This window comes from Amblyomma mixtum, chromosome 2, assembly GCF_055824585.1.
Source record: "Amblyomma mixtum isolate Tamu chromosome 2, ASM5582458v1, whole genome shotgun sequence".
In the NCBI taxonomy this organism is placed as follows: domain Eukaryota; kingdom Metazoa; phylum Arthropoda; class Arachnida; order Ixodida; family Ixodidae; genus Amblyomma; species Amblyomma mixtum.
The window spans coordinates 292,990,353-293,514,202 of NC_143013.1; the positions used below are offsets into that span (position 1 = coordinate 292,990,353).

A 523,850-nucleotide genomic window follows, 5' to 3' on the forward strand; every position below is an offset into this window, starting at 1 on the left:
TTTGTTAAAAGTCTGTAGAGACTAGTACAGGCTAAGGGAAATTTTTATACGCTATCTATAGACATTTTTTTCTGAGTGACATGTGAAAGTGGGTTTACAGAAGAGGAACGATGATGAGAGCCTGTTCTTTTATAGCTCAGAAAGTGAAAAACAGTGCGAAAGACTGAACATCGTCTCCTCTTTACATGCCCTGTCTTATGCACGTTAAAGAACCCCAGGTGGTCGAAATTTCCGGAGCCCTCCACTACGGCGTCTCTCATAGCCTTAGTCGCTTTGGGACGTTAAATCCCAAACCAACCAAACCTTATTCATTATTTTTCGAACTGCTTACGAGTTTTTAGGAACGACGCCAAGGTAAAAAAAAAATATCTTCCGAGAAAATAAACGAGACAGTAGCTGAGGGAGTGCAATCCGCATGCTTTTGAAGCCCAATTTTCTGTCCCACCCACTCTTCACTGCACAGTGTACGCGCGATATATATATGTGGCCCACCTCTGCGACGTGTTCAGCGTCGTCGATCCGGTGCTCGGAGCCCTGCCTAGTAGGCCGTCCAAACCGCAGGATGGCCCGGGAGAGGTTGTGGCGGACGGCCAGCGGGCCACCGTACAGACTCACCGTACCGTCGACCAGGGTCAGGTAGACTGCGTTTTAGGAGCGAGGAAGTAAAGCGCTAAAGTTCAGATTCATTCTCGTAGAGAAGGTGTCGAGGAAGTCGCAACTGTGTTATTGGTAAGCTAAGATGTCGAGAAGCAGGGGTGAGTGGAGGAGCTTCAGCTCGGTCAACCACCTCATGGCCATAAATTTCTCGATCAAAGTAAACTGTCCGTGGGAAGTACCTGTCGACTACCACAGCGAACATTGGTCGGTCAGGTCAACTTCTGAGAAGAACCGAGAACAGGAAAAACATACTTTCGACAATCACACCGAGAATCATGTTGCCTTAGGGAAATATCTTTTGAGTCAACGGCGTGGATCTAAATAACTCAGTAGACTGGAGCTGCTTCGATTCTATAGCTGTTCCATGGCTATGGGATTCAAATGACAAAAATAGACGCATGGGGAGACAAGCGGCAAGCGCACATTCATATCCTCCCTGTCATTTTAAAACGAGAGACCAAATAAATTTATCGGCTCTGGGTGGCTCTGTGACCTCTTTGTGATGAGAGCTGACATCATCAGCTCTCAAGTTCAGCCGGCACCGAAGGTAAGTCGGCGTAGTAAAGGCCAAAGAGCAAAAAGTGCCTCGTTTCCATGACCTTTCATGTGTATGCAGCCAGTAGCTGTTGGAAAACAGTTTTAAAGCCAATGATTAAGTATCAGTCTACAGACGATGAACAATAGATGTTGCATGTCCCATCAGCTCTGCTTGCTCGGTGGTAGGTCGGAACGGGTCTGTGGATTCTTATACTCTCTACAAAGTTTCCATCTTGTGACCGTGACGATGTCGGAATGACACTGTGTCGTGCTCACGGCCATGCATGCCGTTCTCGACGACGTAGCTGTAGTGGTTCTCGAAGCCGGCGAAATAGAGCGGCTTGAACTGCACGAACCGGCTGTCCAGGTAGTGCACGTGTATCGGCGACTGCTCCACGACGTCGCCGCATGCCTCGTACCTTTTGGGCCACTCGGTGTGCTCTGCACGAGGTGGCGCGAAACAGAGGTCACGGCGTTGTCACGCTTTTCTAACGTGGTTTAACGAACAGACCATCAGAAAGGCGCAAGATTTTAAAGATAGCGCCATTCTTGGAGGACGGAAGTAAAATATATGCGAGTTACAGCACAGCGCAATCCGCAATCCACTACCGTTAACCGCTCCCGCGAGGCGCCACTGCGCCACGGCGGCGCCAGACGGCGCCACGTTCCCGTCAGCTGCGTGGAGGAGGAGGAAAACTTTTATTCTCTATTTACAGCACGTGATTTACAGTGAGAGGTCGATGGGGCGAGCCGGAAGGGCCCGCCCCTTACAAACACTAGGAGGCATCCCTAGTCCGGGATCTCTGTAGCTTCCGCAGCGGCCCGGGCTCTAGCTACCAATGCCTGTTGGGCTTGGAGTTCGGAGCAGCCGCGTAGTGGAGATGGGGTGGGTAGGCAGGATTGGAAGGGCATGCCCACACCATGTGGTAGGTGTCCGAAAACTCCTCCTCACAGTGCGGGCACGCGTCCGAGAAAGGAGAATTGAAGTGCTTAAGGCACAGTACTGTATTGGTAAAGAGCCGGAGAAGCCAGCGCTCCTCCCCCCTGGTGAGGCATTTACAAGGGGGGGGGGGGGGGGGATAGAGTCCTTGAAAGGTTTGATAAAGAGAGGTGATCTCTCTAAAGGTGGTGGCCGGATTGAAATTGAATTCCGGATCTGGCTGCGGATGAGGCGATGCCCGGTGAGTGAGTGCGCGGGAGGCAGCGTCGGCTGCCTCGTTGCCCTCAAGACGCATGAGCCGGAGCCCACACGATGGTACGATGGGTCGGAAACCCTGTGTACTCGCATGCGTGGAGGATGTTGAAAGCACGGTCTGGAATATACCCTTGCTCAATATTGCGGCAGGCTCCCCTGGAGTCAGTGATAATGACTCGGGACTATGGATCTGCGGCGGCCAGTGCAATGGCGATCTCTTCCGCAAATGTAATGTTTGGGGCACGGAAAGTAAGGCCCTGAACTGCAGTGTTTTGGTGGATGACGGCCGCCGTGTACCAGCCCCCATGGTGTGGGCCGGCCGCATCCACGTAGCAGACACCTGGCTTATGGCCATGTTGTTGAGAAATAGCCTCCACCCGCGCGAGACGGCGACCATCATGGGTGTCTGCAGTCATGTTCTTCGGAAGGGGTCGCACCTGGAGTGCAAAGCGCCAGGCTTCAGGGACGTGGACTCGTTCTTCTGTCTGTGTTGCGTAGGATATGTGTAAGCGGGTCAGAAGGCGGCTCCCCGCAGGTGTTTTTCCCCGCAGGTGTTTTGCTTAGACGCAAGTATTGATTATTAAAATGAGCTTTTCGTAATTCTCCAAAGGTGTTGGTCATCCCCAGACCGAGGAGACGCGTGTTGGACGTTATGGGGAGGCTGAACGCTCTCTTATAAATCTTGCGGAGAACTACTACTAAGGCGTTCTCATCGCATTTTCGTACGTGGAGGTAGGGCGCCAAATATAAAATTCGGCTGGTTACGAATGCATTGGCCAGCCGCAAGGCATCTTTGCATCGTATATAGCGTGGTCAGCTGTCACGACACATTGCTGCAGCCCTTCGCAAGAGAGGCAGAACGGTCCATTTTCAAACGTGCAGAGAAGTTGCACCGGTGAGTGACGAACCCGCAAAAAATGTGGTTGTAAAAGTTTGCAACCCACAGCTCCGTTCATTTCAATGGCGCGGTGGACTGGAAACTTTTGCAACAGGTGGTACAAAGTTTGCAACCCACAGCTCCGTTCATTTCAATGGCGCGGTGGACTGGAAACTTTTGCAACAGGTGGTACAAAGTTTGCAACCCACAGCTCCGTTCATTTCAATGGTGCGGTGGACTGGAAACTTTTGCAACAGGTGGTACATATCAAGGAGGCAGAATTTAGTGCTGCGTGGCAAGTCCGTCGTTGTAGACCACCTATAGTAAGTACAGACCGATGGCGAAGATATCGTAAGAAGAACAGACGTCGACCAGGGCTCCGCAGCAAAGCGCAGATACTTCAATTTTGTCTTCAGCACACTTTTGGTTGGTTGGCTGATTTATTGGGGTTTAACGTCCCGAAGCAACTCAGGCTATGAGGGACGCCGTAGTGAAGGGCTCCGGAAATTTCGATTACCTGGGGTTCTTTAACGTGCACTGACATCGCAAACTTTTATCGGCAGAAAAACTGCCTTCTTGTTTCAATGTTTTCTTTTCTACCCGAGAATAAGCACGAATAATTAGCCGCTTTAATCAACTTGTTTTGCAGCTATTGTTCCGAGCATAATTAAAAGCGAAATTTCTCGTCGTTTATCGTTGAGAAATCATATATAGGCTATCGTTTCGGTGGCTGATTTCACCAGGTTTTCCCACACCGGCACGAAATGACGATTGTTGCAGGCTTTTGCGGATGCCGAATCCGACGGCCCGAAGCGCAAAGTGGTGATAAGCAAGGGAAATAGTTCAAACAGCGAGAACTCGGCCGTCAATTCCTCTCCCCAGAAATTTCTGAGCCCGAGTTTGGCCAGCTCCTCAGAGATGCCTGCACTCATAAATGTTTTATCTAGAAGCGTGTGTATTTACTTGTTTTTAAATATTTAAACTTTAATAAAAAATTTTCTGAGGGTCCTCAGAAAAGACTGCAGCAAGGATCTCGGTGTGTGACAATAGACGATATGCGAAATTGCTTGGCGGTCTGGCAACACCGCGCCCACAACTTCCGGTTTCCATCTTGGCTCGGTCGAGCTCGTCGAGCTGGTGCATCGTTTGCTATGCGTACTTTCTTCATGCGAGTGGAATTTCAACAGGCAAGCTTCAGCTGCTGCGTTTTTTTGACAGCTGATCTTTGACCAAATGTAGGTGCTTTCAATAGACGCCAGCTTACTCCTACCGCGTCCTCAGCTTCGCTTGAAGTCTGGCGCTGATGATCGCAATAATCGGCACTCGAAAGTGGGTTGGAAAGTCGATCCGTGACCGTGTGCTGTTGTCGTTTTAATGCTCGCATTAAAGCGCCAGTTCAAGCATAACGCATTATCATGGCTATTTTATTCCCAGGTGGACGCTAATTCATCTGGTAGAGTAGCGAGCGGTTATTTTGCGCTGCGTAATTCGATTCCTCTACTGTAATGTGCAATGCGCATCCGCGGTTTTCAACGTCAACGTTTCAGAGCCCGGCGTCGGTTGATTTTCGCCACAATTCGTGTAAACCGCGTCCTGCTTAAGACGCAGTCAGTCAGTCGACATTAACAAGAGGAAAGTAGGCATGCACATATAATTCAAAATATTGTTAGCAAAGACGCAGCTTTTTTTTTTTTTCAGATAAGCACTGAGCCACCGCGGCGGCTTGATTAGAGAAAGATGCTACAGCTGTAGGTGCATATGCACGAACTCGATACGCTGGTCAAGCTGTGTGTGCAGGGGCGAAATTAGCATGTTCGGTTGCTTCCGAAACTTAATTAGCTTACTCCCAAACTTGGAAAAATGGCTTTGTTGCGAAGCAAGCTGTTGGAGCTTGCCACAACGATAATAAAATCTGATGGCCTGAAGCGTTTTCAGAACATTGTTGCACGTACTTTCTAGCTTCGAAATGCGTCCCTCCTTCATAATAAAGTAGCTATATTATTCGCTTCTTTTTTTTTAACATTTTCGTCGCCGCAGATATCGAAGGTATAGGAATCCTCAAGAAATAAAGCATTCGCACCTCAGTTTTTATTCGTAGGGTGTATTGCTTCACATAAACTCCTTAACGCGTACAACATATGCGTATGGTCCAGAGAGTTTGCTCGCCCTTCTAAAACTAATTGAACACGGGAAAAATTTAACTGAACACGTAGCAAACTAAGCAGTAATCGGCCTATGGTTCTTCGAGTGAAGTTAATTCGCCACGGCACGAGCGATTGGCCCGTTAAAAAAATTACCTTCTGTATTACGTTGTTCAAGTATGCGTCTATATATATTCACGCCCGACCGGAGAGTTGATAAATGCACGAAATCGGCTTCTAATTTTGATCAGAGACAACAAAGGCTGTGGTCCCTATCTTAATTTAAACGCAAATCGCCTCGAAAGCTTTGTCAGAAATCAGCGCAGAAAGTGAAAGCTGCGCACTGATCCGCGTGCTGACACATGATACCTCGCATGGCGTTTTATGTTACTAAAACGTTGGGACGGAGTAAAAAAATAGAAAAGCGAAAAGCTTGAACGCACCTAGTTCTGGCACGCATCGTAGTGTCTTTTCACAGTGGAGAGGGTGGCTAAACACTGCATCAGCATTTTACTTTTCAAACGAAGCGCAGCCGTTTTAACCCAACGCTGGGCAGCAGTTTCGTTTTCTGTACCGAGCCAACATGGAGGACTTAGTTCTCGGAGCGCCGAGAGATGGCGCTGCGCATTTCGCATATATTGCCCGCTACAAAGGGCAATGCCACAATATCATCATCATCATCATCTCGCATATAGTCTTTATAGTCGGATACAACTAGGGTCCCTAGAAGTATTTCTAGGGACCCTAATACAACTTAAGTCTGCAGTGAAGCTCCGCCCACATTCAGCCTCCGCGCACAAAATTTCTACGCGACAAAAAAGTAGACTAAGAGCGTACGTTGTTGGGCTAGTCGGTCAATCATGGTGAATACAAGGGGGTGCTGCGCACAAAAAGACAAGGACAAGAAGATAACACAACAAGCGCTTGTTGTGTTATCTTCTTGTCCTTGTCTTTTTGTGCGCAGCACCCCCTTGTATTCACCAAAAAAGTAGACCGCTGCTTAAACGTTTCTTGCTACGTAAACAAGACGCTTATCACAAGAAAGAAAAATTATAAGCTCTAGGATTTTGACTCGTGGATTGTTTGATATAGTCAATCATTAAAAAGCTGATTTCGTTTAGAGTTGCGGTTGGCCAGCGGAGTAATACAAGACGCCGCGGACCGCGGCCCAGTGTTAGCAACTGCTGTTTTTTTAAGGCGTGTCAGCTGTGTACACTGAGCTCGTACAATGGATAAAAGCCATTTTGCAAGTCACGCGAAAGTACCACACTCGTACAAAAACAGCGAAGAATTCTGATAAATGGCGACGCACCCAGCTGCACGTATTCGGCCTTTCCCTTCATGCAGTCCGGTTTCGTGTGGATCCATCTGAATCCGTCACAGTACTCCTCGTTCATGGTATCTGTAATGAAAGAAAGAGCGTACTTGCTGTACCAATTAGCCTCTATGGAATCACAGCGCTTGCAGACGAGGACACACACACCCAACTGCGCTGAGCTATCAAATTTATTTTGGACGTGCTTTGATCCGCGCCTTATATTTTACAGGACGCTGATATGCAAGCGCGCATACGACACAGGTATGAAGAGGATAATCTGTAGTAGCCACTTGTGATAAGATAATCCCGGGGTGCTGAACTCCAACAAAAGACTGCAGAAGCATAATTTGAAGGTGAGATAAAAAAAAAATCTAGAGCTTGACCACCCACTGTCGTGACTGCTCACTCTGCAAGCGCTGTCCTTCAAACTTCGGGAACACAGGAATCATGCTGACAGTTTTGTTTCTCCGTGAATTCTCAGAGCGGAAAGTCAAGCTTCCATCGGCGTGTTAGCACTTTCCTAACTGTGACACAGAAGGGCACGACGAACTACGTCATGAAACGAAACATTCCAAACGACGGCGGGAAACATACCAGGGGCGTTCGTGGCGTCGTGAGCGCGATGCAATGAGGCGAGTATTAACGGGAAAAAGGAGCAAAGTTCTGCCAATGACAAGATCTTTCCGTAATCGCTGCTTCCGTGCACCATAGGCATAGCTCCTTTGATCATCTTCTTCACTTCTGCCACGCAGTTGTAACTCAACACACTCGAACTTCCGGTTTCGCCTTCCAGCGCGTGAGACGTTTTAAACGGCTAGTTTGGCTCAAAAGCATCTCAAAACGCAACCTAAAAGGTAACACACATCCAGGGAAGACAATAAAGCATTTACGAGCTGGTGATTTTTCGTTATTCGGCGCTACGGTACAGTACCCAACGGCTTCCGCACCGTCTCACAGCTTTTTAAATAGCGAATTCGACAACAACGCATCAAGTATTGCGACTTACAAGGTTACATATGCTCACGAAAGATATAGCAATATGAAATAAACAAAAATAGAAAAGGTATTTCCAACACAGAGATTCGAACTGCTGTCGTTTGCATTCTATTATTCCCCCACAGAACATCAAAATTCTGCTGTTTGCCGCGAATTTCCGCTGCAAAGCGAGAAGTTGTTGGACAACACCGTTAGAAAACAGCATGGAAAACAGCTTGTACCATTGGCGGCCTTCTATTTACAAGCACTGGCCGGTATACAGCACACCACAGAGCTAATAGCAGTACACCAATGGGGCGCCACCAGCGACTGCGACAGGCCACGCATCACTCTTTGCTGCCCGCGGTGCCGACCGTGTGGCAGTTAGGATCGAGCGGCTGAGCTCGTCGACAGGATCTGCCAAAACGGGTCGTAAGTAATTTCGGTTTCTGTGGAAAGGGGCTGTGAGCCCCATTATGTATGTTAAGCCCATAAGAAGAGGAAGTATGTGCCCATGAGAGAGAGAGGGGGGGGGGACTTTATTAAAAGGAAAGGAAAACGAAAAATAGAGAGAACATGTGCACTCATTAAGCGCCGCCTTTATGGGAATGACATGACAGCGGTTCCTTTTGCCCATGCAGACACGGACGCTGTTTCCACTTTCATAATCACAATAAGTGAAAGACCAGAAAGACCACACGACATACATACATACAAAGCCTCGCTTTAAATAAGCCGTACGAACGTGTCTGCGTGCCACAGCGCTAGCGTGTCGATCTGACTGACAACCCGAGGGTCAGGAGTTTCCGATGCGCCGCTGGTGTGATTGTACGTATATGGGAACCTTTTGTAACAGCTACCGTTTCGACCAGTCCGTATCTTTTCGTCACAACGCCGACACTGGCTTTTCTACGAAACGAGGCCTTTAAGCTTTCGCGTAAAAGAACGGCTGAACAAGGCCATCTTTATTAGATTTGATGAAACAGTAGCTCATGATGATCACCCAAAATGTTGCGTGAATGAGAGCGGCAGCTAGCTCTCCCACGACATGATATGGAGATGTTGTTGAAGTAAACTATTGAGATGTGTGTGCGCAATATTTTAAAGATCAGGGCCCTGGAAAGGGCAAGGCTAGATGATATGAAGTGAAAGAAGGAAGAGGTGCGGTAGTAGAGGACTCCAGAATAATTTTTTTATTTCTAACAACGCAAATATTTCGAAACCGAAACTCTTCCACTTGTTTAAAGACTACGCAAGTCAAGTCAAATCCAACTTTCTGAGCCGTTGTATAGCCGTTGGCCCGTTGGCGGCGTCCATTAGCGTCTTGCGCTTTCGAGTCTCGTTGGCGAAGACAGCGGCTAAGTTGAAATCTCATTGTTTTTCTATTATAATCAGGGAAGTTATCCTCAGAAGTGTTCAAAATGACGATGAGAACATTTGGAGACAAGCCGACTGCCTTCCAATTGGAAGAAGACGGCGAATTCTACTATATAGGTTCGGAGGTGAGTAGGCTTTGTGCGATGTTTGAGTTCCATTCGCCGGTATCCCCACTCGGCGAAAGCTATTCGTTGTCGTCTTGTCTCCTTGTCGCAGTGTGACTTGTTCTCGTTTCATACGACAGGTGGGCAACTACCTTCGCATGTTTCGTGGATCCCTGTACAAGAAATACCCGTCACTTTGGCGACGTTTGGTGACTGTCGATGAGCGCAAGAAAATAGCCTCTTTAGGTAACCATTAATCTCTTTGCTTTCGCGCCGGCCCATTTTACTTGCCTTGCGAATATGTTACAATAAGCGTGTTTTGAAAACTTCCTGTGGAATATCATGTTTGGTTGCAGCGGAACAGGTTGGTGCTTCCGTTGTCGACAAACAGACAATTAGTTTCCGGGAAATACCTAGGGTTTAACTTCAGAAACAAAGCTTGCAAGTCCAGCTGTAACCTTTTTGTGTAAAATTGGACGCCAGATTAGTTCCATGTCAGTGAGGGAGCAATACTGTGTGTCATTCCGCTGTATTGATTAGGTCTGTGAACAAAGTTCTGAAATGGCCCCTGCGCAAGTTTGACACGCAAAATCGTGAGGCGTTCCACATTTTTCATATATTGCTTGGACGCTGGAGCCAAATCACCGCTTCCTCCTCGCCTTCATTAGATCGGCCCACCGTTTCTTTTTTTTCTTTCTACCTTTCCAACTCCCTTTGTGCCCTAAGGTAATAAATAGGGGTGTGCAAATATCAAATTTTTCGAATACGAATCGAATACGAATACTTAGTTCCGAATATCGAATCGAATATCGAATAATCAAGGACATACGCATTTAATCACTACAAAACATTTATTTGGGCACCGAAGAACATCACAGTTCAACTATTGATGATTAAATGAACACAAAAGGTGTGTGTGGCTGCACAAAAAGTATCAAAGTCTCGAACATTATTCTTAGAAGAGTGGAAATATCAGAGAAGATGGCTAGTACACAGCATTGATTAAGGCTAGCTTGCCATCAGCACAAAAGCGCGTTGTTGGGATGACGTAAAAGGTTGTCGTGAAGGAAAACCAGCTGCACCACATGGTCAGGCAGAAGTAGTTCCCTTCTAACTGAAACGACTCCTCCAGCCACAGAAATTGCCCTCTCACTTGGCACTGACCTGGCACGTATTGCGAGGTACTTCGTGCACAGCTCTGACTATACCAGCTTCGCAGGTATAGCCACAAAAAGCTCACCAGCGCAGTCAGCTATGGCATGGCCCTTGGAGGAAGAAAGAATTTTCCTTCCGTGTAGGCGCCGCCATGTTGTTATGTATCTGTTGATAGGGCTTGCGGATCGAAATGAACGCCGGTGCTCACAATGAATATTCGGCTAGATACGAATATTCGCGTCGTGTCGAACATTCGAAACAACACGAATACTTGGATTTCGAATCGAATTCGAATACTAAAAATATAATATTCGAAATATATTCGAAAATTTCGAATATTCGCACACCCCTAGTAATAAATAACATTATTTAAAAAAAAGACGTGATCATGAAGACTGATTTTCTATCTTACGAGAAAAAGAACGAGGTAAGGAGATAGGGATATCGAGCGAGAAATGCGTAAGCCTTCCCCTGAGCTGGACGTTGACGCATTTAACAATGTGGATGAATGTGACGGATCTTTAACGATATAGTCCGGGCATCTCACCGCGTACTTGACACGTGCGAGTTAGCATGAAATGACCGCCAACATGGTGTGCTAGCCACGACGATGCTCGTGCCGTCTGGTATCACGGCCTCGTAGAATTTCTCCTATAGCTTTTTGAGTCATGAGAGCTTAGCCACAATCCGTGCGAATATGCATGCTCATTCAGACGCTGCTTTGCCCAGGGCCATTTGTAATTAACGCCCTTTTACTCGCCAGTGTGTGGTTTTCTGCACTGTTGTCGTATTGAGCTTCTCAGAACTATCCTCAAAATGTTAAAGCGCAGAAGCCACTTAGTTTTCTGTGCTTTGAGTGCATTTTATAATTGTTTTGTGAAATTCGACACTTTCTACACATGCGTCTCACCTTGTTTAATTGCCATAGCTCTTGCTCCTTGTTCTTTTGCATGAGATGCTGCATTCCTTGATGACTCGAAGCTTTCTATGAAGCTAACCTCAAAGTGTGCCGTTCTTTGTATACTTGGTTTGTGTGCCGAACTTTGGATGTGCAGCCCATAACATAAACAAGGTAATATAGAATTGTGGTATGGCATGTGCAGTTTTGAACTCTTGTCTGTTTTTTCTGATTGACTTTAATCGATATGTGGCACATTTTAAGCCTTGGTAGGAGCTCCTGGTGTTTTGCTTATTTGTGCTGAAACGTGTCTTTTGAACGGGCTGCATGTGAAGTGTGTATGGTGATTTTTTTATTAAGAAGATTTGTGATGTGCTCTCGGAACTGTATAGTGCATAATTACTGTATTGCACTCGTGTAGCTAAAGCGTAACTGGTAGTGCATGGCCATAACAGTTAACACGCACTGCTTGGGCCTTCCCAGATGTACTGGCTGAAACCTGTGTGGCCCGCCTTTCAAATTGCAACCCATCTTCCTGTGGCGGATAGAGAGTCTTTGCGGTTGCACCTCTCTGCACCACTTAATTTCGTTTCTTTGTGCATTTGTGTGTGTATGTGTCTACTAAATGTTGAGAAGCCTGCCCTGTCCTATTTCTCCTGCCCTTCCTGTCGTTTATCTCAAATACGAAAATATTCATTGCTTCCTTTCTGCATCAGTACAGCACATTTGTTGCTTCAGAGTTACACTGCAGAAGGAAAACTTCGTTCGGGGAAGCAGGGCTCTCGCTTGAATTCACTGCTTTAAAGGGGTGTGGAGGACAAATCAAAAGTTTGAATTGAGTTGTAGGAAAAGCAATGCTTCATTAAATTTTCTCAGCAAAGAATGCAGCTTTGGCTGCCAAACAAACAACACAGCCACAGAGAGCCTAGGAATCGGTTTTTAATTTGTACAAAAATTTGATAAACGTTGTTCTACTGTCTCTTTAAAGGCATCGTGTGGAATTTTTCACTTCATTTCAAAATCCTTTTCGTTGATTAGGAAGTAATATAACTTGATGTTTCAAAACAGCTTTTATACATGTTAAGTGCTTGGGGTTATTTTTTTTTTTGTTATGTCAGGGGTGCATTTTAATAATTTGAAGATATAATGTGGCATTATATCAGGCAAAAAAACACAAGCATGACATGAGCAGTGTGAATGCTGCAACAAAGCTGAATCACAAGGTTCAGTACTTACCTAAACATCTCTTCATGGCACGTATATTAATCAGGTGAGCTTTAGATTGCACTACACTATATTATACATCATAATAGTAGGTTCACTAGGATCAATATATTATAGCCTACGACACGATGCAGACATAAGCAGCCTAGCAGCGGTGCTTAGAAATTGCACCGGTACGTAATTTGTTCGCTTATTGAGCTTAAACAGATTTAGAAGCAAGGTGGGAGTTCCAGTGGTGAGAGATTGGTGTCTTAAGCTACTCAGGAAGATTAACGGTCATGAGCATGTGCAAGTGTGGTGCATGTGGCTTGGTGAAGGTAGCTCTCGCTGACATACTGCTCTCGTCCTTTGTGCCTGCTTTTTCCTTCCCATGTGCGGAACAGACTGAGTGAATAATCGCTTTAGTCCCTGTTGGCCTAGCTGTTGGGCATAAGTGGTGCAGGGAGGTGCCGAAAGCCACTGCGCTCCCGCCTCTCTTCCCTTGTTGCATATCTCCGCCACAGGTGTTGGGCTGCACATTTTGGCCACCAACGTATCCCTTCTGAGGGTTTCTGAGGTGGATGAGATAGTAGCTGGAAATGATGAGAAGTACAAGGCCGTGTGCGTGAGCACAGAGCCCCCTGTGTCCAGGTGAGTTGCCGATTTCCTGACCCCCAGTTTCTTTTCCTTTTTTTTCTCCCCCTTCCTTTCTCTCTCTCTCTCTTTCTCTCTGCTTGACTTGTGTGGATCCTGCTGCCACCACTGCTGCTGCTGTTGGGGCCGTGTTCAGGCTTGGGTCCACACAGTCTTGCAACAAGCATCAGCCTTCTTAGAGCCACTGAGGTGGATGAGATCTTTGATGGCAAAGACGACAAGTACCGTGCCGTCTCTGTGAGCACAGAGCCTCCAGCACCCAGGTGAGTTTGTGCCCTGTGGTTAATGGTGATACTGCCGACCGGAGGCGTCCCATCCTGTGCTTGTCTGTCCTGGTCGTCCATGCATCAACCATCGTGCTTGTGCCAAGGTGCTCCTGCAACGAACTGCACGTCTGCACAGGTTTGGTTTTTGAAGAGGTGGTACTTGGTTTGGAGCAAAGGTTTGGTGGTGTTGTCTGTTGGCCGTAGCTATTACTGGTACATGGTGGTTTATGTAATGGTGGTGGCTGTATGGTAGTTTGCACAATTTTATCTTTTCTTTTTCGTGGATATTTCACGAGATAGTTTATTTTCTTTATCAGATGTTTGCTGACTTTAATAACTTTGTCTTTTCTTTTCTTTCTTTTTCTGGTGCTGTCTGTATCATATTACTGCAGCCTGTTAATCTGCAGACAACCTACGATCTCTGGAGGCATGTGGAAAATAAACATTGGCCTAATTTTACAAGCATGCAATGCTTGCACAGTAGATTGCAAGTGCAGCCTGAACTTGTGCCCTGAGTTTCACACCGATGTACTTGTTGCACCATGGCACCTTCAACCTGTTTTGCAGTAGGTAAAAGGTAGTGCAAAGGGTGAAGTATAAAATTATAATCATGCAGTACTTCAAGCTGTGCTAATCTTCCCAATGCAACAAGTAGTAATATAACAGTGAAAAAGAGCTGAAATGTGGCTCCATGCACATTTTGTGTATGTGTTGCCATGGACGTAAGGTTAGTGGTTGGGGTCGGAAATGTACTCGTGTGGGCCTGGTTTTAGAGGGAGGAGTTATTATTAATAGGAGAGGGTCTTTTATTTCTTATGTGAGCTGTACACTGATATCCCTTGTACGGCAGAGCTGATTTGCATGGTCATCCTGGCGTAATGTGAGCATCTGGTCATAATGAATCGCAGTTAATATGCTTCAAGACGTTACCTATGTGAGTGCAGTGAATCTGGGTGTGCATTTCAGCTTGCATGAGGCTCGCGATAGTTGTCGGGAGGCTTCACAGGGGTAGTGCCCATGGCTTGGCATGTATGGCTAATATTGTAATCAGTGGTCCTAATTCTGAGTGGTGGTTTTTGTGGCCCAGTAGCGTAAAGCTTGTACTTGTGATCGTCTCCGAAAAGGGGGCTGGTGGGAGGTCCTACATGCGGAGAAGATTTCTTCGACCTTTTACCTTCTTTGTGAAAAAAAAAAAAAAGAATGGGTGCCAGTGCACTTTTCTTATTGAAAATTTATGGCTTTGGGAGAGATGCCCTAACCCCACTTCCCCCCTTTAAATCTGCGACTGGAAAAGCTGCCTAGCAAAGTGTCCCCCAGTCTTTGTTTTTCCCGTGTTTTCTGTGTGAAAAAATGTGATCCACATGATTTTTAAATAGGAAGTTTCGTTGCAAGAAGTGTGCGCAGGCAAGGGACTTGGGTTTCTCCTGTGGCTGATTAAAATTTTTAGATGAACACTGAGACCTGGATACTGTGTATAAATTGGAGGACAGTAGTGGAGCTTTGTGCTTGCTGTTTGGGATTCTAAGAGGACACTTCAGCCTCTCTCCCTGTGTATATGTAGGAGTTGGTCATTTTTGTTTGCGCAGTTTAAATACCTGATTAAGTCAGCTTTTTGAGACCATTTCCCCAGCCATGAACCTTTCTTTTAATGCTGGAGGGTACAAGTTGTATGAGAACTCAGAAATGTAAAATAGTGTCGCTTCGATGTCACTGCCAATCTTAGTGGTGTGCGACACCAACACTGTTGTATGTTTAACCTTGCCACTTTTAAGTCACAAATTCTGATCAGGGGCTTTGTTTTCAGATGAACTAACCAATTTTACAGCACAGCAGTCTTCTAGACTTGAAGGATCCCAACATGTTCTCAGTTTGTGCGGAATGCATTGTTCAGTGCTGAGTTAGTTCGCTTATACTACGGAAACACTGTTTTGGTTGAGGTCAGGCATTGTTAAACAAGCTTTAATGTGAAGAAAAGATTTGCTTCTCAAAACTTTTAGTAGATAGCATGACATGAAAATAACCAGCCTCTCGGTGGCATTTTCTCACCAGTGCACTGTTCTTGTTTTCTTTTTTGTCACTTTTATGTGAAGTGGACCAGGGTTTGTCGTTAAAACTCAGTCTTGCAAACACATCAACAGCTCAAATGGTGCCACTCATACACACAGGAGACAGCAAGCTAAGTTTTCAGTTAAATTGGATGCTAATTCACACACACCAGAGAAGTGAGTACAGGTTCTGTCACCTTTTTTAAGCGGCCACTGTCCGCCTTCTTCTGAATGCTTGTGACGAGCTGATGCATGTCAGAAAATTCTCATTGTTTCACTCTGAGGTGGTTGGGATGTTTCTAATAAAACCTTTTCCTCCAAGCCTGTCACTCAAAATCCTTTTTAACCTATTTTCACACAAATGCATCTCATGCTTTTGCTGCTTTCAATGTTCAGAGAGCAGCGTTATAGCTGTATTGAATAAAAAAAACATTGACCTCGAGGAAATCTAGTTGAAAATGCATTATACATGGTCTGTTCTGAAAGTAGTAGGACTCATTTTTTTAAACAAAATATATTCAAGAGAATAGTACAAACGATTACAATTTTTCAAGGTAGCACCCTTCCGCACCTACGCGCTGCTGCCAATGAGTTTTACCGTTTTCGTACGCCTCCAGGAACGCCTGGACCGGAATGCTGTTTAGCTCCCTCGTCACGGCCTGTTGAACCACCTGTACCGATCCGTGATGTTTCCCCTCGAGCGTCGATTTTATTCTCGGGAATAGAAAAAAGTCTGGTGGGGCCAAGTCGAGGCTGTAGGGGGGCTGAGGCAGCGTTGCCGCCTTGAGCTGGGAAAAAAAATCGGGGTCCTCATTCACATCATGAAGAAGATCCTACCGGTTGGCCTTTTCCTCCTCTGACAACACTCCCGGCACCAACTTCGCGCACGCTTTCCTCATGGATAAGTTTTCTATCACGATCTCAAAAACTTGGGTTTGGGGAATGCTCAAGTCATCAGCCATCATTCTGATACTCATTCTACGATCACTGTTAAGTAAATGTTGCACTCGCTACACATTTTCGTTGGTCTTGCTGGTCGAAGGGCGTCTGGAGCGGTCGTCTTCCTCCGCTCTTTCCTTACCTTCTCGGAACAGCTTGTGCCACTCAAAAAACACCTGATCTACCCATGGAAGCCTCACCGTAGGCCTCCTTAGTCATGTTGTTAGTCTCTTTGCCCGTTTTACCAAGATTTACTCAAAATTCAATCGCGTATCGCTGATCCAGTAAATGCTCGATGATTCTGCGTGACGAGATTTTTCGACAGGGGTTCACAGTACAAGCGACCTCCTCTCTTCAACGGCCGAGAGCCGACTGCCGATTTTCCCCAGCATTCCCAATATCCCCCTTCAACGATCCTGCACGCGCAGACCGCCTCTCGTCCGCCCGTTCGCCCAGGAAAAAACCAGTCCTACTACTTTCAGAACAGACCCTGTATGTCACAGCCCCATTTTGCTCAAGCTGAGGTGAGGAAAATTTGGTTCTTTTTCTTGTGTTTCAACCCTACCTTTGTGGTTTGTAGTATTGAGAGTACTGTGTCTGCTTTTGGAGTCACCTTTTTTACCAGTCAGTGTTTTTGGCCTATGGGCTGTATAATGTAACTAACAGGCAGAAACGATTTCCACATACCCAAACTGCCAGTTTCACCTTCAAGTTCATGCCAGTAGTCTTGTATGTTAAGCTGCTGTGGATTTTATGTGACACATATTAACAGGCTATGGTATTTGTTAAAACCATATACCAGGTGTACTAGCTAACTTCAGTCAAAGTTTAAAGATATATCAGCATAATAGGTGGAGGCAACCTAAACCTTCTTATTGACCACTGTGTGCAGTAAGTCGGAATTATTTTTATATCTTGTTCAATTGAATAAACACATAAATAAAAGTACTCTGACTTACTACATATAGTGTTCAGCAACATGGTTGAAGTTGCTTTCACTTCCTCGGTATATTTTTAATCTTTGGCTAAATTGAGCTGGGAAGCTTCTGTTTATGTTACTAACCTACAGCCAATCGCAGCAGCAGTTCTGGTCTCTTGCGTAACAATAAGTCCTGTTGTATGCTTTAGGTTATGATCATTGGCAAATGCTTCCTTAGTGCTTATTTCTTCAGTATTGCTTACAACTTGCTTAGAATGCTTTTCTAATGTACCTTGTGCTGTAAAGCCACATATATAAGCTTTGTAGTGCTTTCTACTTTTGTGAAGCTCTAGTTTGAATGCTCTGTTGTGACAGTGAAACTAGAAATCTTCAACCAAGCATGCTGCGACTAGGCTGAATAGGAAATGAAAATTGATGTGCCAAATGAAGCTGAATAAATTTTAAATTCATCTGATTTTATATTTTTCAATGAAAAGATAACTTTTCTTATCAGCTGAAGCTCAAAGTCCAAGATAAACTTCAAGGGGCACTGAGGCAAGCCAAAGGTCAATCTAGACCGATCGATTAGTCTTTAAAGACTGTGCTAAGTTTTGCCTGACTAAACAGATGATTCTGTGGTGGTGAGGATCACACGCGAACTCCTAGATTTCGTCTCCAATTTTACTACTGTAGTGAGTGCGAAACTGTATGCATAATTTCATGCCGCACATTGTTGAGTGCTTGAGAGGTGCCACAGATGAAGAGCTGGAAATGCTGAAAGTGTTGTGAAAAATAACTAAATAAGAGAGCATCGAATGCACTGGGGTTTTGCAAAGACATTTTCATGCTGCCCATAACAGCAAAAGTTCAGCTAAGACACTGGGTTATGCTTCACAAGTGTCAGCACTGCAGGATGTCAGCACTGCAGAGTCCAAGTTGTTACTGAGAGCTTGTGCTTCTGGGGTTACCTTGTGTAAGGCTGCACCGCTGGTTGACTAGACAGAATGTGAAGCCCTCTCGTCCTAAAATCTTGGCATGGCTTGTAGTGCACACTCTCTTAAACTTTCAAATGTTTATGGGGTGCAGATCAACTGAAGCCAGTCACCTGAAGTGCCTACAAAAATTAGAAGTAGTATAAGGGGACGAGCGTTCTTCACCTGCTGGAGAATACTTGAGAATACGAGGCGATTTGGTTGCAAGGAGACCTACTGTTCTCGGTCATGTGCATCCTGTAAACTTTTTCTGGCTGCTGTAGAAGCTTGCCCTTACCAGCCTTGGAAGTACAGCTGTGACACTTGCAAAGTCTAGTACTCATTCTTTATGTCACGGTTTTGCATGGTGTAAATAAGGCAGTTGTCAGGCTGCATGCTGCCCATTTGATAGGTTTAAAAACACTGAATGACTTATACCCCTGTCAGACGAGCAAGTTTAGTGTCATTTTCAACGAGTGACACTTGCCTGTAGTGTCATTCGCATCGTGTCACACGATGAACTTTAATGACACTCGCTGCTGAACGCACTCGGCAAGAAGTGAGTTTGGGGAACTCACTTCACTTTTCCCAAGGGGCGAAGTGTATAGCCTCGGTAGCAGCGTTTCGAAATTAGAATACAACGTCGGCAATAAAAATGGCGTTTTATTGAACGCAGCTAATTTTTTTTTTGCCCTATTGTTCATGTAAACTTATTTGCGTTGTCATTAAATATATATACTGCACATATTCCGACATTCTTGTTTTCAGCTGCAATAATTTTTTAGGCAGCCGCAGCGGTATGGCTATGGCGGCTAGCATGGCGACCGTAGCAACCATGGTAGCAACCATCTGCAACCGTTTCGGTGTGACGGTGGAACAGTCACAATATTGCACAAAGCTCCTTGATAATCATAAAAAAGTGCTTGCAGTTTGCAGTCTACTGTACATTAACTGTACATTAAAGCTTTGAAGTGCGAAAAGTAATTTTTTGTGCCTTACTTGAAAAGCTATCGTCACCACCATCAATTCCGAATGACACTTTATTTTTTCGTGTAGCAGCACGCCCCGAAAGCGTCACTCGTTCTGGAGAAGTGCACTTCGTTAAAGTGTCACTAAACTTGCCCGTGTGACAGGGGTATTAGTCTAGCAGCTGTTTAGGTTACTCCTACTGAAACTAGACTTTTTGCATTGCAAAAGCCACTCGACACATGCATAAATCCAACATAAAGGAAATTCAACATGTAGATTTTGAGCGTTTATTCTGATTGATTGAAATATATATAATTGGCCCTTGCTGTGCTGCTACTATACTGGTTCATCATATGACGGAAGTAAGGTTGGTGGAACAACACTGCAAGGAACTGATTAGCCATTTATGGCTGAGAAAGAGTACAGATCAGCTGTTGCAAGTTCTGGAATTCAGCTGTTGCATCAGTGTTGGTCTCAGGCTGGTTTTCAATAAAAGTGAAATGTTTGGGTGTCGGAGATCACGAGTCGATCTATCTAACTAGACTTAGTGCTTCTATATAGTGTCTGATAGTTTTGGCTTTAGGCGCCTTGCCGAGTAAGCCAGTTTGGTGGTAAGCAGTTTTACCAATTGTTTTGTTGTGTACATGTTGCAGCTGTTTCAATTCATAGCTGCTGCTAGCCGCCGCGGTGGCTCAGTGGTTATGGCACTTGGCTTCTTACCTGGAAGGGCGCGGGTTTGATCCCGGCCACAAAATGGAGGCGAAATTCTAGAGGCCAGAACACAATGCAAGAGGTGGTCGAAATTTCCAGAGCCCTCCACTACGGCGTCCCTCATAGCCTGAGTCACTTTGGGACGTTGAACCCCCATAAACTAAACTAAACTCAACTCGTACCTGCTGCTGAAGCTAATGGTCCCATAGTTCACTTCACTGAACTGCTGGAAAACTTTTGTGGTAGATCATTTCCATTCATCGTATGAAATGGCTTGTTTGCATTGTTGACAAAACAATGATGCTATAACACATACAAGGCATTTGTCTATATTATTTTTGTTTTGTTACATTGTTAAACGACATACCAAACCTGCACATTCTATATTCTGGAAGAACACAGAAGCACATCTGTGATGAGAAATGAAAAATGGTGATTTGGTTCTTTGATAAAAAGTGAAGGTGCGTTTCACTGAATTGCCTTTCATACAACAGGGTGGGTAAGCGGAGGGGTGTTAACCATTGTATTATATTTGCTTTTTGTTTTCTTGGTGTTCTCAGAGCCTTCTTTATACTTTTGTGTTACAAATATGAAATTTTCCTGCATTCAGGTAAACACTGCAATGTCAGCTAATGGAAACTACCAAAAGACTTTTCCACCCAGATTTGTTGTGTGTGACTTTGCAAGTTTACCGTATTATCGTGCCGGATCATTTTGCCACCTTTTACCTGCTGTATTCCAGATCTGATTATGGTCCACTTCAGCACAGCATTAGTTAATGAAGAAAGATGAAGGATGTCATTAGTAATATCAAATAAGGAAGTGTCATGATGATTTAAATTGGTTGTTGCAGCTCGGTGGCTGCACCATTCTGATGCTGTCCACATTGTTATGTGTGTGTTTGGCCGTGGTGACCTCGCTTTGTTTGAGCAAAATGCGAACTTGCTTGGGTGGCAAAATTTTTGTTTATTAAAGTAACCCTACATTGCAAAACTGGTCTGGAGCCTTCCACTATTGCGCCCCTTGTAGCCTAAGCGCAACTTTAGGACCTACATGCATATCACTGCGATGCATATTACACACACAAGGCTTTGTGTGTCATCTCTTGTCCCATTTCAGCGCACTGTTTTCTGTCATATTTACCTGTATTCACCAGCTAGCGCAACTGTAGACTGTCATCAAATTCCAGTAGCACTTTGTCCTTCTCTAGCTTCATGACAATTAAGTTTTCACACTACCACAGGCAGATTGAGAAAGGAAGAGAAAATAGCAACATTTTTTAACTTTGGGTCCTTTTTTTTTTTTTAAGGTCATGTACAATATTTCCGCACTAACATTTAGGATAAAGGTTGTGTGACTGAAACTTATGAAAGCCACAAAGTCTCATTGCAGTTTGATTCATGTGCAAAATTATGGCAGTAAGAGTGTGTTCATGCTCTTTGAGAGTGAGCGGATTTTTTTCTCTCTTTCTTTTTAAGTGAGTTATTCTCTCTTATGCATTGCTTCGTCTCATCAGGGAGACCAAGTCCAAGCGTGGTGCCACATGGATGCCAACTCTGCCGAACAGCTCCCATCACCTCGACGCTGTTCCCTGCTCCACGCCGGTGAACCGGAATAGAATTGCACACAAGAAGATACGCACGTTCCCACTCTTGTACGTCTTTCCATTTCTGTTTTTGTGGATCCTAACTGCTTTCTGTGCTTGTTTCATTTTTGTTTTCCTGACTGGCTTGAATCCTTCATGGCTTGAGAACCCCAGGAAAGGAGGTGGCCACTGCTGGGGCCTAATAATAACCATATATGAAGCATACAATTGGGGATCTTTACAGTATCTCACTGCGAGAGATAAACTAAGAGAAAAGAGATAAGGTGAAAAAATGTGCAGCAGGACTTGAAAGAGTTGGGAAAACTGACGGCATAGTAACATGTGAAAAGTGAACAAATTTGCCAGACACATGAATGTGCCCAGCTGAAGCAAGCCTGTGATAGCCATCACGTTGGTATTTTCTTTTGCAGATATTGTTCATAACCAGTGTACTAGAAACATGTATTTGACACTTTCTTGGAACTGTGGAACGCATGCTTCATTTGACCACTGTGCTTTTGCAGTCGCATTGAAACAAGGCTTGTTTCTTGACACGTGTCACATGTTGATTGCACTGTTGTGCATGTGTGCATGGAATAATAAAGATGACCGGAGTGTGACAGCAAACTATGGAATCATTCAGGTACGATGACCTGGACCCGGCAACACTGCATGAGAATTCTGCTCAGCCTGAGGTGCTTGTTCCCATTCGCCTGGACATGGAAATCGAAGGGCACAAACTACGCGACACGTTCACTTGGAACAAAAACGGTGGGTTTGTGTTTGATACATTGCAGAGCCAGTGCACTGCTGTCATGTGTCGTGTCGTACCCTTTGTCGCAAAGCAAGGAATGGAAAAAAAATTGTTTCTAAGCTCTGTAGTGAGGCTGTTGTAGCATCCATGAAGGTCCTAGCATTTACAGTGGTAAGGCCGTGTGTTGTTCTAACCTCAGATTTCCGATTTGGAATGCTGATAGCAGGATACAATCTGCACTGTGTGGCCCAGAAGAAAGCTCGGTAGGCTGCATATTTTTTGACAAAGGCCGTTTGTGTGTTTTCTGGGTGGTGTGACTGGCCGCACCTTTTTGCTGTTATGCCTTACTTCGTGAGGAAACCAAAGTTTAAGGGTTTTTCTTGTGCATTTCAAGGGCACATAAACATCAAAGTTATATCATTTTACACTCACAGACTATCTTGACAGAATAACATTTCTGCAGATTTCAGCTGAAACAGAGCTCCCGAAATGGAGAGAATACCATGAGCGTCAATTGCTCGTAGCGATTTAGTATACACTTTTCTACGCTTTGGCGGTTACAACTTTGAATCATTGGCAAGCTGAGCGGTTGAGCCCTATAGACAGTATCTGAAGTAACTGTCTTCAGAGCATGAAATTGTCTTGCGGCTTGAAATAATTTATTTTGACATGATGCAGGAAGAGGCTTCTCTCTCTTAGCCTCATCCTACACTCTTTCTGTGATCGTGGAATTCCTGAACATGAAGCACAACAAAATGCTAACAATCTGAAGCTTCCGTTGTGTTGTTGCAGCAGTCGCAAGTTGCTGGCAGGTCTGCTTTGCGTTACTTGTGGTGAATTCCAATCACAGATCTGAAGCGGTCCACCCGCTTTGCGACAGAGTGCCTGAATCTGGCGGAGAGGATGTGCCCCAAATGTGCATTTGGAGCACTTGGGCTCCGTCCAGAGCAAGCCATAGGCGCTGGCGCGCTGCTGATATACCAAGTACCCAGCATTTCTTGCGCTTGCCTGCATGCATCGTCTGCTATAGAATGGAAGACAATGAGTTGCTGGAAAGAAACACATCACTGAAGAACATAAGTGGTGCAGACTTATGGTTGAATCTAAAATTATCTAAAATTCAGCAAAGCAGTCTGGATTGCTCATGTAGCCATCATGTTCGGTGACTGCTTCTAATCTGCCATTGTAATAGCCTTGCCCTGAAAAAAGTACAAAAAGTTGATGTGGAAGCACTTCAAATCTGCAATTAGAGTTCACTACTAATGGTAGAGGTCTGGCTTCTTTTCCATGTCCTAGTATTCTAGGTTCAATCCATCGTTTGTATTATCTGTCAGTGTTTTTGCACTGTCAGTGGTTGCTACACTCTGGAATTTTTCTCACTTTGATGTCCTTACTGATGGTGCATTCACACCTGGGCACTCAGCATCAAGAGCAAGTGAAATCTGCTGTCACGGCTGAGATTCCGCCGGAAAACAGTGAAAAGCGTGACCTGTGTGGAACCGATTTCTGTTAATGAAAAAACTGGTTGCCCACCATTAGCTGTTAGGAACGTGAGGGGGGGGGGGGTGCGCTTGTCTCTTCACCAGTTTCACGACCCTACAGTCGTGCCAGTGCCAGTGATGTGTGAATGCGGCATAGCTTTGGAGGCTGCAAATTTCGCTCGCTCTTGACATTGAATGCCCGAATGCGAACGTGCCATGACACATTGTTGAGGGGCCACCATTCCAACTTGTCTTTGGAGAGCCGCCTTCCCGTGCAACCTTGGGATGCATTTTGTGGTCTTTATGGCCCACGTCTCTGGTGGAATCTAGCTTCATTCTTAGGACAGTGAGGCCAAGGGCACCACAAGGCGTGAAGCGAAATGAGAGCAGCGATATCACAAAGTGTATTTTAGTGAAGAATTTTAGAAGTATAGTGAAAAGCGACTTCACTTTGCCAACAGAATAACTCAAGCCCTTGTTTTGGCTGCAGTGCAAGAAGGGCTAGTGTGTGCTCGTGTTACGTTACTTATATTACATTGGCCATTTAGTGTTGAGGACAAACTGGTCAGATGTTCCTTTTGAATGTTGTTGATCTTGTCGGCTTCTGGCACTGATAGGTTGATCTTACACAGATCGGCAATATCTTTGATGTAATTGACAAATGGCTCGTCCACCTGCTGAGTGCGAGCACTTGTCCTGAAAGAAGCCCACATAGTATGCAGCCTTATGGTTGTAAAATCACAAGTTGGAAACATCAGTAGGATAGAAGAGGATGTTGCAGAGCTTGATGGAACCATCCAACTTGTAGGCATTCACTTGTTCATAGGGCAGCCAGCCGTCAACATCGTGGTCATCAGTTCCGCAGAAGATGCTGAGGTCGCGTTGCCGGAGTGGTCGGGCTGGTGCCCTCGGGCATGGCCGACATCGAGGTCATGGAGGCGGTTTCGAACCTCTAGTGTGAGAGTGCCCTCACCTCCATGAGATGTAGAGAGTTTAATCCAGGGAATCATAGGAATCGGGAAAGGTAAACAGGTCAGTCCTAGTGTTCATTCTGTGTCTCAGAGAGTCTTGCGCTTCGGAGTCGGTGTCGTCATTTTCAAACCCGGCCGCATATTTTGGCTATGCCGCTGTACTGCTCTTTTAATTGCGAGCCCCTTGGTTAAGTTGACATGCTTTCCCGCTTTGAAAATTGTGGGGATAATTGTAAGATGACCATTTGTTTGATTGCATCAAAAGAACAAACTTTTCAGGTGTAGAGTTTGCGGCCCCTATTGCATTACAGCAAGTAAAATATCAGTTCTTGCTTTGTTGTAAGGCAGCGGTGCCTTGTGGTATTTGACATATATTCAGCTTATTTGTTAATTTTCAAGCCTGACCCGCCGCGGTGGCTCAGTGGTTGCGGTGCTCGGCTGCTGACCCGAAAGACGTGGGTTTGATCCCGGCCGCGGTGCCTGAATTTCGATGAAGGCGAAATTCTAGAGGCCCGTGTGCTGTGTGATGTCAGTGCACGTTAAAGAACCCCAGGTGGTCGAAATTTTCGGAGCCCTTCACTACGGCGTCCCTCATAGCCTGAGTTGCTTTTGGACGTTAAACCCAAATAAACCAAAATTGTGCATTAAAGCAACAGCACACAGAACTGAAATTCTGTACTAAGTGTCTTGATCTTGGAGCTATGCGCATGCAAATGCTCTTAAGAGGCACAGTAGTGATGTCTGTCGTAATGATCAATTTTTGAAGTTTTCCTATACTGCTTACTAGTAGCGCTCATTTGCAGTCATAGCTATTTTGTTGGTAGTGTGACGCAAGAGCATCCAGCCTAATGGCAGTGCCTTGTCTTCACCATTGCAGAGTCGCAGATTACCCCGGAGCAGTTTGCTGAAATCCTGTGCGATGATCTGGACCTGCCTCCTCTTTCATTTGTGCCTGCCATTTCTCAGTCAATACGCCAACAGATTGATGCCTTTCCAACCGACAACCTTTTGGATGACCAGACTGATCAGCGCGTCATTATCAAGGCAAGTTGCACGATATAGTAGTTCTGACATAACGTGTATGTGATTGCCTGGTTCTTGCCAGCGTAGAGACCTTGTAAGTGTTTAGATTCTGGGTTCTGCATCAAGTAAAAAGTTAATTTCTAGGACCTACTAAAGGTTGGAAGTGTGTGATTACAGGCTGGTGATGCCTAATGAAATACTTTAGCAGTTGAAGGGTTTAGACCTGCTGTGGTGGCTGAGCCCAAGGACACAAGTCCTGATTGCATTTTGGTGGAGGTGAAATGTGAAAATGCCCGTGTGTCATGCAGCGTTAGTATGTTAGTACATATTAAAGAACCATAGCTGGTCAAAGTTAGCCCAGCGCCCTCCACCATGGCATCCCTCCTAGTCCACACTCGGCTTCAGGATGTTAAACACCACATGGTACACTATGAGTTGAGGGGTTCCCCCCTCCAATGGCACAGCAGTTTGTCCTCATAACAAATATGCCAGGTAGTTAGAAAACCAATCCTTATTCCCAAAACAGGTTTGTCCTGTTTGCTGTTGACTAGACTAGCCCACTTGTGCATCAATGTAGTATGGCACTGGAAATGTGTTGCTGAAGTTACTCATGTACCTTTCACATTTGTGCAGCTCAATATTCATGTGGGCAACATCTCCCTCGTCGACCAGTTTGAGTGGGACATGTCTGAAAAGGAGAATAGCCCTGAGCAGTTTGCCCTCAAGCTTTGCTCGGAGCTGGGGCTGGGTGGCGAATTTGTCACTGCCATTGCCTACAGCATCCGCGGCCAGCTGTCGTGGCACCAGCGCACATATGCATTCAGGTGGGAAGAATAGGCCCTTTGCAAATTCTGTGTGCAGTTTAATGTTATTTGAAGGTTACCCGTCATTTTGGCCCAACAGTACCTGTAAATTTTTCCTGGTTTGATGGTCGCATATCCCTCGAAAATAAGACGACAATGCACGGTAGAGGAGCCAAGCAGCTAGCGTCTGTCACAGATAGTTCATTTTCTTTTTGTCTAATAGTCGGCTTATGCTTAATGTTTCATCGCTTCTACACTGCCTTTTTGTTTTACTTCATTGGAACTGTGGCCAGTTTTGTCGGCGTGCCAAATGCATCATTACTCTTGCTGAAACCATCAGTTGAAAACATATGACCGTTAATATGTGCACACTGTGGATACTTAATTTTCATTTGCCTTTCACTATGTTTGTTTAGGTTTTTAAGGTCCTCACAAGTGTGTTGGCCATTGTAGTCTTGTAAAGAGTAGGCTGGAGAAAAGCACAGCAATTTCATTGTTGGCTGCAATACTTATGTTCATAGTTCCAGAAAGTTTCGTGGCTAGCATTGTGGCAAGATAATCGGCAGTTTCATGCGAAGTGCCAGCACACTTGCATGGCCGTTGACTGCATTTTGTTGTGCTCATTTTATAGTTTCAGCTGCTGTAAATCTTTTTTCCTCTATATTGTTGTCAAACTGCAAGGACCGTTGACCTTGCTAATCACTAGCATACTATGCTGCAGGGTCTCTTCTAGTTAGGCTGATTGTATTGCTTGTGTACGTGTCCAGTGAGGCACCACTGCCAACTGTGGAGCTTCCATTCCGGACTCAGACTGAGGCCGATCAGTGGTGCCCATTCCTGGAGACCCTGACCGACGCAGAGATGGAAAAGAAGATTCGGGACCAGGACAGAAATACGAGGTGAGATTTCCTACATGTCGCACATGTGCATCAATACCGCTTTCACTTTTCAAATGAGGGCCATTAAAAGGGCTGGCTTACACGAAGAAATAGCTAAGGAAGGAAAGTCCGCCACTGGTACGTACGTGAAATCATATTGGCTTCTGTGCATTTAAATGTGAGCCTTGCCTGCTTTGAGAAAATATTTCGTGGAAGAGGAGAAGCGGCACACTGATGGGTTGTCAATATCTGTCCTGGTCGTATTTCTGTCTTCCCCTTCAAATGTGGGAACCTGCAAATCTTGTTGTGGCAGGTCATAAAAAAATATCTTATTGCCCCTGACCATAACTATGGGAAGAGATGCAATTGCATACTACGCTGCAATGTGTTCGTTGTTCGCACCAGTGATTTCCTGTGTCGCAGACACCGCAAAGCTGAAAAAACTCAAGAAATTAATGCGGCAAATCTATGCGCTTGCATGACTTCTGGCCAAATGCAACAAATTAACGGATCATGACGGTGAGGCTCGACTGTGTAAACTTCAAACAGGTACCTAACAGCAGTAGGAGGTTGTGTGCGTCATGGTGAAGCATAAAGTTACCCAAGTGCTAGTAATGTCGCAAAATTAGTCTTCAAAATTAAGTGGCGATAGGCACGATATTTGCTTTCTTCTGATTTGAGAAACATAATGCTCCATATTTTGTACTTTTGGGACCCTGCTGTCAGACAGCCCATTTAGTCCCAAAACTAACGGCAGTTTTCACTGGTCACTTTGGAACGGGGTGCTGAATCCTCGCCAGAGCGACTGAATCTACTAAAGAGCTATCTATTTCTGATCAGTCAGTGAAATTCAAGCATGCTTCAGCAGGGAGTCTGCCGGGAGATCCCGTGCTCAAGCGGTCATGGGATTTTGGCCTGGTATCTAACATTTTTGCTTGGCAATTTCAATTTTAACTTGCGCATTGCTTGTGATGTGTGAGGTAGGTATTTCGCCAGGGCTAAACACCAGGAATGACTGTGAGCCCTGTGAATGTGTGCGTACCACTTTGTCTGTATAGTAGTGTGCTGCAGCGAAGATGTAGCAGGTGAATTTTTGACCATTTGTGAGATGACTCTGGAAGCATTCTCCTCTATGGGGACATACATGTAGTGACCCTCACGGCGCACAAAAACAAGCTTGAAATTTTGTCCTTCAGCAAATGCAGAGCGAATATCAACTGCCATGCAGCATGTGACATCACAAACAAGGTTGCCCATAGAAATCGCCCTAATTGAAGCCACAAAATTAATTTAAAATTTGTGTTGAAACAAATATTGCCTGGCTGTGAAATTTGGCACAATTGATCACGAGACTGTACCGTGAAAGACTCTGTAAAATGCATGGAGGTCGAAAAAACGCCCAAGTTCTTTAATTTTGCCGAACGTGATGGCATTGCTGTTTGGCTGTTGAGCCCAAGGCCGCAGCATTGTATCCAGACAGTGGCGGTAGCATGTGCTGTGCAATGTCAGTGTATGTTAAGAACCCCCGGGTAGGCGAAATTATACTGAAGTTTTTTGCTGTTGCGCTTCTCACAGCCTATGGGTGCCTTCAGGGCATTAAAAGGCCTCTTCTACGGCAACACTTCGCTAAGAACATTTAACTGCACAGTTTGACATTTACTGCAATACCTACCATAGACACAGTGCCCCTTGAAGGTTTCCCTTGTTTGAACATTCTGAAAAGGCGAAATGCTTACAGGCTGCGGTATAACTGCATTAGTTAATATAAATTTGAAGTATTGCTTGCGCATTCTTTCTTTGGCATAACCTGTGGCACATTGCTCGAGGCAGGCCTTGTGTGCATGGTTTAGCTGCTGAAAAAAAAAAAGTGCGCAGGCAGCTTTAGTGGATGCTTGCAGCAAGAGGCTACAAAACCCATTTACATAAAAATGCAAATGTTTCTTTTTTTCCAGGCGCATGAGGAGACTTGCCAACACGGCACCAACCTGGTGATGTGGATCAGCACATTTGCAAGGCTGTGTCATCCCGTCTGATCATGCTCATCGCTTATCTATTTAGACTATTTTCTGATGGTTAATGTTTCTGTATATAAGGAGTACACACCTACATAACACACTAAAAAAATGGTGTCTTAGCATGAGCTGTGTTTTGTCATCGTGATCATTTATTGCAATACTCCCGGTTCTTGGTTTCAAAATCATTTGTGAATAAAAATATGAAAGAAAAATCTGATTTCTCCTGTCCAAGGTTGACGAACATTCCACATTTTAATCCTGTTTGCATGTTTGAGATTGAGCATGGCTTTGCTGGCTTGGAAGTATTGTGGCCATTATGAGTGTGTGTGGGAGATGCACAAGCGTGAATCGTTAACAAACCAAAGGTTAGCGTTTACACAAAGCATGGCAAAATAAGAGAAATTTGCAATGTGAATATCACATTTACTGAATGAAGATAGTGAACTCTGCTCCAGCTGTTCTAGGGTCCATTTCTTCAGGAAGTATGGTGGGTGCTTCTTTCTGAAGTCTTGCAAACATCTGCACGGCCTCTACTCGTAGTTCTTCTTGATGTCTTTCCACTGCTTCTGCAAGTGCAGATTGAATGGTTAGAATACTCTCGATCATGGTATATTCATTTGGCAACAGTTCACAGGGCTTCCTTTACCACAGAAACCTTTATCTCCGGATGTACAAGCTGAAAAGGCAATCTATCATAAGCCTTACTCGCAGGTAAGCGAGACATAATTAATGCTGGTCTATCAACAACAAAAAAAAAACGCTTTAGTTTCAACGGCTACCGAGAGGAAATTTCTGCTCCTGCGTTGTATAGAGGTTTACAGATGAGCACGGGTCATTATCCGATGAAGAGATTTCAGCCCCACGAATGTCATTTTTCATGTCAATTCATTCCGCACAATACCGTTACAAACACACGGTGTGCCCAACGTGCTGGCAGCAAATGAATGGGGCTGTAAAATAAAAAGCAGATGCCTAGCCAAACTTGAAAAAAAAAAAAAAGGGGGGGGGGGGGGGGCGTCATCTTAGAGGAGCGTCGTTTCTTCTCATAGCAATTAAGAACGAAGGCACTGGTTAAGGTGGAACATTCCGACTTACCCCCTTATTCACAGAGTCGAAGAGCGTGTCCGCTACGACGTCCGATAGGCGCTCCAAAAAGACTGCGCCCACAATCGTTGCAAGCGCAAATGTTGACGTCTTCTTGAAAACGCTGTTGTAAACGGTGGTCAGAAAACCGCCCGACATCGTGAAAAGTCCAGGCTCGCCACGCACAGAAACCGACGAAGCACCGGCGACCTCACGAGTTCTACTTGCCCTTGTAAGATTGCAATGGCTGCATTTGGCTTGTCTTCGTGTTGGCTACAGCTGCAACGGCTGACCCAAATGTAAAAAAAAAAAAGCAGTCGCGCGTTTGTTTCTTTTTTTTCAAAAATAACGTCGTTGTTTTAAAACATCGAATGTATAACTAATTGTAATACAAATATTTGAAGTTTAAACAAACTGTGGCTAATAAACACAAATCTAGAAATTTGTTCCACTTAGTCGCGACACCTAACACTATTTGTTGCTCTTGTTGACATGCCTGTCGATTCTCCGGTACCGCGCGGACGCAATTGACGCGATCCGCCAGCGGCTAGTATGTATGAATAAATCGAGATAAAGATTAGCTCTTCGAAACTCAATTCTTTCCAGTTCCTGAAGCGCACAACCGACAGGAAACTGCCACCTGTTACGATGCCTTGTGGTACAGTATAATTAGTATCATTTGCATACTTACTCCAAACGTCAATGAGAACTTACAGCCCAAACTTTTTTTGCGGCATGATCTCTGTGACAGACTATTATAATGTAGTTCTTGTTACCGTGATTTATTTCAAAACAGAGGACGAAGGGAGTTTGCTGGTCACGATTATTGACACGAATCCATGCGCCAGTTTACTCCAAAATGAAGAGGTAAGCGTCTGCTGTTAAACCGCAGCATTATCCTATGGTACTTTTAACCATTTCGAGTGAACTTTCTCCTCGAAGAGTCGGTGTTCTGTGGAAATTATTCATAGCGCAGAGGTTACGGGTCTAATGTGTACTTCATAATACTCAAGGCTGCACAGTTTGCTGTCGGACATACGATCATGGAGTTCTCCGTCATTGTTGACAAGGGTATAGAGCGCTGAAATAAATAAGTCTCGGAGTGTCCTCGCCGTAGCTCCAGGATTCTGAACCTTGGAGATAGTCATTAACGGCATTTGGCACGAGAAATGGCACTGACTGCACTGTGACGCGCACTTTTTTTTCTCTTACAAACTTTATGGATCACGCATTGCTTAGCATGATATGCGAAGCAATATTCGGTCTCTGGTGACTGCAGGGGATAGTGTCGAAGTTTCTCGACGCGGCCACCGTGTTTTGCAACTCGCATCTGATGCTGAATCCATGCAACAAGCTAGCGGTCATCGCCTGCCACTCTCACAAAAGGTATTGCTGTTTGCAGAAAGCGAAATCGGGTGGCCGAGTTGTCACCACTTTGTTGTGAGCGACTTTAAATTGTACTTACTCTGGGGCTGTTTCAATTGCAGCTTGTTTCTTTATCCGAGAGCTCAGCCCTCTTCCCAGGATAACTATTCAGTGGATGGACAGTACGAACTTTTCAGCGAAGTTAAAAGTGCTATCAAGGAAGGCGTTAAGGAGCTTGTGTTATCAGGTAAGTTTGGTGGGAGCACTAGTGGCTGCATGTACCAGGAGCTGGGAGGTCGAGAGTAGAGCTGCCGTTGCTAAGGGAGTGATGTTTAGAGAATGCATGCATCAGCCTTGGCTGTTTATTTCAAAATGAAAAAAATATGCTGCATGTGCGTGCTTCAACTTTGAGGGCACTTGTCTGGGCTACTTTCTTTGAGAACTACCCAACAGCACCGAGCTTTAAGGATTTTGCCGAAATCCCTGCCATCACACTGTAGCCTGTGCAGGTAAGCACTAAAATTTAGCATTAAAGTGGGTGTACAACAGTCGGAGCACATCTATTTTGCTTGTCGGTTGCATAGAGGGGGACATGGTCATGCTTTCAACATCGATCACACTGTTTATATCACATTATTCAGTATTTTAATTTGGTTGAGAGACCACACTCCTGGCACTGGCCGTGACACTCCACAGTGGCAGTTTTCAGCAACAGATGCCGGTGCGTGATGTCATTTGGTTGGCATGCAATGATTGGGTAAATGTTGAGTGCATTGCTAATGTTGTCAATTGTAATGAGTTTGTGAAGTTATAACCCTCAGCACTGGGTCAACAGAATGAGCATACGTACCGACAAATAAAATATTCCATATTGTGCAATGTGAAAAACACCAGTAGAGATGCCACCAATCTCTTTACTCCAAAGATTTACCTTACTTAATTGTACATACTCTGGGATCATTCACACCATTTGACGACAGAAAGCTTTCAGACTTACGTGGCTCCACACGCATGTGGAAGCCTTCACCTAGAACCTGTAGCTTCTGCACTGCTGTAGACAACATCTGATGCCATGCATTCTCAGTGGGCTCCGTGCTTGCACCTTCCCAAATAACCTGCAGCAAGGTGCCAGTTTCATTATTTCATGAAGAGACTGTGGCCATGCTCACTGGTTATTTATGTGGGAAATTTGCTGCCGCGGTGCTTGTACATTAGGTGCTGTGTTTTTGGTTACTCGAATGTGTAAAAAGTGCACAGTTTTAAAAAGGCAGCAGCAATACGCCACTAATCTAATGAATTCCACGGCCTATAGGTACATTGCAGTGCCTGAGTTTTCTGTTTCAGTTGCTTTAGCAAGGTGATACAGGTTGCTTCTTTCATTGTACTGCAGTACAGAGATAGTCTTGCAAGATGGAGCGAATGGACATGTCTCTTACAGTGCGTGTATGACTCTACATCATGCCTTTTTTTTCTGCTTTTGTATTTTCAGATCAAAGTGAATCTCATATCTCGGAAACGTTGTTGACGGGAGGACTCAGCCTTGCCCTCTGTCGTATCCTTTCAGGAATTTGTTAATGTTGATTTGTTTTTATTGGTAATAGCATGAGAGTCTTGATACTTCTCAACTGCTCGTGATACTTCGGTTTAATACTGTGGGAGAGCATTGTACATTGCCCAGAGTGACCATGCTCCTGTGTCACATCATTGGGGCATCATTCGCATGCACGTGGCACTGAACTGGACTAGGCAATCACAGAACTCTTTGTTGTTCTACAGAACGACTGCAATGCACTCTGGAAACACCGGACTTTACTTAATTAGTTACCTTTTTCTGTCTAGAAATTAATATGCTGCTCTAGATAACTAAATTCCACTCTTTGCTTATCTTATTAAACTGATTCTTTTCTTTATGATGTGCCCAACGCAACAGTTTCTGTCCACAGGGAGAGGTTCCCATATGGGCGTCATCTGGAGAGTGAGTGGGAGAACAGTTTGGCAGAACTGTTGTGCCCTTCATAATGGCCAATTCTGTCCCTATATGGCACTTTGAAGAAGTTTCGTGGCCTTTGAGAAAGCTGTTAAAGACCCTGATAGCATGCTTTCTTAGTTACATCTTTTCCTTAATTTTGTGAACACCACAGACATTAACCGGGTAGAGAAAGAGACAGCAGGTCAGAAAAAGATAGCGTCTAGGATACTGGTAAGTTTCATTGCCATTTTTGCCTTGTCTTTATAATTAACTAACTCCACTAGTTATTACAAACTCCACTAGTTATTACAAACTTTCCACCTTCTTTGCAGGTGCTGTCTGCATCTGGTGAGAGTGCGTCGCAGTACCTCAACTTTATGAACGTCTTCTTCACTGCACAGAAAAAGGTTAGTGCTAACAGCCACTCTTGGTTTCACCTGAATAGCTGTAAACTTTTGTTTGTTTTGGTTGGTGCCGCTTAAAAGTGCAAGCCTAAGTTCTGCTCTCTATTCCTGCTTTACAAGCACTGTTAAAAAGTAATATGTATTAATCATCGTTAGCAAGCATTGTGGGAAGCCATAACTAGTGCTTGCTGCTTCTCAGCTTATGATGCTTACTGACAATGCTGGACAATACTTGGGATGATTTGCTGATGCCTAGCTAGGTTATGAAACTGTACTTTTAATAAATATTCCTGTTATCAGTTACAAATGGTAACTGCTATATTTCAGCTGTGATGTGCCAAACCGCGGAGGCAAAATTAAACATGTTATGGTGCAGAATGCTATCAATGGTATACAGCAATTCCTCTGCTTAATACTGCATTTACTCACTTAATCAAGTGCTGCATTTCCAAAAAAAAAGTTATGGAAATCTAAAGCTTCATTTATTAGCAAAAATTTATTTTGACAAACAAAATGCCATGTGCGTTCGTTATGCATCCATTGTGCAAGTAAATACCGTGCCATTTTGTGGTCGACTGTGTAAATGGCTGCAGCAACAGTTTACAAGAAGCTATGTATCGGAATCAATCAACGATGCTGTATATCTAGGAGCTTCTTATAAAGAATTTTTTTTATTATTATTTATCTTTTTAAACCTTTTTGCTGTTTCTCTACAGTGAAGGGAAAAGTGCCTTGGAAGAACTGTTCTTGATGGTTTTCATTTTGGTTATTTAGTTTGGTTACTTAGTAGTTTAGTTATCTGTGCTTCATGAATTAAAATCTACTGCATTTTATCTATCCAAAATCATGGTGCTCTGATAGAAATCCATCAAAAGCTGCTTTCACACACCTATAACTCGTCCACGATACAAAAGTTATTGTGGTCTTTAACATATTGTCTGCGTAAATTTAGAAAATGACTAAGAACCATTAAGTGTGATCTGAGCTCTCTCTCCTAATGAGTATTACTTTCAGAATATCATCATTGATGCTTGTGTTCTTGAAAAAGACTCCGGACTGCTGCAGCAGGTGAGACTTCTGACCATTATGTACAGGGTTTTTCTGTCACGTGCCAGCGTGTAATAGAGATACACTTAGGTGCTAGTTGCACCATGCTGTGCCAATGTAGCTATCGTCCTCGGTAAATACATAATGGCTGCTGTCATTAATAACGTAGCAGTGAAGTCATAAGTGTGAGTGGTGCAGTGTACTACAGTTTTTCTTTTTCGAGCATATTTCCTTTGAAATCTGAGACTACTAAAGCTAAAGGAGTTGTATCGAATTGAAAGCTTCTTTTGCCTATTTCCAACAAAGCAAGGCACGTGAGCACAACAGCGTTTCATTCAGAGATGGGGGGGACAATCTTCTGAAACTTGCTGAAACGTAGACAGGCAGATCACCCTTTCTGTGTACCTCTTTTCACATCCATGTCTATGCGTTGTTCCTGCAATGTTGTACCAACTTGCTCAAGCTTCCACTTCTACCATGAGATTTCTGCCTGCTGAAAAAAAAAATACATGTCATGCCCTGGCCTCAACCGTGTGTTTTCTGTCCTAATGAATTGTCAAGTGACATGTTGCATTATGTATGCGAGAAAATTCATGCATTTTGTATTTGAGCTTAGTTCATTTCACTCGTGCAATTGATTAGTATGAACAAGGTTTTACTGGAATGCATCCAAGCGGTTTTCAGATCTCCATCATGTGTTTTGACAGCTTAGTGCTGCAGGAAATGTTCGCTCATTTGTCATGCACAAAAGAAGGCGTGAGTTTTATGCTTTGGATTGCACTCTTTTTTTTTTTTTCAGGGCTGTGACATCACAGGCGGAAAATACATGAAGGTTCCAAACCACAGTGGCCTACTTCAGTACCTGCTTGTAAGTTCTGTGTGTATGACCTGTGACTTTAAGAGTAATGGAGATTTCTCCAGTGGCAATTATTTTGGTTGCCCTGTTTTAGAATTATCTGCTGCGGCAAGGAGAGGGAGTCGGTAGAAGACAACCATTAACTCATAATGATCAAAAAACCCAGTAGTTGCCCTTAAAGAATTGTTTAAGAAAACCTAGTATTTGCTCTTAAAGTATTGTTTTAATCTACTCTTTATGCGCAAAAAAAAAACTGAAGGAAAATGACTCTCATTCTAATTTATTTTGTAGTGTAAATCAAGTGGAGTATTGTCAATGCTGGCATTACATCAAGCTTAAAACAGCCATTTTAATGTGAAATATTATAACCCACAAGTGGTGCCGCAGCAGGAGTTCAGTGATTCAAGTGCAAGACGCAATAGCTGCATGTTTTGCCTTGCTGACACTGCTGACTTAACACACATGTCGATGATTGGACCATTCCTTTATCAAGGGTCCATGTATAACTTACAACATCATATTGAACGCCCCATGGTGCTCGGCTGCTGACCCGAAAGACGCGGGTTCGATCCCGGCCGCGGCGGTTGATTTTCTTTGGGGGAGAAATTCTAGAGACCCATGTACTGTGCGATGTCAGTGCACGTTAAAGGACCCCAGGTGGTTGAAATTCCGGAGCCCTCCACTACGGCGTCTCTCATAGCCTCAGTCGCTTTGGGACGTTAAACCCCATAAACCACCACCACCACCATATTGAACACCCCAAAAGTCATGTGCTCGATTTGATCTCATTGTTCATCCACTGAATGAGATGTCTGCAGCTCAGCTCAATGTGGTAATGGGGTTAGTTTCTAAGCCTTTTGCTGTGCATAAGTTATTATTTTTGTCAGTGAGGGCATTGTTCGTAAATTAGTCTTTTCACCAAGTAGCCCATAGATTACTTGTGAACAGCTGTCAGCACTGCCTTTTGCATATATGGTCAGCATAATTCACATTGTTGATGCCTGAAAAACATGTCTGTTCTGTTTTTGTAAGAAAAGCTCTCCAGATCACATTTCTGTGTTTCCCTTCTGACAGTGGTTGTTCCTTCCGGACAAGGCATCCAGAGATTACCTGGTTTTCCCACCACCGGTGCACGTGGACTACAGGGCGGCCTGTTTTTGCCACAGAAATCTCATCGAGATTGGTTACGTGTGCTCAGTATGCTTGTCCAGTAAGTATGCTCTTGTTGGGTGTTCCATGAAGTGTGGAAGTCAGCCTATTTAACTGTAGCATTAGTGAAAGGGTGCATGAAAGGGAAAGTGTGACACGCATCACAAAAATTAGTGCAGTTCATTATATCCCTGTAGTATCGGTTGTTTACATGGGCACAGCGTGAACAAAATGTTAAAATTACAAGAAGTACTTGCAGCTGGGCTTGTTGGTGCGTATGTGTGAAAGACATGTAAGCGCAAAATGGCAACACGGATGAGTAAGGGAACAGGACGAGCACTGCTGACAACATGAGTAAAGATCAGGTTCTTCTTCTTCTTTGCACCAGAGGTGCACCGCCAGAGACGGTTTGTTCCAACTTGAAGACTTGAAGACACAGGGATAAAAAAGGCAATAACTGAAGATTTATATACAGCTATTTACATTGCATATACAAGTTTAGGTACTCGAGACATTAAGCAGCAAAAGGACAAACAACAAAAATAGTGGATCTGGCTAATACTAGGGGAGGCCCCTACTCGGCTTTGCCGAAGATGCGTTGCATCTCACCTTAGCCCAGAACCCCGCTTCCGGCTCCGGGGCCCAGTTTTAAAGACTTAAAGGCCCGGCCCACATTTGGTGGCTTCCAATCATGTTACGATGTTCACATGATTGGTTTATCGAGAGCCTGGCCAGCCCTCCAGCTTCCGTAGGGCAAAACGCCCTTTCCACAAACCCAAACGCACGGTCGTGTCAAATGAAAATAAACACAAATATACATTCGTGCTCGGTACCGCGTGTCGGGTGGACACCCGTACTTCCCGGCGCGTTCGCGAGCGGCTGCGTTCCAAGAAAGGAGACGCTCCGCTTTGAGTGCCCCCAGCCGCGTTCCGATGACCCCCGCGAACGCTACCGATACCTTACACGCCCTTCCCAAGATTCTACAAAGGGCTCAAATGGCACTTTTAGAATTACAAACAAAAGGGATCGGTGTCTGACACGAAACTACCCTTCGGGTGACATAACATAAACAAAACGTACACATTCAAATGCGCGTTTCACACCTGTAAAACCAGCGCATTCACCGAAGTCCAAGCTGTCGCGCTGCGACCAGTTGCACCAACAAAACCAAAAACAAAATGCACACGGGCACCACCACAACATCACGCAAAATGCACACTTAAATACACACAGTGGCATGCCTGCCGTGTGCCGTAACACAGCGTCCAAGTTGGTGCGTTGCACCCAGTTCGCCTGCATGCACGCCGTCGTCCTGCTCGCGAATGAGCACATAGACACAGACACTCGCGACTGGAGCGTTCACAGCACTCGCCCAATGCCCACGTGAGCCTCCTTAGTCGCACCGAGCGTCCCTGTGTACATTCGAGCCACCACGTGTTGTCAGTAACACAATTAACGCCTAAACGGTAACTCACTCATTAGGCTGGCGCCACAACGGGGCGTGAACTGAAAAGACGGTGCCCTCCAGGATCAAAAACGTCCTGGTCATCGATAGGTGAAAATCTCTGACCATGCGACGCACTTGAGAGCACTCTCTCTCCGGCGCACCAGTACGACACGCGTGGTGCGTAAAGAGCATAGCCCCTGGCCCGTCCAAATATAGCAGTACAGTCAGTCTCGCTACACTTGATATGCCGACCTCTAGCACGGAACATACTGTTACTCGCGTCGACTTTCAGCGTGAAAGCCATGCACCTGCGTCTCTCTACTTTGCCTGTCTTCGAGCCATTTGCCCTGTTCCTGCTCAGGTAAACACTGGAATTGCCGCAACCTCCTTGATCGGCGCTTGCCGGCTTCGTGGCATCTTCTAACTCTGAGGCTGCATGAGACCCCTCGCAGTGAATTGACCCTAATTTGCCTTGTGGCAAGTCGCCACTCATTTCCGGGACCTCAAATGACCTGGCCGGACACACATTGGGTGCGTTCGAGGATTGCGCGGCGCTCTGCCCGGTCGGTCCAGCAGGCCCACCTCCGCTCTCTGCCTCGGATGAAGGGCTCTTGCCACCAGTAACGCTACGGGGCACTTCATGCCCTATGGCCGACACAGTGTGCGGTTGCGGACACGCTAGGTTTCCTGCTATCCCTAGCTCGCCAGTCTGACGTCTGTCGTCGCTGGTCGTTTCACGCTGAACCGACTGCTCTTTTTCGCAGCTTGCCTGAGACCGAGTTTTTATTCCTGAGCTCGCGTCCGCGTCCCTGGTGTCATTTGGGGTAGAGCTAACCTGGGCGGCCGGATCCTCGGAGTACGCGTTCACCGCCTCTAATACCGCGACGCTGCGTTTCGTCACGATACTTTCTTCAACTGCGATTCCAGCTTCGCAGAAATCTGGCTCACTTTGTACTTTTGCCTGGCTGTTTTCTTGACCTGTGCTTGACAAGCATAAGGCTTTACCTTCCAGCACAGGTGGCCTCTCCTCTCGGGACTCGGAGTAGTTGTCCCTCGCTAGTCCACTAGCTTTCCTAGACTCCTTGAGCTCAGCGAGCTCCAGCGCTAGCTGCTGGCGCTTTGCTTCTAATTCCTCCAAGACGCACTTAACGTCCTGAGGTTTTTCCTCGCACAGCGGCGCCTTTCCTCCATTCACTTTCGCAAGTTCAGCCTGAAAGTACGCTAAGCGCGCCTTCGCTAATTCCACTTGGTACCTCACATCGAGTGAGGGCCGGCTTGGATAACTCTCCATACCGCCTTCCGTACCCCTCAGCTGTCCTACCGGCTCGAACACAGGGACGTGAACCATGCGACCAAGGAAACTCACGGTTTCGATGCGTCGATCCGCATTGCCAGCTCCTTGGCGTCGGAGTCCACCGCCACTTTCCCCGGACGCTGCGATGAGCTGCCGCACGCCGCTGGTCCGCCGCCGGTGACCGTCGAGTTCTCGACGCGCTGCTTTCCTTCAAGGGACGCAGTATCGCGTCGCTGGCCTACTGCCGTGGTCCTTGCGTCCTTGCTGCCGTCTGTCCGCAGGTCCTTTCTCGAACGCTGCTGTTGCCTGATCGTCGCCTTTCTCCCTGCGTTCAATCTTCTTCCTGCGCCGTCTTCCGATGGCCGCAGGATCCTGTCGGCTGCGCCAGTAAAGATCAGGTTCTTCTTCTTCTTTGCACCAGAGGTGCACCGCCAGAGACGGTTTGTTCCAACTTGAAGACTTGAAGACACAGGGATAAAAAAGGCAATAACTGAAGATTTATATACAGCTATTTACATTGCATATACAAGTTTAGGTACTCGAGGCATTAAGCAGCAAAAGGACAAACAACAAAAATAGTGGATCTGGCTAATACTAGGGGAGGCCCCTACTCGGCTTTGCCGAAGATGCGTTGCATCTCACCTTAGCCCAGAACCCCGCTTCCGGCTCCGGGGCCCAGTTTTAAAGACTTAAAGGCCCGGCCCACATTTGGTGGCTTCCAATCATGTTACGATGTTCACATGATTGGTTTATCGAGAGCCTGGCCAGCCCTCCAGCTTCCGTAGGGCAAAACGCCCTTTCCACAAACCCAAACGCACGGTCGTGTCAAATGAAAATAAACACAAATATACATTCGTGCTCGGTACCGCGTGTCGGGTGGACACCCGTACTTCCCGGCGCGTTCGCGAGCGGCCGCGTTCCAAGAAAGGAGACGCTCCGCTTTGAGTGCCCCCAGCCGCGTTCCGATGACCCCCGCGAATGCTACCGATACCTTACAACATGGGTTTCTTGGGAAATCATAGTAGAGTGGAGAGTACGAAATAGTGGTGAAAACCAGATTGTAGTGTGTGTGAAAAAAATATGTTAACAGAGGGCAGCACTAGTTATCAGCTCTGAAACCTTTTCTTGCTGACTCAAAAAACAAAGTGTGAACATGAGATTCTTTTGTGCGAGCCTTCAGAATTATTCAATTAAGGTAGCACCTCTTTCAAGAGCAGAACACTTTAAAGAGGGCAAATAGCTCATGAATGGAAAAGCAGGGGAGGGGCAGCCTTTAGTGGACTGCTCTGACCCAATACTCCATGCTTTTTAAAATGGAAAGGGAAAAAAATGCAGTTCAGTTTAACATATCTAAGAATACGTAGCTGTGATCTTAGGTTTACTTTGCTAATATAGACATAATCCAAAACGGCCTGCAAAAATAATGATCATTATTACGAGAGTCTCTTGAAAAGACTCTAGTAGTACTAGTCACTTTAGCTTCAGTTTGTTCTGCGAGTGCCCTGTGTGTTCAACTGCTTGAAAAGTAATAAACAGCGTAAAAATGATGCTTGCTTACCCAGTGTAATGTATTCAGCTTTGAATAACGTGGATAAAACTGGCTGGTGTGCGAACCAGTGCTAAAATATTTCACAGTACTCATGACACTGCTGTTTCTTTTCCAGTTTTTTGTGCATTCAGCCCCATCTGCTCTACATGCCAGTGAGTATACTTTATTGCCGGTAAAACTCTGTCGTGATGCACTTCATCATTACTAGCTATGAAAACTTGCGAAATTGGTTCAGAATCAGGGCAAAAACAAAACATTTTCTCTGTGGCCTGTGCAGCAGGAAAAGTTTTTTTGTAGCTGCGTAGTTGTTTCTTAATGTAGTATGGAATAGGTGCTTGTTGGCTGTATGGCTCTTGTTAGTTGTGTACGTGGGTTGGATTAATGTCATAATTATCATCATCATCAGCCTGACTATGCCCACTGCAGGGCAAAGGCCTCTCCCATGTCTCTCCAATTAACCCTGTCCTTTGCCAGCTGCAGCACTGTACCCCACAAACTGGTTAATCTCATCCGCCCACCTAACTTTCTGCCCCCCCCCCCCTGGTGCTCTTGCCTTCTCTTGAATCCATTCTGTTACCCTTAAGAGCCAGTGGTTATCTTGCCTTAGCATTACATACCTTGTGCTGTCCAAGCCCATTTAATCCTCTTGATTTTGAATAGGATGTCATTAACTGGCGTTTGTTCCCTTACCCACTCTGCTCACTTCCTATTTGTTTTCCCTGGACATGAAAGTCCATTTCTTTTGCTACTAACGTTTGCTTCAGCATGCATTGTTTAGGTGGTGTATCTTATAGTATGGCCTTTAAATTCAACCTGTTCTTATTGCAGAACTGCCTTCAAGTTCACTGGTCCACTTCCTCCTTTGCTCAAAAGTAAAAAGAAGAAACAGAAGCTTGGGATCTAGTCGCATGGCTGCAAAGGATTTCAAGCACATTACTGGCTAAATACAGTACCACCGAGACTGTAAATAAATAAACTATTTGCAACACCTTGCATATGATATTAAGTTCACTTTATAAACGTTTTGTTTACGTTTTTTAAAACTAGTGCCTGTATTAAAATGGACAAGAACAATTAACTATGGGTAGCAAGCCATCAAGATGGATAAAGCTGCTCTGCATGGAAATCTTTTAAGAGGAGCGCAAGTATAAAGCACAGAAATTAAGTGTGGCTACCCTAATACAAAGTGTGGGCTTTATTACAGTAGGTCAGTGATTACAAAATTTGCACAACTGAAACCACCCTGCACTTCTGAAAATTCTTGGCTGCCTTGTGCAAAAGGCAATGTGTTGAGCTGGCATGAACAGTTTTATTGGCCACTGCCCATGATCTGGTACCTGCTGCTCAAAGTGATTATGTACAAAGATTTTGCTAATATCTGACTGTCTTCTATGTATCGCTGCTATACAGTACAGCCGGCCAAATCTTTAGCTGGCGTGCGCGACGGCTGCTTTTCCCGCGCTCCTGCACTTTGTGACAAAGCAAACTTGGGGAAAGCTCAATATTAAGTAGGGGTTTAGTGAGCTTCTGCTTAAATTTGATATCAAAGCGAGTTGGCATCGTCATAAGCTGCAGGAGGACAGAAAACGCGGCCGTCAGGCACGCCAGCTAAAGATTTGGCCGGTTGTACATAACTTTTACATTGACTTAAATGCTTGTTTGCATGAGCAACTAGCTGATCATCGGAGCAGCTGAAATTTCTGATACCATTCACTCTAAACTACATCTGCTTCGACAAATTAAAAAAGCAGTAGACACAAGTGTTCTGAGGAAAGGCAGCAACAACTGCAAAATTTTATTTGGACTCAGAGCAGGTACACAGTTTCCTCACAACATTTTGGTCATGGGATATAAGAACACACCAAATATCAAAATAGAGAGTAAATATACATCTCTGAATATAAGTTACAGAAATATTGAATATAGTCTTGTACTGCCCAACAATGGTTTGACGCCTTTTGGCCGCCTTAATCTCGGGAAGGAAAAAAGCCTTGTGCAAATCGCATGCGATGCACATCCTTGCGACAGCAGAAGAGAGCTGGAACTCCACTGCGAATCATGATCTCCTCCAACAAGTGATGTTAGAGCGTGGAGCAAGATTTTCTGAAATGACATCCTGAGCAGCACACTGCACATTTCGCGTCTTGCGACAATGCAACTTTGATGACAAGAACACACTCAACACAGTACGGTAGCACCTTTGATATTCAATACACAAACATCATGGCAATAGATGCCCGCCAAGTGAGCACTGACTTAGACCCTGTGTGGTACACTAATGTGACCAAAGGCAGGAGCAATTTTCTTGATCAGGTCTCATTTCCAGTCTTTCACAACATTGGCACAAGCTCTTGAACGAAATAAGTGGTATGTAGTTTGCCACCACGCAAAAGTAAAACGCTTATATTCCAGGTTTTCTTGTAACATGAGCAACAGAAATATGCATTTCATGCACAGTATGCATCTACACCTGCACCAAAAAATATGATGGGTTAACTTTTGCATGCAACACTGAACCATTAGTTTTCTTCATTCATCCTGCACTGCTAGTGCATTGTGTATACAAGAGATCTGCTCACCAGAATAACAAAAAAGGTTGTAAGCTTTGACAATGCATGGGATGTGTGTGCTCTAAGCATTTGAATCATTAACTCTGTGACAGGAAAACCAGAGTGAAACAGCAGTTTTCTATGCATCTGTAGTCCCATGCATTGTGAAATACCACAGAAGATCACATACAACACCAGCACAGAGAATTGGGTACTAAGTACGCTGAAAAGCAAGCAGAGCAATTCCCTGACAGAAGTGCGATTACAAACATCTGTGCTTCTATCCTAGTTAGCTTGTGGCAAGCACGACAAATTAGCCAGCTGCAGATGGACACAAAATTGGCTTGCTGGAAAATTATGCTTTCTTCTTCGCTTTATCAACATCAACTTTTTGACGGCATATGCTACCAGCCAAAAGCAATGCATTGCACACATATGTTGTGACACAAACCACACACAGGTCGTAGAGAATAAAGTAGAGGATGTACGCTAAGTAGACTGAGGTGATGTTTGACAGCACACAGAGAGCAAAATGTACTTGGTCCCAGCGTTTTCCATCAGGCATGCCTGCAAAAAAGAAAGAACTTGTTTGGCTACGAATGGTGGTTTTGCATGCCGCAAGTCTAGTATGTTGTGCCACCGAGCTTGTGAGTGTTTTCATAGCACATATAACAAATTATGAATTCCATACATCAGAAGTTCTGCAGTTGCAGAAAAAAAAGATGAAAAGCTTGAAAAGAATATTTAAGGATGGATGCATGTACAGCTATCTGTCCAGAAGGGCAAACGTGCATGCATTTAACCAATTCAAGCAAGCAGTTTCGCCAATTCAGTTTTCGCAAAATAATTAAGCGATCAAAGAGCTTCAAGTTCAGTCATCATCCACAACTGCTTCGGCTAGTTAAGGCATTTCAATCGCACCACATGCACTCTTGTGGAAAAAAATAAATAAAAATTGCATCCCTGCGGGTAAACGACGAAAGAGTGAGAATTCATAACCATACTTTGGTTCTTACCGCATATGAAAACGATGCAGTAGAATATAATTCCATAAACGCTGTTCGGCTGGATAAGTATGGAATCAGCATTCACAAAACGTTGAAAAAGGCCCATTCCTTTGCCGTACCTGAAATTACCAATAATAAAAGTTTAAATATAATAACTAATTTCCATCTACCATAATCGCAGCACCGCGCATACGATTATAAGTGCACCTCGCGCATAGTATTTCCATTGTTTTTACAGGCCATTTGGTGATGCGATTATGGACAAGGAAGCAGGAAATCGTGCTACCGCAACATGTTGCTGCATGCGTACCTTGAATTGAAAGCTACCGTGCAGCTGACGCGGGGGCTGATATCGCACATTGGCGCGTACTTGGGATCGTGCTCCGCACGGGTTTCGACAACGTAGGCGTAGACCGAAACCAGAACACCCAAGGAGCAAACAACAGCGTTGAACAGCTTGAGGCGTCGTCGCCTCGCAGGAGGGTTAGCGGGCAGCATTTTCAGTCAAGGACTAAACAGAGAACCTCCTGCACGCGACGTCAACACGCAGATCGCGTCAAACAAGTCAAACGGCGGGGATGCATACGACGCTAGATACGCGCACGAAAGAACGATGGACGATGGATGACCGCAAAATAGCCAGTAGCCAGTGCAGCCGCAATGAATATCCCCTAAAAAAAGAAAAAGAAGTAGGTCGGTTTTTGATTGGTAGTCAGTGCTCTCTAGCGGTAAAAACTTGAGGCATAAAACGTGGCCTCCGAGATTTTGTGTATAGCCGTATTAGGAGTGATCACGGAGGCTACGTTCATCACTGTACACAAGCGAGTTTTGCTGATGGTTGAGGTTTTGTTTTCTTGTTGTAATTTAGCCTTGAATAGTTATGAACGGTCAGACCTATTCTTAAAAGCTGCGATGAAATTAAATTTACGCTAAAAGGAAACGTATAGCCGCAGTAGTAAATATAAAGAACGTAATTCAGGTTATTTTATTCCGTGCACGGAATATGAAACGTGGGAAATGAAAGCGACCCGCCGCGGTGGCTCAGTGGTTAAGGCGCTCTTCTACTAAGCCGGAGTACCCGCGCTCGAACCCTGCCGCGGCGGCCGCGTTTCGATGGAGGCGAAACGCAAAAAGGCGCGTGTGCTGTGCGATGTCAGTGCACGTTCCCCAGATCCCCAGGTGGTCGAAATTAATCCGGAGACCTCAACTACGGCACCTCTTTCATCCTTTCTTCTTTCACTCCCTCCTATATCCCTTCCCTTTCGGCGCGGTTCGGGTGTCCACCGGGGTATGTGAGTTAGGCGTCATATCCTTTCCTCAAAACCAATTTTTCAATTTTTAATGAAAGCGCGGAATACGAAACGTCCTCCAAGCAATGTGATGAACTGCTTAAAATAACAGAAAGGGCAGCACTAAAAAGATTGTCGTGGAGATATATGTCGAAGTAAAGAGCTGTGGCAACGAAACCTACGCAGCAGAGCGCTTTTTCTTTTTCTCTGCCGGTCGGACGGGTTCAATCGAGGGGAGAGACGGCTATGCACAGGCGGGGCATAGAGACGTATATCCTGGTCCTTCTTGGCGCCAAGATTACCAGAACGGATTAATGTCAGAGCGAGCAACTGCACGATACTTTCGACAACTTAGCGAGGAGGCTGACGCAAGCCCGGAAATGGACTCGTTTTTTTTTTGTTTTGTTTTTTCTGCGCTTAAGAGCACATGTTTGTGCGCTAGAGGGCTTCCGAAGAGATATTACACCACCCGTTTGCAGCCGGGTTAGGAATAGTCACCAAACGCTAATGCGGAAGAGCAAATACTTGACAGCGAGACGTGCGAGTGAGTGAGTGAGTGAGTGAGTGAGTGAGTGAGTGAGTGAGTGAGTGAGTGAGTGAGTGAGTGAGTGAGTGAGTGAGTGAGTGAGTGAGTGAGTGAGTGAGTGAGTGAGTGATGTTTGTTTTTTTAATTGTGGTGTTGATGAATGGAATTTGGAATATGCTTTTAATAAACAATAAACTGGCCGTCTACACTCGGCAGCATGAATCGCCATGAAAAGACTACTGGTCTCGGCGACCTAAAGACTCTCTTCGAAAGTTACGCACGACAAGGTAATTGGCGTGACCGTATCATGAATTTAATCGAGCGCAATTTCAACTTTTCTGACGTCACTTTAAACTTCGCATAATGTGTCCGCCGGATATTAGGGCGGACGCTATGGCCGTGGTGAAGCTCAGTCGCAATTTCGTAGGTGCAGAGCTGAAAAGACAGAAAGAGAATGGAAAAATCAGTTAACAAGGTATAAGACCCACACTGTCAGTAGGATTCACACTTTCAAGAAAAGATTGGTAATTATACCTCTGTTTCGAAAAACTGAGAAGTGTCGCTAATATTGACAGCGTCACCGCCAAAATACAGCAAGGGTGACGAAGAGGGTTCTTTGTTACAATAAAACTGAAGTAAAAGAAGGCCCCGTTCAAACAATGTGTTTAAAGACTAGGTGTGCGTACAATCGTTTGATGAATAAACACAGCGCAGGGGTACGTACAGGGTTAGTCAAAAGTTCCCAGGCCGCAGGGTCTGCATTACAGCGCTATATCCTGGCACTTAGGATGCCATAAAAGATACAAAGTTTCACAGGCGTGACAATGGTACATCTCCTACACTCCTCAGAGATTCTTAGCTTTAGGGGTGTCCTAACCGCTCGACTTACTGGTCAAAAGGAGACCCTGTGGCCTGGGAACTTTTGAACGACCCTGTACTTTCCGCAGAAACACGAATTAAGATAGCTGCTTACTATTGCTGAACGTAGTAGCGCATAAGATTGTTTCATTCATAAGCAGTACTTGTATCTGACTCCACCCGCCGCGGTTGCTCAGTGGCTTTGGCGTTAGGCTGCTGATCCCAAAACCGCGGGTTCGATCCCGGCCACAACGGCAGTATTTATATGGGGACAGAACGAGAAAAAGCTCACAGGACATATCCCACTGTGTAACGCGGGATACAGTGACGTCTCTTGAGGTAATACTCTCCCCTCTTCCTTCCACGGTAACCACCCTCCAGAAGGTACTGGTGCTAACCACTCTCCGATCGGTTATGCATTCCTCTGCTCTCGCCATGTCCTCCTCCTTCCACGCCAAGCACACTCCTGGTGGTTTCCATGGCAACCACCCACCGGTTACACCGACTACAACAACACCTACGCGAAACCCTGGAATGTGTGCTTAACAGCTGTCGCTGTAAAACGCCCAAGTGAAGTGCGATGTCAGTGTACACTAATGCGCCCCTGGTGGCCTAAATGTTAATCCGGTGCCCTCCACTAGGGCATCCCTCATCGCCCATGTGTCTCTTAGGGACGTTAAACTCCACAATTTCCAATCTGAGTTTGGCTCCGCACTGTGAACACATGTCTGGAAGGTCGTTTCACGGCAAAGTTACAGTTGCTGAGAAAAAGCCAGCTTGCAGAGGTTTGCTGAACTTTCCAGTGTAGTACATCAGATTAACAAATAATTTAATCCGTCAAGGTGTGTGTGAGAGAGAGAGAGAAAAAGAAAGAGTGAGCGAGTGAATGAGTGAGAGAGAGAGAAACGAGGAAGGTCGTCTTTTGCTGTGGCAACAGCTCTCCAATAGGGCCTTGCGTTTTCGTCGAGCCAGCTCGTCGCATTCCCTTGCTAGATATTGCGTGCAGCTCATCGCAACTAAAGGAAGCCCCCCCCCCCCCCCCCCCCCCCTCCCCGATGGCGTCCAAGCAGTGTCCAACCTAAAGGGGCAACTGAAGAGTTTTAGAATTCGTCGAGCTTACAAAGATCGAATACGTGAATTTTGCAGGTAAAACATGCGAAGTGTTTTTGCGCTAGCGTCTAAAATGGTGGCAGTTATAGTAGAATAAAGCTGTGGCGCCGTTCAGGCTTCTCCGCAGCACACTGTGTCAGGTGGGAATGGAAGTGACACCGTTAGAGGGGTGTGACCGCATCGGGTTCAGCGCTGAGGGACTTGTAATTGCAGCGTGGAAGGAGGGTGACGGGAGGTGACCAGGGTTACGATGGTGCGCTTGTCACTCGAGAATACGTGTTTAAAATTTTGCACATGACGATAAAAACGCCCTTACATTTTCGCGCGATTTGAAAGGAAAACATTTGCACGCAAATCAATACACGTAATTACCTTTTGAAAGCTCGATTTCTTGTCAATTTATTCGATCTGGCAAGTCCATCCAGATATTAAACAATGTTAAATTGCGAAAGCTTGAATTATGCAATTGAGGGTCGTCAACTTCCAAGGTGTGCCCTGTTTTTAAATTTCTTAATAGGCTATCGAACGTCAAAAAAAAAAAAAAACATTTGAAAGTCTGTTAAGTTCGCTTTCTCGCAATACCTAAATTCAAAATGGTGTCGCTGCGCGTGTTATCGTCGCCGAAATCAATTTGACTTCTTCTAGAGGATCAAATGAACCAACTGCGCCTATATTTAATGCCTAAAGAGTGCGAGGGACGCCATTTTATAAATATGCATTGCGAAAAAGCCAACTCAACGAGCTTTGGCCAGTGTAGTTTTAATAATTAACGTACGATATTTCGAACCACACTGCCGACTAAGAAAATTTAAAAACGCAGCTCACCTTCGATGTTGAGGGCCATAAATTTCGCAATATAACCTTAGTCTCTAAATTAAAAAATAAAAAGTTAATTCGTTAATTTCAGTTAATTAATCGTTTATTATTGATCCATATTGGTTGATTGGGGTTTAACGTCCGGAAGCAACTCAGGCTATGAGGGACGCCGTAGTGAAGGTCTCCGGAAATTTCGACCACCTGGGGTTCTTTAACGTGCACTGACATCGCACAGCCCACGGGCCTCTAGAATTTCGCCTTCATCGAAATTCAGCCGCCGCGGCCGGTATCGAACCCGCGTCTTTCGTGCCAGCAGCCGAGCGCCGTAACCACGCAGCCACCGCGGCGGGGCTATTGATCCATATGAAGTACATAATGTTAACCTTGCTAAACAATCCAGCTCAAAAAAACCACACCGACGTACCGCTCACAGAATTGGAAACAAAATATGTAAATGTTAAAAAAATCACCCTGTATAAGCTATCGTTAAAAATGACTTACTTCACGAAAACAGTTTAGTCAAGAGTCTCTTAACGTTCTGAAGAGTGTATGCTTGAAATCCTTCAACAGTTAAGGTACGAGGCATTATACATTTATAGCTAATTAAGTTTCTATGATTGATTCGATGCAGTAAGAAACAATACTGACGACTACGGAACTGGTGGTGGTGTGGTGGTGTGACACTTTTTATTAACAGCCTTTATGTTAGGCGTTCAATAGGTCCTGGGCCAAGGTGACGAGGGCGCGTTGCAGGTTCAGGTCCCTGGAGGCAAGCCAGATGGACCACGAGCTGCTAATTACTCTGTTGTTTCCCTTCGCGTGGTGTTCACTGTATTTTAATTTTTGTCCTATTTGGCTAGGCAAACTTACATATAAGGTTATGATTCTCCATGACTGGCAGTGGTGACAACTGTCGCAACCAAATTAAGCAGTAAATTCCCCTGAATAATAATTTAATTCAGCAGGAAAGTCGTCTGCGGCCTATAGCTGGATCAGAACTCGGACTCCGAGCGCGGCTGGTGTAACTCGGCTGACTGCGGCTTTGACTCCGAGTGAAGTGGGCCTACCTGAACGTCCTGTACAGCATGCGGGTGCGTCCGATCTCCTGAAGAGGTCTCAGGTTGGCCACCAAGGGTCTGTTGCAGGAGAACACCTCCGGGAAGGCGTACAGCTGCCGGAGCTGCCTCACCTGCGCGCGCGTCAGTCGTGCCCCTCTAAATAAGAATACGCCTATAAAGGAGAAGAAAAGGAGTGAGCGCACTCTCTTTTATAAAAGAGAGTGCGCTAGAGGACAGCTTTACTCCCTTTTTACTCTTTTCTGTTCAGAGTGTAGATAGATGTCCGCTTGATACATCACATCTACGCAAAAGCGCGTGTCGGGATCAAGACCTACTGAAGTACAGACCTGCACATATGGCCCTTCTCCAGCGTGCATGTTCTAGTTCATGCCTTTTGCCGCTAGGATAAAAACATTACGGGCGGCGTGGCACTAATATATACCTGTTGAGAAAATGGTCTCCTTCATTATTTTATTTCAAACAGGGCAGTTTTGTCGTTTGTCCACGTAATCATTATCATCCATTTATCTATGCTAGGCACGGTCACTGTAGCATGGTGGTGCTGACGAAAAGAAAGCGGATAAAAAGGAAGACGTTTTATACTCTTCCAGAGCAAAAAAGTCGTTATTATGGATATTTTTATTGTTGATGTTAAGATAGCAGACGAAGACAAAACAAATGTATTAAATATCTTGCACAAAATGGCAAACAATGATGATGATCATAGCAGACGAACAGGTCAATCGAGCGCCCTCAACGGCCAAAAAGCTAATGAAAGTTGGCGCACGCTGCTCCATAGGACCCCGCAATATGTGCAGGTCTGTAGTTCAGTAGGTCTTGGTCGGGATATTGATCCCAATCGGAGAAGAAGCAGAGCACCATAAACTCAGTTAATGACGTTAAGTTAGAGCACTGCTTTAGTAATGAACAAAAGATTATCTGTGTGCACCTAAGCACTCCCTCTCATTTCCTTTTTCAACAGCGAACTAAACGCAAGTGTCACACACCCTTCTGTTCGCGTTAACCATGCCTGCAATCCCGGGACGAAACATATCTCGTATTGGGGCAATACAAAAGTGTGTATCTGATTAACCTACGCTGCTGTGGACGCAGACCGATTTTGAAACCTGAATAGGCAAGATAAAACCTGTGCACAGTTTGTGCGTAGAAATCACCACGCACGATAACTTCTGTGGATACAAACGTAAATGGGACTTCACTGTGCGGCTCATTGCATGAACATGATGCGTGCAGTGGCACGCAGACTGTTGTCAGCCTGTCACGTGAACCACGTCACGTGGGCTAAGTACAGGCCACACTCTGAAGGGAAACCTGCCTGAAGCAATAAATTCCTGGAAGAATAGAAAAAACGAGGGGAGGGGGATGTCTTCAGCAAGGTGTCTGTTCACCATGCAGCTCATTCGACTGGACGTCCTGACGCAGATGCAGAACGGAAGCATCGTTATCTGACTGACATAACCGCACATTAAGTGCAGTACTAAACGCCGTGCGTCATGGGAGGAGGAAGAGGGCGAGGAGGGAAGACCTCTCTCTCTCTCTCTTTCTGGAGTCGATTGAAACCCTCCGCGAGTCTTCTCCGAGTAGTGTGACAATTGGTGCCGGCTGGTCGGCGCATGCGCATATAACAGGCGCCTCGGGTGCGGACGTGTACCTGTTCTCTGCCGATGTAGGTGGGCTGCCGGAATACGATCCAGAGCACGTTCTCGGTGCAGGGCGGCACGGTGCGCGACCCTTCGTACATGTAGTAGTTCCGCGTGTCGTTGGGCAGGAAGGTGACCAGGCGAAGGGGCAGCGCCGGCTCGGTGCGCTCCAGCGCGTACTGCACCGAACTCAGCGAGGAGATGAGGGTGCGCAGCAGGGGGTTGCGCTGCCGCACCGTCTGCGCCGCAAGGTAGCAACGAAGGGAGCACGGGATGAGGGAGAGGTGTATGTTCCCACAACACAACTGACAGCGATACTGCACAGTCTAACGAGATTTGATGGTGATCACTTCAGGATTAACTTACTCAGACAAGGTTTATTGTCGCAAGAAGCCTGCTAGAAATTGTTGTGCAATAGAGGTGGTCCCGTTGCGCTCGCCACCCGTTTCGTGACTGAGCGTTGCCAGCTCTCTTAGCGGTAGCGAAGACTCCGAGTCAGGCGTCGGTGAGACTAAGAAAACGCTTTATACATTATGTACAGGGCATAATATAGTTCAACATCGGCACGGGGGCCGAGAGCTATACAACGTGACTGTTCTCGCACAGCGACGATCAGCGAGACACCAGCACGTCACACCATCCGACTCCACTCGTGAGCAGCACTCGACTCACGGTGGGTCGGACTCTCGGTCACTCGGTCACACACCTCCAAGCTGCAGCGTTGGGGCTTTTATAGCCTGAGGAACGGTGGCCCCTCAGAACTGGCCAATCCAAAGGCAGCACTCGACGGCAGTCCGAAAGGACCAATCAGCGATCGCGCGGGCCAACCGCTTCAAATTTTGCCGCCCGCGGTGGCGTCCGGGAGAGAAGTTATCTGGCGCCTCGCTGTCTGGCCTCTTGCGACAGGTCCAGGCGTGTTGCTTGCAGATGCTTCTCCTAGGACTCCGCTGCCGTACGGCGCAGCATCGTGGCTTGTCAGGGAGCGTTAGGGCGCGTGCCTTGCGGCGCAGCACCAGGGCTTGTCAAAAGGGACGCTCGCAGGAGAAAGTTAGCGGCCGGCAGAATTGGAATCCGGGCGGGTTTCCCGGCATGACAGCATCCCCGCCATCAGATAAGGCGCCGGGAAGACGAGCTGCTTCCACGTGGCTCGGATGCCAGGCGCGCATCTTCGTCAGGCTCTTCCAAGTTCACGTCCAGTCCAGGTAACTTCACGAGCACCAGGTCCCACTCGCAGGCCAGGAGCTCTGTTGACCTCGTTGTCGCCAAGGCACCTCGACCAGCTTCGCTGAGGTCGTTCCGATCCCCTTGCTTCTCGCCACTGGTCATGGTTGGTCGTTCTGCAGACTACAAAACCGACCGGCAAAAGGCAACACCCAACACAAGCAAGTGCCCTCTGTCTCCCATCAAACACCAGACGAAGCCATAATCCAAATTAACCTAAACTAAATTGATGTCCCCATTTATTCCCGCTGCAACAAGAGGCATGTGTACGATCTGGTACACAAGGTTCAAACAACCATTTTGCAAAGTATCAACACATCAAAATAGCAGGAGCACTTAATAATCAACAATAATAATGAAAATAAGATTGGTCCCCTTGAAATCATTTGGACCGAAAACACACTACTGAGGAAGCAAATGAGGTCATTCATTTTTGCCCCTTTCTTCCTTCGAACATGATAGTTTGCTGCAAAGCGAGAGAAGGTAAGTAACGAGGAGGTCACTGAAAGAAGCGAGGCCTAGAATGCACGACTTAGAGCATCGGCGTTCGCGTTCAACCTTCCCTTCTTATAGCGGACAACCAGATTGTGCTGCTGGAGGGTCATGCTCCACCTCAGCAAACGGCCGCTTTTAGACGACATGTTACTTAACCAGGTTAGGGGGCAATGGTCCGTTTCCACAACAAACTTAGAACCGGAGACATAACAAGCCAGCTTCTGAACTGCCCACACAAGGCAGGCGCACTCTTTTTCAGAGGTGCTGTATGCCTCTTCCCTACAGCTTAGTTTCCGACTCAAATACAAAATTGGTCGTTCATGACCACTAGCATCTTCTTGGCATAGCACCGCTCCCATTCCGCGATCACTCGCGTCACATTGAATGATGAAACCTTTCGAAAAGTCTGGCGCCGTTAGAACCGGCTTATGGCTCAATGCTTGTTTCAACATTTGGAACGCATTTTCTTTCTTCGAGTCCCACGTCACCTTAACGGGCTCCGATTTTCGAAGCGCGTCTGTTAGCGGGCTGGCAAGGTCAGAGTAGTCTCTCACATAGTGTTGGTAATATCCAGCTAAACCTAAAAAAGCCCTTATATCCGTCTTAGTGGTTGGCCGGGGATAGTTTACAATAGCGGCTACCTTGATGTCGGAAGGTCTACGCCGGCCGCGCCCCACCACATGGCCCAAATAAGTCACCTCACCGCAACCTAGGTGACATTTAGCTGGTTTCACAGTGAGGCCTGCCTCTTTCAACCTGCACAATACAACTCGCAAGTGCTCGAGATGTTCTTCCCAAGTGTCCGAAAAGATGGCAACATCGTCGAGGTATGGCAATGCAAACTCGCCCAAACCATGAAGCACTCTGTCCATCAGGTTAGAGAAACAATACGGCGCGTTTTTAAGTCCGAAGCTCAGCATGAGTGGGCGGAAGGTTCCGAACGGGGAAACGAACGCGGCGCAACGGCTAGCCCGTTCCGTAAGGGGTACTTGCCAATAGCCTCGCACGAGGTCTAGCGTAGATATATAATTTGACTTCGACACCGTCTCCACTCTTTCTTCTAGGTTCGGTATCGGATATGTCTGATCTCGGGTGATCGCGTTCAGACGCCGATAATCGACGCATGGCCTCGGATCCTTTCCCGGAACCTGGACAAGTATCAGGGGCGATGTGTAGTCGCTCTCACTTGGCACTATAACCCCCAAGTCACGCATGCGCTGAATCTCCTCAGCCATGATTTTTTTCTGCACGGGTGAACAACGATACGGTTTACTGCGGATCGGTTGCTCAGATGTTAGCTCGATGTCGTGCTCTAAGACCGTGGTCTTTCCGGGACGGTTCGAAAAAACCTCCTTAAACTCGGAAACTATACCCTTTAAATCCTCCTTTTGGGTGGTACTTTGACGCGCGTCCAAAGTCAGCTGTTCCAACATTAGCTCTAAACCACAATCTTTCATGTCATCTGTCGTCAGGATTTCCGCCCCTTCCTCATCGGCAGCATTTATCGTCATGCTTACAATCGCGTGACGCTGAATGTAGGGCTTCATCAAGTTGCTGTGATAAATTTTGTTTGGCCGTCTCCCTAATTTCACTTCGTAGTTGGTATCGGAAAGCTTCGATACAACCTTCGCGGGTCCTTCCCAGTGAACCTCGAGCTTGTTTTTCTTCGACGGACGCAGCAACATCACTTGACTACCCACTTCGAAGGTGCGTTTTTTTGCTGACTTGTCGTAATATCCCTTTGACAAGATTTGCGCCGCCTTCATGTGCCTCTCTACAATATCTTTTATTTTCCCGAGCCTCTGAAGAAGGTCGAGGACGTAGGAGACTACATTTGGGTCGTCATCACTGCCTTCCCAACACTCTCGCAACATGCGCAGCGGAGTTCTAAGGCTTCGGCCATACACGAGCTCCGCGGGGCTAAAGCCTGTGCTCTCATGGGGAGCAGACCTCAAGGCGAACATAGCGGCGGGAATGCAGGCCTCCCAGTCACAGTGACGCTCAAAGCACAGGGCTCTCAATATGCGCTTCAGCACCGAATGCATTCGCTCTACTGGATTAGATTGCGGGTGATGGATAGAACTGTGCACCACTTTAATGCCGCATCTTTCCAAAAAGGTAGAAGTTAGGCAGCTGGTGAAGACGCTGCCATTGTCGCACTGGATCTCAGAAGGGAACCCGACGCGTGCGAACATTGAGAGCAGAGCGTCCACGACCTGGGAAGAATTTAGCTCCTTAAGTGGTACCGCCTCCGGGAACTTGGTCGCGACGCACAGGGCCGTCAGAACATACCTACACCCGTTCGTTGATTCTGGCAGAGGACCTACAATATCAATTACCAGTCGCCGAAAAGGTTCTGTTATGACTGGCACTAACTTCATCGGCGCCTTCCACTTGTCAGTGGATTTGCCCACTCTCTGGCAGGTCTCGCAAGATCGCACGAATTGTTCGACATCCTTCCAACAATACGGCCAATAAAACTCCTGAGCCAATCTAGCCTTGGTCTTTTTTAAGCCAGGATGCCCTGCCCACGCATTTTCGTGCGCGAGTTCCAGTAACTGACAGCGATATTTTCGAGGGATCAAAATCTGCTCATATTTGCGACCCTGCTTATCGGTGTAGCAGCGATACAATAAGCCAGATCTCTCGTAAAATGAAACCCTCTTTTTCTCCACTCCCAGTTTGACGCTCTTCATCAGATCGGCTATTGAGCAATCTTGCTGCTGCTCGCGAATGAGCGTTTCCTTTTCAACTGCGGCCAGCTCCTGCCAGCCGGCAGAAACCGGAGCGAGTATGGAGCCCGCGTCGCCTAACTGCGGCGTCGTGTCTAGATCGCGGCTAGCAGTGCACGTATCACTCTCAGTCTCGTCCAAACCACGCTCTCCCAAGCCAGTCTCCGAGCTCTGCATCTCCCGTGTCTGCCCGCCACTCAAGTTACCTTGATCGCTCCGCGTGCCGCACCGCTGTTCGTTCACCGACTCAAAGTCCAGTTCCCTCGACAGTTGGCGCGCTTTGGATCGCGTGAGGGCCATGTACGCCACGTCGGCAAAGAATGATTTGCCCTGATCCTTCAGCATCTGCTCCGAGCTATTTGAGAACAGGTAGGGAAAGTGCTCCGGAAGGGCGGCAGACACAGCGGCTTCTGTGTTAAGTTTTCCAAACTCTCCTTCAATGATGACCGCTGCGATCGGTAAGCAGACACTCTCATCCTCGGCCACTTGCCGTATCCAAGCGCATTCTCCTGTAAAGTCACTAGAGGAGACGAAAGACGGGTGGACGACGTCCATAGTTGCTGCCGAGTCCCGAAGTGCTCTGCACTTCTTGCCGTTTACTTTAATTTCCTGCATGTATGGCTCCAACAGTCGCATGTTTTTGTTTGTTTCCCGTATCGTTGCAAAAGCAACTTTCTCTTGGCAGTTCGCCGCGATGTGCCCTTGCTTTTTGCAGTTGTAGCAGATTAACGGCTTCCGTTTTTCAAAAGAACGCGTCGCATCGTTTCGCTGCTTGGGACCATCGCTAGCATTCTGAGATGCATTCTGCCCTTCCTTCGCAGTTTCTTTGGTAAGGGACTCGTCTTTCCGAAACTCGCGACGCTTGATTTGCTTCCGTTCGTCGGGCTTCCTTGAAAACCCGTCTCTCTTATCTGCTTTTTCTACACGCACTGCCCTGCTGTGCAAGCTGTGGCGGAGGTAATACTCTCCAGCTAATTCTGCTGCCTTGTCTAGCTTAACCTCCTTTAGCCTATCTTGCAGCCAGAGCTTGACATCCTCATCAATGCAACGGTAGAACTGTTCTAACGCGATGCATTCGACGACTTTATCGCGGTCGTCGTAAACCTCTTCGCCTTTCAGCCATTCAACCAGGTCGGCTTTTAGACGAAACGCGAAGTCAACATGTGACTCCCTGCCCTTCTGTGCATACCGGAACCTCTGCCGGAAAGCTTCGGGCGACAGTTTGTACTTTCGCAATAGCGCCTCCTTCACATCACTGTAGCTCTCAAACGCCTCTTTCGATAAGCAAGTTATCACGTCAGATGCCTCCCCGGGAAGCAAGGCTAACAGATTCTGTGCCCAGAGGGATCGCTCAATGTCATTCCGTTCGCACACATGCTCAAATTTAACGAGGTATTTAGCCATATCCTCGCCGACTACAAAGGGCGGCAGTTGGTCGCGTATTTTTGGAGCGTTAGAGGGAACCGTCGTAGAAGCAAGACTGGGCGCTGGCGAGGTTTTTCGGAGCTCCAGCTCTTTCATTTTAACCTCGTGCTCTCTAAGCGCCTGGCGCTACCGCATCTCCTCCTCGCGACGTTCATTTTCTCTCTTTTCCTCCCGTTCACGCCTTTCATTGATATCAGCCCAGGCCTCTTCGGCCTCCTCAGCCGTCACGTCCGCAGTCCTCATGACCTCAAGGATCGCTTTCTTTCTTTTTGTTGAGCCCAAATCAATGCCCAACTCCTCACAAATTTGGAGAAGTTCTTTAACCTTGTAACTCTCCATCGTTCACACTGCCTCTTGCTGTTTGCCCTTTTAGAAACTACTTGCCGTACACTACTATATCGCTACTAGTTCGGTACGCGCAAGAATTTCACACACTGCCTTGTTTACCCCTTCAGCATCCCTTGGTTTTCAAAACACTCTTCCTAGGCTTGAAACACACAAGGTTAACGCAATGCTACACCAATTCTTTCTCTAAGCTACTATAACCTGTGTTAGAGAAAGTCTGGCGTTTGAGGAAAACTTCAGGCACTCACCGCGCCGAGGTAGCTGATGTCGGTCGATCCCATAGCTGCCATCCAATGTTGTGCAATAGAGGTGGTCCCGTTGCGCTCGCCACCCGTTTCGTGACTGAGCGTTGCCAGCTCTCTTAGCGGTAGCGAAGACTCCGAGTCAGGCGTCGGTGAGACTAAGAAAACGCTTTATACATTATGTACAGGGCATAATATAGTTCAACATCGGCACGGGGGCCGAGAGCTATACAACGTGACTGTTCTCGCACAGCGACGATCAGCGAGACACCAGCACGTCACACCATCCGACTCCACTCGTGAGCAGCACTCGACTCACGGTGGGTCGGACTCTCGGTCACTCGGTCACACACCTCCAAGCTGCAGCGTTGGGGCTTTTATAGCCTGAGGAACGGTGGCCCCTCAGAACTGGCCAATCCAAAGGCAGCACTCGACGGCAGTCCGAAAGGACCAATCAGCGATCGCGCGGGCCAACCGCTTCAAATTTTGCCGCGCGCGGTGGCGTCCGGGAGAGAAGTTATCTGGCGCCTCGCTGTCTGGCCTCTTGCGACAGGTCCAGGCGTGTTGCTTGCAGATGCTTCTCCTAGGACTCCGCTGCCGTACGGCGCAGCATCGTGGCTTGTCAGGGAGCGTTAGGGCGCGTGCCTTGCGGCGCAGCACCAGGGCTTGTCAAAAGGGACGCTCGCAGGAGAAAGTTAGCGGCCGGCAGAATTGGAATCCGGGCGGGTTTCCCGGCATCACAAAATGCATGGGCTTAGCTAGCTGAGGGATTCCTTTATCCTAATCCGTCATTTTTGTTGCAAACTCAGTGACCGTCACGTAAAGAAAAAATTGTTGGTCCGTTGCGGCCGGAACGAACGTGATAATCTTCAAATCGCGCTTGACTGTATGTACCTTGAATGAACATCTGTACAAGAGGCGGACGCACACAGACACATGAATGAGATTGTAGGTACGCATCACACTATGTCTATACCTTGAATTGCGTGGCCAAAGCGACGTAAGCGGGAGGACACTCTTTGCAGTCCACCCTTGCGGACGGCGTCCGCAGCCGGAACGTCATCTGGACCTGCGCCGGCGGAAAAGAAAGTTTTCGTAGACACGACATGTCTCTCCTTCGAGCCTTTTAATAAACTGCATGATGGACGGATAGAAAACAGATAATAATTTAAGTACACACGAGACACTTTTGCGAGTGATTTGTGTTGTGACAGTCGTTTTGCCGTGCGGATGGAGGGACAACAAGCTGTGCTCAACTATCTTTGACGGGGATGTTTTTTAATTGGTGTGGTATGGAAGGGGAGCAAGTAATGAAGCAGCTTGATCAGGGGTGCAGCTTCAGTTGAAAAGAACGATTTGGTGGAGCGCTAGTATAATTCTCTTGTAAGCGAACTTGTAAAGTTGTTTGGGAATCACTTGAAATAAATACTTGACAGACATAACGAGCCGCGTCATCGCTGTAGATTATGCAGTAAATGCAAGTTCCGGTGATCATCCAGCGCCCTTAATTGCCATACCTGTTATACTTCTAAGCAAGCCCCATGCTTGAGTAAAACAGTACGCAGATTGGCACGAATTTTGACATCTACAGATTGTCGCTTAACATATCGAGGATAGAAGCTTGCGCATATGGCACCACGGATGATTAACGCCAGATAACGTATGGCAGCAGCTTGGTTCGTAGAAAACGGCACTAAGCGGGAAATGCCCCTGAAATGAGGCCCTGAACTAATGAAATCTATTTATTGCCATTACGTCGCGGTCAGTCCTTTTGCATCAGCTAGCGGCCGTGACAGGTGCAAGGCCGTTGGCCACACCCTAACACACTAGGCCGATGCCATTGGTTGGAGGACCTCCTTTGAGCGACATCTGCCGCTTCTTTCATGAGTTGTATGCTCCCCGGCAACTATGCCAAGAGGAAGAGGTGAAGAGGGAAGTCAACATTACGAAGCGTATGGTCTCTGCACACAGCGCTTGTCCTTTTCTGCAATGCTGAAAAGTCTTGAAGGCAAAAAAAAGAAAAAATGATTCGCAAGTAAACCAGGTGCTTATAGTTCTGACCACCACCCACCTCAACGGCGTAGCTGAGCGCGTCGATGATGTGCTCACTCCCGCTGTGGTCGTCGCGGCCCCAGTGGAACTCGGCCTGGTCGAACACGTACTCTTCCGTCAGGATGCCGCCCGTCACGATCGGCTTAGGCATCGAGGACCGCACCCGCACTGCGAGGCAGGAACGCAGACATGGACAGGACAAGAAGTTGGCAGCGCAGGACGTTTAGGCACGGACATTTAGAATGACTGCTAGATATATACTTTGCCGTGTGTATGTATACGCTGCTCTTTCACTGTGGAGCTCTCTACCTGAAACGGTGGTGCTCAGGTGTCAAGCGTAACAATTCTAGAGCACGCCAATAGTTCCCGCTCCATCCGACAGGTGACGCATGACCTTGAAAATTGAAATTTCACACCAAACGTCGCGGATGGCCTTTTCCGCTACCTTTCACTGCACAAATGTAAGCCTTCCCCTTATATGCACCTTGTGGTCACACGGAAATCCAGCTTGACTCCTCGGAAGTAAGCTTTGCATATTAAGAATTCCTACTATATATGGTGGATTAAAAGCGATCATTTGACCAAGCATAACAACGCGCGGCGCGCCAATACAGGTAAGCAAGTTGTTGCCCAACCGCATGTTCACCTACATTGCGCTTATCCTCGGTCAGACAGCCAGCCGCTGCCATCTGTTTTTTCCATCTGTTTGTAAACATAGGTGCCAAAATAGACTGTGCTCCATTACACAAATCTGGCCTTAAGCTGGACCCGAAAAACTTCAATTGAGACCTGAAAGCAACCGACCTTATACGAAATTCCGCAAGCAGGCTTTTCTGTTGACTCAAACAAGATGGCCGACCCGAAAGTACTGCGGGCTATTCTAGCGTGAGAATGCGCGTTTTATTATCCGATCCTTCCAACAATGTTTAAAACTTCCTGTGCACACCTTTATGGCTCTCGCCCTTAACCCTTCTCAACGCTGCTAGAGAGATCTTCGCCATCTTGGTTTGATTAACCATGACATTTGCGAACGCCCGCTTGCAGGAAATTACGCAAAGGGGGGGAGGGGGGGGGGTGAAGGGGATTAGATATCGGTATCAGTGTCCACGACTGCCAAGGATGTCATCTCTGCGGTCGTTTTATACAACTTTCAGAGAGCGACCGTTGAGTCTGCATGCGTTCCAGATGACGTGTAAAGGGCAGACAACGTCACAGGAGCGTAATATTAGCCAGCTGCCGTGCACACGAGACGGTTGGCTCGGTGCCAGCTAGTCAAGAGCGCGCGGTGTACCCTCAAAAGCATTTTAAGGACAGAGGAGCTGCTGTGGTTATGAGCGCACCTTTTCTCTGCCTTCATTCTATCTCCTAATGCCTGAGCTATAACATGGGGTTTAGACTAAGGCGCCCAAGTGACCTGGTCTCGTTAAACTTTTGCGTAACTCTATGTAGAATATTTCTTCACAAGCAAACAACCCAAGACGCTCATTTAACGTTGGGCTATAATGAACTGTTTACAAGGCACCTTTGGAATTTGGAGGTTCTGACTACGAGCGGGGAGTTGATAAAAATAAGCAGCCCTCGTCGACCTCCAAATCTTCGGAGCGCCGGCACTGTTACACGCAAGAGAAACCAAGCAGCCATAGCTTCAGCTTTTATAATAAAGTGTCAAGTGGCCTGCTTATTTTTGATAAAGACTGTAACACGTGTTTTGGTAATTTAATCAAAGAAAAAAAAAAGCACTCCTAAACGGTTCGCTATTTCAAATACCCAATCCGACCGTCAGTTGCCGTCGCGGCATCCACGGTGCAGAAGCCGGATGTGTGTGCAATAAACGCTCAGGCCGGTATACAGAGTGTAGTATGGTATATACGCACGCGTCCTTCCTGTATTGGAGATGACCGGGTTGGCGAGCGGCGTGGAGAAGTGCTTGAAGCGGAGCGGGGGCACAGCGATGCCGATGGACTTGTGAGGCAGCAGCAGAACGGGGGACTGCTTGGCGCCGTTGCAGCTGCTCCACTCCTGGCCCCACTCCCGGGGGACTGCGCCGAGTAGGCGGATATCAGTGTGTCGTCACTTCTGTTTTCCTTTCTACGGCGATGACGTAGAAACTAGTACGTCCTAACACGTCGTAACCGAGAACCCTTGTAGCCAGCCTGCTGACCATAGGGAATGTCATCCACAAGTTGCGGTAATCGGTGTCATTACCTCTTCCCAAGAATAACGAAAAAAACCTAAGAATTTTCTTTACTGATTTATAGAAAGGAGGAAAACACATTTATATTCACTTACGAACGACAGAATTTCTAGCGAGTCTTTCGTAAATTTGATAAGCCAGCTCTGAAGCTACGATTCATATAGAGGTTGATTTATTTATATGCGTTGCCCTAAAATTTTATTCAACAGTGGGTGGGATGTTTGCCGCTATTCGCCAGGACAAACTAATTTCTGTGTTGCCCCAAATGCTAACTGATTTTTGATAGGTGGGTCAATTAAAACTGACGAGGTTTTAGAATTTTACGAGCTTAAAGGGGTCGAATGTGCAAAACTTGCAGGTAAAGAACTAGTTTTTTTTTTTTTTTCTGTACCAGCATTTGAAATGGGGACGCAATCCTCGAATGGAACCGCGTAGGCGCTCAGGCTTCTCCGCAGTGCACATCCCCAATGATGACGTCATGTATGGCTGCGCTACATTTACAGCGAAGAAACGGTTCCTTCAAAGAAGATAATCAACGCCACCGAAGGTAAACCTCCCGAAACGCTGTTTGGCTTGGTCGGACGACGCACGGCAGCATGTGGGCGAATGCAACTGAAACCTGAAATTTCATCAGCTGAAACCTGAAATTTCATCAGAAGTAACGTCATCTTGAGTTTTTCCGCACTTCTCTCGCGCAGTGAGGAGAAGCCTGAACAATGTCGCTGATTTAATCGGCGATCACATCAACCTTTTAAATCCTAGCGCAAATCTACTAGGCATGCTTCACCTAGAAGCTTCATACATTCGAATAGTTGATTAAACTCGAGTTGTCAAGAAACCATTTCAGCTTCCCTTTAGGGCAACCGCCACCTTTTTCTATTTCTTTCGTATGGTTACACGTATACTCTCAAAAACAGCTAGATTCAGTTTTCCGCAATCGCATGTTGCACGATAAGACTGCGAGCGATGCACACAGAGGAGGTGTCCGGACGGTTATGAATCTTAAATATACGGTCGATAAGCTAGGCTTTGCATAGCTTGCCTTCGTCAATTGGTCTCCAAACCGGCAATTCAGCCTGTCCAGTTTGCAAACATTTTATCGGGCGCATGTACTGCGTGCCTCTCACCACAATGCTTCCTATCGCCTCTTTGTCTTCACGTCTACGCCGGAGAACGCCCAAGAAGGATCTTATCATTCGAATAGAAATAACTTTGCCACGTTTCCTCAACCGTATACTGTGAACCCCTGGCAAGTGCGTGATGCTTGCATCCGCCAAGTACTCTGCATGCAGGGAGAAGCAACGCTTCAGGCGTTACTTTCTCTATATATTTTATTTTTCTTTTCAAGTTGTAAGGAACGCTAGAAAGGGCTTAGAAGAGGCATTCGAGACCCTTCAGGTACCTAAGAACGCGTTAGCCGCCAGCTTGGCCGGAGCCGTTCGTGCGGCTGCAGTGGCAGTATAGTATACTCACTGATCGGTTGGGGCCCGGGAACGTGGCAGCTGGGAACGTAGTAATGCCACCTCTCGTGCACCATGCCCTGCGCGGCTTCAAAGGCGAAACGCGAGAAAGGTCCGTGAGCGGCGAGCGATCGTGTTCTTAAACAAATGGGCTTGTCGTGTGCCGTCACTCCCATTCCAAGCACAGGAAAAATCTGGCCAAACGCTTCTAGTTCGTACGGCTGCCACTACGTGCCGTGTGGCGCTGAACACAGAATCAAGGCGGGAGTTTTGAATATCCGGTACCTCCCATTGATTTTCTAAGGCCGTCGGAAATAGTTCGCTGAGCGCGGGGAGCATTTTATAGGCCACATTTTGTATCGAGGAGGAATGAATAGCCATGATAACCACAACGTACACGCAGAATCTCTCGTGGCTATCCAATTTTCTCAAAATTACAAGTTTAAAATATCCGCATTGAGTTACGCGGTGTTCGCTATACTGGCGGCCGACAGATGACGCAAGTTAAAAAAAAAACAAATAAAGAGGTGGGGAAGAGAAGTAGACTGAAGGGTGCTCGGATCTTTTAACAATGGCACGATACAGAGAAGCTTCACGCGGACGCCAAGGTGGCTGCATTAGTGCCTGTAGTATTGTGCCCACGACCTATTTGTCCGAAACGGCTTTTAGACTTGATTCAAAAACCACTCTACCGCCAGAAAGAGCGCGAAGATCCAGGTAAGATGAGATAGCGGCCGCTATCGCTCGCTGAAATCTACTGCAGTTGTTCGAAACTAGGAATGCGCCGTCAGCTCCTGCCGCGCACACTGCCCTTGACAGCATGACATTTTTGGAGGACGTACCAGCAATCAGCCAGATAAGGACGAGAGCGAGCCGTCCTCCGTCCATGGCGGGCATGAGGAGGGAGACAGGCCGGACAATTTGGTTATCAGCACCGATGCGTAGACAGCTGACGAGCTCGACGCTAGGTGTCAGCACGGGTGTGCTCTGGACGAGAAGAGATGCAGAGAAGAAAACAAAACAGTGCCAGGTCATCACCGTCAGCCCGGTTACGCCCACTGCAGCATAAAGACCCCACCCATTGGCCTCCAATCCGTCCGGTCTTAAGCCAGCTGTTGCCATCGCATGCCCTCAGCCTTCCTAATCTCATCTGCCGATTTGAATTTCTGCCGCCTCCTTCTGCGTTTACCTTCACTGCGCTGCCCTAAAGGGCGTTATCTCCTCTCCGTACTACGCATGCCCTGCCCATGTCCACGTGTTCTTGATTGCAGCTGAAGGATTTCCCTACCCCCCTCTGCACTCGTCGTTTCGCCTAACGTTACCCATATCATTTCCCTTCCCGTAGCGCGCTGCGTTGTTCCGACTTCCTTCCATGCGTTTGCGTTGGCCTGTAACTTTTAGCCCCATTGGTGAATCCTGGAAAGATGCAACTACTACATACACTTCTCTTGGTGGTGAAAAACATTTATAATGCAATAAATATTTACAGAGAGGTGATAGGGGTATGCCCTATTGGCCCTTTCCCCTAACAATACTAGGTGGAGCCCCTATTCCGGGGCCCCATTGGCAAGCAACGCCGCCCGCGTCCGGTGAACCAAGGCCTTTAGGTCCTGACAGCCGAGCAGGGCCGCCTCTTAGTCCTCTCTGGTGGGGTTGGGGGGGATGGATGGGTTTGACTGACACGCCCAAACCATGTGGAAGGTGTCAGCCACCTCCCCACAGAACTGGCACGCGCCATCAAAGGATGTATTGAAATGTTTAAGCACCGCCGGGCACAGTACAGTGTTAGTAAGAATTTTGATGAGGAGGCGCTCGTCAGCGCGATCCAGACCCTTACAAGAGGCCGGGTAGCGCCGATGCTCCTCCTTGTAGTAATCGGTGATTTGTTTGAATGTAATGGCCAGATTGTCTGATTGGGAGTACCCTTCCAAGGACAGGGAGATAGCCCGGGGAGAGAGTGCGCGGGCGGCCTGATCGGCCTGTTCGTTTCCCTGGAGTCCCTGGTGACCGGGGGCCCAAATCAGGTTGCGTGGAGTTGGATCTTCAGATCGACAGCTATATTCCAGTATGCGCCAGGCAAGCGGGGGAGCCCAGCCCAACTCGTAGTTCCGACAGGCCCCTCGCGAGTCGGTGATGATGTGTTTCGACTTGGGAGTAGTGAGAGCAAGAGCAATGGCAATCTCCTCCGCGTGTGTTGCGCTGTAGGCTTTGAAAGTGAGCCCGTTGACTGTGTTTGTGTTGTGTACGACTGCGGCCGTGTACCACACCCCGTGGTGTGGGCCGGCAACGTCCACGTAATACACATGTTGTTGGTTACCATAGTATCGCGCCAACGCTTCCGCGCGCGCCTGGCGACGACCGCTATGGTCTTCTCTGGACATGTTGCGGGGAAGGGGTCGGACCCTGAGGGCGCGTCTCCAGGGTTCTGGCACTCTCTCCCTTTCCTCAATATGGTAGTCATGTTTGATGTGTAGCCGGTCCAAGAGGCGGCGACCGGACGTGGTCTGTGCGCTTCTCTTGAGAAATGTTGGTGAGCTGGTACTGGTAACATGAAAGTGCCTGCCAAATGCATATCACCACATTCGTATTCTCGTCGTTATTTCTCTCTCATGGTCCGAACTTGCGATCCCTAATTGCCCTAAATATAGATGCACTCCCTTGCCACTTCCAATATCTCACTATCATGAACTGCTGTCCCTTTACCCACTACTCAATATTACTTAAGTTTCCTTTATATCCATTTCCAGCCTTACCGCTGTGTATTGCGTGTTTAGGTTCGCGATCATGTGCTGCAATTCCTCCACTGAGTTACTTAGCACGGCGATGTAATGAGCAGATCGAAAGTTGCTAACGGGTCTTCCATTAACTCTTGTCCACAACACTTTCCAATCTATAACTCTGAATGCCTCTTGTAAACATGCAGTGAATAGTCGCGGAGAGGTCGCGTCACCTTGAATAACACCCCCGGGAAGATGTCAAGTATCGCCTGTCTAATATGCACTAGATTTCTTTCCTTTACTCTTCATCCCGTTCTGTCACTTTATTGCTAACGTATTTCTCCAGGGTATACGTTAAGGTTACACAAGCTGACCCTCGTTACACGTCTGCGATGGGGCTCGACCAGCTCAGCTCAATGGAATGCCAGGATGCTCATGCTTACACTCTAAACACAAATACGCCTATATGGGTGTAAGAAAGGAGTAAGCTGTCCCCGAGCGCACTCCCTTTGATAAAAGGGAGTGCGCTACTCCCTTTTTTACTCCTTTCTGCTTGGAGTATATGACCGGGCGATGCACAGCAGGAGTGGGGGTAGTTATGAGGAAAGAAAAAACGCAAACTCTCGGTGCGTTCAGTCGACTGGCACTGTCCTGGCCACCATCACTGCTACGTGTGACGCGAAGACAGTTGAAAGATTCACGAAGTGAGGAAGAGATTGAACAGGTGCGCGGCGCGGCCACTTGCGCCGAAGCGACAACCTCCCTTCGGTTGACCCACGCCGTGAGGGAAAGATTAAGGAACAGGTAAAAGGCGGGAGACGGAAAAGTTTGTCCAAGCTTCCAGCTGATTTGACAGGCTGACTCAGCTCGCCGAGTGTACAGTGCTCTCTTCTTACGGGTGCCTGGGAACATGAGACAACGAGGGATGCCGAGGCCAATCGCGTGTCGTTTATTCTAAGCTGCTGCGACGAGCGTCTGAATGCGTAGTGTTTTCTTTTCCCAGCTGAGGCGATGGGCTGCTTGTCAATATCGATGAACGAGACGGGTCTAACGGTATAGATCACCTGCCCAGTTATGGGTGAGTAAAACAGAAGCACGTAAAGTCGTCGTTCAGCGTGCGTTTTCCTCGAGTGAGGGTGAGAGGCCCCAGGGCCGCAGTGCTTACCTCCACCAGCGAGTTTGAGACGTCTTCAAGCTGTACACAACCGGACGCTGCATCCTCATCCTCTTTCTCTTCTTCTGCTAATGCTTCTGCTGCTGGGAAGCGCTCGGAAAGCAGCTTCAGCACTGTTGAGCTTTCGTTGCGAGTCAAATTTTAGTTAAGAGGAGCCCGAATTGCATGAAAAACAGGTTTATTCCCGCAAGTAACCTTAATATTCCCTTCCCTCCTTTCTTATTTAAAGCGCTGGTGAATAAAGACGAAAACACCTAATTATAAACAGCAAGAATAACGGCAAGCCATCGTGGGCTTTCTGGCGGGCTGCCTAAATAAGACCGATTTTATTATTCTTAATAAGATTAGTTATAGTGCGGCGGAGCATGGCTGACTAGCATATAGCGAAAGCAAAGCGTTGGCTCCGCTGACTTTGCCTGGGTGACTGACTTACGAGAGAGATGTGGCCGAGATGCCAGCCACGCGCCCTTGGCGTGGCAGTCAAGAAGAAAACAAGGTCGTGGTCCTCCGGCACAGGCGCTTGTAGAGCAACCTTTCGGTGTTGCCACCTCGTGACCACGTAGCCCCTTACTTCAGCAGTCTGCACTACGCCTCTTACGTCATCCAGTCACCAAAGAGCAGGGAAAGGACCACGAGGGAAAAAAAACGAAAGACTTTAAAGCAGTGCTTTTTCTTAGCACTCTACAATAATGCACCCACCCCCGGTTCAGCGGCAGTGTCCGAAAGAATGCAAAAAAATGTACGCTTACATAGTAAAATTAAAAAGGAAAAAAGAAACAAAAAAATTATGTGGCATTCACGGGACCACAAGGTGAGCACACTCGGGGGGGGGGGGGGGGAAGGAACGGCACAGATGTGGCATGCAGAAAGGGGTATGACCTCAGACGACATAGTCACTGGCGCTTTGTTTAATTTCGTAGGCCTCTGACCTCGGAATATAGGTCAGGGTGCCGTAGGCTTCATTAATGCCATTTTGCACTGTGTCAAATTTAAAAATAAAATATGATTCTCGTTGCTCGCGCTCACGAGTGTTTTTGAAGCCACTCGAAGTTCACGAGCTCATGCGACTCTGTAGCTGTCACCTTGACTCGGGATACATAGAGTTTTTCCAAGGCCCAGTATAAAGAACCCAGCAGCCTTCGCCACTGAAAAAAAATTTCAGGAACCGAGCGTTCTACCAACAGAGACTTTTAATCATCAGGGGCTAGTTGAGCCTTCATCCTATGCTAACCACGGTCCTGTCCCCACCTGACGGGCCGGAACGAACACTATCCTTGACCTCCCGATTGCCCTCACCCCGTAGCCGCAGCTCGCCAAAGAAGACAACGATCACTAAGAGGAGTGGGTGGAAAACCAGGTTTTGCAGAACTGGCCGCTCTTCTAACCTGCGGCCAAGGTAAACGTCTTGCAATGATTCATACGGCACCCAGGACGCTTCGTGTGCACTATAACAAATGCGAGGAGGGCTCGCTGTCACCAGTATCTGCTGGTTCCAGCCTGTCGGTTGTGTAATGCAACCAGGCAAAGCTGCGAGAAATTGCGCATCGGTGACCTGGAGACCTAGTCGCAGCCGGAATCATAGTTGAATGTGATGATGATTATGATGACGTTGAATTTCTAAGTATAATTCAAGTACAACATGTGGCCAAAGAGCGCCAAGAACCGCTTTAATGGTGAACATAGACATTTAAGGCATGTTGCGAGGTGAATTTGTCTAAAGCAATAAAAACTCGTGGGGTGTGTATGGTCTGCGGAAAGTTGAATATGTACAGTGCGGTATTAAAAATGATCTTAGAGCACAGGGTCTGAAGGAACCAATAAGGAAACCATTATTAAAAGGTAGAAGAGGAGGAGAAGGAACAGCTTTATTTTAAGAAAAGAACAAAAGGTCCTCAAAGTTGGGCTCCTTCTTGTCCAAGAGTCCACGGGCCTGGGCTTGACGCCTGGGCTGTCCGCTAGGCATGTTTGGTCAGCTGGTTGACCAGCTCGCAGAGCGGCCTCCCATGAGGAGCGGGATGGGTTGGACATGGGGGAACTGGCAAGGGTTGGGGGCACTGCCACATATAAGGGTGGCCTTGGCCTCCCACAGGTTGAGCAAAATGGTGGGTCAAGGTGGGGTGGTCGCAATGAAAGACATAAGATGAGATGTAGCAGTTTGTGTGCAGTTGCCACCAGACCACACTGTATTTTGAATGCCGTGTATGGTGAGGTGGTGTGATAATGATTTGCTGATAGTGACGGTATGCAGCTTGCGAGTCGATGCAGATTTCAGTGACGCCGGGATCTTGTGTAGCGTGTATGAGGGCCAAGACGATGGCAGCACCCTCAGCCTCCGTAGTGTTGTTGACGTGGAGGCTGGCTACGGTCCCGAAGGTGCCATCCTCGTGGGCTCGGGCCTGGGTCCGCACCTGTCCAGCTCGGGGTTCATATTTCTGGGTAGTGGTTTGATGCGCAGTTGGCCCTGCATGTCAGGTGGGATGATTTGATAGTTGGGTGCAGGTAAGAATTTGGGAAAGGGGGGGGGGGGGGGGCAGGTGTGGATGCCGCATTAAGTGTTGGCTGGTTTCTGTGCGGGTTAGTCTAAGTACCTGGCTGCTTCGTTGGGCTTCGAGTAATTCCGAGAGATTTTATTGTGCGAGCCCGTTGCGAGCAAGGGATTTCTGCACGGATTGCGGTAGGCGGAGCGCTGAGGCAGTCGCCTTTCTAATAAGCACATCAGCTTTGTCTTGTAGAAATGGTGTCAGGTTATGTATGGATGTCTAGCCTTTAACTATAGCTTAGCACAGCAATTTACTCCTGCTTATGCTAATGGCGCCGGGCCCTATGATAGTGTGGATCATTCCCTTTTCTCCCTCATTCAGCCCCCCCCCCCCCCCCCCCCCCCCCCTCCTCATCTATACCTGTCTCCTCCGACTGGCAGGCCTAGTTAGCATGGGAGAAGCCTGCTTTGCTTACTGTGGCGCAGGACACATCGATGCTTGATGTACGTTGCAGTAAAGTTTTTTTCTTTTAGAATGGTGCCAGGTTTGCCCAGTAGCCTAGCTGCAAACCCATTAGTTTCCCAAGGAGACTAAGACTCAGGAAACTTAGAGCTGAATGAGTCGTAAGGCATATTTGTCAGCTGACACATAGCGGTTGCTACCGCCAGAAAGAAATGGCAGCGCAGAGCAAAGCGCGGCACTCTAACCAGCACAATGCGCTGCAAAACCGGCACGCCTGTGCAAAACCCGCGCTAGCAACAGGTGTTTCCGGACGGTTTTCATACGCGTATAACGAAACAATAAAACTGTGACGTCACCGACAATTACGTACAGTCTCTCTTTCTCTCTGTTGTATCCCAGGCAGGACGACAGCCGAAGGTAATTCAATCTGCACTCAGGCAACGTGACGGCCCGCCTCGCCGTCAGCAACACGGCGGAGAAAAATAAATTAAAAAAAAAACACTGCGTTTTCTTTTTCCCACTGGCACGCGTCCGCGCTGGCGCGATCCTCGTGGCCACTGTTCCGCGTCACTCGGACGAGGAGGTCGAGCCAGCAGCGGGGAAAAAAAATAAACATAGAGAAAAGCGGCGGCAGCAGCAAGAGGACGAAAGTGCGCGCACACAGACACCGGTGGCGCCGGTCTCGCCGCCGCCGCCGCCGCACCTCGCACCGCCAGCACCGCTCGCAGCAGTCCGTTGACCGGACGCGAACGCGTAAGTGCGCATACCCACAGTGGACGACGGTTTCGACGAGTGGACACGGCTGTACGCCGCTACACGGCGACCATGGTCGGCCTCCTGGTACGCGGCGGGCCGAAGCCAATCGAGCCAATCGAAGCTGTCTACGCCTCCGCCGACAAGCTGCTGATACTCGCCTCAGCCTCTGCTGGCTGCCGCCGCGGCCGACAAAGCGTAAGATTCCTTTTTGTTTACTTTCTCCCTTTGCTATCCTCATTCTCTTTCCTCCTCCCAATCTATCATGCAAGCGGTGCTCGCGCTCCGTGAAGGAGATATCAGAGTAGCGTGCTGTGTCACGAGCTCTGAACGAGCTGTCCGGTCACATATTGAAGTATCGGCAACGACGTGTGCTGCTGTTCGCTTCCTCGTGAGCGGCCGTGACAAAACGGAAGGGATATCTCGCCGAGCCGACGATCACGCTGGTTGCTTGGAAGCCATGCAGGGAGGGGGTGGAAAACGGAGACGCGGTTGGTTGTGCGAGAACGCATGGAGGGGAGGTGTGTCGAATTTTGTGCACGAATTTGGAGGTAGGATGAGGTGTAGCCTGCTGGTCTTCCAAGTAGAAATTTGTGTTCTGAGGGTGTATTCAACGGTCGCCGGCCTACGTGTCGCGGCTCTGAATGCTGTGATCTTCGTAAGGAAGGTGTACTTTCGGGCACTTACGATAGCTCTCCGTTACTCATGATCCTAAACTGTGAGCGTACGTGGTACTCCTTAAAGAGATTTGGTTAATTTGATTCTGCAGCATGATAATGTTACACTGTGAAACTTATTAGCGCATTACTAGGAAATAGTACCGTACCGTACTATTTCTGTAGACCGTTCTGCAGCGCCGAACTGTTCCGCAGCAAAAAACACAGTACTGCACTGCCATCTGCAGCATACTAGATGCAGGTAGTGCTGTTTAGTTTGGACTGCCATACAATTCGAAATAGACTCGTCTAGGTCGCTACAGCTCCGGTCGCGCGTTTACATTAACTGTCACAAGCTGCAGCTGTGATTTCAGCATTCCATGTACCGGTTTCCAAAGACAAAAAAAAAGGACTTTATAAATCACTTGTGGGAAACAATACGCTTTCCGTTGTGATCGTATGTGATCATTTCTGTCTTTATTGTCACATCACGAAGCCGTCACCTATACTGTTTCTCGGACGGTCAACCGTTAACCACTAACAAAGATTGTACCCGGTAATGCTGCTTATGTTGATGGGGAGGCGGAGTAAGACTGCTTTTTTTGCTTTCAGAAACTAAGATGAACGGTTCTGCGCTTCCATTCATTACTATAACTTGTCCAAACGGGCAGAGTCTCTAATTAGTTTTTTGTTTGCTTCATTTGCAGCCTTGTCGAAAATTTGTTCGTGGTTCGGAATGCAAGCCGCTGAATGAAGTGGGGTCGTGAAAACACTTAGCAAACGGCTTTGTTCTCTATGCCGTAAGAGTAATGGGTCGTCATCCATAACATAGTATAGCATGCTCGAAATAACTACGCCACTTATGCCTTACAGTGTTACGCTTGTTTCACTTGTTGCTGTGTTGTTCCGTTTATTTGCAATGATGCGTTGTGTTTTTTTTTTTTTTGGTGTTGCCGCACTATAGTGCCCGGAACTGCGTTAATTACTCGCTAAGAAGGGCGTCCGTGCAAATTTGTTTCTTTTGAATTGGCGCCTTTTATCAGCTACAAGTGCTGCTTGCCAGTTATGTCGGCGGGCCTCTAGTGAGAGGAGATGCTGGGCTGTTATTGTATCTTTCGCCAAGCGTTATGATCAGCGCCATGTATGATTTTCGCGCGAGATGATAGTTTTGTGAATGCTTCCAAACAATTGCAGCCGAATCTCGATTACAATTCGAAAGGGGCCGAAAGTTTGTTCTAATTACGCAGAGCTAGCTGCAGAGCTGCACCTAATGTAGACGGTACCAAGGGTCAGTTCGAATAAACCAGAGGTTCGAATTAAGCGGGTTAGAGAAAACGCGAATTGGTTCTGACGCAATGCCAAAAGGCAAGTACTCGGTGCATACGGCCTGCCTACTGCAGGTCGTACTGGCAGTGAATGGTCCTGGTCGAGATACCTTGATGTCACAATCTCAGTTTTATTTCAATGCTTGTTATTTGTGTCACTGGTTTAAAATATATTATCTCTACATTTGCATCCTGCATTTGTGCAGTGTTTATGTGCCGTAGCAGGCTGCTCTATCTTCACACTTTTTTGACATTCCCGTTCTTCCATTTTCAGTGGGTCAGGAGCTTCAGAGACTCGCATTGTCATTACGGCACCAACAATGGACACTTCTTGTGAAGACAAGAAAGACAGGACAGAGAGCTTCCTGTCCTGTCTTTCTTGTCTTCACGTGTCGTATTTTTGTGCGCTAAAACTCTGAGAATTCAATGCACCAACTAACCCCCAACGCATTTTACTGGAGTGCACTTCACTATATGCTGGATTCCTCGCTTCTTCTGAGGATTTAGGGCGAGAGTTGCACGTACTTTCGAGAGATGTGAGACCTTTGCAGAAACGAGCCATATTGCATAGCCCAGAAGCAAATCACTACAGAATCATGGCGAGAAGCAAATTCGTCATGACGTATTTGACGTACGTCATGAAAGTGACGTACGTACATGACGTAAGTCATGTGACGTATATCATGAAACAACGTAGTACGTCATGAAAGGGAACAACCACATGCTATGCGCTGAGCTCTTTAAACTGCTGTGATTCGGAACGCACCGTCAAATGCGACATCACCGGGACCAGCACGACTCGCTGCCGGGTAGTGCTTCTACACATGCAAAAGAGGTGCCTCCGCTACAGTGCCGGTCCAGGGGTGACCTCCGCGTGCGAACCGAGCGGGGCACTTGTCAGGATTCCTGCACCGCGGCTGTCTCCTGCGAGTTGGCTGCTCCAACAAGCAAGCATAAAGGGCGGGGGTTGTTTTCGGGTGAGGGCACGAGGTCCCCATCGGGCAGGGTGCCGTCTGCCTGGACTGCCAAGCCCACCACCACAGCCACAACCACCACCGCCGAGACCGTTCACCCTCCTCTCCCAAATACTGCTGCGCCCTCCACACGCCTTCCTCCCTTCATACGCCAATACCAGCGTCCCCCCATTCCCACTTGTATGGCTGTCCGGGTCTGCAGCCCCCCCCCCCCCCCCCCCTTTTCTGCTTAAAGTTGCGCAACCGGTATTAACGTTGCGCGCCTCTTTTCTCTTTCGCCGTTGTCCGGCGGACGGAGAGGAGGTTGCCCACGGCGCGACGCCTTCTCTCTCTCCCTCCCCTCTATCGTTTCCGAGAATGAACTCGCGGGCGCCTATTACAAGTGCATCGACACGCGCGAAACTGTGGCGACGGCAGTGTGCGGGGACAAGAATGCGGTGCCGGAACGTGCGCCGACGCCCGTAACGGTCGCGACGGTCAATACGGCAAACGGCTCTCTTTCCCACTCTCTTTCTCTCCCTCTTCGCGAAATCACTTTCTTGCACTTTTCTTTGCTCCCCGCTGATATTTCTAGTTAGTAATTTGCGGGCACTAAACTTCGCTACCTCATTGCTGGAACAAGATGACTGATAACCATTTCTGGGTGTTGTATGAAAATGTTGTCGTCGTTGTTGTTTGTTACGGCAAACAGCTAATACAGACTTGGGTCCTGGTTTGAGTTAATTTTTAATATTGTTTATTCGTAAAAATAGATCACGTGTATGGAATACAAAGTAATTCAGCAAGTGATCCTTACGTACTGAATTGTACTGAAGTACTGAATTGCTGTTTGTTATAGCAAACAGCTGACACCGACTTGGGTCCTCATTTGAGTTCATTTTTCATAAATGTTTATTCATGAAAATGGGTCACGTAAATGGAATATAAAGTAATTACAGCAAGTGATCTCTAAGTACTGAATCTCAAATCTTGAAACTTGTCTCTCAGATATCTAGTCTGATCACCGAAGAGATAGCAGTGCGCCTATCAAATGAGGCTTCTAAAAACGTCTAACGTGTTCTCACGTCATGAAGCTCTTCAGATGGCGAACAGCTTTGGTGTTATCCACTGATACTATGTCGCGATAATCAGGTAATCTCAGAATGCGTCTTTTTAGCTAATACATAATACTCGAATGTCTGAATTCATTTTGTGTGACAACGCGGATTGTTCGCTTGACTTTATTCTTGCAAACTGCGGGTCACTGTAAAGGATAGCGATAATGAACTTCAGTGAAAGTACTCAACCGTTTGCAGTACAGGACTGCGAGTAGTTTAGTTGAAGGACTAGACGGTCGCTCATGCCTAGAGACGAAGGAGCACTGTCGGGAACAAAAGTTTCCAGGACGCGAGAAAAGCGATTTTGGCTAATAGCTGCCATGTTTGCATGCGATCACTTGCTATCACTGTAGCACACATAAAAGCACGCTAGTCCGACTTTCCCTTCGTCAAATGTGGTCCCCAGCCAGCCGCTAATCGCAGAGCTATCGGCTTCGGTCCTTGATGACGCGGCCTGGAGACCATAGTACCCGATAGTACGTATGTACGTAGTACGTACGTACGTACGTACGTACCTCATACCTTTAACCTCCTCTAAGTATACTCGCTGGGCTCATTTTTATCCGTACAGGATTTGAGATTGTCCTTTACTGTCGATCTGTAGGTGCTGAGCCCTTACACAGGTACATGAGCGGTATGATAACAAGGGTTATAGCTAAAGACAGTTTATCACTAAGGACAACCTAAATTGGCGATCTCGTGGATGACAGAAACCTAAAGACTTGCATGTCTAGGTTTCTGCAGAAGAATGGCTCGTGTCGACGGGATGGAAACAAACTTTTCTCTGCTAAGCAGCGGATTGCGGTGCGCCCCAGAGAGCCTGAAAGGCGTATGTGAATCGCCGTCGGAGGTACGAATTAATACGAACTTCAGGCTTACCGAACTGCTTTCGAAACGTTCTCGTAGGCGAGTCAAAATAACTCGAAGGAGATCTGGCGTGCCAGTTATTATAAGCATAGGGAGCAATCCTCTGTGAATGAACACGGCAAATTTTGAAATTCTGCCTACCGAGAATGTTTTCTGAATTTCGGTGAGAAGAAGCCCGCCATTTTTATTAGCAGGTATACGAGCATCGCCCGCATTTGTATGGGAGGTATTCACGTGACGTCACGGGCGCCATTTTGGTGTTTAAAAAACGCCCAGCTTCAGCGGTGTAGCCCGGAGGAGAGGAGGATAAGCCCGATTAGACACGCACAGTAGCGTTATACATCATACCTGCATGCCCCTTGAAGGGAGAGCGCTAGAGAAGAGCTTTCTCCCTTTTCACTCCTTTCGCGTTTAGAGTGTAGTGGGATTGCCGAGGGGTCATTAAAAACTCGAGCATGGTATTGTAGTCCGGGACATACTAAACACTGACCATGAGAGGTACAAGAGGGCTTATGATCGGCACTCTTGCTATCATGCGCGGTATCGAACGACGCAGTACGCCTTGTAGCTGCAGTGTCAGTGAACCGTAAAACGAACGTCGTGTCACTGATGTATCGACATTAAGATTTCTTTTTTGTGTTTTAGTACAGCGTGTCGGCGATTTGCACTTGTAGACAACGTGTACTTACTATAGAGTATGAGGATAGCAAAAAAAAGAGAGAGAGAGAGAGATGACAGAGTCTATCACCTCGTCTGAACCCGTGACGCCGGTCGATGAACCGCTCATTTGCCTGAGCAATTCCGCCAGCTGCTCTCTTCAGGGCTTCGCAAACTCCTTCCGTTTCCTCCCTATGGTAGGAAGTGAAATGTCTTCGCCCTTTCCGGCATGCTCAACAAAGCTAACTCACGCTGCAGTATCAGGGAAGACGCTGTAGTTTCATCCACCTTCGCTTCGAACGCAAGTTGCTGCGGGATGCCAAGTATGGAAGAACGAGTGCCAGTCAAACCACTGGCTTTGCCGATGTTTGTATTTCTGTTAATTTTGGCATTATAAATCCATTTGTTGCACTCGTTACTCCTTGCACCAGTTGCACTAGCAACTGTGTGAAGTTGTCGAGAGTCAATTAAATTTTTTTTTTGTAGTGGCCGTGTCGAAATTGAAACGGAAGTAGAAAAATCGAACCCAGGCAGCACAGGAAACCTGCCCAGTATTAGAAATGGATGGTTTCACTACATCCATACTAATACATTTCCAATAATGGGAAGATTACCTTTGATGCTTGCGTAGCTTCCTCCGATCCTGCGCAGCATTGCACGCCTGTGTTTGCAACTCGCTTTGTAACAGTCGCAAAATCAGCTATGGTCGAGCCTTGAAGTGCGTGTACAGTCATAAACAAATGTTTGCGGAATGCTGATTCAAGGAAAAAAAATTTTTTGCACCGCCTTGCCTCGACAGCGCCACTCTGCTAGTATTTGTTCCGGCGGAAGGGGCACGCATGTCTTTTCATGTATCTACACTTTTCATTGACAAGTTCTGCCTCACAACGTGGAAATAAATTTTTCACCGCGAATTGTCATCCCACATACTTTTGCCCTTGACTGTACACGTACGTACGTCGCCACGTGTACGTTTACTGTGGTCTACGATATCCGAATTGTACTCCCGTGACCTTTGCTTCTCTGTTGAAAATACTGAGCAGCAAAGAGTGATAGAAAAAAGGTTTCAAATCACCGGGGAGCCGCAATTTCAACGGAGTTTACCTTAAGTTGATGTGTTTCCATTCATATTTCGCAGAAACATGGGGGATGAGTTTTGAGTTAGAGTGTCTAGCATTTCACGGTGATACGATGCGCTTATTCTTATCTCACACCGTTCAATAGGCTTAGGCGCCCGTTTTCATTAACGTGAGTAATGTGTTGTACTGGCCACAAAAAAAAAAAAAAGCACTATGGTGAATATGCGCTTTCTGAAACGGCAGGGCGCAATATATTAAACAATACTTGCCTCTTCAGGCCCCACCATTGCGGGGTTAAAATCGGCTCTGGAAATGTTGTGACTGATAACGACAATCCGGAATTAATTTTTGCTTCGGCAAACGCTCCTCCCAAACGTGATGCATTATGCGTTTTCTTTCAGTTTTATTTGTTTATGTGATATAAAAGTTTTAAATTTGTAACCTTGTGCCGTAAAAGAAGTTACGTTTTCTTTGAGTTATTTTTTTCGTTTATGTGACATATCGTTCCTAATTTACAGCGACATCTCGCAAAAAGTTGCGCTTAATTACGTTGACTACTAATAAAGGCCCTAATGAGGGAGTTGCTGGCTTTTAACAGAGCATATAGCATTTTCTATCGAAATATGTTTGTAAACAAAAATGTCGAAAAGATACCCACTGCCCCTTTCTTTTAATGTGTCATTACTGCATCACGTTTCTGTGATTAGTTTCCTCCAAGTAAACGACAAAACCTTGAGTTTATGTAAGCAGAATCCACAACATCGGTTGACAACGATGCATTCAGCATGTGCCATGACTGTAGAGTGTCCTTGGAAAGCTCACTTGACGCCATGGAAATGCTTGCTTTAATCAACATACTATTTAGTCGATTTTCCACTGAATGCAGTTAAAAACATGCTGAGTGTTTGCAGTAAAGGAGTAATCACCCTTTCGCATCCACCTAAGGGCATCCATAAGGCTACAAAGCGATTTTTTTTTTCTGTAAGTACGAAGTTCCTGAGAAAGCTGTATAACTTTCATCAGTATATGTATGGCTGCGCTTTGGTGGATGGTAATGAGTAATTACTCCTTGTTGCAAACCTACACCACCTTGGAAGGTACCCCTAAACTTTGGACCCGTGCTGTGTGTTTGAGCTTAGGAAATTCTTTGGGGCGATTGCTTTCAAGAGGCATAGTTTGGCTTGTTAACGATGGCGGTTCTTTCCATGTCTTGATTTCAGCTTTGATACTGCACGCTGGTTCCGTTAGTGGTGTACGGAAAGTACAGTGTCCACACTCAACTCACAAAAACCTCTCCTTACACCCCCCCCCCCCCCTCCCCTTCCTACACACACAATTCTTTTTTTTTTTTTGTCTTTCAGCAGCAACCTTGACTAGAGCATTTTGCGGGTGCTCTATATAGTGATACGAAACCTACTTAATTCGTACCCTAAATGTCTTCGTATCGAGCAGGCATGCATGGTAATAGAGTCAAATTCCGTTCCAACGAAGTGGAAGGAGGAGTCGAAATTACTTTGTTATGAGAATTTTCATCATAACAGAGCTTGCCTCCACGACAGCTTTCACTTCGAAATGTGAGTGTCTTCTGAGGAAACATCTGATTGAAGAGCGTGGTCTCATCCGCGTTGAAGAAGTCCCCCTCGCTGTACAATTCTAGCAGCGATCCAATGGCTGTTTGAATCCATGCTACTGCGCCTTCACGGTCAACAGACTAGGCTTCACCACTGATACCCTTAATTACGTCGTGGCTTGCGAAGAAGAGGGGAGGCAAAAATAAAATAATAAAAAAAAGCTGAGTAGAAAGCCTTTCGGATGCGTAGCTTTGAGCTGCCTAGCGATCGCGTGCTATGTAGTATCGCGGACCATCAGTGATCGACTTAATCTGTATGAAGTACTTACTATAAATGATCGTTCCCATGTAAGAGAGGTTCGTTTATCAACTGGAAGAAAAATTTGGTTCGTTAAGTTGAGGTTTCGCATACATTGATTTCTACAGAAATTTCAAAGAAAATTTGATTACTTCGTTATATCCATTAGTTCGCTATATCCGGCTTCGTTATAGCGAGGTTTAACTTACTACATGCTGAATGGCGAATCACGATAAAGTTAAAAGTGCACAAGTGTGCAATGTAAGTTTGCGCAAAGTTAAAAAAAAATATCGTTCACAAGCTAGAGCATTTGTCCCTGAGGAAGAGAAAATTTATTCAAGAAAGCATGCTTTGAGGACTTGTAATGAAACTGTGGCATGCTGCTAATCATCGGGAGAAGCGGTAGGGAATTAAGCGGCTGAGATTAAATTGCGCATATACAATGTCGCAGAGGCGCACATGAACGGGCATACTTGGGCTATTCGGAATGTCCCACCTGTCCAGCACGTCGTTCACGCTTCCGACCCACGAATGCACCAACAGCTTTTGATTCTACAAAGAGCAGGTTTCATTCGGAGGCATTACGACCTACTCCAGGCCTTAGCATGCCTAGCACCCCTTTTTAATCTGCTCAATGTGTAAAAGGCGTTCGGCTGCTGATCTGGAGGACCCGGGTTCTATCCCGGGCGCGGAAGCCGCGTTTTGATGGTACGCAAAAGGGGGCCGAAATTATTCCGGAGCCGTCCAACCGTCCAGGGTACGGACTGATAACCCTCAGCAGTAAATGCCCGATATGAAGGAATCATAGCGACGAACAAATTGCCTTACACGAAGTGTACAGACAGAGATTTGATCAAAATGGCCTCAGGTCGCTACGGATCTTCCCTTTGGGCCGTTTGCCGCGTAGCTGATACCGCTTTTTTGTTTTTATGTCATACGTCGAAACTGCATGAGAGAAGCAACCAGACGAAGAATACAGCATGAAACACGTGGGTCCCTCGGTGGCAGTTCAAATGCCATGACAGCGGCGATAAAGGAACACGGGGGCGGGGTGCCCGGGATTATAGCCATTATGTGGGCGTCTCTTTTCTTCACCTCTGCGCAGTGTTTTTTCGAAGGGCGAGGGTGGAAAGGGGAAGAGGAGACGCCTGTATGCCGGGCACCGAACCGCGAAGCGGAACAGTAGACAAAAGGTTCATTGCGCGACTTGGTTCGCCTTCTCCTCCGTTTACCCCCCCCCCCCCCCCCCCCCCCCCATCCCCCATATTCTCTCCGTATTGTTTCTACCCGATCCAAAGTCGCCCGCTTCGCATAACTTTCCACCGGTCGTTTGGAAAAGGATTTTACGAGAACAAAGGTATACCGGCCACTCGGGGCAGTGCAAACAGAACGTGCACGCTGATCTCAATGGCGGCGACCTTTGTGATGATGCTTAAACCGTCATATTTTTCGTAGGTTTAAACTTTTCTATATAATTTCTTTTGTTTATTTTATTCAGATATTCAGTAAGGACTGTATAGGTTCCGGTCAGAGACCTTGTGGAAAGTCCGTGCCTAAAAATGAGTCTCCAAAACGTTACGGTGGTGTGCCTATATCCAGCATCATTTCACGCTGCTTGAGCCAGATCAGAAAGCTTAAACCTCACTTTCTTCGTTGCTTTGGAGCAGCTTCGATATCCTGCATGCGTTCTTTCTTCCTACTGTAGCGTGAGTAATACAGGGTTCTTTAATATAGCTATTAACCCTCATCATAAGTTATACAATGTTCTTCAGCGATAAGCAGAAATTAAAAGCTTCGTACAGCAATTAAGTTAATCATCATATGACTGTCATTTCTTGTAACAACAGCAATTCTTCTTTCTGCACAGGATGTCGAGAAGCACGAAATGAGAGGCAAGAGATGCCTTTGATTTTCCCATCTCTCGGAAATTGAAGGTCAGTTTATCCAGCAGATACAATCGGCTTTTTCAGCTGCGTTTCTCCAGGCAGTCAAAGTAAGACGAAAAATTATGTGACAGGAGTTCAAACCTGCAAAACTTCTTCCGTGACCATAAAGGAAATATCCTAGTCAGGTGTCTTAACGCTAAGCAGCGCGCACCTCCATGCTTTAAGGCCAATCATGCGAAGGCCGGCAGAGCGGAGAGGTTTACAAGCCCTCTTTGGTCTAAGTTACGGTTGGCTTCTTTTATAAACGTAAGTTAACTGACCCCTACATTCTTCTATTCCTGTCTGCTCAGAGAAACTAAAAGGAACTCAAATAAAAGCTTTTGCTGGGTTTGTTGCTACTTAAAGATAAAATCATTGACACGTGACACATGACACACATGACACAACGCGCTTGAAGGAAACGATACAGAGCCAAGACCAACTGCACCGTTGTGTACTGACATGATTCACACACACAAAAAGAATTATTAAAGTGGAATTCGGCCAGCCGCACCCTACAGTGGAACCTGAATGTCGTTCTGACAAGTGGCAGGTGTGAGGACACGTTGCCAGAAGAAGTAAGGGAGAGAGCGTGCTGAAATACCACCGACTAGAAGGTCTCTTGCGTGCTGTTCAAGCGTCCGCGAAACGATTAAAGAAATGTCGGACTTTGAAATTCGAGGAAACAGCGTCACGCAATGCCCGGAGTCACGAAGCTGGTTCTTGGCTCTAACGCGTCTTTAACCGAGGTTCCCCAGGGTTGTCTCTGGCAGTGCCAGGCACCGTTTTTTCTCTTGTTCTCGGTGCTCGCGTTTGCCAATAATGCTCAAGCGTGCACACACACTACATACACTCTACTTTTCACAGATCACGTGCCAACAGAGCTTCGTCCACTTCCGCATCGAGAACAAAGGAGAGTATAGCCAGCGAAAAACAGACAGCAATACGGCGAACCTGTCAGCTGGGCTGGGCAGAGCGCGCGAAAACGCTTCGCGGGCTTCGGGCGACAAGCAAGAAAAGACACAAAATGGCGCGCTCCAGAGCGCGCCAGAACGATGGGGAGAGGGGGCGGCGTAAGAACAAAACCAGCGGGGGAAAACGCGTATCATCTGGCAACCACGAGCTCGTACTCCAGCTTTGTGCTTTGTTTTGTTCTTTCTTTCTCTCGTTTTCTCTCTCCCAAGCGCCTCAGCGTCTCTTTCGGTTGCTTTAAATTCGCGCTTTCTCCTCCTTGCCCTCGCTGCTCGCTCTCTCTCGCGATTGAGCGACCAATGGGCGGCCAACGCGGTCGGGTCAGCCGTGCAGACGACACAGCGTGCCGGCTGCTGGCCGCGTCTGCTGTATCGGAGCCGCGTTTTCGTGCGGCTTCAAGGTGCGGTGCTTTTTGCGCACCTTGGAGACGAGGACGAATGAAAAAAAGATGTCCCGGTGTCTCCGCGGTGCGTGCAGTGTCGAGTGACAAAATGTGACTGGAACGACGAGGAGCATACCTGCGCAAATCCTGCTCTGCTGGCTACGTTTGACAACACCGTCGTTTGTAGTAGCGGGAACCGAGCGAGGATGCCGATTCGTTCGGGAGGCGTCGCGGCCCGTCTATAATAAGTGACGCGACAACAACCCTGCCCTTGGATTTGTGGTGATCGTGAGCGCGCGCTTGTTATGCGTTGTGAGCGCGTGGTGATTGCTCGGTGCGTGTGTGTGTGTTTTTGCTGGTGGCGAGGGCGCGAGTGAGTGCGGAAGTGATGCCTTTCCGAGCCGCCGTGTTGCGCGCTCTGCTGCAGCGCGCGTGGCAACCAATATCTTTCTCTATGTGGCAACGTCGTCGCGCCGCCGCCGAACCGTGGCCGTAACACCTGTGCCCGGCGGGTTCGGCCGCTGACAGTGAGTAGCGAAAGTTTCGTATTTCCTTGTGTCTGCGTGCTTGTTCTCTGTTTCTTTGCTTCGGGGTTTGTTTTCTTTTCCCCTCGAGTTATGAGCAAAGGCGTTTGTGCAGCTCGTTTCTTTGGGAACGACGAAAGTGAGGCAGGTCGCTCCAGAAAGTTTTTTTTTTGTTCGTTTGGACGGTGACTGTGTCGCACGTGGGCCAGCTCACAATAATGTCGGCGACCTGTACTAGTAAACAACAGGTTTGTACCCGACTTGTAAACAAACGGTAGAAGAGAACAGAGGGCACGCGTAAGTGCGATCCGCCTCAGTTTGCAGCGCAAGAATACTCGCTGTATGAACCGTTATCATCGTGTGCGCGCACCGTTCAGTTTATTTTCATAGAGCCAACTGTAGTGCGTATCCTGACTAGGAAGCCGCGTGTCATAATGTTGGTTTTGCGAAGGCTGTCGTATAGAAATAGAGATCGCCGAGCTGGTGTCTGTCGTGCGTTTTGAAGTTCACGTATTCTAAATCAATCGCAGCCGCACACTATGACTCCACTGTATACAGGCGCGGACAAAAGTAAACGGAGCACGCAACTGTCTTCGAATATTTTTCACGCGTCACCTAATTGAAATTTCAAGCAGTGGTGCGGGCATGCTGGTAGCGGAGGTTGGTATGCTTTCTTGTAGACAAACAACGCTTCTTCATTGCCGATGGAGAAAGCGTGATTGCACTTCGAACGCAATAGCGTGCTGCGCTTACTTATGGCCGCGCCTGTACGTATCTCGCCACGTTTCTGCAGCTGTAATCGTGATTGTCGCCAGAAACTAGTACCTGAGAACTTTCAGAGGCAGTCTAAATTTCCATAGGAACCCGACTTTTCACGGTTCTCAGCAGTATAACGGAGATTATGTAGGGGCTAGCTACATATGTAGGATATTGTATTTGTGTAGAAATGCATTCAAATACTACACATGTAATGTATTGTATTTATGTAGAAATACATTCAAATGCTTATTTCAAGAGTGCTTGCTCTACTATGGTTACTAAGAGTTTTACGACGTACCTAAATAATGATTATGTAAGTCCCGCGTATTCTAATAAGTGTCACTGGGTGCACAGCGGCTGAAACACCGGCACTCCATCTAGCTGTCAACCTAAACTTGCGACTGGCGGCCGCGTCTGAGAACGCCGAATAACGAGAGCATGATAAGACAGAGCCATGCGTGCGACTGAGGTTATTTAACGAGCACTAAAGCGCTGATAAGATATGCACGCATGCTCGGTCCGGTGGAAGAGCGGCCTGCGTTGAACTTGAGGATGAGACAATGATAACGGCCGAGCTGAGCGAAGTCGAACAGGCCAAACATCGTAACGAAGTGCGCTACTACAGAGGTCCCTTTTGGTATGCTGCAAAAACATGCAGACCGACCGGGAAGTATGTTACATGGCGTGGTCATACTGAACATGAGGTTGTAATTTCTCTGAATATATCGCGGCATATCTGCTGTCTCATGCTACTGGAAAAAAAAAAAAAAAGGAACGTTTACCCATGTACGGAAATACTGTATGAAGTGGTGGTAACAGAAACACATTCAAACATACTTCGGTGGTTTAAAAGGAAGATTTCCAGGTATTTGCACTTTAGACAAAAACGTGTTGCTGGCTTGGTTCTTATTCATTGTAAGCACTTCAGAGAACCGCCCTGTTAGATCCTGTGTATGCTGCAGTAGACGCGGAGTGTGTGTCGACACTTTCTGTCTCAAGCCGCTTCAAATTCCGAAGGTGGAGGCTTTACTCTAGACATATGAGAATCTGGAGAATAATACCTTATTTACGTGCTGAAGCTGAGGAATCTATGTACTCAGCGAAATCTCAATGAACGAGGGAAACGCAAACCTACTATAAGAACCGTACGCCAGAATTGTGCGGCGTACGATAAGTACGCCATCCTGGGAGGTATAATTAGCTGCATGCGTGCTACTGTTTCGCACAAGCATGATATTGAGTAGCTGCAGTGACATGGAATGAGCATACAATAACGCGGAACTCCAAGAGGTCGTGCTCATGTTCGTGAGATTCCAAATGCAGTGATATCGCGATAAGCAAGCCTCACTGTGGCGAACATATGTAGCGCATTGCTTTAGATACTGTCACTTTCGTGAAAAAGCACCTAACGTTTCGTATTTCACAATAATTCTGCTGCACTTCTATATTCCGGCAAGGAATAATTGTTGGATAACTCTTTAGACCTTGTATGCAGGCGACATGTGAAATACTAGACCCACTGGCACCATCATTCACTTGGCAACTGCAGGTGTCTTGGGGCAGAATCAGCATACCAAAGCCAAAGCGCCATCCCATGTAATGTAAACTCTGTCTGCAGCCGCATACCCTCCCACCTTGTCCTGTTCCCGTATTTAAGTGGAGGATAGTTTTCGGGTTATTCATGTCACCGGCAAAAATCGGAAGTGGTCCTAACTGTGCGACTCTGTGGTGTCATTTGCTTCACCAGTGCAGTAACATACTGCACTGGTGAAACATCCCTGGACATCGGGTATATACATCATTTAGCTATTGCCGCAGGCCACTGCATAACATTTCAGTGGGTACCTGCTCACTGTGGCATTCTGTCTAATGAAAAAGCAGATGAAGCGGCCCGTAAGGGCCATCAACATCAGAGATACATTCGAAGTTTTTTCACGAAATCTGATGCGTCCCAAATGGCTAAAAGTTTTGCTTACGAAGAAACGTATCGGCTTTGGAGTTTGCCGACACATCAGTACCAATTTCTTCACTCAATCGACCCACATCTTAGATCAAGACTCTCACCCAGAATTCCTCGACAACTGGAAACACTTTATCACCGACTTCGTCTGAATGCTGCATATACAAACGGCTTGCGATACCGTTTTAGACAAATGGACAGTCCGCACTGTGACAACTGTGCCGCGATAGAAACTGTGGAACATATCCTGCTTGAGTGCCCTGCGTATGCTAACGAGCGTGCGTACTATGAACATTGCATGCAGAAGCTCTGCCCAGTGCCCCTAACAATGGACAAAGCTTTAGGTCCCTTAGCCTGCTTCAGGCAACAGAGGCTTGCAATGAACTTTCTATTTACATATTTAAAAGACATTGGACATCTCGATAAGCTCTAAATTCACTTGCACGTTACCTTCATGCATTCTTCATACAGTGAACTTCGTCAGCCCATTTGTCGGACTATGCACTCCATCATTCCATAGGTTACATCAATACTCGCCATTGCATCCTCAGTACCCATTTCATGGCCGCATTTTATCTTCGTTTTTTTTTCCACCTCTTCCACGCTGCTCTCCTTCAGTCTTTATCTCCCAAATTCCCCTCCCTACGCAGAGTAGCATGCCAGCTATATTGAAACGCCGGCTAAATTCTCTGTTTTTCATTAAAGAGTCTTTCTCTCTCTCTTACTACAAGGGTACATCCATTTCCGACAAGCGAATGCATCATGCACACCTTCGCATGATAATACCAGGGCTGGTGGCCTGGTCATGCACGAAGGTTGCACTGCTTTTGACCTAGCGCGGAACAAGCTGGCGAAACGAAGATGTACACCCCCCCCCCCCTCTCCCCCCCGTCCCCCCCCCCCCCCCCCCCCCCCTTAGAACAGAAGACCCCTTGTACTACTACTTTATATATTGAAGGCCCGCACTGACACCCCATCTGTGCTCGAATAAAGTTTAAAATAAATGCACATTGCAATCCCAACATCCCACACTCAGAACTTTCCATGCACCTACCTCTGGTCGGTACGTTGCCATTGAAGAACAGAGAGCACGAGCCAGGTGCGCACAGATTAAAGGCGATTCAAGTTCGGCAGGCTTATCTTAGGCTACCGGGCGCAGATTTAGGGATCACTCTTGGAGGGGGCGATTGGGATGGGGGGTTGCGGTGCCATATGAACGATACATTTCTAGGACATTTTTCTTCGGAAAAAAAAAAAATGTGTTCAGCATTTCTTTCCTTTGTAACATTCCTTGCTTGTGGGGGTGACGTGCCACAACTACCCCTCCCCTTAAATCCGTCCTGTAGCGTACTTGTAAGTCTTGCGGCAGGCCACCTTTTTGGCTGCGACCATTTAGCAGATGCTCTCTGTTCCTGAGTGGCAGCATACTGATCAGGGTTGGGTGTACGGAGAGCTCTTAGTAGGGGTTGCTGGGTTTGCACCGTGCTTTATTTCTTACATTGGTGAAAACAGCGCGAAAGAAGAAGCCCGAAGGCGAAACGAGGAAGTGACAGGAAAGAGCGCTGTGCACTTCCTCGTTTCGCCTTCGGGCTTCTTCTTTCGCGCTGTTTTCACCAATGTCAGAATGGACCAACTAGCCCAGCAAAAAGTTCTGCTAGATTACCTTTATTTCTTAAATGTATTCACCCTCGAAAGTGGTGTCAGTCAGGTTCTTCAAAGGAAAGTTGGGTTGTTCGATGGTTACTCAATAGAGGGTGGTAGTGAGTGAGGCGGGTAAATGATATTGGCAGCTGGCGAAGTGCAGGGTCAATTGGAGAGCAATGGAAGTGGCTTTTGTACAGCAGTGAGTGCGACTGCTAATACCGATAATGATGCAGGTAATGTATACCTACATCATTGCTCTTGCACATTCTAAACAGAACGGAGTAAAACGGGAGTAAAATGTCCTCTAGCGCACTCCCTTCTATAAAGGAGTGTGTCAAAGGACAGTTTATTCCCTTTTCACTCCCAGAGAGGTGTAATCGTTCTTAGAGCATAGGCGCTGTATGTTATAACGATGGCGACGATGACAGGCTGTGCCTGGAATGAGGCTACCGCAGCGATGGCCTTAGTGCATGGTTTGAGTATTCGCCTCATGCGCGGGAGGTGCGCGGTTCGATTCCCACTGCCGCCGGGTCCCCGCCGGCTTCCAATGGGTGCAGGTTTTCTGATCTGATGCTTCTGTGGGGTTAAGTTCTTGGAAAATTGGTATTTCACTCCACCTTCTGTGTGATGTCAATAACAAAGGATAGAATGGGCTAATATAAAGAATGAAAAAATTACACTGCCTGGCGGTGCGGGCCTGGCAGTGTTAGTTTTCGTTGTTTTTACTATATCTCATTCTTATATTTGTTGTCGACAGAACGTACGTCCTTCAGTGCGCGCACAGTTTTCTTGTACAATGGACAAGCCGTAATGGACGACGACGCGGCGACAAAGCCCCGCGAAATATGCGCCGCAAGCAATATATCTGGCTTTGACAGTTTTGCTCGTCACGTCACACTCCGCCTAGAGCCACCGACTGGTTCGCGAGAAAGGAGTCGCGCTGACACCAACGACTTTAGGACTCTGGGACCAACTGGTAGGAACCAACTCGCGCAGCGTCATAGTGACGGTCTATCCAATCAAGCAATATCAGAAAGGGCGGCATTAAATCGCGCTCCGAAATCGGGGAGCATGCTAAACTCTTCAGTGACAACTGTGAAAAGCTTCAGTGACAATCGGGAAAGCATGCAGACATCCAAACGCCTTGCTTGTATGTGTGTCGTCTTCGTGTACACTTTTGGTCGGAAGTTTAGAGCCGGGGGTGGGAAGAGGCGAAGTTTCTTCTGAGCCACGCCGTTTGGCAAGTTACGCACACCATGCGTTGTTGCACATCAAGATCTGGAAGGCAAGAGAAAAATGTTCGGACTTCCACGGATTTTACAAGAGCCCCACTGCACAACTTAGGAGCAAGTTCAGAAGCTGTACGTGCCATTTCCCGCTGGGCCTGTTGTCATTTCCAATTCGCTCAAACGTTCGCGCTTCTTGCTAAACGGGACGGAAAGTTTCACGAATACCAGCCGCCGGTACCGAACAACTCTGAAATATCCTAATACCCCGCGTCTGCACACACGGAAGCGCGCCCGACTTGACCAGCCGCAAAAAAAAAAAAAAAAAAAAAGAGAGAGAGTGTCGTTAAATTCGCTCGCATGGCCCGGAAAGCTTTCTCTTGGACCCTTTCGCACACTACGGCCATCAATGCGCTTTCAAACAGGTGAACGAAAAACGGCTTTCCTATGTGACGCCACACTATTCGACTAACGTTTCCGTGTGCCCACATCACGCTTTTGTGAGCGCAAACAAATCGTCGTCACTGAGCCGCTCGCGGACAAAACGCAACGCCACTACACCCCCGAGCGATTCGGCGCCTCTGGCATCAGGTGCGATCTTATCGGTGGCCTTATGATGTAGGCAGAGCTACTACCTTTTCGCGTGGAGGTGCTAACAAAAGAACGGGTCGAAATAAAAGCAGCAGGAAAGAGTGAAATAGGGGCCCGATAGTTCGGGCCTCTGCAGGTGGCGTTCCTCGTATGACGCTGCTGCTGCAGGTACACACATCCCGCGCGTTGAGCCGGGCATTAAGCGCGCCCTGCGGCCGCATCGAAAGGGAATGCCCGCGCCCCATTCAGACGCGAAGCCGACTGCACGTCCGGTTTCGGGGGCAAGGGGTAGCGGCGCAAACACAGGGCGAGGGTGCAGCCGCATTTTGTGGGCGCTTCCCGGATTGAAAGCGCGTGCGTCGGAGCGTTGAGAAAGAACAGCGGGGGGCCGAAAGAATGGAGTGGAAAGGGAGAGGGGGGAGGACAGGGTTTCGCTGGCCGCGAGAGAAGCGGTGAATAGCGACGAGGCAGAAAGCACGATGAATAGGGTAAACTCAGTTGTTGAATTTTACGCGGAGCAATTAAAAGAAGGATAAAAAGTTGCTATTGTTTTTGTTTTCTTCACAAGTGAAGGAGAGAGGCACTTAGCTGTGCCTCTAGTATGTGTGGCTCTCTCCTACCTGGATAACATTTTCATAGGGGAGGGATGCGAGCAGCGTGGATTATGAAACCGAAAATAGAGGAGGCTGACATTGGCGGGTTATGCGTAATGCTCAAAACAGATCACCGGTAATCCCTTAGGGTAGCGGAGTGGATTCCAGGGATTGATTGACTGATTGATTGATTAAAATGCGTTCATTAGGAAAAGAAAAACGCATGCAGGGTGTGGCAGTTGGTGAAGTGAGGAGTTGAGATTAGGAAGCTTGTGGCAGGTAGTTGGCGCTGAAAATTGCTAATTGGAGGCCAATGGGGAAGGCCAATGTTCTGATGTGGACGCAGTCGCGCTGGTGATGATTGTTGAAATTTTGGTACCAAACTGCCGTTTGCACCAGTGAAAGCCCCGTGCAATAAGCAATATCACATGTTGTATGGGAGATCGACGGCCATGGCTACGCTTCGGCTGTGCTAGAATGCTTATGGGCGCGTTAACTACTTGTAGGACTCTTCAAACGTATTTATTAATGACATGTGTTCGACCGCTCCTCTTGATTGACGCGATCAAGAGTGGAAGGGATGAGGTGGCGAATATAAACAGTTCACAACTGGCTCATATGAGCTCCTTGCTGCAGGAGTATTTCTAAGTGAAGAGCTGGTATCGGCTTCCACTACTTGTGCTGCAGACGTATTATCTTTTTTTTTGTCTGATTTCTGTCCTCTCGTTCCTATTGGCTCCTTTCTAAACCGACTAAAATTGTAGTTCTCGTATCACAACTCATAACCCAGCAAAAGAGGAAGATTTCTGACACGTTGCTCAGACATAATTTTACTAAAGCTTATGTAGATCTCGTAAGCCTCTTCTAGATATCGCTTATCTTCATGGTACTGAACTGTAGAAGCGGATACTGCATATCTCAACGCTGCACCTCCATGGCTTTCGCTGAACATGCCCAAGTGTACTGGTACCGCGTAAAATGTTTCGGAAAAAAATAGTTCCTACCGTTGGAACAGTGTAACGATTACTTGCAGGTGTTCATTTTTGTGATCGCAAAGGACCATCAACCACACCCTCTCTCTACCATGGACTTGCAGGTAGAGTTATTCCGCGCTTGTTTTTCAGTCTTGGAATGAAACACTCGTTCGTACAATTCATCAAGAGCGGCTGGAAAATGAAGGAAAGGGTGGATCATATAATAAACCAAATAAAAAAGAAATATCTATCTAGGTTTTTGTCCTCACTCCTTAGTGATAGCGCCCTCACTGGTGGCGAAACTTGTTTAAACTTCTGTAAAGTTCCGCAGACTCTAAGCCTGCAGTAAACCAATCTGTTACGAAAGGGCTGTCGGCGCAAAGTTCGAAGATAGTTTTGGCTTTCTTTAAGAAGCGAATGGTCGGACGCAATATCCAAGCGAGCACACTAACGACCAGAGCTAACGCTATTTCGTGCTTTAAAGAATAACGCAAGCAAGAGCAACACGAACGTAAACAAGAGTAACGCAGACAAAGCAAACACAAGCAAGCAAACCATCAAACACAGTCAGACAAGCAAAAAAATAAATGTAAACCAGCCAACAAAACGGCTCGTTCGACCTCCTCCTGTAACACGCGCCGCTTCGCTCTCCTCTTTCACTCGATGTGCTTGTGTGTAGTTCCCGGCGGTAAGAGAGTCGAGAGAAGATAGGCGGAAACGGGGGCGCCAACCGAAACCCGACCAAGCGGTGACACCTCACGTAATCGATGTGGTTATGCGATAGAGTTGTATTCTACGCAGCGTCGCTCGCAGGTGGCGGCGTTGCATAGCGACCCGGTCCACCTGCCTGATCCTCCGCCATTGCGTACATGTGTAGTAGTCCGTATATCCTCCCCGCCGCGCAACGCTCTGATTGTGGCCGCCGATAAATACCCGCGTACATATACCCGCCAAGCGCGCACTCGCTCGCTCGCACACAATGCATCACGCTTCGGCGTTTTTTCGTCTCTCTCCCGTCGAGGCGATATTACACCTCGCGTGGCTTTTGTGTCGGAAACAACGACGCGCGGCCCGGCGAGAAAGGGAAGTGGAGCTGCGGAACCGGGCGTGCTTGTGCGCTGCTTTTCCGTGTTAGTGGTCCGCCTCGGCGTGCCACTGCTTTCTTGTTTTCGACCACGGTGTTTTCGACGCAAGCGCCGACGGACGCACGTGCATGTTAGAGGGCGCTGTCGTCGATATACGCAGGAAGCGTTCGACTCCGAATGCCGACTACACTGTTCTTTCTTTCTTTCTTTCTTTCTTTCTTTCTTTCTTTCTTTCTTTCTTTCTTTCTTTCTTTCTTTCTTTCTTTCTTTCTTTCTTTCTTTCTTTCTTCCCTGTTTCTGTGCTTAGTTGTGCATGTGTCAACGATTTGCAGCTCTGTCGGTGTGATGATGCTCCAGCGCTGTTCACGCCGACGTTCATTCGTGGGGCGAGATGATGGGGGGGGGGGGGGGGGGGGGGGGAGAGAGGAAAGAAGAGCTGGGGGGAGTTTATGGAAGCGGTTTCGCCGGTGCCGTGAGTCGCTTGCCCGTTGTCGGTCACGCGAACGGAGTCTCGCTTTTCGTCGGCGTGCTGACCCCCCACCGCGTCGAGAGCCTTTCTGCATGCGCTGCTCGAGGACTGTCGACTGTCTGAAGATTCTGTAAAAAGAAACAAAAACGTGCTGTCGAGAGCGAATGGGTCACCGTCGTTTCGGCAGTCGCCGTTGTGACCGAACACAAAAGCGTTAATGGCAACACCACCTACACCGACCTCCGAGCGCACTTGTGCGAGTCAACTCCTCACGTTTTAGCCACCGTTATACATATATACGGAGACTTCAGGGGAGTCTGGGGCTTTTGGAAGGCACCGTTCTGAGAAGAGGAGAAAGGGAATTCACGCTTGAGAATCTCGGTCAGGTCTTTTAATGGGAGATGTGGTCGTGTCTGCAAAAGGTCTGAATGGCTTGAATAGGCGCTTGTAGAAGGTTCGGTTTCCTAAAAAAAATAACTTTGGATAGAAGGGCAGGTGCCACCCAGGAAGTGCGTTGGACTGTATACGCGCCAACGTCTTTCAAAACTGTGGTGGCTGCAAGGAAAAGGGATAATAGCAAATCGCTTCGCTGTTGCTGCACATGTGCACACCCAGCTTAGACTACGGGCTAATGGTGTGTGTCTATGTGAGCGTTTGCTGCGTCCGCCGTTCTCTCCAGCTTGCAGTGTCCGCTTTTCAGACGTTTCCTTTACATGTTTGGATTACGCAGAACTGCCTGCCTTCATATTTAGTGAGTTTCCCGCTTCTAAGCTTCTGGCCAAATTGCTTTACATAAGCTCGGTAGAAATAAGACAGTCTTCCAGCTGTGCAAGTCACTCGCGTACTCCAATTTTTCTGGTATTGATTGCCGTCACATGTTCTGCGGAAGGGCGGTTGCTTATTCGTTGCAAACTGCAGTTGCAGGAAACCGTGCTTTTCTGTCGAGCAGGTCTTCCGTGGTCTGTCGTCAATGTCTTTGCAAGGCATAACGTCCATTCAGCGGTTATTCTTACATGACTGGAATATAAACTTCATTATCAGTAGCAGCAGGACCTGCTTCTTCTTCATATTAGGTAGAGGTAGAAAGATGTAATAGCAAGCTGGCTTAACGTGAGGATCCATAGCGCACAATATTCAAGGGACACAACACGAGCTCGTGTTGTGTCCCTTGAATATTGTGCGCTATGTATCCTCACGTTGACTACCCACTAGCCCGAACCCTGACCCTTCTAAGCTGGCTCGACTCACTCACTCACTCACTCACTCACTCACTCACTCACTCACTCACTCACTCACTCACTCACTCACTCACTCACTCACTCACTCACTCACTCACTCACTCACTCACTCACTCACTCACTCACTCACTCACTCACTCACTCACTCACTCAGTCAGTCACCCACCCACCCACTCACTCATTCACCCACCCACTCACTCACTCCCACAGACCCACTTACTCACTCACTCACCCACCCACCCACCCACCCACCAACTCACTCACTCAGTCACCCACCCACTCACCCACCCACCCACTCACCCACCCACTCACTCACTCCCTCACCCACCCACTCACTCACACCCACCCACCCACTTACTCACCCACTCAGTCACCCACCCACTCACCCACCCACTCACCCACCCACCCACCCACCCACCCACCCACCCCACCCACTCACTCACTCACCCACTCATTCACTTTTTGTCCCGCTCGTTTCTGGCGACGAAGCGGGGCGTGGTCAGTACCCTTCACGAGTCGCCGTCGAACAATACAGCCCTGTCCCAAAAACAGTTTGCCTACAGGCGACAATATCAACTCAGCTAAGTGTGCCGGAAAACGAGCATAAAACGAACGGCAAAACTGGCGCTTTTACCCTTGAAATCGTTATCTCTCCTTGAAAGCGTGTGCTGTGCGCTACCAGAATTTCACCGCTACTGCACTGTTTAGGCAACCAGCGCAGGTCATTAAACATTTCGCGCTCACAATAGCAGGGGCGATATACCCGTGGCCACGGGCGAAGCCTTTGTGGGGAGTCCACTCCGCGCCAATTCTGTACGCGGCGCAAAGGGCTCAAGGACAGAGCGAAACGCGCCCCATAGAGAAGACCACCGTAAGCCGCACGCATGCCTTACTTTCTCGGCGTCCCATTTGCGCCGCGAAGCATTCGTTAACAATGGACCAGTTTAGCCCAAGGGAAGGCATTATTGCGACACAGTTTCGACCACCTGGGGATCCTTTCATGCGCACATATACCCCGATGCAAGCTGACCGTCTTTTGTGCTCAAGCCGCGCGTTTCTTCGCAGTCGCGTTAAGAGGAATGGAGAGGGAACAAACGTTTATTTCGACGATAAAGGTCTAGGTTCTCCCTCCGAAAAAAAAATCGATGTACAGCTCATACGATTTCAGCAGCGCGAACACGGTTAGGAAAAGACAGAAGGCGCACAGGACAGAGCGCTGACCTAACCGTGTTCGCGCTGCTGAAATCGTATATGGATTCCCACCAACTAGCCCGCCATATTGTGTTACAGCTCATATGCAGCCCAGGGGCGGTCTCACACTTTTCATAGACGCTGTGTCTTAGCGCCCGTTCATGGGGTTGAGCTCTTCCATAACATTTTTATTAAATGTGTCGGGATCGAACGTAGCTTACGTGTCCGCGCTAAATATACAGGGTGTGAAGTATGCGGGGAAATAATGGAAGCACTGTACAAGAGTGCAGTTAAAGGTGTATTTCATTTGGAACAACACAAAAAAAAAAGAAAGTCCACACACGTCTGACTGTAAGCCTGCATTATTCAAGCATTTTTAGAGAGGGCTCAGACGACTGGAAGAAAGAAAAAGAAAAGTGGAACGAATACAGCAATCACGAAACGATTCTTACAGCTACAGGACAATTCGAAACAGAAAGAAGAGTCCCCCGCACTCCCCACAATTCAAACGCTAATCTCCCTTTCGCACGGTAACCAGAGATAAGCATTTTCACTCTACACACCTCTGGACTTCGTTTGGGAGGGGAAGCTTCATTGCTTCGTTTAGCTGCTTTATGCTAGAAGCGCTTTGGCATAGTTGGTGCGACGTAAGGTAGAGAGACAGCGCGGGAAAACATATACAGGACACAAGTGAGAGAGACGGACGAGCGCTCCCTGTTTCTCTCGAGCTGTATCTCTTTGGTTCATATTGACACGAGGATTGGACGTAGAAGAGGAAAAAGATCGCAGACAACACGAAACGGTCGGCCGTAGATGTAAGGTCGAAACTTACTCAGAGCCCAGATGACGGCAAGGCACTCCTTTTCTGTCGTCGAATAGTTCCGTTCCGATCGAGAAAGTGTGCGGCTCGCATAAGCGATTACTCGCTCTGCGCCGTCCTGCCACTGTACGAGGATCGCTCCGAGGCCGACATTGCTGGCGTCAGTGTGGACATCAGTCTCTGCATTCTCGTCGAAATGAGCTAGTATTGGTGGACTTTGAAGGCGGCAGCGGAGTTCCTCGAAGGCTGCGTCTTGGGCACTTCCCCATACGAAGGGTGTGTCATCTCGAGTCAAGGCAGTCAATGGCTCAGCTAGGCGAGAAAAATCTTTAACAAAGCGGCGGTAATACGAGCAGAGGCCCAAAAAACGTCGGAGGGCCTTCTTGTCGGTTGGGCGTGGGAAACGGGAGACGGCGGAAGTCTTGTCGGGGTCTGGAAGAACACCTTGTGCGCTGACAACATGTCCTAAGAAACGGAGCTCCTCGAAGGCGAAATGGCATTTCTCTGGCTTGATAGTTAGTTGTGCAGACTGGAGGGCTTGAAGGACAATGCGCAATCGCTGCAAGTGTTGTTCGAAGCTAGACGAAAAGATGACCACGTCGTCCAGGTACACAAGGCACGACTGCCACTTCAAACCAGCTAAAACAGTGTCCATCATGCGTTGAAATGTGGCCGGAGCGGAGCAAAGTCCAAATGGGAGCACCTTAAATTCGTACAGACCGTCGGGTGTCACGAAAGCCGTTTTCTCGCGGTCTCGCTCGTCCACCTCGATCTGCCAATATCCGCTTTTCAGATCTAAGGAAGAGAAGAACCTGGCGTCCCGGAGTCGGTCGAGGGCATCATCGATCCTCGGGAGTGGGTATACGTCCTTTTTGGTAACATTATTCAGTTTCCTGTAATCAACACAGAATCGCAACGTGTTGTCTTTCTTTTTCACCAGGACCACCGGCGACGCCCACGGACTTGTTGACGGCTGTATAACATCGTCTGCAAGCATTTCATCGACTTGCGTTCTAATAGCTTCGCGCTCTTTAGGCGAAACGCGGTATGGACGCTGACAAACTGGTGGCGTGGTCGAATCGGTGACAATGCGATGCTTGGCTACCGGCGTACGTCCGACCTTGGAGCTCGCCGCGAAGCAATCTTTAAAATCAAGTAGCAGCGACGACAGAAGGTTCTTCTGATGAGGTGACAACTCCGGGTTGATTTTAACCTTCTGAAGGGCGTTACTTGGTGCGGAATCGTCGTGAAGATTCACCTGTACGGGGCACAGATTCGGCAACCTATCCACGTCGTCGAGAAAGGCGACGGCCGTTCCCTTGGCGAGGTGCTGAATTTCATTCGTGAAATTCGTCAGAAAAACTGTCGCACAGCCGTCATTCAGTTCGACAAGACCGCGCGCGATAGCCACACCCTTCTCGAGCAACAGCGAAGGGTGACTGTCCGCAATACCTTCGTAGTCGTGAAACGAGTTGTTCCTCACTAACACCAGTACACTGGACCGTGGTGGCAGCATTACGTCGTCTTCGACTATACGCAGAGCGTTGCCTCCTGGGCCTTCTGTGTCACTCTGCGCCACGGCTTGCTTCGTCGAAAATCTGACTCGCGCCTCGTGTAGATCGATCACAGCACCGTTTGCCTGTAGAAAGTCGAGGCCCAGAATCAAATCTCTCGAACACTCGCTCAAGACGACGAATTCACCCACGTAGACGAAACCGCGGATGCAGACTCGGGCTGTGCACCTTCCGGCCGGGCTAATGAGGTGACCTCCAGCTGTGCGAATGCTAGGGCCCAACCATGATGTCAAAACTTTGCTCAATTCCTGGGCGAGGGTGTGGCTCATCACTGAATAGTCAGCACCAGTATCAAGTAAAGCGATGGTGTCAGTTCCGTCAATCGTCACACACAAATCAGAAGTAGCGCGTCGGATGCTGTCGCTACCCTGCCCCGGTGAGGAATCAGCGTATCGGTATATCGGCGGCGGAGGATCTTCAGTTTTCCCGACAGCAGCGGCCTTGCCTCCGGAGACCGCTGGAATTAGTTTTCCCGATGTGGACTGGGAGAACGCCGCTCAGGGTAGCCGGCGTCTCGGCGAGGGCTTGGGGAACGGTAACGCAGCGGAGATGACGACCTAGGATCGTAGCGACCGTATGTCCCAGGCCTCTGACGGGCCGACAGATGAGCTTCAATTTCGAATGGTCGTTCGCCATTCCGGGGGCAAGGGTCGTCGGGCGCAAAACCACGCAGACCCACTCGGCGGTACGGGCAGGCCCTGTAAAGATGTCCCGCCTCACCACAGTGGTAGCAAAGGGGCCGCCGGTCCGGTGCACGCCACACATCACAGTTCCGTGGCCGCTGGTAAGCTGGTCGATCAGGCACACAGGAAAGACCAGACGGCTGCGCTGCGTGAGTCGCGGTATTCACGTCGTAGCCTGACGTTGGGGCCCGGCAGAGGACAGACGCATAGGTAGGTCTGACCTCAGTCTGTCTTGGGATCTCAGGCAGTTGTTGCTGCTGTGCTGCTAGGCGCACCTCGTCCCGGACGACTTCAGACAGCGATGTAACAGACGGCGCGCTGGGAGGCAGCTGGAGGGCTTGTAATTCCTCCCTGACGATCGACCTGATTAGGTCCCGTAAAACGGCCGCATCACTCCCTAGCGGCATCGAAGAAACAGCGGGCCCAAGCGTGCTTACATCCCGATTGTACTGCCGGGCTCGTTGCAGGAGCGTCGTCTCCATGGTAGTCGCTTCCGTGAGGAATTCGGCAACAGTACGCGGTGGACTGCGCACAAGACCGGCGAAAAGCTCCTGCTTGACCCCGCGCATGAGGTGGCGAAGCTTCGTCTCCTCCGCCATGGATGGGTCAGCACGCTTGAAGAGGCGTGTCATGTCCTCCACATACATGCGGACGCTTTCGTTAGTCCGCTGGTTACGGGAGCGAAGCGCAGCTTCAGCTTTCTCCCGGCGGTCTGCGTTGGGGAATGTAGCTAGGAGATTTTGGCGAAATGCCTCCCAGGTGGACAGGTTGCTCTCGTGGTTCTCGTACCATGTCCTAGCGGAGTCCTCGAGCGCAAAATACACGTTATGCAGCTTACGGTCGTCGCTCCAATATAGTCCGTCTCCCTAAAGCCAAGGTTGAAGCTGTGTGAACCGAAATGCATAGCTGCGCTTTGGTTTAATGCTCATTCCAGAAACAACAGCAACAATAGACAACACCACCACCACCATCATGGTGGTCGCGACAGAAAATCACGCTTACAAAGCTCACCGCCTGAAAGTTAGGCTCGGTTCGTGATGACCGTGCATGCAGTCAATGGACAATAGCGGCGGCCGACTAGATTATAAACGAGGCTCTGGGTAATCGCAAATTGATCTTATATTGGAGTGAGGGTTTCTGGAGAGGAGGAAAAGAACAGCTCTATACGAAGCCAAAACTAAGGCCTTGTGAAAGGGAGGGGTTACTAAAATGAGGAGGGTACGTTGGCGGTCCGCCGAGTCCGAATGAAGGCAAGCACCCCAGAAGGAAAGAGGAGAGTGTGTGAAATAGGGAGAGGTAATGGTATCGTGTTAAGTGTATAGAATGCGCTCTGTATCTGCCCTCAGCTTTTGGCAGGCGGAAGAGTGAGGTGACTCAGCCATTCGAAGTTGCAGAGAATTACTAGTGTGATGAAAGCGCTAGCCTGTATACTATGGTTTGTGATCCATGCGGTATGAAACATTCGATGTTGGTTGGTTGGTTGGTTTATGGGGTTTAACGTCCCAAAGCGACTAAGGCTATGAGAGACGCCGTAGTGGAGGGCTCCGGAAATTTCGACCACCTGGGGTTCTTTAACGTGCACTGACATCGCACAGTACACGGGCCTCTAGAATTTCTCCTCCAAAGAAATTCCAGCCGCCGCGGCCGGGATCGAACCCGCGTCTTTTGGGTCAGCAGCCGAGCACCATAGCCACTGAGCCACCGCGGCGGCGAAACATTCGATGTCATGGCCCGTGGCCCGTTGCACAACGCCCGCTTGCTAGGCTTGCTTTGCCTTTCGCGTCGCTGACAGCTTAATAATGGCCCGAGTAGCACGCTAACGGCGGTGCAATCAAGTTCACGTCGATCGGCCTGCGGTACCTGCAGGTAATTGCTTCCTCCGAGCGACGCGTATGACTGATAGTCTGCGGTTCACAAGCATATAGATCTCAATCGGCGCTTAGAACATGCGCCAGCCTGCGTGGAAGTGCATAAAAGTGTACTCCAAGTTAATGCGTATGTATTAAACAAACAAACAAACAAACAAACAAACAAACAAACAAACAAACAAACAAACAAAGCAGCAGTAGCAAACAAACGAACAAACAAAGCAGCAGTAGCAAACAAACGAACAAAGCAGCAGTAGCAAACAAACAAGCAGACAAACAAACAAAGCAGCGGCAACAAACAAATAAACAAATCAGCAGTAACAAAAGGAACTCTGAGTAGCTGTAATGTTTAGAAAGTATTAAGCTAGAAAAAATGCGATACTGCTTTCTCCAAACTCTCTGTGTGAGCTGAAGTTGAGTGTGAGGTGCTGGAACGGTTTCCACTTTAGTGAAAACGTTCCGAGATCTCATGACAATGAGGTCTGAGGCTTACTTCCAGGAAAAGAAAAAAAAAATTGGTCATGGTCGATCAAGTTGTTTGATGCCGGCGTCATGTGTCTGTCTCCCTTTTATTGTTATTTTTTCTGAATGTAAAAACATTGTAATGCAACATGCTACGTGGTGCGAAGTACATAACGTACAATAAAGTCAACTAAGAGTGTTGGGATGGTTTGGTTGTCCCGATGGCAGAAATGCTCCGTCAACGAGATACAGTGCAATTTCATATATGCCCAACACCGCATCACGATGCCGAGGATGCGGAGTCAGCCACTGACGTCATCTTTTTACGCCAAGGCCACAGTTGGCATCAGCGTCGACGCCCTAGGTGCAGCTGTGCACATTGGGCCTTTGAAACAGTTCTCATATGGCCTTCTCTCATCTAATCGATGCAGAACGAATGGTTGCATATTCCTGAAGGATCGCACGTCTTGCCGCCAACTTGTGTTTATGTTCGGTCGCGTATGCGGTGTGCATAGGTTGCTGACATTTGTTGGTGAACGGAGAAACCGCGGATGCAGGCCGTTTAAGGCATTCACGCATTGAGAGTCACGAAACGGAATAAAATCGTTCTCACGCATTTTTGTTTTTGTGCTGAGCGGCGGAGAAGTTAAAGCGGAAACACCATTCTCACTACGTCAGAAGGCGATCACGTGGTCCGGGTTTGGTGGCGTGATTAAAGGTGCACTGAAGAGGAATCTGAACATGTGTTTTTGCCGCGGGAACTCGATCTACACGTTCCCAGCATTCTTAGAAACTGCGATTTATTGCCATGTGCGGCCAATTTCCCTAATTAAACCAGATTAACGCCCGACTCCCGCCTTTTTTTTTTAATTCTCCGCATACGGTGGGAGGAGTCGACCAGCGCATGGAGTGCATACCTTTCAGGCAGTCGCGTGGCGACTTTGCTTTTGCTTTTATTTTGTTTCTTTTAGGTTTCCGTGAATAAATAGGTCTAGTCAGAGTCTACACAGCTGCAAATTAGGCCCACGGAAATAAAAATACGCGTGGACTCTGCTTTCACCGATCACTACGTATCACTCCGCCGATGGCAGAGCGCAAGCCGCCACGGGACTGGGTGGAGGCTGGTCGACTGCTCCCACCGTTTGCTGGGAATTCAAAAAAAAAAGGCGGGGAGCCCGACGTGAATCCGATTTAAATTAGGGAAATGGGCCGCACAGGGCAATAATTCGAAGTTTCCAAGAACGCTGAGAACGGTTTGGTTGGTTTATTGGGGTTTAACGTCCCAAAGCAACTGAGGCTATGAGAGACGCCGTAGTGAAGGGCTCCGGAAATTTCGACCACCTGGGGTTCTTTAACGTGCACTGACATCGCACAGCACACGGGCCTCTAGAATTTCGCCTTCAAGAAATTCAGCCGCCGCGGCCGGGATCGAACCCGCGTCTTTCGGGTCAGCAGCCGAGCGCCGTATCCGCTGAGCCACCGCGGCGGGTTGCTGAGAACGTGTAGATCGAATTCCCGTGGTAAAGATATGAGTTCAGATTCCTCTTCAGTGCACCTTTAAGCTCTCCGTCCTTCGACCCGGAAACACTGCGCCTGACGCGGCTACTGCCATAACAAAAATACTAAGTCCATGTCTGCTTTTTTTTTTTTTTGTAAACGGACATCAATGCAGTGACGTTGGATACAATACAAAATCCATCAACAGTGTTTTGTTTTTGTTTTTTTTTGCCTGAGAAAGATAAATAGAATTGCGGCACGCCCCATTCTTCGGTGTTTTCTCGTGTATTCGCGGAAACGCGCGAAAAGGTCGGATATTCTCCCGTGTGGGGCCGGTAGCCGATGCGCAGGCTGTTGCAAGAAACTGGACAGTGTGACACACTGTTTGCTCTGCCGCTGTCAACTTAGAAATGGGGGGAGACATGAGGCGAACGCCGTCCAGGCATGGGTGCTTTTTGGGCAGGAGAAACACGAGTATGTAGTGAGCTTCCTGCTTCTTCTGCTCTTCCTCAACCCCCGCTCTCCTGTTTTAGAGTCTTCATTCTATAACATTCTATTCGTGGAAGGAGTTGTACTGTTTCCGGTAGAAATTGCTAGCTTGTTCCATGTTCCTTTACGGTTAACGGTTAATCGTTTTTCTACAGGCCATACAGGCTGGTCATAGGTTACGGCTCAGGGATATTTTCCGCCACATGAGGAACCTCAGATGGTAATGATATGCCTCACTTTATTCCAGCCATCTTTCCACGTCTATCGAATGACACGTAATAAATTGAACGGTGACAGCGGACAACCTTGTCGGAGACCTTTCTCAATCCCTATAAGCGCTTTCCTGGCTTTCCGTACCCGTGTAAATTCAACTATATTGTTATAGTATTATTCCTTTACCCTGTGTCATCACCTACCATATTTATCTTACGCGCACCTTTTTTTTCGAAAAAAAAATCGCCTAAAAATGACACGCACGTCAGAATCGAGTGCGAAAATGAAACTACGTGAGCAATATGCTGTTGTCATCAGCATCGCAAAATGGCGTTTCGGTATTTCTTGCGCATCGATGTTATCGATATTGTCTACCGCAGTCATAAATACTGAGGCCTCGCGAGCGCCTGAAGTGTTCTGTCAGAAAGGCGCCGACTGGCACTTAACAAACATAGAAACGTCGGTTGCGAAGATAATCCGAGTCAACTACGACTCCGGGTAGAAAAAAAAGTTGCCGACGATTACGTTACTTCCTAATGCGAAATTTGAGCGCAGCTCTTCAGCTGTATCAGCCTTTCGATAGATTGTGGTAAAGAATTCGAGCAAGACATGTGTGTACAATTACAGACAACTTGTTATTTTTCACACATATTCCTTCTTCAAGAAACACTCCACTAACAGTTCTTGATTGTCATGAAGGAAGCTTTGTGGTCGGAGGAATAGATGAATATATGTTCGAGATGCCAGACCGAGATACCAGCAAGCCGCAGCAGGGCTGTTGCAATGCTGAGGCTTGCTGGCATCTCGGTCACCCCTGAACAAGGGGCGAAGTTGGTCCAAAAACGCTGAGCTGAAAATAAATTTTTGGCTGGTGCGAGTTTTCTGTAGTGTTATTTAAAAGCCAACCAGACGGGCTTCCGTCGAAGATGTTCTACCCCCCACCCCTGCTATGGAACCCCCTCCTTCGCTCTCAAACATTTTGAGTGAAATTCCTCGGCCAGTAACAAATTCTCAGAAGCTCTGTACGGGCCTGTATGCTGAAACCCAGGCTCAGCCGGCGCGAAATGTATTGCAAGTTAGGTTACGTTAACTTGGTTGCGTTTGAAAATGCGAACTTCGTCTTCTTATACTCCTAGGACATATGCACTAAAGAGCTCTCTGATTTATTTCAGAAAAACGGAGGAGAAATTAATAAACAGCGTACAACAGATAAAAACTAGTCGTTGGTGAAGGTAAACCAATTGCTGATTTCGAGATTTCCACAACTCCGGACACTGTATGACGATTGCGTCGTTATAGGTCGGTAGCAGCGTTGGTCGTAACATCACTGTAGCCAGATGGGGCGGCTAAAATCGCTTACACGCTGCAGCGACCACTGCAGTGCATGCCCTCGGGCAGTGCTTCTGTAGCTTCGCCGTCATTGCGAAAGATGGCGCCGCTGCCTTTGCATCAGACGGCGGACGAGCCACGTGCGAGAGGCACTGCGCCGTGGACTTCGATTTCGGCACTTGCGTCATTTGCTGACCGGATGCACGCAGCTCGTGCCCCGAATTGTTGTTGTTGCCTCAGTGATTCCGGAGCCCTCCACTATAGCACCTCTTTCTCTGTTTTCTTCTTTTTTTTTCACTCCCACGTTCCCCATTTCCTTTAAGGTGCGGCTCGGGTGTCCACCTAGATGGAAGACAATTACAGCGCCACTTCTTACCTCAAAAAACAATTTTCAATCTTCGAACGACGCGAAGCAGCGTTCTATCTCGCCTCATTGTGAGACGAGGAATGAGCCGAGATGTAGCAAGAGACGCCATTTCCTCGCTGGATACATTCAATCACCCATTCAGAAGAGTGGTGGTGCACACGCCCGTGTACTGTGCGATGTCAGTGCACGCTAAAGAACCCCAGGTGTTCGAAATTTCCGGAGCCCTTCACTATGGCTACCCTCATAGCCTGCGTCGCTTTGGGTTTTAAGCCGCCATAAACCAAGAACAGTGGTGGTAAATGTGCTGTGGCCAAGTTCTCTTCAGATTGGAGTAGCAAGCAAGAAACCGGTTTGTACGCTCGTACTGCCGTTGAAGCTTTTATTTGTTATATTTATTTAATTATCACATAGCGGTTAGCCGCCGCGGTGGCTCAGTGGCTATGGTGCTCGGCTGCTGGCCCGAAAGACGCGGGTTCGATCCCGGCCGCGGCGGCTGAATTTCTTTGGAGGAGAAATTCGAGGCCCGTGTGCTGTGCGATGTCAGTGCACGTTAAAGAACCCCAGGTGGTCGAAATTTCCGGAGCCCTCCACTACGGCGTCTCTCATAGCCTTAGTCGCTTTGGGACGTTAAACCCCATAAACCAACCAATCACATAGCGGTTAAGTCGAATAACAAAAGTGGAGCAGGCGCGGGTGTCGCTGTGCACAGCATTTGGGTAGAACATCGGCCTTTAACGCTTTGTCGTAGCGTTGATATCGCACGCAATGAGTAAATTAAGCGGTCAAGGGGCGCTCAAACCTTTCGGAGCATAACAATGCTGGCCATCGCTACATACAGGAGAACATTGTAACGCAATCAGCAAAGCTGCAGTTGTTAACGGCATGCACAAACACTTATCACAGTGCGTTATGTAAAATGCGACCAGTGCCCTTGGTTTTACACACATGACGATGCGTCGTGTGGCGCTTGCTGCATTTAGGAGAGGCACTTATCAGAGACATCATTTATTTATGTGAAGGAATAATCGATCAGCTTATGTGAAAAGATGAGCTCCAGTAAGAAGTGATCTGTGCAAGCGAGTCTGCGCAAGCGTCTTTGATAAATTTCCTGAGCTTGCCTGCAGGACCTCGCTATTGTAAGCCGAGCAGATCGCGGCCTTAACGTATACTACATACATGCAGCATGCGAAACATCTCGAGAGATCAACATAGGCATGGTGGCGTTGTAATCTATTATATATATCGCATCGTCCTTGCTGACGGTTTGCTGTGGATTTCCTGGAATATTACTGTCGATCCGCGTTCTTCGATGATGGCAAGAGTCGATCAATAGATCGTGCTGTGGTAGAGCAAGCTCTGGATGTGGAAATTTCTTGCCTCCTCTGCAGCACAGTTTCGAGCGCGAATTCCCAACCGGCGGAGCGTGTGATTGAGGACGGGTAATGACGGTGCCACCGCGGGCGCCGAGCTCGGAACACAGGTTTTGCCATGTTTTTTGATCGATGTGTTAACTACTAATATGCGCGTGTCAGCTCTCTCTCTCTCTCTCTCGATTACTTTTTTTTTCCATTTCTATATCTTTTCAGCGTCCACCGAAAATGCCGTGCGGTACACAGAAAGTTTGTAAAGCTACGCATCTATTATCGCGCGCAGTATCCCGCGGAGTTGGTTGGGCTTTTAGCAACCCCGAAATGGAGCGGTATGGTTTAGTTCGCACAGCATTTTCTTGAACGGACAGCGTTTGAACATTCGAGTTAGGTATAGTTTAGACTTTGATAAGCTGCTATTAGCGTGTACGCTGGTTTCCGTGGGATTAGTCATGTATTGGTGGCGCGGGTTATCCCGCTCGTGAGTAGACTGGTGGAATGATGAAGGGATTAAAACCTCTGCGAAACATCGAATGAACGAGACGGCAATAATATCTACTGAAGCGTTAAGAGAAATGCAGCCTAATCTGCACTGTAGTTATCCTTCAAAATGTAGTCATTCGAATGATCCGCCTTACTCTGGGATCATGCTGTGTGCATGATGCGGCTTCCTGCAGTAATTTACTTTGCGACAAGTATACGTCACAATATGCAGTGCTGCGGTGCAAGCAAATTAGATTTAAGTTCAGCAATAGTTGTGAGCTCAGCAAAACTTTTGATATTACTTAACTTTAAATGAGCAGTATTGTCATCTACTCGTGCACAGATATACAAGAAAGGTACACAGCTTTCGTACAATCTTCGAAGCCGGAAAAAAGAATTAGAGGTGCTTTCAGGTATCCTTACGTGCTTAAATGCGAAAGCATTTCGAGTTCTGTTGCCTCTGTTACTTAGTAATGCGATTAATAGTTGTGGTGATTGGCTAATAATCAATGAATTGCTTACTTACTTACTTACTTGATTAATAATGTTATTCATAAATACTTAACCATTAAGTGTTTGTCGTATTAATTAATATTCAATTAACCTCGTTATTATTTAATTTTTCGTTCAATTCTGGGGCAATTACTAATAATTCGCTAAAATCGTGAATTACTCGGAGTATTAGCGAAATTAATTGGCCTTAATACTTCATTATGCTATTTAGTAATTCGGTAATTTAAACTTTCCATTCGATCATCATTAATCATTACAAATCATAATTACACTCTGACTGGATGGTCGACAATTCATGAGGACGCGCTCTGTCCACACTTCCTCTCCACAGCCCGTGGTGGCACATCCAGTCCACGCCACTCATGAGGCTTGCTTCAACATTGCTTTGTAAAGCAGACTACGTACTAAGTTTGAAGTGATATTCGACCATATTTTGCAGTCTCCACGGAGAGGCGACGAGCGCTATATACAGCTTGCCTCTGTTTGCTCGGAACTGTTGACACGCCCTTGGCCTTCAGCAAGACGTATTTAGCGCTTAGCAACAGTGCATCTTTTCCTTCCGGCTTGTTACCAAGAAAAAAGGAGGCATCATGACGGAATGCCTAAGGGATTCGTACAGAGCTGCGCGAGTGCACATGATATTCTGTTGGGCGCGTCCTGTTGCTTTCTGGAAGCTCATTACAAATGTCGACCGTCGCCGCATCAAATGGCAAAGGCGATGTCACGGAGTTGTACCGCGGAGTATGTGAACGCATGACAAATGGCCGCCATGCGGGCAGTAATACTGTGTGACACTCTCGTGTTTATGGAAATGGCATACAGGAGGCAAGGAACTCGCTTCTTGTTCAGCGTCTTCCGAGTTCATGTTCCCATTTTACCCTGTATGCGGTGTAGATGGCTATCTTTAATGCGGGTAAACTGGCACGTAAAATCCTCTTTGGCCGGGACTGGCCGAGACTGAGGAAGAAGCTAGCAATGATAGTAGCATAGGCGAAAGTCGTGTGTTCAGTCGCGAGTTTTGGTTTAGCAGTAACGTTTAGGATAACGTATACATAGTTTTCACGTGACTTCACGGGCGCCATCTTTGGGTACTTTGCTAATGCTAACTTCCACAGTGTTCGCAGGAGCAGGTTGGCGCTGAGTGGATTAGCTAAGTGCCCAGGCTTTCGCTGCGCTTACTGGTACCGAAGATGGCGCCCTCTATATGAGGTCGGTGAAAACTCCATCCACCATCACCACTTGTCGCGGCCGTCAGCCTGTAATGCGTGCGCACAGATGGCGCCACTTGCCGGCACATGACCAGTTGGTTCCATCTGCGCATGCGCAGTGGCGGCTGGAGGCTGTGGTGAACGGTGATAATAGACGGTGTACGCTATACTAAAGTGAACTTTAGCTATACTAAAGGTCTGTTGTGCTACGGTATACTTCTGTCGCATACCGCTGCTGCCAGCCGCCAACAGCGCATGCGCAATAGCTCTCATGCGGATGAGTTAGCCTGCCCAACCGCACCGTATGCGCAGATGACCGATTTGGGCCATTAGCGCATGTGGCAACGTTGTGCGACAATGCTATACGCTATGCGGTTAGGCTACGTCACACTAAAACTCTCTATTACGACTTATTTCTCTTAGTGAAGCGTTCTCAGCGCCACTGCGCGGTCAAACGGTCGTAGAAAACAAGGCTCGCGCAGTGCGCCGACCCTTTGGGTGTGCAATTTTCGCGAGTGAGATAAAGAAAAAAAAAGAGCATCCTCATTCCACCCGCGTCCCGGTATTGCACGGAAACAATGGACGTCGTGTTTCGGCATTCGACATAGCTCGGGGTTCCGGTGTACGTGCGCCTCTGTGTGAGGGAGCGGAAACATCCGGTCTCCGGGTTCGAAACTAGGTCTGCGCGGGACATCGAATTGCAGTCACGTACGGCTGCGACCATCGCGTGTGGACGGAGAGCCGGATTTTGGACATCCCCTAACACGCGAAAAGGGCAAGAGAGGTGAGATAGAAAGATCAGAGTCGTACTAAGAACAGTCACTCCGTGGGAATGGTTTTTGTTTGCAAGCCGCGCACGCAACCTGCACTTTACAATAAACGAACTACTTTGCGAGAACTGGGCCGAAAGTCTGCCAATCGAAATCGCGAGAGAAAGAGTTCACAAACATGCAGTATTTCTTCGCGGCGTTCATAAAGTTGTACGAAGGAGGGTACGTGTATCTCCTGCACGAAAATAGACGTTGCTGAGAACGCCAAGCGCAGGGCCGTATCGCTATCTAGAGTTCGCGCACGAATTCGTTGCACGAGAGCTGTCCTTACTGGTCACTGCTTATTGCTGCGTGCCGTTTTACCAGGTTACCAGGCCTCGTGCCTTTATTCACAGCACTGTGCAGCTTCAGGCAGAAAAAAAAAACAGGCGCAGTTCTGTCGTCTTCTGGCGTCGTGTGCTGGCGAGGAACAAGTGCACGACGCGCAGAAATACGAGCGAGGTCTGGTTCCGCGCACAGCACGCGGCGAACGGAGGCGCGCGCCTTGAGTGACGAGTGACCCGAATCGCAGCGCAAGCTGCCGTTGAAGCACTCGCCTTCCTGGCACCGCACGACAGACGCAGGTGGCGCGGACACAGCGTGCGCGCGACATCGACGACGACAACTTGCAGCGGTCATTCGGTTGCGACACAGCTCGCGGCGATGTGCTAACAATTGCGCGGGTGTGGCGAGCATGTCCTGCCGGAACTTGAGCGTCACCAGCGGATGCTCCAGAAAGAGCAGTTTCTGCGTTCTGTGATGGAAGCTTTGGTCAGATTTACACTCACTCACTCACTCACTCACTCACTCACTCACTCACTCACTCACTCACTCACTCACTCACTCACTCACTGTCACTCACTCACTCACTCACTCACTCACTCACTCACTCACTCACTCACTGTCACTCACTCACTCACTCACTCACTCACTCACTCACTGTCACTCACTCACTCACTCACTGTCACTCTCACTCACTCACTCACTCACTCACTGTCACTCACTCACTCACTCACTCACTCACTCACTGTCACTCACTCACTCACTCACTCACTCACTCACTCACTGTCACTCACTCACTCACTCACTCACTCACTGTCACTCACTCACTCACTGTCACTCACTCACTCACTCACTCACTCACTGTCACTCACTCACTCACTCACTCACTGTCACTCACTCACTCACTCACTGTCACTCACTCACTCACTGTCACTCATTCACTCACTCACTCACTCACTCACTGTCACTCACTCACTCACTGTCACTCACTCACTCACTCACTCACTGTCACTCACTCACTGTCACTCACTCACTGTCACTCACTCACTCACTCACTGTCACTCACTCACTCACTCACTCACTCAATAAATAAATAAATAAATAAATAAATAAATAAATAAATAAATAAATAAATAAATAAATAAATAAATACATCTATAAATAAATAAATAAATAAATAAACCAACCAATAAATAAATAAATAAATAAATAAATAAATAAATAAATCAATAAATAAATCAATCAAAGCCGATTTATTAGTGACGAGGTCGGTTATTATTTCTTTGCCTGTTGTGTTAATTTAGGCACAGTATGAGCGCGTCAGATTTGGTTACTTTAGGCGAGCGCATGGGCTTGTGCGGCGCGGAGTTACGAGCGTGGGTGGAGGACGAGCTTCGTAAGGCACGGGAAGAGAGAGCCGCTGAGCGTGAAGCTGCGAAGCAGAAATTGGAGTTAGAGCGAGAAGCTACGAAGCAGAAATTGGAGTTAGAGGCACGGAATTTAGAGACGGAGCGTGAAGCTGCGAAGCAGAAATTGGAATTAGAGGCACGGAATTTAGAGACGGAGAAACAGAAATTGGAGTTAGAGGCGCGGAACTTGCAGCTACAAATAAGGCTCATGGAGGGTGGCGCAAATCCTCCGAGTGACCGTGGAGAGCGTAGCGTCTCATCGACCAGCTCCATTAATCCGCACAGCCTCATACCACAGTTCAATGAAGCGCGGGATGACCTCGATGCCTACTTAAAGAGGTTTGAGCATGTGGCCACGGGGCAGGGTTGGCCAAAAGAAAAGTGGGCAACGGCGTTGAGCTTGTGCCTTGGTGGCGAAGCACTTAGGGTCTTCGGTCGGCTCTCGCCTGAGGATTCCGTGGATTATGACAAAGCGAAGCTTGCCTTGCTTCAGAGGTTTAGGTTCACCGCGGAAGGGTACCGAGAGAAGTTTCGCCAGAGCAAGCCCCAGGATGGAGAAACGGCCTCGCAATATGCTGCCAGGTTGTTTAGCTTCTTTGACCGTTGGGTCGAGATGCGGGGAGAAGGCCGCACTTTTGAGGTGGTTCGCGAGATGGTCGTGAGCGAACAATTTCTGAACAACTGTCATTCTCGTTTAGCCCTTTTCTTACGTGAGCGGGAGGGCAAGACAGTTGCCAAGCTGGCGGAGGCTGCCGATCATTTTCTTGAAGCACAACGGCAAAATAACTTGTTGGTCTTTAAAGAAAAGGGGGAGCACACGATAGGTAAAGCCAAAGACGAGATTTCAGGTCCACAGTCTCGCCTTCGGTGTTTTCTTTGTGACAAGACTGGGCACAAGGCGTCGGATTGTCGGACAAAGCCGAAGCAATTGTATTGCACCTGGTGCCGCGAGGTAGGACATGATGCCCAGTCGTGCAAAGCTAAGAGGCCAGGAGACCGTGAGGAGTCCTCCTGTTGCATGACACCTCGATACTCACATCCCGATAACCCTGCAGAGGTAACGCGCGTAGAGGGCCAGTTGGGGGAGATGGTCTGTCCTTCCAACCCGGTGGAAACTGCTATGCCCGTGGCGCACGGTGAGGTGTTCGGCCAGCATGGTTCGGTATTACGGGATACGGGCAGCACCGGTATTGTTGTGCGTGAGTCTCTTGTACCGCCAGCGGCACTAACAGGGAAAAAGGCTACATTATTCTTGGCCAATGGGACCCGTGTAGAAGTTCCGGAAGCGGAGGTGGTGATTTCTTCTCCATACTTCTCGGGTAAGGCCATCGCGCGCTGCTTGTCTACACCCTTATACGACATTATAATAGGCAATGTCCCCGGGGCTAAACCTCCATTCCCGCTCATATTGTAATTGGTTTCCTTTCCGTTAAAAGCCGCCTCGTTTATTGTTTGTACTTTGGTGTTTGTTGAAAATAAGACCTGACTGATTAGTCAGTCAATCTGCCGATTAATATCATATCAATCAAAGCAGGTTGATTAGTCACTAAGTATACCGATCAATAAATGAAATGAAAGAAAAATGATGATTCAGTCAGTCTACCGGTCAGTGCACTCCCGTATCGGTCGAGAAATCGACCATCTGACAAATTGGTTAATGAGCCGACCAGTCGACCGATCAGACAACCGATCGGTGTATTCCATTAGTAGACCAATCGGCAAATGAAAAGGAAGGAGAAGTAAGAACACGTAGCTGTGAAACAGCTGTTGAAACACAAGGAAAGGGGCGCGGGGAATACGGAGAAGCCAGTTTTCAGCGTTCAGGGCAAAAAAAGAAAAAGCGGCCATCCGGCTGAAGTCTCAAGAAAGGTAAAGGGAACGGCTAGAGCCGTTCTTGCTCAGCACCTGAGCTGCTTTTCGTAACGGATAGAGTGCCATTGGTGCAAGAGTTTAGTACTGCTGCAAGTCACAGCTCAGGTACCATCGAAGAATATGTCTGGTCGCCAGTTCAGCCGAGATCTAGCCAATTCCACGACGCGTGATTACCTCAACTGCATTTTTTTTCTCATTCACAGTGCGTTCTAGAAAGAGACCATCAAACTTTCCTCAAGTGAGAATGATCATTCGAAACACACTGGTATGAATTAATGGCAGATACCGCAGAGTACCGACTGCCTTATGTAGATGTCTCATATCAAGAAACCTGCCACACAGCTCTTGCACCAAAATATTTACCTCGATAAGAAATAAAACATAATATCATGAGCAAGGGCACAGACGGGAATATTGTCATGGACAGGGACGAAGGAATAATCGCACAAACCGTCGGACACTCACTGTTCGATTCTTTCTTTGATATATATATATATATATATATATATATATATAAACAACCTTACCCTGATGAAGGACGGTCCACCGTCCGAAACCGTCGGTAAATAAATGTTTCTCTAAGAAGTGTACTTCAACTCTTTCCTTATATATATATATATATATATATATATATATATATATATATATATATATATATATATATATATATATATATATATATATATATATATTGCACTCTATACGCTCCCTTTTGTAAAAGGGTGTGCGCTTAGAGGATACTTTCTACTCCCATATGTGGGCGTATTCGTGTTTAGAGTGTAAGACAGAGCGTAGTAGTCATAAGTAAATGACTTAACTCGTAAAAGGCGGGCATTCAACTTGTTGATTTGGGCCTTGATAAAGCGACGTGATCTGGGCAAGAGGGTCGTTTCAGTTTGTCCGTGACGTAGACTCGAAAGCGGCTGACGCTGTACAATTTTGTTGTTTGTGTGCCCCGCGCACGGACCACCTTTTTTTGTGTGCGCGGCTCTGTTCGCTTTTCTCAATGTGTGTGCTTCAAATACCGCTCACAGGGCGTTTATTAGATTCAACAAGGGACGAATTGTTGTAATTTGATGGCAAATGTCATCGCATCGTTTGAATGTTACAAAAGTAAAACTTTTCTTGAGGCGTTAAGGAAATTTCGCTTGTAAGACAAACTATAGAGCCGGGTTAGTTCTCTCAAGTGTCTCGCGTCGTTGAAAAGTCGTCCGCGGCTATTCACCCGAGAGCAATTTAATTCTCTATCTCTAAATGCATGACTGAACGAGCGCAAGATGGGAAATATGTAACGCGGGTCGGCGCCCTTTTATTCTCACACTTGCAACAAGTCGAACTCGAGGAGCATTCTGGAAAAGTTTGTTTTCGCTTTTATTTTTTTATGCTTAGTTTCGGTGACAAAATAGTTTCAGTCGCAGGCAACATAGCCGCAAATTGAGCCCACGGAAATAAAAATACGCGTGGACTATTTGTTTTTGCCAGACTCAACTTCATCATTCTACAGTAGCCAGTGAAACTACTCTGATCCATGAAGACACCCAAAGAGTAATTTCAGTGCGAAAGCGCAACTTGACGAGGTCTAACCGGTTCGCCGAGTTTGTGTGAAGCTGGACCTCGAAGATGACCTTGGCCAAGCCTTAAATAAATAAACATTGCCGTGACTGGGATTCGAACCCGCGGGGGCGCGAACAGACCAGCTTCGCTGGCCACTGCACGAGAACGCTATGTTATCGATGTAGCCGATCACACCTCGTGTTAAATTGCAACACACTCTCGTCCAGTGCATTGCACATCGTAGTCTTAATTAACTAATACCATTACCGTATTACTATACACACTTTCGCGCTGTGCATTGCGCATTGTCGTCTTCATCGACTTACACTACTATCGAACCAATATCTTCGTCAGACGTGCCGACGACCCACCAAAGCGAAACCATGAGCCAACCAGGCTAAGCATATGTTTTCACACTTCTGCTCGGTTTAACTGCATTAAAACCCTACCACTTTTTTACTACTCTTTTTACTACTAAGGCGCTGTAAAACAGGAGCCTTAACGCTACAGCGTTAAAAAAATATGTTGCGCTTTCTTTCTATCGTGCCGGCATTCGCTCCAGAGGATGGGGCAGGCGGAACGTAATTTAATATGATTGTGAATGTTGTTCGAAGAGCCGCTCGGCGTTTCCACCTGCATCGATTGTCGTCAAGGTGGGGTTGTCCCAGTTATTGTGACGTCACCGAATCCTGTAATTATTCACAGCAGTAACCAATGCTTGCCGGTGACGCTGACGTCGTCAGTATAGTGGCAGTCCAGGTAGGCTGATCGACCGTGACGTCATGGTGCACTTCTCATTCAGGTGCACAGAATCGTTTGTAATTAATTATTAACGCTGCGCACTTGTGTTTGGTGTTCATTTGCTTGATCACTAGCGCCCGTAGGTCTCTTTCAAAGCAAAAAAAAAAATGGCAGTGGTTTAGCTCCCGTCAAACCTGGAGGATTGCGAAAGCAACGTGAAGAGAGAGAGAGAGAGGCGATGGAGAGCGCGCGGCAGCGGCGGCGGCCCTGGCACGCTAGCTATGCGCCGCTACTGCGCATGCGCTACTGGCGAGCGCGGCGGCGGCACCTCTGAGTCACCCGCGCAGCGACGGCGGCGGCGCGCCAGTTGTGCGCTGTGTGACGTCGCAGCTCCTCGCGCATGCGCAGTATGGCCTTTCGTCAGCTGTGCGAAATGGCTCGGCGACTCGCGTTGTGTTGCTTTCGCAACAACAACAACAACAAAAAAAATGAAACGAATGCTCAGAAACTTTGTGTCTGTTGTACCCTTTTAAATAATACCCCAAGCAACATACGTCCATAACAACATTGCTGGTGTTGAGTGCGAAGATGCTGTTCGAAATGGGCAGAAGGGGTGCGGGAGGGGATTTTACTTCTGCTTAAGGGCGCACAATAATCCACTGGCGTCTCCCGCGGCGAGCTAAACCGTCCTCTAGGATTACGCCCATAAAGTTTCGTCGGGCCCGCCGCGTATAGCGAGTGCGGCTACGCGGCTCTGCTCAGATATGGCGCTCGAGATGGCGGGGGCCAACGCGCGCAGGCCGTGTAATGAGGCGATTACCGGAAATGGCGCGCCTGCGGGACGTGCATTACAGGCTGGATGAGTCGTATATAGCTAGCCGCCTAGCTGCTGGCTCACATACGCACTGGGATTCGCTTTAAGCATCGCAGGTCAAGGCCGAAGGGTGAGTGGAGGAGGAGCGTGCAACTGTAGCTTGTGCGAGGAGCGAAGGTTTCGGCGAGACGAGTCAGAAGTGGAACAGGGAGAATGGGCATAGTTTTCTTTAGTACTGTATAGTAAGTGACCATAGTAAGGATAGTTACCTCTGGGTTATAATGGTAAGCAGAAAAGTAAGGGAAATCTTTGAGGCTTCGTTGATGCTCTAGGAAGGTGACACGTGCGTTAGTGATGAACCATCTGCGTCGCCGCACAAAAGCGGGTTGAGTGAGTGAGAAAAGGATTAAAATTCACAGAATAATTCGAGGTTAGTGTCCTCATTCCTGGAGCCGATTGGCATTTGCCGCCGCTCTTGCCCGGTTCACCAGCCAGAGCTGGTCTTCTGAGTGTGAGCTGGACAGTGCCGCCTCCCAGTCTTCACTAGATGGCTTATTGTTTCTCGCAATATCTGGAATTGGTGTTGAATGCCATACCACGTGTTATAAGTTGGCCACTTCGCTGCAGAAGGGGCAATGCGGATCGCACGAATTTGGAAACTTATAGCTGAATTCTACTGGATTTATATAAGTATTTTCGATCGCAATTTCCTTAGGATAGCTCAGCGACAATTCGTCGATGTGTATCCCTAATTTTTCTTCGGTATTTTAAATTCCAATTGGTTTGTATGTTCGTATACTCTGATCGACGCTCGTCCAGTACTTTACCCGTCCGTGTCTTCGTTCAGTTCTTTATTTGGGTGTGCTTGTTTCTACGCACTATCCGGCCGTAATATACGATATTTTAGGTGCATTTACGATGATGTTGCGAGAACAGCAGCAAAAATCGGGCATCCTCTTAGAACTGAACCACATGGAGCTTTTTCTCACACGTCATGCTGGCATCATGGTGCCCACATGTCCGAATCTCGCCGAGGCGCCAGAAGTCTGGCGCTGACAGGCCGCCCACCTCGAAGACACACGGCTACAGCTACATAAGACGCCGAGACAATGCATTAGACATGAGATTTTCGTAGTGACACGCAATATAATCACTGGCAAATAACGAGATATGCGTTTCGTACGCCATCCGAGGTGTTTTATGTAACTTGGTTACAAGGCTGTATGCGAATGAACGCAACATTTCTCGAAGCCAAAGGAGCTGCAGAATAATATAATACTGTTCACTTTTGTAGTTCTTGTTACCGTTGACAGAGGAAAAGCTATTGGGCTATCATTTATGGAGGAGCTAATCTGGCAAGCCCATTCAAGAACGTTGGTAAGGAGAGCGAAGCCAGCGTTCTCCGTTCCATCGCATCGCGGACACTTTCCCCTTCACTAATGGGCCCACGACCGCATACAGCTGACGGACGCAAGCTGTTCTTCCCACGGCTGGCGGGCAGGGAAGGCCGTTAAGAGCGAAAGCAGCGGATCGCCTAAAAGTGAGCACACGCCTACGGCGAGGTTTATATACTGCTGTACTTTGGGACACGCACCCGGACCAAGGCCGGCCCAAGGCGACTCCTCGTCGTCAATGCGGGCCGTCGTACGGCACAGCGTGCAAGAATGAGCCGCGCGGTTCCTTTCTTCTCGATAGGGGGCCCACCCTTCGCGAAGGGAGGCGTGCTACGGTTCGTCCACTGGCCGCGGCATCACGCGTCGCGCGCGTCGTTCCGCGCGTGACCCCGCGTTGGACGATCGCTGCGGCACGTCCGTGGCACGCCGCCCGAGTAACGGCCACGTCGTGCCTCTGGGGCCCACTACTCGTAGCCGGGAAGGACACGCCAGCAGCTGCTCCGCTGGCCGACGACCATCGACGGTGAAGAGCCCCGATGGGAAGACCCTCTCAGCCCCCTCCCCCTCAACCCGGGAGGACTTCTGCTCTGTGGAGCAACGGCGCCGTGCCAGACGTTTCTATAGCTGCAAGAACCGTTGCTTTCGACGACGACACGGGGGGCTGTGACCAATTGAGGCACGGCTGATGCATCCCCCCTTGTCCGTCCGACCACCTTCTCCCCTTGTACTTAACACACTGTGAGAGCATGGCAGTGGGCCATCGGAGCGACCTCGAGGAGGCCGTTGTCTTTTCTGGTCGTGAGAGCTGCTCCAGCTTTGAACAAGCGTTTGTTTTAGAGCATTATGGCTTCAGGAGACACTGTCTGCGGTACATGGCGTCGTAGGGTTGTTGTAAATGAAAAATCACGTGTTCAGTTGCTTCCCGAAGACCAAAGACAACGTTATCCTAGTAAACATGAATTACAAGGGACGTGTTGGTCTTGGAGCGCCCGAACAAAGCGCTGCTCCGGGTGTCTTAAAGCACGCAATTTGGGTTTATTGACGCGAAAGCACCTGAGACATGGCATTGATCTAGCCGCATCGGCTGTCTTCTGAGCGGCGTCTGGCGTGCTGGGATTTTGTTGACTGTCAGCGGCCGCAGTGTCAGTGCTAGTTTTCGTCACACCTGTCACGGGCTCTTCCGCTTAGCCCTTGGGTTCAGCTTCACACGGTCCGTGCCGTTAAGTGCAGGCAGGTTGGAGGGGAGGCCTTGTGGTGGATGGAGGCTTCACTCGCGCAGGCTTCGCACGCCGGAGTTTTGGGGGAATGTCATTTATATTGATAGCGACAAATATACGTTAGCAGTAGTGGTGGTTTTCTGAATTTGGCTGGGCGGTCTCTTGTTCATTCCGTTGGCTCGTAGGTTTCTGCGCTCTAAACCCGAATACTCTTCTATGGGAGTAAAAGAGATGTGAGTTGTCCTATAGAGCACTCTTATTTATAAAAGGGAGTGCACTAGAGTAATGTTTACTCCTCTTTTACTCCTTTACGCTTAGAGTGGGCGTGTGAATGCCTTCTGCAAGATGGTGGAGGGTGGGTGGGTACTGAATGGCGCTCTTGGATGGGGGAGGCTTCACACTCGGTCGTTTTCGGGGAGCGTAGAATATACTGCTAACGCAGCACTAACGAGTGGCTTATAACTGTACATAAAATATACACGTCTGTCTCAATTCTTGAACTAAATATATCGCGAAATATAAACACGCTGTCGATTCGCTTTACCGAATATCGTAATCCTCCAGTGAGTTTTTCTTTTCTTCTTATCACTTTTACCGTCTTGTGTAAAGACGTAGGGGTGTGCGAATATTCGAAATTTTCGAATTTAATTCGAATATTAGATTTTTGCTATTCTTATTCGATTCGAAATCTAAGTATTCGTGTTGTTTCGATTATTCAATCCCATGCGAATATTCGTATTTAGCCGAATATTTTATTGCGAGAACCGGCGTACATTTCGGTGCGCAAGTCCAATCGACATAGACATAACAACATGGCGACGTCCAGAGCCATGCGTAATGTTGGGCCATGCCGTAGCTGACTGTGCTTGTGAGCTTCTTTGTGGCTATACCTGCGAAGCTGGTATAGTCAAGCTGTGCTCGAAGTACCTCGCAATACCTGCCACTTCAGTGCCAAGTGAGAGGGAATTACCTGTCTCCGGAGAAGTCGTTTCAGCTAGAAGGGAACGACTCCTGCCTGACCATGTGGTTTTCCTTCACAACAACCTTTAATGTTCATCCCAGCAACGCGCTTTTAAGCTGATGGCATGCTAGATTCAATCAGTGCTGTGTGCTAGCCATTTTCTGCGAAAATTCCACTCTTCTAAGAATAATGTTTTAGATTTCGATACTTTCTGTGCAGCCACACACACCTTTTGTGTTCATTTACTTATTGATAGTTGAGCTGTGATGTTCTTGGATGCTCAAATAAATGTTTTCCAGTGGTTAAATGCGTCTTTCCTTGATTATTCGATATTCGATTCGGTATTCGGAACTGAGTATTCGTATTCGATTCGTATTCGAAAAATTTGATATTCGCACACGCCTATAGTAAAGAGGCTTCCTATAGCCTCGTCAAGGCGATATCACTTCTCAATGTCCACTTATCGAGGGAGGTTACGACTTCTGAGAATAGGTTGAGGATCAACGGCGCTAACACGAATGAAACGCAACCGCGACGCGGCCTGTTATTAAAAAGCACTGGAAATTAGGGTTCACTGCGTAAGACGGCTTTGCATATATGTTTCCAGTGTATGCACAACAGCCTCGCTGGCTTGACAGCCCGCGACTGCGCGCTTTATTTCGGAGCAGCACTTAGCGTGAGCTCTGTGCACCCCCTTGCTATGAGATGTGGTGACTATAACTGCGCCTGTAACGCGTTGCAGCGTCGGCCTCCTGTGAGTGGTTCTTTTCTAAGGCAAGCACCGAGCATCTGCGGGATTGCTTCGTTGGTTGCACTTAGAAACCTCTTTGTAACAAAAGATAACTAAGTGCTGCGAACACACGCTTGTTTACGCTTTTCTTCATACGAAGAGAAGCTGCTCTTCGTAATTTCCCAGGATGCGTATACTTACTAAGTGGCGTGGTCGCCGCTATGCTCGCGCACCATCTTATAAGACCGTAACGTTATGCAAGACGCATAAGCACGCGCATTGAACAGAATACCTATTGTGGCGGAGGAAATTCAGCGCTAATATTGTTACGTGGCGGCCAGCCGAAGAATGAGACGTGGTGAACCATGAGCAAGAGATGATTTAATGGCCGCTGGCCTAGCGCGAGCGCTCCGTCCCGCGCCACTGCCAGCTTCGTCTTCGTCACACTACCCGGGGCCTCCGAGCGATCGTCCCGATCGGTGACGAACAGACGGCGAAATGGCGATGGTCTTGAGTGGGGGGTTGAACAGGATGTAGAAGATGGTGCAGTGCTGGCCGCCACGATGAGAAATGAGAGAATGAGTCCCGGTCCACGAAGCATCAGGGCCGGAGGGTGCCAGGAGCTGACGGCCGAGGTCCGTGGCCGCACCGGACGGCAGGGGCAGGGGGGCGGTGTCTTCACGTGTGGGTCTCGGGTCGGTGGGGTCTCGGGTCGGTGGGGTATTGTGTCGTCGTGTCTTGTGGTCCGGGCGGGGGACGGGGCTGGGGTGAGCGGCGAGGTCGGTTCAGGTCCGGCGGGCTGGGGAACGGCCGGGCGGCGCGGACCAGGCACTCACGGCCGACGTCCACGGCAGGCGCTGGACACCGAAGCTCCGGGACCAGGATGGCGATGAAGGGACTCCAGCACCTCACACCAAATGTTATGTGGCGGCCAGCCGAAGAATGAGACGTGGTGAACCATGAGCAAGAGATGATTTAATGGCCGCTGGCCTAGCGCGAGCGCTCCGTCCCGCGCCACTGCCAGCTTCGTCTTCGTCACACTACCCGGGGCCTCCGAGCGATCGTCCCGATCGGTGACGAACAGACGCGTGAAATGGCGATGGTCTTGAGTGGGGGGTTGAACAGGATGTAGAAGATGGTGCAGTGCTGGCCGCCACGATGAGAAATGAGAGAATGAGTCCCGGTCCACGAAGCATCAGGGCCGGAGGGTGCCAGGAGCTGACGGCCGAGGTCCGTGGCCGCACCGGACGGCAGGGGCAGGGGGGCGGTGTCTTCACGTGTGGGTCTCGGGTCGGTGGGGTCTCGGGTCGGTGGGGTATTGTGTCGTCGTGTCTTGTGGTCCGGGCGGGGGACGGGGCTGGGGTGAGCGGCGAGGTCGGTTCAGGTCCGGCGGGCTGGGGAACGGCCGGGCGGCGCGGACCAGGCACTCACGGCCGACGTCCACGGCAGGCGCTGGACACCGAAGCTCCGGGACCAGGATGGCGATGAAGGGACTCCAGCACCTCACACCAAATGTTATGTGGCGGCCAGCCGAAGAATGAGACGTGGTGAACCATGAGCAAGAGATGATTTAATGGCCGCTGGCCTAGCGCGAGCGCTCCGTCCCGCGCCACTGCCAGCTTCGTCTTCGTCACACTACCCGGGGCCTCCGAGCGATCGTCCCGATCGGTGACGAACAGACGCGTGAAATGGCGATGGTCTTGAGTGGGGGGTTGAACAGGATGTAGAAGATGGTGCAGTGCTGGCCGCCACGATGAGAAATGAGAGAATGAGTCCCGGTCCACGAAGCATCAGGGCCGGAGGGTGCCAGGAGCTGACGGCCGAGGTCCGTGGCCGCACCGGACGGCAGGGGCAGGGGGGCGGTGTCTTCACGTGTGGGTCTCGGGTCGGTGGGGTCTCGGGTCGGTGGGGTATTGTGTCGTCGTGTCTTGTGGTCCGGGCGGGGGACGGGGCTGGGGTGAGCGGCGAGGTCGGTTCAGGTCCGGCGGGCTGGGGAACGGCCGGGCGGCGCGGACCAGGCACTCACGGCCGACGTCCACGGCAGGCGCTGGACACCGAAGCTCCGGGACCAGGATGGCGATGAAGGGACTCCAGCACCTCACACCAAATGTTATGTGGCGGCCAGCCGAAGAATGAGACGTGGTGAACCATGAGCAAGAGATGATTTAATGGCCGCTGGCCTAGCGCGAGCGCTCCGTCCCGCGCCACTGCCAGCTTCGTCTTCGTCACAATATTAATTTCATTCCCATGTGAGCTACTTTTTTCTTTCATTTTGAATTTCTGCTGCCGTGGACGTTTTTCAGCTCGTCCGCTGACCAGTACCCCTTGACAACTGGCACGTGGCCTTTGCAACTGGCCACGTGCCGTGTTGGAGATCACGCACCATTTGAATACACTTAACGATCTTCTAGGTAAAAACAGAACCAATGCACCCGTCTCACTCCACATTCATGGCGCGAACTATGATGGCGCTGACCTAGCAAATGAATTTAATGGGCATTTCTTGTCTGTTTTTCCGCCAAAATCAACTGATGGTCCACATCAAGATGCCTCAGTCTATATAACCAGTAAACAAAGTAATTCCATGTTTTTGTTACCATGCACTGACTCAGAAATAATTACCATTATTCACTCCTTACGCAGTAATAGTGCTCCAGGTGTCGATGGCATAGCTCCAGTCCCGATCAAGAAAGTAGAAGATGTCATTGCGATACCATTAGCACATATAGTTAACCTAATGTTCACGACAGGCACATTTCCACATCAGTTGAAAATAGCTCGTGTCACTGCCATTCACAAAGGGGGTGACATTAATGATTTAAATAATTATCGGCCGATCTCCATTCTTTCAGTTTTTTTCTAAGATTGCAGAACTTGCAATCAACACACGTCTTTCTCAATATCTCGACAAAAACCATGTCATCTCCAAGCAACAGTACGGATTTCAAAAAAGACAAAACAACTGAGGCCGCCTTACTGGAAATCAAAGAAAAGCTAATTGAAAACATAGAAAATAAACTGCTAACAGTTGGCATATTCCTTGATATGAGGAAAGCGTTTGACTCGGTTAACCGTAAGATATTGCTTGAAAAAATGCAGTGTTATGGAATACGCGGCGTTCCTTTAACCTTATTTGCTAGCTACCTTGACAACCGATCTCAAACAACTATCATTAACGGTATTTCATCTGGGATCGGTCAGATTGTGTCTGGTGTGCCACAGGGCTCCGTTCTAGGACCAACGTTGTTCTTATTATATATTAATGATATCGTCAACCTTCGTCCAGCAGACAACATTATAATCTATGCAGACGATACTAACGTATTTTTTTCAGGGCAAGATAGTAATATTTTGCAAGCAGCCTCCAATAGTTGGTTATCCCAATTGTCTGTTTGGTTAAAATCAAATAGGTTAGAACTTAATGTCAGGAAAACAAAGTACATACTGTTTAGAGCCAAAAATAAGGAAGTTCCGAACAACTTCCAAATTCACTTCGAACAAGCTCCTATAACTCGTGTCAGCTCTACAATGTTCCTTGGAGTCATTTTTGAAGAACATTTACTCTGGACAGATCATGTAAACTACGTTTGCACTAAAATGGCTCGCTCTGTTGGTATCCTAAATAAATTTCGCACAATACTGCCTCGAAAATTCAAACTACAAATTTATTTCTCTCTAGTCTTTTCGCATGTACAATATTGTTTGTTGATCTGGGGAACGACTACCTCAACCAATCTTGTGAAAGTGCTTACTTTACAAAAAAGAGCTGTACGAGCGATTGATAATTTACATTACAGTGAGAGCACAGGTCCTTCCTTCCTCAACCATAGACTGCTAACCATCACGGCGGCTTACCACAAGAAGCTTGCTGTTTATATCAGAAACCTTATGAAAGGAAACTGGCAGACTTTCGAGAGCACATATTTAATTGCCCAAACAGCATACAGTCTTAGGCACCCTCAATACCATGCATCAAAATCCCGTACAAACTATGGGTTCCAAAAACTAACTCACATAATTCCTCATACATTAAACACCTATCCATATTTAACAGAATTGTCACTACAAAATATGTCCGGGGTCAGATTTAGGAAAACTGTTCATGAATATTTTTGTTATAGCTAGTTGTGGTGTGTTTCTACCTAATCAGTTTTTGTCTTTGTTATGTTTTGATCTTAGTTTGTTGTGCTTGGCTCTATGCATGCCTGATCTCTGTTTCGTTGTCAATATATCCGCTGTTTTTCTAGTTTCTGTTACTTATGGAAACTTTGTACCATTGCCAAGTGCCACTTTGTTTTGTTTTTTTTTTTTACATGGGGAGGGCAGGCCTCTGTCAGGCCCTACTAGGCGCCTTTAGCTTGCTCTCCCTTGTTTGCAGTCTCTGTACTGGCCAAACAAAACCAATAAATGAAATGAAATTTTGAAGAAAAGGCCGACACTTTCGGATCTCATCGCTGTTGCTTTTACGTCCTGGTTGACCTAAGAATTTTCATGGGACTGACACAGTTGAGAGGACGTGTGGTTGTCCCTCAGCTCTTCGTCGCATCGGAACTGTTTGAGTAGACTGCGGACGAGATTGTGCTGTCGGTTAATCGTCACTTGTTGCTGCTCTTTGTTTGCGACTTACCCCACCGAGTCTCTAAGGCGAGCTTATTAACTACGGCAGTGATACGAATTTTTCGAGCTCCTTCAAGGCGTCCATTGGCCCATATGTGAAGCTTCTTTGCAAGGAAGTACAACATTTTATGTGTTGCTGTGAGGAATATTTGGCGAGCAATTTTTACCGACGAGAACTGACGAGTATTTACTACTTCGCAAACCTATCTCAATGGTAACTGCGCTGCTGTCTCAACCGACACAACAGTGCATTAAGTCGAATGTCCCAAGTAAGTGTTTATCTTCGGTTATACAACTATCATCTCTTGTATACGACAAATGCTGCGATCATCCTAGGGCTGCGTCGACGCACCCTCGATGAACTTGTCTCCGGGCTAGTTGGTACGTGCTTGGCAAGAATGTTCTGACACCGAGAATTTTCTCATGTCTGAGCGAACAGAAGAAAAAAAGACGTGTCCTCTTTCTGTGTATTTGTGTGTCTCTCTTCTTTCCAGAGTATTCTTCAATGAACCCGTGTACTAGAGCATATGCATTTCGCTCAGTGTGTTTACAGGCTAGCCTGCCCGTGCGCACATCCGGACCTACCTCGCGGACTCAGCGAAGCGCACTACGTGCTCTGAGTAGGCGGTCTCGAGCGTAAAGATAGTTGTGCCTATACAGACGAAACACGTGGTCCTCCGCAGGCCAACGTATACAAGCTATATACTCGCTCGCGTCCATACAGCTGACAACGGCACGCGCGCAAGCATGCATGCATGCATGCATCACGTATACAGCGAACGCTATGCGGACGTTCCGTCCGTCTCTCTTGCGCGGCGTCAGGCGTTCCTGAACCGCACAGGCGGCGGCGAAATCGCTCACGCACCGTCTGCGGCCTGTCGCCGCACGGGCGAAGAAAAGACGCGCAGCTGCAGCCGACGCACGACCGTGCTGCGGGCTCCAGCTGCGAGTCTGTCCTGTCGCGCACGCTATGCGCAGGTATACACCGGATCGACCCGTGTGTTCACGAGACTTAGCACACTGGCGTACACTGGTTTAGGCACTGGCGCACACTGGACACAGTGGCGTACACTGGCTTAGGCATTAGCGCACACTGGGCACAGTGGCGTACACTGACTTAGGCACTGGCGCACACTGTGCACAGTGGCGTACACTGGCTAGGCATTAGCGCACACTGGGCACAGTGGCGTACACTGGCTTAGGCACTGGCGCACACTGGACACAGTGGCGTACACTTGCTTAGGCACTAGCGCACACTGGGCACAGTGGCGTACGCTGGCTTAGGCACTGGCGCACACTGGGCACAGTGGCGTACACTGGCTTAAGCACTGGCGCACACTGGGCACAGTGGCGTACACTGGATTAGGCACTGTCGCACACTGGGCACAGTGGCGTACACTGGCTTAGGCACTGGTGCACACTGGGCACAGTAGCGTACACTGGCTTAGGCAGTGGCGCACTCAGGGCACAGTGGTGTACACTGGCTTAGGCACTGGCGCACACTGGGCACAGTGGCGTACACTGGCTTAGGCAGTGGCGTACACTGGCTTAGGCACTGGCGCACACTGGGTACAGTAGCGTTAACTGGCTTAGGCAGCGGCGCACACAGGGCACAGTGGTGTAAACTGGCTTAGGCACTGGCACACACTGGGCACAGTGGCGTACACTGGCTTAGGCAGTGGCGCACACAGGGCACAGTGGTGTACACTGGCTTAGGCACTGGCGCACACTAGGCACAGTGGCGTACCCTGGCTTAGGCAGTGGCACACACTGGGCACAGTGGCGTACACTGGAGCACATTGGCTCGCTTGTGCCGTCGCGGGTAGCGTGGCAGGGACTAGATTTAAGAAACGTAGAGAACAGATTGAAAAGTTGTTCAGTAGTCCTTAAAGGTTAACGCATTCTAACGACAAGGAAGCTTAATTCACGGGGAAAGGAGCCTTTGTAAGCTGGAAAAGGTCAGCGAAGGGAATACAAGTGTTGTCGCCCTTGGTCGTTTTCACAAGCAGACTGCGATGCGTCGAGGCAGATTTTTGAAGTGCTGATCCGTGAGGCTAGGTTACGCCGTTATTCACTTTCCAACGGTGATCCAGGAGTCCTTATCATTATAGACATTACGAGTTTGAATTGAAGTGCGCGAAATTACTTTATCCTTCGGGAGGTAGAAAAAGTCTGCTGTCCGGCTTGAGGTTGAAGTTGTTAGCTGCAGGCATGATTAGCCATGTGTAATTCTGCCGTGCAATTTCTGCAATGCGATGATTAGATTATCTGTTAATTTATTCATGTTGCCCCTAAAAAACTCACAGGTAGGTATTACATATTTGGTGGGGCGGCACATTTTGAGTACTTTACCCATTAAAAAATGGCATACAGATTCAAGAAAATGAAAAAAAAAACATTTTATTACGAACAGAAGCAACAACTTTATTTGCACTAAAATGACAACAAAGCATGAACTAGGGTTATAACAGAAAACTACTATAATTAAGGTAGACCACTCGCGGAACAATTCTGTGACCTAGAGGCCCTCCGACAGCATTCGCACAGGCCCCTAGAAGACTTTCGAGCTGCTATCATCGCCCCGTGTAGACCGGTTCAGTTCAGTATCTTTATTTTAAAAGCAGGGAAGTCGCCCTCAGAATCACCCTGTCCCTCCGCCGGTAAGCAGTGTCTTGCAGAGAGCCTTGTGCCGCCCCTGCCCTGCCGTGCAGCATCTCATCTACGGATTGCGATCTGGGCATCACATAAGATAATGATATAGATCGTCTCAAGCATCACACTGTTAACTGATCGTAGCGATGTCATTCCTTTCTTATGCATCTATGCTGGTGTCCAGCAGAGTCGGTGCGAATTAGTGTGGTCTAATAGAATGGAATTAACGCTAGAACCTTATCCAGAGAGGCTTGTCTAGGAGTGGTGTTCAAGGAAACAGCGGGTATTAAATGGGACGTCATAGGGCTTAGTGAGGTTAGCAGGACAGGTGAGGCATACACAGTGCTAAAGGACGGGCACATACTACGCTATCGAGGATCAGCAGACAGGCGAGAACTAGGTGGGGATTCCTCATCAGTCAGGATATAGCTGGAAACATAGAGGAGTTCTGTTGTATTAGCGAGACGGTGGAAGCTATCGTAATTAGGCTTAAAAGAAGGCAGGCGTAGTAGGGGGCGGCAATAAGTTAGCTGGGCGGATGAGATCAAGAAGTTTGCGGGGATAGGGTGTACGCGCAGATGGCACGTACAGGACAGGGTTAACTGGAGAGGCATTTGCCCTGCAGTGAGCGTAGTCAGGCTGATGATGATGATAATGGAGTGGCTGTGGCCCTTTTAGCCTCTTGCTTCCTTTGCTCCCACAGGATTGTCAGGCCGGACATTACGGAGTCTGAAGTGGCTTAGCACCGTTTCCTACAAGACTCGCTTCGAACCTTAAGCAACTTTTGTTGATGGCGCAGCAGATAGCGTTTTACAGGCGAGGTTGCCAGCGTTTGAGCTGCCTTACCGTAAATCCCGTAGCCAAGCCAAGCCAAGCCAAGCATCGGGCTTCGAAACGATAACAGAGGCAGGGAACATGCTTGACGGTTTCCTCGCACCCGCAGGTGAAGTGAATTGGGCGAGTCCATCCTCTTGGCAGGGATGCTGTTGGCTGCGGTGACGAATGCGCAGCAAACAGACGCACACCACATATGTACTTAATAGCAGTCTGTAGTTTAGCTAGTTGGCGATATGAGAACGTGGTGAAAAAGCAACCCGTAGAAACAGTACACAAAGGCCTTACGTCCCGTCTTCTTGCCTCTTGCTTCTGCGGGATTTTTCTAACGGCGAGAGCTGTTAATGGGAGGCCACAATGAGTCTTAGTGTAAGTGAAGCCAGTTTTAGTTTTGAAATCCTCAAGCCAAGGCAAGCCAAGCTAAGATCTAAGCCAAGCCATGAGAAAGAAGAAGAAAGAAGAGAGATGCCAAGCTAAGAGATATAGGAGAAAGAAGGAAAAGATAAAAAAATTGGCAGTGGCTTAGCTCGGCTACGCCAGGAAGCGAAAGCAGTACTCAGGTCTCTCCTCCGGCTGCTGTCGCTGCTGCTAGCGGTCGAGATATCGGACGTTAAACGTGCCCGTCTCGCGGGGCATATTCACGGCGTTTAGCCAGTCGTTCGGCGCGCTGTTCCTCTGTTTCCTGGGCGATTCGTTTCCTCTTCATCTCGTTCCGATGTCGATTCCAGGCCTCCTTCTGCTTAGCAGACTTGTCGCGGTCCATACTACTGCCTTAACTGTGGTTCCGGCGCACGCGAGCTCTCCTTTTCAATCCTCCGACATGTTATCAGGCATGCGACACAGCTGGCGAAGCGAGCGGAGGCGAGCGCAACGACGAGGCAAGCGGTGTGACGTCATACCAAACGGCGGCGGCGGCTTCGCGGCGAGACGCGCTGTGTGACGTCATGCCAGATGGCGCGGCGTCTGTCAGCTGCGGCGGTTGCTAGGCAACGGCTCAAGGTCGGTGTCTGTGCCTCCTCGATGCACCGCCACAGCGAAATCGCAAGTTCATGGCCAATGTAGCTTTCGCTACAAAATGAGAAAGGACAGAGAGGAAGAAGGAAATACGAAAGGGGAGGAAGTAGAGAGATATCACTGCTCTCGCCGAATATCTTAACTAGGCTGTAGCCTAGTTTAGCAAATCATTTTTTTTATCATGCTGTTACGTCACAGAGCTGCGTCTTCGGTAACGCACGTTACTATTACGAACATCAAACAGGGAGCTCGGCTGTGTCCTTTCTGTTTCTTTTTGTTTTTCTCCACCACGCCTCTTTCCTCCTTCGCTACCCGCAAGAAGGCACCTCGCAAAGAGTACGTACGCTTTCCTTTGTCTTCTACGGCGGCGGCACGTTCCCGCCCAATTCTTCTTTTGTCGGGCCGGCCGCAACCCGCACGCAAGCGCGCTGTTCGGAGGAAAAGCTTTATGTCTCGAGACAATAGAGCGGAAAACACCTCAGCCTCATTTCTCGAGGTGCGGGCTTGCCCCGCCAGCTGCTAAGCAAAGGGTCTCAGTGAAGGTGCCCGTCACAGTGAAGCATTCGGATATAACGATGTTCCGATCTTTTTGTTTAGGTATCAAAGAAAACAAGAGAGACGAACTATCGCTTCACGTTTGCATCAGCGGGCTTGAGCCAGCTGCTTCGTAGCCTTTGAAAGAGACGAGACGAGGGTGTGTGAAAGCGAAGAAAATATAGTTGATAGCATTGCCTGAGCATAGAACTGTAGGAACGGGAACGTGTGACGTGTCAGATAGTAATGGAGGTTACGACAGAAGGGTTCCTTAACGTGGGTTAAATTTTAACTCCTACCAGCAGTTCCCTGCCATCGACAGGCAGACAAACTATCAAAAGACAGAAACGCTGAGACAGAGAAGGGTAAAGGGAGCGAAAAAGAAGAGAGAATAAAACTTCCGTTCGACTGATTGTGTGAAATTGCTCATAGAATGCGCCTCGTTAGAGGTAGCGGTAGTTTGTTGGTTGCCAGACTATTCACAATTCCCAGCGGTTGCTAGCGATGCGTAGAGTGCCAGTGTCATCTGCAAGCTATGTGCTCCATCTCACGACTTCTGCCAGAGGAATGCATGGTACGAGCACGAGGGGACAGCTTTCACAGGTGCGGTGCCACCCAAACACACTGAAAAGTTACGTCTCGCCTTCCGTCGGAGTCAGCTTCCACTCCTCTACAAGTACGTAGTTTTGAGGGATACCTGGGTTCGAAACCAGCCGCGGTGGCCACGTTTCGGTGGAGGCTATAGTGAACTAGAATATTCTAGTTCATTATAGTGGAGGCGAAACGGAAAAGGCGCTCTTGTGCTGTGCGATGGCAGTACACGCTAAAGATCTCCAAATGGTCGAGATTATCCGGAGCCCTCCACTACAGCACCTCTTTCTCCCTCTCTTCTTTCACTCCCACCTTTATCCCTTCCCTTACAGCGCGGTTCGGGTGTCCACCGAGATGCGAGGCATTTACTGCGCCATTTCCTTTCTTCAAAAACCAAAAACAGGGGGCGCTAACTGCGTCGCTCTGCTGGACAGTTGTCTTTGGGTGTTTATTCTTTCGAGGGGGGGGGGGGGGTGTGAAGAGGGAGAAGGGAGGGACGGAAAACGGCGCAGTAACTGTCTCACTTCTTGGTGGACACCTTAACAGCGCCTTGAGAGAAGGGATAAAGAAGGGAGTGAAAGAAGAGAGAAGTGGGCGCCGTAGTGCCGCGAAATTTCCCCTTTTCTCCCTGCCGGTTTGGCGGTCTTTGGCGCGGCCCTGCCGCCCCGGTAGACGCGGGCTCTGAGAAAACTTAGACCACCTGAAGACCTTTAACATTCACTGACGTCACACAGCACATGGTTGTCTTTGCGTTTCGCTTACATCGAAACCCGGTCACGGGTTTTATCCCGTGTCCTCCAGCTCAATAGCCGAAAAGCGAGAAAGCCCGCCACGGTGGCTCAGTGGTTAAGGCGCTCGTTTACTGAGCCGGAGTACCCGGGTTCGAACCCGACCGCGGCGGCCGGGTTTCGATGGAGGCGGAATGCAAAAGGCGCCCGTGTGCTGTGCGATGTCAGTGCACGTTAAAGATCCCCAGGTGGTCGAAATTATTCCGGAGACTCCACTACGGCACCTCTTTCTTCTTTCACTCTCACCTTCCGGCCTTCCCACACGGCGCGGTTCAGGTGTCCACCGATATATGTGAGACAGATACTGCGCCATTTTCTTTCCTCAAAGACCAGCTTACCAATTTACCAATTTACTGGTTTTGAGGAAATGAGAGCCGTAGTAACGCTCTCATTTCTTTGTGGACACCTCAACAGCGCCATAAGGGAAGGGAGGAAGGTGAGAGTGAAAGAAGAAGGAGAGAAAGAGGAGCCGTAGTGTGGAGCTCCCGAATAATTTAGACCACCTGGGGATCTTTTAACGTGCACTGACATCGCACAGCACACAGGCGCCTTTCATGTTCCGCCTCTATCAAAACGCGGCGGCTGCGGTCGGGTTCGAACCCGGTATTTCGGCTCACTAACCGAGTGGACTACCACTGAGCCACCTCGGCAGCTGGGAAGAAACAGGCGCCGTCTGGAGGACTGTGGATAAATTAAACCGCGCCACGAGGTAAGGGGTGTATTGGGACTACATACCACGCACGGTCTTAGGCGCGTGTGGTTGAGTCTGGTGCTGGGAGCCATCAGCTTCACAAACGATAAAATTGGTTCGGTTTCGGGGGGTTTAATGTCCCAGAGCGACTCCTGCTATGAGGCACGCCGTAGTGAAGGGCTCCGGAAGTTTCGACCACCTGGGGTTCATTAACGTGCAGTGACGTCACACAGTTACTGGCTGTTACTGGCTAGATCGGGCCAAAATACATGCGCTTTCGAGAAGCTTCGATTTTGGCGCGGTGTAGACAAAATACAAGCGCTTTCGAGAAGCTTTTTTGAATATTTTTATTTGTACATAGTGTACATCGCCGCCTTACCCCTATCCTTTCTTTCTATCGCTCCCCTTTTCTTTCCCTCTCCCTGCCCTTTTTCTCACGCCGCGGCTAGTGTTATTTAATTAAGAGCTACGGATAATAATTCGAGAAGCTCGCAGAAAAAGCAACCTCTCTAGTGCACGTAAATCGTCGAAATAGCCAAAACTGGTTGGACCAAGCGCCCAGGGTAACCACGTTTTCGAAATTCTAAGAAATGATATGGATGTTACTTACGGTGGGCTACACGCCTCGCAGTAATTAAGGAGCCCGATAGTAATAGATAAAAAGTGAACTTTTCGATATTAGTTTCATTTTAATGCTGTGGTTTAAAGCATTTGGATAGGTTGTATTGCAGGACGTAATTTCTGACTGGCATGCTTTGTTCATTTTTCTCATTTTTTTGTTTATTTTGTTTTATTTTTGTTTGAATGATGATCCCTTATGCAGTACCCTCAGCCGTGAGGGTCTCCAGGTACATTTTGTATAATAATAATAATAATAATAATAATAATAATAATAATAATAATAATAATAATAATAATAATAATAATAATAATAATAACCAGCCTGCTGATGTACTACACCGTTGTCAATGGTATGCCGAAAAAAGTGCTCTTATAACTAAGAAGGCCTGTTTCTATTAAAAATTGCCGAATGTCTTAGTTGAAACACGCTGTATAGCGCGGAACCTGAGCGCGCAACCACCTTTGTCATAAGAAAAAAACACAGTCTTCATATTTTTCTTTCTCTCTGTAAACAAAAACACACAAAAAAAATCGCGTCATTGCGGTGGCCGGATAGAACAATGGGGCATTCAGACATCATGTCGCTAGGAGCTTCATGCCAAAGCAAACTAAAAAAAAATTATTACACTGAAGCTTACCGGCTTAGCGGAAAATCTTATCGCCTTTCACACCGTGGAACGGCTCTACACCGTCAAATATTGGCTGAGAAAGCGCTCTATCCATTTGTCCTTCTCTAAATGCCTCCAAGGCACAAGAAAAGGCCTTGTCCGGTCGTCTCCCACAATCTTGCCAGCCAGGAAGCGAACCACGAGGCGACTCTCCACATCTGTTCTTTCTTCTATGGAAGCCCAAATGAAGGAGTCGCCAAGAGCTTCGATCTTTATCGACGTTTCTTCATACATGGACCGGAAGAAGTTTTCTTGCAGCATTGATTCAAATGGCCCTGTTTTATCATAGTATTTGGATCGAAGTCGTTTTAAGGTTAAGGTTTGTTCTTTTTTGTTCGGGCAATACGTGAGGCGACTGTAGGGTCTTACTAACACCAGCGTGAATGAAAAAAAAAAAGCATTCTTTCGATTGTTATTCAACACTCCTTTTGGATAGTGCCAGGGCTCGATTGTGAAGAGCAGTCGAGTGTTGTTGGCTGTTGCGAACCGAAAGAAAGTGCTTTTTAAAACAAAACAGCCTTAAGAACATGCCATTTTTGGGCCCGAAAAGCAAAAATAGGTTTTTGTAGGCACTAAGTTTGTATGCAGTAATTTATTCTCACAAACGTCCAAAATAGGCATTTTTAGGCGCATGTCAAGTCGTATCCAGAAAACGAGAAAACTCTTATTTAATGCTTTTTCCAATTCACAGTTCCGCAACTGCGCGTTACTAGAGAAAACACCACCAAATCAAACATATATAAACTTGCCTTGATACCAAAGGACGGCTATCCGCATTGTTTAAAAGACTTCATTGCTTAAAAGACTTTTCGAGCAGCGGATTCTATAAGTGGAAGATGTGCACACTTTTAACCCGTTACGAACTTGCAGTTCATTACAAGGAAAATCAGAGTCGTTTCTGATTTTGTCTAGCCTACAAAAAGCAACGATTACGTATTCATTTCGTGATCAATCATCGTGGCTTGTTTCCTTTTCCCATACAATGTACGGAAAACGACGAATAAAACATACATTATACCCAATGCACTCAGTTACCTTGATGGAAAACAAGCAGACATTCTAATGCTGTCATACTAGAGTCTTTTTGAAAATTTTGTTTAAGTTACACTGCGGCCGTTTTTCAGTTTTGTTAAGTGTATGGTATATTCATTATTTTCATTTTTTAATTTCCATTGTTTGCTGACTATTCTTCTGAGAGAATGTTTACTAACTTCAATGGAACTGCCTGTTCTGTAGGAAGGATTGCTGTAAGTGCGGTATAGCTTTGTCAAGCTGCAATATAAAGCTGCTTTTTCTGCCGTCACCTTATTTGTTCAAGCGAAATAAACTTCTTGATTGATTGGTTGATTGATTGATTGACAACCTGTTATGCCCTCTATTTCCCATGCATCAGGTTTTTTGGAGCGCGGAGGGCCATTCAGTCGAGGACAAACGAAACGAGAACGGGGTAATCTTAAAAGCCCAAAGCAAAACGAGGAGATTCTAGATAACAGAAATTAAATACTTAAGCGGCCAGTCATCAATTCGTAAGTACGGCGACGGTTCGTGGAAAGCGATAACGAACCCTGTTCGTATATGTTTTTCCTTAGTTATTGTTGCGTTTTAATTTTCCAGTTTGCACCTTGTATTTCCTCGATAGTGCCTGCTTCAGTTCATCAAGTCATTTTCGTCAACAGGACAAAAGATCCCCTTAACGTACGCATGTACACACGCACTCACATAAACCGATGTCTAGGTCTAGATGGCGTTGCATGACCCTTAAACTTGGCTTTCCTTGTATGCGAGCATAGCCGACGCGGTGGCTGAGTGCTTATGGTGCTCGGCTGCTGGCCTGAAAGACGCGGGTTCGATCCCGGCCACGGCGGTCGAATTTCGATGGAGGTGAAATTCTGGAGGCCCGTGTACTGTGTCCCTTACAGCCTGAGTCGTTTTGGGACGTTAAAACCCCATAAACCAAACCAAACATCGTATACGAGCATAGAGGTGCAATGAGATCATCGAACCTGCACTGAGAACGCGTCTTCGGGCCGGGTGTATTTCCTGGTGTTTCTTTCTGAATACAGCTCGCGGAACCATCTCCGCATATAGTATAAGTCAGGTGGCATGCAGTCCGCTACTGTTAGGCTTAGTTCCTCGAGTCGGTCTTGCCACGGACGCTACAGACAAAGCGGAAGTTGTTCATTCTTGAGAATAGCAGCAGCTTCAGGCTTTTTGCAGATATAGAAGGGGTCGATTGTACAATCATGCGTTAGAAAAATCGTAGTCCGAATTGTTAACTGCCAAAATGTCCAAGTCATATTGAAGGTATCACAGTGTCTTGAAATTTATTATTCCTTATATTTTTTTTTTACTGACGACTTGCTGGCATCATTCAAGCACCGAGAAACAATCGCTGAAGCACTCGCTACTCAGTAGTAAAGATTTACCTGCCGTGATGGCTCAATGGCTATGGCCAGATCCTACTACGTCGTTCGGCTGGTAAACTGATGATGATGATGGATTTTTATGGCACAAAAGCATCTGTGGACAAAGAGCGCCATAGCACAAGGTGTTTTTTCTCCTACTCAAGGCGAGGTCAAAGACCCATTTCCCAAGCATTTAAGCCGAGCACAAGACCAGGGCAAAGCTTGTATCCATTGTATCACCGGTGGGTACTCGGCGGCACTGGGGATCGAACACTGCACCTCACGCATGCGAGGTGGGTGCTCTGACCACTGGGCCACCGCTGCGGTGAAGGCTGGTAAACTCAGGACTGCTGATGGCATTCCGGCCGGACTGCAGTCACATTCTCACGGTAACGAAACACACACACACAAAATAAAAGCCCGAGTGCAGTGCGATGTCAGTGCTGGTTAAAGAACGCAATGCGGTCAAAATTAACCAGGGAGCGTCTACCCCGGCGTCAGTCATAACCCAAATTGTAGCTTCGGTACGTCAAACGTCATTAGCAGCTGTAAGTACTATAGTATAGTCTGTAGTAGTATATACTTAGTCATTGGATCTGCTCCGTGTATATTGCGCTCCGTCTAATCTGCGACCTTTACAGCCGCTCTCGTTTCGACGCGGCTCCAGGGCGGCCAGCTCCGTCGATGCGCCGCAGGCATACGACGGAAGCGCCGTGTTTGACGCGATCCGACGATTGATTGGCAGGCGTTACACGGCGCCACGCATGATTGGTCCTGACGGCTGGCTGGCCGAAGGAGCAGGAGCGTCGGCGCCCCTCGTCAGCGGCTGCTGCTTTTGGCGGTCCCTCCTTCTCTCGGCGTTCGTTTTCTTCTCAGGGTCAAGTTGAGGAAGACAATGCGCCTCTGCTGCCACGAGTGACCGGCTCGTTTGGAGCGAGTGCGTCTCCTCTCTTGTTCCGAGCTGGGCACACTGCGTGCGGGGCGACGCTAATAGGCAAGCCGGAAGTGGCGGCGAGGGAAGGTCCGGCCCATTCAAGCGTGCACCGAGAGCCACGACGTCGCCCGGGCGAGCGCGCATGCAAAAATATGCGTCGGACAAGCGCGCATGCCCGCGTGGGACGCGTGGGAATGCCGTTCGGTGTACGGCGAGGTCGGTGCTCGTCCGTGGCTTTTGCGGACGGGCGCTGACTGAGGGACGATGAGGTCCAGGAACGCGAGGTCCAGGACAGCGCGAAGCTGCTTACTCTTCCGACCGCGGCGAGGAAGGCAGTTTGCGAATATGCGCCGGATGGAGTTTGTCGATAATGGAGCACTCGGAGACCGCCCAGTGTGCGGTTTCCAGAATGTGCGAACAAGCAGGGTGTGAATTCTGCGCTGAGCTGCCGTCCGCACCGCGTAGGTTGTGGGACCGTCCAGAATACGAAACATGTAAACGCGCAAATCAGCAGCGGGAAGTATCGTGCTTTTGGAGTGTGTGGATGACTTTAATAGCAACTCCGGCAGACCAGCTAATTTTAACAAACCGTATAGAACTAGCACAGCAAATGCAACACGACTATAAACTACTGCATTTGAAAACATCCTGGTAGTAGGCTGCCTCTTATGGCTACTCTACGATATGATAAAGTTTTCTCCTGAGTAATGATGCCCGTCCTTTCACTTTGAATTCATGTTCAGGCTAAGCAGGTCAGGAGCTCTGCATAAATAAACACTGTACAAAATGAGAAGAGAAATAGTTAAGGACCGGCTCGTTTTATATAATCGCCATCGTGTGCCCATTCAAGCAAGAAAGCAACCTTCATTCTGAAATCTCAAATATGCGCACGTCTTAATGGATACCGCATTGATTGCATTAACAATGCAACTGTTCAACAGTCTGCTTCCACTGCGCTGAGTAGACCTTCAATCAGCTTGTAATATAGCCTGACGTGTTGATTCTGTGGAATCTATAGATTTGTATTTGCTCTTGTGCTCGTTCTCAGTGCCTACCCAAGGGCTTCCATTGAAGGACATGCAATGGTGCATCGTTCAGTGGAAGGCTATTGGTGTGGAAGATTACTGGTATTAGGAAAGCCGACTAACTGGTTTCCATTAAGAAAGTTTTGGTTTATTGATTTATTGGTGTTTAACGTCCAAAAGCAACTCAGGCTGTGAGGGACGCAGTAGTGAAGGGCTCCGGAAATTTCGACCACCTGGGGTTCTTTAACGTGCACTGACATCTCAAAGCACACGGGCCTCTAGAATTTCGCCTTCATCGAAATTCAGCCACCGCGGCCGGGATCGAACCCGCGTCTTTCGGGCCAGCAGCCGAGCGTTAGTCACTGCGGCGGGGCAGTTAAGAAAGTGGTTAGCGAGACATGTTATACCGAATGTCTTCAGTAACTTTCCGCCAGACAGGGATAAAGAAGAAAAAATAGGGGAGTCTAACCGCGCATCGTTCGCCATGTTACTGTATAATCATATCTGCGTGAAAACACGCATTCATGTTTGCGTCGACGTGCAACGTCTTTTTATGTGAGCTACATGAAAGCCAACGTTGCTTTATCCGGCGACGTCAAGTGCGCAATAAAAAGTCTGGGGCTATTTCGACCCGACGGTGTGGCAGCGAGGAAGGCAAATTCATGCAGGCGTTTTCGCGCAGATTGGGTCCGTGTGGGGGTGGCTACAGCACGCTCGAACAACCGCAGGGCTTAGGGGCTGCGCATCTGCCTAGGTCACGGCACGCCAATCTTCGCGTCTAGTTTACGAGCGAAAGCGGCGTCCAAGGCCCGCTAAAGGCGATGGGTCGTCGCAAATCACGGTAGCAATTATTAGAGTGCTAGCGCACAGGCGGACCGGAGTCGGTAGGACGTCGGGCTCAGGGTTCGGAACAACTGCGCATGCGCAGGATCGCGTCAGTGCCAGACATCTGCGCGCGCAAAATGGCGCTACCATACCGTACTGGATTTCCCGTCAGCTTTGACTTCCAGACCTCTCGTGTCCGCGGCGGCCACATTGCGGTGCATATTGAGGAAATCTGAGTCGTCGAAATTAATCTGGAGCTCGCCAACTCTGCGATTCTTTCTGCTGCCACCTTTCACTCATTTCTTATCCATCATCTCGCGGTGCGGCTCAGGTGTCCAATGAGAGTGCGACGATTACTCTCTCCTTACTTTCCCCATAATGCGTTTACATTTCTTGCACCTTGTAGAGATCTTTGGTTTTGTCAGTCGAGGAACTCCCCAAGCTTCGCATTTTCGTATCTGGCACACTCAGTGCTCTAAAACTTGGCGATTGTCGCGCCACCTTCACCGAATGCTGTTAACTGCTTGAAAGTTCTAAGCTACCGCGATACTGAAGCTATGGAGCTCATAGGCGGCACCTTCGTCGGCTATAGCTTCACAGAACTGGCCGCGGGAGATGTTTGGCCTATGAAGCAAATTTGTACTACTGGTATGGATAAGTAACCCTGATGGCTGCCTGCTGTCCCGTGTACAGAAGTATGTGGCGATTAGTATGGCGGACGATCGGTCCTCGGACGAAGGCAGCGTTAATTTGGTTCCAACACATGTTCACACCACTGCACAAACCCACTAAAAGAGGGGAACTTAATTTATAGGCTTAGATAACAACGTGGAAGGACGCAGCCAATCAAAATTTGGCTGCGCTACTTCCCTTTTGTTTTTTTTTTAGTTGCACCCTAACAGAAGGGAGTAAAAGGGCGGTCCTCTAGCGCACTCTTTATATAAAAGGGAGTGCGCGATGACAGATTACTCCCTTTTCACTCCCATACAGACGTATTCACGTTTGTAGTGTAGGATGCTATTCAAGCTCATGGCCTGTCATTGCTAGCATTGGAAGCCGACTACATGAAGTGCACGATGGGCGGGGAATTTGATAAGGAGATAAGAAAGCCCATACTCCCTAGAGCAAAGGAGGGGATTCCAAGATAGGGAAAACACAACGGGAGGAGGCCGCAAAGGCAAAGTGTCAGATGGGTAATATAGATGAGAAAGGCCTTTGTAGGCAATGGAGGTGGCCGAAATTAATCCACATGTCCTTGTATTTGATGCGTATTTCTAAGCCCACAGTTTCGATTTCAACTCAACTTGTAACTATCGTAGAAGTTCAATTTTCCTTATCCCTGCTTTTCGGAAACAGGTGCAAAGGTCACCCCAGTCTGAAGCAACCACGCATTCTTCATTGGGCGGCATTGTAACGATTTCTTGCGAAGCTCTAGCACACCAGCTAGTAGAGGCTTTCCAAACCCTTACTGAACGCAGTCGACAAAGTATGCGCAGCCCACCAAAGGTAGGGCTTGCGGTCGTGGGGGCGAGCCGTTCCTTCTCCCTAATCCATCTCGATGCGATTCGAGACGGGACCGCGCAATTTTTCCCGAAGGATATTACGTATGGAAACATTAAGCCGCTTTACTAGTCTGACCTCGCCCCTTTTGTTTGTCTCGTTCTTCTAAATAAAAAGTTTTGGTGGCGGCAAAAATACTTGCACACTGTTAAAGCGAGATGGTCTAAAGGGGGGCAGGATGGATGGAGGGTGGGGGGGGGGGGGGGGGGGGGGAGGCGAGTGCTGAAATTTCAACGCCGAAATTCCGTCCGTCCTTATGCCCGGGTGCGCTCCGTTTACGTTTGCTGCTTGCTTGTGAGGCGGCGGCGGTTTCGCCCGTCTCTCCGGATTATATGTACGCCGGCTTTAGAGAGCGTGGCACCGCTGTGGTAGAGGGAGCAGGGCTTACGGAAACAGTTTGAGAGGAGGAAAACGAACGCCCGCCCACGAATCCGATTATGGCTTCAAAAAAAAAAAAAGAAACAAATAAAACAGAGAGAAAAGCAGGGTCTGCTTAGGCTGCGGCGCCGCCTGAGCGGTCGCGACAACAGCAATCGGATTATAGTTTCGACGCGAGGCTTATTGCGACGCGCGGCCGCCGACACATTTGCGTTTACGTGTTCGCGTGTGTTTTGGGATCGGTTAAAATGCGTATGCGAGCGAGCGAGAAGACGGCGTTTCGAGGGATCGCTAGGGACATTTACATGAGCGGTTTCCCAGGGAATGCCGTTGCATTGTTCGTCCGTATATATTGGCGAACGGTTGCTTTTACGGAGGGATTGAGTGGCCCCATGTCGCACTCCGGGAGGTTATGGGTATACGGCGGGTATAGATGAAGGTCAAATGGAAATGCCTTTTACCAACGCAGGGGTATGGTTACTAAAGTTCACCGAAAAGTGAGCACGTTGGGGCAGTCTTCTCTATATACTTCGCCCAGACCAGGAATCGAACCTGTGACCTCGTACTCGTCAGCGTGCGGACGCTCAGTGGCGGATACGTTTAACTTTGTATGGCCCATACGATAAAAAAGTAAAGTGATGCTAATTTAATACTGGTCCCGTCAATGGTGGCTTCAGTAGGGCTAAAATCTGGTAATTATTAAAATGACCCGGTTTGGTTGATGTCTGTACGTCTGCCAGCAATAAAACTGCGCACACGTTGCCAATTTCACCCACTGAATCAAAAATAAAATTAATTATCATTCATTTGCGCGCTGACTTGGCAGTACATCTGCTGAAATATTAAGGTTCCTCGGCGAAAAGATAACCTTTTTCAGTGAATCATTCCACAGCATGCGTTATGGCATCTCTGACTGTTGACACTTTGGTATAGCGTTCAGAGAGATATGCTGGGACATGCGGTTTCGAGGGGCGTGATTCTGCGAAGCTTTGATATTCTTTTGCGAACAGAAATGAACGCGATTGACAGTTGTGCAATCGTATACGTGCATACGCAGGACATTAAAGGGCTGAAGGCGAGCACACTTGCAGCCCTTCGCATCTGCTCCCTGTGTATGCTCGATTTCTGCACCGTCTTAGGAGAAAGGCTGATTTGGATCTCTCCAAATAATCAAAGTTTAACTTCGACGCCTTCTTTATTCAATGTGCGTGCATGTAGGCGGGATGCGATAGGTTGTTTTATCTATATTTTTATTTGGAAGTTAGCAAGATCTCTATTCACTTCCACTGACGCTCAGATGAAGCTCATCAAGAAGTCTCCATAGAGTAGCGGTGACCTTGCCTGTAAGTAATCTGGCTTTGAGCTGTATAGTGAACCATGAGCTCTGAGAGGTAATCCAGCGTAGTTCTGACGCATACTGCTCATCGCGCCCAAGAAGCACAGGTAATCAATACAAAATTTGAAATGCGTTGTAAAATGTCGGACGAAGGACCATAGTGAAACCATCCATTTCCAATATTGGGCCGAATACTTGTGCTGCTTTGGCCTCTGCAGCAGGAACATCTGATTACGTAATACGGTAATTTCTGTTTCGAATGCGGCGTGCTCGTTTTCAGCGCGCAGCTAGAAAGAAACCGCATGGAACTAAACTGGGTCTCGTTTGCGCTGACGCGACAGCTGAGGAGTATAAGAGCTGATGTAGGCGGTTTGTGTCGTCGTTTTTTTTTTTCTCTTTGCTCGCTCTTCTCACTCGTTCATTTTGCCGCTTTAATTTTTATTTCGACAGCGCGTCTCGAGCCGCGATTGAACGTGAGTTGCTAACCGCGCTGTTTATTGCCGTTGTCTACTTCGTGAGGACAATTTTCGACTATGCCGACGCTGGGCCGACGCTGGGCCGACGCTGGGCCAACATTCCAATGTTGGGCCTATTAGCTGTGCTGCTGGTCGTGTACTCACGACCAGATGGAATTCAGTACCAAATCGCATTGCATAATTTCTCTCTAAGCATGTAATTACTGCGATTTTTTTTTTAGGTTTTGAGTTACTTTCTCTGTCAATCAAGCGGCAGTTTACGAAAAAGACACTGAGTATATCTGCAGAAAACGCGCAGAATTCAGACGAGTGCTAGCTCTTTCAGTAAACCCCACTGCTTTGATCTGTCAGAATCTTCGGTGGTACTTCTCAGCCTCGACGTAGCGGTCCACGTATAAAGCACATATCTCACCTCGTGAGCTCTGCTATGGCGAGCGACAATTAATCTCACGCGTAATCTTGGCCGACTCAGCGTTCTGTCAAAGACGGTTCCCTTGTGCCAGGCTGTACGCATGGCTAAGTTAGCACAAGCTTCCTACGTTGAAAGGATGAACGCGGGGCAAAGCCAACATAAGTTAAGGAAACCCTTTACTTCCCAGAATATACCTCTAGTCCTTTTTATCCCTTCTATTTTTTAGTATTAGTTAATTCGTTTCAGAAGCCGTTTGTTTCAGAAGAGAAACAAAAAAAAAATCGAGGAAAAGCATACGAAGAAAGGGGGCGGCTCCTATCACCGAGCTGACGTCGCGCCATTAAACAAATGACCGGGCCCCACTCCGGCATATATTTCGGGCTAATATGCCGTGAAATTCCCCGTCGCCTGGCCCGATCGCATTTTTCTGACTCTTCGTTTCGGGCGTTTATTCGGTTTTTGTCCCGTCTCCTTCTCGGGTGTGCCGGCTGGCCGCTGCCCGTCTTGTCTAATAAAGCGGACACGCTCGGCAGAGGCGAGCTTCCTGTCTCGGGCTGACCCCAGACAGCGATCCGCGGCCGTCCGCGAGGTGCGGTGGCGGAAACATTAAAAGTTTGCTAAGCGCACCCGGAAATGAGGCCGGGCTTGCGCGCGTGGGCTAAACGGGACCCGGGTTTGCGGCAGTGTAGTGGTACTAGTTTAGTAGACGCAGCAGTAGTAGTAGTAGGAATAACAGTGATACAAAACATTGCAACAAAATTTGAACCCAGGCCAGTGGACTCTGAAAAAAAGTAGTCTAAAAAAACAGAGAGGTGACTGATCTATATAAACAGGAAAAACGGATAACAGGTGTGATAGAGCACCTTGGAAGCGCGAACATGGAGTTTGCGATGCATTAAGAGTGGACTCAGTTTAACAGATAACGCGAAGCAGGGTATGCTGCTTGATGAATAGCTAAAGGTGGCGCCAGTAGTCGACGTCAGCCGCAGCATCGGGGTCATCATTAGCAGTAGTAAATGATAAGGAACGAAATGACCACTGGCAACTACTACCACGAAAAAAAAAGCAGTCGATAGTGACCACCAACAACTATTAGTAACGAAGGTTATCACAGATACCTAGCCCGTAATGTGCGAGACAAAACTACGAGTATCAGTGGTGCGCACTGTGCAACGAGCACGCAGCGAGCTGAGTGATTTAGCATAGCGCTATCCGTAATGCGCTATCTGCGCATGCTCAGGTCGTCGCGTAAGTGGAAAATGATAGCGGAACGCGGACCGCGCGGTGCGAAATCTCTCTACTCTCATAGCGACCTTCTTAAAGAGTGCATCCTCGTGAAAAACTCAGAAAGGGATTCAGCACGAGGGAATTTGCATCATCAACGCTAGGTACCTAGGTATTAAGCGTCACTTGACTTACCCATACGTTGCTAGAGGGACTGGGAACTTATCCAGTGACTTAACACGTTGCCATAGTGGTGCGCCGCGTCGCGGTCGTCATCGAAGGTGCGATGTTCAAGTACTGTTAGTAGAAAACTCCGCATATTAAGGCGGAAGCCTTTAATGTCTCATCGTTGTAAGCAGCAGTTGTCGACAGAAAATGTCACGCTTTTCAATTGGTGGAAACGGTCGTGACGTCACAGTGCGCGAATTTCAAACGGGGCCAATTGTACTTTGGCTAGTAACCATGCAACCAATTGAAGGGATCGTATAGTGATGCTCCAAGTAAGTGGGACTGAGCTTAGTTAATTGCTTAATTACCCAATTGGCCTAATTAGCTTTACTAGTCAGGCCATATAAATAAATAAAACCGATTAAGAAATTGGTCGAGCTCAGGAATCGAACCCCGGTCTTCGGCGTGAGAGACGAGCATGCTATCCACTCCGCCATGCCAGCTCGATGGTTTGGAATGAACAAAGGCGCGTCTAGTGAATACGGCGTCTTCACTCACTCTCATCCTCCTCCATTCCCTTCCGGCGAGGTTTAGGTGCCCACCGACAAATGAGAGACAGATACATTTCCTTTCCTCAAAAACCAATTTACCGACGAGCGAGGCGTAGAACCGAATGGGCGATGGCGTCCTATGGACTCCTTGGCAGCGTTGCAAGACGCTGTCGCGTTCCACTCTTAGGGGCGAAGCTTAACATCTTAACCACACATCAGTGACCACACTTTAGGTCAAAAAGTGCCCCCCTGAATTTTGTGAGACAGTTACTGCGTAATTTCCTTTCCTCAAATACAATTTTCATTTTCTTCAATACGGCTCCTCTTTATCTATCTTCTTTCACTCCCACTTCCTCCCTTCCTCTACGGTGCGGTTCAGGTGTCCACCGAGATGACAAAGAATTACTGCGCCATTTCCTTTCCTTAAAAAGCGTTGCGTTCAAAGGGCAAGGCATCGCGCCGAACGGGTGGTGGCGTTCCGTGGACTCCCTGGCAGCGCTACAACGCGCTGTCGCATTCCACTCCTAAAGGCGAAGCTTAAGCGTCATTAATTAGCAGTTGATTAGTATTCAGGCATTAATTAGTAATTAACCATTGATTAGTGATTTATCATCACTTAGTAATTAGTACTCAATTATATGTGACGCCACCAGTGCCACAGAAACAGCGAAGGTGGTGCGGAAGACGCTTCCGCCTCTACCCACTTTAGACAGTCAAAGTGCCGCCTGAATTTTTTTCAGTGCTTTGTGAAAGTGGGCCTACAAAGGCTTTGTGCAACTTAGTAACAAGAAAGAAACTGTAAAAGACAATTGGACCGTAAATTGCGTACCTCTGCTTTTTTTACTACCATATCTCCAACGTGCATCAGCTCAGCAATCGTAGTGTTCTAACTGGTGCGATTATACTCAGAGTTCCGACATCTGTTCTTGATGCAGGGAAACCTCGACGTAGACTTGTTTTTATTTAATACTGAGGACCTTGGAAGAGTTTGCTTCGTGCACCCAGTATAAGTTGCATTACCCAGGACGTACAGCAAGTATTGCTGCATCATCCAGCGGTCGGCTCTAATGGTTCATTTTCAGCGTATGTCAGAGTGGGTTATGTGACAAGCTAGTTGCTGCCTTGTCCATTGACAGAACCCAATAAATTTCCCATATATAGCTCTTTACAACGATGTGCACATGGTCCGCTGAAAGTGTAATGGTTAGAGCCTATCACCTTCTATTTGAGTCTACAATACGCTTCGCGGACAAGTTATAAAGAGAAGATGTAGGTGCACGAACTGCCTAGGAAATTTTCTAAGTGCGGGGGATGTAGAAGCTTGGGCACTGAAGTCCTAACTTTTAGATTATCTCGAAAAACCCAGAAGCTGCAATGAGTGCGACTGAAAAAAGAGAGTTTAAGGTCAGCCAGTCTCTCATGCTAAGCTTCTACTGAACCAAGTTACTCTAACAATTCAGGTGGTCGCGGCATGACTTTCAATTTAACAGCTGTCATGCATCCCACACAACGTATTAAAGACCTTGTTTCTCTGCAGAAGTATAGGTGCAGAATTTGATGTTTCATTTGCATGGGTTGAACATAAAAGAAATGACCGGCCGAAAAAAACATGAAACTATGTCCAGTATGCTGTGCTGTCAAGAGGCGACATAAAGTTATGGGTGTTTACAAGCAAAGTTACACTGCAGGCTGTAAGTTGTGTCGTGGTGTAAAGCTGTAGTGGAAGTTTCGACCACGTGGGTCTCTGCAAGGTGAAGAGAAACTGTTCTGCACGGGAGTTTTCCTGTCAACTCGCCTCCATCGAAATGCAGCTACCACGGCGGGTTGAGAAGAAAACGCCTTTGGATACGTGGCATGTCCTTGTCTTTGCGCCTATATAGTTGTGCAGCGTCTAGTAAATGGCCAGAAATGCGCGTCAGAAACTCGACACCGGTGCAGGAAACTGTCTTAAGCCACACTGCTATGAACGGGAGCCTGTGAGAGAGTGATGAGATGCCGAAATATTTCAGTATTTCGTCTTTTACTTACGCCCTTATCATCATCATCATCAACCGTACGAAGTCCGCTGCAGGGCAAATACATCTCCCATTGCACTCTAATTGACCCCCTCCCGCGCCATGTGCTGCCGCCTTAGCCTTGTATACGTTGCAGTCTACTTTCGCAAAAATTTGTTTAAACATTCATGTGGCCCTTATAGAGTCTACAGACTTCTGTCTGTAATGTCCATAGTTTGTCTGCAGACAGCTCTTAGACATAGACTCTCTGTATGGCTTAGTGATATTACACTATGCCTTTGCGAATGACCTTCGTATAGAAAATTGCTGTATACCCTTCATAGACATACCGTAGACTGACCCCTCTTAGACTGTAGAAACATTCTCAATGTGCAGATCATTCAGGACACGTGTGCTGGTGAGAGATCGCTGGAAGCTTGCGACAGGACAGCTAGAGTTAAGGCCAAGTCAGAGCATAGGCTTAGCTTCCTGGCGGCTGGTCGGTATGACAGAAAAAGAGTGGAACGTTGCGTAAGAAAATAAGCGTGTGAAGTAAATGATAATGTCGTTAGGCCTCTCAGACCAACCGGTGTTGCAACTCGGCAAACACACATATCAATGTAAGACATGGCCCCTTTTACCCGACTGGGAGTGGGAAATAGCTACGAAATCAGCAGTAAGCGGGACTGCGTGTAGACAGCCGCCTTGGTCAGTGATTCTTGGATTTGGAAAGAAGTCACGAACGGTGGCCGAATTCTATTCGCTTGCGTTGCCGTCGCATTTCCGGTGCCGTATGTCTGGCGAGCTGGCCGACGTATGGCGAGTCGGTGATAATCCAGTGCATAAGTTGCGAGACTGGACGAGACAGATTAGGGAGACGAAAAAGTGAGTAAATAAAAAACTGCCCCAAAGCGTCCGCGCCCTCTTGCGACACAATGATGGATTCTGTCGCGGGCTTGCTTTTTCCTATCTTGTCGCGCGCAGACTCTAACAGTGAGGCGGCTGGACGCTGCGAAAGGCTATTCGCCTCGACTGTAACGAAAATTGATGTCCTGCTCCAAACCAGTTAGTCTTTCTGATTAGCCCAGTCGACGCGAATGCACGACGACTGTGTTCTACAGAAGAAAGATGACGGGGAAGTCGCTGTGGTCCGAGGTACTCCCTGTGATACAGACTGTTTCATTTTATTCATTACATAATTTTTTAAACAAAAAGGTGCTATAACAGCTACAGAGTACCACTTAATGAGGTTGGGTTGTCGGTCCAGGCGGGTACGTGGTTCAGTCTTGTTTTTGGTTATTAATTTCGATAATTGTTGAGCGCGTTCTAATTAACATTCCCATTTATCTGTTATTATTATGTACTGAATAAAGTGAAACACCCTGTATAAGAGGAAGGAACAAAGTTGGTCGCGTTAATTGTGCGACTCCTTGTGCTTGCAGCTGCTGTAGCTGACCGTCTCGTCTCATAAGAAGGAATGCAGATCGCTGAAAGTTGGAGCACACGATGATGTCGGTGATGAAGCACCTGAATGTTATACCTAACCTATATACCTATATCCATGGTAGAGAGAGGGTGCGGTAGATGGTCCTTGGCGATCACAACATGAACAAGGGAGGGGAAAACCTCAGGTTGCTGGAGCCAACGTTTCGACAAGGGGACTTGTCTTCGTCTGGCTAGGTATACCTATATGTTATACCTAGCCTGTTTATTGTTCCTTTGTTTGTTAATGATGTTCATTATACATGTTTTTTACACTGACCCCCCACCCCCCTCCCTCCTATGTAATATCCTCGATGGAGGGCCTTTAGGAGTATGTTGAATAAATAAATAAATCTCACCGAATATGAGGAGAACCTCACCAGACATGTGATACAGTCATCACGGGGGGAGTAAAGCTTGTTTAGAATAGCTACATTTTTTCTCTAACGCACACCTCTTGGTTTTCGAGTCCGAAGGGTGTCTAACCAACGGCCATCTGGAGAACTTGCAGGGGGTGTCAAACACGCTACCGCCTTCTGCGCCAGGTTAAGAAGCTACGAGAGAACTGTGAAATTATGCAGTTAAGCAGAAGAGAAGGGGAAAATAATCGCCACCGAGCGTAATAGCTTTTCAAGTAACTTCACCTTACTACATGCGAGTCGCGCTTGCAAGCGATCATTTTTTTACGTCCATGTGTCTGTCCCCGTAAAAGTAGCAGCGACTTTCAAATGCTGCTACACTTTAAAAAGAAAGGAATTAAAGGGAGTAAGTGGTCTTCTAGCGCACACTCTTTTACAAGTAAGTGTGCGCTAGAGAACAGTTTACTCTCTTTTGACTCTCATATAGGCGAAGGACAGGGTCAATTGGAGAGACACAGGAGAGGCCTTTGCCCTGCAGTGGGCGTAGTCAGGCTGATGATGATGATGATGATGATGATGATGATGATAGACGTATTCGTGTTTAGAGTGGTTCATGCAGGTGTAGAAATCGGAGGAGCACATGCCGTCTCGGAGGTGTAAATGTTGGCGTTTTCAAAGTTACCATTTCTTGAATGCTTTGGAGAGAGGGAAGGTGACATGATTTACATAAACCGTACAGTGCTGCCATATGACTAATTTAAACTTCATGTGCTGCCGCACCTTTTGAAGCGAATCAAAAAGTTACATCTGCTTCCAATCCGACAAAAAAAAAAGAAGGAAAACATTCGTGGTCGTAAAACTTCACAGCACCTCGTACATTCGCCATAGCCGGCTTCGCTCCGCAAGTTCGGTCTTCATTCTCAGTTAACCACCGGCACATACATTTCTCCTACTAAAGAATTACTTAGAACGAAGAAACAGGTCATTACAATGCGCAGCACCAAAGAGTGTAGAGGTACAGTGGAAACTGCAAAAATAGGTCGCTGAACTCACGGTGCGGGTTAGCAAGCCTGGCTCCGTGTGCTTATGTGACTTTTTCTTTTTTTTTATTGCGGCAGCGTACCTGCTGGCATAAAGTGTTTTCTACAAATATAATACACTGGACTCTCGAAGGAAGTTTGTAAGTTTTCGCTTTTGGTAATAAATACTGAGAACTTCGACGTGACACCGTTCTGGGTTATAGGGGGATCGCTGTAATCGGACTGGCACGAACTGGCAAAAGTTACGACCGTTCAGGACTTTTTACGTCTTGACATAAAACGTCGGAAAGGAGGCCGGCTGTCACACCCTCCAAGCCATAGTACAGGCGACTTGGTTCATCGAGAGAAGCTGTTCGAATGTAGACCAAATGTGAAAATAAGACACAAAAAGCAAGACTATGCATACTGGATATAATCTTCGGTGATATCATTGATTCATTTGTTAGGTCATCTTCGAAACTTTATGTAGTTCTGGATTTTTTCTGTGCGCTTGTAAATGCGAGGGTGCGCGCCCTCTCCACCCCTGCGAGGGCAGTGAAAAAGTCAGGGGAGAGTTGTTTCTTTTTCAGCGCACTGTTTCTTTTGAGGTAGTGCAAGACCTAATGCATCCCCAAAGAAATTTTTTAAGGTTTCTAAAGGAAATTACCAATCAATCAATCAATCAATCAATCAATCAATCAATCAATCAATCAATCAATCAATCAATCAATCAATCAATCAATCAATCAATCAATTCATGGCTTCGTTCCTACGTACCTGCGCGTGACATGCAAACCCGAACGAATTAAATAATAATTTGCATTTATTTGAATCAATGATTTCTGAGAGATCTCCTCTCAACGGCAGGAGCTCCGAGAGACCGCCAAACCGCGGTTTGTGCTATTGATGCCCATGTTACGAAGCGTCGTAGCTTTTCAGTTGGCCGTCTCGCGCACTACTTCAAATTAAATAAAATATTCTAAGCCACATTTAACAAACTATTTTAGAGGCGATGTTAATGCGTGCTCACAGAAATCAAATCGCGCAGCGCGAATGTTCGGGTTCACCAGAGGGGCCCCATTTCAATGCGAAGGTCTCATGCTTTCGTAACGCACACATGCCAAAGGCACGGTTGTTTTCCATCCGATTGTGAGTGGGCGGCACTGTCGCTGTCATTGCGGACGGGCTTGCAAGTTCAATTTACTTTACGCAATCGCGTCACCTGCCGTTGGCGTGGGTGGGAACCGGGGTAAAGGGTATTTCGCGAAAATCGTGCCTGGCGCCTTGTCGAGTATGCCCGCGTTGCGTATATTGTCAGTATATAATGGCTATGCACGTAAACCGGCTCGTCTCTCAGTTCAGATATATGACAAAAAAAAAAAAGGTTAAGTGAGCCCTTTCCACGTTGCAGTTCATCTTCTCGGCAGACCAATTAACGTGACTCCGCCATGATGGCTTAGTGACTTTGGCGTTCAGCTTCTGCGCCCGGGGTCGCAAGGATCGAAACCGGGCGACTGCTTTTGCGTTGCAATGAAGGCAAAACGCAAAGGGAAGCCCGTGTGTTGTACGACATTGGTTAACTTTACGTAACCACACGTTGTCGAAATTAATCCGGAGCCCTCCACTTTGGCGACCCTCACAGTCTACGTGTCGCTTCGAGAAGTTACACCCCACAAACCAAACAGAGCTGCCATGACTCGCAGAGCGCACTGAACAAATGCAGGTTTTCCGAACGGCCTTTTCCGCTATGCACATCTCAGGGGTATGGTACCTCAGAGAGGCGTTTTCCTGATCGTCTTAGCACATCTTCAGCCATATTGAAAGAGCCGAGGTCGGCACTTGTTCTATATACGCTACCATATGCTTTCCGAATGCACTGACGCGCGACCTTCTTCATCTTGACCATCTCCTGCAAGGCTGCGTCATTTTCAGTACAAAGGATTCTTGCACTGATCTTCAATTTCGCCTGCTCTGCACTGGCCACGGGAGCCCTATTTCAGCGTATTACCCAATCAATAAATTAAAGGAACAACAGTAAACTAATTCGCGTTTCTACATCCGTGGACAGGAGCAGCGGACTCGCTATTGGTCACGACTTAGGAATCATGCACCGCGCGTCATTAGCAAGTGGTTTCCCATCGGTGTTATATCGCAGAATTCAGTATAAACGACTGGTAAGAGGTGTTCTAACGCGATAGCATTACGTGTCGCAGAAAAGCCGGCGTCGTCGTCTGTTGTAGGCGTCGTTGACCGTGAGCGAAAAATCCACGAGAAGTCCCCAGAGTAGCAACCTATAGGGGACAGGTGGGCCACATAGATGACGTGACCCTGTGGTGTCATCACAACCTGCCTACCGGATTGTGAGCAGACTGCCCGGCGTGGCATGTGGAAGTTAAATTAATGATTGGTCACGAGAGATTGCTCGGAGAGAGCAAGGCCTGCGTCTGACAAGCCGCACAGGTGGCAGCACCTGCCATCGCAGGACAGTGGTGCATCATTTAACAGCTGCACCAGACGGCCAGGAGTGGTACGAGGACTCCCAGGGATCAATGAACGTCAAGAATGACCAATTCCGCATGAATGGGCATTAACCAATTAACACCTTCGCGTCATACCCTGAAGGCGGAACTTGAGTGTGCTCTCCAATTTTAATTTAATGTCATTGCGGCAGCATTAGTAGCCTCATCGGGAAGAAAAAAATTTGTTTTCGGAAGCTAAATTCGCTGATTGGCTGGAAGGAAGTGTCGTCACCAGAAGGGAAGTGGCGCCACTTCCTGTGAAGACATCAACAGCTTCTAACGCTACTGCATTGCTAACACTTACTGTAATTAGGTGCTCCTGCGAATGTTCCCGGCTTCGCGTTTCAAAGTCCACGCTTACAGCTTACGCCATGCACTGCACGTCCTGCCTCTATTTACCCCTTATTCGCGACATTTTGCGCAAGACACCACAGCACGCCGACCACGCGAGGACTCGTACGTTCAGCATGTTCAGCCGAGCGCGAAATCTGCGCAACACCGCAAAAGGCTTGTCCCAAGACAGCTTATCCATCTCCAACCGCCCGTGCGCGTATAGGCGAGAGCACACACCTCTTAATACGAGCACGAATTCCTGGAAGACAGTCCGCGCAGCTGCCGTATTTCACACGTTAGAAGACGCACTCCCCGAAAAACAAAACAGAAAAAAAAATGGAAGGGGCAGATGTAAGATAGGGAAACTGAAAGCAAGGGACAGGACGATAAATGAAACTGCTTGATAGAGAGAGAGAGAGAGAGAGCGAAAGATGGAGAGAGGGAAGTAGCTGTCGTTGGCTAAGCTCGAGGCAGGCCTGCGAGTGACAGGAGGCCGTGCCGTGTGTAAACAGGCTTCTCCTTCCAATGAGAACGGCCTCGCGCTTAGCCGGAGCGGAGGCATTATCGGCGTGGCCACAAGGACTTGCCCGCCTAACGCGGTTAGCACTACCCGGTAAGCAAGCGGAGAGCCCTAACTGTGGCGGCTGCTGCTGGGGCAAATCCATCGATCAAGTAATCTAATCGCGGTGGCCAGACATGCGGGCCAGCGCTTGGTGGAAAGAATGTATGTCTACGTGGTATCGCCACTGGCTTTTTGTTTTTCTTGTCTAGTGCCTCTTCTTCTCTGTCACATCGTTTTGCTTTTGTTTGTTATATCCCGTATGTGGACAAACACTCAAACACGAGTTCGACACGTGCGGTGAAACGCAATCACAGGAGAATGACGGCACTCACGAAAGCGTCCATCAACGAGGTCGTATGTCGCACGTTCCATCGATGTGCTGGCGGCTAAATTCTGCCTTTTTTTTTTTTTTTCATGATGAAATACCTTTCAGTTAGCTAAAGATGGATTACTTACTGAGGCCTTCACATGTGTCATCGCGCATTAGTTATCACAATAAGGCAACTGCTGGTTACTTCTTGCTGGTAACAGCTGAAATAGCGAAACGCGGACACAGAAAGGAACACACAGAACGTAGACGAAGCCGGACTTTTGCCGGACTTACTGCCGGACTTTTCTGTTTTCTTTTATTCTTTTACTCCGGAGTTGACTAATGAGTGCAACAATAATCTCGCCTCTGTCACCGACATCACTCAGAGGGCTGATTCCAAGAGCGCCATTGAAGACCAGTGTGCCTAATAAGCGATAACTGCTGATGTTCTGTGTAGATTTTCTTCCAACTCCTCACTTCTGTGACTTCTTCGGGCTTAACAAATAAAATGAACCACATGATGTGCTCATATTGCGGCTAGCTGCCGAATTTCGTGAAGCTTTCCACGACGTTGCGTTGGACTAATTCTCTGTAGTGTTTCTGAAAAGTCGCCTTAAAATCGTCTACTTCCCATAATAAAGTCTGGCAGTCTGCAGCCTGTGCTAAAAAAGAGGAAAGCCAAGCGTTTATTTTTTTTAGTTCGGTTGCACGTACTGGTGTCCCACGTCCAATATTCTCGGACAAAATTTTTTGTAAGTGGAAAATTGTAAGAGACTGCTGCGAAAACATCGAAGGTAATAGTCCATTCTTCTGATATGTGGCAAAATCTTTCTTTTAAAGTGTTTTTATCAATCGCATCGAAGAGTTGAAGAGGAGGGGGAGGAGGTAGAAGAGGAAAGGCAGGGAGGCTAACCGGAAGAGTGAGGGGATAAAAAAATTAAAGAGAAAGGTTTGGTTTGGTTTGGTTTATGGGGTTTAACGTCCCAAAGCGACTAAGGCTATGAGAGACGCCGTAGTGGAGGGCTCCGGAAATTTCGACCACCTGGGGTTCTTTAACGTGCACTGACATCGCACTGTACACGGGCCTCAAAGATTTCTCCTCCAAAGAAATTCAACCGCCGCGACCGGTATCGAACCCGCGTCTTTCGGGCCAGCAGCCGAGCACCATAGCCACTGAGCCACAGTGGCGGCCAAAAGAGAAAGGGGAGTAACAGAAAATTGAAGTCACAGCCTATCGTGCAGGCCAGAAGTTCGCAAGAAGCGGAGCAGTGGCTTGGAGGCCTTCACCGCCGACGATCGCCGCGGCCAGTGGCCGAGAATCTTCATTTGAGACTGATTTTTTCAGCAGCGTCCGCTCCGGCGGACGCAGTTGTTGCTGCGACGCGCGTCTTTTCTTGCCTTTTTCTCTTTCCTCTGATCTCTTACCTCTCCTCTATCTGCACGTTGGCAGCGGTGGTGGCTTGGCTAGAGCCAGTAGCAGGCCCGTGCAATTTCCTTTTCATCCTTCTCTCAGTCACAACAACAACAACAACAACAACATTGATGATCGCAAAAGCGTTAATAGAAAAACAAAATTCAAGACTGCCGTGGAGTGATCTCCGCATATATTGTTTGTTATAGTGAAATCTTCCATTATATGAATAAGTTGGGTTCATCAATAGTTTACTGCTCAAAAATGCTTCTGTCCAAAGTTGTTGGGAATGATATTTCATTTTGCAAAGATATAAGCATTCATGCATCACCTCTTACGAAAAAATCTAGCGTATGGTGACTGCAACGGTAAAGTGGCTCAGGTAGAGCGAAACTGTAGGAAGCGGCACGCACAGGTTTTAGGTTAGTTCGTAGTTAAGACAGCAACATGCGGTGCACGAAGGCGGATTCGTGAAAGCCTACGGGATGCACGGGTCTTACATACCAAATTCCGAGAGGCAGCGGGTTTCCTTCAGAGCCAACAGCGCGGTATAGGACATCAAGAAGAGAGTACAGCCGAATACACATAGCGAGAGATATCAGCTCAAAATTCAAGAAGCAAGAGTTCACCCATACACGACTGTAATGGATTGTGGAGTTTTTTCCTCCGGCTCTCTCTTTTTACCAAAAAAATAATAAATAAAGAACAGTGCCAGTACTATGACGGTACCTCTACAGAAGTATCGTTGATATGTGGCACCCGCAGCGCCTTCAACAGAATTAAAAGTGCGAAAACATGGCATGTATATATATATATATATATATATATATATATATATATATATATATATATATATATATATATATATATATATATATATGTATATATATATATATATATATATATATATATATATATATATATATATATATATATATATATATATATATATATATGTATATATATATATATATATATATATATATATATATATATATATGTATATATATATATATATATATATATATATATATATATATATATATATATATATATATATATATATATATATATATATATATATATACACGCACATCCAAGACCGCATGAGCTGCAGTTTCATAACGCGTCCATTTCCCAATATCGAATGCGCGTAAGCTGTGTCCCACGCACGACTGGGAGGTGGGTTGTGTGGAATAAGCGAAATATTTACATAAAAGGCACTCATACTTATTTGAACCGCGTTTTCGCCCCTCGAGAACTCCCGGAGCAGAGGCGTTTCGTAAGCTTGGTAGATATGTCCGCGCAATTCTAAATCACCTGCGTGCGCATTGCGACTTTTATCGCTCTTGTAGCTGCTTTGCAGGCGAAACCGAGTGGGACGCATAAAAAAAAAAGGCTTATTCTTGTTTCTCGCTCAAGAATACACGTAGCAACAGTGGCGATATAGCGGCGGCAGGTTGATTTAGGACTCCCTACACTCAGGACGTTACCACGAGTTCGCGTTTTTTTTCTCTCTCTCTTTTCACGTCCGGCGATTCATAACGGTTCTTAGTAACTCTCCGGAGCGATTTATATCGCGTGTGAGCCGACTCGTGCGATTTACTATTGAGTGCAGCGCGAGCGAGTGTTATTTCACTTTAGCTGCTGGTCGTCGTGCAACTGCCTTACTAGGGACGTGTATAAATAATCTGCCGCGACAGCTTAGGTCTATGCGTCTTTTCGTTTGCGCGTGACGTTCGAGTCGTGATTCTTCCATCCGGTTCTTTATTTCGCTCGAGCAACGCGCGTGAAGCATTGTTTCGTAGGTTCGGCCGGTATTTCTCAATTGCGAAGTCGCATCTCACGAGCCATCGGAGGCTATGCCGGTGGAGAAAGTTAAGATTTGTTATATGCAGAGAAGTTGGATCAAATGCGAGTCTCCAACCAGCCAGCTAGACAGCCGCGTTTGGGAGAAGGTTCTGCGTTTGTTACGTATTTCGTTGCGGGGATTATTAATCTTCATCTCGTCCTACGGCGCTGCCTCTACAACGACGTAATTCGTACTAACGACGGTTCGCAAATTGCCGGTTTTCTTTAGTCTTTCCCCCTCTTTGTTGTAAGTGTCCTTGGGGCGGCGTGCCGAAGTAGGCACTGACAAATGACAGACCAAGAACGCGCTGGGATTAAATTGTGGCAGCATGCGTAGTGTAGGTGGTGGTCGGTATGGTGAGTCTTCGATGACAATGAAGATGACTGCGAGAGCAGTAAACCTGTTTCGACGGAATGGAACTTTCTATGGTAAGTAGCATTATAAAACAGCGCGAAAAAAACGGGGGTGAAAACTAACTAGAAACGAAGAGCGCTGACATTAAATGGCGTTTTATTACGTACACGCATAATTGTGCCCGTTTCCGCCGAAAACAAACAAACGGAAGCATGTCTCACCCGCAGCAGTATTAAAACTAAATTAAAGGGAAGTAAGAGCAGCGCTAGTTTGCGCAACAGATGAAAGAAACCGGCATTATGAAAAGTGACTAGGAAGATTTAGCTCTGACACTCCTTCCATTGAAGGAGTAACGTTCTGGGATAAGGGCACGCTGCGCTGGCTTGGTGAATCGTTCGGCTGCTGTAACCAAGGTCGCGGGATTGAATCCCGACCGCGGCGGCTGCACTTCGATGGAGACGGCCGAGTGTTTGTTCGAATACTGTGGTCGTCTATAGAACCCCAGGTGGCAAATATAAACCTTGCGCCCTCCACTACAGCGTCTACTATAGCCCACCTTCAATTTCGGAGCGCTAAACCCCCCTACAAACGTTCGGGCAAGTGCAGTTATTGTCCATCTTTCCTTTCTTACTTATCCATTACTTAGTCCCTTCTTTCTTTTACCTCCCTTCTCTCTTTTTCTGTTCCTGCCGTCGCTCCCTACCCCCCCCCCCCCCCCCCCCAGTTCTTTTTTTTGAGTTTTTCTTTTACGCCTTGCCTATTTACAAATTGTTTGAGTAGAGGGGCATGGCTTAGGAATACTAAAAAGAGCATGTAAGCATTGCAGCGTACTATCACTGGTACAGGATTTACATAATGTGCTTAGAAAAGAGTGGTTAACGCTTCAATAACGTGCGCACATTATAGACACAAATATAAATATGAATACTTGGACACATGCTAATCCCGAGTGTTTCAGCTTGGATTGTCAGGAATACTTGAAAGTAGATTCCCTTTCTGCTGGCCTTATGTAAGTCGAACGAAATTGTCGGCTTTCGAGACAGATGGTATCGACATAAGTTTTGGCGTCCATTTCTCCATGATTTCGGTACTGTGTTCGATCGAGGTTACCGGTGGTTGTTGCTAAAAGCGTTTGGCGCCTCATAATAAAGGAAGTCTTCGTTGGAACGCTTGCTATATACGCATATCTGCATGTGCTACATTCCCGGATAAGAATAAGCCAACTTACACTGTATGTTACAATGCCAGTGAGCTTGTGCAGAAGAAACAGATTTCACTTCTTCAGATGCAACATTTTGTGCATTAATATGTGTGAATTTTTGGATATAATTAGTTGCCTTAATAATTTGCTATTAACTGGCTAACGATGATACATAGTTTTGAAGATGAAATCAAGCCAATATTTCTGCTTGTTGGTTGCGGCGGTGCGAATCAAAACCAATTCTATACACTGTTCTGAGAGGACATAACTAACACTCTGGACGGAATGTGCGAAAGGGCGCATATTTGTGTACCGCGGAAGAAAATGAAAAAGACCGGTAAATGTGTCACCTGTCAGCTGATGGAACTTGTGGCCAGGCTTATCCCCCGCTCCTTCAGTCCAGCGTCACCCCTTCCGTCTTCATTATCCAATTTGAGACCCAAATGGGAAAATCGGAAATTTTATTTTATCCTTTGTTGCGAATAAGCATGAGAGAAGAGGCCTGCAACAAGACCCACCTGTGCAGAAAATAGATGCCAAAACTTCAGGGGGCCCTTTGGCTCTCTAAAGAGCTGCAAGGCCTTTCCTGGCGCATTGTTTGGCATTGACTGCGAGACTGTTTGTGCTTTACTAGTGCTTTATTTGACTACACACTTTGACTACACATTACAACTACACACTCTGACTGCCGACTTTGACTGCTTCTTAAGCACGACTCTCTCTCTGCTTCGATGAGTTCGGTTGTATCCATGGCTCTGTTCGCAGTAATGAGGTATGCAATGTGGTCACCCACGGACGCCTTACGCCTCCTATCGGAGCGGACGAAAGCTATTTTTTTAGTTGTTGTGTGGTCCAAAAGGGGGCGTCAGGCATCCGTGGGTGACCTCATTACTTTGAATCCGAGCACTTTGACGTAATAACCATTTCGACCAACCAAAAAGCGTGACAGCTCTACTGACAACATTCTGTCGACAACGATGATGCATTAAAGGCATTCGCCTTAATAGAAAGAGATTTAATTAGAGCTGCTTTCATTTGCTGATTCACTCGCGAAACGTGCAGGAGTATAAGTATTCATGAGCCTTTCGTCGAACACTGTCGTCAGCCGTAGGCAGCATGACGTGCCTGCATGACGACGTTACCCGCAAACGGTCGCATTCTTTCTTAGTTTCTGGAATGCACTAAGCTCGTTTTTGTTTTCTTGGTTCTGCAACCTATGTACGGGTGTATCGCAAGGCACATCACTTGCGGTGAGGTAGCACTGCGGCACCGCCGTGAAGGAAATACATATCTGCGCGGCAACTGGTTAGGTGGAAACGGCGGGAATAAGCTAGGTGAGAAAGAGTGAGGGTTAGAAGGAAACGCGGGGATACGCGAATGATGTGCACGCGCGTCTACCACCACGCTTATAGCGACGGTACGGGTTATTATGCGCAGCAGCTGTATACGCGTCGAAACTTGGAGCAGCGATATGCAAATGACGGACGAGAGCTGGGCGATACCGCGAAGCGGAGACACAATTAACGAAACGTACACCAGCTATACTCGGTGTGTCGACATAGCCCGGTCGTGCAACCGCTCTCTCTCTCTCTCTCTCTCTCTCTGCCTTTCATCATTATTAGGCCCGCTCATTAGCTGAACCGAAGGAGCGCCCCTTTAACCTCTCGTTGCCGTAACGGGATCACTTCGCGTGCTATAGATTAGCGAGAATGATGAGAAGGAAATCGAGTGCACTTGGAGGCGCACACGCTCACTGTACTACTGAGGGACAAAGTTTCTGTGATCCTACTTTTTTCTTTCTTTGTGGATGTCGTCATCGCGGTCGAAGGAACGCACTCGATCTGATGTGAAATTATTAACGAGGCTTTAATCACAATCAACGTCCGCTTGAGCGCTGCCTAGTGTCCGAAATGGAAAGATGCATGTTTTTTTTTTTTGATTTTCGACTGCGCGACTTTGTACGGCTGTACGACTTTGAGAAAAGCCTTATTCCTGGAGTACCTGGTCGTCGTACGCGCAGTTGGTAGTTTCTACATGTGCTTTCCATATAGTCCACACCGTCTCCATATGCTCCATACTGACTCTATACAGTTCATATGGAAACGTATAGAATTATGGGACTCGTCGTATAGAAATTTTCAGTAGGGCTGCGTGCGTCTCGTAGCACTCACCTGTTAGCGTCCCCGCAGGTCAGTACCAGTGTCGCAAACTGGATGAGCAGGTCCTCCGAAGTAGATGCCCTTTACGGCACTTCTTTAAATCTAGTGTTGAGCCGGTAGATGCTGACTTCTGCTACTGGGGAAGTCTTCCACGGATGATGCCAATATATGTATTTTTTTTCTGGGACGCCATCCATTGCGCAACAACGGTACGGTGAGCAGCGTCCGGACATTACACCGTTAGTTGCCTTGGGGCCTTGCACTATATAGTGTAAACGGTGTCGTTGGCGACGGTGTTGTCTTATGCCGTTACTGGAAATAAGTGGTCGCCTTTTTCAATGGAAGTGAACAGACCACAAGAAATGTTATTGAGCAACTGAAAGGCTAATTGACTGTGTCTGTTGACCAGTGGCCCTGTGTAATGTGGATGTGAGAACGAACGCTCTCTAGAATGTCCACTCCTATGACACATGCGAGTGCAATACAACCTGCTGCTGTCACTTCTTCACCGCTGTGGACGGTGGGAAGTCTTAAAGTATTATTATTTTGCGCAAGCATCTTCCACCAAAATGCCACTTCGATGGCTTGATAGATTAAGATAGAGCTCTGACTCTTCGAAACCTCAGGTATACTCATGCAGGTTTTACGGAACCAGGGTGTAGCTGAGCCTTATGTAAGAGTACCGAAATACATATATAACGACTCCACAGCAGCCGTAGTCCTCCATAAAGTTAGTGATAAGATTCCGATAGGAAGGATGTCTGGCAAGGAAAAACGATCTTGGCAATGCTATTCACCGCCTGTTTACAGAAGGTATTCAGAGGGCTTGATTGGGAACAGTTGGGGATAAGAGTTAAGGGAGAATACCTTAGAAGATTGTGATTCGCTGATGACGTTGCCTTGTTAAATCACTCTGGGTATAAATTGCAAAACATGATCAAAGACTTGGATAAGCAAAACAGAACGGTGGGTCTAAAAATGAATATGCAGAAAACTAAAGTAATATTCAAAACTGTCAGAAGCGAACAGCAGTGTACGGTAGGTCGCGAAGCGCTGGGAGTGGCAAGGGAATACGTCTACTTAGGGCACGTAGTGACCGCGGATCCGGACAATGAGAGTTAAAAATTACGAGGAACTTTAGCAGCTAAAGTGGTGAAAGGCGAAAGCCTGAGTGCTGCAGTCTGCTACGCGATTGTTCACTTCACATTCTGTTGGTGCATTAATTAAATGCCAATTAATGACCCTTATGCTTCGCCTTTAGGAGTGGAACGCGACAGCGTGTTGTAGCGCTGCCAGGCGGTCCACGGAACACCACCACCCGTTCGGCGCGATGCGTTGCCCTTTGAATGCAACGCTTTTTGAAAGGTTCTGCAACTTGCATGTCGGTAAATTGGTTTTTGAGGAAAGGAAATGTATCTGTCTATCATATCTCGGTGGACACCTAAACCTCGCCGTAACGGGAAGGGAGGAAGATGGGAGGGAACGAAGACACCGTATTCACTAGACGCGCCTTTGTTCATTCCGAACCATCGAGCTGGCATGGCGGAGTGGTAGCGTACTCGTCTCGCACACCGTAGACCGGGGTTCGATTCTCGAGCTCGGCCAATTTCCTACTCGGTTTTATTTATTTATTTGGTCTGACTAGAAAAATTAATTAGGCTAATTGGTTAAGTAAGACCCACTAACTTGGAGCATCACTATACGATCCCTTTAATTGGTTGCATGGTTAGTAGCCGAAGTACAATTGGCCCCGTTTGAAATACGCGCACTGTGACGTCACGACCGTTTCGACCAATTGAAAAGCGTGACATTTCTGTCGACAACTTCTGCTTACAACGATGAGGCATTAAAGGCTTCCTTCTTAATTACTAGAAGAATAAGAATGGGGTGGAGCGCACCTGGCAGGTTCTCTCAAATCATGAATGGCAGTTTAGAAATATCCCTCAAGAGACGAGTAGATAGCAGCTGTATCTTACCGGTACTCACTTGTGGGGCAGAAACGTGGAGGCTAACGGAAAGGGTTGAAATTAAATTGAGGACAACGCAGCGAGCTATGGAAAGGAAAGTGATAGACCTATGTAACGTTAAGGGACAGGAAGAGGGCAGAGTGGGTCAGGGAACAAACGCGAGTTAATGACATCCTAGTTGAAATGAAGAGGAAGAAGTGGGCTTGGGCACGGCGTGTAATGCGAAGGCAGGATAACCGCTGGTCCTTAAGGGTAACGGAGTAGATTCCAAGAGGAGGCAAGCGTAGCAGGGGGCGGCAGAAAGTAAGCTGGGCGGGTGAGATTAAGAAGTCTGCTGGTGTAAGGTGGCCGCAGCTTGCAAAGAATAGGGTTAATTGTAGCTTTATGGGAGAGACCTTTGTCCTGCACTGGGCGTAGTCAGGCTGATGATATTGTTGTTGGTGGTGGTGGTGATGTTGATGATGATGAATTTATTAAATTTAAAATTGAAGCTTCGGAGGTTCCTGACCGGACCATTCCGTGAGATCATAATTAGAAGACGCTCCAGTCGATTATTATTACTGCAGTGTTATCTTTAGATGTCCTTCCAGGTTTGGCGATTAAGGGTGCAAATGATCTGTGCCCCGTCAGAGCCTGCCGTCTCCCGTTCACCTTATCGCCTGCCGTGTCCATCTAATAACTTAAAGCTTCGAGCACACTACCGCAGGGTGAATTTCTGCCGTTCATCTTGTAAATTCGCTCTCATGACCTGTCTTTCTCTCTGTTAGGGTTGATGTCATATATCCACGAAATTCTCAAATATAAAAGGAATAATAGTGCACAGATAAAACACAGCTTAATGCACTCTGACTGCTGCAAACAACAAAGCGACAAATCAGGACTGCACAGCCAGATAGAAAACTAAGTTTCTCGTTCTTGAACAAAATTAGAGGACCCACAGTACACAAAGGTCATCCAGCAGTGCCGCAGGGAAGTTTCGCAGTTAGTGAGATGTGCTCGCGCACTGAAATCAGTTTAGCTGGGTGTAGTTAAGCAAATCTTCGTTCAGCTTCATTCGCTTCAGTCACGTTCTTATTAGTGGAATTCTCCTTTACCGCAGGAGAGGGAGATAAGGCAAAAAAAAAAAAGAAATGTTGACAAAATTGGTGGATCGTTGCGTTAGGGACGGCAAACTCTTTCTTTTCGTAAAAGAACAAAACATCCCACGTTCAGCAAATTACTTCGAAAACCATGTTTGAAACGGTTGATACCTTACTCAGGACACTTATCGAAGCTGAAGCGACGTTTTCGCAGCTTCTGAGATGGCGGGAACCTCCTTTATGCGAAGCTAATTTGATTACGAATGTTGCGCGCTAAGAGATCGATGATGCCGTTGCACATGTCTTGCATGCGTGCGTACAGTCGTGCGCACTCACTTAACGCGAACGCTCAATACAGTCCATAGCTATTTGATCAGACCATTTGCGAAAATCTGCTTCCAAGCCAGGTCACTTCGTGGAGAGACGGTCGCACCACCTATGAGCTGGGCCGTCAGCTATCGGTGGTGCCGTGCAGTTTTGTAACGAAAGCTACACTAGGCTAGTCAGCGGCGTATTTCGGGTGGTCGTCGCAGCCCAGCACTGCGCATGCACTGTAACCATGGCAACCGGTTGCCATGGTTGCTATGCGCCGAGCATGTTATGCTCGGGGCCAAGCTGAGCTAAGCCACAGGAATTTTTTTTTTTCTCTACCATCTTCGTGTTTTGGCAGCGCTCAGTAGTTCGTCTTAGCGCCGCAGATAGCGTGACAGCCTGCTCACCTTCGAGTATTGGTCCTCTGAGACAGCCTGATGGGTCTGATTTGATTACAAGGGCCAGGAGAGTTTTGCTATTTGAAGTACCAAATGACTCTTATAGTGATCTCAAGCGGTGTCATGAACAGCACAGATGACTCTACAGTCTAATCTAGAAATGTAGAAAATAAGACTAACTACGCTAGTATAGTGTACACTATATACACTAGTTATGTCACACGACAAATGGTTAGTCTGTAGGGGCCCATCTGTCGTTGATCTCTCTTTGTAGTGATTCTTGTAAGGGAGTAATAGTTGCTCTTTGAGAGACTGATGATTGTGCCGGTGCAGCTTGTCTCCAAACTACTAAGCTGTAGCACATTTTGTTATTTCCGGTTTCTGAACTGTGGTTATAAACTGCAAACACAGTGGCTGTCGGAAAGAAGCCGAATATATATGTGGCAAGCGCGCGCGTAGTACTGAAAAAATAATGAAGCTCATGGTTGCGGTTACATCACGGCCGGGTGGTAAAGCTGTGCTCCTGTAAAGTGCGTGGATGGTTGCACGTTCTCGCAGTGTAGTCGGCGCCAAACTTTTGTAAAGCATCCAAGCAGTGCGCAGAAGGCAAAATATGAGAGAGCACGTTTACAACTGTCGTATAAAGTGCGTAAGTACGGCGTATCCTTATATGCATAATTGATCTTTCTCAACTACATTCATAGATCCCCGGGAGTCCTCATACCACTCCTGGCTTAGGGGTGCAACGGTTAAGCGGTGCGTCACTGCCCTGAGGTGGCACGTGCTGTCACCTGTGGAATTTATGCGATTCTGATTGCTCTCGGACGGACAGACAAACGTTAGACTATTTTGCTCGGGTCAGAACTCCCGGATTAGTGCTATTAAAGATCGTGTTTATGGGCTAATGGCTTTCAGGTCACGTGTTCGTACCCACCTGCTTTGTAACGCGATGAGGCCGCACCTCCTCCCAATCGTTGTATCTGGCTTAGGGTAGGGGCAGGGTGTCGCTACGTTTGCAGAACAGTCCGCCCATGGAGCGCTGTACAGAACGTTGATTGTTAATTGTAAATACATGTAATATCTAGTTCTGTGCTCCTGCAGAATGGCAGTGGGGTCTTAGTAGTTACTTATCGATCGAGGCATAACTGTGGTCATATAGCTGCACATGAACTTCGGTGGAACTTAGGGCAGGCTGATTCAGCTCCTTTTTTTTTTATGTGCGACATCGGTTCTCATCGACGAGAGTAGGAAAGAGGAAGAGGAAAGGGGGGGGGGGGGGGCGCTATTGCGTAAAGAGGAGAGGAGAAGTTCAGTCGCCAGATAGAAAGATAAAAAGCAGCCTTAGCTCCTTAACGGTGGGTCGCAGGTGGCGAATGGAGGTCGACCGGAGAGTCAGCGTTACACCGGCAGGCGGCTGCCTGTTAAAAGACCCCCACCAGCGGGCAGAATTTACGCCTGCAAACTTTCGCAGATTGATTGCATGGCAGCAGACTTCCTCGAACTAACTAGCGCACAGTTTCGCCAGTCCCTAAGGGTTCTAGTTTCCTTTGAGAAGAGCCTGCATGCTCCTTATCTGGGGAACTACTCAGACTCTAACGCCACAGTTAATCCGATCTTCCCAACTGCGGTCTGTACATGCAAGCCCGGAGAGGTGACCATCGAACAGTGCACCATCGAACTGCTGCACTCTGAACCCGAATACGCCTGTATGGGAGAAAAAGAGGAGTTGACTGTCCTATAGCGCACTCGATTTAATAAACAGGAGTGCGCTAGAGGACAGCTTACTTACTCACTTTTTACTTTTTACTTTTTTTTTTTTTAGTGTATGTACAGGCCTGTGCAAAAATGGAGAGACCACGCGAGTGGGGGTGATTGCGATTTTTCTGCGTATAAAGGCGTGCTTGGCAGAAGTGTGTGGACTAGCAGGCTAACATATTTTATCACTCACTCTACGCATATCTTAAAAACAGTAGCTGCGCCGTGAGAAAGTGCTGACACGCAGTTGTTACTTCGCATAGTCTCTCCACTTTTGCGCAGGGGTGTACGTCGAATGAGATGCGAAATGCACCACTGAAACACAAGCACAAGTACACAAAAGATATTCTTCGAGCCTTTGATGTTATAGAAAACTGCTCGAGTGTTAGGATAACACAGGGGCGCGTTGGTTGATCATGGCTGATGATATCGCCCTTGTGGTGTGCGTCCCTCTGTCCATTTGTGTCTCGCCTTTTAACTAGCGCATATATATTTAAATCATGTTCTACTATTCAGTTCACTTCAACTGAAATCTCGTTTTGCTCTACGCATGTCAACTGTCGCGTTCGCGTTTTATTTGACTCAGATACATTCCCTTCACACGGTGTAGTTTTAGACTCGCTACTTTGCCATTAGCTCGCGGAGTTTGGTTGCTAAGCATACTTTGCGTAATATCCGAAGCCATCCTTTTTTTACCAGGCTTCAATAATACGTAGCTGGACAGCGTTTAGACTTTCGACTTCATTAATATTTACCAACTTGTAACCGAACAAATCCATGCGCGTCGATGGATCAGCAGATTCATTCGAAAAGCATCTGCTTTGAAGGTGATAAATTCCAAGCTTTGACAAAGCAAACATGCACTCAGTCTGAAGCTTATTGTCTCGATCCCAAAGTCTAAGTGTTCGGTTTGGTGCGGTTAATTTGGTTTAATGCACCAAAACGATTCAGGCTATGAGGGACACCGTAACGGAGGGCTCCGGATAATTTCGATTACCTTTCATTCTTTAACATCTACTGACATCGCACAGTACGCGGGCCTCTAGCATTTCGCCTCCATAGAAATTCGATCGCCGCGTCCTGGATCGAACCCGTGTCTTTCGGGTCAGCAGCCGAGCAACACAAAAGTGCTCAGCGTCGAATGCATGGATGTACAGGTGTGCAAAAGTTGTACCTTCATAACGGCGCGGTGACATTCGTCTTCTTGCCGATAAGTAGCGATTGCAACGGGGCGGCATGCCACCATACCGCCAGCTCACCTCGTAGAGGGACCCTTGAATGTGGAGAGAGATTACGGTGGCGTGCTGGGAGTGTCGTACAGGAACAGCAAAGTGATATAGCTTATTTCTCCCAAGTATAAAAAGACCCTGGTCCACCGCTGCATACGATTATGTTCGACCGCTTCGACGGAGCTGCCTGCGAACACAACGCCCCCTTGGCTCGCAAGCAGCACTTAGGGCGACGAGTTCGCCCTTCTTGTTCGGCAAGCTCGCATGCCCGCGGGTGTCAATGGGCCGATTTGGAGCGGCAGCAGCAGCAGCGGTAGCACGCACGAGTTAATGTCCGAGGGAGAGGCGCCACGATCGGCCGCAGCACTCGGTGCTAACGGGTCGCTTGGCCATGCAGTTCAGACGAAACTGGGCGCGCTTGATTTGACTACATGGGTGCGGCGACCCCGGCCCGCGACCGGCTGGGCTTGTACATACGCTCCGTCCGGATAGAAGCGTGCAGTGTTGTGAAAGCTATAGGCCTGGTGTCGGCTGATCACTTGTGGAAGTGATGACGGTATTGATGCATTGACTTGATGCCTTGTTGCATTTCTTTTGCTTTTTACGTCACGAGCATGCAAATCACTGTGGAGTGGGGATGTTTAATGAAACTATGTATATGATTCATAGTTGATGATTCATAATTGGTAATAATGCTGTGCATAATAATACAGGAGTCAAAGGACACAGAGTAATCTTTAGTCATGATGAGTAATCGTGAGTCAAGATGAAGATTAATTGCGGAGATCGGTTGTAAATGTGCGCTTGTCGAAATCCTACTCGTTCTTGGCTTATATTATCTTATCCATTGCGGATTAACATAAATTCTGATTAAAATGCCTATAGATTCGGCTTCACGCATGCCACCACCTTTCAGTGGAGGGAGGGAGGGGGGCTCAGCGGCTGTCGTACCGGTCGCAGTACCTGCGTAGAATCGGCCCCTCAGAAAAAGAAAAAAAAAACCTTATAAGGTTAATAAAAATGTGAACAAGCCCTCACCTAGAGTACGCAACGGCATTCAAAGCCAATGAAGGCGGAGAAGTAGTGAAGGAGCAGGGAAATTTATAATGTTAAGTATACGGAACAAAGGTATCAGAAAGTGGTATAGCTTTCTCTTGTATACTCTTCATGTACAGTCGCGGATAAAAGTGTACAAGATGCTGGTTCGCGGGGAAACCTTTGTTTCTGCGTGGTCAGGCAAGCTTGTTTATTGAAAAGGCTTGAAAAATGACGGAACATGCGTGCTTCATTGGCTTTAACTTATGCCAGCTGACAGGGTTGCGAAGATAAAAGATGGCCATGCCTTTGCAGTCGGACACGATACGAAGGGGAACAGTTAGTTTGCAGACAGCCATGAGTGATTCACTAATGACAGTTTGAAGTAAAAAAAAAAAAATGTCTTGTGTGCATTATTCCCCCCGGTCGAAACCAGTTCAGAAGGAAGACGCGCAGTTTTCACTCGTACTTACAATGCAATCATCGGTTGAGTGCCGTTAACGCGTTCCCTTTCATGTTACCTGCGGTCGTTCTTGCGCATGACAGCTCTGTAAATTCAGCGGCCAGTTAGCTAGTTTAAATACGATCTACCTCCGCATCGCTGCACTGTTTTAAGCTGGTCAGGGTGGCCCGTGGCTGCAGCTTCCGGCCTCTCCCTCCCCTTCGGCGTCTGTGTGGGCCCGCCGGGCCCGTAGAGAGAAACCCAACCGGCTGTGCCGTTAGGGGGGGAAGGGTGAGACCCAAGAACAGGGATGGGCAGCGCGTTGCCGCTGGGTGGCGCTAGCGTTGTGTGGGCATCGAGAGCGAAGGAACCATCTGGGCGTCCATGCTTTTTGTGCTTGTTCCCGTTTTGCTGTTTTTGGCGGAACCTTTAACGAGAGGCCCGCTAAGGCCGCATCGATTGTCAACACAGCGGCGAACCCGGAAGAAGTAGTACGTTCTGGTCTCCTCGGCCGCTGCGTTTAAAGGCGCGCCATCTAGGGGTGTGCATACAGCTGGGGGCTGTGGGGGGTATTTATTTATTAGAGTACTGCGCCGCCCCTTCTACGCCCCCCCCCCCCCCCCCTCCTATCTTTTAGGAAGCATTACAGGCCGGGCTTGTAAAATGCGTAAAAAAGCATTATGATGACAAAAAAGAAGGCACGGCCTGGGTTTTAACGGCGATATCGGGTAGGTTTTCTTTTGCTGCGCATTAAGAACAAGGAGGGCACTCCGAACAGATAAGCTGTGGTTATTTAGGAATTAGAGCGCAGATAAGTTGCTGCAGCGCCTTTCGAAGTCCCCGATGAGAAGGACGAGAAGTTTTGCCGCGTTCCTTTTTCACTGGGAATATTTTCAGGACTTTTTTTGCTGATTGTTACTATCGGAAACTGCGACGAAAAGAATTCGTGAAATAGTATGGAAGTGCTGATACTGTGCGTCAGTTCGACAACTGATAACTGGGCCTGCAAATGTGGAGTATGCATGTGCACCAACGTTCTGGTCACTGACGGCAAACTAAGAAGCGGCGGCTTTTGTGAACAAGCTGATGTTGTGGGTGGTTAGGAACTATCGCACGTAACAACTCCAGAAACCAAAGATTTAAGCTAGCTGTGTCGGAAAGAGGAATGGTTATCGACGTTGAATGAAATGCACCTATTGATCTCAGCTGGCCCGCCGGCGCAGAGTAAAACCGCCTTTCCTGAAAAAAAAAAAAAAAGAGTTCAAAACTGTACCATTTGTTGCTGACACAAACACCGTCAGTAAAGTACTCGATCAACAAATTTCTAATCCAAATAAGTAATAATGTCTCTTGTTCACACTTATTATTCATACATAAAATACAATATGCGGTTACATCGATTCCGGTTTCCCGTCTCCGCTCACCTTCATCATGGCCGAAAGAAAATAAAAAAAAAATCTATTTGATTTGTTTTGACCTTTCCTTCTGGGTGCAAAATCTTACCTATGAAATGCTCCCTCCGCTCACACCAACTATTTCCGACGGCCATAAAAAAAAAAAATCAGTGCGATGTACCGAAAAGTCAAAATTCCCGCGGTAATTTTGAGAGTTCAGCGCCACGAGGCACATGATGGCGGTCGTGCAAACTAGAGGCTTTTGCGCAGATTTCCCGGCCTTGGTAAGCACGCGCCTCCGAAGCAGCGTGGCAGGCGAATGGAGCGAAACCGAGCGGAAAGTTATTAAACGCACTCCTGGGAACATCGGAGCATGAAATACGGCCCGGAACCACCGCTTTGATTTACGACGAAGCCGCGATAGTGGCGACGGGCGCCTTTCACGACGGCAAATATTTAGGGAGAGGAAACGTATACGTGTAGCCGACCAAATGTGCACCGTAGCAGATTTGCCGATACATCTTAATCGCGGAAAGATCGAGCTTCAAGCTCAAAGCGTACCATTCGAGTTGCATGTATCATGCAGTTGTGTGTAAAAGAAGGAGGAGGAGAAGGAAAGGCAGGCAGGCTAACCAGAAGAAGAAACCGGTTTGCTATTCGGCACTTGGGAAAGGGATGAGGGAAAGTGTAAAAGAATGCACATGTAGCGGCTCCGGCTGTACCCATTTCTCTCACCTTTCCCTGTATATTCACTCATCGTGAAAAGTTTATGGGACACGACTCCGAGGATGAAGTTCAATTTAAAAAGATGGTTCACATACTGCCTAGTTAACAAGCAAAATCTGCTTATAGGTTAACTCTACCTGTGCAGTGTATTAGGAATAAAACATTGATTGACTGTTTGGCGCCGCCGCGGTGGCTCAGTGGTTATGGAGCTCGGCTTCTGACCTTAAAAGACGCGGGTTCGATCCTGGCCGTGGCGGTGGAATTTCGATGGAGGCGAAATTCTAGAGGCCCGTGTACTGTGTGATGTCAGTGCACGCTAAAAGAACCCCAGGTGGTCGAAAGTTCCGTGGCCCTGCACTACGGACCGCCTTGATCCTCGCCCTTTCATAGAGGCCTAGATCCTCGCTCGGTGGCCATAACAGTCGACTGCCATCAAGGCTTACAAGCCATTGTTTTGTTTTTTGCCAGAGACTGCCTTGATTGACCGATTGTGGCTGTGTTTCCCGTTCCTTCTCTCTTCCCTGTTTAATCCCCTGATTCCCTTCCCCTGTGCAGGGTAGCCTACCGGAAACCTTTCTGGTTAACATCCCTGCATTTCCCCCCTCTCGGTATCTATCTCTCTGCACTAATGCGTCCCTCATAGTCTGAGTCGCTTTGGGGCGTTAAACCCCCTGAAAACAAACAAAAAATGATTGATTGCTTCATTCATTCATTCATTCATTCATTCATTCATTCATTCATTCATTCATTCATTCATTCATTCATTGCATCCAGTACTTACTGCTTGATATTAATTGGTGCACTGTATAATTTGCACGCTTGTAATAAAAGTGCATATACCTATTCCATGCTATGTGCAAAGATGGCGATGGATTTAAAATTTTTGCTGACATTGCATTCGATAATCTGTTGACTGCGGATGTGTCAGAGCAGCCAGAAAAGTGTATAGCTGTGGCACACACCAATAACTGCCACAACAAACCCACGAATGTAAACAAACAAATATGTGAGCTAGCAAGCAAATAAAGAAAATATAGCGACAAATTTGAATGAAGAAGGAAAAGAAAGTCGTTTTGAAGAATGAAACAGGAAGAAGAGGCTTAGCGTGCGATTGTTTTAGTGATATTGATGGATGGCGGGGGTACTTGGGGCGTATTCGTTTGTGCGCGCTTTGTGAGGGTATACACAGCTCGGGCCTTGCGGGGTTAGGGAAGGGTAGTCGAATTGTGCGTGTGTGTGATGGGGCAGACAGCGCTCTCTGGTGATCGATGCTCGCCGAGCGTAGACTCGAAGGAGGAGAAGACGATCGAACCTAGTGCGCTTCTTCCCCGCGCCCGTTGACGTGCGAAGCGATCCATCGCGAGATATTTCCGGCTCCTCCGGCAATACACCACGCCCGCCGCCGCCTCCTCCACCGCCGCTGCCGGGTCCGATTTTTTCGCGGCAATCCCGAGACGGCGGCGCGGTACGCGTTTGGGTCGAAATGCGAAATCCGTGCTTCCAGGTTGTGTTTTGAGTAACGTATGTGCTACTTAGTTCCTCTGACGGAGCGAGAAATCCGATTTTCCGAAGCCGAAAGTGCGCGAGCGCGTGCTTTTGGTCTCTGCAGTGTCAGTGCATCACCTTCAGCCCATCCTTGCAATATATTGGGCCGGCGCTTTAGAACCAACGCTATATTCCATGCCTCCTCCTTGCAGTGTATGGAAATGGAAACTGAAAAAGGGACGCGGTGTATATCTGCAGTATTGCGCACTCCTACAATTACTGCAGCGCCCTCTCTTACATGTCGATGTGGTGCGTAAAAGCTTCCAGAGCTATGTGTGCTGTGCCTGCATTACGCCACTGCATGAAATGCAGTAGGATATATGCTCCTTTATGAGCAGGTATTCCTGCTGCGCATCTCTTAACGGAGCTCCCACAGGGACCCATTTGTTTGCAAGGCTATAATCTGCGCTTGCAAATGCATGGGCGCTCCTATGTTGTGCACATGAGCTCATGGGCTTGTACGGGTGAGGTAGGATCCCACTGAAAACCATGAACTATAGCTACAGCTGTATGAAGAAGTTCGGCGTGCGCGAAGGTGCTGAGGTGCAGAGCAGGAGTGAAAAGCAGGCGCGTAAGGAACTTTTGGACAGGTGCGCTTGTGCACAGGTGAAGAACGCGCAGAGCAGGGGTGAAGAGCACATTTAATTAGCCTCTGCATAGGTACACCTATGCACAGGTGCATAACAGGGGTTGATAGCAGGTATACTATATTCACCTTTGCTCATGTGCAGAGAAGGAGTGAGCAGGTCTATATTGACCTTTGCACTGATACAGAGCAGTGAGGGAGAGCAAGTGCAGATTGACCTTTGCTCAGGTGTGCGCCCGATCACTTTGCAGGCCGACAAAAACGTTGATAGGGCGGTTACCACGGCGCAGCGAAGATGCAGCGAGAGCTGAATCTCGCGTTACACAGTTTACGTTATGTTGAGGTAGAGAATATGAGAGGGACTTCATATCAGTATAACTCTAGAGCTCTCTTTTTTAGTTACTCTGCACATACCGGTTTTTGGACTAGCTCTCCTCACCATTCCACCGCTCTGGGCGCGCGGCGCCGATGATTACCCTCTCCTTGGGCAGTGCGTCTCGAGGCAGCTTACAGTCCTCCGCTCTGCACATATTCTCCCTCCTCCTTCCATGGACCACCCTCCGTGGGGTTGCGATGGCAACGCACTTACTACTACTACTACTACTACTACTACTACTACTACTACTACTACTACTACTGCTACTGCTACTGCTACTGCTACTACTACTACTACTACTACTACTACTACTACTACTACTACTACTACTACTACTACCACTACGACTACTACTACTGCTACTACTACTACTGCTACTACTACTACTACTATTACAACAACAACTACTACTCCTACTGCAACTACTACTACTGCACTACTTCTGCTACTACTACTACTACTACTACTACTACTACTAACTGCACCACCACCACTACTACTACTACTACTACTACTACTACTACTACTACTACTACTACTACTACTACTACTACTACTACTACGACGACGACGACGACGACGACGGCGGCGATAATAACTTTAAACCCTGGAATGCACGCTTCACCGCTATCGCTGTAAAATGTGCGGGCATCGGGATCCGAACGGCTGGAAATCGGGCACGAGAGTACGGTATATACCGTAGAGTAGTTTTTATTTCATGCATGAATAACTTATTTTCTTTTTGAAGGCGTTCCTTCATCTTTATTTCATGAATTATAAAGACGACTCACACTGTGTTCGAGCTTGTTTTTATGGAAATAACGCCGCGTAGGTCGTGCCCTTTGTTCCTTATTAATCGTACCCGTGGCTTTGTGGAACGCTAGGAACATCGTCGATAGTTCAAAATCGCGTGCCTTCCTAACTTTCGTCAGTCGTGTGTGAAGGTGGCGCTGCCTTCGTGTCTTTCAAGGCAGACCGATGCTTCGCCATTCGCACGAATAAAAAAAATTTATTTTATTGACAGTGATCAAGTGATTGGCAGGCTCCGTTCACGTTATTTTCAAAGTAGCGAAATGTCTGCACAAGTGAACGTGTGATTTAACAGCCCTGGCGCGCACTGTACTTCCACAGCACTATTTTACAGCTTAAGTTGTGGCTGTGCAGAGGCCTTGTCGTTCTAGCGAAGTGATGCCAGCCTCAGATGACCACCGTCAACAATGTGCTCAGCTGTCACTATAGGGTCACGTGGTAGCCATTTCGTGACCATTATCAGTGGCGTCATCGTCGCTGATGGTCACTGTCATCATGGGTTACATAACCTATTTGGTCATATGGGTAATCATCACGTGACCATTACCAGTGACGTCAGAATCATTCACATCACCCTTGTCTCTAATATCACGCGACCATCATCAGGGATGAGTGGCTCGTCATCTGTGGGTTATTATCTGACCAATGATGACCCACAGGTGACGAACCACTCATCATTGATTGTGGTCACGTGACATTGGGACAATTAGAATAGAGTGATGCTCTCGGTTACGGGCAGGACAACAACGCCCCTCCCTGCGGCTATTGTGCTGCGCCTGCGCGCTGGCCCCCGCTATTACCCTATGCCCTTAACCGATAACGTCACTCTATTCTAAATGTCACTAATGGCCCTATGTGACGAAAGCGTCATGTAAATTCTTCATCACATTAATGAGTTATGCGACTGTGATTTTCGCACGACTCACTAAAACCGACGAATGTGACTTTTAGCCCTCTAAGCAACATGACTCCCTTAAGAGCCGACTTCGAAACTCGCGCCAGCCGAGAATGCCCCTTCAATTTTTCTTTTGCCTTGCTTATCGGCGTCGTACACAACCCTCTCATACGCTGCACTGCGACACGTACCACGTCTGTGTATGCGATTTAATGCCGCAGTACTGTATGCATATGTGGCGGTACATATTTGCCTCCGACATTTCGAAAGAGACTGCTTCCACATTGCGTGATGTTTTCAGGGGAAGCCTCACATTGCCCTGGGCGGTGTTCTTAGCAAGATAAACGACTTTTATTCATTTTTATTTTATTGTTACATCGCAGTAATGGAAAGGGAACCACGCTCGGTACGTGACCTCTTCATCAATTACGTGCGTGGAGAATTGGAAGAACTCGTACTAAAGCAGCACTCATTAATTACGCTCTCGTAATCAGAACAGAAAAGCTTCGGTGACTCCGCGGCGACAGCCCGAGGCAGCAGTCTGATGAAAACAGTCGAGAAGTCCGATGAAACAAGACGTCCGCTTTCTCGCATTATCCTTCGGGCACTCGCCTTAAACGAGCATTTATTATCCAGTGCCCCTCTGAACTAGCCACTTCTCGTTTTATTATTTATCCAAATTAAGAAGAAAAAAATAGCAAGTGGTGTACCGCATCAATATAGCGCAAGACACTACGTGTCGACCGTTGCATTTTCAATGAAGACAGTTGCTTAGAGCAAATATCGCGGCTCCAGAGGCTACTGTCGGTAGCTGATTATACTTCGCAACGCTTATTAGAAACGGGCGGAGACGGACGGAGATTCCTTTAGCCACGTCGTTTGGGCCACGCTTGATGCAGCCGTTTAATAACGTATGACGTGCGCGCCCTACCCTCCCTCCTGTCTCACTCAGCACCTTTCCCTTTGTTGCCTCTCTGCCTCTTGCCTAGAGACAATATCCTATACCCTCGCCACTTCTCATCACATCTTCCCTCATCACCATCAAGGAATTCCTTCCCTCCTAGCGCCCCTCCTTTTTCGTCGGCCCGCCTTCTCCGTGTGACCACATTACTTTTGATGTCGGTTTTACAACGGGGAAAGGGGGGAGGGGGGCTCCTGTACCCTTCAAGATAGATGCATGAATTAAACGGAAAAAAAGGAAGATAAGGGACACTTGACCCACTTCTCTGTTGTTGTTTCTTTTTGAGCACCGTGCTGTTATTTTTTCCTGTCGTGCCACCCAAGGTCAGAGACAAACAATAGAAAAGGAACACTAGATGCTTGCGGGAACAGCCAGGGAGAGGAAGAGGAGAAAATAAAACGAAAAGGCGGAAGAAACCTGCCACCACCACTTTCTGGCTCCGTCGTCGAGGCAGCAGATGCTCATGACGTGAGCGCCTCGCCGCTCGGTGATTTGTACCGGTATACGGACGCCTTCGCCAAAATAAGGAAGCAGGCTTGCGGACAAAGCAAGTGAACAGATAAATAAATAAATGTGGTCAGTGACGCGTTGCTTTCCAGTCATGTAGAAGGAACACAAAGAAAGGTGAAGGGACAACAAAGGAGAGAAAGAAAGGGAAGGGAAGGGAAGGGAAGGGAAGGGAAAAATACCCGCGTGATAGCAAAGTAAAAAGAATAAAGAAGCGTCGAAGGTTCGCAACAACCTTTTTATTTTTATTTTTTTTTTTCAGTTTGCGAACGTTTTGGCTTTGTTCGGTCGTTCTTTTCACTGCGCGCCAGGACTGATTATTCGGCCAACCTTGTGGTGCAGTCTTTCCTCGTCACCTACAGTGGCTAGCAGATGTTTACCGGATCCGTGTGCTCAGGAAAAACATTATTAATGCAAACGCATTATTAATCTCATTACGGGAAAAGCCGGCGGCGTGTATGTGTGTGCGTGTGTATGTGTTTCTACTCGCAGATAGCACAGACAATCCTAGCGATGACAATAAAAATAGAGTGACGTCATCAAGTGGCCCTATGACGCACTCAGCAAGCCGAGCACCGCCACTTCAGACATACGTACCTCTGCGCCATATCTCTACACGCAAATGTAAACGTTCTATGAGGGAAGGTAATAATAATAATAATGTTTATTTGATCACGTTGTACATGATGATGCAGGGGACCGAAGTAAAAGCTGTCTTTCAAAAGCTTGGCAGAGCAACGGCCCCCCTTTTGGCAGCATACAAAGTGGCGCAAAAACAAAATATACAAGGTAAAGGGAAAACAACGTGCGAGGAGCACACCGCACTATAAGACAGTACAGAAACATGTTACAAAACAGATGCACCTGGCAGATATATTTAAAGCAGTACAAACCCATAAACACATGGCAAAAAGAAATAAGGAATTCTAATATTTAACACAATGCAATTAGATGGTAAAGACACTTTAACAGAAAACATATGAATAGGAGCCAGGAACACCAACAGTTTCAAGGCGGCTGTTTTCGTTGCATGAAGGTGCAGTAACTTTCTCAATATAATGGAAGGTTGAAGCGCGCCCTGAGGGAAAATGATTAAGAAAGGATGAAATTGAGCCAGAACGGGAGAGGTGGCGTGGTTGAGAGCTCCGGGTAGATTTTTACCACCTGTACTCACATCGGAAATCACATGAGCGCTTATGCATTCCGCCTCTATAAAAAAGCAGCCACCGCAGCCCGGATTCGATTCATTCTTCCTATCCTGTGCTTTACGGCCGAACGCTGTATACAGCCACTGAGCGACCGTGACGAGTCTCTCTATATGGGCCAAGTCAGTATCGAAAAGCGGAACGCAAAACTGGTCACTGCGCAACTAAGAATAATTACTCGCTCGAGATTATTAGTTACCAGCTCTTACTGCTAAAACGCTTCCACCGAGATGTATCAGACGAGCAATGCAATATTTATATCACACGGTGCGCGCAAAATTTATAGGGCATGCATATGCAAGGCGTAGGATTTTAGCGCGCGCTACTTTTAAGTTCAACCCTCTTGATCAAAGATCTCAATCTGCTAATACATGAGAAGGCTAAGAGGCAGAAGCTCTTTGCTGCCGTTAGCATTTTGTTCTCGTTCTTCGATCCTTCTTCCAGATAACGCGCGTGAATTTATTGTCGGTTTCTTCTGAGCTTCGATAGGATAACGAAGAGAGACGGCGCAGGCGTAGCACTGAACGAGAACATTTCAAATACTCTTTGACAAGCGCTCAGAAAGAAGCTTCGGTTTTGCAGGAAGCAATTATTGCTATCTGATCGGGCAGGAAATTAAGGGCACAGTGAAATGGAAAGTGGAGAAAACTGAAGTGCGGCGCGGGGTCGTCATCCATCATCATCGATTACTCGCGATCGAAGAAATAGTCCGGTCCCTGACCGCCCCAGTTAGGAGCTTTTCGATCTACGCAGTGTACGGAACACGCGAATAGCACGCAGTGAGCGTGACTGCCGGCGAGAAGTGGCCGCAGTTACTTTGGTACCTTTGTAGCCCCATTATTTTTTATAAAGCCACTGATCAAACCTTTCCTGAGCTGGGTCTTGAAATTCATTCGGCTAGGAGTGATGTTTTGTTTATCAATTTCTGCTGTAGAGCTTTATTTTTTGTTGTTTATCATCGCGAACCAGTTTGACTGACTGACATGGGTGTACAGTTTTGATCTGCGGGCCTTTAGATATGACTACTTGGCTCTCGTCCGTGGATTCAGATTGTGTGTTGAGATTCTCGAGGGCTTTTGAATGCTAATAACACTAATGGACTTTGTCAACTCCACTATGCCCAATTATGCGTATTAGGTTGATTGTTATTCTTAATCTGGGGCGAGTCTGCCTATAGGTCTCTGCTTGGAATTGATCCGACGTGACTTTTAATGGAGTGCCCCTTGTCGTTGAAAATTATACATAGCGACTTGCATTGACACATGAACTCACGTTTAGCACTGTGGTGCTGGTCCTTGAAGTTGACGCTGTTGCTGGATGAAATTTTAGTTCGAATGGTATCCACGTTAGAACTAAGACTTCAAGTGTACCCTCAATGGCCATGCGCGCGCCGCTGCTTTTTTTCTTTTTTCTGATCTTTCTGCTGATCTGTCTGATCAGCAGCCGAGCACCATAACCGCTGAGCCACCGCGGCGGCTTAAACATCGGAACGTAGCAAACAAGGAAATCCAAGGAAGCAAGAAAATTTCACACAAAAATTTCAGAAATACATTTCAGAATAACAAATACAACACGAAAAAACAATTGAAGATACCCGCTGAAACATATTACTGAAAAGAACAAAACTGAACATAAAAATAAATCGAAATGAAAAGAGAACTCACTTACCCGTAACCACGCGTAGCATCCATAGGCGTTGTCAGCGTGAGTAATGGCCGAACAACTTGTCTCGAAATGTTCTCGCTGTCAGCTACGGATGCAAGGTCATTCCAAACCGATATGGCCCGAGAAAGCGCAGATGTTCGAGTATTACCAGAAATGCGAAAAAACCTTAGTTGATTTGTAACCGCCGCCGTGAGCGTGACGAGGAACATTGAGTTATAGCGGACATAGGGCAATGTTGGGAACATATGTGGGATGCAAGCATAGAGGAGAGACTGAACGACGAACATATGATGATTACGGGAAAATGTCGCGTTTTGTTTGTGTTATGCTTGCGTGACGACCATAGTTTCTGCATATGAATCTTGCGGCTCGATTCCGAATGGCTTCCATCATGTTAGGCAAGTAAAATGCACCCAACCAAGTGAATCGATTTGCCTTTTACCTTAATCTCGTTCGCTGTTCGCTAGTGAATAATGAGGAGCGCCCAATCAGGGCACCCACTGCCATCGCTGAGTATGTACACATATTTAGCCTACAGCGTGTCGTGTACGGGCGCAATGCAAGGCTACTAATCCGCCCCCTCCTCGATGATTCGTGAGCAAGGGGCAAAGAAGAAGAGTAGAGGAATCGATTCGCCTCCGCGTGCGGTTCGCGACTGCGTGCTCGCCGCTCCTTCCCCTGATCGGACCATCATCATTAGGAAAGGGAAGAGCGGCATGGGGCGAAAGCGACCCAACGATTCCCAACCGCTCGTATAATCGTCGCGTGGGAATCGGCTCAAGGTCTTTCCTTTCTGGTTGAGCGCGACCTCTGCCTGCGGTCGTCCGCGGCAGCGTCTCTCCGGTGTGCGCTATAGTTGTGACTGATTTCTGCCGATGCCCACGAGTGCAGTACGGAGGAACACATTTCTGGGTCGGACTGGCCGCTGGTAGAGGGGGTCGCAGGATGCGCGCTTTTTTGTTGGTGTTTCATTCGTCATCGTCAGCCCTTTAACGGCTGATGGAGATCCCGCCCCGTCGGTCTCGCGAAATCGTTTCATCGCGTGATAGTGACGTCACGTCGCTTATTGCATGACCCATCAAGCAGGCAAGCATTCGATCGCGAATGTGATGGATTAGCGTTTGATAGTGAAAATTCCTTCCACCCTACAGCTCTGGGGTTTTTCACCGGAGATTATCTGAAGATGTGCCCGTATCTTCGCATCCAAGGTTACAAAGGAAAACTTACCGCAACATTCAATTAAAATTATCATAGTTTGAGTGGTGTCACATGCATAATCACGCTGCATTATCATGCGTTCTAGTATCAGCTAATGCGCTCACCCATATCACTTTGAGCGAAAGTGCTGTAATTTTTTTTCTTATCCTCTGCTGTCTCTTTAGCGGAACGGCTTCACCCTGCCGTTCTCGAATGAAGAAGCGCTGTAGAAGGGTTTAAAAAGGTTTTAAAATGGTCTTAAATTAAGAGATCAGTAAAAAAAAAAAGCAAGAGGGGGAACGGTCGTTCCCCCGTTTCTCTAGCAGAAACCTGTTGGATTCCAAAGAAAGAGATGAATGCTTAACGACTGTTTAAATAGATGTTCATCCTGTCGATGTCTCATGACACTTCGTCAATCCTGCCTTCCTGTCCGTCGCTGAGACCCTGAAGCAGGCGTTCTGAAAGTTTGCGGAAGCGCAATTTGATCATCGCCGTCAAAAACTTCGTGCTATATCGCATCCCCAGCAAATGAAAATAAAACGAAGATGAGAAAAGGAAAGGGAGAGAAGTGAAGATGCGTGTTTACTCCTGAAGTTTGTTTAGTATTTCCGCGCATAACAATGTATATATTTTGCTGAGCTGTTTGTTTGCCTCGAGGGCTTCGGCCGCGGAGGGCGCGAATAGCGTCGTCGAGATTTCAACACTCGTTCTGAACCTTGTGTTTGCACGAAGAAACTGGAGTCTCACCCGGGACTGGCGCTAGGGCCGGGACTTTGAGCTCGTTCGGTTCTTAAGGAAGGCTGCTGTCGACGCGCTTGACGACGACTTTCTCCTTGCCGTTTTTCTTTGTTTATATTTTGTATGTCCCGTGCCGAACAGTGTTTTTCTCGCGGAAAAATGTATACAAGGTTCCGTCGGCTTGTTTATCCCGTTGTTTACTTACCTCGGAGTTGCACGCTTTGTATACACGATCTTCTTACTCCGGTCCCGTTTTCGTCTCGCTATACTATAGCTCCGTTGTTGACTCGTGTTTCGCGAGAACTCGTCGGACTTGGGGAGATTTTTTTCCTGCAACGTTAGTTCCCTAAGGTTCTCTCCGTTGGTGCGCTGTTTGTTGGACTCGAGATACGTCGTTTCTTGGGCTCTGAGAGAGTTTCTAGGCAACGGTTTCTGTTGAAAAGGAAAAGAGGAAGTACAGGAGCGAGCCCCGCAGTTGTTTTTGAGGGTATCTAAATGGGCGATGCTGGATGACAAGTTTTGCAGACAGTTTCTGCACGTTCTTACTCGGAGAAAAAGGTGCGAGGGGCGCTGCACATGGGCAGCTTTCCGCTGGTATTTGCCAAAAACGCGACATCGGGCGACGCATTAGTCATCAACTGGAGGGTGGACGGAGGGACTGGTAACTACGAATTTTAATTCAGTTCTTACAGATTTAAAGACCGGAAGACATTGCTTACAAAATACATAAGTTCCAGCCGATGAAGAGAAAAACAGAGTGCTTGTCTAGAATTTTAAAGGAAACGGAACTCGCAGTTGCATTGGTAAATCAGTGGGTGAAGAACGATAGCATTTGTGACCGAATTGGAAAAACAATTGCTGAAAATTGATGTTGGCGACGTAAAAGGCTCTGCAAGTCGAAATGGGGAAGACGAGAGAAGAAACTGCAGTTTGTTTGCCCGTGTAAAGGACTGGGGATTTCCATGGCACACCCGTACAGATTCGACTTGGAAATCGCCCTAGTTTGTTGGGCCGCCTCTAGACTTATTATAGATGCCTTTATCTTTATTGGCTTCAACGCAGCGAGCGGCGGGCGTCCTCCCAGTGTGAGTTATGGTTTTCTATGTTTCATTTCCTCGAGTTCATCGCCGAAGGACTGATCACTCTATTTGAAGTGTGAGAAGTTACAACTTCTTTCGAGGACGTCACACAGACCAGCGCAAAATCTTTGCAAATAAAATAAAACAATGAGAAACAAGTTTGGGAGGTCTGCGTGAGTACTTAGCGAAAGCAGCATCGAGATGGAGCAGGTTTAAGAGGTGTAGAGGAGATAACGGGTTTAAATAAACGAGGTCGACAGCCGAAGGTGACTGTCGGAACGGCCTCGCCGGAAGATAAGGCTGTATATGCATACGACGCGAAATCTAACGACTCTTCGCACGCGCAAGCTAAATGCGGGAACAAAAATAAAACGGGGTCCACCAAGGAACAGCGCTATAGATAAGAATGAGGTTTATCTATGCCGCGTTTCTTCGGGCGTAGCGATCGATATGTTGCTTTTAGGCCAACCTCTGGCTTTGCAAACGGCACATGCTGGCAGGGGGAACGGCTATATCTGCTTCCGGCATTGCGACGGCATTCACAGTATTCTTTCTTGCTGCTGTCAACGCGTATCTCTATTAATTCCGAAGTCATTCAATCAGTCAGTCAATCAACTTTTTTTTTTTTTCACCAAATAATCATAAGCGGCGAATAAGAAGCAGAGGGAAAGCATGTTCCTGCACAACCTGACAAAGCTCCTCTCACTTCTCGAAATGTTATAGGGTGCCTTACATCAAGCCTTGAAAGGACACCGAGTATCACGTTGTATTCACAAACCGACCTCTCCCGTTGCAAACGGCGGTTTTATAAGCTATAAAAGACTAAGAAACGAAAAACAGGTGTCGCCATCTCCCGGTTGGTTTCACAACTAAAATCCATGCGTCGACAGCGATTCTGGGTGCGGATCCCAGAAGCTACGCTGTAGCGCCGGTCACCTCAAAGCGGTGGAAACCCGTCCTTTTGGGCAAAAACGTCACTAGTTTGAATGGACTGACGAAAGATTTTTAAATACAAATTTCTCGGCTTTAAAGGCGTTTTTCTTTTTTGCTCCCGGACAAACGTAACTTGGTCAGAAAAAAAAAACAAACTTAGAATCAGTTTTTGCTCGGAACAATAAAACCTGCAGCTTTATCGAGTTCGCATTACTCAAGTGCCTGTTTTTAGTTCTACAAATGGCTAACCGCAGTCGTCGGTTAACAGAGAGTTCCTTTGTAGAGCTTCTGTATTCAGCCTGTAGGCAATAATCCAAAGGGCATCCTTTGGATTATTAGTAGAAAAATGTCTACAGAAATTCCATAGCCATTTTTGTCAGGTCTTCCTTCCTTCCTTCCTTCCTTCACTGCATGCCCTTTGCCCCGTCCTGCCAAGTAGGCGACGGCTGTCTCTCTCTGCGCCGCACAAACACGAAGAGCCCTGCAGCAGAGGTCGTCCCTGTTCAGCGCGAGCGTCGATCAGAGACCGCGACAAGCCGCGGTGTATTTGCATAATCAGGGACGCGAACTCGCTGCTGCAAGAGCCGTTCGTTTGATTGCGCGCCTCGCGAGCGACCTGCTACAACTCCGCCAAGCTTGTTGTTTGCAGCACTACTCGCTCGTTCGCTCGCTTCTTTGCTCGATATCTTTTTTTTTTTGTCTTTCTCCTTTTGGAGTGTGTCGCTGTCGCGCGTCCCGTCTGACACGTTGTTCGTCTCCTCGAGTTGACTCGGTGGCGTGCGGCGTCTTTGCGTGTGGGCATGGTCGACCCCTCCCGCGGTTTTTCCGAGGCTGCGCGGCTCATCCGATCGAAAATGCGGGCGGCGTATGGCGTGTTTCCTCCCCCTCTCCCCGTGCCTTCTCCTCTTCCGAGTGACTTGAACGAGGTCTCTCGTCTGTGGGGCCTTCATCCCTGCTTGCGAGCGTTAGGGCTAAGTCAGGGCTGCGAATGCGTTATTCGTCTCCCTGTGACTAATGACGGTGTTCAATAACTAGAATAACTTTACGGTCAAAACTACGTACAACAGTGTTTTAAAGTGGATTTGGTCGGAGAGAATCTAACTGTGATGCGCCATGTTCCGATTTCGTCGCCGGAGTGCCTGTGATGTTATCGGTCGGGGAGATGCGATCGTATTTCTCGCCTTCGGTGAAGACGTGCTGCTCGGGGATTCGCCCTCTCCCTCTCCTTGCCATAGATATAGTGGGCGTGGCCTTACGGCTCTGCGATGAAGCCTACCCGATCGCGGCGCACTGGATCTTTCACGATGTCTCACTGTGGACCTAAATTGTAATGTACTCCATTTTAGTTGCAGTCGTTCGGCTCGTTCAGTATTAGTTTACGTCGAGGAATCCTTCGAGCTGCTTGCGATTCAATGGGCAGGCAATTACATACTCTCGCAACGATAAGTTGTGTGCGTTCGTGCGCTAGCCGCTACGGTTTTCGTAGCGTTCTGCGCACGAGCAATGATGAGTCGCAGTTTGCTTGCGTATTGAAATGTTTTGTGCACGCAACACTACAATTGTGTGTTGTCGTGTTAAACCTAGGCGAATGTGAACCTTTCAAATCCGTAATCCTTCACTACGACAACAACAGTTATGTGGAAATGGTAGTGTGTCACCTTCGTGGCTCTGGATAAGAAATAGCCTATAATATGGCTGCGCTTGCTTGGGGCACTCTCGCGCTAGGAAATACATCAAAGCAGCACCGGATATTCTGCCTTCCGGCTCGTTCCGTTTTACTGACGTTTCCTTACAAAAGCCTCGACTGACACCCAGTCGCCCGTCAAAGAGCAATTTCAATATTCCTTCATATCTTGGCTGAAATATTAAGGCTAGGTTTTTGTTGTTCGCGCTTTTACTTTTCGACCTTCTTATTGTATACCTACTTCCTAGCCTAATCCCGTGTCGCCATGCAATGACATATGCCACAACGTAAGCCGGCAATATTCTCTGCCTTTCAATAAATGTTCTTCCCGTCACCCGTATAGCGTCGTTGTGCTGTCTAGCTGTCTTTGGGAGGTGCTGCTCCAGTCAAGGACCCCAATATAACCTGATCGATCAGCTTGAATAACTTAGCTCTTGAGAGGCCAGCAATCTGGTTGCGTCTGTACGAGCACCGACAAGTCGATAACTCTTCGCTGGTCGCTACCTCTGAGTCGGCTGTTGTAGCAAGGCGTAGAACTGCTGGCGGCGTATACGAAGGGACAAAATGAGCCGGTCTGGGAATACCCGCCAATCAGAGTAGCGCCAGTGTAAACAACCAATGTCTGTACTGGCGGCTGTCACCTCCGACGTGCGATCTGCTAGAATACTCAGAGACGTCTGCCGCGTTTGGCATACAGGGCAACGAGGCTACAGCCAGAAACCTGCGACCCTACGGTTGTGTCTTGCTACTCGGGATCTCCTCTAACTCTTAAAGGGTAACTGCACTGCACGGCTTTTTGAGAATTACGCGATATTCAAGGATTCGAAACTACATAGGCTGTAGGTAAGGCATGTCTAGTGTTCTTGCGCTAGCATTTAAAATGGTGACGTAATCGACGATTGAATTTTGCGTTTCTCCTCAAAGCAGTGGAACAGCCCGGGAAGTTCGGTATGACGTCACGGAAGGTAAGATTTTAATTGACCGCTCCCGTCAGCCACATCCTGTTGTGCCTCGTCGGATGCTGCCAAACAACGCTGGGCGAGTTTTGGCTTCGGTGGCATTGGATTTTTTCCTTCAAAGCAAGCTTTTAGACGTTGGAAATATACCGGTACCTTTGATGTCGTCATCATGCGACCCCCACTTGGCACTGTGCGCTGCGGAGAAGCATGAAGGCCGTCGCGATTTTAATCGGCGATTACGTCACCATTTCAACTGCTAGCTCAGAAAGACTCCACATGATTTACCTGCAAGTTTCACGCATTCGACCCCTTTAAGCTCATCGATTTATAAAACCTATGCAGTTGCCCTTTAAGGAGGTTTTCCGGCTTACTATGCTCCACCCTACCTATATTGAGTGTCTTCCGAATAAAAAAAAATCTTCTGTCAGTAATGTCCCTCGTGGTTTTCCCTGTGTTCGTTCTGCGCTGCGCTAGCTTAATACCGAGAAATGGACCAGCTAATCCGGCAACAAGTTTGGCCCGCACATACGCCTTCTTGTTTGCTACGTTTCAACACAATGGGTGCTTTACGCTTTGACAATAGAACAAAATCGTAAGGGGTGCCCTTGATATCATCACAGTTATAGAAACAGAGCGGAAAGTGCACTGATTATTCATTGTTCTGTGATTGCTCTGCATGCCCCGACGAGACGCAGTCAATAAGTGAAGGTCATGCATCAATTTATAGCTTTGCATGAACGATCCTCGCTGCAGCCCGGGCTACCTACAGGTCGAAGCAATGTGAAAGGGAACAGTTTATCAGCACTGTACGAGCGATTGTTCCCCGAGTGCCAGTGAGAAGCGTTACCGTGTTTTCCCAAATATAACGCGCATCTTTTACCGTGAAAACTGTTCCTGAAATGGCGCGCACGTTACAGTCGGGAGCAAAACGGGAACCACCCTGCGAATTAACACTCATAGTGCTATTGCTGTCTATTACAGTCTGTGGCCTTTTAAGAATGAAAATGACTGGTGACCTCCACGAAGGCTCGTCGTTACTACGGCACGAAGAACAGCATGCAATGGTGCGCATATAGTAAACATACAAAAACAAAACTGGTTTGGTTTAGTTTGGTTTATGGGGTTTAACGTCCCAAAGCGGCTAAGGCTATGAGAGACGCCGTAGTGGAGGGCTCCGGAAATTTCGACCACCTGGGGTTCTTTAACATGCTCTGCAGCGCACAGTACACGGGCCTCTAGAATTTCTCCTCCAAAGAAATTCAACCGCCGCGGCCGGGATCGAACCCGCGTCTTTAGGGTCAGCAGCCGAGCATAAAACTAAACTCTCTCGCTCTCGAAAAAGCAGAAACGAGCGTGGCTGAAGGCTTCTGCAAAAAGTGCTTTTTCTTTTCTTGCAAACAAGAAATGAGCAGAATACAAAGATTGGGAGGTACTTGTGTCCATATTCCTATGTGATAGAGTTCGCGTTTCAATGATATTGATTCCTTACGCGCTCGTGATAACATGCAATCATGTTCTCGCGTAGAAATATCACACTTTGGAAAAAAAAAAAAAACCTTTCGGAAGTCAGCGCTCGGTTTGTTCGTGTCTTTTTCTTTCTCTGTTACCTTTTGCAGCTGTAGCTTTTCTGTTTGTGTATATCAGGTGTTTGTTAGAAACTGCCAGTTGCGGTACCTTTCGTCGCTTTAATTTTCTAGTTCACCGATTATCCCTTCAGTGCGTTTTCAAGTATTTGGCGGTTGGGTTTTGGTGGAGGCAAAGTAGAGACCTCCGCTTGTCAGAATTAATGCGGCGTCATCTAGTGCGGCATGCCTCAGTGTTAGTTTGGACCTTGAGAATCGATCAACCAATCAGGATCTTTCCAAGTTCGGCGCCATCCTGTGCGGCTTGCTTCATTGCTGCTTCGTATCTTGAGGATCGATCAACCAATCAGGGTCTTTCCAAGTTCGATCGTAATATTCAAAATAAGTATGGTTCTTGAAGCGCGGGGTTGACTGTTCCATTTTACGTTTCTCGCACCTGAGCACACGCTTCTGCGCGTATACGCGCGTAACTAATTGCTACTCCATGTAGTGCTCCATGTAGTGAGGCTCAAGAACGCTCTAGTCAAGGGTTCTTCCGATTGAACATGGCGCGCTGAATTCCGTCGCTCGAGTGGCCCGCACATTGTTGCCTCGTCTTGACTGCGTGTCACGAAAAGGGTCAAGGCGTGCCCGCGTCCGTATTCGTTTCGGCGGCGCCGTGTGGTGTGTGTATGTGTTCCTGCTCCTCTTACGTGGAGACTTTTGTTACCGTCGCACCCTGTACAAGTCTGCCGCCATCCTCTGCTCATCCTTCTCGGCTCTTGATCCTCGCTTCAGGTGACAGCTGCGTGTTGCAACCTGGGCCGGGAGCTAACGACAGGACGTGATGGTGCATCCTCTTCTTCTCCCCTTTTCTTCCTTCTTTCTCTCGAACATATTCTTCCGTCCCGAGGGGGAGAGAGAACGAGGAAGAGAGAAAGAAGAGGCGCCTTGTCAGGGCGTTGCTTAAGATTTTGATGCACCGCTGGCGGCCCCTTGATACCGCGTGTCCCAAGCTGCTTTGTCTCGCTGAGTACTTGCCTTTTTTTTACCCTTCTAATACCGGGCGAGGACGTCTTTATATGCTGGAACGTGCGGTGGAGAACGTGCGGTTTTCTTCTTGTCTTGTCTTGTCCTGTCTTGGGAGAAGTTCGAGACAGCGGCGTTGGGCCTTTTTTTTTTATTCCGAGGGTTCCGTCGCTCCACCCACTACAACGACGCTGTTGACTCGACGCCACGCCGGCGTGACAAGCGAAGAAAACAAATATAAGAAAAAAAAACTTATAAGCGATCAGAGGAGGCGATATGCTTCGCAGTGCTGCGCCACAGTACAGGCGTGCTTGTCGTGAAGTGAAGGGACGGATTAGAAGGGGTAGCGGCTGTCATGTAGGCTGAATAAGGGGAGGAGATGGAACAGTGTACGTTAGCGCCATGCTGTATATGGGGTGACTGGTTTTATCTTTCTTGCTTTTTGGTTGTTTCCATTTCTTTTCCTGAACTGCCTTCGTTTCCTTTGTTTAACTGCTGGACGTCAGCCGCGCACAGGACAGTTAAAAACGCGCACGCGAAGTGAGTCGTAACGCCCTCTACATGATCGCGACGTTCATAGCATACTCGCCTCTCTCTGTCGCCGTGCAGGTTTTTACTTCGCCGCTGTATGTACAGTCGTGTGCGCAATTAAATGTCAGGGCGATCCCGATGGGCGTGCCGGCGGTTTCGCTCACTAACCATTATGGCAGGCAGTCCCGTAGTAATGGTTATTGCCGCCGCGGTTTTCCGGACGTAATTGTAATGGACATCGCTGCAGTCATTTCGCGGTGACGTTCAGTTTGGTCTTCACGGAGATTAAAAGGAAAGATAATGAAAGTATCTGGTGAACGCATGTTATGCACTTGGCGACTTTTTCTGGAATAGAAAGGCTTAAGGTTATTCCAGGCGTTGATGCAAAGCGTGGCGAATATTTTATCGTTTACGTCACAATGCCGAAGGCAATGCAGCAGTCAGTATGGAGCTATAGCGCTAAAAGAAAGATGCATTCCCAGCTGAGGCCGTCAGCTCTATCGCGCATGTCCAGCATGCTCATCATGTTCTTCATCCGCGCATGTAGACCTGTCTCAGCGACCTCGACGATGATGCGTCGAGCTCAACAGACGCGCGCCCGCATTGTATGTGATGACGTTGCAAAAGCAAACAAACGAAAAATCGTGATGTAGTGCGCTCAGAGATGTGGGGTGTAGCAACGCGGAGCACGGGGGCTACGACAAACGCAGGCCCGACCGAGCGAGTAGGGCGAAATGTAACCGCAGAGCACGCCACACACACACACCGCGAGAGAGGTTGCACAGCTCTCGTATACACCCCGCCACCACCCGCACGAGCCAAGTCTAACCTAACTTAACTTCAGCAAAGTTAACGTCTCTGTTTATTAATAGGCGGCCAAGAATTTACGGGAGCGCCAGCGGCGCGATCATTACAGCTGTCCGCCTCCAAACACGCCCTGTGTGCCTACCGTGGGAGCGCGAGGGGGCGCTGTAGAACGGGTTGTTTCTTCGATACGTTCTCCGGTCATTTGTCTTTTCTTCTTGACCGTAATAAGCCTCATGATCGGCAATCTATTATCTGTTTCGTAATGATTGCTATATGTTTTGGGGCACGCAGGGCGTGTGTATACACGAAACGGGAGCATTGGCTGAGAGTAACGTGAGCTCAGACCTGATTTGTGTTTCCCTGCCGGATTTGTCATTCCGGTTTCGTCTGCCTGCGCAGCGGCGTGAGAAATGGCGCCCAGAGTCGGTTGTTGCGATGACCGATAACGAAGACGGCGACTCGGGGTCTTTCGTGCGCCATTTTCGTGCCCAGTATGATAAAGTTAATGACTTTGTTGCGTGTAGCGTCAGCTGCGGCATCTAAAGAAATTTTCTGTTCGGAAGAAGAGGAGGAGAAGGAGGAGGCAGATGCTCCGTAGCGTGGAACAACATGGTAACTAGGGGACTATAACCCCGTCTCAAAATATTCAGGGGGCACTTTGGCTCTCTAAAGTGCTGCAAGGCGAAAACCTTTCCTGGCGCACTGTTTGCCATTGACTGCGAGACTGTATGTGTTTTACTAGTAGTTTAATTGACTACACACTTTCACTACACATTACAACTACACACTTTGACTGCCGACTTTGACGGCTTCTTTAGCACGACTCTCTGCTTGGATGAGTTCGGTGGCATCCATGGCTCTTTTCGCAGTAATAAGGTATGTAATGTGGTCACCCGCGGACGCCTTACGCCCCCTGCCGGAGCGGACAACTATTTTATTAGTTGTCGTGTGCTCCAGAAGGGGGCGTCAGGCATCCGTGGGTGACCTCATTACTTCGAATCTGCGCACTCTGACGTCATAACCATTTCTACGAACCGAAAAGCGTGACACCTCTGTTGACAACCTACTGTCGACAACGATGATGCATTAAAGGCTTTCGCCTTAAAAAACTTTTTCACAGTGGGAGTTTGAGAGATATACGAGCGCAAGGCGACATCTTCGGCAAGAGCGCAGTCTCCAGCCGAGCACAGCACGGGTCTGGAAGCTGTCACTTCGTGCTCGTAACTTCCGCTGCTGTCAACAAGTTGCGAGGCGGAGTATAGGAGATGTATGCTGTATTTCTGTTCGCAACTCCTCTAGTTTTATACGTAGGAGACTGAGAAATAAAGAGCTTATTTGACGGTCTTACTTCTCTTAAAACACTTTCACAGCCTTGTCAACTGCATACTGATGTCAGGTCGAAGGGAGGCGAAAAAAAGAGGAGATATCGTAGCGAGAGCGAGGGCATCGGTGGATGAATATATCGCTGTGTTTTTGCTATGGTGTGAGTAACGAATAAAAAAATTACCGACGATTACGTTACTTCCTAATGCGAAATTTGAGTTCAGCAAATAAGCTGTTTCATCTTTTCGATAGTGAGTCAACCCCAGCTGCGGAGTTGGTTTCAGGGACAACGCCGCCGATGACGACACAAACAATATGATACCCTCGCTTCCGCAGCGCTAAGAACCAGGTCTAGCCGTGGGAAGGTGGTCACGTATTCGTCGACGTGCCGGGGCCTACGTGAAATAACCGGCGCGTCGGCAACTGAAGAGCACCCTATCCGCCACACAAGAACAGGGGGGGGGGGGGGGGGGGGGGGGACCGTCAGCGGCATCCAGCGGTATCAGTCGGTCGCTGCTAGCGCTGGGGGGATGAAAGGGGGGCGGAGCTGGTTACGAGGCCGACGACAACGCCGACGACGACGCGAAACCCAGGAACGGACGCCAAAGAGCTGCGCTCTAAAAATTTTTCGCGATGTACTTGCTTGTTTTGACGTTGCTACAACACACCGAGCACTTGCGGGAACGTTTCCGTGGGGCAATTTTATGGTATTGAAGGGCACGTGTGAGAACTATCGACCTTGTTGCTCCGTCTGTGTTGATAGCTGGCTATCGCCAGTGGCATGATTTGTATCACCTTATCGATTATTGCTTTATTCTGGTGGACGCCCAGGGTAATACCGAGTATCCCTCATTGTCCTCGCTGCCTCTATGTTACTTCGCCGTTATCAAGTGGGAAGTGCGGCCGCAGCTTCTTGAAATGACTGCATGGTGCGGCATACTGCGCGCCTCCCTGTGGCAGCCGCCGCAGTTGTGTTAAAGCCGAGATTTGAAACATAACCACGTTGCGGGAAGGGCTATGGATGCTCGTGTGCGAAATGGAAGAACCACAAATGTTCTTAAACGATTGAAAACTGGTACTGAGAAAACGAATGGCGCAGTATCTGTCACACATATCTCGGCGGACACCTGAACCGCGCGGTAAGGGAAGGGAGGAAAGTGGGAGTGGAAGAGGAAAAGGAGAGAGGTGCCGTAGTGGAGGGTTCCGGAATAATTTATACCACCTGGGTTCTTTTAACGTGAGCTGACATTGCACAATACGCGAGAGCCTTTCACGTTCGCCTCCTTCTAAACGCGGCCTCCGCCGCCGGGTTCGAACCCGTGTGCTACGGCTCAACAGCTGAGCCCTCTAACCGCCGGAAACGTTCGACGGGATGGAACACAACAGTGCTCTCGGAACATTGCCCGCAAATACGCTGCTCGACAAGATGCTGAAGTCTGTGCGTACATATGAACGCAACAACGTTAAGTCTGCCGTTCAGCTGAAAACCCCGCGTCGTCTGGGCTGCGTTGTTTCGAAAAACCTACGTCAGGCGCGACGTTACGCGTGGACGCTTGGATTGAATGTAATTAAAAAATGGACTTGCAGTGTGATTTAAATCTGCGAGCATGTCTCAAACGACTGTATTTGATTTAATGTAAAGAAAAATTTTCATAAGTTTCAGTCGGGATCCGAGCCCACGATCCTTACAGCGCCAGCCAGGCATGCTACCGTTTAGGTCACTTAGGCACTTGGACTTGGCTGAGGTACAGGGTGGGGGGTGGGGGTGGGGGGGTTATGTGTCTGGGGTGTTGGCTTAATTGGAAGCTTTGCAATGTGGTAATTAGTGGAATTAGCTAGAGACGTACTCACTAGTGAGGTACTAATTAGAGAAACGTTTACGCAAAATGCAGTGCGACTCACGCTATGAGGGACGCCGTAGTGGAGGGCTCCAGATAATTTGGACCATCTGGGTTTCTTTACCTTATAGTGACATCGCATAGTACACGAGCCTCTAGCATTTCGCCTCCATCGAAATGCTACCGCCGCGGCCGGGATCGAACCCGCGTGTTTTGGGTTAGCAGCCGCATAAGCACTGAGCCACCGCGGCGGCTAAACTGTGTAATGATAATTGTGATTAATGTGTGAGTGTGTAACAAGAACAGTGACTGTATGTGAAGAGAAACTGCTGAAGGGAGCCATTAACGTCTTTTAAGGCGGAGTTCAAGTGTCACCCTAATTTTTTCCTCACACCATAAACCAAAATCGTCAACCGCAAGAACACAAAGTGCACCATCTACCTCTGCTTATCCGCATCACCGAGGATGTAATCTTCGTGAATATTTTATGCGCACAGACAAAAAAAAAACAGAAAAGTTTTCAAAAATTGAAATATCTCTCCTGGTATGACCTCCAACCTCCCCCATCTTTCTTCCTAATTCTGCCCATGGCTATCATTGTCACTTCTTTGTCCCGTGGAGAGAGAAAAAAATTAGTCCCTTTTTTTTTTAATTCTCTGGCTTCAAGATGAAATCGCACCATCTGAAAGTGCACGTCCCGGAATGCTTTGCGCGTGTCGAAGTGTGCATCTTCTGATGATGCGAAGGACATCTTCAGTCAAAAAGTATCGACACCAAGCCTCTCAAAGAATTGCGGGCGTCACGTAGGACACGCCTACTGTCTCCGTCTCCAGCTTTGAAGTACAACGTGCACAGCTTGTTTACAACGTCGCGTACACGGATACAGCATCACCGAGCATGCCTCTCGCATTAGTGCGAACAACTAAGGGGCCGCAGATGCGGTCGAAGAGGTATTTAAAGCGTCTCGCGTAGAAATAAGCTACTGACAAGGCTTACTTTCAAGTAAAACAAAAACTTCGCAACGTGTGCTAGACAACTTTGGGAATGCTCCTCCAGCCAAAAGCGCGTCGATATCGGCAGCTCGTTGCGTTAGTTTTGTGCGATTTGTTGTTTTTTCTCTCAGTAGAACACAAAAATTCCGAGCAAAAAGCGAAAGCCCTCCACTCGCTTCTCCAAAACGCTCGTACTTGAGCTGAAAAATAAAACTTATCTCTCTCTCTCTCTCCTAAACGCTGCTGGTCACGTATACGCCCATATTTTCACTTTCATGACTGAAATAAAACATGACCGTAAAAAAGTTGAGCTTGCTGCTTCATAGTGAGTTGTCAGGCTGAATTGTACGCTTCCATTCGTATTTGTCTTCTGAAGCCGTTTGAAGCCTATATTTTCTTGTTTTCTAAAATAATATCGCCACTTTATAGTCAGCGCTTGTGTTGCCCGTCTCTCTTCCGTTCCGTACTGCGCGCTGTTTTCAAGAATGGAATAATACGCAACGGAAATAAGTTACGTAGCTAGCAGAAAGGAATATATACAGGGTGTGTCATCTAAGACTTCACGCAATTTTTTAAAATAAGATTTTTGAATTAGAAGAGCGGTTTTTTCGGCATAGCATTGTCAGCGGTGTAGTACATCAGAATACAGCTGAGACGTGCTAACTAGCAGGCTGGTTAACTAAAACTCAGAATAGTGAACTTTTTAACTATTGCTGTTGGGCTCCTTAAATATGCAAAGGCGTGTAGCCCAAAGTAAGTAATTTTTCATATCAGTTTTTAGAATTTCGAAAACGCCGTTTGCCTCGGTGCTGTGGCCCAACGAAGTTTTGCTACATCGTGCCAAAATACATTCGCTTTCGAGAAGCTTGCAGCCAAAGCAACCTCTCCATTGCACATAACTCATCTAAATAGCCAAAATTTCTAGGGAAACAGAACCTATATTAACTGCATCTTCAAAATTATAAAAAAACTGGTATAGGTACTACGATGGGCTGCACGCCTGTTAGTAATTAAGGAGCCGATCAGTAATAGTTAAACATTTAACTCTGCAATAGTAGTTAACCAGTTTGCTAGTTAGCACGTCTCGTCTGTATTCTGTTGTACTACACCGGCTGTCAATGCTATGCCGAAAAAAACGCTCTTCAAACTCAAAAAGCCGATTTTTAAAAATTTTGTAAAGTCTTAGGGGAAACACCTTGTGCGTTACTACAAAGAAAAACAATGCGATACTAAGACTAGTGCCACAAGATTACATAAAACAGGAACCGGATGCATAGAAAACCATACAGTATTGCAATTAAGTAACAAGTAAGAAGGAAATCGCCCGTACTTGACGCGCCAGAAACCCAAGTAACAGCCAACCAGCAACGAATAATGTACGCTGCGAAATTCCGCGTTCTTACTTCGCGAAGGTTCGCGCATCAGCCAGCAAGACGAGTTGCCTGTCGGGGTATGCAGGCTGTTTCACAGTTTTTCGTTTATCTTGGACTTTTCGCGTCTGTTTACCTCGACTAACCCGGCGGAAAGCGGTAACCTACCTCGGCTGCGTCGAAGGCACGCTGACTCTCGAAACCAAAATAAATCCGCCGGCAACCACAAGCTTTAAACCAGTCTTCGTTGCACTGTGGTAGTTGTGCGTTGTGAGAAATAGAGTTCGCCTTGTCGGGCGATGTCAAGTACGCCATTTTGTTTCGCAGAGTCTATCAATCAAGGCCGTTAAATAAAGCTTGGACTCAGTATTATTCTGAAAGTCCGTATTTTATCTTGTCAAGGCCGCGAGATCGGGCAAAACAGGTGTCAGGCATGGAAATATTAGCTCATGCATATATTTCAGTACCTTCGTGTCCGTACTCTCCATGCGAGGTGTTTACGCCCTTCTGATGAAACAAGATGGAGTGCCCCAAGTGGTGTCACTACTCTAAAGGCAAGCACTGGTACGCATTGAAGGCAATTTAGTATGAACCACGGGAATCAGAACTAAAGAAAAAAGAGAGGGGGGGGGGGGGGGGAAGGGGGATGCTGGAACGCGTATTTTCGTTGGGTATCGTGATGCATCCTCGAGTGCCGAGCTCGTGCGCGGGCCTGCGAGACTTCGAAAAGGCTTAATCTTATGAATTTTTCATGTCAAGCCAACGGTGTTAGGCAAGAATATATTTCGGCCGCCCGAGACTCTTTAAAGTTCACCGAAATCTCAGTTAGGCCGGTTGCGTTCCTCCTTGATTTAAATTCAGCCACGGCGGCTGGGATCGAACCGGCAGTTTGGGGCTCAGTAGGAGGACAGCGTAGTCAATGAGCAACCACGGTGAGGTAGGGGGCTCAATGGGGCAGTTACGTTAAAGAATTACTGCTTAATGCTACCATGCTTACGCGCCCACTTTCCTGACTTCGAAGCGGAAAAACCTGAAGTGTAAACAGACGTGAAGCTTGGTGTAGTGGAGCAGTATTTTAATGTAACAAAGGCGGCTTTCGTTATTTAAGCGCCGCTTTGCAAGCGTATTTACTGCAGTATGTTAGCCTATCTGCAGAGCGATACATGTGTTTGATGAACTGCCAATCAAGAACACCGCTTTCGCGGAGCAAACTGCATTTAAATCTGTCATTACCAGGAAATTGGGACGAGCCCTTCTAGTTCCCCTAGCTACCGCGACGTGGCGCATGGCGTTTAGTGGTCAAAAATAGCGTGTTGGCATGCTGGGTGACGTAATTAAAAAAATAATTACCGAGTGGCTGCAGGACTGAACGTGTTAGGCCTGTAGGCTTTAGCAACACTGTCTGGGTGTCCCAATTTCCTGGTAACGGACGCACGCTAAGGAACTGACATTGATATTGTCAGCTCTTGTTGTTAATCTATGTTACAGCTCTGATTATCTCTCAGCCGGCCACTGCAGTGCCGTATTGGGCTAACTAACATTCTTGGTGAAGGTTTGTATTTTGTGAAAACTGCTGATTTCTCCGGCTTTCGAGCGATTCAGTCCTCTATGAATATAGGTAAATCACTTACTCAACGAAAGGCCACCGCTTGGTCAAAGTCCTTTGTTTCTCTTTGTGTACTGACACACAGCAGACTAGCGATGCGAAACCGCTCAATTTAGGCGATGTACGTCCGATACTTTCTTTTGTACTCAGATGACGTACTAATTACAGTATTTTATCCCACGTGCTTGCCTGGTATCTAAGACATCACTTCGCTCAATATATTCTGATCGCTCATGCAACAGTTTAACTAACCAGTGGACCGAGCATAGAACCTTCCACACAACGAACGCTCTGGCTCGTGTTCGGGCGTCAGAGCGCGAAAATAAAGCGTAGTTCTTTTTACATGGAAGGTCTCTTGTTTATGTGACCTGCAACACAGTTTGAGGAAGTAAACCTTATGTTCGAAGTACTCTTCGAGCCTATAGTTACCTTGCATGCGCGCTGTGTGGCCGTTTTTCGCTTTTTCCAGCTGTTCCACGCTTTCTGGGGCATGGGTCAGTCGTTACACGGTGCTTTTCTTCGGTGCTTGGGTTGGGAGGCATATTTGTGAACGTCTCTTAACGAGCTTATAGCATTTAGCATGTAAACAGAATGGTCGCTTGAGACCCTCTGCGGTGGATGAGTGGCTTTGCCGTTCAGCTGCTGATCTCAAGGTCGCGGGTTCGATCCATGGCCGCGGCGGTTGTACATTGGTGGAGGCGGAATATAAAAAAAGGCCAGTGTGCTGTGCGATGGTAGTGGACGTTAACGTTGGACTAAATTAATCCGCAGAAGTCCACAGTGGCGCTCCCTGACAGCCCACGTATCACTCCAGAAGATTTAGCCCTGTAATTCCCAATTTAGAAAAGTAGCTTGCGCTACCTACTAATATCCCTAGCTAATATCCCTACTATTATCTCTACTAACAATATCTAATATCCCTACTAATATCGCTAGCTCGTGTTGTGCACAACAGATCGTTTTATGAATTAAAGAAGTATTAATAAAGAAAGGCAATGTGTAATACACATATGCACTCCAGTTTGTTTCTTTGTCGTCGTCGTTCGTGCGTATACCTTGGTCATGCGCCCAACAGTCCGAGCGAAAGGTAATTTTTAGGGGTGTGCGAATATCAAATTCTTCGAATACGAATCGAATACGAATACTTGGCTCCGAATATCGAATCGAATATTGAATAATCAAGGACAGACGCATTTAACCACTACAAAACATTTATTTGAGCACCCAAGAACATCGCAGTTCAACTATCGATGATTAAATGAACACGAAAGGTGTGTGTGGCTGCACAAAAAGTATCAGTCTCGAACATTATTCTTAGAAGAGTGGAAATATCAGAGAAGATGGCTGGTACACAGCATTGATTAAGGCTAGCTTGCCATCAGCACGAACGCGCGTTCCTGGTATGAACATAAAAGGTTGTCGTGAAGGAAAACCCGCTGCTCCACATGGTCAGGCAGAAGTAGTTCCCTTCTAGCTGAAACGACTCCTCCAGCCACAGAAAATGCCCTCTCACTTGGCACTGAACTGGCACGTATTGCGAGGTACTTCGTGCACCGCTCTGACTATACCAGCTTCGCAGGTATAGCCACAAAGAAGCTCACCAGCGCAGTCAGCTACAGCATGGCCCTTAGAGGAAGGAATGCGCATTGCTCTGGGCTCCGCCTTGTTGTTATGTCTCTGTCAATAGGGCTTGCGGACCGAAATGAACGCCGGTGCTCACAATGAATATTCGGCTAGATACGAATATTCGTGTCGGGTCGAATATTCGAGACAACACGAATACTTGGATTTCGAATCGAATACGAATACTAAAAATTTAATATTCGATTTATATTCGAAAATTTCGAATATTCGCACACCCCTAGTAATTTTCTTAGCGACGCCATATGACCTGTGTCTGTCCTTGATCACAGCGGAAGCTTGTTGAAAGCATATTTGCATAACTGAATATAATAATGAAATCAACAGTCCTTCAAACCAAAGAAAGCGGAGGGGATTGTTAATATTGTTATTTTGATGGATACCTTCAATAGGGTGGAAGTGGAAATTCATTGAGCAAACAACTTAGACAGGAGACATATATTACAAAAGTAAACGAAAGGACAAACAAATGACGCCAGTGGGCACTGAACTTACGACCTCCGCATGCCACGCTCAGTGCTCCACCAACTCGGCCACTTTCGAAGGTATTTATCTAGCCTGTAGGCTAACATTGCGAACGGGTCGCCACAACTGGCCACAACGCCGGACGTAATAAATGCTGTTATACTGCATGTTACAGAATATTGTTGGGCTCTTTCTTGTGTATTTCATTACACTCACGCCCATTTTCTTGTCGACTCATAGCGTGGAAAATTTTCATGCTGAACTTTCACTCTTTGCTTTATTTCCTTCCAGGCCGGTGGCTGGGCCGACATGGAGGCTGCGGAGCGGAGATCGGCGGGAGCCGAGCCCAGACCGCCATCCACGAGGCTCGCCGGTATGGAACACAGGGCCAGGGTACGTATTCACTCGTCCCTTCTGCGGCCCGTTGCCTCCGGCGCCCTCGGCAGGACAGCCCGGGAGCCACAGGAGCCCGCACGCCGTCAGTGCGCATGCACAGATCGTCTTGAGTGCGACAGATGGCGCCAGGTTCCCGGCAGCTGCGCGCGCGCCTGCCCCTTTGGGACCTATCAGCACGTGCGCACTGGCGGTGGGCGGGCTCCTGGTACTCCGGTAACGGTAACACAGTATAGTAAACGGGTCTAAAGAGACAGCTCTTTCTGAAAAGCAAGCTTTTACAAGCTAGAGAAGACAAAAAAAGAAACAAGCGAAAGACAGGTGTCGCCCTTCCTGGCCGATTTCGCAAGTAAAATGAATGCATGGGCACTGATTTTTGTGGCAGTATGAAAGTACATCGGTAATAGTTTTGTCATGCTAATAAATAAAAATAGCAGCAACAACGAAAGCAAGAGAAATCTGGTGGTTTCAGCAAAGGAAATGTTTAAGCTAGCCAGATGATTATACCTCTTTGCAAGGTGCACTGAAAAAAAAAGGGGAAAGGATACGCGCGTCTGATAGATCATTCCCGTACTTAAGCCTCGATAGTTTCCCCTGAGCTGCCTCGCCTACTTGGGATGAACTTAGGATGTTAAGGATGTTTCTAATATCAATGAATCTACCCGCTCACCTCACTCATTCAATCTCATTCGCTCGCTCGCTCACTCACTCACTCACTCTCTCACTCAGTCTCACTCTGTCACTCACTCTCACTCTCTCACTCAGTCTCTCACTCGCTTGCTCACTCATTCGCTCACTCTCTCACTCACTCAGGCTCACTCACTCAGTCTCACTCTCACTCACTCGCTCACTCACTCACTCAGTCTCACTCTCATTCTCTCACTCAGTCTCACTCAGTCTCACTCTCACTCTCTCACTCACTCTCACTCACTCAGGCTCACTCTCACTCACTCAGGCTCACTCACTCAGTCTCACTCTCACTCACTCGCTCGCTCGCTGGCTCACTCACTCACTCACTCACTCACTCAGTCTCACTCTCTCACTCTCACTCTCTCACTCAGTCTCACTCAGTCTCACTCTCTCACTCTCACTATCTCACTCTCTCACTCGCTCGCTCGCTCACTCACTCACTCTCACTCTCTCACTCTGTCTCACTCTCTCACTCAGTCTCACTCTCTCACTCTCACTATCTCACTCTCTCACTCGCTCGCTCGCTCGCTCACTCACTCACTCACTCTCACTCTCACTCTCTCACTCTGTCTCACTCTCTCACTCAGTATCACTCTCTCACTCTCACTATCTCACTCACTCACTGACTCTCAGTCTCACTCTCTCACTCAGTCTCACTCTCACTTAGTATCACTCTCTCACTCTCTCACTCACTCTCTCACTCAGTCTCACTCTCTCACTCAGTCTCACTCTCTCACTCACTCTCTCACTCACTCAGGCTCACTCACTCACTCTCACTCTCTCACTCAGTCTCACTCTCTCACTCTCACTCACTCGCTCACTCTCACTCTCTCACTCAGTCTCACTCTCTCACTCACATTCGCTCGCTCCAGCTAGCGATGACGACAGCTGCATGCAACACCATGGCATGCAAACCTTCTCAGTAGAGGTGCAGGACGAGGAAATGAGCAGTATTTGTGTACGATGCCCCAAGATCATATAGGATGTTTCAAACCCCGCCAGTATATAACCTTCATATTTTCACTTACTATCAAAGCGTAGCGAAGACCGCCGTCCGTCTGACCATACGACGATCAAAGGATGCCGTCACTCGCTCAAAGTGTAGGCTGCTTGGCGAAGAGCAGTCTCCGGGAATTTTGGCGGCGTAGCCGGCGGCTTTCCTTGAGCCGGATTCCGAGTATTCAAAGCGGTGCGAGCTGGGCTGATGGCGCTCCTTTTCCCCGCCGTGGCGTGAACGAGCGCTGGTTTATTCATACGGCCTCGCAGAATTCGGAAACAAGCCATCAAAGGCGCTTTAAATCCTCAGACATTTTAGAGGTGTCTCTAGTATCGTGTTATATATCTTTTTACTGATCTTTTTTTTTTTCAGCGCCCGACGCGGCTGCACTATGTGCTTTCGCAGCTATCTCGCGTACGACGTGAGACACATGCTTTGTGTTCCGAAGACGCTATGGAGGCAAGGCGGTAGACGTCGTGTCTCCCTTTCTACTTATCACACACATCGTGGCCGTTAGATCGCTTTTACTTGTGGTGAATGCCAGCTGTATGGAAGCGAAGCGAATGCCAGTTGTAAATTGCCTTTAACGCTAGGTGTCACCGCCGCCAGTTTGTGCTTAGACTTGAAGAGGGGATATTACGAGGGGAACCAAAAGTGATTGTATTTCGTGGTAGCAGAACTTGTACTTAAAGGGGAACGTAGCCAGTTATAGCAAATAGTTAAGTGGGGTGATGAAACTAGGGCTGAGAACTTGTTGGGATGGGATGCTGACGCTCCTGCAGACATTGAGCGTTTGGAACTCCCGATCCTTAAAAATCGACATCGAACGAACGTCTTGCTTATGAACGACGGGCATTTTGCACAAAGGCTATTACTGTAATTACATTGAAGCGATGAGTAGAAAAGAGCAAATTAAAAAAAAAATTAATTGCTGCACACCCAGAGTTTAGATAACTCTCAACTACCGAACGCACAAAATCCACAGATCTACTTCAAGTCAAAAAGTCACTCTCTCTCTCTCTTTTTTTTTTTTTTACAGAAAACGCCACTGTTCTTTTTATTATAGTACTAACAGTGGATGTACACAACATTTGTTCATTGAAGTGATGCTTTTGTCAGACCAGTGGCAGCACATGGACTTGACATCTCACAATACGCTTCGTGAAGTGCCGCGGGCGGGCTGTGACGCGGACGGAGTATTTTCTCCACCCCTGTGGCGTCACTCATGTGGATGTGCCAGCGATGTGTATATCAATACTGCTCACTACTCTCTAGGTATCAATGTTGCCCGTGGCGCCTCAAGAAAATGAACAAAAAAAAAAGGGTGGTGCGGCTTGATCGCTCCTTATATCGAGGAAGGTTAAGACTGCACGAATAGGACGAGGGCAAGAGGCACAGAAACCAATACAACATCACTTTATTCAAATTGAGCCAATTAGCTTGCAAGAGCGTTCTACTAAAGCTCTTTATACCGTGATTATTGTGGACTATGCGCAATCGCCGACTGGCCAGAAAATAACAGCTACAATTTTTAATAACAGAGTAATTACTCATTGACATCCACCCAAGCGCAGCCATACGGCTACAAAGGAAAGCTACACAGCTTTCTCAGAAACCTCGTAGTTTGTAGCCGTATGGCTACTAACTATGAGGATGTTTATGTAATGTAATTACTCATATAATTATTACGTAATGACATGTGTAATTACGTCATTACGTTATTACTCATGTCATTACGTAGTAATTACAAACTACGAGTAATTACTCATGTCAATGAGTAATTACTCCCTTATTACAAATCTACTCCACCTTGGGGGATTCCCCTAAACATTTGACCAGTTACAGTTTTTTAGGCAGTCTATAGACTGCCTATAGACTTTTGTCTATAAGATCTATAGACTCTCTATAGACAATTTCTATACAAGGAATACAAATTCTATAGACAGTCTGTAGACAATTTATAAATCTATGGCCATGCACTTTTAGTAGACTTTTGTGTATAGACAGTCTATAGACTCTGTATAGACAAAAAGAAATATCTATAGGAATGCAATAAAGTCTATAAGAAGTCTATAGGCTGTCTATAGACCATTTTATAAGGGTTAACTTGCCGTCGAGAAAACTTGACGGTAGGTCTACGCGACTACACCTTCACGCATTCAGCGAAGTTTCGGAAAAGGCGTACTCTTCGAGGTGCTTGAAAGATTTCCTCGGAACCTGTAACTTGAATTGTGACGAGGAACGCAAGGCTGTACGATGATGGTTCTGGGGTGCTGAAATATTGTTTTATGCTGCATGCTGCGCTAGCAGAGTCGAAAAGTTCTACCAGTGCATGGACACAGAGGGAGTGAGACCCACGAATATGCTGCACAGCTGTGGTTTCTCATTCATATTTGTGGTTTCTCAGTCATTTCGGTCTTTCATACTTTTCGAATATTGTGTCTTTCAATTAATAAGAAAACGTAAGTTCAGCGTTTGTCATCTCTTCAAATGATTTTGAAGGTGGCTATAAAATGTTCTCGTTGGGTAAAATAAAGGCAATTGAGAATCTGTGCCGCGTACAAGTCCTCAAAAACTATCCGAAAATTTACAAACAATTTTATTTTTTAAAGTCCCATTCCCGCGCCTCGCGGCTACGTCCAGTGCAGGTTTCTCGAGCCAATTTCGCCTTTCACGTTCGTAAGACACGCGTGACGTCAGCAGTAAGGTGCTGTCAAAGACTCTTGGAAAACATCAACAATGTTGACACCTGAAGCAGACAGAGGGATTTGTCTCTCTTCCACTCCTTCCTCTATTGGTTAGCCGTGGCGAGGAAACGAGCCCCCCCCCCCCCCCCCCCTTCAGAAAAAAATAAAAAGAAGGTGTTAACAACCGAGAAACTTTCTGACGGAGTCAGGTACTGGTCTGTACTCTTTAATTTTTCTCGCTCGCCCCGGTGTGTGAGTGGAGAGGGGAAAACGCGGAGGTCGGTTTATGGGGTTCAACGTCCCAAAGCGACTGAGGCTATGAGGGACGCCGTAGTGAAGGGCTCCGGAAATTTCGACCCCCTGGGGTTCTTTAGCGTGCACTGACATCGCACAGTACACGGGCCTCTAAAATTTCTCCTCCAACAAAATTCGAGCGCCGCGGCCGGGATCGAACCCGCGTCTTTTGGGCCAGCAGGAGAGCGCCAGAACCGCTGGGCCACCGCGGCGGCTGGAGGTCGTTTTCAGTATGTCGCTACGTATGCTAGATCGAAAATTTGCCTGGAATGATGATAGGCGGTTAAATTACCTACCACTATTTAAGCTTTTCCTACACTAGGTGGATACCTTTGCAGCGCCCATCTAAGCACTTTCACGAAGTACCGCCATGCCAGCACAGCAGCATCACCAACGTGCCGTTGCTGGGATGTGTGGTATATCGTTCCGCATTAATTTTAAGGAGATAGCCTTGAAGGCCCGTCACTCAGAAGATCCGGCGTTGGCGTTGTCGGCGTTGTGAGCGAAGATTACGAGCATGACTCTGCCAGGTGGTGCCCAGAAAGCAATCTAAGAGTAAGGTGGGCCATCTGGGTCACGTGACTTTGCAGTGGGATCACATCCTGCCCAACGGATAGTGAGCAAACTGCGCACCGTAGCAGGTGGCAGTTATAATGATTGGTCGCTTGGGAAGAGCAACCTGGGCCGCAAAAGGCCTGCAGCTAGGATCACCTACCATCGCAGTGCTGCGGCGCATCGCTTAACCGCTGCACCACAGCGCCAGGAGAGATATGATGGCTCCCAAGGATCTACGAATATCATGTCCGACAATTTCGGACAAAATTTTTTAAATTTGGAAAACTGTAAGATACATTTACGTAGATATTGAAGGTAATGGTCAGTTCTGATATTTAGCAAAATCTCTCTTTTAGAGGGTTTCAATCGATCGCATCGAGTAGTTAAGACTCCCGTAGAAAACCAATGGGGAATGCTTTTGACGGCAGCAAAATCGTTAATAGAAAAAAAACAATTCAAGACTGCTGTCGGTTGATCTGCGGATATAGGGATTGCTGTATTCAAATCTTACATTATATAAAAAATAGCGTTCATAAAAGGTTTCCCGTTCAAAAACGCTTTTTTCTAGAATTGTTGGGTATGAAAGTAGAGAATGACCTTTTGCACGTATGGGAATTAACCCATTACGCTATCGCGTCATACTCTTAAGGCGGGGCTTAAGTGTACCCTCTATTTTTTTTGATGACGGACAAAATATGCTTTTTTTTTTCTTTCTGTCTGCCCCCGAACTACTTTACTGAGAGCTGGAATTCGCGACTTGTTCGCCAGCTTCCACCATTTTTCCTTCGCTTCACGACCCTTCCGGGATGTGTACCTGAGCCAAGCAACGGCTTTGCGCATGAGGTAGGATGCATATCGCGCAAGAGCCGCTGTCGTTTACCCACCATTGGCGAATCCTCGGCGGTCACGACCCCGCTGAAGAGGCGGTCGGTGTCTCTCGTACACGCCACACGAACCCGGAAGTGACATTTGGCAACCTGCCTGTCGGAGGTGCCCGGCATGTTTGGCGTGCGTACGTCTCGCACTTGCCCAGGTGTGGAACCCTCGATGGAGACGCGGCAACGGCCCATTCGGGCGAAAACAAAAAAAAAAAGCTTTCTCGCGGAGGGCGCACGCTGGGAACGGACAGGTGTCTGTGGCTACGATCGAAGAACACTTTCCGCCTGTCGTCGGGGTCTGCGTGAGTTGGGGCGTTTCTTTTCGGCAGGTTTTGCAGCGCAGTGCACTGAGGTCAGCCGCGCAGGAAAAGGAATAAGCAAATAAATCTATGCCGTCAAGCCCGCCCAAAAACTATATCTTGGAAAATAAACGTTATTCCGTGTCATGATGCAGCCTCTGTCAAGTGTGTATACGCATAGCCCTTTGCACGCAAGGCTAAAGGGGAAGCCCGGCAGTTTGGTTTCTTCCAAACTTCCAAACTTGAGTAATATATGTAGGCCAAACAATGAAGCATCGCGTTCGTTCCATTCATGCGCGGTTCCGGTTTTTTAGTTTTCAAAGTGTCTATAAAGTTAGGTGTGACGTTCGCCTCTGGAGTTTGCTCTCAATTTCCATTAGCAGCGGGCATTTCAGCCGCCCCGAATAAGTGAAAAACGGTATTGGTGCTTTCACGTCTGGAATAAAGAGCTGTCCATTATGACCCTGACAAAGGCTTGCGAACATACTACATTTTGCATAAGTATACAGGCTCGTCGCTAGACCGTGGTCGCAAGCTATAGTTGCTGAAGTAGCTCAGCATTTATTGCTCGAAAGTTTATGAACAAAAGTGTAATTCCTTCTAGACACCTTTAATAACATAAATAGCAAGTGGTAGCGCTCACTACTGCTACGGCCATGTTGGTCTGAGGACTTTTGCTAGATAATACTTCCTCTAGTGAATGCTCTGTGTCAGTGACTTGCCATCAAATTAAAATTATTGCGTTTTTATATCGCACAGCACGTTTTCATCATATGGTGCCTCCGATTTCTTGCCACATTCACCTCCCTTTCCTTCAGATGAAACGAGGGAGCATACGCGAGACATCTTTCAAGGGGCCGAGGTTGTGTGCGGGAAGCTGTAGCTCTTTATTGAAGTAATTAAAGAACCTTGTGAATATGGATTACAACTTCTGGTTTCTGGAACGACCTTGTTCCAAACGGATGCCACACAGAGGCTCCCGAAGGCCTTTACCCCGTAGCCATACCCTTCTTTAAAATGCCAGCAATGATTTATTCGGTCTTAGCGCGATCTGCGGTAATTGAAAGTATTTACTTGTGCTGCCTCCCGTGAAGAAATAGTCCGGCCAGTGTCGAGGTGCCAAGGGCCTCACTATTAGCAACCACCAAGGAACAAGATGTGCGCGATTTGGCCCAAAGGTTGTGGGGATTAAATGGGGAGATATATATACGTTCTCCCCGTTTAACCGCGGCTGACACAGTTCAAAACCGCGCGGACCCTACCCCGTGGTCGCGAGCCCTACCGAGCGCACGGCGACCACGGCGGGCCTTGTTCTGCGGGAACAAAGGAACGACACACTGGCTGACACAAACAAGGCATTTATTGCTACAACAACAATAACGCCAGCTAGCAACAAAATACGCTGAGGAATCGAGGACGTCCGACTCACCAGCACGGTTACGAGCGAATGTTCGCCCACAGTAGGGCAAGGGAAAACTCCGAGACCGGACGGGTCGGGCTGGCGGGAGCATGTTCCGACCAGGAGGCGCCCGTCGACGAAGAGCGGAGCCGCGCGTGACACGTTCGTGCGCTTTCCCGGTCCCGAGCAGAAGAGAACAGGGTTGCCAGCTCCTAATCTAAAAAAAAAAAATAGCCAAGAAAATGATAAAAGTAGCCAAAAAGTAGCCAGTCTACGGCCACGGTCTCAAAAGTAGCCAGAATTGGCGCCAAGACACCAAAAAAACGTCACCAGAGGCAGGAAATTTACAGTTTAAAGACAGGGGGCAACCTATGGGGCAACAGTGCTTGTAAATAACTTGGAAGCATAAGAGGTATTTATGACGTGACTTGAAAAGTGACCAGAATAAATCATTTTCTCTTCGGCAGAGCAAATACTTTGTGTTCTTTTGACGCAGTCATAGTTATTAATGCGTGAGCATTAGAGGGGACATGTCGCGATTTCGTGATGGGTAAACAAAGTGAAGCCCTACGTGAAGCCCTTGTGAGTCCTACGTGAAGGCGTACGTGGAACTCTAGGAGTGAAGCACTGCCTACCAGTTTATGAGTACTCTCCCCACCATGGCTTGTGGAAGTTAAATTACTGGTTGGTTGAGACTGGTTGCTTGGGAAGAGCAACCTCCATCGCACACCTGCCATCGCAGGGCAGTAGCGTATTGCTTAACCACTGCACCACGGCGCCAGGAGTGGTAGGACTCTCAGCGATCAGTAAATGTATAGAATGACCGATTCCACATATCTGGGCATTAACCCATTAATGCTATCTCGTCATGCCCTTAAGACGAAGCTCAAGTCTGATTAAGTCGCCGTTCTTTGTCTGAAGCCTGCTTAATTGACGTGTAAAATCGAGCCTCGAACCGAAACCGAAGTGAAAACCGAAGTGCCTGCGCGACTAATTCGCATTTGGCCTAACCCCGCTAAATTGTTCCCCATTTATCGACAACAAGGCAGGTACAACAGGATAATGGTGTTCATAAATAGCACTTCAAAAGTAGCCAAAAAGTAGCCAAGTAGCCAAGCTCAAATTTTTGTTGCCAAGAGCTCTCAAAAGTAGCCAATTTGGCGCATTTGGCGCAAAGTAGCCAAACCTGGCAACCCTGGAAGAGAACCGTCTCTCCCCCGCGCGCGCGCAGCAAACGCCATCCGTGGCGCTGGTGTCGCTGTGACGCGAGCGCCCTCCCCTGTTAGTTAAAGTAACACAACTGAGAAGAGTGCATTGCGGGGAAGCTAACCACAGTTGAGGGTGCATTGCGGGAAAGCGAACCGCAGGGGACGAGTGCGTCCCCACAAGGTGCACGTGCCAAGTGATATGTTTCCTCAAAAGAATTTCCCTAATGGCGGCCGCCGCAAACTTCGCTTCTTAAAACATGAACCTAAGGATCAGGTGGTGTGGTGGTGGTGATCTCTTTAACATACAGCAGCTCCTCTTTTCTGCCGCTCATGCGCTAAACTATCGTAGTGCATTAATAGTATTGATGCTCTATATTGATGGCAAAGAATTTTTTTGTGAAATAAAACTTGCCACAGAGAACAAAAGAAAAGAAGTCACTTAAAGAAGAAAAACAAACAGCTGGAAATGCTGAATGAACAACAAGAAGACGAAGTGCTGTATTTGTCATGCATGGTCTAACCCCGGGACATTTCGGGTTGCAAGATTGAAATTTCCTGCACTTACACTTCTTCCATTACGCCTTCTTTTCTTTTTGTTTTTCTTGAGAAATGACCCAACTCCGCAAAGTTTCCCTGCCTGTCCGCCACCCTGCAGCTGGCGTAAACACGTAGTGGCTTGTTTGCAGTGTACCAGCTTATTTTCGTCGCCGTGTGGGATCTATCCCAAAGGTCGCGCGTGCCGTGTGGGTCGGTAGCGTACGAGCGGCGTGCCGTCTCACCATTCCGCCACTCCCACGGAAGGAACCGCACCATAAGCGCAGAAGACGCGCGCCCTCCAGGAGCCGAGTTTTCATGTGATTATGATGAAAGTGGGTACTGTTGCCGAGAGGAAGGTTTCCGGATTACGCGATGGTCAGCCGTGTTGCATCGCTCCATTCCCCTGTGCCCTTATAAAAATGGTCTATAGACAATCTATACACTTCTTACAGACTCTATTGCCTTCCTATAGATATTTTTTGTCTATAGATTATCTATAGACTGTCTATAGCATTTCTATTGCCGTAGACTGTTCTGTAGGATTTGTCTATGGGAGTCTATAGACTTTATAGACAGAACTTTATGGACAGTCTATAGACTGTCTAAATTTTTTTTTGTAAGGGATGGTCCGTCAGTCTACTGTTCCTAGTTTCAAGACTGCTTCTGGCACGTTCACCTCGCACTCACGCAGGTTCTTCTTGAAGAGTCTAGGCGAAGGCATTGCGGCCCTTTGTTGTGACGAGCAAAGCGCTAGAGCCACAAGAAAAACTATGGGGCATGTGTACGCTTATGTCACCTTAGAAGTATTATGCGATAACATTAAATTGCACATTTGTCGTAGCTTCCGTTCCAACTTCTGTGTGTGTTTTCGTCAGTTTCTTGGCAATTGTTTGTCCATGAATCGTCATATTCGGACTACTCGCTGCAGATGGAGGTATCCGCTATGCTGTGACGGTATTGACATTTGCATACATCACATTCACACGTCACAAGGCCACGTGACCTATCTCGACCAATCAGTGAATTTCGTGCGACGACAACTTTAACGCTATCGAATTAAAAACATAAAGCAACCCTAAACGTTCTTGAACGAAACGTGGAGATGAGCTTGGGGGTGCGCTAGCTGTCGCGAGATGTTGCTGACTCATCCTGAGCGTGCTTAACAACAACCTCGCCGACTGTATCAATCCAGGAGGGCGGAAAGCCGTCGCTCAGTCAGAGCCGTTGAGTTATGACGAGCGCTGCTTGGAGGGCGTGGTACGGAAGTTCCGGGACACAAGGGGACGCATCGTAGGAACCGGGTCGATGCTGGCGTTGTTCGCGGAATTCTGTCCCGAGAGTACATAATTCTGATGCGGCGAAATAAAAGCAATGCTTATCAGTGGCCCCATCGTCTCATACTGCACCGTCTAAATGGGATGCGGTAAGCTCTGGTAGCAATTCGGAGGTAACACGGGTACAGCTTCGTCACCGCGCAGCACTGGTTCCATCGTCATCGGCGATGTGTCGCCAGTTTCAAAAGCTGACAGGATGCCATCAGGAGACGCCGATGTGTCTCGTCGACAGTGCACTACAGAGCTCACCGAAAGTAATGAGATTCGTTGTGGACAGTTGGAGAAAGGCGCACGTGTAGCGTCGTCATGGTTGAAACATGAGGTATTATAGCCACTCTTTACTGTCAGGTTACCGGAAGGCCCGAACTGGACTGATCTCGACTCGGGCACCGCTTATTCAAGAGTGCTATTCCGGGAGGTGAATGCCTCAACGTGTAGTTGGTTCTTGGGAGAGCAGCACTTAAGTTTTAGGGCGGCGCGTTTAGCAGCTGCGTCTGCCTCACTCATCGCGGTAGAACTGGCCAGATGTATTGCGCCGCGCTTTTGCGTCGCGCTTGTATAGCCGTCACCACCCACCCACAATCCACCACGGGAACCACCCCGTCGCAACCACACTTCAGTTACAACATAGTTCCGAAATCGCTACGAAAACCTGTGACGATCCCTTAAGAATTGCACTCTAAAGTGGGTAAATCAGGATTAAGTTCATCACATCTCGCTAGCGAGGAGTCCGCGGAGAGACTAAGCGTGACTGACGTCCCTTTGCGGGTAACTCTTAAAACGGTAATGGTTGCTCATTAGGTGATTAATACTTGTAGCAACGGAGTTAGTTTTCGAGGGACTTAGTCCTATCTGTCTTAAGGTAGGAAAGAAAAGGCGGGGAAGTTGACCAAGAGAAAGTACCTGTTTGCTACGTTGTACTAAGTGAAAGGGATGAGAGATGTAGGGGAAAAGGAAAAAAAAGAGAGGTGAGTCAAGAATGAACACTGTTAAGTGAGGAAAGGCGGCATATTAGTAGCCTATGGCTCATGCACAACGCCCTGAATAAACGTAACTATTCCTTACAGTCCTTCAGAGCCGACAATCACAATCTTTATTTCTTTCTTGCTTTCTTGCTTTCCTTCTTTCCTTCCTTCTTGCTTTCCTTCTTTCTTTCCTTCCTTCCTTCTCGCTTTCCTTCTTTCTTCCTTCTTGCTTTCCTTCTTTCTTGATTTCTTGCTTTCCTTCTTTTCTTCCTTCTTGCTTTCCTTCTTTCCTTCCTTCTTGCTTTCTTGCTTTCCTTCCTTCTTGCTTTCTTGCTTTCCTTCCTTCCTGCTTTCTTGCTTTCCTTCCTTCTTGCTTTCCTTCCTTCCTTCCTTCCTTCCTTCCTTCCTTCCTTCCTTCCTTCCTTCCTTCCTTCCTTCCTTCCTTCCTTCCTTCCTTCCTTCCTTCCCTCCCTCCCTCTCTCCCTCCCTCCCTCCCTCCCTCCCTCCCTCCCTCCCTTCCTTCCTTCCTTCTCTTCCCTCTCTTCCTTCTTTCCCTTCCATCCCTTCCTTCTTTCCTTCCCTTCCTTCCCTTCCTTTTTTCCTTCCCTTTCTTCCCTGCCTTCCTTCCTTCCTTCTTTCCTTCTTCCCTTCTTTCATTCTTCCCTTTTTGCCTTCTTCCCTTCTTCCTTTCTTCCCTTCTTCCTTCCTTCCTTCCTTCCTTCCTTCCTTCCTTCCTTCCTTTCTTTCTTTCTTTCTCTCTTTTATTGAAGTTCATTTTACATTATAGAGGAAGCTGAGATTAAAGCTGCTACAGTGCAACTTGAGAGGCCCTCGACCCCCTTTACACGTGGCAGCGCTTACAAGCACAACAAACGAAACACAACATACACAGGTCACCTCTCCCGGAAAAACAATCATCCTGATATACATAGGAGATAAGATGAAAAAGAACTTTTACAACACACTACATAATCGGTCAAAAGTACATGAACTCAAGAAAGTCTTAAAATCTCTGTCGGCGAGCCAGATTCAAGACTGCCAGATGCAGAGCACAGCAATTGTATCTCGCTACTAAATGCAGGGCACGCATGGAATGCGTATTCCATCGTTCTGGCTTAGAGTGTAGGCTAGCATTTCCAGCAACCCTAAATACTGTCTCCCTCTCTGGGCGTTGGAGTATCTAATTCGCTTTGGCTTTTCGTTGCCACCACGTAATAACGTGTTGTCTTCTCGAGTTGTCTCGACTAGCCGTGGTGCGAATCGGCTTAATTAAGCCCCTCTCGTAACAGCTGCCTCACACTGCCCCCTGTCCCTCCTCTAGGGCCCACGTTTCTCTCGAGTGGCGTGGAATCGAGGCACGACTGTGTGCGTCAGCTGGGGCGTCCTCCCTCCCATCGATTAGTGTACTGTTCCACGACGAAAGGCGACGCTGGCAGCAGCCGAGACACGCCCCGACGTCGCGGCGCGCTCGATGCGGGCCCGCTGGCCACGAGCGAAGCACGCTTTATTCAAACGCTTTCTAATTCGCTCAGCTGGCACAGCCGCAAGTCATCCTATGTCGCATTGTGAACGTATATGTTGCGTATTTGCCCAGGTCTTTGTCACTGGCATGGATTGACCCTGTCAGGCGCTAAACACACGGCTGTGTGCATACATAGCCAACTCGCACGTTTTCCGGAGAGTGTGCCATTGCTATCAGCGATTTATTTGTTCCAGACGAAAATTTTGTAAGTGCGCTTTTCCGCATAACATGCTGCCCAAGACAAGAAGGCTGACCACGCGTTTCCAGCTGAAACAAAGCAAGAAGGACTAGTTTTTTGTTTGACTCTTTCAAAATACGTTTCTTACATTCTATCCACACCCTCATTGCCTGTCCTATAGCCCTTGCAGTTTTTTTTTTATACAGAAGTCGGCCGTCTTGTCTTTGGCAACGTAGTTACGTGGGAAAGCGCACTTGCGGAATTTTGAATATCCTCTATTGACGCCGTCTCTATCGCCACTAACCTGCGCTCACAGCGCAAGTTGTTAGAGCTAATGTTTTCAAGAGAGGCATGCTAGTATAAGTTAGTCATTTCGTGTCCGGAGTTAAGTGATATCTGTCCTCTTAACTCTCCTCTATCTGCACGTGGCAGCGGTGGTGGCTTGGCTCGAGCCAGTAGGCAGGCCCGCGCAATTTCTTTTTCATCCTTCCCTCAGTCACAACAACAGTTAAGTGACCATCACCTGGTGCTCACAGCCCGCTCTTCGCTCGAATCTCGTCATCAGGTCTGACGCTGGGTCGAAAAACGCTCTTCAAAACGCCTTGAAGCAGTTGTCTTGAAAACGTCTTAAAATTATGGACGTGCCATACTGCGCTCTTGCTGAGTAGCAGCTGCCGTAGTTAGGATACAGCCGATAGCGGCGACGTGGAACATCAGTTTCTTTGCTGGAGGGCCAGGGATGCAGTCGAGGCGGAGCGTGGTTCTCTGAACGTTTCACGTATGCCACCGCCCAAGCACTCTAGGAAATAACGCTAATCAGAAGCCGCTCGTCTCAGACAACATGACCCTGAGGTGCGACAGCGGGAGGCAGAAGCCGTCCGGCAGAGAATTAAAGGTCGAACTCTTTGACAACAGCTTGCCGAATCCGCCCGTCAGCGATTTGAATCTACGCAAAATCATTTAATTTGTAATTTCATTTCATTACAGCAGCATCTTTCTCTGCGTAATCGTTATCGCCCTTTAATTTTAGATGCTTTTATCTCCCATTTCCGGCCAACTCGCGCGAACATGGTCTGAACATGAAGCCGAACCTAAAGAAGAACATGATGACTAACTTATCCGGACCATTCCGAACTTTTCCGTACGAATGGAAGACAGGAGAAAGCAACTTACCATAATTATAGCACCGAACGGGATTCGAACCAGCGCCGGTGCAAACAAAGCAGTTTCGTATTCCGATACTATAGACCACTCGGCTGTCACCGCAGATTAAAAAAAAAATTCTTCATATCTTAATAACCAGTAGCCTCTCGAGCTGTGCGTTGAAAATCGTGGCCATTCTCATCTATCATCAGTTCGTTCTGAGCTTCCAAGTGCTCACTTCCAGGCTGTCGTCGTGGCCTTGCAATCTAGCCGTTTGAGTCAAGATAAGAGGAAGGCTAAACTACGTCGCCAACAGCTGGTTTGTGTAGCTGCACACGAAGGTGAGACGGCGGCCATCCGAACGCGTCGCTAAAGCCGCAGAAGAGCGGAAGGCCGCTACGGCGCGTCAAGCAGCGAAGGCAGCGAGGGACGCGGTATGCTCAGCCAAACATGAAGGACAGAAGCGGCTCGTAAAGCACCGAAAGCGGCGAATGAGAGAAAAGCGGCTGGTCGCGGAGGCTCCTCAAGATGCGAAAGCAGCCAAGGGGCCATGCGTGCTGCCTTTTGTTCCAAGAACAGAACTGGGTGAAGGCGGCGCACATTGGTTTGGTTTAGTTTATTGGGGTTTAACGTCCCGAAGCGACTGAGGCTATGAGAGACGCCGTAGTGAAGGGCTCCGGAAATTTCGACCACCTGGGGTTCTTTAACGTGCACTGACGGCGCACATTGAGCAGCCAATAAACCTTACGGGTAACCGAGAGCGGCTACCAACATATATTACATGTCCTATGCTTCCCTGCAATATATTTCATGCTTATACCTACTGTCGATGACGAGATAGACTACAAACTATTTTTTTTTGGCATAGTCGGATGGAGCTATAGTCGAAGGCTCTACGGCGACGCGCTGCAGCTTTTCTTAACCTGACTCATGATAACTATAATGCTGCCGGTGACGCCTCCAGCATGACAATAATCTCGGGTCGCTGTTCCACGTTCACTGTGTTGGTGCTGTTGGTGCTGTTGAGGCGCCCCGTATGGAGTTATCGCGCGTGTCTTTTTGTTCTCCGGTGGCGGGGGTTGATGAATGTCTCACTTTTCTCTCGATCTCGCAGGCACCCTCCCTCGGCTATGTGCAGAGAGGTCAGAGTCTGATACCGCAGAGAAGGCCGTCCAGGACTGCCCGGGAGCGCATCGTCACGGTAAGCCGCCATCATCTTTTCGGCTGCTTGCGTGAACCATGGACGTTGACAAGGAAACATCCGTGTCGCGGAGACTACTAAGCGCACACGGACAATGCTTTTAAAAAGTTGCTTGAACTTATTGGACAGCATTTTTCTTTTCTTTTTTTTCTAACAACGTGCCGGTTTTTCCTTTCGGACATGAATTGCGCCTCGGAGAAGACCACCAGTTCCCCATATCTGCGGAGGTCGAAAAGAATCCCCCTCCCACCCCCACCTCTTCGGAGCGTTCAATTTCTAGGGTTATTCATTGATGAACCAAGAGCCTGATATACTATTGCTGGCAACACAGGACGCGTGTTTTTGTAAGAATATTGTAGCTTTGCCGCCCTACCCAGCCGCGCGGTAATGTTACCAGCTACTAGAGCATGTAGTACATCCCCTCACACCTTGACACATTACAGGCGACCAGATTTCGTGACTGCACGGAAATGATTTTCTTTCACCCGCAAACTCGCGTACTGACTCTAGTACGATGGGCATTATGCACTGACTCTGACTCTAGAACACTGACACTGACGATGACACTACACTGACAGCGACACTGACGGTATTATACGCTGACTCTAGTACGATGGCTATTATACACGAAGGGCTTGAAGTACCCTCTCTACATGGACCAGTATACAGTCAATTAGCCTGAGAACTTTCGAGTAGGAGGTTGCGCATTAACCTAAGTGTTCACGTATATCTATTACCGACTACCCCCCCCCCCCCCCCCCCCCCCGCCTCCTGTCATACAGACCATCGCTGACTACGACAGCAGTAGCGTCGTACACCAAATATCAATGCCATGGAAATGACCGTGAATGGTAGAAAAGGCGTGTTGATCCATTTGGCTCTCGACCCCTTTCTGCTCGCCCGACATTTGTGAGTTCTGCTGGTATAGCCGAGCAATTTATTGTCTTCACAGCTTCAGCTGTTACCATCAGTAGAGTCAGCAGCACATTCGTTCTTTTTAAGAGAAAAAGTAAAGCTTTGCAGTCGCTTCGGACACCTCTGGAGGTCAGTGGGCGCAAAAATGACGGAAAAATTCTCTCTATTTATTCGTACTGCTGTACACACGTAAAAATCTCGAGCTTTTATGCGGAACGAAGGGACATCCACTTGAGAACCTATCAAAGCAGCACCCTGCACCGACATTCGCACCGTGGAGAACTGTCAGTTGAAAAGGGAGCCACAATAAAAAGTCGATGAAATATTCGTTAGAATTAAATATCCAGGCAGCGCTCCTGTCGCTTGAAGCGCTTACTATCCGATGTGTACATCTAACAGTATTTCGGCAGTTTTTTTTTTTTTTTATCTTTGCGTGCGCTGTCTGGGCATTATCACACTGAACTTAGTGAGGGTTTTCGAATAGAACTTTTTCGCAACCGAAATGAATAGCAGTAACGTAACTTTTCCGCCGAATCAAATACGAATGATGGCGCTGAGAACCGAATCGAATACGAATCGCAATTTTTTTATATTCGCTATTAGTGCGAATATTCGTACGAATCAATAATCTTGCTAAACAGCGAAACGCTAGCGGCAGCGCTGATTTACGATGCTATGGGGTTGTAGATATAGGTGTCAGAAGACGCAACGCTCTCGACTAGGAGATGCGTATATTAATAGACTCATTGACCTTCATGTTATACTCTTAGGAAATTATCTCAGGTTTCGCTCAATCTGCCGGAGAGCTGTCGCTATCTCTTCCAGATATGGAGGCCATGTATGAGCATTATGAACACCGCGACTCGAACGCACCGCGTGTCGGCGCTGAGCACTCCCACGCAGAGCGGTCGAGCATCATGCTGTTCGGAGTCGGATTTTCTGAAACAGTCCTCGAAGAAAACTACGGCGGGCTTTATTCGAAATTGAGCCCAATTATTCGAAAAGTATTCGAAATCTTGAGAACATATTCATTTCGGTTAGAGTAACTTTTATCAAGCAGCGTTTGATTCGTTTCACGAATCGAATAGGAGGGTCGTTCGATTAACTGTTCTAAAATTTCGAATATTCGCGCACCCCTAATGTTTAGCTGATACGACACAAATTAATCGACCAACGCACGCAGTAAGAAGCCGTAGCCTTATTGGCGTAAAGAGAGAGAGAGAGAAACTCAACAAAATAACAAAAAACTGTGCACAGTGTTACACTTATGATGATCATATAAATGCATGCCTAGTTAGTTGGCAAGAACTGAATGTGTTCTAACCTATGCGTAAAGCCCGAAAACACATTGAAGAGAGCTTACGTGTGAACGAAAACTCCTTGACTAGAGGGGAAAGTTGGCTTATTACTCGTAGTTAAACGGTAAACGTTTACTGCCTGATAGTAATGTGCCCTTTTACATGTAGACGTTGTGCTTACTAATGCGCCTGCGTAAGCAGCGAAGGAGTGAGTTAGGCATAAAACGCTTGCCTGGTAGTTCCAGCTGCGTAATAAGAGATTCTTCTCTCTTTTGCTCCGCTATTTTGCGTGCGTCTCGTCTGGCCGGTTGCAGTGTCGCCTCAGCGTATTGCAGATGCTCTTCGTATTGGGCAAGCTGTGCAACGCGGCGTCCGAGAGGCGCAATAGTGGTAGAAGGTCCGCTAGAAACCAGCCCTGCATTCAATACGGCGGCACACATCATAGAAATAAATGCGGTCCTAGACTGTCGGCGCCACGCCCTCTAAGGAGCGTCTCAAAAAAGGTGCGCATAAACAGGGTAGAGCTTTGATATATAATGAAAGCCTTACACTTTGCTTCTGAAGGCGAGTTTTCATATATTTTTTGTACGTCAGTCTTGTCGGCTTTATGGAACAAAAGAAAGAAACAAAAAGCCTAAATTGAATGCGCAAGTCACTAGAGGGCGGCACAGGGCGCGCCAACTCGCATGCTGTAGGAGATTCTTTCGTGTATTCTATGTAGTCTCGGCCGGAGTGCTGACAAAGGGAACGAAGTTAGGCAAGGGATGCATTCGCATTTCGCAAGACCTTCGTTTCGTGGGTTCGAATCGAATTGTGAGGCAGCAGGACTGGGCGGTCGCTGAAAGCGGGTATACGTATATGTTTCAAGGGAATAAAGAGGGTTACTTCGTAACAGATCAACAGCGCACGTATACATTTGACGCTGCAATGCACCTGGGCCCAAACCACATATGTCAGGAGTGGTTTTTCTCGTATCGCATCAGGTGCAACATGACGCCCCGCTACTTACAACCTATACCAGTGAGGCAGGCAGAAAGGAAGGCAAGAGTTCTCGCTTGGTGTTAGGCTGTTTATAACCATCCTCGAACTCTGCCATCCGCAATTTTCAGTAACCGCACGATCGCTCGAATTTCTTCACAGACCTCTAGAGGCATCGCCTTTTCTTACCACTCATGGCCTGTCGTCTGGGCCGCTTTGATCTTGACTGTTGCGAAATCGTACGGCGCATGCGCACTATATCATCTCTAATGCAGGGCCTGTCGCCTAGGCGGCTTTGATGTTGATAGTTGCGAAATTGTGAGAAAAAAACAGCGCAGGAACAGGGACACAAGAAAAGAAGACGACGGGACAGGCGCTGTCTAGCAACTGAAGGTTTATTGCACGGAACACAAAAAATATACCCTACAAACAACCAGGAGCACGCATGATCGACGCCAACAACACTAATAAGATGTCACAATCAGCCATGATTTTCAAGAAACGATATCTCACAGTCATGAACGAGGACGGATGGGGTGCTTACGCATGTGTCGCGGTTTTTCTGAATATGAAATGCTTCGCTAATTTCCCTAGTTAATCTATCTTTGTGATTGTACAAGACATTTGTGTCGTTAAAAAGTGGAACACATTGTTGGACAGCAGGCGCGGAGGTGTTGCTACCACATTCTTTGTAGTGCAAGGCTAGGTTCGAGGAAGGGGCCCCTTTCAAAGAGGTGTTGTGTTTACGCAGGCGGGAATTTAGGCATCTTCCCGTGTGGCCTATAAATGATCTTTGAGATCTTTTTAACGACACAAAGGTCTTGTACAATCACAAAGATGGATTAACTAGGGAAATTATCGAAGCATTTCATATTCAGAAAAACCGCGACACATGCGTAAGCACCCCATCAATAGGCCAGACGGCAAGATGCCTAAATTCCCGCCTGCGTAAACACAACACCTCTTTGAAAGCGGTCCCTTCCTCGAACCTAGCCTTGCACTACAAAGAATGTGGTAGCAACACCTCCGCGCCTGCTGTCCAACAATGTGTTCCACTTTTTAATGACACAAAGGTCTTGTACAGTCACAAAGATAGATTAACTAGGGAAATTAGCGAAGCATTTCATATTCAGAAAAACCGCGACACATGCGTAAGCACCCCATCCGTCCTCGTTCATGACTATGAGATATCGTTTCTTGAAAATCATGGCTGATTGTGACATCTTATCAGTGTTGTTGGCGTCGATCATGCGTGCTCCTGGTCGTTTGTAGAGTATATTTTTCGTGTTCCGTGCAATAAACCTTCTGTTGCTAGTCAGCGCCTGTCCCATCGTCTTCTTTTCTTGTGTCCCTGTTCCTGCGCTGTTTTTTTCTCAAGATGTACCAACTCGCTCAACTCGCCGTTTTACTGTTGCGAAATTGTATTGCGCATGCGCAGTATCGTATCTCTAATGTTTACAGTGGTGACAACACTCGCCTACGCATGCACACGTGAAGACGTGCAAACATTTTTTCGTAGGAAGAAAGCACTGAGAACGCTGATATTGCGATTCTGAGACCGAAGAAACTTGAGCACCCTGCCGGAATAACGATCAAACTATTACGTCGCTGCATACCTACAGGAAGTATTCACGGCGCTAGATGTGGAATGATTCGGCGCAAGAGATGAATGGAATTAAGTACACCAGCAACCTTCGATTTACTAACACTGTCCCACTGAGTATCTTAAGCTAAACTTTCACTCTTGGGCCAAGCACCACCACTTTGTGTTATTAGAAGGCATTAGAAACAGTGGACGAATATGTCTATAAATGAATAGCAGTACCACCACCGGGTTTAGATTATTAAACAGTAATAAGCGGGCGCGCATTTGGTAGACGATGTCATGCGATGAACGACAGTTTCCTGACGAAGGAATCCGTCAAAAGCAGTCTTCACCCATTCGTTCAAGACGAAAGCGCGAGGCGAAATTCAGGAGTGGAAAGTGAGCAACAATAGACAGTGTCTAGAAAGTATTGAAGGTGCACTGAAGAGGAATCTCAACTCCTCTTTTTGCCGCGGGAACTCAATCTGCACGTTCCCAGCATTCTTAGAAGCTTCGATTTATTGCCCTGTGCGGCCTATTTCCCTAATTAAATCGGATTAACGTCAGGCTCCCGCCTTTTCTTTTTTTTTTTTTTGAAATCCCCGCATAGGGTGGGAGGAGTCGACCAACGCATGTAGTGCCTTTCAGGCAGTCGCGTGGTGACTTTGCTTTCTCTTTTATTTTGTTTCTTTTGGGTTTCCGTGGATAAATAGGTCTAGTCAGAGAATAGATAGCTGCAAATTAGGCCCACGGAAATAAAAATACGCGTGGACTCTTTGCTTTCGCCGATCACTACGTATCACTCCGCCGATGGCAGAGCGGCAAGCCGCCACGGGACTGCAGTTGAAAGGTTGGTCGACTCATCCCACCGTTTGCGGGGAACTCAAAAAAAAAGAAATCTGGTTCCGCACATTAATCTGACTTAAATTAGGGAAATCGGCCGCACGGAGCAATAATTCGAAGTTTCCAAGAACACTCGAAACGTGTAGATCGAGTTCCAGCGGAAAAAATACGAGTTCAGAATCCTCTTCAGTGCACCTTTAACACTACGGGATGGAACGAGAGCACCGTAGGTGATAACAAACAGGAGCGCATCGCATTTTAGCTGAAATTAGGTTCAAGAAGTGGACACTGACGAGGAACACAATGCGCAGCTGTACTCTCAGGTGGTCTGTTTAATTACCGATGTGGGCATCGTGAGAAGGAAACCGCAGTTTGGAGCAGCGGAAGACCAGGCGAAAAGACTTTCGCGAAGCAGGTGGCCACGGTTGGCCCATTGGGGGAGGGGGGGGGGGGGTGCTGATGCTAATGACGGCATTATGTGTAAAGAAAAGTGGCTCAAAAACTTTTGATCGAGGATGTGTACATTGCGGTAGTTGGAACTGTACCGGAAAGTGATGCGCCCCTGGGAGCGAGGGCATTCCAAACTCCCATCTCCATATAACATATTTCAGTTTATTTGCTTAATATGAGCAAAAAAATTGAATCCCAGGCATCGGTGCTTTCGGAACGCCCCTCGCAAAGTGAACCACTGCAGCTTCGCATAGGGCATTATAGTCCTGAAAATTGATGCCCGCGTAGCCCGTTCCCATATATAAGCGGAACCGAGGTTCGGGCAGTGCGCACCGGTTTCGCATCGTAGGCAACGAGTTACAAGCAGGTTGCGCGATTTCGATGCGAATCGAGGCAGCGTTTGGTTCCCTCAGCGCAGCTAAATGCGAGGCGGCTGAGCAGAAAAGCGGTGGTTGGAAGACGGACATCGCCGGTTTTGAATTCCAATTTTCTTTGAGACACTGTTCCGGACTCTGATGCGAGCTTTTCGGTACGTGCGCAGCGAAGATCACGTCGCTGGAATGAAAGGAGAACAAAGGAAACTAGTAGAGAAAGAAAGCCGAAAAAAAAAAAAAAAGGTAGCCGCACGAATCGATTCAGAGCCGCGGAAAATGCGGGCTTCGCATGGCGATTCCCCACCGCGTGGGTTCTGGAGATTAAATGCCTAGTCCCGAAAAGCGGTGGCGGATAAATCGCAAAAAGAACTTACGTCATAGTATAACTTGGTGTGTTTCTGGGAAATTGCTTGGGCAAGCATCCCGAGGACTCGGGTCTAGAGCTCGAACGCTGCGATATTTGTTCTTCCATTGTCTTCTTACTTCGGCGCGGACGGCGGGCGTAGGCTGCCGTGTGAACGAACGCCATGCAAGATGAGTAAGCGAATCGCGGGCCGAGAAATTTGCACAACGTTCGCGGCTTCTGTGGACGCTGCGGTACCCGAGATAGAAAAAGAACACACCCACACGCAGTCTTATGCGACTGAGGTCTTGTGTAAGTGGCTGGTTCATGACTGAAGAACCGAGGGTTTCAGGACTCTCTTCCAATTTTATTAAGCCTTAGCTTTCAACTTTTGTGGCGAAGTGGTACTCTGAATTATTGGCTTATCTCTTAATTATTCTCACGTTAAGGAACCCCAGGTGGTTGAAATTTCCGGAGCCATTCACTACGGCGTCTCTCATAGCCTGAGTTGCTTTGGGACGTTAAACCCCAATAAACCAAACCAATCTTAATTATTCTTGTTGATAACACGTACGCAAAAATATGCAGACACAGTGTTTGGCCTCGTACCCAGTGGAAGCATTTACAAATATACATATTGAAACAGTTAAAAAATTCAAGGGGCCCTTGTCTCCCTAAAGTGGTGCAAGGCGAACGCCTTTCCTGGCGCACTGTTTGGCATTGACTGCGAGACTGTTTGTGTTGTACTAGTGCTTAATTTTACTACACATTACAACTACACATTTTGACTGCCGACATTCACTGCTTCTTTAGCACGACTCTCTCTCTGCTTCCATGAGTTCGGTTGTATCCATGGCTCTGTTCGCAGTAATGAGGTATGTAATGTGGTCACCCACGGACGCCTTACGTCCCCTGTTGGAGCGGACAACTATTTTATTAGTTGTCGTCTGCTTCAAAAGGGGGCGTCAGGCATCCGTGGGTGACCACATTACTGCGAATCCGCGTACTCTGACGTCATAACCATTTCGACCAACCGAAAAGCGTGACACCTCTGCTGACAACTTTCTGCTGACGTGCTGTCGACAGCGTTCTGTCGACAGCGATGAGGCATTAAAGGCTTTCGCCTTAATACTTGAGGGGGAGGAAGGGGTAAAATTTGGTAGTTGACCTCAAGAACGCAGTTAGACACACTAGTTACAACAGAAAAATGGCGTGACAAAAGGATTTGCGTCATGGTGACAAGAGAATGGTAACGATTATCGAGTTCAAAAAAATTTTGTGAACACTTTCACTTCACACAAACATTGATATGAAAATTAAACGCTGAAAATTAAAAAAAACAATATACATAAAAAAGTAAACCCAGATGTACACGACGGCCAAGCTATATGTTACATGGGCAGCTGGTGCTTTCATTTCATTGACTCCTTGTTTCCGCAGAACTGCCTTCTGTACCAGAACGTTGGGGAACTGCAGCACATGATCAAGCAGTCGGCCAAGGAGAGGTTGCAGCTCGAACGCCAGGTGGCGCACCTGCACCAAGTGAGTGGTCTATGTTGTTATTTCTCATGCAGCCTTCCTCTCGAACGCACAAGAAACGTTTCAGTCGCCATCGTTTGTATTCTTGCTGCGTCATCCTCAAGGTCTCGGAGAGTTTGTAATCCCGCTTCGTGCACGCAGGGAGTGCTGCAATAGGCGTCGCCTCAAAATGAAGTGTCGTGTCATACGCCGTCGCTTACGAAGAATAAGTGTGGACCACAGTGGCGCAGTTCAGCGGGTGTTACGCCATGCCGGCAAAAAAAAAAAAGAATGTTAGTGGCGCCATCTGTTTTTCAGAAAAGGAACTATTTTTGTCAACAAACTGGCACACTTGTTATTTTTGTTTTAACATTTCAATATATCGATGCGGTGTGTAAATAACATCGACGAAAAAAAGCCGAAAACAGGGGGAGGGGATGCAGCGCTCAGAAAATTTCGGGGTGCGTTCTGACACCGAAACACCACCCCCTGGCTACGCCCCTGGTGGACCACTATTGCAGACTACACGACTACTTGGGACTAAAAAAAAAATGGTCACATTACCATCAAAGATGTTGCGAGCCTGGTGGTTGCTCAGCCCTGTTCTCTATGACGTTACTTAATAATGAAGCTGCCAAGATTACATCCGCCACTGGAATTCGCGGCACCTTTGAGAGACCGTCGCTGGCCGAACAAGTAACACCGAGAAAATTGGCGTTGAATTGACACTCGGACGTTCGAGAGGAACCATCGCGGTTCGCCTGCTTCTTGCGTCCAGTGGCATCCGCTTCGCTGCAGTGCACTTTCCGATCCTTGAGTCCATAGAGTTTCTCAATATTGACTAGAGGGAAAGCAGGCCGTGCTCCACTTAATCCACCATGGAGAGGCGCAGGAATTCCGGGAAGATGATATTTCGCACTTGGCTTGTCTATTGTTGGAAATGATATGTTGATTTTTCCTTAACAATATGACTCTTCTAGGGGCAAACCTCGCAGAAATGATGTGGAAGTTTCGTGTTACATTTATTGAAGAAGTGAGGAACGCGCTGTTAAAATAATTTCACCTGCGTGCATAGGGGAGCATCGTGGCGCAGCTGCATACTAAGAGGCATAATCCTCATTTTCTAGCCTAGACTAGACAAGCCAAACAAAAATTAGCAGTGGCTTAGCTAGGCTATGCCAGGATATACGTAGCGAAAGCTAAGGCATAGCTTGGTCAATCCTCCGACATTTTATCAGGCATGCGACACAGCTGGCGAAACGTGCGGAGGCGAGCGCAACGACGAGGCAAGCGGTGTGACGTCATGCCAGACGGCGGTGGCGGTGGCGGCTCCGCGGCGAGGCGCGTGGTGTGACGTCATGCCTGATGACGCGGCGAGCGCGCGGCGACCTCCAGCTGCGGCGGTTGCTAGGCAACGGCTCAAGGTCGGTCTCTGTGCCTCCTCGGAGCACCGCCACAGTGAAATCGCAAGTTCGTGGCCAATGTAGCTTTCGCTACAATAAACCTCGTCATCGCGGCATTCCCGCGGTGGCTGAAGGGCTCTTTAATAAATTGGCATAGACACTGGCGCCAACTTTCCCTCGCGGTAATATTGAGAAACTCTGTGCTTGCGCCTCAACTTCTCAACTTTTCAGCGTAGCGAACTGGCATGTCTGGAAGAGCCCATCATAGCTGACGCCTTAGCTTCTCTTCGCTAAAGCTCTAGCCTTCGCTTGCGGCCGATTCCTGGGGACGGGAGAGTCATGGGTAGTTTGATATACTGCACGACTTTCTTCTTCTTTTACGCAGGAGTTTCAAGGGAATAATCTGTGTGTTCGATGTACATAATAGTTCGAAATATCCGGATTCGATTTATCCCGGCTTGACTGTTTCGCCTTGCGCTTTGCACTCTATTCACAGCTGTTATTATTATTTTGTTTTGAAGGGGGGGGGGGGGTGACAGATGTGTAAACCGTTTCGAGGGAAAGAAAGCTACGTAGACTCTTATGTGTACTTTAATATCTTGCACAAGTTACCGGGAAAATTATGGCACAACATGGAGATTTTTTCTCTTTTTTGGCATCCCCCCCACCCCCCCACTTGGCCCGTGAAATCACGTGCCTAGTTTGTTCGCTTAAGTCAAGCTAAGGACACGGGTTGAAGTGAAGCCTAAATCAAGCATAGCCGAAGAGTTTTTTTTAAGTGAAGAAAAACTCAGGTGAAGTTGCAAGCAAATGGAGCTCGCCCGATGATTAAGTGGAGCTATTTAAAAAGAACTGCAGTTCAAGTGAAGTCGAGAGCAGGCTAGCTGAAGGTTAGCGCAACTGAGTGAAATCTCTAGTCAACCAGCTAAAATGTAGCTAAATGTCACGGAGCAGCGATAGGTCGAAGATAAGCCACGATAAAGCTTCAGGGAGACAAGTTGAAGTTTCGAGGATATTCAGAGACCGAAAATTTATTGTAGCTGGTGTTGGCTTGATCAAGCTTCCAGTGGTACACTGTGCTGACAACTCTACGGAAGCAGCAAAAACAGTCACTTCGGAGGTCCTTACGAAAAGGTTGTGAGTAGTGCAGAGATGATCCGTCGCCATTGCCCGGAGCTAAATTCGTCCCGTGCATTAGGAGGCAAGTGCGCTGTTTTTTCTTGAAGTGGCTGAGCTTTAATCCGGCTTTCCAAAATCGGCTAACGCCGTGGATCTTGTTTTGTTGCTGTAATCTGGCGTTGTAGCGACCCAAAGCAGCCTCAAGCGACAGGCGTTACTTAAAAGTTTGTTACGCAAACTTATTTGCCGCTTAACCCGCCTCGGGGATACATGCATTCCCATAAGAAGCGTAAACCCTCGTCCATAAATACTACACGAATGCTGCAGATCGTGCTGTTAGTTTTAGGTGGCCCCGCCTTGCATGCGGGAGGTGCGGGGTTCGATCCCCTGTGCCGCCGGGTACCCACCGGTGATACAACGGGTACAGGCTTTCCATGCCCTGGTGCTCGGCTTGTTTAGGGTGAAATGCTTGGGAAATGGGCCTGTGACCCCACGTTGAGAAAAAGAGAATTACCCTGTGGCATGGCACTCTTTGGCCGCAGATGCCCTTGCGCCATAAAAAAATAACCATCGTAATCAGTTTTAGTGGGGAAACTAACGTTGAAAGAAAAATGCCGGCCAGAAAATATCCTGCTTAACTTCGTGACGATTATTTTTCCGGTGCATTCTTTTTCGTCCTTGCAGAACAGAGAACTTGGATCCAGCCACGCATATTTGTAATTGCGCTTCCCCCCCAGTTTTTTACTAGCCCCTCTGTTGAGGCTGGAAGAGAATTTTTACGAAACACTGTCTGACTTTTACAGTTAACAGCATTGTAGTAGCTTGTTCATTTCCGAGTTATGATAAGAATTCTCGTCGATTTGTTAAACACGATAGCGCACAGCGCAACTCTCCGCAGAGTTTACGTTACGCGCGCTCGCAGGTTAGGCATCAATCGCTCAATGGCGTTAACGCGCTTTGAAATCTACGCACAATCATGTGCTCCTTCGTCGTTTCTTTCAGTTCTTTTACGTCTCTAAGTAAGGGCGTTCGGCGCAAGGAAAGAACTTCGTTGGATGTTAGTTGAGCAAAACTGTGTAAAGAAATAGGCTAGCTCAGCAGAAAGGAATGCGGGTTTGGGGAGCGTTTACTCCTTCTTGGAGTGAAGGCCCTATTTAAACCCCGCCAATGATGAACGCTTTGCTCAGACGAAGACGGGCATCTCTTTTCGAAACATTAGCAAGCACCCGGAGACTTTCCTTCCCTTGTTCACTTAGTGGTTATCAAGAAACCCTAGAAAAAACCTCCTACTTAGAAGGCAGCACTTTTTCAATCAGCGCTTCTCCGCGCAAGCGTGTCTTGCAAACTAAAGGTACAGCGACAGTTTAGCAAGCGATTCTTGACACAAATAGAAGCACGCATTAAGTGGAAAGAAGATATGAGGAGCGCGTTGAGTATGTACTAAGTGTGTGTACTTCTTTAAGATATTGTCATAGTGTCAAGGTAACACAACTCCTAAACCACACCACCTCCTCGCAAATCGAGCTCTCATATTCAGCGCCGTGTGGACAGCAACAGGTCGAGCGAGGGCCGAGCTTCTGACATCTCGCTCGTTCTCCCAACTACTGTGGCCGGAAAGTTAGTGCGACGGCGAACAGCGAGCACCTCCCTTATGCGTCGCAAGCACCAAAGTTTGTCCCCGGGAATGCGACACCCTTCTTTTTTCTTTCTTCCTCAGTGCTTCTCACCCCACTTCCTTTCTTTCCCTCAAGCTCAAAAAGCGCGCGTGTTCATGTTCTGGGCACTGCAACTCAGCAGAGACCGTGGCACACAACTTTCGCTTTCAGCGTCGGAATTCGCTCGCTTGCGCACCTCTGATCGCAGGCACCCAAATGAACGCCTCCCTTTTTTTTCTCTACTCTCTTTGAGCGCGGGCTTTCCTAGGACGAGCTTGGGCCGCAAAATGAGCCGGCATAGTCCCCGGGGGACCGCGGCGAGTGAGCATACGCAACAGGAAAGGAGGGGGGGAGGGGGAAGAAACTAAGGAAAAAAATTACAAGAAAAAGTCGACAACAGAAAAGAGAGAGAGAAAGCCGGTGGCGGCGGGTGACTACTAGCGGGCGCCGTCGCCGCCAGCTCGAGTTATAGAAAGGAGAGGAGGAGGGGGTGCAGGACCCCGCGAGCCCCCGACGCGCACTGCTCCGCGTCGTTGTAATCGATTTCCAGCGAGCGCCTGCCGGCGTCGCGCGAGGATAAAAGGGGAAAAAAAGAGAGTAGGGGGCGCTAGCGTCGAGAAGCCAGCGTCCGCCATCTTGCTTTTACGCCTCTCCTCCTCGTGTTCCGCTTCTCTTCCCCCTTTCTCCCCTCCAGTGGGTGCTTCTGAGAGGTGAAGGCAGGAGAGAGGAGGTCAGCTACCTCCTCACCCTCTTATAATCGAAATCGAGCGACGCCCCCTGTTGGCGAGAAAAGCGGGCTTTGGTGCCGCACGACACCGCGAGGCGGCGGAGCCGAACTCGCAGGCAGGCTAGGCCAGCAGGAGCTGCTGCGGCGGCGGCTTCACCGCAAGTAGGTCGCGCTAGGACTAAAAGGAAACCGACGCACTCGCGTGCTCCGCCCGCGCTCACCGACCGACTGTTTCGTCGCACCGAACTGAGCAAGCAAGAAGAAAAGAAGCGGCTTTGGTTGTTTTGCGAACAGGGAGGATTTCCGAGCGTCGAGCTAGCAGTAGAAGTGGTGGTGCTTTCTTTTTTTTCTACCTTTAGTTTTTCCTTTTTCTTCCTCCCCGTGCTCGAAGTGTGCTGCTGCTGCTGCCTCTCCTCCTGTGTGTGTGGTGCGCGCGCCCTCTAGTAATACCACCGTCACCGCCTTCGACGTCGCTGCCGCCGCCGACGACGATTGTAGTCTCACAAGCCTTCAAAAGCCCGCCCCTAACTCAGCGACCCCGCACCGGCGTGGGCGGCAGAGTTCTTCGCACCGCCAATCCCTAACCCCCGCACCGACATCGACAGCAGCCGGCCGCCTTCCGAGCAAGGAGCTTGCTGCGGTGAGTCGCTGAGAATGAATCGAGGGAGGGCAGCGCGCCTGGTTCGTGACCTCCCGGTGTGCGCGATTTTTCGCTCGAAAGAATGGCATCGATGCACCAGAAACGGACGCCGAGTTTTCTCCGGGAAACAGCGCACCCTGCGAATGCTGCAAATAGCGCCCGCAAGGTTGTTTCGCTGGCATGCAAGCGTGCACAGCGGCGAAGCATTTACTTGCGGAGCCGGCTTTCTCTTTGCGCTTCGATCCTGCGCGTAAAGACGGGACGCGAAGCCGTCGTTGAGCGAAAAAGAAACTTGAGAAGAAATTGAAGGAAAGGTGATCGAACGGTGCTTCTTCTTTCGGTAGCTGAGCACCTTCCTGTGCGGAAAAAAAAAAGAAAAAGAAAGGCGAGGAAAAGGAAGGGTTGTGTTCCCTCCATACAGGCATTGTCGCTCGGTCTGCAGGCCGGCCCTTTGCTGATCGATTCAGCGAGCGACAATGCCTTGAACGTCGCGCCACGCCGGCGAGCCGACCAATTCTTCTTTTTTTTTTTCTCATCTCACGTTCCCTCTATTAGGTCCTTTCGTCCCCTCTTTCATTTCGTGCTTTCACCCAGAACGCGCCCTCTCGTTCTATCCTTGTTGACCAAGTGAGGGTAACTTGGCGGGAGATGAGGCGGGCATAGTCAGGGAGCTTCAGTGTAAAATTGAGCAAAGTTTGCCCCGTCACGCTTGCACAGGCACCGTTACGCAACACTGACGCACTGCACTACGTGGCCTGGTACGTGGCCTGGTACGGGCCCCATTAGTCATTATCGCGCTGCGTCGAGCCTCGCATGAGGGGCTCTGCACGTAGCAGGCGCCTCGTCGCAAAGGACCGCACTTTGTTCAAGCCAGTTGACTGCTTTTGACTTCCTTCTAAGCAAGGAAAGAAGAGCGCTCAAGACTTGGAGCTACTGTTAATGTGACGTCAGTAGTTGCGAGCACCTACCACGCGTAATTTCTTACCTATGATTTAGTTGTGTGCCAATATACATCCTCTGGGTTCAGAGAAACCGCGTAATCGAGGATGGCCGAAACAATTTGAGGTTGAATTCATTGCAGGTCGGTGTCTGGCATGGGCATTCGAATTTCGGTAGCTTTAGCTAGAAATCTGAACTTAGATTCAGTAAATAAAGGAGGAAGTGGTACCTATATAGCCAGTTATGTAGCGTGATACTTTAACATTCATTGCATAAAAAAAGAACAAAGATGGAGGCAGCTATTCTGTGGAGTGGTTAATTTGTCGGCCTTTACATTGTGTATTGATGGAACCTTAGTGAAACCTTAGTGAACCCAATCATCTAGAAGCACTGAAATTCTTTGATAATTCCATTTCCTGAGCCGTTACATGGTTCTGCTTGTACGGTATTAACTAGATGGTGTCACAGTGTCGGAATCTTCGGCCAGGAGCACGAGATCTTCACTTGGGTTCTGAGAGATCAAACACAGGCGTTAAAAAAAAAAAAAGTTTTCGTACAGGCAATCATCCTGCCTTTATTTCTTTTTCTCGCACACTAAACACACTAGAGAGTATCAGGCTATAATCAGCAACGGAAAATGAAGGCTAGGTAACCAGTCCACTTCTACACGAAGCAAAGATTGTTGAGGTATGCATGATAACAGGAATCTTCAAGACGAGAACTATGCGCCTTGAGCGCAGAGGAACTGAATGGCTGATTCATTCAACGAGCTTCATGGGTCGTTTACGCGTGAAGACGCAGCGTTCTGCGTGGCAGTCCCTTGGCCGGAGTTGGGAGTGACTATCTTCAATATCTTTGAGAAGCACCCCAATGTTCTTAGATCTATAAGTCCCGTACTTTATGTCCACCATGACTGTGTGTGGAGTTTAATATTTTGTCGTTGTTTTCACGAGGATTCGTGGAGTTACGCATTCCCGGAGGGAAACCCATACATGGGACGTATTCTTCTGCCCGGGGAGCTTTGGGGCTGGTTAATTTGCATGCGTAAGATATTAAAGGAACTTTTATTGAGAACCGATGCCAGCGCGAATGTTTCCATCTTATAGCCGAGCAAACCCCGTCTTTGTGGGGCAAAGCGGCGCCAGGGCAATCCCCTGGTCACTGACATACTCTTTCCAGCTGCAGAGACTTAAAGTTGGATTACTATGGAGGGCCAAATAGGTGAAGTTTATATCTGTACAGGGAGGCGAACGGTCAATAGCTGATCTTGATATTTGTGTCATCGTTAGTATTGTGGATACTGAAAGTATCGGTGTGCTCTAGCAACTAGCAGTTTGGAACAATTTGTGCAGTAGTTGCAGAATGAAATTGATTGCGACAGTCAGGTATAGCGTCGTAAAAGTTAAATCCGAGTGAAGTGGGCGGAAAAAGCGTGGCGTCCCTGCAAAGGTCTCGAAGTTTCAATTGCCTTTCTGTTTGTATAAGATCTTGTAAGGCCGATTACGCAATTCCTAGCAACATGTCGTGACTCAATCTGTTCCCTTGATGGCACATCACCAGTTCAGTGCTGCCACTATGTCTTGCGTGCGCATGGATCGTGAATACCGTGCACGCAGAAGAGACAAACCTATAAATCGTTTGGAGATGTTGTTTAGTGAAATTCAGAGAAGCTGAGAGGCCCACTTGATGGTGGCCAGCGTAGCTGTCGTTTTCATTCTGCTCCTCTTTGTATTCTGTATGTGTTTTTATGGGTTCGTTCGTAATTAAAGCTCCGGATTTCTCCCAATCAGATGAATTTAACAGCTAATCTTCTCAACGGCTGCAGTAAGCACGTGAGAAATTTTCACGTTGTGCTGCTCGCTTGTCTGCTTCTCTTTTCTTCATTTAATTTTTTGCCGGAACGATTCATAGTTGGCTGAGCTGCCACACGTTTCCCATATTACCTACTTCGTTATTACCTTATTCCTTTCATACATTTACTGAAGGACCACTTGGCGATGACGATGGAGTCGGATGTAAGCGAAAAAATAAAATAAACAAATTCCGTCGGCAATAAAAACCGAACCAACAAAAGCGTAGCATAAGTACAGAGCGAAGGAAAGATTTAGTAGAAAGCAACCATCACCCTGGCTAGAAAAAAAAAAAAAGAACTAACTGCCCTTTAGAAAAAAAGCCAAGGTTACTGTCCGTGTCGTGCGAAGAAGCGAAGGTGTTTGATGATGTGTTGATACGTTGGTGCTGGTATTTTAACCATACGATGATATACGAGAGAGGAAAACAAGGTGTGAGAGTGATGAGGAGCATGGAAATTTTTTGAAAGGCAACGTAAAATCACAAGCAGTACTTCAAATACGCGCCTTCATATTCTAAAGCCTGCATTTGCGGGTAATTGCGGATGCTTATAACGTGAGACGGCGTCTCTTCCTTTTCCTCGATGGGCATTAAATAGGCATATCGCTCAACTGTGCACTACCGGTTATGATCTGTGGCACGCCGATGTTGATTTATTTGCGCAAGCTGTATAATTTAGATATCACGTAGCATCACATAGCTTTGAAAGTTACTAATTTTTTTGCGCTGAGCCTCTTTCGTGATTAAGCCGGCCTACCCACGTTTCGATGGAAGTTTGATGATCACGCTGTTTTAGTCGCTTTTCGGTTGCGTCTTTAGTTGGGCTACGCACGCACAGGGTCGAAGGTGCAAAATCAGGCATTAGCACCTATCACAGCCTCGCTCACAAGGATTCAGAGCACATGCTTTGCTTTTCACCCGTGTATAGAGGGGTACTTGTGACACCCGTGAGTTCTAAACCATTGTAGGGTGTAGAGAACACCCATCTCCGCTTTTCAAGTCATTTCGGTCTTCAGCTAGCTGAGTTGAGTTTTGTTGTTGTGTGGTACAGGTGGAATTAACCTTCCTTATTCTGCCGGAAATTGCTCCACCGTAGCGTCACTTATATGTTGATAATGTCCTAAAACCGGTCCCGCTATTCACACAGTCGCTTATAACAGAACATAGACCACACCCGCAGTCACCATCTATGCACACATTCACTCACAGCAACACATTATGCACTCCAGAAGTCACCATCTATACACATATTCAGGCACAGTAGAACATAGTCCATTGCAGAGCCACCACCCATGCACACACTCACTCACAGAATAACATAGACCACTGCAGAATGCACCATCTACGCACACATTAAATCACAGAAGATCATAGACCGTCCCTGCTGTCACCATTTCGAGTCAAGATCAGCGTCGTACTGGAATGTTAAAAGAAGGCGTGAAGCCTCTCTTCTGCATGTCTGGTTTCAACTCAGGTAGATAATGTCCCGAACTGCACTGTGAAGGGCTCCACCGTCCATCCAGCGTCTCATTCTTGTGTGCTGCAGCATACGACAGAAACGCCAGACGATGCGTCCTGAAGACTCTTGACCGAGTCTGTATATGCAAAAATATGCCGCCTAACCTTCCCCACGTGTCCAGACAAGTTGGGTGACAATTGTCATAAAGAAGGTGCGCGGAAATTACGGGTGTAACGAGGAGCAGCAGTTTTCCATAACCCACGTCTCAAGCAGCACAGATAATTGGCCCAATATTGGCAACGTATTGGCAAAGGTCAGTTCTACAAAGGAGCAGAGTTAAACCATTCATTTACAATGTTGGGCCAATTTCTTGTGCTGCTTGAGGTAAAAACTCTGGAATGAAGTAGACGCGTTTTCCTTGTCATCTCTCAAAGTGATTGATGTATGACCAGTGACAAGTGTAAAGAATGAACTGTTTGCCTATTACTCAAGGAACCCACCGTCTTCGTGATTGCTCCTCTTATACGTTACGTAATTTCCAGCCACTATATTAAAATAAAAACATGGCGCATATCGTTGACGGCCCCCATTTCGCCACTAAAGAGGCCGCGGAGAAACCTTCCCGTTGATACCGCCAGTACCGACCGACCGGCTATGTAAACTCCGAAAGCGTAATTATATTTGTGCACGACGTCGCCTGAGGTCGCGCTGCACTGCGTTTCGATGCAGCTCGTGTTGCGCAACCGCAAAAACGTTGGCGCGACGAAATTCGTGACGATAACGCTAAGGCTTAAAGCCACGGGTTTCGCCTGATGAAGCGTCTGGCTTTTTAACGTCGTCTTGGAGTAAGAAAACAAGATCTAGAACTTTACTAAGAGGAGGTGGTTTCTGGCCGTTAAAAAAAAAAAAATTAAAGCGCTCGCCGCGCTTTGAGTTAATTTGATTGTCGACCCATTAAAGGGAGTGACTTGGTTACGAAGTGGTGCCTAATTGCGTCTTTATTAGGCGAGATGCAGCGCTAAGAATAAAATAAATAAAGAAAACTTTCGTGTATCGAGGAATTAATTTCTCCACTCGCAGGCTTTTTTAATAAGCCAACGGCCGCCCAGTGTATTTTAGGAAGTTATAATGCGGTATTTGCACTACGATACCCCTAGCCGGTTCGTCGGCTAACAAGTGTACTCTTGCATGGATTATTTTACATTTTTGAAGCCGTAAACTGTAGGCTGTGTTGTTATAGCAGTACACCGTGGCGGACAACCGCAGGTGCTCACGGCGAAAAAAAAAAATCCTCCCCATTCACGCACTTAATAAGACACGAAGGCTTACTATGCGGCAAGGTCAGACCAACTGGGAGGGTGAGGACTGGTGCCTGTTTTAAGGCGAAAGTCTTTAATGACTCATACTGTCGTCCGTTAACAGTGTGTGTCAAACGCGCTTACCTCAGGAACTAAAAACGATAAAAAAAAACCAATGGTTGCTTCAGATTGAGGAGAAAAAAATGAACCTAGAAGCCAAGTTTGATGAGTGCTGAGTAATTAGTTAATTAAATTAGCATAAATGTAGAAATTGCGTCGAAATAGCGCGGACGTCGATATAGCCACGGGAACGGTGTGACGTCACATTCACCGGAAGTCGTCACGGCATAGTGAAAATTGTCACAGAATGGTCGGAAAAACGTCGTATTTGTGTCAATTTAGATGTAAGAATGTTTAACTAAGCGTAATTAATACTAAAGATCTCGAAAGATCTACAATTTGGGTATCGATCCAGCTACGGGAACGGTGTGACGTCACATCCACCGGAAGTCGTCACGGCATTAGTGCCCTCTCTTTCGCCTCTCAACACTTTAGTTGCCAAAGTTCCCGCGAAACTTTTTTTTTTAAGCCATCGATACCTTTCTTGTGGAAACTGCATGCATTTAGAACGCTGAGCATTTTGAATCCGTCGTCTGATTCATTTCGATCGAATGCTTATGTGCCTCAGCCTGATGTCTGCCTTTTCTTCGTTATTTATGCGATATAGTGTCCTCGGCGATCAGAATATTTCTCATCTTGTTCGATATACAGACGCACCCTCAGTTTAGCTCTTCAATCAGCTCCCGTGTTTCGAAGTTCTTTAATCATCCAGCAATTTTCTGAAAGCTGTCAATTTCGCATACTCTCTCAAAATGCTGTCTTCTGGTTCGGCTCTTATTGCGGGCGCTTTAGGATTAGTGTGCCTTATATCTACAGCTACCATAACTGTGAATATGAATACATAGCTCTAGTGCAGTGTGTTCTGGGGAGTCCCCCCCCCCCCCCCCCCCCTAAGTTGGAGTAAATCTGTAATAAGGGAGTAATTACTAGCATCCACCCAAACGCACCAGTACGGGTACCAATAAGTGGGCTGGTATAAATAAACGTTTCATTTATGCTTTCAGTTTTATTTTGAATAGATTTGCCGGGCGCGTGGAAATCTTGCGTGTGGTACGGAGTACAAATACTATGTTGGGGCCTAAAGAAAGTAAATATAAAGACGAACATTCTGTGCAGCGGCGGCAGTGCCATCGCTGCGCGTGCTTTGGGCTCGCTTTGGCTGACCGCAGACTGTTGCCGCCCTGCTCCTTTAATAAGGTCCCAGTGCCTTTAATAAACCTCCGTCTAACAAAAAGGTTACAGTTCTTTCCCGTGCAAGCATGTGATACAATGAGAATCGATACGCGGTGGTGGCATCATTTTTGTTGACTGCAATTCATTCATTCCTTTTTTAGACTCGATTAAGGGCGAAAGGGCTTGAAAAATAATTCCGATCTTAGTGCTTACTTCAATTATAGATTCCTGAGACACTGTTGGGAATTCATTTCGCCGGCTTCCTGGCAATGATCACGCAACAGTTAGCTAAATATAGATGGAAATATAGGGGAGACAACAGGAAACAAAGAAAATATTGAAAATAGGTTGCAATGAGAGCGCGGGTATTGCTTAATAGTTGTAGAACAGGCGTAGTTTTAATGACCTAGCACGCGAAACTTCTTAGTTCCGCAGCTAATTAGAGGCATGAAAAACTAAACGTGCATGAATGAAGGCTACAGTAATATGCTGTGCCTCTAATAGTAATTTTCGAGTAGACACTGTGAACTTTTTATGTGACTCACTCCTGCTTCAACGGCTTGTTCCACACTGAAGAAGCTGCATCCAACGCTCGTTGAAAAGACAAAGAAGGCGTCAGTGCTTCTGACTTTATCTTTGATCGAAGGGCAGCTTAATTCGCCGCTTAACGCCTGTCACAGAGGAGCTATATTGGGCACAATGAGACTGGCTGCGCTTAAATAATAATAGTTCAAAAGGAAACAAACAAAACTCAAGTTCTCTGGACATTTTACGGCTTTCAGGCTATACGGATACAATACAGAGAACAATCGCTCCCCTTTGGTTTCGTTGTAACATTTTATTTTAGGCGCTTTATAGAGAAATGCCGTTTTCATTTGCATTCGTTATAACGATTTTTTTTTATTGCTACGCCACCGTCGGCTTTGGTTCTTCGCTCTGTCAACTTATATTGCCGGTCAACCTGCCAGTTGTCTCGAGTGGACAGTCTAGACGTCGTAAACGACGTTTCGTCATGCCGTTCCATTGGCCTTTGCCGGCGGCGTTGTGATTTGAGATGCTCCAGTTTCCCAATTCGGGTCGGCAGATTGAAGGAGAGGCCAGACCATGCCCTGCGTGTAATGCTAGAAAAGACAAATATAGGGGTAGATTGTTTTCTCTTTTGTAATCGCAGGGCGATGCTCGAGATCTCTGCCTTAGGGGGGGGGGGGGGGGGGGGGGGGGACAAACACCACTGCATAGTTACGCAATGGCGTCAGCCAGGCACGAACTAGTGTACTTAGTGCATTCATCGGTATAATGGTACACGACCGATCGATTGGGTGATTGGGTGATTGGGTGGAAGCTTTCTCGTTGCCCCCCTCCCCCCTAGGGTCTTCTACTAAGAAAAAAATAAAGTATACAATTGTGGTCGAGGTTCTTTACGGGGGACCATTTCATGCTGTTAATACAGTGAATAAGAGATCGCTTGCTGGAGTTTCTACTTAGAAAATGTCTTTCATAAATGCGGCTCTACTGTATCCAGCTAGCCGGAAGGATTCCACGCAAGAAGAAATGGCGGTTTCAGCTCGAACCGTGCAGCGAGCATAAAGGATTTTCTCGCAGACGTGACTCGAGTCGCGAGTAAGGGCAGGCGAGTGTGTCCTCCCTCGGACTGAATTCGAATGACAATGGGTCTCGTTCACGCACTACTTCGAATACGCGAGATACGAGGGAGACGATGGCTCTTGCCTCAGGGGAGTCACAGTCGCCTGTCAGTGTCGTTGCCCTCGGGGAGCCGACTTCTTTCTTGTGTGGGCAGCAGCGTACAAGAAAAGAGAGGAGTTGGCCATGACATCGTCACTAGCTGCGCAGAAGAAAACGCAATTTTGCAATTGACATTCAGTGGGTCCCTATTGACGTGAGTCTGAGAGCGTGGAGGAGTATGAGCTGTAGGCATGGAAACGCTGTCCGAAAGGGAACATCTAGGTCTATATGGCGCCACTGTGGAAACAAATGTTCTTAAGACGCGCATGATGAGCATAATAAAGGGGTGTTCGTGGGAGTGTAGTACCGCATTTCCTCGCGTATTGGACGCACCCGAATAATGACAGGGCGCCCCTACTTTGGATTTTTTTCCGCAAACCTAGTAATCGCACCACATTCTTTTGGCACACTGTCTGCCGATAATGCGAACGAACAATTAGGCAATACAAAGCATCATCTGTTGAATGTCAAGGCTACGACTTACGTAGTTTTATATAGGCAATATTTCTTCATGCAGAACGGATAGGTAATTAGAATGTTCTGCAAGCAATTCGAGAACCAATAGACACCACGCGCAGTCACAAAGGATTTATGTGTTCGATTTGCTTAACTAATGATTGAAGCAACTTATTGTGGCTGGGCATCGCGATGAATACTATTAGTTGTGCTAGAGGGAACACTAGTTATAATATGCTGCGTTTCGACGGAATTATGGGGTACTATGCGGGTTATACGTGAAGGTTTAAGAGAGTTGCACGCGCAGGTTCACTTCCATAAGTGGTTGAATATTCTCTCGACCACGAAAGCCGTGCTGAGATGGGCGTATTCATTTTTTTCCACCAGCCTACTTTTTGTTCTGGCTTAGCTTGATTTTTTTTCTTAATATTTTACCCCGCGTAATGGAGGCATCTCCCAAATTTCCGAAGATTTTATGAGGAAACCAGTTCGTTCGTTATGCCAGGACATACAGCATCTTCGAAGGATACAAGGATTCAGATCCCATGCGACGTGATTGAGTATTCTACGCTATACACTCACGTATGCGCGCTAATGGAACGGCGATGCTGCGGCTCGTCCTTCTGCAGAAAATGTGCGCATTTCTCTTGTACGCAACATGCGTCGTATTCTAATGCAGTTTTAGCCAGTACACTTTTCTTTACGTTAATGTATGCAGGCAGTGAGTGCCAACTCCAACGCGCGCTAACTGTTTCTTCTTCTCCTGTTAGACGGGGATTCTGCGGTGCTGATCACACAAATGCATTTCGACTGATTTGCCGCCGGCGTCACCCAACCTCGGCCAATTTTCTTACGCGTACATCGCAGACAATATAGAAGGTTCATCGGATCTTTTGGCTGGACTGACGCGTTAAAAACACTTCTTTTCCACAGCTTACAGGTGACTGGTGCTTTCTTTGAAAAGGTTATCCTGCTCAGGAATTTCCAAAAGGCACAGCGGGAATGAGGAAACCTATTCCCTGCATTTCCTACTTTTTCTGCCTGCACGAATGTTCCTCACTTCCTCTCCTTGTTTCTCTTTTTAGTAAATAATTCCCAACACGGCTTATATATATATTAACTTCGACGAAGTCGATATGTTTTTATATGATTGTTGATATTCCTATCCTTTCTGGATAAAAATTAGGCGTGCCGTACTGTATAAAAAATACATAAATATGTGCGTTCCTAACGGTGGCTAGCACCGCTTGAAATAGCACGTAAACGCTACCGGAATAATAAGCACCTACGGTTTGCGATATTTTTACTTTTGTTTCTGCGTGCAAGCCACCTTGTATCCGCTCCCGTGGCTCCATCTATCGCCTCAAAAGCGGTGGAAACGCGCACTGTTCGTTGTCTCTGCCAGTGTCATCAGTGAGGGCAACGCCACCATACTTCCGTGGGGCGATTGCCGTGCTCTAAGCAACCTGACCATTACGGATCCGCTGCGCCAATCAGAATCCTGTCGCTGCGGTTTAGACAGTTGAGCAGCGCAGGGCGTCAACAGTGCAAAACCACGACCTTCGAAGTCATACCATTATGTTCCAACCCCTTAATAAGGAAATGGAACTTTGTCTTAGACACAGATTTCCCGTGACTTGAGACGTAGATTCGGCAGTAACAGTAGTACCCTTTTCTAGGGAAACCTGGAAGAAATACCAAGAAAGTTTGCATATACTAGCATAGCACTTGCGTTAAATTCTTGAAAGAGTGAAAAGCACACCATTAAAATAATTCGATCTGCACACGGAGGAGAGAATCGCTCCACAGCTACCGATTCAGAGGCTAAGTCCACGTTTACGGCCCAACACTAGCCTAGGCAAGTCCTAAACTTCATCTTACCGGCATTTATGCGGTGAATGAAATGCTCTTAAAGAAACTCTCATCGGCGGTGGTGCTAGCTTTCAGTTTCGGTAACAATGCGAAACCCTATAGCCCACGCCCCTGGCGCAGTGACATGAGCGGCACTCGGGTGATCACAGCTTCGTCCATTGGATGTGCTGAGTGACTCAAATCTATCTCACATAGATAGCGCCACTTAGTGATCATTATTAAACACTTATCGGCTCTTGTGGAGGACAAAGGCGAAAGCGGCAGATGGAAAGGAAAAGCGGAAAGATAAAATGCAAACACGAACGCGGTTATCACGAAGCAGCTGCGAAATTAAACGAGGTGACCTAATTCCTTAAAACGCCCCGCTTCTAAGGAGCTTCGCTTCTCACAATGAATTTCGGGGTCGAAGTCAATTACTCGGCTTTGAACGGAGAGTGGGAACGCGGCGGGGAGGAACTGGCAGACAGAGGCGAGGCGGAGCGAAGAATGGGCGAAACGTGGAGGCTGGCGGCGTAATGGTGGGATAGGATCGCGAGCGAGAATCGCGTCCCTGCTGGGAACCTTTAGAGCGGATCCCCAGGGCCCGGCAGAGGAGCCCGTCTGGCCTCCCTAAGAAGCGAAATGGACGACGCGGCGTCTGGAACGCTAGCAAAAAGAGCCCTGGGCAAAAGGTATAGGGATTGGCTACTTGCGCATTTGTGATGAAAATAAAAACTTCACGGGGCTCAGTGAGAAAGTGGTTCCGTGGTGAAACTGGGGAGTTAGAGGGAAAGGAAGAAGATGTCGTGTTCGAGGAAGAGGGAGCAAGTTGCCAAATGAGAAGTGACGGCAGAGAAAAGGCAGGAAGATGGTATTCTCGACAAGGCAAAGCAGAATGAACAAAGGTCGAGGAAGAGCCCCAGTCCGCTAGACAGTGTTTCGACAAGAGGTCTTGTCTTCGTGTGGGCGAAAACAAGCCCTCTTGTAGAAATGTTGGCCAACATACTGAGCCCTCCCCCTCCGCCTTTCCTCCTCATGCGACCATTGTTTACTTTATTTTGTGTTGCTAAAGGAGAAGTGGTTAGTCGCAGCGATGGGACATCGGACGGAAAAAGGTTGGCCCAGTAGACATGCTAGGTAGGGTGGTCGGTAGACGAAGTGTCCATTTGCCATGTCCTGGACAATTGATTATTGTCTGACTCTTATGTAAAACTCAACTGAAAGCTGCAACTTGCCTCTGCATACCAGGGGTGGCGAGCGCTCATGACTATGCACTCCTCAAAACAGTTCGTCTGACAGAGAGGTCCGTGACTTTACTAATCATGATAGCCTTACGTACACGTGGCAGTAAAAAAGCGTCAAAGCGTCAGCCAATCGCGAGTTTTTTAACCACGAACACGATTAAAAATTCCGTACGCGCCAGGTGCTGTCTCGCCCTGCAGTGTGAACAAACTGTGTTAAGTTGATCAGAATTAGTTCTAAGGAAAACAAATGGCGCAGTAACTGTCTCACTCCTCGGTGGACATCTCAACTGCGCCATAAGGGAAGGGAGGCAGATGGAAATGAACGAAGAAAGGAAAAGGTGCCGTAGCGAAGGGCCCCAGAATAAATCCTTGACATGCACTGATATCGTACAGAAAAGCGGCGTCTTTTGCGTTTCGCCTCCATCATTAAGTCAGCCCATCAATCAAGCCAATGTTTATTCCCACTAAACTGTATATAAATGTCTTGTGGTCATTCTAAGCGCATAGTGTTTGTTAACAAACTAGGCAGCTAGTCAAACATTTTTTGGAGGAGACATGGCCGACATTCTCGTAAAAAAAATTGAAAATTGGTAAACTGTAGGGTATTGTTTTGTAAATATCAAAGATAATAGTCCATTCTTCTGATAAGTAGAGAAATCGTTCCGTTAAATTGTTTCCATTGATCGCATCGAACAGTTAGGACTACCATAGGCAACGAATGGGGAATGCTTTTGACGATAGCAATGACGTTAATACAAGAAAAAATGCAGGACTGCCGTCGGGTGATCTCAGAATATATTGATTGCTATAGTGGAATCTTAAGTTATATGAAAAAAAAAAAAGCGTTCATAAAACGTTTCCCGCTCAAAAATGCTTTTCTCCAGGAATGTTGGGTATGTAATAAGCGTTATAGAAACCTAAAGCTATACAGTTTTAAAGAAAATAACTCTAACATCTAACATAAAAGGAGTAATAGACCAAGTTTTCCACTCCGAAAATTAAAAAAATTCGAACTCATAGATTACAGAGCAAAGTTGAACAGCACTTTCTTACTTCTTTCATCTTTGCATCGTGATTTTATGTCACGCAACATTTCACTAAGTAATTGAAAATATAAGATACATAAAATTTTCTAGTTTTTTTTCCGCATAGCGAAACGGCAGATTACTCAAGCCAGAGGCACGCCGCCTTTCACTAGTCTGCCCTGAGAGCTTGCTTTCCTTCGCACATCACGACCATCAGATATGTTTAAAATAGTTTATACCTTGTTTACATTCACTGTTATTGAACTTTGGATATAAACTAGTTAGATATTTACGTCGTTCATGCGCACCGCTTATGGAGCTTTGCGTGTTTATAAACGACACCGTTAAGGTGAACTAGGAAAAGGTTCGCGCCAGCGGTCTCGCGTGAACACCGCCACTTTACTGCTGGAAACGCACAGGCGCTCTCGTTCAAATCAAGTGGGCCCTTCGCGGTGAGAATCCGAAGAGGTGGGAAAAAGGGCTTTGTTGGCGGAATTATGAGTGGTGGCACGCAAATTGGTCCCCGTCGTGCGCGGCATCAGCGACCCTGGCCGAGAACGGAGCTGCAGGCGGCGGCGGCGTTTCTCGTGCTGCCTCTTGGCGCTGGCCCTCGAAAGCGGAGGAACCGCTAGGATCAATAATGCACTGCGCCGTTTAAGCACCGGCCTCGAAGGACGAGGGGGAATTTCGGTGGCCCAGCACCGCGCCGTTTATGCCGCATGCGGGGTGTTTGCGCTGAATCGCGCACCTCGCTTAAGGACGACCTCTTCGTCGTTTAATGCGGTAGCTCCATGAGGCCGAAATGCGCCGTCAGTCATAAAATTCGCCCATTGGCTGGAAGGAAGTGACATCACCAGACCGGAGCTTCCCATTGGCTGGAAAGGAGGGACGTCACCGGACGGGAGCATTCCCATTGGCTGGGGGATTGTGACGTGCCAGACCGGAGCTTCCCATTGGCTGGAGAGGGGGGATGTCACCAGACGGGAGCATTACCATTGGCTTGGGGAAAGTGACGTCACCAGATCGGAAGTGACGTCACTTAACATTATGTGCCTCTTTCTCGAAAAGAAGCGGCGCTTGGACGGGTTACAAGGGCATGCACGAATCTTGTCGCATTGAAAAGGACTCTCGAATTACTACTTGCCAACAGCTCAGAAATGCGAGCCGAGTGCTCTTGAATACCGAGAATAATTTAATGAAGGCAACGCGCGAATTGAAATTTCGTACAATGACACGGTATGCGCGTGACAATGCTTAGCACCCTTAGCAAATGAAAGTTTGGCAACATTTTGCGTGAGAAGCACCAGGTGGATTTCTTCATAGTTAAAGCTGGCGTCATCGAATTAGCTGCCAGTGTCATGACAGAACCCGCTCATGAGAATGCTTTCTCGCTGGACTTTCAAAGCAGCGAACTTGACAGGGAAAATGCCGTGGGTGATGATGAATATAGTGTTTGTATCAGCATGGTCTTTCCTTTCCTCATCTACATTATATTATGATTAGGGCGGTTGAAAGCAGCTGCCTCGGACTGTTACTTAGGCGAAAACAATTTCAATTTCATTCAGGTCTGTCACCGTGTTTCTCCAGGACATGCTTTACACGCCAATCTGAAAGGAGCAGAGCGCTAGTCAGACTTTTTTTTATTTTCACGGATACGTTGGATTAATGAAACCAGATGTACGGAAAAGAAAAATTTCTTCATTAACAGCCTAGGATGTAAAGATGGCTGCGCAAATAGCGTGCTAACTTTCCAATTATATCTTCCCTTGTTTGCCTGCCGTGCATTTGCTTCTTCCTCCGTCGAATAAAGTAGCTACAAAGCAGTCACATCATTAGTTCATTACTTTCTTGAGGCGCTATAAGAGCAGTGTACTGACCGCAAGTATCTTAGAGCGGCCGCGATGAACTTGAAACGTTAATATCGTCGCGTTCTCCTTCTTCGGTCCGTCTCCGGTTGCTCAATTAATTGCACCAGAATGAGGGCGAAGTCCTCTTTCAGCGCGCGAAACTTCTCGAGATTTAAAAGCTATAGAGGCAAGAAATCCGGACGGTGATTTCTCCACACCCTCCGAACCACGCTGACTGGACTTCGAAGTTTCATTAAAAAGCGACCGCTGCGACAGATTACTTCTTATACGCGTCTGGGCAGGTTACGAAACAACGAAAACGAAATCGAGCGCTTATTTTTTTTTATGAGAATTAAAATGAGGCTGATTGGACAATCATTCTTGGTCAGTAACAAAATAACTGAGACAACGGCAGCTAGTGCTAGTTTTGAAACTAATGAAAAGAAAAGAGTTATGCAATGAAGCCTCACTCCTGAAATGCTTTCCGGGCTTGCTTACGTATAAGGTTTTTCTCCTCTAATGCTTAGTACATGAATGCTTCCTTACTTTTATTAGCTTTTCCTTTTCTTATGCAAGCACTTATTCGAAGTTTTCCGTGGATACGAAGCTTCCGAATTATGTTAATTTTAATTTTGCTTCTTGTTACTTATGGGCATTCCGCGCCTGTTGTGTCATGAATTCTTATGATTGAGGCGAAGTGGAAAGACGCCTGTGTATTGAAACTTCGTGTTATGTAACACCAGGCGAACGAAGTAATCTGAGAGCACTCCATTACTGTGTGCCTTATATCTCGCTGGGTCGTTATGGCAGGTAAAGAGACATTAGCCTTCAACCTAACCAGAAGGATGCACCGAGAGCAGGTTACTCGCACCCTTTGTGCAGAGCTAAATAACCAACATTTTAATGCTTCTCGAACCTTTCAGAAACCAGTGACTGCCGCAGGAATTGTGCCTGATGTGCTCTTAAAAAGCAAGCCATTACAGCTATTATCTGTTGCTCCAGCGCTATTTGACTTATACAGGGTAATATTTTTAACCTTTATGTATACATTTATTTTAAAAATTGTGAGAGAGCTTGATTGTACAGCAATGCGGACATTATATGATTGATATGGATTAGTAACTAGACAATTAATTAACTGAAATTGACTAATAAACTTTCTTCTTTTTGAGTTTAGGGGGCAGGGTAATACTGAGAAATTGCTGGCCGTCAACATTAAAAGTGAGTCCTGTTATTGAATTTTCGTAATCGGCAATGTGGTTAGGAATATCGAACGTCGAAAATACGCATTTTAAAGCTTATTAATCTGTCCTTTCAGCATTGCTTAGCTATAAAATTGCGTTGCTGCTTGTGGTATTGCCGCCGAAACCAAGTTACTTTCTTCTACATCTTCAAATACAGGAACTACGCCTGCATTTGATGAATAAGAATTGCGAGAGGCGCCATTTTATAAATATGAAATGCGGGAAAACCAACTCAACGGATTTTCAAACGCGCATTTTTGATATTCAGTATTTAAAACTGCATGGCCGATTAAGAAAATTTAAAACACATGTAACCTTCCAAGCTGACGGCCATAAATTTCGTGATATAACCTTGCCCCCTAAAATCAAAATTAAAAAGTTTATTTGTCAATTAATTAATTAATCGTTTCAGTTATTATTCATATAAGCTACATACATAAGCTACATTATATGTAGCTACATATAAGCTGCTCAATCCAGCTGAAGAGGCCTTACCGACGTATATTTCACAGTTTTGAAGAAAAAATATTTAAAGGTCAAAAAAGTACCCTTTATATACAGGGTATGCGAACTTGCGCATTTAGCACGCACTCTTAATCCAGTTAAACTGCGCCCTGCCTCTAAATAAAAATAGAAAAGAATCATCCGGATGATGGCCGATGGTGTCAAAGCAACGGCACACTGAAGGTCCCGAGAAACGGCTAATTAATGCACAACTCATTCGGGCTCGTACTTTGTACATCAATGAGCATATTGTGTTGCTTTAAAAAAAAACAGATGGGGGATAGGGAGACCTGAAACTAGCAGACTATAGTGTATAGGTTCAAGCAATGTGACAGGGAACATTTAATGCGCACTGAGTAAACGTATTTTAACTTCTGCATCGAGCTCAAAAATGCATTAAATGAGTCATGATTCTAGAATATAACTGCCTTCAAAAAAGTAAAGGCAAGCTTCAGAGTCGCACCAGCGAGTAATCGTTGGCTGCACGTAGTAATGAAGTGTCCTGTTTTATACTGGTTTGACCTGGGCATCGCAGAAGACCGCAAGTGTTGAAAGAATTCTGCTGGCGAGCAGCCTTTAGTAGTCTCATGATTCAAGCAGTATAGCGATCCGCCTCGCATGCGTGAGGTGCGGTGTTCGATCCCCAGTGCCGCCGGGTATACCCACCGGTGATACAATGGGCACAAGTTTTCCCCTGCCTGGTGCTCGGCTTCTATAGGGTGCAATGCTTGGGAAATGGGTCTTAGACCCCACCTTGAGTAAAAAGAAGTAAAAAACCTTGTGCCATAACGCTCTTTGGCCACAGATGCCCTTGCGCCATGAAAATCCATCATCATCATCAAGCAGTATAGCTTCGGTATGCGTACACGTTACAAGTACTGTTGAGGGTGTAAACGAGGATGACATTAAATTGTTTCTTAGAGAGAAACGAAGGGCACACACATACAAAGAATGAATTCTTAAGCAGACAGAGAAGTAACGAGCAGTAGTACTGAGCAAATGCAATATTCGAAATAAAACAAAAGGAGAAAAAACAACCCTCTGGTCTGTTTATGAAAGACTCATCCAGCAAGGACTTCCTGTTCTTCGGGACAGAATGTGCTCAATTTCGAGCGACAAGTAGAAGCCCGGTTTCATGTCTCGTCTTGTATAAGGCGACGCACTGAGACTTATATATACCCCCCCCCCCCCCCCCCCTCCTTCCCCCAAAACCAGACGCGACGTCCGACGATTGCTCGGTCTGTACTGAGCCATCGCGTCCGTGCAAGACGCACTCGCTATTACCATAACATCGATCGGGACCCAATGAGAGACAGCGGGGTGGCGTTCAGAATGGGCCAGCACCGGAAACAAGAACCAAACAGGTCGCTGAGGCCTAGCTTGCCTCGCCCTGAAGTATGTAGTCCATTAGGGACGAGACGGCTTCGGGAAAAAAGCGTCCCGATTGCGATGGAAGCGTCGTCTAGCGGGACTGGCCGTCACTGGGAAACGATGTTTGGGGACCACAGCGTACAGGGTTTGAATAAAAAAAAGGGATCAGCAACGCTTCGAGGATACAAAAACGTGTTGCTGTTTTGTCGGCGGAGCCACTTTTTAGCCCTTTGTTTACATACGCGGCCACTACGAACAGGCATCTAGGGCTGTATGCATTGAGGCATTGGTGTATTCATGACACGTTGACGGCTAGGAGATGTATACGACGGCTGCGTGTATTGCGTGCCGCGTCGCGAGACAGGACGTTGGCAAGGATATACCGGTCGCTGAATGTCTATAGCGGACAGATGAAGGTTCATTTAATATTAATGAACATTGCTGAAAGGAGTGGTGATGCAGTTGTATACGCTTTACTGATATCCGTCGATTCAACAGTTGTGGTTGTTTAAAAAGCTGACTGTTGTCCGTCAGGAAAATGTAACGAGTAATTATTACACCATTCTATTTTTTTTCATTCGCTTCCATCGATGATCCATAACTACAGCGCAAACGACAGGACAGAGATGAAGAAGGGACACCACACAGCGCTGACTCACAACTAAAGTTTATTGGATGCCAGAAGGTATAAATACCTCCCTGGCGGCCAGAAAGAATGCAGTCCACACTTACATGCGTGACTGACATAATAGTGTACCAGTCATATGCCGCCAAGCAAATCACATGCGCGAGAATACAATATAAGCAGTGACAGAATACAATATAATCAGTGAGCAAGCACTTGTCAATATTCGCAATCAAGGTATCTTCTTTCTTTTTCTGACAACGCGACAGATGAAGCACTGATGCATTCTTCCGAGAGCCTACCTATTAAGTGAGCTTCAATGATCTCCCTTGCTAACGAGTCACGGTTCTTTTCTAACACTGCACTTTCCTGATAGTTTGGCGCACAGACGTAGGTGTCATCGTCATCTTCATTGCCTTTGCAGTGCCTGCAATGTTTCGCCACGTGGCCAGAGATAGCGACACGATATATTCGCTGCCACTGTCTTGTGGTAAGCGATACATCGGCCAAACCGGCCGATGTTTAAACGAAAGACTCAGAGAGCATGAGTATAATGTCTCCCGTGTCGCTATCTCTGGCCACGTGGCGAAACATTGCAGGCACTGCAAAGGCAATGAAGATGACGATGACACCTACGTCTGTGCGCCAAACTATCAGGAAAGTGCAGTGTTAGAAAAGAACCGTGACTCGTTAGCAAGGGAGATCATTGAAGCTCACTTAATAGGTAGGCTCTCGGAAGAATGCATCAGTGCTTCATCTGTCGCGTTGTCAGAAAAAGAAAGAAGATACCTTGATTGCGAATATTGACAAGTGCTTGCTCACTGATTATATTGTATTCTGTCACTGCTTATATTGTATTCTCGCGCATGTGATTTGCTTGGCGGCATATGACTGGTACACTATTATGTCAGTCACGCATGTAAGTGTGGACTGCATTCTTTCTGGCCGCCAGGGAGGTATTTATACCTTCTGGCATCCAATAAACTTTAGTTGTGAGTCAGCGCTGTGTGGTGTCCCTTCTTCATCTCTGTCCTGTCGTTTGCGCTGTAGTTATGGATCATCAAAAACACCAACTCGCCCAACAAATGCTTTTGTCCCTTCCATCGCCCAGAGCGCTGCGCGCCTCTATAGAGACTTAGTATAAACAGGAGAGAAGCCAACAGCCAAAGAAACCAAGGGACAGAGGGTTTTTTTTTTAAATTTATTTATTTATTTTGTTCTGTTGTTCGATTTAGCAGATTACTGAATATGTTATCGCTTAAAGCTAATTGATTAGAAAAGCAGAAGAAAACAGGAGTTATTTAACCACGCAGGTTCCGAAGCTCGGCATCAAAATGCGAAGCTAAATCGTGAGAGTTTTCGTAGGGGATGAGAAGGAGGCGTCACTAATAATTTGATTAAGAAGTTACTTGTGCCATCCTGCAGCTTGTATATATCTATCCACTATAGTCATGTCTTGGCCATAGTTGTAGTTCATTTCATTTCATTGCCGCGAGTGGCGCCCGAGTCCGCTAGCTGATAAGGTTTTGACCAATGAGAGTGGCGTATTTTGACGCATATAGCCTGTGGGGAGTTCTCCAACTGCACGGTCAGGGGGCTGTGACCCGTGCTCTGTTTATAGTCATTTATGAATAAACGCGTCGTCTTAACGATGCGCCAGATGTCGCGCCGTCCAGCGGAGGTCGTCGCTGACGTAAATGACCGATGGAAAAAAAGATAGCAGAAACAGTCGCGTCCATGTAAGTGGAGAATAAAAAGTAAGGAAGGTATTGTGCGCGAATGAATGGACCAGGCTGCATACTTGAAAAAGGAACAGGTGGACGCTGCGACGAGCCGGTAGAACAGGGCCACGTCGAGTGCCCTCTCCCTGTCCACTAAGGGGGGCCTCGCGTGCAGTGTGTTGACCGAAAGATAAGAGAAGCGGGCGTGCTCGATAAGCAAGAGTGGGCCTAGGAATAAATCTGGTCCGAGTGGACACACTGTACAACAACGTTATACTTCCACGCAGCGCTTTACTCATTAAGGATAACTCCGCTGTAGCCTACGTGGCGCCACTGTAGGGCGCTTGGATCACGTTGATGCAGCGCAGTAGCAACGGACGCAGGCGGCATACTATCCGCTGCGATGTCGTGCATGGTTTCCAGTCTTGGCTGTTTGCGTTTTTTTTTTATCCGTAACTCTCGATATGAACGCCGCTTGGGCAGTAATATTGCGGCATTGATCGACGCCATTAGGCGTCATGCTTTGTTGTATTTGCAGCGTTTTTGTGCACTATAACGTTCCGCCTCACGCTAGGGCACCACCTACGACTACGCTTTGCATTTTGTGTGCCGTGCTTATGGCCGCATGACTTTCGTTGCGTTAGCATTAGAACTTTCATTAACGCAAAAAGTGTCCGGCGTTGGCGACGTGCGAAGCCTCGGAGGAGAGGAATCAAAGGGGAGAGAGGAAAAATGCATGAGGGAGAGGAAATCAGACAGGAGGGACAGGACAGCCTATATGGAGAGAGAGAAGGTGTATCAATGGGAGGCGACTTGTGGCGACAGCGAATTCCGGGTAAGCACTGCGGATAATATCATTGAGCGCAGTATGCATTGGCGAGCATTCTACAGCATGCCTAATTAATGGTGAGTTGTCTTTAGAGGCATATTTGCGAAGCTTCTTTAACGCACGAACACGCTAGGACAGGCCATTTTTCTCAGTGCCAGCCAATCGTGATAGCCGGCGGGGAGAGTTCCAGTCAATCACGAAACGCACTTTACGTGAGTGGCGTCTGGGGGGATCTCGTTCAGTACTAATCGCATCCTGTCGAAGTCGGACCGCGCGCCTAATCGCCGTTGCCCGTCAAGCCACATTCTGTAGGCTCTGCGTAGCACTTTGCTTTTAATGGTGCATTGAGGGAGAGCTGAATATTGCCTGTATCGATAGATCACGGTGTTATAATAGCAAAGAGGCTACTTCACCAAAAAAACGCAGCTTTCATAAGCTTGAAAAGATCGAAAATGAAATTGAGCCATCCCCGCTACCGGGAGTTTCTGCAATAAAGCAGCGGTGACGTCAGTTGAATTCTACTCAGGTCTCTGAGGCTTGGTTACACTGCCATTCACTTCCGAACGGCGATCACGGAGTACCTTTCGGTCTTGACATCCCGAATTTAAATCAGTGGCGAGTAGAAAATTGTTACCTTTTTAAATTCATTTTTGTCACCAATTAATGCGTGCTTCACCCCCGAACAAATATCAACGTAGCCACAAGTAAATATGCGATCAAATGATACGAATAACGAGCTCTTGACGGAGTTGTCCTCAGTATCCGTGATGTCCAGCTTTCATGGGCATCATTAACTCGTGCCATCTATCGACCGCTAGTAGCAGACACCGCGTAACTCAGTGGTATATCTCAATTTGTAATTGAAAGAAAACTCATTAGTGCCATGCGATAATCCCGAATATGTTGATACTGTTGGCCTACTCTTCCTATGCGGTACAGGTTCTGGTTTACAAAATGGTTCCTGCGCTCGCACTGACCTATAATTTTGAGTGGGGTGTACCAGAAATTCAAATTCCAGCGGTCATTTTTAATGCTCAGCGCCACGCAGCACATGGTGGCAGCCACACAAACTAGCAGCGTTTGTCCAGATTTTTCTCGCTTTTTAAACTACTCACGAGTCGCCATCCGCTCAGTATCCAATCTAGAAATGACTAAACGTACTAAAGATAGCCCGCCGGAGGCCCGTAAATTACTGTATAAATCGCAGTTCTTTCCTCGTGATCCCTAGCTTGTGCATACAAATTGAAATAAAGGACTGACTGAGACTGACTGATCGAGACCAACTGCGTTGTCACAAGCAGTACTTCCCCAGAGACTGCAACTGCAAAAAGACACAGGCCGCAGTTGGTCACCCCTGGGATCGCTAGGGCTAATTGATGCTCCTAGTTCTATTTCCCATTTCTGGTTGAAAGTGTGTACTGGAATTAGGCTGCATTGTGAAATTTATAGCTGGCCAAGCTCACAATGATGTTTGTGCGCCCGTTAGAGCGGTACCTGTTGGGTATAACATCGGGTGCTGTGTCCAGTCACGACAACTGAGGCACTGGCGAGTTGGAAAAGTCATGCGCGCTTGCGAGGAACTCTTGGAATTTTGTCTCTGGTTGCTTCACCCTATCTGTATACCTACCACGATGCTGCATAGCTACCACTGTGCTGCATGGTTTTAGTTCGACTCACTATACTACACACGTTTACACTGTCTTCCAGAAGCCGGCGCCGCAGCAATGAAACTAAAGAGAAGCAGGATAGTGCATTTTTTCGGGAAGCCGCGGTGAAAGCGGGCTTCGCAGGGCAGAAGCAGGATAGAGACGGCGCGCAGTTGGGGCGGCAGACATATGGGTCGAATCCGGGCCCCCTGTCCGCACCGGTGTCTTAGACGTTTGGTCGAAGATGGAAGAAGCGTGGGATGGGAGGCGGTTTCCTGGGGAGAAGAAGCGGGGTTTAGGAAGGAGGGGTTAGGTTCAAAGGCCGCACCCATCGATTTTGGCCGGCGCCCCAGCCGAGCGTCACCATTCATTCCTGCTGCTCTCCGACGGCCGATGAGGCGGGAAGAAGAGCTCCCTCTCTCTCTCTCCCTCTCTCCTTTCCTGATCCTCCTCTTCGTCCTCAACCTCCTCTGGGGGAGGACTATCGTCTCTCTCCCTCCTCCCGTTTCCCGCATCCATCACCTGTATCCGCGCAGACGCGTCTGCGTCATTTGCCCACTTAATTTCCGCTATACTCTTTGCCACTGCACTTTTCTCATTATTCTTTGTTCTTTTTTTTTTTCACTGCCTCTCCCATCCCTTTGCTCGAGGCTGGGTTGAGCTGTCCACGAAGAATATGAGTCTCCGCGCCTTCCCTTTCTTCAAAACCAAATACCACTGTTTCTTACGGCGGAAAGGAAATCTGGCAAAATGCAGTAACTGTCTACCGAGCCGGAGTACCCGGGTTCGAACCTGACCGCGGCGACCGCGTTTCGATGGAGGCGAAACGCAAGAGGCGCCCATGTGCTGTCAACACCCTCTAGGTGTTGGTGCTGTGCGATGTCAGTAATTACTCCGGAGACCTTCACTACGGCACCTCTTTCCCTATTTCTTCTTTCGCTCCCTCCTTTATTCGTTCCCTTACGGCGCGATTCAGGTGTCCACCGAGATATGTGAGACAGATACTGCGCCGCTTGATTTCCTCAAAAACCGATTTACCAAGCAAATGGGGAGACGAGAGGCGCAGTAAGTGTCTCACTTTCCGGCGGACGCCTCAACTGCGCCGTGAGAGAAGGGAGGAACACGGATCTGAAAGAGGAAGATAGAGAGATGCCGTAGTAGAAATTGAAAATGAAAATTGGCTGTTGAAGAAAGTAAATGGCGCAGTATCTGTCTCACATCTCGGCGGACACCTCAACCGCGCCGTAAGGGAAGGGAGGAAGGTAGGAGTGAAAGAAGAAAGAGAGAAAGAGGTGCCGTAGTGGAGGTCTTCGGAATAATTTCGACCAGCTGGGGATTTTTAACGTGCGCCGACATCGCCCAGCACACGACTGCCTGTGCGTTTCGATGAAGGTCAAGCGTGAAGGAAGGGATGAAGGAGGGAGTAAATAAGGGGAGGTGTAATGATGAAGGTGGCCGTGCAAAAAAGAAGGGTAGAAATGGTGCCGTAGTGTAGGGCTCCAGATTAATTCCTACCACCTGGGGTTCTTTATTCACGTGTAATGACATCGCGTAGTAGTACACAAGTGTCTTTTGCATTTCGCAACGTCGTTTACATGAATGCGACAGAAACCTAGTCTTGTGTTCACTTCTTGAGGGGAAGTCACGGACATCGTGTCACGGACCTCAGACCCTTAAAGCATACTCGGTCAACCTTTTGGCTCAAGAGGATGCCTTTACGTAAGCGCGCGGCTTGAAGACAACAGTACATGCGCGCTTTGATTCCGGGAAAAGAAATCTATTTGGCTGTTGTTTTTAAGTACTGAGTTGTAGGACTTCAGTTCCTAACTGCTTATTAGTATTATTAGTAGTTATTAGTAGTTTTACAGCTCATATGTTTTATTACGGACCGTCTGATGGTACGTATTGATTTATACTTTCAAGGAGCATTTTTGTACAGTTGAACTTCGTTAAAACGAAGCTGAAGGGACCCGGTAATTGCTTCGTTATAGCCGTAACTTCGTTATAGCTCGTGTTGACGGAGCTTCGAAGGGGAACCGTCATTCCTTCTTTATATCCAATATTTCGTTACGAACCGTTTCGTTATAACGATGTTCGACTATGTTGAGACTAACTTTATCCGAGCGATGCAAATGTCTATGCACCGCTTAAGAGGGGACTTCTCTGGCGGAAAAATTCAACGTTCTCTTTGCGCAGCAAGTGGACGCGGTAGTTTAGTTCTGAGGTACGACGCATTACGAGGTCGAAGGCGATGCCGGTTAGCGCTACGAAATGCCGATTTACGGAGATCACTGTGGAAGGAAACTGAATGCATTCGGTAAGCCCTGTAGACGAAGGAGCCGCTATGCGTGCAAAGAAACTGAAAAGCGAAATTCGGGGCTATAGATGTTTCGATCTTTTGCAGCAGTGTAGCAGAAGCGCTTGCATAATCGCTGTATTCAGAGCGAAGCGTAGAAAAGTCGTGCCCTCATGTACGGCTCGCCTTTGAGATAGCAAAAAGCAAAAAAAAAAAAAAAATAAAATAAAAAAAGCTAAATAACCTACGTTTTTACGGGTGTGTAATAAAACCAAACGCAAAGCTGATCTGCTTTGAAAGTGACTGTAAAATGCGCCGTTGCGAAACTTCCTCTGAACAGATCTTTGTAAAGCAGGACTGCAAAGCAAAAAAAAGCTGTAACAGTGCAAGGCGAGCGCCACCCATTTCAGAGCATATTGCGCAATGGCAGCCTTGGCACTTACCGGCACGCTTGAAGAAAGCGACTGATCTTATTCGGGGCGGCCCGTAGGCGTGGGTTACGCTTTTCAAGATGCCCTGCAACGGGATCCAGCTCTTTCGAAACGTAAGCAAGTGTTGAAATATAGCTGCCTTGAGAAATCGCAGCAGCTTGGCGAGTTTGCAATGGTGAGCGGAGCAGTGCGACATTCTACGCCCCTGGGAAGGTGGAGGGGGGGGGGGGGGGGGGGCGGGGCGGCGATCGGTTGAAGTCTTTATTCCAGTTCCCCGTGCATCTCGTAATGTGTTGCTTTCCGGAAAGCACAGAACTGTGGGCATTAAACGAATACGAACGTCATTTCTTCTTCGATTTTACTTGAAATCTGTTTAAAGCCTTAGGAGGCACGTTGTGTGCGTGAGCAACAAAAACGAGGAAGTTTAATCGAGCGCTTATTGTTTATCGCGGTCTGTGCAAATGGGAAAGCGGAGAGCTGCAGAAACTGTACATAGCATAGCTAGGGGCCTTGAATTCACAAAGCTTGGAGTTCGTACGGTACATACGTAAGGATGGCTAGTGGTTCGACAGCTGCCACTGACTGCCAGTGGCCGCCAGTGGCAGAGGAAAATCGAGGCGCCGCGAAGGCCGGAGTTGACTCGTTTCGATGGAGACGAAAAGAATAAGGCGCCCGTGTGCTGTGCGATCTCAGCGCACAGCGCGGTTGAGGTGTCCACCGAGATATGTGAGACAAATACTGCGCCTTTCATATCCTGCTAACCTATCATGAACAGTTTTACTTGTGGAACGTATCGAGTCGGGCCCGTATCTGTACCTTGAGAGACGGAGCGTGAACACACAGCCATAAGCAGTAACCAGTAACAGTGTGCTCACAATCTCAGTTAGTAAACGAAACAAAAGAATCAACCAGTAGGTGAATGGATCAAGTTCGATGCTTAGTATGCTACGGCCCATGTTCAATCAATCAATCAATCAATCAATCAATCAATCAATCAATCAATCAATCAATCAATCAATCAATCAATCAATCAATCAATCAATCAATCAATCAATCAATCAATCAATCAATCAATCAATCAGATTTATTTGACACCGTGTACATATTCTCACGACTGATCGTTCGCTTCGCTGGGCTCTGCATCATGTACTTCGTGATGACCGAGGTTGGTGCAAATTGTAGATCTAGCGGCCATATATTTTCGCGTTTCACCGTGGCCGTCCTGACTCTTCAGTTGCTGTGTGCGCTACACGGCGGTAATTCTGCTTTCCGTCACTCCAATTTTGCCGGAACGAATGATTGCGACCTGCTGGTCGACACCGCAGCGGTTCTGCTTGAACAAATTCTGTTCTAATCTCATCTGCCTCCGAAAACGGCCGAACCCATCAAGATTAAAACACCCTCCTCATAAAGTGCACTGGTCTGTGTAAATAACCCGCTGCTCGTGCCCAGCTCCTTGCTGCTCCTCTCTCGACTTTTCTTTTTTATTTCTTTGAAAAAAAATGTCGTCGAGCGCAATTTTTAGCTCTGCCCTCTTACGGTGGATATTCGATTTTCGCATAGGTCGAAGTGTCCCTGCTTCACATCGCCGCGATTCGCTGCTGGAAAAGCGAAGAGAGAGAGGAAGATAAGGAGGCACTCCATCGAAGCGCCACTCATCCACGGACCAACTCAAAGCTCTCGAGCGTAGACTTCGATCGCCGTGATTTTTATGCCGAAGGCCATCTCTTTGGTTGATTCTTCGCTCTTTCTGCTTCAGCTGTTTGGCGCCCGCTTTTAGCTCTGGTTGGTAGCTTGCGAGACTTCCGTGCATTTAAATGTACGTTTGTTTATGCTTGGCAGTCGGTATTCTGTTGACTTCTGTCGGGAACAAGAAAAAAAAACGATTATTTTTAATATGTCCCATAACCGGAGGTGTAAGTACTTCATTACTTTTTTTTTTTCAGCAGCGAAAACCATTTCCTCTGTTCACAATATATGTGCTTGTTTTTGTTTCTTACAATTTTGGGATGTAGCGTTCATTGTCATTCCAAATGACGCATAGGTTTGTGCCGTAATGAATCGTACCCTTTACCCGGCACGAAATCTTTTCCATGTGCAATTACTCATCCCATGTTCTAATTCACAGATGTCCTTGCCTGCATTTGCTGCGGAATAAGCATTAGTAAAAATAGCTTTATTGAAGTAGTGCATAATCTAGCCTCAATTTGATCCAATTTTTCATCTCTGAACATTTGGGGTCTCGCCAAAAACTCATTCAAGCGCGTTACTTTCTTCTTCAAACGATCGATTGATTGATCTTCGACATTTCTTGACCGATTTTTGAGATTGATTGATTGACTGACTGACTGATTGATTGATTGATTGATTGATTGATTGATTGATTGATTGATTGATTGATTGATTGATTGACGGAGTAATCGACCTACCGATATCCGCGCAGAAGCAGGCATTCATAGCGGTTTTAAGGTTTTAAGGCGAACCATTCTGTCATAAATCCCTGTTGCATCGTGGTGGAGCAGCGCAAAGGACGGGACACAAGAAACAAGGAAGGACGTACACAGGCGCTGACCACGATGCAACAGCACCAACTAGCCCAGCAACTTGCTCTTATAAATCCCTGCTCGCAAGCTTTGAAACGTCTTTCATAAACATTGTGGCACATTGTTCCGAGGAGAAGCTTGATCAGAAAATTTTCTCGATGCATTTTCGTTTCAAGTAACCTTGTATATTGCAAGTATTTCTTGAAGGGAAATAATGTAGTTCGATGCATGTATACTTTCTGTCACTAACTGTACCGAATACAAAAAATATATTGCTATAGGCATGAGAAATCGCGTCACTGAGAAGGCATGCCTTTTTATATTTGTGATGCGAAGCTTTGCTAAAAAGCTAGATTCTGAATGTTACGCTTCCTACACTAAATGATCAGTTGCTTGAGTCCAGGGTGTTAGCCTCACATGAGTGAAAATTATGGCTGCGCCCAAAGTTAGCCTGACCATGAAGAGCTTTGATTTTCACCGAACACTAAGCAATTAATTTCGTGCCGTTGTGCGCGACGTGTCGAAGATGTTGTGTCTAATGTAACGAGCTCAAGCATTCTACCCGCTGTACTTAGGCTACGCTGAGGTCATGTGACCAAAAGTAGAGGGTGGGGGGGGGGGGGGGGACCAGTATTGGCTATAAATTGGCTGTAATTTTATTATGAACGTCTTTTATCGAGCCTTTCTCAGCGAACATTGGAGAGCGTTCCTTCCGAAGAATAGACGTCCAGGCGAAAGAAGGCTAGAAATGCGACGAAGGATGCATTTTTTTTTTTTGCGCGGAATGTTTGCGACGCTTCTTCCCTTTCACGCACGTTGTACTGGCATATCTAGCACTAACGAATTGAGTAAGTTATTAGCAAATACACTTAAACAAAAAAGTGACGCAGGAAACCGAAGCGGGCGTTGATGTTACGAAACGTAAGGTCGTCTCGAGTGTGAATAAGCAAAGCCCACTCCACTATGGCCCTCTTCTGGCAGCGCGAAAATCCAATCGCGATGAAGAGAGGAAGAAAAGAAAGTAGGTAAAGTGTAGCTGTGAGGGAAGCATAGCCGGCGGTCGATCCTGCCTCCGGGGGGCGCCTGATTTGCTAGAAAGCTGCTTCTCGGGAGACGAGGTAAAGACCCCCCTTACCACAAAGGCTGAAAGCAAGTGAAACATTTCGGGAAGAAATGATGTAAAGAAAGAATGAAAGAAAGGAGGAGAGCACGAAGAAAGCGTAAAAGGAAACTGAAATCGTCTTAGCGAAGTGTCCGACGAAAAAGCACGAAAGAAGCTTGCCGCTGCCAGGTAGGATTTTCGAGAAGAGCGCCGAATGATGGCCGTCGGGCACTGCATACACTTTGTGAATCATGAATGCGCTAAGCCTCATCCTTTTTCGCCTAATAAAAGACAAACAAGGAAACTACTAAGAAGCTCTAAAGTGGAAAGTGAGGAGGTTATGAAGAAAGCAATGTTATCTTATGCCATGTTATGTAATGTTATCTTGTGTTATGTGATGTTATGCTATGTTGTGTTATGCTATGCTATGTGATGTTATGTTCTGATATGTTGTGCTATGTAGCGTAATGTTATGTTATGTTTTGTTATGTTATGTTATGTTATGTTATGTTATGTTATGTTATGTTATGTTACGCTGTGTGATGTAATGTTATGCTATGTGGGAACCGCGCCTTGAGGGGGGGTTGCCGGAGTCGGCAAAAGAGAGGAAAGGGTAAAAAAAATAAGTACATACCACATACGGTTCTAATGCACGCGTGGACGGATGCAACGCTCTTGCAGAGATAAAATGCACAGAAAATAGGTTAATGATAGGGGCGGGAAAATAAAAAAAAACTTTCGGTTCAAACCCGGGCCGCTCCACGACCGCTCGTTTTGACACCTCTTGAATGCGTCCCTGTGAAGCTTCGTATGAGAATAAGTAACTGCACTGCTTTCTTTTGACTTTTTTGCTCTGGGTGACGGCTGTTACTTAAAAAAAAAATGTATATATTTTTGGCGTGAAAAGTGTGGGGTTATAGAAGACTACTGCGAGAACATTTTGTCTTTCCGCTCCTTTAAAAGAGATCGCGAAATTCCAGTCCCATACGTTATATAACGGGCACTCAAATAGACTGTGAATCTGCATAGCGTGGTTGAGTGTGATCAGTCCTCCGAAGAGTAATGTCTTTATCTCTAGGTGCTGCGTGCAAAAACACCTTCGTATACTTTGCAAAACCAGAAGGTAGCGCAGTTTGGCTCAGTAGATGTTAATTTCCGTACTTTTTTTTTGTCTATGTCTTATGCGTGTATTCTGCAAGTAAGATGTATCGCACGGTTGTATGTAGAAGTGCTGCATGACAGTGAAGCAAACGGAGACGGTAAAGGAATTTTTGTGGGAGCGTAAAGGTCAGTCTATTTGCTTAGTTAGTTTATTTTTGTCGCTAGTTGTATTATTTTTTAAAGTGCGGGTATCACAGTCTCGAACAGTCCTTAGAACCTTTTTGTTTTTGCGCGTGTTCGTACTAGTCCTAGCGTAACGGAGGATCAACGTTGTATAATTTTACCTTGTAAAGGTAACATTCTTCATCCGTAATATTGTCAAATAGCAAACGGTAAAACAAGAAGAAACGGGCCATAATAAATGGGTTCCGAGGAGTCCACCGTCTCCCGTATTTGCTTAAACACGTAGGAACGAAAAGGATCAAGACGGCGAATTGCGCATTAAAGGTTTAGGAGGAAAGGCACTCGTAAACGGGCGTAAAGGCGGGGGGGGGGGGGGGGGGGCGCAAATTGCGAGATAAAAGTCTTAAGTGCTCCAACACGCAACCTCGGAGCATCCCGGGTTCCTTTTTCGTGGCACGGCAAAATACTGCGTTTGTATCTTACGGCCGACCGGCCGCGGCCAGCCCTGGCCCTGTTCGCTGCGACGCCTAGCGGCTTCTCCGTGATATCGACGTGGCAAACGAGCGAGCGAGGCCAGCGGCAGCTGTGGTTCTTAGCCGCGGAGATTATGCAGATTCTTTCGAGACGAGCGCCCCTGCCCGCCGCCATAGAGCCGCCGCATCTTCCCGGGCCTGCCGCCTTCCATTTACTGAAGTTACGCTTCCTTTTCTCTCGCTATCTTCATTGTCCGCGTTATCTTCTCTGGTGCCATGTGCGTGGGGAGAGCTAGATAAAGGAAACGAGCTGGCGAGGAAATGTGAACCGACGATAGAGGGCGTGCGTGGCGGCTTCTATACGGTTTTTACTCGTGTCGGTCATCCGAGGTGAAGGCTGCTGGCTCGGCTCAAGTCGTGCATGTCTGGGCCGTGTTTCTTTGTGTATCTGTTAGTTTGTGCAACCAAGCTAACACGCTTTGTTTTGTTAGTGTCGACCGTTATTGCGGGACGTTCCGGTAGTTGCTGCACGATGCGAGATTTGATGATTAATTTAACACTCCCTCACCTTTTATCCCTTTAACCTTTAATCCTCCTCTCCCTACTTCTCCTCCACCCTGCTGGCGCGTTAAACAAAGTGAAAAAACTCAAATGGAAAAGAAACAGCTGCTTTTATAGACACGGCTATCCCTTATCATTTCCATGTCCTGTTATTTTGATTTTCTTTATTTTTGTATTTGTGAAACAGGAGATCACTTCACGATCTCTTAATCACGACTTGATTTTTGGCTTTCAGCGAGAACTTTGTCCATTCGCTGAGTAGAGCACAGTAAATAAAAAAATGCTGCTCGTATACGGGGCGCGTATTTAACGCGCGCCTAGGCGCGCACCGTGTCCTTCGAGAGATGTATGCACGCAAGCTCGACAATGTGACGCGACGACGGCGAATTCGCACCGGCTACTTTGGCTCCACAGATACGATCGGCACACCCTGACTGGAGTTAAGCCCCCGCCGCGTTCTGCTTGTGCCACACCCTTCAGAAGCGAGACGCAGGCCTCGGCATGAAAGATCAGTCGTAAGCACTCTAATTAGCCCGCTAATTAAACTAATAAAAAGCCGGAACAGTTTCTCACGCCGCACTCGGCGGCGTGGCCATGCGAGTGGCCTGGATATTAGCGGCACGAAGAAACCAGGAGAACAAGAAGCCAGAAACGCGCGAAAAATTGCGCGGTAATGTGTGGCCGGGCACGCTCGTCGCGTGCGTTGCGGTTTCACTCAAGCCGTGGTCTTTGTATGCGACAGTGTGATGAATGCTGGCTGTTTCAGAGCCTGAGCAGAAGCATGGAGGGAAATTTGATTTATAAAGCTTGTACTTAAAGACGTGCCCCCTTTAACAAAAGCAACCGAGCAGCAGGTTTTTTCTCCTGAACCGTATAATGGAGCCTTTACGGAGCCCCTAAAGACCGCAAGGTGTCGGAACGTGAGGGCAAGGGTTCACCTTACTCTACACATATTCAGAGCTTAAAGGGACACTGAGGAGAGCTCTATTAATATTTTTTTTATAGCAAAATCTGATAGTTCGGCATTTCATATTGGCTTTGTTGCCACTTGGCCGGCAGCGAAAGATGCATTTATTTCTAAGAAATTTGGATTCGAAGTTGAAAAAGTTTTTCCCGCCGCTCTGATTCAAACTTGGGATTCGTCTATGACGACAAGGGACTAAGAGACGTGAAACATGACATTCACATGACGTAACGCAGACTCCGTGATTTCTGGCGGCCAGCAGTGCGGCCCAGCAGCAGCCGAAAAGAAAGCTACCGCCGGCCGCACGTTGAAGGCATCTATCGGCTATTGCGGCCGTCGCTTCGTTTACATTTGCACCGACGTTTTGCCAGCGTTACAATGGATCCCGTTCTCGAAGTCATCAACGAAATTCTCGCAAATAGACGCCTTTAGCATACCGTGTACCTTGTTACCGTTAGCGGAATACCGGGAGCCCCCATACCGCTGAGAGCAAGCGCTGATTTGTCCCGATGCTTCAGGAGCGCGCGTAGCAGCCGGGCACGTGGCGCCATCTGGCGACGTCAAGGAGATTTGCGCATGCATTGGCTGCGCCTCAGTGATGCATGGTTTCTCGGTTCCTGGTGTTGCTAGAACCATTCGTTCTAGCAACACTGTTTTGTTCTATGATCTCATCACGCTTGTACTTGCGAGTTTGGCCTGTGGCGGCGATACCTGTATTTTGGTTCTTGCTCTTTTCTATGTTACAGGAGCTTTGTTGTCAGTATGAGTGGAGTTTTTGTAATCAGGAGCTGGTATTCTGTCGATGCAAGTCAACTTCAATTTCTCCTCAGTGTCCCTTTAAGGGCTGCCGTTAGTGCTTCGGTACGCGGCTAAGAAACAAACCACCGTAGCCCGGTTAATTTTGGCAAGGACGGTACTTGCGAAGTGGGGCGTACACTTAGTTCGACTGAAGTTCACAGCTAGTGGATGAAGTGTCAGAGTATTCCGCTAGTGAATTAACTGTCAGTGTATTCCGCTAGTTGATTAAGTGTCAGAGTATTCCTAAATTTTAGAAATAACTGTTTGCTGTTCTTAAAGTCAATCAGTTTTTGGGAAAAAAATTTAAAAGCATGCGTGCGTGAGAAATATACAGACAAATACTATATCAGACAACCTGCGTTCTGTAAAGCCTCTTTTTTTTTTTCTACGACATTTCTGAAGCACGCTTTTACTTGAACACATTAATGGAGCTTTATGTCTAACAAAATTACCGGCGTTCTATAAAACTGCAGACCAGCTTTATGTCTATCAGAATTACAAATTTGCTGTTACTTCTATTTGCATTTTAGCCTACGGTTATGTCTCAAGCCAGCAAAATCTTCTGTCCATCTCCACTTCAACAGACAAGGATGGGAAAATGAAGAGTTCGTTATGACATATGTAGGAAGAAGTCTACTTTCACTGAAACCAATCAAGCCATAACGAAATGTTGCTTGTTTAGTTGCGGTTTTGACGAAGGAGAGTAATTAATAGTGCAGTGATTTTATATTGCTTATAATCTTGCCTAAATTAAAAGAAACGAAACTGCATGCTACCGGTGGATAGGAAGTTCGGTTCCCTCCAACGGCACGTGGTTGTGTATGCTTTTAATTCTTATAAAATTTCCTCCCATTTACAACGGTCACAAATTAATTACCCTCGTTAATGAACACTACAACAAAGAAAAGAAGTGTCATTTCTCTGTGTTTTTCTACGTTGCAAGCACTGTTAGCTCCTTTCCTATATATCCCTGTACAGTTCAGACAACGGCGTATTGTATCGTCGCGGCACAGTTGCTGCCAAATAAACTTCAATACTTCGCATCACTGATATATGGGCAGTACCATGCTTTCGCACAAGCTACAAGCTACAGTCTTTAGCCCATAACGTCCCGGCCACTTTGAATAAAAATAAAAACACTGTCAGTTATAGTTCAAAAGAACTACGAAACTATTTTGTAATATTATAACAACCTCCGTGTGGTCTACATAAATTAATTTAAAACTGCCGCATTAAAGATTTTCGGATGTTTAATTTGTACTTTTTATTTGAAAATGTGTTGCGTATGTTTTTGTATTGCGCATATGTGCTTTGTGTATTGATTTTACTGCGAAATGTTCGTTCCATTTTCTTTTGCTTTCTTTTTTTTCTATCTTTTGTTTTGCTGCAACCAGTTCCGTCTGCTGCCATGTAAATGGTTCCTGGGTCTTTGTCAAGCCACATATCTGGCTTTTATCCAAGGAATCCATCTAGTGATCGATTATAGGAAAATAAAGCCTGATTCCGATTCTGAATATGGGCTGAAATGGAGACAGAAAGAAGCTTTAATGTCAGGAAGGATTTTGGCCGCGAGAGCATGTCTCCGGCACTCTGTTCCACGCGGGAAAGGAAAAAATAGGGCAGAAAAAGAGAGCGAGGCGATATTGGGGAAGTGATGATGATCAGTTAATGAGCCGCACACGATGTGCGCGATGCAAAAAACACGCACACATCACCCGGGCACTGCCTCTGAATGCGCTAGATCGAAGCATTTTATTTAGAAAAAAAGAAAAAAAAAACGCTTCGGGGCTATGTGCTTGATAGATTATAGATTCGCGATGCCGGGGGAAATGACAACAAAAGGTTACGCAGAGGGCACATGCTTCAGATTCGGAGGAGCCATTGCACAAAATTTTCGGACGAACTACTTATCGCTGTTCACTGTTTGTATTCGAACCAGTTACTTCCGGTTTCGGAATTGTGGCTTTGTGCCCAAGGCCAGTGTCGCGAAAGGAACTGTACGGTGGTCGTGCAGCGCATCAGCAACGTATCGTATAGAAACGACGTTGGCTTTGCGACAGTCATCAGTTTGTTATGCTGCACGAATTATTTCAATGCTGCGGCTGCTGTTGACGGTACGGCCTTCGGGCTTTCTGCGTCTTACGCCGATTCCAAAGGAAATAATTGGTCGAGGGCTGTGAAACTTTTGAAGTGGAGTTAATCATCTCCAATGCTCCTTACTAGAATGGGGAAAAAAAATTGAGGGGGCGCTTTGGCTCTCTAAAGTGTTGTAAGGCGCACTGGCGCACTGTTTGGCATTGACTGCGAGCCTGTTTGTGCTCTACTAGTGCTTTATTTGACTACACACTTTGACTACACATTACAACTGCACACTGTGACTGCCGTCTTTGACTGCTTCTTTCCATCAGCGTTCACTGCTGCGGCTCCGTCCGCTAGCATGGGTCCAGGCTAGGCCTAGTAGCCGGCCCAACTCTGCAACCCTGCCATCTCGGCAATCTCTACATGGTGTCAGAAGTGTTTGGATTCTGATTTTTCCTTTTTTTTTTGAAATCTTTATGCTATCTCAAGACCATCTCATGTGATGCCAGCTCTTTTGGCATTGGCACAGTTCTTTTGCAAGAACAGCCCACTGGTGAGCTACGTCCTGTAGCATTTGCGTCTCGTGCTCTGTCAGAGGCAGAAAAACGCTACAGCCAGACCGAAAAAGAGGCTCTAGCAGTGACATGGGCAATTTACCGGTTTGACCAGTTCATTCGTGGTATCTCATTTATTGTGGAAACGGATCATCAACCTCTAGTAACTCTTCTAGGGAAATCAGATCTTGACATGATGCCACCTAGGATTCAGAGGTTCCGTATCAAACTGATGCGATATCAGTTCCGAGTTGTTTATGTGCCTGGCAAGCAGCTTGTTACTGCAGACACGCTGTCTCGCACTCCAGTAGCTTCACCTCCCCAACAAGTGGATATGGTCGAAAAATTCTTACAGCTGCATATTTCAGCAATCACTGAGACTCGTCTAATCAGTCCTGATGATGTTCGCAGCCATCAACAGCAGGATGGAGAATGTACCCTTTTAACTCAATACTGTACTCAGGGTTGGCCGCGTAAGGAAAGGCTTCCACAATATATGAAAAAGTATTGGGAGTATAGAGGTGATTTGTCCCTCATAGATAATATTCTGTTTAAGGACCATAGACTTGTCATCCCTGCTTCTCTCCAAAAGGTGACATTAGAACTTCTCCACGAAGGTCACCAGGGTATCAATAGAACTCGCCAACGGGCGCAAGAAGCTGTTTGGTGGTTTGGCATGTCTCAACAGATCCGTGACAAGGTACTCATGTGCCGACAATGTGCTTCAACACGAATCCCTCGTCAGGAGCCACTTATGGTTACAAAAACTCCTTTGATGCCATGGGAGGAGGTTGGCATAGATTTGTTCAAGCACAGAGGTCATGATTATCTGTTGGTAGTCGACTATTACTCGAGATATCCAGATGTTATTCACCTGAAGAATACAACTTCTGTTGATGTTATAAATGCCATCAAAAGCATCTTTGCTCGATTCGGCATACCCAAGCTAGTAAGAAGTGACAATGGACCTCAGTTCTCTTCAAAGCTCTTTTCCTCCTTTGCGGGTCAGTATGGTTTCGAACATAGAACGTCAAGCCCTAATTACCCGCAATCGAATGGTGAAGTTGAGCGAATGGTTCGCACCATCAAAGACATCTTCACCAAGTCTTCAGATCCATTTCTGGGATTGTTGGCCTATCGTAATACTCCGGGTGTCACTGGTTACAGCCCATCGCAGCTATTGTTAGGTAGAAGATTGAGAACAAGGGTGCCAATGGCTAAGTGCCAGTTGAGACTCAAATGGCCGTCATCTACGACTTTCCACTCCAGGGATCGGCAGGCTCGCCAGCTTCAGAAGAAGCATTACGACAAAAGGCATGCAGCCAGTCGTCGGAGAGATCTCGAAGCTGGGGATCGTGTTTGGGTCCGAGATGTAAAAACTCCTGCGGTGGTACTTAGTCCAGCAGCCCGACCGCGCTGCTATGTGGTGGAGACGCCGACTAAGGTTCTAGTCCGCAACAGGATTCATTTGATGCCTTTTGTCAATGAAATTTCTGTTCCGCAGTGGACAGAGCTTGTGTGGAATGAGAACGGGCACTCGACCTTGCCTGCTCAAACTCAAGCAGCATCAGAGGAGTCCTCGGGCGCAAGCACTGAACCTCAGGCTTCAAGCACGCTGTCGTCTCCGACAAATGCACTTGACAGCAGCCCTGTTTCTACACCACCTCGAGGGTTGCACGGTCCCTCACCTCATCGTGAGATGCTTCAGTCTTCGCCAGAAGAAGTCCTGGACGCTCTCCCCTCTTCGTCACCACCTGGGCGCACTACAAGATCCGGCCGACGTGTGAGGACACCTCGCAGACTGAACCTGTGAACCTGTGTGACTGAACCTCGCAGACTGTGTGACAGTGAGCTGTGTCGTGTGCGTGATGGGGGTCAATGTGTCGGGAAGGGGAGATGTAGAGGGCGCTGGTTCGACTCTATAAATAGAGACGCTGGCAAGAATAAAGGGTCTTTGGCTTCCGGTCTTGAGAGCGTTCACTGCTGCGGCTCCGTCCGCTAGCATGGGTCCAGGCTAGGCCTAGTAGCCGGCCCAACTCTGCAACCCTGCCATCTCGGCAATCTCTACAACTGTCGCGAAAGGAACTGTACGGTGGTCGTGCAGCGCATCAGCAACGTATCATATAGAAACGACGTTGGCTTTGCGACAGTCATCAGTTTGTTATGCTGCACGAATTATTTCAATGCTGCGGCTGCTGTTGACGGTACGGCCTTCGGGCTTGCTGCGTAATACGCCGATTCCAAAGGAAATAATTGGTCGAGGGCTGTGAAACTTTTGAAGTGGAGTTAATGATCTCCAATGCTCCTTACTAGAATGGGGAAAAAAAATTGAGGGGGCGCTTTGGCTCTCTAAAGTGTTGTAAGGCGCACTGGCGCACTGTTTGGCATTGACTGCGAGCCTGTTTGTGCTCTACTAGTGCTTTATTTGACTACACACTTTGACTACACATTACAACTGCACACTGTGACTGCCGACTTTGACTGCTTCTTTAGCACCACTGTCTCTCTGCTTCGATGAGTTCGGTTGTATCCATGGCTCTGTTCGCAGTAATGAGGTATGTAATGTGGTCACACACAGACGCCTTGCGCCACCTGTCGAAGCGGACGACAACTATTTTTGTTATTTGTCTGCTCCAAAAGGGGGCGTCAGGCATCCGTGGGTGACCTCATTACTGCGAATCCGCGCACTCTGACGTAATAACCATTTCGATCAACCGAAAAGCGTGACACCTCTTCTGACAACCTTCTGTCGACAACGATGAGGCATTAAATTCTTTCGCCTTAAAACTTCCTTATCATAGCGTGATTATGTCATCAGTAATCACCCCTTGCAAGGAATACTAGTTTGGTATTTAGAATCATGAACTGTCCTTTTTGCCAAGAGCCATTGTCAGTTAAGACGCTGGGTCTTGACCCACCCACATGTGTCGTATACCGTGTTTGGTCTCTACTTCTTTCTCTGTCACCTTTAACCGCGAGATTCGTTTTACGGAGCCTATCTTGTTCCGAGCTTCAGTGTAAGCCGACGACTGATCTGGCGCGACGCCGGAGCTATATGTCGAGCTAAGGTGGGCTCTAACTAAGCAGAAGCAGATGGTTTACACGAAACAGAACTAAGGAGAATCCGTTTTGGGAGCCAGACTTAGCGCGACGCAAAAACCTTTAGCCCGGTCTTGCGCCAAAGCCACCGCGCAGCTTAAGATAAGAAAAAGGAGACAGTGTTTCACTTGTTTCATCTCTTTCCTCACTGTATTCAGGTGTGCACCCAGAGGGCGGCGCTTACCAGGTCTCTCCATTCTTCATAACCTCCTCAGTCGTCCTTGAAAAGTTTCGACAATTCCCGCAGTGTGAAGCAACATTCATCTCTATATACTGTCCGCTTAATTATCCTGTCCTGCATCGCTCGTTCACATAGGAACCCGTCGCCTTGCACGAACTTCCCCACCGACCATAAACATACGCGCGAGCACTCCTATTCAATGTCGCGCTTTTATCGCTTTCCAAGTCGGAAGAACGTATCGAACATTTTCAACGTGGCGAACGTTCCCCGAAACTGCAGCGGACGTTTGGCGCGCGCTGTACGCGCGCGCTCCAGGCTAAACGTTCCCTCTCCGGGCTTTTCATTCGCTGCTCGGCTATCGCGTACTTTGTGCAGAGCAGTCTAGCAACCTGCCGGGCTTAGATCATGTTTGCTTTGCTCGGCTTTTCCTGCGTCGGAGCTCCTTTCGTATGCAAAGCGCGCGCTCTCTAGCGACGGCCGCGACCACGGTGTATGTAGCGTGGAGAGGCTTGCTTGTTTGTATATGCGTGGGTTGCCGGTCGGTTTGGGGCGTATGTAGAGACAAGGCTAGGGATGGAGCGATAGAGAGGGGGAGGGAAGAAGGAAGAAGGAGGCAGCGGTGTTCGCAGGTAAACGGATTGTCCTCGTGTCGTGCAAACACACTATGTCCCAGCTCAGCCCGGCGGTAGTGCGTTATCTCTGGCGACACTAGGCGGCGCACGCGCCTACGGCTTTGGTATAATGTAGTGGGTGTCGAAATCGTTCCCGTCGCGCTCAGCGCTCCAGTAAAGCGGGCTGGGTTTGCGACGGAAAACGAGGACGCGAGACCTAGTCTCCTCAAGCTTTGCCGCGTCAAATGAGAAAAGAAAAAAATGAGCCGGTGCTTCTGCTATGACAAACCGTTGCGTAGTTTGTTCTCCGGAAACGAAACGCGACGACTGTAGCGAGGAAGATTTGCGGTTACCGGCGCCGACGTGCGCAAACGTTTTCGAAAGGACATCCGTTGACGTCGCGGGGAATATAGCGTTGCGTGAGAACGGAGAATTTCGCTGCAGATTTGCACGCGTTGGTTTAGTTGAGAGGCAGTGCGCAGGCACGCGCTTGGTTTGGCAGTGATTTGTTAAGCGCTTTAAAGAGTGGTTAAAATGGGAGCAATGCACCGCGTAGACGTGACGGCGAATGGGTGGTTCGTGGGGAGACTATAACTATGGCTGATGTTTCTTTGCGGTTAGTTTCTAAGGTAGTTACGTACCGGGTGTTTCAGCGAACACTTTCAAAAATTTTCATAGATGGGCTTTTTGGGGTAAAAATGTAACTTTTACGGCATAGTATTACTAGTGTTGGCGGACACCAGAAAACATTTGAATCGTCTTAATTAATAATCTAGCTAACTAATGTTTAATAATTAACTTTTTAACTAGTACAGTTAGATGGCTGCAGCTAAAGATTTAAAGCCTGTCCTTGGTAGTAGCCATATCAGTTTTTAGAATTTCGGAAACGCGATTACCATTGCCGCTATGGCTCGACAAAATCTGGCTGCATCGCGGGAAAATATATGCGCTTTCGAAAGCATGGATCCAAAGCCAATCTACATAACTAGTCGAAAAAGCCCAATTTTATCGAGCCACAGCCCCAAGGGTAATCGCGTTTCGAAAGTCTAAAAACTGATACGGCTATTAACAATGACCGGCTACAAAATCTCTAATTGCAACTAGGCGCCTCGCTCGACTAGTTAAAAACTTAATCATTGAAAAATATTTATTCAGCTTACTAGTTAAGATGATTCACCTGTTTTCTGGTGTCCGCCAAAACTGGTAATACTACGCCTCAAAAGTCATATTTTTTTCTAAAAAAATTGTATATTTGAACATTTTTGAAAGTGTTCGCTGGAACACCCGGTATTTGATTCTTTGTGGGCCTGATAGTTGCGGCAGTGCAGTTACTCCCAACTAACAGGCCACTGTCTAAAAAGTCCGCGCCGCTTTCATTGCGGTGAAGTCGGTGAAATTTTGACGGGCATCATCCTCACATCATCCTCTATTACACGCAATCATTCTTTTTCGCTTAACTATCACACGAACCGAGAAATCGCTCCCGACAAGTTTTGCGGACGCGAAATCGTCGACATAGCCAAGTAATGCTCTCGCTTTACTGGTTGGTTGGTTGGTTGGTTGGTTGGTTGGTTGGTTGGTTGGTTGGTTGGTTGGTTGGTTGGTTGGTTGGTTGGTTTATTGGGGTTTAACGTCCCAAAGCGACTAAGGCTATGGGAGACGCCGTAGTGGAGGGCTCCGGAAATTTCGACCACCTGGGGTTCTTTAACGCGCACTGACATCGCACAGTACACGGGCCTCTAGAATTTCGCCTCCAAAGAAATTCGACCGCCGCGGCCGGGATCGAACCCGCGTCTTTCGGGTCAGCAGTCGAGCACCATAACCACTGAGCCACCGCGGCGGCCTTTCGCATTACTAAAACCATTCACTGCTTTCTCGGCGTGGAGCGATGGCTGTAGTTCTTCTGTAGATATAAAACGAATTCGTATAACTAAACTCGACAGGCACTTTTCACAGATATCTAAGAGTAAAGCGCATTGTTCTTTTTAAGAGATATTCCGGGGAATAAAGTTAATGCCTGCCGCCCATAGTAATATTCCTAGTTGCCGTTGTCGATGTAGTCGTCCAATAGAATGGACACCATTACTGCCTATTTTGCAATCCGAAAGCTGCTTCTGTATAAAACTGACAAAAAAAAAAGTAAATAAAATCCCCTTCTCCGCGGTGTTTTGTGCGTCTAAAGTTGATAATTTGCAGTACATGGACCCTCGCATTTCAGATTTGAATTCGGAATTCTTTCCGACAGACGCGAGAAAATTTAACCACTTAACTATCTCGTCTGTGCGTTGTTCGTTTTGTGGCTGATAACCGAGTTTTATATGGAGGAATACAAATCTGGAGTATTGTGTTTTCACTTGTCACTTCAAAGCCCTCTAAAATCCAGACTTGATGAAAAAAAAAAAAAACAATGACCCCTACGTCCAGCGAAACAAGTTAATGAAAAAAATTCTCACGAAATTCATTTAAACGTGCCCGCTTCTACCGGTGAAGCGTCCCCGCACAAAAGCTGCCTGTCACTGGAGAAGTTCTTTATACATTGACGGCAAAGGAAAAAGTACCTTGTATCCTATGTATATTTTTGCCTTTAAGTTTTGCCTTGTACATTAGTTTCTTGCACATTTTGTCGCTCTTTGCCCCCCTTACTCAGTGCCCTTCTGGGCCCTGTAAGGTACTATGAATAAATCAATAAATAAGTAAGCAAAAAGTGTGGAGGACAAGCGTGAGAAAAGGCAGGTTGAAAATATTGACCGTTTAAATTAACCGGAGCCCTTTTCAGGCGCGCTGACATTTTCGCACCTTTCGCGTTTCTGAAAATTCCTCGTGGGTCGTTCTGAACATTCAGGCTCGAGCGTGAATGGCCTTTTTGTTGATGTCAGAGGGAGGCGTTCGTAGCCGTAAGAGTTTTTTCGTTTATTATTATTTTTTCTTGCGCTCTTGCTTTTTCAAAGAGGTTCAGGAAAAAAAAGGGAAGAAACTGTTGAAGTGCAGCTAAGAATAAAAGGGACAATTGGACATTACGGGACGAGTGAAGCTTGTCGCACGGTCCACTCACCGCGTAGGCAGATTATGAGTTGAAGAAAACTGAATCTCAGGAGCATGGAAAGAAGCTGGAAAGCTAATTGCCTGCACGATTAAACTCTCCCTCATTTACTGTTCTTTTCGAATGGGAAAATGTCTTGGACGAGAGCTTATTTCTTCTTTAAATACAATTCAGCGGACGATTTACCCCCGCGACGTCACAAGGAACTACTTTTTTTTTTTAAAGCACTTCTTCATTTTCTTACGGTAAATAATTCGATCGAGAAGGTATTCCTCTGAAAACTTAATTCTGATGAGCCTCCTCGGCGACGCTGAATTTCGCAAAAAAAAAAAACAAAAAAAAAAACGCGGCAACTAGAGTCAGCGCGAAATTGCATTCACTTGCTCGTGAAAAGTTATTTTTATTCTTTTGGTTTGACACATGCATTGCATAAAGTGAGAAAGAGCTTGTGCTCGGTATTGCTTCAGCATGCACTATTGCAGGTATGTAAGGCAGTGGAGCAAGACCTGCGTACTTTTATCCGCGTCTGAACAAGCATCCTTTCTGCAGCTGTGTTTCTCAATTACGCAATGAACTTCGTTTTGGGTCAAGTTTTCCAAGGAGGTGACATCAAGAGCCAAATATGTCTTCAATGTGATGCTGCAGGGCAATGCGGGCACAACTTCACCGTTATCTTTTCATGAGAAGCTTATCATCGCTGTATAAAAAATAATGGCGTTTGTGAATGAGCTTTTAATTATTAGGCACTCGCACACTTCGTATTAAGGCAGCATTTAGCACTTCTGTTGTTGCTGTCTTGCCGCTGCGTCGGTGGCGGAACGCGCGATGACACATTGAGCTCATGTGTCCGTTACATGAGATATCGCGGTCTTTGTGCTTTCTTGTAAGGAAATACGAACAAAATGACAGCCATAACAACGCCCAGAAGTGTCCGCTCAAAGTGAAATGCTCTAATAGGCTGGGAAAATAAAGGCAGGTTGGCTAGATTCTGTAATGAGGTGCTCGTATGAAGGCAGCATTTAACAATGTATCAGGTGATGACCACATTGAGATAAAGCTGAGTGTTAGCTTGTGCATGGTTGTCGCGGGCCATGTGTCTTCGAAAGGAAGCAGGTCATTCTTGTTTATTTTTACTTCGACAAATTCGTTCGATTTGCACATGCACGATTTGCACGATTTGCACTGCGCAAGAAGCTCCTCGAGGGTGGCAGTGTGTATGATAAGTTGTTATACAGGGTGTGTTTGATGTCCCATTTCGCTTGACTTGCCGGGCGCTTTTTCATGTTCGGGAGGAAACCAAGCAGCTTACGATAATGATGATATCTAGGTACGGATCAACATAACCTGTCCTCCATACCAGGCATACTTCGGTTAGCTGCTAGTTGTCGTTTTTTTTTGTTCACTCACTCTAGAAGGCCGCACAGGCTTCATCACCGACCACAAAGTCATTAAGTAAGTAAAAACGAAAAGAGACTATCGACTCGTTAATCTTTCGGGCCTAATGATACCTAATTATCCTCAAAGCGAGGCGTGCGTGCCATTCTCTTGGGAGATTCGACTGTGTCGCTGTACGAGCAGGGATCGAACGCGCTAGCACGCCCAGTCTAATTTAGACCGTGAATTTATTTTACCTCATTTGTTACATATTTGTCGCATGATCCCCACCAGTACCCCTCGGGAATTTCGCTCGCGGCAAGGGCGTGTTTCTTTCTGTGTATTGCTCAGGAATCTAAAGAGGAACAACAGCACGAAAGCACCGCGCAGCTGAATTCACAGGAAAGCCTGTGTGAAGGGCTCCTGCAAGTTCCAGACGTATAGAAGCCGTGGCGACACTCGAAAGGCACTCGTTTCTCGCCTGCAACGCGTAATACGTTAAGCCCTGCAGAGTTCGGGCGCCGAGCCCATACCAGCCCAGAGCCCTCCCATGTGAGCAACCCTGTCCCCAAAGGGATTATGCCGGCCGGTGCGGCGGATATTACCGACTCACGAGTTGCCGGTGGCTTTTTTTCTTTCTTTCCATGGTCGCACCAGTTCCGGTTCGTTCGCGCACTGTGGCGAGCTCCAGTGCGCGACTCGTTAATTATGCGCGAATGCTTCAGCTCGCTATAACCTTTTGCGGTTAGCGCGCGCGCGACCTAATTCTTTGGCGAAGCCGTCGCATTCCTGTGTATGTTTGTGACCTTTACTCGCAATTTAATCTGCCGCTCGGTTCTTGGCGGTGTCGTTGCGTCCTATGGAACTATCCTTTCGTGGAGCTCGTCGAGTCGAACTTCATATTGATAATCCCTGAATGTTTGCGTGAAGGAAAAAAAAGCATTTGATTACAGCCGCACGTGACGCTTCCAGAGTATTAATGAGTTCGCCCACTGAGGCTGGTTGCGCATTACATTGGTTCATTGCCAGCTAGAAACGCTGAAGTGGAGAGGGAGTGCTTGGTGGCATATGCTTGGAGGTTTGTGGGCAGATTAGTGATAAAAAGATGCTTGGAGGTTTTTGGGTAGATTAGTGATAAAAAGATGCTTGGAGGTTTTTGGGCAGATTAGTGACAAAAAGATGCCGTTGTATGAAATCGTTCGGCGAAGCACATGCACACAGGAAAGCAACATCTCTTCTCTTACCATTTTCTTTTTTTCTCTTTTGCAGCTGTTTTTGCTGCTTCGTAAACTTGCAATACTGGTTCAATTATACCGTGATTAATGAATGTTGCGCAGTAATTGGTCGTTTTCTGTTGCCCTTGCGTTAAAAAAAAAACTGCCACTACAGCAACTACTGCTTAAGCCCTTTGAGCTACGTTTAGTGGGCCTCCATTGCGGGTTACATTATAAGCCAGCTGCTGAGGGCAAGAAGCGCTGGGAAATGAGGCAATGTGAGGGAAAGAGCGAACGTAACGGCTGTACAAATTGCTTGGCTTAGTTTACTGTCCGGTAATTTATTCGTAACGACCACTCTTTTCTGTCTGTAATACAATCTGCTCGGTCTATACTTTGGCAGTTACAACTTTACTGCCCTGAGCCATTCAGAAAACATGGTTGGGTTTTCGTTAGTGTCGCTGTCGGCTTTTGCTTTGCGCTAGTTTCCTTACAGTGCGCGTCTTTTCTGGCTCGATTCGCCGCTAATGCGGATCATTACTCTTGTTTCTTTGGTAACCTTTATTGAACAGCGGACTGAGAGTTGTAGACGAACAAATATTTTTGAGGTTATCTTCTACTGGCTACACCGTGATGATGCTTTATTAAACAGTCTTTTTATATTTTTGATGCTCTAAAGGCGTAAGTCCTGAGCTCACTTTAAGGACTGTAGAAGAGAAAAATTAGCTCTTCCTACAGGTGTATTACTTCAATACGTGCTTAACTTGGCAGGCGAGCAGAGAAGGATATACAATTGAACCTCATTTTAACGAAGCTAAGGGGGCCCATAGATTACTTCGTTATAGCCGTAGCTTCGTTACATATAGCCCGTGTTGACCGAGCTTCAAAGGGGAATCGTCATTCCTTCGTTGTGTCCATTATTTCGTTAAAAACATTTTCGTTATAGCGAGGTCCGACTGTATTGAAATGAGAGGCGAGTGCGGCTTATTGGAATTTCCATCAGAGGCTGTGTTTCTCTGAGTTCATGGTTTTTGAACTCAGCGAGTTAAAAAAAGTTAGTAAAGCTCACGAAAGTGATCGCACTTGCGCTCGCCTAAGCAGTGCTTTTTGAAACAGTTCCCGGCAAAACACCGTGTATGTCAGATACTGGGATATGAAATGCTTATGAGACAATGAGATGTGAGATACTGGAGTGAAGCAGTTCAGCTGCTTTCTACATTCTGCAGCAATGATGACAAGCCAGGCTGATTGGATGGCACACAAATACACGAAATCGTAGCCAATGTAAAGAAGATAGCAGGCTCGGGAAGATTTGCTGCGGCTGTATTATGCGCGCAGTAATTCGCAACCGCCCAGTAACCGCCCAATAGCAGCCGTTAGATGTGGCCTAACTAATTTACTCAGCTTGTTAGTATGACTCCGATGTGTACTAAGAGTGTGTAGTGTTCGGAATTTTAGAATAGCTGAACCTGAACCCCAGGCGGCTTCAGGGACGCCTTAATGGTTTCGCGTCATACTCTTAAAGGCCCCCTGCCCACCCGCGGCCAGCAGACACTCTCTACCTCACTTTGAGCGAGCCTCCTCTCCTTCCATTCCCTCCTCGAAATTTTTCTCTCCCGCTCCTCGTCGAGTAGGCTCGGCAAGGCAAAATCACCCCTTCCTTCTCCGGTGTAAGCCGGAGGCGTGGTGTCTGTGGAGTGCGTCACAGGGCGACGTCATGGCCCCGCCTTCAATAGAATTCTTTTCTTGGTTTTTGCATTTTCTCCGCACACTGAACGATCGAGAGGCGCGATCGGCTCGACCACCTAGACTTGTTAGCGAGCGTATCCTTTCATACATCTGTTTGTCATTCCCAGTTAACGAGCCACCTTTTCATTTTCTTTTAGGCCTCCCCACCGTTTCACGAGCGGAGGGGCGGAAGTCGGTTGTGTTCGAAACACACGGCGAAGCGCGGACCCGGCAACCGCCCGTTTGCTTTTCTCCATGCGTGTTTGTGTTCTGTGTGTTTGTGTCTTTTCTCCGCTCCAAAGCATATGTCATTCATTGGAGTCAAGGTGTACGCAAGATGCACGAAAGATAAGCGGTATGTGTGCGGAGCGGTAAAGTGGGCGAGCGAGGGAAAGGCTCTGCTGCACTACTAATTAAAACCTTGTTTTGGGGGGCTCGCATAGAAGAAAAGAAACTGAGAAGGGAGCGCGCACGCAGAGCGTCTCGTGACGGGATCACGGCGGGGGGGGGGGGGGGGGGGGGGGCGAGCCAACTCCCTCAGTTTTACTATTTTTTTTTACTTTTTATGGCTAGGGTTCAAGGCTGTCGCCGCACGCTCCCTCCGCAGTTTTTTTTTTTTTGTTCCTTCATGCGGGTTTGTAGGCATGAGCCAGAACAGAAGGCGCTGCGGAAAGCGTTGTGCAGACGACGCGACGCCAAGGCTACGCCCAACCTTCTCCCGTCAGTCAGAACGATGCACCAATGGAGTGCCTTTAGCGAAAGTAGCCCCCCTTGACGTCAGCGGGGTGCAGAGTAGTGGGCCGGGCCCGTTTTTGAAGGAAGGAAAGAACGAACGGGCTTTGATTTGAATTTTCGCAGCTTTTCGGGGCGCGCATGGCTCTAGTATTTTGCAGAGGTTATCTTCGATGCCTCATCTATGCAGTGGGCTTGTTTTTCAAAAATGTCCGGACCCTGGTCAGTGGCCCTTTAAGGTAAACTTAAATGTCCCTCAAGTTTTGTCTGTCACTGGGAGCAGCTTTCTTCCCGAGAACTTAGGTACTAAAAATAAAGCAGCTTCAACGCTGAGGAGTGTTAGAGCAAGAAGCCGCTATTTGCGTGCTGGTTATTAGTCTCGGTACAAATTCCGTGCACCCTCACCGAAGGTACACCAGCGTCAGCTAGTCTCACTTTCGGGTAGCTTTGGGGCTCATGAGAACAGACGTCCCGGCGCATCTATTCCAAAACTAACGTTTGTAGCGCCACCTTGCGGCATCGCCATGTGTACTTCCTTTGTCTTTCCACTGTCTTTTTTGGGCTACAAACTACTGCTGTGTGCATTCTACCCTGGGTTTGCTTTTGGGGCGGCTCTGCCTTGCTCAGTGCTGCACGGTTCTGGATGGAAGGCAACGAACGAAAGCTCGGCCGCGTCTGTGCGCCGGCGAGCTGCGCTGTGTAGCTACTCAGGCGACGCGCGGTAAAATTGATGAGGGTGGGGCTTGCCTTCGGCCGGTAGGGGGAGGCTGCGTCGGCGGCGAGCGAACGGCAGCGCCGTTGCGCCACCGCCGCCACCTTGTCGGCGCGCCGCCGAGAATGATTATCTCATTTGACGGCCCCATCCAGCGAGGCGGCGGATTGGGGGCGGCGCAGTGCGCGCCAAGCGCCGAACATATCCTTTTGCGGAGCCGCCGGCCGCTACCACCGCCGTGGCGCTGTCGTCGTTAATCTTGACAAGCGCGCGAGCTGCAGCGAGCCATATTTGGCCGTCTGCTGCTGGGTAACAACGGTTTTAATGTTTGGATTTCTTGCTTCGGAAAGAAGAGATTTGGATTCTTTAATGAGTTCAGCTGCGGTTGCAGTTGTTGCGCACACACAGAAGCGTGTAGCCAATAAGAATTCGACGGAGAAAAAAGTGGTTATCCATTAAATAAACGGCCAGGCAACGTGCGAATGTAAATAGCCTTCACCATGTCCCCGTTGTTCTCGCTTTGAGCGAGAATGATGTGAGCTAGAATGAAGTGATGTTCTCGCTTTGAGCGAGAATACGGAGCCACAATAACGAGAATAATGGAGTCAGCCGTCTGTCAGATGTTCAGAAAAAAAAGGCAGGCGTTAGATTGGTCAGGGAAAAACAGAACGAGGAAGCGTAGAAATGAAAGGAATGTCACGCTACTTTCAGCGTCAGCTGCATGTGTAAGATGGCGTGGAAGGTATAATGTGACAATAGAATGCGCTCCAAGCATTCACTACGAGACTTCACGCATGGCGATTGGTCACCCATCGGTCAAGTGACCAATAAGAATGGATCATGCAACGCTCCTCTGTGCTGACGTCATTTCATGCAGATGACAGCTTGCGTTGTACAATACATAAAAGAAGCGGAAAGGAAGAACGAAAGCAAGATAGGATAAGCCTTTATTTGCACAGCCAGTGTCTAGTCACATGTTCTCCGGAGTGATGTTCAAAAGCAATCCCTAATAAGGATAGTGAAAATGGGTGGTGACCCACAGGGTCCTCTTTTAGCTAAAGGCGGACAACTCTGGGCCTCCGTATAGTTTATACCGCGAGAAATGGAGTGACTGGGAATCGCAGCTACTTTCGATCCGACCCATGAAAGGCGTGACTCCTGAGACACGTGCAGACAAGACCCAGTCTTACAGAGATCGTAGGAGATCGCACAGAGATAAAAATAGATTCCTGCTACGGCCATCTGGAAAGTGGGCTTGCTTAGGTGGAAATGAACGAATGAACTTAAAACGCCCCGTTCTGTGAAGCCTCTCGTGAGACCCTATCAAAAAAAAAAAAAGAACAAAGAGAACGAACTGTACATGAAACCGAACTCTTTGCGCGTGCTTTCTTAGCGCCTTTGACTACATTAGGCTTCTACGTTTTCTAAGTTTCAATACTACTGGTCCAAAATACTGATTTGTGAATTGCGGTCTGTGCTTTGAACCGCGCTTCGGTGAAACTGTGCAGAGGTCGTTTCGTTTAATTTTTTCGGGGAAGCACCGAAACCGACACTCTATAAATCTTTCAGCTCATGGAGAAAGAACTGAGGTGGCTGCAAGCACGGCTTAAGAGATCGCGCGAAATATCTACGGAATTGGTACCGCTTTGAAGTGCGGCCCTGGTTTCTCTATAGGACCAAGTCTCTTTGCTATTGATTAAAAGTGGGATCGGCGTTTTCATCGTTTGTGTGGTGCTCAATTTCTCCTTTTTCTCGTAAAGAGTCTCGCTAACGCATTATAAAAAAAAATGACGTTTTTGCATAATGCGCATCGCTCCTTCGCCAGTGAAGGTTATGACGAAGAAACCGGATTTCGGAATCTTGATATTCCATCCAGCTACGGAAACGAAAATGATGGAGGTAACAGCAGAAATAAAGAGAGCAGTGTGGATTGAAGAACGGTCGGTAATTTGTCGTATAAGGGCTGAAATCAAGTGCAGGAAACGGACTTGGGAAAGATACGTATTGCGGAGCTAGAGCAGGTAACGGAGTAATTGTTTGGTTTTCTTTGCTTTATTTTACCGCAGATGTAGAGGAAGGTAATACTCCAAATGCGAAAAACATTGTTCTTAAAATATTGTGCACAAACTGTGGCAAAGAAGGCGGGAGAAAAGCCGCACTTTTGTTGCTTGAGAAGCTCTCACCTCCAATAAAAACCGGTAGCGGAGAACAATAGATAAAAGCTACAAAGTAACACGCAGTGGCGACAAAAAAAAAAAAAAAATGTCTAATGGTTTCAGTAAATCGCACAGAAAAGCATCAGTTGCGCTCACATGGGAAGATTATACTAACCCAGTGTTTCTTTTGTAATATGCGCAAACCTCCAGCAGTGAGCCCTAATTTATTCAACGTTTTGGGGGGACTGAAGCGAATTGTCTCCTTGCCGTAATTCGTGCTAGGTTTAAGTACCAACCAAAGACGAGCTGTTTTCTTTTAGGTTGGCTATATTTCGCAGTGTTGTGCGCATTTGAGGAATTTCTGACTTCAAAGGCAAAATTAGTTTGCTTTGAGAGAGTATAATAATTTGAATTCCTTGATATTTTGCGAAAAGGCGGTGTGTATTCGCATAATGAGGGTGATCTGCAACAGTACGTAGGGCATTTTTTGGTAACGGCGAACTTTTGGAGAACACTTTTTGTGTTGTTTATCCATACTAAATGGCAATAACGCAACCGCAAGTCAAAAAGCGCTTTATAGAGTAAGCGCTTTTGATAAGTTGTTAGCATTGTCGACATCTTATCAGCATGCCTGAAATCCCGGAAAGTTTAGTGCGCCAGTAATCAGCGTCGCGATTGTATAGCATAAACTGTTAAGAAAAAATACAAACTGATTTAACAGCAGGAGAAAATTCAATTTCGGAATAATTAAAACGCAAGAAGGTGGGCATTAGGTTACGTGGTGTTGATTTTGGGCGAAAGAGGGCAGCTTCAATGTTCGTGTAATTGATTTGTGACAACTTTTAGAGTGATCATGAATATAACTTGTAGAGCGTGAATTGAGTGTTTGGTTGGCTACTTTAACGTGGTCGTCTGCGTCACTTCCCGTGGAAAAGAGACTTGTATCGCGTTGGTAAGTTGCGTAATTGGCTGAAATATTAATGTTTTCAATGTCATTAATATACGTAATTTACAACAGAGTCCCTAAAATGTTGCCTTGAGGTTCACCGAATTGACTGAAATAGCTGTTAATTTGGCCGAAATGCCAGGAATGCCATAAAATAATTTTTCCCTGACTGTAATACAATTTAGCCTGTCGAAGGTCTTAGGAACATCAATCGTGATTATTTGTGGCTTTTCTCAAAGGCGTCCACTGTGGCGTCCACTGAGCAGCGATGGCTCAGTGGTTATGGCTCTCGGCTGCTGACCCGAAAGACGCGGGTTCGATCCCGGCCGCGGCGGTCGAATTTCGATGGAGGCGATATTCTAGAGGCCCGTGTACTGTGCGATGTCCGTGCACGTTAAAGAACCCCAGGCGGTCCAAATTTCCGGAGCCCTTCACTACGGCGTCTCTCATAGCCTGAGTAGCTTTGGGACGTTAAACCCCATACACCATAAACCAAACCAAAGGCGATAAAGTGGGTTACCTAAAGAAACAAAACGCATTTGGATTTAGAATAGTTCCGAAGATCAGGGATGGTGCTAGGGGGAAGCAGAGGGTGGATATATTAGAAAATTTATAATTGGGGTAGGATATGTAGGATATCAGTAATAAGGGATATCATGAATAGAATAGAGGTGTCAGAGCTGGCACAGGGCAGAGCTAATTGGATACCGATGCGGGACTCCTTTGTTCCGCAGTGGGCACAGCTTAGCTGATGATGATGATGATGGTGTTGGTTATGATGATGTTTATGCTTTATTCTGCATCGGAGGCATTGCACAGAAGGGAAATACTTTACCAATAGCTCTCCTGCATTAATTAAAGTCTCCTCCTCCTTCCCATTAGAACGGAGAAGTGGACAACGGCCCCTACTTGTTATTGTTCTTATTATCGTTTCCACATGGTATAACTGTGGGAACTGTACCTTTTAATGAACACGCACAAAATGAACAAGGACGCTTGCCTCAGGGCAAGCACCCTGAGGCTTTTACTTCCTTGTTCACTTTTTGTATGTCAAGAAACCGTCTGCCTACCCTCCCTCTACTGTTGTTGAAGAACAGTCAGTTAATTACAGCTTTGTGCTAGCTAGATACGGCGTAATGTGTAAGACAAGTGGAATTCGCAAAGAGTAATGCACACAAAAAAATAGTAGTGACCTCTGGCCGACGCTCTACGACATGGTTCCGCCAGAATTCCTCCTCGCCCAAAGAGAAACCCGCTCTCTTCTCCAGAGTCTGCGGCAGGCAACACGGTGGCGTCCTGAACAAAGCTGCCTTACTCATATACCGCCTGTGATGTCAGGACTATAGTATAGCTAGCAAGCGATATCTAATACCCGCCGCGGTGGCGCAGCGGTTATGGCGCTCGACTGCTGACCCGAAAGATCCGCCCGGTTCGATCCCGGCCGGGGCGGTCAAATTTCTATAGAGGCGAAATTCTAGAGGCCCGTGACTGTGTGATATCAGTGCGCGTTATAGAACCCGAGGTGGTCGTAATTTCCGGAGCCCTTCACTACGGCGTCTCTCGTAGCCTGAGTCGCTTTGGGACGTTATTTTATTTTATTTTATTTTATTTACAATACTGCCAGTCCCAGCAGGGACCATAGCAGGTGGGCGAACAAAAATGACAAACATGATACAAATTTGAGCAGTGCACTCTGGAATTAAAAAAAAAAAGTGAATACAAATCAAACACAGGTGAACAGTAAGGAACAAGCAAAATAAAAGAAAAGGTAAACATTAGCAAGGAAAAAGAAAAATACATGTCTAGGAGTGGGGTGGAGCATTGCCATAAGGAATTCAATTAGAGCACATGGGAACACAGCAGCGGAAAAAATAAGAGAGACTTTCTTCACAATTAATTAACAATCTAATGAAGTGATGAAAGACGGTTGAGTATGTCAGTGAAACTGCTTTATTCGGTAATTGATAAGGATTCTATCCGTGACGTGAACTGAGATAATGTGGTTGCAGTTATGATTGAGGGATCAAGGCGATTCCATTCTCTGATCACGAGGGGAAAGTACGAATACATGAACGTGTCGTTATGGCATGAGTATTCTGTTATCGCGCGTGCGTGTTTATGCCTCGACGGGCGTGATTGCGAGAAAGATATGTATTTTGATACGTCTATCTTGTAGTAGTTGTGCATCAGGTGAAATAAAAATTTTAGTCGTGCTTGTTGCGCTCTTGATGATAGCGTCGCTAAACCCGAAATAGCCGCGAGGTTAGTTGGTGAATCTGTGCGCTTATATTTGTTGTGTATAAACCGCAATGCTTTACGCTGTACTTTTTCTAGTTTTGTTACATTAGTCACTGAATGGGGGAACCAAACTGTGTTAGCGTATTCTAAAACTGGTCGAACGAAAGTAGTATATGCTAGAAGCTTTGTCGATGTGGGTGCAAGGCGCAGACATCTTCGAAGAAAAAATAGTTTGCGTAATGCTTTCGAGGTTATGCTAGCAATGTGCGCGTCCCATCTGAGGTCAGAAGTTAGTGTGATACCTAAGTACTTATGCTGGTGAACTTTCGTCAGTATTCTGCCATTAACAAAGTACGGAAAATCATAAGGCTGCCTTTTTCTTGTTACCGTCATGCAAACAGATTTAGTCGTGTTTACCGTCATTTGCCATGTTTTGCACCATTCGGTTATTTTGTTCAATGAATCGCTGAGTGAAATGTGGTCTTCGTAGCTGTTAATTGTTTTATAGATAATGCAGTCATCGGCGAAGAGTTTGATGTTAGAATCGATATTGTTGGTTATGTCGTTGATGAAAATTAAAAATAACAGTGGCCCCAACACGGATCCTTGAGGTACACCTGATATGACGGGTACTGTCGCAGATTCCATGTTCTGAAACAGTACGAATTGTGTCCGGTTTGATAAGTAATCTGAAATCCAATCTAAAATTTCCCCATCCCCGATGGCACCCCGTAACTTTGCTATTAATTTGTTATGACAGACGCGATCGAATGCTTTAGAAAAGTCCAATAATATAATGTCAGTCTGGCTACAGTTATTGATGGCGAATGCAAGGTCATGCACAACCTCTGTAAGCTGTGTGACGGTTGATAGCCCATGCCGGAATCCATGTTGGTTTGATGATAACAGATTGTGAGTATTGTGAGTTAAACCCCAATAAACCAAACCAAACCAATATCTGGTGCCGGCTCCTGTGTCTCATGCGAAAGTAAGAATAAGGGAAATAGTCGTTACGAAATGGGGCTCCAAATACCGCACTTTTCACCCCCGCGCTTACGGCCGGAGCTCTAGCGAACAGGTTTCCATCACGTTCTCCACATTCTTTTTCCCGCGCTCGCTTCCCATTATTACGGCCCGGGCTCCCAAGAGGTTCGTCCCTTATTTATTCCGGGACACCTGCGCCGCTCGTTCTTCCCTTCACGCCGGGGGCCGCCCCGGATATGCAATTCCGCGCCGACATATGAGCAGCCGCAGCAGCAGAATGTTCGATTCGATCCTCCGGCGCGGTGGGCCGTCGGCCGTTCACGTCCAATGTGGTTTCTGATAAAACAAAAAAATATAAACAAGAAGACAAGCGGCTCGTTGAACAAAGAGCCCAGCGTTGTGGCGGGGAGGACGACGGCACCGTTTCGCGCCGTGCTCAGGTGGCTAGCTGGCGGGCTAGGCCGGTACAAGCGAGCATCGATTTGCTCCAGCAGGCGCGCGCGCGCTATGCGTTACATTCATCGGGAGAAGAGCTGCAGAACGCGTTGGTGCAGCTCGCCATGCAGTGTGATGCTGACGGAACATTCCCTTCCTCCCTCCTCCTACTCCTCCTCCTCTCTTGTTTCGCCTTCTTGTGTGTAACTCTTTCCGTGATGTTCACGTTTTCTTTCGCTCTCTCTGTCTCTCTCTTTCTGCCTTGCTGCCGGCTTACTTTACCAGAGCCGACGAGTCCCGTTCTGAAATTAGGAGCACGCGTGGGTACGATGCTCAGGATATATTTTTTTAGCCTTTTGTGTACTTACTGTCTATCTCTCTCTATCCGTTAAATGGGCTGAGATGTATGAGCGGCGTGTTGGATGCAGGCCGACGCGTAACAAAGGCTTTGTTGCTTTGTCTTCGCCAGAATCTATGAATGCGGAATGCAGCGCGGCCGGGAACTCTGTTCATTTTCTTCGCCGGTTTGAAGACCGACCGCTTGCTTCCTATAGACAAGCGTCAGGCCGTGACGTCACGGAGATGCGGCGGCGCTGGAGTCAGCAGTGACTTTCGCTGTGTAGGCAAAAGCCGGTACCGTGTGCCTTGGGTATGCCATGCTTGAGCGTTTTTGAACGCATTTTGCGATATTCCGGCGAGCTGTGGTGCGGGTGGCTGAGCCGCAAGGCTGAAGAAAGGCAGCGGCACAAGTTTCCACAAGTTTATCTCATTTAGATATGGGCCAAAGGGATGCGCAGCGGCCGTGGAGCAGGGAAAGTTCGGCGACGGATCGGCTGCGCGGCTAGCATTGCATTTCTGCATCGAAATGTGATAGTTTGCGTCTCTTAATCCGCATGTTTACTCTTCAGTCGCGCGGCGAACAGTGCAAGAATCAACGTCTGCAGCTTGTTCGCGTTCTGTCGGGCTCTCATTATGAGAAGTCTGCACGCGACATTCCATGTGGGTGTGACCGTAAACTGAACGCAGGGGACCGTTTTTCAGGCGACAATCACCCGGTCTACGTCCCGGGCATCTCTTTGCGCAAAAAAAAAAAAGAACAGCTGCTGCCAGTCGCCTTCAGCATTCATCGGGCCACTATGCGCGACGTTTGAAGCAGCACTGTAGTCTAGCTGGTAGTAGGAATATACGACGCGTAGTTGTTTTTTCTATTTTCGCTTCCACGAGCTTCAACTTGTTCGTTTTTTCACCACCTAACCTAGAAAACGATTAAACTTCAGGTATCGGCAAAATCATGCAGTGTTATTTCCCATTTTACCTGAATTTTACAATTACTGGTCAATCAGAACCTGGCGAAAACAGCAAATACCAGACCAAAAGCCAGTTATCAAGCAGAATAAGGACTGCATGCAGAATGACTGAAAATATTAGCTCTGCAGAGCAAACGTAACTTCGTTGTAGCTCGAGGTAAACTTCTATCCATTCAATTGTGGACCTCTCTTTAAGCCAAGCGAATAAAAAGTATTTTTTAAGTCATTGCCAGTGAAGATCGCATTTGCATGACTCATTTAAAATAACTGCATGGCTTCAGTGTCCAGTAGTGTACGGCGTTCTCCGCACTGAATTGGCTGGACGAGAGCAGGCACATCACAAAGGTTGGTCATGGGAAAAAGTTCCCGTCGTCCTTCTTCTTGCACTTAGCGATCGGGTATGCCCTCCATGGGGTATGCTGTATCGCCCCAAATGTTGAGACTGCAGACCTGTATACCTCGTTCTTTCTCGGTTTCATTTAATAAGTCAACCTAGTCGACCGCCGAAGCCGCGCCGTTGCTGCCAAATATAGCAGCGCAGAAGGAAGCCTATGCAGCGCTTCGCCAGATAATTCCGTCAGCCGAACAGGTTGAAAACGTGCTGAACTGCTCTCCGGTCACCAACAGAAATGTTTCTAGCCACAAGCGACGCGCACGCTTTGAAATATGCGCGCACGCGAGTTGGTTTCGAAGGCAGCATCGCTTGGCGCGGTGTAGGCATGCTACGTTTTTGCCTACACCCCGCGTCGCTGCCGACCGCAGCGCCACCTTTGTTTACAAACATGACGCTTGTCTATAACCATGGGTGAGCGAGGGATCCGTGAAGGGGCTTCATAGGATCACTGATCCGAATGAGCCGGGTGTAACAGAAATTGAGTTTTGTGGGGGCTGGGGCTTTATTTAACCGCCTCCGGATTTTGAGTAACCTCGCGACTGCTGCATGATGCGCTTCGCTTTTCCAGCTGTTTCTGGCTTATTAATTCCATGTCTGTTTTTGCCTGCGCCTTCTGAGCAGTAAGCCTCTTCCTCATGCTTCATTTCGGGGTTGCATCTAGTCTTGTGCGTTTAACAGGTCTTTTTTCTTTTGGAAATCAGGGGGGAGAGGGGGGGGGGGACCTTACAGCCAGAACAGTTGTGTGAGTTTTTTTCTTCTTTGTGTTCTTTCGGTGCACCGTTAGAGTTGATTTGCAATTCTTATAAACACTTGCACTAAAATTCGATAAACTTTTTGAGGAACACCCAGGGAAAGTTAAAGAAAATTTACGCAAAAAAGAGGTGGGTAAAGCGGTAGAGGGAAGGCAGGGATGCTAACCAAGAGTGTGTTCCGGCTGGCTACCCTGCACCGGGGAAGAGGGATGAGGTGATCTTAAAAGGGAAAGAGAGAAGGGGCGAGGAGCGCAGTCAACATTTGTCAAGCCAGTCGCTCTCAGGTAGCAAAACAATGCGGTTACCATTGGAACCGCAGTGTCCATTCATGTGGAGGTTCTTAGCTGATCAACTCAGCTGCCGCCCGAAGGGCTACAGTTCAGGCGCGTCCAGTACCTGCAGTGCGTTCAGTGCTGCTGGCGTGCACCCGCTAGAAAGCTGAACATGCTTTATTTTTCACAAAATTTACATGCTGTCTCAAAAAACAAGAACTGTTCTGCAGAAATGCCGCTTCAGAAAAGTAGTGTTTAATCTCCTGGTTAACTGACTAGATTGAGTGTCAGGCCTATTATGACGGGCGTCCTTGGTTCCACCCTTGAAGGGATGTATTTCAATTTTGGTTCAGTACATTTTGGTTTACTAGTATGCAGGCGTGCGGCTGCAGCATCACTGCTATGGCCTTGAGTGATTTTTTTTTTTTTGTATAATCAGCTACATGAAGCGTCGTGTGATAGGCGACGAGGCGCTCAGTGGACTGCATAGAATTTCTGGCAACAAATACGCTAGTAGACCAACACAAAACGACCGTGACTCTAAAATACTACGGTAAAATCGAGGTTACACTGATTTGTGTTGAGGCAGCTCTTTGCTGGCTGCATTGCTTCATATCCCGCTCGATTTATGGCTGATTAATCGAGCACTTTCGTTTTCTATTCGGCGCCGACCCATATGGCGTCAAAACAACGAAAGTGTACAAGAAACAAATTGAAGGCTGAGCATGCAATCTTCAAGTTGCGCATTTCCCAGAGTCTGCTCCTTGAAACCTGAAAGCCGAGTATTTCATTTTATTTTTTAAGAGCAATAAAGAGTGGAATAAGAGAAAAATACAAAAAAGAAGGAAAGTAATGAAAAGAAAATCCAAGAAAAAATTTAAGCTAATATTTGCAGCGCCTGCCTCCGGATTTCGAGAAAGTATTCGAAGCGTCCTCTTCTTTATTTCGCCGTTTTCCTTCGCTTCGAGATTGAGTGGCTCTAATATTACGCGGAATTTCGCGCCGCGGAACGCATCTTCTAGACGTTCCTTATGCGTTCTTTGTTTGTGTTCGTCTCCTTCGCTGCATTCCCCGACACGGCAGAATGTGGGACGTTTGCGATTGCCGAGACTGAAAAGCAATTAGTTCCCTTCGCGCACTGACGGAGAGCCACTCTATTTTAAACCAGCGCGTGCACGCCGAATCTCTCGCTAATTCGCTCGCTCGCTCAGCCGCGAACTATTGGCAGCCAATTTTATTCTCCTCGGTTCCGTCCGTCGCGAAAGTTACTCGGCCCGTTTTCTTGCCTTTTCAATCCGTAAAGAAGCCGTATATATTTCGCGTTCTCCATTGCAGAGAGTGATGGAAAATGAGCTGCACCGCACCGGGTGGATCGTCTTCCTTCCATCATTCGCTCCGTTTCTTTTTCTTTTTTTTTTTAATCTCTTCTCTACTCCCTGGGTTCTCCTTGGCAGCGGAGCAGCGTCGTTGCCGTCCTCTTAGTGATAACTTCTCTTGAGTGGATCCTTAGGATCCCGGAGTCCATTCGCTCAGCTCCTCCATACTGCCCCCACACACTCGACGCATAGCCTTTCCCCTCAGAAAGTGTCGGTGGCGCCTGATTAAAGTTCTAGTAGCAGCCCATCAGCGAGGACGCTCAATCTCAACCGCGACGAGCGAAGAGCCTCATTTCTTTTACATCAGTCGACGAGGAAGACGAAGTCTGTGCGTTGGTGAAGTTACTTTTTATTTTTTCTTCTACTTCAACTTTGTCGTTGCTCCTGTGTGGAGCCGAGTCTCAAGATGAGCCGTACTGCTTACGTATCTACTGCTGGACGCTGTCCTCATTACTTTTTCTGATTCTTTTCTTTATGTGTTGAGTAATTCTCGGTTCTTTTCTACCCTAATTTCACGTGGCCTCAGCCTGAGGCTAGATTGATACATTCGTGAACGTCTTAAGGTTGTAATTGTGATATCTTTTTTTTTTTTTACTTTAGACACGCTGTTATGTGGATAAGAAAAAACGTCGAATTAATGATGTAAATCAGTCGACTATTCATAGCTGGAAAGGAGCAGAAAAAGAGGCTTTCAGTGCGACGCCCTACTGAAAGTTTCCATATGACGAGTCCCATAAGTCTATATGCTATCATATGGATTATATGGAGTCCAGTATAAAATATATGCAGTCGATTAAGACTATGTGGAAAGCGCGTATAAAATCTTACAGACTCCATATGACGCCGTTCACACTGTATGGGAACTGTATGGAATTATGCGGAATGTTTATGGACTCTTTACAAAAAACATATGGATATCCATATATACTTCCGTACTTGATGGACTCAATACTCCCATAATTCTATACGAGCAGCTCATATGGGGCGTGTGAGTAGGGCGAACGCAGCGAAAAAGATTAAAATGGAGCACTCCAACTACGCCCAAAATCGCAATAAATGATGAGAGTTAATAAAGGAAGAGGAGTAACAAGAAAAGGAGAGTACCGGACCCACGAAGAAGATGATAAGACATATTCAGTGTTGCCGTACTCAGCTTGTGCTCTCGAAATAGTGCAGCCTTTTTGCTGCAATTTTTTTTGCCGGGAAGGGTTGGAAACAGTGACTGCTGACCAAGGCATAGCACACAACATGTTCAGATGACAGGTTCGGTCGCCTTTCTGTAGCGTTTTGCATCCTGCCTTCTTTCTGTCTCCCTCTGTATGATAAAAAAGAAAAAAAGTAAGCCGTTTCGTGTTATGCTTCACTGAAACACTCGTGATTGCAGTGTGCTTTCTTAATGAAGTCTCTTTCGATCGTTTATTTGCATAATAATCCTCACGTTTGCCCAGTTCCTTCGCTGTGTCCAATGTTTTTTTATCAGATGGTGCATTTAGTGAACAGTCGCATTTTCTTCGTTTCTTGTATGGTTCTTACTAAATATAGAAGTTCAGTTTATTTTAGAAAGTAATATCTGCTAGAACGGTTCTTCGCCCCCACATGCTCTGTAAAATCAAAATTTAATTTTCTTTTCTTTTGCTCGGTGCCTTGTACTTGGGAAAGAAGTTGTTATGCTGCACTTCCGCAAACGTGCCGCACATCGGCGAAAGCTCGAAAAGATTCCCTGAATACTTTGAACAGACGCTCATCATCAGGGGCCAATTTAACCGAAAAGGTGGCGTACAAAGACGTGCAGTGCTCTTTTTACAATTCACTTATTCGAGGCATATAATATTCGAGAGCAGTGTGCAGTCTTTCTTACACGCGTATATATATAATGGTGAAAAACATCGCGAACTAGAGGAAACACAAAAGAATGAGGAAGACGTCACACGGACTTTTTTTTGTTACAAAAAATTTACAGCAAATTATACAGCATATTATACAGCAGTAAATTATACAGCAAATTAATTGAAGCTAAACAGAAGTCTGACCTAGACGCAAACTGCGTCTATACACGGTTTTGTCGTTTGTAAACAAACATTGGTACTGATGATGACACTAACCCCAAAGCGCTTCCGGTATCAATGGCGCGGTAACGTGGCTTTGTGGCCTATGGGTTACATGCTCGCCTTGCTGGTCGAAAGACCTGGGCTCTACCCTCGTACCTTGGGAAGAAATTTCATTTTTTTCTGTTACCACGGCGGCGTCGTCCGGAGTTTTTCGTTACCACTTATGCGGTCAACGACGATAACGACGGGTTTCGTTGCCGGCAAGCCATATAGTGCTTTCGCATTAATAAACAGCTGGGGTGCGGGGAAAGGAAGAGGTACGTGTGGAAGGAGCCACTTATGTCTACCTCGGGTCGGCTTATGGTCGTGTGAACACGGTATACGCAAACGTTTCCCTTCGGTTTTACCCGTCGCTCATCGGTGCCTTCCCTCGCTCCTTTTGCGCAGGCTTTTCGACTGCAGAAGGAAAGAAGCGAGCACGAGTACCGACTGCGGCTTCGAGATGTGGTGAGTACTGGACTCTGCCCTTGTTCGATCTTTCAAGAACTGTTTTGTTGAGTGAAAGGACAATCATCGCTTTGCGTGCGCAACTGCGATTGCGAAGCGGAACTGCCCCGCGCGCGAAGCGCCGCCTACCTCTTCCGGCGGCCGTACGCAGCCTGTTTAAATGGTCCCAAGCTGCACAGGTAATTGGCCCAGTATTGGAAATGTATTGACAAAGGCCGGCCCTACAAAGGGCCAGGGTAAAACCATTTATTTGCTATATTCGATCGATTGCCTTTGCTGTTTGGGGTCAGGCACGCAAACCCATTGCGTGTTTTGCATTGAAGAGTGTCTGCGCGTTTGGATTCGGGCGCTTAATGTATGTACCTGTAATGTATGTGATGACCTCGCGTGTTGGATAATTTTTCTGGCATGGTGCCCAATAGTGGAAATGTATTCACAAAGGCCGGTGCTATGAAGGACCACTGTAAATCCGCCGCCGCGGTGGCTCAGCGGTTAAGGTGCTCGGCTGCTGACCCAAAAGACGCGGGTTCGATCCCGGCCGCGGCGGCTAGAAATTCCTTGGAGGAGAAATTCTAGAAGCCCGTGTACTGTGCGATGTCAGTGCACGTTAAAGAACCACCAGGTGGTCGAAATTTCCGTAGCCCTTCACTACGGCGTCTCTCATAGCCTGAGTCGCTTTGGGACGTTAAACCCCTTAAACCAAACCACTGTAAATCCATTCATTTGCAATATTGGGCCCATTATCTGTGCTGCTTGGGAACGTTGGCACAGTAAGGTGACCCGCAAACTTTGTGCCGACCTGGACTACCCGTGCAATTCCAGCAGGGGCCCGGTCCTGGGTCTGGCGCTGATCACGTGGTGACACTGGCAGTCACATGACAGCGTAAGATTATCACGTGACCGGATGTGGATGGTAGACGTTCAGAATCAATTGGGGAGGGCTCCGTATAAGAGTGCTCGCTGTGAAAGAAGGTGCAAGGAAACGATGAACGTATTATGGAGGCTAAAGTGCCGATGCTGAATCTATCCAGGCGGTGCACTGTTGACCTGAAAGAGTACTAGTCGCTTCAGCATGCAATTGTGCGTACACGAAGTGCACAAAGGGAGATAGAAAGCACCAGAACCGTGTGAAAGGAATGAAAAAATGTTTTGTCATTTTTTCGTAACAACAGTTTTTTTCAGTTGTTTCGTATTATTTTTCTAAAATACTGTAATTTGTTGTGTTGTACAAATGTGTAGTCTGTAGTTCTGTAGTACCTATTTGTAGTAACTACACAAAATATTGTTGCTGCTACAGTGATTTGTGTTGTTCATAGTTAAAAAGATTACAAAAAATCTGTTTGACGACAGCAAACTTTCGGCTGTTTTTCCCGACTGGGATGCATTGCACAGAAGGCAAAAGAATGGCTCCTTCTCGGCTTAGGTGCTCTGGCTTGTGCCAACTCCGTTAAGAAGCGACGACAAAAGGCCATGAGACTTAACGTTAAACAAAAAATGTCCATGAAGTGTTAGAAGTTATCGACGCATTAGGGCACCCAAAATGCTGTAGGCTGGCTTGCACTGTGCCGTTACGTCGGGGTTTTAGTTGCTCCAGCAACGCCACGTGCAGGCAATAAAAATCTAATACCCACATCTTCTCAGGACAGAAAATCCTTGTTTCGTTTATATAAGACAGCCTGTTGCAAAGTTAAAGCAAGCGATTATCGTTTTCGCGTTGTACGAACGAGCTATTCCACAAGTGAGCGAAGTAACAGGCCCCCACGGCAAAGGAGAGAAAAAGGCCTAGCCGGCAGCACAGAGATCGCAAGAGAACGGCGTTTTTTTTTTTTGTCCGTATGCCATTTGATTGATGACTGCGTTGTCGTCTGCTTGCCCGTCATCTGTCTTCGTGGGGACGTACTGCACAAGCACAAGAAATCGAGTAAGGCTTGTACGAAGCACAAAAGGAGGAAAAAAGAAGAAAAGGTGCACAAAATGGTCGACAAAGTTTCCTATCGTGACTCGTTTTTCTTTGTTTTCTTTTTTACCCTCGCAAGCTTCTTTTCGTGTGAGAAATCGCGATGTTTGACGGGAAGCTGGCCTTTCGCAAGTAGCAACAGCAATTGTTCCGAGCCTGTCAGAGAGCACGCTGACCTTAGCCAGGGCTAACGACAGCAGGTGTGTGGTAATTTCTGAATAGTTTGCTATTTTTATTTTGATTAATCGTTATTGTTTTAAAATTAATTTTTACTACCGTTTCGGCTACGCCGAATAAATTCTGTAAACTGATATGGATATGACTTACGATGGGCTACACGCCTTTCAATAATTCAAGAACCCATCTTAATAGTTAAAAAGTTAACTATTCAATATTAGTTAACCATCCTGTTAGTTAGCACGTCCTAGCTGTGGTCTAATTTACTACACCACTGACAATGCTATATCGAAAAAAGCGCTCTTCTAACTTAAGAGACCTATTTTTAAAAATTGTGTAATATCTAGGTGAAACACCCTGTATAGCGCCGAAAACAACTCACCTTTGGTTCTGCAACCTCACAGCGGCGACACTGTCCCGGGAGTCGGTCCTGAGCCCGTATTCTGGGCACTAGTCGACATGTCTAAATGGGCATGACTTAGGGTCATCGTAACGGTATCAGTGACGGTTCGCTGGTCACGTGTGCCCCCTCGTTCACGCTGTGCGCAGGAGGAGCGTCTCAAGGAGCAGGAAGCCCAGCTAACCCAGCTGCAGAAAGAGCTGGATGACCGCTGCGAAATCAGCGCCGACCTGGTGAGTCGCACGCTTACTATTCCTCGCCCAGATCGCTCTGGTTTACTCGCCCATCAAACGCCTTTTCATGCCAATAGGCTTCTATGCTTTCTGGCGAAAGCTTAACCTGACACTGGGAGCTTGCGAGATGGTTCGGTAGTGCGTAGTTCGTCGACGCATTTAAAAGGTGGGGGAGTTGTTTTGTAGCTATTTTCACAGAACCATTGTTTCTTCTTCATTAGATTTTAACGCGTGAAGAGATATCGACTATGTATTCTGTGACACTACACAGAATACATGGAGCAGCGAAGAGGTGATTCTCTACTATAGGCCTGTTTACATGTACTCGATAGAGTCGAATCAATTTTGCTTGTCGGGTAAAAAACCAGTTGTCGGGTTCATGTAAACGCCGTCGGGTCGAGTAATGTAAGCGGCAGAGCGAGTCGAGTTAACTCGCCTGCAGGGGGTAGATTAACTCGCTTGACCCGCCTTTCTAAAAGCATGGAGTGAAAAGTCGGGTTAGAGGGAAGAGAGAGGATAAATGCGAACCTGTTTTTCGCCTGCGCCGTCGCGCCTCCGAGACAGCGATGCCGTGCCGCCATCTTGGAGGCTGCCACTGCCCTCTCCCGCTTGCGCTGTTTGACGTTTGGTGTCGCTGGAGTTGAAGCGATCTCGACTCGCTAAAATCGAGTTCATGTACACACGCAGTCGTCGAGTTGGGCTGACCTTGCTCAACTCGATCCCCTGACTCGACCCGCCGCTGTCGGGTTCATGTAAACGCCGCTTATGTACGGGAATACAGAATCGAGGGTCAAAATATCATGGAAGGGAGAGCAGTGAACAGATATTGCTTCTGTATGAGAATGTATTGTGTATTTTTTTTTTGCATAAAGGCCGTTAGATGACATGGAAGATATGGCGTGAGGTGTTCAAGAAAGAATTACGGAGACTTAATTCGCGCGTCTAAGTAGTTCGGGATCATTTGCCTTTCGATACGGTTGCATGTACGCCAGCGGAGTCGCTAACCACTATGGCGGGTTAAACTAGCCTTCGAATGATGGGCTGTGGAGACGACTGGCTTCCTCATCGCTTGCGCCCAGATGGTGAGACAATAACTGGACTACTTTCATCGTCTTTATCTCCACTTTACCTTCGCTTCTGAAGCGCCTGCTGAAAAGGTCCTCTCTGCAACTGCAGAAGAAGCTCTGCACAACTCTCTCGCGAAGCTGCGTAGTCGCAATCTGCGCAAGCTCCCAACCGGTTCCGACTTTTCAAAGTTTTTAAAGATGTGAAGGCTTGCTCGACTTTCTTTTTTTTTTTCGACTCGACTCCTGCGCTGAAGAAAACTAACTTTCGCGACAGGACTAGAGTGCCCAATAGAACAGTCATGAATGTTTCATGACTGAGTTCCAGACTCTCGAGCTTTCTTTTACAACAGAGGGCCCACGTCCTCGACGTTGAAAAATTCTTTTTCCAATACCTTGACAGCTGCTAACCTTAACTCGTTGCGAAGTATTCGTCAGCCGAAATAAGTTCGTCCGTACCAAAGCCTTCCTCACGGAAATTGTTTTCTTTTTACTTTTTTTTTAAATTTTAGTGCTTTTCATTGCCTTTCGGAACAAGGAGCTCTCTTTTTTTCGTAAATATAGCACGGCATAGAGCCCTTCTTCCGCTTCATATACGTCGCTTCGTCCATTACTGGGGCCACTCTCAATTCATCTTCAGCGACGGACAGCGAATGTATTCTGCGAGGCGGCTCTGTCCTGGTAATACAGATAAATGAGCACGGTTTCCGAATCTGCCGTCTCTTCTCTCTCGAGTTTTTATGAGGCGTAAAATAATAAAACTATACATTCGCTCTTAAGAAAAAGAAAAAAAAATCGTCCGTGGTATAATTTGGCGATATATAGATGACAGGTGCGCATGCGCGGGGGGAAATAAAGTTGAGAACAGAGGCTAGCCACTTCCTCCTAACCAATTATTTGGGAACCGGGTGCAGCCAAAAAATAAAACGGATATCTTTCTCGTTCGCTATATATTTTTTAACGATTTAAGGAGAGACCAAAGGCGAAATATTTGATGACAGCGGCCAAACGTGCGAGAGAAGCGTGTCCAGACATTTCAGAAATAAGCTCAATTTTTAATGTAAGATTAAAATAAAAAAAAAAACTAAGAAGGCATAGGCGAAAGAGAGAACGTATCGACTTTCGCCGAATGTCTCCTCGCAGAAGTAAAATGATCGCCCCGTCGCAAAGGCACCGACGTTATCGCATCCGCGTTCCTCTGAAACATCATAAGAACTCCGAAGGAGAGCTGGAAACGCGAGACATCCCGGAAACCGGGAAAGGCATCTAAAAAATTCAAGATAAACCGGGAAAATTGAGGAGGACCGCAATATGTCATTAAGCTTCCGCGCCTCGGCTTATGATCCAGGATGTCTGCGACGATTGTTGTTGCTCGCGGTGCTGGAATTATATTTTTAAATTTTTTTTTCTTCACTCTCGACTGCGACTCCATTCTCGGGCGGTCATTCTAGGTGGCCTCTGCGAGTCGGGACAAGAATAGAAGACTCGGCTTCCGGTGTTGGAATGTCTTTATAATGGCGTCTGGTGGGCGACGATGACGCATCGTTTCCACATGCTCGGTTAGAACGGTTCTGTTTTATGCCTGTACGTAATGCTGATCGCGAGTACGTTGCACCATATCGGACAAGAATGCAACAAGGCAATTGTTTGGCTTTATTACGTCAATGTTCCTCTCTGCGCATAGTTTCCTAACGCGAAATGAATAAATATTACATTAGACAAAAAGAATGTTTGTATTTTTTTTCGGGTTGAGAGAGGCACGAAACAATGTGTGGTAGGAGAAAATGAACGTTCCGTACTTCAGACATTACTCAAAATAAAAGTAGTAAAAGCAAATTTAACAATTCTTTTACTTCTTTTAGAGCGATTCTATTCTGTTCTAATCGGCAGTCACTCCGGCGGGCCAATGCTCATGATTGCGAGGGCGTGGCGTGTCTTGAGCTGACACGAAAGTAGAAAAGGATTCAACTGGAATTGAATCTTTCCGTTATCTGCTCCCTGGCCTCTGTGGTCGGCTTTTGAGGAAAGTTTATTCAAACTGTGCTATGTCTGAATATTTCGACACACACTGAAGATGATTTCGATCGAGTGGCGGAATTAAGCCTTGAGAAATTTAGTACAGCGTCCTTCTGAGCTCGCTGCAGATTTTTGAAGTTGATACCGTGCGCGCCACCTACACTGCGTGAATGAAATGTACGAGGCCTGATATTGATTTAATTTGAAAAGAACGCTTCTTGGCACCCTATCTTCTAATTAGCCACTAAGGCAACAGGCAGAGGAGAAAGAACAGACGCGACGGCTAAGAATACCGACCTTGTGTAAACAGCAATCCACGCTTACTGTGTAGCTGCAGACAACTTAAGTTTGGAATTATTGGCCACCTGCATTCAGCGCAGTTCGTCAGAAATTCGCGCCTAAACGTTCAATATTCTACCTTCACGTCACCCTTAGGGGGAATGTCTGGCGTTTTCTTGTTAACGACGTCAGCGGTGTGAAAGGCAAAGCACGCAGCTAGAATAACTGCACACGGAGAGGTGACGGCATGCTATAGGATATGATTGGAAGAGCGGAGCACAACGGGACCTGGAATGCAGAACTGCTGGTTGCACCAACCAATAAACTTTACGCTTACGAAACGTTGTATTCCCTTTTCTTCGACACAGGACCGTCTTGGTTGTTTTCTGCTGGAGACTTTATATGATTCAGCTGCCGATCGAGTCTTGCACCCGTTGCTTCTACTGCGTGAAATTATGTCTAGAATAAGCAAATGATGCACTGCGTTTGGCTTGTCAAAAGCGACCGACGATTTCATTGACCGCGTGTATTTCTGCTTTTTTCATGTCGCTTCCTGAAACTATTTTTTTTTTTTTTCTGTAGACATATAGCGGTAGGGTACTTTTCACACTTGGCTACAGTGAGACATTGGCTACTCCATGACTTGGTTTCTCTCTCTATCGATGTTTTAGTGAGCAAAAATGCCACTTTCACACTACATCCTAAATCCTGATTCCTGAAAAAATTGCAGTAATTCTGTCCTTTGCTAAATGTATAGTACCGCCGAAACATAAGAAAAAAATAAGGGAATCGGCGCAGAAGCATGGAGAGAAATACAAGCACAACCACAGACGCGTTACGTTTCGGGCTATTGAGAGAAAGAAAGAAAGAAAGAAGGAAAGAAAGAAAGAGGGAAAGAAAGAAAGCAGGAAGGAAAGAAAGAAAGAAAGAAAGAAAGAAAGAAAGAAAGAAAGAAAGAAAGAAAGAAAGAAAGAGGGAAAGAAAGAAAGAGGGAAAGAAAGAAAGAAAGAAAGAAAGAAAGAAAGAAAGAAAGAAAGAAAGAAAGAAAGAAAGAAAGAAAGAAAGAAAGAAAGAAAGAAAGAAAGAAAGAAAGAAAGAAAGAAAGAAAGAAAGAAAGAAAGAAAGAAAGAAAGAAAGAAAGAAAGAAAGAAAGAAAGAAAGAAAGAAAGAAAGAAAGAAAGGAAAGAGGCGCATGCTCACTCTGCGAGCCCTTCCCAGATGGTGATAGCGGTGCGCAGGAGCACTTCATTCCCTTCGAGCAGGACGAGATCCCAGACGCGCACCACCAGCGATCGCGGCAGGCACGTATTGCCTTTCATCATCGGGTAGCCGATATGTCCGGCTTGAAAATCCCAGTTAAGAGTAGTTACGTATACATTCTGATGTCTATTTAACGCATTTCACGCAATCCGCAGACAGAACCTTAAAGCTCCTCTAGCTTTCACCACAAGGGCTATCTGTACTTGCTTATTTCTTTAGAAGTGTATAGACTGTGCGCGTACACAGCTTGTAAGACGGGTGTTCCTAGACCTAAAAGGACGACATTGCATGTACACACCATCTTTTAGCCATTTAGATTAAGGCAAGCAAACGAATTTGTTAAAAAATGTTTTCTATGCGTGAGTGCTTGTTTTCTGCTGAGTGTCAGTCAGATGCATCGGGGACTCTCACGGACACTTACAAAAACACGACGGGCATTGCCCATTGCCGCGGCCGCACATGCACGGAAAAGATATTGTCGGGGCTGCGCATTCAATTCTGCATTTCCCCTCAGTTCGCGTGGCCTTCTCTCCTCCCTTGTTAGTCCCAAAAGATGAAAAGACGTGGACGAAATTATAAAGCCTAATCATCTCAAACAGAGAGCACCGTTCATGCCCGCACCGAAGTCGGATAACAAAACCTTGCTTGTTTAACGCATGACGTGCTGTGGAGCAATGTGCGCATGAAGGGTTTTAATAAGGAACGTGTTCCTATCAATCAATCAATCAATCAATCAATCAATCAATCAATCAATCAATCAATCAATCAATCAATCAATTGAGACACGTTCCAATCAGTCAATCAGTCAATAAATCAATCAGTCGGTCAGGAAATCAGTAAGTCAATCAGTCAGTCAGTCACTCAATCGATCAGTCAGTCAGCCAATCAGTCAGTCAATCAATCAATCAATAAATCAGTCAGTTAGTCAATCAATCAATCAGTCAGTCAGCAAATCAGTCAGTCAATCAATCAATCAGTTAGTCAATCAATCAATCAGTCAATCAATCAGTTAGTCAATCAATCAATCAATCAGTCAATCATGACATCCTGCAAAGGAAATTTATAGGAATCTGATGGCGTTTGCTTATTATTTGTCAGGTTCGACGTGGAAACATGTGACAGAATATAGAAGTGAACCAGAAATTTTTCCTTATTTCTACGGTTGCTGTCTCAGGCGATGGAGCGAGGCAGTGCGTGTAAGATTCTCGGAACATTTACGACGGTATTTTCTGCACAATGGTAGCTACAAGAAATGCGCGCTCTTTGAAGCCGGATCTTGCAAATTGCCCCACATTATGCTGAAAAGGAAAGCGAAGGCGCCCTGGCGCTCCCTAAGCAGTGTGAAGAAATGTTGCAAGACGAAGCTGGGAGAGAGAGTTTTGACAAGTCGTTGTCAGATAGAAAAGGACAAATGTTCGCGTAGAAGGCAATCGAGAAGAGCCGACGCTTTGCTCGAGGGAACTTTCTACGGGGACTATGGAGGCCGTGTGCGAGAGCAGCCAGTAGAAAAAAAAAGATAAAAGAGACCGAAAGCTTTCGACTCGCGTGCCCGCCAGAGTACATTCACGCACGGCTTGTGAACGCACACTCTCGTAGTTTTAGTCTGCTCCGTATGCATAGCAGCCGCTGTCTTAGCTCTTTCTCTATCCTGCTCCCTCCGCCTTTTTTTTTTTTTCAGTCTTTCTCCTCCCTCATTTTCTTTCCCGATTCTCCTGTTTTCTTCCTCTTCCTCGTCTGTATTCTTCTGGTGCCCTTTCTGGCTTTTTTTTTCTTTTGCGTTTTATTCTCTCCCGTGTCTCCTTCTCTAGGTCTCCTGCTCACTCAAAAAGCGCTCCGGAATCCTTTTAGCGAGGGAAAAGAGAAGTTTAGTTTTTGTTTCTTGCTTTCTCTTCCACTCCATTCACTTGCTGTGAGTTCCTGTGAGTCTTTTGCTTTTTTTATGACAGAATTCTCGCCGGCTTGTTTCTGTAGTTTTGTATTGCTCTCTCTCTCTCTCCCTCCTTTTCCCTTTCACCCCGCTTTCTCTTTTAGCTTCTATTTTCCATCTTATTTGCTTTTTTACTGTTCGCTTTTAAACTCCTCTTTCTTTTTTTCTATCCGTCTTTGCTGTTGTGTCTGGTTGTTTGTTTAAATTTGTTTCCTTCTTCATCGTCGCTACTACGTTCTCCCCATTGGTTAACCTTCTTTTCTACAAGCTTTCTTGTTCCCTTTTCATTCTTGTGTTGAATATTTTTATTTATTCTTTTCACTCTTTGTATGGTCCCGATAGTCCGCAGCGTGAGACGTGAGCTGCCAAGGAGGGAGTAGCGAGGGCCGTTTCCAGGCGCCGCCGAAGCCAGCCTCACTCTTGGAGTTGGGAGGCGCTGAATATACGGCCTAGATTTAAAGCGCCGGGTCTTGAAGGCGCGACGACGCCGCCACTCGCGCCTGATCTGGCGTCATGCCGCGGCGGCGCAGCATGGCGTCAAAAGGAAGCTCCGCTGAGGCGAGCGCCAGTACTGGGCTCCGTCCGCCTTTCCTTCTCTGGCGCCCTTCCATTCACGTGTCGCGTCTCGACGATGTGAAAGAGGAGGAATTCGATTTGCGCCTCGGGCTTAGGGTTTCCAAGTGTATCTATACGTTCTTGGGGGTTTCCTCCTTTCCATCTCTTTCTCTCTTCCTCTTGACCATGAGTAATGGCCTTCCAAATTCCTTCTCCGACAGATAACTGCGTATGCAGTGCGGCGACTGGAATTGGGGTTTCGCTGTGCCGCGGAACTTTACTTATCCTAGATTGCTTTGAAATCGCTCATTGTTCCCGGACACGTGCCTCCGATTGTAGCCTTTTTTTAGCCAGTGATCACTCATTTAGCATATGTCCTGTCGCCTCCTATTTCTTGTCGGTGGCATCCTGAGGCTGCTTCTCACCTTGCCTTCTGCTTACCAACTACCTCACCAGTCCGAGATTCTGAGATTGATTCTTCTTGGCAGTCTGAAGGGCAACGGATTGGATACCAAGAAAAGACAAGAGTAACAGGGAGCGGCAGAAATTTAGGTGGGTGGGTGAGGTTAAGAAGTTTTCGGGTATAGGGTGGCCGCAGCTGGCACTGGATAGGGTTAATTTGAGAGATATAGGAGAGACATTTGCCCTCCAGTGGGCGCAGTCCGGTTGATGGTGATGATGATTGCTTCTCTCCCTCAAGAAGGCCGAATCACAGCCAGCCCAGCTAGCCGAATATCTTAATTCACGTCGTGGCTCCACTTCAACGGGACCATGTTTTATGGCAGCGTGAACATCAAAAAACGAACGTCTGGCATTTTGTTATAATCATTAGCTCCGGCATAGTTTCTGCCCAATACGTCCAGGATGCGGTTATGAGTCACTGGAGGCTGGCAGTCACGGGAGATGTGCTGACGCAGAGTTCCGACGGTAGCAGTCAGGGAGGGCGCCGCCCAAGCGATTAACGCCGAGAACTCGCGTATATGCTGGCGTACGATCTCCCTATGGCAGACACGACGATGTAGGTCACCACTGCACGTCCCGTATTAGACGGCTCCTGCCTGCCGTCTGACGCCTTGGTTCCATCCCGCGCTCGCATGCGCAATCCGGGCTGTGTCCCAGCAGCTGAGGGTACCGACCTCGGGGCCCTCATAGCTACCGGGAGGGCGTCGGCCACGCTCCCACGCTTCTGCTGGTAGGCCACCTTGTGCTTGGACATAGTGGAGGCGCGCGCTCCCTCCATCTTCCGCTGGACAGGTCGGTCGCTGTGGAGAAAGTACGCCAACATGATGTGCCACCGAAGATAAACGCGCGGAGCACAACGACCATCACGTACAGCCGATCGTAGTTTATCGGGAGGTCTACCACGCAGTCCGAAAATTGCACCATAGACTGCATGGCGCCTACGCTTATGATGCCGGTGGATTTGTGAGTTACCGGCGGCGACATGGAGGACGCATCGTATGACGGCTGGTGCAGGAGCTACAACCACGACTGTGGATTTTGTTGTTGACCTTAGTAGGCATAGCACACACCCACGCGGAGGGATTGGGCAGGAGATTGTGGCGAATGCCAAATAAAAAGCACATATCCGATTGCGAGGAAAAGAGAGCCATGAGGCGGATTTCGCTGTGTGCAAGGTTTGGGACAGCACTTTGAGCGTGCAGCACAGAGCAGGCTTTCCGCCGAAATCCCGAAAAAAAATTTTCTGTGAGCGCTCTTTGGGAGGCATGTTTCTGAAACGCTAACTTTACTCTTAAGATAAGGTGGGTGTGTAAAGTCCCGGAGAAAGTTTTGCGGGATGCGAGTTGGCGCGATAAAATTTATTTTTATGCCGCCAGGCAATGCACATAAATGAAAACTACTGAAGCACAAGAAAAAATGCGTGTTGTATCCTCTGCAAGAAGACCAGCTAACTGGGTAGTCAGGTAGCGCAGAAATATTCTTTTTTTTCTGCGAATCTGTAACCTGCAAACTTTTTTCCCACGACTATACTGATGCTGAGGGTAGCATTAACCAAGAATCGCTGGCACGTACGAAGCGCCTGTCCTCATCTTTATCACCCGCTCTCGCTCCGCTCTTGAAGGGCATCTCGAAGAAGGGCCAAATCCGCGGTGGCATTCGTGACACCTTGACAAATCCACAACCTGTCCGCTAGCGCCAAGGATTCATGCGACGACGGGAAGCGGAGGACTACACCGCTGGGCTCCGGGCGCTGATCTTGACAGCGCTGTCTTGGTGATACTTGCAGCACTCTCCTCTTAGAACATGTAAGCAAGCGCTAAAGAGAGGGCTGGGCAGAGTCGCTGCTGCGCAGTGGTGACAGCCGGGCTTTCTCTGAGCCAGACGAATGCGGCTATTTTCTTCGCTCGAACAGGCAGTCCTTCCAGAAAGAGTAGGCCAGTGGTATACGGGGCGCCAGCAAGACATTTTTTTTTTAGAGCGTCGTTCGTGACTCTAGCAGTGTGTTAGTACCCGCCATATCTGCAGCAAGCATTTACCGCAGTGTCTGTTTAACTTCTTCCTCAGTACGCGTCTCCTGTACAGTCGTCCATCTACGGTGGGCTCTTGTTTTTGTTTTGTTGAAAATACTTAAGGCCGGCTGCTCGCTCGACGAAAGCTGAGCTCGGTATCAGGAAGTGCCTCATCAAGCTGACAAGCGTTATGTTCCTGGTACAAAAAAAAAAAAAAAACAGAAAAGGCACTGCTCCTATACTTAGGCTTACTGGTATTTCGTATGTCATAAATAGCTATATTTCGTCAGTATCTCCGTGGGAGCAGGCTGTCAGGCATTGCCGACCCGTGCCTTCCACGGCCGGCGACCGAAAACACGAAGTCAGTGACGCAGTGACGCATGAGGGTGGTACACACAGTAGCACCCAGGTATCTCAACAAGACAGGGCGCTCACACCATGCAGCTAGGGACATTGACGAAGCACCAAGTGTCATCGAATGTGTTCAATGAATTGTACACAGTAGAACGCCACAAGGCTAGGCAATGCGACAACTATAATTTCATAAAATCATTATAGTTAATCCGTGATGCAGCCAGCCGGCTGAAACATAAGTTCCATTCTTTTCAGCACTATATGTACAGCTTGATAGTGGTGCTAATATTTTCGTCTCTCTGGAAAAGGTTAAAAAATTAATTCACATTTCCACACCGCTTTTCGTGATCGCAGACGCCGCTACGATCGCTAGTCTCCAGTTCGCACTCTACTCACAGCAGCGCTTGTCCATTCGTATTAGCGCTGCGTGAACGAGCGAGGAAAAATCCCGCCATGTCGCAAGCCCTCTCGTTGAAGCCTTTGCAAGCGACGAGAGAGGGTATGCTGGCTGCAACCAAGTGGTACACCATGGTTTCGCCGTTGACGGCAGCTCCGGCGGCTTCATGATATACATACTTTGCTCTCGCAACCGGCATCCGCTTCAAGTGCATCCCGTCCACACGTCCACTATCGGTTCACTTCCATTGTCTGAGGACCCTTTCATTAAGACCTCCTTCAAGGTGGCCATGCGGACACGAGCAGCGTCACTCCCGGCACCGACGTCGCTCCGCTGCTCCGCTGCGCTGGCCTGGGACGCGATGAACTTGCGTACTTCATTCGCGTTCCACATCGGCGTGCTGTGACTGGCAAAGGAGTACGTCGGCACGCACGTGCATCCCAGGATGGAAACGCCCAGCACCACGGCGATGAAGTCCAGCCCTTCGCTGTTGGTCAGCACCGCCGGGAGGTTGACTTGCGTCTCTGGGCGTGGCTTCATGCTGCCTCTCCCGGCTATGGTGACAAAGTTTAGAAGAGCAAGTTGCTGGGCTAGTTGGTGCTGTTGCATCGTGGTGGAGCAGCGCAAAGGACGGGACACAAGAAACAAGGAAAGACGAACACAGGCGCCTTTCCTGTGTTCGTCTTTCCTTGTTTCTTGTGTCCCGTCCTTTGCGCTGCTCCACCACGATGGTGACAAAGCTTCGAAGAGCACAGAGATAATTTGTGCCGTATCGGAGACCAGCGTTGAATAGAGCTGCGAATTACTGCTCTCATCGGCTGCCTGCTTCCTTTTCGTTAGCGTCTTCGGCTTCGCCACCGATGATGCACTCCCGCGTGCGTTTGATCTAAATTTATTTATTTTTTTAATTGTTTGTAGATTGTATATATTAGTTATTTTAAAGGCCACTTTAATATATAGGTGAACAGCAATATATGCCTCAGATTCCTGGCTTATCCCCCAATGTGGGTCATCATCGTTATCATCATCATCAACCTCACTGCGCCTAGTGCAGGGCAGATGCCTCTCCTTTGCCAGCTGCGGCCACCGTATCTTAGTAAACTTCTTAATCTCATCCACCCACCTAACTTTCTACCGCCCCCTGCTACGCTTGCCGTCTCTTGGAATCCACTCCGTTACTCTTAAGGACCAGCGCTTATCTTGACTTTGCATTAGAAGCCCTGGCCAAGTCCACTTCTTTCTCTTCATTTCGACTAGAATGCCTTTAACCCGCGTATGTTCCCTACCCCACTTTGCTCCCCTCCCGTCTCTTAACTTTAAATCTATCACTCTCCATACCATAGCTCGCTCCGTGTCCCTCAATTTGAGTTTAAACTCAGCAAGGCAGTGTTATCAGAGAAACGCAGATAACTTAGATATGCTAAATTAACTCTTATCGGTCTCTCAATACCTCCTGCAAATAGGCGGTGAGTATTGTTGGAGTGGTCGTGTCTTCCTGCCTGACACCCACCCTTATAGAGACATGTGCGCGTAAAGGGGGCTTTGAGAAAGCAGTTATTTCGTCATGTAGTTGAACAGTACGCATTTTATTTGTATTCCTGGAGCGTTGGTAGTCTGATCTCTCGAAATAAATGTTTACGGCATATAGAACGTCATGGTAGTGCTGGCTTCGACGCATTCCATATAATTAGCGAGGTATGCCCGTCTACAGCAGGGCGAAAAAATCATTTCAATAACGGTAAACTTCATTACGTAACCCCATATACCACTAGAGTCTTGTGCACGAGGCTAAAAGAACATTATCAAGTAGTTCCGCACCATGACATTCAGCTCCCTGCGCAAGGTTCTAATTGCGTATCTGTAACCACATGTATTCTCCGACAAAAAAGAAAAAACTAATGGCCTAACAGATGGCTAGCCTTTATCCCAATTTCAGTCTAGAAAATCTAGACTTGATGCGAAAGCGTTTACGGGCTCAGTGTAACGCGGAAAGGCTAGGGAGATTACGACGGCGGCGGAGCAAGAGAGGTCACTGAGGAGCTGACGTCAAAAACAGATGTAGTGAAAGTTGCTGAATGTTATGTAATAGCGCGACAAAACTGTAACACCGCTCTGCCATGGTGGCCTCTGCAAAATTTGTGCCTCATTGTAAAGCTCAAGCATTTGATATTTAATTTTGCTTTCGCCGCTAGCGATATGCAGTAATCGCAACACAGTCCAACTGGGGTTGGTTCACGCTGCCTCTGCACAGAGCACTCTAGCTTGTACGGGAAGTTCGTGACGGTTTTTGTGAGGTATGAAGAGCGGATTGGCTGGAGGACCGCAAGTAACAACTTGAACGCACCATGCGAAGACCTCCACAGATCCTGTACCACCGCTAAGCATTTCTATCATCTAAGCTGTTATTAAAAAAAAAAAATATTTGAGCCGCCGTTCGCCTTGCGCTATCACGTGGCTTGTGCGGTATAGAGAAAACTGTATGACAGCAACACCTCTGGGGTCTTAGTGAAATCTTAGGAAATGTGTATGTTGTGTAGCACTATGTTGGCCATCATAGGGCGTAAGCGATTCTGACTACCATGCGCCAACATTGGAGTTTTTAAAATGTTTGTTTAATGCATTCCCTCTTTCTAGGAACTAATTACTGGCGACAAGTCTACAATTGCTGCTTCTCCTTAGAGCAAGCTGTGCTGGAAAGGTATCTCAGAAGATGCAGTCATGATATGAGGGTTGTTAGCTATTGATGCTTTTGATTCGTTCGATGCACTCGATGGATGACGCACAGTAGAACGCTACAAGGCTAGGCGATGTGACAACTATAATTCCACAAAACCACTATACATTGATCCGTGATGTAGTCATCCCGCTGAGACATCTGTTTCGTTCTCTTCAGCAATGTATGTACGGCTTGACAGTGGCGCTAACATTTCCGTCTCACAGAAAAAGGTAAAAAAAAAAGCTTCAAATTTTCTCACGAATTTTAGCATTCGCAGTCCTCGCTACAAGCGCCAGCCTCCAGTTCGAACCCTCACCTAAAGCAACACTCGTCCATTCGTCCTGGTGCTGTGTGAAGGAGCGAAGAAAAATCCCGCAATGTTGGAAGCCCTCTCTTTGAAGCCTCTGCATGCGATGTTAGAGGGAATGTTGGCTTCAACCGAGCGGTGCACCATAGTTTCGTCGTTGACAGCAGTTCCGGCGGCTTCAGGATATACCTTGCTGTCGGCACCTCCATGCGTGTTCAGATGCGTCCGGTCCACACGTCCACCGTCGTTTCACTTACAGCGCCTGAGGACCCTTTCATTAAGACCTCCTTCAAGGTGGCCGTGCGGACAAGAACAGCGTCACTGCCGGCACCAACGTCGCTCTGCTGCTCCACCGCCCTGGCCTGGGACGCGATGAACTTGCGTACTTCCTCCGGTTTCCACGTCGGCGTGCTGTGGCTGGCAAAGGAGTACGTCAGCACGCACGTGCATCCCAGGATGGAAACGCCCAGCACCGCGGCGATGAAGTGGAGCCCTTCGCGGTGTTTCAACACCGCCGGGAGGTTGACTGGCGTCTCGAGGTGTGGCTTCATGGTGCTTCTCCAGGCTATGGCGATAGAGCTGCGAAGAGCACGGAGGCAGTTTGTGCTGGATAGAAGAGCAGCTTTGAATGGACCTGCGAATAGCTGCGCTCAACGGCTGCCTGCTTCTTCTTCTTCTTCTTCTTCTTCACCATAAGAAAATGGCACATACCCACGCGGGGGGATTGGCCAAGGTGCGGTGGTGAATGCCAAGGAGGTATGAGTGCGGGAAAAAAGCTAAGTAAAATAGTAGAATGTTTGAAATCAGAAAATATGTATGAATTGTTAGAAATGTTAATAATAAGCAAATTAGATACATCAGGAAACAAACTAAAATACGCTTTTGGACATTCAGTGGAATTTTATATGGATTTAACAGGGTAAGCGCCCAGTTGCAATGATGTAATCATGAAGGTAGCCGCAAATAGTGCTTAACGAAAATCCCGTGGCGCTCGCACCAAACGAGAGCAGAACTGGTAAAGACAAAGGGAGTCCTAACCTCGAAAGAGGGTCTTCCAAATACTGTTTTCTCTGAAAAGCGAACCGCCGGCAAGAGAGGAGATAATGGTCAATTGATTCAACTTCTCCGCATGTGTTACAAAGGTTACTCGTAGCGAACCCGCATCTGCATAAGTACAAGTTGAGGTGGGGGATTCTGCATCGCAGAAGCGTCATGGACACCTCACACCGCCTTGTCTTACATGATCGAACATTCCATGGGAACTTTAAATGTTGAAAGTCCACGGTATTCAGCAACGGATCACCCAAGCTGGCTGAGATATGTTGGAACCGCTGGAAACGGGAGGTCTCCAACATAATAAGGTGCGGTACGGGATATATTACAGGGGCAGTTAGAGCTGACCTTGCCAAAAAATCGGCCACCTCGTTGAAATAGATTCCCGAATGACCAGGTACCCAGACAAAGCGGACCTCCCTTACTGTTCGCGGAACAAAAAACCTAAGGGAACGCATCAATAGAGAGGAGCCGGAAGTTTGGAGAGCGACTAAAACTGAAAGGCAGTCTGCAAGGATAAGTACCTGTGCTACATGCGTCGGAATTTTAAGAAGAGCCAAACCGAGTGCCAAAAACTCTGCAAAGAATACAGAAGTGTAATCCGGGATACGAACGGAATAGCTGAAAGCCAGATCCTGTGAATATATCCCAATTGCCGCCTTCTCACAGCACCCGGAAGCATCGGTGGAGAGAACAGCATGATCAGGAAAATGCTGTAAGTGCTCAGCCAGAAGACCATTTAGGATATTTGCGGGCATGTGTTTTGCATGGGATGGAAAGATATGGTCGTAACAGAAGACGGGATCAGCCAGCGTGTCAGCAACTCGTTGCAAGGAGGTCAGATCGACCTGAAGCGTGGCCAACAGGTTCTGCGTAAACCGAACTTGCGGGAGCTGATAACGTGGCCAATGAGCAGAGAAAAACAGGTGAGGGTGGGATAGAAAAATGGGAGCATTGACACCGGGGGCCGGGTCAAAGGACCTGAGGAAAGTGCGCACCGTGAGTAGTTGGAAGCGGGAATATAGATCGGGAATACGGGCTTCCAGATAAAGGAGAGCATTGGAAGCCGATCTTGGGAGCCCTAGGCATAGCCGTAGGGCACGCCTTTCCAGTAAGGCTAAAGGCTGCAGCTTATAGTTTGCGCTGCCAGAGAATAAGACGCAGCCGAATTCCAGAATTGGTCTCATATAAGCCTTATAGAGTAACAGTAAGGTGTCGCGACGCATGCCAAAATTTTTATTGCCTATCCGTGTCAGCCGGCCTAGAGCACGTTCGCCTTTAATAACATTATTCTTAATATGCTGGCGCCAGTCCAATCTTGGGTCGTAAATAATACCTAGGTATTTAACCGACTCCACCTGCGGAATTGGGGTGTTACGGTAGACTAGCGAGATGTACAAAGGGGTGTCTGGAGGAAATACCAGCACGCCGCACTTGCTCACATTAAGTGATAAACTAATTTGGTCCAACCAATCTTCAAGAGCAGTCAGGTATGCCTGCAAAGACTGGTAAAGCGCATGAATATCCTTTTCTGAGGCGAAAAAAGCTATATCGTCTGCGTATACAAATACTGTAATGTTGGGATGAATGGGGATGTCTCGAACCAATATGTTAAATAGCAGCGGTGACAGAACAGATCCTTGCGGCACACCTCTGGATTGGACATAAGTATTAGAACAGAAAGATCCGTCTGTACAGAAGAACATTCTGTCTTTTAGAAATTCACAAATCCAGGCATAAATGTAGTGCGGTGGATGTAGCTGTGCAAGTTTGTTAAGAAGGACCGTGTGTTCCACGCTGTCATAAGCCTTAGCAACATCAAGTGTCACCAAGGCCGAAACTTCCCTCTTGCGCATCGAAAGTCTGATTCGGCTTTCTAGATCCACATGCGCGGTCCAAATGGAACATCCCCGACGAAAGCCAATCTGCGCAGAGCTAAGGCCATTTACGGCATTAACGTGCTTTGAGAGACGACTATGCACTACTCTTTCGATCAACTTGACTAAATTTGAGGTTAAAGCAATTGGCCGTATATTGTCTAATTGGAATCCATTCTCTGCATTCTTCAAAAGCAAAATTATTTTCGCAATCTTCCATCTCTGAGGAATCCACGTGTTTTCTAATGACGCGTTGACGATATCTAGAAGATGAGTGGTGAAGACTTCAGCTAAAATCTTCAACATACCCACAGTAACCCCATCAGATCCAGGGGCAGCAGAATGCATCGAAGAAACAATTGGTAGGAGCTCCGACAGAGCAACCTCAGTATAGTCCGAGCTTAGGGCGAGTGTGAGTAATGGTTCTGTTTTCTGCATCTGAAAACGCAAAGCCAGCCCCTGAGCGATTTGTTCAAGGTTTTTCTTAGCCTCCTGAGGAGACAACACTATTGACTTAGTGCAGTTGGCGGCCAGAGAGTTCTTATTGCGCGCCATGAACCTATACAGAGCCTTCCTATTTTGGGGACTTGAGAGATACGTGTTTAAATTTTGATTATATTCCTCTTTGGCTTTTTTGACAGTTCGTTTGAAAGATGCAGAGAAGAACTTATAATTTATCCAATTAGCTGGGCTCTGATTATAGGAAAGGCTTTTCCAGGCAGCTTTGCGACGACGATATGCCTTCTCACACTCCTCCGTCCACCATGGAGACGGCTGTCTGTCAGGAGCTGAAGTGCACACAGAAAATATAGAATGCTCGGCAGCATCTTGCAGAAAGGAAAAGGACTGCTGAGCTCTTTCTGCTCGACACGAGCTAACTATAGATGGAAGTGAGGCAGACATAAATTTTTTGTATGAAATGTGATTTACAAATTTCATTGTCGCCCCACTTTTTCTGAGGGGAGATGTTAGAATGTTAAAAGTTATTGGAAAGTGGTCACTAGATGAACCCGAGTCCTCTGTGGACCATGCAGATACCCCAACCCCACGAGTAACTAAAGTTAAATCTATGACTGAACGGTAAGCTCCTCGCATAAAGGTTACAGCTCCGGAATTGCAGCAGCGCACTGCATGCGTGGCCATCCATGACCAAAGAAGCTGGCCGCAGGAGTCTGAACTACTACCCCAGGTACTGTGGTGCGAATTAAAATCTCCTGCGATGACTATACTGTTTGCGCTGCTAAGTAAGCTATCCAAACTGTCAGTCCTGTGTACGCCTACAGGGAAGTAGACGTTTGCAATAGTAACTTTTGCGCACTGTGGAAGTGAGATGTCGACTGCCAACAGTTCACAGTCAGGAAGCATAATTTTGTTCGAAATAGAGGCCCGGTGACACATTTTGGTAGAGACCATAGTTACTAACCCGCCGCCCCTGCCGGTAACGCGATCAACTCGGAAAACACGGAAGTTTTTCATTGAAAATGATTTAAGTGGAGAGAGCCACGTTTCTTGCAAAATAACTATATCTGGGTTATGTTTACGAAGAAGTAGATCAAGATCAGGAAGGGAAGAAAGTAGAGAGCGGCAATTCCACTGAATAACTTTGAGACCCGCCATGATTACTGACTGAGGAAAGAGGCAGCAACAGCCTCTTTCAGCACATCAGACTTGGGAATTACTTTTGAAGGTCCTTTCTTTGCTTTGGGATGCGGAGCAACTGTCTTCGAGGGTGAGGAAGGAGCTCGACGCTTTTGGGTAGGGCATAGCATTTCAACATCCGTGGTGCAAATATCGGCGCTAGACACACTGCCTGGGGCGGTGGTGGGAGGCGGGACTTGGGATGCGTCCGGAGGCGACATGGAGTGACTAATACTAGCAGCACAAGTTGGGAGAGATGCAGGCGTCGCCGCCTGAACAGATGATTGAGTAAGCGCAGATTGACCTGTAACTAGCTGTGATAAAGCCTCAGCAAAAGTGCTCAGCATTCGCTCTACGACCTCAGAAAGAGCCTTTTCTACTGTGGACACTATAGAAGCAGTCACACTAGACTCGAGTTCTCCAACAGAAGATCGCGCACGGCTAGCGTATGAGTTATTCTTGCGTTCAAGGTGTGCATAAGCATCAGCTCTCGAGCATCGCTTCACCTGGATTATATCTAACAGGCTTTGCTCATCAGCGCGTTTCAAACAGTAGGCATCATCAGCTGGGTGGTTGGAGTTGCAGAGGCAACACAGGGGCTGATCAGAGGCGCAGTTGTCAGCTGAATGACCTTGACCACAAAGGCGGCAGCGCGTCGCTGATTTGCACGCTTTTCCACTGTGACCGAATCGCCAGCAGTTAGAACATTGGAGAGGACGGGGCTGCAGAGGGTCCACACGGTACACAATCGGCCAGACCTTGAGCTCAGAAGGACAGGAGGAGCCAGCAAAAGTTGTTATGACTGATTCTGTCGGTACGTGCGAACCATTTACTTCTCTACTGCACCTGTAGACAGCCAAAACCCCCACACCGGCATCTTGAAACTCTTCAAGTATTTCCTGCGGGGAAGATGCTGGGTCGACGCCACGAACAATGCCTTTGGAGCAAGCGAGCTGTTCCGGGATGAAGGCTTTCACCGGCAAAGAGTCAAAAATTTTGCACTGTAGCAGGTCTGTGGCGCAAGCAATGTCAGAGGACTTGCAGACAATGCCTCTACGACCGAACGGTCGCACCTCAGAGATCTGTAAATAGTGCTTGGTTAGAGACTTGAGCTCCTGTTGAAGAATTTTAGAGCTTTTCATCTTGATCACGCCCTCACCGATCGGTACGAGAGCCACAGGGATGACGTCAATTCCATTTTTCTTAAAAGATTCCAGCGGCAAGCTTTGGGTGGGCAAGCTGGCAAACCAGGCTGCCGACCCTCCGCCCGGGGAGGTCAGCGACATACCTGAGCCAAACGCGCCCTCAAATGCGCATTTACCACGCCTACAGACCTAACCTTAGACCTGGCCAAATCCCCCACGTAGAAAGGCCTCACCAGTGACGAGCACGCAGGCACCACCAAGAAACCACAGTTGATTTCACAGCCAAGCACCAGCAGCCGCAGAGTTCTTCCTCGTTACGGTCGCGGTGGCAGTCGTGGCAGTCGTCTTCGGCAAGGTATTTATTTATTTATTTATTTATTTATTTGTTTTTTAATTGTTTCTTTATTATTTTTGAGGCCAAGTAAATGTACATGTGAATTTTTTCTAATCGATAGAATCTGCGTATTTTTGAATCTACTTGGCAAGGACACCGCTATCTAAGAAATATCTACTTTTTGCATACTTTTGTTTTACTATCAGTATATGTGGGCTGATTACAAATGAATTTCTGAACGTATCATTGTAAAATGAGTCCGTCATAATTTTATACAACGATGGGAGAGTGGGAATTTCATAGAACTGTTAGACGCAGATATTCTGTGGCAGTGTTTACTTTTTTTTTAACGGCTGTTCTGACCAGCTGCTAGGGCTATACGCCCAGGAAGAGGGCCCAGGGTGGCTTTCAAGCTGAACGAACGCAGCTTTTTGCCCTGCGTCCTTTCTCCTTTGTTACTTACGTAGCTTTGAGAAAGTCAATACAGGACTTCATATCAATAGCAGCGTATGCCGACGATTCCTGTCCGATGCCCCATTTTGGGTAATCATCATCGTCATCACCATCATCAGCCTGACTACGCCCACTACAGTGCAAAGACCTTTCCCATGACTCTCCAATTAACCGTGCACTTTGCCAGCTGCGGCCACCGTATTCCTGCAAAATTCCTAATCTCATCAGCCCACCTAACTTCGTGCCACCCCCTACTACGTTTGCCTTCTCTTGGAATCCACTCCGTTACCCTTAGGGACCTTCGGTTATCTTGCCTTCGCATTGCATGCCCTACCCAAGGTCATTTCTTCCTCTTAATTTCGACCAGGATCTCATTAACCCGCGTTTGACACTCACCCACTCTGGCCGCTTCCGGTCTCTTAACTTTAAACCTATCATATCTTTTTCCATAGCGCGCTGCGTTATCGTTAACTTAAGCTGATCCCACGTTTCTCCCCCATCGATGAGTACAGTTACGACAGCTGTTGTATACTTTTCTCGTGAGGGATATTGGTAAATTGCTTCTCATTATCTGAGATAAGCTGCATTATGCGCTCCACCCAAGCAAGGAGCAATGGGCAGTGTTTTGGTGAGAATTTTCCCTTCGTAAACTTCGCTTGCACCTAAACTAACACTTCATAAAACTGCGCAACGACAATCTCTTCACACCACTTCGCGTGCAGCTTTTCAGCCAGCTGTCCTGTCTGTGTAAATGTGGAAAACATTTAATGCACAGAATAATTCGAGGTTTGCTAGGTGGGCCCTCATTCCAGGAGCCAATTGGCTTTTGCCACTGCTCTTCCCCGGTTCAGCAGCGAAAACTGGTCTTCCGTGTGTGAACTGGACTGCACCGCCTCCCAGCCTTCAGGTGTTCGGTTATCGATTCTCGCAATATCCGCATAGTTCCGGCATGCCCATATCATGCGATATAAGTTGGTCACGTCGCCGCAAAAAGGCGCAATGCGGACAATACCAGTGTGAAAACATATAGCTGTATTTGACTGGGTTGACACAGCCCTGACTTCCTCTCTAGCAGTTCCGTAGTGATTGCGCTGAAATAACTAATTATCAGATTTCTTTAAAGTTAGAGCGGTCACTTCCGTCATACCGTAGGCACCCTGAATTGTCTGCGCGCGGAGGCACATGAAGAAACACAGTGGATGAAGTTTTAATTAAATGAGATATAAACCACGTGCAGCGAATTGTCGGATTTGTTCCTGACCGGGCGGCGATAATCTTTCCTGCTCGTATCGTGTGCCCGCACGCAACACGGAGGTTTCTGCTGACGGGATCAAGAGGAGAGGCCGCGAACAGCTGGTCTAAATCTCAATGAACTTCAGTTAGCGTTTGATGCCTTAGTATACATTGGTGATCAGACTGGTGACTTTGCACGACGAAGAGTGTACTGAGTTGAACTTAAAGTGAAGCGGTAGCTGAATCTAGGTGAGCAAGAAGGTTCTACGGGGTTAGTAAGTGTGCCACTTTAACTGAAACCACAGCTTTGCCAAACGAGAATTTGACTTAAAAGCTAAGAACAGGTAGCAATGCCGGTGTCGAGATCCGCTAATAGGTCACTTTGACGATCACAGCGCGGTTATGTTGTGTCATGCGTTCATTGTGGCCAGGAAACATCACATTGCCCCTGCTTTTGACGGCGTATGTCCCCGAAACTTGGGTCGAACACATAATGGTTTCTTTCAGTGTCTCATAGTTCATTGTATCTTGCCAGTAGCGCACTGATACCGTTGAAGGAGACCAGGTGGAGGTTCAGTGGGCCGTGACCTCCGTCGGCGTTCGCTTGTCCATCCTTGACCTTGAAGTGATTGTGGTAGGCGATGGCCGTCCTTGCATCAACCATACTGGGCCGGTGCGCGATGCAGCTGCGCACCTCCTCGTCATTCCTCTTGTGGCTGTCGTGATTGGCGAGAAAGTAGCCGAGGACACACGTGCATGCAGATGTGGATACGCCCAGCACTTGGACAATCACGTAGAGGTCCTTGCAATTGGCGGGCGACACCGGCAGCTTGACTTGCGGCTTCAGCTTGCACTTTACGAGGCTCCCAGTGGCCATGCCAGCGAACCTTTGTGCGCAGACTGACCGAATAATGAACGGATACGATGCCACTGGTCGCCGCCACCACCACAGCCGCACTTCTTCTTCTTCTTCTCCTTCTTCTTCTCCATATGAAAATGGCACACACCTACGCGGGGGGGGGGGGGGGGGATTTTTCTTCTTCTTCTCTACAGTAAACATGGCAGATTCTTCTTCTTCTTCTCCATGCTTCTCCATCTTCTTCATTTTTCGACTTCTTCTTCCTCCTAATACATGGCACCTCTTCATTCTACTCTTCTTCCTTTTCTGCTTTTCTTTGCTTTGCTATGGTCGTTTTCCTCTTCTTTTCTTGTTGCTGTTGACCCCTGTAGATTTGCACATTCTCGAGCGTAGAGGATCTGCGACACAATTCCTCGCCCTCCGCCCCTTCATGGTAATGCTTCCTCTGCGATTCTTCCTTTCGCCTCACACGACGTCCACATACGACGCAACGAAGTGCGCGTATATAGCACTGAAGCAAATTCTCGTGGCCGTAGAAGAGCAAGATGATCGGATAGATGAATAGCAGCAATGTGCATTTTTTTTTCTTAACTGAACACCTTTCTTTGTGTCCGTCGTCACTTTGAAGGCTGCGGAATTGTCTTCTCCCATTGTGTCACAAACTGCCTGGAATGGCGAAGCTCTGTGAGAATCGTGCATTTGATAGCACAGCACTGAAGCTTCGTTCGCCTGACAGCGCTTATAGGTTTAGTGTGTACACTTGGCATATGTGGCACTGCACAGCGTCGCTGCAGCCGCGACACAGTTCGCACCGTTGTCCACAAGTTCATTTCTTCGCCCGGTAGGATTCCCTGCTAGGAGCGCCGAATAAGCTTTTTTTTTTTTTTTATTTCAACGCGATAGCGCCGAGGTGCTCGTGTCGCAGAAATTCCTTCGTCGCCGTCGTTGACCTTGGGAGAAAAATCCGCGAAAAATCCCTAGCGAGGCAGTCTACGAGCCAGGCGGGCCCCTAGATCACGTGAACTTATGGTGTCAACGCAACCTGCCCACCGGATTGTGAGTAAACTGCTGAGCGTGGCAGGTGGCAGTTTAATTATTCACTGGTCGCGAGAGATTGCTCGGCTGGGTCGCACAAGCACAACCGGTGGCAGCACCTGCCATTGCAGGGCAGTGTTATGACGACTTCCAGGGATCTGGTTTGTTTTACGGGCTTTAACGTCCCAAAGCGACTAAGGCTAGGAGAGACGCCGTAGTGGAGGGCTCCGGAAATTTCGACCACCTGGGGTTCTTTAACGTGCACTGACATCGCTTTCCAAGGATCTATCAAAATTAAGTAAAGGATGACCAATGCTGCATGCATGGACATTAACCCATTACGCTATCGCCCCATACCCTTAGGGCGGAGCTTAAGTGTCTTCTGCAAATTTTTCGGCTTCCGTTAACGACTATCGGTTATACTCACTTTACATTACAAGCCCTGTCCTAGCTCAGTTCTTCCTCTTCACTTCGGGTGGGGTATAAATAACCCGCGTATGTATCCCTAAACCACTCTGCTCCCTTCCTGTCTCTTAACATTAAATCTACCGCTTTCCTCACCGTAGCTCGCTGCGTTGCATTCAGTTTGAGTTGACACCTTTTCGTTAACCTCCAGTTTCTGCCACAAAGATGTGTACCGGGAAGATACAGCTGTTGTATGCTTTTCTCTTCAGGGATATCGGTAAACTGCCGTTGACTATGTGAGAGTAGTTGCCAAATCCGCTCCACCCCATTCCGATTCTTCTAGTTGCTTAACTCTCGTCGTCCGGATCTGCGGTCACTACCTGCCCTAAGTACACTGATCCCCTTACCACTTTCAGCGCCACGCTACCAATTGTAAACTGCGTTGCCGTTCCGAGACTGTTGAACATCACTTTAGTTTTCTGCATATTAATTTTTAGACCTACCGTTCTGCTTCGCCGGTCTAGGTCTGTCTGAGTGACTTAGCAAGGCAGTCCCATCAGCGAATCGCCGATTACATTGATATTCTCGATTTACCGTTATCCCCATTTATTCCCAACCCAGTTCTCTGAATACTTCCTACGAACAGGTGGGGAATACCATTGGAGAGGTCGTGTCTCCCTGCCTGACGCCCTTCCTTTTACAAGAGTGTGGATGTAAAGAGGCCTGTGAGAGAGCAGTAATTGCGTCATGTAGTTGAACAGTACGCATTACGTTTGTATTCCTGGCGCGTTGGTAGTATGATCTCTGGAAATAAATGTTACGACATACGGAACGGCATGCTCGTGCTGGCTTCGGCGCATTCCATATTATTAGCGAGGTACGCCTGTCTACAACGGCGCGAGAAAATCCTTTCAACAACGATAAACTTTATTAAGTAACCCCATGTGTCACTAGAGCCTTGTGCACGAACCTCACAGTACATTATCAAGGTGTTCCGCTCCTTGCCGTTCAGCTCCGTACGCAAGGTTCTGATAACGTATCTGTAACCATCATGTATTCTGCGACAAAAAAAATTAATAGCCTATACCTAACAGATGGCTAGCCTTTGTCCTAATTTCAGTGTGGAAAATATAGACTTGGTACGAGAGCGCTCACGGGCTCAGTGGCATGCGGAAAGACGAGGTAGATTACGACGGTGGCGGAGCAAGTGAGGTCACTGATGAGCTGACTACAAAAACAGATGCTGTGAAATCAGCTCAATAAATTATAACAGCATGCAAAAACAGTAACATGCTCTGTCATTGTGGCATCTGCAAAATTTGTGCCTCATTGCAAAACTCATGCATTTCATATTTGATCCTACTTTCGGGCTAGTGATATGCTGGAAACGTGACGCACACACACTGGGTTTGGTACATGCTGCCTATATACAAAACGCTCTAGCGTATACGGGAAGTTCGTGACGGTTTTGGGGAGTTTTTAAGAGTGGATTGGTTACAGCACCGCAAGTACCAACTTGAACGCACCATGCGACGACATCCACAGATCCTGTACCACCGCCACGTACTTCCATCATATGAGCTTTTATTAAATAATAGTAATAATTTTTGAGGCGCCATTCGCCTTGCGCTGTCGCGTGGCGTGTGCTGCTCAGAGTGAAGTGTAAGACAGCGACAGCTCTGGGGTCCTCGTGAAATATTAGGAAATGTGTGTGCTATGTTGCGCTGTATTGGGCGCAATTTCGCGTAAGCGATTCAGACTACCATGCCTGAACACAGGTTAGAAAAACCTGACAGTCATCGAATGGACTAGTCGCCTTTTAAATTATTTTAATGCATTCCCTCTTTGAAGGAACTGAAGTACTGGCGGCAAGTCTACAACTGCAGCTTCTCCTGAGAGCCAGCTGTGATGGGAAGGTATCTTGAAAGATGTAGTCATGATATGAGGGTTGTTAGCTGTTCAAGATCCTTTGATGCATTCGATGAATGGCGCATAGTTGAACAGTACAAGGGTAGGCGAGGTAACAACTATAATATAATAAAACCATTACACATCGATGCGCGATATAGCCAGCCGGCTGAGGCATCGTTTTCATTCCTTTCAGCACTATATGTACAGCTTTACCATGGCGATAGTATTTTTGTCTCACAGAAAAACAGAAAAAGGTAAAAAAAAATTCAAAATTTTATACGAAATATGGCGGCCGCAGTCCTCGCTGCAAACACTAGCCTCCAGTTCGCATTCTACCTAAAGCAACACTTCTCCATTCGTATTAGCACTCTGTGAACGAGCAAGGAAAAATCCCTCTATATCGCAAGTCCTCTCGTCGAAGCCTCTGGATGCCATGTGAGAGAGAATATTGTCTACAGTAGACTTGTACACCATGGCTTCGCCGTTCACGGTAACTGCGGCGGCTTCATGATGTACCGTTCTGTCGCCTCCCTCATGCGCGTTCAGATGCATCCCGTCCACCACATGTCCACCATCGGTTCACTGACAGCGTCTGAGGACCCTTTCATTAAGACCTCCTTCAAGGTGGCAATGCGGACAAGAACGGCGTCACTCTCGGCACCGACGTCGCTCCACTGCTCCGTTGCCCTGGCCTGGGACGCGATGAGCTTGCGCACGTCCTCCGCGTTCCACTCCGCCGTGCTGCGGCTGGCAAAGGAGTGCGTCAGCACGGACGTGCACCCCAGGATGGAAACGCCCAGCACCGCCGCGATGAAGTCCAGCCCTTTGCGGTGGATCAGCACCGCCGGGAGGTTGACTTGCGTCTCCGGGTGTGGCTTCATGCTTCTTGTTCCGGCTATGGTGACAAAACTGCGAAGAGCACTGAGGCAGTTTTTGCAGTTTCGATCGGAGAAGAGCGTTGAATAGAGCTTCGTATTGCTGCTCTCATCGGCTGCCCGCTTCCTTTTCGTTAGCTTCTGCGGCTTTGCCACCGGTGTTGCACTACCGCGTGCGTTTCATCTACCTTTATTTATTTATTTAATTGTTTGTTTATTATATTTGTTATTTATTTTTGAGGCTACGTAAATGTGCACGTGAATATTTTAAATCTAGATAGAGTCTACTGATTTTTGAATATACAGAGAAACGAAACCGCGATATAACAATTATGTACTGTCTGCATACTTTTGTTTTACTATCAGTGTATGTGTTGCAAAACAATTCCTTCATATAACATTGTGAAATGCGCCCGTCATAATTTTACGCAATGATAATGGAGTAGAGAGTTCATAGAGCTGTTAGATGCAGACATTATGTAGCGGTATTTTTCTTTTCTTTTATGAGTGCGCTCTCCTACAGCTCTTATGACCAGGTGTTGGGGCTATGCGCCGTGGCAGCGGGCGCAGGGTGGCTTTCAAGCTGCATCAACGCAGCTTTTCGCCCTGCGTCCTTTCTCCTATGTTGCTCATGTAACTTTGAGAGAGGTAATACAAGACTTCAGTTAAATAGCAGTCAATGCCTCCGATTCCTACCCGATTCCCAGTGTGGGTCACCATCATCGTCATCATCATCACCATCAGCCTTACAACGCCCTCTTAGTTCAAAAGACCTCTCCCATGACTCCAATTCGGAAACTTCTTGATCTCATCCGCCCACCTAAATTTGTGCGGCCCCCTACTACGCTTGCGTTTCCTTGGAATCCCCTCCGTTAACCTTAAGGACCAGCGGCTACGTTGCCTTCGCATTACATGTGCTGCCCAAGCCGATATCATCCTCTTCATTTTCACTAGGATGTCGTTTACCCGCATTTTTTCTCACACATACTCTGCCCGCTCCCGGTTTCTTAACGTTACACCGATCATTTTTCTTTCCGTGGTTCACTGCGTTGTCATTAACTAAAGCTGAACCCATGTTTCTGCGCCTTGGGTAAGTACTGGTAAGGTACAGCTGTCGTATAGTTTTCTCTTGAGGGATATTGGTAAACTGGTATTCACGATCTGAGGGAACCTTCCGTAAGCGCTCCACACAAGCAAGAAACAGTCTTTTCCTGAGAATTTTCGCTGCCTAAACTTCGCTTTCACACCAAAACTCCACAAAGTCGCTCTCTTCACACCACGTCGCGCGCAGATTTCCAGCCAGCTGTCTGGACTGTGTGTATGTGAAAAATGTTTAATGGCCCAGAATAAATAGATGTTAGTTGAGTGGGCTGTCATTCCAGGAGCCCATTGGCTTTTGCCGCCCCTATTGCCCGGTTCTCCAGCCAAAGCTGGTCTTCGCGTGTGAGCTGGGAGCGCCGCCTCCCGGTCTTCACTAGATGGTTTGTTGATTCTCGCAATACCTGGAATTGTTCTGGCATTCCCATATCATATGGGGTATTTGTTGGCCGCTGTGCCGCAAAATAGGAGCAGTGCTGATCATGCCTGTTTGAAAGCATATAGCTATATTTGCTTGGGTTTGTACTGCCCTGACTTCCACTCCAGCAGCTGCGTGGCGACTGCGCTGGGATAACCAATGGGGACTCTTCTTGCCCGTTGGACCGGTCACTGGCATCATACCCAAAGACACCCGGAATTGATTGCACGCGGAGGCACATAAACGAACACAATGAACAAGTTTTTAACTAAATAAGCGATAACTCACGTGCAGCGAATTGGCGGATTCGTTCCTGGCTGAGCGGCGATAATATTTCGTGTTCGCATCTGTGCCCGCACGCAATACGGAGCTTTCTGCTGGCGGGATCAAGGTGAGAGGCTGCGAACAGCTGGCCTAAATTTGAATTCACTCTCATTCTCTTTTGATGGCTAATAGTATACATTTGTGGTGAAAATTGTTACAGTGCGCGACCTAGAGTATACGGTGTTGAGACTGAAGTGAAGAGATCGATAAACACAGATGAACAAAAAGGTTTCACGGGGGGGAGGTCACAAGTGGGGCACTTTTAACAGCTTTGCCAAACGAGAATGTGACGTGTAAAAACTACGAACGGGTAGCAACACTGGTGTTGAGATTCGGTAATAGCTCTTTTTAACATTCATAGCGAGGCTGGAAGTATTATGCCACGCGTACATCGTGGCCCGGAAACATCACAGCGCCGCTGTTTTTGACGATATATGTCCCTGGTACTCGAACGCAGGCACCTCTTTCCTGGCAATGTTGGGTCGAACACAGACGGGTTACTTTCGGTGTCACATAGTTCATTAATATCGTGCCAGTACTCAATGATACCGTTGAAGGAGACCGCGTGGAGGTCCAGTGACACGTCTCTTCCGTCGGCGTTTGCTTGTCCTTCCTCGGCCCTGAATTGATGGCGGCAGGAGCTGCCCGTCGTTGCAGCCCCGCAGCTCCTCCGCTGATCGGCCATACTGGGGAGTACGTGATGCGGCTGCGCGCCTCCTCGTCGTTCCTCTTGTGGCTGTCGTGATTGGCGAGAGAGCAGTTGAGGACGCACGTGGATGCAAATGGGGATACGCCCAGCACTGTAACAATCACGTAGAGGTCCTTCCGATTGGCAGGCGGCATCGGCATCTTGACCTGCGGCTTCAGCTCATACGCCGTGAGGCTCCCAGTTGGTATGCCGGCGTACCTTTCTGCGCTGACTGACCGAATCTCGAAGGGATACGCTTCCACTCGTCGCCGCCACCAACACAGCCGCACCTCTTCTTCTTCTTCTTCTTCACCATATCCTTCTCCGTCTTCTTCTTTCTACTCTTCTTCTCTTTCTTCTTTACTTTGCTTTTCTTTCGTCGTTGTCCTCTTCTTGTCTTGTTGTTTTTGTTGACCTGTGTACATTTGGCACATACCTCGGGCATAGAAGTCCTGCGACACAATTCCTCGCCCTCCACCCCATGCATGGTAATCCTTCGATGAAGCCACCTCTGCGATTCCTTCTTTATCTTCATAAGACGTCCACATACGACCCAACGAAGAGCGCCTATACTATATCGCTGAAGCAAATTCTCGTGGCCGTGGAGGAGTACCATGACCGCGGTGAAAAATTTCACCATTGTGTTTTTTTTTTTTTTCATCTAAACACCTTGTGGTGCCATCACAACCTGCACATCGGATTCGGAGCAAACTGCGCATCGTGGAAGATAGAAGTTAAATTACTAACTGATCGCGTTAAGTTGCTCGGGAAGATCAACCTGGGTCTCTGAAGCCCCACCGGTGGCAGCACCTGTCATCGCAGGGCAGTGGTGCATCGCCTAACCGCTGCAGCACTGTATGAAGACGGCTATGACGACTCACAGGGTTCTGTGAATGTTAAGTAGAGAATGGCCAACTCTGCATATATGGGCATGCCCCCATTACGCTATCCTGTCATACCTTTAAGGCGGAGTTTATGTGATCCCTGCAAATTTTTCGGTTTCCATTCAGGAATATCGGTGTTCTTAACTTTTCTTTACAAGCGCTGCCCAAGGGCACTTCTTCCTCTTGGTTAAACTAGGTTGTTATTTACTCACGTATGTTCCCTAACAAACTCTGCCGCCTTGCTGTCTCTCAACGTTAAATTTATCACTTTCCTTACCATAGCTCGCTGCGTTGTCCTCAGTTTGAGTTGAAAGCTTTTCGCACTTTCTGCGACACAGGTGAGTGAGTATCGCTAAAATACAGCTGCTGTATAGTTTTCTTTGGAGGAATATTGGTAAACTGTCCTTAATGATGTGAGAGTAGCTGCCAAATGCGCTCCACTCCAGTCTTATTCTTGTAGTTAATTCTCTGTCGTCGTCCAGATCTACGATCACCACGTGCCCTATGTGCACGTATTCCCTTAGCACTTCCAACGCGACACTACCAATTATAAACTGCAATTCCCTTCCGAGACTGCATAACATCACTTCAGTTTTCTGCATATCAATTTTAGATTCACCGTTCGGCTTCGGCTCTTTAAGTGTGTCTGAGTGACTTAGCAAGGCAGTCTCATCATCGATTGGCCGATTACTTTGACATTCTCGATTTACCCTTATCCCTATTTGCCGACCTCCTGCAAACAGGTGGGGAATATCATTGGAGAGGTCGTGTCTCCTTGCCTCACGTACTTCCTTATGCAGACGTGTTGACGTAAAGGGGCCTGTGAGAAATCAGTGATTGCGTCATTTAGTTCAACAGTGTGCATTATATTTGTATTCCTGGGGCATTGGTAGTCTGATCTCTGGAAATAAATTTTGCGACTTACGGAACGGCACACTGGCGCTGGCTTCAACGTATTCCATATTATTAGCGAGGTATGCCCGCCTACAACTGGGCGAGGATATTTTTGCAGTAACGATTAACTTTATCGCGCAGCTCCATGTGCCACTACAGACTTGTGCACGAGGCTCGCAGAGCATTATCAAGCAGTTCTGCACTATGAAAATCTGCTCCGTGCGCACGGTTCAGATAACGTATCTGTAACCGCATGTACTGTCAGGCAAAAACACCTAATAGACCTAACACATACCTAGCCTGGATCCTACTTTCAGTTAGGACAATCTACATAGGGTACGAGAGCGCTTACGGGCTCAGTGTCATGCGGAAAAAAGAGGGACCAAGATTACGACGGCAGCGGAGCAAGTGAGGTCACTGATGAGCCAAAAACAGATGCAGTGAAAGCTGGTGAATGATATAAAACAGCACGCCGAATCTGTAACACCGCTCTGCCATGGTAGCTTCTGCAAAGTTTATGCCTCATCGTAAAGCCCAAGCCTTTCATATTTAATCGCGCTTTCGGGCTAGCGATATGCTGTGAACGCAACGTAGACCAGCAGGGTTTGGTACATGCTGCCTCTACATAGAGCACTTTCGCTTATGCGGGAAGTTCGTGATGGTTTTTGTGAGTGATCGAGTGGATTGGTTTGAGGACCGCAAGTACCAAATCGAATGCACCATGCGACGACCTCCGCAGACCCTGAATGACCTCCAGGCATTTCTACCATCTGAGCTGTTATTAAAAAAAAAGAATAATAATCATTGAGGCGCCATTCCCGTTGCGCGGGTGACGTGTGCTGCACAGAGTAAAGTATGAGACAACGACAGTTCTCCTTGCTGAATCTTAGGCAATGTGCATGCTATGTTGCGCTGTGTTGTATGTAATGGCGCGTAAGCGATTCAGGCCACCATGCGCCAACACAGGATTAGAAGAACTGACCGCCGTGGAAAGGAATACGCATTTTTAAAAGATTTGTTTAATGCAATCCCCCTTTTCAGGAATCTAACTACTGGCGACAAGCTTACAATTGCAGCTTCTCCTTAGAGCAAGCTGTGCTGAAAGGTATCTCGGAAGATGTAGTCATGATATGAGGGTTGTTAGCTGTTGAATATGCTTTGATGCGTTCGATGAATGGCGCACAGTAGAAGGCTATAAGGCTTGGCGATCTGGCAACTTTAATTTCATAAAACCATTATGCGTTGATCCGTGATGCAGCCAGCCGGCTGAGACATCAGTTCCGTTCCTTTCAGCACTATATGTACAGCTTGGCCGTGACGCTAGTATTTTCGTCTCTCACACACACACACACAAAAAAAGTTTAAAAATGAATTCAAATTTTCACACGAATTTTGGGGGCCGCAGTCCTCGCTACAAGCGCTAGTCTCCAGTTCGAAATCTACCTAAAGCAACTCTTGTCCATTCACCGTGGCGCTCTGCGAGCGAGCAAGGAAGAAACCCGCCATGTCGCCAGCCCTCTCGCTGAAACCTCTGGATGCGTTTTTAGAGGATACGTTGGCTGCAACAGAGCGGCACACTATGGCTCCGCCGTTGACGGTAGCTCCGGCGGTTTCATGATGTACCTTGCTCTCGCATCCGACATTCGCTTCAGATGTATGCCGTCCACAAGTCCACCGTCGTTGCATTTCCAGCGTCTGAGGACCCTTTCATTAAGACCTTTTTTAAGGTGGTCACGCGGATAAGAACGGCGTCACTCGCGGCACCGCCATCGCTCCGGAGCTCCGCCGCGGTGTCCCGGGACGCGATGAACTTGCGTACTTCCACCGCGGTCCACTTCGGCGTGCTGCGGCTGGCAAACGAGTGCGTCAGCACGGACGTGCATCCCAGGATGGAAACGCCCAGCACCGCAGTGATGTAGTCCTGCTTTCCGTGGTCGATCAGCACCGCCAGGAGGTTGACTCCCGTTTCCGGATGTGGCTTCATGCTGACTCTGCTAGTTATGGTGACAGAGCTGCGAATAGCACAGAGACAATTTGCGCCGTATCGGACACCTGCGTTGAAAAGAGCTGCGAATTGCTGCTCTCATCGGCTGCCTGCTTCGTTTTCGTTTGCTTCTTCGACTTCACCACCGATGTTGCACTTCCGCTTGCGTTTCATCTACCTTTATTTGTTTATTTAATTGCTTGCTTAATATATTTCTTCTTTATTTTTTCCAAGTAAATGTACAGGTGAATAGCAATCTATGCCTCCGATTCCTGGCCATTCCTCCCATTGTGAGTCATCATCATCATCGGCCCGACTACGCATATTTGAGGTCAAAGGCCTCTCCAATGAGTGGGAGGAGGAGTGGAAGGAAAAGAAGAGAGGTTAAGCAGAAAAATACACCTGTTTGCTACCCTGCATGGGGCGAATTAGATGAGGGGATATAAAAATGACGGAGAAAGGGGAGGAGCAGGAAAATGGAGTCTGTGTGCAAAGTCAGCAAGCGTTCGGTAAAGTCACAATATATCGCGCAGGCCAATGTCTCTCCAATTATCCCTGTTGTGTGCCAGCTGCGGCCACCGTATCCCCGCAAACTTCTTAATCTCAACCGCCCACCTCACTTTCTGCCTCCCCTGCTACGTTGCTGTCTCTTGGAATCCACTCAGTAAATTTAAAACCCAGCGGTTATCCTGCCTTCGCATTACATGCCCTGCTCAAGCCCATTTTTTCCTCTCGATTTCGACTAGGATGCCACTAACCCGCGTTTGTTCTCTGAATCACTCTGCCCGCTTCCGGTCTCTTAACCTTAGACCGATCATTTTTCTTAAAGTAGCTCGCTGCGTTGTCTTGAAGTTCAACCCTTCTCTTAAGCCTCCATGCTTCTGCGCCATAGCTGAGTAACGGTAAGATACACCTTCTGTATACTTTTCTCTAGAGGGATATTGGTAAACTGCCATTTATGATCTAAGAGAACCTGTCATATGCGCTGCACGCCAGTCTTACTCTTCGTTATTTCCCTCCCGGGGTACGGATCATTATCCTAATAGTATACATTAGTGGTCAGACTGGTAACTGTGCATAACGAAGAGTATACGGTGTTGACACTAAAGTGAAGCGATAGCTGATGCCAGATGAACAAAATGGTTTTACGGGGTTAATAAGCGTGACTCTTTTACTGAACTACATCATTGCCAAACCAATTCCAAGTACGGATAGTGACCTCGCTATCAAGATCCGGTAATAGTTCCATTTATCGTCCACAGTGTGGTTAGAAATATTCTGTCACGAGTACATCCAAACAACACAGCGCCGCTTCTGTTGACGACTTATGTCCCTGCTACTCGAACGCTGGCATCCCTTTGCTTCAAATGTTGGCTTGAACACAGAATAGTTTTTTTTTCAATGTCACATTGCTCATTAATATTGTGCCAGTAGCTCATTGATACCGTTGAAGGAGACCAAGCGGAGGTCCAGGGAGACCTCACTTCCGTCGGCGCTTGCTTGTCCATCCTTGGCCTTGAAGTGATGGCGGTAGGCGATGCCCGTACTTGCAGCTCCGCAGCTCTTCCTCGGATCGCCGACACTGGACAAGTGCGCGATGCAGGTGCGCACGTCGTCGTCGTTCCGCTTGAGGCTGTCGTGATTGGCGAGAGAGTAATCGAGGACGCACGTGCATGCAGTTGCGGATACGCGCAGCACTGCAACAATCACGTAGAGGTCCTTGCGACTGGCAGGCGACACCGGCATCACGACCTGCGGCTCGTACTTCATGAGGCTCCCAGTGGCCGTGCCGGCGAACTTGTGTGCGCAGACGAACCGAGTGATGAAAGGATACGCTGCCACTGGTCGATGCCGCCACCACAGCGGCACTTCTTCTTCTTCTTCTTCTTCTTCTTCTTCTTCTTCTTCTTCTTCTTCTTCTTCTTCTTCTTCTTCTTCTTCTTCTTCTTCTTCTTCTTCTTCTTCTTCTTCTTCTTCTTCTTCTTCTTCTTCTTCTTCTTCTTCTTCTTCTTCTTCTTCTTCTTCTTCTTCTTCTTCTCTTCTTCTTCTTCTTCTTCTTCTTCTTCTTCTTCTTCTTCTTCTTCTTCTTCTTCTTCTTCTTCTTCTTCTTCTTCTTCTTCTTCTTCTTCTTCTTCTTCTTCTTCTTCTTCTTCTTCTTCTTCTTCTTCTTCTTCTTCTTCTTCTTCTTCTTCTTCTTCTTCTTCTTCTTCTTCTTCTTCTTCTTCTTCTTCTTCTTCTTCTTCTTCTTCTTCTTCTTCTTCTTCTTCTTCTTCTTCACCTCTTTATAATGGCGCATACCCACGTGGGGGGATTGGCCAAGGTATAGTGGTATACATAAGGAAATTTTCATAAGATTACGAGAAAATATCGGAGCCAAACGTGAATTTTGAAAAATGTATTCATGAAAAACGACAGAAGAATATTTGAAGGCACTTGCTTCTTCTTCTTCTTCTTCTTCTTTCTACTCTTGTTCGTTTTCCTCTTTCCTTTGCCTTTCTTTCGTCGTTGTCCTCTTCTTGTCTTGTTGTTTTTTACTTGCGTAGATTTGGCACATACCTCGAGCGTAGAGGATCTGCGGCACCCCAGCCCACGCATGGTGATGCTTCGGTGAAGCCACCTCTGCGGTGCCTCCTTTGTCCTCATAAGACGTCCACGTACGACCCAACAAAGAGCGCCTATATAGCGCTCGAGCAAATTCTCGTGGCCGTAGAAGGAACAGATGATCAGATTGTAAAATTGCAGCAATGTAGGTTTTTTTTTTCTTATCTAAACATCTTTCTTCGTGTGCGCCTTTACTTTGAAGGCTACCGAATCATATTCTCCTATCGTGTGACAAAGTGCCTGGAATAGCGAAGCTCAGGGAAAATCTTGTATTTGATGGCGCAGCACTGGAGCTCCGTTCATCTGACAGCGCTTATAGATTGAGTGTGTACACTTGGCATACGTGGAACTGCACAGCGTGGCTTCAGCCGCGGGGCAGTTCGCTCCGCTGTCTACATGTTCATTTATTCATCCGGAAGGATTCCCTTCTAGGAACGCCGATCAAGCTGTTTTGTATTTTAACGCGAAGGCGCTAAGGTGCTCATGTCGCAGAAAATCCGGCTTCGTTGACCGCGAGCAAAAATTTCATGAAAAATCCTCATAGATGCAACCTAGGAGGCAGGCGGGCCCCCAAGTCACGCGACCTTGTGATGTCATCACAACCTGCCCATTAATTGTGATGAAACTGCGCATCGTGGCAGGTGGAAGTTAAATTACTGACTGGTCGTGAGAGGTTGCTTGGGAAGATCAACGTGGGTCGCACAAGCACTACCGGTGGCAGCACCTGGCATCGCAAGGCAGTGGCGCATCGCTTAACCGCTGCATCACTGCTCGAGGAGTGGTATGGCGACTCCCAGGGATCTATGAATGTTAAGCAGAGATGACTAATTCTCCATATATGGACATTAACCCATTAAGCTATCGTGCCATACCCTTAGGGGGGAGCTTAAGGGTCCCTTGCAAATTTTTCGGTTTCCGTTAACGACTATCGGTTATCTTGACTTTGCATTAAAAGCCCTGCCCCAGTCCACTTCTTCCTCTTGATTTCGACCGCGATGTAACTAACCCGCGTATGTTCCCTAACAAACTCTGCTCCCTTCCTGTCTCTTAACGTTAAATCTACCACTTTCCCTACCGTAGCTCGCTGCGTTTCTCTCAATTTGAGTTGATACCTTTTCGTTAGCCTCCACTTTCTGCCACGCAGGTGAGTATCGCCAAAGTACAGCTGCTGTATACTTTTCTCTTGAAGGACAATCTATACGGGTACGAGAGGGCTTAGCGGAAAGACAGGGAGATTACGACGGTGGCGCAGCAAGCGAGGTCACTGATGAGCTGACGCCAGAAACAGATGTGGTGAAAGCCCGTGCTCAAAATATGGCATGCCGAAACTGTAACACCACCCTGCCATGGTGGCCTCTGCAAAATTTTTGCCTGAGTGTGAAGCTCAAACATTTCATGTTTAATTGTGCTTTCGGGCTAGTGATATGCAGTAATAGCGACGCAGACCAACTGGGTATGGTACCTTGTGTCTCTATATAGAGCACTCTAGCTTATGCGGGATGTTCTCGACGGTTTTTGAGAGTGATTTAGAGTGGATTGGTTTGAGGGCCGCAAGTACCAACTAGAACGCACCATGCGACGACCTCCGCAGATCCTGTACGACCGCCTCGCATTTCTATCTTCTGACCTGTTATATATATAAAAAAAAAAATAATCATTCAGGCGCAATCGGCCTTGCGCTATCGCGTGGCGTGTGCTGCACAGAGTGAAGTGAATGACAGCGACAGCTCTGGGGTCCTTGTGAAATCTTATGAAATGTGTGTGCTATGTTGCGCTGTACTGGGTATAATGGCGCGTAAGGGATTCAGGCTACCATGCGCCAACAATGGACTAGAAAAACCTGACCGTGGGGGAACGCCCTACTCGTTTTTAAACGGTTTGTTTAATGCAATCCCTCTTTTCAGGAACCCAGTTACTGGCGACAAGTCTACAATTGCTGCTTCTCCTAAGAGCAAGCTGTGACGGAAATGTATCTTCGAAGATGTAGTCATGGTAGGATGGTTGTTAGGTGTTGAAGATGCTGTGATGCGCTCGATGAATGGAGCACAGTAGAACGCTGTAAGGCTAGGTGATGTGGCAACTACAATTTCATAAAACCATTGTACATCGATCCGTGATGTAGCCAGCCGCCTGAGACATCGTTTTCATTGCTTTCAGCTCTATATGTACAGGTTGACTGGGACGCTATATATTTTGGTCTCACAGGAAAAACCTTTAAAAATGAATTCAAATTTTCACGCGAATTTTGGCGGCTGCAGTGAAGCGCTAGTCTACAGTTCGAACTCTACCTAAAACAACACTTGTCCATTCATCGTGGCGTACTGTGAGCGAGCAAGGAAAAATCTCGCCATGTCGCAAACCCCAGCGTTGAAACCTCTGCATGCGTTGTTAGATGAAATGTTCGCTGTAACAGAGCGGTACACCATGGCTTCGCCGTTGACGGTGGCTGCGGCGGCTTCAGGATATACCTTGCTGTCGCCAGCGTCATGCGCGCTCAGATGCATCCGGTCCACACGTCCACCGTCTTTTCTCTTGCAACGTCTGAGGACCCTTTCATTAAGACCTCCTTTAAGGAGGCCATGCGGACAAGAACAGCGTCACTGCCGGCACAGCCGTCGCTCCGCTGCTTCACCTCCCTGGCCTGGGACGCGATGAACTTGCGTACTTCCTCTGCGTTCCACTCAACCATTCCGTGGTTGGCAAAGGAGTACGTCAGCACGTACGTGCATCCCAGGATGGAAACGCCCAGCACCGCGGTGATGAAGTCCAGCGCTTCGCGGTCGATCAGCACCGCCGGGAAGTTGACTTGCGTCTCCTGATGCGACTTCATGGTGCTTGTCCCGGCTATGGTGACAAAGCTACGAAGAGACAATTTCTGCCGTACCGGAGACCAGCGTTGAACAGAGCTGCGAATTAGTGGTTGGTTGGTTGGTTGGTTGGTTGGTTGGCCTCAAGTAGAATGGCACATACCCACTACGGGGGAGTGGCCAAGACACAGGCGGTGAACTGTTGGAATGATTAGGAGCTTTAGAGGAAAAGGAGAAATAATAGTGCTCTCATCGGCTGCCTGCTTCCTTTTCGTTAGCTTCGTCGGCTTTCCCACCGGTGTTGTACTCCCGCGTGTGTTTTATGTACCTTTATTTATTTAATTGATTGTTTGTTATTTTTATATATTTATTTTTAGGCCGCGTAAATATGCAGGTGAATAGCAATCGATGCCTCCAATTCCTGACCGATCCCCCAATTGAGGTCGTCATCATCATCATCGACCTGACTACACTGATTACATGGAAAGGCCTCTCCCATGTCTCCCAAATTAACCCCTTCCTTCGCCACTTGCGACCAACGTATGCTTGCAAACTTCCTTATCACATCCGCCCACCTAACTTTCTGCCGCATTCTGGAATCCACTCGGTTACCCTTAAATACCAGCGGTTATCTTGCCTTCGCATTACACGCCCTGCCGAAGCCCATTTCTTCTCCCTGATTTCGACTCGGGTGTCATTAACCAGCATTTGTTCTTTCAAACACTCTACCCACTCCCGGTCTCTTAACATTACACTTATCATTTTTCTTTCCATAGCTCCCATTGCAAGGGGCAATGTTTTGCTGAGCATTTTCGCTTCCTAAGCATCGCTTCCATGTAAACTAACATCTTCCTGAAACTGCACAACGGCAGTATCTTCACACCACCTCGCGTGCAGCTTTACAACCTGTTGTCTGACCTGTGTGCACGTGAAACCCGTTTAATGCACGGAATAAATCGAGGTTAGTTCGGTAGGCCCTCATTCCAGGAGCCCATTGGCTTTTTCCGCCGCTCTTCCCCGGTTCAACAGCCACGGCTCGTCCTCCGTGTGTGAGCCGGACAGCGCCGCCTCCCAGTCTTCACTTGATGGGCTGTTGATTCTCGCAATATCCGGATTGTTCTGGCATGCCCATACGATGTAGTTTAAATAGGCCACTCGTACCAGTGGGGATGGAACCAATTTGAAAACATGTAGCTGTATTTGACTGGGTTGGTACTGCCCTGACTTCCACTCTAACAGCTCCTCTGCGATTGCGCTGAGATAACCACTGAGCACTCTTCTTGCCCATTATAGCAGTTACTGACGTCATACCCATAGACAATTGGAATGGTCTGCACGCTGAAGCGCATGAAGCAACACAGCGGATAAGGTTTTAATTAAATAAGCGATAATTCCCGTGCAGCGAATTGACGGATTCGTTTCTGGCTGAGCGGCGATAATTTTTCTTGCTCACATCGTGTGCCCGCACGCAACAGGGGGCTCTCCGCTGGTGGGATCAGGGTCAGAGGCCGCGAACAGCTGGTCTAAATCTGAATGAACTTCCATTGGCATTTGGTGCCTAATAATATACGTTAGCGGTAAGACTGGTGACTCTGCACGACGTAGAGTATACGGTGTTTACATTAAATTGAAGCTATAGCTGAAGCCAGATGAATAAAGAGATTTTACGGGGGCAATAAGTGTGCCACTTTTACTCAAACCACAGATTTCCAAAACGGAAATGTGACTTAAAACCTAAGGACCGGCACCAATGCGGGTGTTGAGGTCCTGTAATAGGCCCTTTAACGATCGCGGCGTGGTCACGTTATGTCACGTGTTCATCGTGGCCAGGAAACATCACAGCGCCGCTGCTTTTCACGACGAAGGTCCCTGGAACTTGAACCCTGGCGTCCCTTTCCTCGCAGTGTTGGTACGAGCACTGCACAGTTTCTTTCGGTGTCACATAGTCCATTAATGTCGTGCCAGCAGCGCAGTGATACCGTTGAAGGAGACCAAGCGGAGGTCCAGTGAGACGTCACTTCCGTCGGCGTTCGCATGTCCATCGTTGGCCCTGCAGGGATGGCGGTAGGCGATGGCCGTACTCGCAGCCCCACAGATGTTCCGCTGATTTACCACAATTGGCCAGGGTGCGCTGCAACTGCTCACATCCTCGTCGTTCCGCTTGTGGCTGTCGTGATTGGCGAGTGAGTAGCCGAGGACGCATGTGGATGCAGATGTGGATACGCCCAGCACTTGGACAATCACGTAGAGGTCCTTGCGATTGGCGGGCGACACCGGCAACTTGACCTGCGGCTCCTGCTCGTGCTTCATGAGGCTCCCAGTGCGTATGCTGGCGGACCTTACTGCGCAAACAGACCGAACCACGAAGGGATAGGGTTCCAGTGGTCGCCGCCACTACCACAGCTGCACTTGCTTCTCCGTCTTCTTCTTCTGGTTGGTTGGCCTCAAATAAAATGGCACATACCCACTACGGGGGAGTGGCCAAGACACAGGCGGTGAACTGCTGGAGTAGTAGTAGGGTTTAGGCTCGCAGATCGGACGACGCAACGACAGGGGACCTATTAGCTGGGAGATCGAAGACAGAACGATGGCTTTTTGTGCAAATTCGAATGCAATGCATGTAATGGTTGAATTTTGCACTGACTGAAAGAAAGAAAAAAAATTAATGAAATAAATTTTAGAAAATCAGAAAAATAAAAATAACAAATAATAATAATAATAATAATAATAATAATAATAATAATAATAATAATAATAATAATAATAATAATAATAATAATAATAATAAAGAGATGCAAACGAAATAAAATTGAAATTAGAATGGGAGTCGCCGCGTTTCTAGAAGAAAATTTTGAACAGCACAGCGCACACTCCTGTTGCTTCGTCCAAGCGAAGAAGCGCCAAAGGAAAAAAACAACAGCAGTGGACACAGGCAGACCCAGGTGGTGAAACGGAATTTCTAATAGGCGCCTCCTCAAAGAAGAGAAGGGGCGGCAGAACAGCAGTTGACCTGTGTAGATTTGGCACATGCCTCCTTTGGCCTCATAAGACGTCCGCGTACGACCCAATGAAGAGCGCGCATTTAGCCAAGAAGCAGATTCTCGTGGCCGTTGAAGAGGAAGATGATCGGATTGAAAATTTGTAGCAATGCCCATTTATTTTTCTTATCTAATCATATTTCTCGTGTCCGCCTTTACTTTGAAGGTTTCTTCTCCTATCGTGTTACATAGTCCCTGGAATAGCGAAGCTCTGCGAGAATCGTGTATTTTATGGCACAGCACTGGAGCTCCGTTCACCTGACAGTGCTTATAGGTTGAATGTGTATACTTGGCAAATGTGGCACGGCACAGCTTGGCTGCTGCCAGGGAACAGTTCGCACCGCTGTCCACAAGCTCTTTTCTTCGCCCGGAAGGATTCCCTGCTTGGAGCGCTGATCAAGGTGTGTTTAGTGTTTTAACGCGACAACGTTAACGTGCTCGTCTCGCAAAAAAATTCCGGCATCGTTGACCGGGAGTGAAAAATCCACGAAATATCCCCAGAGAAGCAATCCTAGGAGGCCCGCCTGCCTCCTAGGTCACGTGACCTTGTGGTGTCATCACAAACTGCCAATCGGATTGTGAGTAAACTCCGCACCATGGTAGATGGAGGTTAAGCTATTCACTGGTCGCGAGGGGTTGCTCGGGAAGATGAACCTTGGTTCCCACAAGCACCACTGGTGGCAGCACCGGCCATCTCAGGGCAGTGGCGCATCGCTTAACCGTTGCACCACTGCACGAGGAGTGGTGTGCCGACTCCCAGAGATCTATGAATGCTAAATAGAGAATGACTAATTCTGCACATACTGGCATTAAACCATTACGGTATCGTAGCACACCCTTAAGGTGGAGCTTAAATACCCCTTCCATATTTCTCGGTTTCCGTTAACGACTATCGGTTATCTTGACTTTAATGATGATGATGATTCCCTCAGGCTTAATCGCACATACCCACGGCGGGGTATTGGCCAGGATGCATTACAAGCCCTGCCCAAGCCCACCTCTGCCCAAGTCTTCCTCTTGACTTCGACTGGGATGTAATTCACCCGATGTAATTAACCTAACCCACTCTGCTCCTTTCCTCTATCCTAACGTTAAATCTACCACTTTCCTTGTCATAGCTCGCTGCGTTGCCCTCAATTTGAGTTAAAACCATTTCGTTAGCCTCCACTTTCTGCCACACAGGTGAGTATTGCTAAAATACAGCTGCTGTACACTTTTCTCGTGAGGGACAATCTAGACGGGGTTCGAGAACGCTTGCGGGCTTAGTGCCATCCGGAAAGATGATGAAGATTACGACTGTAGAGATTGCCGAGATGGCAGGGTTGCAGAGTTGGGCCGGCTATTAGGCCTAGCCTGGACCCATGCTAGCGGACGGAGCCGCAGCAGTGAACACTCTCAAGACCGGAAGCCAAAGACCCTTTATTGACGCCAGCGTCTCTATTTATAGGGCTGAACCAGCGCCCTCTACATCTCCCCTTCCCGACACATTGACCCCCATCACGCACACGACACAGCTCACTGTCACACACAGTCTGCGAGGTTCAGTCACACAGGTTCACAGGTTCAGTCTGCTCGGTGTCCTCACACGTCGGCCGGATCTTGTAGTGCGCCCAGGTAGTGACGAAGAGGGAAGAGCGTCCAGGACTTCTTCTGGCGAAGACTGAAGCATCTCACGATGAGGTGAGGGACCGTGCAACCCTCGAGGTGGTGTAGAAACAGGGCTGCTGTCAAGTGCATTTGTCGGAGACGACAGCGTGCTTGAACCCTGAGGTTCAGTGCTTGCGCCCGAGGACTCCTCTGATGCTGCTTGAGTTTGAGTAGGCAAGGTCGAGTGCCCGTTCTCATTCCACACAAGCTCTGTCGACTGCGGAACAGAAATGTCATTGACAAAAGGCATCAAATGAATCCTGTTGCGGACTAGAACCTTAGTCGGAGTCTCCACCACATAGCAGCGCGGTCGGGCTGCTGGACTAAGTACCACCGCAGGAGTTTTTACATCTCGGACCCAAACACGATCCCCAGCTTCGAGATCTCTCTGACGACTGGCTGCATGCCTTTTGTCGTAATGCTTCTTCTGAAGCTGGCGAGCCTGCCGATCCCTGGAGTGGAAAGTCGTAGATGACGGCCATTTGAGTCTCAACTGGCATTTAGCCATTGGCAACCTTGTTCTCAATCTTCTACCTAACAATAGCTGCGCTGGGCTGTAACCAGTGACACCCGGAGTATTACGATAGGCCAACAATCCCAGAAATGGATCTGAAGACTTGGTGAAGATGTCTTTGATGGTGCGAACCATTCGCTCAACTTCACCGTTCGATTGCGGGTAATTAGGGCTTGACGTTCTATGTTCGAAACCATACTGACCCGCAAAGGAGGAAAAGAGCTTTGAAGAGAACTGAGGTCCATTGTCGCTTCTTACTAGCTTGGGTATGCCAAATCGAGCAAAGATGATTTTGATGGCATTTATAACATCAAAAGAAGTTGTATTCTTCAGGTGAATGACCTCTGGATATCTCGAGTAATAGTCGACTACCAACAGATAATCATGACCTATGTGTTTGAACAAATCTATGCCAACCTCCTCCCATGGCATCAAAGGAGTTTTTGTAACCATAAGTGGCTCCTGACGAGGGATTCGTGTTGAAGCACATTGTCGGCACATGAGTACCTTGTCACGGATCTGTTGAGACATGCCAAACCACCAAACAGCTTCTTGCGCCCGTTGACGTGTTCTATTGATACCCTGGTGACCCTCGTGGAGAAGTTCTAATGTCACCTTTTGGAGAGAAGCAGGGATGACAAGTCTATGGTCCTTAAAGAGAATATTATCTATGAGGGACAAATCACCTCTATACTCCCAATACTTTTTCATATAATGTGGAAGCCTTTCCTTACGCGGCCAACCCTGAGTACAGTATTGAGTTAAAAGGGTACATTCTCCATCCTGCTGTTGATGGCGGCGAACATCATCAGGACTGATTAGACGAGTCTCAGTGATTGCTGAAATATGCAGCTGTAAGAATTTTTCGACCATATCCACTTGTTGGGGAGGTGAAGCTACTGGAGTGCGAGACAACGTGTCTGCTGTAGCAAGCTGCTTGCCAGGAACATAAAAAACTCGGAACTGATATCGCATCAGTTTGATACGGAACCTCTGAATCCTAGGTGGCATCATGTCAAGATCTGATTTCCCTAGAAGAGTTACTAGAGGTTGATGATCCGTTTCCACAATAAATGAGATACCACGAATGAACTGGTCAAACCGGTAAATTGCCCATGCCACTGCTAGAGCCTCTTTTTCGGTCTGGCTGTAGCGTTTTTCTGCCTCTGACAGAGCACGAGACGCAAATGCTACAGGACGTAGCTCACCAGTGGGCTGTTCTTGCAAAAGAACTGTGCCAATGCCAGAAGAGCTGGCATCACATGACAAAGTTGTGTTGTAGCTTGGATGATACTTAGCTACACAGAGTGAAGACGTGAGCATTGACTTGACCTTGGTGAAAGCTAACTCTTGCATATGACCCCAGTACCAGTCGCTATGCTTATTTAGGAGTTCTCTAATTGGTGCTGTAGCCTGTGACAGATTTGGAAGGAAGCTACCAATATGATTCACCATACCAAGAAACCGGCGAACACTATGAACATCTGTCGGAGTTGGTAAAGAACGGATAGCTTCAAGCTTGTCAGGACTCGGAGAAATACCATTTTCACTCACAACTACGCCTAGGAATTCTATTTGCCGTTGGCCAAAACAACATTTGTTTTTGTTAAGCTTTACACCTGCTTTGCTTAGACGATCCAGAACTTCAGATAACTTCTGGTCGTGTTCCTCTCTATCTTTCCCAAAAACCAGAATGTCATCAATCATATTAACAACATTAGATTGGCCTTCCAAGATTCTAGCCATTTCCCTTTGAAAGAATTCCGGAGCAGATGTTATTCCAAACGGTAAACGACAGTAGCAGTAACGACCAAAAGGCGTGATGAATGTAGTGAATTCCTGACAATCTTCCGAAAGACGGATTTGATGAAATCCAGCAGTGGCGTCTAGCTTTGAGAAAACTTTGGCATCACCTAGTTGTCCTAGGACCCATTCAACCGTAGGTAAAACGTGTCTTTCCCTGAGAACTTCTTTGTTAAGTTTGGTCAGATCCACACAGAGGCGGTATCCACCTGAAACTTTTGGAACTACCACCAAGCCTGCACACCATGCCGTTGGCTTGTCAATACGCCTAATAACTCCCTGTCTTTCAAGTGAGTCAAGTTCATCTTTAACCACGTTATGGAGGGGCAAGGGAATCCTACGTGGGACGCTCAGAGCAAAAGGTACAGCGTTCGGTTTTAGTCGGATAGTGTACTCCGCACCAAAAGTCCCTAAGCCTTCAAAAATTTCCTGCGTCGGCAACTGACCAGGAGAATGAGAAGGAGGAGCCTGACTTACTTGCGAACGTGCCAGCGCATCAACAAAATGAACAACTCCAAGAGCTGTGATGGCTGGATAACCCAGAAGTGGCGTCGACTGCGAAGGCAGGACGTAGACTCTCTGCTGCGATGTGCGACCTTTCCATTCGAGGGTAGCTAAAAATTGACCAGCAACCCTCAACTACCGGTTGTCCGGCCCGTTGAGGCGACCCTCCGGCGCGTCCAGCCGCGACGGAATGCCTGGAAAGGTGGCGGGAACCACAGTCACTTCTGCACCAGAGTCCACTTTAAATTCAAGAGGAAGTCCGTTAACCTTGACACACACGAACTTGGCGTTCTCCGTCCTCTCCTTCTTGATAGGATGCACAGAAACGGAGTGCGAGTGTCTTGCGGATGAGCGTTGCTTGGAGACGCAGACGCTCTCAAAATGCGCCCTTCTTTTTGCAGAACCTGCATGCAGCGTTCCGCGCAGGGTAGATATCACGCGCGTGAGCTTCGCGTCCGCAGAAGTTGCAGGGTTTTTCCGAAGCGTTTCGACGAGCGTCTCTCGGAATGGATTTGCGACGCGCGGTGGCGTCCACATGCACCGGCAAAGTACCGTTGTGCGCTCGTTCCTGGCTTTCCTTTTGCGCGTCCTCATACAAGCGGGCATGTAAAAGCGCCTTCTCGAGAGTCAAATCCGGCGTTCGGCAAACCTGTTCCGAAAGCTTAGTATCGAACAGGCCAACAACGAAGCGGTCACGAACCAGCCTGTCTTCGACGCTGGAAGAGCCGTAGTTGCATTTCTTTACCATCGAACGCAGGGTGGAATAGAACGGGTCCGAGCTCTCGCCCTCTACAACGACGACGGTGGAACAAGAGAGGTCACTAAGGAGCTGACGCCAGAAACTGATGCGGTGAAATCTGGTGAATAAAATATAACATGCCAGAACTGTAGCACCGCCCTGCCGTGATGGTCTCTGCAAAATTTATGCCTGAGTGTAATGCTCTAGCATTTCATATTGAACCGTGCTTTCGAGCTAGCGATATGTTGTGAACGCAAGGCAGACCAACTGAGTTTGGTACACGCTGCCTCTATACAGAGCATTCTAGCTTATACGGGATGTTTGTGACGGTTTTTGAGAGTGATAGAGAGTGGATTGGTTACCGGACCGCAAGTACCAAGCCGAACGTACCATGCGACGACCTCCACAGATCCTGTACAACCGCCTCGCAATTCTTCATCTGAGCTGTTATTAAAAGATAAAAAAAAACCTTCGAGGCGCCAATGGCCTTGCGCAATCGCGTGGCGTGTGCTGCACAGAGTGAAGTGAATGACAGCGACAGCTCTGGGGTCGTTGTGAAATATTAGGAAATGTGAGTGCTATGTTGCGCTGTGTTGGGTGTAATGGCGCGTGATTCAGGCTACCATCCGCCAACACACAGGGTTAGAAAAATCTGACCGCCGTGGAAGAGACTACTCGTTTTTGAAAGGTTTGTTTACTTCAAAACCTCTTTTCAGGAACTCAATTACTGGTGACAAGTCTACAGTTGCTGCTTCTCCTAAGAGCAATCTGTGATGGAAAGGTATCTTGGAAGATGTCATGGTAGAAGGGTTGTTGGCTGTTGAACATGCTGTGATGCGCTCGATGCGTTCGATGAATGGAGCACTGTAGAACGATACCAGGCTAGGCGCTGTGGCAACTACAATTTCATAAAACCGTTATAGATTGATCCTTGACGTACCCAGCCTCCTGAGACATCGTTTCCATTCCTTTCAGCTCTATATGTACAGGTTAACCGGGGCGGTATATATTTTGGTGTCACAGAAAAAGGTTTAAAAAATGAATGCAAATTTTCACACGAATTTTGGCGGCCGCAGTCCTCGCAGCAAGCGATAGTCTCCAGTTTGAACTCCACCGAAAGGAACACTTGTCCACTCATCAGGGCGCTCCGTGAATGGGCAAGGAAAAATGCCGCCATGTCGCAATTGTTCTTGTTGAAGCCTGTGCATGCGATGTTAGAGGGAACCTTGGCTGCCACAGCGAGGTACACCATGGCTCCGCCGTTGACGGTGACTCCGGCGGCTTCAGGATATACCTTGCTGTCACCACCTCCATGCGCGTTCAGATGTGTCCCGTCCACACGTCCACCGTCGTTTCACTTACAGCGTCTGAGGACCCTTTCATTAAGACCTCTTTCAAGGTGGCCGTGCGGACAAAAACAGCGTCACTGCCGGCACTGACGTCGCTCCGCTGCTCCACCGCCCTGGCCTGGGACACGATGAACTTGCGTACTTCCTCCGCGTTCCACTTCGGCGTACTACGGCTGGCAAAGGAGTACGTCAGCACGCACGTGCATCCCAGGATGGAAACGCCCAGCACCGCCGAGATGAAGTGCAGCCCTTCGCGGTCGATCAGCACCGCCGGGAGGTTGACTTGCGTCTCCGGGTGTGGCTTCATGCTGCCTCTCCCGGCTATGGTGACAAAACTGCAAAGATAGCTGAGGCAGTTTGTGGCGTGTCGAAGAAGAGCGTTGAATGGAGCTCTCATCGGCTGCCTTTTCGTTCTTTTGCTTCTTCGGCTTCGCCACCGCTGTTGCACTCCCGCGTACGTTTCGGCGTTTCGTCTACCTTTATTTATTTATTTGTTATGCTATTTATTTATTTATTTTTGGACCACATGAATGTACATGCGAATTTATGTTAATCTACATAGGATCTACCCACTTTTGTATCTGCATAGAAAGAACACCGCGATATAAGAAATGCGTACTACCTGCATGCTTTTGTTTTACTATCAGTGTATGTGTGCTGATTACAAAAACATTTCTTAATATAACATTGTGAAATGTGCCCGTCATAATTTTATGCAGTGATAGCGGAGTAGGGATTTCATAGAGCTGTTAGGTGCAGATATTCTTTGTATTTATTTGTTTTTACGAATGCGCTCTCCCACTGCTCTTGTGACCAGCTGCTGGGGCTATACAGGCAGAGGGCGTATAGCTTTCAAGCTGCATCAACGCAGCTTCTTGCCCTGCGTATGTTCTCATTTGGTGTTTACGCAACGTTCAGGGATTTAACACCAGACTTCATTCCAATAGCAATCTATGCCTCCCATTCCTGACCGATCCCCCAATGTCAGTCGTCATCATCGTCATCAGCCTGACTACGCCCACTCCGGTGCAAAGACCTCTCCCATGCCTCTCCAATTAACCCCGTCCTTTACCAGCTGCGGCCACCGTATCCCAGCACACTTCCTGATCTCATCCGCGCGCCTAACTCTCTGCCGCCCCCGGCTACGCTTGGAATCAACTCCGTCACCCTAAAGGACTTGCGGTTATCTTGCCTTCGTGTTACATGCCCTGCCTAAGCCCATTTCTTCCCCCGTGATCTCGATTAGGACGTCATTAACCCGCGTTTGTTCTATCAATCACTCTATCCGCTCCCGGTCTCTTAACGTTACAAATATCATTTTTCTTTCCTTAGCTCGCTGCGTTGTCCTTAACTTAAGCTGAACCCACGTTTTTCCCCCATCGGTGATTACTGTTGCGACAGCTGTTGTGTACTTTTCTCTTGAGGGATATTGGTAAATTGCTATTCATTATCTGAGAGAAGCTGCGGTATGCGCTCCACCCAAGCAAGGAGCAAGGAGCAGTGTTTTGCTGAGCATTTTCGCTTCCTAACCTTCGCTTGCACCCAAACATCTTCCTGAAACTCCACAACTATACTCTGTTCACACCACTTCAAGTGCAGCTTTCCAGCTAGCTGTCCTGTGTGTGTGTATGTGAAAACATTTATTGCACAGAATAATTCGAGGTTTGTTGGATGGGCCCACATTCCAGGAGCCCATGGGCTTTTGCCGCCGCTCTTGGTTCACCATCCAAAGCTGGTGCTCCGTTTTGTGAGCTGGACAGCGCCGCTTCCCAGCCTTCACTTGATGATCTATTGATTATCGCAATATCCGGATTGTTCTGCCATGCCCGTATCATGTGGTATAAGTTGGTCACTTCGGAGCAAAAAGGTGCAATGGGGATCGTACCCATTGTAAAACGTATGGCTGTATTTGACTGGTTTGATAGTGCCCTGACTTCCTCTCTAGCAGCTCCTTGGCGATTGCGCTAATATAACCACTGAGCACTCTTCTTGCCCGTTAGGGCAGTCATCGGCGTCATACCCATAGACACCCGAAATTGTGCGCACACTGAGGCACATGAAGGTACACAGTTTTAAGGTTATAATTGAATTAGCGATAATTCCCGTGCAGCGAATTGACGGATTCGTTTCTGGCCGAGCGGCGATAATCTTTGTTGCTCGCATCGGGTGCCGCAAGCAAAAAGGAGCTTTCTGCTGGCCGAATCAGGGTGAGAAGCCACGAAATGCTGGCCTAAATTTGAATGAACTCCCTTTCGCTTTTGATGGCTAATAGTATACATTAGTGGTGGGAATGGTCGCAGTGCGCGACCTAGAGTGTAGGATGCAGAGGCTAAAGTGAAGAGATAGATGAACCCAAATGAACAAAAAGGTTTTACACGGGTAAGAAGTGTGGCACTTTTACTGAAACCACAGCTTTGTCAAACGAGAATGTGACGTAAAAACTATGAACGGGTAGGAACACTGGTGTCAAGATCCGGTAATAGTTCTTTTTAAGGTTCCTATCGAGGCTAGAAATATGTCGCGCGTACATCGTGGCCCGGGAACATCACAGCGCCACTGCTTTCGACGATATATGTCCCTGGGATTTGAACGCTGGCATCTCTTTCCTCGCACTCTTGGGTCGAACACAGACTGGTTTGTTTTGGTGTCACATAGTTCATTAATGTCGGGCCACTAACGCAATGATACCGTTGATGGAGACCACGTGGAGGTCCTCTGAGACGTCACGTACGTCGGTGCTTGCTTGCCCATCCTTGGCCTTGAAGTGATGGCGGCCGATGCCCGTCCTTGCATCGGCTGTGCTGGGTGAGTTCCCGAAGTAGCTGCGCATATCCTCGTCGTTCCGCTTGTGGCTGTCGTGATTGGCGAGAGAGTAGCCGAGGACGCATGTGCATGCAGATGTGGATACGCCCAGCACTGCGACAATCACGTAGAGGTCCTTCAGATTGGCGGGCGGCACCTGCAGCTTGACTTGCGGCTTCAGCTCATACTTCACGAGGCCCCCAGTGGCCATGGCGGCGAAAATGTGTGCGCAAATTGACCAAATCATGAAGTTATACGGTGCCACTGGTCACCGCAACCACCACCGCCGCACTTCTACTTCTTCGTCTTCTCTTCTTCTTCTTCTTCTTCTTCTCAGTAGACATGGCACATACCCACGCGGGGGGTTTGGCCAAGGTACGGTGGTGAATGCCAAGGAAGTATATGTGCGAAGAAAAAACTGAGTAGAATCTTAGAATGACTGAAACAAGAAAAATATATTAATTGTTGAAATTTTTTAATTCATTAACAAATTAGAAATACCAGGAATAAAGCAAAATACACTTTTTCCACATGCAGTGGAATTTTATATGTAGTTAACAGGGTACTCAAGCAGTTGCAATGATGTAATAATGAAGGTAGAGGCAAATAGTGCTTAAGGAGAATCTCGTGGCGCTCGCACTAAACGAGAGAAGAACTGGTAGAGAGAGAGTGAGTGCTAACCTCGAAGGAGGGACCTCCGAGTACTGTTGTCTCTGAAATGTGAACCGCCGGCAAGAAAGGAGAAAATTGTGATAATGATGAAGTGTGGCAAATGCGCTGCACGCACTCGCGCGCCCGGGAGTAGAGAAGACGACGAAGTAGTAGAATACAGATCGGCTCGACCGTATGTCAGGACTTTCTTACGGGCATTTGAGTCTGCTTCTGGTGTGGCTACACCTATTTTTGTTTCCCACCCGGCTCTCTTTTTTAGTCATCATTGGCCAAGGTTTCGCCTCCCTCAGGTCGTTTTTACTCAAAACCTTTTATCGGTCATTGGTGTAGATCTCAGTTTTGTGTGTAGAGTAGGTTCTGCAACGCCCCCTGTGGATATTACTTTTGATTATATTTTCCCACCTAATTCAAAGCATCTGCCGTCCAGGACCCTACTTAGTCTCCTCTCAGAACACCTTGACTCTTTCCCCCACCACAGCGTGATTGCTACAGATGCGTCCGGGGCTGGCCAGAACGCAGCCGTTGGCATTTTTTCTGAGGATCTCTCTTGGAGTTATTCACTTCGAGTCCCGGATTACACTCCCATATTTCTAGCGGAGTTTATGGCTCTTGGGCTGGCTGCTTTAAAGATCCCCCCCAGTGTCTCCCAAGTAATATTTCTGTCAGATTGCCTCTCTGTGTTGTTGGCGCTGGATTCTAAACGGGACGATCTATTGAGCCGCTCATTGAAGTATTTCATTCCTGGATGGGTGAAAGAGGTGCGCTTCGTTTGGATCCCAGGTCACTGCGGTATTTCTCAAAACGATGCAGCAGACTTTTTAGCAAAATCTGCTCTCAATGCACCGGTCGCCTGTAGCGTCCCTAATCTGATCCTTTTCGGAATGTCTCGCTTTCAGCGCTTTCAGCATATTACCACTATGTGCAACGATCCCTTGCTGTCTACTATTGACTACCACCATCTCATGTACCCATGGAAGGTTCGTGCTTGTAAATCCCGGCAGTGTGAGGTTGCAATGACACTCCTGCGGTGCAGAATTCCCAGCTTAAATCTTTATTTATGCAGATGCGGGTTCAGTCCCTCAAACCTTTGTGCGACTTGCGGAGAGGTGGAAACACTGGAGCATTTCCTACTCTATTGCCGGAGGTTTGCACTTCAGAGAAGGACGTATCTCGAAATTCCAATTTCTCGAATGGGACTCACTTTGTCGGTTCCGCTTCTTCTGTCCTTCGGTGCTAGCGCCAGAGGTTTTGCATTGCATCAAGTTTGCGATTTCCTCCACAATTACATAATTGCTACCGGCAGGTTCCCTTGCTAATGGTACCCAAAATGTCCGCATTGCAAAATCCTTCAGAATTTTTCTGGTATTCAGTTCTCTAATCTTTATGCCGGTTTTTTTTTTCATTCATTTCTTCCCGTAATTTCTTTTTATCCATAATTCCATCTTTAATTCCTCGCAATACGTACCCAAAGTAAATCATTAGCTTGGCCCCAAAAGGTAATCCATTAGCTTGGTACCAATTTGCCTTCTTTGGGCTCTCCTCACTGAACCCTGGCCAATCCCCCGTCGTGGGTATGTGCCATGCCACCAAGGCAACAACAACAACAACAACCGTATGCTACGCGTACTGTTTTACTGCTAATTATCATTACTACGATACAACATATTTTGGCGACGAGGATGCTGTTTTGATTCGGAACCTTCACGTGGCCTGCTCACCTTCCGTCATGAGCTTTTGTGGGCTTCAGCCACCACCGCCTTTCCTGCCGACTCCTGGTCGTCCTGCCCTTCCATGGGAGCAATGGGAGCTGGCGTTCCGGAATTACATGCTGGCCTCTGGTGCCTCTACTCTGGGCGCGGACAGGCGGAAGGCCATCCTGCTGAACTGCATCGGATTGGAAGGTCAGCGCATTTTTTATACCTTGGCGCCGCCGTCGTCCACTCCAGCGCCTACAGCAGCTGCATCGCACTCCGGTGACGAGGCGCCGCGCCTTGACGAATTTGATGCGGCGATATCCATCCTGTCGGCGCATTACAAATTGTCCGTGAATGTAATCGCCGCACGTCATCGCTTTCGCCGTCGAGTTCAGGCTCCAGGAGAGACAACCGATGAGTACGTCGCTGTCCTTCGCAGCCTTGTCGGCGACTGCGGGTTTGGGACCATGGCGGACGATATGATCAGGGACCAGCTGGTGGAGAAGACCTCGAGTTGCCATCTGCGTGAGCGCCTACTCATGGAAGGCTCCTCCTTGACTCTGTCGCGCGCCGTGCTCCTTGCTCGACAGTGCGAGCAAGCTTCCCGTGAAGCCAGGGAATTGGCTGAGGAGGACGCTCCAGTACATCGTGTGGGATGCGAGCGCGGATCGAGACAAACACCACCTCAGGTCCATTGCTGCAAGTGCCAAAGTCAACCGTCACAACCTGCTGCTGCAATACCACAGCGCATGTGCTACCGTTGCGGTTCTACGGCCCACCTGGCGAACAACCCTGCATGCCGAGCCCGCAACCGCAAGTGTCGTCGGTGCGGCAAGATGGGCCATTTCGACTCTCTCTGCAAGTCGTCCGACCGTCCTGTTCAAGTTCAGCAAGTTGCAGATACTGCTGACACATCGTCGATGCCGGATGGCTTCAGCAGTGCATCTATTCTCAATGTTGAAAGTCAAAAAAACGGAATTTTCGCCTCGGTCCTGATTGAAGGCAAGTCCATCCGCTTCCTGATTGACACCGGCTCATCCGTGTCAATTATTTCTGAAGACCTATACCACCGATTCTTCGCTGCAATTTTCCCGCTTAAACCAACTGCAGTTCAACTATTGGACTATTCTAAGTCTCGGATTATAGTCCAAGGCTGTTTTGTTGCCTCAGCCAAGTTTCACGACCGTACCGCCTGCATCCTGCTGTACGTTGTCTCGGGAGGAACAACGCTGCTGGGTCTGGATTCCATTGCAGCCCTACAAATGAAGATAAAAGGTGCATCGTTGGAATGTCTTTCCATGACGCCTGATACGCCTCTGTTACCTCCTGAGCTACGTCCACACTTCGAACATCTCTTCTCCAAGGAACTCGGAGTTGCTCGTGGCTACGTGCACAAAGTCAGAGTGCAGGATTCCGTTTCTCCTGTTGCTTGCAAGCTCCGACGGCTGCCGTTTGCCGACGACGAAGTAGTAGAATACAGATCGGCTCGACCGTATGCTACGTGTACTGTTTTACTGCTAATTATCATTACTACGATACAACAAAAATGTTCTATTGCTTCGACTTCTCTGCATGACCTACAAATGTTTGTCGCACTTCTTCTTCTTCTTCTTCTTCTTCTTCTTCTTCTTCTTCTTCTTCTTCTTCTTCTTCTTCTTCTTCTTCTTCTTCTTCTTCTTCTTCTTCTTCTTCTTCTTCTTCTTCTTCTTCTTCTTCTTCTTCTTCTTCTTCTTCTCCTTCTTCTTCTTCTTCTTCTTCTTCTTCTTCTTCTTCACATGAAAATGGCACTTTCTTCTCCGTCTCCTTCTTCTTCTTCTCCCTCCGTCTTCTTCATTCTACTCCTTTTCGATTGCTTCTTTCCTTTGCTTTTCTTTCGTCGTTGTCCTCCTCTTCTCTTCCTCTTGTTGTTGACCTGTGTACATTTGGAGCATACCTCGAGCGTAGACGTTCTGCGGCACAATTCTTCACTCTACACCCCATGCGTGGTAACGCTTCGATGAAGCCACCTCTGTGATGCCTCCTTTGGCCTCACAAGATGTCCACATACGACCCAACGAAGAGCGCCTATATAGCGCTGAAGAAAATTCTCGTGGTCCTAGAAAAGGAAAATGAATGGATTGTAAGATTGCCGCAATGTGCGTTTTTTTTTTTTCATCTAAACACCTTTCTTCGTGTACGCCTTTACTTTTAAGGCTACAGAATTATCTTCTTCAAACGTGCGAGAAAGTGCCTGGAATAGCGAAGCTCTGTGAGAATCGTGTATTTGAGGGCACCGCACCAGAGCTCCGTTTACCTGGCAGCGCTTATGCGTTGAATGTGTACACCTGACGTACGTGGCACTGCCCAGCGTGGCAGCTGCCAAGGGACAGTTCGCTCCGCTGTCCACAAGTTCATTTCTTCGTCCGGAAGGGTTCTCTGCTAGGAGCGCCGATCAAGCTGTGTTTTGTATTTTAATTAACGTGACGGCGCTAAGGTGCTCGTGTCGCACAAAATGCGGCGTCGTTGACCGTGATCGAAAAATCCACAAAAAAATCCCCAGAGAAGCACGCAACCTGAGAGGCAGGCGGGCCCCAGGTGACGCGACCTTGTGATGTCTTCACAACTTGCCCACCGGATTGTGAGGGAAGTGCACATCGGGGCAAGTGGGAATTAAATTACTGACTGGTCGCGAGAGGTCGCTCGGGAAGATCAACCTGGGTGGCACGAGCACCACCGGTGGCAGCACCTGCCATCGCAGGACAGTGGCGCATCGCCTACAGGAGTGGCATGGCGACTCCCAGGGACATATGAATGTTAGGTAGTGGATGACCTACTGCATTTATGTGCATAAACCCATTACCCCTTAGATCGGAGCTTAAGGGTCCCTTGCAAATCTTTCGGTTTCCGGTAACGACTATCGGTTACCTTGACTTTGCATTACAAGCCCTGCTCAAGCCCTCTTCTTCCTCTTGACACCGACTGGGATGTACTTCACCCGCGTATGTTCCCTAACCCATTATGCTCCCTTCCTATCTTCTAACTTTAAACCTACCACTTTCCTTACCATAGCTCGCTGCGTTGCCCTCAGTTTGAGCTGAAACCTTTTTGTTAGCTTCCACGTTCTGCGACGCAGGTTAGTATCGCTAAAATACAGCTGCTGTATACTTTTCTCTTCAGGAATATTGGTAAACTGCCGTTGATGACGAGAGTAGCTGCCAAATGCGCTCCACCTCATTCTTATCCTTCTGGTTATTTCACTCTTGTTGTACGGATCCGCCGTTATTACGTGCCCTAAGTAGACGTATTCCCTTACCACTTCCAGTGGCACACTACCAATTGCAAACTGAGTTTCCGTTCCGGGATGGTTGAACATCACTTCAGTTTTCTGCACATTAATTTTTAGACCCATCGTTGTCCTTTGCCTGTCTATGTCTGCCTCAGCGACTCAGCAAGGCGGTGTCATCAGCGAATCGCCGCTTCCGCACAACGCCAATCAGCTCCCTGCGCACGGTTCTGATAACAATCTGTAACCACATGTATTCTCAGACAAAAAAAAAAAACGAACAAATGGCCTAGACCTAACAGATGCCTAGCCTGGATCCTAATTTCAGTGAAGACAATCTAGACCGGTAGCGAGTGCGCTTACGGGTTCTGTGGCTTGTGGAAAGACGAAGGAGATTTCTACGGCGGTGGAGCAAATGAGATCACTGATGCGCTAAAAGCAGATGTGGCGAAAGCTGCTGGATATTATACAACAGCACTCCAAATATGTAATCACTCTCTGCCATGGTGGCCTCTGCAAAATTTATGCCTCATTGTAAAGCTCAAGCATTTCATATTTATTCGTGCTTTTGGGCTAGCGATATGCTGTAATATCAACGCAGACCAACTGGGTTTGGTACATGCTGCCTCTATACAGAGCACTCTAGCTTATACGGGAAGTTCGTGACGGTTTTTGAGAGTGATTAAGAGTGGCGAGTGATTAAGATTCAAGTACCAACTTGAATGCACTATGCGACGATCTCCGCAGATCCTGCACGACCGCCAGCATTTCTGTCATCTGAGGTGTTAAAATAATAATAATAATCTCTACGGCGCCATTCTCCTCGCGCTGTCGCGTGCTCTGAGCTGCACCGAGTGAAGTGTGTGACAACGACAGCTCCGGGGTCCTTGTAAAATCTTAGGAAATATGTGTTGTCCTTTGTTGTGCTGTGCTAGTTGCAATGGCGCGTAAGCGATTCAGGCTATCATACGCTAACACAGATTTAGAAAAAGCTTACCGTTGTGGAACGCACTACTCGTTTTTATACGGTTTGTGTAATGCAGTCCCTCTTTTAAGGAACTCAATTACTGGCGGCAACTCTATAATTCCTGCTTCTCCTAAGAGCGAGCTATGCTGGAGTGGTATTTCGAAATATGTAGTAATGATATGAGGGTTGTTAGCTGTTCATGCTTTGATGCGTTCGATGAGTTCAACGAATGACGCACAGTAGAACGCTTGCAAGACTGGGCGATGTGACAACTATAATTTCATCAAACCATTATACATCCATCCGTTATGTAGCCAGTTGGCTTAGACATCAGTTCTATTCTTTTCAGCACGATATTTACAGCATGACCATGGCGCTAATATTTTTGTCTCACAGAAAATGGTAAAAAAGTTCATTCATATTTTCACACGAGTTTTGGCGGTCGCAGCCCTCGCTGCAAGCGCTACTAGTCTCCAGTTCGCACTCTACTTAAAGCGACACTTGTCAATTCGTATTGGCGCTCTGTGAACCAGCAAGTAAAAATCCCTCCTTGTCGCAAGTCCTCTCGTCGTAGCCTCTGCATGCGATGTAAGAGAGTATGTAGGGTACAATAGACTTGTACACCGTGGCTTCGCCGTTCACAGTAACTGCGGCGGCTTCATGATGTACCTTTCCGTCGCCACCTTCATGCGCGTTCAGATGCGTCCGGTCCACACGTCCACCGTCGTTTCACTTCCAGCGTCTGAGGACCCTTTCATTAAGACCTCCTTCAAAGTGGTCATGCGGGAACGAGCAGCATCACTCCCGGCACTGCCAGCACTCCGCTTCTCCTCCGGCCTGGCCTGGGGCGCGATGAACTTGCGCACTTCCTCCGCGTTCCACTCCGCCGTTCCGTGGCTGTTAAAGGAGTTCGTCAGCGCACACGTGGATCCCAGGATGGAAACGCCCAGCACCGCGACGATGAAGTGCAGTCCTTCGTGGTGGATCAGCACCGCCTGGAGGTTGACTTGAGTCTCCGGGTGTGGCCTCATGCTTCTTCTCCCAGTTGTGTTGACAAAGGTGCGAAGAGCACAGAGACAATTCGTGCCGTATTAAAGACCAGCGGTGAATAGAGCTGCGAATTACTGCTCTCATCGGCTGCCTGCTTCCTTTTCGTTAGCTTCGTCGGCTTTGCAACCGGTGTTGCACTCCCGCTTACGTTCCGGCGAGCTTTATTTATTTATTTATCTACTTGTTTGATTCTTTGTTTATTATATTGTTACGTTGCCCGAAAGGCTAGTCACAAGCAAGGGCGACCGGAGCGCTGAGCGAACAAAACAGGAAGCACCCCGAACAATAGCGCGCGCACCAGTCAGGCACTTCCTTCTCATCGTCTTCTGTGAATATCCGTTGCATGGCCCCCCGTCCGGAAAAACACCGTCACGGTGTACTGGATGACGTCGAGCGGCAGGGCGAGAGGTAGGGTTTCAGGCGAGAGACGTGGACGATATCACGTTGAAGGTGGCGGGAGGAAGCGGGCTGGAAGGCCGGAGCGATTTCGTAAGTGACAGCAGTTACCTGGCGCAGGACACGGTACGGGCCAACATAACGGGACAGAAGTTTTTCGGAGAGGCCGACGCGGCGAGATGGGGACCAAAGCAAGACGAGGGAGCCAGGAGAGAAAGAGACTGTGCGGTGACGGCGGTTGTAGAACTCCTGCTGGGAGGCCTGCGAGGCGAGAAGTCGGGAGCGTGCAAGTTGACGGGCGTAGTCAGCACGGGCAATGGCGTCTTGGGCGTATTCAGAGGACGGAGCAGCAGGAGTAGGCAGCAGCGTGTCCAAAGGCAATTGGGGCTCGCGGCCGTATAAAAGGTAAAAAGGGGAGTAACCGGCTGTATCATGGCGGGAGGAGTTGTATGCGAAGGTAACATACGGGAGAGCGAGGTCCCAGTCGCGGTGGTCGGGGGAAACGTACATAGCGAGCATATCGGTCAGAGTGCGGTTGAGACGCTCAGTAAGTCCGTTTGTCTGCGGGTGATAGGCGGTGGTGAGCTTGTGCTTAGTAGAGCAGGACTGAAGAATGTCGTAGACAACCTTGGACAGAAAGCAGCGGCCGCGGTCGGTAAGAAGTTGGCGGGGAGCACCATGGTGCAATATGAGGTCGTATAGCAAAAAGTCCGCAACATCTGTAGCTGTACTGGTTGGCAGTGCCCGCGTGATCGCATAACGGGTGGCGTAGTCCGTGGCAACTGCAACCCATCTGTTGCCGGAGGTGGACTCTGGAAACGGACCCAGAAGATCCAAGCCGACGCGATGGAAAGGTTCTGGGGGCACATCAATAGGTTGAAGTGTGCCAGCTGGGAGAGTAGCAGGGCGTTTCCGGCGCTGACACTCATCGCAGGCTGCAACATAGCGGCGTACGGAGTGGAACAGGCCGGGCCAAAAGAAGCGACGTCGCGCACGGTCGTATGTACGCGATACACCCAAGTGGCCAGCAGTGGGGAGATCATGGAGTTCATGAAGGATAGCAGGACGAAGGTGCTTGGGGACAACGAGTAGAAGGTTGGGGCCATCCGGATTGAGGCTGCGGCGATACAAGATTCCGTCAGAGAGCACAAAGCGCCGCATCGAGGGATCAGACGGAGTGGAATTGAGGCGGTCGATAATTGATCTCAAATCGTCATCGCGGCGCTGTTCTTCGCCCATGTTGGCAAGGACAGAGATAGAGAACAGGTCGGCTTCGGTGGCAGTGCCAAACAAGTCACACTGGCCAATGGGGTAACGTGAGAGGCAGTCGGCATCTTGGTGTAACCTGCCAGACTTGTAAGTCACGGTGTAATCATACTCTTGCAGACGCAATGCCCATCTCCCAAGCCGCCCTGTAGGGTCCTTCAGAGAGGAGAGCCAGCATAGCGCATGGTGGTCGGTTTTAACCGTAAAAGGGCGGCCGTATAAATAAGGACGGAATTTGCCAACTGCCCAGACAAGGGCTAAGCACTCACGTTCTGTTATGGAGTAATTGCGCTCGGGCGCAGAAAGAAGGCGGCTGGCATAGGCGATGACACGGTCCTGACCGGATTGTCGCTGAGAGAGCACAGCGCCGATGCCGTAGCCACTGGCGTCAGTACGGACTTCGGTGGGGGCCGCAACATCAAAGTGCGCCAAAACTGGTGTGGTGGTCAGCTTGGCGATCAAAGTGGAGAAGGCTCGTTCTTGGTCAGGTCCCCAGACGAAGGTGGCGTCTTTCTTCAATAGGTCGGTAAGGGGACGGGCGAGGTCGGCGAAGCCTTGAATGAATCGACGGAAGTACGAGCAGAGCCCCAGGAAGCTTCGGACGTCGTGGCAAGATCGGGGAAGGGGAAAGTCTTTCACGGCCCGGATCTTATCGGGATCAGGGTGAACCCCTTGGAAATCAACGATATGGCCCAAAATAGTGATCTGACGTCTCGCGAAACGGCACTTCGAGGAGTTAAGCTGTAGGCCGGCACGACGAAAGAGGGAAAGAATCTGGGAAAGGTCTTCGAGGTGGGATGAAAATGTAGGCGAAAATACAACGACGTCGTCCAGATAACACAGGCAAGTGGTCCACTTAAATCCCTGCAAAAGGGCGTCCATCATGCGCTCAAATGTGGCTGGCGCGTTGCATAGGCCAAAAGGCATTACTTTGAACTGATATAGCCCATCAGGGGTCACAAAAGCGGTTTTCTCACGGTCCTTCTCATCGACGGCAATTTGCCAGTAGCCGGAACGAAGATCTATGGAGGAGAAGAATTTGGCTCCGTGTAGGCAGTCAAGGGCGTCGTCAATACGCGGCAGGGGATAGACGTCTTTTTTAGTGATCTTATTGAGGTGTCGATAATCTATGCAAAACCGTCATGAGCCGTCCTTTTTCTTCACTAGTACCACTGGAGAGGCCCAGGGACTGTGGGATGGTTCGATTATGTTCTTGGAAAGCATTTTTGAGACCTCGTTGTTTATGATCTTGCGCTCGGCGTGGGAGACACGATAGGGCCTGCGGCGAATGGGAGCGGCATCGCCGGTGTCAATGCGGTGCGTCACAGCAAGAGTTTGGCCCAGTGAGGTGTCGTAGACGTTAAAAATGTCCGAGAACGACTGGAGAAGGTCACGAAGCTGAGAAGTTTGGGCGGGGCGGAGATCGGTGGGCATCATGGTCGTGAATGCGTCCGAGGATAGCGGAGTTGACCGCGGTGGGTCTGGTGGGTCGCGATTAGGAGAGGCATCTAATGGAGCCACATGGCACTGGGCGAGTGGGGACAACGTAGCGACGCACATGCCGGCTGGAAGCAGCTGTGAGGAGAAGCCGAAGTTCAAGAAAGGTAGAGACAGGTTGTTGGCGGTGACGGTGGCGATGGTATGGGGCAGGACAACACTGCGGGTCAGTGCGAGGTCAAGGACTGGCGCAACGATGTAGTCACCATCGGGAACAGGGCGAGAAGGTGTGAGGGAAACGAAAGATAAGGCTTGAGGGGGCAGGTGGGCATAGTCGGGGCAGGTCAACCGGAGCGACGAGTCGATGGGGTCAGGAGTGAGTTGGGGAAGCTCAAGGTGAAGGACACCCTGCGAGCAGTCAATGAGGGCAGAATGATCCGACAAAAAGTCTAAACCGAGAATGAGGTCATGGGCGCATGTGGTAAGGACGGTGAACTGAACCGGCGTACTGTGGTCACCGATTGTCACGCGAGCGGTGCACAGTCCCTCGACAGCAGGCATGGCACCATCCGCGACGCGCACACAGGACGTTGCAGGCGTAAGGACTTTGCGTAGGCGACGGCGGAGGTCAGCACTCATCACGGAAATATGGGCACCGGTGTCAATAAGGGCTTGCACAGGAACACCGTCAACTGTAACGTCTAGCAGATTGGGTCGAGTCGTCAGTAGAGGGTTTGAGGTCCGGGTCGTTGATGCAGCGTCACCTCCGGGAGCTGCATCACTTAGTTTTCCCGATGAGAGGGGCGGTAGGACGCAGTAGTCGAAACACGAGGCGACTGCGGTGAGCGTGAGCGGCGGGCTAGCGGCGAAGGCGAACGGGAGGACTGTCGTGGAGGTTGATCGGCGGCCTCAGACGTCTCGGATGGGCGGCGGGGTGAAAAGCGGCGTGTGTAGTTTGGACGGTAGTAGGAGGTGTCCCGCGGGGGTGACGACCAGGGGCTGCGGCAGTGGCGGGCAATGTGGCCGACCCGAGAGCATTGAAAACAGATTGGGCGGTCGTCTGGCGTGCGCCACTCATTCGGATCGCGGTAACACCGTGGTGAATAATAGGTGGGACGGAAAGGGACTGGAGGTGGTGGCTGTGGGGACGAGTTGCCGATGGCGCACAAGGCCGGAGGGAGGTTGAGATGGGCGAGTTCTTGCCGCACGACAGCCTGAATAAGCGACACGGAGGGCAGTGTGTCATTAGGTGTGGTCGATGATGTTACCACAGGTGCTAGGGCTTCGAGTTCACGGCGAACAATTCTTGTCACAGTGTCGGTGACAGGTGGAGACTCTGAGGGCACTTGAGCGTGAGTCGTTGGTCCTGGCAAGAAGATGTAGCGGCTGTGTTTGGAAGTCGGGAAAAGTGCTGAGAAATGCGACGGCTTTTGACTTGTTCGAAGCGACGGCACTCCTTGATAATACTGTCAACAGTTGTGCAGTCTTTGCAAACGAGCAGATGAAAGGCATCGTCAGCAATGCCTTTCAGCACGTGGCCCACCTTGTCGGACTCGCTCATGGTGGCATCGACTTTGTGGCAAAGTGCCAATACGTCCTGTATATAGGCCACGTAACTTTCCGTCGACGACTGCGCACGAGAAGCAAGCTGTTTTTTCGCAGTGATCTGCCTATCGTCAGGTCTTCCGAAGAGTGCTCGCAATTTCTCTTTGAATAGATCCCAACTTGTAAGTTCTTCTTCGTTGGTTTCAAATCACACCCTCGCCGTTCCATTCAGATAGAAAATTACGTTAGCAAGCATTAACGTTTGGTCCCACCGGTTATATGCGCTTACTCTTTCGTAAAGGCTTAACCAGTCGTCGACATCGGTGCCGTCGTTTCCCGAAAATGTACCGGGGTCACGGGACGAAGCCATGACCACGAAAGGAGCAGCAGAAGTGGTCGGCGACTCGCTGGGTGGGGCCATGATGGTAGTAGCACCGGTTTGACGACCGCTTCGGAGCTCCGTGGTGCTGGGATCGATACCCCGCACCTCCACCAAAGATGTTACGTTGCCCGAAAGGCTAGTCACAAGCAAGGGCGACCGGAGCGCAGAGCGAACAACACAGGAAGCACCGAACAATAGCGCGCGCACCAGTCAGGCACTTCCTTCTCATCGTCTTCTGTGAATATCCGTTGCAATATTATTATTTATTTTTATGCCACGTAAGTGCAGAGGTGAATGGCAATCTATGCCTCCAATTCCTCGCCAAGACCTCAATGTGGGCCATAATCGTCATCATCATCATCAGCCTGACTGCGCCCACTGCAGGGCGCAGTCACTTTGCAATGGCGCAGTGGCGCACTTTGCAATACTTTGCAAAGCAGTGGGCATCAGCCCACTGCGCCCATTGCAAAGTATGCGCTCCACCCCCAGCAAGGAGCAAGAGGAAGTGTTTCGCTGAGCAGTTTCGCTTCCTAAACTTCGCTTCCACCTAAACTAACATCTTCCTTAAACTCCACAACGGCACTCTCTTCACACCATCTCGCGTACAGCTTTCCAGCCTGTTGTCTAGCCTGTGTGTATGTGAAAAACATTTAATGCTCGGAATAAATCTAGGTTAGCTGGGTGGGCACTCAATCCAGGAGCCCATTGTCTTTTACCAATGCTCTTGCTCGGTTCAGCAGCGAAAGCTGGTCCTCCGTGTGTGAGTTGGACAGTCCCGCCTCCCAGTGCTGACTTGTTCGGTTATCGACTCTCTAAATATCCGGATTGATGTGGCATGGCCATACCATGCGATTTAAGTTGGCCACATCGCCGCAGACGGCGCAATGCGGTACTCGCGTATTTGGAAACAAATAGCTGAATTTGATCGGGGTTAATATTTCCGTAGGATAGCTCTGCGACAATTCGTAGACCTATATTCTTCATGTTTCTTCCCTATTTTAATTTCCCGCGCGTTCTTATGTTCGTACGCTGTCTGCACGCGGAGGCGTATGAAGGAACACAGTTGATAAGGTTTTAATTAGATAAGCGATAATTCCCGTGCAGCCAGTTGGCGGATTCGTTTCTGACCTAGCGGCGATAATCTTTGTTGCTCGCATCGTGTGCCCGCAAGCAAAAGGGAGCTTTCTGCTGGCAGGATCGGGGTGCGACGCCACGAGCAGCTGGCCTAAATTTCAATGCTCTCTCATTGGCTTTTCATGGCTAATAATATACATTAGTGGTGGGAATGGTCACAGTGCGTGACCTAGAGTATGCGGTGTTGAGACTAAAGTGAATAGATAGATGAACCGAGATGAACAAAAAGGTTTTACGGTGGTAAGAAATATTACGTCACGCGTACATCGTGGTCAGGAAACATCACAATGCCGCTGCTTTCGACGACATATGTCCCTGAAACTTGAACGCTGGCATCCCTCTAGTTGCGATCTTGGGACGAGCACTGCATGGTTTCTTTCAGCGACAAATACTCCATTAATATTGGGCCAGTAGCCCATTGATACCGTTGAAGGAGGCCAAGCGCAGGTCCAGTGACACGTCACTTCCGTCGGCGCTCGTTTGTCCAACCTTGACCTTGAAGTGATGCCGGTAGGCGATGCCCGTCCTTGCAGCCCAGCAGCTCTTCCGCTGATCGGCCACACTTAGTCAGTGCGCGAAATTGCGCACCTCCTCGTCCTTCCGCTTGAGGCTGACGTGATTGGCGTGAGAGTAGTTGAGGACGCACGTGCATGTAGATGGGGATAAGCCCAGCGCTGCAACAATCACGTAGAGGTCCTTGCGATTGGCGGACGACACCGGGATCTTGCCTTGCGGCTCGTACTTTCGTGAGGCTCCCATTGGCCATGTCGGCGAACTTGTGTGCGCACACTGACCGAATCTGGTAGGGATACGATGGCACTGGTCGCCGCCAACACCACAGCCGCACTTCTTTCTCCATCTTCTTCTTCTCCCTCCGTCTTCTTCATTCTACTCTTCTTCGTTTTCTTCATTCCTTTGCTTTTCTTTCGTCGTTGTTCTCTTCTGGGCTTCTTGTTGTTGTTGTTGACCTGTGTAGATTTCGCACATACCTCGAGCGTAGAGGATCTGCGACACAATTCCTCGACCTCCACCCCATGCGACCGGTGACACTTCTTGCCAATTTCGCCGCTACCGAGTTATCAACAGCTGTGCTGCGGCGGGCAGCTTCGCTCAATAAGCGCTCTTATTTTTTACCGCACTTATGTTTTGTTTCAGCTTAATCCCAGCCGACAGGAAACAAATGAATTCGTGAATGTATTAATGGCCTTGAATGCACTCGAATATAGTTACGGTAAATGTCGAAGTTTTTTTATTGCGAAGCAATACTACTTTAGCTACCACCTCAGCCCGTTCCAGCGCGAGGCGGTGGTAGGCACCATTTGACCTTTGGCATCACCTTTGGCATGACATCATACCATCTGTGTAAAAACGGGGCCCCATCTCGCGCCGTCGCAGCGCGAGGCTGGTAGGCACCAACGCCGGTTCGCTCCTCTCGTCAAACATGTCAGATGCCGCCGCAAGCAAGCAAGGCACTTCGGCAGAATGCAAAGAGGAAGCATCAGCGAGCTACGGAGACGGCAGAAGAACGAGAAGAACGACTTTCCAAGCGGTGTGCTCAATATGCAGCCCGACGAAAACGGTCAACGTCTATGCGTCATTAGCCGTGTCAGTACATGGGAAGCCAATAAAATAGCGGAACCTATTGTATTGCTTCGCAATTACCAGGCTTAACTAAGCTAAGCCACAGCCATTTTTTTTTCAGATTCATGTAAACCTGTACTACTTGGTCATACTTAAAAAGCAAAGGAAACGGAGCTGAACAATCCGAAGCGTGAAACCATGCCGGAATGCAAGGGAGGTTATCAGTCGAGCTTAATTTATCGGCTCTATAACGTCTTCTGGCTTGGACGCAGAAAGAAATATGCCACGTAGATAAATATTAGCATTTTATCTCCCCTGCGGCACATGGAGAAAAGGAAGCCTGTAAAACAATATCAGGAGTTTTAGTCACAGGTGGTTCGGAAGTTACGGCGTGCGTGTATAGGAGCAAGATAACCTGATGTTGGCACACAGTGCAATAATAGCATCTACTGTTCGCGTGCACATGAGTGAGTCAGGAACAACGCCAGAGTGAAACGGGCCGAGGAGCAAACGAGATGAACTGAACGCACAGAGGCAACGATAAGGGCGCCTCTGAATAGGTGGGTACGTGCCCCCCCCCCCTCCTCTTGTACCTAAATTGGCCTCATCCGCTATAACTTATTCCACTATAGCTTATGAGGGTTGTTAGCTGATGAAGATGCTTTGATGCGTTCGATGCGTTCTATTAATAGAGCACAGTAGAACGCTACAAGGATAGGCGATGTGGCAACTACAATTTCATAAAAACACTTCACATCGATCCGTGATGTAGCCAGCTGGCTAAGACACCAGTTCCATTCCTTTCAGCTCTATAGGTACAGCTTAACCGGGACGCTACATATTTTCGTCCAACAGAAAAAGGTTTAAAAATGAATTCAAATTTTCACACGAATTGTGGCTGTCGCAGTCCTCGCCACAAGCGCTAGTCTCCAGTTCGAAATCTACCTAAAGCAACACTTGTTCATTCATCGTGGCGCTCCGTGAGTGAGCAAGGAAAAATCCCGCCGTCTCGCAAGTCCTCTCGTTGAAACCTTTGCATGCGTTGTTAGAGGAAATGTTGGCTGCAACAGAGTAGTACACTATGGCTCCGCGTTGACGGTGGCTCCGGTGGCTTCAGGATATGTCTTGCTGTCGGCACCGTCATGCGCGTTCAGATGCGTCCGGTCCACACGTCCACCATCGGTTCACTGACAGCGTCTGAGGACCCTTTCATTAAGACCTCCTTCAAGGTGGCAATGCGGACAAGAACGGCGTCACTCCCGAAACCGCCGCCGCTCCGCTGCTCCACCTCCCAGGCCTGGGACGCGATGAACTTGCGTACTTCCTCCGGTTTCCACGTCGGCGTGCTACGGCAGGCAAAGGAGTACGTCTGCACGCACGTGCATCCCAGGATGGAAACGCCCAGCACCACGGCGATGAAGTGCAGCCCTTCGCTGTTGATCAGCACCGCCGGGAGGTTGACGTGCGTCTCCTGGTGCGGCTTCATGCTGGCTCCCCTGGCTATGGTGACAAAGCTGCGAAGAGCACGGAGACAATGTGTGCCGTATCGGAGACCAGCGTCGAACAGAGCTGCGAATCCCTGCTCTCATCGGCTGCCTGCTTCCTTTTCGTTAGCTTCGTCGGCTTTGCCACCGGTGTTGCACTCCCGCGTGCGTTCCGGCGAGCTTTATTTATTTATTTATTTATTTATTTATTTATTTATTTATTTATTTATTTATTTATTTATTTATTTATTTATTTATTTATTTATTTATTTATTTATTTATTTATTTATTTATTTATTTATTTATTTATTTATTTATTTATTTATTTATTTATGTTTATGTCACGTAAATGCACAGGTGAATAGCAATCTATGCCTCTGATTCCTGGCAAAAACCTCAATGTGGGCCATAATTGTCATCGTCATCTTCGTCAGCCTGACTGCGCCCACTGCAGGGCAAGTGCCTCTCCCGTGAGGAGGAGGAGGAGGGGAAGAAAAGGCAGGGAGGTTAACCGGAAAAATAAATCGGTTCCCCACCCAGCACGAGGGGAAAGGCATGAAGGGATATAAAGATAAAGTAGAAAAGGAAGTGGCAGTAAAATGGAGCCAATGTGCAAAGTCAGCAAGAGTTCGGTAAAGTCGCAGCGTATCGTGCTGGCCCATGACTCTCCAATCAACCGTATCCGGTGCCAGCTGCGTCCACCGTATCCCCGCAAGCTTCTTAATTTCATCCGTGCACCTAAATCTCTGCAGCCCCCTGCTACACTTGCCTTCTCCTGGAGTCCACTCCGTTACTCTCTAGGACCAGCGGTTATCTTGCCTTCGCATTACATGCTCTGCCCCTGCCCATTTCTTCCTCTTGATTTCTAGTAGGTTTTGATTAACCCGCGTTTGTTCTCTCACCCAATCCGCCCGCTTTCGGTCTCTTAACGTTACACTGATTATTTTTCTTTCCATAGCTCGCTGCGTTGTCATTAACTTAAGCTGAAACCATGTTTCTGCCCCGTAGCTGCGTACCAGCAAGATACAGCTGTTGTACACTTTTCTCTTGAGGGTTATTGGTAAGCTTCTCTTCATGATCGTACAGAACGTGCCAAATGCGCTGCATCCCTAGCAAGGAGCAGTGTTTTGCTGAGCATTTTCGCTTCCTAAACTTCGCTTCCACCTTAACTGACATCTTCCTGAGACTCCGCAACGGCACTCTCTTCACACCACCTCGCGTGCAGCTTTCCAGTCTGTTGTCTGGACTGTGTGTAGGTGAAAAAACGTTTAATATACAGAATGCACCTAGGTTAGTTGGGTGGGCACTCAGTCGAGGAGCCCATTGGCTTTTGCCTCCGCTCTTGCCCGGTTCACCAACCAGTGCTGGTCCTCCCTGTGTGAGCTGGACAGCGCCGCCTCCCAGTCCACAGTTGTTCGCTTATCGGTTCTCGCAATATCCGCATCGTTGTGGAACGCCCATATCATGCGGTATAAGTTGGCCACTTCGCCGCAGGAGGCGAAGTGTGGACCACACGTATTTGGAAACATATAGCTGAATTTGAGCGGGTTTATATTTCCTTAGCATAGCTCTACGCGAATTCGTAGACCCATATTATTCATTTTTCTTCTCTATTTTAAATTCCCGCCGCGCGTTCCTATCATCGTACGCTGTCTGCACGCGGAGGCACATGAAGGAACACAGTGGATAAGGTTTTAATTAAATAAGCGATAATCAGGGTGAGAAGCCACGAACAGCTGGCTTAAATTTGAATACACTCTCATTGGCTTGTGATGGCTAATAGTGTACATTAGTGGTGGGAATGGTCACAGTACGCGACCTAGAATGTACGGTGTTCAGGCTAAAGTGAAGAGATAGATGAACCCAGATGAACAAAAAGGTTTTACGGGCGTAAGAAATATGTCGCGCGTACATCGTGGTCAGGAAACATCGCAGCGCCGCTGCTTTCGACGACATGTCCCTGGACTTGAACTCTGGCACCTCTTTCGCCGCAATCTTGGAACGAGCACTGCACAGTGTCTTTCAGTGACAAATACTTCATTAATATTGTGCCAGTAGAGCCATGATACCGTTGAAGGAGACCAAGCGGAAGTCCAGTGACACGTCACTTCCGTCGGCGCTCGCTTGTCCACCCTTGACCTTGAAGTGATGGCGGTAGGCGATGCCCGTCCTCGCAGCCCCGCAGCTCCTCCGTTGATCGGCCACACTTGGCCAGGATGCGATGCAACTGCTCACATACTCGTCGTTCCGCTTGTGGCTGTCGTGATTGGCGTGAGAGTATCCGAGAACGCACGTGCATGCATATGCAGATACGCCCAGCACTGCGACAATCACGTAGAGGTCCTTGCGATGGGCGGGTGACCCCGGAATCTTGACTTGAGCCTCGTACTCCGTGAGGATCCCAGTGGCCATGCCGGCGTACATGTGCTGTTAGACTGACCGAATAATGATGGGAAACGGTTTCACTGGTCGGTGCCACCACCAGAGCCGCACTTCCTTCTCAGTCTTCTTCTTTTTCTTCATCCTCTTAACCTTCTCTGTCTTCTTTTTCTTCTTCTCCGTCTGTCTTTTTCATTCTACAATTCTTCGTTTTCTTGTTTCCTTTGTTTTTCTTTCCTCCACCCGATGCAACCGGTGATACTTCTTGCTAATTTCGCCGCTGCCGAGTTATCAGTAGCTGTGCTACAGCGGACAGCTTCGCTCAATATGCGCTCTTTTTTATGCCGCACTTAGGTTCCGTTTCAGCTTCATGCCAGCCTACAGGAAACAAATGAATTCGGGAATGTACCAATGGCCTTGAATGCACTCGAATATAACAAGGGTAAAGGTCGAGGTTTTTTTTCTGAAGTTCATAGAAGCCTGAACTACTTGGTCATACTTAAAAAGCAAATGACGTGGAGCTGAACGACCCGAAACGTGAAACCATGCCTGCCTGCCAGGGAGCGTTGGACTTAATTTAGCTGGTATAACGTGTTTTAGCTTGGACGCAGAAAGAAATAAGCCACGTAGCTAAATATTAGCATTTTATTACCCCGTACGTTACATGGAGAAAAGGAAGCCTGTGAAACAATATGAACAGTTTTAGTCACAGCTGGTTCGGAAGTTGCGGCTTGCGTGTATAGGAGCAAGATAACCTTATGTTCGCGCACAGCGCAGAAATGGCATCTACTGTTCGCTTCCACATGAGTGAGTCAGGAACAACGCCAGAGTGAAACGGGCCGAGGAGCAAACGAGATGAACGGAACGCACAGAGGCAACGATAACGGCGCCTCTGAATAGGTGAGTACGTGTCCCCCCTCTCTTATACCTAAATTGGCCGCATCCACTATAACTTATTCCTCAGTTCGGGGCCTTGCTCTGGCGGCTCTACTATCACGAAGGCCTGCGAGCATTTGGGTGGAGGAGGGGGGGGGGGGGGGGGGGGTGAAACTGGGTCGCCTTTGCGCCGACGCTAGATGCTCTAATTGCCTCGTTACCGCACTGTCTGTCTCCGGTGAGCGCGCTGCAAGCGAGCGAGCCAGCGAATTCGGGGGACGGAGAGGCTCTGAAGGAGATTCTGGGAAAGGAAGAGCGGCCGGAACTAACTGCGCGAACGCCGGGTATTTGGCGTTGCGCTCAGCCTCTCCCATCCTCCTCTTCATCCTCTTCCTCCTCCTGGTTTGGGGCCGGCACAATTGCATTACCAGCTTTTCCCCCGCGCGTCTCTAGGAACCAACAGGGCATGGGCTTTGTGGGGCAAAGCCGTCATTCAGCTTTGGCATCGCTTTACGAGCTGGGAGGGACCGTATAAACAAACAGACGCACAAAGGAAGATCGCGCGTAATGAGGAAAGTTGAAAGCGTCGACTAAAGGAGCGGACTGTGGAAAGCGCGAGCGCTGATAGAGGAGGAGGAGGAGGAGGAGAACTGGAAAAAGAGCTTTTCTTTCCTGAGTACCTTTTTTTTTTCTCTCTTCGCCCAGTAACAACATTTTGCATTGTCCGCACTGTTTGTCGCTGCTTTCGTATAGCGAGCCCTCTAGCAAATGCTCCCTTCGGTTCTTTAAGCTACGCAATAATTGATTTCTCTCGTCCGTCGCTGACCCATTTAGGCGAGCACCGCTTAAAATAAGCACTGCGTTCTTGTTCCACTTTCATCCATTCGTTCCTGTGCTTTCTTCTTTCGTTAAGGTAAAAGCGGAGGAATTCAGGCCGGCTATAAACGCAACGGAGAAAGCTTTGGTTTTCTTGTTTCTGTCTGTCGATCATTGTGTCCGTGAATTCGGGCTAACTCAATGGGTGCACGATACAAAGAAATGCAGGGCAGTCAACGTGCAGCTGATAGAAGCCTCTAGAAAATTGGAGCAGACACTTAAGCTCCGCCTTAAGGGTATGCCGCGATAGTTTTAATGGGTATACATGCCCATATATGCGGAAATGGTCATCCTCTGCTTAACATTTGTAGCTCCCTCGGAGTCCTCGTACCACTCCTTGCGCAGTGGTGCAGCGGTTAAGCAATGCGTCATCACCAGTCATTCTTTTAACTGCCACCTGACACTGTGGGCAGTTTGCTCAAAATCCGGTGGGCAGGTTGTGATGACGTCACAAGGTCACATGACCTAGGTGGCCCACCAGACCCCTAGGTTATTTGAGATTTTTTCCGTATTATTCGACCACGGTCAACGATGCTACTATTTCTGCGACACGAATTCCTTAACGCTATCGGGCTAAAAGGAAACTCCGCGCATATGGGGAGACTAAAGATCATTAGTACAAGACAAGACGGGGCACCATTACTATCGCCCCTAATGCATTTGGTTAGATTAAAGTTTTCTCGCCTCCACTAATCTCCCTGAGCATGTGACGAAACGGGAGAGCTTTTGAAATTTCCCCTAATTTGACGAGCTTCTCGTAATTGAAGGATCTGTGAATCCTGGTGTTCGATGGATTTACCACACCGAGAAATAATGTGAACGAGAAATGGAAAGAGTGAATAAATTTTTACGTTTAGAAATCTTGTACAGTTCATGTGGAGCTTTTCTGCGACTGCCACATGAAAAGTAGCAGCGATGCTGTAACAGCGGTATCATTTGATTAGCTTGCAATGAGCAAACTAGATTCCTTACTTTTTACCGTGCTCAGAGATATTACTGTGCTTCCCAAAGTCCGCGGACAGCGTTCTGTGTTCAAGCACAAATTAAGTGATGGTATCAGAAAGGAATTCCATTTTCGGAATTACCGCAGAATATCTAGTACATTTGATATCAAATTGCTGACACCTGTTTTCTTTTCCGTTTCTCTTTTCCTATGTTTAATCTCACTTTTGCTAATAATGAAATAATAGTGACGCTTATTGTTAAGACTTAAACCCACTGTCGAGAAAGGCCTTATTGTCGTCTAGTTTTCTCAACGCTATTTTTGTGCGGGCTTTTTCTCTCTTCTCGCAGGCATGTGTTTGTTTCTACTTAACAGTGACTCCCGTCTTTTTCCCACATTCGTGGAGGTTCCGGTCTTTGAACACCAGTCATTGTTCCGTTCATGTCCCGGGTTTCTCAATGACGAGACCATCGGACGAACCCAAACGACGGAGCGCAGTAATGGTCCTCGTGCCGGCTTCTTGACAAAGCTTTGCACTGCGTCGTGTTGAATGCACTGCAAACAATAGTCGTGTGTGCTGACGGTCTCCAGCCATCTTTTAGTGGGTTAGTCAACACTTGGCTCGTTCTCGGGATTTGTTTACATTGTAGTGGGCGTCGCGTTTGAGCGGGACTCAAAAGAGATACTTTTTTTTCTGTTTTCTTCGAAATTTCAAAGAGGAGGTCAATTCAGTTCTGCGCCTTCGTTGTTACTTAACGTGACTCAAACCCTTTGCAGTACAAATAAGTGGTACAAATGGCGAGCGGTTAAAAAATGTAGAGAGAACTGGTGAACTACCGTCGAGGAGAACAAGACGAAGTGGGGGGGGGGGGGGGGGGGGGGGAATAAAATTGTGGGAGACCCTTTATCCGAGGTCATTGCCCCTAATGATTAGTCCTTATGTAGTCTCAATTTTTGTTCTCTATGTCAGATTGCGAAATGATAAATAATTAGATCTTTACCACTGGTCTCGTCCGTACCAATTCGATTCCGTACCAATTCGACCACCTTCAGCGACGGCATTCGGCTTACTGACTCTGGAATGTTCGTTCTATGCGCTCGTAGTGGCAAAACGCGGTACAACAGAAGCTTTGCCGACCAAAAAAATAGTTCGTATACTTTTGGGTACCCCCTCGTATGTAGAACCTGTTTCGGCTATAAATGCCAACAAGGCCCGGCGTTGGGGCCCATGGCTCCATTTTCTTGTGTCTGGTGGTTGTATATGGCGGTAATCCTGGCTGCCGAGGTGTAGTAAGTTGTGAAGGAGTGATCTACCGTCGCATCTGTTGCGTGAGCGGGGCAGAAGAGACAGGTCAGAAGAGGAGTCTGCGATGTCCAGGGCGCCCTGACCGCAGGAATCAGCGCAGCACCCACCCACTATCTCCGCAACGCCGCCTCCTCACGGCTAGTTAGACCGCCAGAGCGGTTGTATCCAGGCGGTGGAATTAAAGCATGCGTAGTGCGGCGGAGAAATCCTTTTTCAGACAGTTCGGCGTCTCCTGCCGATAGCTTCACCATAGGCAGCGGGGTATGCCACCCGCAGTGGATGGGATACATTGTCAGGTTCCCTGAGATGCTGCGTAGGGCGTCTAGCCCACACAACACGGACAGGGCATGGAAATTGCACTACGCGGAGCACACATTGCCAATGAATTTCCAAGAACCTGGCTACGCACCGTAGACCCGGAACTTCTTATGTGGATTCTCTATATAGGAAGAGACGAGTCGGTGGTGCAGTACAGAAACGGTCTATTAAAGCAACAAGCCGTCGCGAATGCCGACGAGCTCTGCTATCACAGGGAGAAGCGGTGCCTCTGTGATATACGAACATGTCTGGCGTATCTGAGGGAGAGCTGGACAAACGATTCTGATGTGCAAAACACGGTCTTTTGGGCTTGCATCTACGTAAGCCTGAAACGTTCCTACGGAGTCTTCTGGGATAGCGGCTCTGTTTCTGTCACTGATGAGTCAACGTTACACATGACACTTAGCGGTTGGTTGTCGGTGACTTGGGGATGCTGCCAAGGAAGGGTTTCCGAATATATTAGAGGAAGCAGCGGATAGGACGGGCCAATGTAATGTGGCAGGGCAGAGGCTGCAGTGGTTGCTGGAACTTTCAGGCAGTGCACACTACGGCACTCGTCCAACAGCTCGTCAATAATATTCAGCTGAGCTTCCGCTTGTAGTGTGGGAATAGGTGTCAAGTGGGGCATGCCAGTGACAGTCCGCATGGCCTCTCTGTTGACTTGTTTCAAGCGCTCCCAATCTCTTAGGATGAGCCGTTGTAACTGAGTTTCATGAACACCGAAGGCCGTAACACAGAGTGCACTAACATTCAAGCCATATTACAGCATGCACTCCCTGTTTTCTGGGCGATGCATCGAAATAGTTGCAGCGTACCAGCGGCCTGCTGTCACGCATATCGAACTTATGATACTGCAGAGCCAGAGCTGTCTAGTTGGACACCTACTGCCGAGACTCTTGATAATGGTATTACCATTTCACCACAGGCTGCCGAAGATGGCATTACCATAGTGCCAAATGCTGTCGACAAGGGCATTACCGTTGCTGCGCAGGATCTCGACAACGGCATTACCATTATACCACGGCTTCTCGACGTCTACATTACCATCGTGCCACAGGACGCGTCGACAACGCTGTTACCAAGATACCAGAGACTCTCGACAACGGCAATACCATAGTGCCAAACCCTCTCGACACTGGCATTACTATGTATCACAGGGTATTGACAATGACACTGCCATTATAGCGCTGTCTCTCGACAATGGTATTACTATTGTAGAAAGCGCCCCCTGTCCTGTTCACATGTCCATATCGGCTGAAACACGCCTGTGCAAAATCCTCTGGCAGCGAATGGACACGGCGGTTCCCGATTACAACATTCACGACTACGAGGGTGTCATTCACTATGGAGGAAGTTCCTCCTGATGCAGCTGCTACTTTTACACAGCAGTAAATACAGCGGTCAAATTCTTCCAGGCAGCCAGTCACAGTACGGAGCCTGGTGTCAGCCACGCAGCCAGGATTCTTTTTTTTTTCCGGGAGGTACCCGCGGTAATTTCTCATAATGGTGCGGCGGCAGCAGGGCGGTACACGGCCACTATGGGCCGCCCTAAGAGAATTTGTGGGAGGGAGATGGGAGTTGGCGAGCTTGATGCGGGATTTTGGAAAGCCCCCTCCCCCGCCCCTCCTATATACCTGCCTGCTTAGTGTAGTTCTAGTATTGCACGCAGTACCGAATCGGGATTAGCAAAAGTGAGGAAATATCAAAGGCAGTCCTCTTTTTAAACGTTGTCTTAAGAAGCCGTCTCAATCGTATTCTTGATTAGTACGTTCATCAGAATTAGTAAACTTGTGAAAATATAGGGGGCAGGGTTCTTCCTACACCTTGTATCTTGAACATACTCCTATTGAACAAGAGGGGGCGGACGGAAACACGAAGGCTGATGAACTAGAGGGGACAAACAGAAAGACACACCGCTGTGTATTGCTTCATTTTATTTTTTATCTTGTCTGTTCTGGATCCTGGTGAATACGTTCCAGCTGTCTTGCAACGACAAAGTCAACCAACAGGTCCGAGGGCGAACAATCCCGAAACTTGGTTTCTAAAGTTGGCTCCGTTGCAGCACTGCTATTACAGTGGCAGTGCACCCTTTACAGGGGAGTAGTAATGAGATGCAGTTGCAAGCGGCAACGTTCCCGTCGCAGCGTTCTAATTACTGTCAGGATTTCCACCCAAATTACACGTCCTATTTATCTCTTCCTTTGTACCTTTAGTGAAGCTAGGTGACTCTTGCTCGAAATTTTCTTGCTTCTCATTTGTAAGCACCTTCTATTAGGTCGAAAGACATGAACTGTGACAGAGCTACCGTATATTTTTAGGGCGCAGCACTAAAACCGCTTCATGTGCAGAGATCGCGTCTCTCGCACGAAGTGATGTCGACGTCACGTTACCGTAGTAGTGACGTCATCATTGGGCACATGACCGACAGATCAAATGACCCACTGCCATCAGTCAGATGCCCTTTATGCGTCGTTATAATGTTCTGTATCTCACCGTGAGTTATGTGCCACTTCTTACATATGACCATATGTAAGACCATATGCATATGACCATGACCCCGTCGGACATGTGTATGACTACCCTTACTCCTTCACATCTGATGCGGAAGCTCGTATGGCATTGCGTTGCAGCCCCTTTGCTTTTTTTAGAAGCGTTCTCTGTTTTCCGTACATAGCGTGGATTTCGCACAATCCGAAGAAAACTGCCATACAGAAAAAGAAACTGCTTCGCAAGATACAAAGGCTAAAGCCGGCTACCTCAACATTCTCCGAAACAGATGTCTGGTCTTCTTTTTTTTTTCTACTCCTCCTTTCGTCGTCGAGGGACGTATCATTGCCGGCGGAGCGCAGACAACGCGCACGCTGCGGCTTTCGAGATTGTTCGGAGTCACACCACGGCTGCCGTCTCTGCGCCGCAACCAGACCGCCTACAGCGCTCCATGCGAGACGGCGTTGTTTCGCTTCCTCTTCTCTGTCCCCGCCATCTCCCTCTCCCTCTTCACTCCCTTTTTATTCCACTCCAACGATGCCCTGGAGACGTCGCTGGATTCTTTGTTCCACTTTTATTTCCACTCCGCTCCTTTCTTATCTCCCGCCAGGGCTTGTTTCGCTCCTGCCGCTTTTGTTTCTCGCACTCTAGAAGCCGTTGCCGAGTCGTAATGCGCGGCCGGCTTCTTCATTCCCTTGCAGCATTCGACGCTGCTGTTTGCTCTATTCATATGAGCCGTTCCCCTGCATGTGTCCTCGTTTTCGCTCCCGAATTTCTCCTCAATGTGACTTCCTTTTCTTCTTCTCAGTGCACCGCTCCTTGAGCTCCTTAAACCTTTCCCCGTAGAATTTTTGCTTGCGCTTTACTTTTTAACTGTCGTGCCAATTTCGTTGTTTTCCTTTTTCAATTTCCAACTTGGTAGAGTTTTATTCCCTATTTTAGATCGAGCGACTTCATTTCGGCTCGGTGGAGACCGAGTGGAAGCACGTATCTCTTCACGGGGTGAGCGCGTAGGGAACGCGGCTTTGCGAGATCTGACGAGAGCGCCAAGAGTCCCCGTAACGATGGCTGCTGTCTAGCCTGTCTGCGTTCTTCGCGAACGGTCGCTGAACGAGTAGATGCGCGCTGTACTCAGGGAAGAGAAGTGAAGGAAAGAAAACTACAACTAAAGAAGAGGGAGCGGCGTAATGAAATTGACATCCTTTTCTAAGGGTATCTTGATTTTTTTTTTTCATATTCATCCCAAATATCTAACATGCGCATTCGAGGAATGGTCTTGTAGATCGAAGAACACAGAATGGGAGGTTAGCGCAACATCATGGCGTAGCAGTATTTTTTAATAAAAGCCGTTACTCGAGAACAACGAAGTTATTTAATATCCTGAAGCAAAAATTACGGGAAAAAAATTTTCTGACAAGCGTAATTTGGCGGCCCGAAGCAGCACGCTGACTAGATGAAAGGTCATTGAACCTTTGAAGCGGTCCTCTGAAAGAAATGAAATAATAAATGAATGGAATGCGCAGGAAGGCCTCACCAGCAGAGCGTTGCTGGGCGTAAAGTCAATTCAAGATAAACGAAAACGAGTAAACCTTTTAAAAAAGCCGTAGCAGAAATCAGCGAAAGCTGTTATAGCTTTGGTTTAGCCATGAAGCCCATAGAAACTCCTCCTTCCACGGTAGCCCCCCTTTGGGTTCTTCCCGTGACATCCACCTTACGGTTCCGCATTCCTCCGCTTTCATCATACCTACCAAACAACAAGGCTACTTGTCATACTGTCTCTATCTTCCCTCTCCTTCCTCTCCCTAAAATTAGAGAAGGGAACTTTTCTCCTCCCACTTCTCCACCTGCCACGATTTGCAGGTGGCGACCATTTATTTTAATATAATTTAATCAATTTTTCAACTAACCAATAATCCAAGGCTGACGCCGTAGTTTCCTCGGCAGAATACAGGGCTATATGTTCAAACAAAAGCTATAACACCTTTCACTGTAAAAGGCATCGCAGCGCAGGTCTCCGGATTAATATCGGCCATTCTTTTTACGCGCAAAAGGCCTATTTGCATTTCGCCCCGGACGAAATGGGACTGCTGCGGCTGGGATTCGAACCCGTGACCTTTGTTTCAGAAACCGAAAGGCGTAGTCACTTGGCTTGCGCTGCAGACCTGGCAATTAGTCGAAAAAGAGATGTAAAATGTCTTATCTGGTGGCAGTAATAAATAAGGTGAAAGGAATATGCGAGATAACACAAAAAAAAGCTATAGCGTGTGAATGAACATGTGCGGCTAGTATCGGGCGATGTTGCTGCCCGAACAGTGGTGTCGTGAACGTTAAGGATAGCTGTGCGCTATCACCGGGATGACGAGCAGGAGCAGCCAATAGGTGCCGTGAACCGACATGTTCAGAACGGCTTCAAGTGCCCCTCTAGTGACAAACAAGGATTATCGTCATCCGTACGTAGCTAGTTCGCATGCTCGGAGTACAGTCGAATAACGTATGCGGTGTATGGGTATGCGGTGTCTGCTATGACCATCGCCTTTCTGTATGCATACGTGTGGTCCCAGCAGGCGACGTTTAAAATTGGCCTCACTGTATGCGGTATAAAGCCGCGGTGCTATGATTATCGCCTTTCTGTATGGTTATACGGGGTCCCAGCAGGCGACGTTTAAAATTGGCCTCAGTCTATCCGTTCTATGCTGCGTCCTACGCTGCTCCCTATAAAACACTTTTTCAACTTCCACCACTGAACTGGAGCGCGAAATCAACGAAACCAGTGCACCGATTCTCTGTCAAGCAAATCGAGGGCTCCGACCGTCAACAAAACACGGAAGCGCTGAATAGTGTGGAGAGGACAATCGACGCGAAAGAAAAGAGGGAGGGATAGCTAACTTGGCTACAGCAACGCGCGAAAGGATCGTACAAATGAAGAGAAAGTGAGAGCAAACGCTTTTTTTTAACCAAGAACTAAGAAGACTGCGAATAGTCGCAGTATCCGAATGTGGGCACTGGGCCAAGAGAGAGCGAGATGAAGCACGGCCGGGGTCGACGCGAGGGCGGAAACGGCATTGGCTGAGGCGGCAGGAGCAGCAGTTGTCAGAAGAGGCGCCGTCTGGGCGATGGGTAACAAGGGGTACCGCCGCGCCGCCTCGTGGGAGAAGGAAGGAACGTAATGAAACGGATGTCCGTGCGATGGTGCCGAACGGCGGCCTTGGTGGTTTAGGCGCCACGCCAGAGCACGAAGACGCTACGAATAGAGGCATTGAGGAGGAAGCGGCGACCGCGGAGGTCGAGCGCATAGCCACCGCCAGCACACAAGGAAACAAAACGTTTTACAAAATTACGCACCCCCCCCCCCCCCCCCCCCCTTCGCATTTTCTGAGAGCGCTGTTTCTCTCCTCAAACTTCTAGTCCTACGAATACGGCTAAATTGGGGCGAATGGCTCTGAAGGGCCTAGATTTAAGGGTAATATTTATTCAGTCGCTTATTTGTAGTAAGTTCTCAATATAAGTAGCTAGTTGGTTGGGTGGTTAGTTCGTTAATTAGTTCGCAATTAAGTCACTTAGAAAGCAGATTAATTATTCAATGTTTTGGTTGTTAGTTCGTTAATTAATTAGTGATTCAGTTACTTAAAAAGCAACTTAATTATTCAATGATTTGATTGGTTTGTTTGTTTGTTTGTTTGTTTGTTTGTTTGTTTGTTTGTTTGTTTGTTTGTTTGTTTGTTTGTTTGTTTGTTTGTTTGTTTGTTTGTTTGTTTGTTTGTTTGTTTGTTTGTTTGTTTGTTTGTTTGTTTGTTGAAGCTACCTCAGGGGCAGTATCCCGAAAAAAGAACCGAGGCCTTAAATAGAATGGCACTCAGGGCGCTATTCGTGATACATTTGTGTATTACTACGGGCCCACGCCTGTTTCTAAATGGAATGTATCCTTGGAGGTTAGTAATCTCTGTTCCCGGCGGGGAATTGAGGCTTTGATGAAACATAAAGCACGCGCTGGCGGGGCGCTAAGACTGAATTAGCATCTGCGGAATTACTAATTAAACTAAGCGGAGCCGTAGTAGGAGGCGGACACCCACCTTTCTTATTGCAATTCGCCATAAGCTGTGGTATACGTCGCGTACGTGGTTAAACTTGGGTTAGTTAATTTTTTGTCCGCTTTTTGCCATATGAGAGAGCGGGAAAAGTTCGGCGAACTTCTCATATTGACTTACTGTTTGTGCTAAACGCGCTCCACTTTTTTTTTCAGTTAAATTTATTGTACACGACATTATGCTGCACGTAATTATCTTTAACCCCTCTGGCCTATGTTTCCTTACAGTCAATTTATCTTTCCGTAGCATGTTCTCGTGGGGTTGACACTTTATAGAAACATCTACCGCCTGAAGAGAACCTATAGAATCACATCTGATCACTGAAACTTCTTGTTAGGCCATTCAGCATGGTCTGCTCTGTCGTACAGAAATTCTGCACTTTGAATGAAGATGTTTTCACTTACATAGTCGAATGCACTACATGTACAGTGCACAAATTTCGCAGAAAACGGAGCATTCTCTGGCGGCCTCTACAAGGCGCGGAGAACAATCAAAGCCGTAGCATTTGCGTATTACATTGGTTTGGTGGACGGCGACCAACAACGAACACGAACGCGCGACCAAAAAGCTGGAATTCGTTGGACATTTAGACAGTGATATAACAATAATGTAATATGTTTCCATCGTTTACATGTAATTCGCCATTCTGCGCCGCTTAAGCCGTGATGCGCTTATGTATGGCACAGGCAGCCAATCGATGACCGGGATAAATAATACGACATTAGGCAGTTGTCGGCGAACGCATAAAAATACATAATCTGTCGTCACACAAAGCTTCCTCTGAGAGACATCGAAGTACGGTCGACGCTGTTGTGATCAATGCAGATCTAATCGGTCGGCGTAGTTCAAACTGACGGCAGCTGCTGCAAGCCTTCCACTCGCAAGCAGGCTTACGCCGGCGTCCTACACTTGTCGACAGGTGATTTGATCGAAGGCTTCCCTATATCGACGCACTGACTTCCCTGTGTTGAAAATTCTTTATGTTTGATCCAAGGCTTCCCTATAGTGACGCCCTTTATTCCCTATATGGACAGTTCCACGAATATCCTTGACCGAAGGCTTCCACCATGTCGACGCGCCGCGCCTGCATCTTATAGTCTGCCTCTCTGCAGCTGGCTTTGCTCAGAGCCGCCTGCAGCTGCCTGCATTTCCTTTCTTGGCCCTTGTGCCTCCTTTATCGCCTTTGCGGTTCTCCGTCACCGGCGATATCAATCCAGGATTACAGCATGTCAGGCTTGTTGTCTGTCGTAGCTTCGACCAGTTCTCACCCTTTTTCCTCCGTTTTGCTTTCAGCGTCACTATGCATTTGGCTCCAGATAACGAAGGGCACAATGGGGAGGGGAGATGGGATGAAGCGTTAGGCGTGACAGTGCTCTGTAGATTTTTTTTTTGTTTCGGTTCGAAACTTTACTCTAGTTGCGACGCTAACACGTAATATCCCCTCATTTTGGCCGGCTGTCTGATTGAGTGCTTGCCGTGCTAATACGAGGAGATATATTACGTCAGCCACGTAAAGGTAAAGCCCATAAATAGACCGGTTGTCACGACGCAGCGAGGAAAAAAGCAGACCGTTAATAAACACACCGGCGTGCTGGAAGGACGTTGTAGGGAAGCCTTCTCTGCGTTTAGCGTTGTTCGCTTGGCTCATGGAAAGATTGGGGAGGATGAGATGGAGAAAGGAAATGCTTCGACTACGCCTTGGCAGGGTTGAGGGGATGGGAAGAGGGAAGAGGAGGCGAAGGCAACGACGGAAGTGGGGCCCAGGAAGCGACAGCGAAAGCGGAAAGATGGAATTGCGGCAGCTCGTTTCCGGCACCGGTCCCTGCAAAAGGCTCTCCCGATTCGGGAAGATAACGACGTTGTCCGCTGTTCACCCTGCCGCTGCGCGACGCTTCTTCTTGTTCCGATAGACAGGCCCCGGACACAATGGGTAAAGAAGACGCTAGCGAAGGATGGTGTGCGCTTACCGCGTTTTGCGAGCTATTGTCTCGTACCACTCTCCTTTCTCTATCTGCTTTGTAAGCTCAGTGTCTGTAGCGTTCGGCAGCTGATCCCAAGGTCGTGAGATCGAATCCTGAATGCGGCATCCCCATTTCCATGGAGGTGAAGTGTGAGCACGCCCGTACTTCTGCTGCTCGATGGCAGTGTACGTGAAGAATCCCAGGTGGCCGAAGTTAATTCGGAGCTCTTCACTAGGGTACCACTCTAAGCCTATGTGTAGCCGCGGATCGTTAAACCTCACGCACAATTTCTTCTTATCTTAATTTAGTGAGCTGAGGTCTCTGGTTGCCTGTTTGTTCGTATTTTCTTTAATCCTCGCTGAGTTTCACGGCAGTCATTTTTGGCGAGAAAACTCCCTTTTTATTCCCTAAAAATACGAAAAAGTATCCCGATCTTTTTATATTCCCCAAAGCGCAGTAGAAAAAACGATGCTTTACCTTTTTGCACCATGCGAGAACATCTGTGCCACCGCCCTCATGTCATTGTACTGGGTAAAGGGAACCTGCAGCGAAAAAGCCAGCGATATGTGACTATGCCCACCGCCTCGTCGGTGGAAAACGTGGCACCGCCTCTTCTCTCTGCCATATCGACGTTTCGATTAAGTCTTAACGCTCGCGGGTGCGAGAGAGCGCGACTGCCGTTTAAACTGCGCGTCGGCAAAATGTTCCACAGAGTGGCTGCTGCTTGGTTGCATCGTCCCCCCTGGTCCACTTTTAGTAAGGGCTATTTTTCTCAACACTGCCACCTGACGCGTCCAGAATTACTTGGCCCCGCTATGCGTAAAGATAGCACTAATGTCCCAAAATAGAGAACAGCCGTCGCTTACAGTTGTAAAAGCCGGGATAAAGTCGCTGTATGAATGCACCTTCACACACGTAACTGCATTGTTACATGGAAAAAAAAAGGTGTCCATTTTTGTTTTGCAACGTATTCATGTTTTAGAAACGCTTGCGGTTGTTTCCTTGCCTCCTACATTTTTCATAAATTTCCTCCTCCAGTCTCGCAGGAGGTGCAGCCAAGTACTTTCCCTTAGCCTCTATCTCGTCGTTTTTTTTTTCTCGCTCTTTTATTTTTGGATACCGCATGCTTTTATTCCTCGCTTGCTCATTCGCTCTCTCCGCTGAGTGCTCATTAGTTCACGCGCCCGGGTGTCTCATTTCACGCCCACATTCCTCTTAAAAGTCCAATCTTTTCTCTCCTTCTTTTCTCCGTTTAATTCCAGAGGAACAGAGTAAAATCTATGTATTTTTCTTCTCGCGTCTTTGTTTCAACCTCTGGGGAGGATACTGGAGGATATTCACTGCCTGTCTCCCTGCAATTTACTCGCATGCCCTTCATTCCACGTCGTTTCGAGCGATTCAACTTTATTCGCCGCTTTCCCTTCCTTTCCTACTCAGGGGCCAGTTAACGCGCGACACACCGAACAGCTCTCTCCTCCCCCCTCCCCGCTGGCCTGCTTCGCTCTCGAGAAACGACAAAAGAAGCCGACAGGCTGCGGGTTTCCGTGCTCGGCGCGAACCCCTAGGGAGCCGTTCTCCCTGAGCGCTGCCGACGAGATAGGCGCGCGAGAGGCGTTTTAATCCCGCGACAACAGTGACTATCCGGAAGTGACGGCTTCGAGCGCGGAAGCGCAAAAAAAAAATGGGGAAGATTAAGGAGTTAGGTAAAATAACATGAGGAGGTATAAGGCACGCCCGCCTGTGTATATACGAAAGGCGACCAACGGCGTTGGCTACACGCCGCCACAACGTCCCCCTCTGCTTCCCCTCGTCGTCTGCAGCGGCTGTGCGCCCTGCTTCGCTGCCCCCGGTAATTAGGGAAAGGGAGGATCGGCCCCCTCTCCTCCCTCGTCCCTATAGTTCTCCTCTCTTCCCTGCCCGTCTCGTCTTCCTCGTTTCGGCGAGGGGCACTGTTCAATGTGGCACGTGCCCTTCCCGCCATCCCTTCGCCTCCCGTGCCGTGCTTTCGGATCGTCGCACGCACGTGTGTGTTGTTTCGGCGCTATTGTTTCTACCTTCCTCTTTGAGTCCTTCCCTCATCATCGTTCTTAAAGGGCGCGCGGGCAGCGCGCAACAATGCGTTAGGGTTTGAGGAAACTCGGTGTACGTCTGTAATGGAGCATAGGATGCAGGCTGCGGTTTAAGTTGCTTCAGGACAGAAGAAACCGGGTGTAAGAAAGTGTAGGCCAGTACTTTGACCTCAGCACTTACATCACGGTAATAGCAACGGGGGGCTTGCGGCGTGCAGTACGAACATTTAATATGCGGATGGGGGTGTGTGGATTAATGTTACAGGCATCAGATCGTAATTTCCTTTGCCTCTTTATGTGCGAGAAAACGCGCCTAAATCAACAAACATTCATTCATTCATTCATTCATTCATTCATTCATTCATTCATTCATTCATTCATTCATTCATTCATTCATTCATTCATTTGTTTGTTCTTGCTTGTTTGCATCAGTGCCGAAAGACTGCTATAATGGCGATGAATATAATTACTACTAAAAGAAGGGTTGGGGAAGGGGGATTTCATCACAGTCAACGGCAACCAACGGCGACCAATGTGGAAATTTTCCACACCATGGTGCAGCGATGCGCACGTAGATGTGGTGAGGACAAAAGTGCATTTAGGAGGTATTGTTTGTCATGAACGCTTACTAGGTGAATACACTGCTGGAAAAACAAAAACTATTGCTTGAAAAGGCAAAGCGCGCTGCGCGCACTTGCCAGCACACATACAGGTGCGCGCGTGCGTGTATGCACAAATCACATATACAAAGAAGTGCGTATGCTGTTAGACTGCTGAAACGACCGGCTCGTGATAAAAAGGCAGATGAAAAGTTAGATTACGCTGGCAGGAAGTCCATAACGGGGCATCGCAGAGAACGCCGGACACAGGTCGTTAGTGTCCAGCGTTGTTTCCTTTACTGGAACGTCCCGTTTGTTTTTCGGTCCCTCTCCTGCTGGTCGTGACCAGAGGGGCGCGACTTGCCTATGGCAAAAGCCTTTGTGTGACGAAAGCAAGGCAATAAAAAAGAAAGCAGTCACGTTCACCCGGGCTGGTGGTGGCGGAGACGTCGTGCGCATAATTCCGTTTTCGTGACTCGAATGAAGAGTGAAACAGAAAGAGGGAAGCATTTTGGCTCTTTTGTTCGACCCGCCGTGGAAGACGCCGCGCGTGCGCTATCTGCGTCGCCATGAGAACGTCCGCTGCGCTGACGGATTGGCAGCTGGCTTTCCGCTTACGGCTAGCTTTATGACGTCACGCCGCTGGATCTTTTCGCAAGAAGCTCTGAGACCAATATGGAGGACAAGGTATGAGTTAGCTGCAGTTGCAATATTTCGGGGCCGTGTGTTTTTTTGTTTGCTTTGCTATCAGGCTAGTTCGCGGGACAGACTAAATCCTAACGTGAAGTTTTTTCTTTTCTTCGTTTTTGCACCTGTTTCTAGAGCCAAAGTTGTAGCAGAATTAAGTCCTAAGACAAGCTTATTTTCATACCCATAAATACTCATAAATTATTTTCGCAGATGCGAAAATAATTTAGTGTGTTTTCTTTTGCTGCAGCTAAATTGTCCTCCTAACTGTTGTCCTGCTAATTGTCCTCGCACTAACTGTTAAGCTGAAATCTGTACTTTGCGTAATATGTACCCTCCCTCCACCGAAGGCAAAAAAATAACTGCAAATGAGAGAATGTGCGCAAGGCTGTTGTTGACAGTTGTAGTGTGCGGAGTGAAATTCCCATCCATATGTGCAAAATAACCCCGATTAAATCCAGTCATGCAAAGAGCTTTACTGCGCAGTTCGCCAAATCACTAATTTCTTGTACCATACACAAAGGAGCCAGTGATTCGGGTTCTGTGTGTTGCTCCAGAATGGTGAGACTACCGCTGTGCTACTACGCTCACAAATTGGGTGTGAGGGGGTGTTGAATTGGCTAGCTGAGTACATAAGCCGTCTTTACAGTTAATTTAATGCTCAGAAACGAAGAGGAGGAAAAAGATACTCAAAGCCAGCGCCAAGGTCCAGTCATTAAGAGCGCTTGCTAGGCTAATGCCCTCAGATTATCCGCCGAGCCTGAGTAAAGCCGAACACTCCAAGGAGGGGGAGGTTAAAAGATATAAGGGAAGGTAATGACAGTGTTACATGAATTTAGAATGTGTTCTGTCTGCCCTGATCTCTGGACAGTTGGGACAGTGAGCTGTGTTCACCCCATCCGATGTTGTAGAGCATTAATGGGGCGAGGAGAGAGTTAGTTTGAATTTAGCGAAAGACGTGAGCTTGTTCAGTGTTGAGTGAAGGGTGAGGATATTGGGTAAAATTGTGCGGTTTTTTCCTGGTGATCTGGGAGTGTTCAGCTATCGAGGAAACGAAAGAAGGGGAAAATAAATAGTGGGCAGTTGTCGATGCTGTTTTCTTGGTGAGAATCCATGATACCAGAACCATCGCATGCTGAATTCTCCAGGCTCTGCTTCCAATAACGCACCCTTTATTTTTCTGACCTGTCAAGAAACCAGAATGTGAAGTAATGTTTGCAGCCTTGCTTAATAGTAGAAAGGAGAGTCGTTCACGTTTGAAAGTGATGTATGCTGTACCACACATCCTTTCGGCCTGTCTTACTTGATGCGGTGCTGTTGTACCAGGGTGTTACAGCGAATACGAAGCAATTATTTCATAGTTGTGTTCCCAGTCAGTACAATATAATTTTGTGGTGAAATGTTTTACGTGCAATTGTACTATGTTCCTGTAAAATGTTCTTATGTGTTCATGCTCTGCTAGCGCGTACGGGCGAACTATTGCTTTGTTCGTCACTATGAAAAACACAGAATTGAATAAAATAGACTCACCTAAAGCCGTTAGACGTCGAATTCTGTGCTCCGTAAATAACGCGTTTTTTTTTCTTTTATAGATGTTTTCCCAGAAGATTTTTCATTGATTTACGTTAATGATATTGCATTCATCTCGCTTTTTCTTGTAGCCAAAGCTTTAATGCTCACGCATATTCGGTATATTTTCGTCTCCAACTGCTCTTCCGCTTCCAAGCTTATATAGGCACATATACACTGCACACTGACGCCCATCCTGCGTCCGTATAGGGGTCGGATATAATACCGAGGCGGCAATTTCGGGCCGGTCCGTGCGAACTGGTTTAGTGGGGGCAATAAAACGCTAACGCATCAGCGCGTAAAGCCATCTCGGGAACAATTTCGCCGCCAGTCGGTACGTGTGAAACTGCTGCTCGGCGCTTCGATGCGCGCAAAGTTTATTTTGTTGTTCAAAGCCGGAGAGACTTCCATGGGACTCTGAGGACCTCCGGCTGGATATTCCGCCTCAGCAAGACAAAGCAAAATGAATTAGAGCGTCCCGCATGGAAGAACACTCGTGCAAATCTCCTTGAAAGCAGATCTTGGATGGTCATTTCGACCATCTCTCTATATTCATTGTGTCGAGAAGGAGGAATAATGTCCAGAGGCTCTGTGAGCTCTACACTTCGAAGCGATATTACAAACGCATTGTGGCGAATACAAAGCGAAAACTTGTTATTTTAATTTTTCGCTTACTCCGCTTAATATTCTCGGTTGTCATCCTCGGCGTACTTGGCGAATGGCGTTTACATGCGATATTTTGAGGTCTCAGCGCGTGTTCAGTGGGAGATCTTCCAGGTTTAAGCCTTAGTGAAAAAAAAAAAAAAGCAAAGCGCCCAGGCAGCGTATGAGTATCGAGCGTTAGCAATATCGAAAGAATACTGCCTCATTAGTCATCTTCGCTATATCCGGTACAAATCTTTCGTTGTATTAGATATCTACTTTTTTGATTTCAACGTATACAGTGCAAGAATACAAATCGTTTGACACCACTTTTAACGTCCTACGTCAATTAGTCTGGACGTAATGGACGTTTGAAGTTACAAGAAGTCACGGTTTGGGGAACCAAAGGTCGTCGATGCGAATCTCTGTGATGGGCTACGCTTTGCTTCGACTAGTAATCTTATGCTCCGTAACCCGCTGAATCGTTTTATACTTCTCCGAACATCCTACGCCAATTAGGTGGTCCACAATCTTTGTACCAATGGTACCACCCACTAGTCCCACTTGCATGACGCTGTGTTTCATACTAACGCGACCTTGATTAATGCGAGTATTCTAGCTAACGGTTGAACGAGCGACCAGTCAATGCCTGAAGAAGCCTGAACTTTCTTGGACATCTCGTGGTTTTGGACTCTTTAAGTTCCCTGCGTGTGTGTGTGTGTGCACCGGGCGACATCAGTCGCCGCAATGTTTGTTTGTTTTTGTAGAGGGACCGATTTCCCTTTTATGCGAAGCATATTGCTAGAGCTACCACTCACGCCGTCGGCGTGGGACCCCTAGACGTCACACCACGTGACATCGGATGAGAGAGGCGGCCTCCACCTCGCGCCGTCGCCGTGGGACCCCTAGCCGTCACGCCACGTGACACCGTGACGTCGTCGTGACGATGCCATCGCACAGACGCCGGAATGTCCTCGAGCGGCATTCCCGCGCATTTCGAACGCGCGTTCACACTCGGTGTAGGTGAAACGCTCGCTCCACCGGGCAGGCAGACGCGGCTTCCGTGGCAATCCAGGCGCTCACCCAACGCGCGTCTCGGGGTTAGTCGGCGTTCCGCTGTAGCCATGCCGTTGTCTTCCCCCACGACGAAGGCTTCTAGTGGTTGTATTAAAATGACCAAGTATGCAACCAAGGAAAGCCATGTATTACCAAGCCTAGCCACCAATAGGCTCTCCTATTCCTGTCGTCACACAGTGCAAAGTTCTTGGCTTCCCTTTGCATGCGGCTAAGAATGTGCAAGCCCTCCACCGCGCTGTCACCACCTGCCACTCTGTAACTCACCTCCTGCGGCGCGTGGTCACTCGACGCTCAGGTCTCCACGAGGCTCACGCTTGCCGAGTTGCCCACGCGCTGGCCCTCAACAAGGTCTTGTACTTTGCACCCTACGCTTCCTTCACTCAGACTCAACTTAACGCTCTCGAGACTGCCCTTGTGGGCCTCTACAAGGCAGCTCTCAACCTCCCTATCACTACCTCTACCTCTAAGCTCTTTGCCACAGGCCTCTTCCATCCTCTTCGTTCTCTTCTCAGTCTCCATCGTGACTCGCAGCTTGCCCGGCTTTCCCTTACCCGTCAGGGTCAGTGGTTATTGACTCAAGCGGGTATCTCGCCCATTCCAATCTCCCCGTTTACCTCTCCTATTCCCACCCCCGCTCCCAATCTTCGTATCCTTCCCCTCCCGACCAACATGTCCCCCGTCCTGCACGCCGGACGTCGTCATGCGGCCGCACAGCACCATTCCCCTCTCTTTGATACCCAGGGTGTAGCTTACACGGATGCTTCTTTCGTGGCTCCTCGAGGTTCCTGCGGCTACGCCCTGTACCATCCACACCTCCCTGCTCCTGAAACCCACACCAGCGGGCCGTATCTCTCCAGACGCATTGTCCCTCGAGGTTCTCGCCATTGCGCATGCCCTCCAGTCATTTGCCCTCCTTCCCTCTCTCCAAGAGTACACAGTCTATTCAGACTCACAAGCCGCTATACACCACATACAGAAACGCACCCTGACCCCTCCTCTCCAACAGGAGGTCGAACGAGCGGTCTCCGCACTGCAGCCTTCCATCGTTTTCCTCCGCTGGGTCCCTGGGCATTCAGGGATTGACGGCAATGAGCTGGCCCATCAGCTCGCCCGCGACACACTTTTCCGGGCACCGTTGATCCCCTGGCCCAAGCCCTCGGAGGACGGTGGGAGACTCACCCTTCGCCGCACCATAAAAGAGGTCTACCTTGAGCTCCGCCTCGACAAACGCCTTTACCCTCCCCCTCATCCATCACTCACGGTGCCGGAGTCTCGCCTTCTTCGGCACATTCAGATGGATGCAGTTATCACCCCGTCCCGCCTCTTCCTCTATCGCTATCGATCGGACCCTTCCTGTCCCAACTGCCCCTGTATCTATGCGGACCTGGCCCATTGCCTCTTCTATTGCCCGGCTGCTCAGCAGTCGGGTTCCTTCCCCCCACACTCTCTATCCATCACCACCTGGCTCGACTGGCTTGGCGCTGAAGGGGAAGAAGAACAGCGGCTTCTGGTCGCCCAGGCGGTCGAAATGCTCGGCCTATAAATTTTGGTCGAATAAAAGTCTTTTACTACTACTACTGCTTCGCATCTGACTAGGCTTAACCTTAGCTAAGCCTCAGCGATAATTTTTGGTCCTGGGTTCAATAAACTTCTCTTAAAGCCTTTTACGAAAAGCTGTTTCGACTTTCATCTTTATCCTCTTCAAGTTGAATCCCCTGCAGTACTCAACTCCTAAAATTCGGTTTCGATCAGCAAGATGATATTAATGACGTGATAACAAACGACCGCGAAAGGTCACGTGAGTGAATAGTAAATGAGACAGAGAAGGAGACAGGCTTTAATCAGCTGGAATTCATGCAAAAATAAATTTAATCTTCTGTAAGCGACCTTACTGCACATGTAGAGTTTCCTTTGCTGTCTCGTTCGTTAACTGCCAGCTTCGCTGCTTTCGTAAATGGCCTGGAAACTGCGTCAACTTCATCGTGAATTGAAGTCGTTAATTAAATTATGATTCCAACAAAATCAAGGCACTTCAAGTAGAAGCGTGCAAAACATCAGAAGGAAATTACGATCCTCGCGTTGTTCGAAAAGCTTGGCCATTACTCTAATACTTTTTAGGAACGCTTCAAAAAAACAAAGGTGCCTAAGGGAGTACCGTATATTCCAGTATATAGTAATTGGGCTATATATGTTTAGAACATTAAATTTTTGTCTCTCTGGGATATCGATATGTCCAGATTGTGCAGCATTTCTTTTTTTTTTTTCAGTATAGCCCAATACCGCAAGAAATGCACAAAACAATTATATCTGCTGGGTGAGGAGTATCTAGCAAAACGATTTTTTTTTTCTGCCGAAATTTTGCCCTAGATGCTATACATCGCGTGTTCACTGTATACTGGCAGATTACATATCATTGCAAAAAAAAAAAAAAGTTATATCGCGCTTGAAGAACGCAGATCACATGTGCAATCACTGTCGCGGCTCGTCAAGTGCATATACAAACACCTCTATACTCCACCTGATAAGTTCCTTGCAGCCCATTGGAAAGTCCTCCACGACTCATCCTCTGCTTTCGGCGTACAGAAATATGGTTAGAAAACAGCCTAACTCGAAAGAAGCCTTGATATTGATGTTGACCGGACCGAACCATTGGTTTGAATAAACCGGAATTTTGAATTAAGCGAGTTCAGGTTAACGAGATACCGTCGTGCCATGATTAACATTTAACTGGATTGTGTGTCGGGTGCATAGTGCCAGCTGGTCATACACGACACGTTGTTTTTTTTTTTTTTTTTGTCCCCCGTTCCCTGATCGCTGACGCGTCTTGCATTCGCAGGAGCGGCAGCTGCTTGAAGCCCTGGAGCAGAAGATCGAGGTCGAGGCCCAGAACGCAACCCTCGAGGAGGAAGTCGCCCGGCTACGGACGGTCAGTAGCACGCAGACACGCTGCGCTTGCAGCGATCGATGAACGAGCGCATTGCACGCGCCGCCTACGTACTGCCTCTTGTCGTAGTTTTGGGTGTGGCGTTTCAGCGAACAGTATCAGGTGTGACTAATCGAGTGAAACTTTTGTAAAAAAAAAAAAATTCACAGGGACACCTAATTCTACATTATGTGTTGGCCATGCAATAGTATTCGAAGCTGTCGATGACTTTGCCGGAAGTGATTGGTCGGGCTTGTGAGACCCACATTGCCCTTCCAGTACACCACCTGCCACGTGGAAATTGATTGATTGAGTAATCTTTATTAACTGGAACTTGCACAAAGCTCTATTCGCGGAAGAGGGTGAGTAGGAAAAAGGTCACATTAGAAGGTCAAAGCCCCGGAGTTGACGCCGGAATTATGCGACGCCGCTTTCTTTCCGGCGAGGCTTCTAGTGTTATCGTATTAAATAAAAACTTTCCTCGGTGCGTTATCGGTTGGCTCAGTCTCGATTGCCCGCTCAGAGTGCAGTCAGAGTTTCAAATACCTCCACTTTCAGTGCAGTCTGCGGCTGTTTTATGGAGCATTTCTTTTCTTGAAATGTTACATAAACCACAGTTCTTTCATTTACTTGCCTGCATTAAATGCCGGGGCCGGTGACAAACGTTCTATAATAGATGGCAGTTCTCACGTCACACACGGCATCTGCCTAACGGCACGGGGCAGAAGAAGTTGTAGCAATAACGATTCGTTCAAGATACGATCCCTCGCCCGCTAACGGGGCTAGCGCGATAGCATCTAAGGGACCATTCGTTTCGACGGTTGTTGCGTCCATATGTAGGGCCATAAATCCCCCGTAGTAATTTTCTAGAAACTGCAACAGATGACGCTGCAAGCGCTATCTCGGCCTCGGCAGAGCTGATCTGTCTCGCGGGAGCTCCAAAGCAGAGATTATGAAGTTTGAATAAAATGGCTCGCGCCCTCGGCACTTTTCTAGCAGTTCTAGCTTGATTAGCAGCGCTCCTGTTTTTGGACACGAAAATAAGTCTAAATATAATATGCAGTAAGGCGCTTATCATTTTTAGGCGAGCCAAATCTGAACCTCTGGCGTGTTGGACATTTTACTAGTCGACCGCCTTAGGTTGTAGGTTGAAAGAAGTCTGATCTGGTTAGCTCTAATACTTTTCTAGTTTGTAGTCAACTAGTTTCAATTTCTGGCAAAGTGTACTTGAAAACGAAGATATGTTCTAGTTAGTCAACGCAGGGTTAGCCCGCATCTCGGTGTTGTCGTTAAGGGTGCACTCCATGCTTGTGCCCACATGCCTTCAGATACTGAAGTGAGCCTAGAAAGATAGCTAAGACGGGCTAACTGGCAAACTGATCAACTAAAATTGAATAGTTAACTTTTTAACTATTACTGTCAGCCTCAAGTAACACTTGTTGCTGGGCTAGTTGGTGCATTTTTCTTCGTACAAAAGCTAGCGCAAAACACGACACACACAAGAAAGGTAGACAGGACAACGCGCTACTGACAACTGATCCTTTATTGGAAAGAAACACGTAATATATAGGCACACCGTCAACCCACCTATCAGCTGCAGCAAACGTCACAATGATGTAAAGGGTCATAAAAGCGGTAAAAGACACAAAGACTGAAAACACGACGTAGCTAAAAACGATAAAAAATGACGAAAGAACATTAAAAGCATGACACGTGGTGTATAAGGCCAAAGAAACATGACTGACAGGAATTCAACAGGATGATAACAAAACGATATTGCATAAAAAACGTAACAAATGCAGTAAAAGAAAAACACGTGAAACAAGAAAAACCTGATAAAAAGCCTGTGAGCTGAACACTTGAGATTACATTGAGGGGAAAAAAAAACCTGTACACATCCTCGCCTCAGGAAAACCTTTCTAAAAAGCATTCTTCAGTTTTATACAAGAAGATAGATGCATCACTAACAGCATTCGCGCCCTTTTTTCTGATCAGAAAAGCTTCTTTTAATTCACGGGACACTCGATCATGGCCTCTACCTAAAACAACGGTTTTTTCCAGAATGGGCCGGCAAGAGTTTTGTTCACAGTCCTTGCAATGAAGAGGCAGATTCGAACCTGTTCGAACACTGTTCGAACTGTTCGATTCGAACACTGTCAGCCTCCTTAACTATTGAGAGCCTGCAGTCCACTGTAAGTAATATCCATATCAGTTTTTAAAATTTCAAAAACGCGCTTTCCCTCGGCGTTGCCGCCTAAAATATTTTGGCTATTTCGATTAGTTAGGTGCACTGGAGAGTAGAACGTTAAGTTGGGCGAGTTGGTATAGGTTCATGGTTGAAAAACAGCGCACAAAAGACTAGAGCCAAGAGCAAAGGCAACGACAGGACAAGCGCTGAACTCACAACTAAGGCTTTATTGCGAAAACCTGGGTATATAAGGAAGGCATAATACATGAAAACAAAATTCAACAAACAAAACTATGACAATGATAAAACTAGCGTGCGCCCGAAGCCCAAAATCTGCCAAGAAACGTGATCTCGTTATCACTTAATGCAACCGAAGGTTTGTTGCCGCAGCCCCGTTGCTCCGTTGCGATGAAGTATGCTTCTGCTACTTCCCGCGTGGTTTGATCTCTGTGAGAATACAACACCTTTGCTTAACTTAACAAAGCAGTGCACTTTTTCTTCTTGTTTTTCATCACTGCGCACCCCTTACAATGAGTAACAAGATAAGATAATTTAGATAAAGGCAATGACCAATCTTATCTTGTTACTCATTGTAAGGGGTGCGCAGTGATGAAAAACAAGAAGAAAAAGTGCACTGCTTTGTTAAGTCAAGCAAAGGTGTTGTATTCTCACAGAGATCAAACCACGCGGGAAGTAGCAGAAGCATACTTCATCGCAACGGAGCAACGGGGCTGCGGTAGCAAACCTTCGGTTGCTTTAAGTGATAACGAGATCACGTTTCTTGGCAGATTTTGGGCTTCGAGCGCATGCTAGTTTTATGATTGTCATAGTTTTGTTTGTTGAATTTTGTTTTCATGTATTATGCCTTCCTTATATACCCAGGTTTTCGCAATAAAGCCTTAGTTGTGAGTTCAGCGCTTGTCCTGTCGTTGCCTTTGCTCTTGTCTCTAGTCTTTTGTGCGCTGTTTTTCAACCATGCACTGGAGAGGTTACTTTGCCTGCAAGCTTCTGAAAAGCGCATGTATTTTCGCGCGATGTAGCCAGAATTTGTTCAGCCACAGCGCCGAGGGTAACCGCGCTTTCCAAATTCTAAAAAATGATACTGATATTACTTAGCGTGGGCTACACATCTGTCAGTAATTAAGGAACCTAACAGTAATAGCTAAAAACCTAACTATTCAATATTAGTTAACCAACCTGGTAGTTAGCACGCATTAGCTGTATCCTGGTAGGCTACACCACTGACAATGCTATGCCGAAAAAGGCGCTGTTATAACTCAAAAAACCTATTTTTAAAATTCTGTAAAATCATAGGTGAAACACCCTGTATACAAAAAGGGGGGCGGGGGGGGGGGGGGAGGTCAGTACAGTTTCTCCTTATGTATTCAGTGTAGTTGTTCTTTTTCTTTGCTCTCGTGAAGCTTCTTAAAACAGTGCTCTTCTTACTGCTTCTGCTTTTTATTCTTCTTCTTAGTGACTATGGTGCCCTAGAATGCGGTTCTGTAAACATGCTTTCTGGTTGGGAAACTCGATAAGCCACGGACTTCATTCATCCATTCAGAATGTGAGCTCCCACGCTCGCAGTGTTCTATTCATGTTATAGCGCAAAGTTTGCGCTTAGACTTTAAGAGGATCTGGGTAGTATCACACCTCAGATATAGCACCGTTTTCACGAAAAACGCAAAAAAGAAATTGATTCTTCTTGTTTATTTGTTTGTTTGTTTTTGCATATTTTGACTTGAACGTCACCCCGCACAAAACGCGAGCACTTTCCGTTTAGATGCCAGTGAATTGCGGCCGTACGTGGTAGTAGAAAATTAACTTTTCCCCGACCCACTCCACCGATACACTTTTCTCTCGAGCAAGCTGTTTTGTGCGCCTTGTCTTGCGCTCCTTTCATCCGTGCCTGCGCAACTTCTTCACTGTTATTGACTGCCTCGTGCGTCCGTCTTACTTTTTCCACTCATATTTATTTCGTCTATGCCAAGCTGCCTCCCTCGTTGCGCTACAAAGGTTATCTCCGGGGCATTTAAATTGCAGCATAGAAGAGCGGAATCTCAAGATGCGCTTGTTTCTTTTCCTCTCGCCTTTTGTGTTTTTTTTTTAATTTTCTGGTTGCGGTTCTCTATTCAATCCAGTTTTTCTCGGCCCTTCTCCGAGACCATCTCGGAAATTGCTCGCCCCGCATTTCGGAGATCGCATTTGAAAACAACCTCCCGAGGCAAAGTTCGAACTTCGGTGCCCTGAATGGGGGTTCTTGCTGTTTCTAAGCTTCCCGCTTCGCTTCCAATAGCGCCGCAGTATACTCTCCAAAGAATGCGGGTACTTGTGTTTTTGTTTGTTTGTTTCGAGAGTGTATGTGCAGTTGTTAGGTGCTCTAAAGAATCTGGATGACATTAAGAGCAACATAAAGGAGCGCAGTGCGGACGCCCGAACTTCGCATTTAATACAGCCTGTGCTGTAGCGCAGTTGAGTGAAAAAATACTGGCTTGCGTTGAGTAAACAAAAAGTACCCGGTTTTTCTTTCGTTTTGATCAGTCATCTAGCTTTAGATTTTTCTTGACTGAAAACTACTTTGTATGCAGGTAACGTAGCACGCTAGCTGTGCGCTGACGCGCCATCTGCCACGCCATCCAAGTTTGCCTTCTTCCATAACGATACCTCTCTTGACGCGCGAAACGCTTTCTTTACATATCAGGTGCATGGAAAAGGGGGCTTGTAGCAGCTTGTGATACTTCCCTCCGTTACCGGTCCGTCTTCCTTTTTTTACATCCGCTTTTTTTTTCTTTACGGAAGCGTCATTTCCTTTATGGAAGCACCGCCACCGATCAAGCTTGCAATATGGTTCCAAAGAAACTTTTGATGCGATGATAACCACCCCTCGAGTATTGCAAGTTAATACATTCAGCGGTTAGGTTGCGTCGCCGCGAACCTCTCAGCCAATGCGCGGCCTTACGTGAGAAACCTTGACATTCACCTTCAAAAATAGGATGGTGCCAACGACGCCATTTTGTTTCCCAGGCTGACTGTTCCACAGGCGCAATATTATTCCGGAAGGCCACATTTCCGGCTGCCTGGGCCGCGAGATCGTCCAGACATTCGAATCTTATTCTGGTCTTGCCATCTTAATTTGAGTCTAGACATCTGAATCTTATTTCAGACAGAAATTTGCCAGTTTCGCGGTCGTAAAGAAGATCTGCGCAGTTATTGAGAAACAAAATGGCGTATGCCAATCGAAATATGCTTGTCACCGCCCTAAGTCTCACTCAGTGCGTAGCGCTGCCAGGAAGCGCGCCAAAATGAGATCTCCTTCCTTACTGCTGTTCTGTCGCCGCCATCATAACGTACTAGTATAGGCGGGTTGGCCTGAAGGCCGCTAACTACAAGCATGGTTACGCTGGCTTTTTATGTTGCGGCTGGAAGCTACGTCGTTTTGATGCATTTTTCTCTTTTTTTTTTTTGGCTTTCTTCAGTGCCAAGAATTCCTTTTTGAACCGGGAAAGGAATGTGAAAGCTTCACTTACTTTTTTTTATTTTTGTGCCTTTGCTGTTGTTGTGAGTGACGATTCTGTTGCTCTTCTCTCAGCATGCCTTCCTAGGACGCCAAGGTGAGCTTTTGCGGCAGCAAAAGCCGCACACCTATACTGCTTGAACATTTTGTGAAGTTTACCTCCTCTTTTTGTTTTATTTTTTTCTGCGAGCGCGCTTTCTACCAGCTTTTCCTTTTTTATTCTTTTTGAAGTGGTATGAATAGAATAAGAGCGTTTTACTTGCTTCATGCAGCAAGAGCGTTTTAAGCTGGGGCCATTGGCCTTCACTTTTGAAAGTGTGCTTGTCTCACTTGCCTCATTTTTCATTATTTTTTTTTCACTAGATCAGAATAACGACGCTCCGATTTTTTTATCTTTTTTTCTGGCATACATAGAAATATGTATTTTTCTAGATACTGTGTTCATCTTTTGGCTTGCTGAGCTTTAACTTCGCTACCTTTTTACAGCTCCGTTTTTTCTTAACTGCGGCGCTCTTGCCTGGCCGCTTAAACGCAGGCGACGCAATCGCCTGCATGGACACAGCTCCTTGTAGAGAAACTTATTGCGTCGCTACACTATAAGCGCACAATCTGTCTAGAACAATACTGTACCCATGAACAATTTGCTTCTGTCCTTGAAATTGCTTCGCGCAAGGCAGAAAGCGCGACTTCGTCATTGAGTAGCTTTTCTGCCTAATTCGATGTCACCGTATTTAAGACCAATGTTCTTGTCGGCAATCTTTCTTACAGATAATAACTTCTGGCTTCGCAACCATATAGTTGCCACAGGTCCGCATATAATTTAAGCAGCCACTTCGAGGTACATTGGTACAGAATGGTTTTTAACAGCAGAGGGATCAGTCTTGCAGAAGACAGGCCAGGTTTTGAAGGTTATAGCAAAATGAATCTGGCCAGAAAGTTACCTGAACCATACCTGTGTGAGGGCACAGATAAGTAGGGCGCTGAGATACGAGTAAAACTCACTTTATGTAGTACCTGTGCCTCGAAGCAGCCTAAATTAAAGCCTTGAAAACAAGGTCTTTGCATGCAACTTGTGACTGCGCCCAACGCTTATTATATTGGCTTGCATTCAATAAGGACTGATCTTATTCATATAGGGTGAGTTGAGGAGCGAATCAACCTTAAGGGTTCAACGCACTGCTTTCCATGCAGGTGCGTTGTTTAGACTGTGCAACACGTTGTTCGATTTCTGTAGTGCTTGTGTTGGACAGTTCGAAAGTGAATTACGACATAACGGCTAATTTTCACGACAGGCGTGGCGTCACATTCCGTAATGCTGTGAGCTTTTTGTTTCATGCAGCCCAACATTCCAGCTGCTGAAGAATACTATTCCAAAAGGCTCCGCCACCGTGGATGCCTTTCCAGCCACGCTAGTACTAAATATATGACACGCGAGACATGGTCAGGTTTAAACCCGACGTCAGTATGTTGCTGCATAACAAAAAAAAAAACAACTTGCTTGAGACATTTGTTACCCCATAGTCTCATGCATAGACCTCTGATGTATTTAAGAAGATGTCAGGCCAGCATTGCTGTATCTGGGGCTAGTTAGTGGCAGATGTCCAGTCCTCCATCGTGAGTCCACACTAGAAAGGTGTTATGCGCAAAGGTGGAACCAGCGAAACAGACGCAGGACAAGAAAAAGGGGGCGCACACACACAACAGCGCTGGACTTACAACCAGTCGTAAGTCCAGCGGTGTTGTGTGTGTGTGCCTCCTTGTTCTTGTCCTGTGTCTGTTTCGCTGGTTCCACCTTTGCATATTATGAGCCAACTAGCCCAGCAATTTACTTTAGAAGGGTGTTAACATCAACAACAGCCATACCAATATCCTGGAAAAAGCTGCGCAATGTCCGTTCGAAGACGCTGCGATGTTTCTAATAGTATCTTCCCTACCTTTCCTTCTTAAGATGTGATTTCAATTCTTAGTGTAGGAACTGTTCCTGTCGGGAACTATTTCTTACCATTCATTCGCAACTGCGGAGCACTAATGTGCTCTTCTGTAGTAGTACAGACCTCTTTCGTATCTTACTACTCTGCATGTAGCTTAACTTTGGTACCACAACAACAGACTTGTGTGGGTGCCACGCGCATTGTTGCCATCATCTCCTCCTCTGCCGGTTCGTCGCATGTGATGACGTCATCATCCCCCCAGGCGGAGACGGAGCTGCGCGTGCGCTCGGCTGAGCTGGAGGCTGCCCGGGGCGAGGCCTCCGCCCTGGAGGCCCTGGTGGGCCACCTGCGCCAGGCGGCCGAGCAGCGCCGCCTGCTCGAGCGGCAGCACGCGCAGGCGCTGCAGGAAGTGCGCGCCGCCAGGGCGGCCGCCGCAGCCGCCAAGGGGTCCGCCGAGGCGGCGCACCTGCTCACCATACAGACGCTCGAGTCCAAGGTACTCCTCCTCGTATTTAGAGGAAATGCCCTTTACCCAGCACGATCAGCCGAGTGGTAATTGCAGGGCATGTAACTCTCCGTCGACACCGTCGTTATGTTATTCCTCGGCGCAAATTCCGTGTAGAGTATATATACCCTTAGAGAAGTCCTTCATTCTGGCCTTGTATTGGTTTTGCGTGCGGAATGACTTTTGTACGTCTCTTTAAACGAATTTAACGCTGAAACTAAGGAATGAACAAATGAACAAAGCTGCGCAAGAAACGAACATTTTCGTTGTTCCCTTCGCCCAATTACTGTACAATTGGCTTCCTCTGAGTGAGTGTTACGTTTTCTTTATAATGTAAATGGAACGTGATACGAACCCTGCTTCGCTTCGCTCTCTTTGACGGCTTCCAATTTTGCTTTATAACTCTTCGTAGGAATCCTCGCGCTATCCAAAAGAGATTTTAAAAGAAGGAATTGTCATTATGTGCGGGTGCACCTTCTTTCCTTATTTCGTTGCCCTTCCCACAGAGACGAGTCTTACTTTAAGATCTCGCATTAGTGTTTTGTTTTGTTTTGTTTTTAAAGGGGGGGGGGGGGGGGCGCAGCCTGTGGGGAAATTTCCTAGCACTCACTCGCCTTGTTCTGCCGAGCACGTATAGGGAGGCTGGATCCCCGAAACAAAAGCTGGGCTCCCGGAAAGCGCGAACATTCCCCATCATCCCGGCTCGGGTGATGATGGGAGGCTTAGGAGACTGCACGCAGCGCCGCACTTGGGCCTAGATTTTTTTTTTCTTTTTCCTTTCTTCTTTGTATCCTACTCTTCTACTACAGTCGATCTTTTCGCTTTGTTGCCGAAAGCTCCAAAGGCTAAAAAACCATTTTAAGTTTATTTTGCTGTCGGCACTTAGGGATCAGCGGCAGCGCGCATGAAAATGATATCCGGATACGTCTAAAAAAGAGATAGGAGGTAAAAAGCGATGAACGTGTCCTGAATATAGGGCAGATGATTGGATTTCGCGAAAAGGTGCGAAGACTCGGAGCTCTTGGCGCTGTTCTTTATTATAGAAGGCGCTCTTTCTAGGCTGTCATGAGAACAACGCTACTGCATCCTCGTCAACAGTATTCTTTTCTCTTTCAATATTTTTTTTTTGCGTGTAAAGTACACGTGAGTGCCAGAAAAGTCTTGCCTTAAGATTTTCGCGCACTGTATAGCAAGCCGACACAACATAAATTCAGTTGGAGATCTCAGACTTATCGCTTAGAAGGCCCTTAACAGAGTGCCTTCTCACCATGGTATATTAATTCGCCCTTCTTAACGAACCAATGCTTTGTAGGTGCGTTGATTTCGCAGGAGTGCTTTGCGTGCTGGTTTTGTATCGCCCTCTGAAAGGCACAGACTAAGTTTGGAGCGAACCAATTATTCTCCTATCCTAATCTCTAAAGCCCTTGTGTCTCTAACGAGTTCTTGTTAAGGAAGCCGGGAGGAGTGTCGTACGCGTTGCAGTCTTGATCTTACCGTTCATTGTAATTCTTTCGCATGTGATGAAGTCCTTCGCTCTTTGCTACGCTGCTTTCATTGTTAGCTGTTAATCGCTCTACCGCTGCCTTGTCAGTGTTTCGCCTGACTACTTCTGTGTAGAAACTTTTCGCTTCAGATTTTAGTAGCCGGCGAGGAAAAAAAGAATATAAATAAAGGCGTTACTTAATTTCGCTAAGTCTCGAAACCCATTTCTCCTCTTCTTGCATCGCTTTAGTGTGAGACAGCGATCTTCTCAGTTATCTGCTTCTTATTTCTATTTGCAGACATTAGCCTTGGTTGTTCTTGTGTCATTAAATAGAGGGAGTATTTTTGCTCTGCTTTTATCCTCTTCCTGTATTCCTTCTTTATATATCTGTTTCCTTTCCTTTCTTCCTTTCTTTCTTTCTTTCTTTCTTTCTTTCTTTCTTTCTTTCTTTCTTGCTTTCTTTCTTTATTTCTTTCTTTCTTTCTGTCTTTCTCTTTCTTTCTTTCTTTCTTTCTGTCTTTCCCTTTCTTTCTCTTCCTTTTTTCTTTCTTTCTTTCTTTCTTCATTTATTTATTTGTTTCCTTCTTTTCTTCCTTTCTTTCTTTTTCTTTCTTTCTTCCTTAACGCTTATGACTGGCCTCGTTGTACACGCCACGCGATTTTGAGCCTAGCACTGTGTAAACCTAGAAAGAAAAAAAGCTCTCATTAAACTGGAACCGCGCGAGGGACACCTCGCACATGTTTAAAGAAAGCCACTTATTCGAATTGTGAAAATCTGCAGTTCGCGCCGTCTGTATGTCTCTTACTGCCATCACAGAATGTGTGCCCTCCAAAAAGCGTCGTGTTTTTCCGCTTTAGTTCTAATCAGGTTCTTTCTGCTAGGGTATACTCTTGAACATAGAGGAATTCTAGCTTTGAGTATGTTTTCTAGGGTCGGGTTTTTATTTTGTTATTTCCCTTATGCGCCACCACACTGCTCGCTGGACTGTTGTGAGCAAGCGGCGGCATACCAACGCAACATGGAAGAGTAGTGCCGTAGTAGAGTAGTGCCAAGACTAGTGCTGTTTTTCTTCGACGCGCTCTGCCCTCGCAGGTGCGCGAGCTGCAGAAGAAATGCGAGCTCCAGAATGTGTTGCACGAAGAGCTGGTGCTGGAGATGGCCGCGCTCCGGAGGCAGCAGCAGCGCACGCGGGCCGCCCGGGAGTCCTGGCGGGCGGGGCGCTCCCTGTCGGCAGAGGTGAGCAGTGCCCAACGACAGCCCGCGTAGGAAAAGCGTAGCCTTGACTCGCGGTGGCAGTGGGCATGTCGCACATCATGCCGCAGAGTCGCATATCATGTTAACTTTTGCAGTGCTTTCTATAGCATTGGTCTCTCTGCAGTTCTCGGGTATTCAGAAGAGGGCAAAGAGCGCCAAGGAATCGGAAGGAATGTTTTGGCTTTCTGTCATATAAAAATTGGCAGTGGCTTAGCTCAGCTATGCCAGGATATACGTAGCGAGAGCTACGGTATATCCCTTTCTAGTTGTTTTGCTTATCGTCATGGTCCGACGACTCCAGTTTCTCCCGTCTCCTACGCCGCACAGCGTCGGCCTCGCTCTCCTTGGCCGCCATGACAGTGTTTTTCCCACCGCTGCATCACCATCATTTATACACCGTGACCCTCCTCCTCCCCTTTCCGCGCATGCGCAGTAGAGCATGGCGCGCCAGCGGTGTGTCGCACATGCGCAGTCTCTCTCCCAGTCTGAGGCGAGCGGCGCACCAGCTGCGCGGCTCTGATGTCACTCGGCTCCTCACGCATGCGCACTTGTGGCGCCGAAGGTCCGCAGCGAAACGGCGAGACTGCGGGTAATGTAGCTCTCGCTACAAAACAAAAAAAAATAATAGAGGCTACTGGGTCGGGAAGTAAAAGGGCCGAGCTTGCTCCTCTGGCACCCGCAATGGGCGATAGTTTTCAAAGCTGCGACAAAAAACGTGCCCTCCAGATAACACTGAATGCACTCTCTCGCCCACTAATTGACGCGTAGTCATTTGCGCCATACTCCATTCAGTTAACGGTGTCATCGGGCCCACAAACAAGCCAGCGGTCGCTAACTGAAACAGTCAGTATTTCAGTCGATTTAGGGATCGACCACTGGCCACACCGATAGGTCAAACTACGAGTGAACAAATAAATTTACAGTCAAACCGTTGATTTGGTCTCGCGAAATTAAGCAAGGAGGCTCTTTTACAAACCACAGTTTAACCTAAATAGGGGGCAAATCACGCGCTTCGAGCGATTACAGCGTGACTACGCGCAGTTTACTGTGCGACCCTTTCCATCTGCGTGCATATATCCCAGCTACACTTCTGCATCTCGATCCTTCTAAAGTCTTCGGTCCCGTAAGCTGCATGGTGCGACATTTGGAGGACCGTATATAGCGATCGCCACAGAAGTGATAGCGGCGTTTCTCAAATGTCCGAACGCAGCTGGAGCCGCATGTTCTCAATAAACAAGGAATACAAGGAGATGTAGCGCTCACCAAACCTAGGCTTCTGCAACTCTGCTAAGTTAAGTAGTCAACATTAAAAAAGTGAAAATCAAATGGTTCGATCCTGTTTTATGTCCTTTATCATCAAGGTAGCGTGAAGCCTGTAGGTTGCGTGAATTTTCGTTGATTATAGTCTTAACCGTCGGTTAATAACCTGTCACCAAGTACTCCATTCGCTGCGTGCCTTCCTTACTCGCACATGGCCGCACGCGACAGCTCAAAATGAACAAGGTGCACTGTGGTACATGTACTTGTACACGCATGAACCATACTCAACACTCTCGCGGTTCGGTTCCACTACACATGAATACGCCCGAAAGCCGAAGATCGTACAGCCGTCACCGTAGCTCAGTTGGTGGTGTCCCGGACGTGAAATTCGGAGGTTTTGGGTTCGGATCCCACCGGCAGCATGTGGTTGTTTCTTTTCTGCTTTCTGTTCAAGCATCTTTTAAAATAACCACCTTATAATTATCTCATTGATGAACGCTTCCAATTTTAAAAAAAATTGCCGACGATTACGTTACGTAATCGTTACGTTACGTTACGTTACGTTACGTTACGTTACGTTACGTAAGTTAAGGACAACGCAGCGAGCTATGGAAAGAAAAATGCTAGGTGTAACGTCAAGAGATCGGAAGAGAGCGGAGTTGGTAAGAGAACAAACAAGGGTTAATGGTATCCTAGTTGAAATCAAGAGGAAGAAATGGGCTTGGGCAGTGGATTCCAAGAGAAGGCAAACGTAGCAGGGGACGGCAGAAAGTTAGGTGGGCGGATGAGATTAAGAAGTTCGCGGGGATACACTGGCCGCAACTGGCAAAGGACAGGGTTAATTGGAGAGACATGGGAGAGGCCTTTGCCCTGCAGTGGGTGTAGTCAGACTGATGATGATGATGATGACGTTACGTAACGTAATCTTCGGCAGATTTTTTTTTCATTTCCTTGTCTGCTCAATGGTCACACGTGGTCACGCCTGGTCACCACCGCAGGTGGTGCCCTCGGACCTGTGCGACCACGGCATCAGCCTGCAGCTCTCCGACCACCTGCTGCTGGAAGCCGAGCGCTCGTCGGCCAGTCCGCGAGGCAGCGGCAGCAGCGGCGCCCGCTCGGCGTCGCCCGCCCAGCTGCTGGACTCCGGCGGCTCCTCGTCGACGAGGCCCCTCCTGGACGTGGCCCGGTCGGCCGGCTCCGACGCTCTCGCCCAGCTGGCCGCCGCAGCCGCCTCGGCAGCCGGAGGAGGAGGCGGTGGAACGCCCTCCCTCACCTGCTCCTCAGGTGGGACACTCGACTTCCGAGCACCTGCTATGTTTCTCGGTTTCCGCGATGCACCAGTGGTGCAGTCGGAAGAATTCCCCTTCGGGCCTCAACCTACATTCTGTTACGACGCGTGCTTTCATGTTGTTTCTTTATCTTTCGACCGCGCTTGTTTTTAACGCTATAACGTTAAGGCTCCCGTTCTCCAGAAAATCCGGCGTCGTCGTCGCCGGTGTTGTGAGTGAAAAATTCCCGCAGAAGCAACCAGGTGGGCCACCTAGGTGACGTGAACTTGTGACGTCATCACAACCTGCCCACCAGATTGTGAGCAATCTGATCGCAGTGTGAGGTGGCAGTTAAATTAATGATTCGTCGCTCGGGAAGAGCAACCTGCACAGCACAAGACCCACCGCTGGGAGCAACTGCTATCGCAGGACAGTGGCGCACCGCTTAAACGCTCCACCACTGAGCGAGGAGTGGTATGATGACTCTCAGGGATCTATAAGTGCGAAGTCGAGAATTACTAATTCCGCATATATGGATGAATCTGCTCCAACTAGCCAAATCTGCAGTTCTTCTACAGCTTGTTTGAGGTTAGCTGAAAAGGTCAGTCACTGAAACGCGACCACCCAGGTGGTCGAAATTTCCGGAGCCCTTCACCACGCCGTCCCTCATAGCCCGAGTTGCTGTGGGAGGTTAAGTCATTAATTAGCGAGCTATCGCGTCATGTACTTAAGGCGTAACTTAAGTGTCCCCTTCAATTTTTTGTGCCTTAATGTATCCTCTTCTGTTCTGCCGACATTACGATGCCAAATTTGTTTTTCGGAGCTATACCTCACTTATTTATTTATTTATTTATTTGAAATACTGCGGACCATGCATGGTCTAGCAGGAGGGGCACATTCAAACATTATTCAATACAAAAAATGACAAGCATATGCATAAAGAAAAAAAAAAGTCAGACAATCAATCAGAATTGAATATATAGACAGGCATCGCGGCACAAAACAAACAAGACTCATGAAATAAAGAGATACATGCCAAAATACATGCCAGCATTTCTTCCTGCGGTGCGTTAATGGCGAAGGAAGAAGTTATCTTTATTGTTCTTCATTGTTATTTTATTGTTCTTAGAGACAACTAAGTTACATAAGTACTCAGTTAAACCCGTTCTGCCAGCTGCTTCTGAGCTTGGACTTGGAACTGCTGAGTACCTACGATGTTTCTCTGTCACGAGGTGTGAGGACAGTAAAGCTGCGCATGCAGCTGAAATGAAAAAAAAAAAAAAAAAGTTTATGAAATGAAAAAAGCAAATGAGGGATACCGGGCGCACCGTAACTGTACTCCGGCTCAAGGACAGCATTAGAGCATCGGCTGGCAGGAAAAGGTAGAAAAAAGGCATGTGGATCGAGGGGTACGAGAAAAGTCATACAGATTTACTCATGTGAAATGCGGCTCTTCATAGAGGTTATTTATGCGTATGAAATGGTTCATTGTTTACGGAGCGCTGTCCAGCACGGCGTCGTTTCACTGTTTTCACAAGCAGTTCAGCTACTGTAGATTACGATGGATTCCGGCTTTATGAAGAAGTCAACAAATTCCAGGCTGGTTGGCGAAGCGAGCTGTCGTCACGCGCCGTTAACCGCATGCTCGTCAGCACACCGCAGCTGACGCTAGGGATTACCAGAAGGATTGGGATCCTGTCCACGTTTTCATGTCGGCTGATGGTCATGGCCAGTCATGTACCAATTGGCCCAGATCTCGGTTCTTCTACAGGAGCTACCGTTTTTTACTCGACCCCGACCACCGTGCGTATCTCTGGAAATGCTGCCACAGTACTCACTTATGTTTGCCTCGCAAGCACAAGTATAGAACGCGTTGCAACAAGCTGAAATTCGTGTGCAGGAAAGCCACACAGAAAGTTAATTCTTGTAACTAGATCAGGTGCACACTGCTTCGCATGTTTTATTTGTTGTTTTCTGTGGTTCGCTGGCTTTCGTCTTTGTCACCACTTTCTTTCAATGTCTCTGTGTGCTCGCTATATATTTTTGCATTAGTGTTTGTTTCTCCTTCATTTGGCCATTAAGCCCCCATTCAGAAGCTTTATTGTAGGCTGCGCGAAAGAAGTGGAGAAACAGAGGCTTTGCTTCAGCTATGCTTTTGTATCTTTTTCAAATTCCTCACTGTATTATTCTTCAATATGGGGCATTTTAAGAGAAGACTGCCTAGCAGATTTGCCGTTTCTTTTACAAAAATAACCGACTTGAAAACCAAAACTATTCTCAGTTATGTGACAGCACCGATGAGCTTGCTTTGCCTGAACCTCTGCCACGCTTTCTGTTGGCTGTACTTTGTGTTTTGCAGCCATACTCAGCTTATGCATGAGCACTGTTTTTGTCGACACTGCCTCGGTGTTTATTATGTGGTCTTAGTGCTTTGTGGAATTACCTTTTTCCGTATTATGCCTGTTCATTTTCCTTATTTTGTTTTGCCTTCAGTTCTGACGGTTTATTTCCAACGTGACCCTCGTCGTATCACATTTTCAGAATGTAAGTGAACTCTTTGTTTTTATTTTGCTTTATTCTGAACCTCTTCTTTTTCTTTAGTACATACTTTAATGCGTTAGCACTAGAGCCGTCATTAGCGGCAAGAGTGTCCGCCGTCGGTGTCCGGCGTTGAAGCTTTGGGAGAAGGAGACAGCGTGGGGAGCGGGAAAGAGAGAGAAGGAAAGGCGGGGAGAAAGCGGAGAGAGGGCGGGTAGGTTTGAGGTGACGGGTGGCGAGAGGGAAACCGTGGTCGCCAAGCAGAGTCGAGGGAAGGGGATAGTGGCGGATAGTGATTGCTGGATTGCATTGGGCGGGTAGAGAAGACATACGGCGTGTCACGTGTTGATTGACTGACTGGATCCCGCCGTCTACCACCGTGAAGAGGAAAGACTAGAATTAATGCATACCCTGTGGCATGAATTGCATCAATCGTCTGTGACCTTTTTTTATTTCGTTTCTGTCTTTAATCTGTCAGTTCAAATGCTCACCTTTCCTCTTTTCGGTGACCCAGAATGAGCAGTCTTTGCTTGCAGACATTCGTCGGGGTCTGCCTTTGTTCTTGATAGCTGTACAAGGTGTCCGATATAACTTGAGTCAAGGAATAAAGGAAACTTTGTACATATTGCATATACAAAACCATTTTTTCAGCATTCTCCTCTTCAAACCTGAGTATTTCTTGCTCAGCAAATAAATGTTTCGCTGAAAATCAGTTCAGGTTTTAAACTGCTGACGATACGCGAAAATAAAGTTCGAGATATAAAGTTAGGGAGCACTAAATTGCACTGCAAAGGCGCTTCCGGACGGATCCTTTATTTCGCCTCCACCGAAATTCGAACCCGGCCGCGGCGGCCGAATTTCGATGGAGGCGAAATTCTAGAGGCTCGTGTACTGTGCGATGTCGGTGCACGTTAAAGAACCCCAGGTGGTCGAAATTTTCGGAGCCCTTCACTACGGCGTCCCTCACAGCCTGAGTTGCTTTGGGACGTTAAACCGCAGTAAACCAAACCTTTATGAGCCTTTTTAATACATGCCCTCTCCCTGAACGAGGCTAGGAACAGAGTATGGGAATAAAACGGTGATTGCTGACACGCACTGGCAGCTCTAAACATATGTGCTATATGAACTGTACGCAAGTTATAAACTACCGCACTTCAAGGCTGTTCCGTTGAAAGATGTTTTTAAGACAGTTTCGTAAAATATTCTTCAGGCCTTCAGTGCTTAGGCAGCTAAAAAATGTTCTTTGAAAATTAAACGCAGAGTTAATGCAATGTTAATTATTTAATCAACTCACATTTAACAACTACTACATTTTTACATGCAAGAGGTGGCTTCAAAGAGCAATGTGTTTGATCCTGGTGCAGTCAAGCTGTTTTAAAAGGCGTGTACAAGTTTGGCCCGAATTACTGGCAAATTTTTTCGGACTTTGTTGCTTCTCTGGCGCCCACTTTGTTGTGGTTTCCTGGAGCATGTTCCTTCTCATAGAACACTGGCTAAATAAGTGCATATTTCTGGCGTAAGGCGTGCAAGTGCAACATACCTCTCTCAACCAAACTTCGTCTAGTACTGTACAACGCTTCCCTATATTCTTAGCCTTGCCTGCATGAATGTTCTTCGCCATGTCTCCCTAAAATATGGATGTTTTTTTCAATTTACGTTCTCCTACATGCAACCTCAAGACTTCTGATCGCTTTTTCTTGGTTAAAAGTTTTTTTCTTTTACGTTGGGGTTTGCATTTATTATTTCAGGGGAAAATATACTTGTACTGCGCGTCATGCAATCGTTGTTTTTTGGCCATGTTAAGAAAAAATGTTCTGACACAGTCACTGGGTCCTTTATGGACTTGGGCTCAAGTCCAATCGATCGCCGCCAGCGAATTTCCTTCATTCATTCCTTGCTGATTTCTTAGTTTTTTGCGTTGTTCATCATTTCGCGTTTTGACGATGACCAGTATCGACATATTGTAACACACCCGAAGTAAAATAAAAGACGCAAAATGCGCTCGCAGGCAAACAGAGCGCGGAGTTGTCGCTCACTCGAGCGTCGCCGGCGACCACTTCGACGACGAGGGAAGTGGACCGCATCTTGGCAAGGATCCAGCAGGACAACAGGGTGCTTGCCGAACTCGAGAAATCCAGGGCAACCATCGGTGAGCAGCGACGTAGTACTCACTTTCTTCTGGCTTCTCCTGCGGCAAAATTGATCTTCAGCAGGGCTTGACCTGTTTGTCTTTAAACCGGCGTCTCTGCCGTGCTTGCTTTAGGGCGCTATCATATCTTTCTTTACCCAGACTCCTCTTTAACTAAGTTGTATTAGGTTGTGCTTATCGTCAGCTGTATTTATGTTTAGCCGTCTTTTCCTGCCGTACGCATGTTGTGTTTGGTTATGTCGTGTCCTGTCAGGCATCGTTTTTTTCTTAGTGCTTTTTTTTTAATTATGACCGCTGAATGCGCATGGACACTGCTTGTAAGCAAGGGTTCTGTTTTCAGTGGTTTTATCACAGCTGTCACTGATAATTCAGCACAGTTGGGATCTTTTCAGCCTTGCGGCGTTAGAGTGGAACTCGCTGTCACATGATCAGCTCCATCACTGCGTTTAGCTCATACGCATATTGCTTATTGAATTTATCGTATTAGTGCCACAGAGGTCACGTAGGGATTCCTCATCGGCCTCAGGATAAGAGCCATAAAGTCCTTTAGCGGAACTTATCACCTTTGCAGGAATATCGGCGACATCGGTGGATTTCTCACTGCCTGCATAGATAAGGATATCTGTTTGGGCGGGTTAGTATTTCATGACGATATGAGGACAGCACACCACTGTAGTGTCCTCTTCGTTTGGCCCTGTGTTCCGAATGGTACATTTGTCGCCATGCATAGTTAAGTGCACGAGGTTTGCCAATGTACGCCCGCATTCCCGCAGGCTCCCCTGTGTCCCTGGCCAACCTCGAGCGGCTTCGGCAGAACATCGAGGCCGGAGAGGTTACAACCGGCGCGACAGGGGCCGTCACAGACTCTCTGTCAGCCTCCGTCGCTGCGCTGCTCCTTCAATCGCAGCTCAGTGAGTGAACGAGAACAGCAACGTACTGTACTTTTAACTGGTTCCTCCGGAAACTCTGCGAAATTTTCGGTTAGCAGCCGCCGTGGCTCAGTGGTTATGGTGCTGGGCTGCTCACCCGAAAGACGCGGGTTCGATCCCGGCCGGGACGGTCGCATTTCGATGCAGGCGAAATGCTAGAGGCCCGTGTACTGTGTGATGTCACTGTACGTTAAAGAACCCCTAGCGCTCTAGATTATCCGGAGCCCTCCACTAAGGCGTTCCTCATAGCCAGAGTCGCTTCATGACGTTAAACTTCATTAAACAAACAAGCAAACAAACTAACAAATGAACCTTTTCGTTAAAAGAGAAGCAGCAAGATATGGAGAAGGGTGTGGGGGGACTTGATTTGAGGTGGCCATTACGTGAATTTGTGAAAGTAGCCGCCACTCCTATTGAATCAAGCGAATCACGGCAGTATTGAGGTGAATTAAAAAGCGATATTTTTTGTAACGATCTTTCTTGTACGGCGTCTTTTCTTGTGCTTTTGCAGAGTCTTCATTCTCCTCGCCAGCCATAGATCAGCTCTCCATAGAGCCCCATCGGACAAGCCAGCTTTGCTCCCAGCTGAGGCCAAGGGCACTGCAAAGTAAGTGCCGTTATTACAAACGATGGCCGCACGAGGGACTTCCTTCGGGGCAGTCGGTGGTGTTGTGTCGAGCAGTACCCGAATATTGCAGTGTACTGTACACCAGCTCCCCAAAGACGGTGTCGCGCAGGTGGGCGTGATAAACATGATTAGGTACACGAAGGCCGGGTAGTGGTCTCTTGTGGGAACATAGCACGTTCGCCTCTCATCACGAGGTACTCTCTGGTCACGTGGTCGAGATGTTCCCAGCAGCGGGTGCCCTTATGATAAGCGGGTGGTGGGAGGGGTCAGTAGAGCTTGCACAGTAAACACGAATGACCCTAAGGGAGTAAATGCTCATTTAGCGTACATCCTAGTAGGGGCAGTGTATGCTGCCCAAGCTCCGGGTTAGGTTTCCATTCCTGAAAATTTGGGATGCCGGGAGCACCGCAGCGCGGCTGGGGAGAGATTGTCACGTGGTACGTGCGTCACGAAGTGCCGCGATTTAATGGACGTCGCTTTGAGCTCACCGCAGACGCGCGGTTTTCGAATGGGCCGAGTAATAGCCCAAATTTTTATGAGCCACAGCGGCGAGCGTGATCGCGTTTCCGAAATTCTAGAAATGATATGGCTATTAATGACGGCCGGCTACAAAAATCTAGTTGCAATCAGGCGCCTATTGGTAACACTGAAAAAGTTAACTATTAGAATTTAGTTAATCACTGTACTTGCTAACATGATTTGCCGGTTTTTTGACGTCCGCCAACACTGGTATTATCATGCTGCAAAGGGTTTCTCTATACCTTACACACCGCATACTTTCAAAAATTAGTGGCGGGCTTCCCTGAAACACTTGTTGTATATCGAGCTAAGCGCATTACATTCTTCTTCCGCAGATTCCGAGCCAGATTTTTTTATTCAAATTCATGGTGTAAAGTTAGTTTTGTTTCTCGAGCAATTTTGAAAACTAATTTTATTTGACTCCAGTTTCGAGTTAGGCACTTGGTCCGAGAATATTTCAACTAATCGCTGTTTTGTCAGTGTCTTCTTACGTTTAGTCTCCACATTGTTTTTTTTTTTGTTTTACCATAATTTCGTCCTGCTTGTTGTTTTCTTTTCAGAAATTCTGACAGATAAAAAAAAAACGGCTTGTGGCCAAGTCTAAAATAAATGTTGTCACTAATGTGTCTCTCCTTTTCGAAACGTTCAATCAGGCTTTGCCATTCACCCTCGGAGGAGCCTTTCTAGCGCCACAGTGTTATGTAAAGAATGCTGTTTAGAATTTTTAGCGCATCTGTTTCGTTCTCGTCTCTTTCTCGTCCTCCTCTTGTTCTCCTGCGTTCTCCTCGCGATCTTGTGCTCGTCTCTTTTTGTCTCGTTCTATTTCGTTCTCGTCTCGTGCTGGTCACTTTTTGTCTCATTCTCATCTCGTTTTCATCTCGTTCTTGTCTTGTTCGTGTCTCGTTCTCGCCTCAGGCGTCGCTGGTCGAGTTCACATCTACACTCAGTTAAAACAACTACCGCGCCTTTCCTCCCTTTATGACCTCCTCTTTCTCCTGGCGCAGGGTCGACGGTGACGATGCAGGAACTGGACGGGCTTATGGCCAAACTGGAGCAGGACAACCGCATCCTGGCAGAGCTAGACAAGAAACGCTCCTGCCTCGGTAAGTGAGCGCTTTCTTTCCTCGTATTCTTTATTTATGTTGTGCCAGAAAAGGGTCACTAGAGCATGTATTATGAGAAATAAGCTCCAATCCGACTCTTAATGGCACGAGTTTCATGCTGATACCACTACAAGATGATCTGCCCATGAAACAGTTTAGTCATGAAGGAGATGATGAGAAAAGCATGGTTGGTTGGTTGGTTTATGGGGTTTAACGTCCCAAAGCGACTAAGGTTACGAGAGATGCCGTAGTGGAGGGCTCCGGAAATTTCGACCACCTGGGGTTCTTTAACGTGCACTGACATCGCACAGTACACGGGCCTCGAATTTCTCCTCCAAAGAAATTCAACCGCCGCGACCGGGATCGAACCCGCGTATTTCGGGCCAACAGCCGAGCACCATAGCCACTGAGCCACCACGGCGGCGAGAAGAGCATGGATCTTAAGATCCTTTGAGAGTGGGCTTCAAACTGCCTGATGGTTTCCTCTTTGTTTCAAACTAATTTTGCTGTCCACAGCGTCTGTGAGCATCGGCTGTTCCCGATAGTGCGACGCGCCAGTCTAGTTCGTTTTGCACTCACCTCATTACACAGTTTTACTGTTTTGCTAAAATGCCAGGGAACTTTTAACCTTTCGTACTTTGTTGTCTTCGAGCAACGTCTTAACAGTGCTAGCAAATGTGAGTGCTTCTAATTCGTTATTCTGTGCAGAAATTCCGCTTTCAAGATTTGCAAACATAGTGACACTTCTGAGAGCTACAATAAAGTAAATTGTTGGTCAGCGCAAACATTCTAATTAAGAACTTGGCTCCATAATTCTAATATAGGATCCTACGAGCACATTGGCAACGAAACTTTATATAATATCTCTGTATACTTGCTAGTATTTCCATGGTGGCCGACCTACGAAGAGGCACCCAGGAAAGAGAATTCTTCGGAGGATGCAAAGGCGCCGTTTTGCTTCCTCCACCTCTCGTTATGTAGCTTGCGTGCAAAGCTTGTGCCTGTTCGTGTTCGTGTCGTTGTTTAACAGCAGACGACGGGTCAAAACCGCGAGGTTTGCAGCACTCCAATTCGTGCTCATGAAATTAGACAGTGGTGCTCACTTCGAAAAAAAAATTGGCAGTGTTTTAGCTCCGGTTAAACCTGAAGGATTGTGAAAGCAACGAGGAGAGAGAGAGAGAGGCGATGGAGAGCGCGCGGCAGCGGCGGCGGCCCCGGCACGCTAGCTATGCGCCGCTACTGCGCGTGCGCCACTGGCGAGTGCTGCGGCTGAGTCACCCGCGCAGCGACGGCGGCGGCGCGCCGTGTGACGTCACTGCTCGTCGCGCATGCGCAGTATGGCCTTTCCTCGGCTCCGGGCTCGGCGACTCGCGTAGTGTTGCTTTCGCAACAAAAACAAAGAGTTTTGTAGTACAAGTGCAAATGCTTGTTGTTGTTGGTGTCGCGCGTAGCCACTGTGGAAATCGGCTGAGAATCTGGACTCATAAGGTTAATAATCAGAAGTGAAAATTTTGAATGGTACACGCGATTTAGTTTCCAGGTCATTTAAGTAGGCGTCGGGGTCGGATCCTTGCAGCGGAATATGTTTTTTTTTTCTTCTGCTCTCTAATCTATTATCTTTCGGCGATGAAATAATCACGCTATAAGCTTCCCATTGATTAAGACTACAAAAATAAAAAAGAGAAACATTCCCCTATGTTCCTAGGTTTCGGCGACTGTAGGAGTAGAAATGAAATTTTCAGGAATGACTAAAAATGCTTTTAATAATTTTTGTCCCGTTCCGTCTTCTCTCAAAACGTTTATTCTGAAAAGGTAGTAATATAGGTATGCTATACAGTCCGAAATTGAGCAACTGCTTTCTGGGGAAAAAAATATTGAAGTAGAAATCTGTTTTGTTCGCAGGAATATCAAGTGTTTTCACACGCCATAAAGAATGAATAAAAGATTTATTGTTTGTTTTCCTCTACGACGCGTGCATTGTCTGTGGCGTTTTCAGCCCGTGTATGCCGAAGTGAACCGATTTATACGTCCCCATCGAAATTCGATGATCCCGATGCCGCGGACACTCGCCACGTGGAAGACATTGAGACTGGCTTCGCGTCTTGAATACCTGGCGTGCTACAGGAGTACTCCGCTAGACAAACAGTGTTTTGAAAACGGCTCTTCTCTTTTCTGTATTCTGTTCTTTTTTTTTCTGCGTTCGCTCGATTTTCCGCCACGTGGAATTACTTTGTCTCTCCTCTCGCAAAGCACCCTGATTTCTCGCTTCACTACACGGGTCAGATGTCCGTCCTGAATGAAACGGTTGTGTTACTGCGCCTCTCCTTTCCGCGTAACCTCCTCCCTCAAATCACTTTCTATCCCTCTCTCCCGTTCGTGATTATATAAACAGACTCGCGGCTCCCCCTCCGTACGCACGCAGCGGCGCCCGGTCGATTGTGATTTCCCGCGACTTGAGGACACGTGTCACTCGATTCACCCCACGTTCTTCCCTCTTCGTTCGTTTTGCGCCACGTGCTATTTCTAAAGTCCCCACTCCACGTGGATTGAATTGAGTCCCGATAGCACGTGTCGCGCCCGGTGAGTCCCCCTCGTCGTCCCTCTTAAAGTCTGAAAACACTTATGGATATTACTTACGGTGGCCTTCAGAGCTCTTAGTATATGAGGAGCCTAAATGTACTTGTTAAAAAGTCAACCCATTATTATTAGTTAGCCATCCTGCCAGTTAACACATTTAGCTGTATTCTAGTGCACACCACTGCCAACAATGATATGCAGAAGAATGCGCTACGTTTAAAATCAATTGTAACAGTTTTACACCCGGTAGAGTAGTCAATTCTGTTACGGCGGAATGGAGTAAACAGACGGACGGCGGCACCGACGACGCGAGTGTGAGTGAGTGAACAACTTTATTAAGCTCTAGATTTGCTTTTCTTCTGCGGCTGTCAGATGGCTTCGTCCATCTGCTTGCACAAAGGTCGGCTGCCCTTAGTCCAGGGCTCCGCTGGAAGCGCTGCCAGTTGTGCTCGCCGGATTAGACCTTCTTGGTCGACTCGGCGATCGCTGGAGAGCACTCCCTCCCATTGCTCCGAACTCGGGTTTGTTATAACTGGTACCACGCTTATCCTCTGGCATGCCCCGTTTTGTGGTACAGCGTGGGTGGTTCTTGGCACCAAGGGCATTTGTCACTGTATTGTGTGGGATACATTTTGTTGAGTACGTGTAGGTTCGGGTACGAGCCCGTTTGTAGCTGCCTCCACGCGACAGAGTCTTCTTTGCTAAGGCAGTTGTGTGGTGATGGATACCGCTTTCTGCAGGAAACCGCGGGGTAACTAGGCCAATACGGCAATCACTGAGCCATTGGGTATTCTTTAGAAAATGTGTAGGCGCTGTGTGGAGACGAAGCTCTGACAGGTGGGTGTTGTGCATAAATAAAGGACGCTTCTGCATCGGCGCTTCGCCGGCACGCAGGCTCGTCGTGCGGCCTACTCCCGGCTCGGCTGTGCGGCCCGTCCTCGTCGGCGGCGCTGACCACGTCCCTGAGCAGCACCCTGAGCCTGAGCGGCGGAGGATCCGCGACCACCTCCTCGCTGGCGCCCGTGGCCGCTTCGCGGAGCAGCCTTGCGCAGCGCAACGCCAGCAACAGCTTGACGCTTCCGTCGCTGCCGCCCAACGGCATCGTACACTCGGCGGCCGTCTCCACGGCCCTGCACCACCAGCAGCAGCAGCTGCACCAGCAGCAGCTACAGTTGCAGCACCTGCTGCAGCAGCAGCAGCATCAGCATCATCAACAGCAGCCGCCCGTCACACCTACGCCACGGCTTCACATCGACGCGCAGACGGCACAAGGTGGGATCGCTGCCCTCTCGGCGCTCGCATGATTCAGTGACTGAGAGGAGAGTAGATGAGTGAGTGAGTGTGAGTGAGTGAGTGAGTGTGAGTGAGTGAGAGTGAGTGAGTGAGAGTGAGTGAGTGAGCGAGCGTGTGAGCGAGAGAGAGAGAGTGTGTGTGTGTGTGGGTGTGTGTGTGTGTGTGTGTGTGTGTGTGTGTGTGTGTGTGTGTGTGTGTGTGTGTGTGTGTGTGTGTGTGTGTGTGTGTGCGAGTGAGAGTGAGTGAGTGAGTGTGTGCGAGTGAGTGAGTGAGTGAGTGAGTGAGTGAGTGTGAGTGAGTGAGTGAGTGAGTGAGTGAGTGAGTGAGTGAGTGAGTGAATGACAGTTAGTGAGTGAGTGAAGCGAATGAAGTAGTGACTGTATAAGCAGCTCGGTGACGAATAAATGATGGAGGGAGGGACGGACGGACGGAGAGAGGAAGGGAGGAAACAAACGAAACCTGCATGCGTCCCATAGAAATAATGAATAGAATAGCAGACTAGAATGAGGGCCTAGAAACGCGGCGCCATGTTTGTGTTCCATTTCTGTTCGTAGTATCCATTTTACTCTCTTATAAATACCTTCCGTGAGGGGGGAAGTAAGTAAGGTGTTCTTTACAGATGGAGTAAATAAAAGCTTCATATGGGCCCGCGCTAGCGGACAAGCGAATTACTCCCGTCTGGGTATATTTTTTGCAAACAGCGTTCTCTAAGCCTCGTAGCTTTCCCGGCTCAAAAGTTTGTCTCCTTTAGAAAGCACGCGAGATGCCTTACACGTGGTACAGCCCTCTGCCAAGTCCTCCTGCTGTGAGACAACTGGCCATTTGGGTGTGATCGCCTCTTCTGAACATTTCCTCTAATCCGTTGGGAGCGGGAAGACTATGCTGGGCGGTAGAATAGAGCCTTCCCTTGCCTTTTTTCTCCCCCCAGCGCTGGCCGTGGCCTCGAGCCAGCAGCACAACCAGCAGCAGCAGTCGGCCACGCCGCAGCTCTCGGCCCAGCAGCAGCAGCAGGCCGAGGAGGACCCCCTGGGCGTGGACTCCGTGGAGTTCCTCGACCTGCCCGGCCGGGGCCGCTGCCGCGTCTACGTGGCCCGATACAGCTACGACCCGCTCAAGCAGTCGCCCAACGAGCACCCGGAGGCCGAACTGTTCCTCGCCGCCGGGGACTACATCCTCATCTTCGGCGAGATGGACGAGGCGAGTCGTCGAGAACTGTTGTGGATAGGTTGGGGGTAGAAGCGTTCGCTGAACAATCCCGCCTTAATTGGCTTTGAACATTTTCCATAAACGCGGGGGAGATTGTCTCAAAAGGTCAGTGACGTCGGTGCGGGACGGTGGGCAATATCAACGGCAATACCGCGTCTTTGTCACCTGCGTCACTGCCATTTCGCAATGATTTTTTTTTTTTTTTTGCCCTGAGTGTTCACGAACCCGCACAAGCGTTTCTGGAGATTGCAATCCCTCGTTACGGCTCCAGCTGTCCAAGGCGGCTCCGATTAAGGCGCACACGTATACTTCTTTTTAATAAAGGAGTCCACAAGGAAGTCTTTTTATTAAAGAATCCACCTTGGGGGATTCCCCTAAACATCTGACCATATACTTTTTTTTGTAGCCGCCGCGGTAACCAGTAGTTATGGCGCTTGGCTGTTGGCCCGAAAGACGTGGGTTCGATCCCGGCCGCGGCGCCCAAATTTCTATGAAGACGAAATAATATAGGCCCGTGTACTGTGCGATGTCAGTGCACGCTAAAGAGGCCCAGGAGGTCAAAATCTCCGGGGCCCTTCACTACGGTGTCCTTCATAGCCTCAGTCGCTTTGGGATGTTAAACCCCCATAAACCAAGCTTCTTTTGAAGCCGCGCCTGTCGTCCGAGGTACGACGCTGCAGCACTATGTTTTTGCTGTTCCCCTTAAATAAGGTGTCCTGAGTTTCATTCGAAATGTCATTGCTTGAATCCGTCATTGTTGCACTGCCTTAGCAAGACTGAATCCATGTAGTGTCGGAATATGATTTCGGTAGACTTTTGCAGTCGTCTTAGCCGTTAAGTACATGGCTGTTCTAACGCCTCGCGTTATAATTAATGCTGACTTTTTTTTTTTTTTCAGGATGGTTTTTTCAACGGAGAGCTCCTCGACGGCCGCAAAGGATTGGTGCCTTCCAACTTTGTCGAAAAGCTCACGGGTAAGCTTATGTTCCGCATTTAGATATTAATGTTAGGTGTGCTTTTAAACTTACCAACGGATTAAGCCTTTATTTCATTCAGATATTTACTTTCTGATCCGGATTTCGTACTAGCGCTCGAAGGTGGGGAACATGACAATCTTGCGACACCACCAAGCCTCGTCGGTGGTAAGGAGCTGTTCTTCGAGTTGAAGTGCAGTTCTTGGGCACTGCCCGGAACCAGGGCATCGCTAGCAAGAGCAGCTGGTTGTCATTCCTTCGAGGGCGCTCAGATAAAACGGAGAATGTTCGTCGCAGATGACGCGAGAGCTACAACCGAAATTCTTTGCTTCTAACTCCTTGGAAATGTCGTTGACAGTGTTTGTGATCGACGCATCGTATTTCTATATTCTACATCTAACGGCAGATAGAACGACAGTTTTTTTTTTCTCCGCGGAAAGACATGAGCACAGGCCAGGACATCCGAACCTGGATGGCTGAATTACTGTGAAAGGCGATTTAACAGATGTTTAATAAAATGATTTTCGTTCTGTAAATCGATTCGTGGAAACCGCCGATTATACGGTGCCCAATTTTCTGAAAACGCTCTCTACATGAATTGATACTCGAACAGTAGTTTAAAAAAAAAACGTTGCTTGTGAGAACTTCATGATCGTCCAGTCTCTTGAACATCTATCTCCTTGTCCTTGCTTGGTTGGTTAGGTCAAGTCAGTTCATTTTTTTGTGCTCGCACTTGCCATGACGGGTCGAGCATGGGTGCTTAAAGCTGGAAGTGGACTTACAAAGCGTCCTGTCCTTGGTGCAGGAGGTCAGCGCTTGAGAAAACCCGCCCTTATAAAAGTGGTCTATAGACAGTCTATAAACATCTTATTGACTCTATTGACTTCCTATAGATATTGCTTTTTTTCTATTCAAAGTCTACAGACTGTCTGTAGGCAAAATTCTACTAAAAGTGTAGGCCATAAATCTATAGATTGTCTATAGGCTGTCTATGGCATTTGTATTGCCTATAGACTGTTCTCTAGGATTTGTCTATAGACAGTCTATAGAATTTATCGACAGAAGTCTATAGACACTCTATAGACTGTCTGAAACTTTTTTTGTAAGGGCGACCCGTTGCAAGCGCACTCAAGGCATAATGTACCGCAAGTATTCGTGGTTTACACTATCGATACTACTCCTGCGATACAGTGGGTTGGTGGCTTTGTCCGAAAGTAGGCGTCTTGCGAAAGCAATTAATGTAATGCGGATACTCGGTGAGACTTGCGTGTGTTGCACGTGCCGTTGCAGGCGAGGACCTGCTTGAGTTCCAGACGTCCATTCTGTATGGGAACCGCGACTCGGACGACAGCAGCGCTAGCGTCAGCTACGCGCCAGACTTGGACAACCTGGCGGGATCGGACGAGCAGCACAGGCTGCCCCCAGGTACGTTGCGGACACGACCACTGGCTTCTTCTCCCTATAGCCATTGCGGTCGCAATAATAGTCAACGAATCGTAAATGCATTAAGAACGCGTGCAAAATAACTGGTACGCTTAAAAATTGGACGATCAGAAAATAATCTTTTACTCTAAATATCCTCCAAAACTGACCTTCTAGTGATCAAAGAGGACGATGAAAGAGTCGACACTACGTAGTCTGCGGCAAAGGATAGTCACAGAACCTCCTGAAGAGACATCGTGGAAAGTTTTTACTGTTAAAGCAGCAAAAACTTGACAAGCAGAGAAAGTTCGGTTGGGATTCCGGTTCACATGTTGCTCGAATCACTGCCATCTCGTGCTAGGTAGAGTAGAGCAACTCCGTCTTCTTCAAGCCTGACTGAATGTTTCAGCACCGGTGTATAAGCGCCGGTTTACCAGATCGCCTTAACTCGACATACGAGGGGGTACCCAAAAGAAACCGGACTAAATTTTTTGGTCGGCAAAGCTTCTGTGGTACCGCGTTTTGCCACTAGGAGCGCATAGAACGAACATTCCAGAGTCAGTAAGCCGAGTGCCGTCGTTGAAGGAGGTCAGACTAGTTTAGGAAGAGTTTTAGAGTGACGACTGTTTTGTGTGAACGTCGTTTTTGCAATGGCTGATTTTCGTGAACAGCATGCGCCGGTGAAATTCTGATTTTTGCTCGAAAAAAATGGAAACTCTTGAAATATTAAGAAAGACGTATAAGGACGATGCTATGGGGACAACTCAAGTGTTCCTGAATCAAAGCAACAATCATGGCAATGGAAAACTTCAAATTCACCTCGCCTCAAGAAAGCTCGTCAGGTGAAACCAAACCTCAAAACAATGCTGATTTGTTTTTTCGACGTGAGAGGAGTCGCCCATTGAGAATTTGTTCCGCAGGGTCAGACAGTTAGCCAGGCTTTCTACTTGGATGTTTTGAAAAGATTGGGCAACAGTGTGCGGTGGAAGCGGCCAGATTTGTGGCGGTCGAGTGACTGCTTTTTCCATCATGGCAATGCCCCTGCTCACACAGCCCTGTCTCTACGACAATTTTGGACCAAAAATGGCATGACCCCTATTCCTCAACCCTCATACTCTCCCGATCTTGCCCCGTGCTACTTTCTTTGTTTCCTAGAATGAAAAAATAGGTGAATGGAAAGCGTTTCGCTGATGTTGCTGAGGTGAAGAAAAAAACGACGGAGGCACTGTCAAGCATCACAAAAGATGAATTTAAACAATGTTTTGAAAAATGGAATGAAAGATTCGACAAGCGTATCATTGCAAGTGGGGAATACTTTGAAGGAGATTGAAGGTCTGTGCTTAAAATGTGAACAAATAAGTTCAAACAAAAATAAGTCCGGTTTCTTTTGGGTACCCCCTCGTATGCTAGGCCTTATATCGCGCGGACGTACACACGTCTGCTGTCGCCATTGTAAATAAAACATTTATTTGTCTACTCTTTTTTGTTATTTTTTCTTACTATTGTTTCTCGCTAGTGATAACCGCGCTGTTCACATTCAAAGCCTACGTTAGCTATAAGTGAACCATTTGTGCTAATAAAGAATTTTTAGAATCCTTTAACAGGACCACTGGCGTGGCAGTTTGAGTAGAACGTTTAGAGTGGGGCGTTAGAGCAGAAATGTGTGTGCTCTTGCGTGCAGAGGACTTCCATCGGATGAATGATTACATCGACTTGGAAGATATCGAAGAGGTGGACGAAGACGCCCTTTCCGAGACCGAACGAGAAAACGACGGCACTGGCAAGTGTCGGTTTTAGAAAGCTTCCTCCCCCCCCCCCCCCCCCGTCCCCCTCTTTTCCCCTACTCTTTAAAGAAAAACTGCAGATTTTTTAGAATTCGACGATCTTAAAGGGGTCGACTGTGTCAGACTTGGAGATATAGCAAGATAAGTCTGTTTAAGCTAGCATTCGAAATGACTACGTAAACGCGAATTGAAACCATGGCGCTTTCAAGCTTCTCCGCAACGCACAGCGCTGAGTGGGCGGCACCTGATGACGTCATCTACGGTGCCAGTACATCTTCAACGCAGAGGCGCTTGCTTTGAAAGAAAGAAAAAATCTCATCGAAGGCAAAGCCCGCGGAGCGTTGTTTGGCGGCATCCCATGACGCGCACCAGGGTTTGCGCGAAGGCAGAGGAAATTTAAAATCTCCCCGTCCGTGACGTCATCACCGAGCCTCTCGGTACTTTTTCGACACTGTGAGGAGAAGCATAAGCTTTAATCGGCAATTACCTCACCATTTAAAAAGCTAGCGGAAAAAAATCTTTTGCCTACTTTTACATGTTTTACCTATTGGCAATATAAATTTGAAGCCTTGAATATCGCGGAATTTGAAAAGTGGTACGTTGCCCTTTAACCGTGGATTGACATTAAGTTGGAAAATTTTGCGTTTCAATGTTGTTTGCAAGTTGGGCCGTCTCCTCAATGTAACTAACTCATCTCCATGTAGAGACACCACCGAAACGTTCCATATGAGCTGCTCGTATGGAGTTATGGGAATATGGACTCTATAAGATAAAGGAAAAATATATGAGGGTCTATATCTTGTCTGTACGGAGTCCATAAGCATTCCACATCATTTACATCCGAGTTCCATAAGGATTGCGCGACGTCATATTGCATCCGCATGATTCCATACGTGCTTTCCATATAGTCCACCCTACTCCATATGCTCCATACTGACTCCATACAATTCATATGGAAACGTATGGAATTATGGGACACGTCGTAAGGAAATTTTCATTAGGGGAGTGTTGCAATGTTAATCTTGTTGCGTGTTTCAATAAATTAGTAAGTTTGGACTGTATAGGTGGCTGTACGCAATCGTCTTATATTACGAAGGAGAACGCGAAAAGTCAAGTTATTATCCCGAAAAAGTCGTGAAGCTTCCTACGTTTTCAAGTGCACACCGATTTGACGCCCGCAAAACCCTGGGCCCTAGCGTGGGATTATGTGACACAATATAAGAAAGAGTGGTGACGTTCTGCGCTGGCCGCAAGCCGCCGTGATAGCGGCTGCAATGACATCTCAAGTCTTCCCTGACATTCACGCGTTAGTGAGCTGCTTCGCGGCGCTTGCGCGATTGATTATCTTTATTCAGAAAGATTGCTCCAACTAACGAAAGGTTTTGATGTCATTTGCTCCACTTAATTACATTTGGTCCCACGACTATTGGGTTCATAGACATGCCTGAAAATGCATGTAACAGGACATCAAATTTGCACAGTGTCTCTTTGGCTAAAGACGGACGAGCATATTCGCCAACCTAACACGCTCGTACAAGGAAGCACTTGCTGTGGGACCAGTTAGCAGCGCACGGAATCATTTCAAACAGTCGTTTCTTGAATGGAAAAAAAAAAACGAAATCGCATCGTGCTCAAGTCTGGCTGATATGTACGGCTTGCGCTCTGAGCCTGTGTTGTTCTCTTTCAAACGTATATTCAACGTAAGAGATGTTTAAACTTTTGGTTTGTATACAGTGATCGACAGCTATTTTGAAGTTCTTACAAAAACCGCCTGCTTACACAGAATTCATTCATTCAGTGTCAACTACACCGAGTTGTGTGTCGCAGGCGGCGCCGGGGCGGCGGGCTTTCCCGTGCCCCCTCCGCAGCGGCTGGTGCTGGAGCGTCAGCTGAACAAGAGCGTGCTCATCGGCTGGCTTCCCCCCGACGTGGTGCTGGGCTCCCTGGAGGCTTACCACGTGTACGTGGACGGCGTGCTCAAGGCCACCGTCCGGTCCGGGCACCGAACCAGGGCACTCCTGGAGGGCGTCGACGCGGCACAGGTCAGTGGGTTGCCACGGTCTGACTCGAACCCAGTATGGCAGCTAAGTGAAACACCTCACAGAACCGCGGGTGACTGTCTTGGGTGTGTCCCCGTGCTTCCTTTTGTGGATAGCGAAAGTTTGCGACCCATGAGGATGAGCTCCTCTGTAATTTTAACGCAATAGCGTTAAGTCTTCCGTCGTGCTGGAAATCCGGCGTCGTCAGCGTCGTTAGCGTCGTCCTCGGCGTTTTGAGGGATAAGTAGGGTGGCGTAGGGCGGCCCAGGAGGCCACCTTCGGAGAAGCAACTTAGGCAGGCTGTCTAGGTCACGTGACCTTGTGGCGTCATCACAAACTGCCCACCGGATTGTGAGCAAACTAATCAGCCTGGCAGGTGGCAGTTAAATTAATGATTTATCGAGAGAGGTTGCTCGGAAAGAGCAACCTGGTTCGCACAAGCCCCGCCGGTGGCAGCACCTGCCTTCGCTGGGCAGTGGCGCGTCCCTTAACCGCTGCTCCATTGCTCAAGGAGTGGTATGAGGACTCCCAGGGATATATGAGTGTAAAGAAGAAAATGACGAATTCCGCATATGTGTGCATTAACCCATTAACGTTATCGCGTCATATCCTTAAGGTGGAGCTGAAGAGTACCCTCCAATTTTTACATTATTCCTTGCTCCTCACTCCCGCGTCTGCCTTGGTGTTTTTTCTTTGCTTTCAAAGTGAAGACGTATGACTAGAATCGCCAGGAAAGCAAGGGCCTCTTTATTTCTAAAGAGCGAGTAAATAGCAAATAAATATGGTTGGTTTATTGGTTCATTGGAGTTTAACGTCCCAAAGCGACTCAGGCTATGAGGGACGCCGTAGTGAAGGGCGCCGTGGCCGGGATCGAACCCGCGTCTTTCGGGCCAGCAGCCTTGCGCCGTAACCACTTAGCCACCGCGGCGGACAGCAAATAAATATAGTTTTTGTTTTAGCGTATCCTTTAGCCGTATGGAAAATGCGGTAACACGTTGCCGTTGCCAGGTTTGCCTAGGCACATTTGTAGCGCGGTAGCAGTTACCGTAGTTACCGTGTTTACCAAACTACGGCGGTGCTAAAGCTCGCTATATGAAGTGCATGCGGATGAAGACGGTAGTAGGCTGTAAGTGACTGGTTATGGCGACTTGTCTCACAAGTTGCTTACATGCTGATGCCCTCCGTTTTAAGATTACGATCCCGTAGCCTCGGCATGATACTATACTCCGCCTCACAATCTGCTGGCACTGAAGTCTGTGATTCAGAGACCGTGTGATAAATACTGTTCGCCAGTTATGATGGTCTGGTGTTGGCCGGCGCTTTTGATGCCGTTCGCTGGGGCTGCTTGAATGGCCGAAGAGACGGGCTGGAGCTATAGTCATGAGCAGTTCTTTTGTGCGAGGCGCTTGGTGAGATTGGTTCGCCATTTGCAGGAGCGAGCTATAACCTCTAAAGCCGTACGAACAAAGTGTGAGACATGGTTTCGCGCAAACATTCCCTCTGTGTGTGCCTGAACATGACGCCCCCCCCCCCCCCCCTCCCCCCAAAAAAAAAAATTGATTCCTTTGTCCGCCCCTCTACATGATGAGAAAATCTGCTCCATTTAATCTGCTTCATTTAAAATTTGCTCCTAGCAGCTTACAGAAAAAGATAAAACGACTACGCTTACGGAGTGCTGCGCAAGTCACGAAATTCAGTGAGATGAAGCGTACGTGTTGTCTGTTTTTGTTTTAGAGCGTTATACTCGCTCGCATTATACTCGGTCGTGTTACTCAAGGTCATATCCAAGTGGGGCCAGTGAGTGGTACCACCATTGGTACACAGATTGTGGACGACCTAGTTGACGTAGAATGTTCGCAGGGGTATCAAACGATTCAGCGCGTTACGGAGCATAAGTTTACTAGTCGAATCAAAGCGTAGCATATCATAGGGATTCGCACCGACGACCTTCGGTTCCCCAAACAATGAGTTCTTGAAACTTCAAACATTCATTAAGGCCAAACTATTGACGTAGGACATTCGAAGTGGTCTCAAACGATTTGTCTTGTTGTGTTGTATACGTTGGCATCAAAAAAGTAGATATCCGTATGTAACGAAAAATTTGCACCGGATATAGCGGATATATCTAATGACGCATATTCTTTCCATATTGCTAATGCTTTATACTCATACGCTGCCTCAGTGTTTTGCTCTTTTAAACTCCGCGGCTTTCACCCTCTCATCAGTCCATACCTTCAGTGTACGGTCCATCTGTCTACCCATTGCATGGCTCCTGCGGCGCCTTTCGTTTTAATTGTGCAACGCCTACACAGGCGCGCGCAGAGCGTCCTAGAGGTGTTTCGGAGCGTTTGGCGGTGCCTTACGATCGCGAGTCCTACCCGATGACGACGAAAGTTGCACGCAGCCCAAAGCACACGCTTCATGTACGGGGTGGTCACGTGATCGCAGAGAAAAGCTACTCGTGGCCGGCAGAGGTGGAATGTGTCCCGTAAGCAGCTCTCGCCGTGAAACGAAAATTACTCCTCTTGTTGTTGTTTTTTTTTTTTCAGAAAATTGAAAAGTTAGGCCGAAAGAAAGCGCGGTTGTACAATCAAAAGACCAGCACAGGGCAGCATTGCCAGTGGCGATGGAGATGAATAGTATGGGAAGGAGGTTATCGAAGTGTGGGGAATTTGAAGGCGCTGCGAAAATACCGACCAGGAAATGTAACATACAACAGGCAACAAAAAAGAAAGATTGGAGGGGACACTTAAGCTCCGCCCTAAGGGTATGACGCGATAGCGTAATGGGTTAATCTCTATATATTATCTAATTTACAGTCATAGATTGATAGACATTCAGTCCTCCCCTCCTGGCGCTGTGGTGCATCGGTTAAGCGATGCGCCACTGTCCTGCGATGGCAGGTGCTCCCGGCGATGGGCCTTGTGCGGCCCAGGTTTCTCTTCCCGAGTGACGAATAATTAATTTAAGTGTCACTTGTCACGGTGCCCAGTTTGCTCACTATCCGGTGGGCTGTATGTGATAAGGCCGCAAGTCACGTGACCTAGGTTGCCCACCTGCCTCCAAAGTTGCTCTCCGGGGACGACCTGCCAGAGCCGTGATCGTCATTTTTTGCTCACAACACCTACGTCGACACCGCCGACACCGGGTTCTCTTGACAGCGAGGCCTCTAACCCTCTCGCGTTAAAACTAACCAAAAGGGATTCGTGTGAAGTTGCTGGCTCGTGTCGGCTTCGGTACAGAGCGACACGAAGTCCCCCAGTCCCCCTTTTGGCAAAGGTCGATTGCACTCGTAATGAGACGGGCCTCATTATCCGCGTCCACTCCACGAGGGGAGGTACGTGACACGTGCGCGGTTCAGTGCTTCCTGCTCGCGTTTAACACCGGTCGCGTCGCGCGCCCGTATCGACGTGAGTCTTTTCGGCACATTCTGTCGGCACTGGTGCTTCCATTTGAAGAGGCCGAAGGGAGGAAGCGGCTACGCGTTATGAGCCATTTCCTTCTCCAGTTCTAACGTAAAGGGGATTCCCAACGCACGTGCGACCTTTCGCGCATGATCGGATATCGAAGCTGCATGAAAGTTGGCGCTACAACCTTGTAGTGCTTTCTACTGACGCGCGAAATGGTCCTCCGGTTTGCTTATAGTTCTTGAAACGCTGCTTGAGCGTGTCGCGTAAGTGCTTACGATTGGCGCGTCACAAGATGGCGCAATTGTCAGCCATCTTTTCTAACTCTGTTACTATATCCTTAGAGCTCTGTTACTCCAATAGTAGAGTATTACTCTATTATTGCTATATCAGTAGAGCTCACGCGTTTACCAGAAACCTAGCCGATCCTTTTCATCAGCGTCAGATGCTTGCGGCCTTGGTCTTCTCGACGTCGGAAAACATTTACAGCGAAAAGCTCTACTCCTTCCATGCTGTTCCTGAAGGTCATCTGGCTCTTAGATTTGACCTCTAAATGGAGGCGCGCCGCATGAGCGAAATCGCGTGTGGCAAGTGCCTCGATCTTCTTCTTCTTCGTCGCCACAGCTGTGCGCTTGGCAGACACGTCCACCGCTGCGCTGGCTGCTGCTCGGCCAGTCCTCCTCGCCAGTTGTGGCATGCGATGTGTCACGTGATTCGCTCTTGCGCTTGGCAGTCACGTCCGCCGCTCTGGACGCTCGCTCTTGCACTTGTGGCAAGTGATACATCACCTGATTTGCTCTCGCTGAAACAATTTTCTCTCTCTGAAGTCTTGAAAAAATAAAGGTGAACCAAGACTAAGCGTGTCTAAGCATGCTTAACAGAGCTTTTGCTCTCCATATCTTGGCTCAGGTGAGTTGGGCCACAGCTACTTTTTCTTTCCGTTTTATTCCACGGGTCAGCGTTTGCGCGATACAGGACAGAATATAAAAAGGTGTTCAATTGAAATATAAAGCACAGGTGGAGTGAAAAAAGGCTGCCATAAGTTTTACCCTTCCTTCGGGCGAAGAAGCAATCGCCATAGCTGTATCGGGACTCCATCCAATGAGGTACCTCTCTCCAAGCCCCACATGGACCCCGCGGGTGCAACCCTAGCTTGGATAAATAATGAAAGGCGGATGTTTGCACTTGCGGGAGCAGGTCAATCTCCTTTCTTCCTGCACTTTCACCAGCGTGCAGGAAGAAACAGGTTTTTTTTTTTTCCTTTGTTTCCGTGCCTTACCTTCTACTGAAACGAAGATCTAAGGTCACTGCAGCCGCTGAAAAAGGCTGGTGTTCTCTTCGGTCTAGGTGGAGGGAAAATTAATCTCCTAAGTGCTAGAGGAGCCTCTCGTGGCCAGAAAGGTAAACAATACCCCGCGTAGGAGCACAACACTACTTGGCAAATCTATTGCCTACAGCTACAAAGGAGCCGCTTACGCGCAGAAGCGCGTGCGATCTCTTACGGACGAAGGCGTGCCGTATTTACTGCCGTATAAGCTGCAGCGTTAACTCTGATTTCATTTAATGAGTCGCCATTTTTCGTGTGTTATGCTCACGTGTTTGTTTTCTGTAGTACATCCTGGTGTGTGCCGAATACCGGTTCTTCTATTACTACCGGCTTTCAATAGCAGAAATGTGTCCGTGAGCACTAATTACGAATGTTCCGTCGAATGAACAATACTTGAGACTTTCGGGGATCCTTACAGAGACGTTTTTGTGGGCGGCAGTTCATTTCAGATTGCGCAAGTAAAGAGCGTGAACAATGTGACAAGTGTGACGGCCAGAATTTTATTCTTGAAATTCAGAGCTTCATTACGTCTGCATTTCAGGCAACATTGCGTGACGGAAGCTTTTGCATATCTGCGTAAAGTTCAAAAATCTTGAGCGGGATTTTCTGCTTCTTTCAGTGTAAAATTATTATCAGAATAAGATTACGCCTAAATCAGCATAAAGTTATCCGTTATAAAAATCTGAATTATAAACAGCGAACTGTCTGAGAAGACACTAAAAGTAATTCAAGTTTCGTTAGCATCAAGCCGTTGCATTTTTATTTCTCAATAATAAACAGGTCTATCTTAAAAGCGTTCGCTGCGTAAAAAGCTCTTGAAGGTGAGAAGACTCCGGCTAACTATAGAGAAGCATGACGCGCTGCAGCAAAGGGCGTTTCGGCAGTGTCCGCTCTGTGCCGAGTGGAACAAGCCCCAGATTAAGCCTTGAAAACGGAGCGCGGAAATGGCGTGAGAGCAAGTTCTAATAGACCGGCCTTGCTTGTCAAGTCCCGCCTCTCTACACAGAATCAGAACTAGCAAGATGAATTGTTAAGCAAGTTGGTTCATTGTAGCGTAAAGATGGGTAGCGCAAAAGGGACGATCACATGAAAGAAGACAGGACAAGCGCCATCCCGTCTTTGCTTTTGCGCTTGTCCCGTCTTCTTTCATGTGATTGTCCCTTTTGCGCTACCCATCTTTGCATAACTTGCAGCTGAACGGAACTTTCATTGAAAAACGAAGAAATCAGTGTCCTTAGGACTTGTCAGGCTATTTGATACATACATATTAAGGAGTGCACTTTCTGTATGCTTTGCAGGGATCATGTGTGCTCGTTTGGACGTCAAAGACCTCTACCATTTATTTCTAATCTGAAGGAACCCTTTGTCTGCCTTGTTTTGCGGGTCATGAGTTTATACGTATACGTCACGTCTACTTTCGTACATTTCCTGCCTTAGCAGAGCATGGCCAGAGGCGGACGTCATAGTGCTTTTGATAAGCTTAGTTCCGGCGCTGCACTCGTCCGTATATTGAGCAAGCTTGATTCAGTGAAGCACTTCGACATGATTTCTCTGACGAAGGCAGTTCGTGCAACGCAGATCAAAAGGAAACATCGGAGACGGCATACAAGAACCGCTGATCCTGCACTGGCCACTAGCATGCCTCAAGATAGAGAGACGAACAAAGAAAAAAGTGAGGGTCTCAGTTTGGCGAGCGTGAGAGGCACGAATGATTCTTGCCGGTGCCTACGCGGCCGCGTCAAGAGGTGCGGCGGTGCCGAATTGGATGGAGGCGGCTTGTGATCGATGAAGGAGGCCGGTCTACACGCAAGGAGTATACGGGCGGCTGCTTGGCTCCCACGAGATCACGCCTGCCTGCTTTCTTGCCTCTCTGAATCGACGAGCGAAAGGAAGCAGCGACGGTGGGCCGCAGCGAGGCGGAATCGGGCCGCTCTACCTCATCTGATGTGCCCCGGCGCCTATATACACGTATATGCGCGCACATACATGTATGTGCTATAACGAACACGGCGTACGTTGTAGGCACGCAAGTATTCGGTCTCCTCGGAAGAGAGGGGAATAACGCTCGGAGGTCCCTAAACAAGGCTACGTGGTCCTAACAGAATAGATGGCGTTCTTGGTCTGTTGTAACCCTTGAGCATATACAGCGTGTAGCTCCGGACTGATCAGTGCAGCGGACGTGTCGGCGTTTCCACACCGTGAATCCTTGTCGGTAGGCATGTTGGAAGTGCGTCTGACCAGTAGGCTGCTTGCAGCCGCCATGGGAGAGCTGATGTTGGCGTTATCAATGAAATGGCAATGTGTTATATTTTTGTACCTTTGATATCGTTCGTTCGTCAGGAATAAAGAGTGGTTCACTGTTCCGGGGAAATTGTTTCCTTGCTACTATATGCCTTTCCAAGAAGCAATCCCTGGGCGTCGCCATATTGCTCGGTAGTCTGTTGTGAGCGAATTCTCTCTGCAACTGCTCGCAACGATTCAAACATAAGGTGTTCTTTCTGATATCGGCGTGTGCCCGATGGAAAGGGCCATAAAAGTTCTATGTCGCTTGGTACAGTGTTTGTATCGTCTGTGGTCATTCTCCCCTGTACTTTATTCGACTGTGCGCAGAGGTGTGTTGTTGTTTTACTTTCTATATTCTTCTTAGTGGGGAGGAAAGAAAAGGCGTTTATAACACGCATGCAAGTTTTGTTGTATTGTGCAATGTGTGGATTTATTTTATCTTCATGCAACACTGACGCTCTAGTTTTCTTTCTTCCTGCATTCCCTCGTTCGCTGCCACAGCCGCACCGGATCAGCGTGAGGTCTGTCCTGACCTCGGGCCAGCATTCACGGGATGCCGCATGCACCATTGTCATTGGGAAGAGTGAGTACTCGCTTATCTTGGCCCATCGCCGCTTATACTCGCTAGTTGTGGTACAGCGGAGAATCACTTGGTGATGCATTTTAAATGATTTTAACGCCCAGCTTTAAAACCTGCAAGAAGCCGGCACCTGTCCGCAGTGGGTTTTTTTTCTACGCACAGTTCTGCATCCTATGTTGCTTGGACGCAGAGACCAACCACATCTTGGGTCACTATTGACTTCATTCGATCAGCCAACTTGTTTTCATTTACATAAGTATTACCGTTGCTTCATCCTCAAAACACTTCCCTATTAAGCTGTGAGGCAAAAACCGTAAAAGGAGATACGCGGGCGCTGTGTAGGGATTGTATTTCTGTGTTCGTTGCCTAGTTTGTCTTCCACAACTAACTCGAACTTCAAGCCTTGAACCATGAACGTCTCGTGTCTGGTCACAATCGAGCAGCTCTCGCCAAGCCTAAATTTATTGTATCGTGACTGTTCGTTATCCTTCGAAGAACCCATTCCAACCTTTTCTCCTCAATAGGCTTTTGTTACACTCGTTTTCACTCTACTGCAATGAGGGCTGCGCTAGCCGGCACGAACTTTACGCGCATATTGAACTAAAAACAAAAACGTTTAACTACTTAACTGTATACAGCGCCATTCTGCAGTGGATTGAGTGACTTTAACAATCAGTCCTGCTTCTCCCCCTCTCTCTTAACGCACCTGGAAACGACGCCTGGCGCGCAGACGTTCCTCTGGCGCCGAGCTGCGTGAAGGCGTCCAACATCACCTCGACGACGGCGACCATCAGCTGGCTGCCGAGCAACTCCAACTTCAGCCACGTGGTGGCCGTCAACAGCGTGGAGATGAAGTCGCTCAAGCCGGGCACCTTCCGGCACCTGGTCACGGGGCTGGCGCCCAACACCTCCTACCGGGTCTCGGTGCGCGCCAAGCCCGGCCGCCTGCTCATGTCGTCGGCCGCCGTCGCGCTCGCCGGCGGGGACGCCAAGGGCGCCGAGCCACGGAAGCTGGCCGGCATGCTCACCTCGTTCGTCGACTTCCGGACACTGCCCAAAGGTATATGCTACAATGTACGTTTTCGTGTCGCGCTCCAGAAGGATTGAAAGTGGTTGGTCCTCTGATGTCTAGCCACGTTGTGTCAAGCTTGAAGAGGAAACCAGTAAAAACAAAAAGTGATAGGGTTTTAGCGTAGTTAAACAGAGTTGATGTGCGAAAGTATGTATTTTCCATCATATTAAAAACAAGCGCTAACAAACACAGACAGAGGACGAGACGACACAAACTGAACTCGTCCTGTGTCTGTGTTTGTTGGCGCTGGCTTTTAATATGATGGATCGCCCCCAACTCGCCCAATCCTCAGTTCTTCTACAGCATATATTTTGCCTGGTTGGCTCATAGTTTTGCAGCGAAAGCTACATTGGCCACGAACTTGTGATTTCACTGTGGCGGTGCTCCGAGGAGGCACAGAGACCGACCTTGAGCCGTTGCCTAGCAACCGCCGCAGCTGGCGGACGCCGCGTGCTCCCCGCGCCATCTTGCTTTGCTTGGTCGTCGGCACTTCTGGCTACGATATTAGTTCGATAATAGTATTAGTTGAAGAAGACAACGAGGTACAATGCGCAGCGCGAGTGTGTGTATATTAGTTCTACAGTAGTATTAGTTGAAGCAGACAACGATGTGCGATGCACAGCGCAAGTGTGTATATCAATTCGGCAGTAGTATTAGTTGAAGCAGACAACGATATGCAATGCACAGCGCAGGTGTGTGTAATTAGTTCGACAGTAGTATTAGTTGCACAGTGTGAGAGTGTTTTGCCGTCTAACACGAGGCGTGATCGGCTGCGGCGATAGGATAGTGCTCTTACGCAGTGGCCAGCGAAGCTGATCTGTTCGCGCGGTCGCGGGTTCAAATCCCAGTCGCAACATTATTTGTTTCATTAATTTATTTATGGTTTGATGAAGCTCACCCTCAAGGTCAAGCTTCGCATAAACTCGGTGAACCGATTAGGCCTCGTGAAGTAGTTAGTGCTTTCGCACTAAAATACTCGTGGACCGGTTACCAATGTCTAGCTCGAGATTCAGTGAGAGCTGTTGAGAAATTTTCATTTAGCGTTGTTTTGAAGTAGAGAATTGTGAAGCGACATGCTTATAGGTACATTTATAGACCACTCTTTCTATTTTTCACACGTACTGGCTGTTCAATTACCACTTCTCGCCCAATCCTTGGCAGTCAAGAAGGAAGCCTTGGGATCTGAGGAGTGACACTAGATGTTTTCCATGTCCTATACCTCGGACACATATCCTGCCACAGAGGGAAAATCTGTACTCGCACTTCGTCTTTTTGACTGATTTGCTCTTCAAGCAAGTATCACTTGGACCAGATTTCGACGGCTCCGCATGACCCTCTGTCATTAGTCCTTCGAAGAACAACATTTGTTAAGGGACTAACTGCCGCTGCAGGGATTCCGGACCCACCAGTGGACGTCCAGGTGGAGGCGGGCCCCCAGGAAGGCACTGTGCTGGTCACCTGGTTGCCTGTCACCATCAACGCGTTGGGCACCTCCAACGGGGCCGCCGTCACAGGCTACGCCGTCTACGCGGCAGGGAAGAAGGTCACCGAGATAGACTCACCCACCGGTGAGCGGAAGAGTTCGCCATCTGCTATAGATATTTGACTCATAGTATCAGTTCAAGATAAATTTGAACAGGGGATGGAAGGAAAGCCACAGCCCGCTAAAGAACGTTTTGATGTGAGGACGTCTTCGTCTGACGCAGTGGAAGCCGTCTTCGTGTCGAAACGTTGATCACCGGATTAAAGCTGTCCTTTAACCTCTTGTTCAAGTTTGTGCTGTCAAGGGTTCCATCGGCCTTCCTCTCTGTGTACTGTGTCAGTTCAGATGGGATTCATCTATGCCTCGCCGACTGCCTCCGGTGCCAGTGTTACAGTCGAACCCGGATATATCGAACTCGAAGGGGACCGCGAAATAGGTCGATATATTAAAATAACAGTAGAGAGGCTTACCTGCAAGCTGGAGGTAAAAATACATTCTGCCTGGGCTAGTGACGCGGTCCAGGCAGTGACATGCCTCCTGGCAGCATGCTGGCAGCGCGCCGATAGCTGGGCTTTGTTATGTCGCATCGAAGTCGCAGCGGACGGTTTTATGGGACATGATGTGTCCTATAATAAGATATCTAATCCTGTTAACGGTACACTATAAACGGAATAATCTCCTTAAAATTAAGGTACAGTTCGTTTCCGCAACTCCTCTGGTAGAGGTGCAACGACTGCCGCTAGGGTTTACTTACGTTGGCTTCACCGCATGACAATCATGTGGTGTGGAAATCGAGTACCAGAGACCGAAGGCCATCCTCAAGCACACCCCACGCTCACTTCGTCACGTGGTTTCACAGTGCAAGCGCTGCCAGCAGATGCCTGAGGCAACGCAGCCGACCCATCGTGCGCGAAGAGTGATCGAAGAGCGCCATCAGCAGAAGCACCACTGGGAGGGGCGCTCACTCAGTTCGATATATCGAATCACCGGGGAAGTAGAGTTCGATATACAACCCGATTTTCGTATATTTTCAAACAGGATTTCCGAGGGGGCAATCTGTGTGTTCGATATAGCGAATAATTCGAAATATCTGGGTTCGATACTTCCGGGCTCGACTTTGTTCTTTGCGTCTTCTTGGAACGCCAACTAATCGGCCCTGAAAACTGGCTAGTTGCTGGCGGTATCTCTAAAGTTTAGAAAGAGCTTTCTTTCATGTCTGCCTGTGATATATTGTCTTACAGTTTTATGGTTATATGTGGTCTAACGTACCAAAGCGACTCGGAATATTAAGGACGCCGTAGTGGAGGTCTCCGGGTAATTTCGATCACGTGGGGTTCTTTAATGTGCACTGACATCGCACAGTACACGAGCCTCTATAATTTCGCCTCCATCGAAATTCGACCGCTGCGGCCGGTATCGACCCCGCGTCTTTCGGGGCAACAGCCGAGCAATATAACCGCTGAGCAGCTTATTGTCTTGTAGTCCAGGTGGATAACTTTTGCCCAGAGATGCACTGAGCCTGGGATGGTATTCGACTTATTGGTTTTGTAACTAAGCGAACTGCAGTACGACGTCATCGCTGCGCAACTAGTAAAAACTTGGCAATGCGAAGAAAGAGTGGACGTGACGCATCAAGTGTTAAAGGAGGTGCTGCACTGCTTCGTTACTCTCCGTTTGTGCGTTTAAAAGTGGTACCATTGTAAACCTCATCAGGAAAAAAACTGTCGTCGGAAGCTAAGTTCACTTATTTGCTGGAGGGGAGCGACGTCCCAGACCGGAAATGACATCACTTCCGGCAAAGTAATGAACTGCTAATGCAACAGATAACGGAATTAGGTGTCCTGTAAATTTTTTCAAGGGCATTCATTGTGAGCTGAACACTGAAAAAGGCGACCTTCTTTTTCATATGTGATCCAGTGGATGGCACTGCAGGTCTAAAATAATTTTCAAGAGGTCTATGTGCTGAACTGACAGCCGAGTATATTGAAACCAATACGCTCGAAAATTATTCGCAAAGCTGAAGCTTCAGCACACGTAGTGTGGTAGATCGGTGTGTTGTTCTGCCAACTGCCTCACCCTCTTTGCTTGTCGTGGCAGGTGACCATGCCCTGCTGGACGTGGCGCCCCTGCTGCCGTTGCACACGCGTGCGGTCACGGTGCGCACCAGGGCGGGCGACTCGCTCTCCGTCGATTCGCTGCCCGTCATCGTGCCCGACGAGCTCCTGCACCCCACCCGGGCGTCCAAGGTACGACACTACTACATACGCCCCTCTGCTACTCCCCACAAACCCGTCCTCGCCCCCCCCCCCCCCCCCCCCCCGCAGATGTAGATGTTAGCTTCCTTTCACGCTTAGGGTAATGCATAGGGTCACGCTTGGTTTGTTCTTTAACTGTTTAGCGCGGCCTCCTGCAGCAAGGCGCCTGCTACGCATGTGGTGTTACGTGTGGGGTTTTACAGGGGAATGAATACGTAATCCCCGTTTAACCGCGGTTGACATAATTCAAGACCGCCGGACCCCACCCCGTTATCGCGTACGCTACCGAACGCACGCCGACCACGGCGGGCCTTGCTCTGAGAGAACACAGGAACGACACTCTGGCTGACACAAACAGGCATTTATTGTTGCAAAAGCATCACTACGTCAGCCAGCTCGGCTCGTCCCGTGGTCGCACTCCAGCCGTATGCGGTGGCCCACGAACGACCTTGAGCCGCCGTTGCCTAGCAACGCCGCAGCCGCGCTTCAACAGGTGCCGCCACCGTCGACGCTGCTGCCGTCGCCGCTCGCTCCACCTGATGTGCTCCGCTGGGGTAGAGGGAGAGGAGGTGTCGCCTCGCGGGGGGTATATATATATGCCCTTCGCCTCAGCGGATTCTAGTCATTATGGAGAGCGCGAAAGAGAGGCAACAACGAAAGAACGAAGCGAAGAAAAGACAACGCGCTCAGTTGCTTTCGCAATTCAACTAGGGTTGACCAGAGCTAAACCACAGCCAATTTTGCGACAACAACAATAACGCCAGCTAGCAACAAAATACGCTAAGGAATCGAGGACGTCCGACTCACTAGCAAGGTTTAGAGCGAATGTTCACCCACGCTGATACTCCGCGGCCGGACGGGGCGAGATGCGGGAGAACGTTCTTCCCCACGAGGCTTCGCCCCGCCAGTGAAGAGCGGAGCCTCGCGCCGAACAGTTCGTACACGCCGAATTCCCGAGCCGTAGAGGGCCGTCTGCCCCGCGCGCGCAGCAATCACGCCGTTCGTGGCGCTCATGTCGCATGACGCTGGCGCCCTCGTTCGTTAAGGTAATTAAGACGGCTAGGGCGGGGAGAGTGCATAGCGAGGACACCAACCACAGGAGTACGAGTAGGGCACGGCCCCGCACACGAAAGAGGCGCACTGCAGAAACGGATCGCGGAACGCGGTAAGCTAAATAGTAAAGTTGCGACGCTTGTGAATCACTTATTTGTCTGCGAAGTAATTGGAGAACTACACTGCTAATTGTTCATGAGGGTTACTGCAGTAATGCAACAACATGCTCGTTGCATGAGGATTAGACTGTACTGACTGTCCCCTCAATCCACATGTTTGATGAGGTGAAATGAAAAACACATTTCAAGTTGTAGCCTTTTTGAGATGACTAGCGAAAATCTTATATTCAACTTTAGAAAGCATGATAGGCATGTAGCCATTTACAAATCGTAATTTATCATTACCATCACTTTTGGTATTAAGACAATGACTTTTGATAAATGACTGGCGAAAATTGAGCTTCAATAGTGATCTCAAAAATTTGAAGTATGCCGGAGGAAGGGGAACAGGGGGGACAAGCCTACTGAATTACAGGACATTTAAATCTGTAGGGAACGAAAACTCGTTTGTTCCAGTTGAATAAAGGTGGAATTAGTGATTGTGTTGTGGTTTATGACTTAGTGAAATGTGTTAGAGACATGTACGGATGCGTACATGAGTTATTATGAGCATGCTAATTAGTAATTAGGTAGCTTAGTAGGCGATACGAATGGGACCCGATAACGCTGTCAGGTTTTGCTTTTAAATGCGAAGCTTTTTCTTGTACTTCTAACAGCAAGTGCACTCATATTCTCTTTACTGTCGCCGAGACAGAGTTCCTCCGAAGTTTATTGTATTCTATTTGGAGGTTGCAAAGCAAACAAAATCATTTTGTGGCTGTATTAGATTACGCTGATTAGAATAGACTAGAGTAGACGGAATTAGAATAGTTGTACTAATTAGACTGGGCACTGCTCGCTGAATCCCTGGGTCAGTCAAGTGCACCCAAACTGACGGTCAGGAGCTAAAGACAGGATGCTGCTCGCTATTGGGCTCTCTACGCAGGGCATCCCACTTAACGTGTGCTATTACTAAAGGCACTTCTTTTTTTCCTTGTGGAAGTTCGTTCTGCTTTGTTCAGAAGAAAAAAAATGTGGCTGTCGTGGACGTTTTATCTTCCGTTTTCTTTTTGTTCACTATTGTCCTTTTTTGCATTGTGTATTTATTACAGCAAATGTACGCGCTTGTACCGAACTCTCCTCCCTGTTCGAACGTTGAAAAGTGCCCTTATGCGCGGGATGTACGTCCCTTAAAGAAAGCTGGTTGACTAGCCGAAACGTCGCAATAAATTGTTCTATCCTTTTGCAAGTTACCTTTTTATTGTCTCATGATCACTTTCCAAGCAACTACCTTTGTGTGTGTATATATGTATATGTATGTATATATATATATATATATATATATATATATATATATATATATATATAGGTTGCGAAAGCGTGAAGTACTAGACTGCTTATAAGAAAGAAGATCGGTCTTCCGATCGAAACGTCGAGTTTAATAAATATGTTTCCTTTAACGAAGCGTATACTTCGCTGTATATATTGAAAAAATGAGCCAGGTGTGTATATATATATATATATATATATATATATATATATATATATAAGATGCGAAATTGAGAAACGCTTCGTTTATTGGGAGTCGACGTTTCGGACAGAGCCTGTCCTTTTGAAAAAGGACAGGCTCTGTCCGAAACGTCGACTCCCAATAAACGAAGCGTTTCTCAATTTCGCATCTTATTTTAAACTAGCAACCAAGTACGTTTACCTTATCGTGCTATATATATATATATATATATATATATATATATATATATACACTCCTGGCTCATTTTTTCAAGCCATGCCAAATACATTTTATTAATTCTTTTTTATAACCGCGAGGAACCACATCACTCCCTAATGACGGTCCCTTTCAGAACGAAAAGGGCAATGGAATAAATTTATTTACTTTATTTATCATTGCGCAAATTGGAGTATTAGCCGCGTGCATATCTGTACCATCGCAGTGCGAGGTGGATAAGAACAAAAGCTACCCGACTTTGTTTTTGGTGTTAACATTACTATCGTCCCTGCTTCGTCACTGACATCACGCTTCCATTTCCCGCTTTTCTCCCTTCTCTTGCGTATGCGCCCCCTGTTGTGTCCGTATTGTGCCATGTGTGTGCCACTCGAGCCAGAACACGGACGGTAGCGACTCCGAATCGGAGACCGAGATGGCAGCACTGCTGCAGCGGGTGAAGCGCCGAGCGCGAGCTTTCGACGCCCAGCATATGCAGGTATCCCCCGTGTGGTGTTTGGTATGGAGTACAGTGGTGCCGACTCGTTGGATGATGGTTGTGAACACGTTTCCCATCCAGCGTTATGCATACAAACCGTGTCCAACATAAGTATGCCCACCTTTGCACCTGTCCACGCTCGCCGCACCTATCTCTGTTTCTTACGTGTTCGTCGTTGTTTGAGAACGCAGCTCTTAGGCGGCCATTCCTAGCTTCCACATCGTGGTCGTCATGGTCTTCGACTTCGGCGTAATCGGCGTAACTGTTTGTTCAGGGAGCGGAGCGAAACGCCACCTGGTGGATGGTTCCTACGTGAAGATCCCGGAGGATGGCTAGCAGCGTGACACACCAGCTGCCAGCCATGAAGATCTGCGCTCAAATTTCGCGTTACCGGCTGTCGTAGTCGTCTGCCTATTTCTTATTAAAATTTATTCCACTCATACATTTTTGTCGATTTGCCAGCCCGGGGACCCTGTCTTACAATGCGTCGAAATTAGGCCCTCTGATGAAGCCAGCATTTGCAAAATCTGGGAAAGTGTTGGCGTTCCCATAATTTATCTTATGTGACGGATCCTATAGCGCCCCTCCTCCTATTAACAGAAAGCAAAACCTATTATTGACGTGGTAAACACTGAACTGAACGCGGACGATTGTCGACTGTGGGGAGGCACTATAGCACCACTGTGTCCACCCATAGCAACAAGTACAGCTCACCCCTTTGAGACCGAGGAAAGTGCCCTACAAGTCTTTTGAACACTCTGTGGTGTTATTAGAACCGGACATATGTAGAAAGTTTCATTCAAAGTCTGCGCCACTTGTGCCACAGCTTACCAGCGTGTTGGTCATCCATTAATTAGTGATCTCTCGAGGGTGGATGGATTTCATATCACCACTTCCTTTGTTGTATATCTGCGAGTAAACTGTGCGCCTATTTTACAGCCAGATCTGTATAGGCGACGTACCTCGAATCGCATGCGTCAGTAGTACGGGAGGGAAGGAAAACGGGTGATGATATAAGCTTGGGGTGAAGGCGAACTCGTAACACAGGCGCCCTCTCACATTCCGCGCCACCAAGAGAATGCGTGGTAGAAGCTCAAAGGGGAGCGAATTTGCAGCGCCGGAGCGCTCGGTTCTCGTTGCACTCGATCGAAGAAAAACAAGATATAAGCTCGGGGGGGGGGGGGGGGGGGGGGTTAACTCGCAGCACTTACGCGCTCATCTCTCGTTCTGCGTGAGAGAAAGCACATTAAAAGCTCAAAGGGGTGATGAACTCGCAGCGCCTGCCCGCTCGGCTAGTGAGACAGAAAGCACTGTAGAAGCTCGGAGGGGGGATGATTTCGCTGCGCCTGCGCGCTGGACTCGACTTCCGCGAAACAGAAAGCACACTAAGAGCTCTGAGGGGTGATGGAACTCGCAGCGCCTGCGCGCTCGGCTCTCGTTTTGCGTGAGAGAAAACACAGTAGAAGCTCGGAGGGGTGATGAACTCGCAGCGCCTGCGCGCTCGGCTCTCGTTTTGCGTGAGAGAAAACACAGTAGAAGCTCGGAGGGGTGATGAACTCGCAGCGCCTGCGCGCTCGGCTCTCGTTTTGCGTGAGAGAAAACACAGTAGAAGCTCGGAGGGGTGATGAACTCGCAGCGCCTGCGCGCTCGGCTCTCGTTTTGCGTGAGAGAAAACACAGTAGAAGCTCGGAGGGGTGATGAACTCGCAGCGCCTGCGCGCTCGGCTCTCGTTTTGCGTGAGAGAAAACACAGTAGAAGCTCGGAGGGGAGATGAACTCGCAGCGCCTGCGCGCTCGGCTCTCGTTTTGCGTGAGAGAAAACACAGTAGAAGCTCGGAGGGGTGATGAACTCGCAGCGCCTGCGCGCTCGGCTCTCGTTTTGCGTGAGAGAAAACACAGTAGAAGCTCGGAGGGGTGATGAACTCGCAGCGCCTGCGGGCGCGGCTCTCGTTTTGCGTGAGAGAAAACACAGTAGAAGCTCGGAGGGGTGATGAACTCGCAGCGCCTGCGCGCTCGGCTATACTTCCGCGAGACAGAAAGCATTGTAGAAGCTCGGAAAGGTGATTAATTGGCAGCGCCTGCGCGCTAGGCTATAGTTCCACGGGAGAGAAAGCACAGTAAAAGCTCGGGGGGGGGGGGGGGGGTGATGATTTGGCGGCGCCTGCTCGCTCGACTCTTCTCCGCGAAACAGAACGCACACTAAAAGCTCGGAGGGGTGATGGAACTCTCAGCGCCTGCGTGATCGGCTCTCGTTTTACGTGAGATAAAACACAGTAGAAGCTCGGGGGGGGTGATGATTTCGCGGCGCCTGCTCGCTCGACTCTTCTCCCGCGAAACAGAAAGCACACTAAAAGCTCGGAGGGGTGATGGACCTCGCAGCGCCTGCGTGCTCGCTCTCGTTTTGTGTGAGAGAAAACTCAGTAGAAGCTCGGAGGGGTGATGATTTCGCGGCGCCCGCGGGCTCAACTCTTGTTCCGCGAAACAGAAAGCACAGTAGAATCTCGGAGGGCTGATGAATTCGCGGCACCTGCGCGCTCGAACCTTGCTCCGCGAGACAGAAAGCACTGTAGAAGCTCGGAGGGGTGATGAATTCGCGGCGCCTGCGCGCTCGGCTCTTGTTCCGCGCGTGAAAACTAAAGCGCTGTAAAAGCACAGAGGAGAGGTTAACTCGCAGCACCGACGCGCTCGGCTCTTGTTTCGCGCAAGAGAGTTAAATCACTGTAGAAGCACACAGGGAGGATGAACTCGCGGCGCCGACGCGCTCGGCTCTTCTAACCGAGCATGGTATTAGTTGCGGTATGGTGGAAGCTGAAAGGGCATAAATAGTTTTCTAAGGTTGCTGGGCTATGCTTTACTTTCGGAGTGAATTAGCGCGACAGTTTTGTACCTGCATCTCATGGGAGGCTTGTGAGGTCGGTCACGCAGTGGCAGTACATTGGGCCGTACCCACACCACGACTGCTTTTAAAGTGGTTGGACCGTAAGTCAAGCCTGGACACAGCTTTTAGGCGTCTAATGCTGTGTGGTTCAATCGCGAAACATTACTGCTGATGGCCGGCGATCAATACTACTGTCTTGGTCGTACTGTGTATTGTGGTCTGTCTGTGTCAATCTCACATCGTGCCTAGTATAAGTCAGCACTTTTATCATCTCGTTTGTGTTCCCCTATGTATTGCCTCTTGTTGTGTTTTTGTCACCTGTATTTGAATATGCGTCACATAGCTTCCTGCCATTGTTTACTGTTGCTGTCACTCTACTGTTCCTATGTTGTTTTTAACTTGATTTCATTTCTTGTTGGTTTCATGAGGCGTAGTCTCGCTTCAGTATAGATGTTCTGGCAACATTTTATTTAAGCAGCCGATTAGCAGCGTTTTCGTCTGGCTTGACATCAAGTGCAGAAGCTTTTTTCCGGAGCCTCTGCGCAGCACCAATGCTATTAGTTGCTTGCAAAACGCTTCCAGGCAAAGTTCGTATTTCGTTTGTCTCGCAACAATCTAGTATTCCTACTGAGATATTTCTTTCTTGCAGTAAGGATTTTGTCTTCCAAAGCGATGAACAGAGCTAATATGCTGAGTGTGTGACTATAATTATCTCTCGTATTAAAGCTTATTGTGAGACAAATCAGCTTACCGACTTTAACATAAGATGCGGATACTGGCATTCGCATCCTTATAACGTGCGTGCTTTATAACTCATGCGCTTTATAAAGCAGCTTCAAGTACGGGGACACCCACAACAGCGCCAACGCGATATGTGATGTTGGAAAGGCACCACCAGCAAGGAAAGGCGTGCAGTTTGAACACAACTCGCACCTCTTAGGTGGGGGTGACTAAGTTGACTGGCGTGGTTAGTTCCTGATAAGTATGAGCCGAAAACGATAGGCAGGCACGGAGCCGTTCATAGCGTTTTGAGGCGGCAAGCCAAAAGTGTAAGTCCTCTAGGCTTAAGTCTCCGACTGACTCTCTGTAGCACGGCCAGTGTCCTAACTGCCCTGATTGCTGCGCAGTCGGCGGAACGCGTCGAAGAGAACCACTCGGAGTTGTCCGACATTGTGGAAGAGCTTGAGGACGAGATGATGGAAAACGGAGAGGTGAGTGGAGTGGGTCGTGTGTATCCGTCTCGTGTTATGTGTGTGTGTGTCTCTCTGTCTCTCCAGTCTTTGAGGCTCGGGAACGCGCGAACCTACATTGCCAGGACTTTCTGTCTGTCGCGAGTGACGGCGCTGACGCGATCCGTTTCTCTGCCTTCATGTAAAAGTAGGGCCAACAGGATTGTACGATTCGCACGCTGACGCATTAAACGTCCACTTAGAAAGCGAGTTAAGCCAGCGTAGTGGAAGAAACAAAGGAACTGGGTCTTGTACAGCTCCTGTTGAGGCTTCGTTGCGCGGACAACCGTGTTGCGCTACCAAATTGCGTGGTAAAATAAATCGTTGCAGTATTGTGGTCAATTTACTCTAGCGCTCTCTTCTGGCACGAAGAAGTATTCGTTTCTTTTTTTTTCTGTCAGCAAACAAGATTCAGTGTGGCAGAGTTCAGCGTTTAATTAGTGTGGTAACAGGGACCAAAGCTTTGGAGGCATTGGAACAATAGCTTCTTGTCGACTCAGGCTAGCAAGGTAGGAGTACAGATTATGCGACTATTTGACCAATTAGACACCATCCCCGGTGAAGCGACATTGCTGCTGCCTTTTTTATATAAGTAGCCGCAAAAACATTTCTAATAGCTTCCACAAACGCCCGTAAAGCATTGCTTTCGAGATTAGAGTCGCAATTTTCCAATGATGTCTTAAACAATTCGAGCAGGAAGTGAAGCTTTAGAAGAAAAATGAAGCGTAGAATAACCTGTCATAACTGAACCTATCGGAAGCGCCTTACGCTGCCTTGGAAAAACAGGCAGCTTCTGTCGGAGCCGGGTGGTTCTCGAAAGTAGAAAACAAATATCTAAGCAATCGCGCTGAACAGGAATGCGAAATGGAGGGGTAGCTGCAGCGACTTCCGCATCACCGCAACAGATCCGCGACGTCGCCACAGTTACAGGTTGATCATATATCCCTCATTGCGAAAGCTTAGAATTTTTCTGCTGCTCCTTCGGTTTCCTCCTAGATGGCGTAACGGGTACTGCGAATATATTTAGTGCGTCGCGGCAGGCATGAAAAGCTGGGAAGCCTCTCGTTGTCAGCTCTCGCTGCAAAATCAAAAGTTCAGTACAACGTAACCGTCGCAACCGGACACCAGACGGCGAAAAAGTCGAAGTACGCCTTTTACGGAATGCTTTAACCGTTCAATTAGGTGTCACGTTGCCGTGAGCGTTTCTTTCTGTTTTGGTTCTTATTTTGATGAGCTATTCCGCGTTGCCTGTATGCGTTGCATCGAGAGGGCAGCGAGGAATGAGGCAGACCTGTCATCCCTGAAGGAGCCAAGCCGGTCTGAAACGTTTTGATTCGAGATGTGTCGGAGTTTATGATAAGATTCTAAGGGAGGAAAAAGCGTTTTGGAGGATCTAGTAACTAAATTTTCATTGTTGTCCAAAAAATGAGGTAGTGAATTTGTCTGTCCTTTCCGCTCCCCGATGTTTTGAATTTTTTTTCTTTTTTAAAGAATTACCCCGCCTCGCCTAAGAGCATGATAGCGATATAATGCGGTCGCACAGTTTTTGTAGCCTAGAATTACATTGAGGACAAATTGAGATCGGCCTGTAGTGGTGGGTACCGGGTTCTAATCACAGAGACCACTTTGACCGAAAATAGAACTTTTATAAGCTACAAAAGACCAAGAAACAAAATACAAGTGTCGCCGTCACCGGCCGATTTCGCAAGTAAAAATGCGTGTGTCGACACAGTTTTTTCGCGGATCCCGGAGGCTACGCTACGCCGCCATTCACTGCAAAAACGATGGCAACCCGTCTTGACGTCAAGAGTTGAATCAAATGGCAGGAAGATCTTTAAATGCAATTTTTTCGGCGATAATTGCGTCTTTTGCTGCCGGACAAATGTCGACATATCCAGAAAGAGCCAAGGAATCAATTTTTACTGAGAACAATAATTGACTGAATTTCTCCTCAGTGACGCTTTAAAAGAAAATTAGGAGCTTCAAATGCCTTAGTTTTCAAACATTAGGACCGTCTGGGTGTCTCTGATTTGGTGCGAGACAAACTTCTCGGCCTGTGCGGAAGGCAGATGCGAACGTTTATTCTGAAGCTACGTTGGAAGTGCTGCGGTACTTGACCTCCAACGCATGCATTGCCATTCTGCTTCTCTCTGCTTGTAGTATGACAATGTCATCTCTGTCCAAGTGCATCCTAAACTGTGTGCGCTAACGGATTCTTCTGCATGGCTTTGCATGGCCCTAGACCACGAAAACTAGCTGCTTGAAATAGGGGTGCTTCAGGAGCACGCCGGAATTGTGCAGCTTTGCGCTGCGCTCGTTCAGAGCGCCTAAAACCCTTGCAGTGAGCGCATGGCCACCACAGCAGGGTGCGCATGCAAGGCCATGATTTGATTTCGTAATTGTAGTTCGCATATTCGATCTATCATTCCTCTCTACTTCTCACTATGCGCTGCTGAAGAGAAACATAATGGCCTTCGGACTCCGCGGCTGTCTTTGCCACGATTCAATAGCTTCAGGCGGAGGCATGTTTCTGACACGTGCCCAAGTCTCTTCATCCTTTCTTTTTCTCTTAGTTGTCAGTACCGGAGTGAGGCGTCGGGAGGTGGTCGTAAAGTATGGCGCGAAGAAAGTGCAGAGCAAGGCATCTATAATAAAACAACAATGCCTTTGCAGTTACTTTTCATTTTTTTTTCTTTTCGCTCTTTGGGACTACCGCGACGCCACGCCCCCGCGCTCCGTGTTCTTCGTTCGCTCAAGCACAGCGACTGAGGCGGAGTGGAGTCGCGCCAGCCAATCGCAAACAGCTAGGAAAAAAAAACTGAAAAATGATTCGGAAATTAATCGTTATATTATGCCGCCCGGGCTATTTTTCATTCTTCAAACAGTCTCCCTATCGCTTACTAAAGCTGGCGGTCCTATGGAACTGCGTGACGCACTTTCCTCCTTTTTATTTCACTCTCTCCCAAAGCCTCGGCGCCTCGCGTAGCAGGTCAACCTCCAAGGCTATTTAGGTCCTGTTGTGGCAGCTTCAGTCGTTACTACGCTACAGCATCGTTCGCAGTGTTAGCCACGCCGCAGCGTGCGCCTGTCCGAGCAGTGTACAAGTCATAGCTTCTGGTTCGTTCGCCCTTCCAGCTGGGTCACCGCGGCGGTCGCGGATCGCGAGGTGTCCAGGGACCCGGCGGACGGAAGCATCATCATCATCACCATCACCACCACCACCAACAGCCCCAGCAGCAGCAGCAGCAAAACATGCAACAACAGCCCCAGCCCATCATGCATCACACGCAGCAACCACATCACCAGGTGACCGACAGTAGAGCGCCAGGAGATGTGTCCGCGGGTCGACTTTGGGTCATTAGTAGTCAGATATTTGACACTTCGCCGCAGCGGGGGTGCAAAAGGCGCTCACCATTTCGGCTATCGCCTTTGAAGCAGTTTCCCTCGTGAGAGCTGTCTCGTTCCAATGAATAACTCTAATTTGCAGCTTTGTTTGGGCACGAAAATATTGGATCAGTAGTATGAGAAATATTGATGAGCCGTCCGATGCAACGTCAAGGTGTGCATGTGTAATGTTATTCCTTATTTTCCTATCTAAGCGCTTTTGGTGTTTAGACAAACTCTAAATTGCCGAACACTTGATTACTCCGCCTGTACATGCACAGAACTTGACTTCGGTCTCATCCAAAGAAGCCATCATGTAGTGAACTTTTGCGTTGCAACCCTCTTCAATGACTGCACTCTTTTGTCAACCTTCTTCCATCTTTACTCCTCTATTCCCTCCCCTGCGCAGAGTAAGCATGTCAGTGAATATTACGCCGGCTAAAATCTGTTTTTCATTAAGGAGCTCTCTCTCTCTCTCTCTCATCTCTCTCTCTCTCTCTCTCTCCTCTCTCTCTCTCTCTCTCTCTCTCTCTCTCTCTCTCTCTCTCTCTCTCTCTCTCATGCGCCAGCAGAACGATTCGCTTTATCACAATATAATATCTTGCGAGGACGCATTTATGGTGCAAATATTTCCACATGTACAGTTTGTTGTCATCAGCAATATAGTACGCCGCTAGTGGCACGTGTTTCTGCTATATTGTACCTTGTTTTGTTGCTGTTCATTTCTGCCGCAAAACGGTTAATCATTGCTCGCTCTAGGAACAACTGAGGAATCCGGCCCCTTGCGCGTTCGTTCAAAATTAAGCATGGCGAAAACTTCCTGCAACGTCATTTTTGCTCATGCAAATTGACAGCAGTGGAGTAAAGTATACATGAAAAATATATTCAGGAATTTTGTTACTTTAACATCATTTATGCTATCGAAAGAAACAGAAAGCGGTGGATGCTATACCAGTTCAGCATTTGGTCGCAGGCCGCCTAATGGTCAGCCTACAACACAAGCCTAAGGCAGTTTCTTTGCGTCGCTATCGTTTCCGGCTGTCACTGCCGGATATTCCACAGAATCCGTTTTTATAACAAGTTCTTACCTACATTACTCGGCCATGGGGACGAAACTTGCCGGCTAGCAAAATTAAGTTACACTGAAGGTAGCGCAGCCAGCTATGAAAAGCAAAATGATACGGCCGGCAAGACAGCCGCGCGGATTACAGAGCAAACTCGACTCAATGCCATATATCAAATAAAAGGAGGAAAATAACTAGGACGGGGCATGCAACGCGTAGAAGAGACAATCGGCGGTCTTTTGGGGCAATAGAGTGGGTCCCGAGTGGAGGGATATGTAGTAGGGGTCGGCACGGGGTCAGGGGAAGCAATAAAATCTGCGACGTCTGGCTCAGGAAAGGGCAGACTAGATACCAATCGGAGAGTCATCTGCCCTGCAGCGAATGTAGCCTGACTGTTGCGCTGATGATGGACGAGTCTGCCGAGTCCCCCTTAGAAAAAATTTTTATAGACGGTCCATAGGCTTCTGTCTATAAAGTTTATAGACTCTCGGTAGGCGAATCCTAGAGAACAGTCTATAGACAACACAAATGCTATAGACAGTCCATAGACTATCTATAGATTGATGGCAATAAGCTTTTAGCAGACTTTTGTCTATTGAATATGCATAGACCAAACGAAATATCTATAGGAAGGCAATAGAGTCTATAAAGAGTCTATAGACTGTCTATAGACCATTCTATAAGGGCGTCCGCACTGATCCACTCCTCCTAACCGTGTCCAGATGCACCCGATGCACCAGCCGGGTGGCCACCCCCAGTACCAGCAGCCGGGCAACATGCTCGTCACGGGCCAACAGCAGCAGCCGCCCGTGGCGCAGCGTCGCCAGGGCCCCGTGATGGGGCAGGCGCAGCAGCAGGCCATGATGCACCCGGGCCACCACCACGGTGGCGGCGTCAGGCGCAGCGAGAAGCGCAACTCGGCCGGACAGCTCATCATCGAGCCGGAGGACGCGCTCAGCGACAAGGAGATCTACCCCTTCTACGGACCCTCGGGAGGCATGGGTGAGTGTGCATAGCCACTGGGGCGGTGTACGGCACGAGCGGAAGGGCTTGACCGCAGACGGAGAACTGACCCTCAAGTGACCGTGAAGACTAGGACATCGCACAATGTGCTTGCGCGTATAGCATACGTCAGTTAACACCACAGTGCCCATATGCATGATAGGAGCTCTCCATACACGCGCCTATCATTGCTGGTTTTGTTGCTATATGTTTTTCTTGAGTCTTATATTATATTTTCGCCCTGCGTACGTGCTACCATGTCTGAGCGTTATGCATTCCGTAGTTCTAGCTGTATAAGTATAGTTGTTAGCAGCGCCTGTCTAATGGTTCTCCGTCTGCTTTTGGTAGTTTATCTTTCCTTAATTGTACGTCGATCGGCTCTTACCCAGCTCTTACTCCTGCAGCGAGTGCTACTAATGATAAACCGTACAGCTGGCTATGCACTATGCGCACTGAAGAAACAAACGTCCTTCTCCATTGTTTCAAGCAGAACTTTTTTCGGGCCCATTCTGACATACGCGCTTTTCCCTGTCCCTTCTTCGTTTCGCCTTCAGGCTGCTTCTTTCGCGCTGTTTCACGTATGTCCATTATTTCACCCCGAGAGCAGACATGGGCAAGGACAGCGATGGAGGCGGCCTCGGCGTGGTGGACAACTACTCGGAGGAGGAGTTCTCCAAATACGACATGGGACCCCGGGGCGGGATGCCGCGACCAGCGACGAGGCATCAGGTCCCCGGCCGGTACCACGGCGGAGAACGAGGACCCCGCAGTGGAGAGCCGCAGCACGGCGGAGTCGCCTACCAGGAGCGGCCCCGGCCCACGTCGCCGACGCCTCCTTCGAGGGCCATGCGACCCCTGGTGGACGACGAGCCACCCCCCGCCAGGGGCAGCTACGGCCGCCAGCAGGGCGGTGGTGGACGCGGCGGTGGCGGCCAAAGGCAACCTCGGGTGCGTTGGTTCGTGGCCCTGTTCGACTACGACCCGCAGACCATGTCACCCAATCCGGACACGGCCGATGAAGAGCTACCCTTCCAGGAAGGCGACCTCATCAAGGTGCGGCCACCGCAGCCATTCCGGGGCATGGAAATAGCATCACTTTCCCAAGACTGTGTTTCAACCAGCTCAAGGAGTTAACTTCACAATCTGAGACACACACAGTAGGACTTATTATCAGACGAACATAGCGCTGACTATTCCGCGGCATCGAGTATAAATGCGCACATGAAGTGCAAGTGATTCATGGCATACGCACCGAGAACAAAAAACAACAAAATGAATGCTGAGGATAAGAGCAGTACAATAATTAGTCTTCTAGCCCATCAAAACGTGTCAGAAAACTCGCTACAAGCGGTATAGTTTCGGTTTCGTTTATTGGCGCTGTTGTGTTTATGTTTACTGTTTATGCTACGGTATCGACTAGACTTGCGCATCGTAGAGCTCCGATTGTTCTAGTAGCCCTATCTAACGGAATGTCCTGGCCTTGCTATTGAGAGCTGTTTTATTGTCGCGATACGGATGCCTGAAAAATTTTACCTTACGCGCCTCATCGAAAATGGAGAATACCTCACGCGATATTTTATCCTTCTCTCGCAAGATCTATGGCGGCAAGGACCAGGACGGTTTCTACAAGGGGGAATGCAATGGCCGCGTGGGCTTCGTACCCTGTAACATGGTGTCCGAGGTCCACTTGGACAACGAGAACGCGGAACCGCCCAGGTCGAGGCCTGCCCAGTACAGAGGTAAGGAATTCAGAATTCTTTGAGGAATGACGCATATGCTCTGCCTGAACCGATTGCATAATTCGGCATATTCACGGTACTGAATGAAATCAGTTTCTGAAGAGTGTGTTTCAAAAAAAGTCACTATATACATGGTGCAGTTCAGGTTTTGCTTTGTCGGCAGGGTTACCGTTTGTGACCTAACGTTATTGCGTTTCGCAGAACTTCGTCAGTACCGTCAGCGGTATTGATGCTTAGGTATTAAAGAAATGAAGGGAATACATGCTATGATGGCGGGAAAAAAATACTGAGAAGAAAATCGGAATAAACACCTCTATGTGCGTCTAGAAACAAGAATTAAGAGTGTTTTGCTGCAGGCAACGACTCCTGGGGAGGTGTTATGCGGCCACAGCCCAAGAGGATGGTAGCACTCTACGATTATGATCCGGCTGAACTGAGCCCCAATCCAGATCCTTTCGTAAGTAGTTTTCTTGGTTCCTTTCGTTGGTCCTTTCTTACTCTGGCACTTTTTTTTTTCAGACATTTGTACCTTTGTGTCACTATATCTAAAGTAGAAGGAGAGTCGGATGCCTTGTACCAAAGTTTCTGAGTCTTGGGGCGCTAACCAGTATTAATCCTGGAGAAGAAGCCTCGTTGTGACGAATAAGCACCACTGCCCTGAAAGCTCGGAGCTGTGTTTCGTATTATAAGTCGCGTTTCTCATCTGTTGTGCTGTAGACTAGAAACTACAAATAGGCAGCGTGTATCACACCTTGTAGGCAGAGAACTGTTGCGGTCCATGGAAATTATTTAGGCAAAAATAAAGACTACTAGCCATCCAGGTTGGCGACAGCTTATCTACTTAGTTGAATATATATTACGCCGGTACGCGACAGGCGGGTTCACAATAATATCTAGTGCTGTCATTTTTTACAACGTTTTAAGGTGGTCGTAATAGCCTCTACGATTAGCGGTCTTAGTTACGTAAAGGCGCTGAATTTGAACTGTCTTGAAAGTGATGGGACAAGAACCGATATTTTCACTGTAGTATTCGTGAGTGCTACCCAGCGCAACTGCGTCGTTTCGACTGTATACGATTTCACTCGAGAGAACGCGGCCATGGATGTTGCAGAGCGCGGCCGTGGATGTGACTGACCGAGGCTGTCGTTGCAGTGTGCGCTGAGATATTTAGCATTTTTGCGCTCCGCGGCTCCGAAGTGCAGTGTCAAAATGTGTCTGTATAGCTTCTCAGCCCTTCGCATAAACCGGAAGTGATGTCATGTCCCGCTTATTTTTGGCAACGACTGCGCGTTCCTATGTCTCTTACAACTTTCAAACGCTGCTGCGTTCAATATCGTTCGCCACTGAAGCTCTGACGCGTGTGCTCGCTGTGCAGTCCGAGCTGGCGTTCAGCACGGGCGACGTCATCTACGTGTACGGCGACATGGACGAGGACGGCTTCTACTTTGGCGAGCTTCGGGGCCAGCAGGGTCTGGTCCCTTCCAACTTCCTCACCGAGGCGCCGGCCGACTACGCGGCCAACGACGGCGGAGGCGGTGGGCCGCGCGGAGGCGGCGGTCCTTCCAGGCACGGCTCCCTGCAGCAGCAGCACAAGGGTACGCCCCGCCGTCGCTTGCGCCCAGCTCTGCCCCTAAAGTTGTCTAAGTTACTATAACTTTACTCAGAAATATATACATATTAAAAAAATCACAGGGGCCCCTAATTTCGTTATGTGATGGCAGTGCGGTATCATTGCCAGCTCTTAACGCCTTTGCGTGAAATGACGTCATTTCCGGTCCGGTGACGTCACTTTTCTCCTACCGATGTGTGAATTGCATAACTTACGAAGGAATTTGGAACGATGGGGCTTCTAATGCTATCACGTTAAAAGGTGATCACGTAGGTAAGAACGCCCAAAATACTTGCATCGAACTATATTTGCACCTAGCTTTAGACCAGCGACGACATAGTTCTTATCTGAAAATAAAGCCAACCAGCCGTTTTAACACATACGCTGCGAGACTTAAGCGAGACTTTTGCGAGAGTTGTGCGAGACTTGTGCACTGCGAGCTTGTGAATGCGAGTATGAAGTGGCAGATGCTGTGTTGTCTTTCAGTGATTCAAGCGAGCATAATTATCTAATGCAGGCATTATCAACTGCCTCGTTGACCTAACAATCTCGCAATAAATATGCGTCGCCTAGTGCGCTCCGCATACAGTACTTGATTCCTTCGCATTTCATTTGAACAAGCATGCTATGCTTGTTCCTGAATAACTTATATTGCCCGCTGTTTTATTTTTATTTCTATTTTGTTTTTCTACGTTTTTCCTTTCAAAAGCTTTGGTATGCAGTTTGCTTGTACGCTTATATTATTTTTGTTTTGTTTGAACTTTCTGCTTTTGTTTGCTAACTTTTCTTTCACAGCTGCTTTTGCTAACAGAGCCAACGAGAGCCCTCCCTCTGTCATGGTAATTTTTCTCGCTTTGATGGGGATTTTTTTCTCGCATGCCTCACGCTACCCTGCACCTGCATGTTTCCGGTCGTATCTGTCACCGCATGGACTTCTTTTTATCTTTCACGCATTGTATCGACTTCTGCATTACAAGTAATGGAGTGATCTTGCACTGGACATAATCATGTCCGCACTCGCTGTGTATTCGCGCTGCTTTGCAGATGCGTATTCTTGACTTTGTTCTGTAAACTAAGAGCAAAAAAACAGTTTTGTGTGGCGAATGTTTCGTAGCACATCTTGCACAACGCAGAAAAGTAATGGGCGCACGCACAGATCAGGCGAATTCATTTTGGGTGTCGTGAGTCGCAGTTTGAAGGCCTCCGATGTCATATGCCAGTAATTTCAAGTCGGACAAATTTTAAGCTATCGAAAGCGGGGGAAAACTCGCATCCGGAACTGTTCCACTCGAATATGAAGGCATGCCACGTATGTCTTTTCCGAAAGGCGGCGCTGCGAACGTGGTATATACTTGTAACTACATCTTAGCAGATGGGCTGATCAATCAGGTGGTTTCTCTGTTATACATACCTTTGTTGGTTTTCTCTGTTATACATACCGGGGGGGGGGGGGGGGGGGGGGGGTTGCCTTTGTTGGTTTTTTTCCAGAAGGGGGGGGGAGTTGGGTGTTGGTCGAGTTGAGAGTGAGGGGGAGGGAGAACTGCGCGGTAAGGGATGCGTATTTCTCCTAGTCTACATGCCCCTTTTTGGGTGGTGTTAAGATTTGAAAACTCTAATACCACTGCATTTTGCTGCTTGCAAGACATACCTCAAAGCCGGCATATGCTGTAACATTACTAAACAATAAATATGTTACCCTAATGTCTTTCTTGATTGCGCTAACTTCTCCTTGGTACAAATGAAAGGCTCACAGGTGTATTGAGGAAGAGAGGGATGGAGTGGGGTCCGTGAGGTCGGCGTTTCATAGATGTATAGACTCTGTACTTCCATTTCTAGTTTGTTCTATTGAACGTCTCTCCAACTCTGGGCGCAGTTCGGAGGGTCAAGTGTGCTGACGTATCACTATTACACCTTTTGATACCAAGGCCAGCACTTTCCGCGCGTCAGCACGGTTTTCCTTTTCAGAGTTGTGACAACTCTCTCACCTTCCACGTTCCTCAATCTGTCCCCAAAACACTAACCTCAGCTTGCCCGCGCCGCGATTAAATTGCTGTTTTTCTTTTTCCGCTTCATCTTAGACCCTTAGACTCTTTTTCTTTTCATCCTTTTTTTCTTCGTTTGTTCTTTTTATCCGGTCCCCTTCATTCTTCTTGAGTTCAAGCTGCCGTAGAAAGCTCCTCTAAAACGCTGTCGCAAGAAAGCAGCTTTCCAACTCACTAAGGTAGAGAGCTGCTGCCGGCTTTCCGTTCCCTTGCTACCGACAATTTCGCGCCTCACTAGACCGCGTCCAGAAACTGGTGCGAGGGCCCTGCCTGTGCTTTCGACGGCCGTCTCCGATCAGCGACCGAGGAAGAGAAGTGTTTTTATACGTTTGGTAGCTCACTGCTGCCGAAAGTGAGGCAGAAACAAGCCGTGTAACGAAATTTTAGCGTACGTTTAAAGAACCCCCCTGTCGTAAAAATGAGCCCAGAGCGCTCCGTTAGACGGAGTGTCTCATGACCCGTAGTGTTGGTTTGGTCCGTATAAAAGCCATTAACCGTTAGCAGTGTAACTGTCGGACCTACTTATCACAGTGACAGTATACCCCCGCTTCGAGGATGACACGTGTACCTGTGTGTTCATGCAAGTACAGGCTTTAGATAGGGTAACAAGTAATTGTATACGTTATAGTTGAAAGGCGCCCACTTTGAGACAAAAAAGAAACAGAAAATATAAGAAAGGTGTTTTTGCTCGTTAACAAGAACGCGAGAAATAGAAGAACTAAGAGTGGAGGGGATCACGAGCAATAGTAATTCAATCGTCCGCAATTAATTTTACGGCCATAATCTCAGAAAACGGAAGTGGGTACAAAGCGGAGAAAAACAGTAAACCTTGAACCAGCAGACGTGTATTGTGGAAAGGAATTCAAGTCGTCAGTCACGCGGCCATCCCTTTGAGGTACTCTACTGCAGTTGTTTAATCACGCCGCTTCCTAGATTTGGCTAGAGAATATCTATCTTAACAAAAGCGTGTGACGACTTCTGCTGAGCTAACAGACGCGTGCACATTCCAGTACGGTAACTGTAACGTCAACGGTTGACGTCGCCCCTAGTATTTGCGAACGGTTTTCAGCGGAAAAGTTCGTATGCGACGGGACTGTCCGTAGATTTTAGTCTTCACCGCGCTAACCTGGTTTTAGAATTAAGCAGACGCTATAGTTAAACTGCGATACAAACTTTGGCACCTTCGCAGTTGATGCAAGATGTTCCTACGCCTCTTTGATGTTCAGTCGCTCCTTGATTCGTGGGTTTTTTTAATGTTCGCGGCAAGGAGGCAGTTGCCTTAACCTCCAATCAACGGGAGAGTTTCGTGCAGTTCCACGTGTGTACACTAACGGGTTGCCGTCTTGCACTGGGTTCTTGGTTGAATAGAGCATGTGAAGCATGGTGACGTGGGTTATTATTTGCAAATGTCTTCGGTGGTAAATGTCACTGACGTTCCGATTTTGCGCGCAGATTTTCTCCTCCGCTAACGGAAAGAAGAAATGTTCCTGCCTCTGGTGTCAGAATACGCTCTTGACGGAAAGTGTATCGCTTAAGCAAGTTTTACTGCATGCAGAGGCGATGTATAAGCGTACACCGAGTGGTTCAGCGTGGCGAGACAGTCGCTTTTAAAAATACGCTTTTTTGAGGTGTAAAGAGGCTTTTTGCAGCCTAGTACTATAGTACTATGTTCCAGTGGTGGCGGACTTCAGAAAACTGTGAAATCATTACAACTAGTAAGCCGGTTAACTAAATTTTAAATTCTAGATTTGCAGTTGTCTATTAGTAACAAACGCGTGTGAATGCTCAGAATTATTCTAAACACTCATACGCGTCTGTTACTAATGAGCATATCTTTAAATATTTAAGGGCAACCATGCACCAGACTGCGATAGTTAAACGTTTACTATTATAATTTAGTGAAAAGGCTTGCTAATTGCATGGTTTAAAGGTTTTCTGACGTCTGCAATCACCGATATTGCCATGCCGCCAAAGCCATATTTTTATACCTCAAATAGCTTGCTTTGAAATATTACTGGCTGGCTTCGCCGAAACACCTGGCATACGTTGAAAAAGGCTCTCTTAACCTTTCACCAGCTTTTAGACAAGTAAGATTTCTGCACTCGTAACTTAGCAACCTAAAGTCTTTAACTTGCTTCTTTCTTTACGTAGATTAGATTCGTACAGAGTTCAGCAGGTCTCCCTGGATGCTGCCTAAGAAGTTATGATTTGTGACAAAGTATTACGGCTTCGTTCAGGATGCAGTCTCAATTCTCGAATTTCTCCAAAACGTCACACTAGCATGTTTAGTAACCAAAAGCTTATCATATGGTTTTCGTTATAAATGCGCTTATTCCGACTGCAGTCTTGTCACGGCGGAACGGAGCCACTGTTTCATGGTGCAGATATTTTTTGGCACTAACATCATCGTAAATGTAATCAGTGGGCATTATGGGTACACAAATGAATGAAATTTTTTACTACGCAATAAAAACTTGCTCTCACTAAGTACTTCGAGGATATTTTTATTGCCTCATATCAGCACCAAGGTACGCAGAAAAATTACATTTCCCGAGTTTGATGTGCACGTGCGTATCTCTCAATGATCTTTTTAGTAACCCAAGCATTAAAAGATATTCATGCCACGTCTCGTGCGGCCAAGCGAATGCCGAAAGACTTTGGCCTCTGCACAAAATTTGCAATCACTGTATTTTGGATGTTTGTTTTTTTTTACCGCAAAGTATCAACTAGGCCGGGCCAGTGGGGGAAATTTTTTTTGTAACTATCTTGTGATTGAGGCTTTTAACACAAGGTAATGTATTCCTTACCTCCATTTTAACTTAAACGCACCTTATCGGGCCCTTCGCTTACGCTGGTGAGGTGATCACGGGGTATCTCCTGCCATTTTCCTTATTGCGTGCTGCATCTCTCATTCTTAATGCGAACAGGGAGAGATTAAAAATTACCATTACCTAACCCTATGGGACCCGCTGAGTCGTCACAGCTGAGGCCTAGGCATAATTGCTACCACGGCGGTGGCGTTTTCATAGAGGATTGGTTTATTGGGGTTTAACGTCCCAAAGCAACTGAGGCTATCAGGGACACCGTAGTGAAGGGCTCCGGAAATTTCGACCACCTGGGGTTCTTTAACGTGCACTGACATCGCACAGTACACGGGCCTCTAGAATTTCGCTTTCATCGAAATTCAGCCGCCGCGGCCGGGATCGAACCCGCATCTTTCGGGTCAGCAGCCGAGCACCATAACCACTGAGCCACCGCGGCGGGGCTTTTCATAGAGGAGGAAGTCAAAAAGAACACTCCTGGGCTCGGATTTTGTTGCAGGTTAAAAACTTGCAGGTGATCGAAATTAACCCAGTGGTCTGCTTCTCTGGGAAGTTCCCCATCGCCGAGAAGTACCTACCCAGCAAACCAAAAACCTCTAGGTTTTTGCTTTGCTGGGTAGGATGCGTGAAAAGACTCGCTGTTTTCTTTTAAAAGTAGTTTGCTGCTATACCTGCGGTACTCGCAGTTGGTCTTACGCTGTTGTCTGGCGTCTCCTCCCCACCCCTAGACCTGCGGGGCGAGCCTTCCATGGGAGGAGGAGGCGGAGGAGGTCGCGTCCACCCGTCGCAGGGCCACGGCGGCTCCCAGCGGTCGCATCCGTCGGCCCCTGCGCACCAGGCTGCTTCGGCGGGCCGCCACGCGCCGCCCGAGGAGCACTGGTCGCAGCAGCAACACCAGCAGCACCAGCAGCAGCACGCCTACCAGCAACAGCCGCACCAGCAGCGGGGCCCGCCGCCGGGCGCGCTCGAGCCGTCCCACTACGAGCACCGGTCTCCGCACGAGCAGCGCTCCTCCGCCTACGCGTCCCGGCCGGTCGTGGGCACGGCGCAGCGATGGTGAACCCCCGACGCTCCTGCCGCCCCACGCCAGGCGCCGGCCGCGGCTGCACGCCCAGCAGCTGAGGCGGCGCGCGGTCACGCCGCCCCGACGCTCCTCGCCGCCGTCGGGCGCAACTGTCGACGGCAAGAGGTTGTCCTCGCCCGCAGCGGCCGAGTCCCCGCCGCCTCCGGAACAGCTGAGGCCCAAGAAGAAAGGCCGCTTCCGGTTCTTGCATGCGCTCAAGAGGCTCTTCGGTATGAAGGGCAAGCGCAGTTCTGCAGCGCCTGTCCAGTGATTCTTCCCGAGCGAGGGTTTGGTGCCGAACATCATCCCACCGACCTCCTGGCCGCGGACTCGGTGAGAGTAACACCATGCGCCCATCGGCACGGCCTGTGCTTCTGGACGGAGCGTACAGCAGGGTGGAATGAAAAGTTTCCAGGGGTTGTTCGTTCGGCTTAGCTTACTGTTCAAGCGAGAATCTCAGTGGCCTATCGCTGCTTGTAAGCAGCATTTCTGGAAGCATGTCAGGGCTTTTATAAGCTACGCATTTGGATCGATAAAAAGAATTCTGCAAAACGGCAGTTGGAGGAAGAGTACGTTGTGCTCTACACCTCGTATGCAGTTTGACCGCCGTATACCTGCAGCCACCATTGATGTGATCGGCAATGCTATTATTCCAGGAGTGACTTGAAAGCTAGTGAAGTTACTTTCTCAGTGCTGATCTGCGAGATGCGGCGCACATTCGTGCTCGGAAGGACACGCAGAAACCTGTTACCACGTGGGAAAGTTATACGTGCCTCAACCAAAGATGTAGGTGCACCACTTCAACATCCAGTGAGAAAAAAAAAATGAGAGCGTTTGCTTCACTCATGTCATTCCAGGGAGACCAAAGGCGCTTGTCCATCGCTTGCAACGCTGGCCATTGGGTGCGTTCCATCATAGGTAGCACAATGCTTGTGAGAGCGAAGAACAAGACTGATAACAGGAAAAAGGACAGAACGATCCGTCTACAAGAGTAGGACGAACAATCCATTCCACCCTGCTTCTGGAAGCGGCACACATCTGCCGAAGTAAAGTTCCTGGTCTGCCGTTCAAGACCTGCCGTCACTCGCTTCCGTTTAGCCCACGTTTGGAGCATCATATTCGAACAACCCTTCACCATCCTGTTCACCGTCTAAAAAGGCCACATGCTCCATTTCGTAGTCGTCCTGGTACCACAGGCCACCGGCATCCTGAAGGCGGCCGAAGGAACCCGCCCGTAGCCAGGGCCTAGCTCAGCGAGTGCACATGATTCTGTGGCATCTTCATCGTTGACATGAGACAGTTCTAAGCTCCATCATTCGCTGCATCCGCTGCCTCCTGGGGCAAGAGGAACCGGACAACTCCGAATCGGTGTCTGTTCGTGCGCGTTCTGTGTGCATCATCCGTGATAAGTCACGCACAGCCTGCCTATAGCTGTGCGATTCTTTCCTTTCTTCCGACAAACTATGATTGAGACACTACCAGCATTGTTTACTTCTTGTTGCCTCTTACCATTTGCCCCCTCCCCTCTAACAAGCGTCGAGTAAGGTTCGAAGCAAGTGTGTCATATTTCAATGTACAAAGGAACTGTCTTAACTGAATTTTCATGTTACACACCCTGTGTGCGTCATTAAGCTGTGCGATAATATACCGTGGTCACTATGTAGTAGCCGCATGCGGCTCTGCCATAAACACACACATACACACACGTGCACAACACATATGTCTCGTTGTTCGCACTGGGGCCGCTTATTCATGCCACGCTTCGTCTCGTTTACGTTCTTCGTTGTCACACGCAAGAGATTGTTCTTCTAAGGCGTGGAGCCTGCCTTCTTCTAAGCAACTCAGAAGTTACATTTATGTCCATCGGTGTAGTCACGCCGACGACGATTGAGCGTGTCGCGTAATGCGCAACAACGCCTAGCAACAAGCTGCTGATTCGAACACGGAGGCTCGTCGTCTTCGGCTGCCACCGATGCATGTGTCTGCCGTTTTCCGCACCGTCACGACGCGTGCATGTAGATGCGTCCCTTTTTAGAGCCACCGGAGTTGTAGAAGTCTCATTCCACGAGTCGTGGCGTCCTTTGAAAAAGAGAAAAAAAAATGCAAGCATGTGGACGAGAATGACGAGGGCGCCATTTTGCACATATCCTGCGCGAACCCGGCGCCAACCAGCCTGGGGCGAGTGCTCTGGGCTGGTGAAGAGTCGTTCGAGAGGTTCGCGCCTTTACACGTGCCAACAGCGGACGTTCCGCACTCAGGAATCTCGTCCCTAACCTCCTTCCCAGACACTTAGAAAAAAAAAAAAAAAAGAAATAACCACCGCACTCTCCGTGGCTGGCGAGTCAGCCGCGTTGGCTTCTCCCGACAAATGGCGTGTGTGTGTGTGTCTGTGAGGTGTGACTGTGTGTGCGTTGTCAACATTCCGCGCGCGCGCTCATTTTCGTGTGATTGGTGAGCGTAGGCGTCTTTTCTTTTGTTCACTTGTCATGGTGTAGCAGAATGGCGTCAAAATCTGCAAGCGTGGCTAGTGTATTCGAAGCTGAGACGTTGATCGCCGCGGTATAAACAGTTGGGCGAGCTCTAAAAGGTGTAAAAAAGATGCGGACGTGTAGTTGTTATATCTTCTCGATGGCGCGTAGCAACCGCGTAGACACATTCCTGGTGCCCTTCCATGGCAGCTTTGCGTAGATTTCACTGCCCTGATTCTGTCTCCCCACAACCCGGCAGCTTGTCGAATGGGTCAGGCAATGGTCTAACAGGAAGAATCGATGAATAATGAAGCTACTGTGCGCGTGGTAGTGCTGGCTAGGCCCTGGCACGGCAAGGACACCTCCTCTCTACACTGTTGCGATCGCTAACTACACAGTAATGCCTTGTTCCTCTTCAGCAAAGTGAATGAAGTCACGGCGCCTCATCGATCTCTTACTCCTATAGTGATGATTCCTTTTGCGGTCTCCACCAAGCAGCATGAGAGAATTTGTAGCGCGTCAAATGACAGGAAGAGCAATGCAGATTCTCCGGGAGAAAAATTTGGAACAGGTTCATTTTGATATTCTTCTGAAAGTTGGAAAATGGTGTTGCAAGTGCCGGCAGACAGGCCCTTTGAAGAGAGCATGTATGACAGATTCTTCTTAGCTGACTACTCCTTCTGGCGTGAATTGTCTTCGGTGAGAAATTCCGGATGGAAGTTACCTTGTTCGTAAGTATAAATTAAAGATGAAATGCTCTTGAAAGCGCCGCTCTTGATTAGATCACCGGAATGTCGGAATGTGTAGTCGGAAGTGCGTCGCTAAAGTACCATTATGCGAGCTCCACTATCATCGCTCACGGAACACAACCTCCTCAGTACACTGCCGAAGAGCTTGTGTGCGCGCTTGTTAACTTGGCTTTCGGCATGTGTGCCTGGTAAACGTAAACGCCGCAAAATCGTCGTTAAAGAGGAAGCAGCACCTGAACGAGTAGATTTTCCTACAAAACCCATTCTGGTTTAGTTAAGTAGCGTTTACTAACAGGTCACTGTGTAAAGATATATCGTCGACTATGCTCGCTTCGGGGTTTTGTGCGATAGAAAGAAAAATGATAAATCCTGAAGCCGAAGCCTTGTAGAGTCGATTACAAGTTTTTTTCCTCGTTGGTGACGCTTTGGTGCAAGGTGTTTCCGCCTAACACAGTGGAAGTTAGGTGTACAGTAGGAACTAAGTATCAAAGCGGGCGTCGCTTTCTGAGAAAGCGTTCGTGAACTGAAGTTAATTACATATTACCTCCGTTCTCAAGGACTGCTTTGTTCGCAACGTTGATGCCGATGTTGCGCGCGTTCTGTAAATACTAACACGGTGAGGAGTAGGCAAAGCAAATCTTTCTCACGCCAGTGGTTTATACTTTTCCCCTGAGTTATTTCGCGCTCCCATCAGCACGCGGCGTGTTGAGCTGGTAAACGTGACGACGCTCAAACCGACTTAGCGGTCTTCCTTTTCTATGCGTGACGTCAGCATCACCCACACGCGCACGCACACACACACAAACACTTGGTGTAAAATGTTAACTAGCTAGTTACAGACCTATGGCTACGTGTAATGGGCTCAGTGGTGTTATAGCAATGCCGGTTATATTGCATACTTTTTTTTTCTTTTCTAAGGAAACCTGAACTTGTTTCCTATACATTTTGCAACGTTTCTTGAACACGACGGCGAGATAATAGAACAGAAAGAAGCGCCTGGCAATCCAGCTTTGAGCAATGATGGCCTGTAGCCCTTTGTTCCTTTGTAACTAATTATTATGGCTTGTTGCACGTCCATCTATAAGGTACCTTATACTGCGATGGTGTCGCGATGGTTTTTGTACCGCAGGATTAGGCTTTATTATGATTGTAGCTTCTCCCCGATATATCTTCAGCCGGCGTTATAACATGAGCCTTTGACGCCTCATCTTGACAAAGTTTTCAGCGCATTTGTATATTTATCGACGTAAGTGGTGTTAGCGGCGTGATCGAGAGGAGTGTTGCATGCAAAGAGTGTTCCTAACTCTAGTGAAACCATTTAGCGGTTTCAGATGAATGGTTATGCTAGTCAGAGGCGGTGGTACTTTTTATTCGATTGTGCTTTCCGACCTGAGGCAATAGGTTACGAAGGAGGGCCTGAGCCTTGTGGCACACTATGGAGAGGAGTGAGTAGAAGAACAGGTGGACTTTGAATGCATTGCGCTATTCTCCCGGCGTTACGGCACTGACTGCGCGAGGTGTTCATATATCAGCTCCAGCGTGTTCCTTAGTTTCGTTCTTCTGTACCCTTCTTTGAGCAAAACATGCGCTGAACTTTCATTGATTTCATCGAACCTTGACTACAGATCAGTTCAGCTATGCTAGTAACCCACACAAATCTTGCATTCTCCACTGTCTCATTACTTGGTTGTTACAGGGTCAGTCATGCAACCATAGCACATGGAATAAGGTTCATTTGGCAGATACTGACCTGCAAAGCAGTTAAGGTATGTTAGTAACGTATACAAAAAAATGAATTTTTATATTCAAGTGAATATTTGAGTACTTACGGTATACTGCGTGCAAATGTGCGTTTATGCAAGCAGATCTTAACCTAAAACGAGGCACAGCTCTGTTTTTAACTCCTGAAAAAATGGGCGTATACCTTTAACTGACTGTTTATTGAGATTTTAAGGAGTCAATCATTCAGAAAACTGTGTGCTAGGTGGACATTCTTTTCTGTAGCTCTTAACCGGAAATGGAGTTGAGCTGTCGTTTTCAAGAGAGCTACCAATATAGATGTCCAGTTTCATTTGTCACGTTATCACCCTGCTCACGCAAGCGTTAGGCTAAGGGCTAAATTACCAATTCCGTATTGCACCTTACATTATGGTTGCTAAGGTTAGACCCTGAAAACCTTCAGCACTCGCTTTGGAGGCATCTGCACTTGTAAACGTGGCATCGTCCAGCACGACTCATTGGTTCCGCTTACGCCGTCAACCGCGTGAAGAATCGTGGCTTGAGAGGACCTATCTCCGGTGTCTGTCACATATCCCTTTCAGCAAGCACCACCACACTGTCTTACGTAGGTCGAAAGTTGGGTTGACATCACTCCGAGAAGAGGCCGGGGGATTGACACCCGAGTCTGGGGAAGGATGATCCGCGCATACATATAGCGGGTATGTTTAGCCTGTATAGTAGAGTGCAAACTTCAATCCGGGGATCGTAAGCTGGAAGTACCCGGTGCAGAACGCTCTCCTTGCCGTCTCATGACCAGCTGTGGGGAGAGATATGGCGGCTTGAGTCAGGCGTCGGAATACATATATGAATGTGCCTTTTTCAGTTGTAATCTTCCCGTACTTTGTTCGTACGTAGAGTTAGTCACGTCGTGTGTGCGTGTGTGAGAAAGGAAAGAAGAAAGAAATGACTTTTTTTGTTCTTTTCGTTCTTCTGTATCGTCGTGAGCTGCTGCGCGCTTTTGTAAATATGTCCAGACACAAGGACACCACCGGCCAGTTCACATACACACAAACACGACACTACACACGAGCGTGTGTTTCCTTTCGGTTGATTTCTTTTGTCGGAGAGACACCGATGCATGTGTATACTCGCACGAGACGTATGTGTAACGTGGCGTCTATCGGCAGCACGTGACCGCTTGATCTGCTGCCGCTGCCGCCGGCATTTTAAATGTGCAATAATGAACGCATTATCGCTTTTAACGCTTTGGCATCTCTCGCTGTTGCGCGCTCTAGCTATTTCTATACGCGCTCCACCCTTTGCAAAAACTAAGCAAAACCTGGTTTGCAGGTTTGCATCCCGTTTTATTCTCGATCGCTTTCCTCCGTTCTCTGTTTTGCTGTTTCTTTTTTTTTTAATTGTATGTGCAATTGGCGAGGACCGTGGAGAAGGACCTTTTGTAATTGAGATGTTCTTTGTGCATTTTTTCTTTTGCAGGCGTACGTCCTTGCGTCGTAAAGGCTGAGTTTTAAGCGGATGTCGGTTAAAGTCAGCGTGATTTGTTGTTCGCTGCCTTGTGGATTGGTGCTTGGGGTCGCACGCGCGAACAAGGACATTCTTTGCTCAAGATGTCCGCAGCTGTCCGCGATCTTGTGTAATACAGCGGTCGATCCCGGTAAGGTGACCGTACTGCCTTTGACGGCCTTGCATATAGAAAGTACATAGGATGAAGGCTGATTACACAACTGCTGCAAAGGCAATTTATGGGTATAAATTTGTTTTACACTGCACGAAATATTTCTTGTCCATTTCGATTAGGAAACCGTCGCCAGAAAATGTAACTCCGTTTCGGCATCAGACAAATGGTTTTCTAGGGCAAGGTTCTACTTGTTCGCCAAAATTGTTACTAGTCGTTCCGAAGGTCAGAGCTTGATTCACTTTTATCTCTGTGTTGTAATACTTCTATATTTGTTTTGTTCTTTCCTCTTTCATGATTTCTTTTCATTTCGCGCGTGTACATGACATCTTGAAGCGTTTTCATTTTCATGTTTCCGTTGCCAGCAGCTTTTATTGCTAAGTGTGTTGCTGGACGCCTTTTGCTCCCGTTTTTATCTTTCCATCTGAGTTTGCATCGAAGAAGACACTTTTTTATCTGTGATTGTTCGGGATACAACCCCCCCCCCCCCCTTCTCTCCTCGTCTTTATTTTGACATGAACTTTGTCTCAAGGTTGTGCAAAACTTCCCTTCTCTTTCCCCCCGCTGCTAACATTTCACCAGGTTTCATCTTTCTCAAAAACGGTGTCGCACATTCCGCAATAAAAAAGTATGAAGAAGTAATCGTCTGTCTGCTTTTTAGTTTTTTTTTAATGCTTGCGCAAGTCTGTAGACCTTCACCTACGATTTCAAGCGTCACTTCACCTAGACCCCACAAGACCTGGAACAGCCCAGACAACACACGGCAAGATCCCCACCAATCCTACACCCTCTGTCCCATCTCCCCAACCATCGTCATCAGGCCTTTCTTTCCTGAAAGGTATTAATTCATTAATATGTCCTATTTGCAGTTTCTGTGACAGATGATGGCCACAGGGTATTGGAAATAGTGATATTTACCATGACTTCAACTGACTGCATCGTGTCAGATAGCAGTCACCTCATGCTGGTTGTACTGGCAACTTAGTAGCAGTGATAGGGTGTTGTAAACGTCGAAAACGGAACTGCAGCTAATCTCGCACCAGTTGGGACAATTCTGATTTTATTTAATTTCAGTTGTGTTTTAGACAGTTGTTATTTGTATTTTCTGACTCGGGTTAAAGAAATATTCGGCAGTTTTTACCAGATATTGGTAGCCCTGGCAAATTAGCAATATGATGTCCTGCTTGGTGTGCCAGTGTCGACTGTTGCTACGCACTCCAAGCTAGTGCCGCTCTTATTTCTGTAGTTCAATGTAAACAGTTAAGAATGATAACAAGAAACGTCTTTAAACATTTGCAGTAAAATTCTTGAAGCACTCCCGTAGAGTGAGTTAAGCCTTAAATTGACTTTCTTGAGCTTTCAGGATACCACCCATAATTTTTTTGACAAGGACAACAAAGATGGAAACGGTCCATAAAGATTACGGCAACAAAGACATACACCACTTCGTGTAGCCTCGTACACCTCTGGCCATTGGGACATTTCTGTCCCGCATAATGCTTCCTGGGGCGCTGCGTTAAGGCTGCAGTGTTGATATTCGCGCTTGCTGGGTTTAACGGCAGGGTCTGTGGCCGCTAACACCGCTAGTTTAACGGCAGGATCTGTGGCTCAAAAAGTCTTCCCCTAACGCCAACCTCGCCAACAATGCTACCAGCAAAAAAAAAAGGGGGGGGGGGGGGGGGGGTGAGGCGGGAGTGTTTTGTCTGATGCATCGCTAATGTACGGCCAGAGTAATAGGTTTTCTGATGTCAATATTCCACATAACACATAACAGAGCAATAAATAAAAAAATCAAACACACACTCAACGCCAAGGAGGTCCTCATTTTTTCGAGTTCTTGAAATAACAGGAAGGAAATAAAGCAATCCTGGGTCGCCTGGAGTTCTCAAGCATCTCGAGCCGCATTTATGGTAAGCAATTCACTTCACTTTTCTATCCCTGTGGCTGCTGGAATGGTTACCTCTTGCGCTAGAGCGCATCATGAAATAAAATTTAACACACGTGTGAAAGTGCAAAGATAGTGTCGATTCCATAACCACCTCGTTCTCACAGCTGGAATAAGCGTCGATGCACCGATATCTACGATATTGAGCCGACTGTCCGCGCATATGCAGTACTTGCGCAAAACAGAAAATGAGGATGTAGTGGGGACGGCTGCAGCCACATGTTAAAGGGTCGATCGATCGATTGATTGATTGATTGATTGATTGATTGATTGATTGATTGATTGATTGATTGATTGATTGATTGATTGATTGATAAAAATCTTTTATTAAGCTCCATATTAGTTTAACGGCCTAATATTCCGGCAACCAGCGTTAATACTAGTACTCTTCGTATTCGACAGTATACACAATTAGAGCTCCAGAGTCTTGTATTCCATATACCCAAGGCGAGGAACCAACGCGTGACATAATGCTTAGGTATGTGACGTGAGATGGACATCACGTGGTTCAACCAAACTGCCACGACATCAGGCCCTTTGCCTCAATTTTTTTCTAGGGTCGTTTACTATACCTCATATGCACTCGCATTCAGCGCCTCCAAACCCTCTATACTACTCGTCGCTGCAAACCTACATATGTCATGACGGTTTGAGCGGCAGTTGAAACCGACCCGGATTTCGAAAGCTTGAAAGACCTCATTTAAGTTTAATTCCACTCTCCTTCGCTACGTCGAATTTGCTGGTCTTAATTCTCGCGAACATGGTACGCTTATGCTTCGGTCCCTGCACCAGAGCAGACGCTCGTCAACATTCTTTGAAAATTTGGCGGCCTATGAACGCTAACACTGAGCACATTGCTGACGTCAATTAATTAGCTCGGCATGAGTCGAAATTTTCTTGCGGTTCTGAAATTCTCTGAGAGTACAACCCCTCACCAGCTTTAATTATGCATGAAAAGGAATCCACGATGCCCGCTACCCTTGAGAAGAGTGTTGTGCTCCAGTCGACGCAAGCGGTATTCAGTAAGCAGTCTGATGCCGCATACACGTTTCTTTCACGCCGCTGTTTCAACCTTCCCTTGTAGGGGACACTAGGATCTTTGTACACTGGCATTCACTTTAACCGACGCATGTTCTTAGAATTGGAGAGCAGATACAGGTGGCACAGCATATGTTCTCATACGAGTCGTATCCGAACGCTGGGTGCTAAGTGCTGCCTCTCCTATGTTGTCAGAACAAAACTCCTTATCGACAGAGCGGTCAGCTTTAGCATTCCTCGAGCAGGGCCTATTGAAACCACAGCTGAAAGGAACCAAAGAAATGTGCTCGGTTCACGTACGTAAAGTCACAGCGGCCCACAGGTGTCAGTGCGCGAAGCACCTGGACGAAGAAATCATTCGAAATCGCTTGAGACGCGAGAGGAGCGATGTCTTGGAACTGGGCCGTGCTGTTTCTCCTTGTCGGACAGTTCTCAAGGTATGTTGGGTTACACGTTCGAGTTGGTGCACAGAACACTTTCCCAGAATCCTTATTTTGCATAATCGAGCTTAAGTTTTATTAATCCTAGATTAATTGCACGTCTTTTCCTTACCATACTTTCGTATAGCAGGCTTCCAGTCACGCAGGTTTGAAAGAACGTGTCAAGTTGGCACAGGGTGCAATTTTTACGCAACAGCTTTGTCTGGCCCTTTCCACTTCTCCGCATTCGTTGTATGCTGCGTGCCGGATCACCTTTCCCAGTTTAATTCAACTTTATGGGCGACTGACCGCTCATGCTGAGCAGGAGAATGTGCTTGGCTAGCTGTCTGTTGGGTATCCACTTTTCAGTGACACTATTGCCAGGGTACGACCAAGATCGCTACTTGGTACGATACAGTGCGTGTGTTATGCTAGCAACCTTGCATACCTAAACTACCCGCAACATTTTGCTAGAAGTGGGGGTCCCTTCGCATCATACAGTAGTCACCATGGCCCCGGCTCCGAAATATCATGACAGCAAAAAAAGAAATGTGAGAGCACTGCCGGCCACGGCGAAGGTAGGCTTTAGTCTGTGGCCAGCCACCCTGGCTCATGTAGGTTCATAAAAAAGTACTATTTGGAGAATAGTACTTTTTCGAAACCGAATCGAATACGAATAGTGCAGATAGAAACTGAATTGAATACGAATCGAATAATGAAAGAGCCGAATCGAATACGATTCGAAAAATCGCCTTACCGCGACGCTTGCAGGCACGCACGCTAGATTTCCTTCCAGCATTTCTGGCGTAAAAATTGGTAGTGGCTTAGCTCGGCTATGCCAGGATATACGTAGCAAAAGCAGGCATGCGACACAGCTGGCGAAGCGAGCGGAGGCGAGCGCAACGACGAGGCAAGCGGTGTGACGTCATACCAGCGGCGACGGCGGCTCCGCGGCTATGCGCGCGGTGTGACGTCATACCAGATGGCGCGGCGAGCGTGCGGCGTCTAGGGTGCCTCGATGCGCGCGCTCCTCCCGCCGCCGCCGTGCAGGGTGGAGACAACCGCGTCGTCTGCTACGACGTCCGCCATTAGGATGCCCGCTCCGTACGCAGCCAAGGGCGGCGAGCCAGCCAGTGTCACATTCACGGTTTTTGTAATTTCGCGACATCGGCTGTTATGAAGCCGTGGTGGAGGACATCGGAAATTTCGTCCACCTCAGGTTTTTATTAACATGCACCGATATCGACCTAGTACAAGGCACTGTGTTTTTCAGCTCTATCGAAACTCGGCCGCCGCGGCTGTGTCGCGCCCGTGCAGCCGAGCGCCATATACCGCCCAGCGAACACATCCGGGCCACTTTTAATGTTTCTTTGTAGTTTCAAACGTGATTTATAATTTTTGCGGAGCATTACTCGCTAATACTACAAAATAAACGACTTCTGGAACATTTTTGTGTTAAGCTTGAGTATACATATAGGCATGTTCTTTCATTTTACATTACACAATATAGTACTTTACGGCTATTTTATGCTCAGAAAAGCATTCCCATAGCTATTCTGAATTTCGTTTTCCTTTCTTTCGCGTTACTTTCGATATGCAGATGGAGATAAACAAACTTTTTAATACATGCCAGATTACTTGGTGCTTCACACATATGGTTTCTATAGCATTAAATTTTGACTCACGCAGTCACGGACTATAAGCCCTGTTTAGCATATCTTATGCAGCAATATAATGTAAACTGCTCACTACTATAAATCAGATATCGATGCCGCTAAAATAAAGCAGCCACACGGTTTCTGAACAATGAAAAAAGAAACTGCATCCGATAATTAGCGATTTCCGATGTGATAGCTTGTTTATTTGGTCGGAAACCTTAAAATGTCAAAAACAAGCGCTACAACTCACTGCAAATTAACTGCAGCGCATGTCTTGCTTCCATGCCCATTGACTCTCGCAGCTTCGAGCTGACGCAGGTGAATGCGTAGCCGTACTCTTGCATAACTTGATATCAGTATGTTTGCCAGAGAATCCTTGTGTTGCTGACAGGCCTCCATAGTGAATCGTGTGTTCTTGTTTAAATATTCTGTGACAGCCTTTAGAGGGGACTTAAGGGTGAACAGATTGTCTGTCCAGGACGCGATTCCTTTAAAGTGCTCTTCGCAGGATTGAAGAAGGCTCATAACCGCACCACTCGGATAACACAAGTTCTCACCATCTTGGACGTACTCTTTCAGTGCAGTTAAATATGCATGCTCATGGTTCGTCGAGCCAAGCATTGCAGCCTTGCACTGCTCGCAGTTCGTTTTCTTCAAAATTCCTTTCACAACAAATCCGCCAATATGATGCAAAATACTGCACTCAATTGAAGTCAGTGCTTCAATGAACAGAATTTCCCCATCGTCAATTTCCTCTTCAACATCTCCAACGTACTCTTTTTTTCCTTGTGAAATCATATCAAGCAGGTACTCAGAATCATCCGTTTCATAGCTTGAGGTTGCTGGTGTGTGCAAAAACTGACTGACGCATACAAGTTTCAAAGCACATTTCATGTCATACGCGTTTGGAACGGGTTTCCTGTGACGCACAACAGAAAAAAGATTCTCCAGGCAGTCCTGTAGCAGTCTCCCGGTGAGAAAGAATTTGTAGCCATCCATTTTAAGCACAATATCTTTCAAACGAAGGACAACTGTTGTTGCAATCATGAGACCTGCCTGTGAGGGCTTCCACTGGGATGTGCTGCCCATCTGCATGCCTTGAATTGTGTCCACTGCCAGGCGCAACATGTGCAAGGCTTCATGGTACTTTGCCATATCTTGCCAACTAAGTGCAACTGACGGATGTCGTGAGGACATCAGTTTGTACCATTTTGCGATGAGCTCCAGGAACCATGCTGTGGTTTCAGCTTCTGGTTCGAGCACTTTCTCTCTTATTAGGCAACGAATGGCGGCTGGGGATTCCTTGAAGAACTGAACTGCTAAGCCGACCTTCATTTTTGTGAAGTGGCCTTTGCTGACATGAGCTTCAGAAAGTTTGGGTGCAATTTTCAGCTCTTTGCTAGAGTCGTATTCTACGACAGCGCGCACGTGCTCCAGCTTGACTTTGTTTGAGGGTAAGCTATGTTGGCAGACAGTTGCATCGCTCAGCGTAAAGTCAATAGAGTTTAAAAGCTGACCTCGGATATTTTTTATCACGTGAGCCGCGTCCGCAGTGAAAAAGAGTTCCTTTCCCTGAAGCATCGGATGAGGGATTGAGCACACAGTGTTAGAATTCCTATGGCTAGAAAAACCTAACTCGCGCCACATAGCTCTGTTGGACGCTCCCATATCAGAGGTTACCACAAGCACTCTAAGAGAAATGTCAGCGCAAAGCTGCACGATTTCCAGAACAAAACTCTTAAGCAGACCCCCGTCGACAGAGCTTCCTGTAAAATGGTATGCGATTACCTGCTTCCACCTTGTGTTCAATCCTCCGACCATAAACACTAAGCAATGACATGCAGGTTCATCTGGAACTGCTGGAAATGTTTTCCCTCCAAACACAATGTCTTCAGCACGATCGAGGTCATACCCTTGTGCAATTTCCATTTCATCGAGATAAAGCACACAATCTTTTTCAATATCTTCCATGCCCTCTGCTTTTACTCTGAGAACGTCAATCACTTCAGTTAAGATTCCTGGTAGGAACTTGAGTCCCTGAAGACGACGGACAAGAGTCCTATTAGAAGGCAGTGGGTACCCAAGTCTTCTTAGGGTTTCGTAGCCTGAAGTTCCACTCGCAAATTTGATCTGAAGGGCTTGTTTAATTGTTTTGGACGACCAGGTGGAACCTTTGTTGCTGTTCCGAGACAGGGCTCGCATTTGGTCTTGATTTAGGAACTTCAGTTTTTTTCGTAACATTTCGCTGGCCTTTTCCATTTTTTGAAGCTTCCTTTTAATTGACTTATTTGTAGCACTTGTTTTGCTGTGAACTTCGCTAAGTTTCGCGTATTTTTTCTTCATGTCCTCTAGCTGTTTATTAAGTGTAGCACATGTGCTGTTACTGCACTTCTCTGCACGGGTTGCACGAAGTGCGCAGGCAACTTGCAGGGAATCATCTGTGGCGGGTATTGAAGTTTCTGGAATGGAACTTGGGCGAGGTGAGTTGTTCATCTGACTTTGAGCCGTCTCCCTGTCGTCACTGGGCAATGGCTGCAGTTCTTGATTTGCCGTGTGTGGCATATCAGCCATGTCGTTGACGTATTGGTCCTGAATTTCTGTTGATGTGGTATCAGAAGCACTCTGTTGATGCTGCAGAGTGCCCCTTTGCTCTGCTGCCGCAGGCACCCCTTGTAACCTTTCCTTTGGCGGCTTCCTGTGCTTAGGCATCGCTGAAAAAAGAGAGGCCACACATGCTGCAAATCAGATGGTGCATTATTTTATCATTACGAACGAGCATGCTCCAAGTCTTGCTATGTTTAGACATAAAATTAAATAAAATGCAAAATTGTCAGCATCATGCTTCTGGGCGGAAGGCGCGGCTGATTTACCTCCCTGTAAAAAATGAAAACGAGCTATTCTATTGACCGGAGGTATGAAGAGTCTTACTGTAATGTGAGCCGCCTAATTCTCTGAAGAAACATTTGTGTGAATTTTATGTTCGTGTTTTTGCACTTTATGCTTTTGTGTTTTGTTCTGAAATTGTTACCCCTCTTGCTAGGACCCTTCACTGGGTCTGCAGTATGATGAAAAAAAAAAATAATCGCTCCACGTGAGTCTACAAATGGCCGGTCATTACAGTACTAAGTTAGAACAATCAGGCTAAGAATGAAAGAAGCAATAGGATTAGGAAAGAAGCGTTGCAAACTTTCGGTAATGTAGAAATATGTGGCTTATTATACCTCTGAAGGAAAAAAGCGTTGGCACAGCATTGGGCTTCAATTTTTTCCACCCGTCAGCCCTATTCTGCTCAAAGGCGCTTTCTTCAAAATGTGCCTGTAACACAGAAACATGCAATGATCAGACAAACTTATTAATGTTTAAATTGAGAGGGCTTCACACTAACATTCTAAACAGCTAAAAATAAGTAACACAAACAGGGATATGCCCAAACAGTTATAAGTGAAATTCAGGTGCTTGTTAAGATATACTAAGAAAGAGGCAAAAGACCGTCGCCTTCTTTCTGAAAAAAAAAAACGGGGAGAGTGCGAGGAAATTATTGGACACTGAAGAGATGTGTGCTTCCCATGTTAAGATACTAAAGGTTCTTGCCTTTGCTGCTAGGTGGAACATGGGCAGTGAGCTAAGAAATTCCTTTAAAAATAAAACGTTGCACTCATATATGTGCGCGCAAGAAGGCAATGCTGTAAGTCAATCCTGGATTTTTCACGACTTCCCGCTTTCGATCATGCTGTCCACAAATTTTGTGGAGCTTCAATGAAACAGCTTTCTCTTTCGTCTGATCCTGTCATCACCATTAAGAAATTTCCGTTGTTAAAGGGCTCCGTAGTCATGAAATCCTCGTCACTCATCTCCAGTCAGATGTTCAGATAATTCACCGGTCATCGAATGGGGAAAGAAAAGCGAATGTCTAGACAAGCGTGATCACAAAACACATATCGATCACCAAGTTAAGCGTGCCTTTATACATGCAGTAACTACCAATTAGCCGTTAGTAAACTAGTCATAACGAGTCCTGACATGATTGTCATGGCCACACATGCGTCTTGCTTGGTCATACGCCTCATTTCTTTTTCTCTCTCTCACACACACACACACACAAACGGGCGCGCGCACGCACGCACACCGTCTGAGTTGGACAGCGGCACAAGAATACAACGCCGAGAAAATTCCTCAAAGCGCTCTGTATGTCATAGCATAAAAGGTAACTTAGAGCTCCCCTTACGTTCCACTGCGCACAAAAAAGAAATTGCACAAGGATCCGGTAGCAAAGAGCGCACATCTTTACGCGCTCGCAGTACTACATGTACAACAAGAGATTATAAGAACTAAGCATGTCGTGTTGCCCAGAAATAAACGAGTTAAACACGCAAGCATATGCGCCAGATATCTAGGATACAAGACTGACAAACGCTACGGTATAAAGCATGCAAATGAAAGAATAACTACGAATACAGAAGAAGCATAACTTACGCTGCATACACACGAGCGGTCCGTGGGTTGCCACTTGTCGCGCTTGATTTTTACGAGCCAGAGAAGCCGTCTTTTCGGTTCTTTAGGGAACCGGTACATCTTCCACTCATTTCGTGAGTGGTTCGTGCACTGGGGCACGCAACACCCGGGCATTTTGTCCCAGAAAACGCCGCGCACGTGCCTCTCCCAAGCAGCCGCGGCGACGCGTGGGGAGCGAAATGGCCGCTGCCGCTCCGGAGGCGGCGTTCGCCCCTTCAAAGAATGGCACCACCCTCCAAGAGGGCGCGCGCATCGAGGCACCCTAGCGGCGTCCGCCAGCTGCGGCGGTTGCTAGGCAACGGCTCAAGGTTAGTCTCTGCGCCTCCTCGGAGCACCGCCACGGCGAAATCACAAGTTTGTAGCTTTCGCTACAAAATATATTCCCTTAATCATCATATTAGGACTTTCTTACTGAAGGAGGCGCCTCCAGCGAAACATGACATGTCCCTTCCGTAAGAGTTGTGAGGAAGCTTCTTTTTTGTTATCGCATTATACACGTAGCACGGAATCCTTTGCTACGTAAACTGCTCACTGCAACAGGTGCCGGGGCGACGCCAAAATGTGCGACAAGGTGATCTGCCAGGAAATCGACCCTGCATCCTGCAAGTATGGCCTGGGAAAAGACGGCTGCTGCTACGTCTGCGCGAGGGTATGCGACTCACAGCTGCGACTATCGCATGCCCAGCAATTCTGGACAAAAGCACTTTTGAGCGGGAATCCTTTTATGAACACCCTTTTTGCATATGATGGAAGGTTTCAGTTAACAATCAATATATCTGCAGTTCACCCGACGGCAGTCTTGCATTTTTTTTTTCTATTAACGTTATTGCTATCGTCAAAAGCGTTCCCCATTGCTTTTCTATGGCAGTCTTAACTGCTCGATCTATCAATGGAAACAGGTTAAAAGAAACATTTTGGTACACATGAGAAGAATGGACGATTTCCTTCAACATTTCCATAGCAGAATTTTGCAATTTCTCAATTTTCAAAATTTTTGTCAGCGAAAATTGGACATGCGACTTCATTATTTGGTTCAGCTGGCTTCTGGATAAGAAATAATTGCCTGCCATGTTAGTATCGCCCCACTCCGCTGCAAATTCATAGCACATCTCTGCGGCTCTGGTACTGAGCTATGCAATGCTGAAGGATGAACTGTATAAAAAAACACAAAGACCCACTCTGATTGATTGATTGATTGATTGATTGATTGATTGATTGATTGATTGATTGATTGATTGATTGATTGATTGATTGATTGATTGATTGATTGATTGATAGATAGCACGTGTCTGGGGCTGTAGTACTAAGCTATGCACTGCTGATGGATGCACTGTATAAAAAGCACAGATACCCAATCTATTGATTGATTGATTGATTGATTGATTGATTGATTGATTGATTGATTGATTGATTGATTGATTGATTGATTGATTGATTGATTGATTGATTGATTGTGGACGCAAAGAGCCATTAACCCCTAGAACTGGCATGTAAACAATATTGTATATTTCAGCGCATTTTGGCATAGCCTTTATTCATTGAAGTGCGTTCTCGTGCGACTAAGCTTCGCTAGCGAAAGCTAGACCGTCTGTTTTCAGCGGAACTGACACTGCTTAATCCTTCAAACTGCTGCCCCCGGTTGGCGGCCTCCTTAATAAAAGTTATTCTTTCTCGTTCCTTGAACTTTTGACCGAATCTGATTCTTCATTGCAGAACAACGAAGAGCCGTGATCACACCCCGGTCCACATGGCGGAATAATAGCTTTGGGATGAGGGGTATTAGAGACTACCCGCCCTGTACCGCGCATGGTTACTAACGGAGAAGCGCATTAGGAAGTTTCCGTGAATCGTATTTACGCACTGGCGTCTTGCTACCAACCCCACGGCCTACAGCGCATGGTGGCTCTTGTGTGTTCGCAACCAACTGCAGTTGACGGAGTAGAGTATAGTTATTAGTTACGCTTCGCTGTTGGCGCAGTCTTTCCATCTCGCTTTTCGAGTCATCATGTAAATGCCCCGCTCGGACTTTCCGTTCTTTTTCTCCGAGTATGGCGCTCCATTCTCTGAATAGCTCGCCAAACAGAAAACGCGGGAAATAGTGCTACCTGCTCTGTAACTGCCACCTTCATAGTTTATAACCAATCTCTTCTTCGTATACTTAGAACGTTTTCAAACATCCTTCCCCTGTTTATGCTTGCTCTATAAAATCCCGAACGGTTCTTCACTGCCGTTCGCATTAATAACTATCCTGCGTTGACCTTCATGTAGCAGTTTGTCAAGCGGGTGTTGCACCATAGAGACCTTTGTCGATATACTTGTTGCAACAACATACCTAGTGATTCGCAACTTAATTTGTTTTAACCACACCTTTGAACAGCGTTGACACAACGTGACAATCCCGGGCGCCTCTGATGCGCAGGGTCCTGGAGAGACGTGCCTGACGAACGACAAGGAGTGCGGGATCGGCATGTACTGCCACACGGGCCGAGCCTCCAGCATCTGGACCAGGGCCGGAGTGTGTGTCTACATGGACGCCCCCAGCCGCAAATAGGGGGCGCCACAGCGGGGAGAGAGCAAGAACGCCTCGCTCGAGAGTACAGAACAAGACGAGCTCACTGCGAAAGCAGATTGGAGGGCTAGAAGGGAATAAAAATAAACGTCTTCCTATCTTCCCTTTTTTTTTACACAAAAAGGGAACGAAAGCCAGTAGGGCTTTCATATAATACGGTTCTAGGTTTCCAATGTTATCTTCGCATGCTTTGATGTAATGCAATACACAGATCACTGTATAGCACGTTTAGTTTCATCTAATATGTACCTTTAAACCTTCTGTCCTGCTGCGAAGACATCCTCTGGATAATACAATAGCAATAGGGGTTATTACATAAGAAAGGTTTACAATGAGAGAAAACATTTCAGGTAGCAAGTACAACCTTACCTCTCCCTATCCTTGCTCCATATTTTTTCTTACCCTCTTTCTTAGCCTTTCTGGAGTAGACAGGCGTCATGCTCCTAGTGATGGCAGTTGCCAGCATATGTTAGCACTGTACTTCTTCAATTTCCTTACGTCTGTCTCCATGTTTCAAAACCTAATAATATCTGTAAGTTCTTGTTTCCTGAAGAGGTACTTCACATGTAAATCCGTCTTCAAATGGCTCCGCCACACAGTAAGTAAATGAGGTAAAGCTGGTAATAAACCGAGTGTATAGTGCTGGTGTTTGTCCCTTCGCTCTCAGTACTGCGTCTTGTTCTACTCATACGCTTGCGCGTGGATGAGTCCTGCTACGATAGAGTTACCGTGTACACTTATATAAGGGGCCCACTTCTTTTGCGATATTTTTAAGGGGCGCCGCGCCCTTACGCAAAAGCGCCATTTTTCCGCTCAGTTTTTCCATTTTCTCGTTGCCTTTCCTAATAAGCATACGCATGGAATTTGGGATGGTATATACAGGCTGTTGCACATAAGAATGTACACAATTTTTAATAATAGGCTTTTAGAGTTAGAAGAGCGCTTTTTCGACATAGCGTTGTCAGCGGAGAAGTACATCAGAATACAGCTAAGATGTGCTAAATAGCAGGCTGGTTAACTAATATTGAATAGTTCATTTTTTAACTATCACAGTTAGACTCTTTAATTATTGAGAGGTTTGTAGCCCACTGTAAGTAATATCCGTCTCAGTTTTTGGAATTACGAAAACGTCATTACCCTCGGTACTATGGCTCTACAAAACTGCGTGCTTTTAGAAAGGTCATGTAATTTGGCATGATGAAGCCAAAATTTCTTGGGTCACAGCGCCGAGGGTAACCGCGTTTTCGAAATTCTAAAAACTGAAATGGATATTACTCACAGTGGGCTACACGCCTCTCAGTAATTAATGAGCCTAACAGGATGTTTCACCTAAGACTTTTCACAGTTTTAAAAAATTATTAAAGTATTAGTTGACCGGCCTGCCAGTTAGCAAGTCTTAGCTGTATAGTGATGTATCACACAGCTGAAAATGCTACACCGAAAAAGCACTGTGTTCGAACTCAAAACGACTATTTTAAAAAATTGTGTAAACACTTAGATGAAACACCCCATATGTCGATCGGGTTCACCTGAATAAATAGCTGTAACTAAGGGCCAATGCTGTCTTTTTTCTTGTGTGTAGAATGTCTTGGAGCTAAAGCCATTTTTTAATGCTTAACAACCAACTAGCCCAACAGCTAACTCCTTTTTTTTTTTTTTTGCAGTATGCCTCACGTATTTCCTTAGCCTAGCGGATAGGGAAGTTAGCGTCTTTGAAAATCATTTTACAGGTCTCATTTGAAACTCGGAAATGAAAGAAGTAAAAGACAGGTTGGATTCTTTTGAATTGATTTTATCTATGACCTTCAATTTGTGTCAGGTAGAAACCACCATGATGTGCACTCTAATAGAAACCACCATGATGTGCACTCTAATAGAAACCACCATGATGTGCACTCTAAACGTGTGATTATCAGGATGGTGGGGATGACGCCTGTGCACTCTGCAAGAGGTTGGCAAAGAACTCCTCGTAATGACGATGACATTCCCCCAGCACGCACATCACCCCGCATTAATCAACTACACATTGCTCGTCCACTCTCTCGCACTGTCACTTTTAACAATTATTTTGGAAAAGCGAAATTACTGTCATCACCTGCTCATCCAAGTTCATTGAAAGCTTAAACCATCGTGGCAATCTTTCTTTGTAATACTCCCCACCCTTTACGTAAAACCCCTTCCGGAATCTTTAAGGAAATGAAACGAAATGGCGCTTAAACACATTGCAGCAAGTGCTTTCCGCACTTTCTAGTTGCTGCATTTTAAGGCGGAAGCCTTTCCTGACTCATGTGAGGAGTGGACGGAAGTTGTGGACAAAGGCTGTCCGCAAAAGTGGCCGCTCGAACTGTCAAACATAATAAAAAAAAGGATAACAGAATAAAATTGGGGTCTAGGTGGGAAACGAAACTCAGGCCGCCGTTGTGGGTGAGGCGGACGCTGCCACTCGGCCACGACACTTCTTTCTTTCTTTCTTTCTTTCTTTCTTTCTTTCTTTCTTTCTTTCTTTCTTTCTTTCTTTCTTTCTTTCTTTCTTTCTTTCTTTCTTTCTTTCTTTCTTTCTTTCTTTCTTTCTTTCTTTCTTTCTTTCTTTCTTTCTTTCTTTCTTTCTTTCTTTCTTTCTTTCTCTCTTCTTTGTTTCTTTCTTTCTTTCTCTCTTTCTTTCTTTCTTTCCTTCCTTCTTTCTTTCTTTCTTTCTTTCTCTCTTTCTTTCTTTCTTTCTTTCGTACTTTCTTTCTTTCTTTTTTTCCTTCTTTCTTTCTTTATTGCCTGTTTCGACAGTTTACAACAGGCATTACACCTCGACGTTTGAAGCTGAAAAAGGCGCGTCTAGTAAAGGCACAGTTCTATCGAGATGCGTACTGAGGACTAAATGAGTAATATGAGCATGTTAATTACAGATGTCGTGAACAAGCGAGTACCAACCCACTGAAAATCCACCTTGCAATGTACGGCGCTGGCTCAGCAAATGGCACAGGTGGCGGACCGCGCATAGCTTTCGTATTTCCGCACGTAAGGAGACTTAAGTGCACCCCATAATTTTTTACAGTTGCTATTAGCACTCATGTGTTTGTATTTCTTTGTTTCCGTGCCTACGCCCTGTGATCTGTGTTTAGTGTTCGCAAGACCTCCAAGCCTGAAATGTCGTAACAACCAGCCGACAGGTGATGGTTGTTAGAGCCGATACACTGGTCATGGGCACGTTGTTGTTGTTCACCTCGTAGAATGGCGCATACCCACACCGGGGGATCGGCCAAGAAGAGGGGTGCATAGAGAGTTTTTGTGATGGACACGTGCCGTTGGCGAGCCGGCTGAAGGAAGAAGGCGAAGAAGGAGCAAAGGCTGCGCCAAGAATTCTTGCCGAAAGCCATGGCCGTGAACACGGTCGCAGTGGCAGCGATGGCCGCCTACTACGCGGTCGTGACGGGACTGGCCGCTTGGTACAGCCGCCGAAACAGGGTGAAGAGGTGTTTCTTCCCCAGCAGAGGCATTCAAGACTACGACGCACGGCTGGGCCCGAGGTTGCTGAGGCTGTGCCTCGCCAACAGAAACATTCCCCTGAGCTTGGGATTTAGCTCCATGACAGGTACGGGTTGTTTACGTGTACGGTTTCTTGGGATGTGTACAAGCCGTTTACTACCGGAAAACGCGATTACAGCCGCGTTTTGTATTGAGTTAAGTTGCCTGTTATATTTCCCTGCTGTCGTAATTTCGTTTTTGAGTAATTGCTATCGCTGGAACTGGTATAGGGCTCTCTCATAGTTTTCTCCTGCCGATGTCATGTGTGTTTGCACGTTGCATTTCCCCCTGTGCTCGCGTTATTGCTTCCGGATTCCATTCCCTATTAACAGATAAATAAAGCATGGCTTCTCCTACCGCGAGTAGCGAGAGAGTTTTTCAGCGTGCTAAGTTCTTCTTCAATACTCTCTAAATATGTGACGAACTTCGTGTCATGGTAACGTGCGCTTTTCTTTGCGACTGGCGACCAACTAACGTGAAATAAGCGCACCCAGTCTCCCTTTTGCCCTGTTTTGACGACTCCATTTTAAAAAGAAAGAAATAGGTCAAAATTCAAAACGCACTTCCATTCTGACTGCCCTTCCTAAGTTCGAGGCTCCCCATTTGGAACAAAGTGGCGAGGCTACTAAATTTCGCGCGTGTGCTAATTGTCAACATCAACAACGCCTTCACTTTCACTGCAGGACAAAGGCCACTTCCATTGACCTTCAATAAATCCTTTCCCGTCCCAGAATAGGCCACCTTATCCCCGTAAACATCCTAATCTTCTCTATCTGCTTTACTGTGCCTTAACCATAATACACGTTTTCGTTTCACTGGTATCCATTCTATTATCTTGATGGACAGTTAGACATCTGTTACTCGCACTGCATGTTCCTCCCAAGCTCATTTTCACTTTTTCATTTCAACACTGACGTATCCAACCCGTGTTCACTCTCTAATCCACTCAGTTATGGTTGCAGATGTAATTTATGTGCAGATAATCCAATACTGTTATCGGACATTGTGCAGTGAGCGAATTATCCTGCCGATGTCTTACTCTGAATCCCAACCACGCAGCGTCCTAGGTCGGAGGAGGCTACCTGAACGGCACCGCCGAGGCCGTCTTCAAGCACGGCCTCCTCAACGCTCAGGTTCCGATCGGCTACGCGATGAGCCTACTGCTAGGTGAGCTGCAACATGACCGAGGCGTTGCTGTGAACCACTAACTAACTCGACCGAGCATTCACGTTTCTGCTTTACTTCTGATAAAAACCACTTGATCCCGTATTTCGAGGGCCAAAAGCAGCTCATGCTTGCTGCAACCGTCTTGGTACACTTAGCCTATCGACAGTGGTCTGTTTCTGAAAGGCTTCCTCCGAGGTACAGGGTCGTCCACTCTTAGTTAGAACACGCTAGCGCATGGCCGCACTCTTTAGAGGTCCACCGCGTGCGACACAGTCGCTCATCGCAGCAAAGTGGCGCAATAGAAGGTGTACCTGGACGTGGTGCTTTGCGTCACCTGCCACTTCGCTTCGATGCACAGCCGTTTCGGACGCAATGACCCTCCAAAGAGCACGGCCATGTGCTAGTGTATTCTAAGAGTGGACTACCCTGTACACGAAGTCGGATTCGCCTTTGTCATTGCCGTCATTCCACGTCGTAACCAAAAACTGTCCACGTTCCCCTGGAGCCCAAATAAAGTATTTTCTGGCTGGGCTCAAGCAAAAAGGGGGCTGCGTTTTCGAGAGTGCGCCACCTGTGGTCATCAGGTAATGAAGTCATGCGAGTCTAAATCTCTGTGCATTAGAGAGGGCAATGGGTGGGATGGGATTTGCAGCTTTCGCTCTCACTCCTTCGCCCAAAGGAATGGGAGAAGTCTAAAGTTTCTTTGACAAGCTTAGTACGCTAACACCGACTCACAGCGCTGTCTCCGACTACCCAGTGAGGGATGTGAGACATCCTTCACTGGGTAGTCGGAGTCTGGCGGGGAAGCGGGGCCATGTTCATTATGTTTTCTTACATAAAAGCGCCTCGTGGTTGCCCCGCGTATTCGAGGATGATGGCCGATTGTGGTACGCACTCATGGTGCGTAGCTAGCTAGGAAGGCTGGCCGCCACTCAAGAAAACGCAGCTGCGAAGTAAACTTAGTAAACCTCAGATCAGCTGAAGGTTGCAGGTCTTGTTAATCATGAGATATGATTCGACGCTGGCTAGAGAATGGAGTCTTCACGAACTAATACGGCTAGCTTTGCTATCCGAATCGGTAATTGTCACAATACACTGAAAGATCGAGGACGCAGACGAGAAGACATATGTCTCAGTCCTCCTGTCTTCGTTCTTTCAATGCGGTGTACAATGCCAACAAGATGCATCACGATAGTCGTCTGAGGCATTGTCTCTCGCGTCCGTTTTCAGGCGGCCTGTTCTTCTCGAGTAAGATGCGCTCAACACGTTCGCTGACGATGCTGGACCCGTTCCAGCAGCTGTACGGACGCTGGATGGGACTTCTGCTCTGTGTGCCGGCCCTATGCGGAGAGATCTTCTGGGCGGCCGCAGTCCTCGCCGCGCTGGGTGAGCTTCACCTGGTTATAATAATTATAAGCTCGTTACTCACTGAACAAGCAGTTTACAAAGGTCAGGCTTGCCAAAGCCTCATTGGGTTTGTATGACGCAGCGCCTGATAGACAGCGAAAAGTCGCTTCCACGGCGTCCCTCAGCAACGCAGCCGGGTGCGCATTGGACAGATGACCTTTCGTGTTGAAGCTTTCACCTCGGGAATGTGCGATGATCAACGTCTTGAACGGTGGGGATCGTTGTGCTTTGTGACCACGCTGAAATTCTTCACTGCACGCGTGAGCCTCGACGCGTGCAAAAATTCGCAGTGTGCGTTCACGTAGACTTGATTAATGCCGCTCTGAAGAAACAGAAGTTTTCCGGAAGATTCCTGGCCACTTCCAGACCGCGACCGAAACATTCACTGAGCCAGCCTGGCTAGAGCCTTCTGTTGAGTCCGTGCCACTGTATCTGCTCAAGACGGACGAAACGACGTTATTTAGATTACAACTTCGTGTTGGGTTTTAAAGGCGCAGAAATGCACCACGAATACGATGCAGACGGGAAGTTCCCGCAACCCTTTCAGACAGCCTTTCCGGCACTTTCACTGTGTGTGTAGACCAGTTAGAGTGCAATCAAAGCCGCAGATGCCGTGCGCCCTAATGGCCGTTCCCTTTACAAGTGGAAAGCGGCCTGAAATCTTCTGAAAAGGCATTGAATTCTTATTTGCCGCCTGCACAGGTCAGACGGCCAAAGTGATTGTGGGTTTGAATGGCACCGAGTGCATCATTGTGTCCTCGGTGGTCGCCGCCTTCTGCACTTGCCTCGGGGGCCTGTGTTCATTGGTGTACACGGATACCTTTCAGCTGTGGACTGCGTTCGTCGGCCTTGTGAGTAGCGTCACTAGTTCACTATAGTCACTACTAAGGGCAGTACGGCCACTACCCAGCAACGCTATATAAAATTGCATTTTTTTCATGTGCTGTAGAAATGTCCCAATGGGCAAAAAGTATCAATACCATTCCGAAACTTCTCGCTTATTTTTTCTTTTTTGCTTTTCGCTATGCCTAACGATAAGATTAGAACTGAACTGCGACAGCGCAATTTCAGAGAGAGAGAGAAGCCCTCTGATGAGCAGAGAATTTAGCCGGCGTGTAAAGATCCCTGGCACGCTACTCTGCGTGGGGAAGGGAATTTGGGAGATAAAGGCGGAAGGAGAGCGGTGCGGAAAAGGTAAAATAAAACAAAAATGGGAGAAGGTAAAATGCTAATCTTGAGATAAATAAATCTCGCTCCATTAGCACCCGCTAGGTAATCTGCTCACAAGGCTGCCAAGGACTATATAGGTCGTGCGTTCGATTCCCTGGACCGCAGCGGTCGCCCAATGGTTTGGGCATACACCTCGTATGCAGGAGGTGCTGGGTTCGATCCCCAATGTTGCCGGACGCCCACCGGTTTCTGATGCTTACTGTCTTCTTCCTGACCTCGTGCTCGGCTTTCCTTGGGTGAAATGTTTGCAAATTGGGTCTCAGACCCCACCTTGAGTACACCAGTAAACCTTGTGCTACGGCGGTCCTTATCCAGCTTCCCTGCGCCTCTAAAACCAAATCAATCATCACCGCCTGGACCGTAAATTGTTAGCATTTTGCCCCAATGTAACTCTCTCCATGTCAAGTCATTGGCACCAGCAACGCTATAATTCTAGGACTAGGTTTGCTGACTGACGGTCGCTAACCACAACGGACAACGCACGGACTGATGACCACTTGTTATACAATGTCATTTCGGAAGTGTGCACAAATTTTAGGGTAGTCACTTAACATGCCGGCGAGCGCCCGAGCCTCCCTGTTCATTCCATGGTGCAGTGGCTGTGTGTGCCGTTCTGCCTAAACAGCAAGACTGCGAGCTCGTTGAAGCCAAAGTTGAACTTGCAAGACAGGGAGATGCTCCCGCCATTACCCGAGACGGTGGACCGTTTCCTCAGCCTCGCGTACGGCGGGATTCCGTGGCAGGTAAGACGGTACAAATGTTTGCAATGAAGGCGGATTCTGTGCCATAAATACTGCTCCATCTTTAGGGCATATTAACAAGCGCAGAAAATTGTACAGACGACAGGCCCACGGGACATAGGATCGACAGCTGGACGAGCCCCGCCGCGGTGGCTCAGTGGTTACGGCGCTCGGCTGCTGGCCCGAAAGACGCGGGTTCGAAAGACGCGGGCCGAATTTCGATGAAGGCGAAATTCTTGAGGCCCGTGTGCTGTGCGATGTCAGTGCACGTTAAAGAACCCCAGGTGGTCGAAATTTCCGAAGACCATTCACTACGGCGTCCCTCATAGCCTGAGTTGCTTTGGGACGTTAAACCCAATAAACCAAACCAAACCAAACATAGGATCGACGAGGCAAATGCTAGACAGGCTAAAAAAGGCCGCGAGCAGGATTCGATCCTGCGTCGTTAACGTGGCTCAACAGCCGAACGCCATAGCTACTGAGCAACTACGGCGAATCTCCTTTGATGCTGCGAAGCTGTAAATAGCATGAGCAATATATTTCTCACTTTTGTGGCAAAATCTACACTAAGATACTTAACTCACACTTCGCCTGCCTAGCCACCGAGCTTGAATGACCTTGGTTGAGTCATGGCTAGTGTTGCTATGCTCTGATGTCTGGTTCTGGTTCGAGCCTACGGCTGGTGTTACTATGCGCTTGTGCCTTGCTATGCATAACCTTTGCCATTTGACCTTGACTTTTGCCATTTAACCTTTGACTTTAACCTCTGACCTTACAGTTGGTGTGAGGGTGGAGAAGTAGTCACGTGACCTGCGCGTGATACCACGTGATTGTGGCGTGATGGAATGTGGGTGTGACGTCAGCGTCGAGAGTTGTATATAACATCGCGTCCCGGCTTTCGCTACGGTTAACTCGGTTCTGCCAAGTCGAATCGCAGCCTAATTTTTTACGACCTCAGAGTGACGACAGCTTTGCGGGTGCCCAATAAAAAGGCCCCAAATGGCTAGGCAGAATCACAAAAAATCAAACGTATTTTGACAATAGCCGTACGTGACGCAGCACCGAGAGTAAATTGCTCTTCCTTCACCAGGTATACTTCCAGCGCGTGTTGGGCAGCGCCACTGGATTCGAGGCCCAGATGCTGTCCTACGCATCGGCTGTTGGCTGCCTCCTCCTCGCGGCACCGCCCATCGTCATCGGAGCGATCTCCAGGAACACCAGTAAGAGGCCCTAGATTACCTGTGGTCAAAGACCACGGCAATAAATAATTTAGAGCGTGCCTGAGATGAAAGTGTGCTGCCAAAGACAACGGCCGCTGGCAATCGCAACACAGAGCTGAGGAGCGCTGCATAAGGTAGCTCTTCCACGAGATAACTCTGCAGATTTCACGTCGGCCGGCTACCCGGGACCCTCTGATCTGCGGCCTGAGGACCAGCCGAGTGTGCTGCCCTTCGCCCTGCGCTACCTGTGCCCAAATGCTATATCCGTGGTGGGCATGACTGCCATCATCGGAGCAGTGTTGTCTTCGGCTGACTCTTCCGCGCTCAGCGCTTCCACGCTCATCACCAGGAACGTCTACCAGACCCTCTACAGACCGACGGTAAAGTCACCTTCTCTTCATGTGCATTGTTGGCGCGCGCGAATAGGCGCGTAAAACAGTTGTCGCTTGCTCACTGTTTAATACTTGTGGCTACTTAGCACCTGCCTCTAAAAACTAGATTTATGCCACTACATCTGACTCTGTAGCCGCATTTGACTCGGTCAATGTCGGACTCTCTCTATGGTGCAGGCCACGGACCAGGAGATGGCCAAGGTGCTGCGATGCGTGGTTTGCATGGCCAGCGCCGCCGCGACGAGCGTCGCGCTCTTCGCGACTTCGGTGTTTGCTCTGTGGACGCTCTCAACGGAAATGGTCTACGTGGTGCTGTTTCCACAGCTGCTGTGCGTGTTCTACCTGCCACAACGGACAAACTCGTACGGCTCTATAGTCGGTGCGTCGACCAATAGTTGACGCTGATGGGGCGCGGTTCGGTGTCAGTAGCGATAAAGGAAACTCGATCTGCCACAGATGCCGTCTCCACCTTCGAATAACACGCAGCGCGTCTGCTTCCGCACCCTTCTTTGGTTAGCAGTTAATGGTTTTCTTCTTAACGGTTTATGGTCAAGGCGGCACACATACGTCCAAGATACGAACAGGAGGCACCCGAGGCGGAAAAGAGGAAGGCAGTGTTTTACTGTCCTTGTCCCTTTTTGCGATGTTTTTTCGTCAGAGTGACGAGGATCATTGATTGCTCTCAGTAGTGATTCACTTTGATCGCTCTCAGCAGCGACGGACACCTTCCCCCCCCCCTTTTTTTTCTGTTTACTTTCCCAACTCCCATTATGTCCCGAGGCAATAAATAACGCTATAAAAAAAGTCTCTTTCCTAGTAGTATCTGTCGCTTTCAGATAAAAGCGGCCAGCATGTCCATGCCGCTTGCAGTATCTTGAGAAGGCCCTCACTATAGTATGATATTAAGAACTGTGCACTGCTGTCACGTAACGCAGAGGCCATTGTTTACAATAAACGGCGCTTTGTTCAATGCAGGCTTCGTTCTCGGCACCGTCGTCCGTCTCCTGTGCGGGGAACCAACGCTTGGCTTGCCCGCGCTCCTGCAGCTACCCATGTACGACCAGGACTACGGTCAGCGGTTCCCCTTCCGTACCTTGTGCACCATAATCAGCCTCGTGTCTCTTGTGCTGGGCTCGGCGGTCGCGGAAGTCCTGTTCTCCAAGGGTTGGCTACGCAAGGGCTTCGACGTGTGCCACTGCTTCCATGACACTGCGACGTCTACTGAGCACGTCGTTATCTCAAGCACGCATACGAGCTCGCGTGCGAGCACGCCCACGAGCGCAAGGTGTAGGTCCGGTGTCGCTGCAGGTGCCGACGCAGCCGCCATCATTAGACAGGCATCGAGGAACTCCGTGACCATCGTTGACAGTATCCGGCTCTTAAGCAGCGAAGCTTCTCGCAAGCCAAACACAAGTGCGCCCAGCTCTATTCGCGCACCGAGCCAGGATCATGTACCACACCCGTCTGCCTTACGTTCTGGCTCGCGACAAGCCGCAGACATATCACGTGGTCCTGAGCCAATCTCGATGGCGCCAGCGACAGCTATCGAAGCAGCCCGGCCACGACCCGAGGACGTGCCAGTGGCTTCGGTGAGGAACGGACACGAGAGCGCAGAACTAGACGAGAGCCGACCCAACCGCGCCTCGCCATTGCTTACAAGAGAGTGTCCATCGTTGGCAGGAGAGATTCCGCTGATATCCACGACTCTAGCTGGGAGCGAATTGTTCTCGGTGCTCACTCACACACCATCCGAAGATGTCCGGTGCGAAGACGGCAAAGCGCCCGTTGCAGAAGAGCCGGTTTCTTCAGCGCTGGCGGAAAAAGTGCAACAAGATTGTCCTGATCAGGCGACAGTGAGCAAAGCATCTGCGCAGGCCGTGGTGAGTACGTCGGCAGTGGCTAGTAGACCCGGCTGCACGGCTATCCAGGACATCCCGTACGCAGTAGTGGCCGTTCAGCGTTCCACCGATAATCAAGGGGCGAGCGATGTCCTATCTGGTTCCAGCAAACAAGATGATGCCTCTCGTCACAAAGTCTGTGAAATCACAACGGCGGTGCAGCAAGGAGTCGAGCCCTCCGTGACCGATAGAAACGTAGATGGTTCTCAGAATGCGGCAAGGTCGTCTGTCTCGTTGACAACACTAAGTAGTTCTGAAGCAGAGATCTCTTCTACATCCTCTGCAACGGATGATCAGACGCAAGATAAAAAACGACGCTCAAAGGAACAGGGCCGCTCGAAGCGTCCGAAGAAGCCGAAGAAGCGTCAACAGCAGTGATGGCGGTCAGTGTAACTTTTCCGTTTCCAGGCACACGTTCATGCGACAAGATGCCAAATTTTTTATCGCTTAATTTATCTTGTTTTGCGCACCCAGCACTACGCGGGGTTATTTTGGACGAACGCGCCGTTTCCGCTATTCTTGACTTGGTAAACTTGACACACCTTATGAACTCGATTAGACGCTTGGTGACCTGAAAAGCATTTGTGCGAGCTGTTCTGTGGCTCCTGCTTTTTAGTGGAATTCTAATATGTTCGCGATGGCGCAGTACGGAGTGCCTAAAGTAAGGTATCCCACTTGCCGTAGTGTGCTACTAAGATAAATGCACTTAAACATCACTTTGGTCCATTAAGAGCATGCAAGTGCATTATCGCGTCGCGGCATATGGTTTAGCGTCCACGCGAATACAGCGGTGCCGTCTCGCTGGGCTGTTAACTGCTTAACAGTTGCGTGGCATTTGTATCCACGAAAATTGTAATGTTCGAAATGTGACGACGTCCGTGACGCCTGAGTACCGTTAACGTTTTGGCTAGAACTCGGCAATCATTAAAGCCTACTTACCCATTCTCTGAACTAAACAGAAGAGAGGGAACGGATCCCGAACTGGGTGCTTTTCTTAAGAGCACATACAAGGACTGTAGGCGCTACCCTCACCTTGGTGACAAGACCTCAACTCTAGTCAGCTGACGAGTGCTGACTTTGCTTACAGAATCGCGTGACTATATGTGCTTCATTTCGCTTTAGCTTCATAGTGCGTACAACAGATGGCGCCACGACTTATTCGGAGGCAGTGGTAGAACGCCGCCGCCTTTCCCGCCGCCGCTCATCGTTTCATTTCGTTTCGCAGTAATGTCGGCAGATGGCGCGTCAACTGGATCGTGTATTCAAGTCTGCCTTGTGAGGAGGGCTGTGAAATGGAAAAATCGTGCACAAAGCTTCGTTAAGCGTGAGAAAAGAGAGCAGAGGGACAGAGAACTGAGAAATGCAGGGCGCGTGATATAATCGCCGTGTGTCCAATTCCATGCAACGTGCTCGAGCCGGCGCTCCTGTTTAAATTACACCGGGGTAGCAATGGCTGGTTGTGACATGCTTCGCCAAGAAAAGTCTTCTATGCAGGCCTCGCTCTCAAAGCGAGCCTTCAAGCAGCCTCAGCACTTTTTGTGCTTGTGAACCATGTTGTGACGAACGAAAGTCGACTAAAAGCGACAGCTTGCTTGCCGAATAGAGGAGAGCGTCTGTCAGGGAAGCGGGCGCCAAAACATCACGCATGTGTTACCAACATATGTCGGATGTAATGTGTTGCATTTAAAAGAAACTCTGTAGTGCCTCGCAAGGAGTTTCAATTTTTATTTTTTCGCGTACCGCTTCGAGGTGCACAAAAGAGTTTACTTGGCACCAAGGCTTCAAGCGACAACACTTTTTTTTCCTCTTTGAAGAATAACACCAACAGCGAATATGTACTAATACTACTTGGCTGCATGCCTAATATTTTTCAGTGCCATGAGTGTCGTCCTATGCGTGATGCTGGTTGCCCAGATAGCGAACATATTTTTTCATCGCTTGTCGAAGCCGATGTGCCATTTTTTCGGAGCACGCGACATCCAGTAGGAAGCTGACAACAGAATGCGGAAACTAGTTCACTTAGAGGGATTCACGTTCGGCATATCGGCATTAATTTCCTTCTCGCTTCGAGTTGTTGATCAATTCTGGAGTGATTATGTATCCCATACGGAGCCTATATAATAGCTGTAATCAGTTCGACGTCACTCTGTCATCTACCACCCATTCTGATAAGCCTATTTCATTAAGCTTGTTCCCTGGCGAAATATGGCTCCGCGCATTTTGGATGATAATGGTAATTATTTTCTTGTTTGAAAACTGCTACACTTTAAATGGTTAAAAATACACACACACACACATTGCGGCAAAGAACTTTTAATAAATTGGAAAATCGAAATGAAAGTGTCTTTTTCAGCTTCAAGGCGAATGGCAGCAACTTCTTTTCATTTGGTTTTTGAACAAAAAAAAAGTATTGAAAACAGCCACGCCTTGGAAAATCAATAATTCAACTAACACTCAACCAAAAATGCGCAGAGATCACTTCCGCGAACACTTTCACGGCTAGAATGATGAGTATCGGACGACGAGAAGCAACGTACCACGAGATTACTCAAGCTCCTCAAGAATAAACTGCATGCATCAATATAAACGCTAAGTTTGCAGTCTGCACATGCGCATCCCGCGGAGACGGGCGGAATATGCATATTAACACTGCGCACGGTGATTGCATTGTAATGTGTCGCAAAAAAAAGTGGCTGAGGCTGACTAAGTAACGATGCGCGCCACCAAAGCAGGAGAGGGAGCCGAGAAGCGAGACATTGAGTCAACACGCAGCTTTCAAAACGTGTGACAATACTGCCGCCTACTGAACACGGCACGCACTCTGTCCGTGACACACGGCTTCCCGCGTGACAGCATTGCATAGCGTGGCAGCAACGTGCCCGGTCACGAGAGTGCTTGGCAAGCGAAATGCCACGCAGTACCCGAAGACCACAGCCATGACCATGACGCACACTCGCATACAGCTGTGCATAGCACGCGCGTGGTTTTCCGCTGTTGCGCGGTAGAAACGACGCCACTAACAGCCTCGCAAGCGGAAAAAGTCAGTGTGAGGCACACGCACATATTTCTTTGTTACAAACACTGACTTCAGTCGCAGTAAGGTGGCGAACTCTACAGGGGCATATGCGAACAGACGTAGAATGTCGTCATGTGGGTGGCGTCGGGGAACACATAGAGGAAAGAACGAGGTCTGTGCGACAAAACAAAGCACACATTTGTCTCAAATAACGACATAATGGTCTTTCTTCTGAGCATATGAAACATTTTCTGGGAATCATATAAGGCAGGACATCGCTGGAGTCCGCTGAAATGAAACGAGCAGAGCAAAATATCATCCTCAATACACATGAGTGGCTTCTAACACCCTTCGCGTGGAAACATGCTTGCAGCCATTCAATACATTGGGACAATGCTAAAGATACATACGCAGTGCAGCTCTCACGAGCGAAAATATTATCGGCGTGCAAACACAATTACAACATTTAAGATAGGATAGCTTAGGAATAAAATGGGATACATAAAACCTACACAAGTTACTTTGCCGGTCTTTATGTCTACTCAGTAAGATGCAGTCATTTATCGTTGGAGGTCAGACGCCTATGATGCACGCGTCGACACTCATTCCGTGTTGCTGATGAAATAAGATTAATCCTTTTAAATTTTCGGGTAATTTCTTCCTCCGCCCATGTAAACGCATTTCGCATACGATTGTCATGATGTTTATATTTGACACGCGTTTTGCTACAGATGTTAAAAGCCAGCGCTGTGAGATATATGTATGTCCACAAAGTATTAACGGCGGCTATTTGGTGGTACATCGCGCACAGAAACCGCGCCTGACTGATACTCAGAACACAAGACTTGAGCTAAGAACGACAGGCAAACAAAGCGCATCGTTTGTGTGTCGTTCTTTGAGCAAGCCTTGCGTCGTAAGTACCAGTCGTGTTTTCTGTGCCATGTATGTACAGGGTCGTCCACTCTAAGTACGAACACGGCGCAGCGTGGCCGCGCTCCGCGGGGCGCGAGCGCATCCGGCGCGGTCGCGCATCGAAGCTCTGCGGCGCAGGCGCACACGGGCCTGGAGGCGGTGCTTTGTGTCGTCTGCTACAGCGCGGGTGAGCACAGTGCTTGCTCTGCGGTGAAGCGCACCTAACTTACTGCATGATTACAGCGCTCGCGTGCGCCGAGACAGCACTGCGGGAAAGCGCACCAACTACAGCGCGTTATGGCTGGTTGCGCGTACGATAACCCAGCGGCCTCTCGTCTCAGTGCCACGATCTCGGTGATATGCAGGTATTGCTGAAAACTTGTCATTTCAGGTTTGAATTGATTTGGTTTATGCGGTTTAACTTCCGAACGCGACATAGACTACAATGGAGGTTATAGCCGAGGACCCCAGATTTTTGTCGACCATGTGAGGATTTTTAACGTGCGCAGATATCCCACAGTAAACGGATGCCTTGCGTTTCGCATCCGTTGGAACGGGGCGGCCGCAGTCAGGGTCAGACGAGCGACTTCCATTCCGAACACTTTGGCTTCTGTTAGATATATGTCTTACCCTTACTGCAGCGGCCCTGTTCCAATGGAGGCGAAACGCAAGGCATCCGTTTACTGTGGGATATCTGCGCACGTTAACAACCCCAATGAGGTCGACGATAATCGGGGGCCCTCTATGTCGCTTTCGGACGTTAAACCCCATAAGCCAAATCAATTCAAACCTGAAATTACAAGTTTACAGCAATACCTGCATATCACCGAGATCGTGGCACTGAGACGAGATGCCGCTGGGTTGTCGTACGCGCAACCAGCCATAACGCGCTGTAGTTGGTGCGCTTTCCCGCAGTGCTGTCTCGGCGCACGCGAGCGCTGTAATCATTCAGAAAGTTAGGTGCGCTTCACCGCAAAGCAAGCACTGTGCGCGCCCGCGTTGCAGCAGACGATGCGGAGCACCGCCTCCAGGCCCGTGTGCGCCTGCGCCGCAGAGCTTCGATGCGCGGCCGCGCCGGATGCGCTCGCGCTCCGCGGAGCGCGGCCACGCTGCGCCGTGTTCGTACTTAGAGTGGACGACCCTGTAGATATTTATGCCGTCTTCCACTGATTTTCTCAAGATACGCAACCAGCAAGCCCAAACGTCTACACTCGTGAGTACGAATGTCCGCACATACAGTCGTCAGCGAAGGAAGCCGAGCAATGCGAGCAACAAGTGGCGCGTATACAAAGAAAAAGAACTAATGCAATGCTTATTTTTCGCTCATATGGCAGATGACAGGAGCTCAGCTGTGAAATGCTGCTTTCTGGGCATATATGGGCGAATCACGGTCGACGTGCACTTCAGGTAACCTCAGAGGTTTATTTCCGGTTGAAATTTGAAATTTTTGAAGCCATGGAGTATCGCCCACAGTCACGACCAGTACCTTTTGCTGGGCTAGTTGGTGTGACATCGTGTTCAGAAAAGAAAAAACAGCGCTAAATTCTACACAAACCACACAGAAAGACGGACAGGACGGGCGCTGACTTCTTCACTTAAGCAAACCAAGTTTAACCAATCATGCAACAATCGCACCTGCCTCCATATTTCCGCCCTTAACACTTTGCTCACTCGTCTTGCGTGTCCTAATGAAGGTTTAACAAATCCAAAAAGGGCACTCACTTCCGCTGGTACAAGTCCTTTCTTGAGACTAAATGCGATGAATATTGCTCTGCAGGTGGAAAAGGCAATGGCGCTCACAATCTTCAAAGGGTCGGGCTTAACAGATGGTGCACAAAAGAAAGGGCCCACTGTAGAAGAAAGTTCGTTTAACAGTACCTTTTGCTGGGCTAGTTGGTGTGACATCGTGTTCAGAAAAGAAAAAACAGCGCTAAATTCTACACAAACCACACAGAAAGACGGACAGGACGGGCGCTTTTCTGATCACGACCAGTGGGTGCACATCTATAATTTTGGCTAAGTCATCGTGGCCTATTAACGGGTTTAGCTTACGTCATTTTGTGGCTCTATGCTATCAGATGCTTTTTTACCAAAGAAACAAAGTTCTAAGCCAAAGAACTAAACTTTGCTCTCACAGCGATCAACAAGTTTCACTAAGTAATGGTGAGGTCTTAAAAACTTATCTTTAATCGGTGAGTCTTGAAAAAGCTTCAACGTAATCATCTGAGTACAGATCATCAACCAGTCAGACTTAATGAACCAGTTCCTGTCTTTCCATCCGTCTATTGTGCCTAACCTAATCCGCTGTTCTCCCCCACGTCTCCCTCTCGATCGCATTTGCTATGTTTTATTTCTTTATTAAAAGTCGCATAACATTGCATTCTTAAGGAACGTGTACAAATTGCTAGAGTTCACCTTATTCACGCTTGAAAATGTAGAAAACCCGCAGCTTCCCGACGCAGGGCTACGTATCGTTACTGCTGTTACTTTCCTCAAGGCTAAAACTCGATCCTCAAGAAATCTGTCACCACATGTAGAGGTTGCGCTTTAAAATGACTGCCTGCAAATTCAAAATGTTCGTCTGAGCCACGCCATCTTGATTGACGCTTGGTTATCACAAATGTCGCATTTTTTTCACCGACTTTGAACCTCCATGCCCCACTTTTTTCAGACATTCGCATTTGTATGGAATGTTCCCTGTATGTTTGTTCCCTGCTTCCGGGATGACAGCAAGCAGTGTGTGACGAGCGCTGCAACAAAAAGGACTGGACTTCTTTCAGCGAACACAAGCAACTGTCTCCTAGCAACTCTCACTTCCTGCCGCATCGCGATTCGCTTGGGGCGGTTAAACCACGCAGACTCTGGACTTCTCTGGCATCTTACAGGATTGCTCAGTAATCTCGAAACTTCGCGCCAGTATTTGTTGATCTTTGCAATAGCTAAGACGACCGCTAAATCTGTGCTGCATATGAAGTGCTTGGTCGACAAAGCGTTCTTACGTAGGACGCCTCGTGCTTGAGAAAAATACTTTGCTTTTCAGGCCTTTGTTTCAGTCATTCGAAAGCGCTGTATGAACAGCGACAAAACAATCACGAAGGCACCGTCGTCGATTGCTGGTCACTTGTGGGCACTGATGTCCAGCGAACTGCACTCGAAGCACGTCTTCGCCGCCTCCGGTGCACAGTGATGCGAATGGCTTCGGCCAGCCATATCGATCCCACCAGGAGCGACACGGTGCTGCTGAGGTAGAAGATGCCCTCGTATGATCCCAGCTGATCCTTGAAATGTCCTGGAAGCAAAGGAATGGCGAAAAAATTCAGGGGGGAGGCACTTCGTTCACCTAAAGTGCGGTGAGGCGAAGGCCTTAAGCGCGGTGTTGCTGCTTGTGTCACTGATGCGTTGTTAAGATGTTAGGCTTAAACGCGACAGCGTCTTTCAACGCTGCCAGGGAGTCCATAGAACGCCATCGCCCGTTGGGCTCTACGCCTTGCTCGTCGGTAAATTGGTTTTTGAGGAAAGGAAATGTACCTGTCTCGCATATAGCTAAACCTCGCCGTAACGGGAAGGGAGTAAGATGGGAGTGCACGAAGACACCGTATTCACTACACGCGCACTTGTTCGTTCCAAACCATCGAGCTGGCATGGCGGAGTGGTTAGAGTGCTCGTCACGCACTCCGGAGACCGGGGTTCGATTCCCGAACTCGGCCAATTTCCTATTCGGTTTTATTTATTAATCTGGCCTGACTGGAAGGGTTATTATGCTAATTGGGTAATTAAGCATTTAACTAAACTCAGTCCCACTTACTTGGAGCATAACTATACGATCCATTTAATTGGTTGCATGGTTACTAGCCAAAGTACAATTGGCCCCGTTTGAAATTCGCGCACTGTGACGTCACGACCGTTTCGACCTATTGAAAAGCTTGACAATTCTGTCGACAACTCCTGCTTACAACGATGAGGCATTAAAGGCTTCCGCCTTAATACTATTAAATTTCAGCACAGTGACTTCACAAGAAAGCTTACCAATAGCCATAGTCCGCCGCGACTGCAGCAACTTGAGAATCAGACGCTTGCCCTTGTGCCCCTGCCTCTTATCACATCTGTGGCGCACTAAATGCATTCATAATAATGATTAGGATCAACTAGCCCAACAATAAGTGTTAGGAGGAAATTTGAATTGGATCCCTCCAATGCACTCGGTATAAAGGGTGATATACTGTAAGAACATCATTTGTTGCAGAAACTAACCCTGTCGGCACAGCAAACTAAAATTTCAACGGGACTGATGCTAAACCTGCAAGTGACGAATCTCTGCGGAATTTCGCTGTGATTTTTTTATATACATGCTCGAGTAAGTGTGCGGTGTTCCATTGTTCTTAAAAGTACACAAATTAACCATCTTTTCTCCGTTTGATGACGCATAAACATTTTTCTAAATAAATCTATATTTTTAATTCTGAAAAAAGAAGGGCATGTAACAACGAAATATTGCGAGTTCGTTACTTTTACCTGACTTGTTCGTTCCTTGGAGCGTCGCTCGAGTTTGGTGACGCTATCTCGTCATCCACGTCAGCGCAGCTTGCTACTGTTGCTATTTCCTTTCTACGGCAGGAGAGTCGTGTAGGGGATTTTCTATTTAATGAAAGGTACCAGCGTAGTATGTCGTCGAGAAAACTCCCGCACTCACGTACTGACCAAACTCTCAGTTGTCCAGACAGGTTGAGAAGCGGACGACATCGAAGAGGTTTTTGCATGAACTTTTAAGCCTACTCCTGCAATAGCCCCAAGAGGGGCTGCAGTGTGTGTAAATAAATCAATAATAAATAAAAACAGGCGACCAGGTGTCGCGTGACTAAGGTTGCCTTGAAATGGGGTTGGAATTAAGAAAGAAGGAAAAACAAGAAGGCTGGGATGTGGATTCGTTTTCTCCAGCGTACCTTCCCTGTACATTAATGAATATGATGCATTGTACCGTAATATGTTTACTTCCCCGTGCCTTCCGTCTAGACAGCTGCGCAGATGCATCTGTGCTAATTTTAATCTACCACTGCTGTGCGCAATGCGCCTATCCTGCGCCCAGGTCCACAACGCTGTCCGCGAGCGCCAAAGATTTGTAATTTGTAACGAACAGCTCTTTCTATAAGAGGGACAGGGGGAATTTTCCTGCAGTTTAACAATTAAGATCGGGCTTCCGTGTCAGTCTAAACGGCGCAGTGATGAGTTCCGGACAATTTTAACCAATTGCACAAGAAACCTCCACGGTAAGCGAAAGCATGTAAAATGTGCCCTTCAGTCAGTTCCAGACCTTTTTGTTTGGGCTGCAAGTAACTTCACCCATCGCTAAAGAATCATCGCAAGCCATTTTACTGTCATATGGGCACTTGTACTACTGACTGCAGTCTTTGGGATGGAAAACAGGACCAGATAGCTTAATCATGGCCACGTATTTTCCCACATTGGGACACGGTCACCAGAAAAAGCTTCCTGCTTTATGTCGGCTGTTTTCTAAACCAAAAATAATCATATGACGCAAATACGTTATTTAAGCATATTAAAATGAAGTGTTCTAACTTAAGACCAAACTAGACGCGGTGGAAAAACACAGAAACTACACGAGACTACAAAGCATGATAAGAAATAAACATCAGTAAGATCCCTGAAGATTTCTTTCCTTGTAACATTATCCTTTTTTTAATTAAATGCGGTCAGCGCGAGGTTCTTTTACACCAAAGAAAAGTTTTAGGATTCCTGCCTGCAGACCTTGCGGCGAAATCGCCCGTGTTCTGGCCCATAGTCAATGTGCTTAGCTGGGAAACTCTACAGCGGGAAACGGGGAAACCGCGTCGGTGTTATCGGCCACTTCTAGAGAGGCTTTTCTGATCAAATAAAGGACGCCAAAAGAACGTCCGATTTAGGAACGCCGGCGATTACGATGTAAAATATACACAAGTATTTCTTGATTCAGTGCTGCAACCGCCATGTCTTGCCCTCACGGGAGACTCAGAAGAGCACACGCGCACAACTATTCGAATCATGCCAGTGGTGTTCCACAAGCATTCCTCCTTTTTTTTTCTTTTCAGATATTAAGATAAAGCATTTAAAATTCCTAATGTCAGCTCCCTGCCTCAGTAGCCGCCTAGGTCGGCGCCAGCTGATCAATTAGTGATCTCTGATGATCCCTCTAGAACATGCTGCCCTTGGCCCAACTATGCGCGTATTGCAGTTGCCTTAATTGATCAATAGAACCTAAGCCACAGAGGCTAAAATTCGGCGCCTACAATCTGCTTATTGTTTGATCGCTTTAATCGCCACCGCTATTACAAATAAAAAAGTAGAAAGGAGTGGAACAATATTTCTACTTCTTCAATGAAAGGACGACCGCTCCCCGATAGTAAAGTTATGGGAAATTAAAAACTCAAACTATATAAAGAAGGCAGCAAAAGAAATGGTATTTTATATGGGTAAGAGGCCTCGGAAGGGTGGAGCCGGAGCTTGGCCAGCGGAGACGTTTAGTGAGGGCAAAGACAAGCCCACTTATTGACAGCCTCGCATTAGTCTGGGTCTCCGCCCTTGTTTAAGCTAAAAATACGATGCTATCAAATTATTTGCACGATTTTAAACAACTGCTTAGGCTTCCTATCTCGCGCGTGCAGCAAAGGCGCGCCAAGTCGACACAGCGAAGGTCATGGCACAGGTGTTGCCCGGCTCACCGATAATGATCGGACAGACCAGGTGGCCCACGCCCATGGCGAGTCTGCAGAAGCCCATGGAGAGGCCGAGGCTTTGGACGCCCACTTGGTCGGCCATGATGGGCACGAAGAGCACTACCGCCGTACCGGTGCCCCAGCCCAGGAACACAACCAGCACCAGGAGCGCAGCGTACGACTCCACAAACGGCAGCATCGCGCACACGCAAGCCACCGTCAACTTGCTGGCACACATAAGAGCCCGCCGGTCAATGAGATTCCTGTCCGACAGCAAGCCCGACAGGGGGCGCGAGATGGCGTCCCCGATAGCCCTCACGGAGAGCAAGATGGCGCCATTCTGAGCGCTGAACCCTTTCTCTTTGACGTAGTCCACGAGGATAGTGAAGGTCATCATCGAGAAGGCGGAGAACGAGCACGTCACTAAGATCATGTAGAAGACTGGGTACCTCAGGAAGCTGAAGTCGCGAGAGTTGGCTAGTCGGCTACCTTTCCTTGTCACGTTCATCTGCACTGCAGCTTTTTCCACGTCGTTTGTCGGTCCTTTGTTACTGCTTAGCAGTGGGGCTGCATCTGCACAGGCTGAGGCAGGTGAGCCGTTGAGCTCGTTCTTACCGTGCGTGGCACCATTCTTAAAGCCGTCTTCGTTGTGCTGGAAATTCTCCTTGGCAACGCCCGCAACAGTGGTGGTGCCATCACTCTGCGCTTGAGTTCCACCGGACTGAAGTTCTTTTAGGCGATCACCATTTCTAGACTCAGGACCATGGCCGTTGTCATTTGCACGAATAGCGTCTCTCTCGGCACACTTCGCGGACTTCAAAACCTCTCGCCCGGAACTGTCCTTGGTCGCGGCGCTTCCCTTTCTCCCAGAGCTATTCCTTCTGGCCTCCATCTCGTTCTGCGCTTGGGCCCAGGGAGGTTTCCTGTAGAAAAGAGATCCCGCAAGGCCGTGCAACTGCAGGCCGCCTGTAATGAGCAGCGCTCCGCCCAAATTGTACTCCTGGACGAGCAGAAGCAGAAGCATCGGGTAGATGAACGCCGCCAAGGTGCCGCCGATGAAGTAGATGCCAATCGCCGATGCCCTGTAGCGTCTGAAGTGGTAGCCTATGAGTAGGTCTTTGGTCGGCATGACAATTCCCTGACCTATTCCTACAAAAACAGACAAAAAACAGATTCCTTAATTAGTACGGAATCTCTGTAGCGCTGTTATGACCTGGCAGTAGGCTTAAGTAAGAAAAGCTTCTTCGTAAACACATGAAAGTGACACAAAAATGCAAGTATATGTAAGCGCCAACATGTCCGTCTCGGCTGTGCAACTTTCGCGGCCAAGTCCAACATTCTCGGACAAAAAATTTGAAAATTGTAGAACTAAGACACTCTTATGGCAATATTGAAGGTAATGGTTCATTCTTCCGATACGTAGCAATATCTTTCTTTCAAAGTGTTTCCATCAATCGCATCAAACAGTTAAGAGCGCCACAGAAAACCAAAGAGGAACGCTTTTAACAATAGCAAAAACATTAATAGAAAAAAAAAGGTACAAGACTGTCGTCGGCTGATTTGCGGATATATTAATTGCAATAGTGAAATCTTACATATCTTACATCCCTAGTTCAAAGCATCCATGCCGCAACAGTTTAAGCCGTGCGATAGGACAGTTACGACATCCTTCAACTTCCAAATTTCGTACCCTTGTAGCTTCCGAAATGTGCTCGGTGCCTGATTAAATGCCTTACACCCTGTGCCCTGAAAACTTGGGCCCAATGATGAACACATCGTCTAATTTCTTTCAAAGATTTGTGATTTCTCACTGCGAGTTCCAGAATGCAGACTTGCGGGCGCTAACAAAAGCAAACAGTGGTATTCTACATACCACCACAGATCCCTTGCAAGATGATCACGGCGGTGAGGCTGCGGGCAAAGTAGCACAGAATGCTACTCGCTGCTACGATGAAGCTGCCCAGCAGTGTCTGCGTCCGGAGCGATAGAAACTTGGTCAGCAGGCCCCAGAGAGGTCCTGCAAGTAAAGAAAAAAATGCGAGGCATTTTAGCATATTCGAGGAAAAAAACGTTTAAGTTTCTTGAATGGAGCCCTGTAACAGGTTCCAGCGAAGAACAGGCAGAAAAGTGAAGACAGTCATCTGTCGTGTGTCGATCGAAACGCGGACCTTTGAATCTGCACTGAAATGTAGCGAGGAGGTTTCATGGTGCTACCAGTTCCATTGGCTACTACCATGTGGAGCGTGGTTTTGAAAATTCAAAAATAGTGTGCTGACATCATCCGTGACGTAATAAATAAAGAGAATGATCCAGTTGTTGCAGAACAAAACGTGAAAGGCCGTTAGGCTTAGTGGTGCTGGCTGGAAGCCGTCCCGAATTCCTGGTAATAAGGAGCGCAAGCTGTACCCGGGCCCTTGATGCGTTTACGGAGTGGGGTCGCCGTACTCGATCGCGTACTCAGAACAGCCAAGCAACCCGAGTTCGCGGAGCTCCTTTTTACTTGTAATAAAGGTATTCACTTAGAACTTCAAATGAGATGGTTAAGCTGGCTTGGCATGCTGAAGTACAGCTTTTGTCAAAAGTAAAGACTTCAAGAAGCGTCAGTATGGATCGTGCAGTATGTCTCTTTGTTCATCAGCAGCGTTCCAAATCTCTCGAAGGTGAGGGGAGCTCCCGTCCTCACCGCTCCGAAGCTTATGGCGTATTCCAGTCGGCGATGCGGAGCAAGTATTCTTGCACCACGGAGCAGAGAAGCGTGTCACAATGGGCAATTTGGATTCAGATTCTGAGTTTTAATTGAACTTCAACGGATATCTTTCTCATTGAAATGCACCTTCAGCCCTTCTATGAATGCCGCAAGAGACGCATTTATACACGGCTTAGAAGCGTATGCCTCGGCTGGCAATGCCTAAAAAACTCAATCGGCGTCTTCCGAGGTTAGCAACGGATGTCAATCCAGTTATCGCTGCTGCACATGTTTTTTCAGGGCGACGCAGTGTCTCCGAATTTTTTTTTTTCGCTATATGTGAAGGAAGCGGAAAGGTTGCTCACATAATAGAGAGTTATAGCATATCGTTACCGTGTTTACGTTACCGTTTACCGTGTTACCGGACGTCGGAGTTTCCGGTTAGCGCTGCGCACGCTAGAAGACGCTTTAGCATATCGTCTCTCCGGTCTCTCCCGTAACAAGTTACCGTAAGGCGAAAACGAATGATGATGATGGTAGAAGCCCCAGCATTAATTACAAACAGAAATACGCATGCATTGAAAGCATTTCTTTGCAGTGAGGTGCTACATGCTCTTTAATCATCTTTTTCTCTGTATATAAAGACGTGCTCACTACTTTTCTGCTAACGGCCGGCTCAGTGGCTTCAAAAGTACCCTGACCAGTAGACAAGTTTACTACACAGAACGCACTAAGCTTGTGTACGCTGCGCTTACTGCGTTGCGAATGCTGTAAAAACGCAGCTACAACACCTTCTGTTTGCCGTGCGCAGCGTCGCTTCTTTGGATGTTTGGATGCACGACTTGGATGTAAACATAGTGGCGCCATCTGGTGACAGTAAGTCAAAGCGCTTGAACTCTGTACTGGAGAAACTTTTTTTTTCTGAATTTAGTGGTGAATATGACAAACATTACCAGAATGTTTTTGTTTTTCCAGGAAGAAAACTATGAAAATAGAGAGAAAAATATTAAAGCTGGCACAAAAGCTACAGTGTTGTTGCTTCCTTGGCTACGCGCTTGGAGGAAGGAAAATTTGCGACGCCGATAGTTAGGCTTAAGTGCTCGAAAATCACAGAATTATCTCAACAACATGGGCTAGTTGTCACTTAAACCTCGACGTATGGGTGAGAGTATGCGAAATAAAAGCGAACCGCTACCATTTGAGTGAGCTGTCGCATCAAATAATCCAGCGGTGACATGCATTTATTCCGAAGCGGGAGAGCCGGGCGCCGCCATGTTTGTTTACAAGCGAACGCTAACTCCCTCCGCAAAGCTGAAGAGTTTCCGTAAAGTGTTACCGGCCCGGTAATGGGCGCGCATGCGCAGATGTCGCCAGCCGAGCCCGGTAAACGGTAACGTAAACACGGTAACGATATGCTATATCTCTCTAATAGCATTCATATTTCCGCTCCGTTGTTCGCTTAAGATAGAATACCTCGACGCACGCGCGTCACGCGCCCACTTCGAGTGGCATATTGCAGCGGCATGAAGTTGCATCACCAGCGTGAAATGGCGTCTGGGGAACGAAACTGCGTAGTTTTCATCGCCCTAAGCGGGCGCGCAGCGCGCGTATACATCGATCTCACACTCTCAACCAGCTGTTTCTGGATATTCCTAACATGCAATATTTAGAAGAGGAGTGCAGCATATGTGCGTCGCGATATACTTTTGAGATGCTTCCCTCGCGTACTTCAGTGATCTCGCACTGCGTAGCTAACACAGGCATACGGACTAGTTGGTGACTCGAAGTAAAATGCACAATTCAACTGCGCCTGGTCTCGTCTGTTTTCTTACCTTTCCTCTGTCGCTAAACGCCCGCCGCGGTGTCTCAGTGGTTAGAGCGCTATATAGCTACTGAGCCGTATGCTAACCGGGTTCGAAAACGGCGGTCACTTTTCGACGGAGGCGAAACGCAAAAGGCGCCCGTGTGCTGTGCGATGGCAGTGCACGTTAAAGATCCCCAGGTGGGACAGTGGGACATCTTTCCCTCTTGCTTCTTTCACCACGACCTTCCCTTACAAAAAAATGTTTTAGACAGTCTATAGAGTGTCTATAGACTTCTGTATATAAAGTCTGTAGACTGTCTATAGACAAATCCCAGAGAAGTCTATAGGCAATAAAAATGTCATAGACTGTCTATAGATAATCTATTGACCTATGGCCATACACTTTTAGTAGACTTTTGTCTATAGACAGTCTATAGAATATGAATAGACAAAAATCAATATCTATAGGAAGTCAATAGAGTCAATAAGAAGTCTATAGACTGTCTATAGACCATTTTTATAAGGGTTACTTCCTTCCCTCACTGTGTGGTTGAAGTGTCCACCGTGAACTGCCAGTTACTCCCCTTTCTTTCTGTGTGCCACGCTCGGTCACACCTCTGATTTCCCTTCCACCTACTGCTTAATTACTAGCCTTCACGAGGTGGGCGTCGTTTCGACTTGTCGCTCGTTTCTCAATACAGTTTGAAGCTAAGGCTGCGCGCACGACGTATCTGCCGTCCTAGGCGAGCGATTACAATCGCTGGGCGAAGTGGTTTTAATTTTTTTCCTGCTCACATCGCGACCGGCTCGAAACTCACCGACGACTTAAAAGGAAAAAACAAGACAAGAAATACTTGTTGTCTTCGGTATGTATTATCGGCGCTTACGGAGAGGAGGATAATTCTCGCTAGCTTTCGCAATCGACGCTGGATGAAGGTGAAGGTCGCATATTCCCCGCGCTCGCAAATGCTCTTACAAGCCTGCTTGCCTTCAGTTCATTATGCGGCAAAATCGATGGAAATGAACTGCAATCTCTGGTTGTCGTACGTGAAGGCGTCGCCGCTCATGCGTCTTTGCCATTGCTCTCCTGTTATATTTTTTATTTTAGTTTTCTGTTTATTTGTTAGTCAGCGTGACATAATGACCGCAAGTATTTGAGAGCGAGGCCAAATGTGACCTGACAGACTAGAATTGTATTGAGCTGAAATAAGTTACAGCGAAGGTAAGGCGAAGGTACTAATAGGCTAAAGCTTTTGCAACAATCCGTTTCTTGAGACATAATTTCTCAATCTATATTTTTGTCTTGCGGAACATTAACGTGGTCCTCGGATAGAAAAAGCATGAAAAGAACCTGTGTAGCTCTGAACATGAGCGTAAATAAGGTTGGATAAAAGGTAACTAGCGACCTTGGAGTTGCTGTGATTTCACAGCTTTAGGTACGCCAATAAAGAGCATAGGTGGGCATTTTTTTTTTTTTGTAGGCAAACTGTTATCTGATGTCACAAAAAAAATAACGTTTAAGAATAGCAGAACGGCATATTCAACATAGAGACATTCGGCACGCTGGGTGGTTGATTTGCTCCGTGGAAAGAGATGCTCATTGTTAATATGCTTTTTTGGCACCAACATCGTTTTGTGTAATGTCAGTTGTCGTAAGCGCTGGACAAGCATGAAACAATATTCTTTGACAAAAATAATTCAAGATAAATTAATTTTGCCCAATGAAAGGAGTCAGTACTTCTTGTTTAAGAAGCCGCTCCAAAACCACAGACCATTATTTACTCAGCTGACATTTAACGCTCGGAATTTCTCTGATGCTTTCACTCGACATTTGATTAATAGAGAGTGGTAAATTGCTGACAATATCTTTTCTTACTTTCTTAACGGCAGAAAAAAATCGCAAAGAATAATCGGCGTCTTTGCCGGGTGCGTTAACTGGTAGCCTTCTGTACCAGTAAAATTTCTTTTACTATAATGTGTGATACATGCTTTGCATGAAGTGTCTGTCTAGGAATCTTGGTCTAGGAAGGAGCGGCTCCAAATGACAGTTGCGTGCGCTGTTTATATTACTGAATATGAGGTGATCAAGACGGATAACCGCTCCACCTGCTGCTTAGGTGAAAGGAGTACACGACAAGGTAATCTACGCCATTCACTTCAAGTTTTATGCAGCCAAATTAAATGAATAAAATTTCAGGGGGCACTTGGGATCTCTAAAGTGCTGCAAGGCGAAAGCCTATCCTGGCGCACTGTTTGGCATTGACTGCGAGACTGTTTGTGCTGTACTAGTGCTTTGTTTGACTACACAATTTGACTACACATTACAACTACACACTTTGACTGCCGACTTTGACTGCTTCTTTAGCACGACTCTCTCTCTCTGCTTCAATGAGTTCGGTTGTATCCATGGCTCTGTTCGCAGTAATGAGGTATGTAATGTGGTCACCCACGGACGCCTTACGTCCCCTGTCAGAGCGGACGACAGCTATTTTTTAGTTGTCGTCTGCTCCAAAAGGGGGCGTAAGGTATCCGTGGGTGACCTCATAACTTCGATTCCGCGCACTCTGACGTCATAATCATTTCGACCAACCGAAAAGCGTGACAAATCTGCTGACAACCTTCTGTCGACAACGATGAGGCATTAAAGGCTTTCGCCTTAAAATAACATATGCAGGAAAGCGAGCTTACCGAGCAGCATAGCGAGGCTCATGTTGAGGCTGATGACCCAACTGGTTCTCTCCCGGCTCTCGCCAAAAGTGGCCACCAGGGCCACGAACATCACTCCACCCGAACGACGCAGCAGGCTGAGCCAGAAGAGGTTCCAGGCCGCAGCCGAAGCCACGAGCCAAGCCCATGGTCCATCTGGACCGCGGTGCCGGTTGTCCCAAGCAGATCCGCGACGCTTCATTTCAGGTCCACTCGAACTTCCTGCTTTCGGTGTGCACATGGCCGGTACTGATTGCCTCTTCGCGAGGGCACTTTCTCGTAGACGGCGTCGTGTATCCCTTGAAGGACAGTTTCACTTGACACGACACACGCTATATGCAATACATACGCGAGGGTTCGCTGTTTGCTTCCGTTGATCCCATGTACGAGTTCGCCTCTGACATTTGTAGGCCACAGTTTCTTATATTGTCTTGCAGGCTCAGTAAAGTATGTCACAAAACTCCGACATCTAACAACTGGGCGAGCTTCCAAGTTGTGATGCTAGCAGTGTAGGCTGCGCGAACTTGAACCAAACGTCTCAGTCAGCAGGAGCTGGTCGCAGCTTCCACTAAGACACTCCTGGGAAAATTTATTTTGTATAGGAATTCCTTTAGTGAAGAAGGACTGGCGGGCGCTATACCAAGTTCTCTTTTAACCACACCTATTTCTTCCCAAGAGACAAGCGAAACGAAGCGTCTTCGTAACGGTACACTTCTTTCCTGTGGTGCACTGTGCGGCCTTGAAAATTACCGCGAATCTCCTGACCTTCCCTTTCCTGAAGCTTCATGAAGCTAAAATCAGTGAGCGTTCTGATGAGGTCGGTCTTTTCGATAAGGATCGTCTGCCAATTCGTTAGCGCGTTCCTGGCTTTTCCGAGTTTAAAGCATCACGTCACCAACACTCTCTGCTGGCACACCCACGCATACGTTCGTTACGGCATGCAGACACTCAAGCATGCGTACACCGCAAGTCACAGCACCGCCAGCAGCAAGGGTTTCCAGCTTACTTGGTATGCCTTCCGTAGAGCGCGCCCGCGGCGAGTGAGCGCAGATGGCGAGTCTTTTTACCGCGGAATAGCGTCCGTATTCTCCGCACCCTTCCCCTTGCCGCTATCCCGGGCGAGCGTTTCTGTGACGTGCGCAGTTACGGAGCGAGGGCAACCAGTTTTTCCGGAACCCTCCTCGGAGTGGTGATGGCTGTTGTCCTTCCGCCGATTACACAGGGACCGATCGACGCTCCGCCACTCGCACATGCAAATTTCCCGCCGAACGCACTCACAGGGAGCGAGCACAATTGTGTAATGGCGTCACGTTAGCGGCCGGCGCATCGCTTTACCGAGAATCGGGTCCTTTGTGCGAGATCGTATAATGGCGTGCAGCTCGGATAACCGTGTCGCTGTGTCGATCGTCCCGTTGTTGCTACGACGCCATCGAGGTCGAGGCAGGCAGTTGCAAAGAACGAAGTACTACGCGGAGGTAATCCGATCCGATGGCGGCGTCTAGAGTGGCCTGGAATGCGCTGAAATGCATGCACGGGTACTGATCTTGAAACAAGGAGGCATGCTAAAGTACGCAGGGCACTTAACGTCGAACGCTGTACGTGTACTTTCAAAAGGCACGTGAGCGAGGGCTGGAGGTCGCAAACAGGCAACCGTACTCTCGTTCTTTGCTATTCCTCTTTTTTTTTTTTCAAATGAAATGGGAAGTTGCGTACGAAGCTAGAATTATGTGCTTAGCTTAGCTTGGCCCGTAACCGGCGAGCAACAATCACTGGTGCCTCGTACAAGCAACGTGCATTTCGTTTAACTGTGCGCTTCTACAAGTTTCTCAAGTACCTTGGTTTACGCGGCGTTTTGCTGTCATTCTTACCGGAATCCTGAATAAACGTTTTTCAATCAATCAGTCAATCAATCAACCAATCAATGTAGGGACGACCGGCCCGCAACACTGTGAGTTAAGTGGCAGCAGACTGAGAGAACTGCACGCCAAGGTGACCCACTACGAAGCGTTATTACAGCCATGATGCTTATTTACAATACAAGTTGATGACGGCTCTCCCTGCTTTCGATAAGTCAGGTAGGTTGAAAAAAAATTAATACGTACTATAACGAGTATATTTTATTTAGATTATTCATTGCACGCCCTAATCCATCGTTATGCTCGTGAGAGGAGGCTGCGCAATGCAGGAAGAAAGCGGCAGAGCTCAGGGATATGTGTTCGTGTCATGTTGCCTGCCGACGCATCGCCTTGCCGAGAGTCATGTGGCAAAAAAAAATCGACGTAAGCTGCAGTTCAGGAAGACGTCAATGATATTTTCAGTGTTCAAATGTCGCGCAGAAAGCACGCACCTCGAAACTTCGCTGGAAACTAAACATGAAAAGAAGACCGCGCAACCTTGCATACAGCAATGATAACCTGCCCCTCACCTTCACGCACCTGTTGCTTGTGATTCACTGCAGTCGCTCCGAGCTCTGCGCTTCACGCAGGTTGGTGTTACGCTAACGCTATCTCGAAATATTTTATTGCGGTGCGGCTGAAGTGGTAACGGTTTGCTTATCGGCCACGTGACAAAGAAAATACATGATAAAAAACTGCTCTGCCTCGCTAAACGCCTCCACAACACCAATCCCACAGACACTATCGCTCAGTAACCCGTCTGATGCAAGGCTAACAACCATCAGAAAGTGCTGTGCAAGGAACACCTTCAACCCCGTCCCTGTCCTCTCATGTCTCTCCGCCACAGCCTTCCAAATCCACGCTCAGGATAATGGCTTACCAGAAGTGAACAACGCAAAATCAGAACCGATAAAGGACCGTAAACCACAACATTAACAGCCGCAATTTACTGCGGATATATTTATAAATAAGTTTATAGACTTTTTATTGACTTCTTATTGATTCTATTGGGTTTACACGGGCTTAAAGGGAAGCTGCATAGGTTTTAGAAATCAACGAGCTTAAGAGGGTCGAATGTGTGAAACTTGCAGGCAATGTATGCGAAGTATTTTTGGGCTAGCGCTTGAAATAGTGAAGTAATCGCCGATTAAAATCCGGACGCACTTCAAGCTTCTCCGCAGCGCACAACGCCAAGTGGGGGGCGCATGATGACGTCATCGAAGGTATCGGTACATTTCCAACGCACAAACACCTCCTTAGAAGAAAAAAAACAACGCCACCGAAGGCGAACCCTGCCGAGAGTTGTTTGGCGGCGTCTAACGCGTCAGGCCATGGTGTGGCTGACGACACCAGTAACTTGAAATCATACCTTCCGTGACGTCACGCTGAGTATCCCTGCACTCCTCGGGTGCATTGAGAAGAAGCGCAAAATTCAATCGTCGATTACGTCACTATTTTAAATACTAGTGCAAAAACACTTGGCATGCTTTACCTGCAGCCTACATAGATTTGAATCCTTGAATATCGCGAAATTCTCAAGAAAGTGCTGCAGTTGCCCTTTAAAGGCCTACTTGACCGAAATTTTTCAAACCGTATAAAGGTTGTTTTTTCATAGTACACCCCCGTATTATGCTACCCACAAAACATTACGCTCCAGTTTCAAGCAGTTACGGTGAAAAAGGCACGCAAAAATCGGAGTTTTCAATACCGAAACTGGAAAAACGGGCGCCATTGCCGCCCGCCGGAAGTGACGCATGTTTGAGACTACTTCGGACGGGTTCGGAGCGTCTGCTCGTTGCGGCTCGAGCAAAGCGCTGGTAGCGGTAGCGCGTGCAGCACTTTGTGCGATAAATACTGGTTATATGTGAAAACACACATCTTGAAACGGATGAAACGCCCAAGGAAAAGTTTTAAACGTGTTTTATTTGCTGTAGTAGACTAGAAAAGTCCTGGCTCAACCTCAGATGATCCCGCCGCAATGCTTGTGAGCGCTGTTTGCCTAGCAGTATTCGATTACAGCTTGTGCAAAGTTCGGATATAGCGGAGGAAGGAAGCATATTCAAATGGAGGCCAAGTAGAAGTGCTTGTATTATAAAGTCGGCTTTTTTGAGCGGGCACGCGCGTGCCAACAGCACATGTGCGCTCTGCTGTGCGTGCAATATGGTTTTTGTTGTCTTGATAAAAAAAAAATGACCTGCCTTCTCCTTTTCCTTCTCATTTTTCTCCCCCGTCGAAAGGTGTTCCTGCCTGTGCACAGAAATTTGGAACAGCTGCTGTGAACGCCAGTTAAATCAATAAAAACAGATGGATGTGTAAAAAGAGAGCTGGAGAGAATTAAGTGCTGCGTTAAGCGAAAGAATATGCCAGAAGCAAAATTTTTGTTGCAAAATAAATATACATTTTATTCTTCGAGGACCGTGGCATCAGTGCGGTGCCGATGGTGGGCTGGTTTATTTTTGCGCACCTCGGTCGGGCAAGCCACTGCGCGTTGCGAAATACATGTCGATTCAAATGAACAAAAACTTATGCGTTGCGTTCATTACAGTATTTACCTAGAACCACTTAAATCCCGTGTACTGCAGGGACGGAAAGGTTTTTCTAATCTTTTCAAACCACACAGCTGGGCAGAACGACGTGGTTGCCGAACCCCAATCGGCCGTATACGCCCACCGCGCAAATTACCGTAGGTGTCTCTAACCAAACATATAAATTTGATATTTATATGTTATGGATCACCAACTAGCCCGCACCCTTACCCTACTGAATAAAATCAAAATTCTTTGAAAAGACTATCATTCAAATAACATGCGTGCAGTTCTCTGGGGTCTTGGAGACGCGTCTCGAATGGTAACGCTGAAGTTTCCTGTAATCGACCTCAAGTGTGAATGGCGTGAGGCAGTAAGAAAGTCAACGTTTTCAGTAACGCTTGTGTGGCCTTCCAGGATTCTCAGGCCGGCCTGCAAATCTTCGAGGCAGCAGATACACTCGGCGCACGACGGCATTATTGCGCATTGGTCAGAGCTGTACCTGCAATAAACGGGTGTGCATATGTTGATTCCTTTTCAGACGAACCAGACCTCTCCTTAGACCTCTGCCTGGTGTAAATAACGTGCCGTCAAAAGGGCGTTGCTCGATGAGCAAAGCCGTCCACTTTAACTTCTGGACCGCGGCTTAGCTAGCTTGTGACAAGCGGTTCCGCCCTCCTCTTTATTCTCCCGATTAGAGACGCCTCGAAGCCTTCGGTTCGTGGCATGCTTTGCCTATCGGGCCAGAAAGACGTAGGTGCTCTGATGCATGATGTAGACCGGGACAGGTCTATTGACAAAGCCCAACCCACAAAAGGGGTTAGCGCGAGGCAGAAGCGTCAGTCACCCACCATTATCTTTTTTGAAGAAGAGAGGGGAATTCGCGTTAAAACCTGAGCTCCAGACAGCTGACACCAGCTTTCGAGATCGGGGGTGAAGGGCAGTGGACGAGAGGTATACATGGTACTTTCCGCATTCCTCGTATTCCCTTCCGCGGCCATGCACTTCGTCTACATGATGCCAGCAGTTTATTTTTCTCGGATACCATCGAGCTCCGCGGTGAAAACAGCCAGAAACGCGCCAGAAGAAGAGCTTACAAGGCGCGCGCACTCACTTCTGAACGCCTGAAACTGGCGAGCCGGCGATGCCGGTGTCTCAAATGTGCGTCATTTCCGGTCAGGTTTGTTAGTTGTACAGCACACCGCTAGGGGTCTGCGTCGTCTGCTACAGAGGTTTTTGAACGCTTCTAACTAAAATTCTAGACGCTTCACAGCCCTAATATTAAATATAAATATTGTTAATAACAAGCACACTATATCGAGCGCAAAATTAGCCGAAGTTTCAGTCAAGTAGGCCTTTAACGTCCCAAAGCGGCTCAGGCTATGGGGGACGTTGTAGTGAAGGGCTCCGGAAATTTCGACCACCTGGGGTTCTTTAAAGTGCACTGACATCGCACAGTACACGGGCCTCTAGAATTTCGCCTCCATCGAAATTCGACTTACGCGGCCGGGGTCGAACCCGCGTCTTACGGGTCAGCAGCCGAGCGCCACAACCACTGAGCCAGCGCGGAGGTTTTAAATCTAAGATGTCGACCAGACACCCATTGCATGATCTTATCTGAAATCGCCCTCGTGCTACATAATGTAAAGGCTACTTTTTTTTTTTGTAGTGGAAAAGTTTGTGGATTTTCGGCACAAAACTGTATATTCAATAAGCAAGAATTTAGAAATGCAGCTCAAATGTTTCATAGAAAACTCTACCAGTCGCAGTTTCTTTTCTGATATATTTGACAGCCGAAGATCATAGTCTCGAAGAAGTACTCGCACGTTACACCACTGATGATTTCATGAATGAACTAGTTCTAAATTCAGCATTTGGTTGCTTCGGAACGAGGCAAAGGGTTTTCGATACTGCGGAGACTACAGCCAGCATATCTGTGTGTTAGAAGCCGCACTTCTATATACGTATCTAAACACATTGCAATGTTACTAGATGTTAGGCTTTCCAACGAAGGCCGCCATCTTGGTATCACTGCGAAAAGCAGTGTTCAAAGCTTCCTATGGAGAGAGAGACAGAGAGAAACATTTAATGCATAAAATGGTTGGGTGGACCCTCATTCCAGGAGCCCATTGGGTTTTGTCGCCGCTCTTACCCGGTTCACCAGCGAAAGCTGGTCTTCCGAACGTGAGTTGTGCAGCGCCAGTGTCGTATTGCTCTGGGAAAAAGCAAAAGTGAACGAGATGATCAAGAAGAGGGAAACATAACGCTGCGATTGGCTGCTTGAGTCACGTGGTAGCCAGAAATCATGCACCTCCTAGGCTGAGCTGTTTACGCATAGGCTCCACTCCAGACACGTTCCCGTTTTGTTTCTCTGGGATGTATCGTCAGCTCTGCACTCTAAACACAAATAGGCTTATATTGGAGTAAAACGCACTCCTTTTTATAAAAGGGAGTGCGTTAGAGGACAGCTTACTCCCTTTTTACAGGTGAACGCGGGCCTGGGAGGAATTCCTAGCAGACACGATCCATCGTGAAGCAAAGATGCGGCGAGGACGGGCGACGGCGGCAGCAGCGGCGGAAGCAGCGGCGACGGCGGCGGTGTCAAGTGGCTGAGTCGGCCCTCGGGTTGCTGGACAGAGTGATGCTGCGAATGGTCAAGCTATTGCTGTTAATTGAAAAACGGCTGTGTCCTCGACAGAGGTCTCGTGTTTCGGACATCAGGCGAGGGAGTACCAGGACGTTCATTCACCTGCTGGGAGACTGCGGGAAATTCCTTTCCCACGGAGGCAACGAACACAAGGCTTGCCGTAGTGGTCAAATGACACATCAGTGTTTGATGACTGTCCCTACCCCTTGCTATCGACCGATCTGCTAGAGAGCGTCAGCACCGCCCCCTGCCGTGGGGGGTACCACCAGTGTCCACAACTGCCCCCTTGATTGGACATCGTTCTCCGAACTTTATTCCCCAGTCAGGGATCTGGGGAACACGAAGCGCATTTAACGGGATGCTGTTTTGTGACCGAGACACTCCTATCTCGACTGTAAATATGTACAAATAAACCTGCGGTACAGTTTCCTCCATAACGGAGTTCGACACCACTCTTCGGAGCCGGGACCTGCGGGGCTGAACGAGTCAGTTAACTCGAGGGCCCCTCCGTCTCGAACAACTCCTTGTTCAGAGTGTGGGTCCCAGAAATATACGTCTGCTTCGGCGGTGTCTGTGGGGTTTTCAGAGTGCGCAATTGGCAAAGACGGAAAGATTGCATCACGAACGGCTTCTTTTTGCGTCGTTGGTTCTATGATCGTGCTTATGTGTTAGAGCACAACAGACACCAAGACGGACGTAGCTGCCGCACTATCGCACTGATCTTTAGAGAGGCGCGCTGCCAAGAATGGTTTTTAAGCATATCACCTGTTTTCATCCCAAATGGGACAAAATAAACATCAAGGTTGATTTTCTCAACCTGACTTTTTCTGCAGTTGACGTCTCTCATCCCTTCGGAATTTCGTAACGAATGACAGTGAAGCGATTCTGCTTCTTGCGCATGGATATTGATAACTAGAAGAAGGCAATAAAGCTCTATTTTTTATATTTGTGTAATAGTTCTTCAAACTTATTTTTGTAAGAATTGATTTCATTTAAAGATTCATGATAAAATTTAACTTTTATTTTTATCAATACTATGGATCTAAAAGAAAAGAACGGATTTATTGCACACAAGATAGCTTTAAGAACTTGCTGACATCAAAAGCTTGTGCATTTCTCCTTAATAAGTTAATAACACGGGGATGACTCAGCGTGGCGGTTAAATGTCATAAGTTAGAAACTGTAATATCCAGCTTAAAATTAAACGTTGCTCTGTTCATCCATTCATTAATTCCTTCATCCGCACATTCTCGAAATAAATATGACCGAGACAGATCGTTACAGACGTGACGCCTAGGCGTTCCAACCCTAACATTAGAGCAAAGTGTTGCTCAAAAATTCTTTCCACATTTCATGATGCCGGAAGACTCTGAAGCGCGCAGTGGCACACTTGCAGACCCTTCATTGAGCGCTTAGAAGACACAGCATTCCTGGCTTTCTAGAGGAGTATGAAGGCATTTTTAATGTGAAAGCATTATTAGTCTCATTACGAGAAAATCGGACGGCACGCGCGCGCGTGTGTGTGTGTGCGCGCGCGCGCGCGTGTGTGTGTGTGTGCGCTTGCGTGTGTGTGTGTGTGTGTGTGTGTGTGTGTGTGTGCGTGTGCGTGTGCGTGTGTGTGTGTGTGTGTGTGCGTGTGTGTGTGTGTGCGTGTGTGTGTGTGCGTGTGTGTGTGTGCGCTTGCGTGTGTGTGTGTGTGTGTGTGTGCGCGCTTGCGTGTGTGTGGTGTGTGTGTGTGCGTGTGCGTGTGCGTGTGCGTGTGCGTGTGCGTGTGCGTGTGTGTGTGTGTGTGTGTGTGTGTGTGTGCTTGCGCGCGTGCGTGTGTGTGCGTGTGTGTTTGCGTGCGTGTGTGCGTATGTGTTTGCGTGCGTGCGTGCGTGCATGTGTGCGCGTGTGCGTGGGTGTGCGTGCGTGCACGCGCGCGCCTGTGTGTGTAGTCGCCGATGGTACAGCAAATCCCAACGATGGCAAAGAAATTAGGGTGACGTCATCAAGCGGCCGTATGACGCACACAGCAAGCCAAGCACCCCCACTTCAGACAATCATATACATGTCGTTCTTCTATACATACTCGCCACTGGGCGACCTCCATGTGGCGCCAGTTTTCCCGACATTTCCCGATTTCTCGTTGCATACAGCTTACATATGCTGGTCGAGTCAGAGGCTAGCTTGCGACAGGGATTCGAACCGACGACGTATACACCTCTAATTGTATGCCCTTCCAGGCTTTCGTATTAAAATTGTAATGCAACCATTCGTCGTACAGCATTCCGAGTAGTATTATACGCGCAAAAACGTAAACTCGTAAAAAAGAACTTTAATGCATGTACTATCGCGATGGAAAGAAACACGAACAACAACGTGGCGCCTACGCGCTCAGCTGTTCGAATTTCTTCTCATCGCGCTCTTACCTGAGTGGTAAGAAAAAGAGGTTAGAGTCGTCCTAGAATGCATCACGGACGACTCAAGCGTCTTTTTGCTACCACTGAAGTAAAAGCGTGATGAAAAGGAATACAAACGACGGAGAACCTAGGCTCCGCTCTGTTCGCGTTTGTTTCCATCGCCCCTGTACAAACATAACTTGTAAACAATTGCACCCAGGGACAGTAATGTTTTCGCATTCCCACGCGTAAGCAGTCTTACGTGTAAATTGCTTTTTGAAGAAAGTAAACGGCGCAGTATCTGTCTCACATATATCGGCGGACACCTGAACCGCGCGGTAAGGGAAGGGAGGAAAGTGGGAGTGAAAGAAGAAAGCGAGAAAGGGGTGCCGTAGTGGAGGTCTCCGGAATAATTTCGACCACCTGGGGATCTTTAACATGCACTGAATCGCACAGCACACGGGCGCCCCTTCCGTTTCGCCTCCATCGAAACGCGGCCGCCGCGGTCAGGTTCGAACCCGGGTACTTCGGATCGGTAGTCTGCCGATTTTTTTCTTCAGTGTTTGTTTCTTTCTTACTTTATCGAATAGCTACTGAGCCTTCAATCATGAAAACGGAGAAGCTCAACTTTTGCAACATGCGCTAAATCATCGACCATAGAGTCGTTTATTGCAACTTCGAGCTCCAGGCAGGCCAGGAGCTCCAGGCAGCTCCAGGCAGGCCCCCGGATGCGCAAACACACCTGTCGGCCACGTGGCTAGCGTGTCGAAGACGCGAGAGAGTGGCCATACACAGCAGCGCACGACAACGTTGATCCCTGGTGAGCAGTCAAGAACAGGCGAGATTCTGACATCAGCTCCCCTCGTAAAATGGTACAGAAGCCCACAGACCTTAAAAAGAGTATAGACGCCTAACTTTTGGGTGCGTGTTGTCTTGTTTGTAATAAGGCGTAAGGCATTATTATACACGGATTACCACGTGTTATCCTCCTACGACCACTAAATAATTTATAATCGAATTTCTTTCTCGTGCTGTTTCGATTTCAACAGCCGAACGATGACTGTGATGTCAAAGAGAGGTTACAGGTCACGTGAGGCATGAAAAACTGCAACCTAACCGCTGCTTCTACATTCCTTGTCATTCCTGCTCTTGAGGAAGGCTAGCTTCAGCACTGTATAGTGAATTAAAACGATGTAGCAGCGATTATATCGCAGTTTTTCTATGCCTCGTGTGACCTGTAACCTCCCATTGAGGTCACAGCCATCGTTCGGGTGTTGAAACTGAAACAGCATGACAGAAAAATTCGATTCTAAATTGTTTTAGCGGTTGTAGGCGAATATCACGGGGTGATTCGTCCGTAGTTGTGCCTTTCGCATCATTTTAGAGGAGAAAACGCCACCAAAATTAGGTGTCGACGTTACGTGTGTCCGTTACGTCCCCTCTTAAAGTGGCACTGCGACGTTTTTTCCGCTGTCTATGTAATCGTGCAACGAAGGCATACTTGTTGTTGTAGTAGTTCATGCAGTTCAAAAAGAATGATGAAAATCGGAACGTGTAAACGAAAGTCATTTTACTCACAAAGGTCAAAATGAAAATATCAGACTATTTCACATTTCCTTCGCCAATTTCATACACCCTGTGCCATGAATTCGCGCTATCAACTAGTACCGCGCATTGTGCACACATACCAGAAACTTGAATGTCATTGTCGCCTTGCCAGGGTAAAGCGCACACCATGACAAAGCCGTGCTCTTTCACGCATTAGCCTTTCCGCGTGCACCTCGGGCAGGTGCGACCACCGAGCTGGGGCTCCCCGATACCTGGGTGAAACTTTTTGGGCGCTGTAAATAAAGGAATTTGCAATTTCTTCTAATCTTTCATTTCGAACCGGTCTCTTGAAAGCATGAGACATTATTTGAGCCGCAATATAATCAGCAGTGCGAAAAAAAAGAAAAAGCTCGCAGCTAACAAGCACCCATGACTGCCTTCTGAAACGCCGCGACATCTCGTTTGATAAAGTTAACGCAAAACACCTCTTCGTTATTGTTGTATCGGTGCAACTGTTTATCAAGTGTGCTATCGTAATTGTAACTGTGCGCTGTATACCTGATGTACGCTATTCATGTTCACGAGTGCTGTTTCAGACGCCAGTGACATGCCTTTGTTGTGCTCATGCTTTCTTCCTAAGGCGAAGCCAATCATGTGTGTCAGTTACGTTCGTGTTTCTGTTAGATTATGCACTTGACTTCTTGCGGGTATCTATAATCGTCATCATCTACTGCTAGAACAGCTGAAGCGCGCGAAACTCTCAGGAGCACGCAGAGAGACAAGCTACGCGCATGCCTGTCCACTTTCCTAAATTTGCTGTCATGGCGGGCACGACTAAATATTTGCTCTCAGGAAGCCGAGCGTCTTCGGATACAAAGCCCCTCAGTGCTACAAGGTGTGCTGTACTAAGAATAAATAGTCACGGCCTTTCAGAAAAGGCAAAGTAAAAATTCGAATAAACGGATGCACCCCGGCTTTGAATAACGTGCAATTATCGTAGCTCAGCCCTTTGGTCTTTTAAGAGGTTTTCTTCGAACTGTAAATGAAGCCTAGCCCGCATGGAAAGTTTTGCGCTCGCAAAAACGCGCCGCGTTTGAACCCCCTAAAACCAGAAACTGTCTCTTGACTACGAGTATACGTTCATTCGATTTCCCAGAATCATTGACAAAAAGTCTATTCCTAACACGCAGAGCGAAGAGGTTTCATGGACCGTCGCCATCGGGTATTCTTCGGTGACGCAAGCGCGGCGAGCTAGGATTCGCGGCGTGCAGAACATTTCGGCTTAGCTGACACTAGGCAGGGATACGGTATAGTTAGTTAGACAAGCCCGCTGATGTTTGCGTCACTGAAAAATCACTCGTTCCGAACGCCATTGTGGCACGGCCACTATGTCGCTTCGCTACATGTGGATTGTGGCCACATACGGCGCTCGGAATTTCTCGCCATTCTCGCCCAGCAACTCTGAAGAACGGACGCTGCCTTCGGTCTGCAGCACGTCGTGTTTCCGCTGCAGCCAAGGTCAGTGGAGGCTTTTCATTCCCGTAATCCACACTCCGTCTTGGGCTTCATCCGTCTCGGCGCTTCGACGTCAGCGAGAACCTGCCTACAATGGTGAGTATACCACTTCCAGGTTTACGTTTTCTCGCAAACCGGCTCATCTTTTTTTCAGTGCGCGCGCTCCACACCTCACGCGTGCATCCACGCTAGAAGGACCTGCGGCGCGGTGTTTCGAGACGGTCGCTGGCCCTTCTTGACAGCTGAGCATCGTGGCATTCTTTCCATGCTCCCTGCCTCTTATCCCCTGCGCGCTGCCATTCCTGCCGGCTAAATCCCTGCAGCTGACAGGTTCGTGCGATTCGTTCACTTCCAGCCTGCGTGTGTTATGCTCACTTGCCTGCCGGTTCCTCTTTCGTCTCAACAGATCATCTCAGAAGACTGCCAGCCGTGGTCAGAGGTGATATGCGCGGGCCAGGCATCACAGCTAAGCGTCGCACCCGATATTCCCGGCCTGATCATCCGGTCACAAGCGGTTTACCTGCCTGCTAACTATTTATTTATTTATTTATTTATTTATTTATTTATTTATTTATTTATTTATTTATTTATTTATTTATTTATTTATTTATTTATTTATTTATTTATTTATTTATTTATTTATTTATTTATTTATTTATTTATTTATTTATTTATTTATTTATTTATTTATTTATTTATTTATTTATTTATTTATTTATTTATTTATTTCAGTACCCTCAGGGCCCGAGGGCATTACAGAGGGGAGTGGGGTACAATAGACAAAATGACAAAAGAACAGCAGTTACAAGTAACACAAAATGAACAAAAATATGGCTCGCGCAAATCAGTAGGTTACAGCAAATACAATCAAACAAATTAACAGTCATTTAACACGAAATTATGAGCAAAGGATAAAAGTAAGCATACCACGCAAACAAAAAAAAACACGAGGAAATTGTTGAAAATGGCAGGAAAACACTGGTGCACACATTCTGTCATGCCCTTAAACAGCAGAAATTGTAAAGGGGAAAAAAAACAAAAAAAAAACACCAGGTCTGTTTGAACTACAACATATGCTGAAAAGAATAAATGACAGGGCGCAAGAATTACATGTACTATGTTACCATCAAGTTAGTTAAAGCCGATTTAAACACAGAATGGTCACTTATTTCGACGACCGATCGGGGAAGGTGATTCCATTGTGCCGATGTGCTGGGGATGAATGAGTTGTAAAAGCGGTTTGTTTGGCATGAAAGAATACCAACTTTATGACGATGATCGATCCGAGCTGAAACGTAGCAAGGTGGCGTTATAAATTTTCTCTTAAGGATGGGGTTATCATAGTAAATCTTATGGAATAGACAAAGGCGGGATATATTTCTACGTTGCGTCAGTAATGGGAGTGATAAGCTTGATTTCATGGCACTGACGCTAGAGTTACGGTGATAATTCGAGAGAATGAAACGGGCCGCACGGTTCTGTATAGATTCGAGTTGGTATATTAGTGTCTCTTGATAGGGGTCCCAGATAGATGCAGCATATTCTAGTTTACTACGAACCAACGACTTGTAGAGAAGCAGTTTTACGGAGCTAGAAGAAAGATTAAAGTTACGGCGTATGTAGCCCAGCATGCGATTAGCGTTATTGCTTACATGGTCTATGTGTACTTTCCAAGAAAGATTATGGGAAATGAAGACACCTAAATATTTATAAAAAGGCACAGACTCAAGGCTGCAATTATTAAGACGATATGAAGACAATGTGGTGTTACGACGAGAAACCCGCATGTACTTGCACTTTTTTATGTTTAGTTCCATGTTCCATTTGTTAGTCCATTCAAGAGCATGATCAATATCCGATTGAAGAAGAGCTATATCAGAGTCACTGTTAATTTCGCGGTATATGACGCAGTCATCAGCAAAAAGATTTATTGTTGAACATAGATTGTCAGGTAAGTCATTAATATATATAAGAAAAAGCAGAGGCCCTAGAACAGAGCCTTGTGGCACTCGAGATTCAACTGGAGAAGTGAAGGAAGAAGCATTATTAGTGGTGACAAATTGAGAACGATTAGTGAGAAACGAATGCAGCCACCTAAGAACGTTAGGGTCGAGGTTAAGTTTACTAAGTTTAAAAAAAAGCAGTTGATGAGAGACCTTGTCAAACGCCTTTGAGAAATCGAGGAATATGCAGTCGACAACGGAACCCCTGTCGAGGAATGAGTTTAGATCATGCGTGAAGGTTAAAAGCTGTGTTTCGCAAGAAAACCACTTCCGAAATCCATGTTGACTGTCAGTAAAAAAGGCATTAGAATCAAGGAACGATGCAAGGTGAGAGTAAATAACATGCTCCATAATTTTACACGGAATGCTGGTAAGTGAGATGGGTCGATAATTATGCGGGGAATGTTGATCACCAGATTTATGCAAGGGAATCACCTTCCCGACCTTCCAGTCATCAGGTATGCATGCTGTTTCAAGAGATTGCTGAAATAGGTTAGAGAGTATTATTGCGCTGTACACTTTGGTTTTAATCAAGAACTTAGAACTAATGTTATCAACACCACATGATGAAGAAACCTTTTGTTTTTCGATTATTTTTTCCACTCCAGCAGGATCAAAGATAATAGAATCCATCGGTAAAAAGTCAGCACTGTTATATGCAGGGGTTACCGAACACTGATTTTTGGAAAAAGCTGAAACGAATACACTGTTTAGAACATTTGCACATTCATTAGGATGAATTAGTTGGTCACTGGAGTCTTTAAGGCTGATGGATGAATTGTCTTTTTTGTTAACTACGCTCCAAAATTGCCTAGGGTTATTTATCAAAAGGGAAGGTAATGTGTCATTGAAAAACAAATCTTTGGCATCCTTCAGTGCACTTTTATATTCATGGGCCGCGGCCTGATAAGCAGTCCAACGTTCTTCGGAACCGGTTAGTTTTGCAGAGCGGAACATGCGTTTTTTCTTATTACAGAGCCGTTTTAACGATTTAGTGAACCATGGTGATTGACGGTTAGAGGTGATGCCTAAGCGTGGAACATATTTTTCAGTGAGCGCAGCAACTTTTTCTTTAAACAGGCTCCAGTTAGCATTCACGCTGCCATCATGAAAGCTTAGCAAGTAATGGTCTAGAAAAACAGACAGTTCATGGTTAATAGCATCAAAATCAGCATTTTTGTAATCATGGATATATTTACTGTGGTTGCGTTGATGGGGAACTGCGCAGGTTAAAGCAAAATGAAGGAGTAGGTGATCACTTAACCCTGGCAAGTATGATATGGGCTGGAAAAAATCAGGCGATGTGGTGAGTACCAGATCGAGGATATTAGACGCAGTAGGTGAAATTCGAGTTGCCTGCGTTACAAGCTGGGATAAGTTAAAATCACTGCACAAATTCAAGAACATGTCGCATTCACTTGAAAAAGGTTCACAATAAGAACTCACATTAGACCACACTAAGTTGGGGAAATTAAAATCGCCCAGTAAAATAAAGGGATTGCTCGGATAACGGACTGTAATCATATGAATGACATCATGAAGATCGTTTACAAAGGTGGGGGAGGTAGACGGCGGACGATAGCAAACGCCCACTATCAGTTTCTTAGAGCATGTGCGAATTTCAACCAATACAAGTTCCAATGCGCTTACAAAATGGATCGGAAAAGACATAACAGTATCGGCAACAGCTACAAGCACGCCTCCGCCACATCTAGAACCCCTGTCGCACCGATAAATGTTATATCTCTTTTTACAGGTAAGAAGTTCACAGTTATCTATCTTCGCCGATAGCCAGGTTTCAGTGAGACATACAATGTCAGCATCGCAAGCATCAATTACAGAACAAAGATCATCGCGTTTAGGTATTATGCTACGAATATTTGTGAACAACAAAGAAAGTGGGGTAATGGCCGGGGATTTAGTTCCACTGCCCCTCGCGCAGTGCTAATCGGTAGCAGGTTCGGTCGGTGACGCGGAGGCGCTGTGGGTATTATTCGTAGGGTCCTCAGAACGGTCGGTTGGCAACGGGAAGGCGCTTGGGATTTCATGAACGGAGTCATCGGAGTGATTGTAGGAGTAGCATTTATTTTTTATGTAAAGCTTATTGAAGCGAAGCTTGAAAGTCAGCGGCTGGGACTTGCCAAATTCGACCAGTTTTTTTCTAGCGTGACGGGTGGCGAAAGAATAATCCTCGCTAAGCGTAATTTTTTCATCCTTGAGCTTAGAACTGTTAAGCAGTATTCTCTGCTTTACCTTGAAAGATGAAAATTTGGCAATAATTGGTCGACATTTTTCCGATGCGAACCCACCGAGCCTGTGCGCTCTATCGATCGAAATTTCAGAGGACGGAATTTCCAAGCAGGATGAAAGAACCTTGACTAGCTTTTCTTCTGACTGAGCCCAGGACTCTGATTGCGTGTCAGGTATGCCATAGAACAGAAGGTTATCGCGTCGCTGCCTGTCTTCAAGTTCAGACAGGCGCGCGCGCAGCTGAGTTTTCACTAGAAAGTTGGGCAACTAACTGCTGAAAAGGATGTACTTCCTTCTCGATTTCGTCAATGGTAACAGTTTTGCGTTCAACGTCAGTTAATCTTTTGTTCATTTCGCTGAAATTTTCTTCTAACTTCAGCTGGGACTTCTTAAGATCATCAATAGACTTTATGAAAGCCTTTTGGTCCAGTTGCATTTTCGCAGTTCGCGTGTTCAAAGTCTCTAGTATTGCAAACATATCTTCCAACTGCTTAGACTGGACTTCAGGAAGAGAGTCCTGTACCTGATGCCTTGTGTTAGGCCCAGGGTTGAGTTCGACGTCCCCGGACAACGCTAGCAGTTGGTTTACAATATCAAAGCATTCACTGAACACACAAAGCAAAACTCCCGGGCGTGGGAACAGCAACAGGCACACATCATTTGATTTCTTAGCGTACAGGGAAGTAACAGAACTAACCTGGACGAAGAAGCAGAGCGGATTAGGTGGCCGCATCCTGGTGCTGTTCTCACGCCCACTAAGGGCGCCTGGGGGCCCGCCAGCTGTTCATATAGGCAGCAAATGATGTCGCTGTTGATCTGGATCTTTCATGCGATGGAGGGACGGCGATGAAAATGTGCCGGTCTTGCGGGCATGCGGCATCACACGTGTCGTTGAAGTGGCAGGGCAGCTTGCTGATCTCATGGGTAGGTGACGATAGCGGGGCATTGCTGAACAGAGCCCATGCCGTAACCTGGACGAAGAAGCAGAGCGGATTAGGTGGCCGCATCCTGGTGCTGTTCTCACGCCCACTCAACTTGGTCGGGCGCCTCCCCAGTAAGGGCCCGAAATCTATTTGCTCGAGTCTTTTTGCTACAATTCCGCTTTTGTCTTCGCAGCTCTATCAACTTCGGCTGCCTCATGCCCGACAAGTCCTTTGAACGTGATCTTGGACACCGCACAAGACGCTCGGCTCAGTGTACGCGTCGTGCCAGATTCCTCGTACCAGTTCCCCTTCTCGCAAGCCATAATCGTTGTGCTGTCCCAAAGGCGGTTGTTACTTCAGCTGCACTGACCTGCTGACATCAACAAGATGACCTAAATTGCTAAAATAAATGTAAACATCTTTGCATCCATGTGTTCTGCTTCTTGTCGCCACTTCTGTGCTCGCTAGTGCCAGCTGGTTTGAGCCTGTTTTGGCTGACGCAACAGCCGCCCTTGTAGTTTCATTAATATTGCCGAATCGATCAACCTATGGTTGGATGCAACATGTTTTTTTTTTCCTGTGCTATTGAAAGAACTACTTCTTGTAGGTTTTTTTTTTTTTTAAGTGCAAAAATCCTTATTTTAGCATGCAGCACATCAAATGGAAGTACATAAGTGAGCTTTTTTTATAACGTTAGTTGTTACCTCCGGGCATAAAGAGAGTGGGGAAGGTAGGAAGAAAAAAAAGAGTACGTTTTAAAAGGAGGAAAGTTGGGCCGATCTAATGAGGGCGAGGAGGGAGTGGTGATGTGGGCCCTGCGTCCAAGCAATATATGACCATTGTAAACGTAAATATTAGCCGCTACAGTAGTTGGGTGGTTATTGTGAACGACTGCTGACCCGATGTAACACATCTACATCTACTGACGTCAAAGTTATTGATGGACGCAGCAGTCGCCCTTGTAGTTTCATTAATATTGCCGAAACGATCAAGCTATGGTTGGATGCGACCAAAACACCGCGGTGGTTTGGAAAATAATTGCGCAATGCGCTCTTCATTTCTGCACCAAAATTCACCAGTCCGTAGCAGAGTTGCTAATTACTTAGAAACTGAAAAGTGCCCTCTTGGACTGCGTAACTATCGCTATCGGTTTCAACAACCTAATGATGGCTGTGACACATGAGGGCAGTCTGTGTGAAGCAGCGTGAAAAAAACTGCAACAAAATCTCTTCTCCTCCCCTAGTTGCGATTCCGACCCTTGAGGCAGGCTGGCTTGAGCCTTATATTGAATTAAAACGACGGAAAACCGCGGTTATATCGCGTTTTTTTCAAGCATCAGGTTACTTATTCTGGCATTTGGCATCACAGCCATAGTTTCTTTTGAAACCGAATGAAACAGAAACAGCATGAGTGGAAAAAAAATAAGTTTAAATGATTTAGCGTAGGTGAATACCGCGTGTGGATCCATGTATACGCATTTTTCGGCGTTATTACGTATTATTCCGAAGTTCAATGGTTTGGTTTATGGGGTTTAATGTCCCAAAGCGACTCAGGCTGGGGTTCTTTAACGTGCACTGAGAGAACCCCAGGTGGTCGAAATTTCCGGAGCCCTTCACTACGGCGTCTCTCATAGCCTGAGAATATACGCGACCAAAAATTTTGGGGTCTATAGCCCTGCAGGGAACCTGCGCCCATATTCACTATCGCCATACAGAATTCCTCTCCGCTGCAAGGAAAAGGCAGGCTGTTGAAGCGTTTGTTATTACGTAAAAAAGAAGTTAATCACAAGAAGACACTTTAATTTACACTCATAGTTTTTCAGCGCCACGGCACACGGCCAAATAACAGAAGCAGGGAGAGAAGGACGAACACAGCGCTGACTGTCAACTGTTTATTTAGGGACGCACACACAGCTTAAATACACTCAGACCAGCGCAGGCGCACACCGTGCAAGGTAAACAGGAAAAAAAAAAAAAAACTCATTCACATCTTTATCGCAAAAGCTTTGATAGGAACATCTTTTCCGCGGCGTACAGATGAAGTGAAGTATCGCTGACACATTCTGACCCTGCTCTCTTAATATAATATGCCTCTATCGTTTCACGGGTTGTTTTTGATTTGCTTGTGCTCAGAATCCTCACTCCCGAAAACACCGGTGTACAATCCTTGCAAGTAGCGCAGTGCTCGACAAGGTTAGCACCTTCCCCATTCCTTAGGTCTCTTGCGTGCTCCCTGAGCCGGTCGTTGGCGCAGCGCCCAGTTTGCCCGATGTACGATCTGCCACACGTCAAGGGGATTTCGTACACAACGCCTGTGGCGCATCCCGCAAAGCGGTTCACGTGCCTCTTTTTACACCCAGGTTTTTTGTCTTCACCTGTGATGCGTCGGGCCAACTGGCCAAGCTTCCGAGGGGCTGAGAAGACCAACGGCACGTTGTGCCGGTTTGCCACTTTTTTGAGGCCATGGGATACTTTGTGCAAGTATGGCATCACTTCAGGCCTTACTTTAGCCTGCGGAGGGGTTATTGCCTCCTTGCCAGCTCCGGGCTTCAACTTCTTCAAGAGCGCTTCTGCAACAGCGACAACAACCGACTCAGGGAAACTGGCGGCCTCAAGCCTAGCCCACTGTTTCCCGAAACTATCTTGCATATCATGCACACATGATTTTTGGAGCGCAGATTCTAAGCACAGCTTTGCGATCACTATCTTCACAATTTTTTAATGGGATGAATTATAAGGCAGAAGCTCTTTTTGTGCTCTGGGCGAGTAAGACCAGCAAACATGCTTATTAGTGAACCTAATTCTTAAATCCAAGAACTGCAGGCTGTGTTCAATCGGGAGCTTGTACGTGAAAGTGAGCCCCCTGCCATGCTTTTCAAAGTCATGCAGTACACTCATAAGTGTATCCTCATTGGGAATGGCACAATGTTTGTTCAAAACAATTAAAAAATCGTCCACGTAACGAAACAATTTTGTAATAGTTTCACTCTTAAAATGATTAAAATGATCATGCAAATGGCGATCAATGCACGCTAAAAAAATATCACATAAAACCGGGGCAACGCATGACCCAATACAAACTCCACTACGGCGTCTCTCATAGCCTTAGTCGCTTTGGGACGTTAAACCCCATAAACCAAACCAAACCAACCTTCTTTTGCAGATAAAACTCATTGTCAAAGGCGATAAACTTACTACACAAATCAAATTCTAAAAGCGCTAAAAAGTTATCTACAGTCATCCCCGACGCATTCTTAAACTGAACGGGTCCGTTCTCGTCAATACATTCCTTGACAGCAGCAAACAGTTCTTGATAAGGAACGGAATAAAAAAAGGTCATTGACGTCAACTGAAAAAGCATATCTTATATCTTGGTTGTCCTTTAGGAATTGAACTACATCCATAGAACTCCTCGCTATAAAAGGGTCATTAAAGGTGCACTGAAGAGGAATCTGAACTTGTCTTTTTGCCGCGGGAACTCTATCTACTCGTTCCGAGCTTTCTTAGAAACTGAGATTTATTGCCCTGTGTGGCCGATTTTCGTAACTAAATCGAATTAACGTCCGGCTCCCGCCTTTTTTTTTTAATTCTCCCGCGTACGGTGGGCGGAGTCGACCAAAGCGTGGAGCGCCTTTCACCCAGTCCCGCGGCCGCTTGCCGCTCTGCCATCGGCGGAGTAATACGTAGTAGCCCGTAGTAGCAAATAGTCCGCGCGTATTTTTATTTCTGCGGGCTTATTTTGCGGCTATATTATCTGCGAATGAAACTATTTATTCACAGAAACCTAAAAAGCAAAATAAAGCGAAAGCAAAGCCTCCACGGAGCTGGCTGAAAGGCACTTCGCGCGTTGGTCGACTCCGCCCACCGTACACGGAGAATTCAAAAAATAAAGGCGGGAGCCGGACGTTAATTCGATTTAATTCGATTTAAGGCATAGATTTGCATACAATTTCTGTACGAACCCTACGCAAACATTTCATTAACAATCCTTGCTCACAATAACAACTAAAAATGTTATCTTGCTTTTTGTTATTTACCTCTTGTGACTATCAAGTGTGCGTGCATTAATTTTGAATATTGTGCTTTCTGCGAGTTTTTTTTTTGTTCTATCGCTGCCTGCTTTGTAGGGGGGCTGCGGGCTTCAGTCAAGTCGCTTGTTGTCAAGCGGCTTTTATCCGCAGTCTCCCCCATCACTGATGGAAATAAACAAATTATTATTATTATTATTATTATTATTATTATTATTATTATTATTATTATTATTATTATTATTATTATTATTATTATTATTATTATTATTATTATTATTATTATTATTATTATTATTATTATTATTATTATTATTATTATTATTATTATTATTATTATTATTATTATTATTATTATTATTATTATTATTATTATTATTAGGGAAATCGGCCACAGAGGGCAATAAGTC

General features: G+C 47.6%; 12 protein-coding genes and 2 pseudogenes across 26 annotated transcripts in view; 6 read left to right on the top strand and 8 right to left on the bottom strand.

Annotated features, from left to right (window-relative positions):
* Positions 1-1,658, bottom strand: part of LOC149364499 (carbonic anhydrase 3-like) — an 18,042-nt gene extending 16,384 nt beyond the window's left edge. Inside the window, exons 1-2 of the mRNA XM_089570128.1 lie at positions 1,471-1,658; positions 493-641 (exon numbers count right to left, since the gene is read on the bottom strand). Coding sequence (XP_089426254.1) covers positions 493-641; positions 1,471-1,480 — 159 coding nt within the window. The 5' untranslated portion in view covers positions 1,481-1,658. The remainder of the gene's footprint in view (positions 1-492; positions 642-1,470) is intronic.
* Positions 1,659-9,008: 7,350 nt separating this feature from the next.
* Positions 9,009-29,636, top strand: Snr1 (SWI/SNF related, matrix associated, actin dependent regulator of chromatin, subfamily b, member 1). Of its 3 annotated transcripts, XM_089574457.1 has the most exons (10): positions 9,009-9,202; positions 9,322-9,427; positions 13,228-13,354; positions 15,448-15,579; positions 21,428-21,565; positions 22,140-22,267; positions 25,580-25,746; positions 26,359-26,549; positions 27,296-27,427; positions 29,359-29,636. In XM_089574457.1, the coding sequence occupies exons 1-10, from the start codon at positions 9,122-9,124 to the stop codon at positions 29,396-29,398; spliced, it is 1,242 nt and encodes a 413-aa protein (XP_089430583.1). In that variant the 5' UTR covers positions 9,009-9,121; the 3' UTR covers positions 29,399-29,636. The 3 variants fall into 3 exon arrangements, with proteins under 3 accessions (XP_089430583.1, XP_089430585.1, XP_089430584.1); XM_089574459.1 differs by lacking the exons at positions 13,228-13,354; positions 15,448-15,579 and adding an exon at positions 12,962-13,088; XM_089574458.1 differs by lacking the exon at positions 15,448-15,579.
* Positions 29,637-29,823: 187 nt separating this feature from the next.
* ox (ubiquinol-cytochrome C reductase complex subunit oxen) lies at positions 29,824-30,760 on the bottom strand. The gene is made up of 2 exons (XM_089574460.1): positions 30,517-30,760; positions 29,824-29,987 (listed from the first exon to the last, which is right to left on the bottom strand). Exons 1-2 carry the CDS (start codon positions 30,661-30,663, stop codon positions 29,952-29,954), a joined length of 183 nt encoding a protein of 60 aa, XP_089430586.1. The 5' UTR covers positions 30,664-30,760; the 3' UTR covers positions 29,824-29,951.
* Positions 30,761-30,995: 235 nt separating this feature from the next.
* Tfb4 (transcription factor B4) lies at positions 30,996-42,577 on the top strand. Of its 2 annotated transcripts, none has more exons than XM_089574462.1 (13): positions 30,996-31,054; positions 31,111-31,162; positions 31,301-31,371; positions 31,784-31,890; positions 31,992-32,116; positions 33,359-33,421; positions 34,011-34,069; positions 34,171-34,245; positions 35,257-35,310; positions 36,089-36,157; positions 37,220-37,355; positions 41,700-41,736; positions 42,413-42,577. In XM_089574462.1, the coding sequence occupies exons 2-13, from the start codon at positions 31,153-31,155 to the stop codon at positions 42,486-42,488; spliced, it is 882 nt and encodes a 293-aa protein (XP_089430588.1). In that variant the 5' UTR covers positions 30,996-31,054; positions 31,111-31,152; the 3' UTR covers positions 42,489-42,577. The 2 variants fall into 2 exon arrangements, with proteins under 2 accessions (XP_089430588.1, XP_089430589.1); XM_089574463.1 differs by having other exon boundaries at positions 31,034-31,058.
* Positions 37,645-41,007, bottom strand: LOC149364504 (uncharacterized). 2 transcript variants are annotated; one of them, XM_089574461.1, is made up of 2 exons: positions 40,678-41,007; positions 37,645-40,494 (listed from the first exon to the last, which is right to left on the bottom strand). In XM_089574461.1, the coding sequence occupies exon 2, from the start codon at positions 40,087-40,089 to the stop codon at positions 38,773-38,775; it is 1,317 nt and encodes a 438-aa protein (XP_089430587.1). In that variant the 5' UTR covers positions 40,090-40,494; positions 40,678-41,007; the 3' UTR covers positions 37,645-38,772. The 2 variants fall into 2 exon arrangements, 1 of the variants encoding a protein (XP_089430587.1); XR_016289200.1 differs by lacking the exon at positions 40,678-41,007 and having other exon boundaries at positions 37,679-37,720; positions 37,904-40,593.
* A 770-nt stretch (positions 42,578-43,347) lies between the features above and the next one.
* Vkor (Vitamin-K epoxide reductase) lies at positions 43,348-45,757 on the bottom strand. Its single transcript, XM_089574464.1, has 3 exons — positions 45,451-45,757; positions 45,150-45,259; positions 43,348-44,700 (listed from the first exon to the last, which is right to left on the bottom strand). The coding sequence occupies exons 1-3, from the start codon at positions 45,636-45,638 to the stop codon at positions 44,489-44,491; spliced, it is 510 nt and encodes a 169-aa protein (XP_089430590.1). The 5' UTR covers positions 45,639-45,757; the 3' UTR covers positions 43,348-44,488.
* Positions 45,758-47,139: 1,382 nt separating this feature from the next.
* On the bottom strand, positions 47,140-68,685 carry LOC149364506 (carbonic anhydrase 13-like). 3 transcript variants are annotated; one of them, XM_089570131.1, is made up of 9 exons: positions 68,507-68,685; positions 65,467-65,611; positions 64,638-64,712; positions 62,845-63,009; positions 60,990-61,138; positions 59,895-59,987; positions 52,470-52,697; positions 50,807-50,928; positions 47,141-47,390 (listed from the first exon to the last, which is right to left on the bottom strand). In XM_089570131.1, exons 2-9 carry the CDS (start codon positions 65,519-65,521, stop codon positions 47,300-47,302), a joined length of 978 nt encoding a protein of 325 aa, XP_089426257.1. In that variant the 5' UTR covers positions 65,522-65,611; positions 68,507-68,685; the 3' UTR covers positions 47,141-47,299. The 3 variants fall into 3 exon arrangements, with proteins under 3 accessions (XP_089426255.1, XP_089426256.1, XP_089426257.1); XM_089570129.1 differs by lacking the exon at positions 68,507-68,685 and having other exon boundaries at positions 47,140-47,390; positions 65,467-65,752; XM_089570130.1 differs by lacking the exons at positions 64,638-64,712; positions 68,507-68,685 and having other exon boundaries at positions 47,140-47,390; positions 65,467-65,752.
* Positions 68,686-72,282: 3,597 nt separating this feature from the next.
* Positions 72,283-460,826, top strand: Rbp (RIMS binding protein). 7 transcript variants are annotated; one of them, XM_089574466.1, is made up of 34 exons: positions 72,283-72,408; positions 199,714-199,815; positions 215,616-215,702; positions 223,929-224,030; positions 291,628-291,687; positions 294,371-294,454; positions 386,293-386,382; positions 394,272-394,505; positions 397,091-397,234; positions 399,511-399,796; positions 402,274-402,324; positions 404,327-404,467; positions 405,241-405,378; positions 405,908-406,003; positions 407,548-407,646; positions 411,118-411,495; positions 412,445-412,713; positions 413,621-413,696; positions 414,987-415,121; positions 416,800-416,898; positions 418,730-418,944; positions 426,460-426,541; positions 427,269-427,598; positions 429,002-429,178; positions 431,191-431,339; positions 438,726-438,809; positions 441,963-442,133; positions 443,998-444,277; positions 444,885-445,330; positions 445,872-446,016; positions 446,373-446,473; positions 447,392-447,611; positions 448,421-448,464; positions 453,218-460,826. In XM_089574466.1, the coding sequence occupies exons 1-34, from the start codon at positions 72,283-72,285 to the stop codon at positions 453,821-453,823; spliced, it is 5,847 nt and encodes a 1,948-aa protein (XP_089430592.1). In that variant the 3' UTR covers positions 453,824-460,826. The 7 variants fall into 7 exon arrangements, with proteins under 7 accessions (XP_089430592.1, XP_089430597.1, XP_089430593.1 ...); XM_089574467.1 differs by lacking the exon at positions 72,283-72,408 and adding an exon at positions 83,948-84,539; XM_089574471.1 differs by lacking the exon at positions 448,421-448,464 and having other exon boundaries at positions 453,218-453,697.
* Positions 460,827-463,554: 2,728 nt separating this feature from the next.
* Positions 463,555-472,307, top strand: LOC149364508 (serine protease HTRA1B-like). The gene is made up of 3 exons (XM_089570132.1): positions 463,555-463,604; positions 470,297-470,405; positions 472,176-472,307. The coding sequence occupies exons 1-3, from the start codon at positions 463,555-463,557 to the stop codon at positions 472,305-472,307; spliced, it is 291 nt and encodes a 96-aa protein (XP_089426258.1).
* On the bottom strand, positions 464,607-470,012 carry LOC149364509 (uncharacterized). Of its 2 annotated transcripts, none has more exons than XM_089574473.1 (3): positions 469,718-470,012; positions 468,466-468,559; positions 464,607-467,955 (listed from the first exon to the last, which is right to left on the bottom strand). In XM_089574473.1, exons 1-3 carry the CDS (start codon positions 469,868-469,870, stop codon positions 465,491-465,493), a joined length of 2,712 nt encoding a protein of 903 aa, XP_089430599.1. In that variant the 5' UTR covers positions 469,871-470,012; the 3' UTR covers positions 464,607-465,490. The 2 variants fall into 2 exon arrangements, with proteins under 2 accessions (XP_089430599.1, XP_089430600.1); XM_089574474.1 differs by lacking the exon at positions 469,718-470,012 and having other exon boundaries at positions 464,607-466,431; positions 467,850-467,955; positions 468,466-468,729.
* A 3,384-nt stretch (positions 472,308-475,691) lies between the features above and the next one.
* Positions 475,692-481,172, top strand: LOC149364510 (high-affinity choline transporter 1-like; annotated as a pseudogene).
* A 336-nt stretch (positions 481,173-481,508) lies between these two features.
* On the top strand, positions 481,509-484,273 carry LOC149364511 (uncharacterized). Its single transcript, XM_089568702.1, has 5 exons — positions 481,509-481,605; positions 481,768-481,985; positions 482,175-482,376; positions 482,973-483,754; positions 483,926-484,273. The coding sequence occupies exons 1-5, from the start codon at positions 481,524-481,526 to the stop codon at positions 484,271-484,273; spliced, it is 1,632 nt and encodes a 543-aa protein (XP_089424828.1). The 5' UTR covers positions 481,509-481,523.
* Positions 484,274-485,603: 1,330 nt separating this feature from the next.
* Positions 485,604-502,801, bottom strand: LOC149364512 (monocarboxylate transporter 9-like). Of its 2 annotated transcripts, XR_016289201.1 has the most exons (5): positions 501,709-502,801; positions 496,404-496,547; positions 494,537-495,679; positions 489,546-491,112; positions 485,604-487,199 (listed from the first exon to the last, which is right to left on the bottom strand). XR_016289201.1 is itself a non-coding variant. In XM_089574475.1 (4 exons), the coding sequence occupies exons 1-4, from the start codon at positions 501,965-501,967 to the stop codon at positions 490,913-490,915; spliced, it is 1,746 nt and encodes a 581-aa protein (XP_089430601.1). In that variant the 5' UTR covers positions 501,968-502,801; the 3' UTR covers positions 489,223-490,912. The 2 variants fall into 2 exon arrangements, 1 of the variants encoding a protein (XP_089430601.1); XM_089574475.1 differs by lacking the exon at positions 485,604-487,199 and having other exon boundaries at positions 489,223-491,112.
* A 15,383-nt stretch (positions 502,802-518,184) lies between these two features.
* LOC149364513 (uncharacterized) lies at positions 518,185-519,497 on the bottom strand (annotated as a pseudogene).
* Between the last annotated feature and the right edge of the window lie 4,353 nt (positions 519,498-523,850).

Bases quoted from the DNA above. Each gene is read 5' to 3' on its own strand.
- Snr1 (XM_089574457.1), top strand. From the start codon at position 9,122: ATGACGATGAGAACATTTGGAGACAAGCCGACTGCCTTCCAATTGGAA. The intron at 13,355-15,447 runs GTGAGTTTGTGC...TTTTATGTGAAG, and splicing joins ACAGAGCCTCCAGCACCCAG to TGGACCAGGGTTTGTCGTTA. The intron at 15,580-21,427 runs GTGAGTACAGGT...TCGTCTCATCAG, and splicing joins AATTCACACACACCAGAGAA to GGAGACCAAGTCCAAGCGTG.
- ox (XM_089574460.1), bottom strand. From the start codon at position 30,663: ATGTCGGGCGGTTTTCTGACCACCGTTTACAACAGCGTTTTCAAGAAG. The intron at 29,988-30,516 runs GTAAGTCGGAAT...CTGCACTTGCAG, and splicing joins TCGACTCTGTGAATAAGGGG to AAGCAGTGGAAAGACATCAA.
- Tfb4 (XM_089574462.1), top strand. The intron at 36,158-37,219 runs GTAAGTTCTGTG...CCCTTCTGACAG, and splicing joins GCCTACTTCAGTACCTGCTT to TGGTTGTTCCTTCCGGACAA. The intron at 41,737-42,412 runs GTGAGTATACTT...TTCTTATTGCAG, and splicing joins CCCATCTGCTCTACATGCCA to AACTGCCTTCAAGTTCACTG.
- LOC149364504 (XM_089574461.1), bottom strand. From the start codon at position 40,089: ATGGTTCACGTCCCTGTGTTCGAGCCGGTAGGACAGCTGAGGGGTACG.
- Vkor (XM_089574464.1), bottom strand. From the start codon at position 45,638: ATGCTGCCCGCTAACCCTCCTGCGAGGCGACGACGCCTCAAGCTGTTC. The intron at 45,260-45,450 runs GTACGCATGCAG...TGGTAATTTCAG, and splicing joins ACGGTAGCTTTCAATTCAAG to GTACGGCAAAGGAATGGGCC. The intron at 44,701-45,149 runs GTAAGAACCAAA...TCTTTTTTGCAG, and splicing joins CTGCATCGTTTTCATATGCG to GCATGCCTGATGGAAAACGC.
- LOC149364506 (XM_089570129.1), bottom strand. From the start codon at position 65,746: ATGGCAACAGCTGGCTTAAGACCGGACGGATTGGAGGCCAATGGGTGG. The intron at 61,139-62,844 runs GTGCGTATATAC...CCTGCCTCGCAG, and splicing joins CTCCAATACAGGAAGGACGC to TGCGGGTGCGGTCCTCGATG. The intron at 50,929-52,469 runs GTACACGTCCGC...ACGCGCGCGCAG, and splicing joins CCTACATCGGCAGAGAACAG to GTGAGGCAGCTCCGGCAGCT.
- Rbp (XM_089574466.1), top strand. From the start codon at position 72,283: ATGGTCGGCCTCCTGGTACGCGGCGGGCCGAAGCCAATCGAGCCAATC. The intron at 431,340-438,725 runs GTACGACACTAC...ATTGCTGCGCAG, and splicing joins ACCCCACCCGGGCGTCCAAG to TCGGCGGAACGCGTCGAAGA. The intron at 442,134-443,997 runs GTGACCGACAGT...AACCGTGTCCAG, and splicing joins CGCAGCAACCACATCACCAG to ATGCACCCGATGCACCAGCC.
- LOC149364508 (XM_089570132.1), top strand. From the start codon at position 463,555: ATGTCTTGGAACTGGGCCGTGCTGTTTCTCCTTGTCGGACAGTTCTCA. The intron at 463,605-470,296 runs GTATGTTGGGTT...TCACTGCAACAG, and splicing joins CTTGTCGGACAGTTCTCAAG to GTGCCGGGGCGACGCCAAAA. The intron at 470,406-472,175 runs GTATGCGACTCA...TCTGATGCGCAG, and splicing joins GCTGCTACGTCTGCGCGAGG to GGTCCTGGAGAGACGTGCCT.
- LOC149364509 (XM_089574473.1), bottom strand. From the start codon at position 469,870: ATGCCCGGGTGTTGCGTGCCCCAGTGCACGAACCACTCACGAAATGAG. The intron at 468,560-469,717 runs GTAAGTTATGCT...TCTGTGTTACAG, and splicing joins ACCGCTCGTGTGTATGCAGC to GCACATTTTGAAGAAAGCGC. The intron at 467,956-468,465 runs GTATAATAAGCC...CTCTTTTTTCAG, and splicing joins AACGCTTTTTTCCTTCAGAG to CGATGCCTAAGCACAGGAAG.
- LOC149364511 (XM_089568702.1), top strand. From the start codon at position 481,524: ATGCTGTCCTACGCATCGGCTGTTGGCTGCCTCCTCCTCGCGGCACCG. The intron at 482,377-482,972 runs GTGCGTCGACCA...TGTTCAATGCAG, and splicing joins CTCGTACGGCTCTATAGTCG to GCTTCGTTCTCGGCACCGTC. The intron at 483,755-483,925 runs GTCCGGTGCGAA...ACGGCTATCCAG, and splicing joins CTCACACACCATCCGAAGAT to GACATCCCGTACGCAGTAGT.
- LOC149364512 (XM_089574475.1), bottom strand. From the start codon at position 501,967: ATGTGCACACCGAAAGCAGGAAGTTCGAGTGGACCTGAAATGAAGCGT. The intron at 495,680-496,403 runs GTATGTAGAATA...CTGTTTTTGTAG, and splicing joins CTTGCAAGGGATCTGTGGTG to GAATAGGTCAGGGAATTGTC. The intron at 491,113-494,536 runs GTGAGCCGGGCA...CTTTGCTTCCAG, and splicing joins GGTCTGTCCGATCATTATCG to GACATTTCAAGGATCAGCTG.